This window comes from Phyllobates terribilis, unplaced genomic scaffold, assembly GCF_046119375.1.
Source record: "Phyllobates terribilis strain yellow unplaced genomic scaffold, ASM4611937v1 Scaffold_12__6_contigs__length_324123572, whole genome shotgun sequence".
NCBI classification, from domain to species: Eukaryota; Metazoa; Chordata; class Amphibia; order Anura; family Dendrobatidae; genus Phyllobates; species Phyllobates terribilis.
In genome coordinates, this window is record NW_027362772.1 from 18,142,628 (window position 1) to 18,717,268 (window position 574,641).

At 47.1% G+C, this 574,641-nt stretch overlaps 1 protein-coding gene across 1 annotated transcript; it reads right to left on the reverse strand.

Moving 5' to 3' along the window:
* Positions 1–107,544: 107,544 nt before the first annotated feature.
* Positions 107,545–430,791, reverse strand: LOC141171938 (IgGFc-binding protein-like). The gene is made up of 23 exons (XM_073655650.1): positions 430,659–430,791; positions 236,950–237,120; positions 145,804–145,857; positions 143,326–143,663; positions 140,827–141,703; positions 140,312–140,646; positions 138,870–139,437; positions 136,153–136,751; positions 135,259–135,832; positions 133,848–134,437; positions 121,605–122,157; positions 119,717–119,922; positions 118,231–118,372; positions 117,715–118,046; positions 116,144–116,702; positions 115,416–116,017; positions 114,700–115,261; positions 111,253–111,848; positions 110,221–110,785; positions 109,909–110,108; positions 108,668–109,048; positions 108,219–108,502; positions 107,545–107,764 (listed from the first exon to the last, which is right to left on the reverse strand). Exons 2-23 carry the CDS (start codon positions 236,963–236,965, stop codon positions 107,713–107,715), a joined length of 8,985 nt encoding a protein of 2,994 aa, XP_073511751.1. The 5' UTR covers positions 236,966–237,120; positions 430,659–430,791; the 3' UTR covers positions 107,545–107,712.
* Positions 430,792–574,641: the final 143,850 nt, after the last annotated feature.

Below are 574,641 nucleotides of genomic sequence, written 5' to 3' on the forward strand. Positions count from 1 at the left end.
ATATTGGTGTCTGACCAGTTAGGGAGACACTATTACTGTTTTTTTTATGGCAAAAAATGCCAATAGCAGGATAATACAGAGATTTGACCCGTGGAACTGCAAAACCACAGTTATATTTTTATGGCCTACACCAGACTTTTTTAAACAGATATATTGGTGTCTGACCAGTTATGGAGACACTATTACTGGGTTTTTTTACAGTAAAAAATGCCAAAAGCAGGATAATACAGAGATTTGACCTGTGGAACTGCAAAACCACAGTTATAGTTATGTGGCGTACCCCAGACTCTTTTAAACAGATATATTGGTGTCTGACCAGTCAGGGAGACACTATTACTGTTTTTCTTTACGGGAAAAATACCAAAAGCTGGATGAAGAAGAGATTTGAACCGTGGAACTGCAAAACCACAGTTCTAATTTACTGGCGCAAACCAGACTTCTTTAAATAGATATATTTGGGGCTGAGCAGTCAGCGACACGCTCAAACTGTTTTTTTTATGTAAAAAAGGCCCCTAAGTGGATAAGGCAGAGATTTGAACCGTGGAACTGCAAAACCACAGTTATAGTTATGTGGCGTACACCAGAATCTTTCAAACAGATATGTTTCTGTCTGAACAATCAGGGAGACACTATTACTGTTTTTCTATATGGAAAAATATACCAAAAGCAGGATAATAGAGAGATTTGAACAGTGGAACTGCAAAACCACAGTTATAGTTATGTGGCGTACACCAGAATCTTTCAAACAGATATATTTGTGTCTGAACAATCAGGGAGACACTATTACTGTATTTCTATATGGAAAAATATACCAAAAGCAGGATAATAGAGAGATTTGACCCGTGGAACTGCAAAACCACAGTTCTAATTTCCTGGCGTACACCAGACTCTTTTAAACAGATATATTGGTGTCTGCCCAGTCAGGGAGACACTGTTACAGTCTTTTTTACGGCAAAAAATGCCAAAAACAGGATAATACAGAGATTTGACCCTTGGAACTGCAAAACCACAGTTATATTTTTATGGCCTACACTAGACTCTTTTAAACAGATATATTGGTGTCTGAACAGTCAGGGAGACACTATTACTGTTTTTTTTTAGGCAAAAAATGCCAAAAGCTGGATAATACAGAGATTTGACCCATGTAACTGCAAAACCACAGTTATGGTTATGTGACGTACACCAGACTCTTTTAAACAGATATATTGGTGTCTGACCAGTCAGGGAGACACTATTACTGTTTTTTTAATGGAAAAAAATGCCAAAAACAGGATAATTCTGAGTGTTGACCCGTGGAACTGCAAAACCACAGTTATATTTTTCCGGCCTACACCAGACTCTTTGAAACAGATATCTTGGTGTCTGACCAGTCAGGGAGACACTATTACTATTGTTTTTTACGGCAAAAAATGCCAATAGCAGGATAATACAGAGATTTGACCCGTGGAGCTGCAAAACCACAGTTATATTTTTCTGGCTTACACCAGACTCTTTTAAACAGATCTATTGGTGCCTGCCTAGTCATGGAGACACTGTTACGGTTTTTTTTAACGGGAAAAAATGCCAAAAGCAGGATAATACAGAGATATGACCCGTGGAACTGCCGAACCACAGTTATAGTTATGTGGCGTACACCAGGCTCTTTTAAACAGATATATTGGTGTCTGACCAGTCAGGGAGACACTATTACAGTTTTTTTACAGCAAAAAATTCCAAAAGCAGGATAATACAGAGATTTGACCCGTGGAACTGCACAACCACAGTTATATTTTTATGGCCTACACCAGACTCTTTTAAACAGATATATTGGTGTCTGCCTAATCATAAAGACTCTGTTTCTGTTTTTTTTTGCGGGAAAAAATGACAAAAACATGATAATAAAGAAAATTGACCCGTGGAACTGCAAAACCACAGTTCTATTTTTCTGGCCTACACCAGACTCTTTTAAACAGATATATTGGTGTCTGACCAGTCAGGGAGACACTATTACAGTTTTTTTTACTCCAAAAAATGCCAAAAGCAGGATAATACAGAGATTTGACCCGTGAAACTGCAAAACCACAGTTATATTTTTATGGCCTACACCAGACTCTTTTAAACAGATATATTGGTGTCTGACCAGTCAGGGAGACACTATTACTGTTTTTTTATGGCAAAAAATGCCAAAAGCAGGATAATACAGAGATTTGACCTGTGGAACTGCAAAACCACAGTTATAGTTATGGGTCGTACACCAGGCTTTATTAAACTGATATATTGGTGTCTGACCAGTTATGGAGACACTATTACTGGGTTTTTTTACGGCAAAAAATGCCAAAAGCAGGATAATACAGAGATATGACCCGTGGAACTGCAAAACCACAGTTATATTTTTATGGCCTACACCAGACTCTTTTAAACAGATATATTGGTGTCTGACCAGTTAGGGAGACACTATTACTGTTTTTTTATGGCAAAAAATGCCAATAGCAGGATAATACAGAGATTTGACCCGTGGAACTGCAAAACCACAGTTATATTTTTATGGCCTACACCAGACTTTTTTAAACAGATATATTGGTGTCTGACCAGTTATGGAGACACTATTACTGGGTTTTTTTACAGCAAAAAATGCCAAAAGCAGGATAATACAGAGATTTGACCCGTGGAACTGCAAAACCACAGTTATAGTTATGTGGCGTACCCCAGACTCTTTTAAACAGATATATTGGTGTCTGACCAGTCAGGGAGACACTATTACTGTTTTTCTTTACGGGAAAAATACCAAAAGCTGGATGAAGCAGAGATTTGAACCGTGGAACTGCAAAACCACAGTTCTAATTTACTGGCGCAAACCAGACTTCTTTAAATAGATATATTTGGGGCTGAGCAGTCAGCGACACGCTCAAACTGTTTTTTTTATGTAAAAAAGGCCCCTAAGTGGATAATGCAGAGATTTGAACCGTGGAACTGCAAAACCACAGTTATAGTTATGTGGCGTACACCAGAATCTTTCAAACAGATATGTTTCTGTCTGAACAATCAGGGAGACACTATTACTGTTTTTCTATATGGAAAAATATACCAAAAGCAGGATAATAGAGAGATTTGAACAGTGGAACTGCAAAACTACAGTTATAGTTATGTGGCGTACACCAGAATCTTTCAAACAGATATATTTGTGTCTGAACAATCAGGGAGACACTATTACTGTATTTCTATATGGAAAAATATACCAAAAGCAGGATAATAGAGAGATTTGACCCGTGGAACTGCAAAACCACAGTTCTAATTTCCTTGCATACACCAGACTCTTTTAAACAGATATATTGGTGTCTGCCCAGTCAGGGAGACACTGTTACAGTCTTTTTTACGGCAAAAAATGCCAAAAACAGGATAATACAGAGATTTGTCCCTTGGAACTGCAAAACCAAAGTTATATTTTTATGGCCTACACTAGACTCTTTTAAACAGATATATTGGTGTCTGAACAGTCAGGGAGACACTATTACTGTTTTTTTTTAGGCAAAAAATGCCAAAAGCTGGATAATACAGAGATTTGACCCATGTAACTGCAAAACCACAGTTATGGTTATGTGGCGTACACCAGACTCTTTTAAACAGATATATTGGTGTCTGACCAGTCAGGGAGACACTATTACTGTTTTTTTAATGGAAAAAAATGCCAAAAACAGGATAATTCTGAGTGTTGACCCGTGGAACTGCAAAGCCACAGTTATATTTTTCCGGCCTACACCAGACTCTTTGAAACAGATATTTTGGTGTCTGACCAGTCAGGGAGACACTATTACTATTGTTTTTTACGGCAAAAAATGCCAATAGCAGGATAATACAGAGATTTGACCCGTGGAGCTGCAAAACCACAGTTATATTTTTCTGGCTTACACCAGACTCTTTTAAACAGATCTATTGGTGCCTCCCTAGTCATGGAGACACTGTTACGGTTTTTTTTTAACGGGAAAAAATGCCAAAAGCAGGATAATACAGAGATATGACCCGTGGAACTGCCGAACCACAGTTATAGTTATGTGGCGTACACCAGGCTCTTTTAAACAGATATATTGGTGTCTGACCAGTCAGGGAGACACTATTACAGTTTTTTTACGGCAAAAAATTCCAAAAGCAGGATATTACAGAGATTTGACCCGTGGAACTGCACACCACAGTTATATTTTTATGGCCTACACCAGACTCTTTTAAACAGATATATTGGTGTCTGCCTAATCATAAAGACACTGTTTCTGTTTTTTTTGCGGGAAAAAATGACAAAAACATGATAATAAAGAAAATTGACCCGTGGAACTGCAAAACCACAGTTCTATTTTTCTGGCCTACACCAGACTCTTTTAAACAGATATATTGGTGTCTGACCAGTCAGGGAGACACTATTACAGTTTTTTTTACTCCAAAAAATGCCAAAAGCAGGATAATACAGAGATTTGACCCGTGGAACTGCGAACCCACAGTTATAGTTATGTGGCGTACACCAGACTCTTTTAAAGAGATATATTGGTGTCTGACCAGTCAGGGAGACACTATTACAGTTTTTTTACGGCAAAAAATGCCAAAAGCAGAATAGTGCAGAGATTTGACCCGTGGAACTGCAAAACCACAGTTATATTTCTCTGACGTACACCAGACTCTTTTAAACAGATATATTGTTGTCTGACCAGTCAGGGAGACACTATTACAGTTTTTTTTATGGCAAAAAAGGCCAAAAACAGGATAATACAGAGATTTGACATGGTGAACTGCAAAACCACAGTTATATTTTTCTGTCCAACACCAGACTCTTTTAAACAGATATATTGGTGTCCGACCAGTCAGGGAGACACTGTTACTGTTTTTTTTACGGCAAAAAATTCCAAAAGCAGGATAATACAGAGATTTGACCAGTGGAACTGCAAAACCACAGTTATATTTTTCTGGCCTGCACCAGACACTTTTAAAGAGATATTTTGGTGTCTGACCAGTCAGGGAGACACTATTAATGTTTTTTTTTTACGGCAAAAAATGCCAAAAGCAGGATAATACAGAGATTTGACCCGTGGAACTGTAAAACCACAGATATATTTTTCTGGCCTACACCAGACTCTTTTAAAGAGATATATTGGTGTCTGACCGGTCAGGGAGACACTATTACTGTTTTTTTTACGGCAAAAAATGCCAAAAGCAGGATAATACAGAGATTTGACTCGTGGAACTGCAAAAGCAGTTATATTTTTCTGGCCTACACCAGACTCTTTTAAACAGATATATTAATGCCTGCCTAGTCAAGGAGACACTGTTACTGTTTTTTTACGGGAAAAAATGCGAAAAGCAGGATAATACAGAGATTTGAACAGTGGAACTGCAAAACAACAGTTATAGTTATGTGGCGTACACCAGAATCTTTTAAACAGATATATTGGTGTCTGACCCGTCAGGGAGACACTATTACTGTTTTTTTTACGGCAAAAATGCCAAAAGCAGGATAATACAGAGATTTGACCCGTTTAACTGCAAAACCACAGTTATGGTTATGTGGCGTACACCAGACTATTTTAAACACATATATTGGTGTCTGACCAGTCAGGGAGACACTGTTACTGTTTTTTTTATGGCAAAAAATGCCAAAAACAGGATAATACAGAGTTTTGACTCGTGGAACTGCAAAACCACAGTTTTATTTTACCGGCCTACACCAGACTCTTTTAAACAGATATATTGGTGTCGGACCAGTCAGGGAGACACTATTACTTTTGTTTTTTACGGCAAGAAATGCCAATAGCAGGATAATACAGAGATTTGACCCGTGGAGTTGCAAAACCCACAGTTATATTTTTCTGGCCTACACCAGACTCTTTTAAACAGATCTATTGGTGTCTGCCTAGTCATGGAGACACTGTTTCTGTTTTTTTTTTATGGGAAAAAATGCCAAAAACAGGATAATACAGAGATTTGACCCATGGAACTGCAAAACCACAGTTCTATTTTTCTGGCCTACACCAAACTCTTTTAAACAAATATATTGGTGTCTGACCAGTCAGGGAGACACTATTACAGTTTTTTTACGGCAAAAAATGCCAAAAGCAGGATAATACAGAGATATGACATGGGGAACTGCAAAACTACAGTTATAGTTATGTGGCGTTCACCAGGCTCTTTTAAACAGATATATTGGTGTCACACCAGTCAGGGAGACACTATTACAGTTTTTTTTACGGCAAAAAATTCCAAAAGCAGGATAATACAGAGATTTGACCCGTGGAACTGCAAAACCACAGTTATATTTTTATGGCCTACACCAGACTTTTTTAAACAGATATATTGGTGTCTGACCAGTTAGAGCGACACTATTACTGGGTTTTTTTACGGCAAAAAATGCCAAAAGCAGGATAATACAGAGATTTGACCCGTGGAACTGCAAAACCACAGTTAGGCTGTGTGCCCACGTAGCGTTTTTCAAGCGTTTTTGATGCGGAATTTCTGCAGCGGAAACGCTTGTAAAACGCTTGGTAACCCGCACCCCATGGTCCCCAATGGGATTCCGCAAGTTCTATGCACATGCTGCGGATTTTTCCGCAGCGTTTATGCTGCGTTCAAAAATCCGCAGCATGTCAATTAATTTTGCGTTTCCGCAAGCAGAATTGCCTTTGTCCAATGCATAAAAAACGCAAGGCAATTCCGCATGTGGAAAACGCGTGATAAACGCGCGAAAAACGCGCGATAAACGCGTGCGGAATTCCGCATGCGTTTTTCCGGGAGAGGACTTGCATTTATGCAGCAGAAATTTTCTGCTTCATAAATGCAACGTGGGCACATAGCCTTATAGTTATGTGGCGTACCCCAGACTCTTTTAAATAGATATATTGGTGTCTGACCAGTCAGGGAGACACTATTACTGTCTTTCTTTACGGGAAAAATACCAAAAGCTGGATGAAGCAAAGATTTGAACCGTGGAACTGCAAAACCACAGTTCTAATTTACTGGCGCAAACCAGACTTCTTTAAATAGATATATTTGGGGCTGAACAGTCAGCGACACACTCAAACTGTTTTTTTTATGTAAAAAAAGCCCCAAAGTGGATAATGCAGAGATTTGAACCGTGGAACTGCAAAACCACAGTTATAGTTATGTGGCGTACACCAGAATCTTTCAAACAGATATATTTGTGTCTGAACAATCAGGGAGACACTATTACTGTATTTCTATATGGAAAAATATACCAAAAGCAGGATAATAGAGAGATTTGACCCGTGGAACTGCAAAACCACAGTTCTAATTTCCTGGCATACACCAGACTCTTTTAAACAGATATATTGGTGTCTGCCCAGTCAGGGAGACACTGTTACAGTCTTTTTTACGGCAAAAAATGCCAAAAACAGGATAATACAGAGATTTGACCCTTGGAACTGCAAAACCACAGTTATATTTTTATGGCCTACACTAGACTCTTTTAAACAGATATATTGGTGTCTGAACAGTCAGGGAGACACTATTACTGTTTTTTTTTAGGCAAAAAATGCCAAAAGCTGGATAATACAGAGATTTGACCCATGTAACTGCAAAACCACAGTTATGGTTATGTGGCGTACACCAGACTCTTTTAAACAGATATATTGGTGTCTGACCAGTCAGGGAGACACTATTACTGTTTTTTTAATGGAAAAAAATGCCAAAAACAGGATAATTCTAAGTGTTGACCCGTGGAACTGCAAAGCCACAGTTATATTTTTCCGGCCTACACCAGACTCTTTGAAACAGATATTTTGGTGTCTGACCAGTCAGGGAGACACTATTACTATTGTTTTTTACGGCAAAAAATGCCAATAGCAGGATAATACAGAGATTTGACCCGTGGAGCTGCAAAACCACAGTTATATTTTTCTGGCTTACACCAGACTCTTTTAAACAGATCTATTGGTGCCTCCCTAGTCATGGAGACACTGTAACGGTTTTTTTTAACGGGAAAAAATGCCAAAAGCAGGTGTAACATACCTGGCGGCGTCCTTGCATAGTGGTCCATCTCCCACTGTGCAAGAGCGCGCACTTGATCTCCTGTCCAGAATGTCTCTCTGGCTTCCCTCCATGCTGTCTGTTTGTGTCTGTTTCTGCTGCTTAAGGGCGGCGCCCGATCACTTCCTGCTTTTTGTACCTGCTGTGGGTCACACCTCTTGTGCGTCCTCAGCCTATTGCTGTCTGTCACCTGGTATATAGCTCAGCTGCTCCCATCTATCCCTGCCTGAGCATAGTGTTTCATTCAGTGTGTGCTTGCACTCTGAAGGTGCCAGGTCCCGTTCTGTGTTCTCGTCTGCCTATCCTGGAGGCTGTATTTCCAGGCCTGTCTGAACACGCTCCTAGCCTGTTCCTCCTGCCTTCTAGGGGCCGATTACCTAGACCCGTTCCTGTATCTTGTCTGACCTGTCTGAACACGCTCCTAGCCTGTTCCTCCTGCCTTCTAGGGGCCGATTACCTAGACCTGCTCCTGTATCTTGTCTGTCCTGTCTGAACACGCACCTTGCCTGTTCGTCCTGCCTCTCTGGGGGCCGTATTCCCAGACCCGCTCCTGTATTCCGCTGCAGTGTCGGTCTCCTCCGTACACTCAGTTCCAGTCTGAACTCTCTCCTATCCTTTACCTGTTTTGCCTCTATGTCCGTTCCCTTCCTTTTTCTGCAGAGTCTGAACTCGTACCTAACTCCTGCTTGTTGTCTCTGTACTCCCGTTTGTGAGTTTGTGGTCCACTCGCTACTTCTCTGCTAGTACCCTGTGGGTGTCTGGCTCTGCCTTTCCCTTCCTGTCTGTTCCGTGTGAACAGAGCCCTGTCCCCCCTACTCAGCCTAGCCTGCTCTGACTCCTTTGCTCACCGCTCCGGTGGTTCTAGCCTGCCCTGCTTCTGCCCACTGCTCCGGCAGTCCTGTCCTGCCCTGCTTCTGCCCGCTGCTCCGGCAGTCCTGTCCTGCCCTGCTTCTGCCCGCTGCTCCGGCAGTCCTGTCCTGCCCTGCTTCTGCCCGCTGCTCCGGCAGTCCTGTCCTGCCCTGCTTCTGCCCGCTGCTCCGGCAGTCCTGTCCTGCCCTGCTTCTGCCCGCTGCTCCGGCAGTCCTGTCCTGCCCTGCTTCTGCCCGCTGCTCCGGCAGTCCTGTCCTGCCCTGCTTCTGCCCGCTGCTCCGGCAGTCCTGTCCTGCCCTGCTTCTGCCCGCTGCTCCGGCAGTCCTGTCCTGCCCTGCTTCTGCCCGCTGCTCCGGCAGTCCTGTCCTGCCCTGCTTCTGCCCGCTGCTCCGGCAGTCCTGTCCTGCCCTGCTTGTGCTCGCTGCTCCTGCAGCCCCGTCCTGCTCTGTTCGTGCTCGCTGCTCCTGCAGCCCCGTCCTGCTCTGTTCTTGCCCACCGCTTCGGGCGTTCCCTCTCTGCTGTGGTTGTCTACCGCATCTGCGGTTCTGTGACCCAGTCTGTACTGGGTCTTAACCTTTCTGTGCTCCAGCCCGTCCTTTCGGCCAGTACCTCCCTGCCTGCATACTCGCCTGTATCCACCCATCTGCATACCTGCCGTGTTTGCTTATATCCACCAGTCTGTGCCAGCCTAACCTGCCTGTTCCTGAGTCCCAGTGTGTACTGGGTCCTATCCCGCCTGTGTTCCTACCTGCTAGTGCCTCCCTGTCTGCACTCTAGCTGTGCTTGCCTGTACCCCTCTACCTGTATTGTTCCTGAGTCCCAGTGTGTACTGGGTCCTATCCCGCCTGTGTTCCTACCTGCTAGTGCCTCCCTGTCTGCACTCTAGCTGCGCTTGCCTTTACCCGCCTGCCTGCATACCAGTCGTGCCTGCCTATACCCTCCAGTCTGTGCGCCAGCCTAAAGAGCCTGATCCAGTAATCCCTGTGTGGGTCAACCCCCGTGTCCGGAGTTTGACCTGGAGTAGCACCTGGTCCCTCTGCCCGGTTTCTCCCTGGTGCACTGGCGTCGTATGCCGTCGTGCCATCTTGGTCGGATCGGCCAGATACTTAGTCACGCCCCTCCAGGCACTCTCCGGTTCATGGTCCAGTGGAATCACTACAATCACACGCACACGCCGCTCAGCCCGGGCGTGTGCATAACAGCATGCTCAGGCCATGGTTCCCGTTGAGCCCCACGGCCTTCGCTCTCTGAGAAGTTTTCCAGCGAATACATGCATTAAAATAAATAAATAAATATTTTTTTTTCCTTTAGCTGAGTTCCAGGCGAATTACGCACCCGTCCAGATGGATCTATCTGCTCTCGTTCCCGCGGATCCGCTACGTTATTATGGGGATCCTAGACAAAGTCGTGCATTTGTGGAGCAATGCATGCTACACTTCAAGTTCTACCCTCTATGTTTTCCCACCGATCGGGTTAAGATGGCATTCATTATGTCTTACCTGGCGGGTGATGCCTTGGAATGGATCAACCCCCTATATGAAACACAGGATCCGATCCTCCTGGACCTAATGGCCTTCCTGGTGGCCTTTCTAATGGTCTTCGATGATCCTAACCCGGAGGCTCCTGCTGAAGCTTCACTTCCCAATATCCCGAAGCAGCCCCAATGGGTAATGTGTGTGGGTAGCGCAATAGTTCTCCAGCCCAATGAGACTACTGCCCACCCAGAATCCTCACAGGGTGACTACGCTTTCCGGAATACTTCTCCCAACCTCAAGAGGCAGTCCAGACGTGCTAGACGTAGAGGCAAGCCGTCACGCCAGGGTCTGTCCTCCCTGAGACCTCCTGACCCCAACCTTGAAGTCCCTACTGAAGCTTCATCTCCCTGTATCCCGGAGAAGCCCCAACGGGTAATGTGCGTGGGTAGTGCACCAGTTCTCCTGCCCGAAGAGACTTCTGCCCATCCAGACTCCACACAGGAGAACTTCCTGCACCCGGCATCAGATGCTTCACCCACTTTTACCGGTGTGCATGTCCAAGGATGCTCCAAAGCTGTGGTTACCTCAGAGTCTGTGCACCTCTACTACCTGGCGGAGGACCCCCTGTTGCCTCCTGAATCCTCCGGGATACCACTCGATGACAAATGGAGAGAGAATTCTCTACACCCGGTACTCGATACTTTGTCCGCTTCGTCCTGTGAGCCTGACAATGGGTACCCCAAAGTGGTAGTTACCCCCGAGTCTCTACACCCCTCCGACCAGGCGGAGGACCTCCAGTTGTCTCCTGAACCCTTCGGGGTGCTACCTGGTAGCGAAAGGACAGAGACTCTCCTATACTCTGTACCTGATACCTCGCTCGCTTCGTCCAGTGAGTCCAACCTAGTGTACTCCGAAGCAGAGGTTACTCCCGAGTCTCTACACCCCTCCGACCAGGCAGAGGACCTCCAGTTGTCTCCTGAACCCTTCGGGGTGCTACCTGGTAGCGAAAGGACAGAGACTCTCCTATACTCTGTACCTGATACCTCGCTCGCTTCGTCCAGTGAGTCCAACCTAGTGTACTCTGAAGCAGTGGTTACTCCCGAGTCTCTACACTCCTCTGACCAGGCGGAGGACCTCCAGTTGTCTACAGAACCCTTCGGGGTGCCACCTGGTGGTAAATGGACAGAGACTTTCCTATATCCTGGATCTGATACCTCGCTTGCTTCGTCCAGTGAGTCCGACCTAGTGTACTCTGAAGCAGAGGTTACCCGTGAGTCTCTACACCCCTCTGACCAGGCGGAGGACCGCCAGTTGTCTCCAGAACCCTTCGGGGTGCCACCTGGTGGAGAATGGACAGAGACTTTCCTATACTCGGTACCCGATACCTCGCCTGCTTCGTCCAGTGAGTCCGACCTAGTGTACTCTGAAGCAGATGTTTTCTCTGAGCCTCTGCACTCTTCTGACCCGGCGGAGGACCTCCAGTTGTTTCCTGAATCCTCCGGGGTACCACTAGAAAACAAAGAGACAGTGACTTTTCCTCATTATGTACCTGATAACCCGTCTATTTCTTCCTGTGAGCTTGACAAGATGTACCTCGAAGCAGAGATTACCCCCAAGTCTCTGTCCCCCTCCAACCCGGTGGAGGACTTCCAGTTGTCTCCTGTACCCTCTGGGGTGCCACCTGAAAATATGTGGAGAGAGACTTCCTTGTGTGCTGTTCCTGGTACTCCACCCGTTTCGTCTGTTGCTAAGGGTGGCTGGATGGAAGGTAGCATCCTAGCTACCCAGAGGAGACCAGTTTTTCCGGTGGACAGGGGAAGTGATCTCTTCGAAGTGAAGAATTGGCCCTCGAATTCCCTGCGGAAGATTCTGGCAGGCCTGAAGAAGAGGGGGCGTAAGGGGGGGGGGTACTGTAACATACCTGGCGGCGTCCTTGCATAGTGGTCCATCTCCCACTGTGCAAGAGCGCGCACTTGATCTCCTGTCCAGAATGTCTCTCTGGCTTCCCTCCATGCTGTCTGTTTGTGTCTGTTTCTGCTGCTTAAGGGCGGCGCCCGATCACTTCCTGCTTTTTGTACCTGCTGTGGGTCACACCTCTTGTGCGTCCTCAGCCTATTGCTGTCTGTCACCTGGTATATAGCTCAGCTGCTCCCATCTATCCCTGCCTGAGCATAGTGTTTCATTCAGTGTGTGCTTGCACTCTGAAGGTGCCAGGTCCCGTTCTGTGTTCTCGTCTGCCTATCCTGGAGGCTGTATTTCCAGGCCTGTCTGAACACGCTCCTAGCCTGTTCCTCCTGCCTTCTAGGGGCCGATTACCTAGACCCGTTCCTGTATCTTGTCTGACCTGTCTGAACACGCTCCTAGCCTGTTCCTCCTGCCTTCTAGGGGCCGATTACCTAGACCTGCTCCTGTATCTTGTCTGTCCTGTCTGAACACGCACCTTGCCTGTTCGTCCTGCCTCTCTGGGGGCCGTATTCCCAGACCCGCTCCTGTATTCCGCTGCAGTGTCGGTCTCCTCCGTACACTCAGTTCCAGTCTGAACTCTCTCCTATCCTTTACCTGTTTTGCCTCTATGTCCGTTCCCTTCCTTTTTCTGCAGAGTCTGAACTCGTACCTAACTCCTGCTTGTTGTCTCTGTACTCCCGTTTGTGAGTTTGTGGTCCACTCGCTACTTCTCTGCTAGTACCCTGTGGGTGTCTGGCTCTGCCTTTCCCTTCCTGTCTGTTCCGTGTGAACAGAGCCCTGTCCCCCCTACTCAGCCTAGCCTGCTCTGACTCCTTTGCTCACCGCTCCGGTGGTTCTAGCCTGCCCTGCTTCTGCCCACTGCTCCGGCAGTCCTGTCCTGCCCTGCTTCTGCCCGCTGCTCCGGCAGTCCTGTCCTGCCCTGCTTCTGCCCGCTGCTCCGGCAGTCCTGTCCTGCCCTGCTTCTGCCCGCTGCTCCGGCAGTCCTGTCCTGCCCTGCTTCTGCCCGCTGCTCCGGCAGTCCTGTCCTGCCCTGCTTCTGCCCGCTGCTCCGGCAGTCCTGTCCTGCCCTGCTTCTGCCCGCTGCTCCGGCAGTCCTGTCCTGCCCTGCTTCTGCCCGCTGATCCGGCAGTCCTGTCCTGCCCTGCTTCTGCCCGCTGCTCCGGCAGTCCTGTCCTGCCCTGCTTCTGCCCGCTGCTCCGGCAGTCCTGTCCTGCCCTGCTTCTGCCCGCTGCTCCGGCAGTCCTGTCCTGCCCTGCTTCTGCCCGCTGCTCCGGCAGTCCTGTCCTGCCCTGCTTCTGCCCGCTGCTCCGGCAGTCCTGTCCTGCCCTGCTTCTGCCCGCTGCTCCGGCAGTCCTGTCCTGCCCTGCTTGTGCTCGCTGCTCCTGCAGCCCCGTCCTGCTCTGTTGGTGCTCGCTGCTCCTGCAGCCCCGTCCTGCTCTGTTCTTGCCCACCGCTTCGGGCGTTCCCTCTCTGCTGTGGTTGTCTACCGCATCTGCGGTTCTGTGACCCAGTCTGTACTGGGTCTTAACCTTTCTGTGCTCCAGCCCGTCCTTTCGGCCAGTACCTCCCTGCCTGCATACTCGCCTGTATCCACCCATCTGCATACCTGCCGTGTTTGCTTATATCCACCAGTCTGTGCCAGCCTAACCTGCCTGTTCCTGAGTCCCAGTGTGTACTGGGTCCTATCCCGCCTGTGTTCCTACCTGCTAGTGCCTCCCTATCTGCACTCTAGCTGTGCTTGCCTGTACCCCTCTACCTGTATTGTTCCTGAGTCCCAGTGTGTACTGGGTCCTATCCCGCCTGTGTTCCTACCTGCTAGTGCCTCCCTGTCTGCACTCTAGCTGCGCTTGCCTTTACCCGCCTGCCTGCATACCAGTCGTGCCTGCCTATACCCTCCAGTCTGTGCGCCAGCCTAAAGAGCCTGATCCAGTAATCCCTGTGTGGGTCAACCCCCGTGTCCGGAGTTTGACCTGGAGTAGCACCTGGTCCCTCTGCCCGGTTTCTCCCTGGTGCACTGGCGTCGTATGCCGTCGTGCCATCTTGGTCGGATCGGCCAGATACTTAGTCACGCCCCTCCAGGCACTCTCCGGTTCATGGTCCAGTGGAATCACTACAATCACACGCACACGCCGCTCAGTCCGGGCGTGTGCATAACAGCATGCTCAGGCCATGGTTCCCGTTGAGCCCCACGGCCTTCGCTCTCTGAGAAGTTTTCCAGCGAATACATGCATTAAAATAAATAAATAAATATTTTTTTTTCCTTTAGCTGAGTTCCAGGCGAATTACGCACCCGTCCAGATGGATCTATCTGCTCTCGTTCCCGCGGATCCGCTACGTTATTATGGGGATCCTAGACAAAGTCGTGCATTTGTGGAGCAATGCATGCTACACTTCAAGTTCTACCCTCTATGTTTTCCCACCGATCGGGTTAAGATGGCATTCATTATGTCTTACCTGGCGGGTGATGCCTTGGAATGGATCAACCCCCTATATGAAACACAGGATCCGATCCTCCTGGACCTAATGGCCTTCCTGGTGGCCTTTCTAATGGTCTTCGATGATCCTAACCCGGAGGCTCCTGCTGAAGCTTCACTTCCCAATATCCCGGAGCAGCCCCAATGGGTAATGTGTGTGGGTAGCGCAATAGTTCTCCAGCCCAATGAGACTACTGCCCACCCAGAATCCTCACAGGGTGACTACGCTTTCCGGAATACTTCTCCCAACCTCAAGAGGCAGTCCAGACGTGCTAGACGTAGAGGCAAGCCGTCACGCCAGGGTCTGTCCTCCCTGAGACCTCCTGACCCCAACCTTGAAGTCCCTACTGAAGCTTCATCTCCCTGTATCCCGGAGAAGCCCCAACGGGTAATGTGCGTGGGTAGTGCACCAGTTCTCCTGCCCGAAGAGACTTCTGCCCATCCAGACTCCACACAGGAGAACTTCCTGCACCCGGCATCAGATGCTTCACCCACTTTTACCGGTGTGCATGTCCAAGGATGCTCCAAAGCTGTGGTTACCTCAGAGTCTGTGCACCTCTACTACCTGGCGGAGGACCCCCTGTTGCCTCCTGAATCCTCCGGGATACCACTCGATGACAAATGGAGAGAGAATTCTCTACACCCGGTACTCGATACTTTGTCCGCTTCGTCCTGTGAGCCTGACAATGGGTACCCCAAAGTGGTAGTTACCCCCGAGTCTCTACACCCCTCCGACCAGGCGGAGGACCTCCAGTTGTCTCCTGAACCCTTCGGGGTGCTACCTGGTAGCGAAAGGACAGAGACTCTCCTATACTCTGTACCTGATACCTCGCTCGCTTCGTCCAGTGAGTCCAACCTAGTGTACTCCGAAGCAGAGGTTACTCCCGAGTCTCTACACCCCTCCGACCAGGCGGAGGACCTCCAGTTGTCTCCTGAACCCTTCGGGGTGCTACCTGGTAGCGAAAGGACAGAGACTCTCCTATACTCTGTACCTGATACCTCGCTCGCTTCGTCCAGTGAGTCCAACCTAGTGTACTCTGAAGCAGTGGTTACTCCCGAGTCTCTACACTCCTCTGACCAGGCGGAGGACCTCCAGTTGTCTCCAGAACCCTTCGGGGTGCCACCTGGTGGTAAATGGACAGAGACTTTCCTATATCCTGGATCTGATACCTCGCTTGCTTCGTCCAGTGAGTCCGACCTAGTGTACTCTGAAGCAGAGGTTACCCGTGAGTCTCTACACCCCTCTGACCAGGCGGAGGACCGCCAGTTGTCTCCAGAACCCTTCGGGGTGCCACCTGGTGGAGAATGGACAGAGACTTTCCTATACTCGGTACCCGATACCTCGCCTGCTTCGTCCAGTGAGTCCGACCTAGTGTACTCTGAAGCAGATGTTTTCTCTGAGCCTCTGCACTCTTCTGACCCGGCGGAGGACCTCCAGTTGTTTCCTGAATCCTCCGGGGTACCACTAGAAAACAAAGAGACAGTGACTTTTCCTCATTATGTACCTGATAACCCGTCTATTTCTTCCTGTGAGCTTGACAAGATGTACCTCGAAGCAGAGATTACCCCCAAGTCTCTGTCCCCCTCCAACCCGGTGGAGGACTTCCAGTTGTCTCCTGTACCCTCTGGGGTGCCACCTGAAAATATGTGGAGAGAGACTTCCTTGTGTGCTGTTCCTGGTACTCCACCCGTTTCGTCTGTTGCTAAGGGTGGCTGGATGGAAGGTAGCATCCTAGCTACCCAGAGGAGACCAGTTTTTCCGGTGGACAGGGGAAGTGATCTCTTCGAAGTGAAGAATTGGCCCTCGAATTCCCTGCGGAAGATTCTGGCAGACCTGAAGAAGAGGGGGCGTAAGGGGGGGGGGTACTGTAACATACCTGGCGGCGTCCTTGCATAGTGGTCCATCTCCCACTGTGCAAGAGCGCGCACTTGATCTCCTGTCCAGAATGTCTCTCTGGCTTCCCTCCATGCTGTCTGTTTGTGTCTGTTTCTGCTGCTTAAGGGCGGCGCCCGATCACTTCCTGCTTTTTGTACCTGCTGTGGGTCACACCTCTTGTGCGTCCTCAGCCTATTGCTGTCTGTCACCTGGTATATAGCTCAGCTGCTCCCATCTATCCCTGCCTGAGCATAGTGTTTCATTCAGTGTGTGCTTGCACTCTGAAGGTGCCAGGTCCCGTTCTGTGTTCTCGTCTGCCTATCCTGGAGGCTGTATTTCCAGGCCTGTCTGAACACACTCCTAGCCTGTTCCTCCTGCCTTCTAGGGGCCGATTACCTAGACCCGTTCCTGTATCTTGTCTGACCTGTCTGAACACGCTCCTAGCCTGTTCCTCCTGCCTTCTAGGGGCCGATTACCTAGACCTGCTCCTGTATCTTGTCTGTCCTGTCTGAACACGCACCTTGCCTGTTCGTCCTGCCTCTCTGGGGGCCGTATTCCCAGACCCGCTCCTGTATTCCGCTGCAGTGTCGGTCTCCTCCGTACACTCAGTTCCAGTCTGAACTCTCTCCTATCCTTTACCTGTTTTGCCTCTATGTCCGTTCCCTTCCTTTTTCTGCAGAGTCTGAACTCGTACCTAACTCCTGCTTGTTGTCTCTGTACTCCCGTTTGTGAGTTTGTGGTCCACTCGCTACTTCTCTGCTAGTACCCTGTGGGTGTCTGGCTCTGCCTTTCCCTTCCTGTCTGTTCCGTGTGAACAGAGCCCTGTCCCCCCTACTCAGCCTAGCCTGCTCTGACTCCTTTGCTCACCGCTCCGGTGGTTCTAGCCTGCCCTGCTTCTGCCCACTGCTCCGGCAGTCCTGTCCTGCCCTGCTTCTGCCCGCTGCTCCGGCAGTCCTGTCCTGCCCTGCTTCTGCCCGCTGCTCCGGCAGTCCTGTCCTGCCCTGCTTCTGCCCGCTGCTCCGGCAGTCCTGTCCTGCCCTGCTTCTGCCCGCTGCTCCGGCAGTCCTGTCCTGCCCTGCTTCTGCCCGCTGCTCCGGCAGTCCTGTCCTGCCCTGCTTCTGCCCGCTGCTCCGGCAGTCCTGTCCTGCCCTGCTTCTGCCCGCTGCTCCGGCAGTCCTGTCCTGCCCTGCTTCTGCCCGCTGCTCCGGCAGTCCTGTCCTGCCCTGCTTCTGCCCGCTGCTCCGGCAGTCCTGTCCTGCCCTGCTTCTGCCCGCTGCTCCGGCAGTCCTGTCCTGCCCTGCTTCTGCCCGCTGCTCCGGCAGTCCTGTCCTGCCCTGCTTGTGCTCGCTGCTCCTGCAGCCCCTTCCTGCTCTGTTCGTGCTCGCTGCTCCTGCAGCCCCGTCCTGCTCTGTTCTTGCCCACCGCTTCGGGCGTTCCCTCTCTGCTGTGGTTGTCTACCACATCTGCGGTTCTGTGACCCAGTCTGTACTGGGTCTTAACCTTTCTGTGCTCCAGCCCGTCCTTTCGGCCAGTACCTCCCTGCCTGCATACTCGCCTGTATCCACCCATCTGCATACCTGCCGTGTTTGCTTATATCCACCAGTCTGTGCCAGCCTAACCTGCCTGTTCCTGAGTCCCAGTGTGTACTGGGTCCTATCCCGCCTGTGTTCCTACCTGCTAGTGCCTCCCTGTCTGCACTCTAGCTGTGCTTGCCTGTACCCCTCTACCTGTATTGTTCCTGAGTCCCAGTGTGTACTGAGTCCTATCCCGCCTGTGTTCCTACCTGCTAGTGCCTCCCTGTCTGCACTCTAGCTGCGCTTGCCTTTACCCGCCTGCCTGCATAGCAGTCGTGCCTGCCTATACCCTCCAGTCTGTGCGCCAGCCTAAAGAGCCTGATCCAGTAATCCCTGTGTGGGTCAACCCCCGTGTCCGGAGTTTGACCTGGAGTAGCACCTGGTCCCTCTGCCCGGTTTCTCCCTGGTGCACTGGCGTCGTATGCCGTCGTGCCATCTTGGTCGGATCGGCCAGATACTTAGTCACGCCCCTCCAGGCACTCTCCGGTTCATGGTCCAGTGGAATCACTACAATCACACGCACACGCCGCTCAGCCCGGGCGTGTGCATAACAGCAGGATAATACAGAGATATGACCCGTGGAACTGCCGAACCACAGTTATAGTTATGTGGCGTACACCAGGCTCTTTTAAACAGATATATTGGTGTCTGACCAGTCAGGGAGACACTATTACAGTTTTTTTACGGCAAAAAATTTCAAAAGCAGGATATTACAGAGATTTGACCCGTGGAACTGCACAACCACAGTTATATTTTTATGGCCTACACCAGACTCTTTTAAACAGATATATTGGTGTCTGCCTAATCATAAAGACACTGTTTCTGTTTTTTTTGCGGGAAAAAATGACAAAAACATGATAATAAAGAAAATTGACCCGTGGAACTGCAAAACCCCAGTTCTATTTTTCTGGCCTACACCAGACTCTTTTAAACAGATATATTGGTGTCTGACCAGTCAGGGAGACACTATTACAGTTTTTTTTACTCCAAAAAATGCCAAAAGCAGGATAATACAGAGATTTGACCCGTCGAACTGCGAACCCACAGTTATAGTTATGTGGCGTACACCAGACTCTTTTAAAGAGATATATTGGTGTCTGACCAGTCAGGGAGACACTATTACAGTTTTTTTACGGCAAAAAATGCCAAAAGCAGAATAGTGCAGAGATTTGACCCGTGGAACTGCAAAACCACAGTTATATTTCTCTGACCTACACCAGACTCTTTTAAACAGATATATTGTTGTCTGACCAGTCAGGGAGACACTATTACAGTTTTTTTTATGGCAAAAAAGGCCAAAAACAGGATAATACAGAGATTTGACATGGTGAACTGCAAAACCACAGTTATATTTTTCTGTCCAACACCAGACTCTTTTAAACAGATATATTGGTGTCCGACCAGTCAGGGAGACACTGTTACTGTTTTTTTTTACGGCAAAAAATTCCAAAAGCAGGATAATACAGAGATTTGACCAGTGGAACTGCAAAACCACAGTTATATTTTTCTGGCCTGCACCAGACACTTTTAAAGAGATATTTTGGTGTCTGACCAGTCAGGGAGACACTATTAATGTTTTTTTTTTACGGCAAAAAACGCCAAAAGCAGGATAATACAGAGATTTGACCCGTGGAACTGTAAAACCACAGATATATTTTTCTGGCCTACACCAGACTCTTTTAAAGAGATATATTGGTGTCTGACCGGTCAGGGAGACACTATTACTGTTTTTTTTACGGCAAAAAATGCCAAAAGCAGGATAATACAGAGATTTGACTCGTGGAACTGCAAAAGCAGTTATATTTTTCTGGCCTACACCAGACTCTTTTAAACAGATATATTAATGTCTGCCTAGTCAAGGAGACACTGTTACTGTTTTTTTACGGGAAAAAATGCGAAAAGCAGGATAATACAGAGATTTGAACAGTGGAACTGCAAAACAACAGTTATAGTTATGTGGCGTACACCAGAATCTTTTAAACAGATATATTGGTGTCTGACCCGTCAGGGAGACACTATTACTGTTTTTTTTACGGCAAAAATGCCAAAAGCAGGATAATACAGAGATTTGACCCGTTTAACTGCAAAACCACAGTTATGGTTATGTGGCGTACACCAGACTATTTTAAACACATATATTGGTGTCTGACCAGTCAGGGAGACACTGTTACTGTTTTTTTTATGGCAAAAAATGCCAAAAACAGGATAATACAGAGTTTTGACTCGTGGAACTGCAAAACCACAGTTTTATTTTACCGGCCTACACCAGACTCTTTTAAACAGATATATTGGTGTCGGACCAGTCAGGGAGACACTATTACTTTTGTTTTTTATGGCAAGAAATGCCAATAGCAGGATAATACAGAGATTTGACCCGTGGAGTTGCAAAACCCACAGTTATATTTTTCTGGCCTACACCAGACTCTTTTAAACAGATCTATTGGTGTCTGCCTAGTCATGGAGACACTGTTACTGTTTTTTTTTTATGGGAAAAAATGCCAAAAACAGGATAATACAGAGATTTGACCCATGGAACTGCAAAACCACAGTTCTATTTTTCTGGCCTACACCAAACTCTTTTAAACAAATATATTGGTGTCTGACCAGTCAGGGAGACACTATTACAGTTTTTTTACGGCAAAAAATGCCAAAAGCAGGATAATACAGAGATATGACATGGGGAACTGCAAAACTACAGTTATAGTTATGTGGCGTTCACCAGGCTCTTTTAAACAGATATATTGGTGTCACACCAGTCAGGGAGACACTATTACAGTTTTTTTTACGGCAAAAAATTCCAAAAGCAGGATAATACAGAGATTTGACCCGTGGAACTGCAAAACCACAGTTATATTTTTATGGCATACAACAGACTTTTTTAAACAGATATATTGGTGTCTGACCAGTTAGAGCGACACTATTACTGGGTTTTTTTACGGCAAAAAATGCCAAAAGCAGGATAATACAGAGATTTGACCCGTGGAACTGCAAAACCACAGTTATAGTTATGTGGCGTACCCCAGACTCTTTTAAATAGATATATTGGTGTCTGACCAGTCAGGGAGACACTATTACTGTCTTTCTTTACGGGAAAAATACCAAAAGCTGGATGAAGCAGAGATTTGTACCGTGGAACTGCAAAACCACAGTTCTAATTTACTGGCGCAAACCAGACTTCTTTAAATAGATATATTTGGGGCTGAACAGTCAGCGACACACTCAAACTGTTTTTTTTATGTAAAAAAAGCCCCAAAGTGGATAATGCAGAGATTTGAACCGTGGAACTGCAAAACCACAGTTATAGTTATGTGGTGTACACCAGAATCTTTCAAACAGATATGTTTGTGTCTGAACAATCAGGGAGACACTATTACTGTTTTTCTATATGGAAAAATATACCAAAAGCAGGATAATAGAGAGATTTGACCCGTGGAACTGCGAAACCACAGTTCTAATTTACTGGCGTACACCAGACTCTTTTAAACAGATATATTGGTGTCTGCCCAGTCAGGGAGACACTATTACAGTTTTTTTTACGGCAAAATATGCCAAAAACAGGATAATACGGAGATTTGACCCGTGGAACTGCAAAACCACAGTTATATTTTTCTGACCTACACCAGACTCTTTTAAACAGATATATTGGTGTCTGACCAGTCAGGGAGACACTATTACAGCTTTTTTTACAGCAAAAAATGCCAAAACAGGATAATACAGAGATTTGAACCATTAAACTGCAAAACCACAGTTATGGTTATGTGGCGTACACCAGACTCTTTTAAACAGATATATTGGTGTCTGACCAGTCAGGGAGACACTATTACAGTTTTTTTTACGGCAAAAAATGCCAAAAGCAGGATAATACAGAGATATGACCCGTGGAACTGCAAAACCACAGTTATAGTTATGTGGCGTACACCAGGCTCTTTTAAACAGATATATTGGTGTCTGACCAGTCAGGGAGACACTATTACAGTTTTTTTTACGGCAAAAAATTCCAAAAGCAGGATAATACAGAGATTTGACCCGTGGAACTGCAAAACCACAGTTATATTTTTATGGCCTACACCAGACTCTTTTAAACAGATATATTGGTGTCTGCCTTGTCATAAAGACACTGTTACTGTTTTTTTTACGGGAAAAAATAACAAAAAACAGGATAATACAGAAAATTGACATGTGGAACTGCAAAACCACAGTTCTATTTTTCTGGCCTACACCAGACTCTTTAAACAGATATATTGGTGTCTGACCAGTCAGGGAGACACTACTACAGTTTTTTTCATGGCAAAAAATGCCAAAAGCAGGATAATACAGAGATTTGACCCGTGAAACTGCAAAACCACAGTTCTATTTTTCTGGCCTACACCAAACTCTTTTAAACAAATATATTGGTGTCTGACCAGTCAGGGAGACACTATTACAGTTTTTTTATGGCAAAAAATGCCAAAAGCAGGATAATACAGAGATATGACACGGGGAACTGCAAAACTACAGTTATAGTTATGTGGCATACACCAGGCTCTTTTAAACAGATATATTGGTGTCTGACCAGTCAGGGAGACATTATTACAGTTTTTTTTACGGCAAAAAATTCCAAAAGCAGGATAATACAGAGATTTGACCCGTGGAACTGCAAAACCACAGTTATATTTTTATGGCCTACACCAGACTTTTTTAAACAGATATATTGGTGTCACACCAGTTAGAGAGACGCTATTACTGGGTTTTTTTACGGCAAAAAATGCCAAAAGCAGGATAATACAGAGATTTGACCCGTGGAACTGCAAAACCACAGTTATAGTTATGTGGCGTACCCCAGACTCTTTTAAATAGATATATTGGTGTCTGACCAGTCAGGGATACACTATTACTGTCTTTCTTTACGGGAAAAATACCATAAGCTAGATGAAGCAGAGATTTGAACCGTGGAACTGCAAAACCACAGTTCTAATTTACTGGCGCAAACCAGACTTCTTTAAATAGATATATTTGGGGCTGAACAGTCAGCAACACACTCAAACTGTTTTTTTTATGTAAAAAAAGCCCCAAAGTGGATAATGCAGAGATTTGAACCGTGGAACTGCAAAACCACAGTTATAGTTATGTGGTGTACACCAGAATCTTTCAAACAGATATATTTGTGTCTGAACAATCAGGGAGACACTATTACTGTTTTTCTATATGGAAAAATATACCAAAAGCAGGATAATAGAGAGATTTGACCCGTGAAACTGCGAAACCACAGTTCTAATTTACTGGCGTACACCAGACTATTTTAAACAGATATAATGGTGTCTGCCCAGTCAGGGAGACACTATTACAGTTTTTTTTACGGCAAAAAATGCCAAAAACAGGATAATACAGGGATTTGACCCGTGGAACTGCAAAACCACAGTTATATTTTTCTGACCTACACCAGACTCTTTTAAACAGATATATTGGTGTCTGACCAGTCAGAGAGACACTATTACAGCTTTTTTTACAGCAAAAAATGCCAAAACAGGATAATACAGAGATTTGAACCATTAAACTGCAAAACCACAGTTATGGTTATGTGGCGTACACCAGACTCTTTTAAACAGATATATTGGTGTCTGACCAGTCAGGGAGACACTATTACAGTTTTTTTTACGGCAAAAAATGCCAAAAGCAGGATAATACAGAGATATGACCCGTGGAACTGCAAAACCACAGTTATAGTTATGTGGCGTACACCAGGTTCTTTTAAACAGATATATTGGTGTCTGACAAGTCAGGGAGACACTATTACAGTTTTTTTTACGGCAAAAAATTCCAAAAGCAGGATAATACAGAGATTTGACCCGTGGAACTGCAAAACCACAGTTATATTTTTATGGCCTACACCAGACTCTTTTAAACAGATATATTGGTGTCTGCCTTGTCATAAAGACACTGTTACTGTTTTTCTTACGGGAAAAAATAACAAAAACAGGATAATACAGAAAATTGACCCGTGGAACTGCAAAACCACAGTTCTATTTTTCGGGCCTACACCAGACTCTTTTAAACAGATATATTGGTGTCTGACCAGTCAGGGAGACACTACTACAATTTTTTTTATGGCAAAAAATGCCAAAAGCAGGATAATACAGAGATTTGACCCGTGAAACTGCAAAACCACAGTTCTATTTTTCTGGCCTACACCAAACTCTTTTAAACAAATATATTGGTGTTTGACCAGTCAGGGAGACAATATTACAGTTTTTTTATGGCAAAAAATGCCAAAAGCAGGATAATACAGAGATATGACACGGGGAACTGCAAAACTACAGTTATAGTTATGTGGCGTACACCAGGCTATTTTAAACAGATATATTGGTGTCTGACCAGTCAGGGAGACACTATTACAGTTTTTTTTACGGCAAAAAATTCCAAAAGCAGGATAATACAGAAATTTGACCCGTGGAACTGCAAAACTACAGTTATATTTTTATGGCCTACACCAGACTTTTTTAAACAGATATATTGGTGTCTGACCATTTAGAGAGACACTATTACTGGGTTTTTTTACGGCAAAAAATGCCAAAAGCAGGATAATACAGAGATTTGACCCGTGGAACTGCAAAACCACAGTTATAGTTATGTGGCGTACCCCAGACTCTTTTAAATAGATATATTGGTGTCTGACCAGTCAGGGATACACTATTACTGTCTTTCTTTACGGGAAAAATACCAAAAGCTGGATGAAGCAGAGATTTGAACCGTGGAACTGCAAAACCACAGTTCTAATTTACTGGCGCAAACCAGACTTCTTTAAATAGATATATTTGGGGCTGAACAGTCAGCGACACACTGAAACTGTTTTTTTTATGTAAAAAAGGCCCCAAAGTAAATAATGCAGAGATTTGAACCGTGGAACTGCAAAACCACAGTTATAGTTATGTGGTGTACACCAGAATCTTTCAAACAGATATATTTGTGTCTGAACAATCAGGGAGACACTATTACTGTTTTTCTATATGGAAAAATATACCAAAAGCAGGATAATAGAGAGATTTGACCCGTGGAACTGCGAAACCACAGTTCTAATTTACTGGCATACACCAGACTCTTTTAAACAGATATATTGGTGTCTGCCCAGTCAGGGAGACACTATTACAGTTTTTTTTACGGCAAAAAATGCCAAAAACAGGATAATACAGAGATTTGACCCGTGGAACTGCAAAACCACAGTTATATTTTTCTGACCTACACCAGACTCTTTTAAACAGATATATTGGTGTCTGACCAGTCAGGGAGACACTATTACAGCTTTTTTTACAGCAAAAAATGCCAAAACAGGATAATACAGAGATTTGAACCATTAAACTGCAAAACCACAGTTATGGTTATGTGGCGTACATCAGACTCTTTTAAACAGATATATTGGTGTCTGACCAGTCAGGGAGACACTATTACAGTTTTTTTTACGGCAAAAAATGCCAAAAGCAGGATAATACAGAGATATGACCCGTGGAACTGCAAAACCACAGTTATAGTTATGTGGCGTACACCAGGTTCTTTTAAACAGATATATTGGTGTCTGACAAGTCAGGGAGACACTATTACAGTTTTTTTTACGGCAAAAAATTCCAAAAGCAGGATAATACAGAGATTTGACCCGTGGAACTGCAAAACCACAGTTATATTTTTATGGCCTACACCAGACTCTTTTAAACAGATATATTGGTGTCTGCCTTGTCATAAAGACACTGTTACTGTTTTTCTTACGGGAAAAAATAACAAAAACAGGATAATACAGAAAATTGACCCGTGGAACTGCAAAACCACAGTTCTATTTTTCGGGCCTACACCAGACTCTTTTAAACAGATATATTGGTGTCTGACCAGTCAGGGAGACACTACTACAATTTTTTTTATGGCAAAAAATGCCAAAAGCAGGATAATACAGAGATTTGACCCGTGAAACTGCAAAACCACAGTTCTATTTTTCTGGCCTACACCAAACTCTTTTAAACAAATATATTGGTGTTTGACCAGTCAGGGAGACAATATTACAGTTTTTTTATGGCAAAAAATGCCAAAAGCAGGATAATACAGAGATATGACACGGGGAACTGCAAAACTACAGTTATAGTTATGTGGCGTACACCAGGCTATTTTAAACAGATATACTGGTGTCTGACCAGTCAGGGAGACACTATTACAGTTTTTTTTACGGCAAAAAATTCCAAAAGCAGGATAATACAGAAATTTGACCCGTGGAACTGCAAAACTACAGTTATATTTTTATGGCCTACACCAGACTTTTTTAAACAGATATATTGGTGTCTGACCATTTAGAGAGACACTATTACTGGGTTTTTTTACGGCAAAAAATGCCAAAAGCAGGATAATACAGAGATTCGACCCGTGGAACTGCAAAACCACAGTTATAGTTATGTGGCGTACCCCAGACTCTTTTAAATAGATATATTGGTGTCTAACCAGTCAGGGATACACTATTACTGTCTTTCTTTACGGGAAAAATACCAAAAGCTGGATGAAGCAGAGATTTGAACCGTGGAACTGCAAAACCACAGTTCTAATTTACTGGCGCAAACCAGACTTCTTTAAATAGATATATTTGGGGCTGAACAGTCAGCGACACACTCAAACTGTTTTTTTTATGTAAAAAAGGCCCCAAAGTAAATAATGCAGAGATTTGAACCGTGGAACTGCAAAACCACAGTTATAGTTATGTGGCGTACACCAGAATCTTTCAAACAGATATATTTGTGTCTGAACAATCAGGGAGACACTATTACTGTTTTTCTATATGGAAAAATATACCAAAAGCAGGATAATAGAGAGATTTGACCCGTGGAACTGCGAAACCACAGTTCTAATTTACTGGCATACACCAGACTCTTTTAAACAGATATATTGGTGTCTGCCCAGTCAGGGAGACACTATTACAGTTTTTTTTACGGCAAAAAATGCCAAAAACAGGATAATACAGAGATTTGACCCGTGGAACTGCAAAACCACAGTTATATTTTTCTGACCTACACCAGACTCTTTTAAACAGATATATTGGTGTCTGACCAGTCAGGGAGACACTATTACAGCTTTTTTTACAGCAAAAAATGCCAAAACAGGATAATACAGAGATTTGAACCATTAAACTGCAAAACCACAGTTATGGTTATGTGGCGTACATCAGACTCTTTTAAACAGATATATTGGTGTCTGACCAGTCAGGGAGACACTATTACAGTTTTTTTTACGGCAAAAAATGCCAAAAGCAGGATAATACAGAGATATGACCCGTGGAACTGCAAAACCACAGTTATAGTTATGTGGCGTACACCAGGTTCTTTTAAACAGATATATTGGTGTCTGACCAGTCAGGGAGACACTATTACAGTTTTTTTTACGGCAAAAAATTCCAAAAGCAGGATAATACAGAGATTTGACCCGTGGAACTGCAAAACCACAGTTATATTTTTATGGCCTACACCAGACTCTTTTAAACAGATATATTGGTGTCTGCCTTGTCATAAAGACACTGTTACTGTTTTTTTTGCGGGAAAAAATAACAAAAACAGGATAATACAGAAAATTGACCCGTGGAACTGCAAAACCACAGTTCTATTTTTCGGGCCTACACCAGACTCTTTTAAACAGATATATTGGTGTCTGACCAGTCAGGGAGACACTACTACAATTTTTTTTATGGCAAAAAATGCCAAAAGCAGGATAATACAGAGATTTGACCCGTGAAACTGCAAAACCACAGTTCTATTTTTCTGGCCTACACCAAACTCTTTTAAACAAATATATTGGTGTCTGACCAGTCAGGGAGACAATATTACAGTTTTTTTATGGCAAAAAATGCCAAAAGCAGGATAATACAGAAATTTGACCCGTGGAACTGCAAAACTACAGTTATATTTTCATGGCCTACACCAGACTTTTTTAAACAGATATATTGGTGTCTGACCATTTAGAGAGACACTATTACTGGGTTTTTTTACGGCAAAAAATGCAAAAAGCAGGATAATACAGAGATATGACACGGGGAACTGCAAAACTACAGTTATAGTTATGTGGCGTACACCAGGCTCGTTTAAACAGATATATTGTTGTCTGACCAGTCAGGGAGACACTATTACAGTTTTTTTTACGGCAAAAAATTCCAAAAGCAGGATAATACAGAAATTTGACCCGTGGAACTGCAAAACTACAGTTATATTTTCATGGCCTACACCAGACTTTTTTAAACAGATATATTGGTGTCTGACCATTTAGAGAGACACTATTACTGGGTTTTTTTACGGCAAAAAATGCAAAAAGCAGGATAATACAGAGATTTGACCCGTGGAACTGCAAAACCACAGTTATAGTTATGTGGCGTACCCCAGACTCTTTTAAATAGATATATTGGTGTCTGACCAGTCAGGGATACACTATTACTGTCTTTCTTTACGGGAAAAATACCAAAAGCTGGATGAAGCAGAGATTTGAACCGTGGAACTGCAAAACCACAGTTCTAATTTCCTGGCGCAAACCAGACTTATTTAAATAGATATATTTGGGGCTGAACAGTCAGCGACACACTCAAACTGGTTTTTTTATGTAAAAAAGGCCCCAAAGTAAATAATGCAGAGATTTGAACCGTGGAACTGCAAAACCACAGTTATAGTTATGTGGCGTACACCAGAATCTTTCAAACAGATATATTTGTGTCTCAACAATCAGGGAGACACTATTACTGTTTTTCTATATGGAAAAATATACCAAAAGCAGGATAATAGAGAGATTTGACCCGTGGAACTGCGAAACCACAGTTCTAATTTACTGGCGTACACCAGACTCTTTTAAACAGATATATTGGTGTCTGCCCAGTCAGGGAGACACTATTACAGTTTTTTTTACGGCAAAAAATGCCAAAAACAGGATAATACAGAGATTTGACCCGTGAAACTGCAAAACCACAGTTATATTTTTCTGACCTACACCAGACTCTTTTAAACAGATATATTGGTGTCTGACCAGTCAGGGAGACACTATTACAGCTTTTTTTACAGCAAAAAATGCCAAAACAGGATAATACAGAGATTTGAACCATTAAACTGCAAAACCACAGTTATGGTTATGTGGCGTACATCAGACTCTTTTAAACAGATATATTGGTGTCTGACCAGTCAGGGAGACACTATTACTGTTTTTTTTATGCCAAAAAATGCCAAAAGCAGGATAATACAGAGATTTGACCCGTGGAACTGCAAAACCATAGTTATATTTCTCTGACCTACACCAGACTCTTTTAAACAGATATATTGGTGTCTGACCCGTCAGGGAGACACTATTACCGTTTTTTTACGGCAAAAAATGCCAAAAGCAGGATAATACAGAGATTTGAAATGGAGAACTGCAAAACCACAGTTATATTTATGTGGCGTACACCAGAATCTTTCAAACAGATATATTGGTGTCTGAACAATCAATGAGACACTATTACTGTTTTTTTATATGGAAAAATATACCAAAAGCAGGATAATAGAGAGATTTGACCTGTGGAACTGCAAAACCACAGTTCTAATTTACTGGCATACACCAGACTCTTTTAAACAGATATATTGATGTCTGCCCAGTCAAGGAGACACTATTACAGTTTTTTTTACTGCAAAAAATGCCAAAAACAGGATAATACAGAAATTTGACCCGTGGAACTGCAAAACCACAGATATATTTTTCTGACCTACAACAGACTCTTTTAAACAGATATATTGGTGTCTGCCCAGTCAGGGAGACACTATTGCTGCTTTTTTTTACGGCAAAAAATGCCAAAAGCAGGATAATACAGAAATTTGACCCGTGGAACTGCAAAACCACAGTATTATTTTTCTGGCCTACACCAGACTCTTTTAAACAGATATATTGGTGTCTGAACGGTCAGGGAGACACTATTACAGTTTTTTTACGGCAAAAAATGCCAAAACAGGATAATACAGAGATTTGAACCATTGAACTGCAAAACCACAGTTATATTTTTCTGGCCAACACCAGACTCTTTTAAACAGATATATTGGTGTCTGACCAGTCAGGGAGACACTATTACTGTTTTTTTTTACGGCAAAAAAATGCCAAACGCAGGATAATACAGAGATTTGACCCGTGGAACTGCAAAACCACAGTTATATTTTTCTGGCCTACACCAGACTCTTTTAAACAGATATATTGGTGTCTGAACGGTCAGGGAGATACTCTTATTGATTTTTTTTACGGCAAAAAATGCCAAAAGCAGGATAATACAGAGATTTGACACGTGGAACTGCAAAAGCAGTTATATTTTTCTGGCCTACACCCGACTCTTTTAAACAGATATATTAATGTCTGCCTAGTCATGGAGACACTGTTTTTTTTTTTTTTACGGGAAAAAATGCCAAAAGCAGGATAATACAGAGACTTGACCCGTGGAACTGCAAAACCACACTTCTATCTTTGTGGCCTACACCAGACTCTTTTAAACAGATATATTAATGTCTGCCTAGTCATGGAGACACTGTTACTGGTTTTTTTTTACGGGAAAAAATGCCAAAAGCAGGATAATACAGAGATTTGACCCGTGGAGCTGCAAAACCACAGTTATATTTTTCTGACCTACACCAGACTCTTTTAAACAGATCTATTGGTGTCTGCCTAGTCATGGAGACACTGTTACTGTTTTTTCTTATGGGAAAAAATGCCAAAAACAGGACAATACAGAGATTTGACCCATGGAACTGCAAAACCACAGTTCTATTTTTCTGGCCTACACCAAACTCTTTTAAACAAATATATTGGTGTCTGACCAGTCAGGAGACACTATTACAGTTTTTTTACGGCAAAAAATGCCAAAAGCAGGATAATACAGAGATATGACATGTGGAACTGCAAAACCACAGTTATATTTTTATGACCTACACCAGACTCTTTTAAACAGATATATTGGTGTCTGACCAGTCAGGGAGACACTATTACTGTTTTTTTTATGGCAAAAAATGCCAAAGGCAGGATAATACAGAGATTTGACCCATGGAACTGCAAAACCACAGTTATAGTTATGTGGCGTACACCAGGCTCTTTTAAACAGATATATTGGTGTCTGACCAGTCAGGGAGACACTATTACAGTTTTTTTTACGGCAAAAAATTTCAAAAGCAGGATAATACAGAGATTTGACCCGTGGAACTGCAAAACCACAGTTATATTTTTATGGCCTACACCAGACTTATTTAAACAGATATATTGGTGTCTGACCAGTCAGGGAGACACTATTACAGTTTTTTTTACGGCAAAAAATGCCAAAACAGGATAATACAGAGATTTGAACCATTGAACTGCAAAACCACAGTTATATTTTTCTGGCCAACACCAGACTCTTTTAAACAGATATATTGGTGTCTGACCAGTCAGGGAGACACTATTACTGTTTTTTTTTACGGCAAAAAATGCCAAACGCAGGATAATACAGAGATTGGACCCGTGGAACTGCAAAACCACAGTTATATTTTTCTGGCCTACACCAGACTCTTTTAAAGAGATATATTGGTGTCTGACCAGTCAGGGAGACACTATTGCTGTTTTTTTTTACGACAAAAAATGCCAAAAGCAGGATAATACAGAAATTTGACCCGTGGAACTGCAAAACCACAGTATTATTTTTCTGGCCTACACCAGACTCTTTTAAACAGATATATTGGTGTCTGAACGGTCAGGGAGATACTATTATTGATTTTTTTTACGGCAAAAAATGCCAAACGCAGGATAATACAGAGATTTGACACGTGGAACTGCAAAAGCAGTTATATTTTTCTGGCCTACACCCGACTCTTTTAAACAGATATATTAATGTCTGCCTAGTCATAGAGACACTGTGTTTTTTTTTTTACGGGAAAGAATGCCAAAAGCAGGATAATACAGAGACTTGACCCGTGGAACTGCAAAACCACACTTCTATCTTTCTGGCCTACACCAGACTCTTTTAAACAGATATATTGATGTCTGCCTAGCCATGGAGACACTGTTACTGTTTTTTTTTACGGGAAAAAATGCCAAAAGCAGGATAATGCAGAGATTTGACCCGTGGAACCGCAAAACCACAGTTATATTTTTCTGACCTACACCAGACTCTTTTAAACAAATATATTGATTTCTGACCAGTCAGGGAGACACTATTACAGTTTTTTTTTATGCGAAAAAATGCCAAAAGCAGGATAATACAGAGATTTGACCCGTGGAACGGCAAAACCACAGTTATATTTTTATGGCCTACACCAGACTCTTTTAAACAGATATATTGATGTCTGACCAGTCAGGGAGACACTATTACAGTTTTTTTTTACGGCAAAAAATGCCAAAAGCAGGATAATACAGAAATTTGACTCGTGGAACTGCAAAACCACAGTATTATTTTTCTGGCCTACACCAGACTCTTTTAAACAGATATATTGGTGTCTGAACAGTCAGGGAGATACTATTATTGATTTTTTTTACGGCAAAAAATGCCAAAAGCAGGATAATACAGAGATTTGACACGTGGAACTGCAAAAGCAGTTATATTTTTCTGGCCTACACCAGACTCTTTTAAACAGATATATTGATGTCTGACCAGTCAGGGAGACAATATTACAGTTTTTTTTTACGCGAAAAAATGCCAAAAGCAGGATAATACAGAGATTTGACCCGTGGAACGGCAAAACCACAGTTATATTTTTATGGCCTACACCAGACTCTTTTAAACAGATATATTGATGTCTGACCAGTCAGGGAGACACTATTACAGTTTTTTTTTACGGCAAAAAATGCCAAACGCAGGATAATACAGAGATTTGACCCGTGGAACTGCAAAACCACAGTTATATTTTTCTGGCCTACACCAGACTCTTTTAAAGAGATATATTGGTGTCTGACCAGTCAGGGAGACACTATTGCTGTTTTTTTTTACGGCAAATATGCTAAAAGCAGGATAATACAGAAATTTGACTCGTGGAACTGCAAAACCACAGTATTATTTTTCTGGCCTACACCAGACTCTTTTAAACAGATATATTGGTGTCTGAACGGTCAGGGAGATACTATTATTGATTTTTTTTACGGCAAAAAATGCCAAAAGCAGGATAATACAGATATTTGACACGTGGAACTGCAAAAGCAGTTCTATTTTTCTGGCCTACACCCGACTCTTTTAAACAGATATATTAATGTCTGCCTAGTCATGGAGACACTGTTTTATTTTTTACGGGAAAAAATGCCAAAAGCAGGATAATACAGAGACTTGACCCGTGGAACTGCAAAACCACACTTCTATCTTTCTGGCCTACACCAGACTCTTTTAAACAGATATATTAATGTCTGCCTAGTCATGGAGACACTGTTACTGGTTTTTTTTACGGCAAAAAATGCCAAACGCAGGATAATACAGAGATTTGACCCGTGGAGCTTCAAAACCACAGTTATATTTTTCTGGCCTACACCAGACTCTTTTAAACAGATCTATTTGTGTCTGCCTAGTCATGGAGACACTGTTACTGTTTTTTTTTATGGGAAAAAATGCCAAAAACAGGATAATACAGAGATTTGACCCATGGAACTGCAAAACCACAGTTCTATTTTTCTGGACTACACCAAACTCTTTTACACAAATATATTGGTGTCTGACCAGTCAGGAGACACTAATACAGGTTTTTTACGGCAAAAAATGCCAAAAGCAGGATAATACAGAGATATGACATGTGGAACTGCAAAACCACAGTTATATTTTTATGACCTACACCAGACTCTTTTAAACAGATATATTGGTGTCTGACCAGTCAGGGAGACACTATTACTGTTTTTTTTATGGCAAAAAATGCCAAAGGCAGGATAATACAGAGATTTGACCCGTGGAACTGCAAAACCACAGTTATAGTTATGTGGCGTACACCAGGCTCTTTTAAACAGATATATTGGTGTCTGACCAGTCAGGGAGACACTATTACAGTTTTTTTTACGGCAAAAAATTTCAAAAGCAGGATAATACAGAGATTTGACCCGTGGAACTGCAAAACCACAGTTATATTTTTATGGCCTACACCAGACTTTTTTAAACAGATATATTGGTGTCTGACCAGTCAGGGAGACACTATTACAGTTTTTTTTACGGCAAAAAATGCCAAAACAGGATAATACAGAGATTTGAACCATTGAACTGCAAAACCACAGTTATATTTTTCTGGCCAACACCAGACTCTTTTATACAGATATATTGGTGTCTGACCAGTCAGGGAGACACTATTACTGTTTTTTTTTACGGCAAAAAATGCCAAACGCAGGATAATACAGAGATTGGACCCGTGGAACTGCAAAATCACAGTTATATTTTTCTGGCCTACACCAGACTCTTTTAAAGAGATATATTGGTGTTTGACCAGTCAGGGAGACACTATTGCTGTTTTTTTTTTACGGCAAAAAATGCCAAAAGCAGGATAATACAGAAATATGACCTGTGGAACTGCAAAACCACAGTATTATTTTTCTGGCCTACACCAGACCCTTTTAAACAGATATATTGGTGTCTGAACGGTCAGGGAGATACTATTATTGATTTTTTTTACGTCAAAAAATGCCAAACGCAGGATAATACAGAGATTTGACACGTGGAACTGCAAAAGCAGTTATATTTTTCTGGCCTACACCCGACTCTTTTAAACAGATATATTAATGTCTGCCTAGTCATGGAGACACTGTTTTTTTTTTTTTACGGGAAAAAATGTCAAAAGCAGGATAATACAGAGACTTGACCCGTGGAACTGCAAAACCACACTTCTATCTTTCTGGCCTACACCAGACTCTTTTAAACAGATATATTAATGTCTGCCTAGCCATGGAGACACTGTTACTGTTTTTTTTTTACGGGAAAAAATGCCAAAAGCAGGATAATACAGAGATTTGACCCGTGGAACCGCAAAACCACAGTTATATTTTTCTGGCCTACACCAGACTCTTTTAAACAGATATATTGATGTCTGACCAGTCAGATAGACACTATTACAGTTTTTTTTTACGGCAAAAAATGCTAAAAACAGGATAATACAGAGATTTGACCCGTGGAACTGCCAAACCACATTTATATTTTCACGGCCTACACCAGACTCTTTTAAACAGACATATTGGTGTCTGACCAGTCAGGGAGACACTATTACTGTTTTTTTTTACGGGAAAAAATTCCAAAAGCAGGATAATACAGAAATTTGACCCGTGGAACTGCAAAACCACAGTTATATTTTTCTGACCTAGACCAGACTCTTTTAAACAGATATATTGGTGTCTGAACAGTCACAGACACACTCAATTTTTTTGGGGGGGTGGGGGGTGGGGGGGAAATACAAAAAGGTTAATAAGACGCATATTTGGACAGTGAGACTGAGGGAAAAAAAAATTACAGGATTTAGATGAACAAAAAAAAAAAATATTTTCCTGGCCCCTGAGTCCAGCAATTTGACCAACAGGAGCACACAGGACTGTAATGCAGCGTTTGCTGGTATAACCACTGTGTCTCCTATACAGCTTGCCTGCCTGATATCTGGGATGGATATTAGTCCTGAGAAGGACTGTTTGTTTGATTTGGCAGGCTTTAGAGACCCTACACTACCTATTTCGCACTATATATCTCTCCCTAACTCAGCACCACTGACCCTACACTGGCTGATCCCGGGCGACTGTGTCCAAGATGGCGGCGCCCGGTTTTAAACACGCGAGGTGACGCTGTGCGGCCAGCCAATCACTGTAATGCCCACAAACAACATAGCTGCGGCATTACAGTGACTGGCTGCCAATCCCTGCATGTTCATTGGCTCTGTAAAGAGCGCCAAACGTGCAGGGCGGAGACCCGAGCTCCCGCCCGAGTAACCCAGAAATGCTCGGTGCTCGCCGAACATCCCGAGTAGTGAGATGCTCAGGCAAGTAACGAGCAGTGTCGAGCATGCTCGCTCAACACTACTCAGGATCAGTAATGTAATGTATGTACACAGTGACTGCACCAGCAGAATAGTGAGTGCAGCTCTGGAGTATAATACAGGATGTAACTCAGGATCAGTAATGTAATCTATGTACACAGTGACTCCACCAGCAGAATAGTGAGTGCAGCTCTGGAGTATAATACAGGATGTAACTCAGGATGAGTAATGTAATGTATGTACACAGTGACTGCACCAGCAGAATAGTGAGTGCAGGTCTGGAGTATAATACAGGATGTAACTCAGGATCAGTAATGTAATGTATGTACACAGTGACTGCACCAGCAGAATAGTGAGCACAGCTCTGGGGTATAATACAGGATGTAACTCAGGATCAGTAATGTAATGTATGTACACAGTGACTGCACCAGCAGAATAGTGAGTGCAGGTCTGGAGTATAATACAGGATGTAACTCAGGATCAGTAATGTAATGTATGTACACAGTGACTGCACCAGCAGAATAGTGAGCACAGCTCTGGGGTATAATACAGGATGTAACTCAGGATCAGTAATGTAATGTTTGTACATGTAGCACCCCGAGGACTCGGCTGCTACAGGGGTATTGCACCTCGAACCAGAGGTGTGGTATTCCACTCCTGGGTAAGGATGGAGTGTGGGACTGAGCTCAGTAGGCTGCATGCACTACATACATCCCATTTCCGGGGGACAGAACTACGGTACTCCCACCAGATAAATGTGCAGGTACGACAGCGTTTGTCCCTGGCTGGAGTGGGAGGGGGGTGGAACATCCCAGTAGTGTAGGGGCAGATAGGGGAGGGGCTCTGGGCATAGAGATAGGAGCCCATTGGGTGCTAGTCACCTGGGCTCACACATAGAGGGAGTATATATGGTGGGCACCATCTTAGATCAGGGTCAGTCAGTCAGTTCAGCCAGGAGAAGCAGAGCAGAGGAGCTCAGCCAGGAGGGCTGACAGGGAGCTGTGGCTCCGGCTGGGCCCAGCTCCAGGGCCAGGCCTGAAGCAGAGAGGAAGAAGAAAGGCCCAGAGACGCAGAGCCAGAGGGAACCCTGAGATCCCAGAATTAAGCCAAAAGGGTGAAGGGTTGGCAGAAGAGGGCACCGGATCCCAAGCTGGCGGAGGCAAAAGTAACCCTTAGCCAGGAACCGGAGGTCGTGGTCAAGCTTTGCCACGACCCTCACCACATCCACCAGGAAGGTACACCAAGAGTAGGGTCAGGAAAGCCAGAGAAGGTTTTGCCACCAGGAGGCCCAAGGGAACCGGACAAAGGTGGATCCCTGGTGGGGACGGCCAGCAGAGAGAGAAAGAGAAGGGAGCTCCGGACCACGCTCCGGAACTGCCTGGGGGTTAGCCGAGTCCCACACCTGGTGAATGCAGCACGGCTCGGGTGGTCACTCAAGGCCAGAGTGACTGAAAGAACTACTGTGAGTAAAAAAAACCCTGAAACTGCATCTCACGCCTCTGACTCTCCTTTCTGCACTACCACTACCTCCATCATCCACACCAGCTGCCCTGAGGCCATACCCCTCCCGTTGGGGGTTATACCACTATCACTGCACACATACAACCGGCCTCAGCGGACTGTTCTGCAGCGGCGGCCTTGTGACCGCAAATCAACGGGTGGCGTAGTCGACACTTAACAACATCTACAAAGACTGCCACACACTTAGTTTGACACCCTGGGCACGGACCGGGTCACCGCCACGAGGACTACTACCCCTGTCAGATCTGGCTCTGGGTATCCCCTGAACATGGCCCAGGGGGCGCGTCAACTTTGGCGTAGTCGGCAGGATCACGTGCCCGCAACTACCGGGTACTGCGTGCCTGAAGAAAAGTCTAAATGTGCCGTAAAAAGAAGTCTCCCGCCAGTTCCGGAGGGTCCCCGCCATCGGACGCCATCTCGGATCATTTCCCGCCGGTTTCCCGCCATCTGCAGCTTTTTCCCGCCATCCACGGAGTTTCCCGCCACTGGGAGATGATTCCCGCCATCTGAGAAGATTTCCCGCCCTGGCAGAGCGGACGCCATTATGGGCGTGCCAGAGGGTGGCAGGAGACCACCTCCCATCGTGGGCCAGGTCCAGGAATGGCGCCAAAAGCGAAGACCGCCCCCACCATCAGAGACTGTAATGATTGAGATGTCCGTCAGCGTGGGGGGTCTGCCCCTGGAACTGACAATCACCAAGTTGCCCCAGGACCGCCCTGAGTGTGGGCGGATCAAGAACAAAGGAGTGAAGATGGGAGCAGCCTGGAGGAGTCTAGAGAGATCGCACCCGGAGATGGAGGGAGAGTCAGGCAGCACCGACCCTGTGGTCAGGAGCCTGTTGCAGGCCGCCACTCCAGAAGGCCTGCTGGAGATCCTGGCGCAGCTCCCCGGAGATCGGGAGCGTGCACAGACCGCGCTGGAGGGCGTCGCACGGAAGATGGCCCGGGTACAGCAGGAAGCGCTGGCGGAGTGGAGCAAGGAGATGGCCCAGCAGGCTGGAACCCGCCAGCGAAGCACGCCACCCACGACAAGGAGCATGTCCGCCTCTGAGGAAGGTGCAGGAGGGACGACGGCCGGAGACGACGCCGCGGAGGGAGTTGAAGAAAAGGGAGCAGGTAATGGGGACGACAACACCCCGTGCCCGATGGTCGCAAGCCTGCCCCAGCTCCCCGTCGCAGAGCCCGAGACCCCACTCACCACTCATGTTGATACATCGTCACCGCTCCGAGCTAGGCCTCAGGCGGCAGGAGCCGCGGCCACGCCCCCTGCTACGTCATGTGCCTCGACTCAGAGCGCGGCCAAGCAAGAAGCGCCCCCGGCCTGGCCACAAGGCCAAGTACCCCCGGGCGCCGCCATCTTCACAGCGCCCTCTACCTCCATCATGCCACCGGTCTGGTCGCAAGGCCTGGTAGACCCGGGCGCCGCAGCCTTTAAAGCGCCCTTTGTATTCAGACTACCTTCGGCCTGGACGCAAGGCCAGGAGCCCCTGGGCGCCGCAAACACCACAGCGCCCTCTGCCTCCACAGCATCCCGTCTGGGCGAAGACCGCTCCGCACAAAACACCACCCAGGACGGGCTGCTCTTCGTGTGGCCACCTGAATATATTCACCCTCGATTCCGGAGGGAACGGCCTCTGGATGAGCCTCTAATTCCGGCTCCTGCGGCCGCCAAACTCGATCCGCTTCCGTTGGAGGACGCCCAATTTGAGTGGGACCCTACCGGTGAGGACCTGATGGGATTCACCGAGGAGACCCGGGCAGCCGCAGCCCAGCGTACGGAGTGCTGCCGGCAACAATTGGAGGTTTTTGCTAAGGAGCGACGATAGAGGCGGGTCCGCGAGGAGCGGCTCCAAGTCCAGAGCGCCGAGCCCGCAGAAACCCCCGTACTGCCCACGGTCCCCGTGCCAGCGGGACTGTAATAAAATTCCAAATGGAGCACGGGTGGGGTTTTATACGGGACCACAGAACCCCCGGCGACGTCTTTGTCACCCGCAGAGACGTAGAAAGCCATCTGCCGGAGGGACACAGAGGTCGTGACCTTTACCTGGGAGATGAGGTCACCTTCACCCGTCACCAGTGTGCCAAAGGACCCTATGCCCTTCATGTACATCGCCTGACTGAGGAGGAGCTGCGGTGTGAGGAGGAACAAGAGGACCCGGACGGGTCTGAAGATTACCCTCAGGCAGGAGCAGGAGGACGTCGCCACTGATGTACAGTAGGAGCACTGTAAATAGTTACCCGTGAAGGTACAATAACTGTTGCCAGTAAGATATAGTCCCCGTTGGGACCAGTGAACTGTTCCAGTGTGTCCCATCTCCCCACAGGCTGAGGACTGTGAGCAGCCACTCCCTTATCCCCACTGGCCGAGGACTGAGAGCGGCCATATCCCTTGTAAATAGTTGCGCTTCTTAAAGCGCCCCCTACTGGTTTTATAGGAAACTGTTTTTTCTACAAGAGACTGTGGCACTTACCTGGTCACAATTTGCACAAGTGGCCAGAGGTCAAAATTGTTTTATATGAAAAGTTTTATTATGCTGAAAGAGTTAATATTATTTTATGATGTGTCCGTAACATTTTAAAAGAGAAGTACCTCCCATAAAAGGATGGGTTGAAAGTTATATTATATATGAGTGCACTTTAAAAAGCTTGTATGTTTTATGTTTTGCTCTTTTACAGCCCGAGGACGTGCTGTGATTTACCAGGGGGGGATGTAGCACCCCGAGGACTCGGCTGCTACAGGGGTATTGCACCTCGAACCAGAGGTGTGGTATTCCACTCCCGGGTAAGGATGGAGTGTGGGACTGAGCTCAGTAGGCTGCATGCACTACATACATCCCATTTCCGGGGGACAGAACTACGGTACTCCCACCAGATAAATGTGCAGGTACGACAGTGTCTGTCCCTGGCTGGAGTGGGAGGGGGGTGGAACATCCCAGTAGTGTAGGGGCAGATAGGGGAGGGGCTCTGGGCATAGAGATAGGAGCCCATTGGGTGCTAGTCACCTGGGCTCACACATAGAGGGAGTATATATGGTGGGCACCATCTTAGATCAGGGTCAGTCAGTCAGTTCAGCCAGGAGAAGCAGAGCAGAGGAGCTCAGCCAGGAGGGCTGACAGGGAGCTGTGGCTCTGGCTGGGCCCAGCTCCAGGGCCAGGCCTGAAGCAGAGAGGAAGAAGAAAGGTCCAGAGACGCAGAGCCAGAGGGAACCCTGAGATCCCAGAATTAAGCCAAAAGGGTGAAGGGTTGGCAGAAGAGGGCACCGGATCCCAAGCTGGCGGAGGCAAAAGTAACCCTTAGCCAGGAACCGGAGGTCGTGGTCAAGCTTTGCCACGACCCTCACCACATCCACCAGGAAGGTACACCAAGAGTAGGGTCAGGAAAGCCAGAGAAGGTTTTGCCACCAGGAGGCCCAAGGGAACCGGACAAAGGTGGATCCCTGGTGGGGACGGCCAGCAGAGAGAGAAAGAGAAGGGAGCTCAGGACCACGCTCCGGAACTGCCTGGGGGTTAGCCGAGTCCCACACCTGGTGAATGCAGCACGGCTCGGGTGGTCACTCAAGGCCAGAGTGACTGAAAGAACTACTGTGAGTAAAAAAACCCTGAAACTGCATCTCACGCCTCTGACTCTCCTTTCTGCACTACCACTACCTCCATCATCCACACCAGCTGCCCTGAGGCCATACCCCTCCCATTGGGGGTTATACCACCATCGCTGCACACATACTACCGGCCTCAGCGGACTGTTCTGCAGCGGCGGCCTTGTGACCGCAAATCAACGGGTGGCGTAGTCGACACTTAACAACATCTACAAAGACTGCCACACACTTAGTTTGACACCCTGGGCACGGACCGGGTCACCGCCACGAGGACTACTACCCCTGTCAGATCCGGCTCCGGGTATCCCCTGAACATGGCCCAGGGGGCGCGTCATACACAGTGACTGCTCCAGCAGAATAGTGAGTGCAGCTCTGGAGTATAATACAGGATGTAACTCAGGATCAGTAATGTAATGTATGTACACAGTGACTGCACCAACAGAATAGTGAGTGCAGCTCTGGAGTATGATACAGGATGTAACTCAGGATTAGTAAGGTAATGTATGTGCACAGTGACTGCACCAGCAGCATAGTGAGAGCAGCTTTGGAGTGTAATACAGGATGTAACTCAGGATCAGTAATGTAATGTATGTACACAGTGACTGCACCAGCAGAATAGCGAGTGCAGCTCTGGAGTATAATGCAGGATGTAGCTCAGGATCAGTTCTGTAATGTAATGTAATGTATGTACACAGTGACTGCACTAGCAGAATAGTGAGTGCAGCTCTGGAGTATAATACACGAGGTATCTCAGGATCAGTAATGTAATGTATGTACACAGTGATTGCACCAGCAGAATAGTGAGTGCAGCTCTGGACTATAATACAGGATGTAACTCAGGACCAGTAATGTAATGTACTGTATGTACACAGTGACTGCATCAGCAGAATAGTGAGTGCAGCTCTGGAGTATAATATAGGATGTAACTCAGGATCAGTAATTTAATGTATGTACACAGTGACTGCAGCAGCAGAATAGCGAGTGCAGCTCTGGAGTATAATACAGGATGTAACTCAGGATCAGTACAGAATCAGTAATGTAATGTATGTACACAGTGACTGCACCAGCAGAATAGTGAGTGCAGCTCTGGAGTATAATACAGGATGTAGCTCAGGATCAGTAATGTAATGTATGTACACAGTGACTGCACCAGCAGAATAGTGAGTGCAGCTCTGGAGTATAATACACAAAGTAACTCAGGATCAGTAATGTAATGTATGTACACAGTGATTGCACCAGCAGAATAGTGAGTGCAGCTCTGGAGTATAATACAGGATGTAACTCAGGACCAGTAATGTAATGTACTGTATGTACACAGTGACTGCATCAGCAGAATAGTGAGTGCAGCTCTGGAGTATAATATAGGATGTAACTCAGGATCAGTAATTTAATGTATGTACACAGTGACTGCACCAGCAGAATAGTGAGCGCAGCTCTGGAGTATAATACAGGAGGTAACTCAGGATCAGTACAGGATCAGTAATGTAATGTATGTACACAGTGACTGCACCAGCAGAATAGTGAGTGCAGCTCTGGAGAATAATAGAGGATGTGACGCAGGATCAGTAATGTAATGTATGTACACAGTGACTGCACCAGCAGAATAGTGAGTGCAGCTCTGGAGTATAATACAGGATGTAATGCAGGATCAGTAATGTAATGTATGTACACAGTGACTGCTCCAGCAGAATAGTGAGTGCAGCTTTGGAGGATAATACAGGATGTAACTCAGGATCAGTACAGGATCAGTAATGTAATGTATGTGCACAGTGACTGCACCAGCAGAATAGTGAGTGCAGCTCTGGAGTATAATACATGATGTAACTCAGGATCAGTACAGGATCAGTAATGTAATGTATGTGCACAGTGACTGCACCAGCAGAATAGTGAGTGCAGCTGTGGAGTATAATACAATATGTAACTCAGGATCAGTAATGTAATGTATGTACACAGTGACTGCACCAGCAGAATAGTGAGTGCAGCTGTGGAGTATAATACAATATGTAACTCAGGATCAGTAATGTAATGTATGTACACAGTGACTGCACCAGCAGAATAGTGAATGCAGCTCTGATCAGCTGTTGCTCACTGTGGTGATTTTGGGTGTGGTGGCTGCAGATCCTGCTGTGTGCTCCAGTGCTCCAGAGAACCAGCACCTCTCCACCTGGGGATCTGCTCTCTCTCCTACCCAGGGAGGGAGTGGGTTTCCTGGGATGAGCGATGGAGCCAATTCCCAGGCTTCTGCTTCCCGAACCAGGTCGGCGGTGGGCAGGAGAAACCAGCAACCAGCCTGCACATCAGAGGACTCGGGGGTGCGACGCTCCACCAGGAGTCGCAGCAATGTGGCTCCTACTCCCCCCGAGACTGTGGAGACTCCTAGAAGCCGCAAAGCTTCCAGCATGGAGGTAAAGCCTGACAGCGTGCATGATGGCGCTCTTTCCGGTGGAAAGCTGAGTACTCATGGAGGTGAGGCCGAACTCACTGAGGAGGGATGGGGGCTGCAGATTCCCCCGGAGTCTGTGTGCACCTATGCCTCCCGGGTCATGAGCCACCTCCGTGAGTATAAAGATGCGAGTAAGCTCGTCAGGAGGCTCCGGGAGGAGCTGCGCTGCACAAGCGCCAAAGCTGCGGGGGCTAAGCTAAATTCCAGGTGGAGGTAAAGAGTCAAACAACTGAGATTAATGTGCTGGATCTAAGGAAAGCCACCATCAGGGAGCATAGTGGTCCATACAAGGAAAAAGTAATTAATGAAGATCGATTCAGAGAAATGGCTGATAACAGAGAGAAAAGGCAGATGTGGCTGCAGCCTGAGAGCCAGGTGGATGATGAGAGTGATGATGACCAGCATTAAGCCCCACCTTGCAGCCTGCAAAGGTACCCGCAGGCCACGTGCAGCGAGCTCCCTGCAGGACAGGCGACAATGACATCCGGGCGCAGTTCTGCTGTCTCTGCAGAGGACAGTGACAGCAGCGGTCATGGAGGGGAACTAATGGCGGAGATAAAGCTCCTGGAGTCCCCAGTGTGCCTCCAGAACTTCCATCTTGGTGACGATCTACCAGAAGAGGCACCTGCGGGCCAAAATATGGCTAAGAAGACCAAGCCAAAGCTGCAGGAAGTGGTAAGCTATGTATATGCCTCCCTCCCTGTACCCCCTGAGTCGGCGGCAGGCTCAGCTCGCTGTACAAGCCCTGTTGCCCAGCCCAGCCCGGGTTCTGCTATGGATCCCGTGCAAAGGCGAAGGGAGATTACACAGCGTGGTAGTGAGGCGCAGAGCTCTGTCTCTGCTTGTAGTAGCGGGGACGCAGCAGGAGGTGCATCAGCCGAGAGGCTGGACAGTGAGGGTGGCCCGGCGGCAGGCTTTCGGTCTGGCCACGATACCGAGATGCGCGCCTCAGTGGGAGGAGGGAGCAGCCCGGTGTCGGGGGCAGCTCCGGAAGCCTCAGCGCCTCTGAATGCTGTTGTCGTTGATCACTTAATTGAGGAGCGGCGGCAGTGTGAGGGGGCTGTCGGGGCTGAGCTTTCCGGTCCTCCCACCAAAGTGTTATTTTGTGTTGGCGCCGCTGGTCAAGAAGATCCAGGAGGGGGCTGGAGTCGGGCGTAGCTAGAGGGAAGCCCCCCATGACTGTGATTGGCCGGGAGTAGCTGAGTTTGGAAGATGCGGGGGTTTAGGATTGGGTATTGAAGTATAGGGGCGGGCACTATAAGGATTGAGGTGTGGCTATGGGGAATAGCGTGGGAAGGGCCATTCTTCTGTAGGACTCGGACAGAGAAGACCCCATATGTCCCAAATCCCTACCTCTATGGAGTCCGTGGAAGCATTGGTGGCCCAGCTGCGGGACTCGGCTCGTTAGAGATTGGAGATCGAGGCTGGCTGGCGTCCCAGCTGTCATCCTTGCTGGGGGCAGCACGTGCGGAGGAAGAGCCACCGGGTACCAGCAGGAGATCCAGAAGATCGCGGCCTCCGGAGTGGCTGTCGCCCAATGTTCTTGCGGGCAGCAGACGGCGGCCGCGGAGCCCCTCATGGGACCCTGCGCCGTGCTCGCACCGGCAGGAATCCGCACAGCCGGCCTGCGGGCCCTGGACGGCACGGAGCGGGGACCGGCGCTGAAACACAGGCTCCACAGGAAGTGTGGGCCGCACAAGAAGTGCGGCCAGCGTCAGCAGCGCTGCCCGGACAGGAGGTCACGGCAGCGCCTAGCAGGGACATCCCTGCATCAGGCGGATCTGCCTGGACACGGCGGAACATTGTTGTTCTGAGGCACGCAGCAGTCGAGCCGACGGGACGGACATCCGGAACGGCAGGTATCCCTGGCGATGCTCCTGTCGGGGTACCTGCCAGACGGAGAGGGAGACTCAACACATGGCGGCGATCGGAGGGCAGGCAGCAGCACGGAGAAGCAGCATCGTCAGGCCCAGCTCTTCAGTCCGCAGCAGGCGGCAGAGTGGAGCCGCCTGGCAGGCACATCCCATCCAGCACGGGCCGGGCCGGTCTGGGTCTGGGGGCGGTCGGCGTCACTGGCCTACGGAGCGGAGCGGAGCGAGGACAAGTGGGAGTGAACTCCAGGTGTGGGAGCACCAGCGGCTGCGGCAGGTGCTCGGGTCCCCCCCGGTGACGAGGAGGCCGGGGGCGCAGGCCTGGAGCATGGCCGCCAATCGGAAGGATCGGATTTCGAACAAGGAACCGACAACTCACGGGATCGGCAGGACTCAGGATTGTCGGCTGGAGGGGACACAGCACCTGCGCAGCTACGTGAGAATGATTATATGTCTGGTTTGTTGCCCGCAGGGGCTGTATCACAAAGGGTTGAGAGTAGTCATTTAGTGAGGAACGATGCAAGTAATGTGGGTGGGCCGAGTGGGGCATAGGTACCGGGGCTTAGTGATATTTTATGCACTATGTCACAAGTCTTGTTGAGGTTAGAAGGTGGGACAGCAGGTGAGAAGGGCGTCTCGCCTGTGAGAGCTTGGTTGCCTGGGCAGGCGGCGGCGGAGCGGGCTGGGCCTGAAGGGGTCAGGTCAATGGTTGCTAGCGAAGAGGTGTCATCTGGGGTTTCGGTATCGGTGCAAACCGAAAAAGAAAAAGGCTATACGGTAAAGCTTGATGATAGGGCAAGGGGTGAGGTGTACGTGTGCTTTGAGGGGCCTTTGGGGGCATGTTTAAAAAAAGAGGTAAGGGAAAAAATTTGGCGGGACGAGTATGTCGAAATCTTCTCCCTCCTCCCCTTGGAAAAGTTCAATTTAGATAAGGGAAAGAAGAACGATAGCAAGGAGGAGGAGGAAGAAAAGCGGAGGTGGCGTTTGATTCCCCAGACGTTTGTAAATTGGTTGCAAGCGTTTGCAATATTGGCTAGCGTTATCGGGGAGAAGTCTCCGGAAAATTGCTCCGGTTTATTTTGTTATTTGGATTCATAGGGGATGCCCATCGTACATATGGGGGGCACACATGGTTACGTTACGACGAGCAGTTCAGGCAGAGGAAGGCGGTGAGGCCAGAAATTAAGTGGGATCAGAAGGACATAGGGTTGTGGCTTAAGGTAATGGCTCCGGCCAGGCACGGGCAGTCCTTTCACGGGAGCGGAGGCAGCGGTAGTCAATCATCTGGACACGGGGGGGGGGGGGTAACGCGGGGGCACAGGGTGGAAAAGAAAAATTGGGAACGTATTTTCAGTTCAATGATGGTCAATGCAAGTACGGGAACAGTTGTAAGTTCAAACACGTGTGTTCCCATTGTAATGGGAGTTTCCACGGCACCTCTAAATGTTTTAATAAAGGGAAAGGGAAGAGTTCAGTGGGTCCCGGTCATGGGGGAGACTCCAGTGAAACTTCCCAGGATGGCCCCCTTTCTAAGTAGATATCCAGATCGGGAAAAAGCGGATGTTATTAATCACGGTTTTTTAGAAGGTTTTAGGATTCCTCCACCCGCACATAAAGTTCCTTTTTCACTTAAAAATTTGAGGTTGGCCCAGTTGCATCCGGACGTGGTCAGTGCAAAGTTGTCTAAAGAGGTGGATTTTGGTCGTATGTCTGGTCCTTTTCGTCGTTTACCGGGTGAGGGCGTGATTATTTCTCCTTTGGGAGTTGTGCCAAAGAAGGAATCGAATAAATTTCGCCTGATCCAGCACTTGTCATATCCAAAAGGGCTTTCGGTAAATGATGGTATTGATCAGGAACTATGTTCGGTGTTGTATACATCATTTGATGCGGCAGTAAAATAGGTGCACAGGTACGGGCCTGGGTCATTGTTGGCTAAGACTGACATTGAGTCGGCGTTCAGATTGCTTCTGGTGCACCCGGATAGCATTCCGTTGTTAGGATGTTTTTGGCGTGAGGAGTACTACCTAGATAGATATTTGCCCATGGGTTGTGCAATTTCTTGATCGTTGTTTGAAACTTTTAGCACTTTCTTGGAATGGGCGGTACGGGACGTTGCAGGTGTGCAGTTGGTCATTCATTATTTGGATGATTTTTTGTTTATAGGTCCTCCAGAATCGTTAGTTTGTGGGAACTTGTTGGCATCTATGTTTTGGGTGGCTAAGCTTTTTGGCGTTCCGCTAGCAGAGCAAAAAACAGAAGGGCCTTGTACTGTGTTGAGTTTCTTAGGTATTCTGATTGATTCAGAAAAGATGGAATGACGTTTACTGGAGGATAAATTGCTCATGCTGAAGCTGGAGGTAAACGGGGTGGGGAGCTTGCGTAAGGTAATGTTGAAGGAGTTGCAATCCCTGTTGGGGAGGTTGAATTTCACTTGCAGAATTATGCCAATAGGCAATATTTTTTGTCGCAGATTGATAGGGCACCGCACCATTTCATTCGTTTGAATAGGGACCACAGAGGTGACTTGGAAGTGTGGAAACGTTTTTTGGAGAATTACAATGGGAGGTTGTTAATTCAGCAGGATTTCATTGACAGTTTTGATTGCGAAATCTATACGGATGCAGCCGGCGGTGCAGGTTTCGGAGCTTACTGTAAGGGGAGGTGGAGTGTTGGAGCGTGGCCAACATCGTGGAAACAGTTGGGTTACACAAAAAACTTGGCCTTGTTGGAGTTGTTCCCTATAGTGGTGGCGGTTTCTATTTGGGGGGAATTTTTCTTGAATGGGAGAATATGCTTTCATTGTGATAATATGGCAGTGGTGGCGGTGATTAACAGTTTGTCGGCTTCATCCCCTCCGGTTATTAAGCTGCTCAGGGAACTCGTGCTCAGGTGTCTTGAATTGAATGCTGGGATTTCGGCTTTACATGTTCTGGATGTTCAGAATTCTATAGCGGATGCATTGTCTCGTTTTCAGTGGGACCATTTCCGGGCTCTGGCGCCAGAGGCAGAGGATGTGGGAGACAAATGCCCTTCGCACTTGTGGCGACTGATGACGGAGGAGCAGGAAGGCTAATTCGGGAATCTATAGCGAGTAATACCTGGTCTGCTTACGAGGCATCATGGCGAGTATGGCAATCTTGGGTGGCTGAATGGGGGCCAATTGTAAGTGACGAGGGTAGAAGGTTGGCAGCTTTGTTTCTGATTGGTAAGGCGTCAGAGATTGGGTGGTCCGGGTCAAGGGTTAGTAAGTTCATGGCTGGGCTAACGTTCGGTTTTAAATTGCAGGGAGTAGGGGACGTTACAAATCTTTTTTAGTTAAGCAAGCTTTAAAGGGTTTCAGGAGGGGCAGACACATGCCTTAACAAACGGAGACCAGTGTCGTTTACTACGTTAGAGGGTTTGGGTGCAGTATTAAGGACGATTTGTAGTTCTAGTTTTGAGTTGGCATTGTTTAGGCTGGCTTTTTCGTTAGCTTTCTTTGGCGCAATGCAAGTTGGGGAGTTGGTGGCTCCAAGTAAAAGCAGGGCGGGGGGACTGCGGCCCGAGGATGTGGGATATTGGGTTGGGGGCATTGATTTTTTGTTAAGACACTCTAAGACGGATCAAGCTGGAAAAGGCAGGCGTGTGGTGTTGGGCAAGGTGGACGGGGCAATGATGTGCCCAAGGAAATGTTTGGAAGAATATTGGCAAGTATGGTCGGATAGAGCTGGCCCGCTTCTATGCCATGAAGACGGAACATTTTTGTCCCATTTTCAGTTTACGGCAGTACTTAAAAAAGGGATTCTCAAGTTGGGGCTTAGCCCCGAATTTTATGGCTCACATTAATTTAGGTTTGGCGCAGCGTCAGAGGCCGATAGGTTTGGGTGCTGAGTAGTGTTGAGCGAGCATGCTCGACACTGCTCGGTATTCGCCCGAGCATCTCACTATTCGGGATGTTCGGCGAGCACCAAGCATTTCCGGGTTACTCGGGCGGGAGCTCGGGTCTCCGCCCTGCACGTTTGGCGCTCTTTACAGAACCAATGAACATGCAGGGATTGCCAGCCAGTCATTGTAATGCAGCAGCCATGTTGTTTGTGGGCATTACAGTGATTGGCTGGCCGCACAGCGTCACCTAGAGTATTTAAAACCGGGCGCCGCCACCTTGGACACAGTCGCCCGGGATCAGACAGTGTAGGGTCAGTGCTGCTAAGTTAGGGAGAGATATAGAGTGTGAAATAAGTAGTGTAGGGTCCCTAAAGCCTGGCAAATCAAATAAACAGTCCTTCTCAGGACTAATATCCATCCCAGATATCAGGCAGGCATGCTGTATAGGAGACGCAGTGGTTATACCAACAAACACTGCATTACAGTCCTATGTGCTCCCGCTGGTCAAATTGCTAGACTTATCCCCAGGTCTCAGGGGCCAGGAAAAATCCTTTTTTTTTCATCTAAATTCTGTATTTTTTTTTCCCCTCAGTCAGACTGTACAAATACGCGTCTTATTAACCTTTTGGTATCCCCCCCCCCCTCCCAAAAAAAAATTAGTGTGTCTGGGACTGTTCAGACAACAATATATCTGTTTAAAAGAGTGTGGTGTAAGCCAGATAACTAGAACTTTGGTTTTGCAGTTCCACGTTTCAAATCTCTGTATTATCCAGCTTTTGGCCGTTTTTCCATAAAAAAAAAACAGTAATAGTGTCTCCATGACTGTTCAGACACAAATATATCTGTTTAAAGGATTCTGGTGTAGGCCAGAGAAATAGAACTGTGGTTTTCCTCTTCCACGATTCTAATCTCCTTTTTATTACCCTTTTTCAATTGATAGTGCGAGTGTAAGCTATTTTACTTCATTTACAATGGGCAAGGGACGTGGAACTGGACGTTCTGGTGATGGTGCGTGTAGAGGACGGGGCTGTGGCCAAGGTGAAAATCTGCCACAACCAACAGCCACGTCTTCTCGCTCCCATTTCTTGACCGAATTACTAGGGAAGCACACTACAACACCAGTATTGCGAACTGATCAATGTGAACAGGTTATTAATTGGATAGCAGATAATACTTCCAGTTACCTGGGCACCCCCACCTCCGGTCTGTCTTCCACACGGTCAAGTTTTAGTAGCCGTGAGTCTCGACTGCATTCTCCTCCTCACCCTGATGCTCCTTCCTCCCACCATGCCGAGTGTCACCAGACAGCAACTGATCCCACAGTTGGACACTCTGAAGAGCTGTTCACTGGTCCATTTCCAGATTTGTGCCCCTCGCCTGCTCCGCTTGAAGTGGTGAAAGAAGAGATCCCATGTAGCGATGCCCAAATATTTGAACAGCCACGGCCAGAGGAAGTCGACGCTGGCAATTTGTCACAATAGGTGGACGATGACGAAACACAATTGCCACGAAGTGAGGAGGAGGATCGTGGTGCATAAGTGGAAGAGGAGGAGGTGGTGGATGATCTAGTAACTGACCCAACGTGGCAGGAGGACATGCAGAGCAAGGCCAGCAGCACTCAGGGGGAGAGAGGCAGAGTACCCCAACAGGCAGGAAGAAGCAGTGTGGTGGCCACACACAGAAGGTGGGCAACAGTTCCCCGTAACACCAACAATAGGGACTTTGCCAGTATAAACAGTAGGTCTTCCAGAGTCTGGAATTTTTTTAAAGACTCTGCTGATACCCCCAAAAAGGCCAATTGTACCACCTGCCATGCCAGCATCAGCAGGGGTGACAAAACTACCAGCCTGACCACCACCAGCATGATCAGGCACATGTCAGCAAAGCACCCGACTTTGTGTGGCGAACCCCAGGGTCCACGACCAGTGTCAGCGGGTGTCACCACTGCTTCTTCCGCTGTTGTGCGTGTAAGAGAACCCCATGTTGTGCATGCAAGGCAATCCCCTGTCCATACTGCATGCAAAGATGCCCCCTCCTCTCAGTTTTCACTTGTTCTGGCAGTTTCTCTAGAAAAAGCATCAACGTCCATGTCCACGTCCCACCGCAGCGTTCAATTGTCCATATCCCAGACTTTTGAACGAAAGCGCAAATTCGCAGCCAACGCCCAACAGGCCACAGTCCTAAATTCGCACATTTCATGACTGCTTGTGTTGGAAATGCTGCCTTTTAGGCTGGTGGAGACGGAATCCTTCCGCAACCTTATGGCGGTGGCCGTCCCTCGGTACTAGGTTCCCAGCCGACACTATTTTGTCCGGTGTGCCATCCCCGCACTACACAAGCATGTGTCCCAAAACATCTGCTGTGCCCTCAACACCGCAGTTACTGGGAGAGTCCACCTGACAACGGACACGTGGACAAGTGCTTGTGGCCAGGGACGGTACATATCCCTGACGGCACACTGGGTAAACATAGTGGAAGTTGGGAGCCAGTCGGGCCTTGGGACGGGACACATCCTCCCCACACCGAGGATTGCGGGCCCTACGTCAGTCAGAGTTGCCCCCCCAATGTAAAGCTCCTGCGCATCATCCTCCTCATCCTCCTCATGTTCAGCCTTCATCTCAGATATCACCACATCAGTTACAAGCTGGAAGCACTGCAGTACTGCCTCAGCCAAGTGGCAACAGGCTGTGCTGAAACTCATAAGCTTAAGTGATAAACCTCACACTGCTTGTGAGTTGTGGACAGCTGTGAAAGAGCAGGCAGATCTGTGGCTGAGACCGCTGAGCCTACATCCAGGCATGGTCGTGTGTGACAATGGCCGTAACCTGGTGGCGGCTCTGAGGCGAGGCGAGATCACACACGTACCATGCCTGGCTCATGTGCCTAACCTCGTGGTTCAGCAGGTTTCTTAAATCATACCCCGAGTTGCCAGATCTGCTCGTCAAGGTACGCCGCCTGTCAGCTCATTTTCGGAAGTCGGCTACAGCTTCCGCCGCCCTTGCTGTGTTGCAGCAGCGATTGCAGCTTCCAGCACACCGACTGGTGTGTGATGTCCCCACACGTTGGAACTCTACCCTCCACATGTTGCAAAGGCTTTGTGTGCAGAAGAGATCAGTTGTGGAGTACCAGCTGCAACAAGGCCGTCGATATTCAGGTCAGACTCCACACATAAGACCTCAGGAGTGGACCTGGATGTCTGACATATGTACCATCTTGACAAACTTTGAGGATTCCACCAAGATGGTGAGTGGCGATGACGCCATCATTAGCATCAGCATCCCACTTGTCTGTCTTTTGCAACGCTCTCTGCAGAGAATTAAAGAGGAGGCATTGCAGCCAGAGTATGATGAGATGGATCAAGAAGCCGTAGCGGGTGATTACACACAGCCCAGCCTCATCTCATCCCAACATGCATTGGGGGACAATGAGGGAGAGAAGGAGGAGGAAGAACAGGAGTTGGTATCATGTGCTGTAGACGGTAGTACCTGTACAATTGTCATACAGTCGGTTCAGTGTGGGTGGCCTGAGGACAGGGGGGAGGAGGAGGAGGAGGAGGATGAGAGCATGGTCAGTCGTCATCTTGGTGAGGACACGGAAGTCTTGCCCGTTACCAGTCTTGCAAGCATGGCTGACATTATGTTACACTGCCTTAACTGTGACCCTCGCGATGTCAAAATGTTGGGTGACAGTCATTACTGGTTGGTGACACTTTTAGACCCCCGCTACAAGGAGAACTTTCATTCTCTTATTCCTGAGGTGGAGAGGTCTACAAAAATATGGCAGTACCAGAAGGCCCTTGCTGCAGAACTGTTAAAAAAATTCCCATCTGAACACGCTAGCGGCAGAGATCACAGTTCGTTGACCAACCAAGGCGTACAGGCGAGAGAGACGCAACTCCAATCCAGCAGAGGTAGGGGAACACTGTCAACATTCTGGGACAATTTTCTGAGACCTGCCCAGCTTACAGGCCCTGAGGCACAGGGTACTCTCACAAGGAGTGGAAAGTTTCAATAGATGGTGAGGGAGTACCTTGCCGACCGTACCAGCGACCTCCGTGATTCCTCTGTGCCTTTTAATTATTGGGTATCCAAGCTGGACACTTGGAATGAACTCGCTCTGTACGCCTTGGAGGTCCTGGCCTGCCCTGCCGCTAGCGTGTTATCGGAGCGTGTTTTTAGTGCCGCTGGGGGAATTATAACTGATAAGCGCACTTGCCTGTCAACTGACAGTGTTGACAAGCTGAACCTTATCAAAAAGAACAAGGGCTGGATTGGGCCAGACTTCTCATCACCACCAAATGACAGCAGAGTAACATAAAGTCAAATCCACTGTGTTAATTCGGGAGGTGTATTCCCATGCACCGCTTCACACCCACACTTGGGTATACGCTTCCTCATTTTGGCTGTATTTTGCTCTTCTCCTTATCCTCAGCCTCCACCACCACTATACCACCAGGGTGACCGTGGTCTGTGTTGCCAGCATTGCAAGTTCCTCCGTCCTAATTTTTGCCAGCTTTTGCTTGGAAAGCATAGGCAAAGACTATGGGAGACCCACTCAAAAATAATGGGAATAATGTTTTTAATATGCTGTACTGCATGGCTCTTGTAAGGGGCACTATAATCATCTTGTTAAGTTGCTGCGACCTCCACCATTCTTCCAAGAGGCATTTAAACCATCTTGTTAAGCTACTGAAACCTCCATGTCTCTTCCAAGAGGCATTAAAACCGTCTTGTTAAGCTACTGCGACCTCCACGTCTCTTCCAAGGGGCATTTAAACCGTCTTGTTAAGCTACTGCAACCTCCACGTCTCTTCCAAGGGACATTTAAGCCGTCTTGTTAAGCTACTGCGACCTCCACGTCTCTTCCAAGGGGCATTAAAACCGTCTTGTTAAGCTACTGCGACCTCCACGTCTCTTCCAAGGGGCATTAAAACCATCTTGTTAAGCTACTGCGACCTCCACGCTTCTTCCAAGGGGCATTTAAACCATCTTGTTAAGCAACTGAGACCTCCACCACTTTTCCAAGGGGCATTAAAACAGTCTTGTTAAGATACTGCAACCTCCACGTCGCTTCCAAGGGGCATTTAGACCGTCTTGTTAAGCTACTGCGACCTCCACGTCTCTTCCAAGGGGCACTAAAACCGTCTTTTTAAGCTACTGCGACCTCCACATCTCTTCCAAGGGGCATTTAAACCGTCTTGTTAAGCTACTGCGACCTCAACGTCTCTTCCAAGGGGCATTAAAACCGTCTTGTTAAGCTACTGCGACTTCCACGTCTCTTCCAAGGGGCATTAAAACCGTCTTGTTAAACCATTCTGAACTCCACAGCTCTTCCAAGGGGCATTGAAAGGTTGTTTTTAATTTAATCTAACCTCCACGACTCTTCCAACGGGCATTGCATTTCCTCCTAATTTTAGTCAGCTTTTGCTTTTCAATGCATAGGCGAACACTAAGGGAGACCCACTCCCCAATAATGGGTAGAAGATTTTTTGTATGCTGTAATCCACGTCTGTTTCCAGGGCCATTGCAGTTCCTCATAATTTTTGGAAAGCCTTCCATTCACTGCTTAGGCCAACAGTGCACAGGAGACCCAATTGCTATAAATGGAAAAAACGGTTTAGTTAAGGCCCTCTGACCTCCATGTCACTTCCAAGGGGCATTGGAGTGCCTCGAAATTTTTGGTAGGCATTGCACTCACTGTATGCCCTATAACTGTGTAGCCGAACCGCTCCTTTTGGTACAGAAACATATCCTACAAGACATGTGTGGTTGACTGGCCTGATATTGATGTGAATGGTCCCTGTTCTTCCTGCTCTTTCTCCTTTGCCACCACCTCATCCATCATTGATCACCTGAAGCTTTGTTTTAACGGGAGTCATAGAACTGGGATAGTAGCAGCAAAACATCCAGCAATCCTCGGAGGAGGTAGGATATGCGCCAAAACGCTGACCACCTCAGGCCTAGCCGCTACTACATACATGCGCTTGCATTCCAAGGAACAGAAAGCTAAGGAGATGGATGGCCTCATGATCATGAATAATTTACTCATTGTGTAGGAGGCCGACCACTTCTGCTGTCTACCTTCTGAACTTTGTGTTGAAGCCTGATTGACCCAGGACCCACAATCCTATATGTCTGGAGGACGTGTTGCATCCCAGTGTCCGACTGTGTCCTGGCTTCCACAATATTATCCCAGTGTGAAGGTGTCAGTGAGATGGACCATCCCTAGCCACATTCACTTGTCCACGTGTTTGTGGTTAGGCTGTCCTTCAAATAGGGGCGGCTGGGGACCGTTTATGGACACCTGTCCGCCCCCTGACGGCTGGGAACCAGGCGTTGACACCCGGCCACCGGGCGGCCCGGGACAGAGTATGGATACCAGGCCGCCGACGCAGCCATGACGTGGTGGCCAGATTCCGCCTCCACATGCCTAAAAGGCCCAATTTCAAGTGCAAGCAAGCTAGCAGTATGGTATTGCAGCCTGGGGGTGGGTGGGTGGCAGGCTGCATACTAGCGCTTGCATTGCAAGGAATGGGAGAGGTACAATTGAACACTGTCCTGGGACAAGGACTTGCACGGGGATAGCAAGTCTGCATCTTCTGATGCGGCAAGGATCACTTCTGATGGGCACACTTTTAGGCAGTGACCTGGGTGTCAGAGATGATTCCAGGGGTCTTCCCCATGCTGTTCCCATGTCTTTTCAGGACTGTATGCATGTGTCACACAGCACATGGCCAGATAAGATTGTAAAATGTTAAAATGACATTTCCCGGTGAATGCATTTGTCACGGTTGAAAGCAATACAAAAGTGCAAAAACACATAAAAAATGCTACTTGTGAACATAGCCCACGGTGTAATGTATGTACACAGTGACTGCACCAGCAGAATAGTGAGTGCAGCTCTGGAGTATAATACAGGAGGTAACTCAGGATCAGTAATGTAATGTATGTGTACAGTGAGTGCACCAGCAGAATAGTGAGTGCAGCTCTTGAGTAGAGATGAGCGTTGTTCTACTCGAACTGTTCGCCAATCTCAAATTCGAGCTGTTTTGGGCGGTGTTCGAGCCGTTCGGCGAACACGAACGATTTGAGAAAAATTCGGCTGTTCGAGGTTATGTTCGATAACTGTTCGTGCACCAAAATCATAACTGGATTTTTTCTCAGTAATGATGAAAATTAATGTTAATACGCAGTTTGAGTGTACAGCGGGGTGGGGGGAGGGGCAGGGATGGATCTCTGCAGGAATAATGAAGATCTCCATTTTTTTTTCTCTTTCCCGCATTTACAGTGGGGAGGTGCAATCTGTCAGCCTATCAGCAGCGCACACACGGAGCAAAGTGCTTTTTTTCACACAAGCAAGGGCATGTGTCATTGGCAGTGTATGTCACATGTCCTTGCCCTATAAGACCAAGCCATTTTCCCCATCGCCACCATTTTCTCACTGCTGCAGCTGCGTGTTAGACGGCACCGCTGTTGCTGTGTGCGCTATACCTTGTTAATTTCAAGCCAATTTTCGCACAAATCTACAGATAGCTTGGGAGTAGGGAATAGTTGTGATTGCAGTCCTTTTAAGGACTAGGTTACAGCATTTCCTACGACTTTTATCAGGCAGGTCTGTGCTCTTAAATAGATAGATTGTGGGAGTAAAGACTAATTGTAATTGCAGTCCTTCTCAGGACTAAGTTTCATCAGTTCCTATCAGTTTTTGCCAGGCAGGTCTGTGCCAGTGCTGTGCAAGTTTTTTTTCACAGCATTTGGCTGAATCTAGCGAAGCTAATCCTTTTTGGCCTATTGCAGAGTGTGTTAGTCAGTGGAGTAGCCTATCTGTGTTGCAAGATATACCACCTGTGTATAGAATACCAATTTTTTTACTGCACCTAGTGAAGTAAAATCTTTTGGGCATAGCATCATTCTATTATTCCATCTATACTGACCTCCATCAGATTGCAAATTGAATATAATTTTTTTCTGCATCTAGCTCTGAAAAAATATTTGGGCTTCTAGCTGTGTGTGGGACTTTCTCTATTAGTCCATCTATACTGACCTCCATCAGGTTGCAAATTAAAAATAATTTTTTGTCTGCATCTAGCTCTGAAAAAATATTTGGGCTTCTAGCAGTGTGTGGGACTTTCTCTATTAGTCCATCTATACTGACCTCCATCAGGTTGCAAATTAAAAATAATTTTTATCTGCATCTAGCTCTGAAAAAATATTTGGCCTTCTAGCAGTGTGTGGGACTTTCTCTATTAGTCCATCTATACTGACTTCCATCAGGTTGCAAATTAAAAATAATTTTTTGTCTGCATCTAGCTCTGAAAAAATATTTGGCCTTCTAGCAGTGTGTAGGACTCTCTATTAGTCCATCTATACTGACCTCCATCAGGTTGCAAACTGAATATATTTTTTTTCGGCATCTACCTCTGAAAAAATATTGGGCTTCTAGCTGTGTGTGGCACTTGTTCTATTAATCCATCTATACAGAACTCCATCAGGTTGCAAACTGAATATAATTTTTTTCTGCATCTACCTCTGAAAAAATATTTGGGTTCTAGCTGTGTGTGGGACTTGTTCTATTAGTCCATCTATACTGACCTCCATTAGGTTGCAAACTGAATATAATTTTTTTCTGCATCTAGCTCTGAAAAAATATTTGGCCTTCTAGCAGTGTGTGGGACTTTCTCTATTAGTCCATCTATACTGACCTCCATCAGGTTGCAAATTAAAAATATTTTTTTGTCTGCATCTAGCTCTGAAAAAATATTTGGCCTTCTAGCAGTGTGTGGGACTTTCTCTATTAGTCCATCTATACTGACCTCCATCAGGTTGCAAATTAAAAATAATTTTTATCTGCATCTAGCTCTGAAAAAATATTTGGCGTTCTAGCAGTGTGTGGGACTTTCTCTATTAGTCCATCTATACTGACCTCCATCAGGTTGCAAATTAAAAATAATTTTTTTCTGCATCTAGCTCTGAAAAAATATTTGGCCTTCTAGCAGTGTGTGGGACTTTCTCTATTAGTCCATCTATACTGAACTCCATCAAGTTGCAAATTAAAAATAATTTTTTGTCTGCATCTAGCTCTGAAAAAATATTTGGCCTTCTAGCAGTGTGTGGGACTTTCTCTATTAGTCCATCTATACTGACCTCCATCAGGTTGCAAACTGAATATATTTTTTTTCTGCATCTACCTCTGAAAAAATAGTGGGCTTCTAGCTGTGTGTGGGACATGTTCTATTAATCCATCTATACAGACCTCCATCAGGTTGCAAACTGAATATAATTTTTTTCTGCATCTACCTCTGAAAAAATATTTGGGCTTCTAGCTGTGTGTGCGACTTGTTCTATTAGTCCATCTATACTGACCTCCATCAGGTTGCAAACTGAATATAATTTTTTTCTGCATCTAGCTCTGAAAAAATATTTGGGCTTCTAGCAGTGTGTGGGACTTTCTCTATTAGTCCATCTATACTGACCTCCATCAGGTTGCAAATTAAAAATAATTTTTATCTGCATCTAGCTCTGAAAAAATATTTGGCCTTCTAGCAGTGTGTGGGACTTTCTCTATTAGTCCATCTATACTGACCTCCATCAGGTTGCAAATTAAAAATAATTTTTATCTGCATCTAGCTCTGAAAAAATATTTGGCCTTCTAGCAGTGTGTGGGACTTTCTCTATTAGTCCATCTATACTGACCTCCATCAGGTTGCAAATTAAAAAAAATTTTTTGTCTGCATCTAGCTCTGAAAAAATATTTGGCCTTCTAGCAGTGTGTAGGACTCTCTATTAGTCCATCTATACTGACCTCCATCAGGTTGCAAACTGAATATATTTTTTTTCGGCATCTACCTCTGAAAAAATATTGGGCTTCTAGCTGTGTTTGGCACTTGTTCTATTAATCCATCTATACAGAACTCCATCAGGTTGCAAACTGAATATAATTTTTTTCTGCATCTACCTCTGAAAAAATATTTGGGTTCTAGCTGTGTGTGGGACTTGTTCTATTAGTCCATCTATACTGACCTCCATTAGGTTGCAAACTGAATATAATTTTTTTCTGCATCTAGCTCTGAAAAAATATTTGGCCTTCTAGCAGTGTGTGGGACTTTCTCTATTAGTCCATCTATACTGACCTCCATCAGGTTGCAAATTAAAAATATTTTTTTGTCTGCATCTAGCTCTGAAAAAATATTTGGCCTTCTAGCAGTGTGTGGGACTTTCTCTATTAGTCCATCTATACTGACCTCCATCAGGTTGCAAATTAAAAATAATTTTTATCTGCATCTAGCTCTGAAAAAATATTTGGCGTTCTAGCAGTGTGTGGGACTTTCTCTATTAGTCCATCTATACTGACCTCCATCAGGTTGCAAATTAAAAATAATTTTTTTCGGCATCTAGCTCTGAAAAAATATTTGGCCTTCTAGCAGTGTGTGGGACTTTCTCTATTAGTCCATCTATACTGACCTCCATCAAGTTGCAAATTAAAAATAATTTTTTGTCTGCATCTAGCTCTGAAAAAATATTTGGCCTTCTAGCAGTGTGTGGGACTTTCTCTATTAGTCCATCTATACTGACCTCCATCAGGTTGCAAACTGAATATATTTTTTTTCTGCATCTACCTCTGAAAAAATAGTGGGCTTCTAGCTGTGTGTGGGACTTGGTCTATTAGTCCATCTATACTGACCTCCATCAGGTTGCAAACTGAATATAATTTTTTTCTGCATCTACCTCTGAAAAAATATTTGGGCTTCTAGCTGTGTGTGCGACTTGTTCTATTAGTCCATCTATACTGACCTCCATCAGGTTGCAAACTGAATATAATTTTTTTCTGCATCTAGCTCTGAAAAAATATTTGGGCTTCTAGCAGTGTGTGGGACTTTCTCTATTAGTCCATCTATACTGACCTCCATCAGGTTGCAAATTAAAAATAATTTTTATCTGCATCTAGCTCTGAAAAAATATTTGGCCTTCTAGCAGTGTGTGGGACTTTCTCTATTAGTCCATCTATACTGACCTCCATCAGGTTGCAAATTAAAAATAATTTTTATCTGCATCTAGCTCTGAAAAAATATTTGGCCTTCTAGCAGTGTGTGGGACTTTCTCTATTAGTCCATCTATACTGACCTCCATCAGGTTGCAAATTAAAAAAAATTTTTTGTCTGCATCTAGCTCTGAAAAAATATTTGGCCTTCTAGCAGTGTGTAGGACTCTCTATTAGTCCATCTATACTGACCTCCATCAGGTTGCAAACTGAATATATTTTTTTTCGGCATCTACCTCTGAAAAAATATTGGGCTTCTAGCTGTGTTTGGCACTTGTTCTATTAATCCATCTATACAGAACTCCATCAGGTTGCAAACTGAATATAATTTTTTTCTGCATCTACCTCTGAAAAAATATTTGGGTTCTAGCTGTGTGTGGGACTTGTTCTATTAGTCCATCTATACTGACCTCCATTAGGTTGCAAACTGAATATAATTTTTTTCTGCATCTAGCTCTGAAAAAATATTTGGCCTTCTAGCAGTGTGTGGGACTTTCTCTATTAGTCCATCTATACTGACCTCCATCAGGTTGCAAATTAAAAATATTTTTTTGTCTGCATCTAGCTCTGAAAAAATATTTGGCCTTCTAGCAGTGTGTGGGACTTTCTCTATTAGTCCATCTATACTGACCTCCATCAGGTTGCAAATTAAAAATAATTTTTATCTGCATCTAGCTCTGAAAAAATATTTGGCGTTCTAGCAGTGTGTGGGACTTTCTCTATTAGTCCATCTATACTGACCTCCATCAGGTTGCAAATTAAAAATAATTTTTTTCGGCATCTAGCTCTGAAAAAATATTTGGCCTTCTAGCAGTGTGTGGGACTTTCTCTATTAGTCCATCTATACTGACCTCCATCAAGTTGCAAATTAAAAATAATTTTTTGTCTGCATCTAGCTCTGAAAAAATATTTGGCCTTCTAGCAGTGTGTGGGACTTTCTCTATTAGTCCATCTATACTGACCTCCATCAGGTTGCAAACTGAATATATTTTTTTTCTGCATCTACCTCTGAAAAAATAGTGGGCTTCTAGCTGTGTGTGGGACTTGGTCTATTAGTCCATCTATACTGACCTCCATCAGGTTGCAAACTGAATATAATTTTTTTCTGCATCTACCTCTGAAAAAATATTTGGGCTTCTAGCTGTGTGTGCGACTTGTTCTATTAGTCCATCTATACTGACCTCCATCAGGTTGCAAACTGAATATAATTTTTTTCTGCATCTAGCTCTGAAAAAATATTTGGGCTTCTAGCAGTGTGTGGGACTTTCTCTATTAGTCCATCTATACTGACCTCCATCAGGTTGCAAATTAAAAATAATTTTTATCTGCATCTTGCTCTGAAAAAATATTTGGCCTTCTAGCAGTGTGTGGGACTTTCTCTATTAGTCCATCTATACTGACCTCCATCAGGTTGCAAATTAAAAATAATTTTTATCTGCATCTAGCTCTGAAAAAATATTTGGCCTTCTAGCAGTGTGTGGGACTTTCTCTATTAGTCCATCTATACTGACCTCCATCAGGTTGCAAATTAAAAAAAATTTTTTGTCTGCATCTAGCTCTGAAAAAATATTTGGCCTTCTAGCAGTGTGTGGGACTTTCTCTATTAGTCCATCTATACTGACCTCCATCAGGTTGCAAACTGAATATATTTTTTTTCGGCATCTACCTCTGAAAAAATATTATGCTTCTAGCTGTGTGTGGGACTTGTTCTATTAATCCATCTATACAGAACTCCATCAGGTTGCAAACTGAATATAATTTTTTTCTGCATCTACCTCTGAAAAAATATTTGGGTTCTAGCTGTGTGTGGGACTTGTTCTATTAGTCCATCTATACTGACCTCCATTAGGTTGCAAACTGAATATAATTTTTTTCTGCATCTAGCTCTGAAAAAATATTTGGCCTTCTAGCAGTGTGTGGGACTTTCTCTATTAGTTCATCTATACTGACCTCCATCAGGTTGCAAATTAAAAATAATTTTTATCTGCATCTAGCTCTGAAAAAATATTTGGCGTTCAAGCAGTGTGTGGGACTTTCTCTATTAGTCCATCTATACTGACCTCCATCAGGTTGCAAATTAAAAATAATTTTTTTCTGCATCTAGCTCTGAAAAAATATTTGGCCTTCTAGCAGTGTGTGGGACTTTCTCTATTAGTCCATCTATACTGACCTCCATCAAGTTGCAAATTAAAAATAATTTTTTGTCTGCATCTAGCTCTGAAAAAATATTTGGCCTTCTAGCAGTGTGTGGGACTTTCTCTATTAGTCCATCTATACTGACCTCCATCAGGTTGCAAACTGAATATATTTTTTTCTGCATCTACCTCTGAAAAAACAGTGGGCTTCTAGCTGTGTGTGGGACTTGTTCTATTAATCCATCTATACAGACCTCCATCAGGTTGCAAACTGAATATAATTTTTTTCTGCATCTACCTCTGAAAAAATATTTGGGCTTCTAGCTGTGTGTGCGACTTGTTCTATTAGTCCATCTATACTGACCTCCATCAGGTTGCAAACTGAATATAATTTTTTTCTGCATCTAGCTCTGAAAAAATATTTGGCCTTCTAGCAGTGTGTGGGACTTTCTCTATTAGTCCATCTATACTGACCTCCATCAAGTTGCAAATTAAAAATAATTTTTTGTCTGCATCTAGCTCTGAAAAAATATTTGGCCTTCTAGCAGTGTGTGGGACTTTCTCTATTAGTCCATCTATACTGACCTCCATCAGGTTGCAAACTGAATATATTTTTTTTCTGCATCTACCTCTGAAAAAATATTTGGGCTTCTAGCAGTGTGTGGGACTTTCTCTATTAGTCCATCTATACTGACCTCCATCAGGTTGCAAACTGAATATATTTTTTTTCTGCATCTGACACGCCCCTGGGCCTGTGTCGCGCTGCGTTGCGCATGCGGGAGCCTACCCGGAGCCGGATCAGTGGAGGGTTGTAGTCTCGTGGCGGTGACCCGGTCCGTGCCCAGGGAGTCAAACTAGACGGCAGTCTATTAGTAGTAAATAGTTGATGACTACGCCACCCGTTGAGTGCAGCCAGGGAGCTGCTGCTGCAGGGCAGACCGCTGAGGCCGGTGGTAGGATTGTGCAGCGTGATAGTATAACCCCCAACGGGAGGGGTATGGCCTCAGGGCAGCCGACGTGGATGATGGGGGTAGCAGGAACCACTCAGAGACGGTACGGTGTAGTTCAGGGTCTTTACTGGTAACAACGATAGACCCTCCCGGAGTACTTGCTAGCAAACGGGGCCTGGTCAGTCTTTGAGCAGATGGGATCTCCCCTGGCCAGGCGTAGTTGTAGGCCTCACAAACTGACTGTACTCTTCTGGCTACCTTGCTAGAAGCTGATGTAAGTAGCCCACGTCCCTGAGTGTACCGTGTGGTGCTCACCCGTATGGCCGGTGACTCGGGGCCTTCTAATGGCTTCCGCTCCACGATGGCGGTGCTGGTCCCACGCGTGTGACCGTGCCTTCGGGCTTCTGGGCCAGAGGACCTGAAATCCCCTGCCTGACGGATTCTGCTGCTGGGTAGAAGTTAGTCCCCACAGCCTCGGACTCCGGGTCCGGTAAAGAATCTTCTTAGTCAGGGCGAGCGCTGCAGCTGCCAGCCCCTGACTCCTTGGAACTCTCCTGTTTCCTATGCTGCTTCTTGTCTCCACTCTCCTTGTCTGACTCACCCTGCCTCAGCCCCGGGTTTATACAGGGGAAGTTCTTCCCCTCCCAAGACTGGGCAGGAGGTGTGGCATGCACAGGATCCCTGACCAAAGGACCTCCCACCTGCTCTCAGACATAACATTACATTACTGTGGAAAACCAGACCCCTGGGGTGCCACACATCTACCTCTGAAAAAATATTGGGCTTCTAGCTGTGTGTGGGACTTGTTCTATTAATCCATCTATACAGACCTCCATCGGGTTGCAAACTGAATACAATTTTTATCTGCATCTAGCTCTGAAAAAATATTTGGCCTTCTAGCAGTGTGTGGGACTTGTTCTATTAGTCCACCTATACTGACCTCCATCAGGTTGCAAATTGAATATAATTTTTTTCTGCATCTAACCCAGCCAATAGTTTTGGCCTAATACCACAGTTTGGCCACTCAGCTCTGCTCGGTTCCCATTCATTGTTTTTTTGTGCAAACAACTCCAGAGTTGTGAATTAGTTAACCACCAAAATGAGTGGAAAAAGGCCTGCTGCTGGTGGAAAGGGGAATAGGCGTGTTGGGAAGGGGAAAAAAGGTTGTGTCCGTGGGGTAGGTGTTAAAGCAACAGTAACATCTGCAGAAGAAAGACCATCTTCCAGCCAAACTAAAATGTCTACTTCTTTTAGCGGACAATGTGATAAGATCCCTTTCTTACGGCCACGCCAATCGCTACAAATTCCAGATGAGGCACAAAAACAGCAGGTGCTTCAACGGATATCAATTGCTCCTTTAAGTGGGCTCTCCTCCACATCAACTTCAACATCACAAATACTCCAGTCCTCAAAGGTGTCACCCCAATCGCACTTGCTTCCTCACAGCTCCCAAATCTCCAGCTGCCCGTCTGAGTATGAGGTAGAACAGATGGTTGAGTCTGCAGAGCTGTTTACTCATTCTATAGCCTGGGAATCAGAGGTCGGCTCCAGCGCTTCTGTGAATCCAGACGAGGAAATGATCTGCACTGATGCCCAGAATCTTTATGAGTCGGATCCAGGACCAGACGCAGAAGGTTCTGACCATAATGTAGACCCTCATTCCCAAACTGTAACTCCTGTTGGTGGAGACAATGAGGAAAACGATGATGAGACTCAAATACCTGATTGGAGCGACAACTTTAGTTTTTTGTCAGGGCAGGAACAGGTTGGCTCTGAGGACGACGGGTGTGATAACGCACAGGGTGATGATGATGCGGTTGGAGATCCCACTTACTGTCAACCCACAGTCAGCCAAGAGATGAGGTCAGCAGAGGAGGTGGAGGAAGATGCTAGTGACGACGAGGTCAGGTTGCGCCTTCCTGGACAGAGACGTAGTACTGGAAGCACGTCAACAACTGCATCCTCAAACACAACTCTGCCTCTCACCACAAGTCGTGGTGGCTCTTCAGGTCGCATGGGTGCTAAGCCTTGCATAGCCTGGGAATTTTTTCAGATCTATAAAGATGACCCAACTCGTGTTATCTGTAACATTTGTCAGCAAAAGCTAAGTAGAGGCCAAAAAATACATAGTTTGAGTACTTCATGCATGAACCGGCACATGGACATGAAGCATAAGTTGCAGTGGGAAGCTCAGTGTGCTACAATGCGGCCTAGCCGGCCGGGCCAACCACCGTCTGCCATATCTTGTGAATCCGCGGCCTCTTCATCCTCTGTGACTGGGGGGACAGCAGTCACACCTGTTTTGGGGCGCAGACCTGCCACCTCTTTACCTGCAACAGCCAGCGTGATTGGCAGGTCATCATTTTCTATGGAGGTGGTAACACCAGCTGGTGTTGAGCGCTGTCCGACATCGATAGCACCACCTTTGGATCAAGGCAACCTAACATGTCCGCCTGCATCTTCCTCACAGACCGGCAGTTTGCCCGGGACACCCTTATCAACCCCGTCTAAGCACAATAGCCAGCCCTCGGTCCCTCAGATGTGGACAAGTAAAAGACCATTTCCTCCTAGCCATGAGAAAGCTAAGAGGTTGAATTTCAACATCTGCAAGCTCTTGGCTACAGAAATGCTGCCTTTCCGCCTGGTGGACACAGAGGATTTTCGAGACCTTATGTCCGTCGCTGTGCCCCAGTACCAGATGCCCAGTCGGCACTACTTCTCAAAGAAAGGTGTGCCTGCGCTCCACCAGCATGTCGCACACAACATCACCGCTTCTTTGAGAAACTCTGTGTGTGACAGGGTGCATTTCACCACAGACACTTGGACGAGTAGGCATGGACTGGGGCGTTACATGTCGCTGACTGGGCACTGGGTAACTATGGTGACAGCAGGACAAGGGGCTGTTGTCCAAGTCTTGCCGTCCCCACGAGTTGTGCGTCAATCCTCTATATGTCCTCCACTGCTTCTGCCTCCTCAACCTCCTCTCGGTCTTCCACCTGCACCCAAAGCCTGTCTGGTCATGCCACAAGCTTTCTAACTGCGCAGAAGGGATCCTGCACACCTCCTTACTATGCTGGCAGTAGGGCTCAACGTCATCAGGCGGTTTTTACTTTGAAATGTCTGGGAAATGTGAGTCACACAGCTGAGGAGTTGTGGTCAGCTCTGGAGAACCAATTTCATGAATGGTTGTCTCCACTGGACCTGAAACCAGGGAAGGCCGTGTGCGACAATGCTGCAAACCTGGGTGCGGCCCTTCGCCGGGGCAATGTCACACACGTGCCTTATATGGCTCACGTGTTGAACCTGGTTGTCCAGCAATTTTTAGCCCACTATCCCAGACTAGATGGCCTTCTGCAGAGGGCACGGTCGCTGTGTGCTCACTTCCGCCGTTCGCATCCCGCAGCTCAGCGACTTACATCTCTACAGAAGTCGTTGGGCCTGCCACTTCACCGGCTAAAATGCTATGTGCCTACCCGGTGGAATTCAACTCTGCACATGTTGCAGCGACTGTGGCAGCACCGACAAGCCCTGGTGCAATACGTTCTGAGGTATAGCCTGGGCCAACGAGATCCAGAGGTGGGGCAAATCACGCTGGAGGAGTGGTCTCAGATCAGGGACCTATGCACCCTTCTGCACAGTTTTGAAATGGCGACGAAGATGTTTAGTGCTGACGATGCCATTATCAGCATGACTATTCCGGTGATTTACATGCTGGAGCACATGTTAAACAGAATTCGGAGTCAGGTGGTGGCACAAGAGGAGGTGGAGGAAGTAGAGGAGGAGAAGTTGTATTAGGAAGGGCTAACATCTGCAAGGTCCAGACGGTCGGCAACACCAAGGCGGCAGGCATTTGAGGGTGGGGGAGATGGTTTTACCAGGGCGCATGGTAGCAGCCAAACTAGTGAGGAAGGTGCAGGAGCCCAGGAAGAAGTGGAGGACGAACTGATGGAAGACTCATCAGATGAGGGAGACCTTGATCACATTTCTGTTGTGCGAGGTTGGGGGGAGAGGACAGAGGAAGGAAGCATGATTGTTACCTCGCCACCAACACAACAGGGACTTGGTGCTCCTGGATGCGCAACACACATGAGTGCCTTCTTGCTGCACTACCTGCAACATGACCCTCGAATTGTGAGAATTAGAAATAATACTGACTACTGGGTTGCCACACTGTTAGATCCCCGGTACAAAAGTAAATTTGCAGAAATTATTCCTGCCATAGAAAGGGATGCACGCATGCAGGAGTATCAGAAGACTTGCAGAATCTTACATGTGCTTTTCCACAAAACACCAGTGGTGCACGTAGTGAATCTCACAGTTCCAACTTGCCAACCGTGGGACCATCAAGTGTTCAGCACTCAAACCGTAACAGAACCACAGTATCTGCTGGTAACATCAATTTTGCGGAATCATTTCACCACTTTTTAAGCCCATCCTTTGCAAGGCCACAGGAGACAAGAAGTCTGACACTATAGTCAACGCCTAGAGACGATGGTACAGGAGTATCTCCAAGTAAACATTGAAGCCATGACTGTGTCACTGGACCCTTGCTCTTTTTGGGCTTCCAATCTGGATAAATGGCCGGAGCTAGCCACTTACGCCTTGGAGATCTTGTCATGCCCCGCAGCCAGTGTTCTGTCTGAATGTGTGTTCAGCGATGCTGGTGGTGTGCTGTCAGATAAGCGCACGCGGCTCTCCACTGATAATGTAGACAGACTCACGTTCATAAAGATGAACAAATCATGGATCCGAAACGACTTTTCTACCCTTGTGTCATCCTGGGGAGAGTAAAAGCTTGATGATTGGTTAAAATCACCCTACCAACCGTTTTAAGCTTTCAAATTACTAATCATGTTTATCTGTATCTTGGCTGGAAAATAATTTGGGCTTTGTAGCTGTGTGCAGCACTGATTCTATTAGGCCATCTATAATAAGCTCCACCAGATTTAAAATTACTAATCATGTTTATCTGTATCTTGACTGGAAAATAATTTGGGCTTTGTAGCAGTGTGCTGCACTAATCCTATTAGCCCATCTGACGCGCCCCTGGGCCTGTGTTGTGTAGCGTTGCGCACGCGGGGACTACCCGGAGCCGGATCTGTTGGGGTTAGTAGTCCTCGTGGCGGTGACCCGGTCCGTGCCCAGGGTGTCAAACTAAGTGGCGGAATTTAGTAGAAGATATGTTATAGTGTTCGACTACGCCACCCGTTGAATGCGGTTATGAAGCCGCCGCTGCAGGGCAGACCGCTGAGGCCGGTGGTACGGTTGTGCAGCGTGGATAGTATAACCCCCAACGGGAGGGGTATGGCCTCAGGGCAGCGGACGTGGATGATGGGGATAGCAGAATTGCACGCAGGCACCAGGAACCACTCAGAGACGGTGCGGTGTAGTTCAGGGTCTTTACTGGTGGCAAAGGTAGACCCTCCCGGGAGTACTGGCTAGCGATCGGGGTCTGGTCAGTCCGTGAGCAGATAGGATCTCCCCCGTCCAGGCGGAGTTGTAGGCCTCCCCAACTTATTGTACTCTCCCTGGCTACCTTGCTAGAAGCGGGTAAAAGTAGCCCACGTCCCTGAGTGTACCGTGTGGTGCTCACCCGTATGGCCGGTGACTCGGGGCCTTCTGGTAGCCTCCGCTCCACAACGGCGGTGCTGGTCCCTTGCGTGTGACCGTGCCTTCGGGTTTCTTGGCCAGAGGACCTGAAATCCCCTGCCGGTCGGTTTCTGCTGCTGGGTATGGATCAGTCCCCACAGCCTCGGACTCCGTGTCCGGTGAGATCTCTTCAGTCAGGACGAGCTCTACAGCTTCCAGTCTCTGACCCCTTTTATCACTGCTCCCACAGAGCTCCTGATCTTGCTCTCCCTGTATCTGCTCCACTCCAGACCAGACTGTGTCTCTGTCTGGGACTCCTCTTCTTCTCCTCTAACCCCGCCTCAGCCCCAGTTTATATAGGGGAAGTTCTTCCCCTCCCAGGACTGGGCAGGAAGTGTTGCATGCTTAGGGTTCCTGACTAGGAGACCTCCCACCTGCTCTCAGACGTAATATTGCTATTACTGTGGTAACCAGACCCCTGGGGTGCCACATTCCCCCCTAGTAAAATTTAGTACTCCGGGACTAAACATATTTTTGAAAACATAACAGGGCATAAACAGGAACAATACAATAAGGGAAAACATGTTAGGGTGGTCACAGCGTGTCCGCAACCGGGTGCAGTTTTTGAAGCAATAAGGGTGTCCATTTCACCAAAGAACAGGGAGCCGTAACCAGGTGGGGGTCTGTCCTACCCCGAGTCTTTAGCAGTCTTAGTCCATTCCTGGGTTACGCTCCAAACATATATACAAAGAATTCCGGTTAATCCACAAAAGACACCTATAAAATAACTGGAAAAACATAATTATTTACAAGCAACAGTAAACAGGTAAATACCAATAAAACAGTCTGAACACTTTAGATCCTCCAACGTACTGGCAACTGGCCTCTAGTGGCCCTAGTAGACCTACGGAGCTTACTGACCGGTCCTGAGCTACAGGGTGTAGGAGCTGTCAAAGGTAAGCTGGGCAGCTGTCTACGGGTTCTTTGGCTCACTAGGGGCACGGCAGGCTCACTATAAGCAGAGGGTCGATTCTCCTGGTCTGCTTGTGTGGGGTCTTCTGCCTCCTGGACCGGCTGCTCTTCCAGCTCTACCTGTTTTTCCGTAGGCACTTGGGATGCTGGCTGGAGGAAGGTGAGGACGGGTACCACAACAGCGCCATTTACTTGTGTCCAAGACCGAGGGAAGTCTCCGAGTACAGTACTGACCATCTCTTCCCTTTCCTCTGCGGGTCGAGGGTTTTCTTGATCTTCTTCAGGGTTTCGTAGCTGCTCGGGACACTTCTTCAGGTGATCTCGGGAGACAATGGCTGTGGTTTCTCCTCCATCCTTACTGATTGTGCAGATTTTTGGGTTTTCATGGCTTGATGGCAGTACGGTGTACGGGTCCTTCTCCCACTGGTCGTCCAACTTGTGGAGCCGTCTCTTCCTCTTCAAGACCTGCTCTCCAGGTACCAGGGGAACAGTGGGAGCATACTGGTTGTAAGTCTTCTCCTGTCTTTCTCTTGCTTGACAGAGACTTCGCTCAACGCTCTCCTGTACTTTCCGGTACTGCTGCTGCCTTTCTGTGTCCCAGTCTGCTTCTGGTGAAGTGTCCTCGGGTGTCAGGACTCCCATATCCAGATCAACAGGCAGCTTACCAGGTCTTGCTCTCATTAGCTAAGCCGGGGTACAGTTGGTAGAACCTACAGGGATGTGGTTGTATAGGTCCACCAGATCAGGCAGCTTCTCAGGCCACAGACTGCGTTCTTCCAGGGGCAATGTTTTCAGAAGGTCTATCACCACCTGGTTCATCTTCTCGCAGAGTCCATTGGTTTGCGGATGATAGGGTGTTGTTCTTATCTTCCGGCAGCCATACAGAGTGCAGAACTCCTGGAAGACTTCCGCTTCAAAGGCAGGTCCCTGGTCCGTCAGCACCTGCTCTGGGTATCCGTGTGGACGGCAGAAGTGCTGCTGGAAGGCTCTAGCTGCTGTTTGAGCCGTTAAGTCCTTGACGGGGACTACAACCAAGAACCGGGAGTAGTGATCCACGATGGTTAACGCATAGACGTAGCTACTTCTGCTGGGGGTCAGTTTTACATGATCCAAGGCTACCAGTTCCAACGGCTGCCTGGTGACGATGGACTGCAGGGGAGTCTTCTGGCTGGCACGGTCCTTCCTTCTTAGGTTGCATGGGCCACAGTCTCTGCACCACCTCTCGATGGTTCCTCTCATGCCTACCCAGTGGAACCGCCCGCGCAGCAGGAACTCCAGCTTCTTCCATCCGAAGTGCCCAGCTCCGTCGTGGTATGCCTCCAGTACCATAGCCGCGTCTCTTCTTGGCACCACTACTTGCCAGATCAGTTCATGCGTCCGGGAGTTAACCATTCTACGGCACAACTTCCCCTTGTAAAGGAACAGTCGACTCTTCTCAGCCCACAGTTGCTTGGTTTCCTCTGGAGCGTCTGGGTCAAGGCGAACATCTGGCTGAGTCAGCATCTCCTTCACCAGTCGGACGGCGGGGTCACTGTCTTGCGTTTCCGCCCAGATGTAATGAGGTAAGGGGTTGAACGTAGCAGATTGCTTACCCCTTACACGGTGGGAATACTGGGTAGTCCCAGGACGGTGGAACGCGGGGAGTTCAACTTCTTCCAGTTCCTCTGGATCTTCCCCTACGTCCGGTAGGTTTGGCATTCTGGACAAGGCATCCGCGTTGGTATTGGAGCGTCCTGCCCGGTATTTGATCGTGAACTCATAGTTGGACAGGCGGGCCATCCATCTCTGCTCCAGGGCACCGAGTCTTGCAGTGTCCAGGTGTGTCAACGGATTGTTATCCGTGTACACGGTGAACCGGGAAGAGGCGAGGTAGTGCTTAAAGCGTTCGGTGACTGCCCACACCACTGCCAGGAACTCTAGCTTGAATGAGCTGTAATTCTCAGGGTTTCTTTCGGTGGGTCGCAGTTTTCGGCTGGCATAATCAATTACCCGTTCTCTCCCCTGCTGGATCTGGGACAGTACAGCTCCTAGCCCGATGTTACTTGCGTCGGTGTAGAGGATAAAGGGCTGGCTGTAATCAGGGTACGCCAGGATTTCATCCCCCGTGAGGGCCATCTTCAGCTGGCGGAAGGACTCTTCTTCCAGCTTCTCCCATCTGAAGGGCGGCTTCTGGTTCTTGGCCTTCCTGGACTGGCCTATCAAGAGGTCCTGCATAGGAGCTGCCTTTTTGGTGAAACCGGGAATGAATCTTCTGTAGTAGCCTACCAACCCGAGGAACTGCCGCACTTCCCTTACGCTGGAGGGTCTTGGCCATTCCTTAATTGCGGTGATCTTATCAGGGTCGGGAGCCACTCCGTCAGCACTCACCACGTGTCCCAGGTACTGCACTTTTGGTTTTAGCAGGTGACACTTCGACGGTTTCACCTTCAGACCGTAGTTTGCCAGGGCTTCAAACACTTCCGCCAGGTGTTTCAGGTGGTCCTCGTAGGTTTTGGAATAAACTATAACATCGTCCAGGTACAGCAGGACCGTCTCAAAGTTCCGGAGTCCCAGACAGCATTCCATCAATCGTTGGAAGGTTCCTGGTGCGTTGCAGAGTCCGAACGGCATGCAGGTAAACTCGCTAAGTCCCATCGGGGTGGTGAATGCTGTCTTCTCCCGGTCCGCCTCTGCTACAGGAACCTGCCAGTACCCGCTAGTGAGATCCAAAGTGGAGAAGAAGTTAGCAGATTTTAAAGCAGCCAAAGACTCCTCTATCCTTGGTAAGGGGTACGCATCTTTGTGTGTGATATGGTTGATTTTCCGGTAATCTACACACATTCTCATGGTGTTGTCTTTTTTTTTAACCAAGACTAGTGGAGCTGCCCAGGGGCTACAGCTATCCCTGATTACCCCAGCCTCCTTCATGTCTCTAAGTATCCCCTTGGCGTGTTGGTAGTGTGCAGGGGGTACGGGACGATACCTCTCCTTTATGGGAGGATTGTCTCCCGTGGGGATGTGATGTTCCACTCCCTTTACCCACCCGAAGTCTAGCGGGTGTTTACTGAACACTCTCTCGTATTCCTGGATCACCCGGTAGACTCCCTGCTTGTGGTGAGCGGGTGTGGAGTCAGTACCCAAATGCAGTTGCTGACACCAGTCCTCCATTTATTGCTTAGAGCCGTTACCTTCCTCTGGATGAGATGGAGGCAAGGGTTCCACGGACTGTACAGAATTTTGGTTGATGGTATACAATTTGGCTAGCGTAGCATACCGGGGCAGGTACACTTCCCTCTTCCCGATATTTATTATGCGAACGGGCACCCTCCCATGGCATACATCAACCACCCCCCGTGCCGTCAAAATGGTGGGCCTACTGTCTGAGTAGACTGGTTCTACCATTGCCTGGTAATCTCTACCTCTCAGACCAATAGCTGCCCGGCACCAAATCATCATTTCACTTTTCGGGGGCATGGCAATAGGGAAAGGGTCACACATTCTCATGCTACCAATCTCACCACCGGAGAGTTCCACCTGTTGCCGTCGCATCAGTGCCCGGATCTCTTTTTGGAGCACTCGCTGCTGGCTGGAGCTGGCGTTCTTGGCAACCTGCTGTAAAATGAGAATCACCTCTGCAAGACAATTTTCAATCACATTAGTTCCTAGAGTTATCTTTGGGTGACTCTCGCGCTTGTCAATGTCCACAATGATCAGTCCCTGTGCTGCCAGTTCGACTCTACCGATTTTAATGGTCATCTCTTTAAATCCGATCTGTGGCACGGGCTGACCATTGCTGGCGATGATACTCAAGTCGTCGTCAGGGTAGCGGGTTATATCCGAGTCATTCCAGTACTGCTTGAAGAGCACGTACGGGATGGTGGTGACCTGTTACCCGGTGTCCAGTAGGGCACTCATAGGAATGCCATCCAGTACCACAGGCAAGACTGGACGTCCTCCCACGTATTTGTCAAGCCAGTTCGATGGTCCTGGTGATCTTATTCCTAGGGGTTGGCCCTCTACCCCAGGTTGTGCCAGTTTAAAGGACAGTACCTTGCCATATGTCCGGGTTGATTGCAGCGGCGGCAGATGGGTTGTCCGTCCTCGTTGTATCGGTCGCTGGGTTTTCCTCTGGCCGGTGGGGTCCTCCTTGGTCGGCGCCACGGGATGTCCTCCGGTCCGGATGCCAGCTGGATCTTCCCTGGAGTAGAAACCTGTAAAGACTGCACAGTTCGGGTTAGCGCAGCAACGCTTTTAGTTAGCTCTTGGACCTGATGGTGCAGGTCTGTAGCCGAGTCATTGTTTAAAGCCTGCGCATCAGCTCCCACAGGCCCTGCCGACAAGGGCGCCGTCTCCTGGTTTTAAGTGGTAGTAGGGCGTCTGTGGGTCACAGCGCCACCTGGTGCCGGTTCTCGGAGCACCCGGATGGCTCTGTCCTTGAACTGTGCAAAGTCCAGATGAGGGTCCTGTAAGGCCATTGCCCGCAACTGGGTTCGGTGGGCATTGCAATGTAGACCCTCTATAAATTGTTCAGTCAACAGCTTGTCTTCGTTTCCCACGCCGTCAGGGTCGGCCTGCTTAATGGCTCTCAGGGCCTCTTGTAGGTTTAGTGCATAGTCCCTTATATTCTCATGTGCTCGCTGCTTGCACCCGTAGAATCTAAGCTTGATCTCGGCTGAGGTACGGGTATCAAAGGTGTCCTTCAGCCGGGCTAGTATCTCTGCGACAGTCCTCCTCCTCCCAAGTGGCCAGGACTTTACCTCCCTTTGGGCTGCCCCTGTTAATTGAGCCACCAGGATGCTCACTTTTTGCTCCTCTGTGAGGGGGTACACCTGGAAGAGGCTATCCAGCCTTTCTCTGAAGTCATTTAAGGTATGTGACTCCCCTGAGTACTGGGGTAGCCAGGCTGCCCCCGGGATATAGGGCATGGTGAAAGGCATGACCGCTGCAGCGGTGGCGCTGGCGGTGGCGGTGGCAGTGAAGCTCTCCTCCGTATCCGACATCCTCCTCCCCCCTAGTGGACCGTGGCCTACCTTGCGATGATCCTCTTCCATAGGCTGCGGCTCCGCAGTGGATCGTCAGGGTTGAGGACCTTCCGTCGCGCTCCTGTGACGTCGGCGTCCGCTGGGCTCCTTCCAGGACCTTACGCAACGTCCGGACGTGAGGCGGAGCTTCAGTTCTCGCGCGCTTTCGGAGTCCACGCCCCTCTTATTCCCGCGCGGCGTCCTCAAGATGGCGTCCAATGGCGGGAAAACTCCACGGATGGCGGGAAGAAGGCAGAAGATGGCGTCGGATGGCGGGAAAACTCCACGGATGGCGGGAAGAAGGCAGAAGATGGCGTCGGATGGCGGGAATCTTCACCACAGGTAAGTTTAACAGTCTTTTTCAGGCACGCAGTACCCGGTGATTGCGGGCACGGAATCCTGCCGACTACGCCAAAGTTGACGCGCCCCTGGGCCTGTGTTGTGTAGCGTTGCGCACGCGGGGACTACCCGGAGCCGGATCTGTTGGGGTTAGTAGTCCTCGTGGCGGTGACCCGGTCCGTGCCCAGGGTGTCAAACTAAGTGGCGGAATTTAGTAGAAGATGTTATAGTGTTCGACTACGCCACCCGTTGGATGCGGTTATGAAGCCGCCGCTGCAGGGCAGTCCGCTGAGGCCGGTGGTACGGTTGTGCAGCGTGGATAGTATAACCCCCAACGGGAGGGGTATGGCCTCAGGGCAGCGGACGTGGATGATGGGGATAGCAGAATTGCACGCAGGCACCAGGAACCACTCAGAGACGGTGCGGTGTAGTTCAGGGTCTTTACTGGTGGCAAAGGTAGACCCTCCCGGGAGTACTGGCTAGCGATCGGGGCCTGGTCAGTCCGTGAGCAGATAGGATCTCCCCCGGCCAAGCGGAGTTGTAGGCCTCCCCAACTTATTGTACTCTCCCTGGCTACCTTGCTAGAAGCGGGTAAAAGTAGCCCACGTCCCTGAGTGTACCGTGTGGTGCTCACCCGTATGGCCGGTGACTCGGGGCCTTCTGGTAGCCTCCGCTCCACAACGGCGGTGCTGGTCCCTTGCGTGTGACCGTGCCTTCGGGTTTCTTGGCCAGAGGACCTGAAATCCCCTGCCGGTCGGTTTCTGCTGCTGGGTATGGATCAGTCCCCACAGCCTCGGACTCCGTGTCCGGTGAGATCTCTTCAGTCAGGACGAGCTCTACAGCTTCCAGTCTCTGACCCCTTTTATCACTGCTCCCACAGAGCTCCTGATCTTGCTCTCCCTGTATCTGCTCCACTCCAGACCAGACTGTGTCTCTGTCTGGGACTCCTCTTTTTCTCCTCTAACCCCGCCTCAGCCCCAGTTTATATAGGGGAAGTTCTTCCCCTCCCAGGACTGGGCAGGAAGTGTTGCATGCTTAGGGTTCCTGACCAGGAGACCTCCCACCTGCTCTCAGACGTAATATTGCTATTACTGTGGTAGCCAGACCCCTGGGGTGCCACACATCTATACTAAGCTCCACCAGATTTAAAATTAATAATAATTTTTAGCTGCATCTAGCCCGGAAAATAATTTTGGGGCTCCGAGATGCGCAAGACACATAAGTGCCTTCTTGCTGCACTACCTGCAACATGACCCTCATATTGTCAGAATTCGAAGTAATCATGACTACTGGGTTACCACATTCTTAGATCCCCCAAACTTTTCGATCAACCTTTTCATTTTAATAAAGACCAAAAAAATGGTCATTTTTGAAATTATAAGCATTAGCACTTTATTAGAAACTGAAATCAAACAGTTTTCAACTCAAAACTTTATTCTAGGTGATGTTACATTTTCACATAGGACCCCTTGTTCGAAAGGAGCTTCTGAACTCTCTCGTCCATTGAATTTGTCAGGTTTTGGATGGTTTCTGCTTCAATTGTTTTGCATGAGGACAGAATACCCTCCCAGAGCTGTTGCTTAGATGTGAACTGCCTCCCGCCATCATAGACACTCCTTTTGATGATGCTCCAGAGGTTCTGAATGGGGTAGAGGTCAGGGGAGCATCGGGGTCACACCATAAGTTTGTCCCCTTTTATGCCCATATCAGCCAGAGATGCAGATGTTTTATGTGCAGCATGAGATGGTGCATTATCATGCAAAAAAATGATCTTGCTGTGAAATACACGGTTCTTCTTCTTGAACCATGGCAGGAAGTGCTGTTTGAGAAAATCCACATACATTATGGAGTTCATCTTTAGCGCCTTCAGGGATCCTAAAGGGGCCGACAATCTCTCTCCCCATGATTCCAGCCCAAAACACTACTCCACCTCCTCCTTGTTGGCGCTGTAGCCGTGTTTGCGTGGGGTGTCCATCAACCAGCCATCCTCCACTCCATCCATCTGGACCATCGAGCGCTGCACGGCACTCATCCGTGAACAAAACAGTTTTGAAATCAGTCTTCATGTAATGTTTGGCCCACTGGAGCCGTTTCTGCTTGTGTGAAGTGGATAGAGGAGGTCGACAGGATGGCGTATGTGTAGCGCCCCGAGGGCTCGGCCGCTACAGGTTTATTGCACCTCTGCCAGAGGTGTGATATTCCACTCCCGGGTAAGGATGGAGTGTGGACCAGGGCTCAGTTAGCTGCATGCAGCACACACACCCCATTTCCCAGGGACAGCTCAACGGTGCTCCCACTAGACAGAAGTGCAGGCACGACCGACCATGTCCCTGCTGGAGTGGGGAGGGAGGGGTGGAACACCCAGTGCTGTAGGGGCAGATAGGGGTTGGTTCCTGAGTGTAGGAAGGAGCCCATTGGTTGCTGGTCACCTGGGCTCATGGCTAGAAGGAGGTATAAAAGGTGGGCACCATCTTAGATCTAGGTTCTGTTCTGTGGAGAGGAGAAGACAGGGAGGAGCAGCTCAGGCTGAGTGCTGCTCCAGAGGCAGGCCTAGGGAAGAGGCCGGGGCCTGAGAGGAGAAGGAGAAGTGGGCCTGGAGGAGAGGCCGAGGAGGAGGTGAAGGGGAGCTGTGGTGCCACCTGAGCCCAGCTCCATGAGAAAGGGAGGAGAAGAAGGAACAGGAAAGACGGAGGAGAGACAGAGAAACAGAAGGGCTCAGGAACAAGAAGGTGGAAGGGACCCTAAGAACCCACGAGAATCCAGGGTGAAGGGTCAGGCAGATTAAGGGTACCGGATCCCAAGTTGGTGGAGGAGAAACTACCCTCAGCCAAAGACCGGTCGTCGTGATCATATATTGGTGCGACACCTCATCAAACCTGCTAGGAAGGCACCATATAGGACAGCGGAGGACGGGGCCCACGTTTAACCGCACAGGTCCGCGGCAGCTGGACAAAAGTGGGTCACTGGTGAGGCAGGCCAGAGAAAGGATAAAAGGGGGTCCTGTGCCATGCTCCTGAACTGACTGGGAGTTGACCGAGCCCCTCACCTGGTGGACGCAGCACGGCTCGGGCGGTCACTGCTGGCCGAAGTGACCTGGAACAAACGAACTGTGAGTAAAGACCCTGGACTGTAACTTGTCATCTGTGTGCTCCTTCGCGCCTCCAGCACTATTAGCTCCAGGACTTGCACTACCATCACTCCCACCATCCACTACACTGCCCTGGGGCTACACTCTTCCCGTGGGGAGTCACATCATCCCAGCTGCACACATCATCAGCCCCAGCGGACTGCCTTGCAGCGGCGGTTCCTAATAGCCGCAAGCCACGGGTGGTGGAGTCGGACATTACCTAAAGTACGTAGCAGACTACCATTGGTCTGACCACCCTGAGCCGCGGGACCGGGCCGCCACTACTACCCCCAACGTCTCCCTATCGCCCGGTTCCGCGTGCCCCACGGCCCAGGGGGCGAGTCAGCTTTGGCGTAGTCGGCAGGATCGTGACCAACCCGCCACAACCGGGTATTGCGTGCCTGAAGAGAATTACACATGTACCTTAAAAAGAATTTTCTCGCCGTCCGGAGTCGTTTCCCGCCATCCGGAGCCGATTCCCGCCATCAGACGCCATCTTGGACCGTTTCCCGCCATCTTCATCCATCTTTCCCTCCCTGGCAGAGCGGACACCATTATGTGCGCGCCAAAAGACAGCAGGAAGCTACCTCCCATCGTGGGCCAGGTCCCAGAATGGCGCCAAAGAAGGAGCCCGCCCCCACCTGTTATGAATGCAGCAGTGGAGATGTCCATCAACGTGGGGGGGCTGCCCCTGAGAGTGATTGTCAGCAGAATGCCCCAGGACCACCCCATCTGGGGGCGGAAAGAGAAGAAAACTGTGGGGCAGGGCGCGGTCTGGATCAGTCTGGCCAGGCCGCACCCAGAGATGGAGGGGGAAATCAGTGCCAGTACCCTGGTAAAGGGCCTGCTGCAAGCAACACCACCATGCAGCCTCACCGAGCTGTTAGCCCATCTCCCCAAGGAGGATCCCGAATACACACGGGCGGCGCTGGAAGAGCTGGACCGGAGGATGGTCCGGGCGCAGCAAGATGTGATCGCCGGATGGAAGAAGGAAGTGGCCCGGCGGGCTGTGATCCTACAGCCGAAGGCGCCATCAACGAGCAGCGCACCAGCCACCGAGGGCAGTGAAGGCCGAGCGGAGGCCGAGGACGACGCCACGGAGGAGGCCGCGACAGCAGAGGCAGGTAACGGAGACGCCCCTGCACCGAATCCTGAGGCCGCCGACCTGCCCCTGCACCCCGTCGCGGAGCCCAACGCACCGGGACCCGCCGTCGACACCGTGCCCTCACCGCCATCAACCGGCCCCCAGGCCGTCGACGCTGCCAGTGAGCCCCGCCCCACGCCGTGCCCTCTGACCCCGGGCGTGCTCAGCCAACCGCCACCGCAGGCCCGGCCGCAAGGCCCTGCGCTCCCGGGCGCCGCTGCCCTGACGGAACCTCCTGCACCTGCTGTACCATCCTTAGGAGCAACGAGGAAACGACCAGCACGGGCCTGGTCGCAAGGTCACGTGCCCCCAGGTGCCGTCAACCCGCTTGCGCCCCCTGCTGCTGCAGTACCACCACTGGGCGCGGATCTCTTTGCCCAACACACCACTCCAGATGGGCTGCCTTTCATCTGGCCCCCCGAATTTGTTAACCCCCACTTCCGGAGGAGCCCGCCCGCGGAGGTAGAAGTGCCCTCTGAGCCCCCCCATACCTGCTCCAGCGCCTCAAGAAATCCCCCAGCTGCCATTAGAAGACGCCCAGTTTGAATGGGACCCCACAGGGGAGGACCTGATGGGGTTCACGAAAGAAACGCGAGCGGGCGCAGCTGAGCGGCGGGAGGCCTGCCGCCAACAGCTGGAGATGTTTGAAAAGGAGCAGCGCGAGCGGCGGGTGAAGCAAGAAAAGCTGCAGGTCCAGAGCGCGGAGCAGAAAATGAAGGCGCGGCGAGATCCCCGAACTGCCCGCAGAGCCCGAGTCACCGGGACTGTGGTGAAGTTCCAGATGGAGCGCGGCTGGGGTTTCATCCGATACCCCGAGACCATCAGTGACGTGTTTGTGACAAGGAGAGATGTGGAGAGTCACCTACGGGAAGGCCATCGTGGGCGGGATCTCTTCCCAGGCGATGTGGTGTCTTACACCCGACACCAAGGCGTGAAGGGGTGGTACGCCCTACACGTCCGCCGAGTATTAGAGGAGGAGGAACAACACTACTCGGACACCGAGTACCAGGAGGGCCCGGACGGGCCTGAAGATCAGTATAAGGAGGAAGAAGGAGCGTCACGAAGACACCGTTACCAGTGAACGGTCAAGTGGCATTGTAAATAGTTACCCGTCAGGGTGCAAAAGAACTGTGTGGGACTGTTTCCAATTGAAGTGTGGTCCCCATTGGGACTGATATGGAACTGTGTGAACGTTATCCCCTATCCCCTAAGTAGCCTGGCTGAGGACTGAGAGCAGCCATCCCTCGACCCCCTAACAGGCTGAGGACTGTGAGCAGCCATTCCCCTATCCCCACCGGCCGAGGACTGGGAACGGCCAATCCCATGTATATAGTTGCGCCTCTTAAAGCGCCCCCTACTGGTTTTATACAGGAACCGCAACGTCTACCTCGAAGTTAAAATGGACTGTTGCACCTTTAAAAAGAAAGAGCACCTGGTCGCAAGTTGCACCGCGACCATGAACCAAGAATACAAGAATGTGCTTTAATTAAAAATGTTTTAGATTTTATATGCTGCTAAATAGTAATGTGAAAGTTTTCTATAATGTTTTATACAAAAGAGTTCCGGAAGTATTGAAAAAGTTTTCTATAATGTCTAGTGAAAAGGAAAAGTGTGTCCTATAAAGGGAATTGAACAATGTCGTCCGTATCTAAATGTAAAAAGTTATTGAAAAAGTTTTGCATGTCCTGTAATTAACTGTTTTTGCTCTTTTCCAGCCCGAGGACGTGCTTTACCAGGGGGGAATGTAGCGCCCCGAGAGCTCGGCCGCTACAGGGGTATTGCACCTCTTCCAGAGGTGTGATATTCCACTCCCGGGTAAGGATGGAGTGTGGACCAGGGCTCAGTTAGCTGCATGCAGCACACACACCCCATTTCCCAGGGACAGCTCAACGGTGCTCCCACTAGACAGAAGTGCAGGCACGACCGACCATGTCCCTGCTGGAGTGGGGAGGGAGGGGTGGAACACCCAGTGCTGTAGGGGCAGATAGGGGTTGGTTCCTGAGTGTAGGAAGGAGCCCATTGGTTGCTGGTCACCTGGGCTCATGGCTAGAAGGAGGTATAAAAGGTGGGCACCATCTTAGATCTAGGTTCTGTTCTGTGGAGAGGAGAAGACAGGGAGCAGCAGCTCAGGCTGAGTGCTGCTCCAGAGGCAGGCCTAGGGAAGAGGCCGGGGCCTGAGAGGAGAAGGAGAAGTGGGCCTGGAGGAGAGGCCGAGGAGGAGGTGAAGGTGAGCTGTGGTGCCACCTGAGCCCAGCTCCATGAGAAAGGGAGGAGAAGAAGGAACAGGAAAGACGGAGGAGAGACAGAGAAACAGAAGGGCTCAGGAACAAGAAGGTGGAAGGGACCCTAAGAACCCACGAGAATCCAGGGTGAAGGGTCAGGCAGATTAAGGGTACCGGATCCCAAGTTGGTGGAGGAGAAACTACCCTCAGCCAAAGACCGGTCGTCGTGATCATATATTGGTGCGACACCTCATCAAACCTGCTAGGAAGGCACCATATAGGACAGCGGAGGACGGGGCCCACGTTTAACCGCACAGGTCCGCGGCAGCTGGACAAAAGTGGGTCACTGGTGAGGCAGGCCAGAGAAAGGATAAAAGGGGTTCCTGTGCCATGCTCCTGAACTGCCTGGGAGTTGACCGATCCCCTCACCTGGTGGACGCAGCACGGCTCGGGCGGTCACTGCTGGCCGAAGTGACCTGGAACAAACGAACTGTGAGTAAAGACCCTGGACTGTAACTTGTCGTCTGTGTGCTCCTTCGCGCCTCCAGCACTATTAGCTCCGGGACTTGCACTACCATCACTCCCACCATCCACTACACTGCCCTGGGGCTACACTCTTCCCGTGGGGAGTCACATCATCCCAGCTGCACACATCATCAGCCCCAGCGGACTGCCTTGCAGCGGCGGTTCCTAATAGCCGCAAGCCACGGGTGGCGTAGTCGGACATTACCTAAAGTACGTAGCGGACTACCATTGGTCTGACCACCCTGAGCCGCGGGACCGGGCCGCCACTACTACCCCCAACGTCTCCCTATCGCCCGGTTCCGCGTGCCCCACTGCCCAGGGGGCGAGTCATATGCACAGCTGCAAACCTCTGAAGGACCCTGCATCTTGTTGTTCGGGGGACGTTGGAGGCACCAGCAGCTTCAAAAACTTGTCTGCTGCTATGACAAGGCTTTTTTGCCGCTGCTCTTTTAACCTGACGTAATTGCCTGTAGGAAAGAGTCCTCAATTTGCCCTTATCAGCACGCACACGTGTGTACTGTGAATCAGCTACATACTTCTTGATTGCCAAGACACTTCATCCTGATCATTGCACAATGTTGATTGTAGTCATGCCTTGACCTAAACACTCCACAATTTGTTGCTTCTCAGCAGCCGACACATCCTTTTTCTTTCCCATTTTGGCAGAAAATGTAGGCTGCTTAATAATGTGAGACAGCCTTCTTAAGTAGTCTTGCCTTTCATTGGACACACCTGCCAAACTAATTAGCACAGGTGTCTGCAATTGCTTAGAGTGATATAAAGAGCCCTGACACACATCACCATCAATGAGTTTAACTGACAAACAAACAAATTCTTCCCTTATCACTCCTAAACACTTTTTGCATAATAATTTGGAACACAGTGTACATGTGTTTTTCCACAAAACACCAGTGGTTCACGTAGTGAATCTTACAGTTCTAACTTGCCAACCGTGGTCTGTATGGAGTTGTTCAATAAAGGGCCCAAAATTAAGATAACATAGATGGGAGAGGTCTCTATGAATAGGAATTCCTAAGTATTTGATACCCTGTGAGGGCCAGGCAAACGGAAAGTTGGACTGGATGGAATCCTATATGGATTTGGGGAGGGAGACATTGAGGGCCTCAGACTTCGCTGCATTGATTTTAAAATTTGACCATGTAACAAAGTGATCTATTTCAGCCATAACAGCATGGATGGATATATGTGATTGAGTGATATATACTAGGACATCATCAGCAAATAGAGAGCACTTGTACTCGGTGCCTCCCACCTCAATCCACCTAATATTGGGGTTATGGCGAATTGATGAGAGCAGGTGCTCCGTCACTAGGATGTATAAGAGAGGGGAAAGAGGACATCCCTGCCTTGTCCCATTGGTGATTGTGAAAGGTGATGAAAATGTTCTGATGCACCCCCTGGGCCTTGGGACACCCGGAGCCGGACCCTTTTTGGTGGATGCTGGTGGTTGTAGTCTTCGTGGCGGCGACCCGGTTCCGTGGCTCAGTGTGGTCAAACCAGTGGCGGAACTATTTATGTGGTTTTGATGTTTAAATGTCCGACTACGCCACCCGTGGATTGCGGTCAGAGTGAACCGCCGCTGCAGGGCAGACCGCTGAGGCTGGTGTTGTGGGTGCAGCAGAGCGTAGCATAACTCCCCACGGGAGGAGTATAGCCTCAGGGCAGTGTATGCGGAGGATGGGGGTGATGGTGCAGGGCAGCAGCAGTAACGACACGGAGTCAGTGATGCAGTCCAGGGCCTTTACTCACAGTTCTTATTATCCAAACCACGTCTGCAGGTAACGGCTGCCCACGTCGTACTGTGCTCACCAGGTGAGGGGCTCAGACAACTCCCAGATAACTTTGGAGCGCTTCACAGGACCCCCTTTGTGTGTCCTTTGTCTGGCCTTTCTTACCAACCCTTCTGTCCGGCTGCCTCGGGCCTCCTCTTGGTAAACTTGGCGCCAGTTTCCCTGACCCTATGTGCTGCCCTCCTAGCGGGTGTAGCGAGGGGCTGCGCCACATAAAATGTCACAGCCTCCGGTTTCTAGCTGAGGGTCGTTTCCTGCCTCCACTAGTTTCGGGGACCGGTCTCCCCCTTTGGCCTGACCCCTCCACGCAGGTGGATTTGGGCGTGCGGTGGCGACTCGCCCGTCCGCACCCCTGGGATCCCTTCGTTCCTCGTTCCTGGAGCCTTCTCCGCTCCTCTTCCTTCCTTCTCGCTCTTCCAGGCCTGGGCCTCTGTTACTAGGCCCGCCTCCGGAGCAGAGCTCATGCAGAGCCCCTGCTCCCTGCCACTTCTGCTCAGACTTCTCTGCACTGAACTAAGATGGTGCCCACCTTTTATACTCCCTTCTCAATGCACCCAGGAACTGCTTCCTCCCTGCTCCTGCACTACAGGGTTCCCCTTCCTCAGTGTTGCCTCCCCCCACTCCAGCCAGGGACAGGGACTCGTGTAGAGATGAGCGTTGTTCTACTCGAACTGTTCGCCAATCTCAAATTCGAGCTGTTTTGGGCGGTGTTCGAGCCGTTCGGCGAACACGAACGATTTGAGAAAAATTCGGCTGTTCGAGGTTATGTTCGATAACTGTTCGTGCACCAAAATCATAACTGGATTTTTTCTCAGTAATGATGAAAATTAATGTTAATACGCAGTTTGAGTGCACAGCGGGGTGGGGGGAGGGGCAGGGGATGGATCTCTGCAGGAATAATGAAGATCTCCATTTTTTTTTCTCTTTCCCGCATTTACAATGGGGAGGTGCAGTCTGTCAGCCTATCAGCAGCGCACACACGGAGCGAACTGCTTTTTTTCACACAAGCAAGGGCATGTGTCATTGGCAGTGTATGTCACATGTCCTTGCCCTATAAGACCAAGCCATTTTCCCCGTCGCCACCATTTTCTCACTGCTGCAGCTGCGTGTTAGACGGCACCGCTGTTGCTGTGTGCGCTATACCTTGTTAATTTCAAGCCAATTTTCGCACAAATCTACAGATAGCTTGGGAGTAGGGAATAGTTGTGATTGCAGTCCTTTTAAGGACTAGGTTACAGCATTTCCTACGACTTTTATCAGGCAGGTCTGTGCTCTTAAATAGATAGATTGTGGGAGTAAAGACTAATTGTAATTGCAGTCCTTTTCAGGACTAGGTTACATCAGTTCCTATCAGTTTTTGCCAGGCAGGTCTGTGCCAGTGCTGTGCAAGTTTTTTTCACAGCATTTGGCTGAATCTAGCAAAGCTAATCCTTTTTTGCCTATTGCAGAGTGTGTTAGTCAGTGGAGTAGCCTATCTGTGTTGCAAGATATACCACCTGTGTATAGAATATTAATTTTTTTACTGCACCTAGTGAAGTAAAATCTTTTGGGCATAGCATCATTCTATTAGTCCATCTATACTGACCTCCATCAGGTTGCAAATTGAATATAATTTTTTTCTGCATCTAGCTCTGAAAAAATATTTGGGCTTCTAGCAGTGTGTGGGACTTGTTCTATTAGTCCATCTATACTGACCTCCATCACGCTGCAAATTCAAAATAATTTTTTGTCTGCATCTAGCTCTGAAAAAATATTTGGCCTTCTAGCAGTGTGTGGGACTTTCTCTATTAGTCCATCTATACTGACCTCCATCAGGCTGCAAATTAAAAATAATTTTTATCTGCATCTACCTCTGAAAAAATATTTGGGCTTCTAGCTGTGTGTGGGACTTGTTCTATTAGTCCATCTATACTGACCTCCATCAGGTTGCAAACTGAATATAATTTTTTTCTGCATCTAGCTCTGAAAAAATATTTGGCCTTCTAGCAGTGTGTGGGACTTTCTCTATTAGTCCATCTATACTGACCTCCATCAAGTTGCAAATTAAAAATAATTTATATCTGCATCTAGCTCTGAAAAAATATTTGACCTTCTAGCTGTGTGTGGGACTTTCTCTATTAGTCCATCTATACTGACCTCCATCAGGTTGCAAATTAAAAATAATTTTTTGTCTGAATCTAGCTCTGAAAAAATATTTGGCCTTCTAGCAGTGTGTGGGACTTTCTCTATTAGTCCATCTATACTGACCTCCATCAGGTTGCAAACTGAATATATTTTTTTTTCTGCATCTACCTCTGAAAAAATATTGGGCTTCTAGCTGTGTGTGGGACTTGTCCTATTAATCCATCTATACAGACCTCCATCAGGTTGCAAACTGAATATAATTTTTTTCTGCATCTACCTCTGAAAAAATATTTGGGCTTCTAGCTGTGTGTGTTATGTTCTGCTACCAGAGCTAAGGAAAGAGAGGAGATCTGTCTCTACGATAGAACTCAGCTTAAACCCTACGATGTAACAGGGGACCTGATCCTGCGATCAGACCTGCTAAAGTCCTAAGCTAGTCTGTACGGAGACCTATAGATGTGGGGAAGGAATCCCTACAAGTACTAAGGACTGGGAGGAAAATGGGACACCTCCTAACAGAAATAGTAGCAGACAGACGAACAAACAAAATATATAGAGCAAAGAGGTCCGTAGACCAAGCAAACTAACAGAGTTAGATACAGAGCACAGGCTAGCTAGAAAGTAGTTAAACAATGAAGTCCAGCAAAGCCAGAAGGGCGGAGCAGGATTAAATAGGCCAACGAGGTCATGTGACCAGCAAAGGAAAAAACCTAAGAGCAAGGTTCTAACAGTACCCCCCCTTCTAAGAGGATCCTCCGGATCCCCTAGGACCAGGCTTATCAGGAAATCTCCTGTGAAACGCTCTGATAAGTCTGGACGCGGAAACATCATCTGACCTCACCCAAGAGTTATCCTCGGTTCTGAAACCTTTCCAGGCCACCAGATACTGCAAACTACCTCTATACCGTCTAGAGTTAAGGACGCGAAAAATTTCATATTCCCCGTCCTCCACCACCGGAGGAACAGAGGCAGAGGCGTCACCATCCAACACAACAGCTTTTTTTAACAGAGAGACATGAAATACCGGATTAATTCTCCAGGAGGTAGGAACCTCCAACCTAACAGCAGATTGGTTGACAACCTGAAGCACCTTAAAGGGCCCTACAAACTTGGGACCCAATTTCTTAGAAGGAATCCTCAACCGCAGATTCCTAGAGGACAACCAAACCATGTCACCAACAGCGAACAAAACCTCCTGTCGTTTCCTATCAAAGTAGTCTTTAGATTTTCTGTTGGCCTCCTGAAGATTACCACGCACATCCGTCCAAACTCTCTCCAAATCACCGGAAAAATTCTCCTCCTCAGGCACGGCAGATCCCAACTTGGAGAACGACCCAAACGACGGATGTCTCCCAGAACAACAAAAAAAAGGCGAACAACCAGCAGAAGAAGATGTATGATTGTTCAGAGCAAATTCAGCAAGTGGCAGAAACTCAGACCACCCCTCTTGATTGTCTGCCACAAAACAACGCAAGAACTGCTCAACATCCTGGTTTTTCCTTTCTGTCTGGCCATTAGATTCAGGATGATATCCGGACGAGAACGACAGATGAACTCCCAACCTGTCACAAAAGGCACGCCAAAAACGAGCCACGAACTGAGGACCCCTATCAGAAACAATGTCAGTAGGAACGCCATGAAGTCTGACAATTTCCTTGACAAAGGCCTTAGCGAGAGTTTTAGCGCAGGGCAGTTTGACGAAGGGAACCAAGTGACACATCTTGCTAAAACGGTCCACGACCACCCAGATGACAGTAAAACCCTCAGAGGGGGGAAGGTCAGTTATAAAGTCCATAGCCAAATGTGTCCAAGGAGCACTGGGAACCTCCAAAGGACAAAGCAACCCCGCAGCAGGAGTATGTGAGGACTTAGATCTAGCACATATAGTACATTGACGCACCCACTTAATGACTTCCTTCTGCCATCCAGGCCACCAAAAACTGCGACCCACCAGTCTCTTGGTCTCAGAGATTCCGGGATGACCTGCCAACCGAGATTCGTGACACTCAACAAACAAATCTCTCCTAAAGGTCCCAGGCACAAACAACCTCCCATGAGGAGTGTTAGATGGGGCATTCTCCTGTGCTTTAAGAATCTCATCTTCCAAAACGGAGTCCAAAGCAGCTATCACAACACCTTCTTGTAAAATGTTCTCCTCTTTCTCAGCACCGACTATGGGAGAAAAACTGCGAGACAAGGCATCCGCCTTAACATTCTTAGTACCAGGGATGTAAGTAACGGAGAAATTAAACCGCGAGAAAAACAGTGCCCACCTAGCCTGACGGGCATTCAGGCGCTTGGCAGCATCAAGATATATCAGATTTTTATGATCCGTAAGAACCTGAACGGGAAATTCCGCACCTTCCAAGAAGTGGCGCCAGTGTTCAAATGCGAGTTTAATAGCCAATAATTCCCGATTACCAATATCGTAATTCAGTTCAGTCTCCGAAAATTTTTTTGAAAAAAAGGCACAGGGATGTAATCCATCCCCGTTATCCTGAGACAATACTGCGCCAACCCCCACCGAAGAAGCATCAACCTCAACCAAAAACGGCTTAGTCACATCAGGCTGCATAAGGATGGGAGCAGAGGTGAACCTCTCTTTGAGATACACAAAAGCTTCAATGGCCTCAGAAGACCACTGAACCACATCAGCACCTTTCCTGGTGAGATCGGTCAGAGGTTTGACAATACTAGAAATTTTTTTTATGAATTTTCTGTAATAATTGGCGAAACCTAAAAACCTCTGTATCGATTTTAAACCAATAGGCCTAGGCCATTCCTGTACAGCTTGAACTTTAACCGGGTCCATCTCAAAACCTTCGCTGGAGATAATGTAACCCAAAAAACTAATTCTCTGTACAGCGAACTCACATTTCTCCAGCTTAGCAAAAAGCGAATTGTCCATTAACAATTGTAATACCTCACGTACGCTCCGCCAATGAGACTCCAGATCCGGCGAATAAATCAAAATGTCATCCAAATACACAACCACATTTTTGCCGATCAAAGGTCTAAGGATGTCATTAATAAGATTCTGAAAAAATGCAGGAGCATTAGTAAGACCAAAAGGCATAACCAGATTCTCAAAATGACCCACAGGAGTGTTAAAAGCAGTCTTCCATTCGTCACCCTCCTTCATGCGCAACAGATTGTATGCCCCCTTAAGGTCAATTTTAGAGAACCACTTGGCCCCCATTAACTGGTTAAACAGATCAGGAATCAATGGCAGTGGGTAAGGATTGCGTACAGTAATTTTGTTAATCTCACGAAAATCCAGACAAGGACGTAAACCGCCGTCCTTTTTTTTTACAAAAAAAAATCCAACCGCCACAGGAGACTTAGAGGGCCTAATGTGACCGGCGGCCAAACTTGTCTGTATGTATTCATCCAAAGCCTTCCTCTCAGGAATAGTAAGGTTAAATAAACGACTTTTAGGAAGAGTCGCTCCAGGGACAAATTCAATAGAACAATCATAGTCTCTATGGGGAGGCAAAACCTGCGATTCCTTCTCAGAAAAAACTCTCCAAAAATCCTGAATAGGAACAGGCAATTCTCCCCTATCCAAAGCTGCAATACGCCCGTTACAACACTTGTCATAACATTTATGGCTCCAGGATTTAATTTCACTGGTAGACCAATCCAGTACAGGATTGTGAAATTTTAACCAGGGCAATCCCAATATTACTGGAGAAGGCAAGTTATTCAAAACTACCAAATCCAATTTCTCATGGTGAACACCATTAATAGTGAGAGGAAATTCACAGACCTTGAGAGTAATATTCTTCAAAGGGGAACCATCCACAGAAACCACAGCAATGGGGGATGATAAAGGTTCGGGTTTTAAATTGAGTCTTTCCAAGAATCCCCCATCAATTACATTCAGAGTAGACCCACAATCAACAAACACCCGAAATTCCATTAATTTTTCCTGAGCAATCGTGGAAGCAGCTAAAAATACACCCTTGGAATTTAAACAGGCAATACGGGCATGACTGACCTTTTTTTTTTCTTTCTTCATACGAAGCTCACAGCCTTTAATCAAATGACCAGATTTTCCGCAATAGAAACACAAGCCTTCAGAAAATCGACGGTCTTTTTCTTGAGAGCGAGGTGCCACCGATCCAATCTCCATCGATTCACCACTGTTAGTACACACATTCTCATAACCAGAAACTGACATAGCAGAGGATTTGCTCTCATTAACCCTTGCACGCAGTCTCCTATCCACCCGTATAGCTAATTGCATAGCCTGTTGCAAATCTTCAGGTGTAGGATAAGCAATCAGCAGGTCTTTAACCCTTTCATTGAGCCCAGCAAGAAATAGACTTTTCAGAGCAGAATCGTTCCACCCTGTTTGAGTAGACCAACGACGGAAATGAGTACAATATTTTTCCACATTACCTGATCCCTGTCTCAAACGTCTTAACTCAGTCTCAGCTGATGCGACACGGTCAGGATCATCATATAATAGTCCCAAAGCAGAAAAAAAACTATCCACTGATCTGAAGCATGTATCACTAGGTTGCAAAGAAAAGGCCCACTCCTGAGGCTCTTTGCGCAAAAGTGACATTATGAACCCTATGCGCTGGGATTCATCCCCAGAGGACTTGGGTCTCAAACAAAAATACAATAAGCAAGCATTTTTAAATGAAAAAAATTCTCGGTGGTCACCAAAAAATAAATCCGGCAAACATACCTTAGGCTCCAAGAAATGTGCTCCAGGACAGTTACTCACGTGCTGACGGAGCTCGGCCACCTCCAGAGAGAGTCCCTGCAGGCGATGAGCCAAATGCTGAACCGACACCATGATGGAACAGAAAAATCTTTCCTTAGAGAATTTGCGGGCTGGACTTACTGTTATGTTCTGCTACCAGAGCTAAGGAAAGAGAGGAGATCTGTCCCTACGATAGAACTCAGCTTAAACCCTACGATGTAACAGGGGACCTGATCCTGCGATCAGACCTGCTAAAGTCCTAAGCTAGTCTGTATGGAGACCTATAGATGTGGGGAAGGAATCCCTACAAGTACTAAGGACTGGGAGAAAAATGGGACACCTCCTAACAGAAATAGTAGCAGACAGACGAACAAACAAAATATATAGAACAAAGAGGTCCGTAGACCAAGCAAACTAACAGAGTTAGATACAGAGCACAGGCTAGCTAGAAAGTAGTTAAACAATGAAGTCCAGCAAAGCCAGAAGGGCGGAGCAGGATTTAATAGGCCAACGAGGTCATGTGACCAGCAAAGGAAAAAACCTAAGAGCAAGGTTCTAACAGTGTGTGGGACTTGTTCTATTAGTCCATCTATACTGACATCCATCAGGTTGCAAACTGAATATAATTTTTTTCTGCATCTAGCTCTGAAAAAATATTTGGCCTTCTAGCAGTGTGTGGGACTTGTTCTATTAGTCCATCTATACTGACCTCCATCAGGTTGCAAATTCAAAATAATTTTTTGTCTGCATCTAGCTCTGAAAAAATATTTGGCCTTCTAGCAGTGTGTGGGACTTGTTCTATTAGTCCATCTATACTGACCTCCATCAGGTTGCAAATTCAAAATAATTTTTTGTCTGCATCTAGCTCTGAAAAAATATTTGGCCTTCTAGCAGTGTGTGGGACTTTCTCTATTAGTCCATCTATATTGACCTCCATCAGGCTGCAAATTAAAAATAATTTTTTTCTGCATCTACCTCTGAAAAAATATTTGGCCTTCTAGCTGTGTGTGGGACTTGTTCTATTAGTCCATCTATACTGACCTCCATCAGGTTGCAAACTGAATATAATTTTTTTCTGCATCTAGCTCTGAAAAAATATTTGGCCTTCTAGCAGTGTGTGGGACTTTCTCTATTAGTCCATCTATACTGACCTCCATCAGGTTGCAAATTAAAAATAATTTATATCTGCATCTAGCTCTGAAAAAATATTTGGCCTTCTAGCAGTGTGTGGGACTTTCTATATTAGTCCATCTATACTGACCTCCATCAGGTTGAAAATTAAAAATAATTTTTTGTCTGCATCTAGCTCTGAAAAAATATTTGGCCTTCTAGCAGTGTGTGGGACTTTCTCTATTAGTCCATCTATACTGACCTCCATCAGGTTGCAAATTAAAAATAATTTTTTGTCTGCATCTAGCTCTGGAAAAATATTTGGCCTTCTAGCAGTGTGTGGGACTTTCTCCATTAGTCCATCTATACTGACCTCCATCAGGTTGCAAACTGAATACAATTTTTTTCTGCATCTACCTCTGAAAAAATATTTGGGCTTCTAGCTGTGTGTGGGACTTGTTCTATTAGTCCATCTATACTGACCTCCATCAGGTTGCAAATTGAATATAATTTTTTTCTGCATCTAACCCAGCCAATAGTTTTGGCCTAATACCACAGTTTGGCCACTCAGCTCTGCTCGGTTCCCATCCATTGTTTTTTTGTGCAAACAACTCCAGAGATGTGAATTAGTTAACCACCAAAATGAGTGGAAAAAGGCCTGCTGCTGGTGGAAAGGGGAATAGGCGTGTTGGGAAGGGGAAAAAAGGTTGTGTCCGTGGGGTAGGTGTTAAAGCAACAGTAACATCTGCAGAAGAAAGACCATCTTCCAGCCAAACTAAAATGTCTACTTCTTTTAACGGACAATGTGATAAGATCCCTTTCTTACGGCCACGCCAATCGCTACAAATTCCAGATGAGGCACAAAAACAGCAGGTGCTTCAACGGATATCAAGTGCTCCTTTAAGTGGGCTCTCCTCCACATCAACTTCAACATCACAAATACTCCAGTCCTCAAAGGTGTCACCCCAATCGCACTTGCTTCCTCACAGCTCCCAAATCTCCAGCTGCCCATCTGAGTATGAGGTAGAACAGATGGTTGAGTCTGCAGAGCTGTTTACTCATACTATAGCCTGGGAATCAGAGGTCGACTGCAGCGCTTCTGTGAATCCAGACGAGGAAATGATCTGCACTGATGCCCAGAATCTTTATGAGTCGGATCCAGGACCAGACGCAGAAGGTTCTGACCATAATGTAGACCCTCATTCCCAAACTATAACTCCTGTTGGTGGAGACAATGAGGAAGACGATGATGAGACTCAAATACCTGATTGGAGCGACAACTTTAGTTTTTTGTCAGGGCAGGAACAGGTTGGCTCTGAGGACGACGGGTGTGATAACGCACAGGGTGATGATGATGAGGTTGGAGATCCCACTTACTGTCAACACACAGTCAGCCAAGAGATGAGGTCAGCAGAGGAGGTGGAGGAAGATGCTAGTGACGACGAGGTCAGGTTGCGCCTTCCTGGACAGAGACGTAGTACTGGAAGCACGTCAACAACTGCATCCTCAAACACAACTCTGCCTCTCACCACAAGTCGTGGTGGCTCTTCAGGTCGCATGGGTGCTAAGCCTTGCATAGCCTGGGCATTTTTTCAGATCGATAAAGATGACCCAACTCGTGTTATCTGTAACATTTGTCAGCAAAAGCTAAGTAGAGGCCAAAAAATACATAGTTTGAGTACTTCATGCATGAACCGGCACATGGACATGAAGCATAAGTTGCAGTGGGAAGCTCAGTGTGCTACAATGCGGCCTAGCCGGCCGGGCCAACCACCGTCTGCCATATCTTGTGCATCCGCGGCCTCTTCATCCTCTGTGACTGGGGGGACAGCAGTCTCACCTGTTTTGGGGCGCAGACCTTCCACCTCTTTACCCGCAACAGCCAGCGTGATTGGCAGGTCATTATTTTCTTTGGAGGTGGTAAAACCAGCTGGTGTTCAGCGCTGTCCGACATCGATAGCACCACCTTTGGATCAAGGCAACCTAACATGTCCGCCTGCATCTTCCTCACAGACCGGCAGTTTGCCGGGGACACCCTTATCAACCCCGTCTAAGCACAATAGCCAGCCCTCGGTCCCTCAGATGTGGACAAGTAAAAGACCATTTCCTCCTAGCCATGAGAAAGCTAAGAGGTTGAATTTCACCATCTGCAAGCTCTTGGCTACAGAAATGCTGCCTTTCCGCCTGGTGGACACAGAGGATTTTCGAGACCTTATGTCCGTCGCAGTGCCCCAGTACCAGATGCCCAGTCGGCACTACTTCTCAAAGAAAGGTGTGCCTGCGCTCCACCAGCATGTCGCACACAACATCACCGCTTCTTTGAGAAACTCTGTGTGTGACAGGGTGCATTTCACCACAGACACTTGGACGAGTAGGCATGGACAGGTGCATTACATGTCGCTGACTGGGCACTGGGTAACTATGGTGACAGCAGGACAAGGGGCTGCTGTCCAAGTCTTGCCGTCCCCACGAGTTGTGCGTCAATACTCTTTATGTCAAAGTTCCTCCACTGCTTCTGCCTCCTCAACCTCCTCTCGGTCTTCCACCTGCACCCAAAGCCTGTCTGGTCATGCCACAAGCTTTCTAACTGCGCAGAAGGGATCCTGCACACCTCCTTACTATGCTGGCAGTAGGGCTCAATGTCATCAGGCGGTTTTTACTTTGAAATGTCTGGGAAATGTGAGTCACACAGCTGAGGAGTTGTGGTCAGCTCTGGAGAACCAATTTCATGAATGGTTGTCTCCACTGGACCTGAAACCAGGGAAGGCCGTGTGCGACAATGCTGCAAACCTGGGTGCGGCCCTTCGCCGGGGCAATGTCACACACGTGCCTTGTATGGCTCACGTGTTGAACCTGGTTGTCCAGCAATTTTTAGCCCACTATCCCAGACTAGATGGCCTTCTGCAGAGGGCACGGTCGCTGTGTGCTCACTTCCGCCGTTCGCATCCCGCAGCTCAGTGACATACTTCTCTACAGAAGTCGTTGGGCCTGCCACTTCACCGGCTAAAATGCGATGTGCCTACCCGGTGGAATTCAACTCTGCACATGTTGCAGCGACTGTGGCAGCACCGACAAGCCCTGGTGCAATACGTTCTGAGTTATAGCCTGGGCCAACGAGATCCAGAGGTGGGGCAAATCACGCTGGAGGAGTGGTCTCAGATCAGGGACCTATGCACCCTTCTGCACAGTTTTGAAATGGCGACGAAGATGTTTAGTGCTGACGATGCCATTATCAGCATGACTATTCCGGTGATTTACATGCTGGAGCACATGTTAAACAGAATTCGGAGTCAGGTGGTGGCACAAGAGGAGGTGGAGGAAGTAGAGGAGGAGGAGTTGTATGCGGAAGGGCTAACATCTGCAAGGTCCAGACGGTCGGCAGCACCAAGGCGGCAGGCATGTGAGGGTGGGGGAGATGGTTTTACCAGGGCGCATGGTAGCAGCCAAACTAGTGAGGAAGGTGCAGGAGCCCAGGAAGAAGTGGAGGACGAACTGATGGAAGACTCATCAGATGAGGGAGACCTTGATCACATTTCTGTTGTGCGAGGTTGGGGGGAGAGGACAGAGGAAGGAAGCATGATTGTTACCTCGCCACCAACACAACAGGGACTTGGTGCTCCTGGATGCGCAACACACATGAGTGCCTTCTTGCTGCACTACCTGCAACATGACCCTCGAATTGTGAGAATTAGAAATAATCCTGACTACTGTGTTGCCACACTGTTAGATCCCCGGTACAAAAGTAAATTTGCAGAAATTATTCCTGCCATAGAAAGGGATGCACGCATGCAGGAGTATCAGCAGAGACTGTTGCAGAATCTTACATGTGCTTTTCCACAAAACACCAGTGGTGCACGTAGTGAATCTCACAGTTCCAACTTGCCAACCGTGGGACCGTCAAGTGTTCAGCACTCAAACCGTAACAGAACCACAGTATCTGCTGGTAACATCAATTTTGCGGAATCATTTCACCACTTTTTTAGCCCATCCTTTGCAAGGCCACAGGAGACAAGAAGTCTGACACATAGTCAACGCCTAGAGACGATGGTACAGGAGTATCTCCAAGTAAACATTGAAGCCATGACTGTGTCACTGGACCCTTGCTCTTTTTGGGCTTCCAATCTGGATAAATGGCCGGAGCTAGCCACTTACGCCTTGGAGATATTGTCTTGCCCCGCAGCCAGCGTTCTGTCTGAACGTGTGTTCAGCGCTGCTGGTGGTGTGCTGACAGATAAGCGCACGCGGCTCTACACTGATAATGTAGACAGACTCACGTTCATAAAGATGAACAAATCATGGATCCGAAACGACTTTTCTACCCCTGTGTCATCCTGGGGAGAGTAAAAGCTTGATGATTGGTTAAAATCACCCTACCAACCGTTTTAAGCTTTCAAATTACTAATCATGTTTATCTGTATCTTGGCTGGAAAATAATTTGGGCTTTGTAGCAGTGTGCAGCACTGATTCTATTAGGCCATCTATAATAAGCTCCACCAGATTTAAAATTACTAATCATGTTTATGTGTATCTTGACTGGAAAATAATTTGGGCTTTGTAGCAGTGTGCAGCACTGATCCTATTAGGCCATCTATACAAAGCTCCACCAGATTTAAAATTAATAATAATTTTTAGCTGCATCTAGCCCGGAAAATAATTTTGGGGCTCCGAGATGCGCAAGACACATAAGTGCCTTCTTGCTGCACTACCTGCAACATGACCCTCATATTGTCAGAATTCGAAGTAATCATGACTACTGGGTTGCCACACTCTTAGATCCCCCAAACTTTTCGATCAACCTTTTCATTTTAATAAAGACCAAAAAAATGGTCATTTTTGAAATTCTAAGCATTAGCAGGTTATTAGAAACTGAAATCAAACAGTTTTCAACTCAAAACTTTATTCTAGATGATGTTACATTTTCACATAGGACCCCTTTTTCGAAAGGAGCTTCTGAACTCTCTCGTCCATTGAATTTGTCAGGTTTTGGATGGTTTCTGCTTCAATTGTTTTGCATGAGGACAGAATACCCTCCCAGAGCTGTTGCTTAGATGTGAACTGCCTCCCGCCATCATAGACACTCCTTTTGATGATGCTCCATATTTTCTGAATGGGGTAGAGGTAAGGGGAGCATGGGGGTCACACCATAAGTTTGTCCCGTTTTATGCCCATATCAGCCAGAGATGCAGATGTTTTATGTGCAGCATGAGATGGTGCATTATCATGCAAAAAAATGATCTTGCTGTGAAATACACGGTTCTTCTTCTTGAACCATGGCAGGAAGTGCTGTTTGAGAAAATCCACATACATTATCGAGTTCATCTTTAGCGCCTTCAGGGATCCTAAAGGGGCCGACAATCTCTCTCCCCATGATTCCAGCCCAAAACATTACTCCACCTCCTCCTTGTTGGCGCTGTAGCCGTGTTTGCGTGGGGTGTCCATCAACCAGCCATCCTCCACTCCATCCATCTGGACCATCGAGAGCTGCACGGCACTCATCCGTGAACAAAACAGTTTTGAAATCAGTCTTCATGTAATGTTTGGCCCACTGGAGCCATTTCTGCTTGTGTGAAGTGGATAGAGGAGGTCGACAGGATGGCGTATGCACAGCTGCAAACCTCTGAAGGACCCTGCATCTTGTTGTTCGGGGGACGTTGGAGGCATCAGCAGCTTCAAAAACTTGTCTGCTGCTATGACAAGGTTTTTTTGCCGCTGCTCTTTTAACCTGACGTAATTGCCTGTAGGAAAGAGTCCTCAATTTGCCCTTATCAGCACGCACACGTGTGTACTGTGAATCAGCTACATACTTCTTGATTGCCAAGACACTTCATCCTGATCATCGCACAATGTTGATTGTAGTCATGCCTTGACCTAAACACTCCACAATTTGTTGCTTCTCAGCAGCTGACACATCCTTTTTCTTTCCCATTTTGGCAGAAAATGTAGGCTGCTTAATAATGTGAGACAGCCTTCTTAAGTAGTCTTGCCTTTCATTGGACACACCTGCCAAACTAATTAGCACAGGTGTCTGCAATTGCTTACAGTGATATAAAGAGCCCTGACACACATCACCATCAATGAGTTTAACTGACAAACAAACAAATTCTTCCCTTATCACTCCTAAACACTTTTTGCATAATAATTTGGAACACAGTGTACATGTGCTTTTCCACAAAACACCAGTGGTTCACGTAGTGAATCTTACAGTTCTAACTTGCCAACCGTGGTCTGTATGGAGTTGTTCAATAAAGGGCCCAAAATTAAGATAACATAGATGGGAGAGGTCTCTATGAATAGGAATTCCTAAGTATTTGATACCCTGTGAGGGCCAGGCAAAGGGAAAGTTGGACTGGATGGAATCCTATATGGATTTGGGGAGGGAGACATCGAGGGCCTCAGACTTCGCTGCATTGATTTTAAAATTTGACCATGTAACAAAGTGATCCATTTCAGCCATAACAGCATGGATGGATATATGTGATTGAGTGATATATACTAGAACATCATCAGCAAATAGAGAGCACTTGTACTCGGTGCCTTCCACCTCAATCCACCTAATATTGGGGTTATGGCGAATTGATGAGAGCAGGTGCTCCGTCACTAGGATGTATAAGAGAGGGGACAGAGGACATCCCTGCCTTGTCCCATTGGTGATTGTGAAAGGTGATGAAAATGTTCTGATGCACCCCCTGGGCCTTGGGACACCCGGAGCCGGACCCTTTTTGGTGGATGCTGGTGGTTGTAGTCTTCGTGGCGGCGACCCGGTTCCGTGGCTCAGGGTGGTCAAACCAGTGGCGGAACTATTTATGTGGTTTTGATGTTTAAATGTCCGACTACGCCACCCGTGGATTGCGGTCAGAGTGAACCGCCGCTGCAGGGCAGACCACTGAGGCTGGTGTTGTGGGTGCAGCAGAGCGTAGCATAACTCCCCACGGGAGGAGTATAGCCTCAGGGCAGTGTATGCGGAGGATGGGGTTGATGGTGCAGGGCAGCAGCAGTAACGACACGGAGTCAGTGATGCAGTCCAGGGCCTTTACTCACAGTTCTTATTATCCAGACCACTTCTGCAGGTAACGGCTGCCCACGTCGTACTGTGCTCACCAGGTGAGGGGCTCAGACAACTCCCAGATAACTTTGGAGCACTTCACAGGACCCCCTTTGTGTGTCCTTTGTCTGGCCTTTCTTACCAACCCTTCTGACCGGCTGCCTCGGGCCTCCTCTTGGTAAACTTGGCGCCAGTTTCCCTGACCCTATGTGCTGCCCTCCTAGCGGGTGTAGCGAGGGGCTGCGCCACATAAAATGTCACAGCCTCCGGTTTCTAGCTGAGGGTCGTTTCCTGCCTCCACTAGTTTCGGGGACCGGTCTCCCCCTGTGGCCTGACCCCTCCACGCAGGTGGATTCGGGCGTGCGGTGGCGACTCGCCCGTCCGCACCCCTGGGATCCCTTCGTTCCTCGTTCCTGGAGCCTTCTCCGCTCCTCTTCCTTCCTTCTCCCTCTTCCAGGCCTGGGCCTCTGTTACTAGGCCCGCCTCCGGAGCAGAGCTCATGCAGAGCCCGTGTTCCCTGCCACTTCTGCTCAGACTTCTCTGCACTGAACTAAGATGGTGCCCACCTTTTATACTCCCTTCTCAATGCACCCAGGAACTGCTTCCTCCCTGCTCCTGCACTACAGGGTTCCCCTTCCTCAGTGTTCCCTCCCCCCACTCCAGCCAGGGACAGGGACTGTCGTGCCCATCTCAGAGGCATATTGGTCGCCCTGCCCCACGGCAATGTGGTGTAATGCATGCAGGTGTCGGGTCCTGATCCACACTCCATCCTTACCTGAGAGTGAGATATCACACCTCTGGGTGAGGTGCAATACCTCTGTAGCAACCGAGTCCTCAGGGTGCTACAGTTCCATTTATCTTCAGCCTAGGTGACGTATTGTGATACAGGGCCGTGATTTTGGCTATAAAAGGGTCCCCTAGACCCCTACCAAAAGCTTTTTAAGAGAATCATATATGGCGTGCCAGGAGACTCTATGGAATGCTTTCTCAGCATCCAACGAGAGTATCTACTTACAAATTTTTAACTGCATCTAGCCCAGGAACTACTTTGTTCCTAGTAGCAGTGTCTGCTAGTCAGCGGATTATCCCGGCTGTTAAGCAAGCTACACCACCTGTAGTTTGGACACTTAATTTTTTCAAAGGAAATGCTTCGGGACCACGGGATACTCAGTGAAGAGCATCAGGAGGCACCCCAAGGCATAGGGGCTGGGACTGGCAGTAGGATGCCTTGCGGTGGACAGCCGAGCTTGATCCTTATAAAAGCTTTTTAACTGCAGCAGCTTTAGTGGACGCTACTGGAGCTGGAATTACGCGGCTGCTGGCATGAGACTTGCCCTCCAATAGATCCTTGTAAATGGATTTAAAGTGTATTTGTAGCACCCTGAGGATTCGGCTGCTACAGGGGTATTACACCTCAAGCCAGAGGTGTGGTATTCCACTCCCGGGTAAGGATGGAGTGTGGAACTGAGCTTAGTAGGCTGCATGCACTACATACATCCCATTTCCGGGGGACAGAACTACGGTACTCCCACCAGTAAATGTGCAGGTACGACAGCGTCTGTCCCTGGCTGGAGTGGGAGGGGGGTGGAACATCCCAGTAGTGTAGGGGCAGATAGGGGGAGTAGTCTGGGTAAAGCTAGGAGCTCATTGGGTGCTGGTCACCTGGGCTCACACATAGAGGGAGTATATAAGGTGGGCACCATCTTAGATCAGGGTCAGTCTGTCAGAGAGCCTGAGGAGAAGCCGAGCAGAGGAGCTCAGCCAGGAGGGCTGACAGGGAGCTGTGGCTCCGGCTGGGCCCAGCTCCAGGGCTGAGCCTGTAGTGAAGCAGAGGAGAGAGGAAGAGAAGAAGGACCCAGAGAAAGAGTCAGAAGGAACCCTAAGAACCTAGTCTTAAACCAAAAAGGGTGAAGGGTTGGCGGACACGGGTACCGGAACCCGAACTGGTGGAGGCCACTAATCCTCAGCCAGGAACCGGAGGTCGTGGTCAAGATTTGCCACGACCCTCACCAAATCCACCAGAAAGGCACACCAAGCATAGGGTCAGGGAACCCAGAGGAGGTTTGACCACCAAGAGACCCGAGGGAGCCGGCCAAAGGTGGATCCCTGGTGGGAACGGCCAGGAGGAAGAGAGAGAGACAGGGAAGCTCAGGACCATGCTCCGGACTGCCTGGGGGTTAGCCGAGTCCAGGACCTGGTGGACGCAGCACGGCTCAGGTGGTCACTCAAGGCCAGAGTGACTAAAGCAACATCAGTGAGTAAAAACCCTGAAACTGCATCTCCTGACTCTGCCTCTCCTTCCTGCATCATCACAACCCCCATCATCCACACCTACTGCCCTGAGGCCATACCCCTCCCGTTGGGGGTTATACCATCACTGCTGCACATATACCACCGGCCTCAGCGGACTGCTCTGCAGCGGCGGCTTCAAAGCCGCACTCAACGGGTGGCGTAGTCGACACTTAACAACATCTACTGCCATAGACTGCCACTTAGTTTGACACCCTGGGCACGGACCGGGTCACCGCCACAAGGACTACTACCCCCATACAGATCCGGCTCCGGGTATCCCCTTGAACATGGCCCAGGGGGCGCGTCAACTTTTGGCGTAGTCGGCAGGATAACGTGCCCGCAACCACCGGGTACTGCGTGCCTGAAGAAAAGTTCGCATTTACCTCAAAAAGAAGTCTCCCGCCGATTCCGGAGGGTCCCCGCCATCGGACGCCATCTCGGATCGGTTCCCGCCGTTTGCCCGCCATCTGCAGTCTTTTCCCGCCATCCACGGAGTTTCCCGCCACTGGGAGACGATTCCCGCCATCAGAAAAGATTTCCCGCCCTGGCAGAGCGGACGCCATTATGGGCGTGCCAGAGGGTGGCAAGAGGCCACCTCCCATCGTGGGCCAGGACCAAGAATGGCGCCAAAAATGAAGACCGCCCCCACCAGCAGAGACTGTGATGCTTGAGATGTCCATCAGCGTGAGGGGACTGCCCCTGGGACTGACAATCACCAAGTTGCCCCGGGACCACCCTCAGTGTGGGCGGAGAGAGAACAAAAGAGAGAAGATGGGAGCAGCCTGGAGGGGTCTGGAGAAGCCGTACCCGGAGATGGAGGGAGAGTCAGGCAGCACCGACCCTGTGGTCAGGAGCCTGTTGCAAGCTACCACTCCACAAGACCTGGTGGAGATCCTGGCACAGCTCCCCCGAGACCGGGAGCGTGCACAGACCGCGCTGGAGGGCCTCGCACGGAGGATGGCCCAGGTGCAGCGAGAAACGCTGACGGAGTGGAGCAGGGAGATGGCCCAGCAGGCTGGAACCCGCCAGCGAAGCACACCACCCGCAACGAGGAGCACGCCTGCCCCTGAAGAGGATGCAGAAGGGACGGAGGCCGGAGACGACGCCGCAGAGGGAGCTGAAGAGACGGAGGCAAGTAAAGGGGACGTCACTACCCCAAGCCCGGCCACCGTAAGCCTACCCCCGCTCCCCGTCGCAGAGCCCGAAATCCCACCGATCGTGCCCGTTGCTGCACCGCTACCGTTCCAGACTAGGCCTCAAGCAGGAGCCGCGGCCACGCCTCTTGTGACGTCACGCGCCTCAACCCTGAGCGCGGCCAAGCAGGAGACGCCACGGCCTGGTCGCAGGGCCGAGTACCCCCGAGCGCCGCAGTACCAACAGCGCCCTCTACCGAGCCACCGGCCTGGTCGCAAAGTCAAGTACACCCGGGCGCCGCCGTCTTCACGGTGCCCTTCACCTTCAGGGTGCCCCAGGCCTGGTCGCAAGGCCTGGTGAACCCGGGCGCCGCTACCATCACCGCGCCCTCAACCTCCACAGTGCCACACCTGGGTGAAGACTTGTTAGCCCAGCATATTTGCCCGGATGGGCAGCCCTTTGAGTGGTCACCGGAGTACTATCATCCCCGACTCCGGAAAGAAAGACCCCTGGATGAGCCCCTGATCCCGGCTCCGGCGCCCGTCAAGATTACCCCGCTCTCGTTAGAGGAGGCGCAGTTCGAGTGGGACCCCGCAGGAGGAGACCTCATCGGGTTCACTCAGGAGACCCGGGCGGCCGCAGCTGAGCGTGCGGAGTGCTGTCGCCAGCAGTTGGACGTCTTTGACCGAGAACGAAGAGAGAGGCGGGTCCGTGAGCAGCGGCTGCAAATAAAAAGTGCAGAGCAGAAAAGCCGGACCCGAAGGAACCCCCGTGCAGCCCACGGTCCCCGTGCCACCGGGACTGTAATAAAATTCCAAATGGAGCACGGGTGGGGTTTTATACGGGACCACAGAACCCCAGGCGACGTCTTTGTCACCCGCAGAGACGTAGAAAGCCATCTGCCGGAGGGACACAGAGGTCGTGACCTTTACCTGGGTGATGAGGTCACCTTTACCCGGCACCAGTGTGCCAAAGGACCCTATGCACTTCATGTACATCGCCTGACGGAAGAGGAGTTGCGGTGTGAGGAAGGTCAAGAGGACCCGGACGGGTCTGAAGCCTACCCTCAGGAAGGAGCAGGAGGGCATCGTCACCATTAAGAGGTGAACTGAAACTGTAAAATAGTTACCCGTAAGGGTATATGTCATGCTGCTAATTTAAATATGTTCCTTCTTCCCACTGACCGAGGACTGAGAGTGGTCATTCTTTCCTTAATCCCACTGGTCGAGGACTGAGAGCGGCCACCTCCCTTTGTATATAGTTGCGCTTTCTAAGGCGCCCCCTACTGGTTTTAGAGGAAACTGTGTTTTTCCAGAAGAGACTGTTGCACTTTACCCGGTCACAATTTGCACCGTGGCCGGAGGAACAAGAATGTTTACTATGAAAAGTTTTATATGAAAAGTTTTATGCTGATGATATATATAATGTTCTATATGTTTATGATGTTTTTGAAAAAAAATTTGTATGTTTGTGGATCTTTTTATTCTTTTACAGCCCGAGGACGTGCTGTGATTTACCAGGGGGGAATGTAGCACCCTGAGGATTCGGCTGCTACAGGGGTATTACACCTCAAGCCAGAGGTGTGGTATTCCACTCCCGGGTAAGGATGGAGTGTGGAACTGAGCTTAGTAGGCTGCATGCACTACATACATCCCATTTCCGGGGGACAGAACTACGGTACTCCCACCAGTAAATGTGCAGGTACGACAGCGTCTGTCCCTGGCTGGAGTGGGAGGGGGGTGGAACATCCCAGTAGTGTAGGGGCAGATAGGGGGAGTAGTCTGGGTAAAGCTAGGAGCTCATTGGGTGCTGGTCACCTGGGCTCACACATAGAGGGAGTATATAAGGTGGGCACCATCTTAGATCAGGGTCAGTCTGTCAGAGAGCCTGAGGAGAAGCCGAGCAGAGGAGCTCAGCCAGGAGGGCTGACAGGGAGCTGTGGCTCCGGCTGGGCCCAGCTCCAGGGCTGAGCCTGCAGTGAAGCAGAGGAGAGAGGAAGAGAAGAAGGACCCAGAGAAAGAGTCAGAAGGAACCCTAAGAACCTAGTCTTAAACCAAAAAGGGTGAAGGGTTGGCGGACACGGGTACCGGAACCTGAACTGGTGGAGGCCACTAATCCTCAGCCAGGAACCGGAGGTCGTGGTCAAGATTTGCCATGACCCTCACCAAATCCACCAGAAAGGCACACCAAGCATAGGGTCAGGGAACCCAGAGGAGGTTTGACCACCAAGAGACCCGAGGGAGCCGGCCAAAGGTGGATCCCTGGTGGGAACGGCCAGGAGGAAGAGAGAGAGACAGGGAAGCTCAGGACCATGCTCCGGACTGCCTGGGGGTTAGCCGAGTCCAGGACCTGGTGGACGCAGCACAGCTCGGGTGGTCACTCAAGGCCAGAGTGACTAAAGCAACATCAGTGAGTAAAAACCCTGAAACTGCATCTCCTGACTCTGCCTCTCCTTCCTGCATCATCACAACCCCCATCATCCACACCTACTGCCCTGAGGCCATACCCCTCCCGTTGGGGGTTATACCATCACTGCTGCACATATACCACCGGCCTCAGCGGACTGCTCTGCAGCGGCGGCTTCAAAGCCGCACTCAACGGGTGGCGTAGTCGACACTTAACATCTACTGCCATAGACTGCCACTTAGTTTGACACCCTGGGCACGGACCGGGTCACCGCCACAAGGACTACTACCCCCATACAGATCCGGCTCCGGGTATCCCCTTGAACATGGCCCAGGGGGCGCGTCATATTCATTCAAATTACAGAGACAATTTAAATTAAAAAGCTTAGAGCTGCCTCCACCACAGGGGGGCTCGCTCGACCCACCAGCGGACAGGCACCAGTATTGGGAGAGGGGGGCTGGCCGTCAGGGTTCACCGCGGCTCTGGCACAAACCCGGCGACACGGAGGTGGCACGGGCAGGAGCGGACTGGCCGTGTCGGCTTCTCACTTTTTGGATTTTAGAAGGGCATGACATGCCTATATCTGTGTCTCCCCCTCCTTTTACTCCTCCACCTCTTTTCTTTTCGCATGACTATATGTACTTGTCACTTTTCCATGTGTTAGTTATGTCTTCTGAGCAGTTTGTCAGCTTTTGGACACCTTTGAAGGTGTTTTCTATGTGTTTCTATGTGTTTTTGTTTGCCTGCCATTGGTTTTAACGGTGTTCGAAGGTGTTCGACGAACCGAACCGAACTCGAACACTACGGGGGTGGCTCAACACTACTCTTGAGTATAATACAGGATGTAACTCAGGACCAGTAATGTAATGTATGTACACAGTGACCGCACCAGCAGAATAGTGAGTGCAGCTCTGGAGTATAATACAGGATGTAACTCAGGATCAGTAATGTACTGTATGTACACAGTGACTGCACCAGCAGAATAGTGAGTGCAGCTATGGAGTATAATACAGGATGTAACTCAGGATCAGTACAGGATTAGTAATGTAATGTATGTACACAGTGACTGCACCAGCAGAATAGTGAGTGCTGCTCTGGAGTATAATACAGGATGTAACTCAGGATCAGTAATGTAATGTATGTACACAGTGACTGCACCAGCAGAATAGTGAGTGCAGCTCTGCAGTATTATACAGGATGTAACTCAGGATCAGTAATGTAATGTATGTACACAGTGACTGCACCAGCAGAATAGTGAGCGCAGCTCTGGAGTATAATACAGGATGTAACTCAGGATCAGTAATGTAATGTATGTACACAGTGACTGCACCAGCAGAATAGTGAGTGCAGCTCTGGAGTATAATACAGGATGTAACTCAGGATCAGTAATGTAATGTATGCACACAGTGACTGCACCAGCAGAATAGTGAGTGCAGCTCTGGAGTATAATACAGGATGTAACTCAGGATCAGTAATGTAATGTATGTACACAGTGACTGCACCAGCAGAATAGTGAGCGCAGCTCTGGAGTATAATACAGGATGTAACTCAGGATCAGTAATGTAATGTATGTACACAGTGACTGCACCAGCAGAATAGTGAGTGCAGCTCTGGAGTATAATACAGGATGTAACTCAGGATCAGTAATGTAATGTATGCACACAGTGACTGCACCAGCAGAATAGTGAGTGCAGCTCTGGAGTATAATACAGGATGTAACTCAGGATCAGTAATGTAATGTATGTACACAGTGACTGCACCAGCAGAATAGTGAGTGCAGCTCTGGAGTGTAATACAGGAGGTAACTCAGGATCAGAAATGTATGTACAAAGTGACTCCACCAGCAGAATAGTGAGTGCAGCTCTGGAGTACAATACAGGATGTCACTCAGGATCAGTATTGTAATGTATGTACACAGTGACTGCACCAGCAGAATAGTGAGCGCAGCTCTGGAGTATAATACAGGATGTAACTCAGGATCAGTAATGTAATGTATGTACACAATGACTGCACCAGCAGAATAGTGAGTGCAGCTCTGGAGTATAATACAGGATGTAACTCAGGATCAGTAATGTAATGTATGTACACAGTGACTGCACCAGCAGAATAGTGAGCGCAGCTCTGGAGTATAATGCAGGATGTAACTCAGGATCAGTAATGTAATGTATGTACACAGTGACTGCACCAGCAGAATAGTGAGTGCAGCTCTGGAGTATAATACAAGATGTAACTCAGGATCAGTAATGTAATGCATGTACACAGTGACTGCACCAGCAGAATAGTGAGTATATGACTATAATTTTGCTCTCTTGGATGTACAATAAGGCTATACAAAATGATTTCTGAAAGCATCTTTAAAGATTAAGTAACTAAAAATTAATTAAGCAAGTCATCACACACATTAGATAAAATCCATTTACTGGCAGCATCATAAAGAACAATGCAATCACACTTTTATCATTGCTAAAAAAAAAAAATCAAAACTTTATTGTATAAAAAAGTAAGAATCTTTGCATCATTTTAATGTTGATCACCAAATTTAGCGAATTTTTGTAAAATTTGGAAGGATGAAGTAAATGAAGACTCAAAAGCAAACATCAGGGTTTTCGGAGTCCTTGTTCTTACATGAAGGGTCACTGCAGGAGACAAAATGGGATAAAATAGTATAAAATATGGGAAGACTGCAGTGTTGGGTTTCTGGTAAAAGTGACAGCTACTACGGCCACCAGCAAGCTACAGTCCTAAGTGGCAGACCTGTCTAGTTAGGCGGTGACATCTCTCTGCAGCATAACTAAGAGTAATTCCCTGTATGAAATGAATGAATGAAAATATTTTTTAGAGCAAATGCAGATACAGTTAAAAAAAACACCAAATACAATTGTAAAAAAAATGACTAAAGTGAACGACTGTCCTAAAAATGAATGCAAAGGGGTGAGAAAAATGCAGATTTGGAAATAAAAGTAGACGAAGGATGTTTCTGTACAGTTTTTGGGGACGATACATACTAGATACAATTAAGCAATATTTATCGGCTGGTAATTATGTCTGACCATTATCGGGAGGTTATTGTAGACTTATCTCCTTTCTTACCATTTGAGAAAGTCTCGAGCTCTCCAAGAGGCAATGAACTCGGAGAATTTGTCTACCATCTTTCCTCCCTGAATCTGAAGATCATCAGATTTCTTCTTGTTGAAGTTCCCACAAGCCCCGCAGAGGGCCCCAGAGAATTTCTGGTGCACCTTGAGTTTCAGGTCTCCATTTTTACCCATCCAGAACTCGAGGTCCTCATCACGTCTTATCAGCAGTCCCTCATCGGTGGACTCTACAGTCACTGCTCCGGACGTATGGGGAAGGCTCACTGTCCGCCCATTCAGCTGTAGTAACAAATGAGATGGGTAAGTATTAGTGACTCATCTTATATCTGTAATTTGGGGTCTTTCAACCCAACACATCTCTAACAGTTTGGATGACATCTCCTGACAAGGTGGAGACCACAATTATTCATGATATTTTTATCATGGGAGGTCAATGGAACTTACCCACGCCTGTCCACGAGGACTTAGAGCGACTGAGAATTCTGGGAAATAAACATGGATGGCAGAGACGTCAAAGTCATCAGGACTCTTGCAGCTCTGCGTAATCACAACAATTCGGAACCAATTCTCAGCATCAAGCCTGCAAACGGCTGTGAGGTCAAAGGTGTTATCAGGAGCGATAGAGCCGAACAAACCATCAAATGAGACCAGTCCGCCCTTAGCGCTCACGGTACACGTGCCACGTTTTTCGAAGCAGCCTTGCTTTCCTTCTTCAATTCCACAGTATTCAGCATCCGAGCAGCTAAACTGACTGCACTCAACAAAGCCACCATTTTGACATGTGCATCGTTGGTGACAATCAGAGGACACAACCGAATCTCCAAGCTGGATAGGTAGAGAAAGAAAAATCAACAAAAGCATCTGGAGCCTCCTACAAATCAGCAGAATATACCATATTCTGGGGATGGTCTCCAAGGGGGACACTAATCAAGTTCGCTTACAAAATTTCCCGGAAAGTCATGTCAATTTTATTAAGTCATACGCCATATATACCTTTTCCCAAACTCCTGAATATGCACTTAGACACCAGGGCACCATCTGATCATGGGACATCTTGTAGTCTTCCCTACGGAAGAGCATGTTGTTTTGAGATTTCAGAAGGCTTTGGCCAAAACCAGTAGATTTGACACTTGTTTTAGGAGAGTGGGAGGTCTCCTCCTTCTATGGGATCCCCAAGGACGTTCCAAGAGAGATGCCAATTATGTCTCAAAGACTTCTTTCCAATTTTGAGTATTACCAACTACTGGTAAAAGTTTTGTGCTCATACTTTGATTCCATTTACAGCTTTGTGTGAACTCAGGGGCACAATACTAGTTATAGCTAAAGGAGACACTCCAGGACCAGATGATCTCTTTTTTCAAGGTTTGCACCTCCAGTCCTATGCTCAGTCCCTGAATTTATGAAAAGTTACTGCACAGGATATATTCCCATGTTTATTGATTGGGCATCGTTATTTGAGTATTATGTGGTACACCAGTAACTCCCAACCTCTTGACCATGAAAGAACTACTACTTCTTGTTTATCCTCTTCTGAGGACATCCTATAATTATCCTTCAATAAATACTAACTTAACGTTTTCTGGGAGATCCTAAACATGGCTCTCAGGAAACCCACGGTTGGGATGTAGTGGAGACCACCATAAGGGGGCATCAATAGATGCAAAAACCAAAAAGCCATAACTTACATTGTAGTATCTTCCATTGTAAAAGCATCCGCAATTTTCCATAGGGACGCAACGATATCCATCGAAAAGATATCCGTCATCACACTCACAACCCTCCGAGCATTGATTGGTGCAAGAAGTAGATGCAGAGATGCCAGAACATGAAACATCACAAGTGTGAGTGCACAACTCGTAATGACTGTTCGATGGACACTCCAATCCTACAAGACAAAGTGTGACGTGATGTGACCGTACCGTACATACATGATGGTCTTATAAGACAGAGTCCTTCATGAATAACTAAGAATAGGTGTCAGTGATGAAGGTACTTACTGCAGAAATTAGATGACCTCCAAGATTGAATTTTTGCCCCAGCAGCTTGGCATGCTGAGGCATAAGCTTGAAGGCTTTGACACAGGATATCTTTTTGGCCATCAGTTGCACACATATCAAGCAAACATTGGCTAAAATAGTTAGTCACGTTGATTAGCCCATGGCAATCAGCAAATGGTCCATCTTCGCTCAGCAATAAACCACAAGACTCATCTTGGCGGAATATGGCCGCCCTCATCTCGTCACAACCCATGCAATTCTCTTTACAGCTGCAGTCTTTTTCATCACCGCTTGCACTCCATGCTGCCCCAAATTGTTCCAGAGTTGCAGAAAGCTGGCCAGATGGTAGAAGTAAGTCATCTCCATAGTTATCATTGAAGTTCCCACACATGCCACACATGGAACTCTCATATACAGAAGGAACTGTGATATGAACGGAGTTAATGGTGTCATAGCGGATGACCAACTCAAAGTCAGTCTGAAGGACTATGCTAGAGCCCTCTTGGTGGATTTCAACTTTATCGTGTTCCAAAACCAGAGGCAGAATGTGGATCTCCTCATTAACCTGTAATCAGAAGGACAAAATATATTATTATTATTATATGTACATAATTAGTCAAGGAACTGGTACTAATCATTCTAGTATAAGAGCAGTGCATAGGGGGCTCATGGACCCTTGTTCAATTTGGGAACTCCGTAAAATCTTAGTGAAGTATCTGCAAAATAAATGCAAGGGCTGGGTTACTCAAACACTGTTCCCTACTTTGTAAGCTCAGGTCCTTCCAATGAGGCACAAAAGAAACTCTCTTGGTGCTCAAGGCAGGGGTGTCCAGATTGTGCCCATCACCCTTTGTCCCCGAGTCAAAAATTAACAGCTGTCTTTCTTTTAACTTACAATTTACTTTAAATGGCACCTTAGCTACTTTCCTCCACCTATCCCTCATTTAACAGTTAGTTCTAAGATTGTGCTAACAAATAATGCGTATCTACATGGAGCAGATGGTTAATTGCTCTGTCTACCCATTGACTTACCACCACCATCCATTGTGCCTCCCTGTACATGAGGATTTCATACCCATGCACATTCACTCTCAATGAACGGGTACCAACTACATGATCTGTTCCAAAACTTCCACTTTCTGCAACAATCGAAAAGTTCCCAAGTTCCAAGTTTTCACTGCAGACCTCAACCAAGGTGTAGGAACATGAGCCTTCGATGATGTATATAAGGCCGTCAAATGTAATGAAGTGATGGTTCCCGGCCATCAGACATTTGCCTGTTTTCTTAGAATGGCAAGCGATTTCTCCATTGACCACCTTACACTCTTCATTGGGGCCACACGATACTGCATGGCACTCAACCGCTCCATTGGCTGTACACTGGCACTGCTCATTGCATTGCTCATTCACATAAAATGTCTGACCGCTTTGATAGTAGGTGTCATTGTAGTCACAGCCACATTCTGAAATGGAAACACATGCATCTCCACTGCGCACAAAGCCGCTGTCACAATAGCATCCTTCTGTGCAGCTCTTCTGGCAGTCAGATACAGAGTTGAGACTTGAACATGTGGTGTGACAACCAGGTCCACAGAGCTCATAATGGCTATTTGATGGGCAGGTGGGCTCTAAAAGAGGAAAGAGAATGTTATTGTGATGTCCTCCAAGTTATATCTCTACCTGGTTTATCTACTTTCTCAACAACTTTCTCAACAACATCTCTACCTGGTTTATCTACTTTCTCAACATGTGGTGAGGGTACATCAGGGGCGTTTATGCCATGCCTCCACATTGCCTCTTTAATTGATGCAATTTCTCGGGGTTGGGAATTGTGGGCTCCAATAATTTAGCTATATTCCCTAAATCATTAGAGTTTGCAATGAAAGCTGACTAAGAACGGTTAGTGGTCAGCATAGGATTGTCCTTCTGTGAGGATGTGAACTGTCTTACCCCATCCCTTGCCTGAAGACAAGTGCCGTTTGAAAATGTGTAATGTGCACAGTGTTATGCGTTTTATGCATTTAACGTGAATGTGTATAATCCCTATGTAATGTGTAAAATAGCTGGCGCATATGCGGAAACGCCATGATAGTCTATAAAGATAAGTGTTTTATAGATAAAAGGAAACAGATAAGGAATAGTTAATGTAAGGTACAGGCCCACAGATGGAAGCAGAATAGTGTTAATAAAAGGAGAGTTCTTTCCTGGAAATGTGTGGTTAGGAGTAGTAAAAGGTTTAAGCAAGTTCTTTGTGAAGTTCAAGTGCAGTGGGCTGCTAGGGCCAACATGGTCCTATCACTCGGGGCAGTGGATTGCCATACAACTCCTTCATGTGGATCCATTCGTTTTGCCTGAGACCTCAAAATTAGCACCAGGGCGACCAGACACATCACACCGGCAGACTTGTAGGGGAAGATGGACATGGATCTTCAAAGGCGGGGGATGATGGAATCCGGATGCACTGTCATTATTGGAGAGGGATCTTTAGAGGTAGCGGAGACAGCAGGAAAAGGGATGATCTATTGGGAACGAATGGTAGGGCTGAAGTTATGTCCGGTACCTGAGGTAAAGACTGTAACCTGTTGTGCCCTATCCCACATTCTCCACTATAATGACTGTGAACTGTTCAGTAAAAGTTTGACTGTTGAAAAGCACTAAACATCCCCTGTACTCTGTGCGGCGGTTCCGGAGGATGGAAGTTTGGATCAGCGTAGGCCTGTGGCTTACAAGTGAGTGTGATGCACTCCACACCTAACAGCACACTGGGAATGGGACACAATTTTCCTTTAGGGTGCCAGAGCGTGCAGGAGCTACAGATCGCCCACGACTACCCTTCTCGGACACCTTACACATCCACCTCCAACAGTCACATTGGTAAGTTCGTTAACTCTAGAACTGTCAGAATAAATGGTCATCTAAATGTAACCTACAAATTCTCAGCTCTTTGGTGCACAAAATTGTAGGATTATGGTTTTGGGGGATTTTCTGTGGGTTGAGTACATGACACTTGTAGACTTCTTCCAATTAATCCCTGTTTTTAAATTGATAGTGGCAAACATAAAGCTGTTAGTCCACTTCTACTTCTACCTGTTGTATTGTCAAGTTAACTCAAAACAAGAACAAATGGTCATCTATGACTGAATAAGTCATGGTCATCTGTGACTAAATAAGTCACGGTCATCTGTGACTCAAGAACACATGTTCATCTGTGGTGTAAGAAGTCATGGTCATTTGTGACTGAAGAAGTCATGGCCACATGTGACTGAAGAAATCATGGTCATCTGTGACTTAAGAAGTCATGGTTATCTGTGACGGAAGTATTTACGGCCACCTGTGTCTGAAAAACACATGGTCATCCGTAGCTGAAGAAGTCATGGTCATCTGTGACTGAAGAAGTCATTGCCACCTATGACTGAAGAAGTCATGGTCATCAGTGACTTAAGAAGTCATGTTCATCTGTGACTTAAGAAGTCATGGTCACCTGTGACCGAATAAGTCATGGTCATCTGTGACTGAAGAAATCATGGTCATCTGTGACTGAAGAAGTCATGGTCAACTGTGACTGAAGAAGTCAGGGTCAGCTGTGACTAAAGAAGTCAAGGTCACCTGTGACTAAAGAAGTCATGGTCATCTGTGACTGAAGAAGTCATGGTCATGTGTGGCTGAAGAAATCATGGTCATCTGTGGCTGAAGAAGTCATGGTTCCTGTGGCTGATGAAATCACAGTCATGTGGCTTGACAAATACTCACTTGCTCTTAAGCTGATTTGTTGCCATCTGTTCACATGGGCCAATAAATACACCAGTTTTTTGCATGGACTTTGCAATTGAGTGCTTCCCACTTTCCTTGCCTATATACAGTATATTTATGTATACACATATTTATAGCCTTATGGAGCCTACATTCTTAATCTATGATACATCCATCTCGATCATGCCTTACATCTAAGAAGGTGCTCCCACAGCACCCCCATAGACTTGGAGGTACTTTCTTTGAGTTTGGTGTACTTAACACTTAAAAGGTTAGCTACATGCCCATAGTGACCACTGTCTCCAATGAAATCCTACCCAGCATTGTCGGAGGAACTCATGGGATTGCCAATCCACCTCCACAAATCACATTCTCAAGTTCTCATTGTAGCTCAAGAACACTCAGGGCACATGGTCAGCTGATGATTTTTTATGCAGATATCTTTAAAGACTATGTTGTCAACCAGTGGCATATGTACTACCTCCATGCTCTGTCTCAAGGGGATCATAATACATGATCATAGTCTTGGGGGTATAAGTTGGGTTGGGGTAATTTACAATTATAGATGACTTCCTAAATGTCCAAAATGATCAGTGCATCCAATTTAACTCTACTTTCCTCTTTAAAGCTTAGAATGATTAGTGTCCACTATCGTATTGGCACTCCATCTCCACCATTCGCATTAGGCTACATGGTCATCAAACATTAAAAGATGGTGACATCACTTACCACATATTGTATACTTTCTCCATTCATTAATGGAGACTCCCTTCTCTTGACAATCAGAAACATATCTAGTAATCGCTCCACATACGGCTGAATATTGACCTCCATATAAGCAGGTGTCATACACGCAGTCAGCAAAATATGGCGTAGGGTCGATGGCATCAAAGCACTGACTGAAAGGTCCATCCAGCTTCTTGATAATGCCACAGTACTTTTCATCCGAGTATTTATCTGCATCTTCCTTATTGCAGCTTGAGCAATCTCCCTCACACACGACTTTACAATCATTGGTTTCCTCAACCCTATATTTTTCTTCAAACTTTATATAATCTTCTTTTTTGCCATTTGGGGCCAAGTCATCACTAGGATCTTGGTTAAAGTTTCCGCACATGCCACAAAGGGCTTCTGCATAAGTACTGGGCACCATCACTCGGCCATAATTGTCCCAGTTGTAATTGATGGTTAACTCAAAATCAGTCCTGACAAAAGCATGTTCTCCTTTCATAAATGCTTTGATTCTGTTGGAATCCAGGGTAAAGGGTATAAATTTGGCAATCCCATTAACCTGAAAAAAAATTTTTTAGAGCTTTTAAATTGTTTTCATGTGAAGAGAGAGAAAGAGAAGAAGTTTTGCAACTACTCTAGAGATTATAGTGGAGAACATCAGGCATCATCATGCTTCTTCATTCCACTACAAGTATAAAACATAAAATACTCACCAAAACTTTTTGCGGATGGTCCCTGGTCAATGTGATGGTTTGATTGTAAACTTCCAAAGTCAAAGACTTTGTGTAAGAAGCAGTTTTGCTTCCTCTCCTTTCATTTTGGACTTTGACTTGGAAAGGGGTAAGGTTTGGATCCATCGAAGGGCACAATCCGGTCAGCTGATAGGTACATGTTCCCATGAAGTCATACCTCCGCCCATCGAAGGTCGTATAGTGAGGATCTCCGGTGCTGATACACGTAGAGAAGCTGATGGGATAACAATCCCGGACTCCATTTTTCAGCATACATCTTTCCGTGTCTTTGCATTTGTCTTCGGTGCATACTACCAGGCCAAGGATGGGTTCACAATTACAGCGAACGTTGCACTTATCATCAGACCAAAACACTTGGTTGGGCTTGTAATAGTGGTCCTTGTAGATACAACCACAGCTGGCGACATCAATACATTGGCCAGCACTAGAAACATATCCCTCGTTGCACTGGCATATTTCCCTGCACGCTTCGGTGCATCGATCTGGAGAGCTTTTGTCCAAGCAGGTGGCCGGGCAAGCATTGCCGCAGAATTCATAGTGACTATTTTCCTGACAATTCATATCTAGTAAAGAATGAAATAAATTTTGATTTAAAGTCAAAATGATTTAAAAATAAAACAATTTTGTATAGAAAAATGACTAAAAAAAGAAAGAAAAATAATGCAAACAAAGTGAAAAATTGAGCTTACCACATCCTGTAATTTTTCTCCAGTCCGGGATGAGTATTCCCTGCTTTCTACATGCTGCAATGTAGGCTTCGAAAGCCTGACACAAGCCAAGTCCATCATGACTGCAAACATCTTTGATGCAGTTATCAAAGAATACGGTGGTGCTGACGTTCGCATGGCATTCGCTGAATGGTCCATCGTCAGCTTCAAGACGACCGCAGAACTCTTCTCCTTCGTAGAGGCTCTTCTGAGTCTCATTGCATTCGGCACAGCTTCCATGACAACTGTCCCAGCAGAACTGCTCATCTACATCGACCTTCCATGACTTTGCCCACTTAGTTATCACGGTCATTTGTACGTTTTCACGAGATACTTTGTCGTCTCGAGAGTTGCCATTGAAGTTTCCGCACAGGCCTCCAATGGTGGCAAAATAGCTGCTGGGAAGTGTGATTTCTACATGCCAGTTGTAATCATATTCCACCTGGATGCCACCAGCCATTTTCAGGACTGCGTATTCTCCAACTTGAGTGATGGTGAAGGATTCTCGAATGATAGGGAGATTTATAATTTCGCCATTTATCTGAAAATTTACAAAAATAAATTGCATAAGTTTATCGAACAAAGAACAGAAGATTCAGATCTCAACGTATCTCTGGCACTATGTTGTGACACCTCCTAATAAAAAAGACCAAAAACAAGTCTGTGCAGCCTATAGAGGCAGTCTATTATACAGCAGATAGATCTTCCTGTAACCTATTTACCCTATTTGTTAATACAATAGAATTATTGGAGTTTTCCTTCTATTACTGGCATTTTCTTATTTCCATGCTAGACATCTGCCCTCATATACCTTTAAGTAAATTGAACCTAACCAAGTCTGTGCAGCATAAAGTTGCAGTCTATTGTATAGCAGTTGAACTTCCTGTAACCTTTGTAGCCTGCACATTAATACACTGAGCTTTTCCTTTTGTAATTTGCATTTACTTACTCCTATCCTGCATATCTGTCCTTTCACCTCTCCTAGTAAAAAGTACCTAAAACAAGTCTATGCAGCATATAGAGGCAGATTATTCTATAGCAGATAGAACTTCATGTAACTTCCTTAGCCTACATTGCACTTTTCCTTCTCTAATTTGCATCTTCTTATTCTCATCCTCCACATCTGTCCTATCTCTCCTCCCAGTAAGAAGGACCTAAACCAATCTGTGCAGCCTATATACTGTAGGCAGTATATTGTATAGCTGTGATTTCTATAGTCCACACATTAATATATTACAATTTTTCCTGTATAACTTACATCTTCTTAATCCCTTCCTATATTTCTGGCCTCCCTCACCCTTCAATAAAAATGACCTTGAAAAAAGTCTGCCCAGCCAATATTGGCAGTATATTGTATAGCTGTAATTTCTATAGTCCATACATTAATATTTTGGACTTTTCCTTGTATAATTTATATCTTCTTAATCCCTTCCTGGCCTCACACAACTCCAATCAGAAGGACCTAAAACCAGTCTGTGCAGCTTTTAGAGGCAGTCTAATGTATAGTACTAGTAATAGTCACCCAGACATCAGTACAAGTGAAGAACACTTACTCGCACTTGTCCAGGTTCATCTTTGACAATAGAAATGTTATAGTTGTGTACAAAGATATTGATCAGTCTGACAGAAGAGGACGTTGGACTTCCTCTGTTGTCATTCTTCTCCTCGACCCGGAAATAGTCCAAGGTTATATCAGAACCAACGTATTCAGCCAGGATATATGTGCAGGTGCCATGGAAGTCAAAGTTGTAGCCGTCAAAGGTCATGAAATGGGGGTCTCCCCATGCTGTGCAGGAGCTTGAATAGTCAGGAACACAAGTGGCAAGATGTCCCTCAGTGGTCTCACAATGCTCTTGGTTTCTGCACACAACTGATTTGCAAGGATCTAAAAAAAGAGAAAACGAAAACCTTTATTGATTGGGCAGTGCTCCGTTCTATGGCAGGTTGATGTAGTTCTCCCTATAGTTTACCAACGTGACTGCAAAGATCTTCAATATGTGGATCCTGGAATTCAAAATGAAAGATATGTGATGAGAACCACACCATTATGTAACCAAAAGATGGCTAACCTTTATTAATACACTGGACTTTTCCTTCTACGACAGTACAGATTTCGTCAGAAGAACAACCGTAAGGCTGGCAGTCCATCAAATGTCGTGAAGTACAAGTAAAGGACTGGCTGCAGTCCTCCGAGATGATGGTTTCATTGACCTGTCGAAGAGCAGAGACATCATTACAATCTCAATAATATGTACAATGTAACAAACTATAGACTAGAAAGAGGGAGGAAGACAAAGAAGAAGACTGAAGAGGAGAAAAAAGAAAAAGGAGAATGGGAGGAGAAGGAGAATGTTAGGGGAAGAGAGGAAGAAGGAGTATAAGGAAGATGGAAAATAGGGAGAAATAAGAAAGGATTGAGAAAGAAGGAAAGAGGGAGAAAAGAAGGAAAATGAGGAGAGAAGAAGGGAAATGGGGAACAGAGAAAACAAAGGGAGGAGATGAAGAAAGAAATGAGGGAGAAAAATCAGAATAGGAGAGAAAAAAAGAAGGAAAACGGGCAGTACAAGAAAGAGAATAGGAAAGAGAAAGCAAAAAGGGGGAGTAGGAGAAAAAGAGGGAAATGGGGGACACAAAAATGAAGATGGAATATGATGGAGAAGATAAAGGAGAGTTGGCAGAGTAGAAGGAAAGTGAAAAAGGAAAATGGAGGATAGTAAGAAAAATGAGGAAGAAAAAAAATAATAAGGCGGTAGATTAAAAAAATGAGAAGGAGAAGAAACAAAATGAGGTAAAGAAAATGAATGGGGGATAGAAACAATTGGGAAAATTAGAATGGTGAAAAAAATGGAAAAGAAAAGAAAAATGGGGAGAAGAAAATGGGAAATGGGGATAAGAAGAAAAGTAAAATGAGGGGTGAAGAAGGAGAATGAAGCAAAAGAAGAAGAAGAATAGGGGAAAGCAAGTAGGGAAGGAAGATAAAAGGAAACTAATGAAAATCGGGAGTGGAAGAATAGCTGGGTAAAAGAAGAAGGAAAATGGCGGAAGAATAAGAAGGAAATAGAGAGAATAAGAAGGAATAAGAGGAGATTAAGAAGAGAGAAGATAATGGTGGATAAATAAAAGTACTACAATTCAGGAGAAGAAAAAGGGAACAGAGTGAATGTGAAGAAGAAAAAGAAGGAATAGTCAAAAAAGAGGAGTAAGAAAGAGTTTGGCAGACAACTAAAAGACAACAGATAAGAAAAACATAACGGGAGAGAAACTGAAGGAGAAAATGTCGAAGAAAAGAATTGGAAGGAGATGAAGTAAATAAGGAAGAGAAAAAGGGAACGGGAAGGAAGGAAGGAAGGAAGGAAGGAAGGAAGGAAGGAAGGAAGGAAGGAAGGAAGGAAGGGGAGATTAATAGAAGAAAAAAATGAAGATGAAGAGAAAAAAAATCGAAGGAAGAAGGAACAAGAGAATGAGCAGATTAAAAGAGCACTGGGTCGTGTGTGTAGTCAATCCCATGATCAAACTATTTTATAATGTGAGCAAAGTAAAAATGTAACACTTCACCCTGTAAAATGTTGAGTTTAAGATGCATCGGTCACACAGGTCTGGAGTCACACAGAGACCGTTTTGGAAGAAATATCCGGTGTCACATTGGCAGCCCTCTGCGCAGGTTGTCGGGCAGCTGGTAATGTCGTAGAGGGAAGAGCAACTGGTGGAACAAACAGCGGCGCAAAGCTCATAATGGCTGTTCTCCTGGGAGCAGGTGTATGCTGGAAACATCAGAACAGATATATGTAAGAGAATGGACATTATACATATTCCATTTCATAAAATAAACACAATATACAGGGCAGAATTATAAAATGGCACATGCTTAAGGGTCTCTATGTCATTAGTAACATAGGGGTCTTCAACCCTATCAAGACAAAATCTAATGATCAGTTGAAATGATTGCCCAATAGTACAGTAGCAGTTTAATGTCTGCATGTACCTCACTAATTGTCCTCTTTCCGCACAGGCTGGCACTATGCAGTGACATTTTAGGGCCCTCCTGTGTCGAGCTGCAGACAACCTGCACCATAGATATGAATGGTTAATCCTACTTTTTGGTTCCTCCATTGACCTCTATCAAAACCTACAATGTTCTCAATAACTGTAAATCATACCTGGCCAGATAGTTTTAGCTGATTTCTGGTGATTTTGTTTAATCAATCAAGATCATGAAAACTTTTTGGTTTTGGGACACAACAATTTTGTAAAAACAGGTCTATATACTGTATATTGGCTAATAATGGAGCAGTATGAGTATCTTGGGAATAAACCAGGAATTTCCAGCTATACTTATTCACTGGAGAGCTCCAGCTTATCAAAAGGATATGGTTGGTGAATGACAAGCCTGGACCTTCATACTCATGTGGACTTGTTAGACTAAGATTGTGAGGAGCTGGCCACGGACTAAAGACCATTGGACCAATGTACGTAGAGCGGAGTCCATGGCTCTAAGGGATGCAGGCTTTTTTATTAGAGGCTTGCTTGCTCGTCAGTTCAGCCTGAGGAATCAATGTTTCCATTCAATGGCAGTAAGCAGAGGAAGACATTCTGGCTGGATCTTATGTATATATAAGGCCAGATAAGAGATTGCTTAAGGTAAATGTAAAGCAATCATTCCATTAATCTTGTCAGTATCTCAGGGGCCTCAAAGCCACTGTTCTCTCAGTCACGAGTCCCATTGTGTGAATGGGGATAGTAGACCCAATGGAGCCGTCACCATAGGGGGTTTCACATGCAATCCCAGGTGATAGACTTCTGGAATATTCTTCATTCTTTGAGATAAAAGCAAATGATTAAGGGGGAGTGTGTGAACACTTCTGCCCATCCAGGGGCTGATCCCAGGAGAGGGAAAACAATTAAGCCAAATGTATTAGGGAGAGTTGGTGGTCTGGTGGAGTGTCGTAGAAGGGTGAAGATGTATGGCTGAGGTCCTGGAGCCCATGGTTGGATGGTCTATGGAGTTTGGAGATTGGTTGCAAGCTGGACTAGACACACGTGCTACAGTTGTGGGATTTGTCACCTGGATTTGATGAATTTTTTTAAGAACTGTTGCTGCTGGATACATATGCTTTGGTTGTGTTATTTGTCGTCTGGAGGAGCGGGGACTGAGACCACGGACTATACTGGCAGGAGATATGAAATCTGTGGGCCAACCAAAAGTTGGGAGAGAGTGAGTATCGCCCGGTATGAGGACAGTGAAACTACCGCCCCTGGGGAGGGGATCTTATGGACAGGGGGTAATGTATATTGGCCATTTACCTGGAGTTGTTGTAAAACCATGGATGTAATGAATAAAAAATAGTTGCAATATTAACCTGCGTAGGTGATTATTACAACCCCAACCTCAGATCTTCACAATAATCTTTTTACAGAATATATAAAAATTGTATTATGTACTTACGACAAAAACTTTGTGTCCTCCATGGCTTTATAGCAACACCCGCATCCTGACAAACTTTAGCATAACCTTGAAGCATGGTACAAAGTTCTCCATTTTTTGAGCAAAGAGCATTAATACAGCTCTTCAGATACGCTGCCGGGTCAATTGTTTGGTGGCACGGTGAGAATGGACCACTTGGAGAAGTAAGAATTCCACAGAAGTTTTCACTGGCAAACTCCTTCCGTGCTAACCTGGGACAGTCAGCACAAAGCTGGTCGTCTCCGGAGCAGACTTCATTTGTAGTGCAGAAGTCTTCTTCTTCCTTCCAAGATTCGGCAAATGACACAGCATCGCTATTACTAGAACTATACTCATCCTTAGGGTCATCGTTGTAGTTTCCACATAGACCACATGTCTGTTTGTGATAGTTTCCTGGCACTGTTACATGAATGGCATTGTCTGAAGTAATGACCAAGCCAAAGTCAGTTTTAAGGACAAGTCCTCCACCCTGATAATCAGCCCTGAATTGATTGGCCTCCACCACAAATGGGACATTTCTAAGAATATCGTTTACCTGAGCAAAGAAAATAAAGAAGTGAATCACCAGCTTATTAATGTCAGTAGTCTTGTTCAACTCAAAGTTCTTTCATCAAAGCGGAAGTGACCCAACTTAATCTGTTCTTGGACATATGAAGAGGTTCTGCTCATTGGAAAACATTGAACAAACACATTGAAACATTCTAGAAAAACAGAGGGAAGTTATGGTCTTTTAGAGAAGAACTTCTACGAAGAGGTTCAAAGTCTGCTCTATATGAGTGGCAACTTCTTTAATAGGTTGCCTTTTGGAAAAGTCCTACCTCATTCAACTATACTGGGACTCCATCAGTTCAAACCCGTGTTATGTAAAAGTTGATGTGGTGAGACCCATACTTATCAAGATTATAGAGATACAATGACCCCTGTTGGATAATTTTCTATTGGTAGGGTCATTTGGCTCATTGGGCACCAGCTTGCTTCTCTCTCCATTGAAGTTTATTGAGGTATTGAGTAGAGATGAGCGTTGTTCTACTCGAACTGTTAGCCAATCTCAAATTCGAGCTGTTTTGGGCGGTGTTCGAGCCGTTCGGCAAACACGAACGATTTGAGAAAAATTCGGCTGTTCGAGGTTATGTTCGATAACTGTTCGTGCACCAAAATCATAACTGGATTTTTTCTCAGTAATGATGAAAATTAATGTTAATACGCAGTTTGAGTGTACAGCGGAGTGGGGGGAGGGGCAGGGGATGGATCTCTGCAGGAATAATGAAGATCTCCATTTTTTTTCTCTTTCCCGCATTTGCAGTGGGGAGGTGCAGTCTGTCAGCCTATCAGCAGCGCACACACGGAGCGAACTGCTGTTTTTCACACAAGCAAGGGCATGTGTCATTGGCAGTGTATGTCACATGTCCTTGCCCTATAAGACCAAGCCATTTTCCCCGTCGCCACCATTTTCTCACTGCTGCAGCTGCATGTTAGACGGCACCGCTGTTGCTGTGTGCGCTATACCTTGTTAATTTCAAACCAATTTTCGCACAAATCTACAGATAGCTTGGGAGTAGGGAATAGTTGTGATTGCAGTCCTTTTAAGGACTAGGTTACAGCATTTCCTACGACTTTTATCAGGCAGGTCTGTGCTCTTAAATAGATAGATTGTGGGAGTAAAGACTAATTGTAATTGCAGTCCTTTTCAGGACTAGGTTACATCAGTTCCTATCAGTTTTTGCCAGGCAGGTCTGTGCCAGTGCTGTGCAAGTTTTTTTCACAGCATTTGGCTGAATCTAGCAAAGCTAATCCTTTTTGGTCTATTGCAGAGTGTGTTAGTCAGTGGAGTAGCCTATCTGTGTTGCAAGATATACCACCTGTGTATAGAATACCAATTTTTTTACTGCACCTAGTGAAGTAAAATCTTTTGGGCATAGCATCATTCTATTAGTCCATCTATACTGACCTCCATCAGGTTGCAAATTGAATATCATTTTTTTCTGCATCTAGCTCTGAAAAAATATTTGGGCTTCTAGCAGTGTGTGGGACTTGTTCTATTAGTCCATCTATACTGACCTCCATCAGGTTGCAAACTGAATATAATTTTTTTCTGCATCTAGCTCTGAAAAAATATTTGGCCTTCTAGCAGTGTGTGGGACTTTCTCTATTAGTCCATCTATACTGACCTCCATCAGGTTGCAAACTGAATATATTTTTTTTCTGCATCTACCTCTGAAAAAATATTGGGCTTCTCGCTGTGTGTGGGACTTGTTCTATTAATCCATCTATACAGACCTCCATCAGGTTGCAAACTGAATATATTTTTTTTTCTGCATCTACCTCTGAAAAAATATTGGGCTTCTAGCTGTGTGTGGGACTTGTTCTATTAATCCATCTATACAGACCTCCATCAGGTTGCAAACTGAATATAATTTTTTTTTGCATCTAGCTCTGAAAAAATATTTGGCCTTCGAGCATTGTGTGGGACTTTCTCTATTAGTCCATCTATACTGACCTCCATCAGGTTGCAAATTAAAAATAATTTATATCTGTATCTAGCTCTGAAAAAATATTTGGCCTTCTAGCAGTGTGTGGGACTTTCTCTATTAGTCCATCTATACAGACCTCCATCAGGTTGCAAACTGAATATAATTTTTTTCTGCATCTAGCTCTGAAAAAATATTTGGCCTTCTAGCAGTGTGTGGGACTTTCTCTATTAGTCCATCTATACTGACCTCCATCAGGTTTTAAACTGAATATAATTTTTATCTGCATCTAGCTCTGAAAAAATATTTGGCCTTCTAGCAGTGTGTGGGACTTTCTCTATTAGTCCATCTATACTGACCTCCATCAGGTTGCAAATTAAAAATAATTTTTATCTGCATCTAGCTCTGAAAAAATATTTGGCCTTCTAGCAGTGTGTGGGACTTTCTCTATTAGTCCATCTATACTGACCTCCATCAGGTTGCAAATTAAAAATAATTTTTATCTGCATCTAGCTCTGAAAAAATATTTGGCCTTCTAGCAGTGTGTGGGACTTTCTCTATTAGTCCATCTATACTGACCTCCATCAGGTTGCAAATTAAAAATAATTTTTTTCTGCATCTACCTCTGAAAAAATATTGGGCTTCTAGCTGTGTGTGGGACTTGTTCTATTAATCCATCTATACAGACCTCCATCAGGTTGCAAACTGAATATAATTTTTTTCTGCATCTACCTCTGAAAAAATATTTGGGCTTCTAGCTGTGTGTGGGACTTGTTCTATTAGTCCATCTATACTGACCTCCATCAGGTTGCAAACTGAATATAATTTTTTTCTGCATCTAGCTCTGAAAAAATATTTGGCCTTCTAGCAGTGTGTGGGACTTGTTCTATTAGTTCACCTATACTGACCTCCATCAGGTTGCAATTTCAAAATAATTTTTTGTCTGCATCTAGCTCTGAAAAAATATTTGGCCTTCTAGCAGTGTGTGGGACTTTCTCTATTAGTCCATCTATACTGACCTCCATCAGGTTGCAAACTGAATATATCTTTTTTCTGCATCTACCTCTGAAAAAATATTTGGGCTTCTAGCTGTGTGTGGGACTTGTTCTATTAGTCCATCTATACTGACCTCCATCAGGTTGCAAATCGAATATAATTTTTTTCTGCATCTAACCCAGCCAATAGTTTTGGCCTAATACCACAGTTTGGCCACTCAGCTCTGCTCGGTTCCCATCCATTGTTTTTTTGTGCAAACAACTCCAGAGTTGTGAATTAGTTAACCACCAAAATGAGAGGAAAAAGGCCTGCTGCTGGTGGAAAGGGGAATAGGCGTGTTGGGAAGGGGAAAAAAGGTTGTGTCCGTGGGGTAGGTGTTAAAGCAACAGTAACATCTGCAGAAGAAAGACCATCTTCCAGCCAAACTAAAATGTCTACTTCTTTTAGCGGACAATGTGATAAGATCCCTTTCTTACGGCCACGCCAATCGCTACAAATTCCAGATGAGGCACAAAAACAGCATGTGCTTCAACGGATATCAAGTGCTCCTTTAAGTGGGCTCTCCTCCACATCAACTTCAACATCACAAATACTCCAGTCCTCAAAGGTGTCACCCCAATCACACTTGCTTCCTCACAGCTCCCAAATCTCCAGCTGCCCGTCTGAGTATGAGGTAGAACAGATGGTTGAGTCTGCAGAGCTGTTTACTCATACTATAGCCTGGGAATCAGAGGTCGACTCCAGCGCTTCTGTGAATCCAGACGAGGAAATGATCTGCACAGATGCCCAGAATCTTTATGAGTCGGATCCAGGACCAGACGCAGAAGGTTCTGACCATAATGTAGTCCCTCATTCCCAAACTGTAACTCCTGTTGGTGGAGACAATGAGGAAGACGATGATGAGACTCAAATACCTGATTGGAGCGACAACTTTAGTTTTTTGTCAGGGCAGGAACAGGTTGGCTCTGAGGACGACGGGTGTGATAACGCACAGGGTGATGATGATGAGGTTGGAGATCCCACTTACTGTCAACCCACAGTCAGCCAAGAGATGAGGTCAGCAGAGGAGGTGGAGGAAGATGCTAGTGACGATGAGGTCAGGTTGCGCCTTCCTGGACAGAGACGTAGTACTGGAAGCACGTCAACAACTGCATCCTCAAACACAACTCTGCCTCTCACCACAAGTCGTGGTGGCTCTTCAGGTCGCATGGGTGCTAAGCCTTGCATAGCCTGGGCATTTTTTCAGATCGATAAAGATGACCCAACTCGTGTTATCTGTAACATTTGTCAGCAAAAACTAAGTAGATGCCAAAAAATACATAGTTTGTGTACTTCATGCATGAACCGGCACATGGACATGAAGTATAAGTTGCAGTGGGAAGCTCAGTGTGCTACAATGCGGCCTAGCCGGCCGGGCCAACCACCGTCTGCCATATCTTGTGCATCCGCGGCCTCTTCATCCTCTGTGACTGGGGGGACAGCAGTCACACCTGTTTTGGGGCGCAGACCTGCCACCTCTTTACCCGCAACAGCCAGCGTGATTGGCAGGTCATCATTTTCTTTGGAGGTGGTAACACCAGCTGGTGTTGAGCGCTGTCCGACATCGATAGCACCACCTTTGGATCAAGGCAACCTAACATGTCCGCCTGCATCTTCCTCACAGACCGGCAGTTTGCCGGGGACACCCTTATCAACCCCGTCTAAGCACAATAGCCAGCCCTCGGTCCCTCAGATGTGGACAAGTAAAAGACCATTTCCTCCTAGCCATGAGAAAGCTAAGAGGTTGAATTTCAACATCTGCAAGCTCTTGGCTACAGAAATGCTGCCTTTCCGCCTGGTGGACACAGAGGATTTTCGAGACCTTATGTCCGTCGCAGTGCCCCAGTACCAGATGCCCAGTCGGCACTACTTCTCAAAGAAAGGTGTGCCTGCGCTCCACCAGCATGTCGCACACAACATCACCGCTTCTTTGAGAAACTCTGTGTGTGACAGGGTGCATTTCACCACAGACACTTGGACGAGTAGGCATGGACAGGGGCGTTACATGTCGCTGACTGGGCACTGGGTAACTATGGTGACAGCAGGACAAGGGGCTGCTGTCCAAGTCTTGCCGTCCCCACGAGTTGTGCGTCAATCCTCTTTATGTCAAAGTTCCTCCACTGCTTCTGCCTCCTCAACCTCCTCTCGGTCTTCCACCTGCACCCAAAGCCTGTCTGGTCATGCCACAAGCTTTCTAACTGCGCAGAAGGGATCCTGCACACCTCCTTACTATGCTGGCAGTAGGGCTCAACGTCATCAGGCGGTTTTTACTTTGAAATGTCTGGGAAATGTGAGTCACACAGCTGAGGAGTTGTGGTCAGCTCTGGAGAACCAATTTCATGAATGGTTGTCTCCACTGGACCTGAAACCAGGGAAGGCCGTGTGCGACAATGCTGCAAACCTGGGTGCGGCCCTTCGCCGGGGCAATGTCACACACGTGCCTTGTATGGCTCACGTGTTGAACCTGGTTGTCCAGCAATTTTTAGCCCACTATCCCAGACTAGATGGCCTTCTGCAGAGGGCACGGTCGCTGTGTGCTCACTTCCGCCGTTCGCATCCCGCAGCTCAGCTACTTACATCTCTACAGAAGTCGTTGGGCCTGCCACTTCACCGGCTAAAATGCAATGTGCCTACCCGGTGGAATTCAACTCTGCACATGTTGCAGCGACTGTGGCAGCACCGACAAGCCCTGGTGCAATACGTTCTGACGTATAGCCTGGGCCAACGAGATTCAGAGGTGGGGCAAATCACGCTGGAGGAGTGGTCTCAGATCAGGGACCTATGCACCCTTCTGCACAGTTTTGAAATGGCGACGAAGATGTTTAGTGCTGACGATGCCATTATCAGCATGACTATTCCGGTGATTTACATGCTGGAGCACATGTTAAACAGAATTCGGAGTCAGGTGGTGGAACAAGAGGAGGTGGAGGAAGTAGAGGAGGAGGAGTTGTATGCGGAAGGGCTAACATCTGCAAGGTCCAGACGGTCGGCAGCACCAAGGCGGCAGGCAAGTGAGGGTGGGGGAGATGGTTTTACCAGGGCGCATGGTAGCAGCCAAACTAGTGAGAAAGGTGCAGGAGCCCAGGAAAAAGTGGAGGACGAACTGATGGAAGACTCATCAGATGAGGGAGACCTTGATCACATTTCTGTTGTGCGAGGTTGAGGGGAGAGGACAGAGGAAGGAAGCATGATTGTTACCTCGCCACCAACACAACAGGGACTTGGTGCTCCTGGATGCGCAACACACATGAGTGCCTTCTTGCTGCACTACCTGCAACATGACCCTCGAATTGTGAGAATTAGAAATAATCCTGACTACTGGGTTGCCACACTGTTAGATCCCCGGTACAAAAGTAAATTTGCCGAAATTATTCCTGCCATAGAAAGGGATGCACGCATGCAGGAGTATCAGCAGAGACTGTTGCAGAATCTTACATGTGCTTTTCCACAAAACACCAGTGGTGCATGTAGTGAATCTCACAGTTCCAACTTGCCAACCGTGGGACCGTCAAGTGTTCAGCACTCAAACCGTAACAGAACCACAGTATCTGCTGGTAACATCAATTTTGCGGAATCATTTCACCACTTTTTTAGCCCATCCTTTGCAAGGCCACAGGAGACAAGAAGTCTGACACATAGTCAACGCCTAGAGACGATGGTACAGGAGTATCTCCAAGTAAACATTGAAGCCATGACTGTGTCACTGGACCCTTGCTCTTTTTGGGCTTCCAATCTGGATAAATGGCCGGAGCTAGCCACTTATGCCTTGGAGATCTTGTCATGCCCCGCAGCCAGCATTCTGTCTGAACGTGTGTTCAGCGCTGCTGGTGGTGTGCTGACAGATAAGCGCACGCGGCTCTCCACTGATAATGTAGACAGACTCACGTTCATAAAGATGAACAAATCATGGATCCGAAACGACTTTTCTACCCCTGTGTCATCCTGGGGAGAGTAAAAGCTTGATGATTGGTTAAAATCACCCTACCAACCGTTTTAAGCTTTCAAATTACTAATCATGTTTATCTGTATCTTGGCTGGAAAATAATTTGGGCTTTGTAGCAGTGTGCAGCACTGATTCTATTAGGCCATCTATAATAAGCTCCACCAGATTTAAAATGACTAATCATGTTTATCTGTATCTTGGCTGGAAAATAATTTGGGCTTTGTAGCAGTGTGCAGCACTGATCCTATTAGGCCATCTATACTAAGCTCCACCAGATTTAAAATTAATAATAATTTTTAGCTGCATCTAGCCCGGAAAATAATTTTGGGGCTCCGAGATGCGCAAGACACATAAGTGCCTTCTTGCTGCACTACCTGCAACATGACCCTCATATTGTCAGAATTCGAAGTAATCATGACTACTGGGTTGCCACACTCTTAGATCCCCCAAACTTTTCGATTAACCTTTTCATTTTAATAAAGACCAAAAAAATTGTCATTTTTGAAATTATAAGCATTAGCAGGTTATTAGAAACTGAAATCAAACAGTTTTCAACTCAAAACTTTATTCTAGGTGATGTTACATTTTCACATAGGACCCCTTGTTCGAAAGGAGCTTCTGAACTCTCTTGTCCATTCAATTTGTCAGGTTTTGGATGGTTTCTGCTTCAATTGTTTTGCATGAGGACAGAATACCCTCCCAGAGCTGTTGCTTAGATGTGAACTGCCTCCCGCCATCATAGACACTCCTTTTGATGATGCTCCAGAGGTTCTGAATGGGGTAGAGGTCAGGGGAGCATGTGGGTCACACCATAAGTTTGTCCCCTTTTATGCCCATATCAGCCAGAGATGCAGATGTTTTATGTGCAGCATGAGATGGTGCATTATCATGCAAAAAAATGATCTTGCTGTGAAATACATGGTTCTTCTTCTTGAACCATGGCAGGAAGTGCTGTTTGAGAAAATCCACATACATTATGGAGTTCATCTTTAGCGCCTTCAGGGATCCTAAAGGGGCCTACAATCTCTCTTCTTGATTGCCAAGACACTTCATCCTGATCATCGCACAATGTTGATTGTAGTCATGCCTTGACCTAAACACTCCACAATTTGTTGCTTCTCAGCAGCCGACACATCCTTTTTCTTTCCCATTTTGGCAGAAAATGTAGGCTGCTTAATAATGTGAGACAGCCTTCTTAAGTAGTCTTGCCTTTCATTGGACACACCTGCCAAACTAATTAGCACAGGTGTCTGCAATTGCTTACAGTGATATAAAGAGCCCTGACACACATCACCATCAATGAGTTTAACTGACAAACAAACAAATTCTTCCCTTATCACTCCTAAACACTTTTTGCATAATAATTTGGAACACAGTGTACATGTGCTTTTCCACAAAACACCAGTGGTTCACGTAGTGAATCTTACAGTTCTAACTTGCCAACCGTGGTCTGTATGGAGTTGTTCAATAAAGGGCCCAAAATTAAGATAACATAGATGGGAGAGGTCTCTATGAATAGGAATTCCTAAGTATTTGATACCCTGTGAGGGCCAGGCAAAGGGAAAGTTGGACTGGATGGAATCCTATATGGATTTGGGGAGGGAGACATTGAGGGCCTCAGACTTCGCTGCATTGATTTTAAAATTTGACCATGTAACAAAGTGATCTATTTCAGCCATAACAGCATGGATGGATATATGTGATTGAGTGATATATACTAGGACATCATCAGCAAATAGAGAGCACTTGTACTCGGTGCCTCCCACCTCAATCCACCTAATATTGGGGTTATGGCGAATTGATGAGAGCAGGTGCTCCGTCACTAGGAGGTATAAGAGAGGGGACAGAGGACATCCCTGCCTTGTCCCATTGGTGATTGTGAAAGGTGATGAAAATGTTCTGATGCACCCCCTGGGCCTTGGGACACCCGGAGCCGGACCCTTTTTGGTGGATGCTGGTGGTTGTAGTCTTCATGGCGGCGACCCGGTTCCGTGGCTCAGGGTGGTCAAACCAGTGGCGGAACTATTTATGTGGTTTTGATGTTTAAATGTCCGACTACGCCACCCGTGGATTGCGGTCAGAGTGAACCGCCGCTGCAGGGCAGACCGCTGAGGCTGGTGTTGTGGGTGCTGCAGAGCGTAGCATAACTCCCCACGGGAGGAGTATAGCCTCAGGGCAGTGTATGCGGAGGATGGGGGTGATGGTGCAGGGCAGCAGCAGTAACGACACGGAGTCAGTGATGCAGTCCAGGGCCTTTACTCACAGTTCTTATTATCCAGACCACGTCTGCAGGTAACGGCTGCCCACGTCGTACTGTGCTCACCAGTTGAGGGGCTCAGACAACTCCCAGATAACTTTGGAGCGCTTCACAGGACCCCCTTTGTGTGTCCTTTGTCTGGCCTTTCTTACCAACCCTTCTGTCCGGCTGTCTCGGGCCTCCTCTTGGTAAACTTGGCGCCAGTTTCCCTGACCCTATGTGGTGCCTTCCTAGCGGGTGTAGCGAGGGGCTGCGCCACATAAAATGTCACAGCCTCCGGTTTCTAGCTGAGGGTCGTTTCCTGCCTCCACTAGTTTCGGGGACCGGTCTCCCCCTTTGGCCTGACCCCTCCACGCAGGTGGATTCGGGCGTGCGGTGGCGACTCGCCCGTCCGCACCCCTGGGATCCCTTCATTCCTCGTTCCTGGAGCCTTCTCCGCTCCTCTTCCTTCCTTCTCCCTCTTCCAGGCCTGGGCCTCTGTTACTAGGCCCGCCTCCGGAGCAGAGCTCATGCAGAGCCCCTGCTCCCTGCCACTTCTGCTCAGACTTCTCTGCACTGAACTAAGATGGTGCCCACCTTTTATACTCCCTTCTCAATGCACCCAGGAACTGCTTCCTCCCTGCTCCTGCACTACAGGGTTCCCCTTCCTCAGTGTTCCCTCCCCCCACTCCAGCCAGGGACAGGGACTGTCGTGCCCATCTCAGAGGCATATTGGTCGCCCTGCCCCACGGCAATGTGGTGTAATGCATGCAGGTGTCGGGTCCTGATCCACACTCCATCCTTACCTGAGAGTGAGATATCACACCTCTGGGTGAGGTGCAATACCTCTGTAGCAACCGAGCCCTCAGGGTGCTACAGTTCCATTTATCTTCAGCCTAGGTAACGTATTGTGATACAGGGCCGTGATTTTGGCTATAAAAGGGTCCCCTAGACCCCTACCCCAAGCTTTTTAAGAGAATCATATATGGCGTGCCAGGAGACTCTATGGAATGCTTTCTCAGCATCCAACGAGAGTATCTAATTACAAATTTTTAACTGCATCTAGCCCAGGAAATACTTTGTGCCTAGTAGCAGGGTCTGCTAGTCAGCGGATTATCCCGGCTGTTAAGCAAGCTGCACCACCTGTAGTTTGGACACTTCATTTTTTCAAAGGAAATGCTTTGGGACCACGGGATACTCAGTGAAGAGCATCAGGAGGCACCCCAAGGCATAGGGGCTGGGACTGGCAGTAGGATGCCTTGCGGTGGACAGCCGAGCTCGATCCTTATAAAAGCTTTTTAACTGCAGCAGCTTTAGTGGACGCTACTGGAGCTGGAATTACGCGGCTGCTGGCATGAGACTTGCCCTCCAATAGATCCTTGTAAATGGATTTAAAGTGTATTCATTCAAATTAGAGAGACAATTTAAATTAAAAAGCTTAGAGCTGCCTCCACCACAGGGGGGCTCGCTCGACCCACCAGCGGACAGGCACCAGTATTGGGAGAGGGGGGCTGGCCGTCAGGGTTCACCGCGGCTCTGGCACAAACCCGGCGACATGGAGGTGGCACGGGCAGGAGCGGACTGAACGTGTCGGCTTCTCACTTTTTGGATTTTAGAAGGGCATGACATGCCTATATCTGTGTCTCCCCCTCCTTTTACTCCTCCACCTCTTTTCTTTTCGCATGACTATATGTACTTGTCACTTTTCCATGTGTTAGTTGTGTCTTCTGAGCAGTTTGTCAGCTTTTGGACACCTTTGAAGGTGTTTTCTATGTGTTTCTATGTGTTTTTGTTTGCCTGCCATTGGTTTTAACGGTGTTCGAAGGTGTTCGACGAACAGTTCGACGAACAGTTCGGCGAACACACGGGTGTTCGACGAACCGAACCGAACTCGAACACTACGGGGGTGGCTCAACACTAGTATTGAGCCAAGAGAAGCAATGACAGGAAATTGCCAAAAGAGTGTCACCAGATATTGTTCTTTAGTGATGAGCGAATATGCCAAAATTTGGAATTGGCAGTTCATTCAAATTTGGGCAGGAAGCAAAATGTATACAAAAATTATACTCCCCCAACTCTCACCTCTCCCTCCAAGTAGCCCCTTGACAGTCCAGCATCACTGGTCTCATTTTCATTGGGCATCTTCAAGATTTTTCAGTGGCCGCCATCTTTGCTTCTCCTATGCAGCAACGTTATGACATTGCATGACACCGAAGATGGCCCAATGAAGATCACATCAGTGACTGGACTGAAGGGGTTGTTTTTTTTAACAAATTTGTGGACATTTTGAATCCAGGAAAATTGTGGTCAGTCACTATTTTGCTATTTTTCTGCGAATTTAATTTACGAAAATTCAGATTTTAAAAAAGTCTGTGTAATTCAAGGCATATTCGATTTGCCTTGAAGCGATTCACTTATCTCTGCCATTCTTCTGATAGTTGAGGTTCCAAAAAAAACCAGAAATTCTTAAGATGAATTTATCACTCTAAGGAAACTTTTGAGTTATAAGTAGTTAAAATTAAAGTGCAAAGAAATGGTCTTACCAAGATTTTGTTTTCAGTTCCTTGGAAGATGGTGACAGTATAGTTGTAGACTTCGAGTATGACTTTTTTGCTGATGGTAAAGGAGCCGTCTATGTTCCTGATTCGGATAATGTAAGGAGTCAAGTTTGACCCCTCAGTCAAGCAGGTCTGCGATAATATATAAGAGCAGTTTCCATTGAAATCATATCCAAAATTATCAAATGTATTAAAGGTCGTTCTGCCAATGGCCGAGCATGTGGCACTTCCCACTGGATTGCAGCTTTGTATCCCGTTGACAATGCTACATTCTTCATAGGGGCCACAGGAGGTTGGCACACAGGTGACAGTCCCGCCACCATTGCAGGTGCATTTATTCTCACATGTGTTTTCTGGATAGAAGATGTCCCCGGGCTTGTAATAAAGAGTATTGTAGAGACATCCACATTGGGACATTGGCACACACTCTGTTCCACTAAGGACAAAGCCCTTCGCACATTCACAGCCTTCTCTGCAGGTGGAATCGCATTTCGAGGACATTGATAAAGAGAAACAGGTGGAAGGACAGCCACTGACGCAAATGTTGTATCCGCTGTTCAGGGGGCAGGACATCGCTGCAAAGGAAATATGGTTCAGAATTGTAGCAAATTGTTGTTTCATTTGTTTTCTATTACAATTTCATTTTTATTCTATATAGAAATGGTCAGGGGTGGACATACCATTGGTACACCCTGTGCAACCACAATGGCGCCCAAGAGTTAAGGGGGCCATTACTACCTCCAAAGCAGGTGGAATTGTGCATTATGATGAGCTATTGGACTGAAAAGGGCCCATATATTGTTCTTGCACATGGACCCTTTTCTTTATGTATTGATACCTGGAATCAGTCATGGGTCCACGCCAATAAATAGCTGCAAAATATATTGTCTGAACTGACGAACAAAGGAGACTAATGTTCATCAGGTCTCTGTGGTTGCTCTGTGGCCTCATGCCATGGAAGCATGATATGGTTGCATGTTGCCTTTAATTGTCCAATGGTGGCAGTGTATTTTGGAGGTATTCTTTTCTCCATTGGAACATTTAGGTGTCCTTATATGAAAGCAGAAGCAAACAAAGGGTACAGTATGGCCAAATGTGGATATCATATTGTGGCTGTGTAATTCGTGATGTTTCTGATTTTCTGATGTTGAAACAAAGGCCAACTTCAGACTCATGAAAGGTCCCTCGTTACCCCACCTTGGCATAACAAGCATGTTTTATTTAGAGGCCTCCTAAGCTCAGCAGGCCAAAGCAATAATGGGCATCCCTATAGATTGTGTATGATATGAATATGCCCAGGTAGAGTATGTTGGTGCTGACCCCATTACTAGGTTACTTGGTTGGTTTTGTCAATAACTCCCTGAGCAATGCAGCAATTGGTCATGAATATACTTACGACAGATGTCCGATCTCCATTCATAGATGACAGCTCCAACGTCCTGACACGAGGCAGCATAGCCGGTCAATAGCCTACAGATGAGATCCTGCCTTTCACCATATGCACACATGTCATAAACACAGTCCTTAAAGTAAGATACAGGATCAATTTTGGAATGGCAATTTCTGAAAGGACCCTTAGGGTCGAGCACCATGCCACACTCTTTCGGGTTCTTCTTTTGCTCGCCTTCTAGCTTTAGAAGATTGGTGCAATTTCCTCCGCTGACGATTTTGCATTGGTCAGCATTTTCTCCTTCTCTCCAGCTATGACCAAACAATGGAATATCAGGCTGAACTTTTCCATCGCGATCAATCAGCTCATCTGAGGAAACATTATTGAAGTTTCCACAGAGGCCGCACACAGATCCAAAGTATATTGAGGGAAGAGTCACTCCGACTCGTGCCTCCCAGTCGAATGTCACACGGATTCCGATGTTGGTCTGAATAATGCATTGTCTCCCGGACTGGAAGATGTCAATATTACCAAGTTTTGGTCTCATTGCCAAAGGAAGATTGGACTTTAATTTATCCACCTAAAACGAGAAACAATCATTTTAGCTCCTAACATTAGAGAATGTGGAGGCACATGAAAAATTAGCTCATTCCAGTTTCTCCAATAAACTGGGTACATTTTTGTGAATGATGTTTGGAAATCAGGGAGCAAAACATTGGGATTTTTTTTCCTTTTGGATTGCTCATTCTTTGTGTCTATTGTTTCTAGTTAAAAAGTAATCATCACTGATACCCAAAGACGGGTTACCGACAGACATTCTAGTTTTTGGAATTATTTAATTCTAGGAAGTTGCGGGTCTTAAATCTAGCGATATGACCGGAACTATGATCTTGTACTCACCAAAACTGCTGCTGGATTTTCTCTACGGACTTGGATTTCTATTCCAAATATCTTGAAGATGACGGCGGTGGTGTAAGAGACGAGAAGACTTCCTTGGTTTTCATTGCGAACGATAATTTGGAAATCAGTTAAACTTTTATTATTATTACAGAGCCCGGACAGCAGGTACTGGCAAGCTCCCTGGAAGTCAAAATGGAGGCCATCGAAGGTGACATAGTGAGGGTCTCCTGAAGCTGAGCAAGTGGCGTAACTGAGTGGATAGCAATCTTGGATTCCATCCTTGATCGAACAACTTTCTCCTTTCGCGCACTTAGTACTGAAACACTCAACTTTATGAGTGGATGGATTGCAGACACATTTTTTTTTACAGGCGGTATCAACCCAAAATGAGTCACCTGGATTCATGAGACGGCCTTGGTAAGAGCAGCCACAGTATTCCTTTGGTTGACATGTTCCTTCGATCAGCACAAATCCATTGTTACATTCACAGGTTTCGATACAAGGCTGGGTGCATTTGGATGGAGCGTTCTGATCCTGGCACGTAGCTGGGCAAGCACTTCCACATGAGTTATATGTGCTGTTTCCAGGACAATCCATAGCTAGGGGTAAAAAAATTTAAACAACATTGACCGCAGTATTGTTAATAATATCAATTAGAGGAATAGTTAGAGAAAGTTAAACACAGTAATGTCCAAAATGGCCTTAATATCTATGGCTATGGGTAAATAGATTGTATAAATTTTTTGTGCTGTCACTCACTATCTGTATTACTTATTCTTATTCAGTGTATTATGGATTTCTCTCCTTATTTCTATGACTGAGCTGAAAGCTGTGATTTCCTCTCACTTTCCCGATTCCCCACAAAGTAGCTGCTGTCTTCCCTACCTTAGCTTTCATACAGGCTGTCATAGTCCCTCTTGATTGACTGCCTATATTTCTATAGCATATGCACTGAGAAGCAAAGGATTAACAATGTTTTGAACTTTTGACTTTCAGGCTCCATTTCTCATCATCCACTACTACTTAGATCATGAGAACACCATCATTTTATAGACAATCATCTTGGCTATTTCATATATAAATTTTACTTGCCAATATTTAACATGTTAGTTATGCAGATTCTCGTCATGTCACTGCATTGTTACTGTTTTATTCCTGGTGGTGGAAAACTCATTTCTTCCTGTATACTACAAAATACAACCTGTTCTCACATTAGCTTAGTGTGATATTAGGTTGATTCCCAAGCGAAAGTCCACTGGTTTGAATCGAGGAGGAGTCATGAAGAAGATTTCCCAAGAATAGAGAAACAGCATCATCCAACTCATCGATAGCGGTCTCTCAGCCAAGAAAATTGCCAAACTGCATCATGTGAGCGCCATGGCAGCTGGAAGAATACGAAATTAAGTCCGTCCATCGATTCAAAAGCCAAGAGGTGGACATCCAGGCATCTAGTCAACAAATTGGCTTATCGCAAGGTGCATCAGTTCTGGCGATGGAGGTGGCTCGTATGCTTCGCAATTGTGAGATGTCCATGCAGACACCGTGCGATGCACGTTACACAAGCCTGGAATGGTGGCCCAAAAGAAGCTGAAGGAGCCTCAATTTCAATAACATCATAAGAAGAGTCTGCTTGAGTTTGCAAAAAAAGGACGAAAAGTGGACAGTAGAAGATTGGAGACGGGTGATTTGGATGAAAATCAATAGACTAGGCTCTAATGGTTGAAAATGGGTATGGAAGAAACAAGGAAAAAAGGGATTAATGGATCAAGAAATGTAAAGAATCTTCAAGTTTGATGGAGGATGTCAAAGGCGTTGGACACTTGACCAGGATCGATGGTGGTCTCAATACTGAGCTATATGTGAGTATCCTACAAGATGAGATGCTTCGTACACTCGAGTACTATGGGTATGAAAAGGACGACATAGTGTTCCAGCAGGACAACAACCCGAAGCATACGTCGAGATTGGTGAAGAAATGGTTAAATGACAATGAAGTAGAGATGCTGTATTGGCCCCCACAGTCCCGAGACCTCAACCCAATCCAACAGTTGTGGGTAGAGTTGAAGAAAAGCTGTATACATACCCAAGTGAGTTGACCAGTATGCACTAACTTTGAGAAAGTGTAGAAGAGACCTGGGATCAGATTTCGGTCGAGACACGCTTGTATCTGATCGAGAGCAAGAAGGATTCAGGCAGTGGTGAAAACCAAAGGTGGATTTACAAAATAATAAAAATTAAAATGTAGATTTTTAGGAGAAAAACAGTAACAATGCAGTAAAATGGCAAGAATCTGCACAACTGATCATATGCTAAATAGTTGCCAGTCAAATTTATGTATGAGTCAGCCAAGATGATTGTCTATAAAATGATGCGAGTCTCACATTGGAAGCAGTAGTGGATGGTGAGATGTGTAGCCTGAAAGTCAAAGGTTCAAAACATTGTTACCCTTTTGCTCGTCAGTGTAATTTAATTCCTGCAAGGCATTATAGGGAAGCCAGTGCGGCCACACCTGAGGTCATGTGAGCCTTCTCTGGCTCGTGCATTCTTTTGTGTTGTATAAAATGGTGATTTGCATTTTTTCTTACAATTTACGCAAATTTTTTTGAATTTGCCAGGTCCAGTAAATTTACTTAATTTTAACACAAATTTAATTTGCACCAAATCAATGTTCTCATCTGTAGTCACCTACAATAAGAAGATGTTGAGGTTCTACTTACGACAATTGCTTATATTTCTCCATTCATTGACTTGTATGCCTTCCCTGGCACATGCATCACTGTAGGTCTTTAATGTCTGGCACAAAATCTGAAGGTAACCATCATTGAGGCACATGTCATAGATACAGTTCTCCCTGTACATACTGGGATTAATAGTAGTATGGCAAACTTTAAAAGGTCCAGGATTCTGGGTGAGGATACCACAAAACTGATTGTTTCCATAAAGCTTCTTTTTCTCTGTAGTGCAGGTCACGCAGTCTCCATTGCAGTCATCATGACAGCTTCCATCGCTGGTTTCCTCAACTTTCCAAAGTTTTCCATAATTTATTGTGGATAAAGTCGCTCCTTCTTTGGAAAGGTCGTCATTTGGGTTATCGTTGTAATTTCCGCATAGACCACAAACTGCTTTATAAAAACTGCTGGGGATGCTGATCTTCAGGAGGATGTTCCAGTCGTAGATGACTTTGAGCTTAAAATCTGTCTCAACAATCAAGGTAGTTCCGCTTTGGGATAAAATCAACTTGTCGTCATTTAGTTTCATTGGAAGCTGAACTTTTTGATTATTTACCTATTAAAGAAAAAATAGGAAATGCAATCAAAAAATCTATGGGGGAAATTAAAGCTAAATAATTTAGGACACATGCTGTATGCACCATTCATGCTTCTTGATGGCCAAGAAGAGGTGTCCATCAATGTGACTCTCTTTTTAAAGGGGTTTTCCAAAGTTAAAAAATCATGGTTGTTTTCCTCCAAAAACAGCACCTCACCTTTTTATAGGTTATGTGTGATACAGCACACATTGATGTGAATGTGGCTGACCTACAATATATTCATACCCTGCTGATGGGAAGAAAGAAGCCATGTTTTCCTAATCCTAGACAATCCCTTTAAGGTTCTTAAGTTCCCATATACCATGTTATATGTATATGGAGTTGAATCTCTTTTCATCTCATTGGAATAAGCTAATAGCGGGTGTGACTGGCTGTGGTTTACTCTCTTTTCTTTATCGAGAGTATGTGCATGCTCCGCCAAACCGAGCATACATGTTCAAAGGATCAGGAAGAATAGCTGTTGACAATACGAGCATTCGGTTGACAAATATTAACGGTGAATGGGCAATTTAAAGGAGTCACTTGCTCATTTTTCTCCTAAACAGACATAGACCTCAGTCGTGAGGGCGGTGGACAGGTAATACCACCTCTCTTGTATGTGACGGGATCACATTCAGGTCCAAGAGGTGAAACAAAGACTTTCAATAAATATTTGCATCAACCTTAACCTAGCCCTGGGGGGGTGTTTTTGTTTATGGAAACAAACATTACTTAACGGAAGGTTTTTAGAAAGTGCTGAAGTTCAATTTTATATTTAGATAATTTTGCATCTTCTTTCCGGTTGGACAGAGGTGATTGCCCCAACTGTTCAGAGAAATAACAAGCACTTACCCTCACTACTCCAAATTCCGACCTTATGCCAACGATAGTATAATTGTAGACCTGGATGGTGGCCGATTTAAGGTACGATACTTTAGATGAACCTCGATTTTCATTTTGAGTCTCAATATTAAAGAATGGAAGGTCGAAATTACAGGTTTTGGCCATCGTGTAAGAGCAAGTTCCCTGGAAATCATAATATTTTGCATCAAATGTGCGGTAATGGGGGTCTCCCCATGCCCAGCATGTGTCTTCTTTGATTGCTTGGCATTTGGCTTTACCACGTTCGATTTTACAAACTTCTTTTGTCCTGCATTGGACTTGGCTGCACGATGGTCTGGAGGAACCTATATAATGAAATGAAATGTTCTGTGTTACATTAGAAAAAATATTTTAATTCCAAATTTGTTTATTACAACGTAACAAAATTATTTAACCTTCAAAATTCAACTCTGTATATCTGCAAAAAAGGAAGGATCTGCTGGTGGAAGAGAAGTCAACTTCCTCCATCTTTTACAAGAACTTACCAGCAATACAAGTCGCCACTTCTCCAAATGAATTTAAGTTCGGCATCCCATAAACACTTAGAAAAAATTGACTTTTGCTGCTTTCGAATATATTTTGTTTCGATTTTGAAGTCATTTGATACTCTCCCCAGGAATATTCAGTTCCTTGGATCGTTTTCCAGTTGACGCCTTCCAGAGAAGCTTTGTTCACGGTTATGTCTTTCAGATCAGACGTCTTAGCCACAAGAATGGCTTCATTACTAAAATCTTTCAGCGTTTGGAATGAAGTGCAAAATGAGGTCACATCTGGGACGGTCATTAGAAGTGTGTTATAGTTTGCCGATCCTTTGCTGCTACCAGTACTGTAATACATGACTTGGATGCCTTCTGTTGCATTGATGAAGAGTGGAGTGTCTGCCTTGAGTTGAAGTTCCAAGACTTTTCCAGCATCTAGTTCTATTTTGTTCTGCTGGGATCCGGCTTGATAGGTCACTAGCGTGGTATCGGTGGCAGCTGTAACATACACCAGATCATACTTGGTCTGGAATGATAAAGTTGATATGAAGAACGTTAACCCCCAAATAAAGGTGGGCTGCAGCTGTTCATAGACATGGTTGCACTTGGTGAACTTCTGGGCACAAGTGTGACCACTTAGGACTGCAACTTCATTGTCTGACACAACTCTGGTGCCACTCAGATCATCTTCACTTTGGAACTGGACAACATCAGAGCTTTGAAGTTTGACTACAAATGACTTCTCTTTGGTGTAGATTTTCCCCAAATAGGTCAATGTGCCTGTAGGGTATATGGTTATTGTTGCAGGATCTTTTGTAATGATAGCAAACTCTTTAGAAGATCCCTCGGGTGGAGTAACTACGTAATATTCAGTCCCCAACTCCTGTGGTGAAACAACGAAAAAACAAAATTATTATATAGAAGCTATCCAAACAGCAATCATGGATGGTGGTGGACATGCAAGTAAATACTTAATTTGGACAAATGTGGAGCATAATTGTCTAAAGTTGGCCATATGTTCAAGACTAGTGTCATCAACTGTTATACACATGTATGCTTGACTGAGCATACTGTACATGCAGGTCCCCATTTTTGGGAAGTTAATGCAGCGCTTTGCATTTCAGTGAAGGGATCAAGTGGACAAGTCTTATCCTTCCACTAGGTGCCGAGGAAGCCTTTACAACCATTTAGGCACCAGAGATATAGGATGCAAGAAACAAAGACCGAATAGAGGTGACCAAAGAAAGAACGACCAACATTAAAAGTGAAAGTAGAAGAAGGAACTTCAGAAATAGACCTGTGGCAAAGACAAGAATGTCCTATTCATTGTGGAAAAAGTATATTTAGTCAAAAATCTTTTCTGCCATAATTTGGTCATAAAGTGAAGGAGAAATTATCAAGTGTGGAAGAGCAATATGGTTACAGATAAAGCACAGAAGGTCTGGAGATCTGGACCTTGAATATTTTTGAAAGCTCTCATGAAAATTTATGCTAAGAGTTGCAGGAAACAAAGTCAAAGTAGAGGTGGTCAATAGAGGAATGGCCAACATTAGGAGAGGATGAATGCCACGAATGTCACATTTCTGAAGACTATGTATGCTCAAAACTTTTTGGGCATTGATTGTCCATGCTTTAAAGGTGGCGGAGAAATGATACACTGTTGGTTTAAGAGCAAGATGACTACAGATAGAGCACAAAAGGTTTGAAGATGAACCTAAGATGTTTTTGAACGGTCTCGTGAAAACTTGTACTATGAGATGAAGGAAACAAAGACAGAATACAGGTGACCAAAGATGAAACAGCCAACAATAGAAGTCAAGGTAGTAGAAGAACCTTCAGAAATAGACTTGAGGCAACACCAAGAATGTCCCGTTTATGGTGCAAAGAAAAAATTTAGTCAAAAACTTTTTTGCCTCAAAAAAGTGAAGAAGAAATGATTAAGTGTGTATGAGCAAGATGACTACAGCACAAACAGTCTAAAGAAGAACGTAGGATGCTTTTGAAAGGTATGGCAAAAATATGTCCTACAAAGTGGAGAAAAAAAAGACAGAGTAGATGTGGTCAAAGAAGAAACAATCAATGTTAAAAGTTAGAGAAGAAGAGAGACCTTCAGAAATAGACCCGATGGAAAATGAAGAATGTCCCATTCATTGTGGAAAGAGGAAATTTAGTCAAGAAGTTTTTTGGCATAGTTTCACCATGCTGAAATAGTGAAAAGGAAACTATAAAGAGAGTACGGAAGTTCTGGAGATGAACCTAAGATCTTTTTGAAAGATCTGGAAAAAATAAATTCTACTAGATGGAGAAAAGGAAAAACAGAGTAGAGGTGGTCAAAGAAGGAACAGCCAATACTAGGAGTTAGAGGAGGAGAAGGACCTTAAGAAATTAGACCTGAGGCAATGCAAAGAGTATCCAACTGGTCATAGAAAAAGAACATTTAGTTGGAAATTTAGTTAAAACTTTTTCACTATATTTTTTAAACAGATTTGATGACAAATTTCATACCGATAGAGGCAGTAAAGATGCGGTGTCTGAGCTTTGACCCTTGGAATTTATGGAAACAACCGACACCGGGTTATTGGAGTTGACATACACAACGTAGTTGGAAGTCCCAGAATCTGCTAATTGAATCCGAGCTGGAAGCTGAATGATGGTTTCCTCAAGTTTATTTAAGGTGAGCTTCGGATTGAATGTAGATCGACTGATCGAATTGATTATGACGCTGACCGTGGTAGAATCTTGTAAGGCCGTGACGGAAAGACTGAGGCTGGAATCTCCAGAACCTTTGTTCTGCATGAAAGCCGTAATGAACTCTGTTCCTGGCACCCCGGAAGTGCCGAGAGCTGGTGTAGAAGAAATAGAGAATGAACAAAATTATTAAACTGTAAGATAATAATAAATAAATAATGATACGTCATTTTTTATACTTTTTTTTCTTCATTGGGTTTTCTATTTTTATGAGTCTAGTTCTGTCATTTTATAGGAAATCTCTATGGAAACAGCTCCATATTTGCTCTTGTTATATGACATGCCAGGAAAGCTTTGATGTGTTATCAGCACATTCCAGTACTGGTCAGGGTTGGGTAAAAGATGTCACTAAATGTTTAATGACCCTTAAACTACATAAAGGTGTCAGCACACAAAACATGAAATGCATAAAAAAAACTGAAAAGACCAGACAAATAGTAGCGACCTGCGGAGCCACAAAGGGAACTCCCCGTGTGTCAATAAGGGAAAAAGGGGACAAAAATAGCAAAAAACCTAATAACTCACAGCAAACATTCAGCTGTAAGATCCTATAAGAATATCTAATCTAAAACAACATTTACTTTCTAGATAAAGAATCAATGTACAGTATCTATTGTATAAATGGATTTATATTGCCCTACGCACTATATTGATGGCTTAGCAGTGCACGCGGTCTATGGCCCTGTCAAAGCATACATCCAGACCCTGTTTTGCGGAGAATTTTAGGACGCATGCCCCGACAGGGACATAGAACACTATGTGAAAGCACCCTAAGAGAGGATTCACACTAGATAGGTTCCCAGCAACGAGAATCACCTTATCGTCGCTGCCGGGTACACATGAATTGGCCAATTTATGCGCTAAGTATTCTCGTTTATTTCTATTTTCTAGAGCAGTAATGCTATTCATATTTCATATATTTCATGTTTGTATACTATAGAGCTACAGAGTGCTACTTTGTTTGTTACTTATATATGGAGATGGCTACTCTTAGTAAGCACTTGTACACACCTGTTTTCTGTTTTGGAAGTGACAGTCAGTCTCTTTATATTATTATCTATCATCTATCTATTATCTATCTATTATCTATCTATCTAGGTCATATCATTCTATGATTCTATCTTTAAATCATCTTTCTCAGTCTTTCTTTCGCTCTTTCTCAGTCTTTCTTTCGCTCTTTCTCAGTCTTTCTTTCGCACTTTCTCTCTTTCTTTCGCACTTTCTCGCTCTTTCTTTCGCACTTTCTCTCTTTCTTTCGCACTTTCTCTCTTTCTCTTTCTTTCTTTCGCACTCTTTCTTTCGCACTCTTTCTTTCGCACTCTTTCTTTCGCACTCTTTCTTTCGCACTTTCTTTCGCACTTTTGCAATTTCTCTCTTTCTTTCGCACTTTCTTTCTTTCGCACTTTCTTTCTTTCGCACTTTCTTTCTTTCGCTCTTTCTTTCGCTCTTTCTTTCTTTCGCTCTTTCTTTCGCACTTTCTTTCTTTCGCAATTTCTTTCTTTTTCTCTTTTTTTCTTGTCTTGCTTCCTCTCTTTGTTTCTATTTCTCTCTTTCGCACTTTAATTCTTTCGCACTTTCTTTCTTTCGCACTCTTTCTTTCGCACTTTCTTTCGCACTTTCTTTCTTTTGCACTTTCACTCTTTCTTTCGCATTTTCTTTCTTTCGCACTTTCTTTCGCTCTTTCTTTCTTTCGCTCTTTCTTTCTTTCGTTCTTTCTTTCGCACTTTCTTTCTTTTTCTCTTTTTTTTTTGTCTTGCTTCCTCTCTTTGTTTCTATTTCTCTCTTTCGCACTTTATTTCTTTCGCACTCTTTCTTTCGCACTCTTTCTTTCGCACTTTCTTTCGCACTCTTTCTTTCGCACTCTTTCTTTCGCACTTTCTTTCGCACTTTCTTTCGCACTTTCTTTCTTTTGCACTTTCACTCTTTCTTTCGCATTTTCTTTCTTTCGCACTTTCTTTCGCTCTTTCTTTCTTTCACACTTTCTTTCTTTCGCACTTTCTTTCTTTTGCACTTTCTTTCTTTCGCACTTTCTTTTGCACTTTCTTTCTTTTTCTCTTTTTTTTCTTGTCTTGCTTCCTCTCTTTGTCTCTATTTCTCTCTTTCGCACTTTCTTTCTTTCTTATCTCATCTATCTATCTCTTCAATCTCTTTCATAGTAATATATCTATAGATGTCACTATGGGCATGTATGTATCTTTATAAACCATTATTTTCCCAGATCTTATCTATACTCACTGAATGCCAGGCAGAGCAGCAGGAGGCACGGCAGACCCTGAGAGCGCCCCATTGCTGAAAGTAAGAAAGAAAATATCATTATATTATCGATCTATCAAGATAAAATTCACAGAATGATGATGCGACACCAGGAAATCTCTCTGAAACCGTACAACAAAAGGGCTGCAGTAATGGGGACTGAGAGGTGCTGGATTATCAGATATTCCGCTTTATTGGCTGGTGGTCACAGAAATTTCTATAAAACTCAGTAGTGAGGCCAAAGTAAAAGCTGTACATCGATTATAATATCACCATAGTCTCTGCTACAACTCGTTCTTATTGAGGACATTTTCACCTTCGTCCACCTGCGCGATCTCCTGCTGAGAGTCACAATAGCGCAGATTGTGCCGAAAAATGATTAGGATTTAATCTATTCCTGATCACCATATATTACCCATCTATCTACAAAAAAAAAAATCACAGACTAACTTTGCATTTTGTTAATTGATAAAAATAATGTATTGTAAGATGGCCGCCGGACATGTCCTTGAGGGATATGTATCGCTGTGGTCGGTAGCTTCAGTGATGTAAAACCAGGAAAGCATGCTCCAGCACACATAGTGCTGAGAGGGTTAATAGGGCGTATTAGGGCTGGTTTTTATGAGCAGTCATAAGAGACGTGTGGGATTGGCTGCTCACATATCCCCACCCCAGGGCGTGTGTATAAAATGGAGACCGAGTGTCTCATTCAGAGTCTGTGGCGGGAGGTGTGGAGACCTCCAGCGTGTCTGTGCTACAGGACACTGACTGTGAGCGGCAAACCCGCAATCATATATGGACTGTTTATTTTTATGTTTAGTTAATCTGTGCCGGAGAAGGCTGTCGTTTTGTTTAATTTGAAAATGCGGTTTATGAAGCCTGAATAACCCTGCCTTGGACATTTTAAAGAGACAGTGTCCTGTGCCTACGTCTAACGCGGCTGAGTGAGTACAAAACCCTAGAATTGGTGGAGAACGCGGGCACAAGTTCTAAGGGGCAGTGTGACTGCTACAGGAAACCGTTTATGTCCTGGGTGAAGGCTGCCAGCCAGCCAGGGATGCCGGACAAAATGGAGTCCCTGGCTTAAGCATCTGTTGCAGGCACAGCAGGTTCAGGAAACGCAGCAGCAGCAAGCGCAATGCCAGCAGATGCTACAGCAACAGCAGGCGTAGTTTGTACAGTACCAGCAGCAGCACCTGCAGAGTCAGCAGAGCAGGCAGCAACGGGAGCAGCAGCAGGAGACAAATAAACTGATGCAGCAGATCCAACATCAGCAAAGACAGATGGGACTCCTAGCAGAGCAGATCTGTGGCAGGACAACCGCCCCAACCCCAGCTCCAGGTGATGATTCACACGTCAGGAAGACGTTAATGAGAGCGTTGCAAAAGATGACCCCGGGTGATGATATCAAGGCGTTCCTGACGGTCTAAGAGGGTGGCAGAGCGGGAGAAATTGCCTCTGGAGTAGTGGGGGCGTATGTTTTGGCACCATATTTAACAGGCGAGCCGCAGAAGGGCTATTATGACTTGGCCTAGCAGGACGCAAAAGAGTACGCCAAATTAAAAATGGAGATCTTGGCGCGCTTGGGAGTGACTCTGACTGTCAGAGCGCAACGGGTGCACCACTGGGCCTATTGCAGTGACAAACCTCCACGGTCCCAAATGTTCGATCTCCTACACCTGGTCCAAAAGTGGTTGCATCCTGAATCTTCCTCCCTAGCACAGATGGTGGAGAGGGTCATCATAGACAGGTTTATACACTATCTCCCGAGGTCGGTGCAATCCTGGGTTGCCCAGGGAGATCCCCATAATGCCCATGACTTGGTGGGGTTGGTGGAAAGGTACCAGGCGGTTGAGAGTTCCTTGGAGAAACAAGGGGTCATAGCCTCTCCATACTGGGGTTTCCAAAAGAGGGCAGACACCCAAAAGAGGGGAGCTAGAGCCACACCTGGGGGGCATTCTAGAGCTCAGGAGGGGTCTAAGTTGGTGCCAAAGGTCCCTCCCCATAGCATAGTTTGTTGGAGATGTCACACCCCAGTTCCTTTAGCTGCCTGTTGCTCCATGACCAACGAACCAATGGACTGCAGCGCCGGACAGCACTGCTCGTACTTTGCATATCCAGCCTGCAGTGCTGTTCCTCCACCAGGCGAGAGACCACAGGCATGCATCAGTAAATGGAGTGCAAGTGACTGTTCTGTTAGACTCGGAGAGTTTGGTAGCCCTAGTAAGGGCCACAGTTCCCCATCATTCTGGGAAAAAAGGTCGGCGTCCGTTGTATCCATGGGGATGCTAAGGACTACCCTGTGGCCTGAGTGGTCATAGACACAAACTGTGGTGCCGAGTCCCATGAGGTGGGCGTAGTCAAGGACCTGTTGCACCCTGTTATAATAGGGCAGGACTTTGCCTTGTTTTGGGACTTGTGGGAGAAAGGGAGGAGGCCAGGTTGTCCGGACAACAACCAGGTTGCTCCTGAAGGAACCTCATCACAGGCCGCTGCCGACGGGTGTCCTTTTTGTGTGCTTGTTGGGGATGAGGATGAGGCAGCATCCCGGGAGGCCAGCATCCCTGAGCTGGAGGTGTCCGGGGGAAACTTTGGAACCGACCAGCTCAGAGACTTGACTCTAAAAGGGGCATTTGATAATGTCACTGTCTTGAATGGTGTTGCTCAAGAGCCAGGGGCTGACACCCGATATCCGTACTTTGCTGTAAATGGGGAGTTACTTTATTGGGTCATCAACAGTGTTGAGCCACTCCCGTAGTGTTCGAGTTCGGTTCGTCGAACACCCGTGTGTTCGCCGAACTGTTCGTCGAACACCTTCGAACACCGTTAAAACCAATGGCAGGCAAACAAAAACACATAGAAACACATAGAAAACACCTTCAAAGGTGTCCAAAAGCTGACAAACTGCTCAGAAGACACAACTAACACATGGAAAAGTGACAAGTACATATAGTCATGCGAAAAGAAAAGAGGTGGAGGAGTAAAAGGAGGGGGAGACACAGATATAGGCATGTCATGCCCTTCTAAAATTCAAAAAGTGAGAAGCCGACACGTTCAGTCCGCTCCTGCCCGTGCCACCTCCGTGTCGCCGGGTTTGTGCCAGAGCCGCGGTGAACCCTGACGGCCAGCCCCCCTCTCCCAATACTGGTGCCTGTCCACTGGTGGGTTGAGCGAGCCCCCCTGTGGTGGAGGCAGCTCTAAGCTTTTTAATTTAAATTGTCTCTCTAATTTGAATAAATACACTTTAAATCCATTTACAAGGATCTATTGGAGGGCAAGTCTCATGCCAGCAGCCGCGTAATTCCAGCTCCAGTAGCGTCCACTAAAGCTGCTGCAGTTAAAAAGCTTTTATAAGGATCGAGCTCGGCTGTCCACCGCAAGGCATCCTACTGCCAGTCCGAGCCCCTATGCCTTGGGGTGCCTCCTGATGCTCTTCACTGAGTATCCCGTGGTCCCAAAGCATTTCCTTTGAAAAAATGAAGTGTCCAAACTACAGGTGGTGCAGCTTGCTTAACAGCCGGGATAATCCGCTGACTAGCAGACCCTGCTACTGGGCACAAAGTATTTCCTGGGCTAGATGCAGTTAAAAATTTGTAATTAGATACTCTCGTTGGATGCTGAGAAAGCATTCCATAGAGTCTCCTGGCACGCCATATATGATTCTCTTAAAAAGCTTGGGGTAGGGGTCTAGGGGACCCTTTTATAGCCAAAATCACGGCCCTGTATCGCAATACGTCACCTAGGCTGAAGATAAATGGAACTGTAGCACCCTGAGGGCTCGGTTGCTACAGAGGTATTGCACCTCACCCAGAGGTGTGATATCTCACTCTCAGGTAAGGATGTAGTGTGGATCAGGACCCGACACCTGCATGCATTACACCACATTGCCGTGGGGCAGGGCGACCAATATGCCCCTGAGATGGGCACGACAGTCCCTGTCCCTGGCTGGAGTGGGGGGAGGGAACACTGAGGAAGGGGAACCCTGTAGTGCAGGAGCAGGGAGGAAGCAGTTCCTGGGTGCATTGAGAAGGGAGTATAAAAGGTGGGCACCATCTTAGTTCAGTGCAGAGAAGTCTGAGCAGAAGTGGCAGGGAGCAGGGGCTCTGCATGAGCTCTGCTCCGGAGGCGGGCCTAGTAACAGAGGCCCAGGCCTGGAAGAGGGAGAAGGAAGGAAGAGGAGCGGAGAAGGCTCCAGGAACGAGGAACGAAGGGATCTCAGGGGTGCGGACGGGCGAGTCGCCACCGCACGCCCGAATCCACCTGCGTGGAGGGGTCAGGCCAAAGGGGGAGACCGGTCCCCGAAACTAGTGGAGGCAGGAAACGACCCTCAGCTAGAAACAGGAGGCTGTGACATTTTATGTGGTGCAGCCCCTCGCTACACCCGCTAGGAAGGCACCACATAGGTTCAGGGAAACTGGCGCCAAGTTTACCAAGAGGAGGCCCGAGGCAGCCGGACAGAAGGGTTGGTAAGAAAGGCCAGACAAAGGACACACAAAGGGGGTCCTGTGAAGCACTCCAAAGTTATCTGGGAGTTGTCTGAGCCCCTCACCTGGTGAGCACAGTACGACGTGGGCAGCCGTTACCTGCAGACGTGGTCTGGATAATAAGAACTGTGAGTAAAGGCCCTGGACTGCATCACTGACTCCGTGTCATTACTGCTGCTGCCCTGCACCATCACCCCCATCCTCCGCATACACTGCCCTGAGGCTATACTCCTCCCGTGGGGAGTTATGCTACGCTCTGCTGCACCCACAACACCAGCCTCAGCGGTCTGCCCTGGAGCGGCAGTTCACTCTGACCGCAATCCACGGGTGGCGTTGTCGGACATTTAAACATCAAAACCACATAAATAGTTCCGCCACTGGTTTGACCGCCCTGAGCCACGGAACCGGGTTGCCGCCACGGAGACTACAACCACCAGCATCCACCAAAAAGGGTCCGGCTCCGGGTGTCCCAAGGCCCAGGGGGCGCGTCAGAACATTTTCATCACCTTTCACAATCACCAATGGGACAAGGCAGGGATGTTCTCTGTCCCCTCTCTTATACATCCTAGTGACGGAGCACCTGCTCTCATCAATTCGCCATAACCCCAATATTAGGTGGATTGAGGTTGGAGGCACCGAGTACAAGTGCTCTCTATTTGCTGATGATGTCCTAGTATATATCACTCAATCACATATATCCATCCATGCTGTTATGGCTGAAATAGATCACTTTGTTACATGGTCAAATTTTAAAATCAATGCAGCGAAGTCTGAGGCCCTCGATGTCTCCCTCCCCAAATCCATATAGGATTCCATCCAGTCCAACTTTCCCTTTGCCTGGCCCTCACAGGGTATCAAATACTTAGGAATTCCTATTCATAGAGACCTCTCCCATCTATGTTATCTTAATTTTGGGCCCTTTATTGAAAAACTCCATACAGACCACAGTTGGCAAGTTAGAACTGTAAGATTCACTACCTGAACCACTGGTGTTTTGTGGAAAAGCACATGTACACTGTGTTCCAAATTATTATGCAAAAAGTGTTTAGGAGTGATAAGGGAAGAATTTGTTTGTTTGTCAGTTAAACTCATTGATGGTGATGTGTGTCAGGGCTCTTTATATCACTGTAAGCAATTGCAGACACCTGTGCTAATTAGTTTGGCAGGTGTGTCCAATGAAAGGCAAGACTACTTAAGAAGGCTGTCTCACATTATTAAGCAGCCTACATTTTCTGCCAAAATGGGAAAGAAAAAGGATGTGTCGGCTGCTGAGAAGCAACAAATTGTGGAGTGTTTAGGTCAAGGCATGACTACAATCAACATTGTGCGATGATCAGGATGAAGTGTCTTGGCAATCAAGAAGTATGTAGCTGATTCACAGTACACACGTGTGCGTGCTGATAAGGGCAAATTGAGGACTCTTTCCTACAGGCAATTATGTCAGGTTGAAAGAGCAGCGGCAAAAAAGCCTTGTCATAGCAGCAGACAAGTTTTTGAAGCTGCTTGTGCCTCCAACGTCCCCCGAACAACAAGATGCAGGGTCCTTCAGAGGTTTGCAGCTGTGCATACGCCATCCTGTCGACCTCCTCTATCCACTTCACACAAGCAGAAACGGCTCCAGTGGGCCAAACATTACATGAAGACTGATTTCAAAACTGTTTTGTTCACGGATGAGTGCCATGCAGCGCTCGATGGTCCAGATGGATGGAGTGGAGGATGGCTGGTTGATGGACACCCCACGCAAACACGGCTACAGCGCCAACAAGGAGGAGGTGGAGTAATGTTTTGGGCTGGAATCATGGGGAGAGAGATTGTCGGCCCCTTTAGGATCCCTGAAGGCGCTAAAGATGAACTCCATAATGTATGTGGATTTTCTCAAACAGCACTTCCTGCCATGGTTCAAGAAGAAGAACCGTGTATTTCACAGCAAGATCATTTTTCTGCATGATAATGCACCATCTCATGCTGCACATAAAACATCTGCATCTCTGGCTGATATGGGCAGAAAAGGGGACAAACTTATGGTGTGACCCCCATGCTCCCCTGACCTCTACCCCATTCAGAACCTTTGGAGCATCATTAAAAGGAGTGTCTATGATGGCGGGAGGCAGTTCACATCTAAGCAACAGCTCTGGGAGGGTATTCTGTCCTCATGCAAAACAATTGAAGCAGAAACCATCCAAAACCTGACAAATTCAATGGACGAGAGAGTTCAGAAGCTCCTTTCGAACAAGGGGTCCTATGTGAAAATGTAACATCACCTAGAATAAATTTTGAGTTGAAAACTGTTTGATTTCAGTTTCTAACAACCTGCTAATGCTTATAATTTCAAAAATGACCATTTTTTGGTCTTTATTAAAATGAAAAGGTTGATCGAAAAGTTTGGGGGATCTAAGAGTGTGGCAACCCAGTAGTCATGATTACTTCGAATTCTGACAATATGAGGGTCATGCTGCAGGTAGTGCAGCAAGAAGGCACTTATGTGTCTTGCGCATCTCGGAGCCCCAAAATTATTTTCCGGGCTAGATGCAGCTAAAAATTATTATTAATTTTAAATCTGGTGAAGCTTTAGTATAGATGGCCTAATAGGATCAGTGCTGCACACTGCTACAAAGCCCAAATTATTTTCCAGTCAAGATACAGATAAACATGATTAGTAATTTTAAATCTGGTGGAGCTTATTATAGATGGCCTAATAGAATCAGTGCTGCACACTGCTACAAAGCCCAAATTATTTTCCAGCCAAGATACAGATAAACATGATTAGTAATTTGAAAGCTTAAAACGGTTGGTAGGGTGATTTTAACCAATCATCAAGCTTTTACTCTCCCCAGGATGACACAGGGGTAGAAAAGTCGTTTCGGATCCATGATTTGTTCATCTTTATGAACGTGAGTCTGTCTACATTATCAGTGGAGAGCCGCGTGCGCTTATCTGTCAGCACACCACCAGCAGCGCTGAACACACGTTCAGACAGAACGCTGGCTGCGGGGCATGACAAGATCTCCAAGGCGTAAGTGGCTAGCTCCGGCCATTTATCCAGATTGGAAGCCCAAAAAGAGCAAGGGTCCAGTGACACAGTCGTGGCTTCAATGTTTACTTGGAGATACTCCTGTACCATCGTCTCTAGGCGTTGACTATGTGTCAGACTTCTTGTCTCCTGTGGCCTTGCAAAGGATGGGCTAAAAAAGTGGTGAAATGATTCCGCAAAATTGATGTTACCAGCAGATACTGTGGTTCTGTTACGGTTTGAGTGCTGAACACTTGACGGTCCCACGGTTGGCAAGTTGGAACTGTGAGATTCACTACGTGCACCACTGGTATTTTGTGGAAAAGCACATGTAAGATTCTGCAACAGTCTCTGCTGATACTCCTGCATGCGTGCATCCCTTTCTATGGCAGGAATAATTTCTGCAAATTTACTTTTGTACCGGGGATCTAACAGTGTGGCAACCCAGTAGTCAGGATTATTTCTAATTCTCACAATTTGAGGGTCATGTTGCAGGTAGTGCAGCAAGAAGGCACTCATGTGTGTTGCGCATCCAGGAGCACCAAGTCCCTGTTGTGTTGGTGGCGAGGTAACAATCATGCTTCCTTCCTCTGTCCTCTCCCCCCAACCTCGCACAACAGAAATGTGATCAAGGTCTCCCTCATCTGATGAGTCTTCCATCAGTTCGTCCTCCACTTCTTCCTGGGCTCCTGCACCTTCCTCACTAGTTTGGCTGCTACCATGCGCCCTGGTAAAACCATCTCCCCCACCCTCACATGCCTGCCGCCTTGGTGCTGCCGACCGTCTGGACCTTGCAGATGTTAGCCCTTCCGCATACAACTCCTCCTCCTCTACTTCCTCCACCTCCTCTTGTGCCACCACCTGACTCCGAATTCTGTTTAACATGTGCTCCAGCATGTAAATCACCGGAATAGTCATGCTGATAATGGCATCGTCAGCACTAAACATCTTCGTCGCCATTTCAAAACTGTGCAGAAGGGTGCATAGGTCCCTGATCTGAGACCATTCCTCCAGCGTGATTTGCCCCACCTCTGGATCTTGTTGGCCCAGGCTATACGTCAGAACGTATTGCACCAGGGCTTGTCGGTGCTGCCACAGTCGCTGCAACATGTGCAGAGTTGAATTCCACCGGGTAGGCACATCGCATTTTAGCCGGTGAAGTGGCAGGCCCAACGACTTCTGTAGAGATGTAAGTCGCTGAGCTGCGGGATGCGAACGGCGAAAGTGAGCACACAGCGACCGTGCCCTCTGCAGAAGGCCATCTAGTCTGGGATAGTGGGCTAAAAATTGCTGGACAACCAGGTTCAACACGTGAGCCATACAAGGCACGTGTGTGACATTGCCCCGGCGAAGGGCCGCACCCAGGTTTGCAGCATTGTCGCACACGGCCTTCCCTGGTTTCAGGTCCAGTGGAGACAACCATTCATGAAATTGGTTCTCCAGAGCTGACCACAACTCCTCAGCTGTGTGACTCACATTTCCCAGACATTTCAATGTAAAAACCGCCTGATGACGTTGAGCCCTAATGCCAGCATAGTAAGGAGGTGTGCAGGATCCCTTCTGCTCAGTTAGAAAGCTTGTGGCATGACCAGACAGGCTTTGGGTGCAGGTGGAAGACCGAGAGGAGGTTGAGGAGGCAGATGCAGTGGAGGAACTTTGACATAAAGAGGATTGACGCACAACTCGTGGGGACGGCAAGACTTGGACAGCAGCCCCTTGTCCTGCTGTCACCATAGTTACCCAGTGCCCAGTCAGCGACATGTAACGCCCCTGTCCATGCCTACTCGTCCAAGTGTCTGTAGTGAAATGCACCCTGTCACACACAGAGTTTCTCAAAGAAGCGGTGATGTTGTCTGCGACATGCTGGTGGAGCGCAGGCACACCTTTCTTTGAGAAGTAGTGCCGACTGGGCATCTGGTACTGGGGCACTGCGACGGACATAAGGTCTCGAAAATCCTCTGTGTCCACCAGGCGGAAAGGCAGCATTTCTGTAACCAAGAACTTGCAGATGGTGAAATTCAACCTCTTAGCTTTCTCATGGCTAGGAGGAAATGGTCTTTTACTTGTCCACATCTGAGGGACCGAGGGCTGGCTATTGTGCTTAGACGGGGTTGATAAGGGTGTCCCCGGCAAACTGCCGGTCTGTGAGGAAGATGCAGGCGGACATGTTAGGTTGCCTTGATCCAAAGGTGGTGCTATCGATGTCGGACAGCGCTCAACACCAGCTGGTGTTACCACCTCCAAAGAAAATGATGACCTACCAATCACGCTGGCTGTTGCGGGTAAAGAGGTGGCAGGTCTGCGCCCCAAAACAGGTGTGACTGCTGTCCCCCCAGTCACAGAGGATGAAGAGGCCGCGGATGCACAAGATATGGCAGACGGTGGTTGGCCCGGCCGGCTAGGCCGCATTGTAGCACACTGAGCTTCCCACTGCAACTTATGCTTCATGTCCATGTGCCGGTTCATGCATGAAGTACTCAAACTATGTATTTTTTGGCCTCTACTTAGTTTTTGCTGACAAATGTTACAGATAACACGAGTTGGGTCATCTTTATCGATCTGAAAAAATGCCCAGGCTATGCAAGGCTTAGCACCCATGCGACCTGAAGAGCCACCACGACTTGTGGTGAGAGGCAGAGTTGTGTTTGAGGATGCAGTTGTTGACGTGCTTCCAGTACTACGTCTCTGTCCAGGAAGGCGCAACCTGACCTCGTCGTCACTAGCATCTTCCTCCACCTCCTCTGCTGACCTCATCTCTTGGCTGACTGTGGGTTGACAGTAAGTGGGATCTCCAACCTCATCATCATCACCCTGTGCGTTATCACACCCGTCGTCCTCAGAGCCAACCTGTTCCTGCCCTGACAAAAAACTAAAGTTGTCGCTCCAATCAGGTATTTGAGTCTTATCATCGTCTTCCTCATTGTCTCCACCAACAGGAGTTACAGTTTGGGAATGAGGGTCTACATTATGGTCAGAACCTTCTGCGTCTGGTCCTGGATCCGACTCATAAAGATTCTGGGCATCAGTGCAGATCATTTCCTCGTCTGGATTCACAGAAGCGCTGGAGTCGACCTCTGATTCCCAGGCTATAGTATGAGTAAACAGCTCTGCAGACTCAACCATCTGTTCTACCTCATACTCAGACGGGCAGCTGGAGATTTGGGAGCTGTGAGGAAGCAAGTGCGATTGGGGTGACACCTTTGAGGACTGGAGTATTTGTGATGTTGAAGTTGATGTGGAGGAGAGCCCACTTAAAGGAGCACTTGATATCCGTTGAAGCACCTGCTGTTTTTGTGCCTCATCTGGAATTTGTAGCGATTGGCGTGGCCGTAAGAAAGGGATCTTATCACATTGTCCGCTAAAAGAAGTAGACATTTTAGTTTGGCTGGAAGATGGTCTTTCTTCTGCAGATGTTACTGTTGCTTTAACACCTACCCCACGGACACAACCTTTTTTCCCCTTCCCAACACGCCTATTCCCCTTTCCACCAGCAGCAGGCCTTTTTCCACTCATTTTGGTGGTTAACTAATTAACAACTCTGGAGTTGTTTGCACAAAAAAACAATGGATGGGAACCGAGCAGAGCTGAGTGGCCAAACTGTGGTATTAGGCCAAAACTATTGGCTGGGTTAGATGCAGAAAAAAATTATATTCAATTTGCAACCTGATGGAGGTCAGTATAGATGGACTAATAGAGAAAGTCCCACACACTGCTAGAAGGCCAAATATTTTTTCAGAGCTAGATGCAGATAAAAATTATTTTTAATTTGCAACCTGATGGAGGTCAGTATAGATGGACTAATAGAGAAAGTCCCACACACTGCTAGAAGGCCAAATATTTTTTCAGAGCTAGATGCAGATAAAAATGATTTTTAATTTGCAACCTGATGGAGGTCAGTATAGATGGACTAATAGAGAAAGTCCCACACACTGCTAGAAGGCCAAATATTTTTTCAGAGGTAGATGCAGAAAAAAATATATTCAGTTTGCAACCTGATGGAGGTCTGTATAGATGGATTAATAGAACAAGTCCCACACACAGCTAGAAGCCCAATATTTTTTCAGAGGTAGATGCAGAAAAAAATATATTCAGTTTGCAACCTGATGGAGGTTAGTATAGATGGACTAATACAACAAGTCCCACACACAGCTAGAAGCCCAATATTTTTTCAGAGGTAGATGCAGAAAAAAATATATTCAGTTTGCAACCTGATGGAGGTCAGTATAGATGGACTAATACAACAAGTCCCACACACAGCTAGAAGCCCAATATTTTTTCAGAGGTAGATGCAGAAAAAAATATATTCAGTTTGCAACCTGATGGAGGTCTGTATAGATGGATTAATAGAACAAGTCCCACACACAGCTAGAAGCCCAATATTTTTTCAGAGGTAGATGCAGAAAAAAATATATTCAGTTTGCAACCTGATGGAGGTCAGTATAGATGGACTAATACAACAAGTCCCACACACAGCTAGAAGCCCAATATTTTTTCAGAGGTAGATGCAGAAAAAAATATGTTCAGTTTGCAACCTGATGGAGGTCTGTATAGATGGATTAATAGAACAAGTCCCACAAACAGCTAGAAGCCCAATATTTTTTCAGAGGTAGATGCACAAAAAAATATATTCAGTTTGCAACCTGATGGAGGTCAGTATAGATGGACTAATACAACAAGTCCCACACACAGCTAGAAGCCCAATATTTTTTCAGAGGTAGATGCAGAAAAAAATATATTCAGTTTGCAACCTGATGGAGGTCTGTATAGATGGATTAATAGAACAAGTCTCACACACAGCTAGAAGCCCAATATTTTTTCAGAGGTAGATGCAGAAAAAAATATATTCAGTTTGCAACCTGATGGAGGTCAGTATAGATGGACTAATACAACAAGTCCCACACACAGCTAGAAGCCCAATATTTTTTCAGAGGTAGATGCAGAAAAAAATATATTCCGTTTGCAACCTGATGGAGGTCTGTATAGATGGACTAATACAACAAGTCCCTCACACAGCTAGAAGCCCAATATTTTTTCAGAGGTAGATGCAGAAAAAAATATATTCAGTTTGCAACCTGATGGAGGTCAGTATAGATGGACTAATACAACAAGTCCCACACACAGCTAGAAGCCCAATATTTTTTCAGAGGTAGATGCAGAAAAAAATATATTCAGTTTGCAACCTGATGGAGGTCTGTATAGATGGATTAATAGAACAAGTCCCACACACAGCTAGAAGCCCAATATTTTTTCAGAGGTAGATGAAGAAAAAAATATATTCAGTTTGCAACCTGATGGAGGTCAGTATAGATGGACTAATACAACAAGTCCCACACACAGCTAGAAGCCCAATATTTTTTCAGAGCTAGATGCAGAAAAAAATTTTATTCAATTTGCAACCTGATGGAGGTCAGTATAGATGGACTAATAGAATGATGCTATGCCCAAAAGATTTTACTTCACTAGGTGCAGTAAAAAAATTGGTATTCTATACACAGGTGGTATATATTGCAACACAGATAGGCTACTCCACTGACTAACACACTCTGCAATAGGCCAAAAAGGATTAGCTTTGCTAGATTCAGCCAAATGCTGTGAAAAAAACTTGCACAGCACTGGCACAGACCTGCCTGGCAAAGACTGATAGGAACTGATGTAACCTAGTCCTGAAAAGGACTCCAATTACAATTAGTCTTTACTCCCACAATCTATCTATTTAAGAGCACAGACCTGCCTGATAAAAGTCGTAGGAAATGCTGTAACCTAGTCCTTAAAAGGACTGCAATCACAACTTATCCCTACTCCCAAGCTATCTGTAGATTTGTGCGAAAATTGGCTTGAAATTAACAAGGTATAGCGCACACAGCAACAGCGGTGCCGTCTAACACGCAGCTGCAGCAGTGAGAAAATGGTGGCGACGGGGAAAATGGCTTGGTCTTATAGGGCAAGGACATGTGACATACACTGTCAATGACACATGCTCTTGCTTGTGTGAAAAAAAGCACTTCGCTCCGTGTGTGCGCTGCTGATAGGCTGACAGATTGCACCTCCCCACTGTAAATGCGGGAAAGAGAAAAAAAAAATGGAGATCTTCATTGTTCCTGCAGAGATCCATCCCCTGCCCCTCCCCCCACCCCACTGTACACTCAAACTGCGTATTAACATTAATTTTCATCATTACTGAGAAAAAATCCAGTTATGATTTTGGTGCACGAACAGTTATCGAACATAACCTCGAACAGCCGAATTTTTCTCAAATTGTTCGTGTTCGCCGAACGGCTCGAACACCGCCCAAAACAGCTCGAATTTGAGATTGGCGAACAGTTCGAGTAGAACAACGCTCATCTCTAGTCATCAAGCTCAGAGGGGAGGTAATTGAGCAGTTACTCATGCCAGGGCTGTACAGAAGCAGGGTGTTAGATATGGCCCATAGACATGTGTTGTGTGGTCATCTGGGGGTAGAGAAAACCCAGAAAAGGATCCTCCAGAGGTTCTATTGTCACCGAGAAATTGTAAATTTTTGTAGGTCATGTCCCACCTGCCAGCTGATCTCTGCGGTGGCCCACTTCCGTAGCCCCTTAGTGCTGTTGCCAATCATTGAGGTGCCATTTGATCGCATAGCCATGGATCTAGTAGGCCACCTGGTCAAGTCCACCAGAGGACATCAGTAAACCCTGGTGGTACTGGACTATGCTACGCGGTATCCAGAGGCCGTACCACTATGTAACTCCTCTACCAAATGTATAGCCCGGGAGTTGGTCCATATTTTCTCTAGAACGGGGTTGCCTAAGGAGATCCTAACAGACCAAGGGACCCCTTTTATGTCACGGGTGATGAGAAAGTTGTGCAAAACCCTGCAAAACACACAACTCAGGACCTCAGTTTACCACCCCCAGACAGATGGCTTAGTGGAGAGGTTTAATAAAACCTTGAAGGCCATGTTAAAGAAGGTCTTGGAGAAAGACAGCCAGGACTGGGACTGTCTACTGCCGTACCTTCTTTTCTCCATTACAGAAGTCCCACAGGCATCTACTGGGTTCTCCCCGTTTGAGCTGTTATATGGCTGACACCCCCGCGGACTCTTGGATGTAGCAAAGGAGACCTGGGAGGCGGAGTGTACACCCTGCAGGAGTGCAATCGAACATGTGGCCCAGATGCAAGAGAGGATTGCAGAGGTGATACACATTGTGAAAGAACACCTCCTCAAAGCACAAGAGACACAGTCGATGGTGTACAATAGATTAGCGAGGGTGAGACACTTCAACCCTGGGGAACGGGTAGTAGTGCTGGTACCTACGGTGGAGAGCAAGTTCCTGGCCAAGTGTCAGGGCACCAATTAAGTGGTTGAAAAGCTTGGTGACGTCAACTATAGGGTCCACCATCCTGGGAGAAGGAAGCCCTACCAGGTGTACCACGTCAACCTCATTAAGCCGTGGCGAGACAGGGAGCCTGGGGAAACTCCGTGTTTGATGGCGAAGACTGAAACCGACGAGGAGGAAGTCAAGGTGGTAGAGTAGCGGTCACATGTCCAGAAGCAGCAATGCTGAGAGTTGCTGCAGCGGAACAGGGACCTGTTCTCGGATCTACCGGGCTGTACTCAGGTCATAGAGCATGAGGTACTTACGGAGCCTCATGTCTGAATGAATATGAAGCCATATCGGATTCCTGAAGCCCACCGAGAGGTAATCTCGAAGGAGGTGAAGCGCATGTTGAATCTGGGGGTCAACGAAGAGTCCAAAAGTGGCTGGTCCAGTCCCATAGTCTTAGTGCCGAAACCAGATGGAGAATGGCGGTTCTGCAATGGCGATAAGAAACTGAATGAGGTCTCTAAGTGTGATTCATACCCAATACCCAGGGTAGATGAACTAATTGAGAGACTAGGGCCGGCGAGGTACATTACCACCCTTATCCTCACAAAAGGGTATTGGCCGACCCCTATGTCCCAAGAGGCCAAGGAGAAGACGACCTTTTCAGCTCCAGATAGGTTTTGCACTACACCAGAATGCCGTTTGGGTTGCAAGGAGCTCCAGCTACCTTCCAGAGAGCCATGGACAGGATCCTAGCTCCCCAGAAGAAGTATGCAGCAGCCTAGCTGAATGATATCATGATCTACAACCAGGACTGGGGTAGCCATCTGAGGCAATATTCGATGCTCTACGGAAGGCGTGGTTTTCCATCAACCCAAAAAAATGCGCCATGGACATGGAGAAGGCCAGATATTTGGGCTATGTCGTAGGTAGAGGTGTGATAAAGCCCCAAATAAATAAAATTGATGCGATCTGGGGTTGGCCACAACCTCTCACAAAAACTCAGGTCAGAGCCTTCCTGGGCATCGTGGGCTACTACCGCCGGTTCATCCATGACAGCCGCCCCTTTGACAGACCTCCTTAAAGGGGTATTCCCATCTCCAAGATCCTATCCTAATATGTAGTAGGTGTAATAATAGTAATATTAGCAAATATCTCCAATTAGAAATGTAGTATATTTTTTTCTGATTTGCTCTTTCCTCATGTGCAGGCATCGCAGGTCCTTGGGTATCCATGGTTACGACCACTGATAAAGTCACAGTTAGTTAGCTAGTTGCTAGTGGTCATAACCATGGATACCTAAGGTCCTGCGATGCCTGCACATGAGGTAAGAGAGATAGTGAATCAAAAATACTACACTACATTTCTAATTGGAGGTATTAGCTAATATTATTATTATTACATATTGGGATATGATCTTGGAGATGGGAATACCCCTTTAAGGGGACAAAATCGGCTATGGCTAAGTGGTTTACAGAAACCGAGACTGCCTTCCAGGAACTCAAGCAAGCCCTGTGTAAACAGCCAGTGTTGGTGGCACCAGATTTCTCGAAGGAGTTTGTGGTCCAGACGGACGCGTCAGATATCAGCCTGGGTGCTGTCCTTTCACAAGAGATGAACGGCGAAGAGCATCCCATAATGTTTTTAAGTCAGAAGCTGACGTCTTGTGAAAGAAATTACTCCATAGTGGAGAAGGAATGTTTGGCCATCAAGTAGGTGCTAGACACCCTAAGATACTACCCCTTAGCCAGGAAGTTCAGGCTGGTGTCAGACCATGCCCCATTATGGTGGATGAGCGAGAAGAAGGGGAACAATGCTCGAGTGACCAGGTGGTTCCTAGCTCTTCAGGAGTTCAGCTTCCAGGTAGGGAATATGCCTGGGAAACTGCATGGCAATGTTGATGCATTGTCAAGGGTCCACTGTATGTTAGAGGAAGGTGCCAAGCACCCCCCCGGCTTTTAGCAGAGGGAAGGGTATGTAAGATGGCCTCTGGAGGGGAGATATGTATCGCTGAGGTCGGTAGCTTCAGTGATGTAAAACGGGGGAAAGCATGCTCCAGCACACATAGTACTGAGAGGGTTAATAGGGCGAATTAGGGCCATTTTTTACGAGCAGTCATAAGTGACGGGTGGGATTGGCTGCTCACTAGTGATGAGCGAGCATGCTTGCTACTGCTCGGTGCTCGCCAGAGCATCTCACTGCTGGAGATGCTCAGCGCTCGCCGAGTATTTACGGGGTTGTTCGGCGGGAGCTCGGGTCCCTTCCCTGCATGTTTGGCGCTCTTTAGAGTGCCAATCAACATGCTGGGATTGTCTGCATCACACTGTAATGCTGCTGCCATGTTGGTTGTGGCATTACAGTGATTGGCTGGTTGCACAGCGTCATCAGGTCTATATCAGACCTGGCGCCGCCATGCTCATCACAGTCACTCCAGAATCAGACAGTATAGGGAGAGGTGCTGCTGAGCTAAGGAGAGATTTGCTTGTTTCTAGTTAGTGTAGGTATACCAGACTATAAAGACACATATCCATCTCCACTAACAGTATTTCTGAGGACTAATCCAGCTGCAGAGATATCAGTGCTAGGCAGGCAGGCAAGGTATATAGCAGACTGCAGTGCACATAGCAAGAGGGTCCATTCCAGTTCTGTCTGCTCCTTTTACAGATATTTGTAGAAATAGGCCCAGGTATCAGGGGCCAGGAATATTTTTTTTTTATGTTAATCCTGATTATTTGCTTAAAAAGCAATCCAGAGAACACCGTTTTTCTGCACAATTTGCTTGTTGGCACTGCAGAATACAGCCAGGTCCTTTCCATATTACAGCGCTAAAAATCCAGCTATTTAAAACTGTGGTTTGTCCATCACACGGATCACATATAAATTCGCTCCAAATTCAGCCATTTGTAGTCAGCGTGGAAGATATTGTCCTCAATTTAAAATGGGCAAGGCACTTGACAAGGGACGGGGAACTGGACGTGATGAGGATGGTGATGGTTCATGCAGAGGCCGAGGCCGTGGGCAAGCCGAAATTGTGCCACAACAAACACCCACATCTTCTTGCTTGACCTTCCTGTCCCAATTAATAGGGGACTGCAGAACACCACTATTGAACCCAGAGCAGCGTGAAAAGGTTATTGGTTGGATAGCAGATAATGCTTCCAGTCACTTAGCCACTACCACCACCACCGTCTTCCACATGGTCAAGTCTCAGTAGCCGTGAGTCTGTACCGCATATTCCTCACCCTGATCCTCCTTCCTCCCACCATGCCGAGTGCCCAGAGACAACTGATCCAACACTTGGACACTCTGAAGAGCCGTTCACTTTTCCATTTATAGATTCTGGCCTCTCGCCCGGTCCACTTGAAGCGGGGCAAGAGGAGATCGCATGTAGCGATGCCCAAATATTTGAGCAGCCACGGTCACACGAAGGCGATGGTGGGAAGATGTCACAAGAGGTGGATGATGATGAGACACATTTGCCAGAAAATCAGGAGGAAGACCAGGGTGCGGAAGTGGAAGACGAGGTGGTGGATGATGTAGTAACTGACCCAACCTGGCAGGTGGACATGCAGAGCGAGGACAGCAGAACACAGGGGGAGGGAAGCAGAGCACCCCAACAGACAGGAAGAAGCAGGGTGGTGGCCTCAGACAGAAGGCAGGCAACTGTTCCTCGTAACACCAACACGACGGAAGTTGCCAGTACAACTGTTAGGTCTTCCCGAGTCTGGTTGCTTTTTAAAGACTCTGCCGATATCCCCAAAAAGGTCATTTGCACCACCTGCCAGGCCAACATCAGCAGGGGTGAAAAAACTACCAGCCTGACCACGACCAGCATGATCAGGCACATGGCAGCAAAGCACCTGACTTTGTGGGCCAAACTCCAGGGTCCAGGAACAGTGTCTGCGGGTGGCACCACTGCTTCTTCCGCTGTTGTGCATGCAAGCCAATCCCCTGTCCATGGTGCATGCGAAGATGCCCACCTGTCATTGCACACTCTCAAGTAGCACCATCAACAAGCAGGTCCTTGTCCCAGAGCAGCGTTCAGTTCTCCATACCCCAGTCCTTGGAACTCAAGTGCAAATGCACTCCCAACGCCTCAAAGGCCACACTACTAAATTCCCACATTTCGCGTCTACTTGAGATCGAAATGTTGCCTTTTAGGTTCGTGGAGACGGAAGCTTTCCGCAACCTGATGGCGGCGGCCGTCCCTCGGTACTCGGCCCCCAGCAGCCACTATTTCTCCCGGTGTGCTGTCCCCGCATTACACAACCACGTGTCCCACAACATTAGCCGTGCCCTCAACAATACAATTACAGGGAAAGTCCACCTAACCACAGACACGTGGACAAGTGCTGGTGGGCAGGGATGGTACATCTCACTGACGGCACACTGGGTTAACATAGTGGAAGCCGGGACCCAGTCCGGGACCCAGTCGGATGGAACACATCATCCCGACGCCGAGAATTGCGGGCCCTAGGTCAATCAGGGTTGCCCCCACAGTCTATAGCTACTGCACCTCATCCTCCTAAGCCTCCTTCTCCTCTTCAGCCTCCATCTCTGAAATTACCACATCAGTCACAAGCTGGAAGCACTGCAGCACTGTCTCAGTCAAGCGACAACAGGCTGTGCTGAAGCTAATATGCTTAGGTGACAAACCGCACAATGCTGAAGAGTTGTGGACAGCTCTGAAAGAGCAGGCAGATCTGAGGCTGACACTGCTGAACCTACAGCCAGGCATGGTCATGTGTGACAATGGCCAGAACCTGGTGGTGGCTCTGAGGCGAGGCGAGCTCACACATGTACCATGCCTAGCCCATGTGCTTAACGTCGTTCAGCGGTTTTTCAAAACCTACCCGGAGCTGCCAGATCTGCTTGTCAAAGTACGCCGACTGTGTGCCCATTTTAGAAAGTCAGCTACTGCTTCTGCCGCCCTTGCCATGCTTCAGCAGCGTTTGCAACTTCCAGCTCACCGACTGGTGTGTGATGTCCCCACACATTGGAACTCTACACTGTAGATGTTGGGAAGGATTTGTGAGCAGAAGAGGTCAGTTGTTGACTACCAGCATTAACAAGGCCATCGGTATTTAGTTCATACCCCATACATAAGACCTCCCTCAGGAATGGACATGGATGTCGGTGATGACACCATAATTAGCGTCACCATCCCACTTCTCTGTCTTTTGAAACGCTCTCTGCTCACAATCAAAGAGGATGCATTGCAGGCGGAGCACGATGAGATGTTTCAAGGAGCCATACAGGATGATTACACACAGCCAGCCTTATCTCTTCCCAACGTGGATTGAGTGACAATGAGGAAGAGGATGAGGAGGAGGAAGAACAGGAGCTTGTTTCATGCGCTATAGACGGTACTACCTGCACAACTGTCATACCGTCTGTGCAGCGTGGATGGCCTGAGTACAGGGGGGAGGAGTAGGAGGAGGAGGAGAGCATGGTCAGTCGTCCTCTTGGTGAGGACACGGAAGTTTTGCCTGTTAGCAGTCTGGCAAACATGGCTGACTTTATGTTACGCTGCCTTTCCCTTGACCCTCACGTTCTCCAAATTTTGGGTGACAGTCATTACTGGTTGGTGACATTTCTAGAACCACGCTACAAGGAGAACTTTATATCTCTTATTCCTGAGGCGGACTGGTCTACAAAAATGGGGCAGTACCAGAAGGCCCTTGTTGCGGAACTATTAAAAAAATTCCCATCTGAAAACGCTGGCGGCAGAGGTCATAGTTCATTGGACAACCAAGGAGTACAGTCGAGAGAGACACAACTCCAATCCAGCTGAGGCAGGGGAACACTGTCAAAGTTCTGGGAGTTTTCTCAGCCCCTCCCATCACACAGGCCCTGAGGCACGGGGTACTCTCACAAGGAGTGCAAAGTTTGGGAAGATGCTGAGGGAGTACCTTGCTGACCGTACCAACGTCCTCTGTGATTCCTCTGTGCCTTATAATTATTGGGTATCCAAGCTGGACACGTGGAATGAACTGGCTCTCTACGTCTTGGAGGTCCTGGCCGGCATGCTGCTAGCGTTTTATCAGAGCGGGTTTTTAGTGCCGCTGGTGGAATTATAACTGATAAGCGCATCCGCCTGTCAACTGAAAATGCTGACAGGCTGACTCTTATAAAAATTAACAAGGGCTGGATTGGGCCAGACTTCTCAACACCACCGAATGATAGCAGCTTAACATAAACTCAAATCCAGTGTCTTTTCTTGGGAGGTGTATTCCCATGCACCTCTTCACACCCACACATGGGTATGCGCTTCCTGATTTTGGCTATTTGATCTTGTCTCCTCCTTCTCCTCATCCTCCACCACCATATCACCAGGGTGACTGTGGTCCGTGATGCCACACCCACATAATTTTTTTAAAGGGTGTTTATGATGCCCGTAAAAAATATTTTTTATACAGTATGTTCATGTATACCCCCCAGGGGTAAATGTTTGTCAGCCCATATGCTTAGTTCATGGGCATTAGAAGTTTAGGAGGCCCGCTCCTTTCTAATGGGAACATTTTTTTATGAGGCCATCTTTTCCAAGGTGCATTTGAGTGCCTACCAATTTTTGGCAGCCCTTGCATTTACTAAATAGGCCAACACTATGGGAGACCCACTCCTAATAATGGGAACATTTTTTCATGAGGCCCTCTATGTCTCTTCGAAGAGGCATTGGAGTGCCTCCCAATTTTTGGCAGCCCTTGTATTCACTGCATAGGCAAACACTATGGGAGACCCAGTTCCTAATAATGGGAACATTTTTTCATGAGGCCCTCTACGTCTCTTCCAAGGGGCATTGGAGTGCCTCCCAATTTTTGGCAGCCCTTGCATTCACTGCATAGGCCACACTATGGGAGACCCACTTCCTAATAATGGGAACATTGTTTTCAGGAGGCCCTCTGACCCCCACGTCTCTTCCAAGGGGCATTGGAGTGCTTCCAAATATTGGGCAACCCTTGCATTCACTGCATAGGCAAACACAATGGGAGACCCACTTCCTAATAATGGGAACATTGTTTTCAGGAGGCCCTCTGACCTCCACGTCTCTTCCAAGGGGCATTGGAGTGACTCCAAATTTTTGGCAACCCTTGCATTCACTGCATTGGCAAACACAATGGGAGACCACTTCCTAATAATGGGAACATTTTTTTTCAGGAGGCGCTCCTCTATGTCTCTTCCAAGGGGCATTGGAGTAGGTCCAAATTTGTGGCAGCCCTTGCATTCACTGCATAGGCAAACAGTATGGGAGACCCACTTCCTAATAATGGGAACATTGATTTCAGGAGGTCCTCCTCTAAGTTTCTTCAAAGGGGTATTGTTGTGCGTCCAAATTTTCAAAGGGGTATTGAGGTGCGGTCAAATTTTGGGCAGCCCTGCCACTCACTGCATACGCAATAACAGTATAGGAGACCCACTCTTTAGTAATGGGAACAGCAAAGCATAGCCGGTTGATGGCTCTCTAACAATAGTGAGGGCTGACTGCTGGCCCATTAAGAATAGTAAAGGCCGCCTGATGGCCCTATAAAAATAGGCTTTGTGACTTTCAGAGTCCCTCCTTCATAATTGAAACAGGATGTGTCTGATGATGTGTCACACACCACATGGCCAGATAAAGTTGTAAAATGTTAAAATTACATCTCCCGGTGAATGCATTTGTCACGGTTGAAAGCAATGCAAAAGTGCAAAAATGCATCAAAAACGCTACGTGTGAACATAGCCCAAGGTGTGGAGGAGTATTTTTGGTTATTTATTTTGCCTTATATACAAGTCATTACCCTGGAAAGGATGTTCCTTAACATATTTCCCAGGAAAATCCATTTCGGTTTCGTTTTTGTATGTTTTCTTGTGAGTCCGTAAAAGTGGCGTAATACCTCTGACAACGTTGTTGACAGCAGTGACCTGGGAGTCAGAAATGTTTCCAGGGGTCTTCCCTATGCTTTTCCCATGTCATTTGAGCACTGTTCCCATCGATTTGTCAAATTTTTAAGCCTCTGGAGACCGCCGGGAGGAGGCGCCTGAAAAATGCTCGAGCTTCCCATAGACTTATATTGGGCTCGTTACTCGAGTCGAGCACCCGAGTATTCCAATTTGCTCGACCCGAGCAACGAGTACCCGAGCATTTTAGTGCTCACTCATCACTACTGCTCACATATGTCTACCCCAGTTTGTGTGTATAAAATGGAGACCGAGTATCTCATTCAGAGTCTGTGGCTGGAGGTGTGGAGATCTCCAGCGTGTCTGTGCTAAAAGACACTGACTGTGAGCGGCAAACCCGCAATACTATATGGACTGTTTATTTTCCCGTCTTGTTACTTTGTGCCGGAGAAGGCTGTGTTTTGCTTTATTTGAAAGTGCGGTTTATGATGCCTGAATAAACCTGCCTTGGACATTTTAAAGAGACAGTGTCCTGTGCCTACCTCTAACGCAGCTGAGTGAATACAAAACCCTACAGTATTAACACTTCTAGTTTTGAATGTTTCTCACTCTACATATTATGCACACACATACATAGTGCACACGTACACATAAGCATATAAAAAAGACAAACATCGACATAATACAAGGACACACACAGTGGGACCAAATATGTTCATAGCATTCACTTTTTGAGACTTAAAAAAAGAATAGGAAAATATGAATTTATGAAAAAAAATATAATAATCACAAGATTTTTTTTATTGTTATTTTACCCCTACTATCTAATTAGACTTTGATAAAAGAATATAGAGATGTGTCTGATAAATCGAAACGTATCGGTATATGGCTGTAAAAAAAAAAACTATAATCTTTAGGTAGAGAAAATCCTCCTTTACTTAGCAGTGCAGCCTGTGACGCACTGCTAAAGTTTCTGCCTGCCATGATACAGACTGAGAGTTTAAATCCTGGGGAAAACCCAACTCTTCAGGAAATGGAAATAATGAATTAGCTGCATATGAAGGTTTCTACTGAGCACAGACAAATGCAAATGAAAACAGAGAGGATTAAAAAAGATCTAAACAAGCTGGAACTGTGGGCAGCAACTAACAAAATGGTTTTTAACAGGGAGAAATGCAAAGTCCTACATCTGGGCAAGAAAAATGTAAAAAGCATATATAGAATGGGAGGAATAAAACTAAGCAACAGCACATGTGAAAAAGACTTGGGTATACTAATAGATCACAGACTGCACATGAGTCAACAGTGTGATGCAGCAGTAAAAAAGGAGAACACAATTCTGGGATGTATTAAGTGAAGCATAGAGTGTAGATCACGTGAAGTCATTATCCCCCTCTACTCCTCTATGGTTAGACCTCATCTGGAATACCGTGTCCAGTTCTGGGCACCACATCTTAAAAAAGACAAAGAAACTGGAGCAAGTTCAGAGAAGAGCTACCAGGATGGTGAGCGGACTGTAAACTATGTCCTACAGGGAACAGGATCTGGGAATGTTTAGCTTACAAAAAATAAGACTGAGCAGAGACTTAACAGCTGTCTACAAATATCTGAAGGGATATCACACTGTAGAGGAATCATCCTTATTATCATTTGCACATTGAAACACAAGAAGCAATGGGATGAAACTGAAAGGGAGAAGATACAGATTAGATATTAGAAGACATTTTTGACAGTGAGGTGATCAATGAGTGGAACAGGCTGCCACGAGAGGTGGTGAGTTCTCCTTCAATTGAAGTCTTCACAGAGAGGCTGGACAGACATCTGTCTGAGATGGTTTAGTGAATCCTGCATTGAGCCGGGGGTTGGACACGAGGACCCTGGAGGTTCCCTCCAACTCTACAATTCTAGGATTCAAATCAGAGGAGGAGAATCTGCACTGGGTGAAAACAGAAGGGTCACATCAGTGTCCTGAGTGAGAAACATCGCAGTGCGACTGGGCTCCTATATGACTGAGCCCATGGTATGTCCACCTCTGTCACCTTCTGCTGAACATCCGCACTGTTTCTATGGCCCTTTGTACAATACATACGTATAAAGGTTCTATGCTTAGTGTAAGTCTCGACGTGGATGGATTTATGACTTCATGTTGACAGCTGCGCTGTCATTTATCGGCTCCCGTCTTGATAATTACGCCCTCAGGATGTGTTGATTTTATACATGACTTGGCGAAGGCATCTATTCAGCAGTGATTTACCAAAAGGACTGGATTCCCCGATATTGTTCTCTGGGTTCACTCTCTAACAATCATCTGCAGCGTATAGAAATGGAAATATCTCTACATCGAATCTGACTCATGGCGGTATTATTTATGCTGCCCATACCTGAGATAGCTGACGGCATACGGCTATTCCTACATACCGACCCATGAAATGTGCATGCACATCAACCTTAGCTGACAGCTCCTTCTGCCAACTCCCCCATATACAGCATATGCATGCTCGTCTCCCAACTATTCCTCAGGAGCTTCCTATAGACATGTAAGCTCAGCTCACAGCTATTCCTTCTCACTCCCCCATATACATGCATGCTCATCTCAACTATTCCTCTGGAGCCCCCTATATTCATGCACACCCAGGTGATAAATATTACCATCTGCTGCTTCTTTTACATGCACACTCGGCTGACCGCTATTCCTCCTCTCTTCCCAAATAATAATGCATCTTATCTTAGCTATACCCCTTTCTCCCCTATATAATAATGCATGCTCATCTTAGCTATTCCCCCTCTCTCCCCTATATAATAATAAATGCTCATCTCAGCTATTCCCCCTCTTTCCCCTATATAATAATGTATGCTCATCTTAGCTATTCCCCCTCTCTCCCCTATATAATAATGTATGCTCATCTTAGCTATTCCCCCTCTCTCCCGGATATAATAATACATGCTCATCTTAGCAATTTCCCCTCTCTCCCCTATATAATAATACATGCTCATCTTAGCTATTCCTCCTCTCACCCGATATAATAAGAAATGCTCATCTTAGCTATTCAGCCTCTCTCCCCTATATAATAATACATGCTCATCTTAGCTATTCCTCCTCTCTCCCCTATATAATAATGTATGCTCATCTTAGATATTCCCCCTCTCTCCCCTATATAATAATACATGCTCATCTTAGCTATTCCTCCTATCACCCCATATAATAATAAATGCTCATCTCAGCTATTCCCCCTCTCTCCCCTATATAATAATACATGCTCATCTTAGCTATTCCTCCTCTCTCCCCTATATAATAATACATGCTCATCTTAGCTATTCCTCCTCTCTCCCCTATATAATAATACATGCTCATCTTAGCTATTCCCCCTCTCTCCCCTATATAATAATGTATGCTCATCTTAGATATTCCCCCTCTCTCCCCTATATAATAATACATGCTCATCTTAGCTATTCCTCCTATCACCCCATATAATAATAAATGCTCATCTCAGCTATTCCCCCTCTCTCCCCTATATAATAATACATGCTCATCTTAGCTATTCCTCCTCTCTCCCCTATATAATAATACATGCTCATCTTAGCTATTCCTCCTCTCTCCCCTATATAATAATACATGCTCATCTTAGCTATTCCCCCTCTCTCCCCTATATAATAATACATGCTCATCTTAGCTATTCCCCCTCTCTCCCGTATATAATAATACATGCTCATTTTAGCTATTCCCCCTCTCTCCCCTATATAATAATACATGCTCATCTTAGCTATTCCTCATCTCACCCGATATAATAATAAATGCTCATCTCAGCTATTCCCCCTCTCTCCCCTATATAATAATGTATGCTCATCTTAGCTATTCCCACTCTCCCCCTATATAATAATACATGCTCATCTTAGCTATTCAGTCTCTCTCCCCTATATAATAATACATGCTCATCTTAGCTATTCCCCCTCTCTCTCCTATATAATAATGTATGCTCATCTTAGATATTCCTCCTCTCTCCCCTATATAATAATACATGCTCATCTTAGCTATTCCTATCACCCCATATAATAATAAATGCTCATCTCAGCTATTCCCCCTCTCTCCCCTATATAATAATACATGCTCATCTCAGCTATTCCCCCTCTCTCCCCTATATAATAATGTATGCTCATCTTAGCTATTCCCCCTCTCTCCCCTATATAATAATACATGCTCATCTTAGCTATTCCCCCTCTCTCCCGTATATAATAATACATACTCATGTTAGCTATTCCTCCTCTCTCCCCTATATAATAATACATGCTCATCTTAGATATTCCTCCTCTCTCCCCTATATAATAATACATGCTCATCTTAGCTATTCCCCCTCTCTCCCCTATATAATAATACATTCTCATCTTAGCTATTCCCCCTCTCTCCCGTATATAATAATACATGCTCATTTTAGCTATTCCCCCTCTCTCCCCTATATAATAATACATGCTCATCTTAGCTATTCCTCCTCTCTCCCCTATATAATAATACATGCTCATCTTAGCTATTCCCCCTCTCTCCCCTATATAATAATACATGCTCATCTTAGCTATTCCCCCTCTCTCCCGTATATAATAATAAATGCTCATCTCAGCTATTCCCCCTCTCTCCCCTATATAATAATACATGCTCATCTTAGCTATTCTCCCTCTCCCCCTATATAATAATACATGCTCATCTTAGTTATTCCCCCTCACTCCCCTATATAATAATACATGCTCATCTTAGCTATTCTCCATCTCTGCCCTATATAATAATGTATGCTCATCTTAGCTATTCCCCCTCTCTCCCCTATATAATAATACATGCTCATCTTAGCTATGCCTCCTATCACCCCATATAATAATAAATGCTCATCTCAGCTATTCCCCCTCTCTCCCCTATATAATAATACATGCTCATCTCAGCTATTCCCCCTCTCTCCCGTATATAATAATACATACTCATGTTAGCTATTCCTCCTCTCTCCCCTATATAATAATACTTGCTCATCTTAGCTATTCCTCCTCTCTCCCCTATATAATAATACATGCTCATCTTAGCTATTCCCCCTCCCTCCCGTATATAATAATACATGCTCATTTTAGCTATTCCCCCTCTCTCCCCTATATAATAATACATGCTCATCTTAGCTATTCCTCCTCTCTCCCCTATATAATAATACATGCTCATCTTAGCTATTCCCCCTCTCTCCCCTATATAATAATACATGCTCATCTTAGCTATTCCCCCTCTCTCCCGTATATAATAATAAATGCTCATCTCAGCTATTCCCCCTCTCTCCCCTATATAATAATACATGCTCATCTTAGCGATTCCCCCTCTCCCCCTATATAATAATACATGCTCATCTTAGCTATTCCCCCTCACTCCCCTATATAATAATACATGCTCATCTTAGCTATTCTCCATCTCTGCCCTATATAATAATGTATGCTCATCTTAGCTATTCCCCCTCTCTCCCCTATATAATAATACATGCTCATCTTAGCTATGCCTCCTATCACCCCATATAATAATAAATGCTCATCTGAGCTATTCCCCCTCTCTCCCCTATCTAATAATACATGCTCATCTCAGCTATTCCCCCTCTCTCCCGTATATAATAATACATACTCATGTTAGCTATTCCTCCTCTCTCCCCTATATAATAATACTTGCTCATCTTAGCTATTCCTCCTCTCTCCCCTATATAATAATACATGCTCATCTTAGCTATTCTCCCTCTCTCCCCTATATAATAATACATTCTCATCTTAGTTATTCCCCATGTCTCCCCTATATAATAATACATGCTCATCTTAGCTATTCCTCCTCTCACCCCATATAATAATACATGCTCATCTTAGCTATTCCCCCTCTCTCTCTTATATAATAATACATGGTCATCTTAGCTATTCCCCCTCTCTCTCTTATATAATAATACATGATCCTCTCAGCTATTCCCCCTCTCTCCCCTATATAATAATGTATGCTCATCTTAGCTATTCCCCCTCTCTCCCCTATATAATAATACATGCTCATCTTAGCTATTCCCCCTCTCTCCCCTATATAATAAAACAAGCTCATCTTAGCTATTCCCCCTCTCTCTCATAATAATGCATGGTCATCTTAGCTATTCTCCCTCTCCCCCTATATAATAATACATGCTCATCTTAGCTATTCCCCCTCTCTCCCCTATATAATAATACATGCTCATCTCAGCTATTACTCCTCTCTCCCCTATATAATAATGCATGCTCATCTTAGCTATTCCCCCTCTCTCCCCTATATAATAATACATTCTCATCTTAGCAATTCCCCCTCTCTCCCTTATATAATAATGTATGCTCATCTTAGCTATTCCCCCTCTCTCCCTATATGATAATACATGTTCATCTCAGCTATTCCCCCTCTCTCCCTTATATAATAATACATGCTCATTTAAGCTATTCCCACACTCTCTCTTATATAATAATACATAGTCATCTTAGCTATTCCACCTCTCTCCCCTATATAATAATACATGCTCATCTTAGCTATTCCCCCTTTTTCGCCTATATAGTAATATATGCTCATCTTAGCTATTCCTCCTCTCTTCCCTATATAAAAATACATGCTCGTCTTAGCTATTCCTCCTCTCTCTCTTATATAATAATACATGCTCATCTTGGTTATTCCCAGTCTCTCCCCTATATAATAATACATACTCATCTTAGCTATTCCTCCTCTATCCCCTATATAATAATAAATGCTCATCTTAGCTATTCCTCCTCTCTTCCCCTATATAATAATACATGCTCATCGTAGCGATTCCTCCTCTCTCCCCTATATAATAATACAAGCTCATCTTAGCTATTCCCCCTCTCTCCCCTATATAATAATACATGCTCATCTCAGCTATTCCCCCTCTCTCCCGTATATAATAATGTATGCTCATCTTAGCTATTCCCCCTCTCTCCCCTATATAATAATACATGCTCATCTCAGCTATTCCCCCTCTCTCCCCTATATAATAATACATGCTCATCTTAGCCCATTCCCCCTCTCTCTCTTATATATAATAATACATGGTTATGTTAGCTTTTCCCCCTCTCTCCCCTATATAATAATACATGCTCATCTTAGCTATTCCCCCTCTCTCTCTTATATAATAATATATTGTCATCTTAGCTATTCCCCCTCTCACCCCTATATAATAATACATGCTCATCTTAGGTATTCCCCCTCTCTCCCTGATATAATAATACATGCTCATCTCAGCTATTCCCCCTCTCTCCCGTATATAATAATACATACTCATCTTAGCATTCCTCCTCTCTCCCCTATATAATAATACATGCTCATCTTAGCTATTCCTCCTCTCTCCCCTATATAATAATACATGTTCATCTTAGCTATTCCCCCTCTCTCCCCTATATAATAATACATGCTCATCTTAGTTATTCCCCTTCTCTCCCCTATATAATAATACATGCTCATCTTAGCTATTACTCCTCCCACCCCATATAATAATACATGCTCATATTAGCTATTCCCCCTCTCTCTCTTATATAATAATACATGCTCATCTTAGCTATTACCCCTCTCTCTCTTATATAATAATACATGGTCATTTTAGCTATTCCTCCTCTCTCTCTTATATAATAATACATAGTCATCTTAGCTATTCCCCCTCTCTCCCCTATATAATAATACATGATCCTCTCAGCTATTCCCCCTCTCTCCCCTATATAATAATGTATTCTCATCTAAGCTATTCCCCCTCTCTTACCTATATAATAATGCATGCTCATCTTAGCTATTCCCCCTCTCTCCCCTATATAATAATGTATGCTCATCTTAGCTATTCCCCCTCTCTCTCATAATAATGCATGCTCATCTTAGCTATTCCCCCTCTCCCCCTATATAATAATACATGCTCATCTTAGCTATTCCCCCTCTCTCCCCTACATAATAATACATGCTCATCTCAGCTATTACCCCTCTCTCCCCTATATAATAATGTATGCTCATCTTAGCTATTCCCCCTCTCTCCCCCTATATAATAATACATGCTCATCTCAGCTATTCCCCCTCTCTCCCCTATATAATAATACATGCTCATCTTAGCTATTCCCACACTCTTTCTTATATAATAATACATGGTCATCTTAGCTATTCCCCCTCTCTCCCCTATATAATAATACATGCTCATCTTAGCTATTCCCCCTCTTTCGCCTATATAGTAATATTTGCTCATCTTAGCTATTCCTCCTCTCTTCCCTATATAATAATACAAGCTCATCTTAGCTATTCTTCCTCTCTCTCCTATATAATAATACATGCTCATCTTGGCTATTCCCACTCTCTCCCCTATATAATAATACATGCTCATCGTAGCGATTCCTTCTCTAACCCCTATAAAATAATACAAGCTCATCTTAGCTATTCCCCCTCTCTCCCCTATATAATAATACATGCTCATCTCAGCTATTCCCCCTCTCTCTCTTAAATAATAATACATGGTCATCTTAGCTATTCCCTCTATCTCCCCTATATAATAATACATGCTCATCTTAGCTATTCCCCCTCTCTCTCTTATATAATAATACATGGTCATCTTAGCTATTCCCCCTCTCTCCCCTATATAATATTACATGCCCATCTTAGCTATTCCCCTTCTCTCCCGTATATAATAATACATGCTCATCTTAGCTATTCCTCCTCTCTCCCCTATATAATAATACATGCTCATCTTAGCTATTCCTCCTCTCTCCCCTATATATTACTACATGCTCATCTTAGCTATTCCCCCTCTCTCCCCTATATAATAATACATGCTCATCTTAGTTATTCCCCCTCTCTCCCCTATGTACAAATACATGCTCTTCTTAGCTATTCCTCCTTTCACCCCATATAATAATACATGCTCATCTTAGCTATTCCCCCTCTCTCTCTTACATAATAATACATGCTCATCTTAGCTATTCCCACTCTCTCTCTTATATAATAATACATGCTCATCTTAGCTATTCCCCCTCTCTCTCCTATATAGTAATCCATGCTCATCTTAGCTATTCCCCCTCTCCCCCTATATAATAATACATGCTCATCTTAGCTATTCCCCCTCTCTCCCCTATATAATAATACATGCTCATCTCAGCTATTTCCCCTCTCTCCCCTATATAATAATCTATGCTCAGCTTAGATATTCCCCCTCTCTCTCATAATAATGCATGCTCATATTAGCTATTCCCCCTCTCCCCCTATATAAAAATACATGCTCATCTTAGCTATTCCCCCTCTCTCCCCTATAAAATAATACATGCTCATCTCAGCTATTACCCCTCTCTCCCCTATATAATAATGTATGCTCATCTTAGCTATTCCCCCTCTCTCCCCTATATAATAATACATGCTCATCTTAGCTATTCCCCCTCTCTCCCCTATAAAATAATACATGCTCATCTCAGCTATTACCCCTCTCTCCCCTATATAATAATGTATGCTCATCTTAGCTATTCCCCCTCTCTCCCCTATATAATAATACATGCTCATCTTAGCTAATCCCCCTCTCTCCCCTATATAATAATACATGCTCATCTTAGCTATTCCTCCTCTATCTCCTATATAATATTACATGCTCATCTTAGTTATTCCCCCTCTCTCCCTTATATAATAATACATGCTCATCTTAGCTATTCCTCCTCTCTCCCCCCATATAATAATACATGCTCATCTTAGCTATTCCTCCTCTCTCCTCTATATAATAATGTATGCTCATCTTAGCTATTCCCCCTCTCTCCCCTATATAATAATACATGCTCATCTTAGCTAATCCCCCTCTCTCCCCTATATAATAATACATGCTCATCTTAGCTATTCCTCCTCTATCTCCTATATAATATTACATGCTCATCTTAGTTATTCCCCCTCTCTCCCCTATATAATAATACATGCTCATCTTAGCTATTCTCCCTCTCTCCCCTATAAAATAATACATGCTGCTCTCAGCTATTCCCCCTCTTTCCCCTATATAATAATGTATGCTCATCTTAGCTATTCCCCCTCTCTCCCCTATATAATAATACATGCCCATCTTAGCTATTCCCCCTCTCTCCCGTATATAAAAATACATGCTCATCTTAGCTATTCCTCCTCTCTCCCCTATATAATAATACATGCTCATCTTAGCTATTCCTCCTCTCTCCCTTATATAATACTACATGCTCATCTTAGCTATTCCCCCTCTCTCCCCCTATATAATAATACATGCTCATCTCAGCTATTCCCCCTCTCTCCCCTATATAATAATACATGCTCATCTTAGCTATTCCCACACTCTTTCTTATATAATAATACATGGTCATCTTAGCTATTCCCCCTCTCTCCCCTATATAATAATACATGCTCATCTTAGCTATTCCCCCTCTTTCGCCTATATAGTAATATTTGCTCATCTTAGCTATTCCTCCTCTCTTCCCTATATAATAATACAAGCTCATCTTAGCTATTCTTCCTCTCTCTCCTATATAATAATACATGCTCATCTTGGCTATTCCCACTCTCTCCCCTATATAATAATACATGCTCATCGTAGCGATTCCTTCTCTAACCCCTATAAAATAATACAAGCTCATCTTAGCTATTCCCCCTCTCTCCCCTATATAATAATACATGCTCATCTCAGCTATTCCCCCTCTCTCCCCTATATAATAATGTATGCTCATCTTAGCTATTCCCCCTCTCTCCCCTATATAATAATACATGCTCATCTCAGATATTCCCCCTCTCTCCCCTATATAATAATACATGCTCATCTCAGCTATTCCCCCTCTCTCTCTTAAATAATAATACATGGTCATCTTAGCTATTCCCTCTATCTCCCCTATATAATAATACATGCTCATCTTAGCTATTCCTCCTCTCTCCCCCCATATAATAATACATGCTCATCTTAGCTATTCCTCCTCTCTCCTCTATATAATAATGTATGCTCATCTTAGCTATTCCCCATCTCCCCCTATATAATAATAGATGCTCATCTCAGCTATTCCCCCTCTCTCCCCTATATAATAATACATGCTCATCTTAGCTATTCTCCCTCTCTCCCCTATAAAATAATACATGCTGCTCTCAGCTATTCCCCCTCTTTCCCCTATATAATAATGTATGCTCATCTTAGCTATTCCCCCTCTCTCCCCTATATAATAATACATGCCCATCTTAGCTATTCCCCCTCTCTCACGTATATAAAAATACATGCTCATCTTAGCTATTCCTCCTCTCTCCCCTATATAATAATACATGCTCATCTTAGCTATTCCTCCTCTCTCCCTTATATAATACTACATGCTCATCTTAGCTATTCCCCCTCTCTCCCCCTATATAATAATACATGCTCATCTCAGCTATTCCCCCTCTCTCCCCTATATAATAATACATGCTCATCTTAGCTATTCCCACACTCTTTCTTATATAATAATACATGGTCATCTTAGCTATTCCCCCTCTCTCCCCTATATAATAATACATGCTCATCTTAGCTATTCCCCCTCTTTCGCCTATATAGTAATATTTGCTCATCTTAGCTATTCCTCCTCTCTTCCCTATATAATAATACAAGCTCATCTTAGCTATTCTTCCTCTCTCTCCTATATAATAATACATGCTCATCTTGGCTATTCCCACTCTCTCCCCTATATAATAATACATGCTCATCGTAGCGATTCCTTCTCTAACCCCTATAAAATAATACAAGCTCATCTTAGCTATTCCCCCTTTCTCCCCTATATAATAATACATGCTCATCTCAGCTATTCCCCCTCTCTCCCCTATATAATAATGTATGCTCATCTTAGCTATTCCCCCTCTCTCCCCTATATAATAATACATGCTCATCTCAGATATTCCCCCTCTCTCCCCTATATAATAATACATGCTCATCTCAGCTATTCCCCCTCTCTCTCTTAAATAATAATACATGGTCATCTTAGCTATTCCCTCTATCTCCCCTATATAATAATACATGCTCATCTTAGCTATTCCCCCTCTCTCTCTTATATAATAATACATGGTCATCTTAGCTATTCCCCCTCTCTCCCCTATATAATAATACATGCTCATCTTAGCTGTTCCCCCTCTCTCTCTTATATAATAATACATGGTCATGTTAGCTTTTCCCCCTCTCTCCCCTATATAATAATACATGCTCATCTTAGCTATTCCCCCTCTCTCTCTTATATAATAATACATTGTCATCTTAGCTATTCGACCTCTCACCCCTATATAATAATACATGCTCATCTTAGGTATTCCCCCTCTCTCCCCTATATAATAATACATGCTCATCTCAGCTATTCCCCCTCTCTCCCGTATATAATAATACATGCTCATCTCAGCTATTCCCCCTCTCTCCCCTATATAATAATACATGCTCATCTTAGCTATTCCCACTCTCTCCACTATATAATAGTACATGCTAATCTTAGATATTCCCCCTCTCTCCCCTATATAATAATACATGCTCATCTTAGCTATTCCTGCTCTCTTCCCTATATAAAAATACATGCTCATCTTAGCTATTCCCCCTTTCTTCCCTATATAATAATACATGCTCATCTTAGCTGTTCCTCTTCTCTCTCTTATATAATAATACATGCTCATCTTAGCTATTCCCCCTCTCTCCCCTATATAATAATACATGCTCATCTCAGCTATTCCTCCTCTCTCCCCTATATAATAGTGCATGCTCATTTTAGCCATTCCCCCTTTCTTCCCTATATAATAATACATGCTCATCTTAGCTATTCCTCCTCTATCTCCTATATAATATTACATGCTCATCTTAGTTATTCCCCCTCTCTCCCCTATATAATAATCTATGCTCAGCTTAGATATTCCCCCTCTATCTCATAATAATGCATGCTCATCTTAGCTATTCCCCCTCTCCCCCTATATAATAATACATGCTCATCTTAGCTATTCCCCCTCTCTCCCCTATAAAATAATACATGCTCATCTCAGCTATTACCCCTCTCTCCCCTATATAATAATGTATGCTCATCTTAGCTATTCCCCCTCTCTCCCCTATATAATAATACATGCTCATCTTAGTTATTCCCCCTCTCTACCCTATGTACAAATACATGCTCATCTTAGCTATTCCTCCTTTCACCCCATATAATAATACATGCTCATCTTAGCTATTCCCCCTCTCTCCCCTATAAAATAATACATGCTCATCTCAGCTATTACCCCTCTCTCCCCTATATAATAATACATGCTCATCTTAGCTAATCCCCCTCTCTCCCCTATATAATAATACATGCTCATCTTAGCTATTCCTCCTCTATCTCCTATATAATATTACATGCTCATCTTAGTTATTCCCCCTCTCTCCCCTATATAATAATACATGCTCATCTTAGCTATTCCTCCTCTCTCCCCCCATATAATAATACATGCTCATCTTAGCTATTCCTCCTCTCTCCTCTATATAATAATGTATGCTCATCTTAGCTATTCCCCATCTCCCCCTATATAATAATAGATGCTCATCTCAGCTATTCCCCCTCTCTCCCCTATATAATAATACATGCTTATCTTAGCTATTCCCCCTCTCTCCCCTATATAATAATACATGCCCATCTTAGCTATTCCCCCTCTCTCCCGTATATAAAAATACATGCTCATCTTAGCTATTCCTCCTCTCTCCCCTATATAATAATACATGCTCATCTTAGCTATTCCTCCTCTCTCCCCTATATAATACTACATGCTCATCTTAGCTATTCCCCCTCTCTCCCCTATATAATAATACAAGCTCATCTTAGTTATTCCCCCTCTCTCCCCTATGTACAAATACATGCTCATCTTAGCTATTCCTCCTTTCACCCCATATAATAATACATGCTCATCTTAGCTATTCCCCCTCTCTCTCTTATATAATAACACATGCTCATCTTAGCTATTCCCACTCTCTCACTTATATAATAATACATGCTCATCTTAGCTATTCCCCCTCTCTCTCCTATATAGTAATCCATGCTCATCTTAGCTATTCCCCCTCTCCCCCTATATAATAATACATGCTCATCTTAGCTATTCCCCCTCTCTCCCCTATATAATAATACATGCTCATCTCAGCTATTTCCCCTCTCTCCCCTATATAATAATGTATGCTCAGCTTAGATATTCCCCCTCTCTCTCATAATAATGCATGCTCATCTTAGCTATTCCCCCTCTCCCCCTATATAATAATACATGCTCATCTTAGCTATTCCCCCTCTCTCCCCTATAAAATAATACATGCTCATCTCAGCTATTACCCCTCTCTCCCCTATATAATAATGTATGCTCATCTTAGCTATTCCCCCTCTCTCCCCTATATAATAATACATGCTCATCTTAGCTATTCCCCCTCTCTCCCCTATAAAATAATACATGCTCATCTCAGCTATTACCCCTCTCTCCCCTATATAATAATGTATGCTCATCTTAGCTATTCCCCCTCTCTCCCCTATATAATAATACATGCTCATCTTAGCTAATCCCCCTCTCTCCCCTATATAATAATACATGCTCATCTTAGCTATTCCTCCTCTCTCCCCTATATAATAATACATGCTCATCTTAGCTATTCCCCCTCTCTTCCCTATATAATAATACATGCTCGTCTTAGCTATTCCCTCTCTCTCCCCTATATAATAATAAATGCTCATCTTAGCTATTCCTCCTCTCTCCCCTATATAATAATACATGGTCATCTTAGCTATTCCCCTTCTCCTCCCTATATAATAATACATGCTCATCTTAGCTATTCCCCCTCTCTCCCCTATATAATAATGCATGCTCATCTTAGCTATTCCCCCTCTCTCTCTTATATAATAATACATGCTCATCTTAGCTATTCCTCCTCTCTCCCCTATATAATAATACGTGCTCATCTTAGCTATTCCACCTCTCTTCCCTATATAATAATACATGCTCATCTTAGTTATTCCCCCTCTCCCCCTATATAATAATAAATTTTCATCTCAGCTATTCCCCCTCTCTCCCCTATATAATAATACATGCTCGTCTCAGCTATTCCCCCTCTCTCCCTTATATAATAATGTATGGTCATTTTAGCTATTCCCCCTCTCTAATATATAATAATACATGCTCATCTTTGCTATTCCTCCTCTCTCCCCCCATATAATAATACATGCTCATCTTAACTATTCCTCCTCTCTCCCCTATATAATAATGTATGCTCATTTTAGCTATTCCCCCTCTCCCCCTATATAATAATACATGCTCATCTCAGCTATTCCCCCTCTCTTCCCTAGTAATAATGTATGCTCATCTTAGCTATTCCCCCTCTCTCCCCTATATAATAATACATGCTCATCTTAGCTATTCCTCCTCTCTCCCCTATATAATAATACATGCTCATCTTAGCTATTAACCCTCTCTCCCCTATATAATAATACATGCTCATCTCAGCTATTCCCCCTCTCTTCCCTATATAATAATGTATGCTCATCTTAGCTATTCCCCCTCTCTCCCCTATATAATAATACATGCTCATCTTAGCTATTCCGCCTCTCTCCCCTATATAATAATGCATGCTCATCTTAGCTATTCCTCCTCTCTCCCCTATATAATAATACATGCTCATCTTAGCTATTCCCCCTCTCTCCCCTATATAATAATACATGCTCATCTTAGCTATTCCCATACTCTCTCTTATATAATAATACATGGTCATCTTAGCTATTCCCCCTCTCTCCCCTATATAATAATACATGCTCATCTTAGCTATTCCCCTTCTCTCGCCTATATAGTAATATATGCTCATCTTAGCTATTCCTCCTCTCTCTCCTACATAATAATACATGCTCATCTTAGTTATTCCCCCTCTCTCCCCTATATAATAATACATGCTCATCTTAGCTATTCCCCCTCTCTTCCCTATATAATAATACATGCTCATCTTAGCTATTCCCCCTCTCTCCACTATATAATAATGCATGCTCATCTTAGCTATTCCCCCTCTGTCTTATATAATAATAGATGCTCATCTCAGCTATTACCCCTCTCTCCCCTATATAATAATGTATGCTCATCTTAGCTATTCCCCCTCTCTCCCCTATATAATAATGCATGCTCATCTTAGCTATTACCCCTCTCTCCCCTATATAATAATGTATGCTCATCTTAGCTATTCCCCCTCTCTCCCCTATATAATAATACATGCTCATCTCAGCTATTCCCCCTCTCTCCCCTATATAATAATACATGCTCATCTTAGCTATTCCCACACTCTCTCTTATATAATAATACATGGTCATCTTAGCTATTCCCCCTCTCTCCCCTCTATAATAATACATGCTCATCTTAGCTATTCCCCCTCTCTCGCCTATATAGTAATATATGCTCATCTTAGCTATTCCTCCTCTCTTCCCTGTATAATAATACATGCTCGTCTTAGCTATTCCTCCTCTCTCTCCTATATAATAATACATGCTCATCTTAGTTTTTCCCCCTCTCTCCCCTATATAATAATACATGCTCATCTTAGCTATTCCTCCTCTGTCCCCTATATAATAATACATGCTCATCTTAGCTATTCCTCCTCTCTTCCCCTATATAATAATACATGCTCATCGTAGCGATTCCTCCTCTCTCCCCTATATAATAATACAAGCTCATCTTAGCTATTCCACCTCTCTCCCCTATATAATAATACATGCTCATCTCAGCTATCCCCCTCTCTCCCCTATATAATAATGTATGGTCATTTTAGCTATTCCCCCTCTCTCCTATATAATAATACATGCTCATCTTTGCTATTCCTCCTCTCTCCCCCCATATAATAATACATGCTCATCTTAACTATTCCTGCTCTCTCCCCTATATAATAATGTATGCTCATCTTAGCTATTCCCCCTCTCTCCACTATAAAATAATACATGCTCATCTTAGCTATTCCTTCTCTCTCCCCTATATAATAATACATGCTCATCTTAGCTATCCCCTTCTCTCCCCTATATAATAATACATGCTCATCTCAGCTATTCCCCCTCTCTCCCCTATATAATAATGTATGCTCATCTTAGCTATTCCCCCTCTTTCCCCTATAAAATAATACATGCTCATCTTAGCTATTCCTCCTCTCTCCCCTATATAATAATACATGCTCATCTTAGCTATTCCTCCTCTCTCCCCTATATAATAATGTATGCTCATTTTAGCTATTCCCCATCTCCCCCTATATAATAATACATGCTCATCTCAGCTATTCCCCCTCTCTCCCCTATATAATAATGTATGCTCATCTTAGCTATTCCCCCTCTCTCCCCTTTATAATAATACATGCTCATCTCAGCTATTCCCCCTCTCTCCCCTATATAATAATGTATGCTCATCTTAGCTATTCCCCCTCTCTCCCCTATAAAATAATACATGCTCATCTTAGCTATTCCCCCTCTCTCCCCTATAAAATAATACATGCTCATCTTAGCTATTTCTCATCTTTCCCCTATAAAATAATACATGCTAATCTTAGCTATTCCCACTCTCTCCCCTATATAATAATACATGCTCATCTCAGCTATTCCCCCTCTCTCACCTATAAAATAATGTATGCTCATCTTAGCTATTCCCCCTCTCTCCCCTATAAAATAATACATGCTCATCTTAGCTATTCCTCCTCTCTCCCCTATATAATAATACATGCTCATCTTAGCTATTCCTCCTCTCTCCCCTATATAATAATGTATTCTCATTTTAGCTATTAACCCTCTCCCCCTATATAATAATACATGCTCATCTCAGCTATTCCCCCTCTCTCCCCTATATAATAATGTATGCTCATCTTAGCTATTCCCCCTCTCTCCCCTATATAATAATACATGCTCATCTTAGCTATTCCCCCTCTCTCCCGTATATAATAATACATGCTCATCTTAGCTATTCCTCCTCTCTCCCCTATATAATAATGCATGCTCATCTTAGCTATTCCTCCTCTTTCCCCTATATAATAATACATGCTCATCTTAGCTATTCCCCCTCTCTCCCCTATATAATAATACATGCTGATCTTAGCTATTCCTCCTCTCTCCCCTATAAAATAATACATGCTCATCTTAGCTATTCCCTCTCTCTCTCCTATATAATAATACATGCTCATCTTAGCTATTCCCCCTCTCCCTCCTATATAATAATACATGCTCATCTTAGCTATTCCCCCTCTCTCCCCTATATAATAATACATGCTCATCTTAGCTATTCCCCCTCTCTCCCCTATATAATAATACATGCTCATCTTAGCTATTCCGCCTCTCTCCCCTATATAATAATGCATGCTCATCTTAGCTATTCCTCCTCTCTCCCCTATATAATAATACATGCTCATCTTAGCTATTCCCCCTCTCTCCCCTATATAATAATACATGCTCATCTTAGCTATTCCCCCTCTCTCTCCTATATAATAATACATGCTCATCTTAGATATTCCCCCTCTCTCCCCTATATAATAATGCATGCTCATCTTAGTTATTCCCCCTCTCTCCCCTATATAATAATACCTGCTCATCTTAGCTATTACCCCTCTCTCCCCTAAATAATAATACATGCTCATCTTAGCTATTCCCCCTCTCTCCCCTGTATAATAATACATGCTCATCATAGCTGTTCCCCCTTTCTCCCCTATATAATAATACATGCTCATCTTAGCTATTCCCCCTCTCTCCTCTAAATAATAATACATGCTCATCTTAGCTATTCCCCCTCTCTCCCCTATATAATAATACATGCTCATCTTAGCTATTCCCCTTCTCTCCCCTATATAATAATACATGCTCATCTTAGCTATTCCCCCTCTCTCCCCTAAATAATAATACATGCTCATCTTAGCTATTCCCCCTCTCTCCCCTGTATAATAATACATGCTCATCATAGCTGTTCCCCCATTCTCCCCTATATAATAATACATGCTCATCTTAGCTATTCCTCCTCTCTCTCCTATATGATAATACATGCTCATCTTAGCTATTCCCCCTCTCTCCCCTATATAATAATACATGCTGATCTTAGCTATTCCCCCTCTCTCCCCTATACAATAATAGATGCTCGTCTTAGCTATTCCCCCTCTCTCCCCTATATAATATAACATGCTCATCTTAGCTATTCCCCCTCTCTCCCCTATATAATAATACATGCTCATCTTAGCTATTCCCCCTCTCTCCTCTATATAATAAAACATGCTCATCTTAGCTATTCCCCCTCTCTCCCCTATATAATAATACATGCTCATCTTAGCTATTCCTCCTCTCTCCCCTATATAATAATACATGCTCATCTTCGCTATTCCTCCTCTCTCCCCTATATAATAATACATGCTCATCTTAGCTATTCCCCCTCTCTCCCCTATATAATAATTCATGCTCATCTTAGCTATTCCTCCTCTATCCCCTATATAATTATACATGCTCATCTTAGTTATTCCCCCTATCTCCCCTATATAATAGTACATGCTCATCTTAGCTATTCCTCCTCTCTCCCCTATATAATAATACTTGCTCATCTTAGCCATTCCCCCTCTCTCCCCTATATAATAATACATGCTCATCTTAGCTATTCCTCCTCTCTCCCCTATATAATAATGCATGCTCATGTTAGTTATTCCCCCTCTCTCCCCTATATAATAATGCATGCTCATCTTAGTTATTCCCCCTCTCTCCCCTATATAATAATACATGCTCATCTTAGCTATTCCCCCTCTCTCCCCTAAATAATAATACATGCTCATCTTAACTATTCCCCCTCTCTCCCCTATATAATAATACATGCTCATCTTAGCTATTCCGCCTCTCTCCCCTATATAATAATACATGCTCATCTTAGCTATTCCCCCTCTCTCCCCTATATAATAATACATGCTCATCTTAGCTATTCCTCCTCTCTCCCCTATAACATAATACATGCTCATCTTAGCTATTCCTCCTCTCTCCCCTATATAATAATACATGCTCATCTAAGCTATTCCTCCTCTCTCCGCTATATAATAATACATGCTCATCTTAGCTATTCCTCCTCTCTCCCCTATATAATAATACATGCTCATCTTAGCTATTCCCCCTCTCTCCCCTATATAATAATACATGCTCATCTTAGCTATTCCCCCTTTCTCCCCTATATAATAACACATGCTCATCTTAGCTATTCCTCCTCTCTCCCCCATATAATAATACATGCTCATCTTAGCTATTCCTCCTCTCTCCCCTATATAATAATACATGCTCATCTTAGCTATTCCCCCTCTCTCCCCTATATAATAATACATGCTCATCTTAGCTATTCCTCCTCTCTCTCCTATATAATAATACATGCTCATCTTAGCTATTCCCCCTTTCTCCCCTATATAATAATACATGCTCATCTTAGCTATTCCTCCTCTCTCTCCTATATAATAATACATGCTCATCTTAGCTATTCCTCCTCTCTCCCCTATATAATAATACATGCTCATCTTAACTATTCCCCCTCTCTCCCCTATATAATAATACATGCTCATCTTAGCTATTCCTCCTCTCTCCCCAATATAATTATTCATGCTCATCTTAGCTATTCCCCCTCTCTCTCCTATATAATAATACATGCTCATCTTAGCTATTCCCCCTCTCTCCCCTATGTAATAATACATGCTCATCTTAGCTATTCCCACTCTCTCCGCTATATAATAATACATGCTCATCTTAGCTATTCCCCCTCTCTCCCCTATATAATAATACATGCTCATCTTAGCTATTCCCCCTTTCTCCCGAATATAATAATACATGCTCATCTTAGCTATTCCGCCTCTCTCCCCCATATAATAATACATGCTCATCTTAGCTATTCCTCCTCTCTCCCCTATATAATAATACATGCTCATCTTAGCTATTCCCCCTCTCTCCCCTATATAATAATACATGCTCATCATAGCTATTCCCCCTTTCTCCCCTATATAATAATACATGCTCATCTTAGCTATTCCTCCTCTCTCTCCTATATAATAATAAATGCTCATCTCAGCTATTCCCCCTCTCTCCCCTATGTAATAATACATGCTCATCTTAGCTATTCCCACTCTCTCCCCTATATAATAATACATGCTCATCTTAGCTATTCGTCTTCTCTCCCCTATATAATAATACATGCTCATCTTAGCTATTCCCCCTCTCTCCTCTATATAATAATATATGCTCATCTTAGCTATTCCCCCTCTCTCCCCTATATAATAATACATGCTCATCTTAGCTATTCCTCCTCTCTCCCCTATATAATAATACATGATAATCTTAGCTATTCCTCCTCTCTCCCCTATATAACAATACATGCTCTTCTTAGCTATTCCCATTCTCTCCCCTATATAATAATACATGCTCATCTTAGCTATTCCTCCTCTATCCCCTATATAATAATACATGCTCATCTTAGCTATTCCCCCTCTCTCCCCTATATAATAATACATGCTCATCATAGCTATTCCCCCTTTCTCCCATATATAATAATACATGCTCATATTAGTTATTCCTCCTCTCTCTCCTATATAATAATAAATACTCATCTCAGCTATTCCCCCTCTCTCCCCTATATAATAATACATGCTCATCTTAGCTATTCCCACTCTCTCCCCTATATAATAATACATGCTCATCTTAGCTATTCCCCCTCTCTCCCCTATATAATAATACATGCTCATCTTAGCTATTCCCCCTCTCTCCTCTCTATAATAATATATGCTCATCTTAGCTATTCCCCCTCTCTCCCCTGTATAATAATACATGCTCATCTTAGCTATTCCTCCTCTCTCCCCTATATAATAATACATGATCATCTTAGCTATTCCTCCTCTCTCCCCTATATAATAATACATGCTCCTCTTAGCTATTCCCCTTCTCTCCCCTATATAATAATACATGCTCATCTTAGCTATTCCTCCTCTATCCCCTATATAATAATTCATGCTCATCTTAGCTATTCCCCCTCTCTCCCCTATATAATAATACATGCTCATCTTAGCTATTCCGCCTCTCTCCCCTATATAATAATACATGCTCATCTTAGTTATTCCCCCTCTCTCCCCTATATAATTATACACGCTCATCTTAGCTATTCCTCCTCTCTCCCCTATATAATAATGCATGCTCATCTTAGCTATTTCCCCTCTCTCCCCTATATAATAATACATGCTCATCTTAGCTATTCCTCCTCTCTCCACTATATAATAATACATGCTCATCTTAGCTATTCCTCCTCTCTCCACTATATAATAATACATGATCATCTTAGCTATTCCTCCTCTCTCCCCTATATAATAATACATGCTCTTCTTAGCTATTCCCATTCTCTCCCCTATATAATAATACATGCTCAACTTAGCTATTCCTCCTCTATCCCCTATATAATAAAACATGCAAATCTTAGCTATTCCCCCTCTCTCCCCTATATAATAATACATGCTCATCATAGCTATTCCCCCTTTCTCCCATATATAATAATACATGCTCATATTAGCTATTCCTCCTCTCTCTCTCCTATATAATAATAAATGCTCATCTCAGCTATTCCCCCTCTCTCCCCTATATAATAATACATGCTCTTCTTATCTATTCCCACTCTCTCCCCTATATAATAATACATGCTCATCTTAGCTATTCCCCCTCTCTCCCCTATATAATAATACATGCTCATCTTAGCTATTCCCCCTCTCTCCTCTCTATAATAATATATGCTCATCTTAGCTATTCCCCCTCTCTCCCCTATATAATAATACATGCTCATCTTAGCTATTCCTCCTCTCTCCCCTATATAATAATACATGATCATCTTAGCTATTCCTCCTCTCTCCCCTATATAATAATACATGCTCCTCTTAGCTATTCCCCTTCTCTCCCCTATATAATAATACATGCTCATCTTAGCTATTCCTCCTCTATCCCCTATATAATAATGCATGCTCATCTTAGCTATTCCCCCTCTCTCCCCTATATAATAATACATGCTCATCTTAGCTATTCCTCCTCTCTCCCCTATATAATAATACATGATCATCTTAGCTATTCCTCCTCTCTCCCCTATATAATAATACATGCTCATCTTAGCTATGCCCCCTCTCTCCCCTATATAATAATACATGCTCATCTTAGCTATTCCTCCTCTCTCCCCTATTTAATAATACATGCTCATCTTAACTATTCCCCCTCTCTCCCCTATATAATAATACATGCTCACCTTAGCTATTCCCCCTCTCTCCCCTATATAATAATACATGCTCATCTTAGCTATTCCCCCTTTCTCCCCTATATAATAATACATGATCATCTTAGCTATTCCTCCTCTCTCCCCAATATAATTATTCATGCTCATCTTAGCTATTCCCCCTCTCTCTCCTACATAATAATACATGCTCATCTTAGCTATTCCCCCTCTCTCCCCTATATAATAATACATGCTCATCTTAGCTATTCCCCCTCTCTCCCCTATATAATAATACATGCTCATCTTAGCTATTCCTCCTCTCTCTCCTATATAATAATACATGCTCATCTTAGCTATTCCCCCTTTCTCCCCTATATAATAATACATGCTCATCTTAGCTATTCCTCCTCTCTCTCCTATATAATAATACATGCTCATCTTAGCTATTCCTCCTCTCTCCCCAATATAATAATACATGCTCATCTTAACTATTCCCCCTCTCTCCCCTATATAATAATACATGCTCATCTTAGCTATTCCTCCTCTCTCCCCAATATAATTATTCATGCTCATCTTAGCTATTCCCCCTCTCTCTCCTATATAATAAAACATGCTCATCTTAGCTATTCCTCCTCTCTCCCCAATATAATAATACATGCTCATCTTAGCTATTCCCCCTCTCTCCCCTATATAATAATACATGCTCATCTTAGCTATTCCCCCTCTCTCCCCTATATAATAATACATGTTCATCTTAGCTATTCCCCCCTCTCTCCTCTATATAAAAATACATGCTCATCTTAGCTATTCCCCCTCTCTTCCCTATATAATAATACATGCTCATCTTAGCTATTCCTCCTCTCTCCCCTATATAATAATACATGCTCATCTTAGCTATTCCTCCTCTCTCCCCTATATAATAATACATGCTCATCTTAGCTATTCCTCCTTTCTCCCCTATATAATAATAAATGCTCATCTTAGCTATTCCCCCTCTCTCCCCTATATAATAATACATGCTCATCTTAGCTATTCCCCCTTTCTCCCGTATATAATAATACATGCTCATCTTAGCTATTCCGCCTCTCTCCCCCATATAATAATACATGCTCATCTTAGCTATTCCTCCTCTCTCCCCTATATAATAATACATGCTCATCTTAGCTATTCCCCCTCTCTCCCCTATATAATAATACATGCTCATCATAGCTATTCCCCCTTTCTCCCCTATATAATAATACATGCTCATCTTAGCTATTCCTCCTCTCTCTCCTATATAATAATAAATGCTCATCTCAGCTATTCCCCCTCTCTCCCCTATATAATAATACATGCTCATCTTAGCTATTCCCACTCTCTCCCCTATATAATAATACATGCTGATCTTAGCTATTCCCCTTCTCTCCCCTATATAATAATACATGCTCATCTTAGCTATTCCCCCTCTCTCCTCTATATAATTATATATGCTCATCTTAGCTATTCCCCCTCTCTCCCCTATATAATAATACATGCTCATCTTAGCTATTCCTCCTCTCTCCCCTATATAATAATACATGATCATCTTAGCTATTCCTCCTCTCTCCCCTATATAATAATACATGCTCTTCTTAGCTATTCCCATTCTCTCCCCTATATAATAATACATGCTCATCTTAGCTATTCCTCCTCTATCCTCTATATAATAATACATGCTCATCTTAGCTATTCCCCCTCTCTCCCCTATATAATAATACATGCTCATCATAGCTATTCCCCCTTTCTCCCATATATAATAATACATGCTCATATTAGCTATTCCTCCTCTCTCTCCTATATAATAATAAATGCTCATCTCAGCTATTCCCCCTCTCTCCCCTATATAATAATACATGCTCATCTTAGCTATTCCCACTCTCTCCCCTATATAATAATACATGCTCATCTTAGCTATTCCCCCTCTCTCCCCTATATAATAATACATGCTCATCTTAGCTATTCCCCCTCTCTCCTCTCTATAATAATATATGCTCATCTTAGCTATTCCCCCTCTCTCCCCTATATAATAATACATGCTCATCTTAGCTATTCCTCCTCTCTCCCCTATATAATAATACATGATCATCTTAGCTATTCCTCCTCTCTCCCCTATATAATAATACATGCTCCTCTTAGCTATTCCCCCTTTCTCCCCTATATAATAATACATGCTCATCTTAGCTATTCCTCCTCTCTCTCCTATATAATAATACATGCTCATCTTAGCTATTCCTCCTCTCTCCCCAATATAATAATACATGCTCATCTTAACTATTCCCCCTCTCTCCCCTATATAATAATACATGCTCATCTTAGCTATTCCTCCTCTCTCCCCAATATAATTATTCATGCTCATCTTAGCTATTCCCCCTCTCTCTCCTATATAATAAAACATGCTCATCTTAGCTATTCCTCCTCTCTCCCCAATATAATAATACATGCTCATCTTAGCTATTCCCCCTCTCTCCCCTATATAATAATACATGCTCATCTTAGCTATTCCCCCTCTCTCCCCTATATAATAATACATGTTCATCTTAGCTATTCCCCCCTCTCTCCTCTATATAAAAATACATGCTCATCTTAGCTATTCCCCCTCTCTTCCCTATATAATAATACATGCTCATCTTAGCTATTCCTCCTCTCTCCCCTATATAATAATACATGCTCATCTTAGCTATTCCTCCTCTCTCCCCTATATAATAATACATGCTCATCTTAGCTATTCCTCCTCTCTCCCCTATATAATAATAAATGCTCATCTTAGCTATTCCCCCTCTCTCCCCTATATAATAATACATGCTCATCTTAGCTATTCCCCCTTTCTCCCGTATATAATAATACATGCTCATCTTAGCTATTCCGCCTCTCTCCCCCATATAATAATACATGCTCATCTTAGCTATTCCTCCTCTCTCCCCTATATAATAATACATGCTCATCTTAGCTATTCCCCCTCTCTCCCCTATATAATAATACATGCTCATCATAGCTATTCCCCCTTTCTCCCCTATATAATAATACATGCTCATCTTAGCTATTCCTCCTCTCTCTCCTATATAATAATAAATGCTCATCTCAGCTATTCCCCCTCTCTCCCCTATATAATAATACATGCTCATCTTAGCTATTCCCACTCTCTCCCCTATATAATAATACATGCTGATCTTAGCTATTCCCCTTCTCTCCCCTATATAATAATACATGCTCATCTTAGCTATTCCCCCTCTCTCCTCTATATAATTATATATGCTCATCTTAGCTATTCCCCCTCTCTCCCCTATATAATAATACATGCTCATCTTAGCTATTCCTCCTCTCTCCCCTATATAATAATACATGATCATCTTAGCTATTCCTCCTCTCTCCCCTATATAATAATACATGCTCTTCTTAGCTATTCCCATTCTCTCCCCTATATAATAATACATGCTCATCTTAGCTATTCCTCCTCTATCCTCTATATAATAATACATGCTCATCTTAGCTATTCCCCCTCTCTCCCCTATATAATAATACATGCTCATCATAGCTATTCCCCCTTTCTCCCATATATAATAATACATGCTCATATTAGCTATTCCTCCTCTCTCTCCTATATAATAATAAATGCTCATCTCAGCTATTCCCCCTCTCTCCCCTATATAATAATACATGCTCATCTTAGCTATTCCCACTCTCTCCCCTATATAATAATACATGCTCATCTTAGCTATTCCCCCTCTCTCCCCTATATAATAATACAAGCTCATCTTAGCTATTCCCCCTCTCTCCTCTCTATAATAATATATGCTCATCTTAGCTATTCCCCCTCTCTCCCCTATATAATAATACATGCTCATCTTAGCTATTCCTCCTCTCTCCCCTATATAATAATACATGATCATCTTAGCTATTCCTCCTCTCTCCCCTATATAATAATACATGCTCCTCTTAGCTATTCCCCTTCTCTCCCCTATATAATAATACATGCTCATCTTAGCTATTCCTCCTCTATCCCCTATATAATAATTCATGCTCATCTTAGCTATTCCCCCTCTCTCCCCTATATAATAATACATGCTCATCTTAGCTATTCCGCCTCTCTCCCCTATATAATAATACATGCTCATCTTAGTTATTCCCCCTCTCTCCCCTATATAATTATACACGCTCATCTTAGCTATTCCTCCTCTCTCCCCTATATAATAATGCATGCTCATCTTAGCTATTTCCCCTCTCTCCCCTATATAATAATACATGCTCATCTTAGCTATTCCTCCTCTCTCCCCTATATAATAATACATGCTCATCTTAGCTATTCCCCCTCTCTCCCCTATATAATAATACATGCTCATCTTAGCTATGCCCCCTCTCTCCCCTATATAATAATACATGCTCATCTTAGCTATTCCCCCTCTCTCCTCTCTATAATAATATATGCTCATCTTAGCTATTCCCCCTCTCTCCCCTATATAATAATACATGCTCATCTTAGCTATTCCCCCTCTCTCCCCTATATAATAATACATGCTCACCTTAGCTATTCCCCCTCTCTCCCCTATATAATAATACATGCTCATCTTAGCTATTCCCCCTTTCTCCCCTATATAATAATACATGATCATCTTAGCTATTCCTCCTCTCTCCCCAATCTAATTATTCATGCTCATCTTAGCTATTCCCCCTCTCTCTCCTACATAATAATACATGCTCATCTTAGCTATTCCCCCTCTCTCCCCTATATAATAATACATGCTCATCTTAGCTATTCCTCCTCTCTCCCCTATATAATAATAAATGCTCATCTTAGCTATTCCCCCTCTCTCTCCTATATAATAATACATGCTCATCTTAGCTATTCCTCCTCTCTCCCCTATATAATAATACATGCTCATCTTAGCTATTCCCCCTCTCTCACCTATATAATAATACATGCTCATCTTAGCTATTCCTCCTCTCTCTCCTATATAATAATACATGCTCATCTTAGCTATTCCTCCTCTCTCCCCTACATAATAATACATGCTCATCTTAGCTATTCCCCCTCTCTCTCCAATATAATAATACATGCTCATCTTAGCTATTCCCCCTCTCTCCCCTATATAATAATACATGCTCATCTTAGCTATTCCCCCTCTCTCCCCTATATAATAATACATGCTCATCTTAGCTATTCCTCCTCTCTCTCCTATATAATAATACATGTTCATCTTAGCTATTCCCCCTTTCTCCCCTATATAATAATACATGCTCATCTTAGCTATTCCTCCTCTCTCCCCTATATAATAATACATGCTCATCTTAGCTATTCCCCCTCTATCTCCTATATAATAATACATGCTCATCTTAGCTATTCCCCCTCTCTCCTCTATATAATAATATATGTTCATCTTAGTTATTCCCCCTCTCTCCCCTATATAATAATACATGTTCATCTTAGCTATTCCCCCTCTCTCCCCTATATAATAATACATGCTCATCATAGCTATTCCCCCTTTCTCCCCTATTTAATAATACATGCTCATCTTAGCTATTCCTCCTCTCTCTCCTATATAATAATAAATGCTCATCTCAGCTATTCCCCCTCTCTCCCCTATATAATAATACATGCTCATCTTAGCTATTCCCCCTATCTCCCCTATATAATAATACATGCTCATCTTAGCTATTCCCACTCTCTCCCCTATATAATAATACATGCTCATCTTAGCTATTCCCCCTCTCTCCCCTGTATAATAATACATGTTCATCTTAGCTATTCCCCCTCTCTCCCCTATATAATAATACATGCTCATCATAGCTATTCCCCCTTTCTCCCCTATTTAATAATACATGCTCATCTTAGCTATTCCTCCTCTCTCTCCTATATAATAATAAATGCTCATCTCAGCTATTCCCCCTCTCTCCCCTATATAATTATACACGCTCATCTTAGCTATTCCTCCTCTCTCCCCTATATAATAATGCATGCTCATCTTAGCTATTTCCCCTCTCTCCCCTATATAATAATACATGCTCATCTTAGCTATTCCTCCTCTCTCCCCTATATAATAATACATGCTCATCTTAGCTATTCCCCCTCTCTCCCCTATATAATAATACATGCTCATCTTAGCTATGCCCCCTCTCTCCCCTATATAATAATACATGCTCATCTTAGCTATTCCCCCTCTCTCCTCTCTATAATAATATATGCTCATCTTAGCTATTCCCCCTCTCTCCCCTATATAATAATACATGCTCATCTTAGCTATTCCTCCTCTCTCCCCTATATAATAATACATGATCATCTTAGCTATTCCTCCTCTCTCCCCTATATAATAATACATGCTCCTCTTAGCTATTCCCCTTCTCTCCCCTATATAATAATACATGCTCATCTTAGCTATTCCTCCTCTATCCCCTATATAATAATTCATGCTCATCTTAGCTATTCCCCCTCTCTCCCCTATATAATAATACATGCTCATCTTAGCTATTCCGCCTCTCTCCCCTATATAATAATACATGCTCATCTTAGTTATTCCCCCTCTCTCCCCTATATAATTATACACGCTCATCTTAGCTATTCCTCCTCTCTCCCCTATATAATAATGCATGCTCATCTTAGCTATTTCCCCTCTCTCCCCTATATAATAATACATGCTCATCTTAGCTATTCCTCCTCTCTCCCCTATATAATAATACATGCTCATCTTAGCTATTCCCCCTCTCTCCCCTATATAATAATACATGCTCATCTTAGCTATGCCCCCTCTCTCCCCTATATAATAATACATGCTCATCTTAGCTATTCCTCCTCTCTCCCCTATATAATAATACATGCTCATCTTAACTATTCCCCCTCTCTCCCCTATATAATAATACATGCTCACCTTAGCTATTCCCCCTCTCTCCCCTATATAATAATACATGCTCATCTTAGCTATTCCCCCTTTCTCCCCTATATAATAATACATGATCATCTTAGCTATTCCTCCTCTCTCCCCAATATAATTATTCATGCTCATCTTAGCTATTCCCCCTCTCTCTCCTACATAATAATACATGCTCATCTTAGCTATTCCCCCTCTCTCCCCTATATAATAATACATGCTCATCTTAGCTATTCCTCCTCTCTCCCCTATATAATAATAAATGCTCATCTTAGCTATTCCCCCTCTCTCTCCTATATAATAATACATGCTCATCTTAGCTATTCCTCCTCTCTCCCCTATATAATAATACATGCTCATCTTAGTTATTCCCCCTCTCTCACCTATATAATAATACATGCTCATCTTAGCTATTCCTCCTCTCTCTCCTATATAATAATACATGCTCATCTTAGCTATTCCTCCTCTCTCCCCTACATAATAATACATGCTCATCTTAGCTATTCCCCCTCTCTCTCCAATATAATAATACATGCTCATCTTAGCTATTCCCCCTCTCTCCCCTATATAATAATACATGCTCATCTTAGCTATTCCCCCTCTCTCCCCTATATAATAATACATGCTCATCTTAGCTATTCCTCCTCTCTCTCCTATATAATAATACATGTTCATCTTAGCTATTCCCCCTTTCTCCCCTATATAATAATACATGCTCATCTTAGCTATTCCTCCTCTCTCCCCTATATAATAATACATGCTCATCTTAGCTATTCCCCCTCTATCTCCTATATAATAATACATGCTCATCTTAGCTATTCCCCCTCTCTCCTCTATATAATAATATATGTTCATCTTAGTTATTCCCCCTCTCTCCCCTATATAATAATACATGTTCATCTTAGCTATTCCCCCTCTCTCCCCTATATAATAATACATGCTCATCATAGCTATTCCCCCTTTCTCCCCTATTTAATAATACATGCTCATCTTAGCTATTCCTCCTCTCTCTCCTATATAATAATAAATGCTCATCTCAGCTATTCCCCCTCTCTCCCCTATATAATAATACATGCTCATCTTAGCTATTCCCCCTCTCTCCCCTATATAATAATACATGCTCATCTTAGCTATTCCCACTCTCTCCCCTATATAATAATACATGCTCATCTTAGCTATTCCCCCTCTCTCCCCTGTATAATAATACATGTTCATCTTAGCTATTCCCCCTCTCTCCCCTATATAATAATACATGCTCATCATAGCTATTCCCCCTTTCTCCCCTATTTAATAATACATGCTCATCTTAGCTATTCCTCCTCTCTCTCCTATATAATAATAAATGCTCATCTCAGCTATTCCCCCTCTCTCCCCTATATAATAATACATGCTCATCTTAGCTATTCCCCCTCTCTCCCCTATATAATAATACATGCTCATCTTAGCTATTCCCACTCTCTCCCCTATATAATAATAGATGCTCATCTTAGCTATTCCCCCTCTCTCCCCTATATAATAATACATGCTCATCTTAGCTATTCCTCCTCTCTCCCCTATATAATAATACATGCTCATCTTAGCTATTCCCCCTCTCTCCCCTATATAATAATACATGCTCATCTTAGCTATTCCTCCTCTCTCTCCTATATAATAATACATGCTCATCTTAGCTATTCCTCCTCTCTCCCCTACATAATAATACATGCTCATCTTAGCTATTCCTCCTCTCTCTCCTATATAATAATACATGCTCATCTTAGCTATTCCCCCTCTCTCCCCTATATAATAATACATGCTCATCATAGCTATTCCCCCTTTCTCCCATATATAATAATACATGCTCATATTAGCTATTCCTCCTCTCTCTCCTATATAATAATAAATGCTCATCTCAGCTATTCCCCCTCTCTCCCCTATATAATAATACATGCTCTTCTTATCTATTCCCACTCTCTCCCCTATATAATAATACATGCTCATCTTAGCTATTCCCCCTCTCTCCCCTATATAATAATACATGCTCATCTTAGCTATTCCACCTCTCTCCTCTCTATAATAATATATGCTCATCTTAGCTATTCCCCCTCTCTCCCCTATATAATAATACATGCTCATCTTAGCTATTCCTCCTCTCTCCCCTATATAATAATACATGATCATCTTAGCTATTCCTCCTCTCTCCCCTATATAATAATACATGCTCCTCTTAGCTATTCCCCTTCTCTCCCCTATATAATAATACATGCTCATCTTAGCTATTCCTCCTCTATCCCCTATATAATAATTCATGCTCATCTTAGCTATTCCCCCTCTCTCCCCTATATAATAATACATGCTCATCTTAGCTATTCCGCCTCTCTCCCCTATATAATAATACATGCTCATCTTAGTTATTCCCCCTCTCTCCCCAATATAATTATACACGCTCATCTTAGCTATTCCTCCTCTCTCCCCTATATAATAATGCATGCTCATCTTAGCTATTCCCCCTCTCTCCCCTATATAATAATACATGCTCATCTTAGCTATTCCTCCTCTCTCCCCTATATAATAATACATGCTCATCTTAGCTATTCCCCCTCTCTCCCCTATATAATAATACATGCTCATCTTAGCTATGCCCCCTCTCTCCCCTATATAATAATACATGCTCATCTTAGCTATTCCTCCTCTCTCCCCTATTTAATAATACATGCTCATCTTAACTATTCCCCCTCTCTCCCCAATATAATAATACATGCTCACCTTAGCTATTCCCCCTCTCTCCCCTATATAATAATACATGCTCATCTTAGCTATTCCCCCTTTCTCCCCTATATAATAATACATGATCATCTAAGCTATTCCTCCTCTCTCCCCAATATAATTATTCATGCTCATCTTAGCTATTCCCCCTCTCTCTCCTACATAATAATACATGCTCATCTTAGCTATTCCCCCTCTCTCCCCTATATAATAATACATGCTCATCTTAGCTATTCCCCCTCTCTCCCCTATATAATAATACATGCTCATCTTAGCTATTCCTCCTCTCTCTCCTATATAATAATACATGCTCATCTTAGCTATTCCCCCTTTCTCCCCTATATAATAATACATGCTCATCTTAGCTATTCCTCCTCTCTCTCCTATATAATAATACATGCTCATCTTAGCTATTCCTCCTCTCTCCCCAATATAATAATACATGCTCATCTTAACTATTCCCCCTCTCTCCCCTATATAATAATACATGCTCATCTTAGCTATTTCTCCTCTCTCCCCAATATAATTATTCATGCTCATCTTAGCTATTCCCCCTCTCTCTCCTATATAATAATACATGCTCATCTTAGCTATTCCTCCTCTCTCCCCAATATAATAATACATGCTCATCTTAGCTATTCCCCCTCTCTCCCCTATATAATAATACATGCTCATCTTAGCTATTCCCCCTCTCTCCCCTATATAATAATACATGTTCATCTTAGCTATTCCCCCCTCTCTCCTCTATATAATAATACATGCTCATCTTAGCTATTCCCCCTCTCTTCCCTATATAATAATACATGCTCATCTTAGCTATTCCTCCTCTCTCCCCTATATAATAATACATGCTCATCTTAGCTATTCCTCCTCTCTCCCCTATATAATAATACATGCTCATCTTAGCTATTCCTCCTCTCTCCCCTATATAATAATAAATGCTCATCTTAGCTATTCCCCCTCTCTCCCCTATATAATAATACATGCTCATCTTAGCTATTCCCCCTTTCTCCCGTACATAATAATACATGCTCATCTTAGCTATTCCGCCTCTCTCCCCCATATAATAATACATGCTCATCTTAGCTATTCCTCCTCTCTCCCCTATATAATAATACATGCTCATCTTAGCTATTCCCCCTCTCTCCCCTATATAATAATACATGCTCATCATAGATATTCCCCCTTTCTCCCCTATATAATAATACATGCTCATCTTAGCTATTCCTCCTCTCTCTCCTATATAATAATAAATGCTCATCTCAGCTATTCCCCCTCTCTCCCCTATATAATAATACATGCTCATCTTAGCTATTCCCCCTCTCTCCCCTATATAATAATACATGCTCATCTTAGCTATTCCCACTCTCTCCCCTATATAATAATAGATGCTCATCTTAGCTATTCCCCCTCTCTCCCCTATATAATAATACATGCTCATCTTAGCTATTCCTCCTCTCTCCCCTATATAATAATACATGCTCATCTTAGCTATTCCCCCTCTCTCCCCTATATAATAATACATGCTCATCTTAGCTATTCCTCCTCTCTCTCCTATATAATAATACATGCTCATCTTAGCTATTCCTCCTCTCTCCCCTACATAATAATACATGCTCATCTTAGCTATTCCTCCTCTCTCTCCTATATAATAATACATGCTCATCTTAGCTATTCCCCCTCTCTCCCCTATATAATAATACATGCTCATCATAGCTATTCCCCCTTTCTCCCATATATAATAATACATGCTCATATTAGCTATTCCTCCTCTCTCTCCTATATAATAATAAATGCTCATCTCAGCTATTCCCCCTCTCTCCCCTATATAATAATACATGCTCTTCTTATCTATTCCCACTCTCTCCCCTATATAATAATACATGCTCATCTTAGCTATTCCCCCTCTCTCCCCTATATAATAATACATGCTCATCTTAGCTATTCCCCCTCTCTCCTCTCTATAATAATATATGCTCATCTTAGCTATTCCCCCTCTCTCCCCTATATAATAATACATGCTCATCTTAGCTATTCCTCCTCTCTCCCCTATATAATAATACATGATCATCTTAGCTATTCCTCCTCTCTCCCCTATATAATAATACATGCTCCTCTTAGCTATTCCCCTTCTCTCCCCTATATAATAATACATGCTCATCTTAGCTATTCCTCCTCTATCCCCTATATAATAATTCATGCTCATCTTAGCTATTCCCCCTCTCTCCCCTATATAATAATACATGCTCATCTTAGCTATTCCGCCTCTCTCCCCTATATAATAATACATGCTCATCTTAGTTATTCCCCCTCTCTCCCCAATATAATTATACACGCTCATCTTAGCTATTCCTCCTCTCTCCCCTATATAATAATGCATGCTCATCTTAGCTATTCCCCCTCTCTCCCCTATATAATAATACATGCTCATCTTAGCTATTCCTCCTCTCTCCCCTATATAATAATACATGCTCATCTTAGCTATTCCCCCTCTCTCCCCTATATAATAATACATGCTCATCTTAGCTATGCCCCATCTCTCCCCTATATAATAATACATGCTCATCTTAGCTATTCCTCCTCTCTCCCCTATTTAATAATACATGCTCATCTTAACTATTCCCCCTCTCTCCCCAATATAATAATACATGCTCACCTTAGCTATTCCCCCTCTCTCCCCTATATAATAATACATGCTCATCTTAGCTATTCCCCCTTTCTCCCCTATATAATAATACATGATCATCTAAGCTATTCCTCCTCTCTCCCCAATATAGTTATTCATGCTCATCTTAGCTATTCCCCCTCTCTCTCCTACATAATAATACATGCTCATCTTAGCTATTCCCCCTCTCTCCCCTATATAATAATACATGCTCATCTTAGCTATTCCCCCTCTCTCCCCTATATAATAATACATGCTCATCTTAGCTATTCCTCCTCTCTCTCCTATATAATAATACATGCTCATCTTAGCTATTCCCCCTTTCTCCCCTATATAATAATACATGCTCATCTTAGCTATTCCTCCTCTCTCTCCTATATAATAATACATGCTCATCTTAGCTATTCCTCCTCTCTCCCCAATATAATAATACATGCTCATCTTAACTATTCCCCCTCTCTCCCCTATATAATAATACATGCTCATCTTAGCTATTCCTCCTCTCTCCCCAATATAATTATTCATGCTCATCTTAGCTATTCCCCCTCTCTCTCCTATATAATAATACATGCTCATCTTAGCTATTCCTCCTCTATCCCCAATATAATAATACATGCTCATCTTAGCTATTCCCCCTCTCTCCCCTATATAATAATACATGCTCATCTTAGCTATTCCCCCTCTCTCTCCTATATAATAATACATGTTCATCTTAGCTATTCCCCCCTCTCTCCTCTATATAATAATACATGCTCATCTTAGCTATTCCCCCTCTCTTCCCTATATAATAATACATGCTCATCTTAGCTATTCCTCCTCTCTCCCCTATATAATAATACATGCTCATCTTAGCTATTCCTCCTCTCTCCCCTATATAATAATACATGCTCATCTTAGCTATTCCTCCTCTCTCCCCTATATAATAATAAATGCTCATCTTAGCTATTCCCCCTCTCTCCCCTATATAATAATACATGCTCATCTTAGCTATTCCCCCTTTCTCCCGTACATAATAATACATGCTCATCTTAGCTATTCCGCCTCTCTCCCCCATATAATAATACATGCTCATCTTAGCTATTCCTCCTCTCTCCCCTATATAATAATACATGCTCATCTTAGCTATTCCCCCTCTCTCCCCTATATAATAATACATGCTCATCATAGCTATTCCCCCTTTCTCCCCTATATAATAATACATGCTCATCTTAGCTATTCCTCCTCTCTCTCCTATATAATAATAAATGCTCATCTCAGCTATTCCCCCTCTCTCCCCTATATAATAATACATGCTCATCTTAGCTATTCCCACTCTCTCCCCTATATAATAATACATGCTCATCTTAGCTATTCCCCTTCTCTCCCCTATATAATAATACATGCTCATCTTAGCTATTCCCCCTCTCTCCTCTATATAATAATATATGCTCATCTTAGCTATTCCCCCTCTCTCCCCTATATAATAATACATGCTCATCTTAGCTATTCCTCCTCTCTCCCCTATATAATAATACATGATCATCTTAGCTATTCCTCCTCTCTCCCCTATATAATAATACATGCTCTTCTTAGCTATTCCCATTCTCTCCCCTATATAATAATACATGCTCATCTTAGCTATTCCTCCTCTATCCTCTATATAATAATACATGCTCATCTTAGCTATTCCCCCTCTCTCCCCTATATAATAATACATGCTCATCATAGCTATTCCCCCTTTCTCCCATATATAATAATACATGCTCATATTAGCTATTCCTCCTCTCTCTCCTTTATAATAATAAATGCTCATCTCAGCTATTCCCCCTCTCTCCCCTATATAATAATACATGCTCATCTTAGCTATTCCCACTCTCTCCCCTATATAATAATACATGCTCATCTTAGCTATTCCCCCTCTCTCCCCTATATAATAATACATGCTCATCTTAGCTATTCCCCCTCTCTCCTCTCTATAATAATATATGCTCATCTTAGCTATTCCCCCTCTCTCCCCTATATAATAATACATGCTCATCTTAGCTATTCCTCCTCTCTCCCCTATATAATAATACATGATCATCTTAGCTATTCCTCCTCTCTCCCCTATATAATAATACATGCTCCTCTTAGCTATTCCCCTTCTCTCCCCTATATAATAATACATGCTCATCTTAGCTATTCCTCCTCTATCCCCTATATAATAATTCATGCTCATCTTAGCTATTCCCCCTCTCTCCCCTATATAATAATACATGCTCATCTTAGCTATTCCGCCTCTCTCCCCTATATAATAATACATGCTCATCTTAGTTATTCCCCCTCTCTCCCCTATATAATTATACACGCTCATCTTAGCTATTCCTCCTCTCTCCCCTATATAATAATGCATGCTCATCTTAGCTATTTCCCCTCTCTCCCCTATATAATAATACATGTTCATCTTAGCTATTCCTCCTCTCTCCCCTATATAATAATACATGCTCATCTTAGCTATTCCCCCTCTCTCCCCTATATAATAATACATGCTCATCTTAGCTATGCCCCCTCTCTCCCCTATATAATAATACATGCTCATCTTAGCTATTCCTCCTCTCTCCCCTATATAATAATACATGCTCATCTTAACTATTCCCCCTCTCTCCCCTATATAATAATACATGCTCACCTTAGCTATTCCCCCTCTCTCCCCTATATAATAATACATGCTCATCTTAGCTATTCCCCCTTTCTCCCCTATATAATAATACATGATCATCTTAGCTATTCCTCCTCTCTCCCCAATATAATTATTGATGCTCATCTTAGCTATTCCCCCTCTCTCTCCTACATAATAATACATGCTCATCTTAGCTATTCCCCCTCTCTCCCCTATATAATAATACATGCTCATCTTAGCTATTCCTCCTCTCTCCCCTATATAATAATAAATGCTCATCTTAGCTATTCCCCCTCTCTCTCCTATATAATAATACATGCTCATCTTAGCTATTCCTCCTCTCTCCCCTATATAATAATACATGCTCATCTTAGCTATTCCCCCTCTCTCACCTATATAATAATACATGCTCATCTTAGCTATTCCTCCTCTCTCTCCTATATAATAATACATGCTCATCTTAGCTATTCCTCCTCTCTCCCCTACATAATAATACATGCTCATCTTAGCTATTCCCCCTCTCTCTCCAATATAATAATACATGCTCATCTTAGCTATTCCCCCTCTCTCCCCTATATAATAATACATGCTCATCTTAGCTATTCCCCCTCTCTCCCCTATATAATAATACATTCTCATCTTAGCTATTCCTCCTCTCTCTCCTATATAATAATACATGTTCATCTTAGCTATTCCCCCTTTCTCCCCTATATAATAATACATGCTCATCTTAGCTATTCCTCCTCTCTCCCCTATATAATAATACATGCTCATCTTAGCTATTCCCCCTCTATCTCCTATATAATAATACATGCTCATCTTAGCTATTCCCCCTCTCTCCTCTATATAATAATATATGTTCATCTTAGTTATTCCCCCTCTCTCCCCTATATAATAATACATGTTCATCTTAGCTATTCCCCCTCTCTCCCCTATATAATAATACATGTTCATCATAGCTATTCCCCCTTTCTCCCCTATTTAATAATACATGCTCATCTTAGCTATTCCTCCTCTCTCTCCTATATAATAATAAATGCTCATCTCAGCTATTCCCCCTCTCTCCCCTATATAATAATACATGCTCATCTTAGCTATTCCCCCTCTCTCCCCTATATAATAATACATGCTCATCTTAGCTATTCCCACTCTCTCCCCTATATAATAATACATGCTCATCTTAGCTATTCCCCCTCTCTCCCCTATATAATAATACATGTTCATCTTAGCTATTCCCCCTCTCTCCCCTATATAATAATACATGCTCATCATAGCTATTCCCCCTTTCTCCCCTATTTAATAATACATGCTCATCTTAGCTATTCCTCCTCTCTCTCCTATATAATAATACATGCTCATCTTAGCTATTCCCCCTCTCTCCCCTATATAATAATACATGCTCATCTTAGCTATTCCCACTCTCTCCCCTATATAATAATAGATGCTCATCTTAGCTATTCCTCCTCTCTCCCCTATATAATAATACATGCTCATCTTAGCTATTCCCCCTCTCTCCCCTATATAATAATACATGCTCATCTTAGCTATTCCTCCTCTCTCTCCTATATAATAATACATGCTCATCTTAGCTATTCCTCCTCTCTCCCCTACATAATAATACATGCTCATCTTAGCTATTCCTCCTCTCTCTCCTATATAATAATACATGCTCATCTTAGCTATTCCCCCTCTCTCCCCTATATAATAATACATGCTCATCTTAGCTATTCCCCCTCTCTCCCCTATATAATAATACATGCTCATCTTAGCTATTCCTCCTCTCTCCCCTATATAGTAATACATGTTCATCTTAGCTATTCTCCCTTTCTCCCCTATATAATAATACATGCTCATCTTATCTATTCCTCCTCTCTCCCCTATATAATAATACATGCTCATCTTAGCTATTCCCCCTCTCTCTCCTATACAATAATAAATGCTCATCTTAGCTATTCACCCTCTCTCCTCCATATAATAATATATGTTCATCTTAGCTATTCCCCCTCTCTCCTCTATATAATAATACATGTTCATCTTAGCTATTCCCCCTCTCTCCACTATATAATAATACATGCTCATCTTAGCTATTCCCCCTTTCTCCCCTATATAATAATACATGATCATCTTAGCTATTCCTCCTCTCTACCCAATATAATTATTCATGCTCATCTTAGCTATTCCCCCTTTCTCCCCTATATAATAATACATGCTCATCTTAGCTATTCCTCCTCTCTCCCCTATATAGTAATACATGTTCATCTTAGCTATTCCCCCTTTCTCCCCTATATAATAATACATGCTCATCTTATCTATTCCTCCTCTCTCCCCTATATAATAATACATGCTCATCTTAGCTATTCCCCCTCTCTCTCCTATACAATAATACATGCTCATCTTAGCTATTCACCCTCTCTCCTCTATATAATAATATATGTTCATCTTAGCTATTCCCCCTCTCTCCCCTATATAATAATACATGTTCATCTTAGCTATTCCCCCTCTCTCCCCTATATAATAATACATGCTCATCTTAGCTATTCCCCCTTTCTCCCCTATATAATAATACATGATCATCTTAGCTATTCCTCTTCTCTCCCCAATATAATTATTCATGCTCATCTTAGCTATTCCCGCTCTCTCTCCTACATAATAATACATGCTCATCTTAGCTATTCCCCCTCTCTCCCCTATATAATAATACATGCTCATCTTAGCTATTCCTCCTCTCTCCCCTATATAATAATAAATGCTCATCTTAGCTATTCCCCCTCTCTCTCCTATATAATAATACATGCTCATCTTAGCTATTCCTCCTCTCTCCCCTATATAATAATACATGCTCATCTTAGCTATTCCCCCTCTCTCACCTATATAATAATACATGCTCATCTTAGCTATTCCTCCTCTCTCTCCTATATAATAATACATGCTCATCTTAGCTATTCCTCCTCTCTCCCCTACATAATAATACATGCTCATCTTAGCTATTCCCCCTCTCTCTCCAATATAATAATACATGCTCATCTTAGCTATTCCCCCTCTCTCCCCTATATAATAATACATGCTCATCTTAGCTATTCCCCCTCTCTCCCCTATATAATAATACATGCTCATCTTAGCTATTCCTCCTCTCTCTCCTATATAATAATACATGTTCATCTTAGCTATTCCCCCTTTCTCCCCTATATAATAATACATGCTCATCTTAGCTATTCCTCCTCTCTCCCCTATATAATAATACATGCTCATCTTAGCTATTCCCCCTCTATCTCCTATATAATAATACATGCTCATCTTAGCTATTCCCCCTCTCTCCTCTATATAATAATATATGTTCATCTTAGTTATTCCCCCTCTCTCCCCTATATAATAATACATGTTCATCTTAGCTATTCCCCCTCTCTCCCCTATATAATAATACATGCTCATCATAGCTATTCCCCCTTTCTCCCCTATTTAATAATACATGCTCATCTTAGCTATTCCTCCTCTCTCTCCTATATAATAATAAATGCTCATCTCAGCTATTCCCCCTCTCTCCCCTATATAATAATACATGCTCATCTTAGCTATTCCCCCTCTCTCCCCTATATAATAATACATGCTCATCTTAGCTATTCCCACTCTCTCCCCTATATAATAATACATGCTCATCTTAGCTATTCCCCCTCTCTCCCCTATATAATAATACATGCTCATCTTAGCTATTCCTCCTCTCTCCCCTATATAATAATACATGCTCATCTTAGCTATTCCCCCTCTCTCCCCTATATAATAATACATGCTCATCTTAGCTATTCCTCCTCTCTCTCCTATATAATAATACATGCTCATCTTAGCTATTCCTCCTCTCTCCCCTACATAATAATACATGCTCATCTTAGCTATTCCTCCTCTCTCTCCTATATAATAATACATGCTCATCTTAGCTATTCCCCCTCTCTCCCCTATATAATAATACATGCTCATCTTAGCTATTCCCCCTCTCTCCCCTATATAATAATACATGCTCATCTTAGCTATTCCTCCTCTCTCCCCTATATAGTAATACATGTTCATCTTAGCTATTCCCCCTTTCTCCCCTATATAATAATACATGCTCATCTTATCTATTCCTCCTCTCTCCCCTATATAATAATACATGCTCATCTTAGCTATTCCCCCTCTCTCTCCTATACAATAATACATGCTCATCTTAGCTATTCACCCTCTCTCCTCTATATAATAATATATGTTCATCTTAGCTATTCCCCCTCTCTCCCCTATATAATAATACATGTTCATCTTAGCTATTCCCCCTCTCTCCCCTATATAATAATACATGCTCATCATAGCTATTCCCCCTTTCTCCCCTATTTAATAATACATGCTCATCTTAGCTATTCCTCCTCTCTCTCCTATATAATAATAAATGCTCATCTCAGCTATTCCCCTCTCTCTCCTATATAATGATACATGCTCATCTTAGCTATTCCTCCTCTCTCCCCTATATAATAATACATGCTCATCTTAGCTTTTCCCCCTCTCTCCCCTATATAATAATACATGCTCATCTTAGCTATTCCTCCTCTCTCTCCTATATAATAATACATGCTCATCTTGGCTATTCCTCCTCTCTCCCTTACATAATAATACATGCTCATCTTAGCTATTCCCCCTCTCTCTCCTATATAATAATACATGCTCATCTTAGCTATTCCCCCTCTCTCCCCTATATAATAATACATGCTCATCTTAGCTATTCCCCTCTCTCCCCTATATAATAATACATGCTCATCTTAGCTATTCCCCCTTTCTCCCCTATATAATAATACATGATCATCTTAGCTATTCCTCTCTCTCCCCAATATAATTATTCATGCTCATCTTAGCTATTCCCCCTCTCTCTCCTACATAATAATACATGCTCATCTTAGCTATTTCCCCCTCTCTCTCCTATATAATAATACATGCTCATCTTAGCTATTCCTCCTCTCTCCCCTATATAATAATAAATGCTCATCTTAGCTATTCCCCCTTTCTCCCCTATATAATAATACATGATCATCTTAGCTATTCCTCCTCTCTCCCCAATATAATTATTCATGCTCATCTTAGCTATTCCCCCTTTCTCCCCTATATAATAATACATGCTCATCTTAGCTATTCCTCCTCTCTCCCCTATATAGTAATACATGTTCATTTTAGCTATTCCCCCTTTCTCCCCTATATAATAATACATGCTCATCTTATCTATTCCTCCTCTCTCCCCTATATAATAATACATGCTCATCTTAGCTATTCCCCCTCTCTCTCCTATACAATAATACATGCTCATCTTAGCTATTCACCCTCTCTCCTCTATATAATAATATATGTTCATCTTAGCTATTCCCCCTCTCTCCCCTATATAATAATACATGTTCATCTTAGCTATTCCCCCTCTCTCCCCTATATAATAACACATGCTCATCTTAGCTATTCCCCCTTTCTCCCCTATATAATAATACATGATCATCTTAGCTATTCCTCTTCTCTCCCCAATATAATTATTCATGCTCATCTTAGCTATTCCCCCTCTCTCTCCTACATAATAATACATGCTCATCTTAGCTATTCCCCCTCTCTCCCCTATATAATAATACATGCTCATCTTAGCTATTCCTCCTCTCTCCCCTATATAATAATAAATGCTCATCTTAGCTATTCCCCCTCTCTCTCCTATATAATAATACATGCTCATCTTAGCTATTCCTCCTCTCTCCCCTATATAATAATACATGCTCATCTTAGCTATTCCCCCTCTCTCACCTATATAATAATACATGCTCATCTTAGCTATTCCTCCTCTCTCTCCTATATAATAATACATGCTCATCTTAGCTATTCCTCCTCTCTCCCCTACATAATAATACATGCTCATCTTAGCTATTCCCCCTCTCTCTCCAATATAATAATACATGCTCATCTTAGCTATTCCCCCTCTCTCCCCTATATAATAATACATGCTCATCTTAGCTATTCCCCCTCTCTCCCCTATATAATAATACATGCTCATCTTAGCTATTCCTCCTCTCTCTCCTATATAATAATACATGTTCATCTTAGCTATTCCCCCTTTCTCCCCTATATAATAATACATGCTCATCTTAGCTATTCCTCCTCTCTCCCCTATATAATAATACATGCTCATCTTAGCTATTCCCCCTCTATCTCCTATATAATAATACATGCTCATCTTAGCTATTCCCCCTCTCTCCTCTATATAATAATATATGTTCATCTTAGTTATTCCCCCTCTCTCCCCTATATAATAATACATGTTCATCTTAGCTATTCCCCCTCTCTCCCCTATATAATAATACATGCTCATCATAGCTATTCCCCCTTTCTCCCCTATTTAATAATACATGCTCATCTTAGCTATTCCTCCTCTCTCTCCTATATAATAATAAATGCTCATCTCAGCTATTCCCCCTCTCTCCCCTATATAATAATACATGCTCATCTTAGCTATTCCCCCTCTCTCCCCTATATAATAATACATGCTCATCTTAGCTATTCCCACTCTCTCCCCTATATAATAATACATGCTCATCTTAGCTATTCCCCCTCTCTCCCCTATATAATAATACATGCTCATCTTAGCTATTCCTCCTCTCTCCCCTATATAATAATACATGCTCATCTTAGCTATTCCCCCTCTCTCCCCTATATAATAATACATGCTCATCTTAGCTATTCCTCCTCTCTCTCCTATATAATAATACATGCTCATCTTAGCTATTCCTCCTCTCTCCCCTACATAATAATACATGCTCATCTTAGCTATTCCTCCTCTCTCTCCTATATAATAATACATGCTCATCTTAGCTATTCCCCCTCTCTCCCCTATATAATAATACATGCTCATCTTAGCTATTCCCCCTCTCTCCCCTATATAATAATACATGCTCATCTTAGCTATTCCTCCTCTCTCCCCTATATAGTAATACATGTTCATCTTAGCTATTTTCCCTTTCTCCCCTATATAATAATACATGCTCATCTTATCTATTCCTCCTCTCTCCCCTATATAATAATACATGCTCATCTTAGCTATTCCCCCTCTCTCTCCTATACAATAATACATGCTCATCTTAGCTATTCACCCTCTCTCCTCTATATAATAATATATGTTCATCTTAGCTATTCCCCCTCTCTCCCCTATATAATAATACATGTTCATCTTAGCTATTCCCCCTCTCTCCCCTATATAATAATACATGCTCATCATAGCTATTCCCCCTTTCTCCCCTATTTAATAATACATGCTCATCTTAGCTATTCCTCCTCTCTCTCCTATATAATAATAAATGCTCATCTCAGCTATTCCCCCTCTCTCTCCTATATAATGATACATGCTCATCTTAGCTATTCCTCCTCTCTCCCCTATATAATAATACATGCTCATCTTAGCTATTCCCCCTCTCTCCCCTATATAATAATACATGCTCATCTTAGCTATTCCTCCTCTCTCTCCTATATAATAATACATGCTCATCTTGGCTATTCCTCCTCTCTCCCCTACATAATAATACATGCTCATCTTAGCTATTCCCCCTCTCTCTCCTATATAATAATACATGCTCATCTTAGCTATTCCCCCTCTCTCCCCTATATAATAATACATGCTCATCTTAGCTATTCCCCCTCTCTCCCCTATATAATAATACATGCTCATCTTAGCTATTCCCCCTTTCTCCCCTATATAATAATACATGATCATCTTAGCTATTCCTCCCTCTCTCCCCAATATAATTATTCATGCTCATCTTAGCTATTCCCCCTCTCTCTCCTACATAATAATACATGCTCATCTTAGCTATTCCCCCTCTCTCCCGTATATAATAATACATGCTCATCTTAGCTATTCCTCCTCTCTCCCCTATATAATAATAAATGCTCATCTTAGCTATTCCCCCTCTCTCTCCTATATAATAATACATGCTCATCTTAGCTATTCCTCCTCTCTCCCCTATATAATAATACATGCTCATCTTAGCTATTCCCCCTCTCTCACCTATATAATAATACATGCTCATCTTAGCTATTCCTCCTCTCTCTCCTATATAATAATACATGCTCATCTTAGCTATTCCTCCTCTCTCCCCTACATAATAATACATGCTCATCTTAGCTATTCCCCCTCTCTCTCCAATATAATAATACATGCTCATCTTAGCTATTCCCCCTCTCTCCCCTATATAATAATACATGCTCATCTTAGCTATTCCCCCTCTCTCCCCTATATAATAATACATGCTCATCTTAGCTATTCCTCCTCTCTCTCCCTATATAATAATACATGTTCATCTTAGCTATTCCCCCTTTCTCCCCTATATAATAATACATGCTCATCTTAGCTATTCCTCCTCTCTCCCCTATATAATAATACATGCTCATCTTAGCTATTCCCCCTCTATCTCCTATATAATAATACATGCTCATCTTAGCTATTCCCCCTCTCTCTCCAATATAATAATACATGCTCATCTTAGCTATTCCCCCTCTCTCCCCTATATAATAATACATGCTCATCTTAGCTATTCCCCCTCTCTCCCCTATATAATAATACATGCTCATCTTAGCTATTCCTCCTCTCTCTCCTATATAATAATACATGTCATCTTAGCTATTCCCCCTTTCTCCCCTATATAATAATACATGCTCATCTTAGCTATTCCTCCTCTCTCCCCTATATAATAATACATGCTCATCTTAGCTATTCCCCCTCTATCTCCTATATAATAATACATGCTCATCTTAGCTATTCCCCCTCTCTCCTCTATATAATAATATATGTTCATCTTAGTTATTCCCCCTCTCTCCCCTATATAATAATACATGTTCATCTTAACTATTCCCCCTCTCTCCCCTATATAATAATACATGCTCATCATAGCTATTCCCCCTTTCTCCCCTATTTAATAATACATGCTCATCTTAGCTATTCCTCCTCTCTCTCCTATATAATAATAAATGCTCATCTCAGCTATACCCCCTCTCTCCCCTATATAATAATACATGCTCATCTTAGCTATTCCCCCTCTCTCCCCTATATAATAATACATGCTCATCTTAGCTATTCCCACTCTCTCCCCTATATAATAATACATGCTCATCTTAGCTATTCCCCCTCTCTCCCCTATATAATAATACATGCTCATCTTAGCTATTCCTCCTCTCTCCCCTATATAATAATACATGCTCATCTTAGCTATTCCCCCTCTCTCCCCTATATAATAATACATGCTCATCTTAGCTATTCCTCCTCTCTCTCCTATATAATAATACATGCTCATCTTAGCTATTCCTCCTCTCTCCCCTACATAATAATACATGCTCATCTTAGCTATTCCTCCTCTCTCTCCTATATAATAATACATGCTCATCTTAGCTATTCCCCCTCTCTCCCCTATATAATAATACATGCTCATCTTAGCTATTCCCCCTCTCTCCCCTATATAATAATACATGCTCATCTTAGCTATTCCTCCTCTCTCCCCTATATAGTAATACATGTTCATCTTAGCTATTCCCCCTTTCTCCCCTATATAATAATACATGCTCATCTTATCTATTCCTCCTCTCTCCCCTATATAATAATACATGCTCATCTTAGCTATTCCCCCTCTCTCTCCTATACAATAATACATGCTCATCTTAGCTATTCACCCTCTCTCCTCTATATAATAATATATGTTCATCTTAGCTATTCCCCCTCTCTCCCCTATATAATAATACATGTTCATCTTAGCTATTCCCCCTCTCTCCCCTATATAATAATACATGCTCATCATAGCTATTCCCCCTTTCTCCCCTATTTAATAATACATGCTCATCTTAGCTATTCCTCCTCTCTCTCCTATATAATAATAAATGCTCATCTCAGCTATTCCCCCTCTCTCTCCTATATAATGATACATGCTCATCTTAGCTATTCCTCCTCTCTCCCCTATATAATAATACATGCTCATCTTAGCTATTCCCCTTCTCTCCCCTATATAATAATACATGCTCATCTTAGCTATTCCTCCTCTCTCTCCTATATAATAATACATGCTCATCTTGGCTATTCCTCCTCTCTCCCCTACATAATAATACATGCTCATCTTAGCTATTCCCCCTCTCTCTCCTATATAATAATACATGCTCATCTTAGCTATTCCCCCTCTCTCCCCTATATAATAATACATGCTCATCTTAGCTATTCCCCCTCTCTCCCCTATATAATAATACATGCTCATCTTAGCTATTCCCCCTTTCTCCCCTATATAATAATACATGATCATCTTAGCTATTCCTCCTCTCTCCCCAATATAATTATTCATGCTCATCTTAGCTATTCCCCCTCTCTCTCCTACATAATAATACATGCTCATCTTAGCTATTCCCCCTCTCTCCCCTATATAATAATACATGCTCATCTTAGCTATTCCTCCTCTCTCCCCTATATAATAATAAATGCTCATCTTAGCTATTCCCCCTCTCTCTCCTATATAATAATACATGCTCATCTTAGCTATTCCTCCTCTCTCCCCTATATAATAATACATGCTCATCTTAGCTATTCCCCCTCTCTCACCTATATAATAATACATGCTCATCTTAGCTATTCCTCCTCTCTCTCCTATATAATAATACATGCTCATCTTAGCTATTCCTCCTCTCTCCCCTACATAATAATACATGCTCATCTTAGCTATTCCCCCTCTCTCTCCAATATAATAATACATGCTCATCTTAGCTATTCCCCCTCTCTCCCCTATATAATAATACATGCTCATCTTAGCTATTCCCCCTCTCTCCCCTATATAATAATACATGCTCATCTTAGCTATTCCCCCTCTCTCCCCTATATAATAATACATGCTCATCTTAGCTATTCCCCCTCTCTCCCCTATATAATAATACATGCTCATCTTAGCTATTCCCCCTTTCTCCCCTATATAATAATACATGATCATCTTAGCTATTCCTCCTCTCTCCCCAATATAATTATTCATGCTCATCTTAGCTATTCCCCCTCTCTCTCCTACATAATAATACATGCTCATCTTAGCTATTCCCCCTCTCTCCCCTATATAATAATACATGCTCATCTTAGCTATTCCTCCTCTCTCCCCTATATAATAATAAATGCTCATCTTAGCTATTCCCCCTCTCTCTCCTATATAATAATACATGCTCATCTTAGCTATTCCTCCTCTCTCCCCTATATAATAATACATGCTCATCTTAGCTATTCCCCCTCTCTCACCTATATAATAATACATGCTCATCTTAGCTATTCCTCCTCTCTCTCCTATATAATAATACATGCTCATCTTAGCTATTCCTCCTCTCTCCCCTACATAATAATACATGCTCATCTTAGCTATTCCCCCTCTCTCTCCAATATAATAATACATGCTCATCTTAGCTATTCCCCCTCTCTCCCCTATATAATAATACATGCTCATCTTAGCTATTCCCCCTCTCTCCCCTATATAATAATACATGCTCATCTTAGCTATTCCTCCTCTCTCTCCTATATAATAATACATGTTCATCTTAGCTATTCCCCCTTTCTCCCCTATATAATAATACATGCTCATCTTAGCTATTCCTCCTCTCTCCCCTATATAATAATACATGCTCATCTTAGCTATTTCCCCTCTATCTCCTATATAATAATACATGCTCATCTTAGCTATTCCCCCTCTCTCCTCTATATAATAATATATGTTCATCTTAGTTATTCCCCCTCTCTCCCCTATATAATAATACATGTTCATCTTAGCTATTCCCCCTCTCTCCCCTATATAATAATACATGCTCATCATAGCTATTCCCCCTTTCTCCCCTATTTAATAATACATGCTCATCTTAGCTATTCCTCCTCTCTCTCCTATATAATAATAAATGCTCATCTCAGTTATTCCCCCTCTCTCCCCTATATAATAATACATGCTCATCTTAGCTATTCCCCCTCTCTCCCCTATATAATACATGCTCATCTTAGCTATTCCCACTCTCTCCCCTATATAATAATACATGCTCATCTTAGCTATTCCCCCTCTCTCCCCTATATAAGAATACATGCTCATCTTAGCTATTCCTCCTCTCTCCCCTATATAATAATACATGCTCATCTTAGCTATTCCCCCTCTCTCCCCTATATAATAATACATGCTCATCTTAGCTATTCCTCCTCTCTCTCCTATATAATAATACATGCTCATCTTAGCTATTCCTCCTCTCTCCCCTACATAATAATACATGCTCATCTTAGCTATTCCTCCTCTCTCTCCTATATAATAATACATGCTCATCTTAGCTATTCCCCCTCTCTCCCCTATATAATAATACATGCTCATCTTAGCTATTCCCCCTCTCTCCCCTATATAATAATACATGCTCATCTTAGCTATTCCTCCTCTCTCCCCTATATAGTAATACATGTTCATCTTAGCTATTCCCCCTTTCTCCCCTATATAATAATACATGCTCATCTTATCTATTCCTCCTCTCTCCCCTATATAATAATACATGCTCATCTTAGCTATTCCCCCTCTCTCTCCTATACAATAATACATGCTCATCTTAGCTATTCACCCTCTCTCCTCTATATAATAATATATGTTCATCTTAGCTATTCCCCCTCTCTCCCCTATATAATAATACATGCTCATCATAGCTATTCCCCCTTTCTCCCCTATTTAATAATACATGCTCATCTTAGCTATTCCTCCTCTCTCTCCTATATTATAATAAATGCTCATCTCAGCTATTCCCCCTCTCTCTCCTATATAATAATACATGCTCATCTTAGCTATTCCTCCTCTCTCCCCTATATAATAATACATGCTCATCTTAGCTATTCCCCCTCTCTCCCCTATATAATAATACATGCTCATCTTAGCTATTCCTCCTCTCTCTCCTATATAATAATACATGCTCATCTTGGCTATTCCTCCTCTCTCCCCTACATAATAATACATGCTCATCTTAGCTATTCCCCCTCTCTCTCCTATATAATAATACATGCTCATCTTAGCTATTCCCCCTCTCTCCCCTATATAATAATACATGCTCATCTTAGCTATTCCCCCTCTCTCCCCTATATAATAATACATGCTCATCTTAGCTATTCCTCCTCTCTCCCCTATATAATAATACATGTTCATCTTAGCTATTCCCCCTTTCTCCCCTATATAATAATACATGCTCATCTTAGCTATTCCTCCTCTCTCCCCTATATAATAATACATGCTCATCTTAGCTATTCCCCCTCTCTCTCCTATATAATTATACATGCTCATCTTAGCTATTCCCCCTCTCTCCTCTATATAATAATATATGTTCATCTTAGCTATTCCCCCTCTCTCCCCTATATAATTATACATGCTCATCTTAGCTATTCCCCCTCTCTCCTCTATATAATAATATATGTTCATCTTAGCTATTCCCCCTCTCTCCCCTATATAATAATACATGCTCATCTTAGCTATTCCTCCTCTCTCCCCTATATAATAATAATTGATCATCTTAGCTATTCCTCCTCTCTCCCCTATATAATAATACATGCTCCTCTTAGCTATTCCCCCTCTCTCCCCTATATATTAATACATGCTCATCTTAGCTATTCCTCCTCTATCCCCTATATAATAATACATGCTCATCTTAGCTATTCCCCCTCTCTCCCCTATATAATAATACATGCTCATCTTAGCTATTCCGCCTCTCTCCCCTATATAATAATACATGCTCATCTTAGTTATTCCCCCTCTCTCCCCTATATAATTATACATGCTCATCTTAGCTATTCCTCCTCTCTCCCCTATATAATAATGCATGCTCATCTTAGCTATTCCCCCTCTCTCCCCTATATAATAATACATGCTCATCTTAGCTATTCCTCCTCTCTCCCCTATATAATAATACATGCTCATCTTAGCTATTCCCCCTCTCTCCCCTATATAATAATAAATGCTCATCTTAGCTATGCCCCCTCTCTCCCCTATATAATAATACATGCTCATCTTAGCTATTCCTCCTCTCTCCCCTATATAATAATACATGCTCATCTTAACTATTCCCCCTCTCTCCCCTATATTATAATACATGCTCACCTTAGCTATTCCCCCTCTCTCCCCTATATAATAATACATGCTCATCTTAGCTATTCCTCCTCTCTCCCCTATATAATAATACATGCTGATCTTAGCTATTCCCCCTCTCTCCCCTATATAATAATACATGCTCATCTTAGCTATTCCTCCTCTCTCCCCAATATAATTATTCATGCTCATCTTAGCTATTCCCCCTCTCTCTCCTACATAATAATACATGCTCATCTTAGCTATTCCCCCTCTCTCCCCTATATAATAATACATGCTCATCTTAGCTATTCCTCCTTTCTCCCTAAATAATAATACATGCTCATCTTAGCTATTCCCCCTCTCTCTCCTATATAATAATACATGCTCATCTTAGCTCTTCCTCCTCTCTCCCCTAGATAATAATACATGCTCATCTTAGCTATTCCCCCTCTCTCCCCTATGTAATAATTTTGCTCATCTTAGCTATTCCCCCTCTCTCTCCTATATAATAATACATGCTCATCTTAGCTGTTCCTCCTCTCTCCCCTATATAATAATACATGCTCATCTTAGCTATTCCCCCTCTCTCTCCTATATAATAATACATGCTCATCTTAGCTATTCCCCCTCTCTCCCCTATATAATAATACATGCTCATCTTAGCTATTCCCCCTCTCTCCCCTATATACTAATACATGCTCATCTTAGCTATTCCTCCTCTCTCCCCTATATAATAATACATGCTCATCTTAGCTATTCCCCCTTTCTCCCCTATATAATAATACATGCTCATCTTAGCTATTCCTCCTCTCTCCCATATATAATAATACATGCTCATCATAGCTATTCCCCCTCTCTCTCCTATATAATAATACATGCTCATCTTAGCTATTCCCCCTCTCTCCCCTTTATAATAATACATGCTCATCTTAGCTATTCCCCCTCTCTCTCCTATATAATAATACATGCTCATCTTAGCTATTCCCCCTCTCTCTCCTACATAATAATACATGCTCATCTTAGCTATTCCCCCTCTCTCCCCTATATAATAATACATGCTCATCTTAGCTATTCCTCCTCTCTCCCCTATATAATAATAAATGCTCATCTTAGCTATTCCCCCTCTCTCTCCTATATAATAATACATGCTCATCTTAGCTATTCCTCCTCTCTCCCCTATATAATAATACATGCTCATCTTAGCTATTCCCCCTCTCTCACCTATATAATAATACATGCTCATCTTAGCTATTCCTCCTCTCTCTCCTATATAATAATACATGCTCATCTTAGCTATTCCTCCTCTCTCCCCTACATAATAATACATGCTCATCTTAGCTATTCCCCCTCTCTCTCCAATATAATAATACATGCTCATCTTAGCTATTCCCCCTCTCTCCCCTATATAATAATACATGCTCATCTTAGCTATTCCCCCTCTCTCCCCTATATAATAATACATGCTCATCTTAGCTATTCCTCCTCTCTCTCCTATATAATAATACATGTTCATCTTAGCTATTCCCCCTTTCTCCCCTATATAATAATACATGCTCATCTTAGCTATTCCTCCTCTCTCCCCTATATAATAATACATGCTCATCTTAGCTATTCCCCCTCTATCTCCTATATAATAATACATGCTCATCTTAGCTATTCCCCCTCTCTCCTCTATATAATAATATATGTTCATCTTAGTTATTCCCCCTCTCTCCCCTATATAATAATACATGTTCATCTTAGCTATTCCCCCTCTCTCCCCTATATAATAATACATGCTCATCATAGCTATTCCCCCTTTCTCCCCTATTTAATAATACATGCTCATCTTAGCTATTCCTCCTCTCTCTCCTATATAATAATAAATGCTCATCTCAGTTATTCCCCCTCTCTCCCCTATATAATAATACATGCTCATCTTAGCTATTCCCCCTCTCTCCCCTATATAATACATGCTCATCTTAGCTATTCCCACTCTCTCCCCTATATAATAATACATGCTCATCTTAGCTATTCCCCCTCTCTCCCCTATATAAGAATACATGCTCATCTTAGCTATTCCTCCTCTCTCCCCTATATAATAATACATGCTCATCTTAGCTATTCCCCCTCTCTCCCCTATATAATAATACATGCTCATCTTAGCTATTCCTCCTCTCTCTCCTATATAATAATACATGCTCATCTTAGCTATTCCTCCTCTCTCCCCTACATAATAATACATGCTCATCTTAGCTATTCCTCCTCTCTCTCCTATATAATAATACATGCTCATCTTAGCTATTCCCCCTCTCTCCCCTATATAATAATACATGCTCATCTTAGCTATTCCCCCTCTCTCCCCTATATAATAATACATGCTCATCTTAGCTATTCCTCCTCTCTCCCCTATATAGTAATACATGTTCATCTTAGCTATTCCCCCTTTCTCCCCTATATAATAATACATGCTCATCTTATCTATTCCTCCTCTCTCCCCTATATAATAATACATGCTCATCTTAGCTATTCCCCCTCTCTCTCCTATACAATAATACATGCTCATCTTAGCTATTCACCCTCTCTCCTCTATATAATAATATATGTTCATCTTAGCTATTCCCCCTCTCTCCCCTATATAATAATACATGCTCATCATAGCTATTCCCCCTTTCTCCCCTATTTAATAATACATGCTCATCTTAGCTATTCCTCCTCTCTCTCCTATATTATAATAAATGCTCATCTCAGCTATTCCCCCTCTCTCTCCTATATAATAATACATGCTCATCTTAGCTATTCCTCCTCTCTCCCCTATATAATAATACATGCTCATCTTAGCTATTCCCCCTCTCTCCCCTATATAATAATACATGCTCATCTTAGCTATTCCTCCTCTCTCTCCTATATAATAATACATGCTCATCTTGGCTATTCCTCCTCTCTCCCCTACATAATAATACATGCTCATCTTAGCTATTCCCCCTCTCTCTCCTATATAATAATACATGCTCATCTTAGCTATTCCCCCTCTCTCCCCTATATAATAATACATGCTCATCTTAGCTATTCCCCCTCTTTCCCCTATATAATAATACATGCTCATCTTAGCTATTCCTCCTCTCTCCCCTATATAATAATACATGTTCATCTTAGCTATTCCCCCTTTCTCCCCTATATAATAATACATGCTCATCTTAGCTATTCCTCCTCTCTCCCCTATATAATAATACATGCTCATCTTAGCTATTCCCCCTCTCTCTCCTATATAATTATACATGCTCATCTTAGCTATTCCCCCTCTCTCCTCTATATAATAATATATGTTCATCTTAGCTATTCCCCCTCTCTCCCCTATATAATTATACATGCTCATCTTAGCTATTCCCCCTCTCTCCTCTATATAATAATATATGTTCATCTTAGCTATTCCCCCTCTCTCCCCTATATAATAATACATGCTCATCTTAGCTATTCCTCCTCTCTCCCCTATATAATAATAATTGATCATCTTAGCTATTCCTCCTCTCTCCCCTATATAATAATACATGCTCCTCTTAGCTATTCCCCCTCTCTCCCCTATATATTAATACATGCTCATCTTAGCTATTCCTCCTCTATCCCCTATATAATAATACATGCTCATCTTAGCTATTCCCCCTCTCTCCCCTATATAATAATACATGCTCATCTTAGCTATTCCGCCTCTCTCCCCTATATAATAATACATGCTCATCTTAGTTATTCCCCCTCTCTCCCCTATATAATTATACATGCTCATCTTAGCTATTCCTCCTCTCTCCCCTATATAATAATGCATGCTCATCTTAGCTATTCCCCCTCTCTCCCCTATATAATAATACATGCTCATCTTAGCTATTCCTCCTCTCTCCCCTATATAATAATACATGCTCATCTTAGCTATTCCCCCTCTCTCCCCTATATAATAATAAATGCTCATCTTAGCTATGCCCCCTCTCTCCCCTATATAATAATACATGCTCATCTTAGCTATTCCTCCTCTCTCCCCTATATAATAATACATGCTCATCTTAACTATTCCCCCTCTCTCCCCTATATTATAATACATGCTCACCTTAGCTATTCCCCCTCTCTCCCCTATATAATAATACATGCTCATCTTAGCTATTCCTCCTCTCTCCCCTATATAATAATACATGCTCATCTTAGCTATTCCCCCTCTCTCCCCTATATAATAATACATGCTCATCTTAGCTATTCCTCCTCTCTCCCCAATATAATTATTCATGCTCATCTTAGCTATTCCCCCTCTCTCTCCTACATAATAATACATGCTCATCTTAGCTATTCCCCCTCTCTCCCCTATATAATAATACATGCTCATCTTAGCTATTCCTCCTTTCTCCCTAAATAATAATACATGCTCATCTTAGCTATTCCCCCTCTCTCTCCTATATAATAATACATGCTCATCTTAGCTCTTCATCCTCTCTTCCCTATATAATAATACATGCTCATCTTAGCTATTCCCCCTCTCTCCCCTATGTAATAATTCATGCTCATCTTAGCTATTCCCCCTCTCTCTCCTATATAATAATACATGCTCATCTTAGCTGTTCCTCCTCTCTCCCCTATATAATAATACATGCTCATCTTAGCTATTCCCCCTCTCTCTCCTATATAATAATACATGCTCATCTTAGCTATTCCCCCTCTCTCCCCTATATAATAATACATGCTCATCTTAGCTATTCCCCCTCTCTCCCCTATATAATAATACATGCTCATCTTAGCTATTCCTCCTCTCTCCCCTATATAATAATACATGCTCATCTTAGCTATTCCCCCTTTCTCCCCTATATAATAATACATGCTCATCTTAGCTATTCCTCCTCTCTCCCCTATATAATAATACATGCTCATCTTAGCTATTCCTCCTCTCTCCCATATATAATAATACATGCTCATCATAGCTATTCCCCCTCTCTCTCCTATATAATAATACATGCTCATCTTAGCTATTCCCCCTCTCTCCCCTTTATAATAATACATGCTCATCTTAGCTATTCCCCCTCTCTCTCCTATATAATAATACATGCTCATCTTAGCTATTCCCCCTCTCTCCTCTATATAATAATACATACTCATCTTAGCTATTCCCCCTCTCTCCTCTATATAATAATATATGCTCATCTTAGTTATTCCCCCTCTCTCCCCTATATAATAATGCATGCTCATCTTAGTTATTCCCCCTCTCTCCCCTATATAATAATGCATGCTCATCTTAGCTATTCCCCCTCTCTCCCCTATATAATAATACATGCTCATCTTAGCTATTCCCCCTCTCTCCCTTATATAATAATACATGCTGATCTTAGCTATTCCCCCTCTATCCCCTATATAATAATACATGCTGATCTTAGCTATTCCCCCTCTCTCCCCTATATAATAATACATGCTCATTTTAGCTATTCCCCCTCTCTCCCCTATATAATAATACATGCTCATCTTAGTTATTCCCCCTCTCTCCCCTATATAATAATGCATGCTTATCTTAGCTATTCCCCCTCTCTCCCCTATATATTAATACATGCTCATCTTAGTTATTCCCCCTCTCTCCCTTATATAATAATACATGCTGATCTTAGCTATTCCCCCTCTCTCCCCTATATAATAATACATGCTGATCTTAGCTAGTCCCCCTCTCTCCCCTATATAATAATACATGCTCATCTTAGCTATTCCCCTTCTCTCCCCTATATAATAATACATGCTCATCTTAGCTATTCCCCCTCTCTCCCCTATATAATAATACATGCTCATCTTAGCTATTCCCCCTCTCTCCCCTATACAATAATACATGCTCATCTTAGCTATTCCCCCTCTCTCCCCTATATAATAATACATGCTCATCTTAGCTATTCCTCCTCTCTCCCCTATATAATAATACATGCTCAACTTAGCTATTCCCCCTCTCTCCCCTATATAATAATACATGCTCATCTTAGCTATTCCCCCTCTCTCCTCTATATAATAATATATGCTCATCTTAGCTATTCCCCCTCTCTCCCCTATATAATAATACATACTCATCTTAGCTATTCCTCCTCTCTCCCCTATATAATAATACATGAACATATTAACTATTCCTCCTCTCTCCCCTATATAATAATACATGCTCCTCTTAGCTATTCCCCCTCTCTCCCCTATATAATAATACATGCTCATCTTAGCTATTCCTCCTCTATCCCCTATAAAATAATACATGCTCATCTTAGCTATTCCCCCTCTCTCCCCTATATAATAATACATGCTCATCTTAGCTATTCCGCCTCTCTCCCCTATATAATAATACATGCTCATCTTAGTTATTCCCCCTCTCTCCCCTATATAATTATACATGCTCATCTTAGCTATTCCTCCTCTCTCCCCTATATAATAATGCATGCTCATCTTATCTATTCCCGCTCTCTCCCCTATATAATAATACATGCTCATCTTAGCTATTCCTCCTCTCTCCCCTATATAATAATACATGCTCATCTTAGCTATTCCCCCTCTCTCCCCTATATAATAATAAATGCTCATCTTAGCTATGCCCCCTCTCTCCCCTATTTAATAATACATGCTCATCTTAGCTATTCCTCCTCTCTCCCCTATATAATAATACATGCTCATCTTAACTATTCCCCCTCTCTCCCCTATATAATAATACATGCTCACCTTAGCTATTCCCCCTCTCTCCCCTATATAATAATACATGCTCATCTTAGCTATTCCTCCTCTCTCCCCTATATAATAATACATGCTCATCTTAGCTATTCCCCCTCTCTCCCCTATATAATAATACATGCTCATCTTAGCTATTCCTCCTCTCTCCCCAATATAATTATTCATGCTCATCTTAGCTATTCCCCCTCTCTCTCCTACATAATAATACATGCTCATCTTAGCTATTCCCCCTCTCTCCCCTATATAATAATACATGCTCATCTTAGCTATTCCTCCTCTCTCCCTATATAATAATACATGCTGATCTTAGCTATTCCCCCTCTATCCCCTATATAATAATACATGCTGATCTTAGCTATTTCCCCTCTCTCCCCTATATAATAATACATGCTCATCTTAGCTATTCCCCCTCTCTCCCCTATATAATAATACATGCTCATCTTAGTTATTCCCCCTCTCTCCCCTATATAATAATGCATGCTTATCTTAGCTATTCCCCCTCTCTCCCCTATATATTAATACATGCTCATCTTAGTTATTCCCCCTCTCTCCCTTATATAATAATACATGCTGATCTTAGCTATTCCCCCTCTCTCCCCTATATAATAATACATGCTGATCTTAGCTAGTCCCCCTCTCTCCCCTATATAATAATACATGCTCATCTTAGCTATTCCCCCTCTCTCCCCTATATAATAATACATGCTCATCTTAGCTATTCCCCCTCTCTCACCGATATAATAATACATACTCATCTTAGCTATTCCCCCTCTCTCCCCTATATAATAATACATGCTCATCTTAGCTATTCCCCCTCTCTCCCCTATATAATAATACATGCTCATCTTAGCTATTCCCCCTCTCTCCCCTATATAATAATACATGCTCATTTTAGCTATTCCCCCTCTCTCCCCTATATAATAATACATTCTCATCTTAGCTATTCCCCCTCTCTCCCCTATATAATAATACATGCTCATCTTAGCTATTCCCCCTCTCTCCCCTATATAATAATACATGCTCATCTTAGCTATTCCCCCTCTCTCCCCTATATAATAATACATTCTCATCTTAGCTATTCCCCCTCTCTCCCCTATATAATAATACATGCTCATCTTAGCTATTCCTCCTCTCTCCCCTATATAATAATACATGTTCATCTTAGCTATTCCCCCTTTCTCCCCTATATAATAATACATGCTCATCTTAGCTATTCCCCCTCTCTCCCCTATATAATAATACATGCTCATCTTAGCTATTCCTCCTCTCTCCCCTATATAATAATACATGCTCATCTTAGCTATTCCCCCTCTCTCCCCTATATAATAATACATGCTCATCTTAGCTATTCCCCCTCTCTCCCGTATATAATAATACATGCTCATCTTAGCTATTCCCCCTCTCTCCCCTATATAATAATACATGCTCATCTTAGCTATTCCCCCTCTCTCCCCTATATAATAATACATGCTCATCTTAGCTATTCCCCCTCTCTCCCCTATATAATAATACATGCTCATCTTAGCTATTCCCCCTCTCTCCCCTATTTAATAACACATGCTCATCTTAGCTATTCCCCCTCTCTCTCCTATATACCTGCATGCTCATCTCACAGCTCTCCCTGCAGAATCCACCTATATACAGGTGCATCTCACTAAATTAGAATATCATCAAAAAATTAATTTATTTCAGTTCTTCAACACAGAAAGAGAAACTCCTATATGATATAGAGTCATTACACACAGAGGGATCTATTATATAGAGTCATTACACACAGGGATCTATTATATAGAGTCATTACACACAGAGGGATCTATTATATAGAGTCATTACACGCAGAGGGATCTATTATATAGAGTCATTACACACAGTGATCTATTATATAGAGTCATTACACACAGAGGGATCTATTATATAGAGTCATTACACACAGAGGGATCTATTATATAGAGTCATTACACACAGAGGGATCTATTATATAGAGTCATTACACACAGAGGGATCTATTATATAGAGTCATTACACACAGAGGGATCTATTATATAGAGTCATTACACACAGAGGGATCTATTATATAGGGTCATTACACACAGAGGGATCTATTATATAGAGTCATTACACACAGAGGGATCTATTATATAGAGTCATTACACACAGAGTGATCTATTTCACGTGTTTATTTCTGTTAATGTTGATGATTATGGCTTACAGCCAATAAAAACACAAAAGTCATTATCTCAGTAAATTAGAATAATTGACAAAAACACCTGCAAAGGCTTCCTAAGCATTTAAAAAGGTCCCTTAGTCTGTTTCAGTGGGCTCCACAATAATGGGGAAGACTGCTGACTTGACGATGAGAGACCCCAGACCCAACAATGCAGACGAGCTGAAGGCTGCTATCAAAGCAACCTGGGCTTCCATAACCCCTCAGCAGTGCCACAGGCTGATCGCCTCCATGCCACATTGCCGCATTGATGCAGTAATTGATGCACAAGGAGCTCCGACCAAGTATTGAGGGCATTTACTGAACATACATTTCAGTAGGACATTACGGATTTTAAAAACATTTTTCAAGCTGTTGTTATAAAGTATTCTAATTTACTGAGATAATGACTGTTGTGTTTTCATTGGCTGTAAGCCATAATCATCAACATTAACAGAAATAAACACGTGAAATAGATCCCTCTGTGTGTAATGACTATATATAATAGATCACTCTGTGTGTAATGACTCTATATAATAGATCCCTCTGCATGTAATGACTCTATATAATAGATCACTCTGTGTGTAATGACTCTATATAATAGATCACTCTGTGTGTAATGACTATATAATAGATCCCTCTGCGTGTAATGACTCTATATAATAGATCCCTCTGTATGTAATGACTCTATATAATAGATCACTCGGTGTGTAATGACTCTATATAATAGATCCCTCTGTGTGTAATGACTCCATATAATAGATCCCTCTGTGTAATGACTCTATATAATAGATCCCTCTGTGTGTAATGACTCTATATAATAGATCCCTCTGTGTGTAATGACTCTATATAATAGATCGCTCTGTGTGTAATGACTCCATATAATAGATCCCTCTGTGTAATGACTCTATATAATAGATCCCTCTGTGTGTAATGACTCTATATAATAGATCCCTCTGTGTGTAATGGCTCTATATAATAGATCCCTCTGTGTGTAATGACTCTATATAATAGATCGCTCTGTGTGTAATGACTCTATATAATAGATCACTCTGTGTGTAATGACTCTATATAATAGATCCCTCTGTGTGTAATGACTCTATATAATAGATCCCTCTGTGTGTAATGACTCTATATAATAGATCCCTGTGTGTGTAATGACTCTATATAATAGATCCCTCTGTGTGTAATGGCTCTATATAATAGATCCCTCTGTGTGTAATGACTATGTATAATAGATCCCTTTGTGTGTACTGACTCTATATAATAGATCCCTCTGTGCGTAATGTCTCTATATAATAGATCACTCTGTGTGTAATGACTCTATATAATAGATCCCTCTGTGTGTAATGACTCTATATAATAGATCCCTCTGTGTGTAATGACTCTATATAATAGATCCCTCTGTGTGTAATGACTCTATATAATAGATCCCTCTGTGTGTAATGACTCTATATAATAGATCCCTCTGTGTGCAATGACTCTATATAATAGATCCCTCTGTGTGTAATGACTCTATATAATAGATCCCTCTGTGTGTAATGACTCTATATAATAGATCCCTCTGTGTGTACTGACCCTATATAATAGATCCCTCTGTGTGTAATGTCTCTATATAATAGATCCCTCTGCATGTAATCACTCTATATAATAGATCCCTCTGTGTGTAATGACTCTATATAATATAGGAGTGTCACTTTTTGTATTGAAGAACTGAAATAAATTAACTTTTTGATGATATTCTAATTTAATGAGATGCACCTGTACATACTCGTCTGTTAAACTAAACCTCCCCATATACAGTAAATACATGTTTGGTTGACATCTACTCCATATACTCAGCCATAATGCGAGCATGTATGGATATGGAGATCACGTCCTTTTCCCATATTGCTCAAGATCACACAGCTCTGATGACAACATTTCCTGCTCTCAGTTGATAACTGTTCCTCCCATATACCCCATTGTCATGTACAATTGAAGGGTTATTCCCAAAATGACAAGTTAGTTACTGAACAGATTTACATAGTGCGGCTGAAAAAAGACTCATGTCCATCAAGTGCAACCAAGGGAATGATAAAGGGAATGGGAAATGGGGGCATCCTTAGTGCATGACCCAGTCGGCCCAAAAAGACCAATTTTTTTCCTCCTGATCCTGAGTGTCAATCGACAGGTTTAACATTTGTAACAAGAATTTTACACATCCACATACGTATTTATTTTATTCTAAAAAACATCAAAGACAATTTTAAACTATCAATGATGACTGCTGTGACCAGCTCCTGAGGTCAGCTATTCATATATTCAGTGCTCTTCCTGTAAAGAACCAGCTCCAGAGGTCAGATATTCATGTAGTCACAGCTCTTACAGTAAAGAACCAGCTCCAGAGGTCAGCTATTCATATAGTCACAGCTTTTACAGTAAAGAATCAGCTCCTGAGGTCAGCTATTCATATAGTCACAGCTCTTACAGTAAATAACCAGCTCCTGAGGTCAGCTATTCATATAGTCAGCACTCTTACTGTAAAGAACCAGCTCGTGATGTCAGCTATTTATATAGTCAGCACTCTTACTGTAAAGAATCAGCTCCTGAGGTCAGCTATTCATATAGTCACAGCTCTTACAGTAAAGAATCAGCTCCTGAGGTCAGCTATTCATATAGTCACAGCTCTTACAGTAAAGAATCAGCTCCTGAGGTCAGCTATTCATATAGTCACAGCTCTTACAGTAAAGAACCAGCTCCAGAGGTCAGCTATTCATATAGTCACAGCTTTTACAGTAAAGAATCAGCTCCTGAGGTCAGCTATTCATATAGTCACATCTCTTACAGTAAAGAACCAGCTGAAGAGGTCAGCTATTCATATAGTCACAGCTTTTACAGTAAAGAATCAGCTCCTGAGGTCAGCTATTCATATAGTCACAGCTTTTACAGTAAAGAATCAGCTCCTGAGGTCAGCTATTCATATAGTCACAGCTCTTACAGTAAAGAACCAGCTCCTGAGGTCAGCTATTCATATAGTCACAGCTTTTACAGTAAAGAATCAGCTCCTGAGGTCAGCTATTCATATAGTCACAGCTCTTACAGTAAAGAACCAGCTCCAGAGGTCAGCTATTCATATAGTCACAGCTCTTACTGTAAAGAACCAGCTCCTGAGGTCAGATATTCATATAGTCACAGCTCTTACAGTAAAGAACCAGCTCCTCAGGTCAGATATTCATATAGTCAGCATTCTTACAGTAAAGAATCAGCTCCAGAGGTCAGATATTCATATAGTCACAGTTCTTACAGTAAATAACCTGCTCCTGAGGTCAGCTATACATATAGTCACAGCACTTACAGTAAATAACCAGCTCCTCAGGCCAGCTATTCATATAGTCACAGCTTTTAGAGTAAAGAATCAGCTCCTGAGGTCAGCTATTCATATATTCAGTGCTCTTACAGTAAAGAATCAGCTCCTGATGTCAGCTATTCATATAGTCACAGCTCTTACAGTAAAGAATCAGCTCCTGAAGTCAGCTATTCATATAGTCACAGCTCTTACAGTAAAGTATCAGCTCCTGTTGTCAGCTATTCATATAGTCACAGCTCTTACAGTAAAGAATCAGCTCCTGAGGTCAGCTATTCATATAGTCACAGCTCTTACAGTAAATAACCAGCTCCTGAGGTCAGCTATTCATATAGTCAGCACTCTTACTGTAAAGAACCAGCTCGTGAGGTCAGCTATTTATATAGTCAGCACTCTTACTGTAAAGAATCAGCTCCTGAGGTCAGCTATTCATATAGTCACAGCTCTTACAGTAAAGAATCAGCTCCTGACGTCAGCTATTCATATAGTCACAGCTCTTACAGAAAAGAACCAGCTCCTGAGGTCAGCTATTCATATAGTCACAGCTCTTACAGTAATGAAACAGCTCGTGAGGTCAGCTATTCATATAGTCACATCTCTTACAGTAAAGAATCAGCTCCTGATGTCAGCTATTCATATAGTCACAGCTCTTACAGTAAAGAATCAGCCCCTGAGGTCAGCTATTCATATAGCCACAGCTCTTACAGTAAATAACCAGCTCCTGAGGTCAGCTATTCATATAGTCAGCACTCTTACTGTAAAGAACCAGCTCGTGAGGTCAGCTATTTATATAGTCAGCACTCTTACTGTAAAGAATCAGCTCCTGAGGTCAGCTATTCATATAGTCACAGCTCTTACAGTAAAGAATCAGCTCCTGTTGTCAGCTATTCATATAGTCACAGCTCTTACAGTAAAGAATCAGCTCCTGAGGTCAGCTATTCATATAGTCACAGCTCTTACAGTAAATAACCAGCTCCTGAGGTCAGCTATTCATATAGTCAGCACTCTTACTGTAAAGAACCAGCTCGTGAGGTCAGCTATTTATATAGTCAGCACTCTTACTGTAAAGAATCAGCTCCTGAGGTCAGCTATTCATATAGTCACAGCTCTTACAGTAAAGAATCAGCTCCTGAGGTCAGCTATTCATATAGTCACAGCTCTTACAGTAAAGAACCAGCTCCTGAGGTCAGCTATTCATATAGTCACAGCTCTTACAGTAAAGAACCAGCTCCTGAGGTCAGCTATTCATATAGTCACAGCTCTTACAGTAAAGAACCAGCTCCTGAGGTCAGCTATTCATATAGTCAGCACTCTTACTGTAAAGAATCAGCTCCTGAGGTCAGCTATTCATATAGTCACAGCTCTTACAGTAAAGAACCAGCTCCTGAGGTCAGCTATTCATATAGTCACAGCTCTTACAGTAAAGAACCAGCTCCTGAGGTCAGCTATTCATATAGTCAGCACTCTTACTGTAAAGAATCAGCTCCTGAGGTCAGCTATTCATATAGTCACAGCTCTTTCAGTAAAGAACCAGCTCCTGAGGTCAGCTATTCATATAGTCACAGCTCTTACTGTAAAGAACCAGCTCCTGAGGTCAGCTATTTATATAGTCAGCACTCTTACTGTAAAGAATCAGCTCCTGAGGTCAGCTATTCATATAGTCACAGCTCTTACAGTAAAGAACCAGCTCCTGAGGTCAGCTATTCATATAGTCACAGCTCTTACTGTAAAGAACCAGCTCCTGAGGTCAGCTATTCATATAGTCAGCACTCTTACTGTAAAGAATCAGCTCCTGAGGTCAGCTATTCATATAGTCACAGCTCTTACTGTAAAGAACCAGCTCCTGAGGTCAGCTATTCATATAGTCACAGCTCTTACTGTAAAGAACCAGCTCCTGAGGTCAGCTATTCATATAGTCACAGCTCTTACAGTAAAGAACCAGCTCCTGAGGTCAGCTATTCATATAGTCACAGCTCTTACAGTAAAGAACCAGCTCCTGAGGTCAGCTATTCATATAGTCACAGCTCTTACAGTAAAGAACCAGCTCCTGAGGTCAGCTATTCATATAGTCAGCACTCTTACTGTAAAGAACCAGCTCCTGAGGTCAGCTAATCATATAGTCACAGCTCTTACAGTAAAGAACCAGCTCCTGAGGTCAGCTATTCATATAGTCACAGCTCTTACAGTAAAGAACCAGCTCCTTAGGTCAGCTATTCATATAGTCACAGCTCTTACAGTAAAGAACCAGTTCCTGAGGTCAGCTATTCATATAGTCAGCACTCTTACTGTAAAGAATCAGCTCCTGAGGTCAGCTATTCATATAGTCACAGCTCTTACAGTAAAGAACCAGCTCCTCAGGTCAGCTATTCATATAGTCACAGCTCTTACAGTAAAGAATGAGCTCCTGAGGTCAGCTATTCATATAGTCAGCACTCTTACAGTAAAGAACCAGCTCCTGAGGTCAGCTATTCATATAGTCACAGCTCTTACAGTAAAGAACCAGCTCCTGAGGTCAGCTATTCATATAGTCAGTGCTCTTACTGTAAAGAATCAGCTCCTGGTAATCCATGTACTATATGAATATGTAATTTACCAACGTTCCTATTCTTTTAGAAAAACATCGATTGAGATTAGTCGGATTTCTACAACATTTTTGGTTACATTTTTGCAGATTTTCCATAATAATAAAATTAAGTCAAGATGTGCAGCAAACGGCATATGAAATCCAGACTAAGCCGAGAAGATAAGAAATAGCAAGAAAAGGGAGAGTTTAGTTACAGTGTTTCTACTATTTCGCTTTATTTCTACTCTTATTTTTTAGAATGTTATTATTTCCTATGAATATTATTAGGTCATGAGTATACGGTATATAATATGATTTATCGTCACTGTGGCTATGTACTTTGGTGCCATACTGACTCTTTGTGCCATTTATGGTGGCTTCTTAGAAGCAATGATTTCTTACTTCACCCCTGAGGAAGCCGCCATAAGCGGTGATACGTGTGGGCATCTTTCTTTTTTCCCTCCCACCTTTCTGCTGACCACAGCTGTATTTATTGTGAAATCTTTTCCATGAACTTATAACTTATTTTTGTATCTTCCAACACATAAATAAATAAATATGGAGTATTGAGACAATGGGGAAGGTTTTCCCTTACAATGTATAATAAAGGGCAGAAATGTCTCCTGTTTCTTGATGGTTGAATGATTGATCCGATTGTTACATTGTTTCCTGATAGAGAAACATTGAAGTCATAGATTAATTGTAATGATGTCGTCCTAGGCTAATTATGGGGTTTCTGGGGTGAACTCCCCTAAGATATCGACCTCTCAAGTGCATGTAGAGAATTAAATAGGACAACATGGAATATTTTTTGGAATGAGAGAAAAGAAACACCAAATAATGAACATAAATATTTACACATTTCATTAATAATTATTTGCTATAATAAACAATAGAAACATCAGTCTTTACATTTCTACAGATGTAGCAGAACTGGATTTACAGATTGGTGATATAAGGAATTGGGAGTAATTTTACATAGGACTGCAGGTATTCTTATTTTCGATTATTTTCAGCATTTTTCTCGGCTCCATAAGATTTTTTGCTCAATTTTGAAGGGAAGAACGAACAGAAAACTAAATGACGCATTATCAGTAAGCGAGCGTCCTCAGAATTTATGGGATCTCTGTGCAATTCAACCGCAGTTTGCATCCTGCGTAAACGCATTTGGTTTTTGGTTTTTTTTTTGTAACCCTTCACAGATTCATTGGAAAATCATGGTGGACCCACCATAAAAAAAAAAAAATCTGCCATGTTCAGCCCCACTGAATTAACTATCTAATTTTTCTGAAGATCTGCAGCAGAGCAAATTGTAAATCCGCGGCACAGCCTGGCATCCACTGACCACACAGCTAGATACATAAGATGTCACTCATAGAGTAAGGTAGGATTTGGTCGGAGTGCACTCACCTGCTGCCGTCTCCATCTACAGACACTTCTGCTCCGCTTCTAGAATTTATCTTATATTCTGCAAGGATCGGTGCCTGACGGGATAAACCGGTATCTCTGGTCTGCACGCTGCCCAACCAGGAAGAAATGGCTGCACTTTGGAATAGTTCATTTTTTTTCAGATCCAATGAGCTGTCAAGAGAAAATATGACAAACTTGTAATAATAGCGAAGAATGCAAATAAAAGATAATACTAGAACCAATATAACAGTTATTATAGACAAGGGTGTCACCACATAGTGATTGTCAGGATTAATCTGGGTTTGTATGTGATCAACTTTGTGCATCCACCTCTGAGCTGCAAAGTACAACTTACATCTCTAAAACTGATCCCGAGTTACATCCTGTATTACACTCCAGAGCTGCACTCACTATTCTGCTGGTGCAGTCACTGTGTACATACATTACATTACTGATCCTGAGTTACATCCTGTATTATACTCCAGAGCTGCACTCACTATTCTGCTGGTGCAGTCACTGTGTACATACATTACATTACTGATCCTGGGTTACATCCTGTATTATACTCCAGAGCTGCACTCACTATTCTGCTGGTGCACTCACTGTGTACATACATTACATTAATGATCCTGAGTTACATCCTGTATTATACTCCAGAGCTGCACTCACTATTCTGCTGGTGCAGTCACTGTGTACATACATTACTGATCCTGAGTTACATCCTGTATTATACTCCAGAGCTGCACTCACTATTCTGCTGGTGCAGTCATTGTGTACATACATTACATTACAGATCCTGAATTACCACCTGTATTATACTTCAGAGCTGCACTCACTATTCTGCTGGTGCAGTCACTGTGCACATACAATACATTGCTGATCCTGAGTTACATCCTGTATTATACCCGAGAGCTGCACTCACTATTCTGCTGGTGGAGTCACCGTGTACATACATTACATTACTGATCCTATGTTACATCCTGTATTATACTCCAGTGCTGCACTCACTATTCTGCTGGTGCAGTCACTGTACACATATATTACATTACTGATCCTGAGTTACATCCTGTATTATACTCCAGAGCTGCACTCACTATTCTGCTGGTGCAGTCACTGTGTACATACATTACATTACAGATCCTGAATTACCACCTGTATTATACTTCAGGGCTGCACTCGCTATTCTGCTGGTGCAGTTAATGTGTACATACATTATATTGCTGATCCAGAGTTACATCCTGTATTATACCCCAGAGCTGCACTCACTATTCTGCTGGTGCAGTCACTGTGTACATACATTACATTACTGATCCTGAGTTACATCCTATATTATACTCCAGAGCTGCACTCACTATTCTGCTGGTGCAGTCATTGTGTACAAACATTACATTACTGATCCTGAGTTACATCCTGTATTATACCCCAGAGCTGCACTCACTATTCTGCTGGTGCAGTCACTGTGTATATAAATTACATTACTGATCCTGAGTTACCTCCTGTATTATACTCCGGAGCTGCACTCACTATTATGCTGGTGCAGCCACTGTGTACATACATTACATTACTGATCCTGAGTTACATCCTGTATTATACTCCAGAGCTGCACTCACTATTCTGCTGGTGCAGTCACTGTGTACATACATTACATTACTGATCCTGAATAGTGTTGAGCCACCCCCGTAGTGTTCGAGTTCGGTTCGGTTCGTCGAACACCTTCGAACACCGTTAAAACCAATGGCAGGCAAACAAAAACACATAGAAACACATAGAAAACACCTTCAAAGGTGTCCAAAAGCTGACAAACTGCTCTGAAGACACAGCTAACACATGGAAAAGTGACAAGTACATATAGTCATGCGAAAATAAAAGAGGTGGAGGAGTAAAAGGAGGGGGAGACACAGATATAGGCATGTGTAGCACCCTGAGGATTTGGCTGCTACAGGGGTATTGCACCTCAACCCAGAGGTGTGATATTCCACTCCCGGGTAAGGAAGGAGTGTGGAACTGAGCTCAGATAGACTGCATGCACTACATACATCCCATTCCAGAGGAGCAGGCCGACGGTACTCCCACTTAGAAATGTGCAGGTACAACCGAGCCTGTTCCTGGCTGGAGTGGGAGGGGGGTGGTACATCCCATGTAGTGTAGAGGCAGATAGGGGGAGCAGTCTGGGTAGTGATAGGAGCTCATTGGGTGCTGGTCACCTGAGCTCACACATAGAGGGATATATAAGGAGGGCATCAACTTAGATCAGGGTCAGACGCTGAGAACAAGTCAGTTGGAGAGGAGAGAGAAGGAAACAGCAGCCCTGGAGAGAGAGAGAGGAGAAAGAAAGAGAAAGACCCAGAGGGGGAAGACTGAAGGGACCCAAGAACCCAAATTAGAGCACCGGGTGAGGAGTCAGCACAAGGGTACCGGAACCCAAGCTGGTGGGGGCAAAAACATCCCTAGCCAGAGACCGGAGGCTGTGGGCAGCATCTGCCACGGCCACCCACTACATCCACCCTGAAGGCATACCACATGGAGGGTCAGGGAACCTAAGGCCAAGGGTTGCCCAACAGAAGGCCCGAGGGAGCTGGACCTAGGTGGATCACTGGTGGGGACGGCTGAAGAAAGGACAGAGGGAGAGCTCAGGGCCACGCTCCGGACTTGTTTGGGGGTTGGCCGGATCCAGGACCTGGTGGACGCAGCACGGCTCGGGTGGTCACTAACAGCTGGAGTGACCGAAACATCCGCAGTAAGTAAACTCCCTTAACTGCACAACCCGAGTCTGTCTTCATTGCCGGCTGCACCGCACCACCACAACCCCCATCCTCTGCGCCTGTCCCCTCTGAGGCTATACCCCTCCCGTTGGGGGTTATCCCACCAAGCTGCACATCCACCATCAGCCTCAGCGGACCCTGCTGCAGCGGCGGCCACAGTGACCGCATTACAACGGGTGGCGCGTCAACTTTGGCGTAGTCGGCAGGATTACGTGCCCGCAACACCCGGGTACTGCGTGCCTGAAGAAAAGTGCAAGTTTACCTCAGAAAGAAGTCTCCCGCCGGTTCCGGAGGGTCCACGCCATCGGACTCCATCACCAGTCGTTTCCCGCCGATTGTCCGCCATTTCCAGCTTGTTCCCGCCATCTGCAGAGTTTCCCGCCAATGGGCGACGCTTCCCGCCAAAACCGCAGATTTCCCGCCTTGGAAGAGCAGCGGACGCCATTATGGGCGTGCCAAAGGAGGGCAAGAGGCCACATCCCATCGTGGGCCGGGACAGAAAATGGCGCCAAAAGTGGAAACCGCCCCCACCAACAGAGACTGTGATGCTGGAGGTGTCTGTCAGCGTAAAAGAACTCCCCCTGGAGCTGACAGTCACCGAGTTGCCCCGGGACCGCCCTCGAAGTGGGAGGAGACGAAAGAGAAGAGAAAAGATGGGTGTCGCTTGGAAGAGTCTGGAGCGAGCGCACCCGGAGGCAGGAAGCCTGGAAAGGAGCAGCAGAAAAGCTCACCCGGAGATGGAAAGAGAGCAGAACAGCACCGGCCCGCTGGCCAGGAGTCTGCTAGAGACCGAGGAAGGAGGGCAGAGCAGCACCGGCCCGCTGGCCAGGAGCCTGCCGGAAGCCGAGCAGAGCAGCACCGACCCGATGGTCAGGAGCCTGCTAGAGTCCACAACCCCGCTAGGTCTAGCGGAGATCCTAGCGCAGCTCCCCCGAGACCGGGAGTGTGCACAAACTGCCCTGGAGGGCCTCGCAAGGAGGATGGCCCGGGTACAGCGCGAGATACTGGCGGAGTGGGGCCGGGAGATGACCCAGCAAGCAGAGACCAGTCAGCGGAGCACGCTACCCTGGAAGAGGAAGCAGACCGCCTCTGAGGATGGCGCGGGAGGACCCAAGGCCGGAGACGGCGCCGAGGAGGGAGCCGAACGCATGGAGGCAGGTAAAGGGGACGCCTATACCCCAAGCCGTGACACCGCTCACCTGCCCCAGCTCCCCGTCGCAGAGCCCGAAAGTCCCCCTGCTGTGCCCGTAGCCGCCACGTCACCGCAATGGACTAGGCCCCGACCGGAAGCCGCCGCAGCGACCCCTGTGACGTCACGCGCCTCGACCCGGAGCGTGACAAAGCAGGAAATACCACCAGCCTGGTCGCAAGGCCTAGTACCCCCGGGCGCCGCATCACCAACAGCGCCCCCTACCTCCGCGGAGCCTCCGGCCTGGCCGCAAGGCCAGGTAGCCCAGGGCGCCGCCGTCCTAACGGTGCCCTTCACCTTCCAGGTGCCCCAGGCCTGGCCGCAAGGCCTGGGCAACCCGGGCGCCACCACCACCGCGCCCATAAGACCAAGAGTGCCGCATCTGGGAGGAGCCAGAGGACCCGGACGGGTCTGAAGTAACAACCAGCTATAAGCAAAGAGCAGGAGGAAGACGCCGTTGAGTGCGGCAGAGCAGGTGTTGTAAATAGTTACCCAATCAGGGTATAAAGGAACTGAAACTGAAACTGTTGCTGCTAAAATAGTCCCCGTTGGGACCAGGGAACTGTTTACCCGTTAACCCCTTCATCCTACAGGCTGAGGACTGTGAGCAGCCATTCCCTTCCCTCTACCTGGCCGAGGACTGAGAGCGGCCAACTTCCAACTTCCCTGTATATAGTTGCGCGTCCTAAAGCGCCCCCTACCGGTTTTATAAGAAAACCAGATTTTCTAAGAGACTGTCGCACTTTTCCCGGACACACGTTGCACAGTGTCCGGAGGAGGAACCAGAGACAAGAGAAGTCTACGAGAAAGTTTTATCTGATAAGATATGTTATATATATAATGTCTTATATGTTTTATATGTTTATATAAAAATTTTGTATGTTTTGGTGTTTTATGTCTTACAGCCCGAGGACGTGCTGTGATTTACCAGGGGGGAATGTAGCACCCTGAGGATTCGGCTGCTACAGGGGTATTGCACCTCAACCCAGAGGTGTGATATTCCACTCCCGGGTAAGGAAGGAGTGTGGAACTGAGCTCAGATAGACTGCATGCACTACATACATCCCATTCCAGAGGAGCAGGCCGACGGTACTCCCACTTAGAAATGTGCAGGTACAACCGAGCCTGTTCCTGGCTGGAGTGGGAGGGGGGTGGTACATCCCATGTAGTGTAGGGGCAGATAGGGGGAGCAGTCTGGGTAGTGATAGGAGCTCATTGGGTGCTGGTCACCTGAGCTCACACATAGAGGGATATATAAGGAGGGCATCAACTTAGATCAGGGTCAGACGCTGAGAACAAGTCAGTTGGAGAGGAGAGAGAAGGAAACAGCAGCCCTGGAGAGAGAGAGAGGAGAAAGAAAGAGAAAGACCCAGAGGGGGAAGACTGAAGGGACCCAAGAACCCAAATTAGAGCACCGGGTGAGGAGTCAGCACAAGGGTACCGGAACCCAAGCTGGTGGGGGCAAAAACATCCCTAGCCAGAGACCGGAGGCTGTGGGCAGCATCTGCCACGGCCACCCACTACATCCACCCTGAAGGCATACCACATGGAGGGTCAGGGAACCTAAGGCCAAGGGTTGCCCAACAGAAGGCCCGAGGGAGCTGGACCTAGGTGGATCACTGGTGGGGACGGCTGAAGAAAGGACAGAGGGAGAGCTCAGGGCCACGCTCCGGACTTGTTTGGGGGTTGGCCGGATCCAGGACCTGGTGGACGCAGCACGGCTCGGGTGGTCACTAACAGCTGGAGTGACCGAAACATCCGCAGTAAGTAAACTCCCTTAACTGCACAACCCGAGTCTGTCTTCATTGCCGGCTGCACCGCACCACCACAACCCCCATCCTCTGCGCCTGTCCCCTCTGAGGCTATACCCCTCCCGTTGGGGGTTATCCCACCAAGCTGCACATCCACCATCAGCCTCAGCGGACCCTGCTGCAGCGGCGGCCACAGTGACCGCATTACAACGGGTGGCGCGTCACATGTCATGCCCTTCTAAAATCCAAAAAGTGAGAAGCCGACACGTTCAGTCCGCTCCTGCCCGTGCCACCTCCGTGTCGCCGGGTTTGTGCCAGAGCCGCGGTGAACCCTGACGGCCAGCCCTCCTCTCCCAACACTGGTGCCTGTCCGCTGGTGGGTCGAGCGAGCCCCCCTGTGGTGGAGTCAGCTCTAAGCTTTTTAATTTAAATTGTCTCTCTAATTTGAATGAATACACTTTAAATCCTTTTACAAGGATCTATTGAAGGGCAAGTCTCATGCCAGCAGCCGCGTAATTCCAGCTCCAGTAGCGTCCACTAAAGCTGCTGCAGTTAAAAAGCTTTTATAAGGATCGAGCTCGGCAGTCCACCGGAAGGCGTCCTACCGCCAGTCCCAGCCCCTATTCCTTGGGGTGCCTCCTGATGCTCTTCACTGAGTATCCCGGGGTCTCGAAGCATTTCCTTTGAAAAAATTAAGTGTCCAAACTACAGGTGGTGTAGCTTGCTTAACAGCCGGGATAATCTGCTGACTAGCAGACACTGCTACTAGGCACAAAGTATTTCCTGGGCTAGATGCAGTTAAAAATTTGTAATTAGATACTCTCGTTGGATGCTGAGAAAGCATTCCATAGAGTCTCCTGGCACGCCATATATTATTCTCTTGAAAAGCTTGGGGTAGGGGTCTAGGGGACCCTTTTATAGCCAAAATCACGGCCCTGTATCGCAATACGTCACCTAGGCTGAAGATAGCTGGAACTGTAGCACGCGAGGGCTTGGTTGCTACAAAGGTATTGCACCTCACCCAGAGGTGTGATATCTCACTCTCAGGTAAGGATGGAGTGTGGATCAGGACCCCGACACCTGCATGCATTACACCACATTGCCGTGGGGCAGGGCGACCAATATGCCTCTGAGATGGGCACGACAGTCCCTGTCCCTGGCTGGAGTGGGGGGAGGGAACACTGAGGAAGGGGAACCCTGCAGTGCAGGAGCAGGGAGGAAGCAGTTCCTGGGTGCATTGAGAAGGGAGTATAAAAGGTGGGCACCATCTTAGTTCAGTGCAGAGAAGTCTGAGCAGAAGTGGCAGGGAGCAGGGGCTCTGCATGAGCTCTGCTCCGGAGGTGGGCCTAGTAACAGAGGCCCAGGCCTGCAAGAGGGAGAAGGAAGGAAGAGGAGCGGAGAAGGCTCCAGGAACGAGGAACGAAGGGATCCCAGGGGTGTGGACGGGCGAGTTGCCACCGCAAGCCCGAATCCACCTGCATTGAGGGGTCAGGCCAAAGGGGGAGACCGGTCCCCGAAACTAGTGGAGGCGGGAAACGACCCTTAGCTAGAAACCGGAGGCTGTGACATTTTATGTGGCGCAGCCTCTCGCTACACCCGCTAGGAAGGCACCACATAGGGTCAGGGAAACTGGCGCCAAGTTTACCAAGAGGAGGCCCGAGGCAGCCGGACAGAAGCGTTGGTAAGAAAGGCCAGACAAAGGACACACAAAGGGGGTCCTGTGAAGTGCTCCAAAGTTATCTGGGAGTTGTCTGAGCCCCTCACCTGGTGAGCACAGTACGACGTGGGCAGCCGTTACCTGCAGAAGTGGTCTGGATAATAAGTACTGTGAGTAAAGGCCCTGGACTGCATCACTGACTCCGTGGTGTTACTGCTGCTGCCCTGCACCATCACCCCCATCCTCCGCATACACTGCCCTGAGGCTATACTCCTCCCGTGGGGAGTTATGCTACGCTCTGCTGCACCCACAACACCAGCCTCAGCGGTCTGCCCTGCAGCGGCGGTTCACTCTGACCGCAATCCACGGGTGGCGTAGTCGGACATTTAAACATCAAAACCACATAAATTGTTCCGCCACTGGTTTGACCACCCTGAGCCACGGAACCGGGTCGCCGCCACGAAGACTACAACCACCAGCATCCACCAAAAAGGGTCCGGCTCCGGGTGTCCCAAGGCCCAGGGGGCGCGTCAGAACATTTTCATCACCTTTCACAATCACCAATGGGACAAGGCAGGGATGTCCTCTGTCCCCTCTCTTATACATCCTAGTGACGGAGCACCTGCTCTCATCAATTCGCCATAACCCCAATATTAGGTGGATTGAGGTGGGAGGCACCGAGTACAAGTGCTCTCTATTTGCTGATTGTGTCCTGGTATATATCACTCAATCACATATATCCATCTATGCTGTTATGGCTGAAATAGATCACTTTGTTACTAGTGTTGAGCCACCCCCGTAGTGTTCGGGTTCGGTTTGGTTCGTCGAACACCGGGATGTTCGAGGAACTGTTCGTCGAACTGTTCGTAGAACACCGTCGAACACCGTTAAAACCAATGGCAGGCAAACAAAAACACATAGGAACACATAGAAAACACCTTCAAAGGTGTCCAAAAGCTCGCAAACTGCTCAGAAGACGCTTTCTTTAAAAAAGCCGGCCGGCAATTCAGCAGCGGCATACACCGGTACCCGACAATTTAGAATAGAAAGAATAGAGCATCACACATAGATTAGATAGATAGAAACATGTCAGTCACATATATATGAAGTACAGTGACAGTGTTGCTTACTGTACTTGTCATTTAGTGTAAAGGATTTATTAAACAATATAAGAGTGTTTTCGTGCACCGTCTCTTTAAAAAAGCCGGCCGGCAATTCAGCAGCGGTACCCGACAATTTAGAACAGAAGGAATAGAGAATCATACATAGATTAGATAGATAGAAACATGTCAGTCACATATATATGAAGTACAGTGACAGTGTTGCTTACTGTACTTGTCATTTAGTGTAAAGGATTTATTAAAAAATATAATAGTGTTTTCGTGCACCGTCTCTTTAAAAAAGCCGGCCGGCAATTCAGCAGCGGTACCCGACAATTTAGAACAGAAGGAAAAGAGACTCATACATAGATTAGATAGATAGAAACATGTCAGTCACATATATATGAAGTACTGTGACAGTGTTGCTTACTGTACTTGTCATTTACTGCAAAGGATTTATTAAAAAAAATAATAGTGTTTTCATGCACCGTCTCTTTAAAAAAGCCGCCGGCAATTCAGCATCTGTACCCGACAATTTAGAATAGAAGGAATAGAGCATCACACATAGATTAGATTGATAGAAACATGTCAGTCACATATATATGAAGTACAGTGATAGTGTTGGTTACTGTACTTGTCATTTAGTATTAAAATAAAGGATTTATTATTAAAAAAAATTGGCGTGGGGTTCCCCGTAATTTTAGTCTCTAGCGAAGGTTAAGCAGACAGCTGGGGCAGATATTTGAAGCCTGGGAAGGGGGTAATACCCACGGAGCTTCCCAGGCTACTAATATCAGCCCCCAGCTGAATACCTAGCCTTTACTAGCTATTAAAATGGAGGACCCCCCCCAAAAAAAATGACGTGGGCTCCCCCCTAATTTAATAGCTAGCAAAGGCTAGGCAGACAGCTGGGGGCTGATATTAATAGCCCAGGAAGGGAGCCATGAATATTGGCCCCCTCCCAGGCTAGAAACACCAGCCGTCAGCCGCCCCAGAAATGGCGCATCCATAGGATGCGCCAATTCTGGCACTTAGCCTCGCTCTTCCACGCTGCCCTTGTGCGGTGGCAGGGGGTAATAGGGTTGGGGTTGATGTCAGCTTATAATGCCAGCTGACATCAAGCCCAGGTTAGTAATGGAGAGGCGTCTATAAGACACCCCCATTACTAACCCCATAGTCAAAGTTAAAAAAAAAACACAAACACCCAGAATAAAGTCCTTTAATTGAAATAAAGACACAATTCTTTATTGTTCTAAATTAAACCATACTTACCATCACGCCCATTCCAGCTGAAGCCAACGATCTCCTGCAATAAAAGAAAAATAATAAAGCAACCTCATCCTTACCTTTCCATGGTTCCCACGACAGCTTCAGCTCTGCTACATCGAGATGACAGGCTGGACCGCAGCAGAACGCTGCCATCCAGCCTGTCATCCCGTGGACACTGAGAAGCGCAGGCATGCTTGCGCTCCTCAGTGTCTGACTGTGACGGCATCCAGATGAGACGAGGTCATGTCCAATGAACTCGGCTCACCTCATGCACGTCACTGACAGCGTGGGAAAATTCTCCTGCACTCAGCGCTTCAGCGTGAGAATTTTCCCACGCTGTCAGTGACGTGCATGAGGTGAGCGCAAGCATGCCTGTGACGTGCCCCTGGGCCTGTGTCGCGCTGCGTTGCGCACGCGGGAGCTTACCCGGAGCCGGATCTGTTGAGGGTTGTAGTCTCGTGGCGGTGATCCGGTCTGTGCCCAGGGAGTCAGACTAAGTGGCGCTGTTTTAGCGGTAGATGTTGGACGACTACGCCACCCGTTGAGTGCAGCCAGGGAGCTGCTGCTGCAGGGCAGACCGCTGAGGCCGGTGGTAGGATTGTGCAGCGTGATAGTATAACCCCCAACGGGAGGGGTATGGCCTCAGGGCAGCCGACGTGGATGATGGGGGTAGCAGGAACCACTCGGAGACGGTACTGTGTAGTTCAGGGTCTTTACTGGTGACAAAGATAGACCCTCCCGGAGTACTGGCTAGCGATTGGGGCCTGGTCAGTCCTTGAGCAGATGGGATCTCCCCTGGCCAGGCGGAGTTGTAGGCCTCCCAAACTAACGATACTCTTCTGGCTACCTTGCTAGAGGCGGGTATAAGTAGCCCACGTCGATGAGTGTACCGTGTGGTGCTCACCCGTATGGCCGGTGACTCGGGGCCTTCGGGTTTCTGGGCCAGAGGACCTGCAATCCCCTGTCGGTCGGTTTCTGCTGCTGGATAGGAGTTAGTCCCCACAGCCTCGGACTCCGGGTCCGGTGATAACTTCTCAGTCAGGGCGAGCTCTGCAGCTGCCAGCCCCTGACTCCTTGTAACACTGCTCCCACAGAGCTCCTGTTGTTTCTTCCTATATTTGCTTCTTTTCTCTGCTTCTTCTCTACTCACTCACCCTGCCTCAGCCCTAGGTTTATATAGGGGAAGTTCTTCCCCTCCCAGGACTGGGCAGGAGGTGTGGCATGCATAGGATCCCTGACCAAGAGACCTCCCACCTGCTCTCAGACATAACATTGCTGTTACTGTGGAAAACCAGACTCCTGGGGTGCCACATTCCCCCCTAGTGAAATTTAGTACTCCGGGACTAAACATATTTTAGAAAAACATAACAAGATATAACAATAACAATAAAGAAACACATAAAGGTGGTCACGGCATGTCCGTAACCGGGTGCAGTCTTTGAAGAAAGCAAGGTGTCCATTTCACCAAAACAGGGAGACGTAACCAGGTAGGGGTCTGTCCTGCCCCGAGTCCTTAACAGTCTTTAGTCCGTCCTGGGTTACGCTCCAACTATGTACAAAGGATTCCCGGTAAATCCACCAAGGACTCCTAAAAATAACTAGAAACACATAATTATACACAAGCAACAATAAACAGGTAACCACAAATAAAACAATTTATACACTTCAAATCCTCCAACGTGCGGGTAACTGGCCCCTAGTGGCCCTAGTGGACCTACGGAGCTGACTGTCTGGCCCTGAACTACAGGGTGTAGGAGCTGTTAAGGGTAAACTGGGCATCGGTCTACGGGCCCTTTGGCTCACTAGGGATATGGCAGGCTCACTGCAAGCAGAGGGTTGATCCTCCTGGTCTGCTGGTGTGGGGTCTTCTGCCTCCTGGACCGGCTGTTCTTCCAGCTCTACCTGTTGCTCCGTAGGTGCTTGGGATGCTGGTTGGAGGAAGGTGAGTACGGGTACCACAACTGCACCATTGACTTGAGTCCAAGACCGAGGGAAGTCTCCGAGCACAGTATTAACCATGTCTTCCCTTTCCTCTACGGGTCGAGGGTCTTCTTGTTCCTCTTCAGGGTTCCGTAGCTGTTCGGGACACTTCTTCAGGTGATCCCGGGATACAATGGTTGTGGTTTCCCCTCCGTTTTTACTGATGGTACAGACCTTTGGGTTGTCGTGGCTTGAGGGCAGTACGGTGTACGGGTCCTTCTCCCACTGGTCGTCCAACTTGTGGAGCCGTCTTTTTCTCTTCAAGACCTGCTCTCCGGGTACCAGGGGAACAGCGGGAGCATACTGGTTGTAAGTTTTCTCTTGTCTTTCCCTAGACTGACAGAGACTTCGCTCCACGCTCTCCTGTACTCTCCGGTACTGCTGCTGCCTCTCTGTGTCCCAGTCTGCTTCTGGTGAAGTGTCCTCAGGTGTCAGGACTCCCATTTCCAGGTCAACAGGTAACTTACCAGGTCTCGCCCTCATTAGGTAAGCCGGGGTACAGTTGGTGGAACCTACCGGGATGTGGTTGTATAGGTCCACCAGATCGGGCAGCTTCTCAGGCCACAGACTGCGTTCTTCCAGGGGCAACGTTTTCAGAAGATCCATTACCACCTGGTTCATTTTCTCACAAAGTCCATTAGTTTGCGGATGATAGGGTGTCGTCCTTATCTTCCGGCAGCCATACAGAGTGCAGAATTCTTGGAAGACCTCCGCTTCAAAGGCAGGTCCCTGGTCTGTCAACACTTGGTCCGGGTACCCGTGTGGACGGCAGAAATGCTGCTGGAAGGCTCTCGCTGCTGTTCGAGCTGTTAAGTCCTTGACGGGGACGACAACCAAGAACCGGGAGTAGTGATCCACGATGGTTAGTGCGTAGACGTAGCCACTTCTGCTTGGGGTCAGTTTTACATGATCCAAGGCTACCAGTTCCAACGGCTGCCGGGTGACGATGGACTGCAGGGGAGTCTTCTGGCTGGCACGGTCCTTCCTTCTTAGGTTGCACGGGCCACAGTCTCTGCACCACCTCTCGATGGTTCCCCTCATGCCTACCCAGTGGAACCGCTCGCGCAGCAGGAACTCCAGCTTCTTCCATCCGAAGTGTCCAGCCCCGTCGTGGTATGCCTCCATCACCATGGCTGCATCTCTTCGTGGCACCACTACTTGCCAGATTAGTTCATGCGTCCGGGAGTTAACCATTCTGCGGCACAACTTCCCCTTATAAAGGAACAGTCGACTCTTCTCAGCCCACAGTTGCTTGGCTTCCTCCGGAGCGTCTGGGTCAAGGCGAGCCTCTGGCCGAGTCAGCATCTCCTTCACCAGTCGGACGGCAGGGTCACTGTCTTGCGTTTCCTCCCAGTTGTAGTGAGGCAAGGGGTTAAACGTAGCGGCTTGCTTACTCCTTACCCGGTGGGAATACTGGATAGTCCCATGCCGGTGGAACGCAGGGAGTTCGACTTCTTCCAGTCCCTCTGGATCTTCTCCTACGTCCGGTAGGTTTGGCATCCTGGACAGGGCGTCCGCGTTGGTATTGGAGCGTCCTGCCCGGTATTTGATTGTGAACTCGTAGTTGGACAGACGGGCCATCCATCTCTGCTCTAGGGCACCGAGTCTTGCTGTGTCCAGGTGTGTCAACGGGTTGTTATCCGTGTACACGATGAACCGGGAAGAAGCGAGGTAGTGCTTAAAGCGTTCGGTGACTGCCCACACCACTGCCAGGAACTCTAGCTTAAATGAGCTGTAATTCTCAGGGTTTCTCTCGGTGGGTCGCAGTTTTCGGCTGGCATAAGCGATCACTCGCTCTTTCCCCTGCTGGATCTGGGACAGCACGGCTCCTAGCCCGATGTTACTTGCGTCGGTGTAGAGGATAAAGGGCTGGCTGTAATCCGGGTACGCCAGGATTTCATCCCCCGTGAGGGCCATCTTCAGCTGGCGGAAGGACTCCTCTTCCAACTTCTCCCATCTGAAGGGCGGCTTCTGGTTCTTGGCCTTCCGGGACTGGCTTATCAGGAGGTCCTGCATAGGAGCTGCCTTTTTGGTGAAACCGGGGATGAACCTGCGGTAGTAGCCTACCAACCCGAGGAACTGCCGCACTTCCTTTACACTGGAGGGACTTGGCCATTCCTTAATTGCGGTGATCTTATCAGGGTCGGGAGCCACTCCGTCAGCGCTCACCACGTGTCCCAGGTACTGCACCTTTGGTTTCAGGAGGTGACACTTGGAGGGTTTCACCTTTAGGCCGTAGCTTGCCAGAGCTTCGAACACTTCCGCCAGGTGTTTCAGGTGGTCCTCATAAGTCTTAGAATATACGATAACATCGTCCAGGTACAACAGGACCGTCTCGAAGTTTCTATGGCCCAGACAGCACTCCATTAATCGTTGGAAGGTTCCTGGTGCGTTGCAGAGTCCGAACGGCATGCAGGTAAACTCGCTAAGTCCCATCGGGGTGGTGAATGCGGTCTTCTCCCGGTCCGCCTCTGCTACAGGAACCTGCCAGTACCCACTAGTGAGATCCAAGGTAGAGAAGAAGTTAGCAGATCTTAAAGCAGCCAAAGACTCCTCTATCCTTGGTAAGGGGTACGCATCCTTGTGTGTGATACGGTTGATTTTCCGGTAATCTACACAGATCCTCATGGTGTTGTCTTTCTTTTTGACTAAGACTAGTGGAGCTGCCCAGGGGCTACAGCTATCCCTGATCACCCCAGCCTCCTTCATGTCTCTAAGCATCCCCTTGGCGTGTTGGTAGTGTGCAGGGGGTACGGGTCGATACCTCTCTTTTATGGGAGGATGGTCTCCCGTGGGGATGTGGTGTTCTACCCCCTTGACTCGCCCGAAGTCTAACGGGTGTTTACTAAACACTCTCTCGTACTCTTGAACCACCCGATAGACTCCCTGTTTCTGATGTGAGGGAGTGGAGTCAGTACCCAAATGTAGTTGCTGACACCAGTCCTCCATTGTTTTCTTAGAGCCGTTACCTTCCTCCGGGTGAGATGGAGGCAAGGGTTCCACAGATTGTATAGCATTTTGGTTAATGGTATATAATTTGGCTAGCGTGGCATACCGGGGCAGGTACACTTCCCTCTTCCCGATATTGATTATGCGAACGGGCACCCTCCCATGGCGTACATTAACCACCCCCCGTGCTGTCAAGATGGTGGGCCTACTGTCTGAGTAAACTGGTTCTACCATTGCCTGGTAATCTCTACCTCTCAGACCAATAGCTGCCCGGCACCAAATCATCATTTCACTTTTTGGGGGCATGGCAATAGGGAAAGGGTCACACATTCTCACGCTACCAATCTCACCGCCGGAGAGTTCCACCTGTTGCCGTCGCATCAGTGCCCGGATCTCTTTTTGGAGCACTCGCTGCTCGCCGGAGCTGGCGTTCTTGGCAACCTGCTGTAAAAGGAAAATCACCTCTGCAAGACAATTTTCAATTACATTAGTTCCTAGAGTTATCTTTGGGTGACTCTCGTGGTTGTCAATGTCTACAATGATCAGTCCCTGTGCTGCCAGTTCAACTCTACCAATTTTAATGGTCACCTCTTTAAATCCGATCTGTGGCACGGGCTGACCATTGCTGGCGATGATACTCAAGTCGTCGTCAGAGTAGCGGGTAATATCCGAGTCATTCCAGTACTGCTTGAAGAGCACGTACGGGATGGTGGTGACCTGTGACCCGGTGTCCAGTAGGGCACTCATAGGAATGCCATCCAGTACCACAGGCAAGACTGGACGTCCTCCCACATATTTGTCGCGCCAGTTTGATGGGCCTGATGATCTTTTTCCTAGGGGTTGGCCCTCTACCCTAGGTTGTGCCAGTTTAAAGGACAGTACCTTGCCATATGTCCGGGTTGATTACAGCGGCGGCAGATGGGTCGTCCGTCCTCGTTGTATCGGTCGCTGGGTCTTCCTCTGGCCGGTGGGGTCCTCCTTGGTCGACGCCACGGGATGTCCTCCGGTCCGGATGCCAGCTGGATCTTCCCTGGAGTGGAAACCTGTAAAGACTGCACAGTTCGGGTTAGCGCAGCAACGCTTTTAGCTAGCTCTTGGACCCGATGGTGCAGGTCTGGAGCCGAGTCATTGTTCAAAGCCTGCGCATCAGCTCCCACAGGCCCTGCCGACAAGGGCGCCGCCTCCTGATGGTAGGTGGTAGTGGGGCATCTGTGGGTCACAACGCCACCTGGTGCCGGTTCTCGGAGCACCCGGATGGCTCTGTTCTTGAACTGTGCAAATCCCAGATGAGGGTCCTGTAAGGCCATTGCCCGCAACTGGGTTCGGTGGGCATTGCAATATAAACCCTCTATAAATTGTTCAGTTAACAGCCTGTCCTCGTCTCCCACGCCGTCAGGGTCGGTCTGCTTAATGGCTCTCAGGGCCTCTTGTAGGTTCAGGGCATAGTCCCTTATACTCTCGTGTGCTCGCTGCTTGCACCCGTAGAATTTAAGCTTGATCTCGGCTGAGGTGCGGGTATCAAAGGTGTCCCTCAGCCGGGTTAGTATCCCTGCGACAGTCCTCCCCCCAGGTGGCCAGGACTTTACCTCCCTTTGGGCTGCCCCGGTTAATTGGGCCACCAGGATGCTTACTTTTTGCTCTTCTGTGAGGGGGTACACCTGGAAGAGGCTATCCAGTTTTTCTCTAAAGCCCTGCAGGGTATGTGACTCCCCTGAGTACTGGGGTAGCCAGGCTGCCCCCGGGATATAGGGCATGGTGAAAGGCATGACCGCAACAGCGGTGGCGCTGGCGGGGGTTGGAGCGGTGAAGCTCTCCTCCGTATCCGACATCCTTCTCCCCCCTAGTGGACCGTGGCCTACCTTGCGATGATCCTCTTCCGTAGGCCGCGGCTCCGCAGTGGATCGTCAGGGTTGAGGACCTTCCGTCGCGCTCCTGTGACGTCGGCGTCTGCTGGGCTCCTTCCAGGACCTTACGCAACGTCCGGACGTGAGGCGGGGCTTCAGTTCTCGCGCGTTTTCGGAGTCCACGCCCCTCTTCTTCCCGCGCAGCGTCCTCAAGATGGCGTCCAATGGCGGGAAAACTCCACGGATGGCGGGAAGAAGGCCGAAGATGGCGCCGGATGGCGGGAAAACTCCACCGATGGCGGGAAGAAAGCGGAAGATGGCGCCGGATGGCGGGAATCTTCACCACGGGTAAGTTTTCACAGTCTTTTTCAGGCACGCAGTACCCGGTGGTTGCGGGCACGAGATCCTGCCGACTACGCCAAAAGTTGACGCGCTCCTGGGCCTGTGTCGCGCTGCGTTGCGCACGCGGGAGCTTACCCGGAGCCGGATCTGTTGAGGGTTGTAGTCTCGTGGCGGTGATCCGGTCCGTGCCCAGGGAGTCAGACTAAGTGGCGCTGTTTTAGCGGTAGATGTTGGACGACTACGCCACCCGTTGAGTGCAGCCAGGGAGCTGCTGCTGCAGGGCAGACCGCTGAGGCCGGTGGTAGGATTGTGCAGCGTGATAGTATAACCCCCAACGGGAGGGGTATGGCCTCAGGGCAGCCGACGTGGATGATGGGGGTAGCAGGAACCACTCGGAGACGGTACTGTGTAGTTCAGGGTCTTTACTGGTGACAAAGATAGACCCTCCCGGAGTACTGGCTAGCGATTGGGGCCTGGTCAGTCCTTGAGCAGATGGGATCTCCCCTGGCCAGGCGGAGTTGTAGGCCTCCCAAACTAACGATACTCTTCTGGCTACCTTGCTAGAGGCGGGTATAAGTAGCCCACGTCCCTGAGTGTACCGTGTGGTGCTCACCCGTATGGCCGGTGACTCGGGGCCTTCGGGTTTCTGGGCCAGAGGACCTGCAATCCCCTGCTGGTCGGTTTCTGCTGCTGGATAGGAGTTAGTCCCCACAGCCTCGGACTCTGGGTCAGGTGATAACTTCTCAGTCAGGGCGAGCTCTGCAGCTGCCCGTCCCTGCCTGCTGTACCTGGCTGGACACAAATATAGTGCGAAGCCCCACGTCACGACACATGAATGAGCTCATCTCATGCACGTCACTGACAGCGTGGGAAAATTCTCCTGCACTCAGCGCTACAGCGTGAGAATTCTCCCACGCTGTCAGTGACGTGCATGAGGTGAGCTCATTCATGTCCAATGAACTCAGCTGACCTCATGTACGTCACTGACAGCGTGGGAGAATTCTCACGCTGAAGTGCTGAGTGCAGGAGAATTCTCCCACGCTGTCAGTGACGTGCATGAGGTGCGCCGAGTTCATTGGACATGAACTCGTCTCATCTTTATGCCGTCACAGCCAGACACTGCAGAGCGCAAGCATGCCTGCGCTTCTCAGTGTCTGCGGGATGACAGGCTGGATGGCAGCGTTCTGTAGCAGAGCTGAAGCTGTCGTGGGAACCATTGAAAGGTAAGGATGATGTTGCTTTATTATTTTACTTTTATTGCAGGAGATCGTTGGCTTCAGCTGGAATGGGCGTGATGGTAAGTATGGTTTAATTTAGAACAATAAAGGAATGTGTCTTTATTTCAATTAAAGGACTTTATTCTGGGTGTTTGTGTTTTCTTTTAACTTTGACTATGGGGTTAGTAATGGGGGTGTCTTATAGACGCCTCTCCATTACTAACCTGGGCTTGATGTCAGCTGGCATTATAAGCTGACATCAACCCCAACCCTATTACCCCACTGCCACCGCTACAGGGCAGTGGGAAGAGCGAGGCTAAGTGCCAGAATTGGCGCATCCTAAGGATGCGCCATTTCTGGGGCGGCTGACGGCTGGTGTTTCTAGCCTGGGAGGGGGCCAATATTCATGGAACCCTTCCTGGGCTATTAATATCAGCCCCCAGCTGTCTGCCTAGCCTTTGCTAGCTATTAAAATAGGGGGGACCCCACGTCATTTTTTTGGGGGGTCCCCCATTTTAATAGCTAGTAAAGGCTAGGTATTCAGCTGGGGGCTGATATTAGTAGCCTGGGAAGCTCCGTGGGTATTACCCCCTTCCCAGGCTTCAAACATCTGCCCCAGCCGTCTGCTTAACCTCCGCTAGAGCCTAAAATTACGGGGAACCCCACGCCAATTTTTTTTAAAATAAATCCTTTATTTTAACACTAAATGACAAGTACAGTAATCAACACTGTCACTGTACTTATTATATATGTGACTGACATGTTTCTATCTATCTAATCTATGTATGATTCTCTATTCCTTCTATTATAAATTGTCGGGTACAGATGCTGAATTGCCGGCCGGCTTTTTTAAAGAGACGGTGCATGAAAACACTATTATTTTTTTTTAATAAATCCTTTACACTAAATGACAAGTACAGTAACCAACACTGTCACTGTACTTCATATATATGTGACTGACATGTTTCTATCTATCTAATCTATGTGTGATTCTCTATTCCTTCTATTCTAAATTGTCGGGTACAGATGCTGAATTGCCGGCGGCTTTTTTAAAGAGACAGTGCATGAAAACACTATTATTTTTTTTAATAAATCCTTTATACTAAATGACAAGTACAGTAATCAGCACTATCACTGTACTTCATATATATGTGACTGACATGTTTCTATCTATCTAATCTATGTGTGAAGCTCTATTCTGTCTGTTATAAATTGTCGGGTACAGATGCTGAATTGCCGGCTGGCTTTTTTAAAGAGACGGTGCATGAAAACACTATTATTTTTTTTAATAAATCCTTTACACTAAATGACAAGTACAGTAATCAACACTGTCACTGTGCTTCTTATATATGTGACTGACATGTTTCTATCTATCTAATCTATGTGTGAAGCTCTATTCTGTTTGTTATAAATTGTCAGGTACCGATGCTGAATTGCCGGCCGGCTTTTTTAAAGAGACGGTGCATGAAAACACTATTATTTTTTTTGATAAATCCTTTACACTAATTGACAAGTACAGTAAGCAACACTGTCACTGTGCTTCTTATATATGTGACTGACATGTTTCTATCTATCTAATCTATGTGTGAAGCTCTATTCTGACTGTTATAAATTGTCAGGTACCGCTGCTGAATTGCCGGCCGGCTTTTTTAAAGAGACGGTGCATGAAAACACTATTATTTTTTTTGATAAATCCTTTACACTAAATGACAAGTACAGTAATCAACACTGTCACTGTACTTCATATATATGTGACTGACATGTTTCTATCTATCTAATCTATGTGTGATGCTCTATTCTTTCGGTTCTAAATTGTCGGGTACCGGTTTATGCCGCTGCTGAATTGCCGGCTTTTCATGTTTCACTGTGAGCACAGTTCCCATCGATTTGGGCAATCACTCTAATGCCACAACCACCATGGCTGTGGCATTACAGTGAGTGGCAGACAATCCCTGCATGATTGGTGCTCTAAATAGCGCCAGACATGCAGGACACGCTTTTGGTGCACGAACAGTTATCGAACATAAGCTCGAACAGCCGAATTTTTTGCAAATCGTTCGGGTTCGTCGAACAACTCGAACACCGCCCAAAACAGCTCGAATTTGAGATTGGCGAACAGTTCTAGTCGAACACCGCTCATCTCTAGTCATGATTAGAGATGAGCGTTGTTCTACTCGAACTGTTCGCCAATCTCAATTCGAGCTGTTTTGGGCGGTGTTCGAGCCGGTCGGCGAACACGAACAATTTGAGAAAAATTCGGCTGTTCGAGGTTATGTTCGATAACTGTTCGTGCACCAAAATCATAACTGGATTTTTTCTCAGTAATGATGAAAATTAATGTTAATACGCAGTTTGAGTGTACAGCGGGGCGGGGGGGGGGGCAGGGGATGGATCTCTGCAGGAACAATGAAGATCTCCATTTTTTTTTCTCTTTCCCGCATTTGCAGTGGGGAGGTGCAATCTGTCAGCCTATCAGCAGCGCACACACGGAGCGAAGTGCTTTTTTTCACACAAGCAAGGGCATGTGTGATTGGCAGTGTATGTCACATGTCCTTGCCCTATAAGACCAAGCCATTTTCCCCGTCGCCACCATTTTCTCACTGCTGCAGCTGCGTGTTAGACGGCACCGCTGTTGCTGTGTGCGCTATACCTTGTTAATTTCAAGCCAATTTTCGCACAAATATACAGATAGCTTGGGAGTAGGGAATAGTTGTGATTGCAGTCCTTTTAAGGACTAGGTTACAGCATTTCCTACGACTTTTATCAGGCAGGTCTGTGCTCTTAAATAGATAGATTGTGGGAGTAAAGACTAATTGTAATTGGAGTCCTTTTCAGGACTAGGTTACATCAGTTCCTATCAGTTTTTGCCAGGCAGGTCTGTGCCAGTGCTGTGCAAGTTTTTTTCACAGCATTTGGCTGAATCTAGCAAAGCTAATCCTTTTTGGCCTATTGCAGAGTGTGTTAGTCAGTGGAGTAGCCTATCTGTGTTGCAAGATATACCACCTGTGTATAGAATACCAATTTTTTTACTGCACCTAGAGAAGTAAAATCTTTTGGGCATAGCATCATTCTATTAGTCCATCTATACTGACCTCCATCAGGTTGCAAACTAAATATAATTTTTTTCTGCATCTAGCTCTGAAAAAATATTTGGGCTTCTAGCGGTGTGTGGGACTTGGTCTATTAGTCCATCTATACTGACCTCCATCAGGTTGCAAATTAAAAATAATTTTTTTCTGCATCTAGCTCTGAAAAAATATTTGGGCTTCTAGCAGTGTGTGGGACTTGGTCTATTAGTCCATCTATACTGACCTCCATCAGGTTGCAAATTAAAAATAATTTTTTTCTTCATTTATCTCTGAAAAAATATTTGGGCTTCTAGCAGCGTGTGGGACTTGTTCTATTAGTCCATCTAAACTGACCTCCATCAGGTTGCAAATTAAAAATAATTTTTTTCTGCATCTAGCTCTGAAAAAATATTTGGGCTTCTAGCAGTGTGTGGGATTGGGTCTATTAGTCCATCTATACTGACCTCCATCAGGTTGCAAATTAAAAATAATTTTTTTCTGCATCTAGCTCTGAAAAAATATTTGGGCTTCTAGCAGTGTGTGGGACTTGGTCTATTAGTCCATCTATACTGACCTCCATCAGGTTGCAAATTGAATAAAAAAATTTTCTGCATCTAGCTCTGAAAAAATATTTGGGCTTCTAGCAGTGTGTGGGACTTGGTCTATTAGTCCGTCTATACTGACCTCCATCAGGTTGCAAATTAAAAATAATTTTTTTCTTCATTTATCTCTGAAAAAATATTTGGGCTTCTAGCAGAGTGTGGGACTTGTTCTATTAGTCCATCTATACTGACCTCCATCAGGTTGCAAATTAAAAATAATTTTTTTCTGCATCTAGCTCTGAAAAAATATTTGGGCTTCTAGCAGTGTGTGGGACTTGGTCTATTAGTCCATCTATACTGACCTCCATCAGGTTGCAAATTAAAAATAATTTTTTTCTGCATCTAGCTCTGAAAAAATATTTGGGCTTCTAGCAGTGTGTGGGACTTGGTCTATTAGTCCATCTATACTGACCTCCATCAGGTTGCAAATTGAATAAAAAAATTTTCTGCATCTAGCTCTGAAAAAATATTTGGGCTTCTAGCAGTGTGTGGGACTTGGTCTATTAGTCCATCTATACTGACCTCCATCAGGTTGCAAATTGAATAAAAAAAATTTCTGCATCTAGCTCTGAAAAAATATTTGGGCTTCTAGCGGTGTGTGGGACTTGGTCTATTAGTCCATCTATACTGACCTCCATCAGGTTGCAAATTAAAAATAATTTTTTTCTGCATCTAGCTCTGAAAAAATATTTGGGCTTCTAGCAGTGTGTGGGACTTGGTCTATTAGTCCATCTATACTGACCTCCATCAGGTTGCAAATTAAAAATAATTTTTTTCTGCATCTAGCTCTGAAAAAATATTTGGGCTTCTAGCAGTGTGTGGGACTTGGTCTATTAGTCCATCTATACTGACCTCCATCAGGTTGCAAATTAAAAATAATTTTTTTCTTCATTTATCTCTGAAAAAATATTTGGGCTTCTAGCAGCGTGTGGGACTTGTTCTATTAGTCCATCTATACTGACCTCCATCAGGTTGCAAATTAAAAATAATTTTTTTCTGCATCTAGCTCTGAAAAAATATTTGGGCTTCTAGCAGTGTGTGGGACTTGGTCTATTAGTCCATCTATACTGACCTCCATCATGTTGCAAATTAAAAATAATTTTTTTCTGCATCTAGCTCTGAAAAAATATTTGGGCTTCTAGCAGTGTGTGGGACTTGGTCTATTAGTCCATCTATACTGACCTCCATCAGGTTGCAAATTGAATAAAAAAAATTTCTGCATCTAGCTCTGAAAAAATATTTGGGCTTCTAGCAGTGTGTGGGACTTGGTCTATTAGTCCATCTATACTGACCTCCATCAGGTTGCAAATTGAATAAAAAAAATTTCTGCATCTAGCTCTGAAAAAATATTTGGGCTTCTAGCGGTGTGTGGGACTTGGTCTATTAGTCCATCTATACTGACCTCCATCAGGTTGCAAATTAAAAATAATTTTTTTCTGCATCTAGCTCTGAAAAAATATTTGGGCTTCTAGCAGTGTGTGGGACTTGGTCTATTAGTCCATCTATACTGACCTCCATCAGGTTGCAAATTAAAAATAATTTTTTTCTGCATCTAGCTCTGAAAAAATATTTGGGCTTCTAGCAGTGTGTGGGACTTGGTCTATTAGTCCATCTATACTGACCTCCATCAGGTTGCAAATTAAAAATAATTTTTTTCTGCATCTAGCTCTGAAAAAATATTTGGGCTTCTAGCAGTGTGTGGGACTTGGTCTATTAGTCCATCTATACTGACCTCCATCAGGTTGCAAATTGAATAAAAAATTTTTCTGCATCTAGCTCTGAAAAAATATTTGGGCTTCTAGCAGTGTGTGGGACTTGGTCTATTAGTCCATCTATACTGACCTCCATCAGGTTGCAAATTAAAAATAATTTTTTTCTGCATCTAGCCCAGCCAATAGTTTTGGCCTAATACCACAGTTTGGCCACTCAGCTCTGCTCGGTTACCATCCATTGTTTTTTTGTGCAAACAACTCCAGAGTTGTGAATTAGTTAACCACCAAAATGAGTGGAAAAAGGCCTGCTGCTGGTGGAAAGGGGAATAGGCGTGTTGGGAAGGGGAAAAAAGGTTGTGTCCGTGGGGTAGGTGCAGAAGAAAGACCATCTTCCAGCCAAACTAAAATGTCTACTTCTTTTAGCGGACAATGTGATAAGATCCCTTTCTTACGGCCACGCCAATCGCTACAAATTCCAGATGAGGCACAAAAACAGCAGGTGCTTCAACGGATATCAAGTGCTCCTTTAAGTGGGCTCTCCTCCACATCAACTTCAACATCACAAATGCTCCAGTCCTCAAAGGTGTCACCCAAATCGCACTTGCTTCCTCACAGCTCCCAAATCTCCAGCTGCCCGTCTGAGTATGAGGTAGAACAGATGGTTGAGTCTGCAGAGCTGTTTACTCATACTATAGCCTGGGAATCAGAGGTCGACTCCAGCGCTTCTGTGAATCCAGACGAGGAAATGATCTGCACTGATGCCCAGAATCTTTATGAGTCGGATCCAGGACCAGACGCAGAAGGTTCTGACCATAATGTAGACCCTCATTCCCAAACTGTAACTCCTGTTGGTGGAGACAATGAGGAAGACGATGATAAGACTCAAATACCTGATTGGAGCGACAACTTTAGTTTTTTGTCAGGGCAGGAACAGGTTGGCTCTGAGGACGACGGGTGTGATAACGCACAGGGTGATGATGATGAGGTCGGAGATCCCACTTACTGTCAACCCACAGTCAGCCAAGAGATGAGGTCAGCAGAGGAGGTGGAGGAAGATGCTAGTGACGACGAGGTCAGGTTGCGCCTTCCTGGACAGAGACGTAGTACTGGAAGCACGTCAACAACTGCATCCTCAAACACAACTCTGCCTCTCACCACAAGTCGTGGTGGCTCTTCAGGTCGCATGGGTGCTAAGCCTTGCATAGCCTGGGCATTTTTTCAGATCGATAAAGATGACCCAACTCGTGTTATCTGTAACATTTGTCAGCAAAAGCTAAGTAGAGGCCAAAAAATACATAGTTTGAGTACTTCATGCATGAACCGGCACATGGACATGAAGCATAAGTTGCAGTGGGAAGCTCAGTGTGCTACAATGCGGCCTAGCCGGCCGGGCCAATCACCGTCTGCCATATCTTGTGCATCCGCGGCCTCTTCATCCTCTGTGACTGGGGGGACAGCAGTCACACCTGTTTTGGGGCGCAGACCTGCCACCTCTTTACCCGCAACAGCCAGCGTGATTGGCAGGTCATCATTTTCTTTGGAGGTGGTAACACCAGCTGGTGTTGAGCGCTGTCCGACATCGATAGCACCACCTTTGGATCAAGGCAACCTAACATGTCCGCCTGCATCTTCCTCACAGACCGGCAGTTTGCCGGGGACACCCTTATCAACCCCGTCTAAGCACAATAGCCAGCCCTCGGTCCCTCAGATGTGGACAAGTAAAAGACCATTTCCTCCTAGCCATGAGAAAGCTAAGAGGTTGAATTTCACCATCTGCAAGCTCTTGGCTACAGAAATGCTGCCTTTCCGCCTGGTGGACACAGAGGATTTTCGAGACCTTATGTCCGTCGCAGTGCCCCAGTACCAGATGCCCAGTCGGCACTACTTCTCAAAGAAAGGTGTGCCTGCGCTCCACCAGCATGTCGCACACAACATCACCGCTTCTTTGAGAAACTCTGTGTGTGACAGGGTGCATTTCACCACAGACACTTGGACGAGTAGGCATGGACAGGGGCGTTACATGTCGCTGACTGGGCACTGGGTAACTATGGTGACAGCAGGACAAGGGGCTGCTGTCCAAGTCTTGCCGTCCCCACGAGTTGTGCGTCAATCCTCTTTATGTCAAAGTTCCTCCACTGCTTCTGCCTCCTCAACCTCCTCTCGGTCTTCCACCTGCACCCAAAGCCTGTCTGGTCATGCCACAAGCTTTCTAACTGCGCAGAAGGGATCCTGCACACCTCCTTACTATGCTGGCAGTAGGGCTCAACGTCATCAGGCGGTTTTTACATTGAAATGTCTGGGAAATGTGAGTCACACAGCTGAGGAGTTGTGGTCAGCTCTGGAGAACCAATTTCATGAATGGTTGTCTCCACTGGACCTGAAACCAGGGAAGGCCGTGTGCGACAATGCTGCAAACCTGGGTGCGGCCCTTCGCCGGGGCAATGTCACACACGTGCCTTGTATGGCTCACGTGTTGAACCTGGTTGTCCAGCAATTTTTAGCCCACTATCCCAGACTAGATGGCCTTCTGCAGAGGGCACGGTCGCTGTGTGCTCACTTCCGCCGTTCGCATCCCGCAGCTCAGCGACTTACATCTCTACAGAAGTCGTTGGGCCTGCCAATTCACCGGCTAAAATGCGATGTGCCTACCCGGTGGAATTCAACTCTGCACATGTTGCAGCGACTGTGGCAGCACCGACAAGCCCTGGTGCAATACGTTCTGACGTATAGCCTGGGCCAACGAGATTCAGAGGTGGGGCAAATCACGCTGGGGGAGTGGTCTCAGATCAGGAACCTATGCACCCTTCTGCACAGTTTTGAAATGGCGACGAAGATGTTTAGTGCTGACGATGCCATTATCAGCATGACTATTCCGGTGATTTACATGCTGGAGCACATGTTAAACAGAATTCGGAGTCAGGTGGTGGCACAAGAGGAGGTGGAGGAAGTAGAGGAGGAGGAGTTGTATGCGGAAGGGCTAACATCTGCAAGGTCCAGACAGTCGGCAGCACCAAGGCGGCAGGCATGTGAGGGTGGGGGAGATGGTTTTACCAGGGCGCATGGTAGCAGCCAAACTAGTGAGGAAGGTGCAGGAGCCCAGGAAGAAGTGGAGGACGAACTGATGGAAGACTCATCAGATGAGGGAGACCTTGATCACATTTCTGTTGTGCGAGGTTGGGGGGAGAGGACAGAGGAAGGAAGCATGATTGTTACCTCGCCACCAACACAACAGGGACTTGGTGCTCCTGGATGCGCAACACACATGAGTGCCTTCTTGCTGCACTACCTGCAACATGACCCTCGAATTGTGAGAATTAGAAATAATCCTGACTACTGGGTTGCCACACTGTTAGATCCCCGGTACAAAAGTAAATTTGCAGAAATTATTCCTGCCATAGAAAGGGATGCACGCATGCAGGAGTATCAGCAGAGACTGTTGCAGAATCTTACATGTGCTTTTCCACAAAATACCAGTGGTGCACGTAGTGAATCTCACAGTTCCAACTTGCCAACCGTGGGACCGTCAAGTGTTCAGCACTCAAACCGTAACAGAACCACAGTATCTGCTGGTAACATCAATTTTGCGGAATCATTTCACCACTTTTTTAGCCCATCCTTTGCAAGGCCACAGGAGACAAGAAGTCTGACACATAGTCAACGCCTAGAGACGATGGTACAGGAGTATCTCCAAGTAAACATTGAAGCCACGACTGTGTCACTGGACCCTTGCTCTTTTTGGGCTTCCAATCTGGATAAATGGCCGGAGCTAGCCACTTACGCCTTGGAGATCTTGTCATGCCCCGCAGCCAGCGTTCTGTCTGAACGTGTGTTCAGCGCTGCTGGTGGTGTGCTGACAGATAAGCGCACGCGGCTCTCCACTGATAATGTAGACAGACTCACGTTCATAAAGATGAACAAATCATGGATCCGAAACGACTTTTCTACCCCTGTGTCATCCTGGGGAGAGTAAAAGCTTGATGATTGGTTAAAATCACCCTACCAACCGTTTTAAGCTTTTAAATTACTAATCATGTTTATCTGTATCTTGACTGGAAAATAATTTGGGCTTTGTAGCAGTGTGCAGCACTGATCCTATTAGGCTATCTATAATAAGCTTCACCAGATTTAAAATTAAAAATAATTTTTAGCTGCATCTAGCCCGGAAAATAATTTTGGGGCTCCGAGATGCGCAAGACACATAAGTGCCTTCTTGCTGCACTACCTGCAGCATGACCCTCATATTGTCAGAATTCGAAGTAATCATGACTACTGGGTTGCCACACTCTTAGATCCCCCAAACTTTTCGATCAACCTTTTCATTTTAATAAAGACCAAAAAAATGGTCATTTTTGAAATTATAAGCATTAGCAGGTTGTTAGAAACTGAAATCAAACAGTTTTCAACTCAAAACTTTATTCTAGGTGATGTTACATTTTCACATAGGACCCCTTGTTCGAAAGGAGCTTCTGAACTCTCTCGTCCATTGAATTTGTCAGGTTTTGGATGGTTTCTGCTTCAATTGTTTTGCATGAGGACAGAATACCCTCCCAGAGCTGTTGCTTAGATGTGAACTGCCTCCCGCCATCATAGACACTCCTTTTAATGATGCTCCAAAGGTTCTGAATGGGGTAGAGGTCAGGGGAGCATGGGGGTCACACCATAAGTTTGTCCCCTTTTATGCCCATATCAGCCAGAGATGCAGATGTTTTATGTGCAGCATGAGATGGTGCATTATCATGCAGAAAAATGATCTTGCTGTGAAATACACGGTTCTTCTTCTTGAACCATGGCAGGAAGTGCTGTTTGAGAAAATCCACATACATTATGGAGTTCATCTTTAGCGCCTTCAGGGATCCTAAAGGGGCCGACAATCTCTCTCCCCATGATTCCAGCCCAAAACATTACTCCACCTCCTCCTTGTTGGCGCTGTAGCCGTGTTTGCGTGGGGTGTCCATCAACCAGCCATCCTCCACTCCATTCATCTGGACCATCGAGCGCTGCACGGCACTCATCCGTGAACAAAACAGTTTTGAAATCAGTCTTCATGTAATGTTTGGCCCACTGGAGCCGTTTCTGCTTGTGTGAAGTGGATAGAGGAGGTCGACAGGATGGCATATGCACAGCTGCAAACCTCTGAAGGACCCTGCATCTTGTTGTTCGGGGGACGTTGGAGGCACAAGCAGCTTCAAAAACTTGTCTGCTGCTATGACAAGGCTTTTTTGCCGCTGCTGTTTCAACCTGACGTAATTGCCTGTAGGAAAGAGTCCTCAATTTGCCCTTATCAGCACGCACACGTGTGTACTGTGAATCAGCTACATACTTCTTGATTGCCAAGACACTTCATCCTGATCATCGCACAATGTTGATTGTAGTCATGCCTTGACCTAAACACTCCACAATTTGTTGCTTCTCAGCAGCCGACACATCCTTTTTCTTTCCCATTTTGGCAGAAAATGTAGGCTGCTTAATAATGTGAGAGAGCCTTCTTAAGTATTCTTGCCTTTCATTGGACACACCTGCCAAACTAATTAGCACAGGTGTCTGCAATTGCTTACAGTGATATAAAGAGCCCTGACACACATCACCATCAATGAGTTTAACTGACAAACAAACAAATTCTTCCCTTATCACTCCTAAACACTTTTTGCATAATAATTTGGAACGCGGTGTACATGTGCTTTTCCACAAAACACCAGTGGTTCACGTAGTGAATCTTACAGTTCTAACTTGCCAACCGTGGTCTGTATGGAATTGTTCAATAAAGGGCCCAAAATTAAGATAACATAGATGGGAGAGGTCTCTATGAATAGGAATTCCTAAGTATTTGATACCCTGTGAGGGCCAGGCAAAGGGAAAGTTGGACTGGATGGAATCCTATATGGATTTAGGGAGGGAGACATCGAGGGCCTCAGACTTCGCTGCGTTGATTTTAAAATTTTACCATGTAACAAAGTGATCCATTTCAGCCATAACAGCAGGGATGGATATATGTGATTGAGTGATATATACTAGGACATCATCAGCAAATAGAGAGCACTTGTACTCGGTGCCTCCCACCTCAATCCACCTAATATTGGGGTTATGGCGAATTGATGAGAGCAGGTGCTCCGTCACTAGGATGTATAAGAGAGGGGACAGAGGACATCCCTGCCTTGTCCCATTGGTGATTGTGAAAGGTGATGAAAATGTTCTGATGCACCCCCTGGGCCTTGGGACACCCGGAGCCGGACCCTTTTTGGTGGATGCTGGTGGTTGTAGTCTTCGTGGCGGCGATCCGGTTCCGTGGCTCAGGGCGGTCAAACCAGTGGCGGAACTATTTATGTGGTTTTGATGTTTAAATGTCCGACTACGCCACCCGTGGATTGCGGTCAGAGTGAACCGCCGCTACAGGGCAGACCGCTAAGGCTGGTGTTGTGGGTGCAGCAGAGCGTAGCATAACTCCCCACGGGAGGAGTATAGCCTCAGGGCAGTGTATGCGGAGGATGGGGGTGATGGTGCAGGGCAGCAGCAGTAACGACACGGAGTCAGTGATGCAGTTCAGGGCCTTTACTCACAGTTCTTATTATCCAGACCACGTCTGCAGGTAACGGCTGCCCACGTCGTACTGTGCTCACCAGGTGAGGGGCTCAGACAACTCCCAGATAACTTTGGAGCGCTTCACAGGACCCCCTTTGTGTGTCCTTTGTCTGGCCTTTCTTACCAACACTTCTGTCCGGCTGCCTCGGGCCTCCTCTTGGTAAACTTGGCGCCAGTTTCCCTGACCCTATGTGGTGCCTTCCTAGCGGGTGGAGCAAGGGGCTGCGCCACATAAAATGTCAGAGCCTCCGGTTTCTAGCTGAGGGTCGTTTCCTGCCTCCACTAGTTCGGGGACCGGTCTCCCCCTTTGGCCTGACCCCTCCACGCAGGTGGATTCGGGCGTGCGGTGGCGACTCGCCCGTCCGCACCCCTGGGATCCCTTCATTCCTCGTTCCTGGAGCCTTCTCCGCTCCTCTTCCTTCCTTCTCCCTCTTGCAGGCCTGGGCCTCTGTTACTAGGCCCGCCTCCGGAGCAGAGGTCATGCAGAGCCCCTGCTCCCTGCCACTTCTGCTCAGACTTCTCTGCACTGAACTAAGATGGTGCCCACCTTTTATACTCCCTTCTCAATGCACCCAGGAACTGCTTCCTCCCTGCTCCTGCACTGCAGGGTTCCCCTTCCTCAGTGTTCCCTCCCCCCACTCCAGCCAGGGACAGGGACTGTCGTGCCCATCTCAGGGGCATATTGGTCGCCCTGCCCCACGGCAATGTGGTGTAATGCATGCAGGTGTCGGGTCCTGATCCACACTCCATCCTTATCTGAGAGTGAGATATCACACCTCTGGGTGAGGTGCAATACGTCTGTAGCAACCGAGCCCTCGGTGCTACAGTTCCATTTATCTTCAGCCTAGGTGACGTATTGTGATACAGGGCCGTGATTTTGGCTATAAAAGGGTCCCCTAGACCCCTACCCCAAGCTTTTTAAGAGAATCATATATGGCGTGCCAGGAGACTCTATGGAATGCTTTCTCAGCATCCAACGAGAGTATCTACTTACAAATTTTTAACTGCATCTAGCCCAGGAAATACTTTGTGCCTAGTAGCAGTGTCTGCTAGTCAGCGGATTATCCCGGCTGTTAAGCAAGCTACACCACCTGTAGTTTGGACACTTAATTTTTTCAAAGGAAATGCTTCGGGACCACGGGATACTCAGTGAAGAGCATCAGGAGGCACCCCAAGGCATAGGGGCTGGGACTGGCACTAGGATGCCTTGCGGTGGACAGCCGAGCTCGATCCTTATAAAAGCTTTTTAACTGCAGCAGCTTTAGTGGACGCTACTGGAGCTGGAATTACGCGGCTGCTGGCATGAGACTTGCCCTCCAATAGATCCTTGTAAATGGATTTAAAGTGTATTCATTCACATTAGAGGGACAATTTAAATTAAAAAGCTTAGAGCTGCCTCCACCACAGGGGGGCTCTCTCGACCCACCAGCGGACAGGCACCAGTATTGGGAGAGGGGGGCTGGCCGTCAGGGTTCACCGCGGCTCTGGCACAAACCCGGCGACACGGAGGTGGCACGGGCAGGAGCGGACTGGCCGTCTCGGCTTCTCACTTTTTGGATTTTAGAAGGGCATGACATGCCTATATCTGTGTCTCCCCCTCCTTTTACTCCTCCACCTCTTTTCTTTTCGCATGACTATATGTACTTGTCACTTTTCCATGTGTTAGTTGTGTCTTCTGAGCAGTTTGTCAGCTTTTGGACACCTTTGAAGGTGTTTTCTATGTGTTTCTATGTGTTTTTGTTTGCCTGCCATTGGTTTTAACGGTGTTCGAAGGTGTTCGACGAACAGTTCGACGAACAGTTCGGCGAACACACGGGTGTTCGACGAACCGAACCGAACTCGAACACTACGGGGGTGGCTCAACACTAGTCATGATGTCATCTAGACAAGATGGAGATGAAAAGAAAGAGACAACTCCAGAGAAGATGCAATCTATAATGTACGTGGATGTAAATGTTTATTTCTGATACTGACTAATGCTCATCAGTACTGTGGTTCCTGTATGGTCCGCAGTCTGATGATGGCTGTTAATAACAACTCCCAGTATCTCCTTACTATCATTAAGGGCAGACTAGGAGTTGTAGAGTTGTAGGTTCATGCAATACAATTTTTTATGGGGCTGACTTGACATACAATTGATCGTTGTACTAGGTTTGTTTCTTGTATTCAAGTAATCTTGGTTCTGATAATTTATTCATGACTTATGGTGGTTATGTTCATTTATTCATGTACTTATGGTGGTTTTGGTGATGTATTCATGTACTGATGGAGGTTCTGGTAATGTATTAATTTACTGATAGTGGTTCTGGTGATGTAGTCAAGTACTGATGGTGGGTCTAGTGATGCATTCATGTACTAATGGTGGTTCTGGTTATGTATTCATGTACTGATTGTGGTTCTGGTAACTTATTCATAAACTGATGGTGGTTCTGATGAAATATTCATGCACTTGTGGTGGTTCTGGTAACATATTTATTTACTGATGATGTTTCTGGTGCCATATTCATGTACTGTATTGATGGTTCTGATGCTCTAATTATGTACTGATAATAATTTTGGCTTGAAATTCATGTACTGATGATGGTTCTGGTGATTAGTACAGTATATCACCAGAATCATCATCACTACATGAATGCAGCACCAGAACAACCATCACTACATGAGTATTTCACTAAAACTGAAATACATCCCCAGAACCACCATCAGTTTTGTGCAAGTTATATTTGTATCCCTTTATTTATTATGGGGGACTGTTTATTTTCCAGTAAGGTATCTGCCAAATGCTGGACACCTTAATTGAAACCAAACGGCCCTGATTATAGTTCTGCTTTATTAATTTCCATAACTGTCCTTGGGTTCTACATTTAAAATATAGGACGTCAGGAATGAATATCTCTATTTTTCCACTACATTGTGTTAATGGTGCACAAAAAATGATTGATTCTGTATCTAAATTTGAAATTGCACTCTCTGTTAAGTCACATCCCCATAGTACACCACTTCTTTTTTTTACTTTTGATGACATATTTTGTGAAAAAGGTAACAATTCTAGTGGAACTGGTCATCAGTGTTTGCTACCTAATCCATCGGCGGGTATAGGGGGATGTGCATTAGGGTTCTTGTTACCTTAGTCTCTGAGACATTCCTTTGTTTTGTGATGTGCTGGTGCCAATTGCTTCTTCAGCCTAAGGCACCAAAATACTTTGTCCCGGCCCTATTGATGAGACCAAGGTTGAACTTTTTGGCCATAACTCCAAAAGGTGTAAACCCAACACTGTACATCACCAGAAGAACACCATGCCCATGGTGAGGCATAGTGGAGGCAACATTCTGCTTTGGGGCTGTTTTTTGGCAGCTGGAACTGGGGCTATAGTCAAGGTGGAGAGAATTATGAACAGAAGAAATATCAGTCAATTTTGCATCAAAATCTTCAGGACTCTGCTAAAAAGCTGAAGATGAAAAAGGATTTTCCCCTTTTAGCACAAAAACTACACTAATCATATCTTTAAATTAATGAAATAATGGCTTTACCAGAAGACAATTAAGGTTTTGGAGTGGAGCTACTGCACGGAGGAGCGGGTAAAGATCGCCCATTCTAGATGTGGCGTGCTGATAGACCCTGACCCAAAAAGACTGAATGCTGTCAGAAATTCAAAGGGAACTTCAACAAAGTATTAGTGTAGGGGTGTGCAGATTTATAAAATCACATTATTTTACTTTACTTTATTATTTCTTTTTCCAACAAAAAAGATGGAATTGGACAAATTATGTGTAACATTAAAGGTGGAAATTATTCTTCTTGGTGGGATTTTTTTTTTCAAGACACAATTTTGCATTTTAACAGAGTGTGTAGACTTTCTATATCCACAGAGATGTCACTTGCTTTAATATTACATTTTGGTTCTCTGCCAGTCTCTTCACAATGAGCTGAATACATGTATCGTGCACAATTGTGAGGGGAGGGTCACCGGACAAGGTAACTTTTGTAATATATGTAAATTCATGTCAGTAATGAGTCCAGGACCCTATATAAATACTGCCCCATCCAAGGTAGTCACACACCTGAGCACTAGAGGAGCAGGTAAGCTTTTCCATCACCCATCACACTCACTACACAGAGAGATAGATCTAATAAAATATTATTTTTTCATTTTCCAAATTTTATTTTGCTAAAATTGGAAAAGGGGAAATTAAAAAACAATAAATATCAGAAATTGTTTAAACTATTCTAATATATGAATTATATAATCAATATAACACCTGATAAATTAAAAGATATTAAATTGAGGAGAAAACCAAGGGTGTGCAGTTGTTTTTAATGTAAGGGGTTGTTTTCAGAAAACTTTCTTCTATAGGATGTGGGAGTGATAGAAAACATACTGAGTATTACTCACCCTGCCTGGGTCCAGCACTGAGTCTCCACTGCTGTCCTGGTTTTTGTTGTTTTAGAGCTGATATCATGTTGACAGCGCTGCAGCCAATCACTGAGCTCAGCGGCCCTGCCGATGTAGACGGCACAAGCCGATGAATTCGATGACTGCCAACAGCATTGTCAACATGATAATGTGGCACCCCAGGGGTCTGGTTTCCACAGTAACGGCAATGTTATGTCTGAGAGCAGGTGGGAGGTCTCTTGGTCAGGGATCCTGTGCATGCCACACCTCCTGCCCAGTCCTGGGAGGGGAAGAACTTCCCCTATATAAACCTAGGGCTGAGGCAGGGTTGGGGAGTAGAGAAGAAGTAGAGACAGAGAAAAGAAGCAAATATAGGAACAGAACATCAGGAGCTCTGTGGGAGCAGTGTTACAAGGAGTCAGGGGCTGGCAGCTGCAGAGCTCGCCCTGACTGAGAAGATTTCTTACCGGACCCGGAGTCCGAGGCTGTGGGGACTAACTCCTACCCAGCAGCAGAAACCGACCGGCAGGGGATTGCAGGTCCCCTGGCCCAGAAACCCGAAGGCACGGTCACACGCGTGGGACCAGCACCGCCGTCGTGGAGCGGAAGCTACTAGAAGGCCCCGAGTCACCGGCCATACGGGTGAGCACTAGTGTTGAGCCACCCCCGTAGTGTTCGAGTTCGGTTCGGTTCGTCGAACACCCGTGTGTTCGCCGAACTGTTCGTCGAACTGTTCGTCGAACACCTTCGAACACCGTTAAAACCAATGGCAGGCAAACAAAAACACATAGAAACACATAGAAAACACCTTCAAAGGTGTCCAAAAGCTGACAAACTGCTCAGAAGACACAACTAACACATGGAAAAGTGACAAGTACATATAGTCATGCGAAAAGAAAAGAGGTGGAGGAGTAAAAGGAGGGGGAGACACAGATATAGGCATGTCATGCCCTTCTAAAATCCAAAAAGTGAGAAGCCGAGACGGCCAGTCCGCTCCTGCCCGTGCCACCTCCGTGTCGCCGGGTTTGTGCCAGAGCCGCGGTGAACCCTGACGGCCAGCCCCCCTCTCCCAATACTGGTGCCTGTCCGCTGGTGGGTCGAGAGAGCCCCCCTGTGGTGGAGGCAGCTCTAAGCTTTTTAATTTAAATTGTCCCTCTAATTTGAATGAATACACTTTAAATCCATTTACAAGGATCTATTGGAGGGCAAGTCTCATGCCAGCAGCCGCGTAATTCCAGCTCCAGTAGCGTCCACTAAAGCTGCTGCAGTTAAAAAGCTTTTATAAGGATCGAGCTCGGCTGTCCACCGCAAGGCATCCTAGTGCCAGTCCCAGCCCCTATGCCTTGGGGTGCCTCCTGATGCTCTTCACTGAGTATCCCGTGGTCCCGAAGCATTTCCTTTGAAAAAATTAAGTGTCCAAACTACAGGTGGTGTAGCTTGCTTAACAGCCGGGATAATCCGCTGACTAGCAGACACTGCTACTAGGCACAAAGTATTTCCTGGGCTAGATGCAGTTAAAAATTTGTAAGTAGATACTCTCGTTGGATGCTGAGAAAGCATTCCATAGAGTCTCCTGGCACGCCATATATGATTCTCTTAAAAAGCTTGGGGTAGGGGTCTAGGGGACCCTTTTATAGCCAAAATCACGGCCCTGTATCACAATACGTCACCTAGGCTGAAGATAAATGGAACTGTAGCACCGAGGGCTCGGTTGCTACAGACGTATTGCACCTCACCCAGAGGTGTGATATCTCACTCTCAGATAAGGATGGAGTGTGGATCAGGACCCGACACCTGCATGCATTACACCACATTGCCGTGGGGCAGGGCGACCAATATGCCCCTGAGATGGGCACGACAGTCCCTGTCCCTGGCTGGAGTGGGGGGAGGGAACACTGAGGAAGGGGAACCCTGCAGTGCAGGAGCAGGGAGGAAGCAGTTCCTGGGTGCATTGAGAAGGGAGTATAAAAGGTGGGCACCATCTTAGTTCAGTGCAGAGAAGTCTGAGCAGAAGTGGCAGGGAGCAGGGGCTCTGCATGAGCTCTGCTCCGGAGGCGGGCCTAGTAACAGAGGCCCAGGCCTGCAAGAGGGAGAAGGAAGGAAGAGGAGCGGAGAAGGCTCCAGGAACGAGGAATGAAGGGATCCCAGGGGTGCGGACGGGCGAGTCGCCACCGCACGCCCGAATCCACCTGCGTGGAGGGGTCAGGCCAAAGGGGGAGACCGGTCCCCGAACTAGTGGAGGCAGGAAACGACCCTCAGCTAGAAACCGGAGGCTCTGACATTTTATGTGGCGCAGCCCCTTGCTCCACCCGCTAGGAAGGCACCACATAGGGTCAGGGAAACTGGCGCCAAGTTTACCATGAGGAGGCCCGAGGCAGCCGGACAGAAGTGTTGGTAAGAAAGGCCAGGCAAAGGACACACAAAGGGGGTCCTGTGAAGCGCTCCAAAGTTATCTGGGAGTTGTCTGAGCCCCTCACCTGGTGAGCACAGTACGACGTGGGCAGCCGTTACCTGCAGACGTGGTCTGGATAATAAGAACTGTGAGTAAAGGCCCTGAACTGCATCACTGACTCCGTGTCGTTACTGCTGCTGCCCTTCACCATCACCCCCATCCTCCGCATACACTGCCCTGAGGCTATACTCCTCCCGTGGGGAGTTATGCTACGCTCTGCTGCACCCACAACACCAGCCTTAGCGGTCTGCCCTGTAGCGGCGGTTCACTCTGACCGCAATCCACGGGTGGCGTAGTCGGACATTTAAACATCAAAACCACATAAATAGTTCCGCCACTGGTTTGACCGCCCTGAGCCACGGAACCGGATCGCCGCCACGAAGACTACAACCACCAGCATCCACCAAAACGGGTCCGGCTCCGGGTGTCCCAAGGCCCAGGGGGTGCGTCAGAACATTTTCATCACCTTTCACAATCACCAATGGGACAAGGCAGGGATGTCCTCTGTCCCCTCTCTTATACATCCTAGTGACGGAGCACCTGCTCTCATCAATTCGCCATAACCCCAATATTAGGTGGATTGAGGTGGGAGGCACCGAGTACAAGTGCTCTCTATTTGCTGATGATGTCCTAGTATATATCACTCAATCACATATATCCATCCCTGCTGTTATGGCTGAAATAGATCACTTTGTTACATGGTAAAATTTTAAAATCAATGCAGCGAAGTCTGAGGCCCTCGATGTCTCCCTCCCTAAATCCATATAGGATTCCATCCAGTCCAACTTTCCCTTTGCCTGGCCCTCACAGGGTATCAAATACTTAGGAATTCCTATTCATAGAGACCTCTCCCATCTATGTTATCTTAATTTTGGGCCCTTTATTGAACAATTCCATACAGACCACGGTTGGCAAGTTAGAACTGTAAGATTCACTACGTGAACCACTGGTGTTTTGTGGAAAAGCACATGTACACCGCGTTCCAAATTATTATGCAAAAAGTGTTTAGGAGTGATAAGGGAAGAATTTGTTTGTTTGTCAGTTAAACTCATTGATGGTGATGTGTGTCAGGGCTCTTTATATCACTGTAAGCAATTGCAGACACCTGTGCTAATTAGTTTGGCAGGTGTGTCCAATGAAAGGCAAGACTACTTAAGAAGGCTCTCTCACATTATTAAGCAGCCTACATTTTCTGCCAAAATGGGAAAGAAAAAGGATGTGTCGGCTGCTGAGAAGCAACAAATTGTGGAGTGTTTAGGTCAAGGCATGACTACAATCAACATTGTGCGATGATCAGGATGAAGTGTCTTGGCAATCAAGAAGTATGTAGCTGATTCACAGTACACACGTGTGCATGCTGATAAGGGCAAATTGAGGACTCTTTCCTACAGGCAATTACGTCAGGTTGAAAGAGCAGCGGCAAAAAAGCCTTGTCATAGCAGCAGACAAGTTTTTGAAGCTGCTTGTGCCTCCAACGTCCCCCGAACAACAAGATGCAGGGTCCTTCAGAGGTTTGCAGCTGTGCATACGCCATCCTGTCGACCTCCTCTATCCACTTCACACAAGCAGAAACGGCTCCAGTGGGCCAAACATTACATGAAGACTGATTTCAAAACTGTTTTGTTCACGGATGAGTGCCGTGCAGCGCTCGATGGTCCAGATGAATGGAGTGGAGGATGGCTGGTTGATGGACACCCCACGCAAACACGGCTACAGCGCCAACAAGGAGGAGGTGGAGTAATGTTTTGGGCTGGAATCATGGGGAGAGAGATTGTCGGCCCCTTTAGGATCCCTGAAGGCGCTAAAGATGAACTCCATAATGTATGTGGATTTTCTCAAACAGCACTTCCTGCCATGGTTCAAGAAGAAGAACCGTGTATTTCACAGCAAGATCATTTTTCTGCATGATAATGCACCATCTCATGCTGCACATAAAACATCTGCATCTCTGGCTGATATGGGCATAAAAGGGGACAAACTTATGGTGTGACCCCCATGCTCCCCTGACCTCTACCCCATTCAGAACCTTTGGAGCATCATTAAAAGGAGTGTCTATGATGGCGGGAGGCAGTTCACATCTAAGCAACAGCTCTGGGAGGGTATTCTGTCCTCATGCAAAACAATTGAAGCAGAAACCATCCAAAACCTGACAAATTCAATGGACGAGAGAGTTCAGAAGCTCCTTTCGAACAAGGGGTCCTATGTGAAAATGTAACATCACCTAGAATAAAGTTTTGAGTTGAAAACTGTTTGATTTCAGTTTCTAACAACCTGCTAATGCTTATAATTTCAAAAATGACCATTTTTTTGGTCTTTATTAAAATGAAAAGGTTGATCGAAAAGTTTGGGGGATCTAAGAGTGTGGCAACCCAGTAGTCATGATTACTTCGAATTCTGACAATATGAGGGTCATGCTGCAGGTAGTGCAGCAAGAAGGCACTTATGTGTCTTGCGCATCTCGGAGCCCCAAAATTATTTTCCGGGCTAGATGCAGCTAAAAATTATTTTTAATTTTAAATCTGGTGAAGCTTATTATAGATGGCCTAATAGGATCAGTGCTGCACACTGCTACAAAGCCCAAATTATTTTCCAGTCAAGATACAGATAAACATGATTAGTAATTTGAAAGCTTAAAACGGTTGGTAGGGTGATTTTAACCAATCATCAAGCTTTTACTCTCCCCAGGATGACACAGGGGTAGAAAAGTCGTTTCGGATCCATGATTTGTTCATCTTTATGAACGTGAGTCTATCTACATTATCAGTGGAGAGCCGCGTGCGCTTATCTGTCAGCACACCACCAGCAGCGCTGAACACACGTTCAGACAGAACGCTGGCTGCGGGGCATGACAAGATCTCCAAGGCGTAAGTGGCTAGCTCCGGCCATTTATCCAGATTGGAAGCCCAAAAAGAGCAAGGGTCCAGTGACACAGTCGTGGCTTCAATGTTTACTTGGAGATACTCCTGTACCATCGTCTCTAGGCGTTGACTATGTGTCAGACTTCTTGTCTCCTGTGGCCTTGCAAAGGATGGGCTAAAAAAGTGGTGAAATGATTCCGCAAAATTGATGTTACCAGCAGATACTGTGGTTCTGTTACGGTTTGAGTGCTGAACACTTGACGGTCCCACGGTTGGCAAGTTGGAACTGTGAGATTCACTACGTGCACCACTGGTATTTTGTGGAAAAGCACATGTAAGATTCTGCAACAGTCTCTGCTGATACTCCTGCATGCGTGCATCCCTTTCTATGGCAGGAATAATTTCTGCAAATTTACTTTTGTACCGGGGATCTAACAGTGTGGCAACCCAGTAGTCAGGATTATTTCTAATTCTCACAATTCGAGGGTCATGTTGCAGGTAGTGCAGCAAGAAGGCACTCATGTGTGTTGCGCATCCAGGAGCACCAAGTCCCTGTTGTGTTGGTGGCGAGGTAACAATCATGCTTCCTTCCTCTGTCCTCTCCCCCCAACCTCGCACAACAGAAATGTGATCAAGGTCTCCCTCATCTGATGAGTCTTCCATCAGTTCGTCCTCCACTTCTTCCTGGGCTCCTGCACCTTCCTCACTAGTTTGGCTGCTACCATGCGCCCTGGTAAAATCATCTCCCCCACCCTCACATGCCTGCCGCCCTGGTGCTGCCGACCGTCTGGACCTTGCAGATGTTAGCCCTTCCGCATACAACTCCTCCTCCTCTACTTCCTCCACCTCCTCTTGTGCCACCACCTGACTCCGAATTCTGTTTAACATGTGCTCCAGCATGTAAATCACCGGAATAGTCATGCTGATAATGGCATCGTCAGCACTAAACATCTTCGTCGCCATTTCAAAACTGTGCAGAAGGGTGCATAGGTCCCTGATCTGAGACCACTCCTCCAGCATGATTTGCCCCACCTCTGAATCTCGTTGGCCCAGGCTATACGTCAGAACGTATTGCACCAGGGCTTGTCGGTGCTGCCACAGTCGCTGCAACATGTGCAGAGTTGAATTCCACCGGGTAGGCACATCGCATTTTAGCCGGTGAAGTGGCAGGCCCAACAACTTCTGTAGAGATGTAAGTCGCTGAGCTGCGGGATGCGAACGGCGGAAGTGAGCACACAGTGACCGTGCCCTCTGCAGAAGGCCATCTAGTCTGGGATAGTGGGCTAAAAATTGCTGGACAACCAGGTTCAACACGTGAGCCATACAAGGCACGTGTGTGACATTGCCCCGGCGAAGGGCCGTACCCAGGTTTGCAGCATTGTCGCACACGGCCTTCCCTGGTTTCAGGTCCAGTGGAGACAACCATTCATGAAATTGGTTCTCCAGAGCTGACCACAACTCCTCAGCTGTGTGACTCACATTTCCCAGACATTTCAATGTAAAAACCGCCTGATGACGTTGAGCCCTACTGCCAGCATAGTAAGGAGGTGTGCAGGATCCCTTCTGCGCAGTTAGAAAGCTTGTGGCATGACCAGACAGGCTTTGGGTGCAGGTGGAAGACCGAGAGGAGGTTGAGGAGGCAGAAGCAGTGGAGGAAAAATGACATAAAGAGGATTGACGCACAACTCGTGGGGACGGCAAGACTTGGACAGCAGCCCCTTGTCCTGCTGTCACCATAGTTACCCAGTGCCCAGTCAGCGACATGTAACGCCCCTGTCCATGCCTACTCGTCCAAGTGTCTGTGGTGAAATGCACCCTGTCACACACAGAGTTTCTCAAAGAAGCGGTGATGTTGTGTGCGACATGCTGGTGGAGCGCAGGCACATCTTTCTTTGAGAAGTAGTGCCGACTGGGCATCTGGTACTGGGGCACTGCGACGGACATAAGGTCTCGAAAATCCTCTGTGTCCACCAGGCGGAAAGGCAGCATTTCTGTAGCCAAGAGCTTGCAGATGGTGAAATTCAACCTCTTAGCTTTCTCATGGCTAGGAGGAAATGGTCTTTTACTTGTCCACATCTGAGGGACCGAGGGCTGGCTATTGTGCTTAGACGGGGTTGATAAGGGTGTCCCCGGCAAACTGCCGGTCTGTGAGGAAGATGCAGGCGGACATGTTAGGTTGCCTTGATCCAAAGGTGGTGCTATCGATGTCGGACAGCGCTCAAGACCAGCTGGTGTTACCACCTCCAAAGAAAATGATGACCTGCCAATCACGCTGGCTGTTGCGGGTAAAGAGGTGGCAGGTCTGCGCCCCAAAACAGGTGTGACTGCTGTCCCCCCAGTCACAGAGGATGAAGAGGCCGCGGATGCACAAGATATGGCAGACGGTGGTTGGCCCGGCCGGCTAGACCGCATTGTAGCACACTGAGCTTCCCACTGCAACTTATGCTTCATGTCCATGTGCCGGTTCATGCATGAAGTACTCAAACTATGTATTTTTTGGCCTCTACTTAGCTTTTGCTGACAAATGTTACAGATAACACGAGTTGGGTCATCTTTATCGATCTGAAAAAATGCCCAGGCTATGCAAGGCTTAGCACCCATGCGACCTGAAGAGCCACCACGACTTGTGGTGAGAGGCAGAGTTGTGTTTGAGGATGCAGTTGTTGACGTGCTTCCAGTACTACGTCTCTGTCCAGGAAGGCGCAACCTGACCTCGTCGTCACTAGCATCTTCCTCCACCTCCTCTGCTGACCTCATCTCTTGGCTGACTGTGGGTTGACAGTAAGTGGGATCTCCGACCTCATCATCATCACCCTGTGCGTTATCACACCCGTCGTCCTCAGAGCCAACCTGTTCCTGCCCTGACAAAAAACTAAAGTTGTCGCTCCAATCAGGTATTTGAGTCTTATCATCGTCTTCCTCATTGTCTCCACCAACAGGAGTTACAGTTTGGGAATGAGGGTCTACATTATGGTCAGAACCTTCTGCGTCTGGTCCTGGATCCGACTCATAAAGATTCTGGGCATCAGTGCAGATCATTTCCTTGTCTGGATTCACAGAAGCGCTGGAGTCGACCTCTGATTCCCAGGCTATAGTATGAGTAAACAGCTCTGCAGACTCAACCATCTGTTCTACCTCATACTCAGACGGGCAGCTGGAGATTTGGGAGCTGTGAGGAAGCAAGTGCGATTTGGGTGACACCTTTGAGGACTGGAGTATTTGTGATGTTGAAGTTGATGTGGAGGAGAGCCCACTTAAAGGAGCACTTGATATCCGTTGAAGCACCTGCTGTTTTTGTGCCTCATCTGGAATTTGTAGCGATTGGCGTGGCCGTAAGAAAGGGATCTTATCACATTGTCCGCTAAAAGAAGTAGACATTTTAGTTTGGTTGGAAGATGGTCTTTCTTCTGCACCTACCCCACGGACACAACCTTTTTTCCCCTTCCCAACACGCCTATTCCCCTTTCCACCAGCAGCAGGCCTTTTTCCACTCATTTTGGTGGTTAACTAATTCACAACTCTGGAGTTGTTTGCACAAAAAAACAATGGATGGTAACCGAGCAGAGCTGAGTGGCCAAACTGTGGTATTAGGCCAAAACTATTGGCTGGGTTAGATGCAGAAAAAAATTATTTTTAATTTGCAACCTGATGGAGGTCAGTATAGATGGACTAATAGACCAAGTCCCACACACCGCTAGAAGCCCAAATATTTTTTCAGAGCTAGATGCAGAAATTTTTTTTATTCAATTTGCAACCTGATGGAGGTCAGTATAGATGGACTAATAGACCAAGTCCCACACACTGCTAGAAGCCCAAATATTTTTTCAGAGCTAGATGCAGAAAAAAATTATTTTTAATTTGCAACCTGATGGAGGTCAGTATAGATGGACTAATAGACCAAGTCCCACACACCGCTAGAAGCCCAAATATTTTTTCAGAGCTAGATGCAGAAAAAAATTATTTTTAATTTGCAACCTGATGGAGGTCAGTATAGATGGACTAATAGACCAAGTCCCACACACCGCTAGAAGCCCAAATATTTTTTCAGAGCTAGATGCAGAAAAAAATTATATTCAATTTGCAACCTGCTGGAGGTCAGTATAGAAGGACTAATAGAACAAGTCCCACACACTGCTAGAAGCCCAAATATTTTTTCAGAGCTAAATGAAGAAAAAAATTATTTTTAATTTGCAACCTGATGGAGGTCAGTATAGATGGACTAATAGACCAAGTCCCACACACTGCTAGAAGCCCAAATATTTTTTCAGAGCTAGATGCAGAAAAAAATTATTTTTAATTTGCAACCTGATGGAGGTCAGTATAGATGGACTAATAGACCAAGTCCCACACACTGCTAGAAGCCCAAATATTTTTTCAGAGCTAGATGCAGAAAAAAATTATTTTTAATTTGCAACCTGATGGAGGTCAGTATAGATGGACTAATAGACCAAGTCCCACACACCGCTAGAAGCCCAAATATTTTTTCAGAGCTAGATGCAGAAAAAAATTATATTCAATTTGCAACCTGCTGGACGTCAGTATAGAAGGACTAATAGAACAAGTCCCACACACTGCTAGAAGCCCAAATATTTTTTCAGAGATAAATGAAGAAAAAAATTATTTTTAATTTGCAACCTGATGGAGGTCAGTATAGATGGACTAATAGACCAAGTCCCACACACTGCTAGAAGCCCAAATATTTTTTCAGAGCTAGATGCAGAAAAAAATTATTTTTAATTTGCAACCTGATGGAGGTCAGTATAGATGGACTAATAGACCAAGTCCCACACACCGCTAGAAGCCCAAATATTTTTTCAGAGCTAGATGCAGAAATTTTTTTTATTCAATTTGCTACCTGATGGAGGTCAGTATAGATGGACTAATAGACCAAGTCCCACACACTGCTAGAAGCCCAAATATTTTTTCAGAGCTAGATGCAGAAAAAAATTATTTTTAATTTGCAACCTGATGGAGGTCAGTATAGATGGACTAATAGACCAAGTCCCACACACTGCTAGAAGCCCAAATATTTTTTCAGAGCTAGATGCAGAAAAAAATTATTTTTAATTTGCAACCTGATGGAGGTCAGTATAGATGGACTAATAGAACAAGTCCCACACGCTGCTAGAAGCCCAAATATTTTTTCAGAGATAAATGAAGAAAAAAATTATTTTTAATTTGCAACCTGATGGAGGTCAGTATAGATGGACTAATAGACCAAGTCCCACACACTGCTAGAAGCCCAAATATTTTTTCAGAGCTAGATGCAGAAAAAAATTATTTTTAATTTGCAACCTGATGGAGGTCAGTATAGATGGACTAATAGACCAAGTCCCACACACCGCTAGAAGCCCAAATATTTTTTCAGAGCTAGATGCAGAAAAAAATTATATTCAATTTGCAACCTGCTGGAGGTCAGTATAGAAGGACTAATAGAACAAGTCCCACACACTGCTAGAAGCCCAAATATTTTTTCAGAGCTAAATGAAGAAAAAAATTATTTTTAATTTGCAACCTGATGGAGGTCAGTATAGATGGACTAATAGACCAAGTCCCACACACTGCTAGAAGCCCAAATATTTTTTCAGAGCTAGATGCAGAAAAAAATTATATTCAGTTTGCAACCTGATGGAGGTCAGTATAGATGGACTAATAGAATGATGCTATGCCCAAAAGATTTTACTTCACTAGGTGCAGTAAAAAAATTGGTATTCTATACACAGGTGGTATATCTTGCAACACAGATAGGCTACTCCACTGACTAACACACTCTGCAATAGGCCAAAAAGGATTAGCTTTGCTAGATTCAGCCAAATGCTGTGAAAAAAACTTGCACAGCACTGGCACAGACCTGCCTGGGAAAAACTGATAGGAACTGATGTAACCTAGTCCTGAAAAGGACTCCAATTACAATTAGTCTTTACTCCCACAATCTATCTATTTAAGAGCACAGACCTGCCTGATAAAAGTCGTAGGAAATGCTGTAACCTAGTCCTTAAAAGGACTGCAATCACAACTATTCCCTACTCCCAAGCTATCTGTATATTTGTGCGAAAATTGGCTTGAAATTAACAAGGTATAGCGCACACAGCAACAGCGTTGCCGTCTAACACGCAGCTGCAGCAGTGAGAAAATGGTGGCGACGGGGAAAATGGCTTGGTCTTATAGGGCAAGGACATGTGACATACACTGCCAATCACACATGCCCTTGCTTGTGTGAAAAAAAGCACTTCGCTCCGTGTGTGCGCTGCTGATAGGCTGACAGATTGCACCTCCCCACTGCAAATGCGGGAAAGAGAAAAAAAAATGGAGATCTTCATTGTTCCTGCAGAGATCCATCCCCTGCCCCTCCCCCCGCCCCGCTGTACACTCAAACTGCGTATTAACATTAATTTTCATCATTACTGAGAAAAAATCCAGTTATGATTTTGGTGCACGAACAGTTATCGAACATAACCTCGAACCACCGAATTTTTCTCAAATTGTTCGTGTTCGCCGACCGGCTCGAACACCGCCCAAAACAGCTCGAATTTGAGATTGGCGAACAGTTCGAGTAGAACAACGCTCATCTCTAGTGAGCACCACACGGCACACTCAGGGACGTGGGCTACTTTTACCCCGCCTCTAGCAAGGTAGCCAGAAGAGTACAGTTAGTTTGGGAGGCCTACAACTCCGCCTGGCCAGGGGAGATCCCATCTGCTCAAGGACTGACCAGGCCCCAATCGCTAGCCAGTACTCCGGGAGGGTCTATCTTTGTGACCAGTAAAGACCTTGAACTACACCGTACCGTCTCCGAGTGGTTTCTGCTACCCCCATCATCCACGTCGGCTGCCCTGAGGCCATACCCCTCCCGTTGGGGGTTATGCTACCACGCTGCACAATCCTACCACCGGCCTCAGCGGACTGCCCTGCAGCAGCAGCCCTAAAGCTGCATTCAACGGGTGGCGTAGTCATCCAACATCTACCGCTAATAGACTCGCCACTTAGTTTGACTCCCTGGGCACGGACCGGGTCACCGCCACGAGACTACTACCCCCATCTGATCCGGCTCCGGGTAAGCTCCCGCGTGCGCAACGCAGCGCGACACAGGCCCAGGGGCGCGTCAATATCAGCGCTGCAAACAAACAACAAAGACCGGGGCAGCATTGGAGATTCAGCGCCTGACCCTGGGAGGGTGAAAAATATTCGGTTTATTTTCTTATGACTGCAACAACTTATAGAAGAAAGTTTTTTAAAAAGTAAAAAACCCCTTTATATGTACAAGCCCAGAATGGGGGACCCTCTCCTCTACATTAAAGAGGTTGTCCACTACTTTTTGATAGCTGACCTATCCTTACAATAGGTCATCAATGTGTAATCACCTGAGGTCCGACACTCAACAGCAATGCCAATCAGCTAATACCGGGGGCAGCGGTGGCAGCTGGAAGTACTCACTTGCGGAGCTGCTCCATCTTCTAGTAGTGGCAGCAGTAGAGTACTACACATCCGCCTCCTATTCAATCAATAGGAAGGGGATGGGTAGCACCCTGCGGCGGCCACTATCAGAAGACAGCCAGCTCCGTAATTGAGCACTTCCGGCCGCCGGCACTAAAAATAGCTGATCGGCAGGGGTGCCGAATGTCGGACCCCAGTCGCTCAAACTTTGATGTCATTGATTTGATAGGTCATCAATCAAAGAGTTGTGAACAACCTCTTTAAGTTAAAAATGTGGGTCGAATCATGTCGGGCAACTCTAATAATAAGGACATAAAATTATTTACAGTATACAGTGTAGTGATCCCTCCTTAGTGCCCCCTCACAGAAATGATACCTCCTTAGTGCCCCCTCACAGTAATGATGCCTCCTTAGTGCCCACTCAACGTAATGATGCCTCCTTAGTGCCCACTCACAGTAATGATACCTCTTAGTGCCCACTCACATTAATGATACCTCTTAGTGCCCACTCACAGTAATGATGCCTCCTTAGTGCCCCTTCACAGTAGTAATCCCTCCTTAGTGTCCCCTCACAGTAATGATACCTGCTTAGTGCCCCCTCACAGTATTGATGCCTCCTTAGTGCCCCTCACAGTAATGATGCCTCCTTACTGCCCCTTCACAGTAGTAATCCCTCCTTAGAGTCCCCTCACAGTAATGATACCTGCTTAGTGCCCCTTCACAGTAATGAAGCCTCCTTAGTACCCCCTCACAGTAATGATGCCTCCTTAGTACCCCCTCACAGTAGTGATGCCTCCTTAGTCCCCCATCACAGTAATGAAGCCTCCTTAGTGCCCCCTCACAGTGATGATGCCTCCTTAGTGCCCCCTCACAGTAATGATGCCTCCTTAGTGCCTCTCACAGTAATGAAGCCTCCTTAGTGGCCCCTCACAGTAGTGATTCCTCCTTAGTGCCCTCTCATAGTAATGATGTCTCCTTAGTGCACCTCACAGTAATGATGCCTCCTTAGTGCACCTCACAGTAATGATGCCTCCTTAGTGCCCTCTCATAGTAATGAAGCCTCCTTAGTGCCCCCTCACAGTAGTGATTCCTCCTTAGTGCCCCCTCACAGTAATGATGTCTCCTTAGTGCACCTCACAGTGATGATGCCTCCTTAGTGCCCTTCACAGTAATGAAGCCTCCTTAGTGCCCCCTAACAGTAATGATGCCTCCTTAGTGCCCCCTCACAGTAGTGATTCCTCCTTAGTGCCCCCTCACAGTAATGATGTCTCCTTAGTGCACCTCACAGTGATGATGCCTCCTTAGTGCCCCTCACAGTAATGAAGCCTCCTTAGTGCCCCCTAACAGTAATGATGCCTCCTTAGTGCCCCCTCACAGTAGTGATCACTCCTTAGTGCCCCCTCACAGTAGTAATCCCTCCTTAGTGCCCTCTCACAGTAATGAAGCCTCCTTAGTGCCCCCTAACAGTAATGAAGCCTCCTTAGTGCCCCCTAACAGTAATGATGTCTCCTTAGTGCCCCCTCACAGTAGTGATCACTCCTTAGTGCCCCCTCACAGTAGTAATCCCTCCTTAGTGCCCCCTCACAGTAGTGATGCCTCCTTAGTGCCCCCTCACAGTAATGATGCCTCCTTAGTATCCCCTCACAGTGGTGATCCCTCCTTAATGCCCTCTCACAGTAATGAAGCCTCCTTAGTATCCCCTCACAGTGGTGATCCTTCCTTAGTGCCCTCTCACAGTAATGAAGCCTCCTTAGTATCCCCTCACAGTGGTGATCCCTCCTTAGTGCCCTCTCACAGTAATGAAGCCTCCTTAGTGCCCCCTCACAGTAGCAATTCCTCCTTAGTGCCCCCTCACAGTAATGATGCCTCCTTAGTGCCCCCTTACAGTAGTGATTCCTCCTTAGTGCCCCCTCACAGTAGTGATCCCTCCTTAGTGCCCCCTCACAGTAATGAAACCTCTGTAGTGCCCCCTCACAGTAATGATACCTCCTTAGTGCCCCCTCACAGTAATGATGCCTCCTTAGTGCCCTCTCACAGTAATGAAGCCTCCTTAGTATCCCCTCACAGTAGTGATCCCTCCTTAGTGTCCTCTCACAGTAATGAAGCCTCCTTAGTATCCCCTCACAGTGGTGATCCCTCCTTAGCGCCCCCTCACAGTAGTGATGCCTCCATAGTGCCCCCTCACAGTAATGATGCCTCCTTTGTTCTCCCTCACGGTAATGATGCCTCTTTAGCGCCCCCTCACAGTAGTGATCCCTCCTTAGTGCCCCCTCACAGTAATGATGCCTCCTTAGTGCTTCCTCACAGTAATGATGCCTCTTTATTAATGCCCTCTCACAGTGGTGATGCCCCTTTAGTGCCCCCTACAGTAGTTATATCTCCTTAGTGTTCCCTTACAATAGTGACGCTTCCTTAATGCTCCCTCACAATAGTCATGACTCATATTTGCCTTATTAAAGTCGAAATTTCATTACTTACCCAGCACTCAGTATGGATACCTGTAAGAATCCCGGGTTCAGGGCAATGATGCTGATAATCAAGAAGACAAGATCAGTCATGATTTATGACTTATCATTGATTCCTCCACTACATTGCGCCTCAGTAGTAAATGACGCGCCCCCAGAGTCGTGGGGTACTCGGCAGCCGGGCCTCTGGATGCTGGTGGGGGATATCACCTTGGCTGGCCCGGTCCGTGACCCAGGGCGGTCAATAAAAGGGGAGTTTTCTATTTATAGGGGATTTATAAAGTTTGTGACACCACCTGTGGAATGCGGCTAAAGGGAGCCGCCGCTGCAGAGCAGTCCTCTGAAGCTGATGTTACTGCATCAGGGGTGGTGTGGCTCTCCACAGGAAGAGCTAGCTCCAGGGCAGTGTAAGCGTTGTTGGTTGCGCTGGGCGTTGCAGTGCAGGGGGAAAAGATGGCGCAGCTGAAATAATGGAGGGAGGCAGTGCGGTGCAGTCATCCGAGTCTTTACTCACAGTTCTTATGCACGTTCCACAGGTACACTGTACGGGTGTCAGCCTCCCACGTCGCCATGCGTTCACCAGAACGGGGGTTCAGGTCTTCCTCAGGTAGTTTAGGAGCACCTGATGGAACCCCGCTTTCTTGTGTTCCTCTCTAGACCGTCTTCACTCTGGGTCTTCTCCCTCCTGCCCTGCGCTTCCCCACTCACAGTCCCGTTCGGGTGCTCTGAAGTCCCTCCTGTCTAAATGGAGTTCCCGGACCTGCTTGACCCTCATGGTGACTAGAATGAGGTTTTGGCAACTGAACTATATAAGCCAGAAGCCTCCAGTTTTTCCAGCCGAGACCTGGAGTAACACGGCTGGTCCAGGGGCCGGTCCCCTTCTTGCGGCCATATCCCTCTGTCTTCTGACAGATTCGGGGCATACAGGTGCTGTCCTGCACTCGCCGTACCCCCTGGGATCCCTTCTATAGATCGGAGCCTTCCTCCTCTGCTCCCCTCCTGGGCCTCTAGCACTAGGCCCCACTTGTGAAGCAGAGCTCCTAACGAGACTCTTCTCCCAGACTGTCTTCACTCTCTCCTCTCACTGACTGACCATTCTGTTCTCCTGCCACCCTAAGATGACTTCCCTTTATATATACCTCCTACCATGGTGCTCCCCTAAACTGCTTCCTCCACCCACACCCACTACTGGTTCCCCCTAGCTCTGGGTTCCCCCCACTCCAGCCAGGGACAGGGCTCAGCACTGTGCACATGCATCTTGCCTTTCCAGCCAGGCTGGAGCAGTGTAGTGTTGAATGCTGGTGTTGGGGTTCCGGGCAGTACTCCCTCCTTACCTGAGAGAAGGAGACACCACACCTCTGGGTGAGGTGCAGTACCTCTGTGGCGACCGAACCCTCAGGGGCGCCACATAAACCCTTCACAGGCTGCGGTGTAGATAATGGCCACGGAGTGGTGACATTTGGACACATAGACACAAACATCTTGTGATAGAGCCAAGAACAAACAGAAGAATGGAAATATCTGTATATTGTTTCTTTTTTCTCTTCTTTTTCAGATATGGAGTCTCTATCATTCATGAAGTTTTGCCTGTGGGTTGTATTATTTTGTGGTAAGACCTAAAATGGCATTTAATAAAATGTCAGTAAAATACCCAGCTGTGTTTCTAACAAGAAACTGAGCAAAATCTATAGTAATCCAGGATATTATAGATGTTATTTCTATTAGCTAACTATATTTTCTAATTCCATGTAATGATTGTGTCTACCACTAGATGGTGTGTTAGAGAACTATTATTCATCTGCACCAATGATCTGTACCCTGTACTCTTCATATTCTGATAAACAGCGCACCATGTGGTGTGGAGGGGTATTACAAGACACTATTTGGAAGCTGGAGCTATTATTCTTCCATCCAACTATGTCTTTAGTGATCATACAGCCATATCAATAGCTATCAAACACCCATGTGTCACGCCAGGTGTGGGAAAGACTTAGTTCAACACAGAGGGAAGAGGGAAAGAGAGCCCTGACACTAGGGAAAGGGGGGAGTGGAGACCTCCTAGTCTGGTCTAGTGTCACCCTGTCTCAACTAACGTCCCTATATTGCCTCTTTAGAAATCGCTGCATGCGTGCCTCGCCCTACTCTCCCTGATGTATGGCTATGGCTAGGGATGAGAGAAAATGAGCACTAGTCAACCTCCACTAAACTCTATAGACAACAAGGGTAGACAAACAGGGGGAGAATGCTTAGCTTTAAACTACTCCAGACAAATGCGAACTCGGCCTCAAGCTCCAGAGAGGATGAAGTACTGCTCTTGCTAAGCCTTCACAAGTAGAAATGAATATAGCTGGCACCTCCCTCTCAGACACACCAGGTATTTATACACCCAGGTCAGGGAGCTAATTACCAGAGGGAGGTAGCCTCTAGGTCCAAGAGACAGCCTCTCATCTAAGAAGATGTCTGTAATGCCAAACGTAGAGATCTCCTGCAACCAACTGAAGGGTGACTGTCTGTCACCTCTGACACACCCGTGACACCATGTATTTGCCATAATTCACCCATGACTATAATCAGCATTCAACTAAGTCATTAGCCATCATGCAGTCATATCTACAGTGGCTTGCAAAACTATTCACCACCTTGGCTTTTTACCTATTTTGTTACATCACAACCTGTGTGTAAATATTTTTATACTCTAATTAGTGTGTGATGCATCAGCACTAACTAGTCTAAGTTGGTGAAGTGAGAAAAATATAGGCATGAATTAAATTTATGGGATCAAATAACTAAAAATTGGCATGTGCATATGTATTCACCCCTTTTGCTATGAAGCCCCTAAACATTTCTGGTGCAAACAATTAGCAATAAGTCCCATGCTTGTGACAGGACATACCCCTGTGTGCAATCTAAGTGTCACATGTCTGTCAGTATATACACTTTACCTTTTCTGAGAGGTCACAGAGGCCACAACACCATTAACAAGAGGCACCACTAACCAAACTACACCATGAAGACCAGGGAGATCTCCAAACAACACCACGAAATCCAAGGAGATCTCCAAACAAAACCATGAAGACCAAGGAGATCTCCAAACAACACCATGAAGACCAGGGAGATCTCCAAACAACACCATGAAGACCAGGGAGATCTCCAAACAACACCATGGAGACCAAGGAGATCTCTAAACAACACCATGAAGACCAAGGAGATCTCCAAACAACACCACGAAATCCAAGGAGATCTCCAAGCAACACCATGAAGACCGAGGAGATCTCCAAACAACACCATGAAGACCAAGGATATCTCCAAACAACACAATGAAGAACAAAGAGATCTCCAAACAACACAATTAACCCCTTCACCACCTTGGGATTTTCCATTTTCGTTTTTTGCTCTCCTTCACAGAGCCATAACTTTTTAATTTTTCCGTTAACATGGCCGTGTGTGGGCTTATTTTGTGCAGGACAAGTTGTATTTTTGAGCGACACCATCGATTTTACCATGTAGCTTACTGGAAAACGGGAAAAAAAATCCAAATGCAGTGAAATTTTAAAATAAGTGCAATGCCACAATTGTTTCATTTTTTTTTTTTTTTTACCACGTTCACTAAATGCTAAATCTGACCTGACATTATGATTCTCCAGGTCATTATGAGTTCACAGATACCAAACATATAATGTATAGGTTCTTTTTTATTTAAGTGGTGAGAAAAAAATCCAAAGTTTGTAAAAAAAAAAAAAAATATGGTGCCATTTTCCAAGACCCGTAGCGTCCTCCTTTTTTGGGATCTGGGGCTGCTTGAGGGCTAATTTGTGAACGCCGAGCTGATGTGTTTATCGATACCATTTTGGGGTAGATGTTTTGATCGCATTTTATTGCAATGTTGTGGTGACCAAAAAAACATAATTCTGGCATTTTGATTTTCTTTCTAGTTACGACATTAACCGATCGGATTAATTATTTCTATACTGATAGATCGGGCGATTCGGAACTCAATGATAACAAATATGTGCATTTTTATTTATTTTTTATCTTTTTTCGGTTGAATGGGGCAAAAGGGGGTGAATAAAACTTTTATATTTTTAAAAAAAAAATTAAAAGCATTTATTTTTACACTTTTTACTTCAATAGTCTCCCTAGGAGACTAGAAGCTGCGATCATCAGATCGCCTGTGCTACACATAGCAGGGCTTCAGCCGTATGTATAGCAGAAATGGTCATCTGCTATGAATGTTGGTCACGGGGCGGCGCTCATAGCATATCGGCAATGACAACTTCAGGGGTTTCCTGCAGACCCCCGGTTGTCTTGCCAACCCATTGGCGCCCTGCGGTCATGTGACAGGGGCATCAATGAGCTTGGTTTGTGACGCGCTTCTGGCACACTCATGGTAAATTCTGCTCTCAGAGATTGACAGCGGCATTTAACATGTTAACAGCCGCGGCTGGATCGCGATTCCACCAGCGGCTGTTAGGGGCACATGTCAGCTGATCAGATCCAGAGACGGAGGCCGCATCAAAGGGAGGGAGGTGATCTATGACGTACCTATACATCAGATTGTAAAAGGGTTAAGCAAGAGGCACCACTAACAAAACAACACCATGAAGACCAAGGAGATCTCCAAACAAGTCAGGGGAAAAGTTGTTGAGAAGTACAAGTCAGGGCTGGATTATAAAAAAAAAATATCCCAGTCTCTGATGATTCCCCGGAGCACCATCAAATCCATTATCATCAAATTGAAAGACAGGGTACCACAACAAACCGGCCCACCAAAACTCTCAGCCCGGGCAAGGAGGGCTAGAGATGAGCGGTCTTCGACTAGAACTGTTCACCAATCCCAAATTCGAGCTGTTTTGGGCGGTGTTCGAGTCGTTCGACGAACGCAAATGATTTGCAAAAAATTTGGCTGTTCGAGGTTATGTTCGATAACTGTTCGTGCACCAAAAGCGTAACTGGATTCTTTCACATCATGCAGGGATTGTCTGACCCTCACTGTAATGTCACAGCCATGGTGGTTGTGGCATTAAAGTGATTGCCCAAATCGATGGGAACAATGCTCACAGTGAAACATGAAAAGCCGGCAATTCAGCAGTGGCATACACCGGTACCCGACAATTTATAACAGAAAGAATAGAGCATCACACATAGATTAGATAGATAGAAACATGTCAGTCACATATATAAGAAGTACAGTGACAGTGTTGGTTACTGTACTTGTCATTTAGTGTTAAAATAAAGGATTTATTTTAAAAAAATTGGCTAAGCAGACGGCTGGGGCAGATGTTTGAAGCCTGGGAAGGGGGTATTACCCACGGAGCTTCCCAGGCTACTAATATCAGCCCCCAGCTGAATACCTAGCCTTTACTAGCTATTAAAATGGGGGACCCCCCAAAAAAATGATGTGGGGTCCCCCCGATTTTAATAGCTAGCAAAGGCTAGGCAGACAGCTGGGAGCTGATATTAATAGCCCAAGAAGGGTGCCATGAATATTGGTCCCCTCCCAGGCTTTAAACAACAGCCGTCAGCTGCCCCAGAAATGGCGCATCCATAGGATGCGCTAATTCTGGCACTTAGCCTTGCTCGTCCCACTGCCCTGTAGCGGTGACAGTGGGGTAATAGGGCTGGGGGTGGTGTCCGCCCTATTGCCGTGAGCGCAGGAGAATTCTCTCACGCTCACCGTAAGCGCAGGAGAATTCTCCCACGCTGTCAGTGATGTGCATGAAGTGAGCTGAGTTCATTGAACATGCACTCGGCTCATCTGGATGCCGTCACAGCCAGACACTGAGGAGCGCAAGCATGCCTGCACTTCTCAGTGTCTGCGACATGGCAAGCTGAATGGCAGCTTTCGGCTGCGATCCAGCCTGTCATCTCGATGTAGCAGAGCTGGAGCCGTCCTGGGAATCATGGAAAGGTAAGGATGATGTTGGTTTATTATTTTATTTTTATTGCAGGAGATCGTTGGCTTCAGCTGGAATGGGCGTGATGGTAAGTATGGTTTAATTTAGAACAATAAAGAATTGTGTGTTTATTTCAATTAAAGGACTTTATTCTGGGTGTTTGTGGTTTTTTTTAACTTTGACTATGGGGTTAGTAATGGGGATGTCTTATAGACGCCTCTCCATTACTAACCTGGGCTTGATGTCAGCTGGCATTATAAGCTGACATCAACCCCAGCCCTATTACCCCACTGCCACCGCTACAGGGCAGTGGGAAGAGCGAGGCTAAGTGCCCGAATTGGCGCATCCTATGGATGAGCCATTTCTGGGGCGGCTGACGGCTGGTGTTTCTAGCCTGGGAGAGGGTCAATATTCATGGCACCCTTCCTGGGCTATTAATATCCGCCCCAGCTGTCTGCCTAGCCTTTGCTAGCTAAATCATAACTGGATTTTTTCTCAGTAATGCTGAAAATTAATGTTAATACGCAGTTTGAGTGTACAGCGGGGCGAGGGGAGGGGCAGGGGATGGATCTCTGCAGAAATAATGAAGATCTCCATTTTTTTTTCTCTTTCCCGCATTTACAGTGGGGAGGTGCAGTCTGTCAGCCTATCAGCAGCGCACACACGGAGCGAAGTGCTTTTTTTCACACAAGCAAGGGCATGTGTCATTGGCAGTGTATGTCACATGTCCTTGCCCTATAAGACCCAGCCATTTTCCCCGTCGCCACCATTTTCTCACTGCTGCAGCTGCGTGTTAGACGGCACCGCTGTTGCTGTGTGCGCTATACTTTGTTAATTTCAAGCCAATTTTCGCACAAATTTACAGATAGCTTGGGAGTAGGGAATAGTTGTGATTGCAGTCCTTTTAAGGACTAGGTTACATCATTTCCTACGACTTTTATCAGGCAGGTCTGTGCTCTTAAATAGATAGGTTGGGAGTAAAGACTAATTGTAATTGCAGTCCTTTTCAGGACTAGGTTACATCAGTTCCTATCACTTTTATCGTGCAGGTCTTTGCTCTTAAATAGATAGGTTGGGAGTAAAGACTTATTGTAATTGCAGTCCTTTTCAGGGCTAGTTCACATCAGTTCCTATCACTTTTTGCCAGGCAGGTCTGTGCCAGTGCTGTGCAAGTTTTTTTCACAGCATTTGGCTAAGCAAATCCTTTTTGTCCTCTTGCAGTGTGTGTTAGTCAGTGGAGAATCCTATCTGTGTTGCAAGCTACACCACCTGTGTATAGAATACAAATTTTTTTACTGCACCTAGTGAAGTAAAACCTTTTGGGCATAGCATCATTCTATTAGTCCATCTATACTAACCTCCACCAGGTTGCAAATTCAATATCATTTTTATCTGCATCTAGCTCTGAAAAAATATTTCGGCTTGTAGCTGTGTGTGAGACTTTTTCAATTAGTCCATCTATACTAACCTCCACCAGGTTGCAAATTCAATATAATTTTTTTCTGCATCTAGCTCTGAAAAAATATTTCGGCTTGTAGCAGCGTGTGAGACTTTTTCTATTAGTCCATCTATACTAACCTCCACCAGGTTGCAAATTCAATATCATTTTTTTCTGCATCTAGCTCTGAAAAAATATTTCGGATTGCAGCAGTGTGTGAGACTTTTTATATTAGTCCATCTATACTAACCTCCACCAGGTTGCAAATTCAATATAATTTTTTTCTGCATCTAGCTCTGAAAAAATATTTCGGCTTGTAGCAGTGTGTGAGACTTTTTCTATTAGTCCATCTATACTAACCTCCACCAGGTTGCAAATTCAATATAATTTTTATCTGCATCTAGCTCTGAAAAAATATTTGGGTTTCGGCTTGTAGCAGTGTGTGGGACTTTTTCTATTAGTCCATCTATACTAACCTCCACCAGGTTGCAAATTCAATATAATTTTTATCTGCATCTAGCTCTGAAAAAATATTTGGGCTTTGGCTTGTAGCAGTGTGTGGGACTTGTTCTATTAGTTCATCTATACTAACCTCCACCAGGTTGCAAATTAAATAATATTTGGGCTTGTAGCAGTGTGTGGTACTTATTATATTAGGCTATCTATACCAAGCTCCACCAGCTTTGAAATTAATAATAATTTTTAGCTGCATCTAGCCCTGAAAATAATTTTTCTTCCCAATAGTGGTAGCAATAGAAATATGGGGCGCGCGCCTGGCTTACAAAAATATACGCTTCATAACAAAAAACACCAGCCTCGTGCACTGCATTAATAAGATGGCATCATCGTCTCTCCCAGTGCTAGGCCTACTACGCGGCTAGCATTCCTGTGCCTAAAACACAATGTATGGGTCCGCCCTAGCCACGATGCTGAGGGGTCTAAAGCTGCTGCTAACGCTTTATCACAATTCAATTGGCAGATTTTCACAGAGCTCTTCCCCAACGCCCACCCATCGGGCAACAGTTGCCCACCCTCCCTATGGGATCTAGTGGCGAATAGTTGATGCCATTAATCAGAGCGTCAGTTGCCCCGTCGACGTGGCAAGCATACGGTAAGGCATGGGAAGAATGGACTCGACTAGTAGCAGGCAGACGGGTTGACCAATGTGAACAAGCCAGATCACAAGTCACCGTAGAATTTCTCCACCAGCTAATGATGAGGGGCATATCAGGGGCGTCAGCGCAGGGGTGACTGACCGGAGTAGCATTTCACTTCCAACTACTGAATTGGGGAGATGTGACAAAGATTCATCATCAGACAATCCATAAAAGGGTGGAAAAGGGGTCAGCCAAGTCAGGAATGTAGACGTCCCGTCCCGTGTCACTAAAACTGATTTCTCACATCATATCCCTAACACCATTAACATGACACTCACAATTTGAAGCAACACTACTGTCTACTGCATTTGCGATCACCTTCTTCGGGGTGCTATGCATAAGCGAATTAGTCCCTCAATCCAAAATTAACACCAGTGGAGGCTTATTACACCAGGACGTAGTCATAGCCAATAATGCAATACGTCTACGCATACGCCAATCGAAAACGGTTCCAGCGGGCAGGGGCACTTGGGTACTTCTACAATCCACAAACGGTACAATGAGTCGGGTAACAATAGTAAAAACATATCTAACCATCAGATCATACAAAGTAATTTCTTCCTATCACACATTGATGGAACGCCATTATCAAGATACCAGTTCCAAGCTATATTTAATAAATGCATAACATCGGCAGGGAACCACCCCAAAGATTACGGGACACACTCATTCCGCATAGGCGCGGCCACGGAAGCAGCAAGGGCAGGACTGTCAGAAACGGAAGTTCAGAGGATAGGGAGATGGCGATCCACATGTTTGGCGAGATACATAAGACCGTACTTGTTATCCTAACGTGGTTTGTTTCTTTTACAGGTAACTAGTGTTGAGCATTCCGATACTGAAATATCGGGTATCGGCCGATATTCACTGTATCGGAATTCCGATACTTTTATAATATCGAATACCGGAATCGGAAGTTCCCATAATGCCTGCGCTCTGCAGTGTCTGTGAAGGATGACAAGCTGGGTGGCAGCGCGATCCAGCCTGTCATCAGAATGCCATCCCAGCGTGGGAGAATTCTCCTGATTGTTTAAAAGCCAGCGGGCGGTAAAAAGCCGCCGGCTTTTAAACAATCACGCAGCCCCATACTGCTTCCCCGCAGCCTCCCACCCCGATCCTCCGCTCCCCTCGCCACCTCCCATCCCGATCGTAAGTTAGGACCGGGCGGGGAGCGCAGCACCAAGGAGCGGGGAGCGAAGGACCCGGGCGGGGAGCGCAGCACCAAGGAGCGAAGGACCCGGGCGGGGAAGCCGGCAGTGAAAAGACTTCACCGCCGGCTTTCCCGTTCTGTGCTGCGCTTTCCCGCCGGTTATTTCAAATGAACAGCTGAGGTATCAGGTGATGCCGATCAGCTGTTCATTTGAAGTAGCCGCGGTGCCCTCAGAGGGTTCATGTGAGTTCATGCTTGACTGCATGAACTCACATCAACTTTCCCACGGCCGCACAGGTCAGCCTCACCTCCCAGACCCGTCATGATTAGTGTGTGTGGGGTGTGTGTGTGTGCGGGGTGTGTGTGTGCGGGTGTGTGTGCGGGGTGTGTGTGCGGGGTGTGTGTGTGCGGGGTGTGTGTGTGCGGGGTGTGTGTGTGCGGGGTGTGTGTGTGCGGGGTGTGTGTGCGGGGTGTGTGTGCGGGGTGTGTGTGTGCGGGGTGTGTGTGTGCGGGGTGTGTGTGTGCGGGTGTGTGTGTGCGGGGTGTGTGTGCGATGTGTCTGTGCGTGCAGGCAGACATAGGCCGATGTGACACTACTACTCCCATCGGCCTATGGCTGTCCCCCGTCCACTCGTGCCAGCAGGATCAGCTCGATGGGAGCAGTAGTTCCCATCAGCCTGATCCTGCTATTTAAATTGCCCTACTGTGTCCCCAATAAATTTTAAATACATGTCATTGGTGGCCAGTGGTTACCTAAAAGAAATTAGTTCATACATTACCTGTCCCCGCCGATCGCCACCTAAAATAAAGTAAAAAATAAAAAACTACACCTATACTCACCTAGACACCTAATTCCCCGAAGCCATCGATCTCCTGTAATAAAATATAAAATAATAAACCACAACCTTATCCTTACCCCTCCGTAGTAGTCCACGAGTGTCCCACGAAGATCTCCAGTTCAGAGCAGCCACATAGAATGTGACCGCTCTGAACCGCCGCCGCCGCTAGAATGACGGGGCCGTAAAGCAGCCCCGTCATTGCATAAGCGGGTTCACCGTAGTTCAGGCAGCGCTGCTCCGGTTAGCTCCTTTACGGCACTGCTGTATCGTGAGAAATTCCCACGGTACAGCACTGCCGTAAAGGAGGTCTCCGGAGCTGCGCTGCCTGAATGCACTCCGGTGACCTCAGTCAGTGGCTCCCGCTGCCGGGAGCGGACGTGTTCCCGGCAGTGTGAGCTTACAGCAGCCATGCACAGCTGTCACCATCTCCAGATGTGACAGCTGTGCATGGGAGATCAGCGCAGGAACGTGGACAGGTAACTATTTTTTTTCAGTAAACTAAGAATTAAATAAAATGGTATTTTATTTCAAATAAATTATTTTTTTCTGGGTGTAGTGTGTTTTTTCTTTTTAACACTTTGTAGGTTAGTAATGGGGGTGTCATATAGACGGCCATCATTACTAACCTGGGCTTCATGGCAGCTGGCGCTGACATGAACCCCACCACTATTACCCCCTGCCACCGCACCAGGGCAGCGTGGAAGAGCGAGGCTAAGTGCCAGAATTGGCGCATCCTATGGATGCGCCATTTCTGGGGCGGCTGACGGCTGGTGTTTCTAGCCTGGGAGGGGGCCAATATTCATGGCACCCTTCCTGGGCTATTAATATCAGCCCCCAGCTGTCTGCCTAGCCTTTGCTAGCTATTAAAATAGGGGGGACCCCACGTCATTTTTTTTGGGGGGGTCCCCCATTTTAATAGCTAGTAAAGGTATTCAGCTGGGGGCTGATATTAGTAGCCTGGGAAGCTCCGTGGGTTTTACCCCCTTCCCAGGCTTCAAACATCTGCCCCAGCCGTCTGCTTAACCTCCGCTAGAGACTAAAATTATGGGGGATCCCACGCCATTTTTTTTTTAAATAAATCCTTTATTTTAACACTAAATGACATTTGAGGAGTTAATAAAGATGCAGTCCCTAAATTATTATTTATTTTTTAATTAATTTTTCCCAAAACTTTTGACGTGGGCTTCGCCATATTTTTGTATGCCAGCCAGGTACAGCATCCAGCTTCTATGAACGCGCCATTTTCCGGGGCGGCTGCGGACTGCAATTTTCAGCGGGGGGGGGGGTAGAAAGCTTGGGCCTCCCTGCGCTGCAGATTCCATCCCCCAGCTGCCTAGTTGTACCTGGCTGGACACAAAAATAGGGAGAAGCTCCACGTTTTTTTTTTTTTAATTATTTCATGAAATTCATGGAATAATTAAGAAAAAAAGGGCTTCCCTATATTGTTGTGTCTGGCCAGGTACAAATAGGCAGCTGGTGGTTGGGGGCAGCCCGTTCCTGCCTGCTGTACCTGGCTGGACACAAATATAGTGTGAAGCCCCACGTCAATTTTTTTTAAATTATTTCAGGAAATTCATGAAATAATTAAAAAAAAATTATGTGGGGCTTCGCCCTATATTTGTGTCCAGTCAGGTACAGCAGGCAGGAACGGGCTGCCCCCAACCACCAGCTGCCTATTTGTACCTGGCCGGACACAACAATATAGGGAAGCCCTTTTTTAAAAAAATTATTTCATGAAATAATTAAAAAAAAATTGACGTGGGGCTTCGCACTATATTTGTGTCCAGCCAGGTACAGCAGGCAGGAATGGGCTGCCCCCAACCACCAGCTGCCTCTTTGTACCTGGTTGGACACAACAATATAGGGAAGCCTTTTTTTCTTAATTATTCCATGAATTTCATGAAATAATTAAAAAAAAAAATGTGTGGCGCTTCGCCCTATTTTTGTGTCCAGCCAGGTACAACTAGGCAGCTGGGGGCTGGAATCTGCAGCGCAGGGAGACCCAAGCTTTCTGGGCCCCACCCGCTGCAAATTGCAGTCCGCAGCCGCCCCGGAAAATGGCGCGTTCATAGAAGCGCCATCTTCTGGCGCTGTACCCAACTCATCCAGGGCCCTGGTGCGGTGGCTCACTGGGTAATAAAGGGGTTAAGGCCAGCTTGGCATTATCAGCTGGCCCTAAGCCCAAAATTCATGGGGTCACGCCAATATTAGACATGACCACCATGAATTTCTATTAAAGTATTTAAAAAAACACAAACACCCAGAATAAAGTCCTTTAATTGAAATAAACACACAATTCTTTATTGTTCTAAATTAAACCATACTTACCATCACGCCCATTCCAGCTGAAGCCAACGATCTCCTGCAATAAAAGTAAAATAATTAAGCAACCTCATCCTTACCTTTCCATGGCTCCCACGACAGCTTCAGCTCTGCTACATCGAGATGACAGGCTGGACCGCAGGAGAACGCTGCCATCCAGCCTGTCATCCCGCAGACACTGAGAAGCGCAGGCATGCTTGCGCTCCTCAGTGTCTCTCTGTGACGTCATCCAGATGAGCCGAGTTCATGTCCAATGAACTCAGCTCACCTCATGCACGTCACTGACAGCGTGGGAAAATTCTCCTGCACTCAGCACTTCAGCGTGAGAATTTTCCCACGCTGTCAGTGACGTGCATGAGGTGAGCTGAGTTCATTGGACATGAACTCGGCTCATCTGGATGACGTCACAGAGAAACACTGAGGAGCGCAAGCATGCCTGCGCTTCTCAGTGTCTGCGGGATGACAGGCTGGATGGCAGCGTTCTGCTGCGGTCCAGCCTGTCATCTCGATGTAGCAGAGCTGGAGCTGTCCTGGGAACCATCGAAAGGTAAGGATGATGTTGCTTTATTATTTTTCTTTTATTGCAGGGGATCGTTGGCTTCAGCTGGAATGGGCGTGATGGTAAGTATGGTTTAATTTAGAACAATAAAGAATTGTGTCTTTATTTCAATTAAAGGACTTTATTCTGGGTGTTTGTGTTTTTTTTTTTAACTTTGACTATGGGGTTAGTAATGGGGGTGTCATATAGACGCCTCTCCATTACTAACCTGGGCTTGATGTCAGCTGGCATTATAAGCTGACATCAACCCCAACCCTATTACCCCACTGCCACCGCTACAGGGCAGTGGGAAGAGCGAGGCTAAGTGCCAGAATTGGGGCATCCTATGGATGCGCCATTTCTGGGGCGGCTGACGGCTGGTGTTTCTAGCCTGGGAGGGGGCCAATATTCATGGCACCCTTCCTGGGCTATTAAAATCAGCCCCCAGCTGTCTGCCTAGCCTTTGCTAGCTATTAAATTAGGGGGGACCCCACGTTATTTTTTTGGGGGGGTTCCCCCATTTTAATAGCTAGTAAAGGCTAGGTATTCAGCTGGGGGCTGATATTAGTAGCCTGGGAAGCTCCGTGGGTATTACCCCCTTCCCAGGCTTCAAACATTTGCCCCAGCTGTCTGCTTAACCTCCGCTAGAGCCTAAAATTAAGGGGAACCCCACGCCAATTTTTTTTTAAATAAATCCTTTATTTTAACACTAAATGACAAGTACAGTAATCAACACTGTCACTGTACTTCATATATATGTGACTGACATGTTTCTATCTATCTAATCTATGTGTGATTCTCTATTCTTTCTATTCTAAATTGTCGGGTACAGATGCTGAATTGCCGGCCGGCTTTTTTAAAGAGACGGTGCATGAAAACACTAATATTTTTTAAAATAAATCCTTTACACTAAATGACAAGTACAGTAAGCAACACTGTCACAGTACTTCATATATATGTGACTGACATGTTTCTATCTATCTAATCTATGTGTGAAGCTCTATTCTGTCTGTTATAAATTGTCGGGTACCGCTGCTGAATTGCCGGCCGGCTTTTTTAAAGAGACGGTGCACGAAAACACTAATATTTTTTAAAATAAATCCTTTACACTAAATGACAAGTACAGTAAGCAACACTGTCACTGTACTTCATATATATGTGACTGACATGGTTCTATCTATCTAATCTATGTGTGAAGCTCTATTCTTTCTGTTGTAAATTGTCGGGTACCGGTGAATGCCGCTGATGAATTGCCAGCTTTTCATGTCATTCTACATTATTCTTAGTTGTTTTACTTCATGTAGAATTAACCTACAAGGAAAGAAAGGGTTTATTTTCATTCCGATATTTGTGTCCCATTGACTTGCATTGGTTTCCGGTATCGGAATCGGCGATATCCGATACTTTTTGGGTATCGGCCCGATCCAATCCGATACGATATTTCCTGATATCGGAAGGTATCGCTCAACACTACAGGTAACGCTAAGCCAACAGTGTGGGTGATAGGCCACTCGTATATATATTGGGCAGAAAAAAGGACGAAAGTCCGCTCAGGCGGGAGGAAATTAGAGTTTCATAACACATATTTCAACTGGAGAGGTATTAGAGGCCTGCTATGGCCACAGGTAGTAATGGAGGTAATCAAGGTAGGGAGAGAGGCAAGAGGTCTGGTCATCTTAGTTATACAGGCCGGGGGAAATAACCTAGGTCATCACAAGAGCGCATAACTAATGGCAATAATGAAACTAGACACTGAGCGCTTCAGAGAATTTTTCACAAAACTAACTATAGTATGGTCAGAGATTGTGCCGATAGCGGTATGGCAAGGTGCGCGAGACATCACGGTGATCAAACGGACAATGCGGGTAATAAATATTCGGATGGTAAAATTTAGAAGGGACAGAGGCGGTGTAGTGATACGACACCGACAACTGGAAGGAGATAAAGCAGGCCTCATACGGCCCAACGGTGTTCACTTAATGGATATTGGACTGGACATATTCCTGTCAGGACTCCAGGACGGAGTGGAACAAGCGTTAAGAGTGATGGGTGGGGGTCAGAGTCCTGCATACGAGTACGCAGGATCCTCCGTGGCCTGGAAATAGAAAGGACATGTTGGAGAGTTACACTTGTTGGCCAATTTGCCGGAGTGGAGACCCAGGGCATGCTGCAACAAGCTGAATTACTTTAGAGATAAAATGCCTTTCTAATGGAATGAGTATAAAGAGTTAATAAAGCTGTGACCGATCCTCACCAATCCAGTTGTAAGAGTTGCATTATTGTATTGTCAAGGAAAGGGGGGCGGTAGGTGAGCTGAGCGTCTGGGTTTGGTTGGGGGTCCCCACAGTCTGCCTAGGCTAGATGCATTTAAAAATTCTTATTAGATACGCAGCAGGGCTACTACGCCCAAAGTATTGCTTAGGCTAGATGCAGTTAAAAATTCTACGCTTACTAGCAGACACTGAAGCTTTGGAGCAGACCTCTGAGTAAACAGCTCTTCAGACTTAACCATCTGTGTTACCCCAAGCCATAGTGTATGTAGTTTCCTACAGTTAAAAGGGGGGGGGGGGAGCGACCCAACCCACCTGAAATTGACGATGCCAACGTCACGTAAGACACAGCAAGGGGACTCCAAAAAGAGTCTCCATTTTTTCAAAAAATTGTGGCACAGACACCACTTAACCCTAGAAAGCATACCTGGGGCCTCGCAGGCCCGCCCTGTTAATTGTTTTCTATTTTCTGCAAGATTACTTTAGTTAGAATTTTGAAACTGTAGGTATTCTTCATGTATATAGTTGTTTGTCATTTGAGTTTGAGTTATTCCATGTTATTTGCACACGGGCCTAAAAGGCCCCAGGTATGTGAAAGTGTAGATTTTTATGGTCATGCGTTCTAGGGTTAAGTGGCATCAATTTCCCCACAGTTGATTAAAACGGTTGGTGAGGTGATTTTACCAAATCCTCAAGCTTTTAGGCTCCCGAGGATGACACAGTGGTAGAAAAGTCCTTGCGAATCCATGATTTGTTCATCTTTATGAACGTGAGTCCGTCTATATTCTCAGTGGACAGCCTCGTGCGCTTATCTGTCAGCACACCACCAGCAGCGCTGAACACACGTTCAGACAGAACGCTGGCTGCAGGTCATGATAAGATCTCCAAGGCGTGAGTGGCGAGCTCCGGCCATTTTTCCAGATTGGAATCCCAAAATGAGCAAGGGTCCAGTGACACAGTCATGTCTTCGATGTTCACTTGGAGATACTCCTGTACCATCCTCTCTAGGCGTTGACTATGTGTCAGACTTCTTGTCTCCTGTGGCCTTGCAAAGGATGGTCTAAAAAAGTGGTGAAACGATTCCACAAAATTGCTGTTACCAGCAGATACTGTGTTACTGTTACGGTTTGAGTGATGAAAACTCGACAGTCCCCTGGTTGGCAAGTTAGAACTGTGAGATTCACTACGTGCACCACTGGTGTTTTGTGGAAAAGCCCATGTAAGATTCTGCAACAGCGTCTGCAGATACTCCTGCATGCGTGAATCCCTTTCTATGGCAGGAATTATTTAGGCAAATTTACTTTTGTACCGGGGATCTAAGAGTGTGGCAACCCAGTAGTCGGGATTACTTCGAATTCTGACAATCCGAGGGTCATGTTGCAGGTAGTGCAGCAAGAAGGCACTCATGTGTCTTGCACATCCAGGAGGACCAAGTCCTTGTTGTGTTGGTAGCGAGGTAAGAATCATGCTTCCTTCCTCTGTCCTCTCCCCCCAACCTCGCACAACAGAAATGTGATCAAGGTCTCCCTCATCTGATGAGTCTTACATGCCCATCGCCAGTTCGTCCTCCACTTCTTCCTCGGCTCCTGCACCTTCCTCAGTTTGGCTGCTACCATGCACCCTGGTTAATCCCTCTCCCCCACCCTCCCATGCCTGCCGCCTTGGTGCTGCCGACCGTCTGGACCTTGGAGATGTTATCCCTTCTGCATACGACTCCTCCTCTACTTCCTCCACCTCCTCTTGTCCCACCACCTGACTCTGAATTCTGTTTAATGTGTGCTCCAGCATGTAAATCACCGGAATAGTCATGCTGATAATGGCATCGTCGTCAGCACTAAACATCTTCGTCGCCATTTCAAAACTGTGCAGAAGGGTGTGTGGCGCCCCTGAGGGTTCAGTCGCCACAGAGTTACTGCATCTCACCCAGAGGTGTGCTATCTCACCCTCAGGTAAGGAAGGAGTTTGGCTCGGGACCCTAACACCTGCATCCAACACATACCCGCAGTGGGGGTAGGGCGAGATTGCTCCTAAGGGAGAGCACAGTCGCAGGTCCCTAGCTGGCGGGAGGGTCCTATGTAGTGGGTGCTTAGTGGAGCAGCTTAGGGGAGCACATGACAGGGAGAGTATAAATAGGAAGCCATCTTAGAAAGAGCAAGCCAGTCAGAGGAGGAGAAGTGACAGGAGCAGAGGCTCTGCATGAGCTCTGCTCCGGAGGCGGGCCTAGACTGGGAGGCCCAGGACTGAAGGAGCGAAGAGAGGAGTGGGAGCAGGAAGGCTCCAGGAACCGAAGGGACCCTAGGGGTACGGGCCGTGCAGAAGGCCACCCGTACGCCCGCTGCTACCAGGAGGTAGAGGGGTCAGGCCAGATAAGGGGAAACAGTCCCTCAACTAGCGGAGAAACAGCAAGGCTCAACTAGAAACCAGAGGCTGCAGCATTTTATGTACTGCAGGCCAAAGTCCACACCAGTCTCACTAAGAAGGTAGCCACATAGGACCCAGGGGACGTCACACGTCACCCGCCAAGGCCCGAGGATACCGGATAGAAGTGTCACTGGTTGTGAGGTGCAGGGAGAAGGCCAGAGAAAGGACACACAGAAGGGGATCCTGCTAAGCACTCCGGAGCTATCTGGGGGTGGACTGAGCCCCTCACTGAGTACGCGCAGCATGACGGGGGAGATTGCTCTGGTACCTGTAATCTGGACTGCAACAACTGGGAGTAAAGATCTTGGGACTGCATCACATGGACTCTGTGTTCATTACTGACTCCCTGCACTACAACCACCATCATCCACCTACACTGACCTGAAGCTACACTCTTCCTGTGGGGAGTAATAATACCATTGCTGCAAAACCACCAGCTTCAGAGGACTGTTCCGCAGCGGCGGCCCCTTTGACCGCACTCCACAGGTGGCGTAGTCGGACATTATAAAACCCATATATACAAATTACCATTGGATTGACCGCCCTGGGTCACGGACCGGGTCACCGCCACAGTGACTACAACCCCCAGCATCTACCGGCCTGTCTCCGGGTACCCCACGGCCCAGGGGGCGCTTCAACTTCATAGGTCCCTGATCTGAGACCACTCCTGCAGCGTGATTTGCCCCACCTCTGGATCTCGTTGGCCCAGGCTATACGTCAGAACGTATTGCACCAGGGCTTGTCGGTGCTGCCACAGTCATTGCAACATGTGCAGAGTTGAATTCCACCATGTCGGCACATCGCATTTCAGCCGGTGAACTGGCAGGCCCAACGACTTCTGTAGAGATGTAAGTTGTAGAGCTGCGGGATGCGAACGGCGGAAGTGAGCACACAGCGACCGTGCCCTCTGCAGAAGGCCATCTAGTGAGGGATAGTGGGCTAAAAATTGCTGGACAACCAGGTTCAACACGTGAGCCATACAAGGCACGTGTGTGACATTGCCCCGGCAGGTTTGCAGTATTGTCGCACACGGCCTTCCCTGGTTGCAGGTCCAGTGGAGTCAACCATTCATGAAACTGGATCTCCAGAGCTGACCATAACTTCTCAGCTGTGTGACTCACATTTCCCAGACCTTTCAAAGTAAAAACTGCCTGATGACGTTGAGCCCTGCTGCCAGTATAGTAAGGAGGTGTGCAGGATTCCTTCTGCGCAGTTAGAAAGCGGGCGGCATTACCAGACAGGCTTTGGGTGCAGGTGGAGGACCGAGAGGAGGTTGAGGAGGCAGAAGCAGTGCAGGAACTTCTAGATAAAGAAGATTGACGTACAACTCGTGGGGACGGCAAGACTTGGACAGCAGCCCCTTGTCCTACTGTCACCATAGTTACCCAGTGCCCAGTCAGCGACATGTAACGCCCCTGTCCATGCATACTCGCCCAAGTGTCTGTGGTGAAATGCTCTCTGTCACACACAGAGTTTCTGAAAGAAGCGGTGATGTTGTGTGCGACATGCTGGTGGAGCGCAGGCACACCTTTCTTTGAGAAGTAGTGCCGACTGGTCATCTGGTACTGGGGCACTGCGACGGACATAAGGTCTCGAAAATCCTCTGTGTCCACCAGGCGGAAAGGCAGCATTTCTGTAGCCAACAGCTTGCAGATGGTGAAATTCAACCTCTTAGCTTTGTCATGGCTTGGAGGACATGGTCTTTTACTTGTCCACATCTGAGGGACCGAGGGCTGGATGTTGTGCTTAGACGGGGTTGAGTAGGGTGTCCCCAGCAAACTGTCGGTCTGTGAGGAAGATGCAGTCGGACATGTTAGGCTGCCTTGATCCAAAGGTGGTGCTCTCGATGTCGGAGAGCGCTCAACACCAGTAGGTGTTTCCACTTCCAAATGAACTGATGACCTGCCAATCAAACTGGCTGTTGCGGGTAAAGAGGTGGCAGGTCTGCATCCAAAAACATGTGTGACTGCTGTCCCCCCAGTCACAGAGGATGAAGAGGCCGCGGATGCACAAGATGGGGCAGACGGTGGTTGGCCCGGCCGGCTAGGCTGCATTGTAGCACAGTGAGCTTCCCACTGCAACTTATGCTTCATATCCATGTGACGGTTCATGCATGAAGTACTCAAACTATGGATTTTTCGGTCTCTACTTAGCTTTTGGTGACAAATATTACAGATAACACGAGTTGGGTCATCCTTATCGATCTGAAAAAATGCCCAGGCTATGCAAGGCTTAGAGCCCATGCGACCTGAAGAGCCACTACGACTTGTGGTCAGAGGCAGAGTTGTGGTTGAGGATGCAGTTGTTGACGTGCTTCCAGTACTCCGTCTCTGTCCAGGAAGGCGCAACCTAACCTCGTCGTCAATAGCATCTGTGACGCCCCACTGCGCTTGGTAGCACAGATCCTAGAAGAGTGCATTGATGGTATCCTCCACAAGAGGCCCCCATAAACATTCACACATCTCCACCTTCCTCCTCAGACCAGCAGAGGGAGCCCGCTAGGGATATAAATAGGTAAGGTGGAGCTAGGCAGTTCAGTTCCTCTGAAGAGTTCCTGCAGTAGAGAAGCCTAAGAGAGGTCAGTCTGCAGTGGAGCTCAGTCTAGTCTAGAGAACTCAGTTAATAGTTCAGCAGTGGAGCACAAGGCTCCTGCTAGCTAGATTCAGGGAGCCCAGTTAGAGCTTAAGGTGTGCCGGTGCCATAAGATCGGTGAAGCGCGGCAAGCTGCCATTAGTGTGTATAGCCTAGTGAGGGCCCGAGTAGGCTGAAGGCGAGTGGCGAGTTAGTACATAAGGGGCAGAGGAGCTTAATCAGCTCACCCCGAAGCATTTACCGGACACCGGATCCGAGCTTACCGGGATCTCTATGACCCAGTAAGGCATAACCAGAATCCCTGGAGTACTACAAGTCACAGGATCACTAAGGTGCTGATACGTAACAGAGCCAGGAGACGCTTAGGCCCCACATACTGGGAGCATGAACTCCAAGACAAGGCCCTACCATAAGGTCAGCCAGCGCAGGACAGAGACAAAGTTAGGCCTAGCTCCAGGCAGGTCAGAAACTTACTACGCAGAGGCAAGAAACAGGAGGCCCTACACCCACTCATTGGGGAGGATCCTGATATGCACCCTTCACCCTACAGTGCTCCGGGATGTGCCTGAATTTCCACCAGTAAATGGTACTGAAGTGACTACCGTGTCCATACCCGTTCTTGCTCTGACCCAGCTGGGTCTCGCCTGTCCTGCATTCCCCCTGCATACGCTTTTCTGAGGCCTAGCTCCACCTGTGGGGAGCTATACCATCGAGCTGCCTTATCACCGGCCTCAGTGAACTGCTGCAGCGCTGGTGCTTCTCACCAGATACCACAGTTCGCATCACGGACTGTTAGAAAATTAACAATTATCCACCCTTTTAAAGAGTGACCCCAGGGTATGGGCCCGGGAGCCGACCACCGCGACATTCCCAAGGCCAGGCAAAGGCCCGGGTACCGAGTCATCCCCATCCCCTGGGCTAGTCACATCCTCCTCCACCTCCTCTTCTGACCTCATTGACTGGCTGACTGTGGGTTGACAGTAAGTGGGATCTCCAACCTCGTCATCATCACCCTGTGTGTTCTCCCACCCGTCGTCCTCAGAGCCAACCTCTTCCTGCCCTGACCGAAAAGTCAAGTTGTCGCTCCAATAAGGTATTTGAGTCTCATCATCGTCTTCATCATTGTCTCCACCAACAGGAGTTACAGTTTGGGAACGAGGGTCTACATTTTGCTCAGAACCTTCTTCATCTGGTCCTGGATCTGACTTAGAAAGATTCTGGGCATCAGTGCAGATCATTTCCTCGTCTGGATTAACAGAAGCTCTGGAGCAGACCTCCATTTCCCAGGCTATAGTATGAGTAAACAGCTGTGCAGACTCAACCATCTGTGTTACCCCATACTCAGACGGGCAGCTGGAGACTTGGGAGCTGTGAGGAAGCAAGTGCGATTGGGGTGACACCTCTGAGGACTGGAGTATTTGTGATGTTGAAGTTGAGGTGGAGGAGAGCCCACTTGAAGGAGCACTTGATATCCGTTGAAGCACCTGCTGTTTTTGTGCCTCATCTGGAATTTGTAGCGATGGGCATGTCCGTAAGAAAGGGATCGTATCACATTGTCCACGAAAGGAAGTAGATATCTTAGTTGGGCTGGAAGATGGTCTTTCTTCTGCAGATGTTACCCCCCACCACCGCGGGGGGGCTCGACCCACTAGCGGACAGGCACCAGTATTGGGAGAGGGGGGCTGGCCGTCAGGGTCCACCGCGGCTCTGGCACAAACATACGGGTGTTCGACGAACCGAACCGAACTCGAACACTAAGGGGGTGGCTCAACACTAGTCCTGACTTGCGATGATGTAAAATGACCTTCCATGACGTCATTTAGTCATGTGACAGGTCACGCAACCGCTGACGCCGGCGGTCGCGTGACCTATCATATGACTAAATGACGTCATGGAAGGTCCTTTTACACCACCGCGAGCTGTACAAGAGACCGGATGCACCGGAGAGAAGACCGCAGGCCATCAGAAGGTGAGTATAACGTTTTTTTTTATATTTTTTACCATTTTTATTCTTTTTTTAACTATTAACTTGGTCACACTATATAAATCCATGCCGGTTGCATGGATTTATATAGTGTGACTAAGCTGTCAAGCACTTTCCAAGTGATGCTAAAATCGCTTGGAAAAGCACTTCATAACCTGCATGCAGAAATGCATGCAAAAACGATTGACAAATGCTTCTACCTGGCAGGAAAAAACGCATGAAAAATCTGCATGCGTTTTTCCTGCCAGGGAGATGCAGACAAAATCTGCAGCATTTCTGCATTGTGTGCACATAGCCTTAATGTATTGTATCATCTGTTAGAAGAAAAGTGGATAGTATCTAAAGTGCCTTGAAACATACCTGTGAACGTTTCCACATTTTTTCACGTTACACCCACAAGCTTAAAATTATTTTTGGTTGATTTTATGTGATACCAATGAAGTAACAAGTATTTGTGAAGTGAAAGGAAAATTCTACATGGTTTTCTAATTATTTTGAAAATATAAATCTGACAGTTGTGAGGTGCATTAGTATGCAGCCCCCTGTAGTTTGATTCCCCTAAATAAAATCCTTGGTGACCAATCACCCACAGAAGTCTCATAATTATTACATTGTAGCCACCTGGGTGTATTTTTCTCTCAGTAAACTATAGTTATTCTATGAAGGCCTCAGGTTTGTTTGAGAATGTAAAGGATCAAACAGAATTCTGAAAACAAAGGAGCTCAGCAGACAGGTCATGGATAAAGCTGAAAATCAAGGAGCTCAGCAGACAGGTAAGGGATAAAGCTGTGGAGAAGATGAAAGCAGGGTTAGGTTATAAAAATAGCCCAATCTCTAAACATCTCAAGAAGCACTGATCAATCCATCAACCAAAAATGGAAGAAGTATAACACAACTACAAACCAACTAAGACATGGCCGTCCACCTACACTGACATCCTAAGAAAGGAAAGCACTAATTAGAGAAGCAGCCAAGAGGCCCATGGTGACTATGGAAGTGCTGCAGAAATCCACAGTTCAGGTGTGCAACCTGCCACCCGCCCACCCCCAGGCTGCAATACCATACTGCTAGCTTGCTTGAACTTGAAATTGGGCCTTTTAGGCATGTGGAGGCAGACGCCGGACACCATGTCATGGCTGCGTCGGCGGCCCTTTTATCCATACTCAGTCCCCAGCCACCCGATGGACGGGTGTCCACGCTCGGTCCCCAGCCGCCCCGCGGCCGGGTGTCCACACATGGTCCCCAGCCACATGGGGGCTACCGGGTGTCCATAAATGGTCCCCAGCCGCCTTTTATCCATACTCAGTCCCCAGCCGCCCGGTGGCTTGGTGTCCACGCTCGGTCCCCAGCCGCCCCGCTGCCGGGTGTCCACACACGGTCCCCAGCCGCCTGGGGGCGGCCAGGTGTCCTTAAACGGTCCCCAGCCGCCCCGATTTCTCCACGGAACATCCCCACAGACTTTTCTTAGCCCGACCTACTTTAGGGTAGCATTGGACGAGCCCACCAGAGAACCAGACTTCTCCGGTGGGCCCTGGCTTCTCCATCAGGGGAGTTGAGAGTGCCAAGGTGAGGAGCATGATGATGATGATGGAAGTTAGCATCTGCTTTGTTTTGTTGGAATGCAAGCATAAGTGTGCAACCTGCCACCCACCCACCCCCAGGCTGCAATGCCATACTGCTAGCTAGCTTGCACTTGAAATTGGGCCTTTTAGGCATGTGGAGGCAGACGCTGGCCACCATGTCATGGCTGCGTCGGCGGCCCTTTTATCCATACTCAGTCCCCAGCCACCCGATGGACGGGTGTCCACGCTCGGTCCCCAGCCGCCCCGCGGCCGGGTGTCCACACATGGTCCCCAGCCACATGGGGGCTACCGGGTGTCCATAAATGGTCCCCAGCCGCCCCTATTTCTCCTGTTACTGACCCACACACTTTTCTTAGACTGGCCTGCTTTAGGGCAGCAACTTGCAATGCCTCTTACTACAGCTATGCAGTAGAGCATATTACAAACATTATTCCCATTATTGGGAAGTGGGTCTCCCATAGTATTTGCTTATGCCTTCCAAGCAAAAGCTGCCAAAAATTATAAGGAAATGCAATGCCCGTTCGAAGAGTCGTGGAGGTCCCAGTAGCTTAACAAGACGCTTTTAATGCCCCTCAGAAGAGATGTGGAGGTCAGAGTGGTATAACTAGACACTTTTAATGCCCCTCAGAAGAGACGTGGAGGTCAGAGTAGTATAACAAAATGCTTTTAATGCCCCTCAGAAGAGACGTGGAGGTCAGAGTGGTATAACAAGACGCTTTTAATGCCCCTCAGAAGAGACGTGGAGGTCAGAGTGGGATAACAAGACGCTTTTATTGCCCCTTGGAAGAGACATGGAGGTCAGAGTGGCATAGCAAGACGCTTTTAATGCCCCTCGGAAGAGACGTGGAGGTCAGTGTGGTATAACATGATGCTTTTAATGCACCTCAGAAGAGACGTGGAGGTCAGAGTGGTATAACAAGACGCTTTTAATGCCCCTTGGAAGAAACGTGGAGGTCAGAGTGGTATAACAAGACGCTTTTAATGCCCCTCAGAAGATACATGGAGGTCAGAGTGGTATAACAAGACGCTTTTAATGCCCCTTGGAAGAGATGTGGAGGTCAGAGTGGTATAACAAGACGCTATTAATGCCCCTCAGAAGAGACGTGGAGGTCAGCGTGATATAACAAGACGCTTTTAATGCCCCTTGGAAGGGACGTGGAAGTCAAAGTGGTATAACAAAACTAGAGATGAGCGTTGTTCTACTCGAACTGTTCGCCAATCTCAAATTCGAGCTGTTTTGGGCGGTGTTCGAGCCGTTCGGTGAACACGAACAATTTGAGAAAAATTCGGCTGTTCGAGGTTATGTTCGATAACTGTTCGTGCACCAAAATCATAACTGGATTTTTTCTCAGTAATGATGAAAATTAATGTTAATACGCAGTTTGAGTGTACAGCGGGGTGGGGGGAGGGGAAGGGGATGGATCTCTGCAGGAACAATGAAGATCTCCATTTTTTTTTCTCTTTCCCGCATTTGCAGTGGGGAGGTGCAATCTGTCAGCCTATCAGCAGCGCACACACGGAGCGAAGTGCTTTTTTTCACACAAGCAAGGGCATGTGTCATTGGCAGTGTATGTCACATGTCCTTGCCCTATAAGACCAAGCCATTTTCCCCATCGCCACCATTTTCTCACTGCTGCAGCTGCATGTTAGACGGCACCGCTGTTGCTGTGTGCGCTATACCTTGTTAATTTCAAGCCAATTTTCGCACAAATATACAGATAGCTTGGGAGTAGGGAATAGTTGTGATTGCAGTCCTTTTAAGGACTAGGTTACAGCATTTCCTACGACTTTTATCAGGGAGGTCTGTGCTCTTAAATAGATAGATTGTGGGAGTAAAGACTAGTGTTGAGCCACCCCCGTAGTGTTCGAGTTCGGTTCGGTTCGTCGAACACCCGTGTGTTCGCCGAACTGTTCGTCGAACTGTTCGTCGAACACCTTCGAACACCGTTAAAACCAATGGCAGGCAAACAAAAACACATAGAAACACATAGAAAACACCTTCAAAGGTGTCCAAAAGCTGACAAACTGCTCAGAAGACATAACTAACACATGGAAAAGTGACAAGTACATATAGTCATGCGAAAATAAAAGAGGTGGAGGAGTAAAAGGAGGGGGAGACACAGATATAGGCATGTCATGCCCTTCTAAAATCCAAAAAGTGAGAAGCCGACACGGCCAGTCCGCTCCTGCCCGTGCCACCTCCGTGTCGCCGGGTTTGTGCCAGAGCCGCGGTGAACCCTCACGGCCAGCCCCCCTCTCCCAATACTGGTGCCTGTCCGCTGGTGGGTCGAGAGAGCCCCCCTGTGGTGGAGGCAGCTCTAAGCTTTTTAATTTAAATTGTCTCTCTAATTTGAATGAATACACTTTAAATCCATTTACAAGGATCTATTGGAGGGCAAGTCTCATGCCAGCAGCCGTGGTAATTCCAGCTCCAGTAGCGTCCACTAAAGCTGCTGCAGTTAAAAAGCTTTTATAAGGATCGAGCTCGGCTGTCCACCGCAAGGCATCCTACTGCCAGTCCCAGCCCCTATGCCTTGGGGTACCTCCTGATGCTCTTCACTAAGTATCCCATGGTCCCGAAGCATTTCCTTTGAAAAAATTAAGTGTCTAAACTACAGATGGTGCAGCTTGCTTAACAGCCGGGATAATCCGCTCACTAGCAGACACTGCTACTAGGCAAAAAGTATTTCCTGGGCTAGATGCAGTTAAAAATTTGTAATTAGATACTCTCGTTGGATGCTGAGAAAGCATTCCATAGAGTCTCCTGGCACGCCATATATGATTCTCTTAAAAAGCTTGGGGTAGGGGTCTAGGGGACCCTTTTATAGCCAAAATCACGGCCCTGTATCGCAATACGTCACCTAGGCTGAAGATAAATGGAACTGTAGCACCCTGAGGGCTCGGTTGCTACAGACGTATTGCACCTCACCCAGAGGTGTGATATCTCACTCTCAGGTAAGGATGGAGTGTGGATGAGGACCCGACACCTGCATGCATTACACCACATTGCCGTGGGGCAGGGCGACCAATATGCCCCTGAGATGGGCACGACAGTCCCTGTCCCTGGCTGGAGTGGGGGGAGGGAACACTGAGGAAGGGGAACCCTGTAGTGCAGGAGCAGGGAGGAAGCAGTTCCTGGGTGCATTGAGAAGGGAGTATAAAAGGTGGGCACCATCTTAGTTCAGTGCAGAGAAGTCTGAGCAGAAGTGGCTGGGAGCAGGGGCTCTGCATGAGCTCTACTCCGGAGGCGGGCCTAGTAACAGAGGCCCAGGCCTGGAAGAGGGAGAAGGAAGGAAGAGGAGCGGAGAAGGCTCCAGGAACGAGGAATGAAGGGATCCCAGGGGTGCGGACGGGCGATTCGCCACCGCATGCCCGAATCCACCTGCGTGGAGGGGTCAGGCCAAAGGGGGAGACCGGTCCCCGAACTAGTGGAGGCAGGAAACGACCCTCAGCTAGAAACCGGAGGCTCTAACATTTTATGTGGCGCAGCCCCTCGCTACACCCGCTAGGAAGGCACCACATAGGGTCAGGGAAACTGGCGCCAAGTTTACCAAGAGGAGGCCCGAGGCAGCCGGACAGAAGTGTTGGTAAGAAAGGCCAGACAAAGGACACACAAAGGGGGTCCTGTGAAGTGCTCCAAAGTTATCTGGGAGTTGTCTGAGCCCCTCACCTGGTGAGCACAGTACGACGTGGGCAGCCGTTACCTGCAGACATGGTCTGGATAATAAGAACTGTGAGTAAAGGCCCTGAACTGCATCACTGACTCCGTGTCGTTACTGCTGCTGCCCTGCACCATCACCCCCATCCTCCGCATACACTGCCCTGAGGCTATACTCCTCCCGTGGGGAGTTATGCTACGCTCTGCTGCACCCACAACACCAGCCTCAGTGGTCTGCCCTGTAGCGGCGGTTCACTCTGACCGCAATCCACGGGTGGCGTAGTCGGACATTTAAACATGAAAACCACATAAATAGTTCCGCCACTGGTTTGACCGCCCTGAGCCACGGAACTGGGTCGCTGCCACGAAGACTACAACCACCAGCATCCACCAAAAAGGGTCCGGCTCCGGGTGTCCCAAGGCCCAGGGGGTGCGTCAGAACATTTTCATCACCTTTCACAATCACCAATGGGACAAGGCAGTGATGTCCTCTGTCCCCTCTCTTATACATCCTAGTGACGGAGCACCTGCTCTCATCAATTCGCCATAACCCCAATATTAGGTGGATTGAGGTGGGAGGCACCGAGTACAAGTGCTCTCTATTTGCTGATGATGTCCTAGTATATATCACTCAATCACATATATCCATCCATGCTGTTATGGCTGAAATAGATCACTTTGTTACATGGTAAAATTTTAAAATCAATGCAGCGAAGTCTGAGGCCCTCGATGTCTCCCTCCCCAAATCCATATAGGATTCCATCCAGTCCAACTTTCCCTTTGCCTGGCCCTCACAGGGTATCAAATACTTAGGAATTCCTATTCATAGAGACCTCTCCCATCTATGTTATCTTAATTTTGGGCCCTTTATTGAACAACTCCATACAGACCACGGTTGGCAAGTTAGAACTGTAAGATTCACTACGTGAACCACTGGTGTTTTGTGGAAAAGCACATGTACACTGCGTTCCAAATTATTATACAAAAAGTGTTTAGGAGTGATAAGGGAAGAATTTGTTTGTTTGTCAGTTAAACTCATTGATGGTGATGTGTGTCAGGGCTCTTTATATCACTGTAAGCAATTGCAGACACCTGTGCTAATTAGTTTGGCAGGTGTGTCCAATGAAAGGCAAGACTACTTAAGAAGGCTCTCTCACATTATTAAGCAGCCTACATTTTCTGCCAAAATGGGAAAGAAAAAGGATGTGTCGGCTGCTGAGAAGCAACAAATTGTGGAGTGTTTAGGTCAAGGCATGACTACAATCAACATTGTGCGATGATCAGGATGAAGTGTCTTGGCAATCAAGAAGTATGTAGCTGATTCACAGTACACACGTGTGCGTGCTGATAAGGGCAAATTGAGGACTCTTTCCTACAGGCAATTACGTCAGGTTGAAACAGCAGCGGCAAAAAAGCCTTGTCATAGCAGCAGACAAGTTTTTGAAGCTGCTTGTGCCTCCAACGTCCCCCGAACAACAAGATGCAGGGTCCTTCAGAGGTTTGCAGCTGTGCATGCGCCATCCTGTCGACCTCCTCTATCCACTTCACACAAGCAGAAACGGCTCCAGTGGGCCAAACATTACATGAAGACTGATTTCAAAACTGTTTTGTTCACGGATGAGTGCCGTGCAGCGCTCGATGGTCCAGATGGATGGAGTGGAGGATGGCTGGTTGATGGACACCCCACGCAAACACGGCTACAGCGCCAACAAGGAGGAGGTGGAGTAATGTTTTGGGCTGGAATCATGGGGAGAGAGATTGTCGGCCCCTTTAGGATCCCTGAAGGCGCTAAAGATGAACTCCATAATGTATGTGGATTTTCTCAAACAGCACTTCCTGCCATGGTTCAAGAAGAAGAACCGTGTATTTCACAGCAAGATCATTTTTCTGCATGATAATGCACCATCTCATGCTGCACATAAAACATCTGCATCTCTGGCTGATATGGGCATAAAAGGGGACAAACTTATGGTGTGACCCCCATGCTCCCCTGACCTCTACCCCATTCAGAACCTTTGGAGCATCATTAAAAGGAGTGTCTATGATGGCGGGAGGCAGTTCACATCTAAGCAACAGCTCTGGGAGGGTATTCTGTCCTCATGCAAAACAATTGAAGCAGAAACCATCCAAAACCTGACAAATTCAATGGACGAGAGAGTTCAGAAGCTCCTTTCGAACAAGGGGTCCTATGTGAAAATGTAACATCACCTAGAATAAAGTTTTGAGTTGAAAACTGTTTGATTTCAGTTTCTAACAACCTGCTAATGCTTATAATTTCAAAAATGACCATTTTTTTGGTCTTTATTAAAATGAAAAGGTTGATCGAAAAGTTTGGGGGATCTAAGAGTGTGGCAACCCAGTAGTCATGATTACTTCGAATTCTGACAATATGAGGGTCATGCTGCAGGTAGTGCAGCAAGAAGGCACTTATGTGCCTTGCGCATCTCGGAGCCCCAAAATTATTTTCCGGGCTAGATGCAGCTAAAAATTATTTTTAATTTTAAATCTGGTGAAGCTTTAGTATAGATGGCCTAATAGGATCAGTGCTGCACACTGCTACAAAGCCCAAATTATTTTCCAGTCAAGATACAGATAAACATGATTAGTAATTTGAAAGCTTAAAACGGTTGGTAGGGTGATTTTAACCAATCATCAAGCTTTTACTCTCCCCAGGATGACACAGGGGTAGAAAAGTCGTTTCGGATCCATGATTTGTTCATCTTTATGAACGTGAGTCTGTCTACATTATCAGTGGAGAGCCGCGTGCGCTTATCTGTCAGCACACCACCAGCAGCGCTGAACACACGTTCAGACAGAACGCTGGCTGCGGGGCATGACAAGATCTCCAAGGCGTAAGTGGCTAGCTCCGGCCATTTATCCAGATTGGAAGCCCAAAAAGAGCAAGGGTCCAGTGACACAGTCGTGGCTTCAATGTTTACTTGGAGATACTCCTGTACCATCGTCTCTAGGCGTTGACTATGTGTCAGACTTCTTGTCTCCTGTGGCCTTGCAAAGGATGGGCTAAAAAAGTGGTGAAATGATTCCGCAAAATTGATGTTACCAGCAGATACTGTGGTTCTGTTACGGTTTGAGTGCTGAACACTTGACGGTCCCACGGTTGGCAAGTTGGAACTGTGAGATTCACTACGTGCACCACTGGTATTTTGTGGAAAAGCACATGTAAGATTCTGCAACAGTCTCTGCTGATACTCCTGCATGCGTGCATCCCTTTCTATGGCAGGAATAATTTCTGCAAATTTACTTTTGTACCGGGGATCTAACAGTGTGGCAACCCAGTATTCAGGATTATTTCTAATTCTCACAATTCGAGGGTCATGTTGCAGGTAGTGCAGCAAGAAGGCACTCATGTGTGTTGCGCATCCAGGAGCACCAAGTCCCTGTTGTGTTGGTGGCGAGGTAACAATCATGCTTCCTTCCTCTGTCCTCTCCCCCCAACCTCGCACAACAGAAATGTGATCAAGGTCTCCCTCATCTGATGAGTCTTCCATCAGTTCGTCCTCCACTTCTTCCTGGGCTCCTGCACCTTCCTCACTAGTTTGGCTGCTACCATGCGCCCTGGTAAAACCATCTCCCCCACCCTCACATGCCTGCCGCCTTGGTGCTGCCGACCGTCTGGACCTTGCAGATGTTAGCCCTTCCGCATACAACTCCTCCTCCTCTACTTCCTCCACCTCCTCTTGTGCCACCACCTGACTCCGAATTCTGTTTAACATGTGCTCCAGCATGTAAATCACCGGAATAGTCATGCTGATAATGGCATCGTCAGCACTAAACATCTTCGTCGCCATTTCAAAACTGTGCAGAAGGGTGCATAGGTCCCTGATCTGAGACCACTCCTCCAGCGTGATTTGCCCCACCTCTGAATCTCGTTGGCCCAGGCTATACGTCAGAACGTATTGCACCAGGGCTTGTCGGTGCTGCCACAGTCGCTGCAACATGTGCAGAGTTGAATTCCACCGGGTAGGCACATCGCATTTTAGCCGGTGAAGTGGCAGGCCCAACGACTTCTGTAGAGATGTAAGTCGCTGAGCTGCGGGATGCGAACGGCGGAAGTGAGCACACAGCGACCGTGCCCTCTGCAGAAGGCCATCTAGTCTGGGATAGTGGGCTAAAAATTGCTGGACAACCAGGTTCAACACGTGAGCCATACAAGGCACGTGTGTGACATTGCCCCGGCGAAGGGCCGCACCCAGGTTTGCAGCATTGTCGCACACGGCCTTCCCTGGTTTCAGGTCCAGTGGAGACAACCATTCATGAAATTGGTTCTCCAGAGCTGACCACAACTCCTCAGCTGTGTGACTCACATTTCCCAGACATTTCAATGTAAAAACCGCCTGATGACGTTGAGCCCTACTGCCAGCATAGTAAGGAGGTGTGCAGGATCCCTTCTGCGCAGTTAGAAAGCTTGTGGCATGACCAGACAGGTTTTGGGTGCAGGTGGAAGACCGAGAGGAGGTTGAGGAGGCAGAAGCAGTGGAGGAACTTTGACATAAAGAGGATTGACGCACAACTCGTGGGGACGGCAAGACTTGGACAGCAGCCCCTTGTCCTGCTGTCACCATAGTTACCCAGTGCCCAGTCAGCGACATGTAACGCCCCTGTCCATGCCTACTCGTCCAAGTGTCTGTGGTGAAATGCACCCTGTCACACACAGAGTTTCTCAAAGAAGCGGTGATGTTGTGTGCGACATGCTGGTGGAGCGCAGGCACACCTTTCTTTGAGAAGTAGTGCCGACTGGGCATCTGGTACTGGGGCACTGCGACGGACATAAGGTCTCGAAAATCCTCTGTGTCCACCAGGCGGAAAGGCAGCATTTCTGTAGCCAAGAGCTTGCAGATGGTGAAATTCAACCTCTTAGCTTTCTCATGGCTAGGAGGAAATGGTCTTTTACTTGTCCACATCTGAGGGACCGAGGGCTGGCTATTGTGCTTAGACGGGGTTGATAAGGGTGTCCCCGGCAAACTGCCGGTCTGTGAGGAAGATGCAGGCGGACATGTTAGGTTGCCTTGATCCAAAGGTGGTGCTATCGATGTCGGACAGCGCTCAACACCAGCGGGTGTTACCACCTCCAAAGAAAATGATGACCTGCCAATCACGCTGGCTGTTGCGGGTAAAGAGGTGGCAGGTCTGCGCCCCAAAACAGGTGTGACTGCTGTCCCCCAGTCACAGAGGATGAAGAGGCCGCGGATGCACAAGATATGGCAGACGGTGATTGGCCCGACCGGCTAGGCCGCATTGTAGCACACTGAGCTTCCCACTGCAACTTATGCTTCATGTCCATGTGCCGGTTCATGCATGAAGTACTCAAACTATGTATTTTTTGGCCTCTACTTAGCTTTTGCTGACAAATGTTACAGATAACACGAGTTGGGTCATCTTTATCGATCTGAAAAAATGCCCAGGCTATGCAAGGCTTAGCACCCATGCGACCTGAAGAGCCACCACGACTTGTGGTGAGAGGCAGAGTTGTGTTTGAGGATGCAGTTGTTGACGTGCTTCCAGTACTACGTCTCTGTCCAGGAAGGCGCAACCTGACCTCGTCGTCACTAGCATCTTCCTCCACCTCCTCTGCTGACCTCATCTCTTGGCTGACTGTGGGTTGACAGTAAGTGGGATCTCCGACCTCATCATCATCACCCTGTGCGTTATCACACCCGTCGTCCTCAGAGCCAACCTGTTCCTGCCCTGACAAAAAACTAAAGTTGTCGCTCCAATCAGGTATTTGAGTCTTATCATCGTCTTCCTCATTGTCTCCACCAACAGGAGTTACAGTTTGGGAATGAGGGTCTACATTATTGTCAGAACCTTCTGCGTCTGGTCCTGGATCCGACTCATAAAGATTCTGGGCATCAGTGCAGATCATTTCCTCGTCTGGATTCACAGAAGCGCTGGAGTCGACCTCTGATTCCCAGGCTATAGTATGAGTAAACAGCTCTGCAGACTCAACCATCTGTTCTACCTCATACTCAGACGGGCAGCTGGAGATTTGGGAGCTGTGAGGAAGCAAGTGCGATTTGGGTGACACCTTTGAGGACTGGAGTATTTGTGATGTTGAAGTTGATGTGGAGGAGAGCCCACTTAAAGGAGCACTTGATATCCGTTGAAGCACCTGCTGTTTTTGTGCCTCATCTGGAATTTGTAGCGATTGGCGTGGCCGTAAGAAAGGGATCTTATCACATTGTCCGCTAAAAGAAGTAGACATTTTAGTTTGGCTGGAAGATGGTCTTTCTTCTGCAGATGTTACTGTTGCTTTAACACCTACCCCACGGACACAACCTTTTTTCCCCTTCCCAACACGCCTATTCCCCTTTCCACCAGCAGCAGGCCTTTTTCCACTCATTTTGGTGGTTAACTAATTCACAACTCTGGAGTTTTTTGCACAAAAAAACAATGGATGGTAACCGAGCAGAGCTGAGTGGCCAAACTGTGGTATTAGGCCAAAACTATTGGCTGGGTTAGATGCAGAAAAAAATTATTTTGAATTTGCAACCTGATGGAGGTCAGTATAGATGGACTAATACAAATAGTCCCACACACTGCTAGAAGCCCAAATATTTTTTCAGAGCTAGATGCAGAAAAAAATTATTTTTAATTTGCAACCTGATGGAGGTCAGTATAGATGGACTAATAGACCAAGTCCCACACACCGCTAGAAGCCCAACTATTTTTTCAGAGCTAGATGCAGAAAAAAATTATATTCAATTTGCAACCTGCTGGAGGTCAGTATAGAAGGACTAATAGAACAAGTCCCACACACTGCTAGAAGCCCAAATATTTTTTCAGATCTAAATGAAGAAAAAAATTATTTTTAATTTGCAACCTGATGGAGGTCAGTATAGATGGACTAATAGACCAAGTCCCACACACTGCTAGAAGCCCAAATATTTTTTCAGAGCTAGATGCAGAAAAAAATTATTTTTAATTTGCAACCTGATGGAGGTCAGTATAGATGGACTAATAGACCAAGTCCCACACACCGCTAGAAGCCCAAATATTTTTTCAGAGCTAGATGCAGAAAAAAATTATTTTTAATTTGCAACCTGATGGAGGTCAGTATAGATGGGCTAATAGACCAAGTCCCACACACCGCTAGAAGCCCAAATATTTTTTCAGAGCTAGATGCAGTAAAAAATTATTTTTAATTTGCAACCTGATGGAGGTCAGTATAGATGGACTAATAGACCAAGTCCCACACACTGCTAGAAGCCCAAATATTTTTTCAGAGCTAGATGCAGAAAAAAATTATTTTTAATTTGCAACCTGATGGAGGTCAGTATAGATGGACTAATAGACCAAGTCCCACACACCGCTAGAAGCCCAACTATTTTTTCAGAGCTAGATGCAGAAAAAAATTATATTCAATTTGCAACCTGCTGGAGGTCAGTATAGAAGGACTAATAGAACAAGTCCCACACACTGCTAGAAGCCCAAATATTTTTTCAGAGCTAAATGAAGAAAAAAATTATTTTTAATTTGCAACCTGATGGAGGTCAGTATAGATGGACTAATAGACCAAGTCCCACACACTGCTAGAAGCCCAAATATTTTTTCAGAGCTAGATGCAGAAAAAAAATATTTTTAATTTGCAACCTGATGGAGGTCAGTATAGATGGACTAATAGACCAAGTCCCACACACTGCTAGAAGCCCAACTATTTTTTCAGAGCTAGATGCCGAAAAAAATTATATTCAATTTGCAACCTGCTGGAGGTCAGTATAGAAGGACTAATAGAACAAGACCCACACACTGCTAGAAGCCCAAATATTTTTTCAGAGCTAAATGAAGAAAAAAATTATTTTTAATTTGCAACCTGATGGAGGTCAGTATAGATGGACTAATAGACCAAGTCCCACACACCGCTAGAAGCCCAACTATTTTTTCAGAGCTAGATGCAGAAAAAAATTATATTCAATTTGCAACCTGCTGGAGGTCAGTATAGAAGGACTAATAGAACAAGTCCCACACACTGCTAGAAGCCCAAATATTTTTTCAGAGCTAAATGAAGAAAAAAATTATTTTTAATTTGCAACCTGATGGAGGTCAGTATAGATGGACTAATAGACCAAGTCCCACACACTGCTAGAAGCCCAAATATTTTTTCAGAGCTAGATGCAGAAAAAAATTATTTTTAATTTGCAACCTGATGGAGGTCAGTATAGATGGACTAATAGACCAAGTCCCACACACTGCTAGAAGCCCAAATATTTTTTCAGAGCTAGATGCAGAAAAAAATTATTTTTAATTTGCAACCTGATGGAGGTCAGTATAGATGGACTAATAGACCAAGTCCCACACACTGCTAGAAGCCCAAATATTTTTTCAGAGCTAGATGCAGAAAAAAATTATTTTTAATTTGCAACCTGATGGAGGTCAGTATAGATGGACTAATAGACCAAGTCCCACACACTGCTAGAAGCCCAACTATTTTTTCAGAGCTAGATGCAGAAAAAAATTATATTCAATTTGCAACCTGCTGGAGGTCAGTATAGAAGGACTAATAGAACAAGTCCCACACACTGCTAGAAGCCCAAATATTTTTTCAGAGCTAAATGAAGAAAAAAATTATTTTTAATTTGCAACCTGATGGAGGTCAGTATAGATGGACTAATAGACCAAGTCCCACACACTGCTAGAAGCCCAAATATTTTTTCAGAGCTAGATGCAGAAAAAAATTATATTCAGTTTGCAACCTGATGGAGGTCAGTATAGATGGACTAATAGAATGATGCTATGCCCAAAAGATTTTACTTCACTAGGTGCAGTAAAAAAATTGGTATTCTATACACAGGTGTTATATCTTGCAACACAGATAGGCTACTCCACTGACTAACACACTCTGCAATAGGCCAAAAAGGATTAGCTTTGCTAGATTCAGCCAAATGCTGTGAAAAAAACTTGCACAGCACTGGCACAGACCTGCCTGGCAAAAACTGATAGGAACTGATGTAACCTAGTCCTGAAAAGGACTCCAATTACAATTAGTCTTTACTCCCACAACCTATCTATTTAAGAGCACAGACCTCCCTGATAAAAGTCGTAGGAAATGCTGTAACCTAGTCCTTAAAAGGACTGCAATCACAACTATTCCCTACTCCCAAGCTATCTGTATATTTGTGCGAAAATTGGCTTGAAATTAACAAGGTATAGCGCACACAGCAACAGCGGTGCCGTCTAACACGCAGCTGCAGCAGTGAGAAAATGGTGGCGACGGGGAAAATGGCTTGGTCTTATAGGGCAAGGACATGTGACATACACTGCCAATGACACATGCCCTTGCTTGTGTGAAAAAAAGCACTTCGCTCCGTGTGTGCGCTGCTGATAGGCTGACAGATTGCACCTCCCCACTGCAAATGCGGGAAAGAGAAAAAAAAATGGAGATCTTCATTGTTCCTGCAGAGATCCATCCCCTGCCCCTCCCCCCACCCCGCTGTACACTCAAACTGCGTATTAACATTAATTTTCATCATTACTGAGAAAAAATCCAGTTATGATTTTGGTGCACGAACAGTTATCGAACATAACCTCGAACAGCCGAATTTTTCTCAAATTGTTCGTGTTCGCCGAACGGCTCGAACACCGCCCAAAACAGCTCGAATTTGAGATTGGCGAACAGTTCGAGTAGAACAACGCTCATCTCTAGTAAAGACTAATTGTAATTGGAGTCCTTTTCAGGACTAGGTTACATCAGTTCCTATCAGTTTTTGCCAGGCAGGTCTGTGCCAGTGCTGTGCAAGTTTTTTTCACAGCATTTGGCTGAATCTAGCAAAGCTAATCCTTTTTGGCCTATTGCAGAGTGTGTTAGTCAGTGGAGTAGCCTATCTGTGTTGCAAGATATACCACCTGTGTATAGAATACCAATTTTTTTACTGCACCTAGTGAAGTAAAATCTTTTGGGCATAGCATCATTCTATTAGTCCATCTATAATGACCTCCATCAGGTTGCAAACTGAATATAATTTTTTTCTGCATCTAGCTCTGAAAAAATATTTGGCCTTCTAGCTGTGTGTGGGACTTTCTCTATTAGTCCATCTATACTGACCTCCATCAGGTTGCAAATTAAAAATAATTTTTATCTGCATCTACAGTACTTCTGAAAAAATATTTGGGTTTCTAGCTGTGTGTGGGACTTGTTGTATTAGTCCATCTATACTGACCTCCATCAGGTTGCAAACTGAATATATTTTTTTCTGCATCTACCTCTGAAAAAATATTGGGCTTCTAGCTGTGTGTGGGACTTGTTGTATTAGTCCATCTATACTGACCTCCATCAGGTTGCAAACTGAATATATTTTTTTCTGCATCTACCTCTGAAAAAATATTGGGCTTCTAGCTGTGTGTGGGACTTGTTGTATTAGTCCATCTATACTGACCTCCATCAGGTTGCAAACTGAATATATTTTTTTCTGCATCTACCTCTGAAAAAATATTGGGCTTCTAGCTGTGTGTGGGTCTTGTTCTATTAATCCATCTATACAGATCTCCATCAGGTTGCAAACTAATTATAATTTTTTTCTGCATCTACCTCTGAAAAAATATTGGGCTTCTAGCTGTGTGTGGGACTTGTTGTATTAGTCCATCTATACTGACCTCCATCAGGTTGCAAATTGAATATAATTTTTTTCTGCATCTAACCCAGCCAATAGTTTTGGCCTAATACCACAGTTTGGCCACTCAGCTCTGCTCGGTTACCATCCATTATTTTTTTGTGCAAACAACTCCAGAGTTGTGAATTAGTTAACCACCAAAATGAGTGGAAAAAGGCCTGCTGCTGGTGGAAAGGGGAATAGGCGTGTTGGGAAGGGGAAAAAAGGTTGTGTCCGTGGGGTAGGTGTTAAAGCAACAGTAACATCTGCAGAAGAAAGACCATCTTCCAGGCAAACTAAAATGTCTACTTCTTTTAGCGGACAATGTGATAAGATTCCTTTCTTACGGCCACGCCAATCGCTACAAATTCCAGATGAGGCACAAAAACAGCAGGTGCTTCAACGGATATCAAGTGCTCCTTTAAGTGGGCTCTCCTCCACATCAACTTCAACATCACAAATACTCCAGTCCTCAAAGGTGTCACCCCAATCGCACTTGCTTCCTCACAGCTCCCAAATCTCCAGCTGCCCGTCTGAGTATGAGGTAGAACAGATGGTTGAGTCTGCAGAGCTGTTTACTCATACTATAGCCTGGGAATCAGAGGTCGACTCCAGCGCTTCTGTGAATCCAGACGAGGAAATGATCTGCACTGATGCCCAGACTCTTTATGAGTCGGATCCAGGACCAGACGCAGAAGGTTCTGACCATAATGTAGACCCTCATTCCCAAACTGTAACTCCTGTTGGTGGAGACAATGAGGAAGATGATGATAAGACTCAAATACCTGATTGGAGCGACAACTTTAGTTTTTTGTCAGGGCAGGAACAGGTTGGCTCTGAGGACGACGGGTGTGATAACGCACAGGGTGATGATGATGAGGTTGGAGATCCCACTTACTGTCAACCCACAGTCAGCCAAGAGATGAGGTCAGCAGAGGAGGTGGAGGAAGATGCTAGTGACGACGCGGTCAGGTTGCGCCTTCCTGGACAGAGACGTAGTACTGGAAGCACGTCAACAACTGCATCCTCAAACACAACTCTGCCTCTCACCACAAGTCGTGGTGGCTCTTCAGGTCGCATGGGTGCTAAGCCTTGCATAGCCTGGGCATTTTTTCAGATCGATAAAGATGACCCAACTCGTGTTATCTGTAACATTTGTCAGCAAAAGCTAAGTAGGGGCCAAAAAATACATAGTTTGAGTACTTCATGCATGAACCGGCACATGGACATGAAGCATAAGTTGCAGTGGGAAGCTCAGTGTGCTACAATGCGGCCTAGCCGGCCGGGCCAACCACCATCTGCCATATCTTGTGCATCCGCGGCCTCTTCATCCTCTGTGACTGGGGGGACAGCAGTCACACCTGTTTTGGGGCGCAGACCTGCCACCTCTTTACCCGCAACAGCCAGCGTGATTGGCAGGTCATCATTTTCTTTGGAGGTGGGAACACCAGCTGGTGTTGAGCGCTGTCCGACATCGATAGCACCACCTTTGGATCAAGGCAACCTAACATGTCCGCCTGCATCTTCCTCACAGACCGGCAGTTTGCCGGGGACACCCTTATCAACTCTGTCTAAGCACAATAGCCAGCCCTCGGTCCCTCAGATGTGGACAAGTAAAAGACCATTTCCTCCTAGCCATGAGAAAGCTAAGAGGTTGAATTTCACCATCTGCAAGCTCTTGGCTACAGAAATGCTGCCTTTCCGCCTGGTGGACACAGAGGATTTTCGAGACCTTATGTCCGTCGCAGTGCCCCAGTACCAGATGCCCAGTCGGCACTACTTCTCAAAGAAAGTTGTGCCTGCGCTCCATCAGCATGTCGCACACAACATCACCGCTTCTTTGAGAAACTCTGTGTGTGACAGGGTGCATTTCACCACAGACACTTGGACGAGTAGGCATGGACAGGGGCGTTACATGTCGCTGACTGGGCACTGGGTAACTTTGGTGACAGCAGGACAAGGGGCTGCTGTCCAAGTCTTGCCGTCCCCACGAGTTGTGCGTCAATCCTCTTTATGTCAAGGTTCCTCCACTGCTTCTGCCTCCTCAACCTCCTCTTGGTCTTCCACCTGCACCCAAAGCCTGTTTGGTCATGCCACAAGCTTTCTAACTGCGCAGAAGGGATCCTGCACACCTCCTTACTATGCTGGCAGTAGGGCTCAACGTTATCAGGCGGTTTTTACATTGAAATGTCTGGGAAATGTGAGTCACACAGCTGAGGAGTTGTGGTCAGCTCTGGAGAACCAATTTCATGAATGGTTGTCTCCACTGGACCTGAAACCAGGGAAGGCCGTGTGCGACAATGCTGCAAATCTGGGTGCGGCCCTTCGCCGGGGCAATGTCACACACGTGCCTTGTATGGCTCACGTGTTGAACCTGGTTGTCCAGCAATTTTTAGCCCACTATCCCAGACTAGATGGCCTTCTGCAGAGGGCACGGTCGCTGTGTGCTCACTTCCGCCGTTCGCATCCCGCAGCTCAGCGATTTACATCTCTACAGAAGTCGTTGGGCCTGCCACTTCACCGGCTAAAATGCGATGTGCCTACCCGGTGGAATTCAACTCTGCACATGTTGCAGCGACTGTGGCAGCACCGACAAGCCCTGGTGCAATACGTTCTGACGTATAGCCTGGGCCAACGAGATTCAGAGGTGGGGCAAATCACGCTGGAGGAGTGGTCTCAGATCAGGGACCTATGCACCCTTCTGCACAGTTTTGAAATGGCGACGAAGATGTTTAGTGCTGACGATGCCATTATCAGCATGACTATTCCGGTGATTTACATGCTGGAGCACATGTTAAACAGAATTCGGAGTCAGGTGGTAGCACAAGAGGAGGTGGAGGAAGTAGAGGAGGAGGAGTTGTATGCGGAAGGGCTAACATCTGCAAGGTCCAGACGGTCGGCAGCACCAAGGCGGCAGGCATGTGAGGGTGGGGGAGATGGTTTTACCAGGGCGCATGGTAGCAGCCAAACTAGTGAGGAAGGTGCAGGAGCCCAGGAAGAAGTGGAGGACGAACTGATGGAAGACTCATCAGATGAGGGAGACCTTGATCACATTTCTGTTGTGCGAGGTTGGGGGGAGAGGACAGAGGAAGGAAGCATGATTGTTACCTCGCCACCAACACAACAGGGACTTGGTGCTCCTGGATGCGCAACACACATGAGTGCCTTCTTGCTGCACTACCTGCAACATGACCCTCGAATTGTGAGAATTAGAAATAATCCTGACTACTGGGTTGCCACACTGTTAGATCCCCGGTACAAAAGTAAATTTGCAGAAATTATTCCTGCCATAGAAAGGGATGCACGCATGCAGGAGTATCAGCAGAGACTGTTGCAGAATCTTACATGTGCTTTTCCACAAAATACCAGTGGTGCACGTAGTGAATCTCACAGTTCCAACTTGCCAACCGTGGGACCGTCAAGTGTTCAGCACTCAAACCGTAACAGAACCACAGTATCTGCTGGTAACATCAATTTTGCGGAATCATTTCACCACTTTTTTAGCCCATCCTTTGCAAGGCCACAGGAGACAAGAAGTCTGACACATAGTCAACGCCTAGAGACGATGGTACAGGAGTATCTCCAAGTAAACATTGAAGCCACGACTGTGTCACTGGACCCTTGCTCTTTTTGGGCTTCCAATCTGGATAAATGGCCGGAGCTAGCCACTTACGCCTTGGAGATCTTGTCATGCCCCGCAGCCAGCGTTCTGTCTGAACGTGTGTTCAGCGCTGCTGGTGGTGTGCTGACAGATAAGCGCACGCGGCTCTCCACTGATAATGTAGACAGACTCACGTTCATAAAGATGAACAAATCATGGATCCGAAACGACTTTTCTACCCCTGTGTCATCCTGGGGAGAGTAAAAGCTTGATGATTGGTTAAAATCACCCTACCAACCGTTTTAAGCTTTCAAATTACTAATCATGTTTATCTGTATCTTGACTGGAAAATAATTTGGGCTTTGTAGCAGTGTGCAGCACTGATCCTATTAGGCCATCTATACTAAAGCTTCACCAGATTTAAAATTAAAAATAATTTTTAGCTGCATCTAGCCCGGAAAATAATTTTGGGGCTCCGAGATGCGCAAGACACATAAGTAACTTCTTGCTGCACTACCTGCAGCATGACCCTCATATTGTCAGAATTCGAAGTAATCATGACTACTGGGTTGCCACACTCTTAGATCCCCCAAACTTTTCGATCAACCTTTTCATTTTAATAAAAACCAAAAAAATGGTCATTTTTGAAATTATAAGCATTAGCAGGTTGTTAGAAACTGAAATCAAACAGTTTTCAACTCAAAACTTTATTCTAGGTGATGTTACATTTTCACATAGGACCCCTTGTTCGAAAGGAGCTTCTGAACTCTCTCGTCCATTGAATTTGTCAGGTTTTGGATGGTTTCTGCTTCAATTGTTTTGCATGAGGACAGAATACCCTCCCAGAGCTGTTGCTTAGATGTGAACTGCCTCCCGCCATCATAGACACTCCTTTTAATGATACTCCAAAGGTTCTGAATTGGGTAGAGGTCAGGGGAGCATGGGGGTCACACCATAAGTTTGTCCCCTTTTATGCCCATATCAGCCAGAGATGCAGATGTTTTATGTGCAGCATGAGATGGTGCATTATCATGCAAAAAAATTATCTTGCTGTGAAATACACGGTTCTTCTTCTTGAACCATGGCAGGAAGTGCTGTTTGAGAAAATCCACATACATTATGGAGTTCATCTTTAGCGCCTTCAGGGATCCTAAAGGGGCCGACAATCTCTCTCCCCATGATTCCAGCCCAAAACATTACTCCACCTATTCCTTGTTGGCGCTGTAGCCGTGATTGCGTGGGGTGTCCATCAACCAGCCATCCTCCACTCCATCCATCTGGACCATCGAGCGCTGCACGGCACTCATCCGTGAACAAAACTGTTTTGAAATCAGTCTTCATGTAATGTTTGGCCCACTGGAGCCGTTTCTGCTTGTGTGAAGTGGATAGAGGAGGTCGACAGGATGGCGTATGCACAGCTGCAAACCTCTGAAGGACCCTGCATCTTGTTGTTCGGGGGACGTTGGAGGCACAAGCAGCTTCAAAAACTTGTCTGCTGCTATGACAAGGCTTTTTTGCCGCTGCTCTTCCAACCTGACGTAATTGCCTGTAGGAAAGAGTCCTCAATTTGCCCTTACCAGCACGCACACGTGTGTACTGTGAATCAGCTACATACTTCTTGATTGCCAAGACACTTCATCCTGATCATCGCACAATGTTGATTGTAGTCATGCCTTGACCTAAACACTCCACAATTTGTTGCTTCTCAGCAGCCGACACATCCTTTTTCTTTCCCATTTTGGCAGAAAATGTAGGCTGCTTAATAAGGTGAGAGAGCCTTCTTAAGTAGTCTTGCCTTTCATTGGACACACCTGCCAAACTAATTAGCACAGGTGTCTGCAATTGCTTACAGTGATATAAAGAGCCCTGACACACATCACCATCAATGAGTTTAACTGACAAACAAACAAATTCTTCCCTTATCACTCCTAAACACTTTTTGCGTAATAATTTGGAACGCAGTGTACATGTGCTTTTCCACAAAACACCAGTGGTTCACGTAGTGAATCTTACAGTTCTAACTTGCCAACCGTGGTCTGTATGGAGTTGTTCAATAAAGGGCCCAAAATTAAGATAACATAGATGGGAGAGGTCTCTATGAATAGGAATTCCTAAGTATTTGATACCCTGTGAGGGCCAGGCAAAGGGAAAGTTGGACTGGATGGAATCCTATATGGATTTGGGGAGGGAGACATCGAGGGCCTCAGACTTCGCTGCATTGATTTTAAAATTTGACCATGTAACAAAGTGATCTATTTCAGCCATAACAGCATGGATGGATATATGTGATTGAGTGATATATACTAGGACATCATCAGCAAATAGAGAGCACTTCTACTCGGTGCCTCCCACCTCAATCCACCTAATATTGGGGTTATGGCGAATTGATGAGAGCAGGTGCTCCGTCACTAGGATGTATAAGAGAGGGGACAGAGGACATCCCTGCCTTGTCCCATTGGTGATTGTGAAAGGTGATGAAAATGTTCTGCCGCACCCCCTGGGCCTTGGTACACCCGGAGCCGGACCCTTTTTGGTGGATGCTGGTGGTTGTAGTCTTCGTGGCGACGACCCGGTTCCGTGGCTCAGGGCGGTCAAACCAGTGGCGGAACTATTTATGTGGTTTTGATGTTTAAATGTACGACTACGCCACCCGTGGATTGCGGTCAGAGTGAACCGCCGCTACAGGGCAGACCGCTGAGGCTGGTGTTGTGGGTGCAGCAGAGCGTAGCATAACTCCCCACGGGAGGAGTATAGCCTCAGGGCAGTGTATGCGGAGGATGGGGGTGATGGTGCAGGGCAGCAGCAGTAACGACACGGAGTCAGTGATGCAGTTCAGGGCCTTTACTCACAGTTCTTATTATCCAGGCCACGTCTGCAGGTAACGGCTGCCCACGTCGTACTGTGCTCACCAGGTGAGGGGCTCAGACAACTCCCAGATAACTTGGAGCACTTCACAGGACCCCCTTTGTGTGTCCTTTGTCTGGCCTTTCTTACCAACACTTCTGTCCGGCTGCCTCGGGCCTCCTCTTGGTAAACTTGGCAACAGTTTCCCTGACCCTATGTGGTGCCTTCCTAGCGGGTGTAGCGAGGGGCTGCGCCACATAAAATGTCAGAGCCTCCGGTTTCTAGCTGAGTTTCGTTTCCTGCCTCCACTAGTTCGGGGACTGGTCTCCCCCTTTGGCCTGACCCCTCCACGCAGGTGGATTCGGGCGTGCGGTGGCGACTCGCCCGTCCGCACCCCTGGGATCCCTTCATTCCTCGTTCCTGGAGCCTTCTCCGCTCCTCTTCCTTCCTTCTCCCTCTTCCAGGCCTGGGCCTGTTACTAGGCCCGCCTCCGGAGCAGAGCTCATGCAGAGCCCCTGCTCCCTGCCACTTCTGCTCAGACTTCTCTGCACTGAACTAAGATGGTGCCCACCTTTTATACTCCCTTCTCAATGCACCCAGGAACTGCTTCCTCCCTGCTCCTGCACTACAGGGTTCCCCTTCCTCAGTGTTCCCTCCCCCCACTCCAGCCAGGGACAAGGACTGTCGTGCCCATCTCAGGGGCATATTGCTCGCCCTGCCCCACGGCAATGTGGTGTAATGCATGCAGGTGTCGGGTCCTGATCCACACTCCATCCTTACCTGAGAGTGAGATATCACACCTCTGGGTGAGGTGCAATACGTCTGTAGAAACCGAGCCCTCAGGGTGCTACAGTTCCATTTATCTTCAGCCTAGGTGACGTATTGTGATACAGGGCCGTGATTTTGGCTATAAAAGGGTCCCCTAGACCCCTACCCCAAGCTTTTTAAGAGAATCATATATGGCGTGCCAGGAGACTCTATGGAATGCTTTCTCAGCATCCAACGAGAGTATCTAATTACAAATTTTTAACTGCATCTAGCCCAGGAAATACTTTGTGCCTAGTAGCAGTGTCTGCTAGTCAGCGGATTATCCCGGCTGTTAAGCAAGCTACACCACCTGTAGTTTAGACACTTAATTTTTTCAAAGGAAATGCTTCGGGACCATGGGATACTTAGTGAAGAGCATCAGGAGGCACCCCAAGGCATAGGGGCTGGGACTGGCAGTAGGATGCTTTGCGGTGGACAGCCGAGCTCGATCCTTATAAAAGCTTTTTAACTGCAGCAGCTTTAGTGGACGCTACTGGAGCTGGAATTACGCGGCTGCTGGCATGAGACTTGCCCTCCAATAGATCCTTGTAAATGGATTTAAAGTGTATTCATTCAAATTAGAGAGACAATTTAAATTAAAAAGCTTAGAGCTGCCTCCACACAGGGGGGCTCGCTCGACCCACCAGCGGACAGGCACCAGTATTGGGAGAGGGGGGCTGGCCATCAGGGTTCACCGCGGCTCTGGCACAAACCCGGCGACACGGAGTTGGCACGGGCAGGAGCGGACTGGCCATGTCGGCTTCTCACTTTTTGGATTTTAGAAGGGCATGACATGCCTATATCTGTGTCTCCCCCTCCTTTTACTCCTCCACCTCTTTTATTTTCGCATGACTATATGTACTTGTCATTTTTCCATGTGTTAGTTATGTCTTCTGAGCAGTTTGTCAGCTTTTGGACACCTTTGAAGGTGTTTTCTATGTGTTTCTATGTGTTTTTGTTTGCCTGCCATTGGTTTTAACGGTGTTCGAAGGTGTTCGACGAACAGTTCGACGAACACACGGGTGTTCGACGAACCGAACTCGAACACTACGGGGGTGGCTCAACACTAAACAAGACGCTATTAATGCCCCTCAGAAGAGACGTGGAGGTCAGAGTGATATAACAAGACGCTTTTAATGCCCTTCAGAAGAGACGTGGAGGTCAGAGTGGTTTAACAACACGCTTTTAATGCCCCTTGGAAGAGACGTTGAGGTGAAAGTGGTATAACAAGATGCTTTTAATGCCCCTCAGAAGAGACGTGGAGGTCAGAGTGGTATAACAAGATGCTTTTAATGCCCCTCGGAAGAGACGTGGAGGTCAGAGTGGTATAACAAGATGCTTTTAATGCCCCTCAGAAGAGACGTGGAGGTCAGAGTGGTATAACAAGACGCTTTTAATGCCCCTCAGAAGAGACGTGGAGGTCAGAGTGGTATAATAAGATGCTTTTAATGCCCCTCAGAAGAGACGTGGAGGTCAGAGTGGTATAACAAGACGCTTTTAATGGCCCTCAGAAGAGACGTGGAGGTCAGAGTGATATAACAATACCCTTTTAATGCCCCTTGGAAGAGACATGGAGTTCAAAGTGGTATAACAAGACGCTATTAATGCCCCTCAGAAGAGACGTGGAGGTCAGAGTGATAAAACAAGACGCTTTTAATGCCCTTCAGAAGAGACGTGGAGGTCAGAGTGGTTTAACAAGACGCTTTTAATGCCCCTCGGAAGAGACGTGGAGGTCAAAGTGGTATAACAAAATGCTTTTAATGCCCCTCAGAAGAGACGTGGAGGTCAGAGTGGTATAACAAGACGCTTTTAATGCCCCTCGGAAGAGACGTGGAGGTCAGAGTGGTATAACAAGATGCTTTTAATGCCCCTCAGAAGAGACGTGGAGGTCAGTGTGGTATAACAAGATCCTTTTAATGCCCCTCAGAAGAGACGTGGAGGTAAGAGTGGTATAACAAGATGCTTTTAATGCCCCTTGGAAGAGACGTGGAGGTCAGAGTGGTATAACAAGACGCTTTTAATGCCCCTCAGAAGAGACGTGGAGGTCAGAGTGGTATAACAAGACGCTTTTAATGCCCCTCGGAAGAGACGTGGAGGTCAGAGTGGTATAACAAGACACTATTAATGCCCCTCAGAAGAGACGTGGAGGTCAGAGTGATATAACAAGACGCTTTTAATGCCCCCTGGAAGAGACGTGGAGGTCAGAGTGGTATAACAAGACGCTTTTAATGCCCCTCAGAAGAGACGTGGAGGTCAGAGTGGTTTAACAAGACGCTTTTAATGCCACTTGGAAGAGACGTGGAGGTCAGAGTGGTATAACAAGACGCTTTTAATCGCCCTCAGAAGAGACGTGGAGGTCAGAGTGATATAACAAGACGGTTTTAATGCCCCTTGGAAGAGACATGGAGGTCAAAGTGGTTTAACAAGACGCTATTGATGCCCCTCAGAAGAGACGTGGAGGTCAGAGTGATATAACAAGATGGTTTTAATGCACCTCAGAAGAGACGTGGAGGTCAGAGTGGTATAACAAGATGCTTTTAATGCCCCTCGGAAGAGACGTGGAGGTCAGAGTGGTATAACAAGATGCTTTTAATGCCCCTCAGAAGAGACGTGGAGGTCAGAGTGGTATAACAAGACGCTTTTAATGCCCCTCAGAAGAGACGTGGAGGTCAGAGTGGTATAATAAGATGCTTTTAATGCCCCTCAGAAGAGACATGGAGGTCAGAGTGGTATAACAAGACGCTTTTAATGGCCCTCAGAAGAGACGTGGAGGTCAGAGTGATATAACAAGACGCTTTTAATGCCCCTTGGAGGAGACATGGAGGTCAAAGTGGTATAACAAGACGCTATTAATGCCCCTCAGAAGAGACGTGGAGGTCAGAGTGATAAAACAAGACGCTTTTAATGCCCTTCAGAAGAGACATGGAGGTCAGAGTGGTTTAACAAGACGCTTTTAATGCCCCTCGGAAGAGACGTGGAGGTCAAAGTGGTATAACAAGATGCTTTTAATGCCCCTCAGAAGAGACGTGGAGGTCAGAGTGGTATAACAAGACGCTTTTAATGCCCCTCGGAAGAGACGTTGAGGTCAGAGTGGTATAACAAGATGCTTTTAATGCCCCTCAGAAGAGACGTGGAGGTCAGAGTGGTATAACAAGACGCTTTTAATGCCCCTCAGAAGAGACGTGGAGGTCAGAGTGGTATAACAAGACTCTTTTAATGCCCCTCAGAAGAGACATAGAGGTCAGAGTGGTATAACAAGACGCTTTTAATGCCCCTCGGAAGAGACGTGGAGGTCAGTGTGGTATAACAAGATCCTTTTAATGCCCCTCAGAAGAGACGTGGAGGTCAGACTGGTATAACAAGACGCTTTTAATGCCCCTTGGAAGAGACGTGGAGGTCAGAGTGGTATAGCAAGACGCTTTTAATGCCCCTCAGAAGAGACGTGGAGGTCAGAGTGGTATAACAAGACGCTTTTAATGCCCCTCGGAAGAGACGTGGAGGTCAGAGTGGTATAACATGACACTATTAATGCCCCTCAGAAGAGACGTGGAGGTCAGAGTGATATAACAAGACGCTTTTAATGCCCCCTGGAAGAGACGTGGAGGTCAGAGTGGTTTAACAAGACGCTTTTAATGCCCCTTGGAAGAGACTTGGAGGTCAGAGTGGTATAACAAGACGCTTTTAATCGCCCTCAGAAGAGACGTGGAGGTCAGAGTGATATAACAAGACGCTTTTAATGCCCCTTGGAAGAGACATGGAGGTCAAAGTCGTTTAACAAGACGCTATTGATGCCCCTCAGAAGAGACGTGGAGGTCAGAGTGATATAACAAGATGGTTTTCATGCCCCTCAGAAGAGACGTGGAGGTCAGAGTGGTATAACAAGACGCTTTTAATGCCCCTTGGAAGAGACGTGGAGGTCAGAGTGGTATAACAAGACGCTTTTAATGCCCCTCAGAAGAGACGTGGAGGTCAGAGTGGTATAACAAGACGCTTTTAAAGCCCCCGCGGAAGAGACGTGGAGGTCAGAGTGGTATAACAAGACACTATTAATGCCCCTCAGAAGAGACGTGGAGGTCAGAGTGATATAACAAGACGCTTTTAATGCCCCCTGGAAGAGACGTGGAGGTCAGAGTGGTATAACAAGACGCTTTTAATGCCCCTCAGAAGAGACGTGGAGGTCAGAGTGGTATAACAAGACGCTTTTAATGCCCCTCAGAAGAGACGTGGAGGTCAGAGTGGTTTAACAAGATGCTTTTAATGCCCCTTGGAAGAGACGTGGAGGTCAGAGTGGTATAACAAGACGCTTTTAATCACCCTCAGAAGAGACGTGGAGGTCAGAGTGATATAACAAGACGCTTTTAATGCCCCTTGGAAGAGACATGGAGGTCAAAGTGGTTTAACAAGACGCTATTGATGCCCCTCAGAAGAGACGTGGAGGTCAGAGTGATATAACAAGATGGTTTTAATGCCCCTCAGAAGAGACGTGGAGGTCAGAGTGGTTTAACAAGACGCTTTTAATGCCCCTTGGAAGAGACGTGGAGGTTAAAGTGGTATAACAAGATGCTTTTAATGCCCCTCAGAAGAGACGTGGAGGTCAGAGTGGTATAACAAGACGCTTTTAATGCCCCTCAGAAGAGATGTGGAGGTCAGAGTGGTATACCAAGACGCTTTTAATGCCCCTTGGAAGAGACGTGGAGGTCAGAGTGGTATAACAAGACGCTTTTAATGCCCCTCAGAAGAGACGTAGAGGTCAGAGTGGTATAACAAGACGCTTTTAATGCCCTTTGGAAGAGCCATACAGTACAGCATCTTAAAAATATTATTCCCATTATTGGGGAGTGGGTCTCCCACAGTCTTTGCTTATGCCTTCCAAGCAAAAGCTTCCAAAAATCAGGATGGAGGAACTTTCAATAATGGCAACACAGACCACGGTCACCCTGGTGGTATAGTGGTGGTTGTAACCGGTCTGGGAGGCGGAACCTCTGAGCTACTATACAAGGGGGCGGTCCTTGTAAGGGAGCGGGTGGCGACCAGGGAAGACGGGCAGGCAGTCACAGCAGGTGACCGGGACAGTCTCTGGGTGAACGGGCTGGAGGTCACGGCAAGTGACCGGGGCAGTCTCTGGATGAACGGGCAGGAGGTCACGGCAAGTGACCGGGGCAGTCTCTGGATGAACGGGCAGGAGGTCACGGCAAGTGACCGGGGCAGTCTCTGGGTAAAGGGTAGGTACGACCTGTGATGGCTGAGCCTCCAGGTAGGCTAGCAGGCAGATGGTAGATGTGTGCTCCCAGGTGAGCAAGCGAGAGTCTCTGGATAAACGGGTGGTCACAGCATGTGACGGCGGAGCCTCCAGGTAGGCCAACAGACAGGCAGCAGATGAGCGCTCCCAGGTGAGCGGGCAGGAGTCTCTGGAATGGCAGGTGGTCACAGCACGTGACGGCGGAGCCTCCAGGTAGGCCAACAGACAGGCAGCAGATGAGCGCTCCCAGGTGAGCGGGCAGGAGTCTCTGGAATGGCAGGTGGTCACAGCACGTGACGGCGGAGCCTCCAGGTAGGCCAACAGACAGGCAGCAGATGAGCGCTCCCAGGTGAGCGGGCAGGAGTCTCTGGAATGGCAGGTGGTCACAGCACGTGACGGCGGAGCCGCCAGGTAGGCTAGCAGGCAGGTAGCAGATGTGCGCTCCCAGGTGAGCGGGCAAGCTGGTCCATAGACAGACTGACAGGAGTAGGAAGGCAGACCGTCGGACCTCAGGCTAGCAAGCAGGTAGGAGGAATGTCAGGCAGGAAACAGACAGCAAACTGGCAGGATTCTGGCAGGTAACTGGCAACGGGACCTGAGGGCTGAAGCAGAGTAGTGAACAGTGCAACAACATTGCTCGGGCACCTCCATTTTGGAGGAGGTGCCTTATATATGGTGAGGTCCTCCGGCCATTGGCCGGGGACTCCTTAGGACGGCGCGCGCGGCCCCTTTAAGAGAGGGGGAGCGCGCGCGCGCGCGCCCTAAGCACAGTGGCCGGGAAGCAGCGCGCACTGCCAGCAGAGCGGGAGGAGGACGCCGGGCTCGGAGCAGAGGGGTGAGGGGAACAGCGTCCCTGCCTAGCAGAGGGCAGGGACGCCGGCGCTACAGTGGTGGAGGCTGAGGATAAGGAGAAGAACATAAAACAGCCGAAATGAGGAAGCGTATACCCATGTGTGGGTGTGAAGCGGTGCATGTGAATACACCTCCCGAAATAACACAGTGGATTTGACTTTATGTTACTCTGCTGTCATTTGGTGGTGATGAGAAGTCTGGCCCATTCCAGCCCTTGTTCATTTTGATAAGGGTCAGCTTGTCAGCATTGTCAGTTGACAGGCGAGTGCGCTTATCAGTTATAATTCCCCCAGCGGCACTAAAAACACGCTCAGATAACACGCTAGTGGCAGGGCTGGCCAGGACCTCCAAGACGTACAGAGATTTCATTCCAAGTGTCCAGCTTTGATACCCAATAATTAGAAGGCACAGAAGAATCACGGAGGACGCTGGTACGGTCGGCAAGGTACTCCCTCACCATCTTTTGAAACTTTCCACTCCTTGTGAGAGTACCCTGCGCCTCAGGGTCTTTCCGAAGGGAGGGTCTGAGAAAACTGTCCCAGAACGTTGACAGTGTTCCCCTGCCTCTGCTGGATTGGAGTAGCGTCTCCCTCGCATGTACGCCTTGGTTGGGCAACAACGAACTGTGACCTCTGCCGCTAGCATGTTCAGATGGGAATTTTTTCTGCAGCAAGGGCCTTCTGGTACTGCCCCATTTTTGTAGACCTCTCCACCTCGGGAATAAGAGAGTGAAAGTTCTCCTGGTAGCGGGTGTCTACAAGTGTCACCAACCAGTAATGACTCTCACCCAACATTTTGACAATGCGAGGGTTACGGTTAAGGCAGCGTAACATAAAGACAGCCATGCGTGCCAGACTGGTAACGGGCAAGATTTCCGTGTCCTCACCAAGATGACGACTGACCATGCTATCCTCCTCCTCCTCCTCCTCCCCCCTGTCCTCAGGCCACCCACCCTGAACCGACGGTATGACAGTTGTACAGGTACTACCGTCTACAGCGCTTGATACCAGCTCCTATACTTCCTCCTCCTCCTCTCCCTCATTGTCCCCCAGTGCACATTGGGATGAGATGAGGCTGGGCTGTGTGTAATCGCCCGCTACGGCTTCTTGATCCATCTCATCATACTTTGGCTGCAATGCCTCCTCTTTAATTCTCTGCAGAGAGCGTTGCAAAAGACAGACAAGTGGGATGCTGACACTAATGATGGCGTCATCGCCACTCACCATCTTGGTGGCCTCCTCAAAGTTTGTCAGGATGGTACATATGTCAGACATCCAGGTCCACTCCTGAGTTCTTATGTGTGGAGTCTGACCTGAATATCGACGGCCTTGTTGCAGCTCGTACTCCGCAACTGCTCTCTTCTGCTCACAAATCCTTAGCAACATGTGGAGGGTAGAGTTCCAACGTGTGGGGACATCACACACCAGTCGGTGTGCCGGAAGCTGCAAATGCTGCTGCAACACAGGAAGGGCGGTGGAAGCTGTAGCCGACTTGCGAAAATGAGCTGACAGGCGGCGTACTTTCACGAGCAGATCTGGCAACTTGGGGTACAATTAAAGAAACCGCTGAACCACGAGGTTAAGCACATGAGCCAGGCATGGTACGTGTGTGATCTCGCCTCGCCTCAGAGCCGCCACCAGGTTATGGACATTGTCACACACGACCATGCCTGGATGTAGGTTCAGCGGTCTCAGCCACAGATCTGCCTGCTCTTTCACAGCTGTCCACAACTCACAAGCAGTGTGAGGTTTATCACCTAAGCTTATGAGTTTCAGCACAGCCTGTTGCCGCTTGGTGGAGGCAGTACTGCAGTGCTTCCAGCTTGTAACTGATGTGGTGATATCTGAGATGAGGATGATGTGCAGGAGCTATACACTGTGGGGGCAACTCTGACTGACATAGGGCCCGCAATCCTCAGTGTGGGGAGCATGTGTTCCGTCCCAAGGTCCGACTGGGTCCCGGCTTCCACTATGTTTACCCAGTGTGCCGTCAGGGAGATGTACCGTCCCTGGCCACAAGCACTTGTCCACGTGTCCATTGTCAGGTGGACTCTCCCAGTAACTGCGTTGTTGAGGGCACGACAGATGTTTTGGGACACGTGCTTGTGTACTGCGGGGATGACACACCGGGCAAAATAGTGTCGGCTGGGGACCGAGTACCGAGGGACTGCCACCGCCTTAAGGTTGCGGAAGGATTCCGTCTCCACCAGCCTAAAAGGCAGCATTTCCAGCGCAAGCAGTCGTGAAATGTGTGAATTTAGGACTGTGGCCTGTGGGGCGTTAGCTGTGAATTTGCGCTTTCGTTCAAAGGTCTGGGATATGGACAATTGAACGCTGCGGTGGGACGTGGACATGGATGTTGATGCTGTTTCTTGAGAAACTGCCATAACAAGTGAAGACTGAGAGGAGGGGGCATCTTTACATCCAGTATGGACAGGGGATTGCCTTGCACACACAACAGGGGGTACTATTCCATGCACAACAGTGGAAGAAGCAATGGTGACACCCGCTGACACTGGTCGTGGACCCTGGGGTTTGCCCCACAAAGTTGGGTGCTTTGCTGCCATGTGCCTGATCATGCTGGTGGTGGTCAGGCTGGTAGTTTTGTCACCCCTGCTGATGCTGGCATGGCAGGTGGTACAAATGGCCTTTTTGGGGTTATCAGCAGAGTCTTTAATAAAATTCCAGACTCTGGAAGATCTATCGCTTGTACTGGCAACGTCCCTCGTGTTTGTGTTACGGGGAACGGTTGCCCGCCTTCTGTCTGCGGCCACCACATTGCTTCTTCCTGCCTGTTGGGGTACTCTGCCTCCCTCCCCGTGTGTGCTGCTGGCCTCGCTCTGCATGTCCTACTGCCACGTTGGGTCAGTTACTAGATCATCCACCACGTCCTCCTCTTCCACTTGCGCACCACGATCCTCCTCCTCAATTCCTGGCAATTGTGTCTCGTCATCGTCCACCTCTTGTGACAAATTGCCAGCGTCGACTTCCTGTGGCCGTGGCTGTTCAAATATTTGGGCATCGCTACATGGGATCTCCTCTTCCACCACTTCAAGCAGAGCAGGCGAGGGGCACAACTATGGAAATGGACCAGCGAACAGCTCTTCAGAGTGTCCAAGTGTGGGATCAGTTGCTGTCTGACGACACTCGGCGTGGTGGGAGGAAGGAGCATCAGGGTGAGGAGTATGCGGTCGAGACTCACGGCTACTAAGAGTTGACCGTGTGGAAGACAGACCGGAGGTGGTGGTGCCCAGGTAACTGAAAGTATTATCTGCTATCCAATTAATAACCTGTTCACACTGATCAGTTCGCAATACTGGCGTTGTTCTGTGCTTCCCTAGTAATTCGGTCAAGAACTGGGAGCAAGAAGATGTGGCTGTTGGATGTGGCACATTTTCACCTTGGCCACGGCCCCGTCCTCTGCACGCACCATCAACAGAACGTCCACTTCCACGTCCCTTGCCACGTGCCTTGCCCATTGTAAAGGAAGTAAAATAGCTTACACTCGCACTATCAATGGAAAAAGGGTAATAAAAAGTAGATTAGAACCGTGGAAGAGGAAAACCACAGTTCTATTTCTCTGGCCTACACCCGACTCTTTTAAACAATGAGTACTATCAGGGAGAAACTATTACTGTTTTTCTTTACGGAAAAAATACCAAAACCTGAATAATAGAGATTTTCTACCGTGGAATGGCAAAACCACAGTTATTGTTTACTGGGGTATACCATAAAATTTTAAATATATATATTTGCGGCTGAACAGTGAGCGACACACACAAACTGTTTTTTTTTAGATACAAAAGGCCCAAAACAGGATACTACAGAGATTTGACCCGTGGAACTGCAAAACCACACTTGGATTTGTCGGGCCTACAACAGACTATTTTCAACAGATATATTTTTGTGTTTGAACAGTCAGGAGACACTACTGTTTTTTTTTAAGGCAAAAAATGTGAAAAACTGGATGATAGAGATTTTTTACCGTGGAACAGCAAACACACAGTTATAATTTACTGGTGTATACCAGACTTTTTAAAATATATATATTTGCGGCTGAACAGTGAGCGACACACTGAAACTGTTTTTTTTTAGATACAAAAGGCCCAAAACAGGATACTACAGAGATTTGACCCATGGAACTGCAAAACCACACTTGGATTTGTCGGGCCTACAACAGACTATTTTCAAGAGATATATTTTTGTGTCAGAACAGTCAGGAGACACTACTGGGTTTTTTTAAGGCAAAAAATGTGAAAAACAGGATAATAGAGATTTTTTACCGTGGAACAACAAAACCACAGTTTTAATTTACTGGTGTATACCAGACTTTTTTAAAAATATAGATTTGCGGCTGAACAGTGAGCGACACACTCAAACTGTTTTTTTTTTAGATACAAAAGGCCCAAAACAGGATACTACAGAGATTTGACCCGTGGAACTGCAAAACCACACTTGGATTTGTCGTGCCTACAACAGACTATTCTCAACAGATATATTTTTGTGTCTGAACAGTCAGGAGACACTACTGTTTTTTTTAAGTCAAAAAATGCGAAAAACAGGATAATAGAGATTTTTTACCGTGGAACAGCAAACCCACAGTTATAAATTACTGGTGTATACCAGACTTTTTTAAATATATAAATTTGCGGCTGAACAGTGAGCGACACACTCAAACTTTTTTTTTTTAGATACAAAAGGCCCAAAACTGGATACTACAGAGATTTGACCCGTGGAGCTGCAAAACCACACTTCTGTTTCTGTGGCCTATACCAGACTCTTCTCAACAGATATATTTGTGTCTGAAAAATCAGAAACAGACTTTTTTTTTTGGGGGGGGGGGGACACCAATAGGTTAATAAGACGGTTATTTGTACAGTGTGAAGAAGGAAAAAAAAAGAGGATTTAGATGAAAAAAAAGGATTTTTACTGGCCCCCGAGACCAGGAGCTAAGTCCAGCAATTTCAGAAACAGGAGCACACAGGACTGTAATGCAGTGTTTGCTGGTATAACCACTGCGTCTCCTATACAGCCTGCCTCCCTGCCTGATATACCTGGGATGGATATTAGTACTGAGAAGGACTGTTTGTTTGTTCTGGCAGCCTTTACAGACCCTACACTAACTATTTCGCAGGAAAAATCTCTCCCTAGCTCAGCAGCACTGTCCCTACACTGTCTAAACCGGAGCGACTGTGTCCCAGATGGCGGCGCCCAGTTTTAAATACTCGAGGTGACGCTGTGCGGCCAGCCAATCACTGTAATGCCCACAAACAACATGGCTGCGGCATTACAGTGACTGGCTGGCAATCCCTGCATGTTCATTGGCTCTGTAAAGAGCGCCAAACATGCAGGGCGGAGACCCGAGCTCCCGCCCGAACAACCCGGAAATGCTCGGTGCTCGCTGAACATCCCGAGTAGCGTGATGCTCGGGCGAGTACCGAGCAGTGTCCAGCATGCTCACTCAACACTAGTATTTAGTTAACATAATTTTGATCAAAATAATGTAAAAGCCATCCCACCACATCACGGTAACCCTTATGGGACAGTCCTAACTCTAATATTAAAACCTTACCATTTGTCAAGTGACATACATATGACTGAATCCCTAGTAGAAAGAGACCGGAGAGGCAGAATGAACCTTTCAGCTCAGACAAAGTGCGGCCACACCCTTTATATGCACTAAAGCACACTAAACTGCAAAGAAAAAACCTGGGAGTCTGAACTGATATGTAAATTGATGTGCATGTGTGGCACCCCAGGGGTCTGATTACCACAGTAATATAAATATTACGTCTGAGAGCAAGTGGGAGGTTTCCTGGTCAGGAGTCCTTAAACACGCAACACCTACTGTCCCAGACCAGATAGGGGAGGAACCTGCCCTATATAAACTGGATATGGGGCGGGGTTAGTTAGTTAGAGCCTGGAGTAAGTTCCAGACACAGGGAAAGCAACAGCTAGGAGCTCTGTAGGAGCAGTAGCTGAGTGCCAGGGACTGGAAGCAGATATTGCTCGTCCTGGCAGAAGACACTACGACTAGACAACGGAGTCCGAGGCTGTGGGGATCTCTAAGTCCAGCAGCAGAAACCAGCCGGCAGGGGATTCCAGGTCCTCTGGCCATAGAAGCCCGGAGGCTCAGTTACAAGCAAGGGACCAGCACCACCATCGAGGAACGGAGGCTATCAGAAGGCCCCAAGTCACCAGCCATATGGGTGAGCACCACACGGTACACTCAGGGACGTGGGCTACTTCTACTCGCTTACAGCAAGGTAGCCAGGAAGAGTGCAGATAGACGGGGAGGCCTACAACTCCACCTGGCCAGGGGAACTCCTGCTTGCTCGTAGACTGACCAGGCCCCTTATGCTAGCCAGTTCTCCCGGGAGGGTCTGCCTTATCATCATCAGTAAAGACCCTGAACTGCACTGCAAAGACTCTGAGTCGTTCCTGCTTCACCCGTGCACCATCACTCCCATCATCCACGCTCACTGCCCTGAGGCTACACTCTTCCCGTGGGGAGTTATACTATCTCAGCTGCACACACCATCAGCCTCAGTGGACTGCCTTGCAGCAGCGGTTCATAATAGCCGCAATCCACGGGTGGCGTAGTCGGACATTAAATCATAAAAAACCCTATAAAACTCTGCCACTGGTTTGACCACCCTGAGCCACGAGACTGGGTCGCCGCCATACAGAGACTACAACCCCCAGCATCCCACAAGAGACCCGGCTCCGGGTAACCCACACGCGTGCACACACGGCCCAGGGGGCGCGTCACATGCAAAATGTAAATGCATGTTCACATAAGGCCACTAAACAGAGAAAAACCAAAGACAAGCAAAATACCCAAATAACTGGAAGTAAATGGGTAAATCGCACAGTGCAAAAATAATGATAAATAATAAAGGGTATTATCTTTGATAACTTCAGGCACTTGTAGTAACTTGTCAACTTTATGTCACAAAAGTATTTTGGGTGAACATGCCCTCTAAGGAGCGGCCTTTAGGATTAGTGAAGTCTATGATGTTACACTTTCTGTTCTTCATTGACCGAAACAATTTATTCTAGTAAAAAAGAACCTGACATGTAAATCTAACTGCAAGTTTCATTTATAGTGCCCAGAAAAATCATCATAGGAGGATTAGAATTTGTTACGGTGTTTTGGCAGCAAGCACAAGACACCCTTATCCCTACATCGAAAATCATACTTCCATTCCCGTGTCCATCTTCCACCTCGGTACCTATGTTCATAAATAATTCTGATTACAAGAAGGAGGCCACAGTTAGGAAAGGAGAAACAGCAATATTCGAGTTCCCAAATCCCCAGCAGATTACAGGATCAGGGATATCTTCCAGTAGCATGATTATTACAGCCAGTGACATCATCACCATGATGTCCTATAACTTTAAAGGAACGAGCGGAGATGTTGCTTTGCATTACCCAGTTGATCAGTGGGGAACTAAATACAACATAATCACCCCAATCGATGAACCTTCAAAACAGCATGCAGAGTTTGTTGTTATTGCTCATAATGTTGAAAATAATAATAATAATAAGTTTATTTTTTATAGCGCCAACATATTCCGCAGCACTTTACAAATTTTAGGGGGGACTTATACAGACAATACAGAATAAGCATATCTCATATCGAACGGAGTGAGGGCCCTGCTCGCGAGCTTACAGTCTATGAGGAAGTGGGGGAGACACAGAAGGTAAAAAGTACATATATTGTATAATGCAGCCTTGATATACTGAATAGGATAAATGATAATACATGGACTGGTCGCCAGCCAGTATGTGTGCAGTCCTGACAGAGGCTTTTATGTGCATGGTTGGTTTGAACCCGAAGTTGAAGAAGACTTTAATATGGGGGAAAGCTGGGATGGACAGAGTGTGTTTAGGTGATACGCCAGTCTAAAGAAATGTGTTTTTAGGGTTCGCTTGAAACTGTGGGTATTGGGAATTAATCGAACTGTCCTGGGTAGTGCATTCCAGAGAATTGGCGCAGCACGCGAGAAATCTTGGAGACGGGAGTGGGAAGTTCGGATTATGGAGGATTTTAGTTTCAAGTCATTTGCAGAACGGAGGGCACGTGTAGGGTGGTAGACTGAGACAAGGGAGGAGATGTAGGGGGGTACTGAAGCATGGAGCGCTTTGTGGGTAAGCGTGATAAGTTTAAAACGAACTCTATATTGGATGGGCAACCAATGCAATGACTGGCACAGGGAAGAGGCATCTGAGTAGCGGTTGGCGAGGAATATGATCCTGGCTGCTGCGTTCAGGACGGATTGGAGAGGGGAGAGTTTAGTAAGAGGGAGACCGATTAGTAGAGCGTTGCAATAGTCAAGACGAGAATGAATAAGAGCGACAGTAAGAGTTTTTGCCGAGTCAAAGGTGAGAAAAGTCCTGATTCTTGAGATGTTTTTGAGGTGTAGATGACATGAACGAGCGAGTGATTTGATGTGAGGAGTGAAAGAAAGATCTGAATCAAAAATGACCCCAAGACAGCGGGCTTGTAGCTGGGGAGTAATGGTTGAGCCACAAACGGAGATGGCAATATCGGGCACAGGTAGATTAATGGAGGGAGGAAAGACGAGTAGTTCAGTTTTTGACAGATTCAGTTTTAGGTAGAGGGAGGACATAATGTTAGACACAGCAGAAAGACAATCACTGGTCTTTTGTAGTAATGCAGGGGTGATGTCCGGAGCAGAGGTGTATAATTGGGTGTCATCAGCATAGAGATGGTACTGAAAGCCGAATCTACTGATTGTTTGTCCAATAGGAGCGGTGTATAAGGAGAAAAGAAGGGGGCCTAGGACTGATCCTTGAGGAACCCCGACAGTAAGAGGAAGTAGGGAGGAGGAGGAGCCGGCAAAAGACACAGAGAAGGAGCGGTCAGAGAGATAAGAGGAGAACCAGGAGAGAACAGTGTCCTTGAGGCCAATAGTGCGGAGCATAGTGAGGAGGAGCTGGTGATCCACAGTGTCAAATGCTGCAGAGAGATCCAGGAGAATCAGCAGGGAGTAGTGACCATTAGATTTAGCTGTTAGTAGATCATTAGAGACTTTAGTGAGGGCAGTTTCAGTAGAATGTAAAGAGCGGAAACCAGATTGTAAAGGGTCAAGAAGAGAGTTGTCTGAGAGATAGCGGATTAGACGGGAGTGGACCAGGCGTTCCAGGAGTTTAGAGATAAAGGGAAGATTGGAAACAGGTCTGTAGTTGGCCGTGCAGTTCTGGTCGAGGGATGGTTTTTTTAAGTAATGGTTGTATGCTGGCGTGTTTAAAAGAAGAGGGAAAGATACCAGATGAGAGGGAAAGGTTGAAAATTTTAGTTAGGTGAGAGGTGACAGCTGGAGCAAGGGACTGAAGGAGATGTGAGGGAATAGGGTCGCTGGTGCAGGTGGTAGGGCGAGAAGATGCAAGGAGCCTGATCACTTCATCTTCCGTGACTGGTTCGAAGTCAGAAAATGAGCAAGATACAATGTGGCGGGGGGGAGCATGCATAACATTTGGGGATTGGGAGAAAATTTCCTGTCGGATATGGTCAATTTTTTCTTTGAAATAGTTAGCCAGATCGTCAGCGCTGAGGTCGGTGGTCGGGGCCTGTGCTGTTTGATTGAGGAGAGAATGAAACGTGTCAAAGAGTCGTTTAGGATTATTGGAAAGTGAGATGATGAGGTTGTTAAAGTAGGTTTGTTTGGAGAGGTGAAGGGCAGAGTTATATGTTTTCAGCATAAATTTATAGTGGAGGAAATCTTCGGGCAGATTTGATTTTCTCCACAGCCGTTCAGCGCACCTGGAGTACCTCTGGAGAAGACGTGTTTGAGGCGTGTGCCAGGGTTGTCGCCGTCTATGCCGAATTGTTCTTTGTGTAGGAGGTGCGGCTTCATCCAGGGTGCATAGCATTATTTTGTTATAATGCTTCAATGCAGATTCGGGACATGAGAGGGAGGAGATTGGGGCCAATGATGATTGCAACCTTTTTATAAATTTCTGGGTGTTAATGGCGCGTAAATTTCTATAAGTGTGGACGGTGGGAGTGTCTTGAGTAGAGTCACAGTTCTTGACAGAGAATGAAAGAAGATTATGGTCAGAGAGTGGAAGGGGAGAGTTAGTAAAGTCATGTACTGAGCAAAGCCGGGAGAAGATCAGGTCCAATGTGTTCCCGTCCTCATGTGTAGGAGAATTAGCAAGCTGTGAAAGGCCGAAGGAGGAGGTTAATGATAAAAGATGCGTGGCAGATGGGGAAAGAGGATCGCCAATTGGGATGTTAAAGTCTCCCATGATTATCGTGGGGATGTCGCAGGATAGAAAATTTGTAAGCCAGGCAGCAAAGTGATCCAGGAATTGACGGGGGGGACCTGGGGGGGCGATAGACAACCGCCACTCGCAGGGAGAAGGGCCGGTAGAGTCTGACTGTGTGGGCCTCAAAGGACGGGAAGATAAGGGAGGGTACAGGGGGGATAACCTGAAAAGTACATTTTGTTGAAAGAAGCAGACCAACACCTCCACCTGATCTGTTGTCAGGTCGTGGGGTATGAGAGAAATGTAGGCCACCATAGGAGAGAGCTGCAGCGGCGGTGGTGTCCGACTGCTGGATCCAGGTTTCAGTGAGAGCCAGAAGGTTGAGGGAATTAGAGAGGAAAAAGTCATGGATGTAAGAGAGTTTATTACAAGCTGAGCGTGCATTCCAAAGGGCACAGTTGAATGAGACAGAAGATATGCAGGGAATATTAATGAGATTAGCAGGGTTTCTGAATGTAACAGGGAAAGAGTTAGTGTTATTATTACTGGAGGGTCCTGGGTTGGGAGAAATATCACCTGCGACTAATAGAAGGAAGATACAGAGAGTGAGCAGATGATTGAGTGATTTGTGAGAGCGTTTCCTGCGTTGTATGGTGGGAATGAATGGATCTGCGTGGTATAACATTGTGAAGAGAGCATGACAACTGTACATAGGAGAAGAGAGGAGTGAGGGATTAATATGGATGAAGTGTGCCGCATTTGTGGGTGAACGGTGAATGTGGATGATTGTAGCAACCAGAGTATAAATGGCACAGATACAAATGGTGAATACTGTTTGCCAAAAAGATGACCTGGAAGCAAGTTTGTTTAATTGTCTTGCATGTCTTACCTGTCTCCTGCCCTGTCCAACTGCCATTTTCTAACTGCCAGGGCACTTTGCTAAATTATGGCACTTCGATAAAGTATGCATAAATGCTATATGCATAAATGCCCCCGCATAAATGCCTCCCCTTAACTAAGTCTCAATATATAGGGACGTATCTGCTTAGATCTGCACAGATTTAACTCATTAACAATCAATCACTAGCTTAAAAGACAACAGGAGACCATAAAGTGCAGGGGAAAAAAAAAAAAAAAAAAAAACAGACTAGTAAACTCGGCATGGATCATAAACTCTTAAAGTAAGTGTGATGACCTTTAAGTATCATGGAATAAAAAAGCTAGAGGAGTGAAAAAATATATACTAGAAATTGATAGGCTGCAGAGCATTGCATGGAGATATAATGCAATTTTCAGGACAGATCACACAAGCAGTGAAAAATATATACCAGAAATTGATAGGCTGCAGAGCATTGCATGGAGATATAATGCAGTTTTCAGGACAGATCACACAAGCAGTGAAAAATATATACCAGAAATTGATAGGCTGCAGAGCATTGCATGGAGATATAATGCAGTTTTCAGGACAGATCACACAAGCAGTGAAAAATATATACCAGAAATTGATAGGCTGCAGAGCATTGCATGGAGATATAATGCAGTTTTCAGGACAGATCACACAAGCAGTGAAAAATATATACCAGAAATTGATAGGCTGCAGAGCATTGCATGGAGATATAATGCAGTTTTCAGGACAGATCACACAAGCAGTGAAAAATATATACCAGAAATTGATAGGCTGCAGAGCATTGCATGGAGATATAATGCAGTTTTCAGGACAGATCACACAAGCAGTGAAAAATATATACCAGAAATTGATAGGCTGCAGAGCATTGCATGGAGATATAATGCAGTTTTCAGGACAGATCACACAAGCAGTGAAAAATATATACCAGAAATTGATAGGCTGCAGAGCATTGCATGGAGATATAATGCAGTTTTCAGGACAGATCACACAAGCAGTGAAAATACACTTAACATATTCCTCAGGGGAACAGTATACTACAACGGGAAGAATTATTATAAAGGTGACACCATGACCGTGGTCCTACAGCCTTTCCAGTCCCTGCAGTTGCAGAGTCCAGTTGACCTCTCTGGAACCAGTGTGACCTCTCAATATCCCGTGGCCGTCCTATCTGGCCATTCATGTGCTCCTGGTATCGGAGGTTGCAGCCTCGTTTATGAGCAGCTCCTGCCTGAAGGGAATTGGGGAAAGTTCTACTATGTCTCAGCCCCCTCCTTCTCTAGTGACAGCCTAGTTTATGTCTTGGCGTCTAAATCCACCTATCTGGAGTACCAGTCAGGTGAAGAAAAGCGGACGGTGAACTTAGAAGCAGGAAAACTGAAGAAGTTTAAGGTTTCTGAGTCCAAGCCCTTTTCCATCCAAAGCACAGAGGGAATTCAGGTCTTCCTTTATGGCTTCAGTGGAAATTTTGAAGGCAAACCCTTCGGATTTTTCCTAACCAAAATCCCAGATACTGGATCGTTCTTCCATACTTACAACCTCAATGGACAGAAGGAGTTTGACAATAATTTAGCCATTATTATAGCGAAAGCCTCAAGTGTGCCTGGATTCTTATTGAATGAGAAACCTCTACAAAATGCAAAATGGAACTCATTCCCTAACTCCGAGTATGTCTGGTCAGAATATAGTTATGGTGGAGGCTTCAGTTCCAAAACAATAAAAAATCTCATAATGGATTTCGGTCTTCTAACTATTGGGCACTCAGCGGACATGGCGTATGGGACAGTGGCACCGGGAATACAAGGTGTGCATGTCATAGTCTTCAGTATATCGCATCTATTATTTCTGGCTTTTGGACATGTTTTGACTATTTTGACTTTTTCTTTCCAGCTTCGCAGTGTCTGCTATCGGACCCAATTGGTAATTCACATCTACACAACAAGAAATATTTGTAGCAAGTGATAAGAAAAATACTTGTAAATTAGCACCAACTAAATAGTCCATCATGAGCTCCGATACCGCAAGTTGATTGTCTCTGGTTTCTATTACGTAACAATTATCTTCCTTTTTCTTGCCCCGTCTCCAAACATCTGACTCTGTTGTCGGCAGCTCGTCCCTTCTTTACACAGAGGTCTGATGATTTTAAAGTCTTCATGAAGGATACAATCAATGACAAACCAATCAGCTCTTGTTTGTCATTGGATATTTGGACATCTCATTATTAAACTATGATTAGGCATGAACCTTTACACAGATGATCGATCACCCCATGTAAGAGGTTCCTAACTAGAGATGAGCGTTGTTCTACTCGAACTGTTCGCCAATCTCAAATTCGAGCTGTTTTGGGCGGTTTATCTGCATCTAGCTCTGAAAAAATATTTGGCCTTCTAGCAGTGTGTGGGACTTTCTCTATTAGTCCATCTATACTGACCTCCATCAGGTTGCAAATTAAAAATATTTTTTATCTGCATCTACCTCTGAAAAAATATTTGGGCTTCTAGCTGTGTGTGGGACTTGTTCTATTAGTCCATCTATACTGACCTCCATCAGGTTGCAAACTGAATATAATTTTTTTCTGCATCTAGCTCTGAAAAAATATTTGGCCTTCTAGTAGTGTGTGGGACTTTCTCTATTAGTCCATCTATACTGACCTCCATCAGGTTGCAAATTAAAAATAATTTTTATCTGCATCTACCTCTGAAAAAATATTTGGGCTTCTAGCTGTGTGTGGGACTTTTTCTATTAGTCCATCTATACTGACCTCCATCAGGTTGCAAACTGAATATAATTTTTTTCTGCATCTATCTCTGAAAAAATATTTGGCCTTCTAGCAGTGTGTGGGACTTTCTCTATTAGTCCATCTATACTGACCTCCATCAGGTTGCAAACTGAATATAATTTTTTTCTGCATCTAGCTCTGAAAAAATATTTGGCCTTCTAGCAGTGTGTGGGACTTTCTCTATTAGTCCATCTATACTGACCTCCATCAGGTTGCAAATTAAAAATAATTTTTATCTGCATCTACCTCTGAAAAAATATTTGGGCTTCTAGCTGTGTGTGGGACTTGTTCTCTTAGTCCATCTATACTGACCTCCATCAGGTTGCAAACTGAATATAATTTTTTTCTGCATCTAGCTCTGAAAAAATATTTGGCCTTCTAGCAGTGTGTGGGACTTGTTCTATTAGTCCACCTATACTGACCTCCATCAGGTTGCAAATTCAAAATAATTTTTTGTCTGCATCTAGCTCTGAAAAAATATTTGGCCTTCTAGCAGTGTGTGGGACTTTCTCTATTAGTCCATCTATACTGACCTCCATCAGGTTGCAAACTGAATATATTTTTTTTCTGCATCTACCTCTGAAAAAATATTTGGGCTTCTAGCTGTGTGTGGGACTTGTTCTATTAGTCCATCTATACTGACCTCCATCAGGTTGCAAATCGAATATCATTTTTTTCTCCATCTAACCCAGCCAATAGTTTTGGCCTAATACCACAGTTTGGCCACTTAGCTCTGCTCGGTTCCCATCCATTGTTTTTTTGTGCAAACAACTCCAGAGTTGTGAATTAGTTAACCACCAAAATGAGTGGAAAAAGGCCTGCTGCTGGTGGAAAGGGGAATAGGCGTGTTGGGAAGGGGAAAAAAGGTTGTGTCCGTGGGGTAGGTGTTAAAGCAACAGTAACATCTGCAGAAGAAAGACCATCTTCCAGCCAAACTAAAATGTCTACTTCTTTTAGCGGACAATGTGATAAGATCCCTTTCTTACGGCCACGCCAATCGCTACAAATTCCAGATGAGGCACAAAAACAGCAGGTGCTTCAACGGATATCAAGTGCTCCTTTAAGTGGGCTCTCCTCCACATCAACTTCAACATCACAAATACTCCAGTCCTCAAAGGTGTCACCCCAATCGCACTTGCTTCCTCACAGCTCCCAAATCTCCAGCTGCCCGTCTGAGTATGAGGTAGAACAGATGGTTGAGTCTGCAGAGCTGTTTACTCATACTATAGCCTGGGAATCAGAGGTCGACTCCAGCGCTTCTGTGAATCCAGACGAGGAAATGATCTGCACTGATGCCCAGAATCTTTATGAGTCGGATCCAGGACCAGACGCAGAAGGTTCTGACCATAATGTAGACCCTCATTCCCAAACTGTAACTCCTGTTGGTGGAGACAATGAGGAAGATGATGATAAGACTCAAATACCTGATTGGAGCGACAACTTTAGTTTTTTGTCAGGGCAGGAACAGGTTGGCTCTGAGGACGACGGGTGTGATAACACACAGGGTGATGATGATGAGGTTGGAGATCCCACTTACTGTCAACCCACAGTCAGCCAAGAGATGAGGTCAGCAGAGGAGGTGGAGGAAGATGCTAGTGACGACGAGGTCAGGTTGCGCCTTCCTGGACAGAGACGTAGTACTGGAAGCACGTCAACAACTGCATCCTCAAACACAACTCTGCCTCTTACCACAAGTCGTGGTGGCTCTTCAGGTCGCATGGGTGCTAAGCCTTGCATAGCCTGGGCATTTTTTCAGATCGATAAAGATGACCCAACTCGTGTTATCTGTAACATTTGTCAGCAAAAGCTAAGTAGAGGCCAAAAAATACATAGTTTGAGTACTTCATGCATGAACCGGCACATGGACATGAAGCATAAGTTGCAGTGGGAAGCTCAGTGTGCTACAATGCGGCCTAGCCGGCCGGGCCAACCACCGTCTGCCATATCTTGTGCATCCGCGGCCTCTTCATCCTCTGTGACTGGGGGGACAGCAGTCACACCTGTTTTGGGGCGCAGACCTGCCACCTCTTTACCTGCAACAGCCAGCGTGATTGGCAGGTCATCATTTTCTTTGGAGGTGGTAACACCAGCTGGTGTTGAGCGCTGTCCGACATCGATAGCATCACCTTTGGATCAAGGCAACCTAACATGTCCGCCTGCATCTTCCTCACAGACCGGCAGTTTGCCGGGGACACCCTTATCAACCCCGTCTAAGCACAATAGCCAGCCCTCGGTCCCTCAGATGTGGACAAGTAAAAGACCATTTCCTCCTAGCCATGAGAAAGCTAAGAGGTTGAATTTCACCATCTGCAAGCTCTTGGCTACAGAAATGCTGCCTTTCCGCCTGGTGGACACAGAGGATTTTCGAGACCTTATGTCCGTCGCAGTGCCCCAGTACCAGATGCCCAGTCGGCACTACTTCTCAAAGAAAGGTGTGCCTGCGCTCCACCAGCATGTCGCACACAACATCACCGCTTCTTTGAGAAACTCTGTGTGTGACAGGGTGCATTTCACCACAGACACTTGGACGAGTAGGCATGGACAGGGGCGTTACATGTCGCTGACTGGGCACTGGGTAACTATGGTGACAGCAGGACAAGGGGCTGCTGTCCAAGTCTTGCCGTCCCCACGAGTTGTGAGTCAATCCTCTTTATGTCAAAGTTCCTCCACTGCTTCTGCCTCCTCAACCTCCTCTCGGTCTTCCACTTGCACCCAAAGCCTGTCTGGTCATGCCACAAGCTTTCTAACTGCGCAGAAGGGATCCTGCACACCTCCTTACTATGCTGGCAGTAGGGCTCAACGTCATCAGGCGGTTTTTACTTTGAAATGTCTGGGAAATGTGAGTCACACAGCTGAGGAGTTGTGGTCAGCTCTGGAGAACCAATTTCATGAATGGTTGTCTCCACTGGACCTGAAACCAGGGAAGGCCGTGTGCGACAATGCTGCAAACCTGGGTGCGGCCCTTCGCCGGGGCAATGTCACACACGTGCCTTGTATGGCTCACGTGTTGAACCTGGTTGTCCAGCAATTTTTAGCCCACTATCCCAGACTAGATGGCCTTCTGCAGAGGGCACGGTCGCTGTGTGCTCACTTCCGCCGTTCGCATCCCGCAGCTCAGCGACTTACATCTCTACAGAAGTCGTTGGGCCTGCCACTTCACCGGCTAAAATGCGATGTGCCTACCCGGTGGAATTCAACTCTGCACATGTTGCAGCGACTGTGGCAGCACCGACAAGCCCTGGTGCAATACGTTCTGACGTATAGCCTGGGCCAACGAGATCCAGAGGTGGGGCAAATCACGCTGGAGGAGTCGCCTCAGATCAGGGACCTATGCACCCTTCTGCACAGTTTTGAAATGGCGACGAAGATGTTTAGTGCTGACGATGCCATTATCAGCATGACTATTCCGGTGATTTACATGCTGGAGCACATGTTAAACAGAATTCGGAGTCAGGTGGTGGCACAAGAGGAGGTGGAGGAAGTAGAGGAGGAGGAGTTGTATGCGGAAGGGCTAACATCTGCAAGGTCCAAACGGTCGGCAGCTCCAAGGCGGCAGGCATGTGAGGGTGGGGGAGATGGTTTTACCAGGGCGCATGGTAGCAGCCAAACTAGTGAGGAAGGTGCAGGAGCCCAGGAAGAAGTGGAGGACGAACTGATGGAAGACTCATCAGATGAGGGAGACCTTGATCACATTTCTGTTGTGCGAGGTTGGGGGGAGAGGACAGAGGAAGGAAGCATGATTGTTACCTCGCCACCAACACAACAGGGACTTGGTGCTCCTGGATGCGCAACACACATGAGTGCCTTCTTGCTGCACTACCTGCAACATGACCCTCGAATTGTGAGAATTAGAAATAATCCTGACTACTGGGTTGCCACACTGTTAGATCCCCGGTACAAAAGTAAATTTGCCGAAATTATTCCTGCCATAGAAAGGGATGCACGCATGCAGGAGTATCAGCAGAGACTGTTGCAGAATCTTACATGTGCTTTTCCACAAAACACCAGTGGTGCACGTAGTGAATCTCACAGTTCCAACTTGCCAACCGTGGGACCGTCAAGTGTTCAGCACTCAAACCGTAACAGAAACACAGTATCTGCTGGTAACATCAATTTTGCGGAATCATTTCACCACTTTTTTAGCCCATCCTTTGCAAGGCCACAGGAGACAAGAAGTCTGACACATAGTCAACGCCTAGAGACGATGGTACAGGAGTATCTCCAAGTAAACATTGAAGCCATGACTGTGTCACTGGACCCTTGCTCTTTTTGGGCTTCCAATCTGGATAAATGTCATACTGGAGAGAGTAAAAGCTTGATGATTGGTTAAAATCACCCTACCAACCGTTTTAAGATTTCAAATTACTAATCATGTTTATCTGTATCTTGGCTGCAAAATAATTTGGGCTTTGTAGCAGTGTGCAGCACTGATCCTATTAGGCCATCTATACTAAGCTCCACCAGATTTAAAATTAATAATAATTTTTAGCTGCATCTAGCCCGGAAAATTATTTTGGGGCTCCGAGATGCGCAAGACACATAAGTGCCTTCTTGCTGCACTACCTGCAACATGACCCTCATATTGTCAGAATTCGAAGTAATCATGACTACTGGGTTGCCACACTCTTAGATCCCCCAAACTTTTCGATCAACCTTTTCATTTTAATAAAGACCAAAAAAATGGTCATTTTTGAAATTATAAGCATTAGCAGGTTATTAGTAGTGTTGAGCCACCCCCGTAGCGTTCGAGTTCGGTTCGGTTCGTCGAACACCCGTGTGTTCGCCGAACTGTTCGTCGAACTGTTCGTCGAACACCTTCGAACACCGTTAAAACCAATGGCAGGCAAACAAAAACACATAGAAACACATAGAAAACACCTTCAAAGGTGTCCAAAAGCTGACAAACTGCTCAGAAGACACAACTAACACATGGAAAAGTGACAAGTACATATAGTCATGCGAAAAGAAAAGAGGTGGAGGAGTAAAAGGAGGGGGAGACACAGATATAGGCATGTCATGCCCTTCTAAAATCCAAAAAGTGAGAAGCCGAGACGGCCAGTCCGCTCCTGCCCGTGCCACCTCCGTGTCGCCGGGTTTGTGCCAGAGCCGCGGTGAACCCTGACGGCCAGCCCCCCTCTCCCAATACTGGTGCCTGTCCGCTGGTGGGTCGAGAGAGCCCCCCTGTGGTGGAGGCAGCTCTAAGCTTTTTAATTTAAATTGTCCCTCTAATTTGAATGAATACACTTTAAATCCATTTACAAGGATCTATTGGAGGGCAAGTCTCATGCCAGCAGCCGCGTAATTCCAGCTCCAGTAGCGTCCACTAAAGCTGCTGCAGTTAAAAAGCTTTTATAAGGATCGAGCTCGGCTGTCCACCGCAAGGCATCCTAGTGCCAGTCCCAGCCCCTATGCCTTGGGGTGCCTCCTGATGCTCTTCACTAAGTATCCCGTGGTCCCGAAGCATTTCCTTTGAAAAAATTAAGTGTCCAAACTACAGGTGGTGTAGCTTGCTTAACAGCCGGGATAATCCGCTGACTAGCAGACACTGCTACTAGGCACAAAGTATTTCCTGGGCTAGATGCAGTTAAAAATTTGTAAGTAGATACTCTCGTTGGATGCTGAGAAAGCATTCCATAGAGTCTCCTGGCACGCCATATATGATTCTCTTAAAAAGCTTGGGGTAGGGGTCTAGGGGACCCTTTTATAGCCAAAATCACGGCCCTGTATCACAATACGTCACCTAGGCTGAAGATAAATGGAACTGTAGCACCGAGGGCTCGGTTGCTACAGACGTATTGCACCTCACCCAGAGGTGTGATATCTCACTCTCAGATAAGGATGGAGTGTGGATCAGGACCCGACACCTGCATGCATTACACCACATTGCCGTGGGGCAGGGCGACCAATATGCCCCTGAGATGGGCACGACAGTCCCTGTCCCTGGCTGGAGTGGGGGGAGGGAACACTGAGGAAGGGGAACCCTGCAGTGCAGGAGCAGGGAGGAAGCAGTTCCTGGGTGCATTGAGAAGGGAGTATAAAAGGTGGGCACCATCTTAGTTCAGTGCAGAGAAGTCTGAGCAGAAGTGGCAGGGAGCAGGGGCTCTGCATGAGCTCTGCTCCGGAGGCGGGCCTAGTAACAGAGGCCCAGGCCTGCAAGAGGGAGAAGGAAGGAAGAGGAGCGGAGAAGGCTCCAGGAACGAGGAATGAAGGGATCCCAGGGGTGTGGACGGGCGAGTCGCCACCGCACGCCCGAATCCACCTGCGTGGAGGGGTCAGGCCAAAGGGGGAGACCGGTCCCCGAACTAGTGGAGGCAGGAAACGACCCTCAGCTAGAAACCGGAGGCTCTGACATTTTATGTGGCGCAGCCCCTTGCTCCACCCGCTAGGAAGGCACCACATAGGGTCAGGGAAACTGGCGCCAAGTTTACCAAGAGGAGGCCCGAGGCAGCCGGACAGAAGTGTTGGTAAGAAAGGCCAGACAAAGGACACACAAAGGGGGTCCTGTGAAGCGCTCCAAAGTTATCTGGGAGTTGTCTGAGCCCCTCACCTGGTGAGCACAGTACGACGTGGGCAGCCGTTACCTGCAGACGTGGTCTGGATAATAAGAACTGTGAGTAAAGGCCCTGAACTGCATCACTGACTCCGTGTCGTTACTGCTGCTGCCCTGCACCATCACCCCCATCCTCCGCATACACTGCCCTGAGGCTATACTCCTCCCGTGGGGAGTTATGCTACGCTCTGCTGCACCCACAACACCAGCCTTAGCGGTCTGCACTGTAGCGGCGGTTCACTCTGACCGCAATCCACGGGTGGCGTAGTCGGACATTTAAACATCAAAACCACATAAATAGTTCCGCCACTGGTTTGACCGCCCTGAGCCACGGAACCGGATCGCCGCCACGAAGACTACAACCACCAGCATCCACCAAAAAGGGTCCGGCTCCGGGTGTCCCAAGGCCCAGGGGGTGCGTCAGAACATTTTCATCACCTTTCACAATCACCAATGGGACAAGGCAGGGATGTCCTCTGTCCCCTCTCTTATACATCCTAGTGACGGAGCACCTGCTCTCATCAATTCGCCATAACCCCAATATTAGGTGGATTGAGGTGGGAGGCACAGAGTACAAGTGCTCTCTATTTGCTGATGATGTCCTAGTATATATCACTCAATCACATATATCCATCCCTGCTGTTATGGCTGAAATAGATCACTTTGTTACATGGTAAAATTTTAAAATCAATGCAGCGAAGTCTGAGGCCCTCGATGTCTCCCTCCCTAAATCCATATAGGATTCCATCCAGTCCAACTTTCCCTTTGCCTGGCCCTCACAGGGTATCAAATACTTAGGAATTCCTATTCATAGAGACCTCTCCCATCTATGTTATCTTAATTTTGGGCCCTTTATTGAACAATTCCATACAGACCACGGTTGGCAAGTTAGAACTGTAAGATTCACTACGTGAACCACTGGTGTTTTGTGGAAAAGCACATGTACACCGCGTTCCAAATTATTATGCAAAAAGTGTTTAGGAGTGATAAGGGAAGAATTTGTTTGTTTGTCAGTTAAACTCATTGATGGTGATGTGTGTCAGGGCTCTTTATATCACTGTAAGCAATTGCAGACACCTGTGCTAATTAGTTTGGCAGGTGTGTCCAATGAAAGGCAAGACTGCTTAAGAAGGCTCTCTCACATTATTAAGCAGCCTACATTTTCTGCCAAAATGGGAAAGAAAAAGGATGTGTCGGCTGCTGAGAAGCAACAAATTGTGGAGTGTTTAGGTCAAGGCATGACTACAATCAACATTGTGCGATGATCAGGATGAAGTGTCTTGGCAATCAAGAAGTATGTAGCTGATTCACAGTACACACGTGTGCGTGCTGATAAGGGCAAATTGAGGACTCTTTCCTACAGGCAATTACGTCAGGTTGAAAGAGCAGCGGCAAAAAAGCCTTGTCATAGCAGCAGACAAGTTTTTGAAGCTTCTTGTGCCTCCAACGTCCCCCGAACAACAAGATGCAGGGTCCTTCAGAGGTTTGCAGCTGTGCATACGCCATCCTGTCGACCTCCTCTATCCACTTCACACAAGCAGAAACGGCTCCAGTGGGCCAAACATTACATGAAGACTGATTTCAAAACTGTTTTGTTCACGGATGAGTGCCGTGCAGCGCTCGATGGTCCAGATGAATGGAGTGGAGGATGGCTGGTTGATGGACACCCCACGCAAACACGGCTACAGCGCCAACAAGGAGGAGGTGGAGTAATGTTTTGGGCTGGAATCATGGGGAGAGAGATTGTCGGCCCCTTTAGGATCCCTGAAGGCGCTAAAGATGAACTCCATAATGTATGTGGATTTTCTCAAACAGCACTTCCTGCCATGGTTCAAGAAGAAGAACCGTGTATTTCACAGCAAGATCATTTTTCTGCATGATAATGCACCATCTCATGCTGCACATAAAACATCTGCATCTCTGGCTGATATGGGCATAAAAGGGGACAAACTTATGGTGTGACCCCCATGCTCCCCTGACCTCTACCCCATTCAGAACCTTTGGAGCATCATTAAAAGGAGTGTCTATGATGGCGGGAGGCAGTTCACATCTAAGCAACAGCTCTGGGAGGGTATTCTGTCCTCATGCAAAACAATTGAAGCAGAAACCATCCAAAACCTGACAAATTCAATGGACGAGAGAGTTCAGAAGCTCCTTTCGAACAAGGGGTCCTATGTGAAAATGTAACATCACCTAGAATAAAGTTTTGAGTTGAAAACTGTTTGATTTCAGTTTCTAACAACCTGCTAATGCTTATAATTTCAAAAATGACCATTTTTTTGGTCTTTATTAAAATGAAAAGGTTGATCGAAAAGTTTGGGGGATCTAAGAGTGTGGCAACCCAGTAGTCATGATTACTTCGAATTCTGACAATATGAGGGTCATGCTGCAGGTAGTTCAGCAAGAAGGCACTTATGTGTCTTGCGCATCTCTGAGCCCCAAAATTATTTTCCGGGCTAGATGCAGCTAAAAATTATTTTTAATTTTAAATCTGGTGAAGCTTATTATAGATGGCCTAATAGGATCAGTGCTGCACACTGCTACAAAGCCCAAATTATTTTCCAGTCAAGATACAGATAAACATGATTAGTAATTTGAAAGCTTAAAACGGTTGGTAGGGTGATTTTAACCAATCATCAAGCCTTTACTCTCCCCAGGATGACACAGGGGTAGAAAAGTCGTTTCTGATCCATGATTTGTTCATCTTTATGAACGTGAGTCTGTCTACATTATCAGTGGAGAGCCGCGTGCGCTTATCTGTCAGCACACCACCAGCAGCGCTGAACACACGTTCAGACAGAACGCTGGCTGCGGGGCATGACAAGATCTCCAAGGCGTAAGTGGCTAGCTCCGGCCATTTATCCAGATTGGAAGCCCAAAAAGAGCAAGGGTCCAGTGACACAGTCGTGGCTTCAATGTTTACTTGGAGATACTCCTGTACCATCGTCTCTAGGCGTTGACTATGTGTCAGACTTCTTGTCTCCTCTGGCCTTGCAAAGGATGGGCTAAAAAAGTGGTGAAATGATTCCGCAAAATTGATGTTACCAGCAGATACTGTGGTTCTGTTACGGTTTGAGTGCTGAACACTTGACGGTCCCACGGTTGGCAAGTTGGAACTGTGAGATTCACTACGTGCACCACTGGTATTTTGTGGAAAAGCACATGTAAGATTCTGCAACAGTCTCTGCTGATACTCCTGCATGCGTGCATCCCTTTCTATGGCAGGAATAATTTCTGCAAATTTACTTTTGTACCGGGGATCTAACAGTGTGGCAACCCAGTAATCAGGATTATTTCTAATTCTCACAATTCGAGGGTCATGTTGCAGGTAGTGCAGCAAGAAGGCACTCATGTGTGTTGCGCATCCAGGAGCACCAAGTCCCTGTTGTGTTGGTGGCGAGGTAACAATCATGCTTCCTTCCTCTGTCCTCTCCCCCCAACCTCGCACAACAGAAATGTGATCAAGGTCTCCCTCATCTGATGAGTCTTCCATCAGTTCGTCCTCCACTTCTTCCTGGGCTCCTGCACCTTCCTCACTAGTTTGGCTGCTACCATGCGCCCTGGTAAAATCATCTCCCCCACCCTCACATGCCTGCCGCCCTGGTGCTGCCGACCGTCTGGACCTTGCAGATGTTAGCCCTTCCGGATACAACTCCTCCTCCTCTACTTCCTCCACCTCCTCTTGTGCCACCACCTGACTCCGAATTCTGTTTAACATGTGCTCCAGCATGTAAATCACCGGAATAGTCATGCTGATAATGGCATCGTCAGCACTAAACATCTTCGTCGCCATTTCAAAACTGTGCAGAAGGGTGCATAGGTTCCTGATCTGAGACCACTCCTCCAGCGTGATTTGCCCCACCTCTGAATCTCGTTGGCCCAGGCTATACGTCAGAACGTATTGCACCAGGGCTTGTCGGTGCTGCCACAGTCGCTGCAACATGTGCAGAGTTGAATTCCACCGGGTAGGCACATCGCATTTTAGCCGGTGAAGTGGCAGGCCCAACGACTTCTGTAGAGATGTAAGTCGCTGAGCTGCGGGATGCGAACGGCGGAAGTGAGCACACAGCGACCGTGCCCTCTGCAGAAGGCCATCTAGTCTGGGATAGTGGGCTAAAAATTGCTGGACAACCAGGTTCAACACGTGAGCCATACAAGGCACGTGTGTGACATTGCCCCGGCGAAGGGCCGCACCCAGGTTTGCAGCATTGTCGCACACGGCCTTCCCTGGTTTCAGGTCCAGTGGAGACAACCATTCATGAAATTGGTTCTCCAGAGCTGACCACAACTCCTCAGCTGTGTGACTCACATTTCCCAGACATTTCAATGTAAAAACCGCCTGATGACGTTGAGCCCTACTGCCAGCATAGTAAGGAGGTGTGCAGGATCCCTTCTGCGCAGTTAGAAAGCTTGTGGCATGACCAGACAGGCTTTGGGTGCAGGTGGAAGACCGAGAGGAGGTTGAGGAGGCAGAAGCAGTGGAGGAAAAATGACAAAGAGGATTGACGCACAACTCGTGGGGACGGCAAGACTTGGACAGCAGCCCCTTGTCCTGCTGTCACCATAGTTACCCAGTGCCCAGTCAGCGACATGTAACGCCCCTGTCCATGCCTACTCGTCCAAGTGTCTGTGGTGAAATGCACCCTGTCACACACAGAGTTTCTCAAAGAAGCGGTGATGTTGTGTGCGACATGCTGGTGGAGCGCAGGCACACCTTTCTTTGAGAAGTAGTGCCGACTGGGCATCTGGTACTGGGGCACTGCGACGGACATAAGGTCTCGAAAATCCTCTGTGTCCACCAGGCGGAAAGGCAGCATTTCTGTAGCCAAGAGCTTGCAGATGGTGAAATTCAACCTCTTAGCTTTCTCATGGCTAGGAGGAAATGGTCTTTTACTTGTCCACATCTGAGGGACCGAGGGCTGGCTATTGTGCTTAGACGGGGTTGATAAGGGTGTCCCCGGCAAACTGCCGGTCTGTGAGGAAGATGCAGGCGGACATGTTAGGTTGCCTTGATCCAAAGGTGGTGCTATCGATGTCGGACAGCGCTCAAGACCAGCTGGTGTTACCACCTCCAAAGAAAATGATGACCTGCCAATCACGCTGGCTGTTGCGGGTAAAGAGGTGGCAGGTCTGCGCCCCAAAACAGGTGTGACTGCTGTCCCCCCAGTCACAGAGGATGAAGAGGCCGCGGATGCACAAGATATGGCAGACGGTGGTTGGCCCGGCCGGCTAGACCGCATTGTAGCACACTGAGCTTCCCACTGCAACTTATGCTTCATGTCCATGTGCCGGTTCATGCATGAAGTACTCAAACTATGTATTTTTTGGCCTCTACTTAGCTTTTGCTGACAAATGTTACAGATAACACGAGTTGGGTCATCTTTATCGATCTGAAAAAATGCCCAAGCTATGCAAGGCTTAGCACCCATGCGACCTGAAGAGCCACCACGACTTGTGGTGAGAGGCAGAGTTGTGTTTGAGGATGCAGTTGTTGACGTGCTTCCAGTACTACGTCTCTGTCCAGGAAGGCGCAACCTGACCTCGTCGTCACTAGCATCTTCCTCCACCTCCTCTGCTGACCTCATCTCTTGGCTGACTGTGGGTTGACAGTAAGTGGGATCTCCGACCTCATCATCATCACCCTGTGCGTTATCACACCCGTCGTCCTCAGAGCCAACCTGTTCCTGCCCTGACAAAAAACTAAAGTTGTCGCTCCAATCAGGTATTTGAGTCTTATCATCGTCTTCCTCATTGTCTCCACCAACAGGAGTTACAGTTTGGGAATGAGGGTCTACATTATGGTCAGAACCTTCTGCGTCTGGTCCTGGATCCGACTCATAAAGATTCTGGGCATCAGTGCAGATCATTTCCTCGTCTGGATTCACAGAAGCGCTGGAGTCGACCTCTGATTCCCAGGCTATAGTATGAGTAAACAGCTCTGCAGACTCAACCATCTGTTCTACCTCATACTCAGACGGGCAGCTGGAGATTTGGGAGCTGTGAGGAAGCAAGTGCGATTTGGGTGACACCTTTGAGAACTGGAGTATTTGTGATGTTGAAGTTGATGTGGAGGAGAGCCCACTTAAAGGAGCACTTGATATCCGTTGAAGCACCTGCTGTTTTTGTGCCTCATCTGGAATTTGTAGCGATTGGCGTGGCCGTAAGAAAGGGATCTTATCACATTGTCCGCTAAAAGAAGTAGACATTTTAGTTTGGCTGGAAGATGGTCTTTCTTCTGCACCTACCCCACGGACACAACCTTTTTTCCCCTTCCCAACACGCCTATTCCCCTTTCCACCAGCAGCAGGCCTTTTTCCACTCATTTTGGTGGTTAACTAATTCACAACTCTGGAGTTGTTTGCACAAAAAAACAATGGATGGTAACCGAGCAGAGCTGAGTGGCCAAACTGTGGTATTAGGCCAAAACTATTGGCTGGGTTAGATGCAGAAAAAAATTATTTTTAATTTGCAACCTGATGGAGGTCAGTATAGATGGACTAATAGACCAAGTCCCACACACCGCTAGAAGCCCAAATATTTTTTCAGAGCTAGATGCAGAAAATTTTTTTATTCAATTTGCAACCTGATGGAGGTCAGTATAGATGGACTAATAGACCAAGTCCCACACACTGCTAGAAGCCCAAATATTTTTTCAGAGCTAGATGCAGAAAATAATTATTTTTAATTTGCAACCTGATGGAGGTCAGTATAGATGGACTAATAGACCAAGTCCCACACACCGCTAGAAGCCCAAATATTTTTTCAGAGCTAGATGCAGAAAAAAATTATTTTTAATTTGCAACCTGATGGAGGTCAGTATAGATGGACTAATAGACCAAGTCCCACACACCGCTAGAAGCCCAAATATTTTTTCAGAGCTAGATGCAGAAAAAAATTATATTCAATTTGCAACCTGCTGGAGGTCAGTATAGAAGGACTAATAGAACAAGTCCCACACACTGCTAGAAGCCCAAATATTTTTTCAGAGCTAAATGAAGAAAAAAATTATTTTTAATTTGCAACCTGATGGAGGTCAGTATAGATGGACTAATAGACCAAGTCCCACACACTGCTAGAAGCCCAAATATTTTTTCAGAGCTAGATGCAGAAAAAAATTATTTTTAATTTGCAACCTGATGGAGGTCAGTATAGATGGACTAATAGACCAAGTCCCACACACTGCTAGAAGCCCAAATATTTTTTCAGAGCTAGATGCAGAAAAAAATTATTTTTAATTTGCAACCTGATGGAGGTCAGTATAGATGGACTAATAGACCAAGTCCCACACACCGCTAGAAGCCCAAATATTTTTTCAGAGCTAGATGCAGAAATTTTTTTTATTCAATTTGCAACCTGATGGAGGTCAGTATAGATGGACTAATAGACCAAGTCCCACACACTGCTAGAAGCCCAAATATTTTTTCAGAGCTAGATGCAGAAAAAAATTATATTCAATTTGCAACCTGCTGGAGGTCAGTATAGAAGGACTAATAGAACAAGTCCCACACACTGCTAGAAGCCCAAATATTTTTTCAGAGCTAAATGAAGAAAAAAATTATTTTTAATTTGCAACCTGATGGAGGTCAGTATAGATGGACTAATAGACCAAGTCCCACACACTGCTAGAAGCCCAAATATTTTTTCAGAGCTAGATGCAGAAAAAAATTATATTCAGTTTGCAACCTGATGGAGGTCAGTATAGATGGACTAATAGAATGATGCTATGCCCAAAAGATTTTACTTCACTAGGTGCAGTAAAAAAATTGGTATTCTATACACAGGTGGTATATCTTGCAACACAGATAGGCTACTCCACTGACTAACACACTCTGCAATAGGCCAAAAAGGATTAGCTTTGCTAGATTCAGCCAAATGCTGTGAAAAAAACTTGCACAGCACTGGCACAGACCTGCCTGGCAAAAACTGATAGGAACTGATGTAACCTAGTCCTGAAAAGGACTCCAATTACAATTAGTCTTTACTCCCACAATCTATCTATTTAAGAGCACAGACCTGCCTGATAAAAGTCGTAGGAAATGCTGTAACCTAGTCCTTAAAAGGACTGCAATCACAACTATTCCCTACTCCCAAGCTATCTGTATATTTGTGCGAAAATTGGCTTGAAATTAACAAGGTATAGCGCACACAGCAACAGCGGTGCCGTCTAACACGCAGCTGCAGCAGTGAGAAAATGGTGGCGACGGGGAAAATGGCTTGGTCTTATAGGGCAAGGACATGTGACATACACTGCCAATCACACATGCCCTTGCTTGAGTGAAAAAAAGCACTTCGCTCCGTGTGTGCGCTGCTGATAGGCTGACAGATTGCACCTCCCCACTGCAAATGCGGGAAAGAGAAAAAAAAATGGAGATCTTCATTGTTCCTGCAGAGATCCATCCCCTGCCCCTCCCCCCGCCCCGCTGTACACTCAAACTGCGTATTAACATTAATTTTCATCATTACTGAGAAAAAATCCAGTTATGATTTTGGTGCACGAACAGTTATCGAACATAACCTCGAACAGCCGAATTTTTCTCAAATTGTTCGTGTTCGCCGACCGGCTCGAACACCGCCCAAAACAGCTCGAATTTGAGATTGGCGAACAGTTCGAGTAGAACAACGCTCATCTCTAGTTATTAGAAACTGAAATCAAACAGTTTTCAACTCAAAACTTTATTCTAGGTGATGTTACATTTTCACATAGGACCCCTTGTTCGAAAGGAGCTTCTGAACTCTCTCGTCCATTGAATTTGTCAGGTTTTGGATGGTTTCTGCTTCAATTGTTTTGCATAAGGACAGAATACCCTCCCAGAGCTGTTGCTTAGATGTGAACTGCCTCCCGCCATCATAGACACTCCTTTTGATGATGCTCCAGAGGTTCTGAATGGGGTAGAGGTCAGGGGAGCATGGGGGGGTCACACCATAAGTTTGTCCCCTTTTATGCCCATATCAGCCAGAGATGCAGATGTTTTATGTGCAGCATGAGATGGTGCATTATCATGCAAAAAAATGATCTTGCTGTGAAATACACGGTTCTTCTTCTTGAACCATGGCAGGAAGTGCTGTTTGAGAAAATCCACATACATTATGGAGTTCATCTTTAGCGCCTTCAGGGATCCTAAAGGGGCCGACAATCTCTCTCCCCATGATTCCAGCCCAAAACATTACTCCACCTCCTCCTTGTTGGCGCTGTAGCCGTGTTTGCGTGGGGTGTCCATCAACCAGCCATCCTCCACTCCATCCATCTGGACCATCGAGCGCTGCACGGCACTCATCCGTGAACAAAACAGTTTTGAAATCAGTCTTCATGTAATGTTTAGCCCACTGGAGCCGTTTCTGCTTGTGTGAAGTTGATAGAGGAGGTCGACAGGATGGCGTATGCACAGCTGCAAACCTCTGAAGGACCCTGCATCTTGTTGTTCGGGGGACGTTGGAGGCACCAGCATCTTCAAAAACTTGTCTGCTGCTATGACAAGGCTTTTTTGCCGCTGCTCTTTTAACCTGACGTAATTGCCTGTAGGAAAGAGTCCTCAATTTGCCCTTATCAGCACGCACACGTGTGTACTGTGAATCAGCTACATACTTCTTGATTGCCAAAACACTTCATCCTGATCATCGCACAATGTTGATTGTAGTCATGCCTTGACCTAAACACTCCACAATTTGTTGCTTCTCAGCAGCCGACACATCCTTTTTCTTTCCCATTTTGGCAGAAAATGTAGGCTGCTTAATAATGTGAGACAGCCTTCTTAAGTAGTCTTGCCTTTCATTGGACACACCTGTCAAACTAATTAGCACAGGTGTCTGCAATTGCTTACAGTGATATAAAGAGCCCTGACACACATCACCATCAATGAGTTTAACTGACAAACAAACAAATTCTTCCCTTATCACTCCTAAACACTTTTTGCATAATAATTTGGAACACAGTGTACATGTGCTTTTCCACAAAACACCAGTGGTTCACGTAGTGAATCTTACAGTTCTAACTTGCCAACCGTGGTCTGTATGGAGTTGTTCAATAAAGGGCCCAAAATTAAGATAACATAGATGGGAGAGGTCTCTATGAATAGGAATTCCTAAGTATTTGATACCCTGTGAGGGCCAGGCAAAGGGAAAGGTTGACTGGATGGAATCCTATATGGATTTGGGGAGGGAGACATCGAGGGCCTCAGACTTCGCTGCATTGATTTTAAAATTTGACCATGTAACAAAGTGATCTATTTCAGCCATAACAGCATGGATGGATATATGTGATTGAGTGATATATACTAGGACATCATCAGCAAATAGATGTACTCGGTGCCTCCCACCTCAATCCACCTAATATTGGGGTTATGGCGAATTGATGAGAGCAGTTGCTCCGTCACTAGGATGTATAAGAGAGGGGACAGAGGACATCCCTGCCTTGTCCCATTGGTGATTGTGAAAGGTGATGAAAATGTTCTGATGCACCCCCTGGGCCTTGGGACACCCGGAGCCGGACCCTTTTTGGTGGATGCTGGTGGTTGTAGTCTTCGTGGCGGCGACCCTGTTCCGCGGCTCAGGGTGATCAAACCAGTGGCGGAACTATTTATGTGGTTTTGATGTTTAAATGTCCGACTACGCCATCCGTGGATTGCGGTCAGAGTGAACCGCCGCTGCAGGGCAGACCGCTGAGGCTGGTGTTGTGGGTGCAGCAGAGCGTAGCATAACTTCCCACGGGAGGAGTATAGCCTCAGGGCAGTGTATGCGGAGGATGGGGGTGATGGTGCAGGGCAGCAGCAGTAACGACACGGAGTCAGTGATGCAGTCCAGGGCCTTTACTCACAGTTCTTATTATCCAGACCACGTCTGCAGGTAACAGCTGCCCACGTCATACTGTGCTCACCAGGTGAGGGGCTCAGACAACTCCCAGATAACTTTGGAGCGCTTCACAGGACCCCCTTTGTGTGTCCTTTGTCTGGCCTTTTTTACCAACCCTTCTGTCCGGCTGCCTCGGGCCTCCTCTTGGTAAACTTGGCGCCAGTTTCCCTGACCCTATGTGGTGCCTTCCTAGCGGGTGTAGCGAGGGGCTGCGCCACATAAAATGTCAGAGCCTCCGGTTTCTAGCTGAGGGTCGTTTCCTGCCTCCACTAGTTTCGGGGACCGGTCTCCCCCTTTGGCCTGACCCCTCCACGCAGGTGGATTCGGGCGTGCGGTGGCGACTCGCCCGTCCGCACCCCTGGGATCCCTTCATTCCTCGTTCCTGGAGCCTTCTCCGCTTCTCTTCCTTCCTTCTCCCTCTTCCAGGCCTGGGCCTCTGTTACTAGGCCCGCCTCCGGAGCAGAGCTCTTGCAGAGCCCCTGCTCCCTGCCACTTCTGCTCAGACTTCTCTGCACTGAACTAAGATGGTGCCCACCTTTTATACTCCCTTCTCAATGCACCCAGGAACTGCTTCCTCCCTGCTCCTGCACTACAGGGTTCCCCTTCCTCAGTGTTCCCTCCCCCCACTCCAGCCAGGGACAGGGACTGTCGTGCCCATCTCAGAGGCATATTGGTCGCCCTGCCCCACGGCAATGTGGTGTAATGCATGCAGGTGTCAGGTCCTGATCCACACTCCATCCTTACCTGAGAGTGAGATATCACACCTCTGGGTGAGGTGCAATACCTCTGTAGCAACCGAGCCCTCAGGGTGCTACAGTTCCATTTATCTTCAGCCTAGGTGACGTATTGTGATACAGGGCCGTGATTTTGGCTATAAAAGGGTCCCCTAGACCCCTACCCCAAGCTTTTTAAGAGAATCATATATGGCGTGCCAGGAGACTCTATGGAATGCTTTCTCAGCATCCAACGAGAGTATCTAATTACAAATTTTTAACTGCATCTAGCCCAGGAAATACTTTGTGCCTAGTAGCAGTGTCTGCTAGTCAGCGGATTATCCCGGCTGTTAAGCAAGCTACACCACCTGTAGTTTGGACACTTAATTTTTTCAAAGGAAATGCTTCGGGACCACGGGATACTCAGTGAAGAGCATCAGGAGGCACCCCAAGGCATAGGGTCTGGGACTGGCAGTAGTATGCCTTGCGGTGGACAGCCAAGCTCGATCCTTATAAAAGCTTTTTAACTGCAGCAGCTTTAGTGGACGCTACTGGAGCTGGAATTACGCGGCTGCTGGCATGAGACTTGCCCTCCAATAGATCCTTGTAAATGGATTTAAAGTGTATTCATTCAAATTAGAGAGACAATTTAAATTAAAAAGCTTAGAGCTGCCTCCACCACAGGGGGGCTCGCTCGACCCACCAGCGGACAGGCACCAGTATTGGGAGAGGGGGGCTGGCCGTCAGGGTTCACCGCGGCTCTGGCACAAACCCGGCGACACGGAGGTGGCACGGGCAGGAGCGGACTGAACGTGTCGGCTTCTCACTTTTTGGATTTTAGAAGGGCATGACATGCCTATATTTGTGTCTCCCCCTCCTTTTACTCCTCCACCTCTTTTCTTTTCGCATGACTATATGTACTTGTCTCTTTTCCATGTGTTAGTTGTGTCTTCTGAGCAGTTTGTCAGCTTTTGGACACCTTTGAAGGTGTTTTCTATGTGTTTCTATGTGTTTTTGTTTGCCTGCCATTGGTTTTAATGGTGTTCGAAGGTGTTCGACGAACAGCTCGACGAACAGTTCGGCGAACACACGGGTGTTCGATGAACCGAACCGAACTCGAACACTACGGGGGTGGCTCAACACTATTCCTAACCAGTTTAACACTGAGCCATTTTCCGCTATTCATGACCAAGTCAAACTTTCTTTCCCTTGTACATACATGCAGTACTAAGAGTTTAATGTGCTTTTCTTAAACTTTTATAGCCATTTTGAACTCGCTACAAAACAACCTTCAAAATGCCAATGTCAATTTCCGAGAGTGAAAATAGCCAATTTAAATTGCCAATACCAACGATTAGAGATGAGCAGATTTGGCAAAATTTGAAATCAACAGATTGTGTGGATTTTCGAAAGGAAATTAAATTTGTGCAAAATTATTCTTCAATGTCCATAATTATGATACGTGGTCTCTACAGACTGCAGAGCAGAATAAATGTAAGAAAAGTAAGAAAAAAAAATACTTATACTCACCTGACTGCTCACCTCTCCGGTCCTTCTGCTGCTGGGCTCCATCACACCGGAAAGTCTGAGACTACCGTGAGGAGGCCTTGGATTTCGGGGTAAGTAGCGGTTATAAGAATAGGTGATGAAGACCAGACAGTAGACGGTGAGGAGTGGAGGGTTCAGAGAGGTGATTGGTAAGGTAAGTATGAGTATTTACTTATAGCCTTTTGATGGCTCTATACGATTCAGAAAAATGGTGGCCAGCTGACCACCACTTCGGCAAATCCATGTAGAAGCAAATTCTAAGAAAATTCACATTTTGGCAAACTTGGGTTTTTGTGGAATTCAATTCCACTCGAATATATTTGCTCATCTGTACCGAAGATGTGTAATTTTGGAGATTAGAGGCCAAAAAAAAAAATACAGGGTGCCGAGGAGCTGTCATGGCAGTTGACAACATGCTGAAGGTTCCCGTCCCTGCCATCAAGCTACCATGGTACATCAGTATACAGGATACGCAATCAAAATATCACAGATTATGTCCTATTCAAAGACTAAAAAAAATTCCAAAAAAAAATAAAATATTAAAAAAGGTTTAAAAATATAAAAAAGTTTGAATCGCCCCATTTTCCTACAACAACATAAGAAAAAACATGTTTAGTATTTCCACGTTTATAAAGTCCAATCTATTCAAATTTAAAATTAATTTCCCAAACAGGAAAGAGAAAAATCGAAATCTCGAAATCTCGTTATATTGTTTTTTTTTAGAGATTATGATGAAATTATTTTTGCTGTTGTTATAAACTACAGAAAGTTTATAAATTTAGTGATAATCTTTATTTGCATCTGGGGTTGAACAATTTTAATTTATTTTTTAGAAATTGGTCTACAGGTGGGCGGTGCCGGAATCGCGGTACAGGTGTAAACAAGTGAGTCCACTAAAGTATAATATTGTCATATTAAAAATATAACGTTCTTTAAAAAAAAAAAAAAAAAACACTTTTTTTTAATGTAAACAGGTTATAACCTCTGTACCCTTTTTAGAATTGCAGATGATTTATATTTAGGCATGCTAGGTGCAGTTATCCTCAATTTTAGCATTTACGGGCAGGTGTCAGTTGTATAGCATAGCCATATTGGCGAAACTAGACACTGATGGGCCCCGGTGCAAAATTTGGACCTGGATCCCCTGCAGGTTGGTCAGATATAGGGGCCCTTGTAGCGTTCTAGACCCTATAATGACGTCCCCCCCCATGTAATAATGCCCCCATCTTGGCTGCTTCCTGTAATAATCTCCCCCATCGTGGCCCTGATCCTGTAATAATGTCTCTCATCCTATGCCCCTTCCTGGTATAATGTCCCCCATCCTGTGCCCTTTCCTGTTATGATATCCCCTGTCATTGGCCTCTTCCTGTTATAATGTCCCCATCCTGATATAATATCACCCGTCCCGGCCATAACATGATCACAAGGTGCCGATGGGTTGTCATGACAACAGAGGGTCTGCTGAAGACCCCAATCCCTGTCATTACGATCCTCCTGTGAACGCCGGCTCATGGCCGGCATTCATAGGAGATCATGATTTCTGCTATACATAACAATGCTGATGCACTGGTGTGTATAACACAAGCAATCGGATGATCTCAGCTTCAAGTCCCCTAAGGGAACTATTCAATACAGTAAAAAGTTACATTTTTTTATACATACAGTACAGACCAAAAGTTTGGACACACCTTCTCATTTAAAGATTTTTCTGTATTTTCATGACTATGAAAATTGTACATTCACACTGAAGGCATCAGAACTATGAATTAACACATGTGGAATTATATACTTGTGAAACAACTGAAAATATGTCTTATATTCTAGGTTATTCAAAGTAGCCTCCTTTTGCTTTGATGACTGCTTTGCACACTCTTGGCATTCTCTTGATGAGCTTCAAGAGGTAGTCACCGGAAATGGTCTTCCAACAATCTTGAAGGAGTTTCCAGAGATGCTTAGCACTTGTTGGCCCTTTTGCCTTCACTCTGCGGTCCAGCTCACCCCAAACCATCTCAATTGGGTTCAGCTCTGGTGACTGTGGAGGCCAGGTCATCTTGCGTAGCACCCCATCACGCTCCTTCTTGCTCAAATACTCCTTTCACATCCTGGAGGTGTGTTTGGGGTCATTGTCCTGTTGAAAAATAAATGATGGTCCAACTAAACGCAAATCAGAAGAAATAGCAAGCCGCTGCAAGATGCTGTGGTAGCCATGCTGGTTCAGTATGCCTTCAATTTTGAATAAATCTCCAACAGTGTCACCAGCAAAGCACCTCCACACCATCACACCTCCTCCTCCATGCTTCACAGTGGGAACCAGGCATGTAGAGTCCATCCGTTCACCTTTTTTGCTTCGCACGAAGACACGGTGGTTGGAACCAAAGATCTCAAATTTGGACTCATCAGACCAAAGCACAAATTTCCACTGGTCTAATATCCATTCATTGTGTTCTTTAGCCCAAACAAGTCTCTTCTGCTTGTTGCCTGTCATTAGCAGTGGTTTCCTAGCAGCTATTTTACCATGAAGGCCTGCTGCACAAAGTCTCCTCTTAACAGTTGTTGCAGAGATGTGTCTGCTGCTAGAACTCTGTGCGACATTGACCTGGTCTCTAATCTGAGCTTCTTTTAACCTGTGATTTCTGAGGCTGGTGACTCGGATAAACTTATCCTCAGAAGCAGAGGTGACTCTTGGTCTTTCTTTCCTGGGGCAGTCCTCATGTGAGCCAATATCTTTGTAGCGCTTGATGGTTTTTGCAACTGCACTTGGGGACCCTTTCAAAGTTTGCCCAATTTTTCGGACTGACTGACCTTCATTTCTTAAAGTAATGATGGCCACTCATTTTTCTTTACTTAGCTGCATTTTTCTTGCCATAATACAAATTCTAACAGTCTATTCAGTAGGACTATCAGCTGTGTATCCACCTGACTTCTGCACAACACAACTGATGGTCCCAACCCCATTTATAAGGCAAGAAATCCCACTTATTAAACCTGACAGGGCACAACTGTGAAGTGAAAACCATTTCCGGTGACTGCCTCTTGAAGCTCATCAAGAGAATGTCAAGAGTGTGCAAAGCAGTCATCAAAGCAAAAGGTGGCTACTTTGAAGAACCTAGATTATAAGACATATTTTCAGTTGTTTCACACTTTTTTGTTAAGTATATAATTCCACATGTGTTAATTCATAGTTTTGATGCCTTCATTGAGAATGTACAATTTTCAAAGTCATGAAAATACAGAAAAATCTTTAAATGAGAGGGTGTGTCCAAACTTTTGGTCTGTACTGTATATGAAAAAAATAAAAAAAAAACACAAAAGTTCAAATCACCACCCCACCCTTTTGCAAATAAAATAAATAAAAAATACACATTTGGTGTCGCTGCATTCAGAAATGTTCAATCTATCAAAATGTAAAATAAATTAATTCGATGGGTTAACGGTGTAATAATAAAAAAAAAACAATCACCAGAATTACGTTTTTTTGGCCACCACAACAAGAAAATGCAAAAATAGGCGTATAAAACATTGTGTGTACCCTAAAATGGTATAATTAAAAACGTCCCCTAAGGGCGCTAAAAATAAGCCCTCACCAGATCACGAAAAATGAAAATATTACGGGTCTCATAAAAATATTCAGATATTTGTATGAACAAAACCCGATTGGTTGCGACAAAAGCAACCAATTGGGTTTTGTTCATACAAATATCTGAATTTTTTTATCAACTGTTAAATAAAATAATATATACATATATACTCTTACGGACCTGGATAATCATATTATCAGGTCAGTTTTACCACATAGTGAACATAGTAAATGAAAAACCTCAACAAACATTTGTGGATTTGCACTTTTTTTGCAATTTCGCCGCACTTGGAATTTTCTTCCTGTTTTCCAATACACTATATGGTAAAATGAATGGTGTCATTCAAAAGTACAACTCGAACTGCAAAAAATAAGCTTTCATATGGCTATAAGGATAATTAAAAAAGTTATGGCTCTTGGAAGAAAGGGAGAAGAAAATTGAAAACGATAAATGGTCTGGGAGTGAAGGGGTTAATAGTGATCCACAGGCCGCTCTGCTAAAGATAGAAGGATTTTCTCTGCTAAAGGATCTAAGAAGTATTTTTCTTTTTAACAGGCATATTGTACTGGTACATACAGATACATCTCTATATACTGTTGTATCTCTATATAGTTGTACAAGTGATAAAATAAAAGTAAGAAAGTGACTAACAAATAATGAAGAACAAATACAATAATCACATTCACTGTCATTGATGACCCTAATCTATCTATCTATTATCTATATATCTATCTATTATCTATCTATCTATCTATCTATATATCTATTATCTGTCTATCATCTCTCTATCTATCATCTATCTATCATCCATCTATCTATCTATTATCTATCTATCTATCATATATCTATTATCTATCTATCATATAGCTATTATCTATATATCTATCATCTATCTATTATCTATCTATTATATATCTATTATATATATTATCTATCTATTATCCATCTATTATCTATCTATTTTCTATCTATCTATTATCCATCTATTATCTATTTTCTATCTATCATCTATCTATTATCTATAATCTATCTATTATCTATCATCTATTATCTATCTATTATCTATCTATTATCTATCTATCATCTATTATCTATCTATCATCTATTATCTATCTATTATCTATCATCTATCTATCTATCTATTATCTATCTATCATCTATCATCTATCTATCATCTATCTATCTATCATCTATCTATTATCTATCTATCTATTATCTATCTATTATCTATCTATTATCTATTATCTATCTATCATCTATCTATTATCTATCGTCTATTATCTATCTATTATCTATTATCTATCGTCTATTATCTATCTATTATCTCTCTATTATCTATCATCTATTATCTATCATCTATTATCTATCTATCATCTATTATCTATCTATCATCTATTATCTATCTATTATCTATCATCTATCTATCTATCTATTATCTATCTATCATCTATCATCTATCTATCATCTATCTATCTATCATCTATCTATTATCTATCTATCTATTATCTATCTATTATCTATCTATTATCTATTATCTATCTATCATCTATCTATTATCTATCGTCTATTATCTATCTATTATCTATTATCTATCGTCTATTATCTATCTATTATCTCTCTATTATCTATCATCTATTATCTATCATCTATTATCTATCTATTATCTATTTATCCTTTTTAGTGATGTTTAAATGATTAATTATCTTCTCTGTTCTGCAGGTTCTGTGCTGATAAATTACATCTAATAATCTGATCTTCTGAAGAATATTGTCACCTGAAATAAACAGCGCACAGAAATTCGAGGGTCTTCTATATTCACTTACTGAATTTACTTTAAAAAAATATATAAAAAATGATCTTTACTTTCTTTATAATTTGCAATAATGGCTCAATAGGTGAAACTGATTAATGCAAACATCTGATTGGACCTGGAAGTGAGATTTTCATTTTCAGGATAATAATATTGATAACAGTAATGAATTATTATAATTTACGGTGGCGGATGCAGTAAATATAATAATGTGCTTATACAGTAATAAATCATCCAGCAGAATTGTGTTGTGTGTAGTAATTACTTCCACCACTAGGAGGCGATGCAGTTATGGACTGCGCTATACGTGACAGTACCAGACGCTGACTATGAAATAACATGGAGTCGGGGGTGGATTAGAGTAAGGTGGATGTGGGCTGCTTATCATTTGTGAACCCCTTAGAGCAGGGGTGGCCAATTAATTTTCCTGAGGGGCCACATGAGAGAAGTGACTAGTGTTGAGCGAGCACTAAAATGCTCGGGTGCTCGAAGCTCGGGCCGAGCTCACCGTGATACTCGGGTGCTCGACCCGAGCAACGAGCCCAATGTTAGTCTATGGGAGACCCGAGCATTTTTGCGGTGGCACCCCCAGCAGTCTGTAGAAAGCCTAAAAAGTGCCCAAAACGATAGTGACAGTGCTCAAATGACATGGGGACAGCATGGGGATTGCCCCAGGAAGCATTTCTGAACCCCAGGTCACTGTTGTCAACAACATGGTCAGAGGTATTAAGCCATTTTTACGGGCTCACAATAAAACGTTCAAAACGAAACTGAAAAGGTTTTCCTGTGAAATATGTTAAGGAACATCCTTTCCAGGGTAAAGACTTGTGTATAAGGTAAAATAAATAACCAAAAACAAAAATACTCCTCCACACCTTGGGCTATGTTCACAAGTAGCATTTTTTATGTGTTTTTGCACTTTTGCATTGCTTTCAACCGTGACAAATGCATTCACTGGGAAATGTCATTTTAACATTTTACAATCTCATCTGGCCATGTGCTGTGTGACACATGCATACAGTGCTGAAAAGACATGGGACCAGGATGGGGAAGACCCCTGGAAGCATCTCTGACACCTAGGTCACTGCCTAAAAGTGTGCCCATCAGAAGTGATCCTTGCCGCATCAGAAGATGCAGACTTGCAACTATCCCCGTGCAAGTCCTTGTCTCAGGGCAGTGTTCAATTGTACCTACCCCATTCCTTGCAATGCAAGCGCAAGTATGCAACCAACCACCCACCCACCCCCAGGCTGCAATACCATACTGCTTGCTTGCACTTGAAATTGGGCCTTTTAGGCATGTGGAGGCGGAATCTGGCCACCACGTCATAGCTGTGTCAGCGGCCTGGTATCCATACTCGGTCCTGAGCCGCCCCGCTGCGGGGTGCCCACACAAGGTCCCCAGTCGCCTGGGGGCGGCCGGGTGTCCATAAACGGTCCCCAGCCGCCCCTATTTGTCCCGGTGCGCCTTATACACAAGCGTGCATACCAAAACATTACCTGTACCCCACTAAATGCAGTGCATTTAGTGGGGTGGACAGCCTAACCATAAAAACGTGGACAAGTGATTGTGGCCAGGGATGGTCCATCTCACTGACGCCTTCACACTGGGTTAATATTGTGGAAGCCGGGACACAGTTGGACATTGGGATGCAACACGTCCTCCAGACATAGAGGATTGCGGGTCCTGGGTCAATCATGCTTCAACACAAAGTTCAGAAGGTAGACAGCAGCAGTGGTCGGCCTCCTACACGATGAGTAAATTATTCATGATCATGAGGCCATCCATCTCCTTAGCTTTCTGTTCCTTGGAATGCAAGCGCATGTATGTAGTAGCGGCTAGGCCTGAGGTGGTCAGCGTTTTGGCGCATATCCTACCTCTTCTGAGGATTGCTGGATGTTTTTCTGCTACTATCCGATTTCTATGACTAACGTTAAAACAAAGCTTCAGGTGATGAATGATGGATGCGTAAGTGTGCAACCAAACACCCACCCACCCCCACGCTGCAATACCATACTGCTAGCTTGCACTTGAAATGGGGCCTTTTAGTTTGGAGGAGGCCGAAGCTGGCCACTACCTCATGGCTGCTTTAGCAGCGAGGTATCCATACTCAGTCCCCAGCCGCCCGGCAGCCGGGTGTCCACGCTCGGTCCCCAGCCGCCATGGGGCGGCCGGGTGTCCACACACGCTCCCCAGCCGCCTTCAGGTGATGAATGATGGATGAGGTGGTGGCAAAGGGGAGAGCAGGAGGAACAGGGACCATTCACATCAATATCAGGCCAGTCAACCACACATGTCTTGTAGGATATGTTTCTGTACCAAAAGGAGTGGTTCGGCTACACAGTTAAAAGGCATGCAGTGAGTGCAATGCCTACCAAAAATTTCGAGGCACTCCAATGCCCCTTGGAAGTGATATGGAGGTCAGAGGGTCTTAACCAAACCGTTTTTTCCATTTATAGCAACTGGGTCTCCTGTACACTGTTGGCCTAAGCAGTGAATGGAAGGCTTTCCAAAAATTATGAGGAACTGCAATGCCCCTTGAAACAGACGTGGATTACAGCATACTAAAAACCTTCTACCCATTATTGGGAGTGGGTCTCCCTTAGTGTTCGCCAATGCATTGAAAAGCAAAAGCTGACTAAAATTAGGAGGAAATGCAATGCCCGTTGGAAGAGTCGTGGAGGTTAGAGGTAATTAAAAACAACATTTCAATGCCCCTTGGAAGAGCTGTGGAGTTCAGAGTGGTTTAACAAGACGGTTTTAATGCCCCTTGGAAGAGTCATGGAGTTCAGAGTGGTTTAACAAGATGGTTTTAATGCCCCTTGGAAGAGACGTGGAGGTCACAGTAGCTTAACAAGACGGTTTTAATGCCCCTTGGATGAGACGTGGAGGTCAGAGTGGTTTAACAAGGTGGTTTTAAAGCTCCTTGGAAGAGACGTGAAGGTCACAGTAGCTTAACAAGACGGTTTTAATGCCCCTTGGAAGAGATGTGGAAGTCACAGTAGCTTAACAAGACAGTTTTAATGCCCCTTGGAAGAGACGTGGAGGTCAGAGTGGTTTAACAAGATGGTTTTAATGCCCCTTGGAAGAGACATGGAGGTCAGAGTGGTTTAACAAGATGGTGTTAATGCCCCTTGGATGAGATGTGGAGGTCAGAGTGGTTTAACATGACTGTTTTAATGCCCCTTGGAAGAGACGTGGAGTTCAGAGTGGTTTAACAAGATGGTTTTAATGCCCCTTGGAAGAGACATTGAGGTCACAATCGCTTAACAAGACGGTTTTGATGCCCCTTGGAAGAGACGTGGAGTTCAGAGTGGTTTAGCAAGACGGTTTTAATGCCCCTTGGATGAAACGTGGAGGTCACAGTAGCTTAACAAGACGATTTTAATGCTCCTTACAAGAGCCATGCAGTACAGCATATTAAAAACATTATTCCCATTACTGGGGAGTGGGTCTCCCATAGTCTTTGCCTATGCCTTCCAAGCAAAAGCTGCCAAAAATGAGGACTGAGGAACTTGCAATGCTGGCAACACGGACCACGGTCACCCTGGTGGTATAGTGGTGGTGGAAGCTGAGGATAAGGAGAAGAGCAAAAAACAGCCGAAATGAGGAAGCGTATACCCATGTGTGGGTGGGAAGCGGTGCATGGGAATACACCTCCCGAAATAACACAGTGGATATGACTTTATGTTACTCTGCTGTCATTTGGTGGTGATGAGAAGTCTGGCCCAATCCAGCCCTTGTTCATTTTGATAAGGGTCAGCTTGTCAGCATTGTCAGTTGACAGGCGAGTGCTCTTATCAGTTATAATTCCCCCAGTGGCACTAAAAACATTCTCCGATAACACGCTAGCGGCAGGGCAGGCCAGGACCTCCAAGGCGTACAGAGCGAGTTCATTCCAAGTGTCCAGCTTTGATACCTAATAAATAAAAGGCACAGAGGAATCACGGAGGAAGCTGGAACGGTCGGCAAGGTACTCCCTCACCATCCTTTGAAACTTTCCACTCCTTGTGAGAGTACCCCGTGCCTTAGGGCGGGTCTCGGAAAACTGTCCCTGAACGTTGACAGTGTTCCCCTGCCTCTGCTGGACTGGAGCTGGGTCTCTCTCGCCTGTACACCTTGGTTGGACAACGAACTGTGACCTCTGCCGCTAGCGTGTTCAGATGGGAATTTTTTTTAACAGTTCTGCAGCAAGGGCCTTCTGGTACTGTCCCATTTCTGTAGACCTCTCCACCTCAGGAATAATAGAGTGAAAGTTCTCCTTGTAGCGGGGTCTATAAGTTTCACCAACCAGTAATGACTGTCACCAAACATTTTGACAGCGCTAGGGTCACGATTAAGGCAGCGTAAAATAAAGTCAGCCATGCGTGCCAGACTGGTAACGGGCAAGACTTCCATGTCCTCACCAAGATGATGACTGACCAAGCTCTCCTCCTCCTCCTCCGCCTCCTCCCCCCCTACGCTGAACCGACGGTATGACAGTTGTACAGGTACTACCGTCTACAGCGCATGATACCAGCTCCTGTTCTTCCTCCTCCTCCTCCTCTTCTCCCTCATTGTCAGCCAATGCACGTTGGGATGAGATGAGGCTGGTCTGTATGTAATCGCCCGCTACGGCTTTTTGATCCATCTCATCATACTCTGGCTGCAATGCCTCCTCTTTAATTCTCTGCAGAGAGTGTTGCAAAAGACAGACAAGTGGGATGCTGACCCTAATGATGGCGTCATTGCCACTCACCATCTTGGTGGACTCCTCAAAGTTTGTCAGGATAGTACATATGTCAGACATCCAGGTCCACTCCTGAGTTCTTATGTGTGGAGTCTGACCTGAATATCGATGGCCATGTTGCAGCTCGTTCTCCACAACTGCTCTCTTCTGCTCACAAATCCTTTGCAACATGTGGAGGGTAGAGTTCCAACGTGTGGGGACATCACACACCAGTCAGTGTGCCGGAAGCTGCAAACGCTGCTGCAACACAGCAAGGGCCCCGGAAGCTGTAGCCGAATTCCGAAAATGAGCTGACAGGTGGCATACTTTAACGAGCAGATCTGGCAACTCGGGGTACGATTTAAGAAACCGCTGAACCACGAGGTTAAGCACATGAGCCAGGCATGGTACGTGTGTGATCTCGCCTCGCCTCAGAGTCGCCACCAGGTTACGGCCATTGTCACACATGACCATGCCTGGATGTAGGTTCAGCGGTCTTAGCCACAGATCTGCCTGCTCTTTTACAGCTGTCCACAACTCACAAGCAGTGTGAGGTTTATCACCTAAGCTTATGAGTTTCAGCACAGCCTATTGCCGCTTGGCTGAGGCAGTACTGCAGTGCTTCCAGCTTGTAACTGATGTGGTGATATCTGAGATGGAGGCTGAACATGAGGAGGCGAAGGAGGAGGATGCACAGGAGCTGTACACTGTGGGGGCAACTCTGCCTGACATAGGGCCCACAATCATCGGTGTGGGGAGGATGTGTTCCGTCCCAAGGTCCGACTGGGTCCCGGCTTCCACTATGTTTACCCAGTGTGTCATCAGGGAGATGTACCGTCCCTGGCCACAAGCACTTGTCCACGTGTCCATTGTCAGGTGGACTCTCCTAGTAACTGCGTTGTTGAGGGCACGACAGATGTTTTTGGACACGTGCTTGTGTTGTGCGGGGAAGGCACACTGGGCAAAATAGTGTCGGCTGGGGACCGAGTACTGAGGGACGGCCACCGCCATAAGGTTGCAGAAGGATTCCGTCTCCACCAGTCTAAAAGGCAGCATTTCCAGCGCAAGCAGTCGTGAAATGTGCGAATTTAGGACTGTGGCCTGTGGGGCGTTGGTTGCGAATTTGCGCTTTCGTTCAAAGGTCTGGGATATGGACAATTGAACGCTGCGGTGGGACGTGGACGTTGATGCTGTTTCTTGAGAAACTGCCATAACAAGTGAAGACTGAGAGGAGGGGGCATCTTTGCATGCAGTATGGACAGGGGATTGCCTTGCATGTGTAGCACCCTGAGGACTCGGCTGCTACAGGGGTATTGCACCTCAGCCAGAGGTGTGATATTCCACTCCCGGGTAAGGATGGAGTGTGGAACTGAGCTCAGTAGGCTGCATGCACTACATACATCCCATTTCCGGGGGACAGACCGAAGGTACTCACACTAGAGAAATGTGCAGGTACGACAGTGTCTGTCCCTGGCTGGAGTGGGAGGGGGGTGGAACATCCCAGTAGTGTAGGGGCAGATAGGGGGAGCAGTCTGGGTAATGCTAGGAGCTCATTGGGTGCTGGTCACCTGAGCTCACACATAGAGGGAGTATATAAGGTGGGAACCATCTTAGATCAGGGTCAGACAAGCAGAGCAGCTCAGCCAGCTCCAAGGCCAAGTGAGAGAGAGGAGAAGAGAAGGACCCAGAGGGGGAGAAGAAGGAACTCCAAGAACCCAAAATTAGACCAGAGGGTGAAGAGTTGGCACAAGGGTACCGGATCCCAAGCTGGTGGAGGGCACTAATCCTCAGCCAGAGACCGGAGGTCGTGGGCAGGATCTGCCACGACCCCCCACTAAATCCACCCGGAAGGCAAACCGAGAATAGGGTCAGGGAACCCAGAGACAAGGGTTTTACCCAACAAGAGGCCCGAGGGAGCCGGACATAGGTGGATCCCTGGTGGGGTAGGCCAGAGAAAAGGACAAGTCAGAAAGGGAGCTCAGGACCACGCTCCAGAATCACCTGGGGGTTGGCCGAGTCCAGGACCTGGTGGACGCAGCACGGCTCGGGCGGTCACTCAAGGCCAGAGTGACCACAAGAACAGCAGTAAGTAAAGACCCTGAACTGCACAGCCCGACTCTGAGTCTTCTTACCGTCCACACTGCACCACCACAACCACCATCCTCTACACCTGACCCCCTGAGGCTATACCCCTCCCGTTGGGGGTTATACTACCAGAGCTGCACACACACCACCAGCCTCAGCGGACCCTGCTGCAGCGGCGGCCGTATTGACCGCAAATCAACGGGTGGCGTAGTCGACACTAAAGAACATCCAGCAACATCTGTAGGACTGCCACACACTGAGCTTGACACCCTGGGCACGGACCGGGTCACCGCCACTCGGAGACTACAACCCCCATCTGATCCGGCTCCGGGTATCCCCCAAACAACACTGGCCCAGGGGGCGCGTCACATGCACAACAGGAGGTTCTCTTACACGCACAACAGCGGAAGAAGCAGTGGTGACACCCGCTGACACTGGTCGTGGACCCTGGGGTTCGCCCCACAAAGTCGGGTGCTTTGCTGTCATGTGCCTGATCATGCTGGTGGTGGTCAGGCTGGTAGTTTTGTCACCCCTGCTGATGCTGGCCTGGCAGGTGGTACAAATGGTCTTTTTGGGGTTATCAGCAGAGTCTTTAAAAAAATTCCAGTCTCTGGAAGACCTACCAGTTGTACTGGCAACGACCCTCGTGTTGGTGTTACTGGGAACGGTTGCCCGCCTTCTGTCTGTGGCCATCACACTGCTTCTTCCTGCCTGTTGGGGTACTCTGCCTCCCTCCCCCTGTGTGCTGCTGGCCTCGCTCTGCGTGTCCTCCTGCTACGTTGGGTCAGTTACTAGATCATCCGCCACCTCCTCGTCTTCCACTTCCACACCACGGTCCTCCTCCTCACTTCGTTGCAATTGTGTCTCGTCATCGTCCACCTCTTGTGACAAATTGCCAGCGTCGCCTTCCTGTGGCCGTGGCTGTTCAAATATTTGGCCATCGCTACATGTGATCTCCTCTTCCACCACTTCAAGCGGAGCAGGCGAGGGGCCCAAATATGGAAATGGACCAGTGAACAGCTCTTCAGAGTGTCCAAGTGTGGGATCAGTTGCTGTCTGACGACACTCGGCATGGTGGGAGGAAGGAGCATCAGGGTGAGGAGGAGTATGCGGTCGAGACTCACGGCTACTAACACTTGACCGTGTGGAAGACAGACCGGAGGTGGTGGTGCCCAGGTGACTGGAAGTATTATCTGCTATTCAATTAATAACCTTTTCACACTGATCAGTTCGCAATAGTGGTGCTGTTGTGTGCTTCCCTAGTAATTCGGTCAAGAACTGGGAGCGAGAAGATGTGGCTGTTGGTTGTGGCACATTTTCACCTTGGCCACGGCCCCGTCCTCAGCACGCACCATCACTAGAATGTCCAGTTCCACGTCCCTTACCACGCGCCTTGCCCATTGCTAATGAAGTAAAATAGCTTACACCCGCACTATTAATGGCAAAAGGGTAATAAAAAGGAGATTAGAACCGTGGAAGAGGAAAACCACAGTTCTAGTTATCTGGCCTATACCAGACTCTTTTAAACAGATATATTTGTGTCTGAACAGTCAGCAAGACACTCAAAATGCTTTTTTTATGCAAAAAGGTGGATTACACCCAGATTTGAACCGTGGGAGAGGAAAACCACAGTTCTAGTTATCTGGCCTACACCACACTCTTTTAAACAGATATATTTGTGTCTGAACAGTCAGCAAGACACTCAAAATGCTTTTTTTATGCAAAGAGGTGGATTACACCCAGATTTGAACCGTGGGAGAGGAAAACCACAGTTCTAGTTATCTGGCCTACACCACACTCTTTTAAACAGATATATTTGTGTCTGAGCAGTCAGCGAGACACTCAAAATGTTTTTTTTAAGCAAAAAAGGCAAAAAAGTGGATAATACAGAGATTTGAACCGTGGAACTGCAAAACCACAGTTCTAGTTATCTGGCCTACACCAGACTCTTTTAAACAGATATATTTGTGTCTGAACAGTCAGTGAGACACTCAAAATGTTTTTTTTTTATTGAAAAAAGGCAAAAAAGTGGATAATACAGAGATTTGAACCGTGGAACTGCAAAACCACAGTTCTAGTTATCTGGCCTACACCAGACTCTTTTAAACAGATATATTTGTGTCTGAACAGACAGCAAGACACTCAAAATGTTTTTGTTTATGCAAAAAGGTGGATTACACCCAGATTTGAACCGTGGGTATGATGTGGTAGTGGTATGTGGTATGATGTGGCCACAACAGTATAGCAATAAATACAATAACCACTTAACAAGACAAATATAGATGTTCAAAGTAGCAAGGATAAGGGGCATGATTGTTATTCTACATATCTTCTGATTTATCATTCCTGTCCGCAGGGGTTGGCAAGTTATCTGCAGGATATGCATATGTGGATCCTTTGACCATAGATCTCCTGATGAACTGACATCCAGTGGGAAAAGATGTACCTGAGATGAATATGTGGACTGATAAGTATCATGGCACAAGTCCTTTCTTATTATACAGTGCCTACAAGTAGTATTCAACCCCCTGCAGATTCAGCTGGTTTGAGAAGATGCAAATAAGTTAGAGCCTTCAAACTGCAAACGAGAGTAGGTTTTATGAACAGAAGCATAAATCTTACAAACCAAAAAGTTATGTTGCTCAGTTGAATTTTATTAATTTTTAAACATAAAAGTGTGGGTCAATTATTATTCAACCCCTATGTTTAATATTTTGTGGAATAACCCTTGTTTGCAATTACAGCTAATAATCGTCTTTTATAAGACCTGATCAGGCCGGCACAGGTCTGTGGAGTTATCTTGGCCCACTCCTCCATGCAGATCTTCTCCAAGTTATCTAGGTTCTTTGGGTGTCTCATGTGGACTTTATTCTTGAGCTCCTTCCACAAGTTTTCAATTGGGTTAAGGTCACGAGACTGACTAGGCCACTCCAACACCTTGACTTTTTCCCTCTTGAACCAGGCCTTGGTTTTCTTGGCTGTGTGCTTTGGGTCGTTGTCTTGTTGGAAGATGAAATTACGACCCATCTTAAGATCCTTGATGGAGGAGCGGAGGTTCTTGGCCAAAATCTCCAGGTAGGCCGTGCTATCCATCTTCCCATGGATGTGGACCAGATGGCCAGGCCCCTTGGCAGAGAAACAGCCCCACAGCATGATGCTGCCACCACCATGCTTGACTGTAGGGATGGTATTCTTGGGGTCGTATGCAGTGCCATCCAGTCTCCAAACGTCACGTGTGTGGTTGGCACCAAAGATCTCGATCTTGGTCTCATCAGACCATAGAACCTTGATCCAGTCTGTCTCAGAGTCCTCCAAGTGATCATGAGCAAACTGTAGACGAGCCTTGACATGACGCTTTGAAAGTAAAGGTACCTTACGGGCTCGTCTGGAACGGAGACCATTGCGGTGGAGTACGTTACTTATGGTATTGACTGAAACCAATGTCCCCACTGCCATGAGATCTTCCCGGAGCTCCTTCCTTGTTGTCCTTCGGTTAGCCTTGACTCTTCGGACAAGCCTGGCCTCGGCACGGGAGGACACTTTCAAAGGCTGTCCAGGCCGTGGAAGGCTAACAGTAGTTCCATAAGCCTTCCACTTAAGGATGATGCTCCCAACAGTGGAGACAGGTAGGCCCAACTCCTTGGAAAGGGTTTTGTACCCCTTGCCAGCCTTGTGACCCTCCACGATCTTGTCTCTGATGGCATTGGAATGCTCCTTTGTCTTTCCCATGTTGACCATGTCTGAGTGCTGTTCACAAGTTTGGGGAGGGTCTTAAATAGTCAGAAAAGGCTGGCAAAAGAGATCTTTAATCCACACATGTGAAGCTCATTATTCTTGGTGCCTGAACTACTTCTTAATACTTTAGGGGGACCAAACAGAATTCTTGTGGTTTGAGGGGTTGAATAATAAATTACACTCTGAATTAACTTTTAACGTTTTAAAAAAAACAAAAAAAACAACAAAAAAAAAAAATTTGCTGCAGTGCATTTCCCACTTCCAGGCTGATCTACAGTACAAATGTCACAATGCCAAGTTAATTCCGCATGTGTCAACCAGCTAAATCTGCAGGGGGTTGAATACTACTTGTAGGCACTGTATGTGTGTTTATTAAAACATGAATATGTAGCACCCCGAGGGCTCGGCCGCTACAGGGGTATTGCACCTCTGCCAGAGGTGTGATATTCCACTCCCAGGTAAGGATGGAGTATGAACCAGGGCTCAGTTAGCTGCATACAGCACACACACCCCATTTCCAAGGGACAGCTCAACGGTGCTCCCACTAGACAGAAGTGCAGGCACGACCGACTATGTCCCTGCCTGGAGTGGGGAGGGGGGTGGAACACCCAGTGCTGTAGGGGCAGATAGGGGTTGGTTCCTGAGTGTAGGAAGGAGCTCATTGGTTGCTGGTCACCTGGGCTCATGGCTAGAGGGAAGTATAAAAGGGAGGAGCCATCTTAGATCTGGGTTCAGTCTGTGAGGAGAGCTGACAGGGAGCAGCAGCTCAGGATGAGTGCTGCTCCAGAGGCAGGCCTAGAGAAGAGGCCGGAGCCTGAGAGGAGAAGGAGAAATGGGCCTGGAGAAGAGGCCAAGGGAAGGAGGAGAAGACAGAACAGGAAAGAAGGAGAAGAGAGAGAGAAACAGAAGGGCTCAGGAACAAGAAGGTGGAAGGGACCCTAAGAACCCACGAGAATCCAGGGTGAAGGGTCAGGCAGATTAAGGGTACCGTATCCCAAGTTGGTGGAGGAGAAACAAGCCTCAGCCAAAGACCGGAGGCTGTGACCATTTATTGGTGCAGCACCTCATCAAACCTGCTAGGAAGGCACCATAAAGGACAGCGGGGAACGGCGCCCACATTTACCTGCGCAGGTCCGCGGCAACCGGACAAAAGTGGGTCACTGGTGAGGCAGGCCAGAGAAAGGAAAGAAGAGGGTCCTGTGCCATACTCCTGAATTGCCTGGGAGTTGACCGAGCCCCTCACCTGGTGGACGCAGCATGGCTCGGGCGGTCACTACCTGTACAGAAGTGACCTGGAGTACCTGAACTGTGAGTAAAAGACATTGGACTGCAGTACGTTGTCTGTGTGCTCTTTCGCTCCTCCAGCACTACCGGTACTGGGACTCTCACCACCATCACTCCCACCATCCACTACACTGCCCTGGGGCCGCACTCTTCCCGTGGGGAGTCACACCATCCCAGCTGCATACATCATCAGCCCCAGCGGACTGCCTTGCAGCGGCGGTTCCTAATAGCCGCAATCCACGGGTGGCGTAGTCGGACATTATCAACATCACGTAGCAGACTACCACTGGCCTGACCACCCTGAGCCGCGGGACCGGGCCGCCACTACTACTCCCAGCGTCTCCCTACTGCCCGGTTCCGCGTGCCCCACGGCCCAGGGGGCGAGTCAGCTTTGGCGTAGTCGGCAGGATTACGTGCCCGCTAAAAACGGGTACTGCGCGCCTGAAGGGAAAGAGACTGTTTTATTGAAAATTGACTGTGCTGAAAATGGCGCCCGCCCCAGAAGAATGAGCGCCATAATGTGCGCGCCAAAAGACCACAGGAGGCCGCCTCCCATCGTGGGCCAGGTCCCAGAATGGCGCCAAAGAAGGAGCCCACCCCCAACAGCCATGAGAGCGGCTGTGGAGATGTCCGTCAATGTGGGGGGGCTGCCCCTGAGAGTGATTGTCAGCAGAATGCCCCAGGACCACCCCCTCTGGGGGCGGAAAGAGAAGAAAACTGTGGGGCAGGGCGCGGTCTGGATCAGTCTGGCCAGGCCGCACCCAAAGATAGAGACAGGAACCAGCTCCAGCGCCCTGGCGCGTGGCCTGCTGCAGGCCGAATCTCCATGCAGCTTCACGGAGCTGCTAGCACACCTCCCCAAGGAAGACCCCGAGTATGTGCGGGCTGCACTGGAGGAACTGGACCGGAGGATGGCCCGGGCGCAGCGGGACGTGATTGCCGGGTGGAAAGAAGAAATGGCCCGGCGGGCCGTGATCCTGCAGCAGGAGGCGCCGTCGACATCCAGCGGCACACCAGCCACCGAGGGCAATGAAAGCAGAGCGGAGGCCGAGGACGACGCCGCGGAGGAGGCCGCGACAGCAGAGGCAGGTAACGGAGACGCCCCTACCCCGAACTCTGGGGCCGCCGACCTGCCCCTGCACCCTGTTGCGGAGCCCAACGTACCTGAACCCGCCATCGACACCGTGCCTCCACCGCTACCAATGGGTTCCCAGGCCATCGATGCCGCCAGCGAGCCCCGCCCCACGCCGTGCTCTCTGACCCCGGGCGTGATCAGCAGACCACAATCGCAGGCCCAGTCGCAAGGCCTAGCGCCCCCGGACGCCGCCCGTCGACGGGAGTACTGCCGCCAACAGCTGGAGATGTTCGAGAGGGAGCAGCGGGAGCGGCGCATGAAACAGGAGAAGCTGCAGGTCCAGAGTGCGGAGCAGAAGATGAAGACCCGGCGAGATCCCCGAGCTGCCCGCGGTCCCCGAGTCACCGGGACTGTCGTGAAATTTCACATGGAACATGGCTGGGGTTTCATTAAAGATCCTGAGACTATCAGCAACGTGTTCGTGACTAGGAGGGATGTAGAGAGCCACCTGCCAGAAGGTCATCGAGGGCGGGCTCTATATCCAGGAGACGTGGTGTCCTACACCCGACACCAAGGCGTGAAGGGATGGTACGCCCTCCGCGTCCACAGAGTGGTAGAAGAGGAGAAGCAGTACCGCTCGGACTCTGAGTACCAAGAGGGCCCGGACGGGCCTGAAAATCATAACCATGAGGAGCACGGAGCGGCTGGAGGGTATCGCTACCAGTGAACAGTAGCATACCAGTGTAAATAGTTACCCGTCAGGGTACAAAGGAACTGTGTGGGACTGTTTCAAATTGAGTGTGGTCCCCGTTGGGACTGATATAGGACTGTGTGAAAGTTATCCCCTACATCCCCTAACAGGCTGAGGACTGTGAGCAGCCATTTCCCTTACCAAAACTGGCCGAGGACTGAGAGCGGCCACCCCTTTATATAGTTGCGCTTCCTAAAGCGCCCCCTACTGGTTTTATAAAAAGACTGCAACATCTACCTCAAGACAAGTTTACTGGACTGTTGCACCTTTAAGAAGAAAGAACACCTGGTCGCAAGTTGCACCGCGGCCATGATCCAAGAATCCAAGAATGTGCTTTACTTAAATGTTTGACGTGAGAATGTTTTATATGCTGCTAGGTGATAATGCAAGAGTTTTATAAGATGTTTTATACAAAAGAGTTCCGGAAGTACTGAAAATGTTTCTATAATGTCTAGTGAAAAGAAGAGTGTGTCCCATAAAGGGAATTGAACTGTGTCGTCCGTTTCTAAATGTAAAAAGTTTTAAAAAGTTTTTGCATGTCCTGTAATCAACTGTTTTTGCTCTTTTCCAGCCCGAGGACGTGCTGTGCTTTACCAGGGGGGAATGTAGCACCCCGAGGGCTCGGCCGCTACAGGGGTATTGCACCTCTGCCAGAGGTGTGATATTCCACTCCCAGGTAAGGATGGAGTATGGACCAGGGCTCAGTTAGCTGCATACAGCAAACACACCCCATTTCCAAGGGACAGCTCAACGGTGCTCCCACTAGACAGAAGTGCAGGCATGACCGACTATGTCCCTGCCTGGAGTGGGGAGGGGGGTGGAACACCCAGTGCTGTAGGGGCAGATAGGGGTTGGTTCCTGAGCGTAGGAAGGAGCTCATTGGTTGCTGGTCACCTGGGCTCATGGCTAGAGGGAAGTATAAAAGGGAGGAGCCATCTTAGATCTGGGTTCAGTCTGTGAGGAGAGCTGACAGGGAGCAGCAGCTCAGGCTGAGTGCTGCTCCAGAGGCAGGCCTAGAGAAGAGGCCGGAGCCTGAGAGGAGAAGGAGAAGTGGGCCTGGAGAAGAGGCCAAGGGAAGGAGGAGAAGACAGAACAGGAAAGAATGAGAAGAGAGAGAGAAACAGAAGGGCTCAGGAACAAGAAGGTGGAAGGGACCCTAAGAACCCACAAGAATCCAGGGTGAAGGGTCAGGCAGATTAAGGGTACCGGATCCCAAGTTGGTGGAGGAGAAACAACCCTCAGACAAAGACCGGAGGCTGTGACCATTTATTGGTGCAGCACCTCATCAAACCTGCTAGGAAGGCACCATAAAGGACAGCGGGGAACGGGGCCCACATTTACCTGCGCAGGTCCGCAGCGATCGGACAAAAGTGGGTCACTGGTGAGGCAGGCCAGAGAAAGGAAAGAAGGGGGTCCTGAGCCATACTCCTGAATTGCCTGGGAGTTGACCAAGCCCCTCACCTGGTGGACGCAGCATGGCTCGGGCGGTCACTACCTGTACAGAAGTGACCTGGAGTACCTGAACTGTGAGTAAACGACAATGGACTGCAGTACGTTGTCTGTGTGCTCTTTCGCTCCTCCAGCACTACCGGAGGACTGGGACTCTCCTACTGGACTACTCTCACCACCATCACTCCCACCATCCACTACACTGCCCTGGGGCCGCACTCTTCCCGTGGGGAGTCACACCATCCCAGCTGCATACATCATCAGCCCCAGCGGACTGCCTTGCAGCGGCGGTTCCTAATAGCCGCAATCCACAGGTGGCGTAGTCGGACATTATCAACATCACGTAGCAGACTACCACTGGCCTGACCACCCTGAGCCGCGGGACCGGGTCGCCACTACTACTCCCAGTGTCTCCCTACTGCCCGGTTCCGCGTGCCCCACGGCCCAGGGGGCGAGACAAATACCGTTGCTATATTGTTGTGGCCACATCATACCATTACTGAGGGAACATAAAGAATCCATTGATTGTGATATTGAATTTTAGTGAAGGTCTTGTACCTTTATCCGTAAGCACTTTATTCACTTATTAGGTGGAATTTTTTGTTTGGATAATTTTAATATTTTTAATAAAACTATATTTTTAAAGGAGATGTTTGGAGGGAGGTTCAAAAGAATATTGGGACTGCTCAGATTCGCCAAAAACGGAAGGCTGATAGAAAACATTCGGTGGGTTTTGTTTTTAAAATTGGAGATAGGGTTTGGTTATCATCTAAAAATATTGGACTTAAAGTGCTGTCGGCGAAGTTGGGTCCAAAGTTTATTGGTCCCTATGAGATCCTGGAGGTGGTCAATCTGCTGGCGTTTAGATTAAAGCTTCCTTTATCCCTTCGCATCCCAAATGTTTTCTATCAGTCTCTATTAAAGGAGTTTGTCCCTTTGGAAATGTCTCTCTCATCCCCAACTCCTCTGGTTTCAGTCGATGGTGGCTTGGAGTATGAGGTTCAGAGGGTTTTGGATTCTCGTAGGGTCTGAAATTCTCTTCAATACCACATTCACTGGAGGGTATATGGACCATTGGAGATATTCTGAGTCCAAGCTCGAGATTAGAAGGCCAAGCGGTTAGTTAGGGGCGTGCTGAACTGTCGGTGTTTTGATTGACAGCTCTGCCATCCAATCTTTGACTGGGAGGTGCTGGGCTGCCTTCATGTGTTCCCTGTCCCAGATGATGGCCCAGCTACTTAGCTGGGCTGTTAGTCCCAAATCTCTGCCAGACGTACAGTAGATTCAGCTCTGTGTGATTTGTCTTTCTGTGCCCTGTGCTTTGCTTCCTGACCTTGGACCTCATTCTGATCATTCGTTTTACCTAGTTCCTTTGCTCTAATCTGCCATCCTCCTGGCATTCTGACCTCGGACCATTACCTGACTATGCCTTTGTCTCTTCCCTTTGTTTATGACGTTCCCTCCAGGCTTTTGACCTCGGACATCTGGACAGCCCTGACTTACATCTTGTCCATGAAAAGTGACTCCTCATCACTGCTGGTACTTAAATTATATGGTAGCTCACATCTTCAACGCTGCTTGGAAGTTTTTGAACCCTTCAGAATTTTACACATTTCTTCATTAATTTGACCTAAATCTATATCTGATTTTCACACATGCTCTAAAAGAAGATAAAGGGCAAAATCAAACAAATGAGTCAAAAATATTCAACTTTGTTATTTTTGTATTTTATTGTGGAAAATGATTCAATATCATATATATGTGAGTGGTTAAAGTATGTGAACCTCTAGGATTAGTAGATAAAAACATGAAAGTGGTGTAAAACGGCAAAAAGTAAAAGATATTTTGAGCAAAATAACTTGCGCCAAACTGGGTAATTTTTGATGCCAAAAATAAATGGCAAAAAGCCTTAATGTATTCTCTCTCTCGTTCTTTTCCTACTTTCTTTATTTTCTTCACCTCTGTCCTGTAGATTTTTTACATATGTCTAAAACGACTTCTACTCTGACTAGTGTGATTCTTGGTATAAACCAAGCGGGTGGAGGAACATCCTCACCTGAAATGAGCAATGCACAGGAATTCTGGAGTCTCATATATTTTACATACTGGAAATTCCTTTTTTTTTATTGTAATAAATGTTCTTCACTTTCTTTATCAGTCTTCAATAATGACTGATTAAGTGAAATAGATAAATACGTTGATTTGATTAGACCTGTAGCAAGATGCCAGAATAATAATGATAACATAATATCATTTATTGTGATTGATGCAGTAAATATTATAATGTGCTTGTACAAAATAAATCATTTAGCACAATTTTATTTTGAGCAGTAATTACTACCACCACCAGGAGGCGATACAGTTATGTCCTGTGCTGTGCATGATAGTAGAAGACATTGAATATGAAATGACATAGGGAGCAAGCATGTCCTGTGAGTGTTCCAGCACCCATCCATAGTGACATAACTAGAGTACACGGGGCCCCGGTGCAAAATTTGGAAAGGGGCCCTTACATGTCATTGGTCAGATGTATGGGCCATTGTAGCATTCTAGATTGTATAAAGATATGTGTGTTTGTCCCCCATGTAATAATGTCCTCCATCCTGGCTCCTTTCTTTAATAATCTCCCCCATTGTGGGTCCCTACCAGTATTAATAACCCCATCCTGGACCCCTTCCATTAATAATATCCCCATCCTGGGTGCCTTCCAGTAATAATATCCACATCCTGGGTGTTATGGGTCCGGGTGGTGGAACCTCTGTGCAAGGAGAGACCAGAGGGGTGTGACTAAGTGCCTACTCGGTCGCACAGCGGCTCAATCGACTCCGTGAACCAGGGAGGGACCGAGCAGGGGGACCAGGTGCCACTCTGGGCCCGACCTTGTGTGAGAGCAGGTGACTCCCATGGGTTAGATGGCAGGAATTGACCGGTACAGCAGATGAGCACGGCTGGAAGGCTGACGGGTGGTCCGGGTAGGCAACTTAGCGGGCACGACAGGTAACAGGCAGGTGCTCCAGGTAGGCAGGCTGGAGGGCACAACAGGTAACTGGCAGGTGCTTCCAGGTAAACAGGCTGGTGAGCACAGCAGGTAACTGGCAGGCAGACTGGGGAGCAGGACTGACAGGCAGACAGGTGGGCAGGACTGACAGGCAGACTGGCGGGCAGGACTGACAGGCAGACTGGCGGGCAGGACTGACAGGCAGTGGGACCTGAGGGCTGAAGCAAGTGCTAGCACATGGAACAACAACCATTGCACAGGCACCTCTATATTGGAGGAGGTGCTTTAAATAGGGGAAGTCCTCCGGACATTGGCCGGGGACTTTTTAGGATAGTGCACGCCCCCCTTAAGGGGGAGGGAGCGCGCGCGCGCACCCTAAGCACAGTGCCACAGTAGCTGCAAGACGGGAGCCAGAAGGCGCCGGAACAGGGCAGTGGCAGTGAGGGAAATGGCATCTCTGCCGGACAGGAGGCAGAGACGCCAATGCTACGCTGGGACCCTTTCACTAATAATATTCACATTCTGTGCCCCTTCCAATAATAATATTTCTATCCTTGGCCTATTCCAGTAATAATGTCTCTATCCTGGACCCCTTCTAATAATAATATCCACATCCTGGGCCCCTTCCAGTAATAATATCCACATCCTGTGCCCCTTCTAGTAATAATATCCATACCCTGGGCATGTTCCAGTAATAATAGCCCCATCCAGACCCCTTCCAGTAATAATGTCCACATCCTGGGCCCCTACCAGAAATTATATCCCCATCCTGGGCCCTTTCCAGTAATAATATCCACATCCTAGGCCCCTTCCAGTAATATTATCCAAATCCTGAGCCCCTTCCAGTAATAATTAGTATCCACATCCTGGACCCCTTCCAGTAATGATATCCACATCCTGTGCCCCTTCCAGTAATAATATCCACATTTTGGGCCCCTTCCAGTAATAATATCCACATCTTGGGCCCCTTCCAGTAATAAAATCCACATCCTTGGCCCCTTCAAGTAATAATATCCACATCCTGGGCCCTTTCCAGTAATAATATTCAAATCCTTGGCCCCTTCCAGTAATAAAGTCCCCATCCTGAGCCCCTTCCAGTAATAATGTCCCCATCCTGGCCATTTCCAGCAATAATATCCACATCCATGGCCCCTTCCAGTAATAATATCCATATCCTGGGCCCCTTCCAGTAATAATATTCCTATCCTTGGCCCCTTCCACTAATAATGTCCCTACCCTGAGCCTCTTCCAGTAATAATGTCCCCATCCTGGGCCCCTTCCAGTAATAATATCCACCACTTCCTGGGCCCCTTCCAGCAATAATATTCCCATCCTGGGCTCCTTCCAGTAATAATGTCCCCATCCTTTGCCCCTTCCAGTAATAATGTCCCCATCCTTTGCCCCTTCCAGTAATAATATCCATATCCTAGGCCCCTTCCAGTAATAATATCCCTATCCTGTGCTCGTTCCAGTATTAGTATCCACATTCTGGGCCCCTTCCAGTAAATATATCAACATCCTGGACCCCTTCCAGTAATAATATCCACATCCTGGGCTCCTTCCAGTATTAGTATACACCTTATCCACATCCTGGGCCCCTTCCAGGAAATATATCCACATCCTGGGCCCCTTCAAGTAATTATATCCACATCCTTTGCCCCATCCAGTAATAATATCCATATCCTGGGCCCCTTCCAGTAATAATGTCCCCACCCTGGGCCCCTTCCAGTAATAATATCCACATCCTCAGCCCCTTCCACTAATAATATCCCCATCGTGGGCACCTTCCAGTAGTAATATTCACATCCTGGGCCCCTTCCACTAATAATAGTCACATTCTGGGCCCATTCCAATAATAATATCCACATCCTGGGCCCCTTCCTTTAATAATGCCCCAATCCTAAAACTAAAAATTATAACAGTGCGAATTGCCGCAGTGATAATACGATTACTTTATTCATACAGCCTCCAATTTAATGAAATGAAATTATTTCTAAATACATTTCTAGTTTATACCAGGACAACATTCTCAATCAAATCCTAACCAAGGGTCACAGATATTTAACAAGAAGGGGCCATTCTTTAGGAAACATTTTATCACCCACTTTATATAAAAATACTCCAAATGTTTGCACTTGGCTATCAGTAAAATACTTTTTTAATTGTGCAGGTAACAAATGCAATATTTGCAACTATGCAAGGAAACACCAAGCAAATTAATGATCATTGGAATATTAATTATTTTATTAATTGTGATACACTATTTGTTGCCTATAGCATTCGTTGTGATATATGCAATACTAGGTATATCATTTGCACTCAAATGCACTCGCTTGTCTCAAATTAAAAAGTAGATTGCGGAACACATACAAAATATTAACAACAATAACAACAACATATTCAGGTGTGATCAAACACTTCATTGACACACATAATGGTAATATGGATGTCTTTTTCTTCTTTGGGTTAGATAAGGTTAATTTACCAAATAGAGGAGGCAATTGGCAAAAAAAACCTTTTTCTTATAGAAGCTTTTTGGATCATTAAATTAGACACCAAATACGCGAGGGGAATGAACTACAAAAATGATACTATGTTTATTGATATATTGTTACTAACCTATAGGCATTATGCCTCTTAATATAGTGTAAATATGTGTTTCATTATTAGTTTAGTTTTTCTATTGATCTATTTTTTATTTCAATCAGAATTAGCGATGTATAGATATATTTATATTTCTTTTGTACATGTTTTTCTTTATTCAGACTATTATTATAAACTATATATTTTGTTTTCCGGTTATGTGACAATTTCATGCAATACACTGTTGAGCAAAAGGGTAACAATGTTTTGAGCTTCTGAATTTCCTGCTCCGTATCTCACCATCCTCTACTGCTTCCAACGTGAGACTACCTTCATGTTATAGACAATCATCTTGGCTGTCTTGTATATAAATTTGACTTGCAGCTATTTAGCATATGATTAGTTATGTAGATTCGTATCATGTCACTGCATTGTTACTGTTTTGTTCCTAAATATCTACATTTTTATTATTTTATTAGTATTTTGTAAATCCACCATTGGCTTTCAACATTGCCCGAATCCATCTTGTTCTTTATCAGATTTAAACATGTCTCGACAGACATCTGATCCCAAGTCTCTTCTACACGTTCCTTTAGTTGGTGTATACTGGTCGCCTCACTTGGGTATATATACCGCTTTGTCTTCACCTCTTCCCACAAGTGTTGGGAAGTCTGGGGACTGTGGGGGCCAATCCAGCACCTCTACTTCATTGTCATTGAACCATTTCTTCACCAATCTCGGTGTATGCTTTCGGTCGTTGTCCTGCTGGAACACTATGTCGTCCTTTTCATACCCATAGTACTCGGGTGTATGAAGTAACTCGTCTTGTAGGATACTCACATATAGCTCAGCATTGAGACCACCATCAATCCTGGTCAAGTATCCAACGCCTTGGCTGTGAAACAACCCTATGTCATCAGACTAGATAGTTGCTTCACTTTCTCCATCCGTTAGCCCCTTTTTCCCTCATTTCTTCCAGACCCATTTGTTCCATCAGAGTCTAGTTTATTGACTTTTGTCTCATCGCTTCAAATCACCCGTTTACAATCTTTTACTCTCCACTTTTCGTACCTTTTTGCAAACTCGAGCCGATGCTTCTTATGACGATATTGAAGTTGAGGCTTCTTCACCTTTTTTCGAGCCACCATTCTAGACTTATGTAACGCGCATCGCACAGTGCTTGCATGGACGTCTGTGATCTCACTATTACGAAGCACACGAGCCACCTCTACCACCACATTTATTGCACCAGAACTGATAGACCTTGTGATGAACTGACTTTTTGACGCCGATATTTTGCCTGGACGTCCACCTCTTGGCTTTTGAATGAATGGATGGACTTCATTTCGTATTCTTCCATCTGTCATGGTGTTCACATGATGCAGTTTGGCAATTTTCTTGGTCAAGAGTCCACTATCGATGAGCTGGATGATGCGGTTTCTCTTTTTCTTGGGAAATCTTCTTCACGGCTGCTCTTCGATTCGAATCAGTGACCTTTTACTTGGGAATCAACCTAATAACACACTGAGCTATTAGGGAATGTGACAACAGATTGTATTTTGTAGTATACAGGAAGAATTTTTTTTTCCACCACCAGAAGCAAAACAGTAACAATGCAATGACATACGAATCTACATAACTAATCATATGCTAAATAGCTGCAAGTCAAATTTATGTATGAGATAGCCAAAAGGATTGTCTATAAAATGATGGAGTCTCATGTTGAGCAGTAGTAGATGGTGAGATATGGAGCCTGAGAGTCAAAAGGTCAAAATATTGTTACCCTTTTGCTTGTCTGTATATATACATTGTGTAAAGGAGATGACTGTATATGATGTGGCCAGTATATATCCTTTGTGTGGAGGAGATGATTGCTTTTATTAGGTCTCAGAAATGTCACCATGTCTCTATGACCTAATTTTCTGTGTATTTGTTGTGCGGTTTCTTTATATTTTCGTTCAGCTTTTCCCCTTGTTGTTGACTTAGGAAAGGATTAAAAACAGGAAAGAAATGTGACAGGAACAATGTCCTTGTGGAGGAATCTGTCACTATGATATATCGTGCTCATCTGATTCATGATGGTGTATACAGGGGAATGTTACTATAATGAAATGTTGGTCAAACCTACCATGATCAATTGTAACAAGTTGGATATTTTTTTGACTCATGTTGGTAAAAACCTACCGATATCAACAGACTCGGGCGACAGTTTATTGTGTATGAGGGCGTACTTTCCCCCGACATTATCTAATTACTTATTTCAGACTGCTGATCCTTTTGCTCATCACAAGAAGAGTGCGCAACAGAAAGAGCGCTCCTGTGTAAGGCCAACATTGATCTATTATGTATTGGGTCTTTAGGGATCAGAGGTGTCTCAAGAGGTCAGAGGGGTCTGTAAGGTACAAAGGTGAGATGTCTAGAATGGTCAGATGTTTTTGGAGGTGCATACAGTGTATTAGAAATTATTGTGTAAATGCTATTTTTCCCTAAATTTTCTAAATGGTGAATGAAGAGGAGTCAGTAGAATGTTCAAATCATCGACCGTTAGAAGATTTTATTGGACAAATCTCCCAATGATACCAGGATTTTCTTCAAAACTAAAAAAATCACAATACACCAATTTATTCTGCACAACAGAGTTTCTAAACATTTTATGAGTTGTAAAGAACTGAAAACAGTCATTTGTGGAATCTGCACCATTAAGACGTCACATTTACTGATTAGAGATGAGCGTTGTTCTACTCGAACTGTTCGCCAATCTCAAATTCGAGCTGTTTTGGGCGGTGTTCGAGCCGTTCGGCGAACACGAACAATTTGAGAAAAATTCGGCTGTTCGAGGTTATGTTCGATAACTGTTCGTGCACCAAAATCATAACTGGATTTTTTCTCAGTAATGATGAAAATTAATGTTAATACGCAGTTTGAGTGTACAGCGGGGTGGGGGGAGGGGCAGGGGATGGATCTCTACAGGAACAATGAAGATCTCCATTTTTTTTTCTCTTTCCCGCATTTGCAGTGGGGAGGTGCAATCTGTCAGCCTATCAGCAGCGCACACACGGAGCGAAGTGCTTTTTTTCACACAAGCAAGTGCATGCGTCATTGGCAGTGTATGTCACATGTCCTTGCCCTATAAGACCCAGCCATTTTCCCCGTCGCCACCATTTTCTCACTGCTGCAGCTGAGTGTTAGATGGCACTGCTGCTGCTGTTAGCGCTATATTGTGTAACTGTGAATTGCAAGCGAATTTTCTCTTAAATAGAAAGAAAGGTTTAGGGAGTAGGGACTAGTTCTAATTGCAGCCCTTTTGAGGGCTAGCTTACAGCAGTTCCTACGACTTTTATCAGGCAGGTCTGTGCTCTTAAATAGACAGGTTGGGAGTAGTGACTAGTTGGAATTGCAGCCCTTTTGAGGGCTAGGTTACATTAGTTCCTATCACTTTTTGCCAGGCAGGTCTGTGCCAGTGCTGTGCAAGTGTTTTTCACAGCATTTGGCTAAATCTAGCTAAGCAAATCCTTTTGGGCCTCTTGCAGTGTGTGTTAGTCAGTGGAGTAGTCTATCTGTGTTGCAAGCTACACCACCTGTGTATGTAATACAAATTTTTTACTGCACCTAGCCAACTAAGACCTTTTGGGCATATTAGCAGTGTGTGGTACTCATTGTATTAGGCCATCTATACTAAGCTCCACCAGCTTTCAAATTACTAATAATTTTTAGCTGCATATTGCCTGGAAAATAATTTTGGGCATATTAGCAGTGTGTGGTACTCATTCTATTAGGCCATCTATACCAAGCTCCACCAGCTTTGAAATTAATAATAATTTTTAGCTGCATCTAGCCCTGAAAATAATTTTTCTTCCCAATAGTGGTAGCAATAGAAATATGGGGCGTGCGCCTGGCTAACAAAAATATACGCTTCATAACAAAAAAACACCAGCCTAGCGCAATGCATTAATAAGATGGCATCATCGTCTCTCCCAGTGCTAGGCCTACTACGCGGCTAGCATTCCTGTGCCTAAAACACAATGTATGGGTCTGTGCTAGCCACGATGCTGAGGGGTCTAACGCTGCTGCTAACGCATTATCACAATTCAATTGGCAGATTTTCACAGAGCTCCTCCCCAACGCCCACCCATCGGGCAACAGTTGCCCACCCTCCCTATGGGATCTAGTGGTGAATAGTTGATGCCATTAATCAGAGTGTCAGTTGCCCCGTCGACGTGGCAAGCATACGGTAAGGCATGGGAACAGTGGACACGACTAGTAGCAGGCAGACAGGTTGACCAATGTGAACAAGCCAGATTACAAGTCACCATAGAATTTCTCCACCAGCTAATGACGAGGGGCATATCAGGGGCGTCAGCGCAGCGGTGTCTGACCGGAGTAGCATTTCACTAGAAACTACTGAATTGGGGAGATGTGACAAAGAGATTCATCATCAGACAATCCATAAAAGGGTGGAAAAGGGGTCAGCCAAGTCAGGAGTGTAGACGTCCCGTCCCGTGTCACTAAAACTGATTTCTCACATCATATCCCTAACACCATTTACATGACACTCACAATTTGAAGCAACACTACTGTCTACTGCATTTGCGATCGCCTTCTTCAGGGCGCTATGCATAAGCGAATTAGTCCCTCAATCCAAAATTACCACCAGTGGAGGCTTATTACACCAGGACGTAGTCATAGCCAATAAAGCAATACATCTACGCATGCGCAAATCGAAAACTGTTCCAGCGGGCAGGGGCACTTGGGTACTTCTACAACCCACAAACGGTACACTGAGTCGGGTAACAATAGTAAAAACATATATAACCATCAAATCACAAAGTAATTTCTTCCTATCACACATTGATGGAATGCCATTATCAAGATAACAGTTCCAAGCTATATTTAATAAATGCATAACATCGGCAGGGAACCACCCCAAAGATTACGGGACACACTTATTCCGCATAGGCGCGGCCATGGAAGCAGCAAGAGCAGGACTGTCAGAAACGGAAGTTCAGAGGATAGAGAGATGGTGATCCACGTCTTTGGCCAGATACATAAGACCGGACTTGTTATCCTAACGTGGTTTGTTTCTTTTACAGGTGACGCTAAGCCAACAGTGTGGGTGATAGGCCACTCGTATATATATTGGGCAGAAAAAAGGGTGAAAGTCCGCCCAGGCGGGAGGAAATTAGAGTTTCATAACACATTTCAACTGGAGAGGTATTAGAGGCCTGCTATGGCCACAGGTACTAATAGAGGTAATCAAGGTAGGGAGACAGGCAAGAGGTTCGGTCATCTTAGTTATACAGGCCGGGGGAAATGACCTAGGTCATCACAAGAGCGCATAACTAATGGCAATAATGAAACTAGACACTGAGCGCTTCACAGAATTTTTCACAAAACTAACTATAGTATGGTCAGAGATTGTGCCGATAGCAGTATGGCAAGGTGCGCGAGACATCACGGCCATCAAACGGACAAGGCGGGTAATAAATATTCGGATGGCAAAATTTAGAAGAGACAGAGGCGGTGTAGTGATACAACACCGACAACTGGAAGGAGATAAAGCAGGCCTTATACGGCCCGACGATGTTCACTTAATGGATATTGGACTAGACATATTCCTGTCAGGACTCCAGGATGGAGTGGAACAACCGTTAAGAGTGATGGATGGGGGTCAGAGTCCTGCATACGAGTACGCAGGATCCTCCGTGGCCTCGAAATAGAATGGACATGTTGGAGAGTTACACTTGTTGGCCAATTTGCCGGAGTGGAGACCCAGGGCATGCTGCAACAAGCTGAATTATTTTAGAAATAAAATGCCTTTCTAATGGAATGAGTATAAAGAGTTAATAAAGCTGTGACCGATCCTCACCCATCCAGTTGTAAGAGTTACATTATTGTATTGTCAAGGAAAGGGGGGCGGTAGGGGGGCTGAGCGTCTGGGTTTGGTTGGGGGTCCCCACAGTCTGCCTAGGCTAGATGCAGTTAAAAATTCTTATTAGATACACAGGCGGGCTACTACGCCCAAAGTATTGCCTAGGCTAGATGCAGTTAAAAATTCTACACTGATTAGCAGACACTGAAGCTTTGGAGCAGACCTCTGAGTAAACAGCTCTTCAGACTCAACCATCTGTGTTACCCCAAGCCATAGTGTATCTAGTTTCTTACGGTTAAAAGGGGGGGGAGGCGACCCAACCCACCTGGAATTGACGATGCCAACGTCATGTAAAACACAGGGGACTCCAAAAAGAGTCTCCATTTTTTTCAAAAATTGTGGCACAGATACCACTTAAGTGGCATCAATTGCCCCAGAGTTGCTTAAAACGGTTTGTGAGGTGATTTTACCAAATCTTCAAGCTTTTAGTCTCCCCAGGATGACACAGGGGTAGAAAAGTCCTTGCGAATCCATGATTTGTTCACCTTGATGAACATGAGTCTGTCTACATTGTCAGTGGACAGCCGCGTGCGCTTATCTGTCAGCACACCACCAGCAGCGCTGAACACACGTTCAGAGAGAACACTGGCTGCAGGGCATGACAAGATCTCCAAGGCGTGAATGTTGAGCTCTGGACATTTTTCCAGATTGGAATTCCAAAATGAGCAAGGGTCCAGTGACAGTCATGGCTTCGATGTTCACTTGGAGATACTACTGTACCATCCTCTCTAGGCATTGACTATGTGTCAGACTTCTTGTCTCCTGTGGCCTTGCAAAGGATGGTCTAAAAAAGTGGTGAAACGATTCCACAAAATTGCTGTTACCACCAGATACTGTGTTACTGTTGCGGTTTGAGTGATGAAGACTCGACAGTCCTACGGTTAGAACTGTGAGATTCACTACGAGCACCACTGGTGTTTCGTGGAAAAGCACATGTAAGATTCTGCAACAGCCTCTGCTGATACTCCTGCATGCGTGAATCCCTTTCTATGGCAGGAATTATTTCGACAAATTTACTTTTGTACCGGGGATCTAAGAGTGTGTCAACCCAGTAGTCGGGATTACTTCGAATTCTGACAATCCGAGGGTCATGTTGCAGGTAGTGCAGCAAGAAGGCACTCATGTGTCTTGCGCATCCAGGAGGACCAAGTCCTTGTTGTGTTGGTAGCAAGGTAAGAATCATGCTTCCTTCCTCTGCCCTCTCCCCCCAACCTCGCACAACAGAAATGTGATCAAGGTCTCCCTCATCTGATGAGTCTTCCATGCCCATCGCCAGTTCGTCCTTCACTTCTTCCTCGGCTCTTGCACCTTCCTCAACAGTTTGGCTGCTACCATGCGCCCTGGTTAATCCCTCTCCCCCACTCTCCCATGCCTGACGCCTTGGTGCTGCCGACAGTCTGGAGCTTGGAGATGTTATCCCTTCCGCATACGGCTCCTCCTCTACTTCCTCCACCTCCTCTTGTCCCACCACCTGACTCTGAATTCTGTTTAACATGTGCTCCAGCATGTAAATCACCGGATAGTCATGCTGATAATGGCATCGTCAGCACTAAACATCTTCGTCGCCATTTCAAAACTGTGCAGAAGGGTGTGTGGCGCCCCTGAGGGTTCAGTCGCCACAAAGGGTACTGCATCTCACCCAGAGGTGAGGTATCTCACCCTCAGGTAAGGAAGGAGTATGGCTCGGGACCCTAACACCTGCATCCAACACATACCCGCAGTGGGGGTTGGGCGAGATTGCTCCAAAGGGAGAGCACAGTCCCAGGTCCCTAGCTAGCGGGAGGGTCCTATGTAATGGGTGTGGGTGGAGAAAGCATATTAGGGGAGCACATGACAGGGAGAGTATAAATAGGAAGCCATCTTAGAAAGAGCAAGCCAGTCAGAGGAGGAGAAGTGTCAGGAGCAGAGGCTCTGCATGAGCTCTGCTCCGGAGGCGGGCCTAGCCTGGGAGACCCAGGACTGAAGGAGAGAAGAGAGGAGTGGGAGCAGGAAGGCTCCAGGAACCGAAGGGAAAACCTACAAAAGACAAAAATATATCTCATGCCCTACCATCATTATATATAAATGTAAAGCAAAGTTGCATAATAAATATAGGGTACTTAGTGAACTATTTTTGATCAAAAAAAGTATACAAGCCGTCCCACCAGCGGCAAGGTGACCCTAAATTGGGACGGTACCTATACTGCCTATATTAAAAACCTTACTGTATATCAAAGTTGAAGTAATGCATATAAAAGGGTAGACAAATAGGACCGGGTCCCAACTCCAGACCACCTAGTCCCGTGGTAAGCTACATATATACTAATCAGCTCAACAAAGGGGATGCCACACCCTTAAATTGCACAGAATGCAAACAAGACAAAAAACCAAGCAATGTGAACTGAGGTCTAAGATGGTAGACATGCAAGAAATAGGAGCATGTTCACACTAGCAAAAAGAAGGAAAACCTACAAAAGACAAAAATATATCTCATACCCTACCATCATTATATATAAATGTAAAGCAAAGTTGCATAATAAATATAGGGTACTTAGTGAACTATTTTTGATCAAAAAAAGTATACAAGCCGTCCCACCAGCGGCAAGGTGACCCTAAATTGGGACGGTACCTATACTGCCTATATTAAAAACCTTACTGTATATCAAAGTTGAAGTAATGCATATAAAAGGGTAGACAAATAGGACCGGGTCCCAACTCCAGACCACCTAGAACCGAAGGGACCCTAGGGGTACGGGCCGTGCAGAAGGCCACCCGTACGCCCGCTGCTACCAGGAGGTAGAGGGGTCAGGCCAGATAAGGGGAACCGGTCCCTCAACTAGCGGAGAAACAGCAAGGCTCAACTAGAAACCGGAGGCTGCAGCATTTTATGTACTGCAGGCCAAAGTCCACACCAGTCTCACTAAGAAGGTAGCCACATAGGACCAAGGGGACGGAACACACGTCGCCCGCCAAGGCCCGAGGATACCGGATAGAAGTGTCACTGGGTGTGAGGTGCAGGGAGAAGGCCAGAGAAAGGACACACAGAAGGGGGTCCTGCTAAGTACTCCGGAGCTATCTGGGGGTGGACTGAGCCCCTCACCGAGTATGCACAGCACTACAACCACCATCATCCACCCACACTGCCCTGAAGCTACACTCTTCCTGTGGGGAGTAATAATACCATTGCTGCAAAACCACCAGCTCCAGAGGACTGTTCCGCAGCGGCAGCCCCTTTGGCCGCACTCCACAGGTGGCGTAGTTGGACATTATAAAACCCATATATACAAATTACCCTTGGACTGACCGCCCTGGATCACGGACCGGGTCGCCGCCACAGTGACTACAACCCCCAGCGTCTACCGGCCCGGCTTCGGGAACCCCATGGCCCAGGGGGCGCGTCAACTTCATAGGTCCCTGATCTGAGACCACTCCTGCAGCGTGATTTGCCCCACCTCTGGATCTCGTTGGCCCAGGCTATACGTCAGAACGTATTGCACCAGGGCTTGTTGGTGCTGCCACAGTCACTGCAACATGTGCAGAGTTGAATTCCACCGTGTCGGCACATCGCATTTCAGCCGGTGAACTGGCAGGCCCAACGACTTCTGTAGAGATGTAAGTCGTTGAGCTGCGGGATGCGAACGGCAGAAGTGAGCATACAGCGACCGTGCCCTCTGTAGAAGGCCATCTAGTCCGGGATAGTGGGCTAAAAATTGCTGGACAACCAGGTTCAACACGTGAGCCATACAAGGCACGTGTGTGACATTGCCCCGGCGAAGGGCCGCACCCAGGTTTGCAGCATTGTTGCAAACGGCCTTCCCTGGTTGCAGGTCCAGTGGAGACAACCATTCATGAAAATGAGTCTCCAGAGCTGACCACAACTCCTCAGCTGTGTGACTCACATTTCCTAGACATTTCAAAGTAAACACCGCCTGATGCCGTTGAGCCCTGCTGCCAGCATAGTAAGGAGGTGTGCAGGATTCCTTCTGCGCAGTTAGAAAGCGGGTGGCATTACTAGACAGGCTTTGAGTGCAGGTGGAGGACCGAGAGGAGGTTGAGGAGGCAGAAGCAGTGGAGGAACTTCGAGATAAAGAGGATTGACGCACAACTAGTGGGGACGGCAAGACTTGGACAGCAGCCCCTTGTCCTGCTGTCACCATAGTTACCCAGTACCCAGTCAGCGACATGTAACGCCCCTGTCCATGCCTACTCGTCCAAGTGTCTGTGGTGAAATGCACCCTGTCACACACAGAGTTTCTCAAAGAAGCGGTGATGTTGTGTGCGACATGCTGGTGTAGCGCAGGCACACCTTTCTTTGAGAAGTAGTGCCGACTGGGCATCTGGTACTTGTGCACTGCGAGGGCAAAAGGTCTCGAAAATCCTTTTTGTCCACCAGGCGGAAAGGCAGCATTTCTGTAGCCAACAGCTTGCAGATGGTGAAATTCAACCTCTTAGCTTTCTCATGGCTAGGAGGAAATGGTCTTTTACTTGTCCACATCTGAGGGACCAAGGGCTGGCTGTTGTGCTTAGACGGGGTTGAGTAGGGTGTCCCCAGCAAACTGCCAGTCTGTGAGGAAGATGCAGGCGGAAAAGTTAGGTTGCCTTGATCCAAAGGGGGTGCTCTCGATGTCGGAGAGCGCTCAACACCAGCTGGTGTTTCCACTTCCAAATGAAATGATGACCTGCCAATCACACTGGCTGTTGCGGGTAAAGAGGTGGCAGGTCTGCATCCAAAAACATGTGTGACTGCTGTCCCCCCAGTCACAGAGGATGAAGAGGCCTCGGATGCACAAGATGGGGCAGACGGTGGTTGGCCCGGCCCGCTAGGCCGCATTGTAGCACAGTGAGCTTCCCACTGCAACTTATGCTTCATATCCATGTGACGGTTCATGCATGAAGTACTCAAACTATGGATTTTTTGGCCTCTACTTAGCTTTTTGTGACAAATATTACAGATAACACGAGTTGGGTCATCCTTATTGATCTGAAAAAATGCCCAGGCTATGCAAGGCTTAGAGCCCATGCGACCTGAAGAGCCACCACGTCTTGTGGTCAGAGGCAGAGTTGTGGTTGAGGATGCAGTTGTTGACGTGCTTCCACTACTCCGTCTCTGTCCAGGAAGGCGCAACCTAACCTCGTCCTCAATAGCATCTGTGACACCCAGCTGCGCTTGGTATCACCGATCCTAGAAGAGTGCATTGATGGAATCCTCCACAAGAGGCCCCCATAAACATTCACACATCTCCACCTTCCACCTCAGACCAGCAGAGGCAGCCTGTTAGGGATATAAATAGGGAAGGTGGAGCTAGGCAGTTCAGTTCCTCTGAAGAGTTCCTGCAGTAGAGAAGCCTAAGAGAGGTCAGTCGGCAGTGGAGCTCAGTCTAGTCTAGAGAACTCAGTTAATAGTTCAGCAGTGGAGCACGAGGCTCCTGCTAGCTAGATTAAGGGAGCCCAGTTAGAGCTTAAGGTGTGCCAGCGCCATAAGATCGGTAAAGCGCGGCAAGCTGCCGTTAGTGTGTATAGCCTAGTGAGGGCCCGAGTAGGCTGAAGGCGAGTGGAGAGTTAGTACATAGGGGGCAGAGGAGCTTAACCAGCTCACCCCGAAGCATTTACCGGACACCGGATTCAAGCTTACCGGGATCTCTATGACCCAGTAAGGCATAATAGTAATCCCTGGAGAACTACAAGTCCCAGGATCGCTAAGGTGCTGATACGTAACAGAGCCAGGAGACGTTTAGGCCCGCATACTGGGAGCGTGAACTCCAAGACAAGGCCCTACCACAAGGTCAGCCAGCGCAGGACAGAGACAAAGTTAGGCCTAGCTCCAGGCAGGTCAGAAACTTACTACGCAGAGGCAAGAAACAGGAGGCCCTACACCCGCTCATTGGGGAGGATCCTGATATGCACCCTTCACCCTACAGTGCTCCGAGATGTGCCTGAATTTCCACCAGTAAAAGGTACTGAAGTGACTACCGTGTCCATTCCCATTCTTGCTCTGACCCAGCTGGGTCTCGCCTGTCCTGCATTCCCCCTGCATATGCTTTTCTGAGGCATAGCTCCACCTGTGGGGAGCTATACCATCAAGCTGCCTTATCACTGGCTTCAGTGGACTGCTCCATCCTCCTCCACCTCCTCTGCTGACCTCATATACTGTCTAACTGTGGGTTGACAGTAAGTGGGATCTCCAACCTCGTCATCATCACCCTGTGTGTTCTCACACCCGTCGTCGTCAGAACCAACCTCTTCCTGCCCTGACCGAAAAGTCAAGTTGTCGCTCCAATGAGGTATTTGAGTGTTATCATCGTCTTCATCATTGTCTCAACCAACAGGAGTTACAGTTTTGAAACGAGGGTCTACATTATTCTCAGAACCATCTTCATCTGGTCCTGGATCCGACTCATAAAGATTCTGGGCATCACTGCAGATCATTTCCTCGTCTGGATTAACAGAAGCTCTGGAGCAGACCTCCGTTTCCCAGGCTATAGTATGAGTAAACAGCTGTGCAGACTCAACCATCTGTGTTACCCCATACTCAGAAGGGCAGCTGGAGACTTGGGAGCTGTGAGGAAGCAAGTGCGATTGGGGTGACACCTCTGAGGACAGGAGTATTTGTGATGTTGAAGTTGAGGTGGAGGAGAGCCCACTTGAAGGAGCACTTGATATCCGTTGAAGCACCTGCTGTTGTTGTGCCTCATCCGGAATTTGTAGCGATGGGCGTGTCCGTAAGAAAGGGATCGTATCACATTGTCCACGAAAAGAAGTAGACATCTTAGTTTGGCTGGAAGATGGTCCTTCTTCTGCAGATGTTACTCCCCCCCCACCGCGGGGGGGCTCGTCCCACCAGCGGACAGGCACCAGTATTGGGAGAGGGGGGCTAGCCGTCAGGGTCCACCGCGGCTCTGGCACAAACCCGGCGACACGGAGGTCGCACGGGCAGGAACGGACTGGCCGTGTCGGCTTCGCACTCCAGCGTAGTCCCTCTGCCCGCTCGCGCCCGTAACCTCAAAGGGATGCGCAAGCGGCTTTTCTTCCCAGGGCTGTTCCTCGCCCAGCAGGAATGTGGGGGAGCTCAGGTCGGCCTTCCACTGTACTCCCTTACCTCCCTCGCCCTCTTTCCTTCTTCCGTTCTCTATCTAACCCCTCGGCTCTGTGGTGTCCGCTCTCCCTCCAGCTCTCTCCTTCTCACAGGTGGACTACCGCGTGTATAAACACTGTGGCAAATCTTTTGGGCCCAGGCATAAGAAGTTGTTGAGGTAATGGATAATATGTGCCCCCTTAGAAAAGTCCATTACAACCCATTCGAGGAAGCATCTAAAAGCCTCAAATAGTGAGCAGGATCTGGAGCACCCCATGGGCAAGTAGCGATCTATATAGTATGCTCCTTCCCAGAAGCAGCTCAATAGGTGGACACTATTCGGAGGCACAGGTAGTAAGTAACCGGAACGCCACATCAATGTCTGTTTTGGCCATTAGGGTGACCCTTCCCAACTTCTTGATTACCTTGTCAAAGGATGTACGGTATATACTACTGTACTTGGTTCCGCGTTGATGTTGTCGTTTACTGACCTGCCTCTTGGATATGACAAATGGTGGATTAGTCCGAATGTATTGGGTTCCGTTTTTGGCACAACTCACAACGGGGATACCACTACGTCTTGTAAGGAAAGTGTTCTGAATGGAACCGCCATTCTACCTAAAGATATTTCTGTTTTTAATTTTCTTGTCACGACGTCTGGGTGTTGTTAGTAGTGTTGAGCCACCCCCGTAGTGTTCGAGTTCGGTTTGGTTCGTCGAACACCCGTGTGTTCGCCGAACTGTTCCGTCGAACACCTTCGAACACCGCTAAAACCAATGGCAGGCAAACAAAAACACATAGAAACACATAGAAAACACCTTCAAAGGTGTCCAAAAGCTGACAAACTGCTCAGAAGACACAACTAACACATGAAAAAGTGACAAGTACATATAGTCATGCGAAAAGAAAAGAGGTGGAGGAGTAAAAGGAGGGGGAGACACAGATATAGGCATGTCATGCCCTTCTAAAATCCAAAAAGTGTGAAGCGTACATGTTCAGTCCGCTCCTGCCCGTGCCACCTCCGTGTCGCCGGGTTTGTGCCAGAGCCGCGGTGAACCCTGACGGCCAGCCCCCCTCTCCCAATACTGGTGCCTGTCCGCTGGTGGGTCGAGCGAGCCCCCCTGTGGTGGAGGCAGCTCTAAGCTTTTTAATTTAAATTGTCTCTCTAATTTGAATGAATACACTTTAAATCCATTTACAAGGATCTATTGGAGGGCAAGTCTCATGCCAACAGCCGCGTAATTCCAGCTCCAGTAGCGTCCACTAAAGCTGCTGCAGTTAAAAAGCTTTTATAAGGATCGAGCTCGGCTGTCCACCGCAAGGCATCCTACTGCCAGTCCCAGCCCCTATGCCTTGGGGTGCCTCCTGATGCTCTTCACTGAGTATCCCATGGTCCCGAAGCATTTCCTTTGAAAAAATTAAGTGTCCAAACTACAGGTGGTGTAGCTTGCTTAACAGCCGGGATAATCCGCTGACTAGCAGACACTGCTACTAGGCACAAAGTATTTCCTGGGCTAGATGCAGTTAAAAATTTGTAATTAGATACTCTCGTTGGATGCTGAGAAAGCATTCCATAGAGTCTCCTGGCACGCCATATATGATTCTCTTAAAAAGCTTGGGGTAGGGGTCTAGGGGACCCTTTTATAGCCAAAATCACGGCCCTGTATCACAATACGTCACCTAGGCTGAAGATAAATGGAACTGTAGCACCCTGAGGGCTCGGTTGCTACAGAGGTATTGCACCTCACCCAGAGGTGTGATATCTCACTCTCAGGTAAGGATGGAGTGTGGATCAGGACCCGACACCTGCATGCATTACACCACATTGCCGTGGGGCAGGGCGACCAATATGCCCCTGAGATGGGCATGACAGTCCCTGTCCCTGGCTGGAGTGGGGGGAGGGAACACTGAGGAAGGGGAACCCTGTAGTGCAGGAGCAGGGAGGAAGCAGTTCCTGGGTGCATTGAGAAGGGAGTATAAAAGGTGGGCACCATCTTAGTTCAGTGCAGAGAAGTCTGAGCAGAAGTGGCAGGGAGCAGGGACTCTGCATGAGCTCTGCTCCGGAGGCGGGCCTAGTAACAGAGGCCCAGGCCTGGAAGAGGGAGAAGGAAGGAAGAGGAGCGGAGAAGGCTCCAGGAACGAGGAACGAAGGGATCCCAGGGGTGCGGACGGGCGAGTCGCCACCGCACGCCCGAATCCACCTGCGTGGAGGGGTCAGGCCAAAGGGGGAGACCGGTCCCCGAAACTAGTGGAGGCAGGAAACGACCCTCAGCTAGAAACCGGAGGCTGTGACATTTTATGTGGCGCAGCCCCTCGCTACACCCGCTAGGAGGGCAGCACATAGGGTCAGGGAAACTGGCGCCAAGTTTACCAAGAGGAGGCCCGAGGCAGCCGGACAGAAGCGTTGGTAAGAAAGGCCAGACAAAGGACACACAAAGGGGGTCCTGTGAAGCACTCCAAAATTATCTGGGAGTTGTCTGAGCCCCTCACCTGGTGAGCACAGTACGACGTGGGCAGCCGTTACCTGCAGACGTGGTCTGGATAATAAGAACTGTGAGTAAAGGCCCTGGACTGCATGACTGACTCCGTGTCGTTACTGCTGCTGCCCTGCACCATCACCCCCATCCTCCGCATACACTGCCCTGAGGCTATACTCCTCCCGTGGGGAGTTATGCTACGCTCTGCTACACCCACAACAGCAACCTCAGCGGTCTGCCCTGCAGCGGCGGTTCACTCTGACCGCAATCCACGGGTGGCGTAGTCGGACATTTAAACATCAAAACCACATAAATAGTTCCGCCACTGGTTTGACCACCCTGAGCCACGGAACCGGGTCACCGCCACGAAGACTACAACCACCAGCATCCACCAAAAAGGGTCCGGCTCCGGGTGTCCCAAGGCCCAGGGGGTGCATCAGAACATTTTCATCACCTTTCACAATCACCAATAGGACAAGGCAGGGATGTCCTCTGTCCCCTCTCTTATACATCCTAGTGACGGAGCACCTGCTCTCATCAATTCGCCATAACCCCAATATTAGGTGGATTGAGGTGGGAGGCACCGAGTACAAGTGCTCACTATTTGCTGATGATGTCCTAGTATATATCACTCAATCACATATATCCATCCATGCTGTTATGGCTGAAATAGATCACTTTGTTACATGGTCAAATTTTAAAATCAATGCAGCGAAGTCTGAGGCCCTCGATGTCTCCCTCCCCAAATCCATTTAGGATTCCATCCAGTCCAACTTTCCCTTTGCCTGGCCCTCACAGGGTATCAAATACTTAGGAATTCCTATTCATAGAGACCTCTCCCATCTATGTTATCTTAATTTTGGGCCCTTTATTGAACAACTCCATACAGACCACGGTTGGCAAGTTAGAACTGTAAGATTCACTACGTGAACCACTGGTGTTTTGTGGAAAAGCACATGTACACTGTGTTCCAAATTATTATGCAAAAAGTGTTTAGGAGTGATAAGGGAAGAATTTGTTTGTTTGTCAGTTAAACTCATTGATGGTGATGTGTGTCAGGGCTCTTTATATCACTGTAAGCAATTGCAGACACCTGTGCTAATTAGTTTGGCAGGTGTGTCCAATGAAAGGCAAGACTACTTAAGAAGGCTGTCTCACATTATTAAGCAGCCTACATTTTCTGCCAAAATGGGAAAGAAAAAGGATGTGTCGGCTGCTGAGAAGCAACAAATTGTGGAGTGTTTAGGTCAAGGCATGACTACAATCAACATTGTGCGATGATCAGGATGAAGTGTCTTGGCAATTAAGAAGTATGTAGCTGATTCACAGTACACACGTGTGCGTGCTGATAAGGGCAAATTGAGGACTCTTTCCTACAGGCAATTACGTCAGGTTAAAAGAGCAGCGGCAAAAAAGCCTTGTCATAGCAGCAGACAAGTTTTTGAAGCTGCTGGTGCCTCCAACGTCCCCCGAACAACAAGATGCAGGGTCCTTCAGAGGTTTGCAGCTGTGCATACGCCATCCTGTCGACCTCCTCTATCCACTTCACACAAGCAGAAACGGCTCCAGTGGGCCAAACATTACATGAAGACTGATTTCAAAACTGTTTTGTTCACGGATGAGTGCCGTGCAGCGCTCGATGGTCCAGATGGATGGAGTGGAGGATGGCTGGTTGATGGACACCCCACGCAAACATGGCTACAGCGCCAACAAGGAGGAGGTGGAGTAATGTTTTGGGCTGCTATCATGGGGAGAGAGATTGTCGGCCCCTTTAGGATCCCTGAAGGCGCTAAAGATGAATTCCATAATGTATGTGGATTTTCTCAAACAGCACTTCCTGCCATGGTTCAAGAAGAAGAACCGTGTATTTCACAGCAAGATCATTTTTTTGCATGATAATGCACCATCTCATGCTGCACATAAAACATCTGCATCTCTGGCTGATATGGGCATAAAAGGGGACAAACTTATGGTGTGACCCCCATGCTCCCCTGACCTCTACCCCATTCAGAACCTCTGGAGCATCATCAAAAGGAGTGTCTATGATGGCGGGAGGCAGTTCACATCTAAGCAACAGCTCTGGGAGGGTATTCTGTCCTCATGCAAAACAATTGAAGCAGAAACCATCCAAATCCTGACAAATTCAATGGACGAGAGAGTTCAGAAGCTCCTTTCGAACAAGGGGTCCTATGTGAAAATGTAACATCACCTAGAATAAAGTTTTGAGTTGAAAACTGTTTAATTTCAGTTTCTAATAACCTGCTAATGCTTATAATTTCAAAAATGACCATTTTTTTGGTCTTTATTAAAATGAAAAGGTTGATCGAAAAGTTTGGGGGATCTAAGAGTGTGGCAACCCAGTAGTCATGATTACTTCGAATTCTGACAATATGACGGTCATGTTGTAGGTAGTGCAGCAAGAAGGCACTTATGTGTCTTGCGCATCTCGGAGCCCCAAAATTATTTTCCGGGCTAGATGCAGCTAAAAATTATTATTAATTTTAAATCTGGTGGAGCTTAGTTTAGATGGCCTAATAGGATCAGTGCTGTACACTGCTACAAAGCCCAATTTATTTTCCAGCCAAGATACAGATAAACATGATTAGTAATTTGAAAGCTTAAAACGGTTGGTAGGGTGATTTTAACCAATCATCAAGCTTTTACTCTCCCCAGGATGACACAGGGGTAGAAAAGTCGTTTCGGATCCATGATTTGTTCATTTTTATGAACGTGAGTCTGTCTACATTATCAGTGGAGAGCCGCGTGCGCTTATCTGTCAGCACACCACCAGCAGCGCTGAACACACGTTCAGACAGAACGCTGGCTGCGGGGCATGACAAGATCTCCAAGGCGTAAGTGGCTAGCTCCGGCCATTTATCCAGATTGGAAGCCCAAAAAGAGCAAGGGTCCAGTGACACAGTCATGGCTTCAATGTTTACTTGGAGATACTCCTGTACCATCGTATCAAGGCGTTGACTATGTGTCAGACTTCTTGTCTCCTGTGGCCTTGCAAAGGATGGGCTGAAAAAGTGGTGAAATGATTCCGCAAAATTGATGTTACCAGCAGATACTGTGGTTCTGTTACGGTTTGAGTGCTGAACACTTAACGGTCCCACGGTTGGCAAGTTGGAACTGTGAGATTCACTACGTGCACCACTGGTGTTTTGTGGAAAAGCACATGTAAGATTCTGCAACAGTCTCTGCTGATGCTCCTGCATGCGTGCATCCCTTTCTATGGCAGGAATAATTTCTGCAAATTTACTTTTGTACTGGGGATCTAACAGTGTGGCAACCCAGTAGTCAGGATTATTTCTAATTCTCACAATTCGAGGGTCATGTTGCAGGTAGTGCAGCAAGAAGGCACTCATGTGTGTTGCGCATCCAGGAGCACCAAGTCCCTGTTGTGTTGGTGGCGAGGTAACAATCATGCTTCCTTCCTCTGTCCTCTCCCCCCAACCTCGCACAACAGAAATGTGATCAAGGTCTCCCTCAACTGATGAGTCTTCCATCAGTTCGTCCTCCACTTCTTCCTGGGCTCCTGCACCTTCCTCACTAGTTTGGCTGCTACCATGTGCCCTGGTAAAACCATCTCCCCCACCCTCACATGCCTGCCGCCTTGGTGCTGCCGACCGTCTGGACCTTGCAGATGTTAGCCCTTCTGCATACAACTCCTCCTCCTCTACTTCCTCCACCTCCTCTTGTGCCACCACCTGACTCCGAATTCTTTTTAACATGTGCTCCAGCATGTAAATCACCGGAATAGTCATGCTGATAATGGCATCGTCAGCACTAAACATCTTCGTCGCCATTTCAAAACTGTGCAGAAGGGTGCATAGGTCCCTGATCTGAGACCACTCCTCCAGTGTGATTTGCCCCACCTCTGGATCTCGTTGGCCCAGGCTATACGTCAGAACGTATTGCACCAGGGCTTGTCGGTGCTGCCACAGTCGCTGCAACATGTGCAGAGTTGAATTCCACCGGGTAGGCACATCGCATTTTAGCCGGTGAAGTGGCAGGCCCAAAGACTTCTGTAGAGATGCAAGTCGCTGAGCTGCGGGATGCAAATGGCGGAAGTGAGCACACAGCGACCGTGCCCTCTGCAGAAGGCCATCTAGTCTGGGATAGTGGGCTAAAAATTGCTGGACAACCAGGTTCAACACGTGAGCCATACAAGGCACGTGTGTGACATTGCCCCGGCGAAGGGCCGCACCCAGGTTTGCAGCATTGTCGCACACGGCCTTCCCTGGTTTCAGGTCCAGTGGAGACAACCATTCATGAAATTGGTTCTCCAGAGCTGACCACAACTCCTCAGCTGTGTGACTCACATTTCCCAGACATTTCAAAGTAAAAACCGCCTGATGACGTTGAGCCCTACTGCCAGCATAGTAAGGAGGTGAGCAGGATCCCTTCTGCGCAGTTAGAAAGCTTGTGGCATGGCCAGACAGGCTTTGGGTGCAGGTGGAAGACCGAGAGGAGGTTGAGGAGGCAGAAGCAGTGGAGGAACTTTGACATAAAGAGGATTGACGCACAACTCGTGGGGACGGCAAGACTTGGACAGCAGCCCCTTGTCCTGCTGTCACCATAGTTACCCAGTGCCCAGTCAGCGACATGTAACGCCCCTGTCCATGCCTACTCGTCCAAGTGTCTGTGGTGAAATGCGCCCTGTCACACACAGAGTTTCTCAAAGAAGCGGTGATGTTGTGTGCGACATGCTGGTGGAGCGCAGGCACACCTTTCTTTGAGAAGTAGTGCCGACTGGGCATCTGGTACTGGGGCACTGCGACGGACATAAGGTCTCGAAAATCCTCTGTGTCCACCAGGCGGAAAGGCAGCATTCCTGTAGCCAAGAGCTTGCAGATGGTGAAATTCAACCTCTTAGCTTTCTCATGGCTAGGAGGAAATGGTCTTTTACTTGTCCACATCTGAGGGACCGAGGGCTGGCTATTGTGCTTAGACGGGGTTGATAAGGGTGTCCCCGGCAAACTGCCGGTCTGTGAGGAAGATGCAGGCGGACATGTTAGGTTGCCTTGATCCAAAGGTGGTGCTATCGATGTCGGACAGCGCTCAACACCAGCTGGTGTTACCACCTCCAAAGAAAATGATGACCTGCCAATCACGCTGGCTGTTGCGGGTAAAGAGGTGGCAGGTCTGCGCCCCAAAACAGGTGTGACTGCTGACCCCCCAGTCACAGAGGATGAAGAGGCCGCGGATGCACAAGATATGGCAGACGGTGGTTGGCCCGGCCGGCTAGGCCGCATTGTAGCACACTGAGCTTCCCACTGCAACTTATGCTTCATGTCCATGTGCCGGTTCATGCATGAAGTACTCAAACTATGTATTTTTTGGTCTCTACTTAGCTTTTGCTGACAAATGTTACAGATAACACGAGTTGGGTCATCTTTATCGATCTGAAAAAATGCCCAGGCTATGCAAGGCTTAGCACCCATGCGACCTGAAGAGCCACCACGACTTGTGGTGAGAGGCAGAGTTGTGTTTGAGGATGCAGTTGTTGACGTGCTTCCATTACTACGTCTCTGTCCAGGAAGGCGCAACCTGACCTCGTCGTCCCTAACATCTTCCTCCACCTCCTCTGCTGACCTCATCTCTTGGCTGACTGTGGGTTGACAGTAAGTGGGATCTCCAACCTCATCATCATCACCCTGTGCGTTATCACACCCGTCGTCCTCAGAGCCAACCTGTGCCTGCCCTGACAAAAAACTAAAGTTGTCGCTCCAATCAGGTATTTGAGTCTCATCATCGTCTTCCTCATTGTCTCCACCAACAGGAGTTACAGTTTGGGAATGAGGGTCTACATTATGGTCAGAACTTTCTGCGTCTGGTCCTGGATCCGACTCATAAAGATTCTGGGCATCAGTGCAGATCATTTCCTCGTCTGGATTCACAGAAGCGCTGGAGTCGACCTCTGATTCCCAGCCTATAGTATGAGTAAACAGCTCTGCAGACTCAACCATCTGTTCTACCTCATACTCAGACGGGCAGCTGGAGATTTGGGAGCTGTGAGGAAGCAAGTGCGATTGGGGTGACACCTTTGAGGACTGGAGTATTTGTGATGTTGAAGTTGATGTGGAGGAGAGCCCACTTAAAGGAGCACTTGATATCCGTTGAAGCACCTGCTGTTTTTGTGCCTCATCTGGAATTTGTAGCGATTGGCGTGGCCGTAAGAAAGGGATCTTATCACATTGTCCGCTAAAAGAAGTAGACATTTTAGTTTGGCTGGAAGATGGTCTTTCTTCTGCAGATGTTAATGTTGCTTTAACACCTACCCCACGGACACAACCTTTTTTCCCCTTCCCAACACGCCTATTCCCCTTTCCACCAGCAGCAGGCCTTTTTCCACTCATTTTGGTGGTTAACTAATTCACAACTCTGGAGTTGTTTGCACAAAAAAACAATGGATGGGAACCGAGCAGAGCTGAGTGGACAAACTGTGGTATTAGGCCAAAACTATTGGCTGGGTTAGATGCAGAAAAAAATTATATTCAATTTGCAACCTGATGGAGGTCAGTATAGATGGACTAATAGAACAAGTCCCACACACAGCTAGAAGCCCAAATATTTTTTCAGAGGTAGATGCAGAAAAAAATTGTATTCAGTTTGCAACCTGATGGAGGTCAGTATAGATGGACTAATAGAACAAGTCCTACACACAGCTAGAAGCCCAAATATTTTTTCAGAGGTAGATGCAGAAAAAAATTATATTCAGTTTGCAACCTGATGGAGGTCTGTATAGATGGATTAATAGAACAAGTCCCACACACAGCTAGAAGCCCAATATTTTTTCAGAGGTAGATGCAGAAAAAAAATATATTCAGTTTGCAACCTGATGGAGGTCAGTATAGATGGACTAATAGAGAAAGTCCCACACACAGCTAGAAGCCCAAATATTTTTTCAGAGGTAGATGCAGATAAAAATTATTTTTAATTTGCAGCCTGATGGAGGTCAGTATAGATGGACTAATAGAGAAAGTCCCACACACTGCTAGAAGGCCAAATATTTTTTCAGAGCTAGATGCAGATAAAAATTATTTTTAATTTGCAACCTGATGGAGGTCAGTATAGATGGACTAATAGAGAAAGTCCCACACACTGCTAGAAGGCCAAATATTTTTTCAGAGCTAGATGCAGATAAAAATTATTTTTAATTTGCAACCTGATGGAGGTCAGTATAGATGGACTAATAGAGAAAGTCCCACACACTGCTAGAAGGCCAAATATTTTTTCAGAGCTAGATGCAGAAAAAAATTATATTCAGTTTGCAACCTGATGGAGGTCAGTATAGATGGACTAATAGAATGATGCTATGCCCAAAAGATTTTACTTCACTAGGTGCAGTAAAAAAATTGGTATTCTATACACAGGTGGTATATCTTGCAACACAGATAGGCTACTCCACTGACTAACACACTCTGCAATAGGCCAAAAAGGATTAGCTTTGCTAGATTCAGCCAAATGCTGTGAAAAAAACTTGCACAGCACTGGCACAGACCTGCCTGGCAAAAACTGATAGGAACTGATGTAACCTAGTCCTGAAAAGGACTCCAATTACAATTAGTCTTTACTCCCACAATCTATCTATTTAAGAGCACAGACCTGCCTGATAAAAGTCGTAGGAAATGCTGTAACCTAGTCCTTAAAAGGACTGCAATCACAACTATTCCCTACTCCCAAGCTATCTGTAGATTTGTGCGAAAATTGGCTTGAAATTAACAAGGTATAGCGCACACAGCAACAGCGGTGCCGTCTAACACGCAGCTGCAGCAGTGAGAAAATGGTGGCGACGGGGAAAATGGCTTGGTCTTATAGGGCAAGGACATGTGACATACACTGCCAATGACACATGCCCTTGCTTATGTGAAAAAAAGCACTTCGCTCCGTGTGTGCGCTGCTGATAGGCTGACAGACTGCACCTCCCCACTGTAAATGCGGGAAAGAGAAAAAAAAATGGAGATCTTCATTATTCCTGCAGAGATCCATCCCCTGCCCCTCCCCCCACCCCGCTGTACACTCAAACTGCGTATTAACATTAATTTTCATCGTTACTGAGAAAAAATCCAGTTATGATTTTGGTGCACGAACAGTTATCGAACATAACCTCGAACAGCCGAATTTTTCTCAAATCGTTCGTGTTCGCCGAACGGCTCGAACACCGCCCAAAACAGCTCGAATTTGAGATTGGCGAACAGTTCGAGTAGAACAACGCTCATCTCTAGTTGTTAGGCTGATTTTAGATTTTTACTCCAGGTTTCTTGATTTTAGAAGGGCATGACATGCCTATATCTGTGTCTCCCCCTCCTTTTACTCCTCCACCTCTTTTCTTTTCGCATGACTATATGTACTTGTCACTTTTCCATGTGTTAGCTGTGTCTTCAGAGCAGTTTGTCAGCTTTTGGACACCTTTGAAGGTGTTTTCTATGTGTTTCTATGTGTTTTTGTTTGCCTGCCATTGGTTTTAACGGTGTTCGAAGGTGTTCGACGAACCGAACCGAACTCGAACACTACGGGGGTGGCTCAACACTATTACTGATATCAAAACCTTTTTTCAATCAAATCATCTCACCAGGCCAAGTTATATGTAACATAGGAGCTTCTGTGATGTCACAACCACAATTCTTGCAACCATTGAACTTGTGAGATTTTGGAAAGTTTCTGCTTAAATTTCTTTGCCGGATGTCAGAATCGCCCCCAGAGCTGCTGTTTTGATGTGATCGGCGTTCCACCCTCATAGATGTTTTGTTTCAGGATACTTCTAAGGTTCTCAATAGGGTTGAGGTCAGGTGAGGATGGTGGCCGCATCACGAGTCTTTCCTTTTATGTCCATAGCAGCCAATGACTCAGAGGTTTCTTTGTAGCATTAGAAGAGGCATTGACAGCAGGAGATGATTTTGCATTGAATCCATTAATGTTCACCGAGCACTGTTTTCAAATGGCTGAGTGGTAGGTTTATGCACAACTGCAGCCTTTGGAGGATCCTACACCTTGGGGGACTCCAGAGGCTACAACAGCTTCAAATATCTGTTTGCTGCTTTGTAATGGGATTTTATCAGTTGCGCTCTTAATCCGATAAATTGGTCTGGCAGAAACCTTCCTCATTATGCCTATCAGCATGAACCTTCCACATTATGCTTGTATCTTCACAAACTTAACTATGCTGTGTAAAAGCCACAAATCTCTACAGTTATGATCTGCAACAAGAACTAAGGAAAGAAGGGCAAAGCTTTCCCTACAGTAAGACTAAGCTGAATCCCTACGATGTAGCAGGCTGCCTGTTCCTAGCGAACAGACCCGCCTTAGTCCTAGGCTAGTCTGAACGAATACCTATAGAATAAAGGTAAGGGGTCCCTAATAGAACTAAGGACTGGAACAAAAAAGGGACACCTCCTGAACAGAGAAAGTTGTTGCAGAAAGCAAAAGATAAACTGACAAAAATGTACTAGATGTCCCAAAGGACCAAGCGAACTGAGAGATAGGCACCGAAGCACCTGGCTAGCAAAACAGTCAAACAACACTGAAGTCCAGCACAGCCCAAAAGGAGGAGCTGGAATATAAAGGCAGATGGTCACGTGACCGCAAAACACAAGATGGAAAAAGCAAACATGAGGGTTCTAACAGTACCCCCTCTTTTAAGAGGATCCTCCGGATCCTCCATGCCCAGGCCTATCCAGAAACCTCTTGTGGAAAGCTCTAACAAGCCTAGGAGCAGAGACATCATCCGCCCTTACCCAGGAGTTATCTTCGGGACCGAAACCCTTCCAGGAGACGAGATACTGTACACTCCCTTTATGCCATCTAGAATTCAAGATACGTGAAATTTCATATTCGCCGTCTTCCACCACAGGAGGAACTGAGACAGTGGCATCCCTATCAGATACATCCGCCTTTTTCAACAAGGAAACATGAAACACAGGATTAATCTTCCAGGAAGTAGGAACATCCAACCTAACCGCAGACAGGTTAACAACCTGAAATTGTTATTTTCTGCAACTTAGAACTAAGGAATAGGAGGGAAAAGCTGTCCCTGCACTGAGACTCAGCTTTACCCTATGCTGGGGTGGGTGACCTATTTCTTATGAATCGCCCCACCGAAACTCCTGCACTGAACTCAAACGAAGACCTGTAGGAAAGGGAAAGGGGTCCCTAAAATATCTAAGGACTGGGAGCAAAAGCAGGAGACCACCTAACAGAAAAGTTAGTTGCAGAAACGAAGATTAAAGGAAACAAAACTGGTGGAACAAGAAGTCACAGGATAACAATAGTCAAAAGAAAGAAGAACTAAACCAGGCTACTTAGCCAGAGCATGAGCGTTACAATACTGATGTCCAGCATGGAATGGGGGCCAGGTGCTGTGTAATAAGGAGTGCAGAGATCACGTGACCAAGAAACTCAGCACCAGAGGAAAAGACTAGAAGCCATCAAACCACAACAAGATGGCCGATAGTAAAACAACAGAGATTCTAACAGGACCTCCCCTTTTACGAGGATCCTCTGGATCCTCTAGGCCGAGCCTTACCAGGAAATCTCCTGTGAAAAGCCTTAATTAGCCTTGAGGCCGAGATGTCCTCGGCCTTTACCCAGGAATTATCCTCAGGGCTGAAACCTCTCCAGGACACAAGATACTGTAATCTTCCTCTATGCCACCTGGAATCCAAAATACGAGAAATCTCAAATTTACCGTCCTCATCAACAGGAGGAACAGTAGGTTTCGCCTGCTTATAAGGCATGTGCGCCTTCTTAAGTAACAACACATGAAGCACAGAATTAATCCTCCAGGACGAGGGAATGCCCAACCTCACAGCTGCCGAGTTGACAATCTGAACCACTTTGAAAGGACCCACAAATTTAGGCCCCAGATTTTTAGAAGGAATTTTCAAAGATTCTTTTTTTTTTTTCAAAATACCTTTTTGTTCTCCTCCGGTACAGCAGCCCCAACTTTGGAAAATGGACCAAAAGATGGATACCTGCCAGTACAACAAAAAAAAGGAGAACAACCAGCCGAGGAAGAAGTATGATTATTAAGGACAAAGTCAGCAAGTGGTAGAAATTCTGACCACATTTCCTGATTGTCTGCCACAAAACAACTCAAAAGCTGCTCGACATCCTGGTTCTTCCTTTCAGTCTGTCCATTGGACTCTGGATGATATCCTGACGAGAATGACAAATGAATTTTCAATCTGTCACAAAAAGCATGCCAAAAGTGAGCTACAAACTGTGGTCCTCTATCGGAAACAATGTCCGTGGGAACACCATGGAGCCTGACAATCTCCTTCCCAAAAGCCTTAGCAAGAGTCTCAGGCTGAACTGAACCTCTCTTTGAGACACTTAAACACTTCAATGGCCTCAGTAGTATACTGGACCGTATTAGCACCTTTCCTGGTGAGATCGGTTAGAGGCTTAACAATTACAGAAAAATTCTTAATGAATTTCCTGTAATAATTGGCAAAACCCAAAAATCTCTGTATAGATTTCAAACCAACAGGCCTAGGCCATTCCTGCACAGCCCGAACCTTCACCGGGTCTATCTCAAAGCCTTTGCTGGAGACAATGTAGCCCAAAAAACTAATTTTTTGCACAGCGAACTCACATTTCTCCAGATTAGCAAAGAGTGAATTATCACTCAATAACTGCAAAACTTCACGTACATTCTGCCAATGGGACTCCAGATCTGGCGAATAAATCAAAATGTCATCCAAATACACAACCACATTCTTACCAATCAAAGGTCTCAGGATGTCATTAATAAGGTTCTGAAAAAATGCAGGTGCATTGGGAAGACCAAAAGGCATCACCAGATTCTCAAAATGACCCACCGGAGTGTTAAAAGCAGTTTTCCATTCATCACCCTCCTTCACTCGCAACAAATTGTATGCCCCCCGGAGATCAATCTTAGAGAACCACTTGACCCCCGCCAACTGGTTAAGCAAGTCAGGAATTAACGGCAATGGGTAGGAATTGAGTATGGTAATCTTATTAATTTCACGAAAATCCAGACATGGACGTAAACCCCCATCCTTTTTTTTAACAAAGAAAAATCCAACTGCCACAGGCGACTTAGAAGGTCTAATGTGACCAGCAGCCAGGCTAGTCTGTATGTACTCCTTCAAGGCCTTTCTTTCAGGGATAGTTAGATTGAACAAGTGTCTTTTGGGAAGAGTAACCCCTGAAATAAACTCAATGGCGCAATCATAATCTCTATGAGGAGGTAAAACTTGCGACTCCTCCTCCGAAAAAACCCTCCAAAAATCTTGAATAGGTACAGGTAATTCCCCTTTTCCCACAGCCACAATGCGACCATTACAACATTTATCATAGCATTTCGGATACCGAGACTTAATCATATTAGTAGACGAGTCCAGCAAAGGATTGTGCAGTTTTAACCAAGGTAATCCCAGAACGACCGGAGAGGGTAAATTATCTAATACAACTAAGTCCAAAATTTCTTGGTGAAGACCATTGATAGTGAGGGGAAATGCAGCAACCTTGTGAGTAATACATTTCAATGGAGTGTTATCAAATGCAATCACAGATATAGGTGATGACAAAGGTTTGGATTTCAATTTAAGTTTTTCCAAAGACCCTTTATCAATCACATTATGTGTTGAACCACAATCTACAAATACCTGAAATTCAATCAAATTTCCCTACAAAGTAGTACTCCCAGAAAGATATACTCCTGCAGAGCGTAAACAAGCTATACGGGCGTAACTGACCTTTTTTTTTTTCTTTACTTAAACGAAGCTCACAATACTTAATCAAATGGTCAGCTTTACCACAATAAAGACAATCCCCCGGCGAACCTACGGTCTGTTATGCACACGCCCGGACTGACTGGCGTGAGCATGGTTAGTGATCCCACTGGACCATGAACCGAGGAGTGCCCGGAGGGGCGTGACTAAGTATCAACTCGGTCCGACCAAGGTCACACAGCGGCTCAGTCGACTCAGTGAACCAGGGAGGAACCAAGCAGAGGGACCAGGTGCTACTCCAGGTCAGACCCCGGTCACAGCTGTTGACCCACACTGGGGAATGCAGGAACAGGCAGGTTAGGCTGGCATACAGACACATGGGTACTGGCAGGCACGGCTGGTATGCAGACAGGTGGGTACTGGCAGGCACGGCTGGTATGCAGACAGGTGGGTACTGGCAGGCACGGCCGGTATGCAGACAGGTGGGTACTGGCAGGCACGGCCGGTATGCAGACAGGTGGGTACTGGCAGGCACGGCCGGTAGGCAGACAGGTGGGTACTGGCAGGCACGGCCGGTAGGCAGACAGGTGGATACTGGCAGGCACGGCTGGTATGCAGACAGGTGGGTACTGGCAGGCACAGCAGGTATGCAGACAGGTGGGTACTGGCAGGCACAGCAGGTATGCAGACAGGTGGATACTGGCAGGCACAGCTGGTATGCAGACAAGTGGGTACTGGCAGGCACAGCAGGTATGCAGACAGGTGGGTACTGGCAGGTAGGAACGCAGGCAGGATAGGGACCAGTACAGACTGGAATACAGGAAGAGAACCACAGGTGCGGTAGACAAGCAGAGCAGAGCAAAACCCGCAGGTGCGGTAGTCTAGCAGAGCAGAGCAAAACCCGCAGGTGCGGTAGACAAGCAGAGCAGACCAAAACCCGCAGGTGCAGTAGACAAGCAGAGCAAATATACAGAAGGTACTTACAATGAAGTAGCGAATGGACACTAAACTCACAAACAGAAGTACAGAGACAATGAGTTGGAGTTAGGTGCAGGTTCAGACACTGCAGGAAAAGGGAAGATACGGACATAGAGACAAACAAGTAATGGGCTAGGACACTGTTCAGACAGGAACTGAACCAGGAACAAGATACAGGAACGAGCCTGGGAACTCAGCCCCCAGGGTGGCAGAAACAGACTAGAAGTCACAGATACAGGTAACAGGCCTGGGTATACAGCCCCCAGGGTGGCGGAAACAGACAAGATACAGGACAGGACCTGGCAACTCAGTTGCACAGAACACACTGACAGAAAGTGTTGCTCAGGCACCTCCTACTGGGTGGAGGTGGTTTATGTATCCAGTGACTCACAGCAATAGGCTGGGGACGCATTAGGACTGTGCACACAGTAACTATAAGAAACAGGCAGTAACAGCGCCGCCACCCTAAGCAATCAGACAAGAGACATGCACACAGCAGATACTGGAGCAAAGTGTGCAGCCTGGACTGATAGGTAAGATGGCGGTCTTGCAGGGTGGAAGGTGGTAAGCCATGCCAGCATGCCGCCAGGGATGTTACACGGTCTCTTTCCTGAGAGCGGAGCGACATCGCCCCAACCTCCATTGGTTCTCCACCATCTGAGCAGATTTTCTGGGGACTAGTACCTGACATTACAGGAGTTTTTACCTCATTCTGCCTAGATCTCAGCCTCCTATCCACACGAACAGTTAATTGAATGGCATCCTGCAAAGTCTCAGGTGCAGGGAATGCAATTAGCAAATCCTTAACTCTTTCACAAAGACCAGCAAGAAATAGACATTTCAGAGCAGGATCATTCCATCTGACTTCAGAAGCCCACCTTCTAAAGTGTGTGCAATAAATCTCAGCATCACCTGACCCCTGATTCAAACGCCTGAGTTCTGCCTCAGCAGATGAGATTCGATCAGGATCATCATATAATAGACCCATAGCAGAAAAAAAGTCTTCTACTGACTAGTGTTGAGCTACCCCCGTAGTGTTTGAATTCGGTTCGGTTCGTCGAACACCCGTATGTTCGCCAAACTGTTTGTCGAACACCTTTAAAACCAATGGCAGGCAAACAAAAACACATAGAAAACACCTTCAAAGGTGTCCAAAAGCTGACAAACTGCTCAGAAGACACAACTAACACATGGAAAAGTGACAAGTACATATAGTCATGCGAAAAGAAAAGAGGTGGAGGAGTAAAAGGAGGTGGAGACACAGATATAGGCATGTCATGCCCTTCTAAAACCAAAAAAGTGCGAAGCCGACACGGCCAGTCCGTTCCTGCCCGTGCAAACTCCGTGTCGCCGGGTTTGTGCCAGAGCTGCGGTGGACCCTGACGGCCAGCCCCCCTCTCCCAATACTGGTGCCTGTCCGCTGGTGGGTCGAGCGAGCCCCTATGCGGTGGAGACAGGTTCTAATCTTTTTAATTTACATTTTCTCTCTAATTTGAATGAGTACACTTTAAATCCTTTTACAAGGATCTATTGAAGGGCAAGTCTCATGCCAGCAGCCGCATCACTTCCTGGGCGGAGTCTGGTGGAGAGAGTCAGGTGTTGGAGAGAGGAGCTGAAGCTCCAAGTCTTTGCTTGCCTACAGGGACCCCCCCCTTCTCGGACCCAGGAGATGGAGGGTGGGTTGAGGACTTTAGTGGGGCCTGTCCCCGTCTCCCACCCCTCGGTTGGTACCGGGGGTGGGAGCCCTGTCTGGACTTTTCTGGGAGCTTTGAGTCCCCCTTCCTACATTATGAAAGGGAGAACATTAAGGGCTAAAAAAGCCAATAGAGGGTAAGGCTAAGAAGGAGGAGGCCAAGAAGGAAGTGGCCAAAACAGAGAAGAAGGCGAGGAGGGGCAGCAGGGCACAAGTCGAAGCTGGGCCAGACGCAGTTACCATCTCTACTCTCGGTGAGGGGCCTAGTACTCATGGGGGCTCAGCCGTCCACAAGGACTGGGGCGTCCAGGCCGAGGGGGAGCCTGTTGGCACCTATGGCTCCCGCCTGAGTGCGTACCTCCGCGAGTACGGGGAGGCCGGTAAGACCTTGGGACGACTCCGGGAGGAGCTGCGGTGTGCCCGGCTGGCCGCAGATGGTGCATCGGGCGGCCAGAGGCTGCCCCTGCCTGTCAAGATTAAGGAGCTGAAAAGCTCAGTAAAAAGTCTGGAAAAAAGGAAACAAGAAATCCTGGAAAATGCAGGTCCCTTCTATGAGAAACTGGTGAACGACGAGAGGTTCTGGAGCATGGCTGCCGTCACAAAGAGGGTGCTAGGGGGATTCTGGTCGCCTGGCCCAGGCAGAGGAATCATTGTCATCATGATCATCAGAGGAGGAGGAGGAAGAGGAGACAGAGGGCCTGCCTGGGGACTCGGTAAGTGATCACAGAGTCACGCATAGTGGGCTGCTGGAACCCCACCAGCTCGCGCTCCCATTGGACTCCAGTCTATCGGAGGACGAGGGGAGCGGTGACAGCAGCAGTAGCGAGGGGGGTTACCTCATGTGCCAGATCCGGCAGCTCGAGTCCCCGGGAGTGGATTACTCCCAGCTAAGATTTAGGGATGAGGACTGCCAGGATGAGGTAACCAGGAGGGGGGAAAGAAAGAAGAAAGGAAAAAAAAAGGTGGTGGAGGAGAAATACATTTATGTCCCCCTTCCTGGGACCCCTCGGTCCCACTGTGGGCCCGTTTCCCACCCCAGCCTGGGTTCTGATGTGGCCCCAGTGCAAGGGAGCAGGGAGAATAACGTAACCGTGGTACAGGCAGCCGCCACTGCTGGTCATAGCAGGGGGGGTGGGCAAGGACCAAACATGAGGATGGTGCCGCAGGTCCGGCTGACCCGAACCCCCACCTTGGTGGGGGGGTGGTGCCTCCGGGGTCCCCTGCGAGTATGTCATCTACAGGGTCTGCGGGGGCCCCGGGGCCCGCTAGGAAGGGCATAGGGGCAACCGTGATTGCCGCGGCCATCCTCACCCCGCCCGCACCCTCGGCGGGGGGTGCCGGTCTGCCAGGGTCCACTGCAAGCCTGCTTCCACCTGGAGCTGCAGGGGCCACGGCGCCGGTATCTCAAAAGGGCGGGAGTAGGGCCGCGATTGTAAAACGGCCGGCCGTATCCCGGACCACACCACCGGTGGAAGGGGCGGTGTCGCCGGGGTCCCCTGGGGGCCCGCCACCATCTGGGGCCGCAGGGACCTCGGCGCCGGTAGAGAGTGAGGGCGGGAGGTGTAGCAGGGATACCGCGGCGGTGAAGCAACCGGCCGCGTCCATGACCGCACCTCCGGCAGGGAGCGCGGTGTTGCTGGGGTCCCCCGCTGGCCTAATTCCACCCAAGGCTGCAGGGGCCCCAGTGCCGGTATCAGGGGAAAATGCAGGTAATGTAAGTGCAGGAAACATACATTGTAAGAAACAAAAAAATGGCACAACATCTGAAGCCCCACCCCCAACCACGGCAAGGAGGGCCGCGCCGACGGGGTCCCCCGCTGGCAATATGTTACCTGGCACTGTGTTGCCTGGGCTGGCGGGGTCCTCGGCGGTGGCTGGTCCCTCTGGGAGTGACGCTCTGCAGCAGGCATTGGGGGAGCAATGCTCTGCTGCAGCTCTCACTGGTTCTGCTGCATGCCCTGCTGTGAAGCAGGGTGTGTCTGTTTCTAGCTGCAGCTCTGAGAACCTTAAAGGGGTAGAACACCTTAAAACAGCAAAACAAGGAAAGAGTCTAGGGGAAAAGCATGAAGTGAGTAATAAAAATAATGCTGTAGTAAATGGTGTAGCAGGAAAAGCGGGAAAAACGCATGGTGGGAATGGGGAAAAAGAACAGCAAAAAAAGAGTGGGGAGGAAAAACCGCATGGTGTGAATGATGCACAAAAAAAGTGTATAAATAGTGGTGTGAATGAAAGAGTAAATGGAAGTGAAAACGGTGAAAGTGGGGAATGTGTGGAGATGGAGGAATGGCCACCTCTAGGGGGAGGCAGTGGGAGTGTTGCGGAAAATGAAGCAGTAGGTAAGGAAAATGGAAAAGTAAGGAAAAATAATGGTGGCAATGGGGAGAGTGTTGGTAATGGGGTGAATGGTGAAGCAGGGGCCGGTCCATCGCCCACCACAAATGGTATGTGTTATTCAGAGGTAGTGTCAGGCTCTTCCTCACACCCGGGCATGGGAGGTGGAGATTTCCACCGCCTTTTTCTGCAGGGTCTCAGGCATGGGGAGCGGATGATCTCTGTAGAGGGGAGGGACGTGGACCTGTCCTTTTGGCTGGATAAGTTTGGACAGGCGGCCTTCCAAGAAAAAAGGGGGGGTGAGACCGTATGGTCTCTCCCTACAGGCGGGCAGGGGGTGAACAGAAGGAATGTGGTCCATCTCCGGTGGAGGGGCAGTGATGCGTGCCCTCCAAGATCTAGGGTAGTGAAGCTCCTTCTGGAGATGGGCTTCAGGGCAAGTGACATCTTTGCCCTGATACATCCTTTTGGCGCTCCCATCTTTGATGTCAGCTTCGTTCGACCGGAGGGCATGGAGCTCTTCTGGTCGAATTACGAGCTGGCAAAGGAGATGCCCGATTGGCGGGGTCTCGTCGCTGAGGCGATATCCCGCCAAAACGGACCAAAGAGAGTGACCGTTTTGACCTGTAACGAGTCACTCTCTGGGATTGACATAATGACCTGGCTTAGCCGGTACGGTGAAGTGGTGGAGACCCCCAAAAAAATCTTGGATGAAGGCATATGGTCAGGGGGCTGGACCTTCATGATGAGGTTGAAGCGGTCCGGCGGCACTGTCACCCACATCCCTTCCTCGGCCTTCCTTGGAAGGGATAGGATCCTGGTCTTCTACCAGGGGCAACCGAAGGTGTGCCACAGGTGCGGCGATCCTACGCACCTTAGTGTAGCCTGCAGGGTGCAGAAATGCACCCTGTGTGGCGAGGTTGGCCATCTCGCTGCCTCCTGTGGTACGGTTAGGTGCCACCTGTGTGATGCCGTCGGGCATCCATTCAGCCGCTGCCCTCGTTCCTTTGCCAATGCTGTCTTCGGTCAGGTGGGGGGTATCCGTGTCTGGGTAAATCACGGCGGTGCACCCCCTGTGGGGCCTGAGGTCGGCGGAGGTGAGGGAACTGTAGGGCCAGTGAAGAAGAGCAGCAGGGCCCACAACCCCTCTTACCAGCGGAGGCAGGTGAGGCGTCATGTGGGGGAGGGGCAGTTGGATCCCCAGGCAACTGGGGTGATGACAGTCCACCCTCCGGGGGTTTCGGCTGGCGCCACTGAGGCCCTGGGGGAGAAAGCGGTGAACGAGGAGATCAGGAGGCTGGAGAGGGAGGAGATGGCTGCGCTCTCAGATTCCTCCCAGTATGAAAGTGTTGGAGGGGACGAGGCGCAGCCTAGAGCAATGGATGGCAGTGCAACCCTAGTTAAGAGGAAGAAGAACAAGAACAAGAAGAACAAAGGGAAGGGGGTTGTTAGATCTGCCCCCAAACTGACCAAAAAGGTGCCGGCGGAAGGCTCCGCGACCTCCCTTCTGGTCCCGGTCTCTAACCGGTTCCAAGCCCTCGAGGACCCTGATGTGCCGGAGGTCGGGGGTGAGGAGCCGGGTGTGCCATCCGTGTCATCTGGGGAATATGTGGGGGATGGCGAGGTCCCTTCTTCGGGGGTTACACCATCTTCCTCTGGGGGAGGGACTGTCCCCGTGCCCGGTGGTGAGGAAGGGAAGGGGGGCTCCATAGATACCTCGGTCTCCCTCAAGCGCCGGGAGTGTGATAGGGGGAGTAGTACGGGGCCCCTTTCGGATGGTGAAGAGGGTGGGAGGAAGAAAAAGCCCATCTAAATCGATCATGCAATGGCGGCATCCACCCCGTTGACACTGGCGTCCATTAATGTCGCCAGTATTAAGTCTGATGCGGCCAGATTCACGGCCTTTGATTTTTTCATCCGGGTTGAGGCTGAAGTTTTATTCTTGTAGGAGACCAGGCTAACGGACATGGGGGTCATTCACAAGGCGAAAAGTGAGTGGAGGTGTGGGCCCTCATACTGGTCTCTTGCGGCCAAGCCGTATAGCGGGGTGGCGGTCCTTATTAAGGCCGCAGCGGTTGAATGCCGGAGGGTTATCGAGGTAGAAATGGGGAGGTGCTTGGTCTTAGACGTCTTCATGAGGGGACAAGAGCTACGGCTCATAAACATCTACGGTCCTCAGTCTAAGTGGGACCGCAAATGTCTCTTTATGAAGATCAAGCCCTATCTTTTTACAAGCCAGCAGGTGGTCTTTGGAGGTGACTTCAACACCGTCACAAGATTGCGTGACAGGGGAGGTGCCAAGGGCCGGCTGGCTTATGATAGCATTGCCTTGAATAGCATAGCAAGTGATGCTCGCCTGGTGGATGTCCACATCCGGCACACCCCAGGTCACAGTGGGTTCACCTATTTCAGAGGTAGCTGTAGGTCAAGGATAGACAGGTTTTTTTTAAAGGAGGAGGCCGTCTCTTCAGCAGTGTCCGCTGTGGAGGTGGAATTCTCCGATCACTGTCTAATTTTCTTTTCCTTGAATGTTGCAGAAACCCCCCGGATGGGGAGAGGACTATGGAAGCTGAATTCATCCCTGCTGGAAGAAGCGGAGGTGAAACAATCCTTTGAGGACTTTCTTCAGAGCCAGGTACCACTATTCGATCTGTGTAGCACTAAGTCAGAGTGGTGGGAGATGTTCAAGGATCGGGTTGCGAGCTTCTTCCGCCAGCTCTCTAGCCTCAGGAACCTGAGTAAGTACCATTTGTACCAAGGTCTGAGGAGGAAACTCAAACAGCTCGTTTCGACTGGAGGTGACCGCGAGGAAATCTCCAGGGTGAAGTCTTTACTTAAGAGGTGTCAGTACGATAGACACACATCTTTAGTTTTTGAAAAGGATTCCGGGAGGTACCGCTCGCCCGACCCTTACAGAAATTGTAAGATGTCAGTAGGTTGTAAAGTGGTGACCGGCCTGATTGATGGTAGAGTCTCCCTGAACCTATCCAAATCAGGGATCTTGGAAGTCGTCAGGTCGTTCCACTTACGCCTCTTGGGAAAGAGGGATCTGAATCAGGACGTGATGTCGGCTTTCCTGGCTGAAGCCGTCCCTGAACCAGGGGATGACCCCTCTCTTGGTGTTTTGACCGAGGTAATCAGGGAAGAGGAAGTGAAACTGGCCATTTATGGGCTCCGGCCCAAAAAATCGCCAGGTCCAGACCGCTTAACGTCTGAATTCTACAAGACCTTTAGGGACTCCTTGGTCCCCCTCTTGACGGAGGTGTTAAACGAATGCCTCTCCTCGGGTGCTCTTCCCCATTCAATGAGGAGGTCAGCCCTGATTATCCTGTCAAAGGGTAAGGACTCGTCCTGTATTGAGAATTGGCGTCCCATAGCGCTTCTCAATACAGACCGGAAGGTACTGGCTAAGATGCTGTTTAATCGGTTGGTGAAATTTGCGCCCCGGCTCCTTTCGGGGTCCCAGCACTGTTCTGTTCCAGGCCGCAGCACTTTTAGTGCTGTGCTCGGTGTCCGAGAGTCAGTGGAGCAGGACAGGGCTGGTCTCTGGAAGGGGTTCCTGTTGTCCCTAGACCAGGCAAAAGCCTTTGATCGGGTGAATCACGACTACCTCTGGTCCTCTGGCAGAGACTTTCCCGTTGGTGAATGGTTGGTCCGGCCGCCCTTTTGAGGTGGAATCCGGGGTTCGTCAGGGCTGTCCGTTGAGCCCGCTGTTATACGTGTTTGCCATCGACCCCTTTTTAAGGAGGATCGAGGGTGGACCATTGGCGGGAGTCCGGATGGACGTGGCGGCCCCGGAGGCCACCTTGAGGGCAGTGGCGTACGCTGATGATGTCTCCCTTTTTGTGTCCTCGAAGGAGGAGGCCGACTGGGTGATGTCGGAGGTTGACCGCTACTCGGAGGCATCCGGGTCGAAGATTAACCAGGAAAAATGTGAGAGTCTCTGGCTGGGAGGGGGAGTCCCCAGTTTTTGTCTCCCGGACACCCTCCCAGAGCCCCAGTCCACGGCTAAGATCTTAGGCATCATTTTCGGCCCGGGGGATTACCCCCAACAAAATTGGGAGGGCAGGCTAAAGATCGCCGCCCAGAAGGTGGACCAGTGGAAGGGTTGGACTTTAACCCTGAGGGAGCGGGTGAACCTGATCAAGGGGTACTTGCTTCCATTGTTAAATTACCTGGGCAGCGTGGGTATCTTGCCAGAACCTCTCTGGACACGGGTCTATGGCCTGTTTTTCCAGATGTTATTGGGAAACAGGCTTAACCTAATCAAGAGGGAGGTCACGTACCGTACGAGGAGACTAGGTGGTTTGGGTATGGTCAACCCGGTGGTGTTCCTAGTGAATGCCTTTCTTAAGACCAATGTGGCAAACCTCTGGTCAGAGAGGGCTCCTCCGTGGGTATTCTCCTGTAGGGGGTGGCTTCAGCCTTTCTTCCAGGAATGGGAGAGAGGAGGACGTGTGAAGGATCTGCGCACACCGCACGGGCATCTCCCGGCTTATGCTACCCCGGTTCTGAAGGTAATCCGCCGGTGGGGTCTGGGAATGTGGAAGATCAGGACCATGCCGAGGAAATTCCTTGACAGGAGGGTCCTGTTGACCCATTTCCAGAAGCCTCTGGCCCTCAAGGATTGCCCAAGTCGGGATCTGGAGGGGGGGCTGAGGTTATTAAATTCTGCCCAGATTCCCCTTAAGTTTTGGGACTTGGCTTGGCGCTGCTTCCACGGGAGGCTGTATGTGAGGGGCAATTTGAAGTACAGGAATTCCGATGATCGGGGTTGTCCTCGTGAGGAATGCTGCGACGTGCTGGAAAGCATGGAGCACTTCCTCCTTCATTGCCCCTTCAATACAGGGGTCTACACCAGGGTGGGTGCTTCCATAGGCTGGCCTCAACTGGCTCGCCTCTCCTATCCGGAGTGGGCATATGGAGCATTCAGGTCCCTTGGTGGCCGAGTTCGGGGCACTTTATTCTTAGTCAATTTAGTGGTTAGGTTTCACACATGGAATGCACGCTGTCTAGTGTCAACGCAGCAAAAGGTCCTCCCCGAGGAAGAGGTGGTTAGGAACATTCTGGGTGACCTTGGTAAAGTGCGCTCGCTGGATTTTGACAGGCTGGGCGCAAGGAGGGCTTCTCTCCTTTGGAGGGGTTTCTCCTTCAGTGTGCCCTAGGGACAGATATACTGTGTTAATAATTTTTGTTCTCAGAGAGGGATAGTTAGTTAGGTATAAAGGGGCAGTGTGTTTTAGGGACAGTCAGGGCCAGAATAGGGCGAGATAGATAGGCACGAGGTGAGGTAGATAGGGCTTTAGGGACAGAGAGGGACAGGTAGGGACAGGTTTCTTTTATGTAGGGATAGTTTTTTTTTTTTTTTTTTTTTTTTTTATGTGAGTGATAGGAAGGGAGAGTTAGTTTCTCTTTTTTCTTTTAAAATGTAGGGAGAGTGCCTGTCTGTCCGGCTCCCGGTGGTGGGCTGTTACTTTTCACTTATAGCTTTTTGTTTTTCAGAAATATTAAGGTGTATGGGGCTCGCAAGCACCGAGCCATGGCTTAAAAGGTGTAAGTTGATAATGTTGATAAGGTTTGTTTTGTACAATGTAATGTAATGTAATGATAGGTATAATAGTAACTTAAGGTAATGATAGGTATAATGATAGTCTAAGTGATGTTCCAGTGGCTTATTGGGATAATGCACATGTCTTGTAAACAGGTGTTGAAGAGTTTGAATCCACGGAAAGCTTCTTTTATATATAGAAATAACGTGTGGTGTAGGGACAGGGAAAAAAAATAAAAATAAATTAAAAAATAAATAAATAAATAAATAAAAAAAAAAAAAATGTAAAAAATAAAAAAAAAAAAAAAAAAAAAAAAAATATATATATATATATATATATATATATATATAATAGTGTATATAGAATTTTGTAAGTTCCCGTTGGTTTTCTTTTTTTTTTTATGTTTATGTTGAAGGGCGATGGACCGTGTTTTGAGTAGACTGTAGTATGTCTGGGTATATTGAATGTATGGTAATGCGGTCCCTGTCTCTTTTCTCTCCCCTTTCCACAAAAACACCGGAGCCTGAAAGGAGGCGGAGAGGAGGAGGGACAAAGAGAAAGACAAAGAGAACAAGGGAGAGTGAGGGAGAGAAGAGAGCAGAGAGCGGAGCCGAGCCAAATATGGACTCAAAGGACTCATAGACTCTCGTGGACTCTCGCGCAGTGAAATTGACTCTTATGGCCCTTGTGGACCCTGGACCGGCATATGGGTAAAGTCTTGGATTCAGTTTTTGGACATTCATCAAGACATCTTGGTATGGTCTACCCTCTCCTTTTGTTTTGGGCAGCTTAGCCTCTTTTTTTTGTTGACAAAAACTTTGTAATGTTATGGGGTGGGGATTAATGGATGTTGATGGCGTGTGTATAGGTTTTCTATTTTTATAATAAAAAAGAGTTCCAGCTCCAGTAGCGTCCACTAAAGCTGCTGCAGTTAAAAATCTTTTATAAGGATTGAGCTTGACGGTCCACCGCAATGTGTCCTATCGCCAGTCCCAGCCCCTGTGCCTTGGGGTGCCTCCCCGATGCTCTTCACTGAGTGTCCCGGGGGCCCGAAGCATTTCCTTTGAAAAAATTAAGTGTCCAAACTACAGGTAGTGTAGCTTGCTTAACAGCTGGGATAATCCACTGACTAGCAGACACTGCTACTAGGCACAAAGTATTTCCTGGGCTAGATGCAGTTAAAAATTTGTAATTAGATACTCTCGTTGGATGCTGAGAAAGCATTCCATAGAGTCTCCTGGCACGCCATATATGATTCTCTTAAAAAGCTTGGGGTAGGGGTCTAGGGGACCCTTTTATAGCCAAAATCACGGCCCTGTATCGCAATACGTCACCTAGGCTGAAGATAAATGGGATGTCCTCTGTCCCCTCTCTTATACATCCTAGTGACGGCGCACCTGCTCTCATCAATTCGCCATAACCCCAATATTAGGTGGATTGAGGTGGGAGGCACCGAGTACAAGTGCTCTGCATTTGCTGTTGATATCCTAGTATATATCACTCAATCACATATATCCATCCCTGCTGTTATGGCTGAAATAGATCACTTTGTTACATGGTCAAATTTTAAAGTCAATGCAGCAAAGTCTGAGGCCCTCGATGTTTCCCTTCCCAAATCCATACAGGATTCCGTCCAGTCCAACTTTCCCTTTGCCTGGCCCTCACAGGGTATCAAATACTTAGGAATTCCTATTCATAGAGACCTCTCCCGTCTATGTTATCTTAATTTTGGGCCCTTTATTGGACAACTCCATACAGACCACGGTTGGCAAGTTAGAACTGTAAGATTCACTACGTGAACCACTGGTGTTTTGTGGAAAAGCACATGTACACTGTGTTCCAAATTATTATGCAAAAAGTGTTTAGGAGTGATAAGGGAAGAATTTGTTTGTTTGTCAGTTAAACTCATTGATGGTGATGTGTGTCAGGGCTCTTTATATCACTGTAAGCAATTGCAGACACCTGTGCTAATTAGTTTGGCAGGTGTGTCCAATGAAAGGCAAGACTACTTAAGAAGGCTGTCCCACATTATTAAGCAGCCTACATTTTCTGCCAAAATGGGACAGAAAAAGGATGTGTCAGCTGCTGAGAAGCAACAAATTGTGGAGTGTTTAGGTCAAGGCATGACTACAATCAACATTGCCAAGACACTTCATCCTGATCATCGCACAATCAAGAAGTATGTAGCTGATTCACAGTACACACGTGTGCGTGCTGATAAGGGAAAATTGAGGACTCGTTCCTACAGGCAATTACGTCAGGTTAAAAGAGCAGCGGCAAAAAAGCCTTGTCATAGCAGCAGACAAGTTTTTGAAGCTGCTGGTGCCTCCAACGTCCCCCGAACAACAAGATGCAGGGTCCTTCAGAGGTTTGCAGCTGTGCATACGCCATCCTGTCGACCTCCTCTATCCACTTCACACAAGCAGAAACGGCTCCTGTGGGCCAAACATTACATGAAGACTGATTTCCAAACTGTTTTGTTCACGGATGAGTGCCGTGCAACGCTCGATGGTCCAGATGGATGGAGTGGAGGATGGCTGGTTGATGGATAACCCATGCAAACACGGCTACAGCGCCAACAAGGAGGAGGTGGAGTAATGTTTTGGGCTGTTATCATGGGGAGAGAGATTGTCGGCCCCTTTAGGATCCCTGAAGGGGTGAAGATGAACTCCATAATGTATGTGGAGCTTCTCAAACAGCACGTCCCCCGAACAACAAGATGCAGGGTCCTTCAGAGGTTTGCAGCTGCGCGTAAGACATCCTGTCGACCGCCTCTATCCACTGTACACAAGCAGAATCTGCTCCAGTGGAAAGCCGCGTGCGATTATCTGTCAGCACACCACCAGCAGCGCTGAACACACGCTCAGACAGAACACTGGCTGCAGGGCATGACAAGATCTCCAAGGCGTAAGTGGCGAGCTCCGGCCATTTATCCAGATTGGAAGCCCAAAAAGAGCAAGGGTCCAGTGACACAGTCATGGCTTCAATGTTTACTTGGAGATACTCCTGTACCATCGTCTCTAGGCGTTGACTATGTGTCAGACTTCTTGTCTCCTGTGGCCTTGCAAAGGATGGGCTAAAAAAGTGGTGAAATGATTCCGCAAAATTGATGTTACCAGCAGATACTGTGTTTCTGTTACGGTTTGAGTGCTGAACACTCGACGGTCCCACGTTTGGCAAGTTGGAACTGTGTGATTCACAACGTGCACCACTGGTGTTTTGTGGAAATGCACATGTAAGATTCTGCAACAGTCTCTGCTGATACTCTTGCATGCGTGCATCCCTTTCTATGGCAGGAATAATTTCTGCAAATTTACTTTTGTACCGGGGATCTAACAGTGTGGCAACCCAGTAGTCAGGATTATTTCTAATTCTCACAATTCGAGGGTCATGTTGCAGGTAGTGCAGCAAGAAGGCACTCATGTGTCTTGCGCATCCAGGAGCACCAAGTCCCTGTTGTGTTGGTGGCGAGGTAACAATCATGCTTCCTTCCTCTGCCCTCTCCCCCCAACCTCGCACAACAGAAATGTGATCAAGGTCTCCCTCATCTGATGAGTCTTCCATCAGTTCGTCCTCCACTTCTTCCTGGGCTCCTGCACCTTCCTCACTAGTATGGCTGCTACCATGCGCCCTGGTAAAACCATCTCCCCCACCGTCACATGCCTGCCGCCTTGGTGCTGCCGACCGTCCGGACCTTGCAGATGTTAGCCCTTCAGCATACGCACTCCTCCTCCTCTACTTCCTCTTGTGCCACCACCTGACTCCGAATTCTGTTTAACATGTGCTCCAGCATGTAAATCACCGGAATAGTCATGCTGATAATGGCATTGTCAGCACTAAACATCTTCGTCGCCATTTCAAAACTGTGCAGAAGGGTGCATAGGTCCCTGATCTGAGACCACTTCTCCAGCGTGATTTGCCCCATCTTTGGATCTCGTTGGCCCAGGCTATACATCAGAACATATTGCACCAGGGCTTGTCGGTGCTGCCACAGTCGCTGCAACATGTGCAGAGTTGAACTCCACTGGGTAGGCACATCGCATTTAAGCCGGAGAAGTGGCAGGCCCAACGACTTCTGTAGAGATGTAAGTCACTGAGCTGCGGGATTTGAACGGCGGAAGTGAGCACACAGCGACTGTGCCCTCTGCAGAAGGCCATCTAGTCCGGGATAGTGGGCTAAAAATTGCTGGACAACCAGGTTCAACACGTGAGCCATACAAGGCACGTGTGTGACATTGCCCCGGCAAAGGGCCGTACCCAGGTTTGCAGCATTGTCGCACACGGCCTTCCCTGGTTTCAGGTCCAGTGGAGACAAACATTCATGAAACTGGTTCTCCATAGCTGACCACAACTCCTCAACTCTGTGACTCACATTTCCCAGACATTTCAAAGTAAAAACCGCCTGATGAAAATGAGCCCTGCTGCCAGCATAGTAAGCAGGTGTGCAGGATCCCTTCTGCGCAGTTAGAAAGCATGTGGCATGACCAGACAGGCTTTGGGTGCAGGTGGAGGACCGAGAGGAGGTTGAGGAGGCAGAAGCAGTGGAGGAACTTCGAGATAAAGAGGATTGATGCACAACTCGTGGGGACGGCAAGACTTGGACTGCAGCCCCTTGTCCTGCTGTCACCATAGTTACCCAGTGCCCAGTCAGCAACATGTAACACCCCTGTCCATGCCTACTCATCCAAGTGTCTGTGGTGAAATGCACCCTGTCACACACAGAGTTTCTCTAAGAAGCGGTGATATTGTGTGCGACATGCTGGTGGAGCGCAGGCACACCTTTGTTTGAGAAGTAGTGCCGACTGGGCATCTGGTAATGGGGCACTGCGACGGACATAAGGTCTCGAAAATCCTCTGTGTCCACCACGTGTAAAGTCAGCATTTCTTTAGCCAAGAGCTTTGCAGGTGAAATTCAACCTCTTAGCTTTCTCATGGCTAAGAGGAAATGGTCTTTTACTTGTCCACATCTGAGGGACCGAGGGCTGGCTGTTGTGCTTAGACGGGGTTGAGCAGGGTGTCCCCGGCAAACTGCCGGTCTGTGAGGAAGATGCAGGCGGACATGTTAGGTTGCATTGATCCAAAGGTGGTGCTATCGATGTTGGACAGCGCTGAACACCAGCTGGTGTTTCCACCTCCAAAGAAAATGATGACCTGCCAATCACGCTGGCTGTTGCGGGTAAAGAGGTGGCAGGTCTGCGTCCCAAAAGAGGTGTGACTGCTGTCTCCCCAGTCACAGAGGATGAAGAGGCCGCGGATGCACAAGATGTGGCAGACGATGGTTGGCCCAGCCGGCTAGGCCGCATTGTAGCACAGTGAGCTTCCCACTGCAACTTATGCTTCATGTCCATGTGCCGGTTCATGCATGAAGTACTCAAACTATGGATTTTTTGCCCTCTACTTAGCTTTTGCTGACAAATGTTACAGATAACACAAGTTGGGTCATCTTTATCGATCTGAAAAAATGCCCAGGCTATGCAAGGCTTAGCACCCATGCGACCTGAAGAGCCACTACAACTTGTGGTCAGAGGCAGAGTTGTGTTTGAGGATGTAATTGTTGACGTGCTTCCAGTACTACGTCTCTGTCCAGGACTGCGCAACCTGACCTCATCGTCACTAGCATCCTCCTCTACCTCCTCTGCTGACCTCATCGACTGGCTGACTGTGGGTTGACAGTAAGTGGGATGTCCAACCTCGTCATCATCACCCTGTGTGTTCTCACACCCGTCGTCCTCAGAGCCAACCTCTTCCTGCCCTGACAAAAAACTCAAGTTGTCGCTCCAATCAGGTATTTGAGTCTCATCATCGTCTTCCTCATTGTCTCCACCAACAGGAGTTACAGTTTCGGAACGAGGGTCTACATTATGGTCAGAACCTTCTGCGTCTGGTCCTGGATCCGACTCATAAAGATTCTGGGCATCAGTGCAGATCATTTCCTCGTCTGGATTCACAGAAGCTCTGGAGCCGACCTCTGATTCCCAGGCTATAGTATGAGTAAACAGCTCTGCAGACTCAACCATCTGTTCTACCCCATACTCAGACGGGCAGCTGGAGACTTGGGAGCTGTGAGGAAGCAAGTGCGATTGGGGTGACACCTCTGAGGACTGGAGTATTTGTGATGTTGAAGTTGAGGTGGAGGAGAGCCCACTTAAAGGAGCACTTGCTATCCATTGTAGCACCTTTTGTTTTTCTTCCTCATCTGGAATTTGTAGCGATTGGCGTGGCCGTAAGAAAGGATCTTATCACATTATCCGCTAAAAGAAGTAGACATCTTAGTTTGGCTGGAAGATGGTCTTTCTTCTGCAGATGTTACTGTTGCTTTAACACCTACCCCACGGACACAACCTTTTTTTCCCTTCCCAACACGCCTATTCCCCTTTCCACCAGCAGCAGGACATTTTCCACTCATTTTGGTGGTTAAATAATTGCCAACTCTGGAGTTGTTTGCACAAAAAACAATGGATGGGAGTCTAGCAGAGCTGAGTGGCCAAACTGTGTGTAACATACCTGGCGGCGTCCTTGCATAGTGGTCCATCTCCCACTGTGCAAGAGCGCGCACTTGATCTCCAATCCAGAATGTCTCTCTGGCTTCCCTCCATGCTGTCTGTTTGCATCTGTTTCTGCTGCTTAAGGGCGGCGCCCGATCACTTCCTGCTTTTTGTACCTGCTGTAGGCACACCCCTTGTGCATCCTCAGCCTATTGCTGTCTGTCACCTGGTATTTAAACCAGTTGCTCCAATTAACCCATGCCTGAGCATTGTGTTTCATTCAGTGTGATCTTTCACTCTGAATGTGCCAGGTCCCCTTCTGTGTTCTCTTGTCCTCCTTTCCTGGAGGCTGTATTTCCAGGCCTGTCTGAACACACTCCTTGCCTGTTCGTCTCGCCTTCTAGGGGCCGCATACGTAGACCCGCTCCTGTATCTAATCTGTCCTGTCTGAACACGCTCCTGGCCTGTTCCTTCCGCCTTCTAGGGGCTGCATTCCTGTTGTTCTTGTGTGTATACTCTTCTAGCCTGTTTTCCCGTGTTTCTCTAAGTCCTTACCTTTCCTTTTTCTGCAGAGTCTGAACTCGTACCTAACTCCTTTTCGTTGTCACTGTACTCCCGTTTGTGAGTTTGTGGTCCACTCGCTACTTCACTGCAAGTACCCTGTGGGTATCTGGTTCTGCCTTTCCCTTCCTGTCTGTTCCGTGTGAACAGAGCCCTTTCTCCCCTGCTCTGCTTTGCTCACCGCTCCGGTGGTTCTAGCGTGCTCTGCCTTTGCTCACCGTTCCGGCGGTTCTAGCCTGCCCTGCCTTTGCTCACCGCTCCGGCGGTTCTAGCCTGCTCTGCCTTTGCTCACCGCTCCGGCGGTTCTAGCCTGCTCTGCCTTTGCTCACCGCTCCGGCGGTTCTAGCCTGCTCTGCCTTTGCTCACCGCTCCGGCGGTTCTAGCCTGCTCTGCCTTTGCTCACCGCTCCGGCGGTTCTAGCATGCTCTGCCTTTGCTCACCGCTCCGGCGGTTCTAGCCTGCTCTGCCTTTGCTCACCGCTCCGGCGGTTCTAGCCTGCTCTGCCTTTGCTCACCACTCTGGCGGTTCTAGCCTGCTCTGCCTTTGCTCACTGCTCCAGGCGGCCTTGTCCTGCTCTACTCTTGCTCACCGCTCCAGGCGGCCTTGTCCTGCTCTACTCTTGCTCACCGCTCCAGGCGGCTTTGTCCTGCTCTACTCTTGCTCACCGCTCCAGGCGGCCTTGTCCTGCTCTACTCTTGCTCACCGCTCCAGGCGGCCTTGTCCTGCTCTACTCTTGCTCACCGCTCCAGGCGGCCTTGTCCTGCTCTACTCTTGCTCACCGCTCCAGGCGGCCTTTTCCTGCTCTACTCTTGCTCACCGCTCCAGGCGGCCTTGTCCTGCTCTACTCTTGCTCACCGCTCCAGGCGGCCTTGTCCTGCTCTACTCTTGCTCACCGCTCCAGGCGGCCTTGTCCTGCTCTACTCTTGCTCACCGCTCCAGGCGGCCTTGTCCTGCTCTACTCTTGCTCACCGCTCCAGGCGGCCTTGTCCTGCTCTACTCTTGCTCACCGCTCCAGGCGGCCTCGTCCTGTTCTACTCTCACTCACCGCTCTAGGCGGCCTCGTCCTGTTCTACTCTCACTCACCGCTCTAGGCGGTCTCGTCCTGTCCTGCTCTCGCTCACCTCTCTGGGTGGCCTCACTCTGCTGTGTTTGTCCGCCACATCTGAGGTTCTGTTGCTGAGTCCCAGTGTGTACTGGGTCCTATCCCACCTGTGTTTCTACCTGCTAGCGCCTCCCTGTCTGCACTCTAGCCGTGCTTGCCTGTACCCCCCTGCCTGCATACCCGCCTGCCTGCATACCAGTCGTGCCTGCCTATACCCACCAGTCTGTGTGCCAGCCTAACCAGTCTGTTCCTGTATTCCCCTGTGTGGGTCAACAGCCGTGTCCGGGGTCTGTCCTGGAGTAGCACCTGGTCCCTCTGCTCGGTTCCTCCTTGGTGCACTGGCGTCGTATGCCGTCGTGCGATCCTGGTCGGATCGGGTGAATACCAAGTTACGCCCCTCCAGGCATTCATTCTCCGGCACGGTCCAGTGGAATCACACACACACGTCGCTCAGCCCGGGCATGTGCATTACAGCATGCTCAGGCCATCGTTCCCATTGAGCCCCACGGCCTTCGCTCTCTGAGACGTTTTCCAGCGAATACGTGCATTAAAAATAAATAAATAATTTTTTTTTCCTTAGCCGAGTTCCAGGCGAATTCCGCACCCGTCCAGATGGATCTATCAGCTCTCGTTCCTGCGGATCAGCCACGTTACTATGGGGATCCAAGACAGTCGTGCATTTGTGGAGCAATGCATGCTACACTTCAAGTTCTACCCTCTATGTTTTCCCACAGATCGGGCTAAGGTGGGATTCATGATGTCTTACCTAGCGGGTGATGCCTTGCATTGGATCACCCCCCTATGGGACGCACCGGATCCTATCGTCCTAGACATAATGGCCTTCCTGGTGGCCTTTCTAATGGTCTTCGATGATCCTAACCCAGAGGCTCCTGCTGCAGCTTCACTTCCCAATATCCCAGAGCAGCCCCGATGGGTAATGTGTGTAGGTAGCGCAATAGTCCTCCAGCCCAATGTAACTACTGCCCACCCAGAATCCTCACAGGGTGACTATGCTCTCCGGAATACTTCTCCCAACCTCAAGAGGCAGTCCAGACGTGCTAGACATAGAGGCAAGCCGTCACGCCAGGGTCTGTCCTCCCTGAGACCTCCTGACCCTAACCTTGAAGTCCCTACTGAAGCTTCATCTCCCTGTATTCCGGAGAAGCCCCAACGGGTAATGTGCGTGGGTAGTGCACCAGTTCTCCTGCCCGAAGAGACTGCTTCCCACCCAGAATCCACACCGGAGGATCCCCTGTTGCCTCCTGAATCCCCCGGGATACCACTTGATGACAATTAGAGAGAGACTTCCCTATACTCTGCATCTGATACTTCGCCCGCTTCGTCCAGTGAGTCCGACCTAGTGTACTCTGAAGCAGAGGTTACCCATGAGTCTCTTCACTCCTCCGACCAGGCGGAGGACCTCCAGTTGTCTCCAGAAACCTTCGGGGTGCTACCTGGTAGCAAATGGACAGAGTCTTCCCTATACTCTGTACCTGATACCTCGCCCGCTTCTTCCAGTGAGTCTGACCTAGTGTACTCCGAAGCAGAGGTTATCCCCGAGTCTCTACATCCCTCCGACCAGGCGGAGGACGTCCAGTTGTCTCCTGAACCCTTCGGGGTGCTACCTGATAGCGAATGGACACAGACTCTCCTATTCTCGGTACCTGATACCTCGGCCGCTTCTTCCAGTGAGTCCGACCTATTGTACTCCGAAGCAGAGGTTATCCCCAAGTCTCTACACCCCTCCGACCAGGCGGAGGACCTCCAGTTGTCTCCTGGACCCTTTGGGGTGCTACCTGATAGCGAATGGACAGAGACTCTCCTATACTCGGTACCTGATACCTCGCCCGCTTCTTCCAGTGAGTCCGACCTAGTGTACTCCAGAGCAGAGGTTACCCCCGAGTCTCTGCACTCTACCGACCCGGCGGAGGACCCCCAGTTGTTTCCTGAATTCTCCGGGGTACCACCTGATAACAAAGACAGCGACTTTTCTACACCTTGTACCTGATACCTCGCCCATTTCATCCTGTGAGATTGACAAGATGTACCCCGAAGCAGAGGTTACCCCCGAGTCTCTCCACCCCTCCAACATGGCGGAGGGCTTTCAGTGGTCTCCTGAACCCTCTGGGGTGCTATCTGATAATAAGTGGAGAGAGACTTCCTTGTGTTCTGTTCCTGGTACTCCACCCGTTTCGTCTGTTGCTGAGGATGGCTGGATAGGAGGTAGCATCCTAACTACTCAGATGAGACCAGTTTTTCCTGTGGACAGTGGAAGTGATCTCCTTGAAGTGAAGGATTGGCCCTCGAATTCCCTGCGGAACATTCTGGCAGGCCTGAAGAAGAGGGGGCGTAAGGGGGGAGGTACTGTAGCATAACTGGCGGCGTCCTTGCAAAGTGGTCCATCTCCCACTGTGCAAGAGCGCGCACTTGATCTCCAATCCAGAATGTCTCTCTGGCTTCCCTCCATGCTGTCTGTTTGCATCTGTTTCTGCTGCTTAAGGGCGGCGCCCGATCACTTCCTGCTTTTTGTACCTGCTGTAGGCACACCCCTTGTGCGTCCTCAGCCTATTGCTGTCTGTCACCTGGTATTTAAACCAGCTGCTCCAATTAACCCATGCCTGAGCATTGTGTTTCATTCAGTGTGGTCTTTCACTCTGAATGTGCCAGGTCCCCTTCTGTGTTCTCTTGTCTGCCTTTCCTGGAGGCTGTATTTCCAGGCCTGTCTGAACACGCTACTTGCCTGTTCGTCTCGCCTTCTAGGGGCCGCATACCTAGACCCGCTCCTGCATCTTGTCTGTCCTGTCTGAACACGCTCCTAGCCTGTTCCTCCCGCCTTCTAGGGGCTGCATTCCTAGACCCGCTCTTGTATCTTGCTACTGTGTCTGTTCTTGTCTGTATACTCTTCTAGCCTCTTTTCCCGTGTTTCTCTTTGTCCTTACTTTTCCTTTTTCTGCAGAGTCTGAACTCGTACCTAACTCCTGCTCGTTGTCACTGTACTCCCGTTTGTGAGTTTGTGGTCCACTCGATACTTCACTGCAAGTACCCTGTGGGTATCTGGTTCTGCCTTTCCCTTCCTGTCTGTTCCGTGTGAACAGAGCCCTGTCTCCCCTGCTCTGCTTTGCTCACCGCTCCGGCGGTTCTAGCCTGCTCTGCCTTTGCTCACCGCCCCGGCGGTTCTAGCCAGCCCTGCCTTTGCTCACCGCTCCGGCGGTTCTAGCCAGCCCTGCCTTTGCTCACCGCTCCGGCGGTTCTAGCCAGCCCTGCCTTTGCTCACCGCTCTGGCGGTTCTAGCCAGCCCTGCCTTTGCTCACCGCTCCGGCGGTTCTAGCCAGCCCTGCCTTTGCTCACTGCTCTGGCGGTTCTAGCCTGCTCTGCCTTTGCTCACCGCTCTGGCGGTTCTAGTCTGCTCTGCCTTTGCTCACCGCTCTGGCGGTTCTAGCCTGCTCTGCCTTTGCTCACCGCTCTGGCGGTTCTAGCCTGCTCTGCCTTTGCTCACCGCTCTGGCGGTTCTAACCTGCTCTGCCTTTCCTCACCGCTCTGGCGGTTCTAGCCTGCTCTGCCTTTGCTCACCGCTCCGGCGGTTCTAGCCTGCTCTGCCTTTGCTCACCGCTCCGGCGGTTCTAGCCTGCTCTGCCTTTGCTCACCGCTCCGGCGGTTCTAGCCTGCTCTGTCTTTGCTCACCGCTCCGGCGGTTCTAGCCTGCTCTGTCTTTGCTCACCGCTCCGGCGGTTCTAGCCTGCTCTGCCTTTGCTCACCGCTCCGGCGGTTCTAGCCAGCCCTGCCTTTGCTCACCGCTCCGGCGGTTCTAGCCAGCCCTGCCTTTGCTCACCGCTCCGGCGGTTCTAGCCAGCCCTGCCTTTGCTCACCGCTCTGGCGGTTCTAGCCTGCTCTGCCTTTGCTCACCGCTCTGGCGGTTCTAGCCTGCTCTGCCTTTGCTCACCGCTCTGGCGGTTCTAGCCTGCTCTGCCTTTGCTCACCGCTCTGGCGGTTCTAGCCTGCTCTGCCTTTGCTCACCGCTCCGGCGGTTCTAGCCTGCTCTGCCTTTGCTCACCGCTCCGGCGGTTCTAGCCTGCTCTGCCTTTGCTCACCGCTCCGGCGGTTCTAGCCTTGTCCTGCTCTACTCTTGCTCACCGTTCCGTGCGGCCTTGTCCTGCTCTTCTCTTGCTCACCGCTCCGGGCGGCCTTGTCCTGCTCTACTCTTGCTCACCGCTCCAGGTGGCCTTGTCCTGCTCTACTCTTGCTCACCGCTCCAGGTGGCCTTGTCCTGCTCTACTCTTGCTCACCGCTCCAGGCGGCCTCGTCCTGCTCTACTCTTGCTCACCACTCCAGGCGGCCTCGTTCTGCTCTACTCTTGCTCACCGCTCTAGGCGGTCTCGTCCTGCCCTGCTCTCGCTCACTTCTCTGGGCGGCCTCACTCTGCTGTGTTTGTTCGCCACATCTGAGGTTCTGTTCCTGAGCCCCAGTGTGTACTCGGTCCTATCCCGCCTGTGTTCCTACTTGCTAGCGCCTCCCTGTCTGCACTCTAGCCGTGCTTGCCTGTACCCCCTTGCCTGCATACCCGCCTGCCTGCATACCAGTCATGCCTGCCTATACCCACCAGTCTGTGTGCCAGCCTAACCAGTCTGTTCCTGTATTCCCCTGTGTGGGTCAACAGCCGTGTCCGGGGTCTGTCCTGGAGTAGCACCTGGTCCCTCTGCTCGGTTCCTCCTTGGTGCACTGGCGTCGTATGCCGTCGTGCGACCCTGGTCGGATCGGGTGAATACCTAGTTACGCCCCTCCAGGCATTCACTCTCCGGCACGGTCCAGTGGAATCACACGCACACGCCGCTCAGCCCGGGTGTGTGCATTACACTGTGGTATTAGCCCAAAAGGATTGGCTGGGTTAGATGCAGTAAAACAATTTTATTACATACACAGGTGGTGGAGGTTAGTATAGATGGACTAATAGAGCAAGTCCCACACACTGCTACAAGCCCAAATATTTTTTCAGAGTTAGATGCAGATAAAAATTATATTGAATTTGAAACCTGGTGGAGGTTAGTACAGATGGACTAGTAGAACAAGTCCCACACACTGCTACAAGCCCAAATATTTTTTCAGAGCTAGATGCAGATAAAAATTATATTGAATTTGAAACCTGGTGGAGGTTAGTATAGATGGACTAGTAGAACAAGTCCACACACTGCTACAAGCCCAAATAGTTTTTCAGAGCTAGTTGCAGATAAAAATTATTTTGAATTTGAAACCTGGTGGAGGTTAGTATAGATGGACTAATAGAATGATGCTATGCCCAAAAGGTTTTACTTGGCTAAGTGCAGTAAAAAAAATTGTATTCTGTACACAGGTGGTGTAGCTTGCAACACAGATAGGCTACTCCACTGACTAACACACACTGCAAGAGGCCAAAAGGGATTTGCTTTGCTAGATTTAGCCAAATGCTGTGAAAATAACTTGCACAGCACTGGCACAGACCTGCCTGGCAAAAAGTGATAGGAACTGATGTAACCTAGCCCTCAAAAGGACTGCAATTACAATTAGTCTTTACTCCCAACCTATCTATTTAAGAGCACAGACCTGCCTGATAAAAGTGATAGGAACTGATGTAACCTAGCCCTCAAAAGGACTGCAATTACAATTAGTCTTTACTCCCAACCTATCTATTTAAGAGCACAGACCTGCCTGATAAAAGTCGTAGGAAATGATGTAACCTAGTCCTCAAAAGGACTGCAATCACAACTATTCCCTACTCCCAAGCTATCTGTAGATTTGTGCGAAAATTGGCTTGAAATTAACAAGGTCTAGCGCACACAGCAACAGCGGTGCCATCTAACACGTAGCTGCAGCAGTGAGAAAATGGTGGCTACGTGGAAAATGGCTGGGACTTATAGGGCAAGGACATGTGACATACACTGCCAATGCCACGGCTATCCTCACCCTGCCCGCACCCTTAGCGGGGGGGGGCGGTCTGCCGGGGTCCTTTGCGAGCCCGCTTCCACCTGAAGCTGCGGGGGCCACGGCACCGGTATCTCCAAAGGGCGGGAGTAGGGCTGCGACTGTAAAACTGCCGGCCGTATCCCGAACCGCACCACCGGCGGGGGGGGCAGTATCGCCAGGGTCCCCTGGGGGCCCGCCACCATCTGGGGCCGCAGGGACCTCGCCGCTGATAGAGAGTGAGGGCGGGAGGTGTAGCAGGGATACCGCGGCGGTGAAGGAACCGGCTGTGTCCATGACCGCACCTCCGGCAGGGGGCGCGGTGTTGCTGGGCTCCCCCGCTGGCCTAATTCCACCCAAGGCTGCGGGGGCCCCAGTGCCAGTATCAGGGGAAAATACAGGTAATGAAAGTGCAGGAAACAAACATTGTAAGAAACAAAAAAATGGCACAACATCTGAAGCCCCGCCCCCAACCACGGCAAGGGGGGCCGCACTGACGGGGTCCCCCGCTGGCAATATGTTACCTGGCACTGTGTCGCCTGGGCTGGCGGGGTCCTCGGCGGTGGCTTGGCCCTCAGGGAGTGACACTCTGCAGCAGGCATTGGGGGAGCAATGCTCTGTTGCAGCTCTCACTGGTTCTGCTGCATGCCCTGCTGTGAAGCAGGGTGTGTCTGTTTCTAGCTGCAGCTCTGAGAACCTTAAAGGGGAAGAACACCTTAAAACAGCAAAACAAGGAAAGAGTCTAGGGGAAAAGCATGAAGTGAGTAATAAAAATAAAACTGTAGTAAATGGTGTAGCAGGAAAAGCGGGAAAAACGCATGGTGGGAATGGGGAAAAAGAACAGCAAAAAAAGAGTGGGGAGGAAAAACCGCATGGTGTGAATGATGCACTAAAAAAGTGTATAAATAGTGATGTGAATGAAAGAATAAATGGAAGTGAAAACGGTGAAAGTGGGGAATGTGTGGAGATGGAAGAATGGCCACCTCTTGGGGGGGGGCAGTGGAAGTGTTGCGGAAAATGGATCAGTGGGTAAGGAGAAAAATAATGGTGGTAATGGGGAGAGTGTTGGTAATGGGGTGAATGATGAATCAGGGGCCGGTCCATCGCCCCCCACAAATGGTATGTGTTATTCAGAGGTGGTGTCAGGCTCTTCCTCACACCCGGACGTGGGAGGCAGAGATTTCCACCGCCTTTTTCTGCAGGGTCTCAGGCATGAGGACCGTATGGTCTCTCCCTACAGCCGGGCAGGGGGTGAACAGAAGGAATGTGGTCCGTCTCCGGTGGAGGGCAAGGTGCCCTCCAAGATCTAGGGTAGTGAAGCTCCTTCTGGAGATGGGCTTCAGGGCAAGTGACATCTTTGCCCTGATACATCCTTTTGGCACTCCCATCTTTGATGTCAGCTTAGTTCGACCAGAGGGCATGGAGCTCTTCTGGTCGAATTACGAGCTGGCAAAGGAGATGCCCGACTGGCGGGGTCTCGTCTCTGAGGCGGACCCAAGAGAGTGACCGTTTTGACCTGTAACGAGTCACTCTCGGGGATTGACATAATGACCTGGCTTAGCCGGTATGGTGAAGTGGTGGAGACCCCCAAAAAGATCTTGGATGAAGGCATATGGTCAGGGGGCTGGACCTTCATGATGAGGTTGAAGCGGTCCGGCAGCACTGTCACCCACATCCCTTCCTCGGCCTTCCTTGAAGGGATAGGATCCTGGTCTTCTACCAGGGGCAACCGAAGGTGTGCCACAGGTGCGACGATCCTACGCACCTTAGTGCGGCCTGCAGGGTGCAGAAATGCACCCTGTGTGGCGAGGTTGGCCATCTCGCCGCCTCCTGTGGTACGGTTAGGTGCCACCTGTGTGATGCAGTCGGGCATCCATTCAGCCGCTGCCCTCGTTCCTTTGCCAATGCTGTCTTCGGTCAGGCGGGGGGTAACCGTGTCGGGATAAATCCCGGCGGTGCACCCCCTGCGGGGCCTGAGGTCGGCGGAGGTGAGGGAACTGTAGGGCCAGTGAAGAAGAGCAGCAGGGCCCACAATCCCTCTTACCAGCGGAGGCAGGTGAGGCGTCATGAGGGGGAGGGGCAGTTGGATCCCCAGGCAACTGGGGTGATGACAGTCCCCCCTCCGCGGGTTTCGGCTGGCGCCACTGCCCTGGGGGAGAAAGCGGTGAACGAGGAGATCAGGAGGCTGGAGAGGGAGGAGACGGCTGCGCTCTCAGATTCCTCCCAGTATGAAAGTGTTGGAGGGGACGAGGCGCAGCCTAGAGCAATGGATGGCAGTGCAGCCCTAGTTAAGAGGAAAAAGAACAAGAACAAGAAGAACAAAGGGAAGGGGGTTGTTAGATCTGCCCGCCCCCCCTGACCAAAGAGGTGCCGGCAGAAGGCTCCGCGACCTCCCCTCTGATCCCGGTCTCTAACCGGTTCCAAGCCCTCGAGGACCCTGATGTGTCGGGGGTCAGGGTGAGGAGCCGAGTGTGCCATCTGTGTCATCTGGGGAACCTGTGGGGGATGGCGGGGTCCCTTCTTCGGGGGTTACACCATCTTCCTCTGGGGGAGGGACTGTCCCTGTGCCCGGTGGTGAGGAAGGGAGGGGGACTCCATGGATACCTCGGTCTCCCTCAAGCGCCGGGAGTGTGATAGAGGGAGCAGTACGGGGCCCCTTTCGGATGATGAAGAGGGTGGGATGAAGAAAAAGGCCATCTAAATCGATCATCCAATGGCGGCACCCACCCCGTTGACACTGGCGTCCATTAATGTCGCCAGTATTAAGTCTGATGCGGCCAGATTCACGGCCTTTGATTTTTTTCACCCGGGTTGAGGCTGAAGTTTTATTCTTGCAGGAGACCAGGCTAACGGACATGGGGGCTATTCACAAGGTGAAAAGTGAGTGGAGGTGTGGGCTCTCATACTGGTCTCTTGCGGCCGAGCCGTATAGCGGGGTGGCGGTTCTTTTTAAGGCCGCAGCGGTTGAATGCTGGAGGGTTATCGAGGTAGAAATGGGGAGGTGCTTGGTCTTAGACGTCTTCATGAGGGGACAAGAGCTTCGGCTCATAAACATCTATGGTCCTCAGTCTAAGTGGGACCGCAAATGTCTCTTTATGAAGATCAATATTCATAACAAGATTGCGTGACAGGGGAGGTGCCAAGGGCCGGCTGGCTTATGATAGCATTGCCTTGAATAGCATAGCTAGTGATGCTCGCCTGGTGGATGTCCACATCCGGCACACCCCAGGTCACAGTGGGTTCACCTATTTCAGAGGTAGCTGTAGGTCAAGGATAGACAGTTTTTTTTTAAAGGAGGAGGCCGTCTCTTCAGCAGTGTCCGCTGTGGAGGTGGAATTCTCCGATCACTGTCTAATTTTCTTTTCCTTGAATGTTGCAGAAACCCCCCGGATGGGGAGAGGACTATGGAAGCTGAATTCATCCCTGCTGGAAGAAGCGGAGGTGAAACAATCCTTTGAGGACTTTCTTCAGAGCCAGGTACCACTATTCGATCGGTGTAGCACTAAGTCAGAGTGGTGGGAGATGTTCAAGGATCGGGTTGCGAGCTTCTTCCGCCAGCTCTCTAGCCTCAGGAACCTGAGTAAGTACCATTTGTACCAAGGTCTGAGGAGGAAACTCAAACAGCTCGTTTCGACTGGAGGTGACCGCGAGGAAATCTCCAGGGTGAAGTCTTTACTTAAGAGGTGTCAGTACGATAGACACACATCTTTAGTTTTTGAGAAGGATTCCGGGAGGTACCGCTCGCCCGACCCTTACAGAAATTGTAAGATGTCAGTAGGTTGTAAAGTGGTGACCGGCCTGATTGATGGTAGAGGCTCCCTGAACCTATCCAAATCAGGGATCTTGGAAGTCGTCAGGTCGTTCCACTTACGCCTCTTGGGAAAGAGGGATCTGAATCAGGACGTGATGTCGGCTTTCCTGGCTGAAGCCGTCCCTGAACCAGGGGATGACCCCTCTCTTGGTGTTTTGACCGAGGTAATCAGGGAAGAGGAAGTGAAACTGGCCATTTATGGGCTCCGGCCCAAAAAATCGCCAGGTCCAGACGGCTTAACGTCTGAATTCTACAAGACCTTTAGGGACTCCTTGGTCCCCCTCTTGACGGAGGTGTTAAATGAATGCCTCTCCTCGGGTGCTCTTCCCCGTTCAATGAGGAGGTCAGCCCTGATTATCCTGTCAAAGGATAAGGACTCGTCCTGTATTGAGAATTGGCGTCCCATAGCGCTTCTCAATACAGACCGGAAGGTACTGGCTAAGATACTGTTTAATCGGTTGGTGAAATTTGCGCCCCGGCTCCTTTCGGGGTCCCAGCACTGTTCTGTTCCAGGCCGCAGCACTTTTAGTGCTGTGCTCGGTGTCCGAGAGGCAGTGGAGCAGGGCAGGGCTGGTCTCTGGAAGGGGTTCCTGCTGTCCTTAGACCAGGCAAAAGCCTTTGATCGGGTGAACCGAGGTATGGCGTGCCCGGGGGGTTTGTAAATTGGTTAAAGGCATTGTATGCAGGGGCAGAGACTTTCCCGTTGGTGAATGGTTGGTCCGGCCGCCCTTTTGAGGTGGGATCCGGGGTTCGTCAGCACTGTCCGTTGAGCCCGCTGTTATACGTGTTCGCCATCGACCCCTTTTTAAGGAGGATCGAGGGTGGACCGTTGGCGGGAGTCCGGATGGACGTGGCGGCCCCGGAGGCCACCTTGAGGGCAGTGGCGTACGCTGATGATGTCTCCCTTTTTGTGTCCTCGAAGGAGGAGGCGGGCTGGGTGATGTCGGAGGTTGACCGTTACTCGGAGGCATCCGGGTCAAAGATTAACCAGGAAAAATGTGAGAGTCTCTGGCTGGGAGGGGGAGTCCCCAGTTTTTGTCTCCCGGACACCCTCCCAGAGCCCCAGTCCACGGCTAAGATCTTAGGCATCATTTTCGGCCCGGGGGATTACCCCCAACAAAACTGGGAGGGCAGGCTAAAGATCGCCGCCCAGAAGGTGGACCAGTGGAAGGGTTGGACTTTAACCCTGAGGGAGCGGGTGAACTTGATCAAGGGGTACTTGCTTCCATTGTTAAATTACCTAGGCAGTGTATGTATCTTGCCAGAACCTCTCTGGACAGGGGTCTATGGCCTGTTTTTCCAGATGTTATTGTGAAACAGGCTTAACCTAATCAAGAGGGAGGTCACGTACCGTACGAGGAGACTAGGTGGGTTGGGTATGGTCAACCCGGTGGTGTTCCTAGTGAATGCCTTTCTTAAGACCAATGTGGCAAACCTCTGGTCAGAGAGGGCTCCTCCGTGGGTATTCTCCTGTAGGGGGTGGCTTCAGCCTTTCTTCCAGGAATGGGAGAGAGGAGGGCGTGTGAAGGATCTGCGCACACCGCACGGGCATCTCCTGGCTAATGCTACCCCGGTTCTAAAGGTGATCCGCCGGTGGGGTCTGGGAATGTGGGAGATTAGGACCATGCCGAGGAAATTCCTTGACAGGAGGGTCCTGTTGACCCATTTCCAGAAGCCTCTGGCCCTCAAGGATTGCCCAAGTCGGGATCTGGAGGGTGGGCTGAGGTTATTAAATTCCGCCCGGATCCCCCTGAACTTTTGGGACTTGGCTTGGCGCTGCTTCCACGGGAGGCTGTATGTGAGGGGCAATTTGAAGTACAGGAATTCCAATGATCGGGGTTGTCCTCGTGAGGAATACTGCGACGTGCTGGAAAGCATGGAGCACTTCCTCCTTCATTGCCCCTTCAATACAGGGGTCTACACCAGGGTGGGTGCTTCCGTAGGCTGGCCTCGGCTGGCTCGCCTCTCCTATCCGGAGTGGGCATATGGAGCATTCGGGTCCCTTGGTGGCCGAGTTCGGGGCACTTTATTCTTAGTCAGTTTAGTGGTTAGGTTTTACACATGGAATGCACGCTGTCTAGTGTCAACGCAGCAAAAGGTCCTCCCCGAGGAAGAGGTGGTTAGGAACATTCTGGGTGACCTTGGTAAAGTGTGCTCGCTTGATTTTGACAGGCTGGGCGCAAGGAGGGCTTCTCTCCTTTGGAGGGGTTTCTCCTTCAGTGTGCCCTAGGGACAGATAAACTGTGTTAATAATTTTTGTTCTCAAAGAGGGATAGTTAGTTACGTATATAGGGGCAGTGTGTTTTAGGAACAGTCAGGGCCAGAATAGGGTGATATAGGTAGGCACGAAGTGAGGTAGATAGGGCTTTAGGGACAGAGAGGGACAGGTAGGGACAGGTTTCTTTTATGTAGGTGACTCGCCCCCTGGGCCGTGTGGCACGCGGAATCGGGCAATAGTGAGACGCTGGGAGTAGTAGTGGCAGCCCGATCCCGCGGCTCAGGGTGGTCAGACCAGTGGCAGTCCCTTAGATAATGTCCGACTACGCCACCCATGGATTGCGGTTATTAGGAACCGCCGCTGCAAGGTAGTCCGCTGGGGCTGATGATGTATGCAGCTGGGAGGATGGTGTGACTCCCCACGGGAAGAGTGCGGCCCCAGGGCAGTGTAGTGGATGGTGGGAGTGATGGTGGTGAGAGTCCCAGTACCGGTAGTGCTGGAGGCGCGAAGGAGCACGCAGACAACAAGTTACAGTCCAGGGTCTTTACTCACGGTTAATATCCAAGTCACTTCTGTAGAGAATGACTGCCCGGCCATGCTGCGTCCACCAGGTGAGGGGCTCGGTCAACTCCCAGGCAGTTCAGGAGCATGGCACAGGACCCCCTTTAATCCTTTCTCTGGCCTGCCTCACCAGTGACCCACTTTTGTCCAGCTGCCGCGGACCTGTGCGGGTAAACGTGGGCCCCGTTCCCCGCTGTCCTATATGGTGCCTTCCTAGCAGGTTTGATGAGGTGTCGCACCAATAAATGATCACGACGACCGGTCTTTGGCTGAGGGTAGTTTCTCCTCCACCAACTTGGGATCCGGTACCCTTAATCTGCCTGACCCTTCACCCTGGATTCTCGTGGGTTCTTAGGGTCCATTCTGCCTTCTTGTTCCTGAGCCCCTCTGTTCCTCTGTCTCTCCTTCTCCTTTTCTGTTCCTTCCTGTTCCTTTCTGTTCCTTTCTCTTGGAGCTGGGATGAGCCACAATCTCAGCTCCCCTTCACCTCCTCCTCGGCCTCTCACTAGGCCCTTCTGGAGTAGAGCTCCTACAGAGCCTCTACTCCCTGTCTTCTCCTCTCTGGACAGAACCGGACTGAACCCATATCTAAGATGGTGCCCACCTTTTATACCTCCCTCTGACCATGAGCCCAGGTGACCAGCAACCAATGAGCTCTTTCCTACGCTCAGGAACCAACCCCTATCTGCCCCTACAGCACTGAGTGTTCCACCCCCCTCCCCACTCCAGGCAGGGACATAGTCGGTCGTGCCTGCACTTCTGTCTAGTGGGAGGACCGTTGAGCTGTCCCTCGGAAATGGGGTGTGTGTGCTGTATGCAGCTAACTGAGCCCTGGTCCATGCTCCATCCTTATCCGGGAGTGGAATATCACACCTCTGGTCTGAGGTGCAATACCCCTGTAGCGGCCGAACCCTCGGGGCGCTACATTCCCCCCTGGTAAAGCACAGCACGTCCTCGGGCTGGAAAAGAGCAAAACAGTTGATTACAGGACATGCAAAACTTTTTAAAACTTTTTACATTTAGAAACGGACGACACAGTTCAATTCCCTTTATGGGACACATTTTTCTTTTCACTAGACATTATAGAAACATTTTCAATACTTCCGGAACTCTTTTGTATAAAGCATCTTATAAAACTCTTGCTTTATCACCTAGCAGCATATAAAACTTTCTCATGGCAAACATTTTTTTAAGTAAAGCACATTCTTGGATTCTTGGATCATGGCCGTGGTGCAACTTGCAACCAGGTAAAGGTGCAACAGTCCAGCAAACTTGTCTTGAGGTAGACGTTGCAGTCTTTTTATAAAACCAGTAGGGGGCGCTTTAGGAAGCGCAACTATATACAAGGGGTGGCCGCTCTCAGTCCTAGGCCAGTTTTGGGAAGGGGATGGCTGCTCTCAGTCCTCAGCCTGGTAAAGGGAAGAGGGATGGCTGCTCTCAGTCCTCAGCCAGGTTACTTAGGGGATGTAGGGGGTAACTTTCACACAGTCCTATATCAGTCCCAACGGGGACCACACTTCAATCCGAAACAGTCCCAAGCAGTTTTCTGTACTCTGTACCCTGACGGGTAACTATGTATATTGGCGCTTTTTCTTACTTTCTACAGTCGTCCTCCATATGCGCCTTGCTCCTCCTGGTGATGATCTTCAGGCCCGTCCGGGCCCTCTTGGTACTCAGAGTCCGAGTAGTGCTGCTCCTCCTCCTCCACTACTCTGTGGACGTGGAGGGCGTACCATCCCTTCACACCTTGGTGTCGGGTGTAGGACACCACGTCTCCTGGATATAGATCTCGCCCTCGATGACCTTCTGGCAGGTGGCTCTCTACATCCCTCCTAGTGACGAACACGTCGCTGATGGTCTCAGGGTCTCGGATGAAACCGCAGCCATGTTCCATGTGAAATTTCACGACAGTCCCGGTGACTCGGGGACCGCGGGCAGCTCGGGGATCTCGTCGGGCCTTCATCTTCTGCTCCGCACTTTGGGCCTGCAGCTTCTCCTGTTTCATGTGCCGCTCCCGCTGCTCCCTCTCGAGCACCTCCAGCTGTTGGCGGCAGTACTCCCGTCGACGGGCGGCGTCCGGGGGCGCTAGGCCTTGCGACCGGGCCTGCGATTGTGGTCTACTGATCACGCCCGGGGTCAGAGAGCACGGCGTGGAGCGGGGCTTGCTGGCGGTATCGATGGCCTGGGAACCGGTTGGTAGCGGTGGAGGCACGGTGTCGATGGCGGGTTCAGGTACGCTGGGTTCCGCAACAGGGTGCAGGGGCAGGTCGGCGGCCCCAGGGTTCGGGGTAGGGGCGTCTCCGTTACCTGCCTCTGCTGTCGCGGCCTCCTCCGCGGCGTCGTCCTCGGCCTCCGCTCTGCTTTCACTGCCCTTGGTGGCTGGTGTGCCGCTGGATGTCGAAAGCGCCTCCTGCTGCAGGATCACAGCCCGCCGGGCCATTTCTTCTTTCCACCCGGCAATCACGTCTCGCTGCGCCCGGACCATCCTCCGGTCCAGCTCCTCCAGCGAAGCCCGCACATACTCGGGGTCTTCCTTGGGGAGGTGTGCTAGCAGCTCCGTGAAGCTGCATGGGGATTCGGCCTGCAGCAGGCCACGCGCCAGGGCGCTGGAGCTGGTTCCTGTCTCTATCTTTGGGTGCGGCCTGGCCAGACTGATCCAGACCACCCCCTGCCCCACAGTTTTCTTCTCTTTCCGCCCCCATGGGGGGTGGTCCTGGGGCATTCTGCTGACAATCACTCTCAGGGGCAGCCCCCCCCACGTTGACGAACATTTCTACAGCCGTGCTCATGGTTGTTGGGGGCGGGCTTCCTCTTTGGCGCCATTCTGGGATCCGGCCCACGATGGGAGGCGGCCTCCTGTGGTCTTTTGGCGCGCACATTATGGCGCTCGTTCTTCTAGGGTGGGCGCCATCTTTAGTACAACGAAACAGTATCTTTTCAGGCGCGCAGTACCCGTTGTTAGCGGGCACGAAATCCTGCCGACTACGCCAAAGCTGACTCGCCCCCTGGGCCGTGGGGCACACGGAACCGGGCAATAGTGAGACGCTGGGAGTAGTAGTGGCAGCCCGGTCCCGCGGCTCAGGGTGGTCAGACCAGTGGCAGTCCCTTAGATAATGTCCGACTACACCACCCGTGGTTTGCGGTTATTAGGAACCGCCGCTGAAAGGCAGTCCGCTGGGGCTGATGATGTATGCAGCTGGGATGGTGTGACTCCCCACGGGAAGAGTGCGGCCCCAGGGCAGTGTAGTGGATGGTGGGAGTGATGGTGGTGAGAGTCCCAGTACCGGTAGTGCTGGAGGCGCGAAGGAGCACGCAGACAACAAGTTACAGTCCAGGGTCTTTACTCACGGTTAATATCCAAGTCACTTCTGCAGAGAATGACTGCCCGAGCCATGCTGCGTCCACCAGGTGAGGGGCTCGGTCAACTCCCAGGCAGTTCAGGAGCATGGCACAGGACCCCCTTTAATCCTTTCTCTGGCCTGCCTCACCAGTGACCCACTTTTGTCCAGCTGCCGTGGACCTGTGCGGGTAAACGTGGGCCCCGTTCCCCGCTGTCCTATATGGTGCCTTCCTAGCAGGTTTGATGAGGTGTCGCACCAATAAATGATCACGACGACAGGTCTTTGGCTGAGGGTAGTTTCTCCTCCACCAACTTGGGATCCGGTACCCTTAATCTGCCTGACCCTTCACCCTGGTTTCTCGTGGGTTCTTAGGGTCCCTTCTGCCTTCTTGTTCCTGAGCCCTTCTGTTCCTCTGTGTCTCCTTCTCCTTTTCTGTTACTTCCTGTTCCTTTCTGTTCCTTTCTCTTGGAGCTGGGATGAGACGCAATCTCAGCTCCCCTTCACCTCCTCCTCGGCCTCTCACTAGGCCCTTCTGGAGTAGAGCTCCTAGAGAGCCTCTACTCCCTGTCTTCTCCTCTCTGGACAGAACCAGACTGAACCCAGATCTAAGATGGTGCCCACCTTTTATACCTCCCTCTGACCATGAGCCCAGGTGACCAGCAACCAATGATCTCCTTCCTACGCTCAGGAACCAACCCCTATCTGCCCCTACAGCACTGGGTGTTCCACCCCCCTCCCCACTCCAGGCAGGGACATAGTCGGTCGTGCCTGCACTTCTGTCTAGTGGGAGCACCGTTGAGCTGTCCCTCGGAAATGGGGTGTGTGTGCTGTATGCAGCTAGCTGAGCCCTGGTCCATACTCCATCCTTACCCGGGAGTGGAATATCACACCTCTGGTCTGAGGTGCAATACCCCTGTAGCGGCCGAACCCTCGGGGCGCTACATTGGGATAGTTTCTTTATTTTTTTTTTTATTTTTATTTTTTTACATGAGTGATAGGAAGGGAGAGTTAGTTTCTCTTTTTTCTTTTAAAATGTAGGGAGAGTGCCTGTCTGTCCGGCTCCCGGTGGTGGGCTGTTACTTTTCACTTATAGCTTTTTATTTTTCAGAAATATTAAAGTTTATGGGGCTTGCAAGCACTGAGCCATGGCTTAAAAGGTGTAAGTTGTATAAGGTTGATAATGTTGATAATGTTGATAAGGTTTGTTTTGTATAATGTAATGTAATGTAATGATAGGTATAATAATAACGTAAGGTAATGATAGGTATAATGATACTGTAATATATGGAAATAACGTGTGGTGTAGGGACAGGAAAAAATGAAATAAAAACAAATAAATAAAAATAAAATTAAAAAAAATAAAAATAAAAATAAAAAAAATAAAAAAATATATATAAAAAAAAAAAAAAAAAATAAATAAATTTCAAAAAATAATAGTGTATATAGAATTTTGTAAGTTCCCGTTGGTTTTCTTTTTTTTTTATAGCTATGTTTATGTTGAAGGGCCGTGTTTTGAGTAGACTGTAGTATGTCTGGGTATATTGAATGTATGGTAATGCGGTCCCTGTCTCTTTTCTCTCCCCTTTCCACAAAAACACCGGAGCATGAAAGGAGGTGGAGAGGAGGAGGGACAAAGAGAAAGACAAAGGAGCAGGAGCAAAGAGAGCGAGGGAGAGCGAGGGGGAGCCGAGAGCAGAGAGTGGAGCCGAGCCAAATATGGACTCAAAGGACTCATGGACTCTCATGGACTCTCGTGGACTCTCATGGACTCTTGCGCAACGAAATGGACTCTTATGGCCCTTGTGGACCCTGGACCGGCATCTGGGTAAAGTCTTGGATTCGGTTTTTGGACATTCATCAAGACATCTTGGTATGGTCTACCCTTTCCTTTTGTTTTGGGCAGCTTAGCCTCTTTTTCTTGTTGACAAAAACTTTGTAATGTTATGGGGTGGGGATTAATGGATGTTGATGGCGTGTGTATAGGTTTTCTATTTTTATAATAAAAAAGAGTTCCAGCTCCAGTAGCGTCCACTAAAGCTGCTGCAGTTAAAAAGCTTTTATAAGGATCGAGCTTGGCGTTCCACCGCAAGGCGTCCTACCACCAGTCCCAGCCCCTGTGCCTTGGGGTGCCTCCTCGATGCTCTTCACTGAGTGTCCCGGGGGCCCGAACCATTTCCTTTGAAAAAATTAAGTGTCCAAGCTACAGGTGGTGTAGCTTGCTTAACAGCTGGGTTAATCCGCTGACTAGCAGACACTGCTACTAGGCACAAAGTATTGCTTGGGCTAGATGCAGTTAAAAATTTGTAATTAGATACTCTCGTTGGATGCTGAGAAAGCATTCCATAGAGTCTCCTGGCACGCCATATATTATTCTCTTAAAAAGCTTGGGGTAGGGGACCCTTTTATAGCCAAAATCATGGCCCTGTATCGCAATCCGTCAACTAGGCTGAAGATAAATGGAACATTATCATCACCTTTCATAATCACCAATGGGACAAGGCAGGGATGTCCTCTGTCCCCTCTCTTATACATCCTAGTGATGGAGCACCAGCTCTCATCAATTCACGATAATCCCAATATTAGGGGGATTGAGGTGGGAGGCATCGAGTACAAGTGCTCTGCAATTGCTGATGATGTATAGTATATATCACTCAACCACATATATCCATCACTGCTGTTGTGGCTGAAATAGATCACTTTGGTACATGATCAAATTTTAAAATCAATGCAGCGAAGTCTGAGGCCCTCGATGTCTCCCTCCCCAAATCCATACAGGATTCCATCCAGTCCAACTTTCCTTTGCCTGGCCCTCACAGGGTATCAAATACTTATGAATTCGTATTCATAGAGACCTCTCCCGTCTATTTTATCTTAATTTAGGGCCCTTTATTGAACAACTCCATAGAGATCTTACTTCTTGGACGGTGAAGGATTTTTCCTGGTTCGGCAGAATAAATATACTAAAAATGAACGTCCTACCTAAACTCTTATACCTCTTCCAAACCATTCCCATGGTAATTCCCTCAAATTTTTGAAAAAGACTACTGAGTAGCTTTTGCAGATTTATCTGGGCAAGTGGGCGTCCACGCATTCGGTTGGACTTTCTGATCAGACACAAACAAAAGGGGGGCCTTAGCCTTCTGGATTGTAGAATTTATTACATGGCAGCAGTACACGCTAGAATCCTGGACTTCTTCCATCATAAGGAGGGGAAATTGTGGGTCAAAATAGCTCAATCCATTTGTTCTAAAGCTCTTACCACTCTCCCATGGTGCACCCATTTAATTGTCCCCTCTCTTGGCCTCATGTCATATGACTCGCCCCCTGGGCCGTGGGGCACTCGGATCCGGGCAATAGGGGAACAATGGGAGTAGTAGTGGCAACCCGGTTCCGTGGCTCAGGGTGGTCAGGCCAGTGGTAGTCCGTTATATGCTGATGTTTATGTCCGACTACGCCACCCGTGGATTTGCGGTTATTAGGAACCGCCGCTGCATGCAGACCGCTGGGGCTGATGAGGTGTGCAGCTAGGGTAGTGTGACTCCCCACGGGAAGAGTGCGGCCCCAGGGCAGTATAATGGATGTTGGGAGTGATGGTAGTGAGAGTCCCAGTGCTGATAGTGCTGGAGGAGCAAGGAGCACACAGACAACAGGTTGCAGTCCAGGGTCTTTACTAAAACAGGTAAACTGACCCACAAACAGTCCCGGCTAGGAGGGGACCTGGATGTCTGAGAGCAACGGGGAAATTGGCCCTGGTCAGGGTGAGGGTGTAGGCCTACCGTGCTTTCTGCGCTCCTTCTGGCTATCTCCTCCTGATAGCCTAACAGCCCACGTTTCCGAGCTTTCCGTGTTTTCTCGCCTGTATGGCCTGCGACGTGGGTTCCTTTCTGCTCCCAGCCTTGTACGGCTTTACTGGTCCCTTCGGTTGTGGCAGAGCCTCCAGGCTTCTTAGGCCAAGGAATATACAGTCCCTTGCGGACTGGTTCTCTGCTGGGGGATGTGGAATCCTCCCAGCCTCAGACACCAAAGTCTGGTAAATTAAGTCCTCTTTCTGCCAAGACAGGCTCTCTTCGCCTCTTGTCTCTGGCTTGTGGCTCTCCTCCTGCCACACTTCCTCTTAGGTGCAACACAACTTTCTGTCCCTGCTCTGCTCTGGGACACGTCTCAAAGCTGAGACAGGCAATCCAGTTCTCCCTAACCCTGCCCCCAGCACCAGCTTTTATAGGGGTAGCCAGCTCCCCCTACTGGCCTGAGACAGGAGGCATTGCATGCTAATGTTCCCCTGACCAGAGAACCTCCCCCTTGCTCTCAGACACAGCTTTAATTACACTTGTGGTATCCAGGCCAGGGTGACACATTCCCCCCTAGTGAAATTTAGTACTCCGGGACTAAACAGTAAACAAAGACAATATGCATAACAATAAAATATTAATAGACAGATGACGCACAAATTGAGTTCTTAAAGTCACAGTGTGGCCTGTGACCGGGTGTCCATATCACCAATACAATGGGGAGCCTTAACAAGGTGGGGGTCTGTCCTACCCCAAGTCCTTCACAGTCTTAGTTCATTCCTTGGTTAGGCTCCGAACGCAGTCCATACAAGGTCCCGGTTATAAAAAGTCCATAACCTTTGAGTCCTTACGGTAGCTGCAAGAAACTGAAACACACTATTAATAAACATGCAGGTAACTTGGCAAACATTTCAACATTTGGCAACAGGGTTATTTACAATCTTAGTACACTCTATATTCTCCAGCGAGCGGGTATCTGTCCCTTTGTGCTCCTGGTTGACCTACGTAGCCCACTGTCTGGTGGTGGACCAACCTGGCTTTCCCCACTAGCGTTAGGGGTACAGCTACCAGCTGGGTGTACAGGTAGGGCAGGCAGCTGTCTGCGGGTTCTTTGGCTTACCGCAGGCATGGCAGGCTCACTGTCAGCAGAGGGTTGACTCTCCTGGGCTGCTGGTACAGGCTCTTCTGCCTCTGGAACCGCTTGCTCCTCTTCACCTTCCGGCTCTGGTGTTGGTTGTTGCTGGGCCGGTTGCAGGAAATGCAGGACAGGTACCACTATGGCATCATTTATGCGAGTCCAGGACTGAGGGAACTCTCCGAGAACGGTGCTGATCATTTCTTCCTTGTCCTCTGCGGGTTCAAGGTCACTCTGATCCTCTTCTGCACTACGGAGTTGCTCGGGGCATCTTTTGAGGTGGTCTCTGGAGACGTGCTAGTGGTTTCTCCTCCGTCCTTAGTGATTACGCACACCTTTGGGTTGTCATGGTCAGACTGCAGTACGGTGTAGGGTTCCCTTTCCCACTGGTCGTCCAACTTATGTAACCTTCTCTTCCGCTTCAGGACTTGCTCACCAGGTTCTAGGGGACCAGCAGGGGCGTGTTGATTGAAGAGTTTTTCTTGCCTCTCTCTCACCTGGGCCAGGCTCTTCTCCACACTCTCCTGTACCTTCTTGTACTGCAGTTGCCTTTCCGTATCCCAGTCTGCATCCGGGGAGGTGTCCTCAGGTATTAGGACTCCCATCTCCAGGTCTACGGGCAGCTTACCTGTTCTAGCTCGCATCAGGTAAGCCGGGGTGCAGTTTGTAGCATTCACCGGGATATGATAGACTTATACAATCAGGTCCGGCAGTTTTTCTGGCCACAGGCTGCGTTCCTCCAGGGGCAACGTCTTCAGGAGATCAATGACTATATTGTTCATCTTCTCACACATCCCGTTGGTTTGGGGGTGGTAAGGCGTCGTCCGAATCTTCTTACAGCCATAGAGGTTGCAGAACTCCTGGAAGATTTCAGCCTCGAACGCTGGACCCTGGTCTGTCAGGACCTGTTCCGGATACCCGTGTGGACGGCAGAAATATTGCTGGAAGGCTCTGGCCGCTGTTTGGGCTGTCAAGTCCTTTACCGGGACCACCACTAGAAAACGGGAATAGTGGTCCACGATTGTCAGGGCATAGATGTATCCAGACCGGCTTGGAGCCAATTTGACGTGGTCCAGAGCTACCAGCTCAAGAGGCTGCGTGGTGACGATGGGCCTCAAGGGTGTCTTCTGGCTGGCACGGTCCTTCCTCCTTAGGTGACAAGGGCCACAGTCTCTGCACCATTTTTCTACAGCTCCTCTCATGCCGACCCAAAAGAACCTTCCTCTTAGTAGGAACTCCAGTTTCTTCCAACCGAAGTGTCCCGCTCTGTCATGGTAAGCCCCCAGGACCATAGCTGCATCCCGCCTTGGGACCACGACTTGCCAGGTCAGCTCGTGCGTCCGGTGGTTGACAATCCTTCTGCAAAACTTGCCTTCGTAGAGGAACAGCTTGCTCTTCTACTTCCATAGCGGCTTGGCTTCCTCTGGGGCATCGGGATCTAGGCGGGCGTCTTCCCGGGTCAGCAGATCTTTCACCAGGCGGACTGCAGGGTCACCATCTTGGGTCTCGGCCCAGCTGTGGTGAGGTAGGGGATTAATCATCACAGTTGTTAGATCCTCCTCCTTCACGCGGTGAGAGTGTTGAGCGGCTCCATACCGGTGAAACGCGGGGAGTTCTACCTCCTCCAGCTCTTCTGGGTCTTCGTCACCCTCAGGTAAGTGAGGCATTCTTGATAGGGCGTCCGAGTTGGCATTGGTTTTGCCTGCCCGGTACTTGATCACGAAGTCATAGTTGGAGAGACGGGCCATCCACCGCTGTTCCAGGGCACCCAGTCTTGCATTGTCCAGGTGTGTCAACGGGTTGTTGTCCGTGTACACGGTGAACTTTGCGGAGGCCAGGTAATGCTTGAAGCGTTCCGTCACGGCCCACACCACCGCCAAGAATTCTAGCTTGAAGGAGCTGTAATTCTCCGGGTTCCTCTCGGTGGGCCTCAGCTTCCGGCTGGCGTATGCGATCACCCGTTCTCTGCCTGTTGGTTTTGGGACAGTACGGCTCCCAGTCCCACATTACTGGCGTCTGTGTGGAGAATGAAAGGCTGGCCATAATCAGGGTAGGCCAGGATCTCATCCCCTGTGAGGGCCATCTTTAGCTGGCGGAAGGACTCCTCTTCCGGTTTATCCCACTTGAAGGGTGGCTTTTGACTTCTGGACTTGGACTGTCCGATCAGGAGGTCCTGCATAGGAGCTGCCATCTTGGTGAACCCGGGGATGAACCTTCGGTAGTAGCCTACCAACCCGAGAAACTGTCTCAATTCTTTGATGTTCGAGGGGCTTGGCCAGCTCTTGATTGCCGTGACCTTGTCAGGGTCGGGGGCCACTCCTTCCGCGCTTACCACGTGCCCTAGGTACTGGACCTTTGGTTTCAGCAGGTGACACTTCGATGGTTTCACCTTCAGGCCATAGCCTGCCAGGGCTTCGAACACCTCGGCCAGGTGCTTTAGATGGTCCTCGTAGGTCTTCGAATAGACGATCACGTCGTCCAGGTAAAGGAGGACCGTCTCGAAGTTTCGGTGCCCTAGACAGCATTCCATCAGCCGCTGGAAGGTCCCTGGTGCGTTGCAGAGCCCGAAAGGCATACAGTTGAACTCACTCAGTCCCATCGGGGTGGTGAAGGCGGTCTTCTCCTTGTCAGCCTCTGCCACAGGAACCTGCCAGTACCCGCTAGTAAGGTCCAAAGTAGAAAAGAAGTTAGCTGATTTTAGTGCGGCTAAAGACTCCTCTATTCTAGGCAGTGGATATGCGTCTTTGTGGGTGATACGGTTGATTTGTCTATAGTCCACGCACATTCTCATGGTGCCGTCTTTCTTTTTCACCAGAATCAAGGGGGCTGCCCAGGGGCTACAGCTATCTCTAATAACCCTAGCTTCTTTCATCTCTCTTAGCATGCACTTGGCGTTCTGATAATGTGCAGGGGGTACAGGTCTGTGCCTCTCTTTTATTGGTGGGTGGCTCCCTGTGGGGATGTGGTGTTCTATCCCTTTTACTCTGCCGAAGTCTAGCGGGTGCTTACTAAAGACTCTCTCGTACTCCTGTACCACCCGGTAGACTCCTTGTTTTTGGTGCAGGGGAGTGGAGTCAGCACCCACGTGGAGTTTCTGGCACCAGTCCTCCTTTTGTTTCTGGGAGCCATTACCCTCCGCCTGTGGAGATGGAGGCAAGGGTTCCACGGCCCTGATAGCTTGGTGTTCGACAACAAACAGTTTGGCGAGTGTAGCGTACCTGGGTAAGTGTACTTCCCTCTCCCCAATGTTGAGGATGCGGACGGGCACCCTCCCATGACGGACATCAACCACCCCCCGGGCTGTCAAAATGGTGGGCCTGCTGTCTGAGTACACGGGTTCTACCATGGCTTGGTAGTCTCTACCTCTCAACCCGATTGCAGTCTGACACCAGATCATCATTTCACTTTTGGGAGGCATGGAAATGGGGAATGGATCACTGAGTCTTACGCTACCGATCTCACCACCAGACAGTTCTACCTGCTGCCGTCTCATCGGGGCTTTTATCTCCTTGTTGAGGACTCTCTGTTGGCTGGAACTAGCATTCACCACCACCTGTTGTAGAATTACAATTACCTCTGAAAGACAATTTTCAATTATGTTAGTACCCACAGTTATTTTAGGGTGACTTTCATGACGGTCAATGTCCACAATAATCACTCCCTGTGCCGGCAGTTCAACTTTACCAATTTTAATGGTCATCTCCTTGAACCCCATCTGCGGCATGGGTAAGCCATTACTGGCGATGATGCTCAAGTTACTGTCTGGATACCGTGTGATATCAGCATCAGTCCAATACTGCTTAAAAAGTACATAAGGGATAGTGGTTACTTGTGACCCAGTATCCAGCAAGGCGCTCATGGGGATACCGTCCAGCACCACGGGTAAAACCGGGCGCCCCCCAACGTACTTATCACGCCAATTATAAGGGCCTGGTGATCTTATGCCTGGGGGTTGACCCTCTGCCCCAGGTTGGACCCGTTTAAATTACAGTACCTGGAAAGGTGTCTGGGCTGGTTGCATCGACGGCAAATGGGCTGTCCATCCTCTGCGTAGCGGACTGTGGGCCTCCCTCGGAACGACGGGATCCTCCTCTGTCGACGCCATGGGACATCCTCCGGACTTGAAGCCGACTCGATGGGTCTTGACGGGTCCACTTGCAACGCCTGGACGGTCCTGGTCAACGCCGCGACACTCCTGGTCAGCTCCTGGACTTGGTGGTGCAGGTCTTTCGATGGGGCTTGGTTCAGGGCCTGTGCATCAGCCTCCACGGAGTCCATAGAGGAGGGCGCTGGTGGTAGGTGATAGCAGGGCGCCGGGGGTTTATAGCGCCACTGGTTGCAGATTCACGGAGCACCCTTATGGCCCTGTCCTTAAATTGGGCAAAGGTCATGTCGGGGTTCTGAAAGAACATGAGGCGCAGCTGGGCCCTGTGGGCGCTGGACAGCAGACCTTCTATGAATTGTTCTGTTAGCAGCTTATCCGTTTCCTGCACACTGCCAGGGTCAGTTTGTTGAATAGCCCTCAAGGCTTCCTGCAGATTTAGGGCATAGTCTCTGATGCTGTCCTGTGCCCGCTGCTTACATCCATAGAACCTCATTTTAATCTCAGCGGAGGTGCGTGTGTCAAAGGTACCCCGCAGCCGGGCCAGAATACCCTTCACAGTCCTTTTCTCCTCAGTGGGCCATGATTTTACCTCCCTTTGGGCTGCGCCAGTTAACTGCCCTGTTAATATGCTGACCTTCTGTTCCTCTGTCAGGGGGTAAACCTGGAACAAACTGTACAGCCTTTCCTTAAAGTCAGTTAGGGCATGGGGCTCCCCTGAGTACTTGGGCAGCCAGGCCGCTCCAGGGATGTAGGGCAGGGAAAAGGGCATCACCGCTGCTGCAGCTGCGTTGGTGGTAGTGGGGGCCTCTGTGTCCGACATCTTCCTCCCCCCTAGTTAAGCGTGGCCTACCTTCCGACGATCCTCTTCTGTAGGCCGCGGCTCCGCTGCTGCTGCTATGGACGAGGACCTGGCGTCGCGTCCTGATGACGTCAACGTCGCTCTCTCTCCCTTCCAGGACCTTGCGCAGTGTCGGTGCGTGGGGCGGAGCTTCGGATCTCGCGCGGTTTTGACGTCCACGCCCCTCTTCTTCCCGCGCGGCGTCCTGAAGATGGCGTCCGATGGCGGGAAACAGCTGCGGATGGCGGTAAGACGGCAGAAGACGGCGGGAAACGGTCCAAGATGGCGTCTGATGGCGGGAATCGGCTCCGGATGGCGGGAAACTTCGCCACAGGTAAGTTACAAAAGTCTTTTTCAGGCACGCAGTACCCGGTGGTTGCGGGCACGAAATCCTGCCGACTACGCCAAAGCTGACTCGCCCCCTGGGCCGTGGGGCACTCGGATCCGGGCAATAGGGGAACGATGGGAGTAGTAGTGGCAACCCGGTTCCGTGGCTCAGGGTGGTCAGGCCAGTGGTAGTCCGTTATGTGCTGATGTTTATGTCCGACTACGCCACCCGTGGATTTGCGGTTATTAGGAACCGCCGCTGCATGCAGACCGCTGGGGCTGATGAGGTGTGCAGCTAGGGTAGTGTGACTCCCCACGGGAAGAGTGCGGCCCCAGGGCAGTATAATGGATGTTGGGAGTGATGGTAGTGAGAGTCCCAGTGCTGATAGTGCTGGAGGAGCAAGGAGCACACAGACAACAGGTTGCAGTCCAGGGTCTTTACTAAAACAGGTAAACTGACCCACAAACAGTCCCGGCTAGGAGGGGACCTGGATGTCTGAGAGCAACGGGGAAATTGGCCCTGGTCAGGGTGAGAGTGTAGGCCTACCGTGCTTTCTGCGCTCCTTCTGGCTATCTCCTCCTGATAGGCTAACAGCCCACGTTTCCGAGCTCTCCATGTATTCTCGCCTGTATGGCCTGCGACGTGGGTTCCTTTCTGCTCCCAGCCTTGTACGGCTTTACTGGTCCCTTCGGTTGTGGCAGAGCCTCCAGGCTTCTTAGGCCAAGGAATATACAGTCCCTTGCGGACTGGTTCTCTGCTGGGGGATGTGGAATCCTCCCAGCCTCAGACACCAAAGTCTGGTAAATTAAGTCCTCTTTCTGCCAAGACAGGCTCTCTTCGCCTCTTGTCTCTGGCTTGTGGCTCTCCTCCTGCCACACTTCCTCTTAGGTGCAACACAACTTTCTGTCCCTGCTCCACTCTGGGACACATCTCAGTGCTGAGACAGGCAATCCAGTTCTCCCTAACCCTGCCCCCAGCACCAGCTTTTATAGGGGCAGCCAGCTCCCCCTACTGGCCTGAGATAGGAGGCATTGCATGCTAATGTTCCCCTGACCAGAGAACCTCCCCCTTGCTCTCAGACACAGCTTTAATTACACTTGTGGCATCCAGGCCAGGGTGACACACATATAGTACTTATGCCACTGCTTTGGCTTTGAGAACCCCCAAAAAAATCTTATCCTCAATCGACCCCCAGGGCCCCTTGCTCCCGATTTCAGATAATCCAGATTTCCCACCAGGACTATCTGCAAATAGATTTCTCGGTTCAAATAAATCCCATATGATATTATTTTCTCATGTCATCTCCAATACTTCGCTGCTCCCCCTCAATGACTTGTTACAGGGAAGAGCCACTTCCCCGAAGGCTAATTTTAAATATAGCCAGTTACAACACTTCTATTCAACTGTGAAGAAGCGCACACATCTTCATAGAGATCTCACAAACTTTGAAAAATTTAGCCTATCATTGTCACCCCCTACACACTCCATCTCCCTACTGTATAATGTCCTCATTGCCCAGGTAACTGACAATAGGCCAGGATTCTGCGGTGCATGGGAAAGGGAACTAGGGAAGTCCTTCTCTGACTCACAATGGGATAAATGTTTCTTCCTAACACATAAAACCTCAATAGGGTCCAAAGCTCAGGAAACCTCCTTCAAAATTATCTCTAGATGGTACCGGGTACCAGCAGTCCTTCATAGATGGTATCCAGTGGTCTCAGATAGATGTTGGAGATGTGGGGAGGGGGAAGAGACAATGTCACACATATGGTGGGCATGCCCTATAATAAATGCATTTTGGGCAAAGGTGGTTCCCATGAGTGAGAAAATAACTGGTTTGACTATCCGTAATAAGCCAGAGGCCCTCCTTTTATCAATGTTACCAATAAGTAAAGGTAGTTATAAAAGTTCATCAATAGGCTACCTAATACAGGCTGCTAAGAATGTCATTCCACGACACTGGAAAAGCAGAGACTCACCCACTGTGGAGGAATGGTTTGCGGAGATCTCCCTCCTTAATAGGATGGAGCATCTGATTTCCATCTCACCGGCTGATGTTGATAGATACTGTGTGATTTGGAGGGATTGGATTGATTTGCAAAACTCTGACGCCTACCATCTAGCCCCCAACTAAAGTTATCCGTGATGTCGGCACAACAATGATCATAATTGCACTCTATTGATTGGTGGTCTGCCGTGTTCCGCTCCCTCTCTCTCTCGCTTTCAAAAATACATACTTGATATTGATGGAAAACCCTCCCTGTACCCCCCAATGTACTGTCGTTATGCATAGATTTATAGTTATACTACCCCTTTTACTATGTATATTGCATTTTCTTGTACTTTTTCAACACAAAAAATAAAAAAAAACTTGAATTTGAAAAAAAAAATTGTAATTAGATATACAGGTGGTGGCTACTCCACTGACTAGCAGACACTGAAGCTTTGGAGCAGACCTCTGATTCCCAGGCTATAGTATGAGTAAACAGCTCTTCAGACTCAACCATCTTTGTTACCCCAAGCCATACTGTATGTAGTTTCTTACGGTTAAAGGGGGGGGGGGGGGAGACCCGACCCACCTGGAATGGACGATGGCAACGTCATGTAAAACACAGCAAGGGGACTCCAAAAAGAGTCTCCATTTTTTCCCAAAATTGTGGCACAGACACCACTTAAGTGACATCAATTGTCCCAGAGTTGCTTAAAATGGTTGTTGAGGTGATTTTCCAAAATCCTCAAGCTTTTATTCTCCCCAGAATGACACAGGTGGGGCAGATGGTGGTTGGCCCGGCCGGCTAGGCCACATTGTAGCACAGTGAGCTTCCCACTGCAACTTATGCTTCATATCCATGTGATGGTTCATGCATGAAGTACTCAAACTATGTATTTTTTGGCCTCTATTTAGCTTTTGGTGACAAATGTTACAGATAACAGGAGTTGGGTCATCCTTATCGATCTGAAAAAATGCCCAGGCTATGCAAGGCTTAGAACCCATGCGACCTGAAGAGCCACCACGACTTGTGGTCAGAGGCAGAGTTGTGTTTGAGGATGCAGTTGTTGACGTGTTTCCAGTACTACGTCTCTGTCCAGGAAGGCGCAACCTGACCTCATCGTCACTAGCATCCTCCTCCACCTCCTCTGCTGACCTCATCGACTGGCTGACTGTGGGTTGACAGTAAGTGGGATCTGCAACCTCGTCATCATCACCCTGTGTGTTCTCACACCCGTCATCCTCAGAGCCAACCTCTTCCTGCCCTGACAAAAAACTCAAGTTGTCGCTCCAATCAGGTATTTGAGTCTCATCATCGTCTTCCTCATTGTCTCCACCAACAGGAGTTACAGTTTGGGAACGAGGGTCTACATTATGCTGAGAACCTTCTACATCTGGTCCTGGATCCGACTCATAAAGATTCTGGGCAGTAGTGCAGATCATTTCCACGTCTTGATTCACAGAAGCTCTGGAGCCTACCTCTGATTTCCAGGCTATAGTATGAGTAAACAGCTCTGCAGACTCAACCATCTGTTCTACCCCATACTCAGATGGGCAGCTGGAGACTTGGGAGCTGTGAGGAAGCAAGTGCGATTGGGGTGACACCTCTGAGGACTGGAGTATTTGTGATGTTGAAGTTGAGGTGGAGGAGAACCCAATTAAAGGAGCACTTGATATCCGTTGAAGCACCTGCTGTTTTTGTGCCTCATCTGGAATTTGTAGCGATTGGCGTGGCCGTAAGAAAGGGATCGTATCACATTGTCCACTAAAAGAAGTAGACATCTTAGTTTGACTGGAAGATGGTCTTTCTTCTGCAGATGTTACTGTTGCTTTAGCACCTACCCCACGGACACAACCTTTTTTTCCCTTCCCAACATGCCTATTCCCCTTTCCACCAGCAGCAGGCCTTTTGCCACTCATTTTGTTGGTTAACTAATTGACATCTCTGGAGTTGTTTGCACAAAAAACGATGGATGGAAACCGAGCCGAGCTGAGTGGCCAAATTGTGGTACTAGCCCAAAAGGATTGGCTGGGTTAGAAGCAGTAAAACAATTTTATTAGATATGCAGGTGGTGGAGCTTGGTATAGATGGCCTAATAGAATGAGTACCAAACACTGCTACAGGCCCAAAATTATTTTCCAGGCAAGATGCAGCTAAAAATTATTAGTAATTTAAAAGTTGGTGGAGCTTAGTATAGATGGCCTAATATAATGAGTACCACACACTGCTACTATGCCCAAAATTATTTTACAGGCAAGATGCAGCTAAAAATAATTAGTAATTTGAAAGCTGGTGGAGCTTAGTATAGATGGCCTAATAGAATGAGTACCACACACTGCTAATATGCCCAAAAGGTTTTACTTGGCTAGGTGCCGTAAAAAATTTGTATTACATACACAGGTGGTGTAGCTTGCAACACAGATAGGCTACTCCACTGACTAACACACACTGCAAGAGGCCCAAAAGGATTTGCTTAGCTAGATTTAGCCAAATGCTGTGAAAAACACTTGCACAGCACTAAAACAGACCTGCCTGGCAAAAAGTGATAGGAACTGATGTAACCTAGCCCTCAAAAGGGCTGCAATTACAACTAGTCACTACTCCCAACCTATCTGTCGATTTAAGAGCACAGACCTGCCTGCTAAAAGTCGTAGGAAATGCTGTAACCTAGCCCTCAAAAAGGCTGCAATTAGAACTAGTCCCTACTCCGAAGCTATCTGTCTGGAAGCAAAAGTGAGGACATTACAAATGCTAAGACCAGCTAAAAATGAGTCTCTAGTAGTGAGTGAAATGGAAGTACCATGCCAAACAACAAAATGACATAGTCACATGTGATGGATGATACTCACAGAGTGATGTTCAACTGCTGCTCTGCAATGACTCATTTTTAGCTGGTCTCCGCATTTGTAATGTCCTCACTTTTGCTTCCAACCATATTTATCAATGTCTACATAGCAGAAATAATGATGTGATCATATTATTACATATTGGCACTTTGCCATGTATTGTTTATTGTTTGTTATACACATCTTATATCTTGGTCTCCTATATCTGTAGACATACCAAACAAGCATTTGATTGCATATTTCCAGTCTGCTGTGGCGCCCTTTCTTGTGTGTTTTTATTTCCCTGCTCATTCACTTCATTGTTGTTCACAACTATTTTTCTAAACAAATAAAATTTGTTTCACGCATATTGGACCACTCTTCAAAGTTTTTTCCTTTATGTTTTTTTGATATCTTATCACATTCGATGGTCCATTTGAACATAAGTCCATAACTGGGCAATTATTAGTAACTGGTACAGACATAGGTACCTATAATGTTGCTCTAATGTACCCATTATTCAAAGCCCTTGTATACACGTTGTTTCTTGTGTATTAGGTAGTGTAGGGAGAAAAAGCGTACATTACACATATCCATCTTAACAAACAGTCCTTCTGAGGACTAATCCATCTGCAGAGATATCAGGCAGGCAGGGTATATAGGCAGGCAGGCAGTGTATATAGCAGACTGCAGTGCATATAGCACAAGAGGCTCCATTCCAATTCTGCCTTCTGCTGCTGTTAGATATTTCTATACAAAGGCCCAGGTCTCAGGGGCAAGGAATACTTTTCTTTTGATTTTAATCCTCATTATTTGCTTAAAAAGCAATCCAGAGAACGCCGTTTTTCTACGCCATTTGCTTGTTGGCACTGCAGAATACAGCCAGGTTCTTTCCATGTTACAGTGCTAGAAATCCAGCTATTTAAAACTGTGTTTTCTCCGTCACACGGATCACATATACGTTGTCAGAAAATACTGCCATTTCTGGCCTCCACTAAAAATTTCCTTTAGTGTGTCAGTGAAGCAATTCACAGCAGTTTGCTGTTCAAACTAGTTACCTACAGGCCAGGTATTTAAAACTCTGTTTTCTCTGTCACACGGATGACATGGATGTCAGACATATGTACCATCCACTGGAACTCAGATAGGCAGCAGAAGGTACTCATGAAAAAAAAAGTTGCAAGGCCACGAGCCGGCCGGAGTTATCGAAACCCACAGTCCTATAGGGGGTGCTTGTCCTATTGGCACTATGGAACCAGCCTTCATTGTGAGATCCCGCAGCCCACATAGGAGTCACCTAAACTGCAGGCACCATAGAGTCGGCTAACCCGACCGCAACATGACAGGACAACGTATTGGAGGCAAAGTGACGTTGACACTACCCGGAAACAGATGGCGTGCTGGAACCAGGCTGGGCAGGAGGGAGTACCCGTGCCAAAGACACTGCCGGGAAACAGCTGACTGTACTGGAACCTGGATGGGTAGCAGAAGGTACTAGAGCCAATGGAACTACCGTGGACCAGCTGACGGTACTGGTACCCGGTTACTAAGCAGGAGGTACCTGTGCCAGAAAGCACTACCAAGGACCAGCAGACGTTGGCGGAACTCGGATACCGAGAAGGTGGCACCTAAGCTAAAGGCACTGCCGAGAACCAGCTAACGGTACTGGAACCCGGATGGGTAGCAGAAGGTACAAGAGCAAATGGAACTACCGAGGACCAGCTAATGGTACTGGAACTCAGATAGGCAGCAGAAGGTACCCATGAAAAAAAAAGTTGCAAGGCCGCGAGCCGGCCGGAGTTACCGAAACTCACAGTTCTACAGGGGGTACTTGTCCTATTGGCACTATGGAGCCAGCCTTCATTGCGAGATCCCGCAGCCCACATAGGAGTCGCCTAAACTGCAGGCACCATAGAGTTGGCTAACCCGACCGCAACACGACAGGACAATGTATTGGAGGCAAAGTGACGTTGACACTACCCGGAAACAGCTGGCATGCTGGAACCGGGCTGGGCAGGAGGGAGTACCCATGCCAAAGACACTGCCGAGAACCAGCTGACGGTACTGGAACCCGGATGGGTAGCAGAAGGTACAAGAGCAAATGGAACTACCGAGGACCAGCTGACGGTACTGGAACCCGGATGGGTAGCAGAAGGTACAAGAGCAAATGGAACTACCGAGGACCAGCTGACGGTACTGGAACCCGGATGGGTAGCAGAAGGTACAAGAGCAAATAGAACTACCGAGGACCAGCTGATGGTACTGGAACCCGGTTACTAAGCAGAAGGTACCTGTGCCAGAAAGCACGACCAAGGACCGGCAGACGTTGGTGGAACTCGGATACCGAGAAGGAGGCACCTAAGCCAAAGGCACTGCCGAGAACCAGCTAACGGTACTGGAACCTGGATGGGTAGCAGAAGGTACAAGAGCAAATTGTACTACCGTGGACCAGCTAATGGTACTGGAACTCAGATAGGCAGCAGAAGGTACCCATGAAAAAAAAAGTTGCAAGGCCGCGAGCCTGCCAGAGTTACCGAAACCCACAGTCCTACAGGGGGTACTTGTCCTATTGGCACTATGGAACCAGCCTTCATTGCGAGATCCCGCAGCCCACATAGGAGTCACCTAAACTGCAGGCACCATAGAGTCGGCTAACCCGACCGCAACATGACAGGACAACGTATTGCAGGCAAAGTGAAGCTGACACTACCCGGAGCAGCTGGCGTGCTGGAACCAGGCTGGGCAGGAGTGAGTACCCGTGACAAAGACACTGCCGGGAAACAGCTTGTGGGGCTGTAACCCAGGGTAAATACTGAAAAAAGAGTGGAGCCAGAGGTGTAATTGGAGCAAGTTTTAAATCTGTAGTAGTAGTGAGAATGTGGACAGAGCAGGAGAATTTGCCGGACACACAGCTGAGGATCAGCTGACGTTACTGAACCCCAATAATAAGTCAGAAAGTGTTGACTGTGCAGACAGCACTTCTGAAAAGCAACTGGCGGTGTTGGAGCCCAGGGTAAATACTGAAAACAGAGAGGAGCCAGAGGTGTAATTGGAGCCATTTTTAAAGCTGTAGTAGTAGTGAGAATGTGGACAGAGCAGGAGATATTGCCGGACACACAGCTGGGGATCAGCTGACGTTACTGAACCCCAATAACACTGGACCAAGTGTTGACTGTGCAGACAGCACTTCTGAGCAGCAACTGGCGGTGTTGGAGCTCAGGGATAATACTGAAAACAGAGAGGAGCCAGAGGTGTAATTGGAGCAAGTTTTAAATCTGTAGTAGAGTGGATGTGGACAGAGCAGAAGAATTTGCCGGACACACAGCTGGGGATCAGCTGATGTTACTGAACCCCAATAACACTGGACCAAGTGTTGACTGTGCAGACAGCACTTCTGAGCAGCAACTGGTGGTGTTGGAGCTCAGGGATAATACTGAAAACAGAGAGGAGCCAGAGGTGTAATTGGAGCAAGTTTTAAATCTATAGTAGTAGTGAGAATGTGGACAGAGCAGGAGAATTTGCCGGACACACAGCTGGGGATCAGCTGACGTTACTGAACCCCAATAACACGGCAGCAAGTGTTGACTGTGCAGACAGCACTTCTGAGCAGCAACTGGCGGTATTGAAGCCCAGGGTAAATACTGAAAACAGAGAGGAGCCAGAGGTGTAATTGGAGCAAGTTTTAAATCTGTAGTAGTAGTGAGAATGCGGACAGAGCAGGAGATATTGCCGGACACACAGCTGGGGATCAGCTGACGTTACTGAACCCCAATAACACGGCAGCAAGTGTTGACTGTGCAGACAGCACTTCTGAGCAGCAACTGGCGGTGTTGGAGCCCAGGGTAAATACTGAAAACAGAGAGGAGCCAGAGGTGTAATTGGAGCAAGTTTTAAATCTGTAGTAGTAGTGAGAATGTGGACAGAGCAGGAGATATTGCCGGATACACAGCTGGGGATCAGCTGACGTTACTGAACCCCAATAATACTGGACCAAGTGTTGACTGTGCAGACAGCACTTCTGAGCAGCAACTGGCGGTGTTGGAGCTCAGGGATAATACTGAAAACAGAGAAGAGCCAGAGGTGTAATTGGAGCAAGTCTTAAATCTGTAGTAGTAGTGAGAATGTGGACAGAGCAGGAGATATTGCCGGACACACAGCTGGGGATCAGCTGACGTTACTGAACTCCAATAGCACTGGATCAAGCGTTGACTGTGCAGATGGCACTTCTGAGCGGCAACTGGTGGTGTTGGAGCTCAAGGATAATACTGAAAACAGAGACGAGCTAGAGGTGTAATTGGAGCTAGTTTAAAATCTGTAGTAGTGTGAATGTGGACAGAGCAGGAGAATTTGCCGGACACACAGCTGGGGATCAGCTGATGTTACTGAACCCCAATAACACTGGACCAAGTGTTGACTGTGCAGACAGCACTTCTGAGCAGCAACTGGCAGTGTTGGAGCTCAGGGATAATACTGAAAACAGAGAAGAGCCAGAGGTGTAATTGGAGCAAGTTTTAAATTAGTAGTAGAGTGGATGTGGACAGAGCAGGAGAATTTGCCGGACACACAGCAGGGGATCAGCTGACGTTACTGAACCCCAATAACACTGAACCAAGCGTTGACTGTGCAGACGGCACTTCTGAGCAGCAACTGACTGTGTTGGAGCCCAAGGATTACAGTTCAGGTGGTAGAAACATGAACACAACAGGAGACCTGGATACTGTTGCCAACCAATTATTTATTCTGGAAAAGGACTGGCAAAGTCATGCGAGATCCAGGCCTTGTTCATTTTCAGAAAAGTAAGCCGGTCAATGTTATCGGAGTATAGTCGCATGCGACGGTCTGTTGGTACACCACCTGCGGCACTAAAGACGCGTTCTGATAATACACTAGCAGCAGTGCAAGCCAGCACCTCCAATGCATGCTGGCTAAGCTCTGGCCATGTATCCAGCTTAGAGACCCATAACTTGAAAGGGGAAGAGCCGTCTGGGAGTACCCTGAGAGGGCAAGACATGTAGTCTGTCACCATCTGACGGAAACGTTGCCTCCTGCTGACTGGAGCCGTCTGTGATGGTGTAGACATTTGTGGCGGGGACTCAAAACTTTGCCACATTTGGGCCATACTGGTCTTTACTTGTGCTGAGGCCATGCTTCTGCTCCCTCTTTGTGCAGAGCTTCCTCCACTGCCTCGACGCACTGAGATGCTTTGTAAAGAACTAGCAGCATTGTTCTCGGGTGGAATAGAGAACATTATGGAATGCACCAGTGCGTCTTGGTACTCCCACATTTTACGCTCCCGGTTCAATGGTGTTATGAGGCTTTGTAAGTTGTCCCGGTGGCGAGGACCTAGGAGGGTGGACACCCAATAATCAGCCGTGTTGAGAATGTGGGCGATGCGGCGGTCGCTTCTCTGGCACTGCAGCATGAAATCAACCATGTGCTGCAGACTGCCAACTAGCCAAGAAACGCTGTCCCCTGCTTGAGTCGTGATCTCTGCCTGCTCTGCATCACCCCACCCTCGCTCTAGATACTGACTACTAGAGCATTGTGTACCTCCCTCCTCTGGACAGATGTCTTCCTCCTCCATTGACTCCTCCTCATCCTCCTCACAAAGTGTCCCCTGCCTAGGCCTTTGTGAGGAACCACGTTGCGCAGACTGTACAGAAGCAGATGGCATTTGTGACTCCTCATCCTCCACCTCTTCCAAAACCTCCTCCCTTAGTGCTTGCACTGTTTTTTCAAGCAGGCAGATAAGGGGGATAGTCATGCTGACTAGTGCATCATCTGCACTCGCCATCCGCGTGGAATAATCGAAGGCACACAAAACGTGGCAAATGACCTTCATAGAGGCCCATAGAGGTGGTGAAGTGTGAACGGCGCGCACTGCGACTTGTTTGCGCCAGCTGCAGCTGGTACTCCATTACTGCTGCCTGCTGCTCACACAACCTCTCCAACATATGTAACATTGAATTCCACCTGGTGGGTAGGTCACATATTATGCGATGATCCGGAAGACGTAATCGGCGCTGCAGAGCTGCAAAGCGCGATCTTGCGTTGCTGGAACGCTGCAAGTGAGCGCAATCTATGCGGACCTTGTGCAGCAGTGCATCAAGATCCGGATAGTCCCTCAAAAAACTCTGCACAACCAAATTGAGCACATGTGCCAGACATGGGATGTGAGTGAGGTTGCCTAGGCCCCGAGCTACCACCAGATTTCGACCATTGTCAGACACTACCATTCCTGGCTGGAGATTCGCTGGCACAAACCACACGTCGCTCTGCTGCTTGATGGCATTGCAGAGCTCCTGCGCTGTGTGGCTTTGATTCCCCAAAGAAATTAATTTTAATACGGCCTGTTGACGTTTGGCCACGGCTGTGCTCATATCGATCGTAACAAGTAACCGTTCACGGGTCGATGTGGAGGTAGACCGTGACGGCTCCTGCAGCGCTGATTCAGAGGAACTGGAGTATGAGGAGGAGTCGATGTGTACAGACTGGATTCCTGCAATCCTTGGAGTTGGCAGAACACGTACAGCGCCACTCTCAAGATCTGTACCTGGTTCCACAACGTTTACCCAATGGGCAGTGAGGGAAAGGTATCGTCCCTGTCCATGCTTACTGGAATACGCATCGGTGGTCAGGTGGACCTTGCTACTGACGGCGTTTTGTAGCTCATGTTTAATTTTTCCCTCCACATGCTGTTGCAGGGCAGGGACGGCTTGCCTGCTGAAATAAAAGCGGCTGGGCACGTTGTATTGTGGGACTGCCAATGCAATCAAGTTACGGAAGGTGTCATTCTCCACCAGCCTGAATGATAGCATTTCAAGGGCCAGTAGTTTTGCAATACCAGCATTCAGAGCCTGTGCTCGGGGGTGGTTTGCCGAGTATGGGCGCCTTTTTTCCCATGCCTGTGCTAACGATGGCTGTAGACTGGCATGGGAGTGTGAGGATGACAGGGAACGTGGTGCTGTGGGTGGAATGACACTGTGTCTCTGTACAACAGTGCCAGAGGTTCTTCCATGGCGAACCTGTGAGGAAGCGGAACCAGCTGTGTGTGAGCTGGAGGAAGAGGCTACAACACGAGCTGAAGAGGTGGTAGGTGGCACTGTAGGTTGGCCTAGGTCTTCAGTGTGTCTTTGTAACTCCACCACGTGCTTGGTCCGCACATGTTTCCACATACCTATTTGTGGTATTGAGGTTGCTGACACTTTTCCCTCTTTTCACCTTCTGATTACACAGCTTGCATTTGACAAAGCAAATGTCATCTGCAATTGTGTCAAAAAAGGACCAGGCACTGCAAGTCTTGGGAGCGCCCGCTTTGGGTTTTGGAAGAGCCATGCTCCTAATGGGTGCCAAAGTGGAGGCTACAGGCAACCAAGTCTGCCCCCTCCCTCTCCCTCCTTTTTGGGCCATTCGGGGAATCTCTTCCTCAGAGCTGCTCCCACCACCTTCCTGTCCCTCACGCCATGATGGGTCAAGGACCTCATCATCTTCACCACCCTCTTCAAACAACTGCTTCTCCTGGGTAGTCTCGACAGCACAGTACGCACCAGAAAGTGGCACCTGAGTCTCATCATCAGATGCGTACTGAGGTGTGCTGCTGACCATAGGCACTGGCCCACCCACCTCTTCAGATTCAGAGAGACAAAACGGTTGCGCATCACTGCATACTACCTCTTCTTCAAGTTCTCGAATTCTGCTTGGCTGGCCCCCTCTTTCCAAGCCAAGAGATTCAGAGAACAGAAGTAGAGATGGCTCCTGTCCAGGGCTCTCTGACTGCCTGGGCAATTTGGCAGGTGGTGAAAAGACAGATGGGTGCTCTTCAGTGCTCAGGACCTGAGAGGATCTGGAACTAATTGAAGTCGATGCGTTAGCTGCCATCCATCCGACAACGGCTTCAATTTGGTCCTCCCGCAGCAGTGGGGTACAGCTAGCTCATACAAAGCTGCGCATAAAGGACTGTTTCCTGGTAAAACTGGGGGATGCTGAGTCACTGGTGCCCGCAGCAGGCACAGAATCCCCACATCCTCTCCCTGCAGGCACAGAATCCTCACGTCCTCTCCCTGCAGAAACTCCACGCCCACGCCCACATGCCTTACTCCCTGCCTTCTTCATCTTGGTAGACTGATAAAGATAGGCCGAAAAGCACTAAGGGCTTAGTGTGCTTATTCCTGAACAGCTGCTAACAGGTATAAGAAACACTAATTTTATGAAGTGTTGACTAGTCTTTAATATGAGCTAATGTGGCCTACACAACTGTAAAGTGGAGTGTTTGGTGAACTTTATTTAGGTTTTTTTTGTCACAAAAAGACACTGGATGTGCCCAAAGATGTAATACCGATAGTATCACAAACTTTTTGTAGCTATTAAAATGCAGGAAGGTAACCTACAATGCAATAGATGAGGCTACAAAAAATAGGCTAATACTAATCTGGCTGGGGCTGCAGGGCACAAGGCTGCAGAAAGGATCCTCTATCTACTCCTATATAGTGTGTTTGGAATCAATCTAGCTGGATACAGATGGAACCACCACACTAATAGGAGAAATCAGGAAAAATGATCAATTAGCAAAAAAGGACAATATATGAGGCAGTGACACACACTGAGTGCACTACAACCAGACGTGACTGAAGCACACACTACAGCGTGAGCTGCACTCACACACAGAGACCTTGCAGACAGCGGTGAACAGCTCAGAGAACTGTGCACTAGCACTGCAAGGCACAGCGATTTATAAAGTAGCTTGGGTAAAGCAGAATAGAGCAAATCGGTAGCTAAAACTGTCCCTCAGAACAGCAGCGTCCTATCCCTAACTGAATTCACAGCAGAGTGAGCTCAAAATGGCGGCGGTGGCTTTTATAGTGCATCATGACATCATTTCAGCAGCCAATCACAGCCATGCCATTAGTTATCATGCCTACATGCCTAACAGGATGTGCCTACACCTCTTAGGATCCTCATTGGCTGAATAAAATGAAACTGGCTCATTGCATTATGGGAACTTCCGATTCCGGTATCCGATATTCTAAAAGTATCGTAACTAAGTATCGGAATTCCGATACCGCGAATATCGGCCGATACCCGATATTTCAGTATTGGAATGCTCAACACTAGTCATCGAGCTTGTGACTTCTTCTCTTCCGCTTTAGCACTATCTCTCCAGGTGCCAAGGGCTCTGCTGGTGCATGTTTATTGTGCTGTTCTTCCTGTCTTTCCCTTACTCTGTTCAGACTGTCTTCGACACAGGCCTGTACTCTCCTGTACTGCTCTTTGCCAATTTGAATCCCAGTCTTCAGTGGACATATCTGCTTCAGGTTCTACCACCCCGAGTTCCAGGTCCATGGGCAACTTTCCGGGTCTTGCTCTCATGAGGTAGGCTGGGGTACAATTAGTAGAACTCACAGGTATGTGATTGTACAGATCTACCAGGTCAGGTAGTTTGTCTGGCCACTGATTTCTTTCTTCCAAGGGTAACGTTTTAAGCAGGTCTATGACGATGTTGTTTATTTTCTCACACAAACCATTGGTCTGAGGGTGGTACGGCGTAGTCCGGATCTTTTTGCATCCGTACAGGTGACCGAATTCTTTAAACAGCTCGGCTTCAAAGGCAGGGCCTTGATCTGTCAGCACTTTGTCCGGGTATCCATGGGGCCTGCAGAAGTATGCTTGGAACGTTCTTGCTGCGGATTCTGCTGTCAGATCCTTGACAGGGACTACCACCAGGAACCGGGAATAGTGATCCACCATGGTCAGTGCATAGGAGTAGCCTGACCTGCTGGGTGACAGCTTGACGTGATCCAGAGCGACGATCTCCAGGGGCTGGGTTGTCTTGATGGACTGCAAGAGTGCTTTCTGGCTGCCATAGTCTTTTCTTCTGAGGCTACAGGGCCCACAATTCCGGCACCACCTCTCTATGGGGCTCCTCATTCCAACCCAGTAGAACCGGTCCTTCAGCAGGGTTTCCAGCTTCTTCCAACCAAAGTGACCTGCTTGATCATGGTAGGCTTCCAACACCATCTGGATATCCGTCCTGGGTACAACAATCTGCCACACCATTTCATAGGTCATGGGGTTAACATTTCTTCTGCACAGCTTCTCTCTATAGATAAACAGCCGGCTTCTCTCATTCCACAGTTGCTTGGCTTGTGGAGGAGCTTCCTTCTCCAGGTGCGAACCTTCCTGGGTGATCAGTCTTTTGACAAGGCTGACAACCGGGTCACTGTCTTGGGTTTCCTTCCAACTGTGGTGGGGTAGAGGATTCAGTGTCCTTCCCTGACGTCTCCTGGTGACGTGTTGCTCATGGACCACTCCGCTTCGGTGGAAAGAAGGTAATTCAACTTCCTCTAAATCATCCACTTCATCCTCGGTGTCTGACTGGTGGGGCATCCTTGACAGGGCATCAGCATTGGTGTTCTTGTGACCTGCCCGGTACTTGATGGTGAACTGATAATTTGTCTGGCCACCCAACGCTGTTCCATGGCTCCCAACCTGGCTGTCTCCAGGTGTGTCAAGGGATTGTTATCAGTAAAAGCTGTAAACTTAGTTGAGGCTAGGTAATGCTTGAACCTTTCAGTGATAGCCCAGACCAAGGCCAGTAACTCCAGCTTGAAGGAACTGTAGTTCTCCGGGTTCCTCTCGGTAAGGTGTAGCTTCCTGCTGGCATACGCAATTACCTTCTCTCTTCCATTCTGCTTCTGGGACAACACAGCTCCCAGTCCCTCATTGCTGGCGTCGGTGTACAGCAGGAAAGGCTGGCTGTAGTCAGGGTAAGCCAGGATTTCTTCACCAGTCAGGATTTCCTTCATTACTGCAAAGGATTCAGCCTGTTCTTTGCCCCACTGGAATGGGGGACTCTTTCTTCTTTTGGACTGGAGGTCTTGTAGGGGTGCTACCTTCTTGGTATAGTCCCTTATGAAACTCCTGTAGTACCTGACCAGTCCCAGGAATTGCCGTACTTCTTTGATGCTTCTCGGTTCAGGCCACTTCTGGATGGCAGTGACCTTCTCCGTGTCTGGTGCTACTCCCTCCAAGCTGACTACGTGCCCCAGGTACTGAACCTTCTGCTTGAGCAAGTGGCATTTAGAAGGCTTTAGTTTCATCCCATACCGGGACAATGCTTCAAATACCTCCGCCAGGTGCTTCAGATGGTCCTCATACATCCTCGAGTACATGATAACATCATCCAGGTACAGCAGCACTGTCTCGAAGTTCCGATGAGCCCAAGCAACACTCCATCAGCCTCTGGAACGTTCCGGGTGCATTGCAGAGTCCAAACGGCATACTGTTGAACTCGCACAGTCCCATCGGGGTGGTGAAGGCCGTCTTCTCCCGGTCTTCCTCAGCAACAGAGACTTGCCAGTACCCGCTAGTGATATCCAGTGTAGAGAAGTAATTGGCAGATTTTAGTGCAGCCAGGTATTCCTCTATACGGGTCAAAGGGTATGCATCTTTTTGTGTTATGCGATTAATCTGTCTATAATCTACACACATCCTCATGCTAACGTCCTTTTTCCTGACCAGGACCAGGGGAGCTGCCCAAGGGCTACTGCTATCCCTTACTACCCCTGCCTTTTTCATGTCACGCAACATTTCCTTGGCTTGCTGATAATGTGCTGGTGGTATGGGTCGGTAACGCTCCTCAATGGGTGGATGGTTACCGGTGGGTATGTGGTGTTGTACCCCTTTAACCCTTAGAAAGTCAAATGGGTGTTTACTAAACACTTGTTCATATTCCTGAACCACTCTGTAAACACCGTGTTTCTGATGGACAGGAGTGGCGTCAGTCCCAACATGGAGCTGTTGACACCAATCCTCCAGCTGAGTTTCGGAGTCATTGTCCTCCACTGTATCTGGTGGGGTCAAGGATTCCACTATGTGTATGGCATCATCATTCACAGTACACAACCTGGCAACAGTGGTATACCTTGGCAATTTGACTTCCTCCTCCCCACAATTTAGGAGTCGTACGGGTACCCTCCCATTGCGTACGTCAACTATCCCTCTAGCAGTTAAGAGTGTAGGTCTGTGCTCTGAGCTAATGGGCTCCACTACCGCCAGGTAGTTCTGTCCCTTGAGACCTATTGCTGCCCTACACCAAATCAGCATCTCACTCATTGGGGGAATCACAATGGGTATCGGGTCTGTCACCCGTACATTACCAATCTCACCACCTGTTAGCTTTACCTGTTGCTGGTACAGGAGGGCTCGAATTTCTCTCTGGAGTACCTTCCTCTGACCTGGTTTGGCAGTGTCAGCAATCCGTTGGAGTAAAAACAACACTTCTTCCAAACAGTTACCAACAATATTTGTACCAAGTATCATATACAAGTCTGTATCACCAGGGTTAGACTCCACTACAATCAGTCCTTGGTCCTTTAGTTCCACTCTCCCCACCTTCACTGTCATGTCTTTAACCCCTACTAGGTTAAGAGGAAGGCCATTAGAGGCATACACAGAGAGGTTCGGGGCTGGCGGCTGGAGTTCATCTACGGACCAGTACCTTTTGTAGAGGACATCAGGTATGATGGTCACCTGTGAGCCGGTGTCCAGTAGTGCAGGTGTTGCTATACCGTCCAGCACGATGGACAGGAAAGGCCTTCCTCCTACAAACCGATGGTACCAGCTTGATGGGCCTGGTTGATTTACTCCTGGGTGTTGGCCCTAGGGTTTGCCCCTTTAAAGATTGTTCTGCGCTTGTGGCAACGGTATGAGATGAAGTCTCCTGGAGGGCGACGTTGGTCGTTGGTCCTCGCCCGGGGTGGCATTGTCCTCCTACGGGGTGGCGTTGTCCTCCTTCTTCTCCTCATCCAGGGGACATCCTCAGGGCTGTCGGCGAGTAGGATCCTTCCGGCTCGGGCTCCGTCTGTAGCTGCAGTGTGCTCAGGACAGTGGCCAGGGTTTTACTTAGCTGACGCACTTCAGATCGCAGGCTGTCCAGCTCGCTAGGAGGCACTGTTTACATCTTTGTTTCAGCCGTTAATGAAGGAGCAGTGGGTGCTGCGGGCACTGGGGTGGCCCCACCTTGGTAACACTGGATAGCAGTCCCTGATGTTTCCAAGGGCTGTAGACCCTTAATAGCCATGTCCTTAAGGGTGTCAATGATGGCATCTGGATGATCTAAAGCCCACCACCGTACAGTTCTGCTCTCCTCCTGGGACCTCAACCCCCAGATGAACTGTTCCATCAGCATTTTATTCTCACCTTGTATGCTGGCTGGACAAACCTGTTTCAGGGCCCGCAGGGCTTCCTGTAAGCGCCAGGCGTAGTCCCGGATACTGTCCTCAGGTTTCTGGGCACAGTGGTAGAACCTCATCCGGAGATCTGTCTCAGTGCGGTTTTCAAAGACAGTTTGCAGTCTCTTAAAGATAATGGATACTGATTCCTGGTCTGCGGTTGGCCAGGTTTCAACTTCCCGCTCTGCAGCACCAGTCAATTGTCCCAGCACAACAGCGGCTCTCTGCTTATCAGTCATAGAATACATGTCCAGTACACGGCATATTTTTCTTTTGAATCCAGACAGGTTGTCTGGTTTGCCATCATACTGGGGAAGCCATTTCGCTCCAGGGATATACGGCAGGGCCATGGGTATCAACGGAGTCACGACCCCTGCTGGTGGGGCGGCCGCTCCGGCCTGTGCAGCGCCGGGCTCAAGTTGAGCTTCAGGAGCTTTAACCGGTGCTCCGGCGGCTTGCTGGTCATCGGCCATGGTTGTGCCCCCCTAGTAAACCGTAGCCTACCTTCTTTACTTGGATCGGGTAGGCCGCAGCTCCGCAGGTGACGGTCTCCTTCCAGGACCTTGCGTCTCCCTCACGGCTGACGTCAGAGCGTGCGCTTGACAACGGTCTACTTCTAGGACCTGACGCTTCCTGGTTCGGCGTCAAGGCGCGAGGCGGGGCCTGGGCTTCGTGCGCTTCCAGCAGTTACGCCTCTCTGATTCCCGCGGTTATGCCCCTCTTCTTCCCAAGCGGCGACAGGAAAATGGCGGATAATGGCGGGAAACCTAGGGAATGGTGGGAAATCTTCATCACAGTAAGTGTTAGTCTTTTAAGGTGCACAGTACCCGGAGGCAATGGGCATGAAATCCTGTTTATTGCAACGGGCACGAAATCCTGTTCGTGACGCCAGAAGTTGACGCGCCCCCGGGGCAATGGGGTACTCGGCGTCCGGGCCTATGGATGCTGGTGGGAGATATCACGGTGGCTGGCCTGGTCCGTGGCCCAGGGCGATCAACCAAAAAGGAGATAGTAACTTGGATAGGAAAAATAAAAATAAAGTAAATAGTTCATGACGCCACCTGTGGTACCTGGTTAGGTTTACCAGCGCTGCTACAGACCTCTGGGGGATGATGGGATGGCAGCTGAGGTGTTTCTGCTCCTCACAGGTGGAGTGGGCCCCCGGGGCAGTGTCGAGTTTGATGGTGGTGATGCTGGGACTGGTAGTGCAGGCGGATGGTGCAGCAGGAATAACTGACAGAGACAGGGGATTCGCTTCAATACCTTTACTGGTGCGGATGTCAGGTACGGTCCAGGGTACTCGGTAGGATTGGTGCACTTCAGGACTTCTCCCCAGTGAGTGGATATAAGGCCTCCTGGTCCATATCTGCCTCTTTGTATGCTCCTGGCCAGCCTGCAACTGGGCCTAGCTTATGTGTCGTGCTGTTCCTTCACATGTCGCTCGGTAGTAGGACCTTCTGCTGGTAAACACTCTCTCTGAACGCTGGGGTCTTGTGGTTCCTGGTCCTGTAATGGACCTAGCTTCAGGTCGCCCAGGGACTTGTAGTCCTCCTGGAATGCCGGTGATCCCTACTGGGTATAAAGGGACCCTGTAGGCGCGGACCCGGTGTCCGGTTTGTATACTGGGGTGAGCCTATGATGCTCCTCTGCCCCCTCAACTCCTCTCTCCTTTCTCTTCTTGCCTTCGGCCACACTCGGGTTCCTCAGAACTCAGCAGCAGATGCGCTGCGTCTTCGCTGCTCTCAGCGTCAGCACGCTCTCAACTCACAGACTAAACTGAGCTGCCTGGCTCCACCCTCCATATATATGTGACGCCTCATGCTCGAAAAAGCCCTTTAGTTTACCCTGGGTGATGGGGGACTCGGAATCGGGTCCTGTGATGGAGAGATGGGGTGCAGCCGTGGCCCGGATCCGACCGTGCTCAGGGCCGTCACATTAAAAAGAGATGGTGTGCACTCATGTGGGGTTGAGTGGCTGATTAACGACTACGCCACCTGTGGTGCCTGGTGAAGGGCCACCAGCGCCGCTGCAGTCCGCTGAGGCATGGTGTTATGGCGGCCAAAGTTATTACTACTCCCCACAGGCGGAGCAAGGCCCCAGGGCAGAGGGACAGGATGGAGGGGGTAGGGGTAGAGGAGAACGGATACCGCGTCGCGCGGTGTGGCGCAGAATAAACAGTCCGGAGACCATAGGGGTGAACTTCCAAGGCTTTACTCACTTTAGAGATGACAGAAGGAAGGCAACTCCCTGCTCCCCGCGGAGTCCTGTGGTCACCAGGGACGGGGGTCCGACAACCTCCGACTAAGTCCAGCATTCAGTCGGGACCCTACACCAGAGTGTTCCTGAACTACAGACCGAATCCTTTCCTGTCCGTGTGTGTGTGAAATAGGCCGGGTCTCCCTCTGAGCTCCTCTCAGAACAAGGGCACGGGTGGCAGCTCCGCTCCGTCCGATACCCGGTGGGATCCTCTGGGCCTACCGGGCTTTCCCGTCCAGGACATAGAGTAGCAAGGTCGGCTGTCGGGGGCCGGTACCCCTCTTGCAGCTGGACTCCCTCTGAATATATCAGCATGGCGAGGACAGGTGGCGTACACCGCTCCGTCTGCATCCTGCCTGGGATCCATTTGCCATGGAGCCACACTCTTGAGCTCCGGGCCTTCTTGGTCCTGGTGATTGGCCGGGTTGAAACATTTCTGGTCTGCAACCTGCCCCTCGTCCCAAGGCCGGGGTACGAGGGCTGTGTCCCTTGCCGATGCAGGCCCACACAGGATCTGCACTCCGGGAGGGAGGTCACATTTACACAGTGTATGACAGCACAGAATGACCTTAGACCAAAGATGGCTTATTATTAAATATGAAATTTAAAGTGTAACTAACTTGTAAGTCCTCCACCCTCACCCACTAACTGGTTCCCCTAACTTTTGGTTCCCCAGTCTCCCTGTAACCAGGGGAGCAGCACCTAGTGCATACTAGACCCTTCTGGTGGAGAAATGTGGTGTTGGATGCAAAGGTTGGGTCACGACTATCACACTGTTCTTACCTCAGAGGAGGAACACTACATTCCCTTAAAGAAGTGCAGCATCCCTGTGGTGGTCAAACCTTCAGGGGCGCCACATATATATCCCTAACGGGCTCCCTCTGGTGGTATGAGGTGGAAGGGTGGAGGTGTTTGTATGTAGTGAGGGCCTCTTGTGGAGAAGTCCATCCATGCACCCTGGGTCCTGTGGTACCTGTGCACAGCAGGGTACCACAACTGCACCAGCAGAATAGTGAGTGCAGCTCTGGAGTATAATACAGGATGTAACTCAGGATCAGTAATGTAATGTATGTACACAGTGACTGCACCAGCAGAATAGTGAGTGCAGCTCTGGAGTATAATACAGGATGTAACTCAGGATCAGTAATGTAATGTATGTACACAGTGACTATACCAGCAGAATAGTGAGTGCAGCTCTGGAGTATGATACAGGATGTAACTCAGGATCAGTAAAGTAATGTATGTGCACAGTGACTGCACCAGAAGAATAGTGAGTGCAGCTGTGGAGTGTAATACAGTATGTAACTCAGGATCAGTAATGTAATGTATGTAGACAGTGACTGCACCAGCAGAATAGCGAGTGCAGCTCTGGAGTAAAATACAGGATGTAACTCAGGATCAGTACAGAATCAGCAATGTAATGTATGTACACAGTGACTGCACCAGCAGAATAGTGAGTGCAGCTTTGGAGTATAATACAGGATGTAGCTCAGGATCAGTAGTGTAATGTATGTACACAGTGACTATACCAGCAGAATAGTGAGTGCAGCTCTGGAGTATAATACAGGATGTAACTCAGGACCAGTAATGTAATGTATGTACACAGTGACTGCATCAGCAGAATAGTGAGTGCAGCTCTGTAGTATAATACAGGATGTAGCTCAGGATCAGTAATGTAATGTATGTACACAGTGACTGCACCAGCAGAATAGTGAGTGCAGCTCTGATCAGCTGTTGCTCACTGTGGTGATTGCTGGTGTGGTGGCTGCAGATCCTGCTGTGTGCTCCAGAGCTCCTGAGAACCAACACCTCTCCACCTGGGGATCTGCTCTCTCTCCTACACAGGGAGGGAGTGGGTTTCCTGGGATGAGCGATGGAGACAATTCCTAGGCTTCTGCTTCCTGAACCAGGCCGGCGGGGGGCAGGAAAAACAGTAACCGGCCTGCACATCGGAGGACTCGGGGGTGAGACGCTCCACCAGCAGTCGCAGCAATGTGGCTCCTACTCCCCTCGGGACTGTGGAGACTCCTAGAAGCCGCAAAGCTTCCAGCATGGAGGTAATGCCTGACAGCGTGCATGATGGCGCTCTTCCCGGTGGAAAGCTGAGTACTCATGGACGTGAGGCCTGAGGAGGGTTGGGGGCTGCAGAGTCCTTGTCCACCTATGCCTCACGGGTCATGAGCCACCTCCGTGAGTATGAAGATGCGAGTATGCTCGTCAGGAGGCTCCGGGAGGCGCTGCTCTGCACAAGCGCCAAAGCTGTGGGGGCCTCCAAACTGAGGAAAGGTAAACTTAAGGCGGAGGTAAAGAGACTCACCAGTGAGATTAATGTGCTGGATCTAAGGAAAGCCACCATCAGGGAGCAGAGTGGTCCATTCAAGGAAAAACTAATTAATGAAGATCGATTCAGAGAAATGGCTGATAACAGAGAGCAAAGGCAGATGGGGCTGCAGCCTGAGAGCCAGGTGGATGATGAGAGTGATGATGACCAGCAGAAAGCCCCACCTGGCAGCCTCAGGCCACGTGCAGTGAGCTCCCTGCAGGACAGGTGACAATGACATCCGGTCGCAGTTCTGCCGGCTCTGGGGAGGACAGTGGCAGCAGCGGCCATGGAGGGGCGCTAATGGCAGAAATAAAGCTCCTGGAGTCCCCAGTGTGCCTCCAGAACTTCCATCTTGGTGACGATCTACCAGAAGAGGCACCTGCGGGCCACAAAAAGGCTATGTATATGCCCCCCTCCCTGTACCCCCTGAGTCGGCGACAGGCTCAGCTCGCTGTATAAGCCCCGTTGCCCAGCCCAGGTTCTGCTGTGGATCCGGTGCAAAGGCGCGGGAAGATTACACAGCGTGGTAGTGAGGCGCAGAGCTCTGTATCTGCTTGTAGTAGCGGGGACGCAGCAGGAGGTGCATCAGCCGAGAGGCTGGACAGTGAGGGCGGCCCGGCAGCTGGCATTCGGTCAGGCCACGATACCAAGGTGCGGTCCTCAGTGGGAGGAGGGAGCAGCCCGGTGTCGGGGGCAGCTCCGGAAGCCTCAGCGCCTCTGAATGCTGTTGTCGTTAATCACTTAATTGAGGAGCGGCGGCAGTGTGAGGGGGCTGTCGGGGCTGAGCGTTCCGGTCCTCCCACCAAAGTGTTATTTTGTGTTGGCGCCGCTGGTCAGGAAGATCCAGGAGGGGGCTGGAGTCGGGCGTAGCTAGAGGGAAGCCCTCCATGACTGGGATTGGCTGGGAGGAGTTGAGTTTGGAAGATGGGGGGTTTAGGACTGGGTATTGAAGTATAGGGGCGGGCACTATAAGGATTGAGGTGTGGCTATGGGGCATAGTGTGGGTAGGGCCATTCTTCTGTAGGACTCGGACAGAGAAGACCCCATATGTCCCAAATCCCTACCTCTGTGGAGTCCGTGGAAGCATTGGTGGCCCAGCTGAGGGACACGGCCCGTTATAGAGATCCAGGCTGGCTGGCGTCCCAGCTATCATCCTTGCTGGGGGCAGCACGTGCGGAGGAAGAGGCACCGGGTCCCAGCAGGAGATCCAGAAGATCGCGGCCTCCGGACGGCAGCCGCGGAGCACCTCACGGGACCCTGCGGGTGGCGAGCAGCATAGTGCGGTGCCACGCCGCCATGCTCACACCGGCAGGAATCCGCACAGCCAGCCTGGGGGCCCTGGACGGTGGGGAGCGGGGACCGGCTCTGAAGCACAGGCTCCACAGGAAGTGCGGGTCGCACAGGAAGTGCGGCCGGTGTCAGCAGCGCTGCCCGGACCGGAAGTCAGGGCAGCGCCTAGCAGAGACATTCCTGCATCAGGCGGATCTGCCTGGACACAGCGGAACATTGTTGATCTGAGGCGCGCAGCAGTCGAGCCGGCGGGACGGACATCCGGAACAGCAGGTATCCCTGGCGATGCTCCTGTCGGGGTACCTGCCAGACGGAGAGGGAATCTCAACACAGCGGCGATCGGAGGGCAGGCAGTAGCAGGGAGAAGCAGCATCGTCAGGCCCAGCTCTTCAGTCCGGTACCATCTGGCAGGCACATCCCATCCAGCACGGGCCGGGCCGGTCCAGGTCTGGAGGCGGTCGGCGTCACAGGCCTACGGAGCGGAGGACAAGTGGGAGGCGAACTCCAGGCGTGGGAGCACCAGCAGCTGCGGCAGGCGCTCGGGTCCCCCCCGGTGACGAGGAGGCCGGGGGCGTGGGCCTGGAGCATGGCCGCCAATCGGAAGGATCGGATTTCGAACAAGAAACTGACAACTCACGGGATCTGCAGGACTCTGGATTGTCGGCTGGCGGGGATACAGCACCTGCGCAGCTACGTGAGAATGATTATATGTCTGGTTTGTTGCCCGCAGGGGCTGTATCACAAGGGGTAGAGAGTAGTCATTTAGTGAGGAATGATGTGAGGAATGTGGATGGGCCGAGTGGGGCATAGGTACTGGGGCTTAGTGATATTTTACGCACTATGTCGCAAGTCTTGTTAAGGTTAGAAGGTGGGACAGCAGGTGAGACGGGCATCTCGCCTGTGAGAGCTTGGTTGCCTGGGCAGGCGGCGGCGGAGTGGGCTGGGCCTGAAGGGGTCAGGTCCATGGTTGCTAGCGAAGAGGTGTCATCTGGGGTTTCGGTATCGGTGCAAACCGAAAAAGAAAAAGGCGATACGGTAAAGCTTGATGATAGGGCAAGGGGTGAGGTGTACTTGTGTTTTGAGGGGCCTTTGGGGGCACATTTAAAAAAAGAGGTAAGGGAAAAAATTTGGCGGGACGAGTATGTCGAAATCTTCTCCCTCCTCCCCTTGGAAAAGTTCAATTTAGAAAAGGGAAAGAAGGACGATAGCAAGAAGGAGGAAGAAAAGCGGAGGTGGCGTTTGATTCCCCAGACGTTTGTAAATTGGTTGCAAGCGTTTGCAATATTGGCTAGCGTTATCGGGGAGAAGTTTCTGGAAAATTGCTCCGGTTTATTTTGTTATTTGGATTCATAGGGGAGGCCCATCGTACATATGGGGGGCAGACATGGTTACGTTACGACGAGGAGTTCAGGCAGAGGAAGGCGGTGAGGCCAGAAATTAAGTGGGATCAGAAGGACATAGGGTTGTGGCTTAAGGTAATGGCTCCGGCCAGGTACGGGCAGTCCTTTCACGGGAGCGGAAGCAGTGGTAGTCAATCATCTGGACACAGGGGGGGTAACGCGGCAGCGCAGGGTGGAAAAGAAAAATCGGGAACGTGTTTTCAGTTTAATGATGGTCAATGCAAGTACGGGAACAGTTGTAAGTTCAGACACGTGTGTTCCCATTGTAACGGCAGTTCCCACGATGCCTCTAAATGTTTTAAGAAAGGGAAAGGGAAGCCTTCAGTAGGTCCCGGTCATGGGGTAGACTCCAGTGAAACTTCCCGGGATGGCCCCCTTTCTAAGTAGATATCCAGATCGGGAAAAAGCGGATATAATTAGTCACGGTTTTTTAGAAGGTTTTAGGATTCCTCCACCTGCACATAAAGTTCCTTTTTCACTTAAAAATTTGAGGTTGGCCCAGTTGCATCCAGATGTGGTCAGTGCAAAGTTGTCTAAAGAGGTGGAGTTGGGCCGTATGGCTGGTCCTTTTCGTCGTTTACCGGGTGAGGGTGTGATTATTTCTCCTTTGGGAGTTGTGCCAAAGAAGGAACCGAATAAATTTCGCCTGATCCAGCACTTGTCATATCCAAAAGGGCTTTCGGTAAATGATGGTATTGATCAGGAACTATGTTCGGTGGAGTATACATCATTTGATGCGGCAGTAAAATGAGTGCGCAGGTACGGGCCTGGGTCATTGTTGGCTAAGACCGACATTAAGTCGGCGTTCAGATTGCTTCCGGTGCACCCGGATAGCATTTCGTTGTTAGGATGTTTTTGGCGTGAGGAGTACTACCTAGATAGATGTTTGCCCATGGGTTGTGCAATTTCTCATTCGTTGTTTGAAACTTTTAGCACTTTCTGGGAATGGGCGGTACGGGATGTTGCAGGTGTGCAGTCGGTCATTCATTATTTGGATGATTTTTTGTTTATAGGTCCTCCAGAATCGTTAGTTTGTGGGAACTTGTTGGCATCTATGTTTTGGGTGGCTAAGCTTTTTGGCGTTCCGCTACCAGAGCATAAAACAGAAGGGCCTTGTACTGTGTTGAGTTTCTTAGGTATTCTGATTGATTCAGAAAAGATGTGACGCGCCCCCTCGGGCCGTAGGGTACTCGGCAGCCGGGCCTCTGGTTGCTGGTATGGGGGATATCATGGTGGCTGGCCCGGTCCGTGACACAGGGCAGTCAGTAAAAAGGGGGATAGTTATAGGGGATTTGGAAAGTTTGTGACGCCACCTGTGGAATGCGGCTAAGGGGTGCCGCCGCTGCGGAGCAGTCCTCTGGAGCTTGTGTTACGGCAGCAGGGATGGTGTGGCTCTCCACAGGTAGAGCTAGCTCCAGGGCAGCGTGGGGGATAATGGATGGTGGTGCAGGGGAGAGACGCCAGGATGGTCCTGGAGGAAAGACGGACACTCACACGGGGGTAAGCTTCAGTACCTTTACTGGTGATGTTGCACGCTCGGTCCAGGGTACTCCAGGTGAAGGGCACACTTTTGGACTCTCCCCAGTGAGCGGGTATAGGGCCTCCTGATCCATTGCTTTACTCGCTAAGCTTCTGGCCTGCCTGGAACTAGGCCTAGCTTGGTTACTGTCTCTCTTTGAACCTGCTGACCTGGTTGTAGGGCCTTCTCTTGGAGTTCACTCTCCCTGGTTTCTGGGGCCTCTGTGACTCCTAGCCTTGGTACTGTAGTCAGCGTTTGGTAAACCTGGGACCTGTAGTCCTCCAGGGGTTCCGGTGGTTCCTACTGGGTGTAAAGGGTCCCTGTAGGCGCGGACCCGGTGTCCGGTATATATCTCGGGGTGAGCCTGGTATGCTCCTCTGCCCCCTCGCTACTTCTTCCTTCTCCTCTCGCCTTCGGCCACTCAGGGCCCTCACTAGGCCTTCACATGTGCTGTAGGCCTTGGCTCACCTAAGCACAGCAGCCAGCGTGCTGCCTCTTCGCTGCTCTCTGAGCGTCGGCACGCTCTCAGCTCAACTCTGAGCTCTGTCCCTCTCTGTGTCTGAGAGACTAACTGAAACTAAAACTGAGCTGCCGGGCTCCACCCTCCCTATGTATATATCCCTAACGGGCTCCCTCTGCTGGTCTGAGGTGGTAGGGTGGAGGTGTGTGAATGTGTGAGGGCCTCTTGTGGAGAAGTCCATCCATGCACCCTTCTGGGTTCTGTGGCACCAATGCGCAGCAGGGAGCCACATTTCCCCCTAGTAAAACTCAGTACTCACTCCTGGACTAAAGCATTTTTTTGCAAAACAGGTATTTTTAACTTACTCCTTATACCTGACAGGGGTCTGACCTTTTGTGCTACGAGATGACCTACAGTACCTAGTACTGGAATGCGTGTAGTGTGGATGCTTGCGCTATTTTCCGCTCTATCAGCTCTATGTGTTGGTGGACTGCAAGACTGCCTACGGGACTGGCAAGTACACTGGTTGCTGGGCCTACTGGCTCTGCTTCTACCGGGGATCCTTCTTCCGGGAATTCTTCCTGAGCAGGCTCTTCTGGGGCACTTGCAGGTCGTACTTGCAGTGGAGAGTCTTCTAGCTGTTGGTAGAAGTGTAGCACAGGTATTATTACCGCTCCATCCAGTTGAGGCCAATCTGCCGGGAAATCTCCTAAGACAGTATGGAGTACTTCCTCTTTAGGCTCCTCCGGTACGGTGAGAGGCACTTCCTCCTGGAGCTTCAGCGGACTTGGGCACAACTTCAGATGGTCTCTTGATACCGTTGCAGTTGTTCTTCCTCCGTCTTTGCTAATTAGACAGGTTTTCCTATTGTCGAATCTGGAATTCAACACAGTGTAAGGTTCCCTTTCCCACTGGTTGTTAAGCTTGTGGCTTCTTCTCTTTCGTTTCAGCACAACTTCTCCAGGTGTCAAGGGTTCGGCTGGTGCACTCTTGTTGTACTGTGCTTCCTGCTTATCTCTCACCCTACTTAGACTGTCCACAGGCCTGTACTCTCCTGTACTGCTTCTGTCGGGTCACATCCTAGTCTTCAGTGGACATACTGTACAGACAAAAAGTTTGGACACACTTTCTGATTTAAAGATTTTTCTGTATTTTCATGACTATGAAAATTTTACATTAACGCTGAAGGCATCAAAACTATGAATTAACACATGTGGAATTATATACTTAACAAAAAAGTGTGAAATAACTGAAAATATGTCTTATATTCTAGGTTCTTCAAAGTAGCCACCTTTGGCTTTGATGACTGCTTTGCACACTCTTGGCATTCTCTTGATGAGCTTCAAGAGGTAGTCACCGGAAATGGTTTTCACTTCACAGGTGTGCCCTGTCAGGTTTAATATGTGGGATTTCTTGCCTTATAAATGGGGTTGGGACCATCAGTTGTGTCGTGCAGAAGTCAGGTGGATACACAGCTGATAGTCCTACTGAATAGACTGTTAAAATTTTTATTATTGCAAGAAAAAGCAGCTAAGTAAAGAAAAACGAGTAGCCATCATTACTTTAAGAAATGAAGGTCAGTCAGTGCGAAAAATTGGGAAAACGTTGAAAGTGTACCCAATGGCAGTTGCAAAAACCATCAAGCGCTACAAAGAAACTGGCTCACATGAGGACCGCCCCAGGGAAAGAAGACCAAGAGTCACCTCTGCTTCTGAGAATAAGTTTTTCCGAGTCACCAGCCTCAGAAATCGCAGGTTAACAGCACACATCTAGTGTTGAGCGAGCACTAAAATGCTCGGGTGCTCGAAGCTCGGGCCGAGCTCGCCGTGATACTCGGGTGCTCGACCCGAGCAACGAGCCCAATGTTAGTCTATGGGAGACTCGAGCATTTTTGCGGTGGCACCCCCGGCAGTCTTTTAAAAGCCTAACAAGTGCCCAAAACGATAGTGACAGTGCTCAAATGACATGGGGACAGCATGGGGATCGCCCCAGGAAGCATTTCTGACCCCCATATCACGGCTGTCAACAACGTGGTCAGAGGTATTAAGCCACTTTTACGGGCTCACAATAAAACGTTCAAAAACGAAAGTGAAACTTTTTTCCTGTGAAATATGTTAAGGAACATCCTTTCCAGGGAAAAGACTTGTGTATAAGTTAAAATAAATGACCAAAAACAAAAATACTCCTCCACACCTTCGGCTATGTTCACAAGTAGCATTTTTTATGCGTTTTTGCACTTTTGTATTGCTTTCAACTATGACAAATGCATTCACCGTGAAATGTCATTTTAACATTTTACAACCTTATCTGGCCATGTGCTGTGTGACACATGCATAAAGTGCTGAAAAGACAAGGGAACAGCATGCGGAAGACCCCTGGAAGCATCTCTGACTCCCAGGTCACTGTCTAAAAGTGTGCCCATCATAAGTGATCCTTACCGCATCAGAAGATGCAGACTTGCAACTATCCCCATGCAAGTTCTAGTCCCAGGGCAGTGTTCAATTGTACCACCCCCATTCCTTGCAATACAAGCTCAAGTATGCAGCCTGCCACCCTCCCACCCCCAGGCTGCAATACCATACTGCTTGCTTGCTTGCACTTTATATTGGGCCTTTTAGGCATGTGGAGGCGGAATCTGGCCACCACGCCATGGCTGTGTCGGTGGCCTGGTATCCATACTCAGTCCCCTGGTGGCTGGGTGTCCCCGCTTGCTCCCCAGCCACCCCTATTTCTCCCGGTAACCTTTCCCACACTTTTCTTAGCCTGGCCTGCTTTAGGGCAGCATTAGCCGAGCCCACCGGACTATCAGACTCCTCCGGTGGGCCCTTGCTTCTCCTTCAGGGGAGTTGAGAGTGCCAAGGTGAGGAGCATGATGAGGATGATAGAAGTTAGCATCTGCTTTGTTTTGTTGTAATGCAAGCGCATGTATGTAGTAGCGGCTAGGCCTGAGGTGGTCAGCGTTTTGGCGCATATCCTACCTTCTCCGAGGATTGCTGGATGTTTTCCTGCTACTATCCAAGTTCTATGACTCTCATTAAAACAAAGCTTTAGGTGATAAATGATGGATGAGGTAGTGGCAAAGGAGAAAGAGGAGGAGGAACAGGGACCATTCACATCAATATCAGGCCAGTCAACCAGATATGTCTTGTAGGATATGTTTCGGTAACAAAAGGAGCGGTTCGGCTACACAGTTATAGGGCATACAGTGAGTGCAATGCCTACCAAAAATTTCGAGCCACTCCAATGCCCCTTGGAAATGACATGGAGGTCAGGGGGCGTTAACTAAACCTTTTTTTCCATTTATAGCAACTGGGTCTCCCGTGCACTGTTGGCCTAAGCAGTGAATGGAAGGCTTTCCAAAAATTATGAGGAACTGCAATGCCCCTTACAAGAGCCATGTGTGGCACCCCAGGGGTCTGGTCACCACAGTAATAGAGATATTACGTCGGAGAGCAAGTGGAAGTTTCCTGGTCAGGATCCCTTAAACATGTAACATCCTCCTGCCCCAATCCTGGGAGGGGAGAATTCTGCCCTTATAAACTGGATCTGGGGCGGGGTTGAGTGAGTCAGAGAACAGTCAGAGTCAGAGTGAGAGCAAGGGAAAGTAACAGCAAGGAGCTCTGTAGGAGCTAGGAGCTAAAGACCAGGGGCTGGAAGCTGAGCAGAGCTCGCCCTGGCAGAAGACAATAGGAACCGGACACAGGAGTCCGAAGCTGTGAGGACTTATATATCCAGCAGCAGAAACCAGCCGGCAGGGGATTTCAGGTCCTCTGGCCATAGAAGCCCGGAGGCTCAGTCACAAGCAAGGGACCAGCACCGCAGTCGTGGAGCGGAGGCTAACAGAAGGCCCCAAGTCACCAGCCATACGGGTGAGCACTACACGGTACACTCAGGGACGTGGGCTACTTCTACCCGCTTACAGCAAGGTAGCCAGGAAGAGTGCAGACAGACGGGGAGGCCTACAACTCCACCTGGCCAGGGGAACTCCTGCTTGCTCACAGACTGACCAGGCCTCTTATGCTAGCCAGTACTCCCGGGAGGGTCTACCTTATAATCATTAGTAAAGACCCTGAACTGCACTGCAAAGACTCTGAGTCATTCCTGCTGCGCTCGTGCACCATCACCCCCATCATCCACACTCACTGCCCTGAGGCTATACTCCTCCGAGGGGAGTTATCCCATTCTATGCTGCGCACACAACACCAGCCTCAGCGGTGTGCCTCGCAGCGGTGGTACTCCCTGACCGCAATCCACGGGTGGCGCAGTCGGACAATTAACCTCAAAACCTAAGAAAGACTGCCACTGGTTTGACCAGCCTGAGCCACGGGACCGGGTCACCGCCACGGAGACTACAGACCCCAGAGACCCGGCACCGGGTATCCCACACACGTGTACACACGGCCCAGGGGGCGCGTCACATACAGTACAGCATATTACAAACATAAGTCCCATTATTGTGGAGTGGGTGTCCCATGGTATTTGCTTATGCTTTCCAAGCAAAAGTTGCCAAAAATTAGGACGGAGCAACTTGCAATGCCCCTTACAAGAGCCATGCAGTACAGCATATTACAAACATAAGTCCCATTATTGGGGAGTGGGTGTCCCATAGTATTTGCTTATGCTTTCCCAGCAAAAGCTGCCAAAAATTAGGACAGAGCAACTTGCAATGCCCCTTACAAGAGCCATGCAGTACAGCATATTACAAACATAAGTCCCATTATTGGGGAGTGGGTGTCCCATAGTATTTGCTTATGCTTTCCCAGCAAAAGCTGCCAAAAATTAGGACGGAGCAACTTGCAATGCCCCTTACAAGAGCCATGCAGTACAGCATATTACAAACATAAGTCCCATTATTGGGGAGTGGGTGTCCCATAGTATTTGCTTATGCCTTGCAAGCAAAAGCTGCCAAAAATAAGGACGGAGGAACTTGCAATGCTGGCACCCTGGTGGTATAGTGGTGGTGGAGGCTGAGGATAAGGAGAAGAAGATTAAACAGCCGAAATGAGGAAGCGTATACCCATGTGTGGGTGTGAAGCGGTGCATGTGAATACACCTCCCGAAATAACACAGTGGATTTGACTTTATGTTACTCTGCTGTCATTTGGTGGTGATGAGAAGTCTGGCCCAATCCAGCCCTTGTTCATTTTGATAAGGGTCAGCTTGTCAGCATTGTCAGTTGACAGGCGAGTGCGCTTATCAGTTATAATTCCCCCAGCGGCACTAAAAACACGCTCCGATAACACGCTAGCGGCAGGGCAGGCCAGGACCTCCAAGGCGTACAGAGCGAGTTCATTCCAAGTGTCCAGCTTGGATACCCAATAATTAAAAGGCACAGAGGAATCACGGAGGACGCTGGTACAATCGGAAAGGTACTCCCTCACCATCTTTTGAAACTTTCTAATCCTTGTGAGAGTACCCCGCGCCTCAGGGCCTGTAAGCTGGGCGGGTGTCAGAAAACTGTCCCAGAACGTTGACAGTGTTCCCCTGCCTCTGCTGGATTGGAGTTGCATCTCTCTCGCCTGTACGCCTTGGTTGGGCAACGAACTGTGACCTCTGCCGCTAGCGTGTTCAGATGGGAATTTTTTTAAGAGTTCTGCAGCAAGGGCCTTCTGGTATTCCCCCATTTTTGTAGACCTCTCCACCTCAGGAATAAGAGAGTGAAAGTTCTCCTTGTAGCGGGGGTCTACAAGTGTCACCAACCAGTAATGACTGTCACCCAACATTTTGACAACGCGAGGGTCACGGTTAAGGCAGCGTAACATAAAGTCAGCCATGCGTGCCAGACTGGTAACGGGCAAGATTTCCGTGTCCTCACCAAGAGGACGACTGACCATGCTCTCCTCCTCCTCCTCTTCCTCCTCCCCCCTGTCCTCAGGCCACCCATGCTGAACCGACGGTATGACACTTGTACAGGTACTACCGTCTACAACGCATGATAGCAGCTCCTGTTCTTCCTCCTCCTCCTCCTCCTCCTCCTCCTCTCCCTTATTGTCCCCCAATGCACGTTGGGATGAGATGAGGCTGGGCTGTGTGTAATCGCCCACTACGGCTTCTTGATCCATCTCATCATACTCTGGCTGCAATGCCTCCTCTTTAATTCTCTGCAGAGAGCGTTGCAAAAGACAGACAAGTGGAATGCTGACACTAATGATGGCGTCATCGCCACTCACCATCTTGGTGGCCTCCTCAAAGTTTGTCAGGATGGTACATATGTCAGACATCCAGGTCCACTCCTGAGGTCTTATGTGTGGAGTCTGACCTGAATATCGACGGCCTTGTTGCAGCTGGTATTCCACAACTGCTCTCTTCTGCTCACAAATCCTTTGCAACATGTGGAGGGTAGAGTTCCAACGTGTGGGGACATCACACACCAGTCGGTGTGCCGGAAGCTGCAAACGCTGCTGCAACACAGCAAGGGCGGCGGAAGCTGTAGCCGATTTGCGAAAATGAGCTGAAAGGCGGCGTACTTTCCCAAGCAGATCTGGCAACTCGGGGTTAAGAAACCGCTGAACCACGAGGTTAAGCACATGAGCCAGACATGGTACATGTGTGTGATCTCACCTCGCCTCAGAGCCGCCACCAGGTTACAGCCATTGTCACACACGACCATGCCGGGATGTAGGTTCATTGGTCTCAGCCACAGATCTGCCTGCTCTTTCACAGCTGTCCACAACTCACAAGCAGTGTAAGGTTTATCACCTAAGCTTATGAGTTTCAGCACAGCCTGTTGCCGCTTGGCGGAGGCAGTACTGCAATACTTCCAGCTTGTAACTGATGTGGTGATATCTGAGATGGAGGCTGAACATGAGGAGAAGGAGGAGGAGGATGCGCAGGAGCTGTACACAGTGGGGACAACTCTGACTGACATAGGGCCCGCAATCCTCGGTGTGGGGAGGATGTGTTCCGTCCCAAGGTCCGACTGGGTCCCGGCTTCCACTATGTTTACCCAGTGTGCCGTCAGAGAGATGTACCGTCCCTGGCCACAAGCACTTGTCCACGTGTCCGTTGTCAGGTGGACTCTCCCAGTAACTGCGTTGTTGAGGGCACGGCAGATGCTTTGGGACACGTGCTTGTGTAGTGCGGGAATGGCACACCGGGCAAAATAGTGTCGGCTGGGGACCGAGTACCGAGGGACGGCCACCGCCATAAGATTGCGGAAGGATTCCGTCTCCACCAGCCTAAAAGGCAGCATTTCCAATGCAAGCAGTCGTGAAATGTGCGAATTTAGGACTGTGGCCTGTGGGGCGTTAGCTGCGAATTTCCGCTTTCGTTCAAAGGTCTGGGATATGGACAATTGAACTCTGCGGTGGGACGTGGACGTGGACGTTGATGCTGTTTCTTGAGAAACTGCCATAACAAGTGAAGACTGAGAGGAGGGGGCATCTTTACATGCAGTATGGACAGGGGATTGCCTTGCACACACAACACGGGGTTCTATTGCACGCACAACAGTGGAAGAAGCAGTGGTGACACCCGCTGACACTGGTCGTGGACCCTGGGTTTCGCCCCACAAAGTCGGGTGCTTTGCTGCCATGTGCCTGATCATGCTGGTGGTGGTCAGGCTGGTAGTTTTGTCACCCCTGCTGATGCTGGCATGGCAGGTGGAACATATGGCCTTTTTGGGGTTATCAGCAGAGTCTTTAAAAAAATTCCAGACTCTGGAAGACCTACCGCTTGTACTGGCAACATCCCTCGTGTTGGTGTTACGGGGAACGGTTGCCTGCCTTCTGTCTGCGGCCACCACACTGCTTCTTCCTGCCTGTTGGGGTACTCTGCCTCCCTCCCCCTGTGTGCTGCTGGCCTCACTCTGCATGTCCTCCTTCCACGTTGGGTCAGTTACTAGATCATCCACCACCTCCTCCTCTTCCACTTGCGCACCACGATCCTCCTCCTCACTTCCTGGCAATTGTGTCTCGTCATCGTCCACCTCTTGTGACAGATTGCCAACGTCGACTTCCTGTGGCCGTGGCTGTTCAAATATTTGGGCATCGCAACATGGGATCTCCTCTTCCACCACTTCAAGCGTATCAGGCGAGGGGCCCAAATATGGAAATGGACCAGTGAACAGCTCTTCAGAGTGTCCAAGTGTGGGATCACTTGCTGTCTGACGACACTCGGCATGGTGGGAGGAAGGAGCATAAGGGTGAGGAGGAATATGCGGTCGAGACTCACGGCTACTAAGAGTTGACCGTGTGGAAGACAGACCGGAGGTGGTGGTGCCCAGGTAACTGGAAGTATTGTCTGCTATCCAATTAATAACCTGTTCACACTGATCAGTTCTCAATACTGGTGTTGTTCTGTGCTTCCCTAGTAATTCGGTCAAGAAGTGGGAGCGAGAAGATGTGGCTGTTGGTTGTGGCACATTTTCACCTTGGCCACGGCCCCGTCCTCTGCACGAACCATCACCAGAACGTCCACTTCCACGTCCCTTGCCACGCGCCTTGCCCATTGTAAATGAAGTAAAATAGCTTACACTTGCACTATCAATGGAAAAAGGGTAATAAAGAGTAGATTAGAACCGTGGAAGAGGAAAACCACAGTTATTGTTTACTGGGGTATACCACACTTTTTTAAATAGAGATATTTGCGGCTGAACAGTGAGCGACACACTCAAACTGCTTTTTTTTTAGACACCAAAGGCCCAAAACTGGATAGTACAGCGATTTGACCCGTGGAACTGCGAAACCACACTGGGATGTCGGGCCTACACAAGACTATTTTCTACAGATATATTTTTGTGTCACAACAGTCAGGAGACACTACTGTTTTTCTTTACGGAAAAAACTACCAAAGGCTGAATAATAGAGATTTTTTACCGTGGGATGGCAAAACCACAGTTATTGTTTACTGGGGTATACCACACTTTTTAAAATAGAGATATTTGCGGCTGAACAGTGAGCGACACACTCAAACTGTTTTTTTTTTTAGATACAAATGGCCCAAAATGGATGATACAGAGGTTTGAACCGTGGAAGTGCAAAACAACACTTCTGTTTCTCTAGCCTACACCAGACTATTTTCAACAGTTATATTTGTGTCTGAAAAATCAGAGACACGCTTTTTTTTTTGGGGGGGGGGGGGACACACCAAAAGGTTAATAAGACGGGTATTTGTACAGTGTGAAGGAAGAAAAAAAAAGGAGGATTTAGATGGAAAAAAAGGATTTTTCCTGGCCCCCGACACCTGGAGCTAAGTCCAGCAAATTCAGCAACAGGAGCACACAGGACTGTAATGCAGCGTTTGCTGGTATATCCACTTTGTCTCCTATACAGCCTGCCTGCCTGGTATCTGGGATGGATATTAGTCCTGAAAAGGACTGTTTGTTCTGGCAGCCTTTACAGACCCTACACTAACTATTTTGCAGTTTATATCTCTCCCTAAATCAGCAGCGCTGTCCCTACACTGTCTAATCCGGAGCGACTGTGTCCAAGATGGCGGCGCCCCGTTTTAAATACTCGAGGTGACGCTGTGCGGCCAGCCAATCACTGTAATGCCCACAACCAACATGGCTGCAGCATTACAGTGACTGGCTGGCAATCCCTGCATGTTCATTGGCTCTGTAAAGAGCGCCAAACATGCAGGGCGGAGACCCGAGCTCCCGCCCGAGGAACCCGGAAATGCTCGGTGCTCGCCGAACATCCCGAGTAGTGAGATGCTCGGGCGAGTACTGAGCAGTGTCGAGCATGTTCGCTCAACACTACACACATCTCTTCAACAACTGTTAAGAGGAGACTTTGTGCAGCAGGCCTTCATGGTAAAATAGCTGCTAGGAAACCACTGCTAAGGACAGGCAACAAGCAGAAGAGACTTGTTTGGGCTAAAGAACACAAGGAATGGACATTAGACCAGTGGAAATCTGTGCTTTGGTCTGATGAGTCCAAATTTGAGATCTTTGGTTCCAACCACCATGTCTTTGTGCGACGCAGAAAAGGTGAACGGATGGACTCTACATGCCTGGTTCCAACCGTGAAGCATGGAGGAGGAGGTGTGATGGTGTGGGGGTGCTTTGCTGGTGACACTGTTGGGGATTTATTCAAAATTGAAGGCATACTGAACCAGCCTGGCTACCACAGCATCTTGCAGCAGCATGCTATTCCATCCGGTTTGCGTTTAGTTGGACCATCATATATTTTTCAACAGGACAATGACCCCAAACACACCTCCAAGCTGTGTAAGGGCTATTTGACCAAGAAGGAAAGTGATGGGGTGCTACGCCAGATGACCTGGCCTCCACAGTCACCAGACCTGAACCCAATCGAGATGGTTTGGGGTGAGCTGGACCGCAGAGTGAAGGCAAAAGGGCTAACAAGTGCTAAGCATCTCTGGGAACTCCTTCAAGATTGTTGGAAGACCATTTCCGGTGACTACCTCTTGAAGCTCATCAAGAGAATGCCAAAAGTGTGCAAAGCAGTCATCAAAGCAAAAGTTGGCTACTTTGAAGAACCTAGAATATAAGACCTACAGTGGTGGCCAAAAGTATTGGCACCCCTGCAATTCTGTCAGATAATACTCAGTTTCTTCCTGAAAATGATTGCAATCACAAATTCTTTGGTATTATTATCTTCATTTAATTTGCTTGCAAGGAAAAAACACAAAAGAGAATGGATCAAAAATCAAATCATTGATCATTTCACACAAAACTCCAAAAATGGGCCAGACAAAAGTATTGGCACCCTCAGCCTAATACTTGGTTGCACAACCTTTAGCCAAAATAACTGCGAACAACCGCTTCCGGTAACCATCAATGAGTTTCTTACAATGCTCTGCTGGAATTGTAGACCATTCTTTTTTGGCAAACTGCTCCAGGTCCCTGATATTTGAAGGGTGCCTTCTCCAAACTGCCATTTTGAGATCTCTCCACAGGTGTTCTATGGGATTCATGTCTGGACTCATTGCTGGCCACCTTAGAAGTCTCCAGTGCTTTCTCTCAAACCATTTTATAGTGCTTTTGGAAGTGTGTTTTGGGTCATTGTCCTGCTGGAAGACCCATGACCTCTGAGGGAGACCCAGCTTTCTCACACTGGGCTCTACATTATGCTGCAAAATTTGTTGGTAGTCTTGAGACTTCATAATGCCATGCACACGGTCAAGCAGTCCAGTGCCAGAGGCAGCAAAGCAACCCCAAAACATCAGGGAACCTCCGCCATGTTTGACTGTAGGGACCGTGTTCTTTTCTTTGAATGCCTCTTTTTTTTTCCTGTACACTCTATGTTGATGCTTTTTCCCAAAAAGCTCTACTTTTGTCTCATCTGACCAGAGAACATTCTTCCAAAACGTTTTAGGCTTTCTCAGGTAAGTTTTGGCAAACTTCAGCCTGGCTTTTTCATGTCTTGCGGTAAGAAGTGGGGTCTTCCTGGGTATCCTACCATACAGTCCCTTTTCATTCAGACGCCGACGGATAGTACGGGTTGACACCGTTGTACCCTCAGACTGAAGGGCAGCTTGAACTTGTTTGGATGTTAGTCGAGGTTCTTTATCCACCATCCGCACAATCTTGCGTTGAAATCTCTCGTCAATTTTTCTTTTCCGTCCGCATCTAGGGAGGCTAGCCACAGTGCCATGGGCTTTAAACTTCTTGATGACACTGCGCACGGAAGACACAGGAACATTCAGGTCTTTAGAGATGGACTTGTAGCCTTGAGATTGCTCATGCTTCCTCACAATTTGGTTTCTCAAGTCCTCAGACAGTTCTTTGGTCTTCTTTCTTTTCTCCATGCTCAATGTGGTACACACAAGGACACAGGACAGAGGTTGAATCAACTTTAATCCATGTTAACTGGCTGCAAGTGTGATTTAGTTATTGCCAACACCTGTTAGGTGTCACAGGTAAGTTACAGGTGCTGTTAATTACACGAATTAGAGAAGCATCACATGATTTTTCAAACAGTGCCAATACTTTTGTCCACCCCCTTTTTTAGGTTTGGTGTGGAAATGTATCCAATTTGGCTTTACGACAATTCTTTTTGTGTTTTTTCATTGAAGACAAATTAAATGAAGATAAAAATACCAAAGAATTTGTGATTGCAATCATTTTCAGGAAGAAACTGAGTATTATCTGACAGAATTGCAGGGGTGCCAATACTTTTGGCCACCACTGTATTTTCAGTTGTTTCACACTTTTTTGTGAAGTATATAATTCCACATGTGTTAATTCATAGTTTTGATGCCTTCAGTGTGAATGAACAATTTTCATAGTCATGAAAATACAGAAAAATGTTTAATGAGAAGGTGTGTTCAAACTTTTGGTCTGTACTGTATCTGCTTCTGGCTCTACCACTCCAAGCTCCAGGTCCATGGGCAACTTTCCGGGTCTTGCTCTCATGAGGTACGCTGGAGTACAATTTGTGGAACTCACAGGTATGTGATTGTACAGATCTAACAGGTCAGGTAGCTTGTCTGGCCACTGGTTTCTTTCTTCTAGAGGTAAGGTCTTCAACAGGTCGATGACTATGTTATTCATCTTTTCACATAACCCATTGGTTTGGGGGTGGTACGGTGTAGTCTGGATCTTCTTACACCTGTACAGATGGCAAAACTCTTTGAACAGCTCGGCTTCAAAGGCAGGGCCTTGATCCGTCAGCACCTTATCCGGGTATCCATGAGGTCTGCATAAGTATGCTTGAAACATCCTTGCTGCAGTTTCTGCCGTCAGATCCTTGACGGGGGCTACCGCCAGGAACCGGAAGTAGTGATCCACCATCGTCTCGGCATACGAGTAGCCTGACCTGCTGGGTGACAGTTTGACGTGATCCAAAGCGACGATCTCCAGGGGCTGGGTTGTCTTGATGGACTGCAGGGGTGCATTCTGGCTGCTGTAGTCCTTTCTTCTGAGGCTGCAGGGTCCACAATCCCGGCACCACCTCTCTATGGAGCTCCGCATTCCAACCCAATAAAACCGACTCTTCAGGAGAGTTTCCAGCTTTTTCCAGCCAAAGTGCCCTGCTTGATCGTGGTAGGCCTCCAACACCATCTGGATGTCTGTCCTGGGCACTACGATCTGCCATACCATCTCATGGGTCCTTGGGTTGACATACCTTCGGCACAGCTTCTCTCTATAGATGAACAGCCGGCTTCTCTCATTCCACAGTTGCTTGGCTTGTGGAGAAGCGTCCTTCTCCAGGGAGGAACCTTCCTGGGTTATCAGTTCTTTGATACGGCTGACAACCGGGTCGCTGTCCTGGGTCTCCTTCCAACTGTGGTGAGGTAAAGGGTTTAGTGTCTTACCACGATACCTCCTGGAGATGCGCTGCTCGTGGACCATCCCATTTCTATGGAAGGCAGGTAGCTCAATCTCCTCCAGGTCATCCGCTTCTTCTTCAGTGTCCGACTGTTGAGGCATTCCGGATAGGGCGTCGGCATTGGCGTTCTTGCGGCCTGCCCGGTACTTGATGGTGAACTGATAGTTTGACAGCCGGGCCATCCAACGCTGTTCCATGGCTCCCAACTTGGCTGTCTCTAGATGCGTCAAGGGGCTGTTGTCAGTGTAAGCCGTGAACTTACTGCAGGCCAAGTAGTGCTTGAATCGTTCAGTGATGGCCCAGACCAAGGCCAGTAGCTCCAACTTGAAGGAGCTATAGTTTTCTGGATTCCTCTCGGTCGGACGAAGCTTCCTGCTAGCATAGGCAATCACCTTCTCCTTGCCATACTGCTTCTGACTCAACACAGCCCCTAGTCCCTCGTTGCTGGCATCAGTGTACAGCAGGAATGGTTGGCTGTAGTCAGGGTAGGCCAGGATTTCTTCGCCGGTCAGGATCTCTTTCATCACTGCAGAGGACTCAGCCTGCTCTTTACCCCACTGGAAGGGGGGTGTCTTGCCTCTGTGGGACTGTCCTACCAGGAGATCTTGCAAAGGCGCTGCCTTCTTGGTGTAGTCCTTTACAAACCTCCGGTAATACCCGACCAGTCCCAGGAACTGACGTACCTCCTTGAGATTCTTCGGCTCCGGCCATTTCTGGATGGCAGTGACCTTCTCTGGGTCTGGTGCTACTCCTTCTGGACTGACGATGTGTCCCAGGTACTGAACCTTCCGTTTGAGCAGGTGGCACTTGGAAGGCTTCAATTTCATCCCATACCGGGGCAACGATTCAAATACCTCCCCCAGGTGCTTCAAATGGTCCTCATACGTCTTGGAGTACACTATCATAGCAGCATGGTCTTGAAGTTACGGTGTCCCAAACAGCACTCCATCAATCTCTGTAACGTTCCAGGGGCGTTGCAGAGTCCGAATGGCATACTGTTGAACTCGCAGAGTCCCATCGGGGTAGTGAAGGCCGTCTTCTCCCGGTCCTCCTCAGCAACTGCTACTTGCCAGTACCCGCTAGTGAGGTCAAGGGTAGAGAATAGTGTTGAGCGATGCCTTCCAATATCAGGAAATATCGGATCGGATTGGATCAGACCGATACCCAAAAAATATCGGATATCGCCGATTCCGATACCGGAAACCAATGCAAGTCAATGGGACACAAATATCGGAATGAAAATAAACCCTCTCTTTCCTTGTAGGTTAATTCTACATGAAGGAAAACAACTAAGAATAATGTAGAATGTATTACATGAAAAGCCAACAATTCAGCAGCGGCATACACCGGTACCCGACAATTTGGAACAGAAAGAATAGAGCATCACACATAGATTAGATAGATAGAAACATGTCAGTCACATATATAAGAAGTACAGTGACAGTGTTGCTTACTGTACTTGTCATTTAGTGTTAAAGGATTTATTAAACAAAATAATAGTGTTTTCATGCACGATCTCTTTAAAAAAGCCGTCCGACAATTTAGAATAGAAAGAATAGAGCATCACACATAGATTAGATAGATAGAAACATGTCAGTCACATATATAATAAGCACAGTGATAGTGTTGATTACTGTACTTGTCATTTAGTGTTAAAATAAAGGATTTATTAAAAAAAAATTAGCGTGGGGGTCCCCGTAATTTTAGTCTCTAGCGGAGGTTAAGCAGACGGCTGGGGCAGATGTTTGAAGCCTGGGAAGGGGGTAATACCCACGGAGCTTCCTAGGCTACTAATATCAGCCCCCAACTGAATACCTAGTCTTTACTAGCTATTAAAATGGGGGACCCCCCAAAAAATTACGTGGGGTCCCCCCCTATTTTAATAGCTAGCAAAGGCTAGGCAGACAGCTGGGGGCTGATATTAATAACCCAGGAAGAGTGCCATGAATATTGTCCCCCTCCCAGGCTAGAAACACCAGCCGTCAGCCGCCCCAGAACACTATCAACACTGTCACTGTACTTCTTATATATGTGACTGACATATTTCTATCTATCTAATCTATGTGTGATGCTCTATTCTTTCTATTCTAAATTGTCGGGTACCGGTGTATGCCGCTGATGAATTGCCGGCCGGCTTTTTTAAAGATACGGTGCATGAAAACACTATTATTTTTTTTAATAAATCCTTTAACACTAAATGACAAGTACAGTAAGCTGAGCGCTGCCATCCAGCTTGTCATCCTTCAGAGACACTGCAGAGCGCAGGCATTATGGGAACTTCCGATTCCGGTATTCGATATTCTAAAAGTATCGGAACTCAGTATCGGAACTCCGATACCGCGAATATTGTTCGATACCCGATATTTCAGTATCGGAATGCTCAACACTAGTAGAGAAGTAATTTGCAGACTTTAATGCAGCCAGGGATTCCTCTATACGGGGCAAAGGGTATGCATCTTTATGTGTTATGCGATTTACCTGTCTGTAATCCACACACATCCTCATGCTTCCATCGTTTTTCCTGACTAGGACCAGGGGAGCTGCCCAGGGGCTACAGCTATCTCTTATTACCCCTGCCTTCCTCATGTCATGCAACATTTCCTTCTCTTTCTGGTAGTGTGCCGGTGGGATTGGCCTGTAACGTTCTTTGATGGGTGGATGGTCACCTGTGGGTATATAGTGTTGTACCCCTTTAATCCTCCCAAAATCAAGTGGGTGTTTGCTGAATACCTGCTCGTATTCCTGGACCACCCTGTATACCCCTTGTTTTTGATGGACTAGAGTGGCGTCAGTTCCAACATGGAGCTGTAGACACCAATCCTCCAACTGAGCTTCGGAGTCATTGTCCTCCACTGTATCTGGTGGGGTCAAGGATTCCACTGTGTGTATGGCATTGTTATCCACAGTATACAACCTAGCAACAGTGGCATATCTTGGTAATTTAACTTCATCCTCAACATAATTTAGGAGTCGTACGTGTACCCTCCCATTGCGTACATCAACCACCCCTCTGGCAGTTATTAGTGTAGATCTGTGCTCCGAACTAATGGGCTCCACTACCGCCTGATAGTTCTGTCCTTTGAGACCTATTGCTGCTCTACACCAAATCAGCATTTCACTCATCGGGGAAATCACAATGGGTATCGGGTCTGTCACCCATACATTACCAGTTTCACCACCTGATAGCTTTACCTGTTGCTGGTACATAAGGACTCGGATCTCTTTCTGGAGCACCCTCCTCTGCCCTGGTTTGGCGGTGTCAGCAATCTGTTGGAGCAAAAACAACACTTCTTCCAAACAGTTACCGACAATATTTGTACCAAGTATCATATACAAGTCTGTATCACCAGGATTAGACTCCTCTACAATCAGTCCTTGGTCCTTTAGTTCCGCTCTCCCCACCTTCACTGTCACATTCTTAACCACTACTAGGTTAAGAGGAAGGCCGTTAGAGGCATACACGGAGGGGTTCGGGGTTGGCAGCTGGATTTCGTCTATGGACCAAAACCTTTTGTAGAGGACATCAGGCATGATGGTTACCTGAGATCCAGTGTCCAGCAGGGCAGGTATCGCGATGCCATCCAGCACAATGGACAGGAAAGGTCTTCCTCCCACGAACCAATGGTACCAGTTTGATGGGCCTGCTTGATTTACTCCTGGGTGTCGGCCCTCGGCCCCAGGGTTTGCTCGTTTAAAGGACAGTTCCGCGCTGTGTGGCCTGCCTTCTGGCAGCGGTAGCAGATGAATTCTCCTGGAGGGTGAAGTTGGCCGTTGGTCCTCCCCCGTCGTGGCGTTGTCCTCCTCCGGGGTGGCGTTGTCCTCCTATGGGGTGGCGTTGTCCTCCTTCTTCTTCTCATCCAGGGGACATCCTCAGGGCTGTCGGCGAGTAGTATCCTTCCTTCCGGCTCAGGCTCCGTCTGTAGCTGCAGGGTGCTCAGGACAGTGGCCAGGGTTTTACTTAACTGGCGCACTTCAGAGCGTAGGCTGTCCAGCTCGCTAGGAGGCACTGTTTGCATCTTTGTTTCAGCCGTTAATGAAGGAGCAGTGGGTTCTTCGGGCACAGGGATGGCCCCACCCTGGTAACGCTGGATAGCAGCATCTGATGTTTCCAGGGGCTGCAGACCCTTTATAGCCATGTCCTTAAGGGTGTCAAAGGTGGCAGTTCTGCTCTCCTCCTGGGACCTCAACCCCCGGATGAACTGTTCCGTCAGCATTTTATTTTCATTTTGTATGCTGGCTGGACTAACCTGTTTCAGGGCCCGCAGGGCTTCCTGTAAGCGTCAGGCGTAGTCCCGGATACTGTCCTCAGGTTTCTGGACACAGTGGTAGAACCTCATCTGGAGATCTGTCTCAGTGCGGTTTTCAAACACAGTTTGCAGTCTCTTAAAGATAATGGATACTGATTCCTGGTCTGCGGCTGGCCAGGTTTCAACTAGAGATGAGCGTTGTTCTACTCGAACTGTTCGCCAATCTCAAATTCGAGCTGTTTTGGGCGGTGTTCGAGCCGTTCAGCGAACACTAACAATTTGAGAAAAATTTGGCTGTTCGAGGTTATGTTCGATAACTGTTCGTGCACCAAAATCATAACTGGATTTTTCTCAGTAATGATGAAAATTAATGTTAATACGCAGTTTGAGTGTACAGCGGGGTGGGGGGAGGGGCAGGGGATGGATCTCTGCAGGAACAATGAAGATCTCCATTTTTTTTTTCTCTTTCCCGCATTTACAGTGGGGAGGTGCAATCTGTCAGCCTATCAGCAGCGCACACACGGAGCGAAGTGCTTTTTTTCACACAAGCAAGGGCATGTGTCATTGGCAGTGTATGTCACATGTCCTTGCCCTATAAGACCAAGCCATTTTCCCCATCGCCACCATTTTCTCACTGCTGCAGCTGCGTGTTAGACGGCACCGCTGTTGCTGTGTGCGCTATACCTTGTTAATTTCAAGCCAATTTTCGCACAAATCTACAGATAGCTTGGGAGTAGGGAATAGTTGTGATTGCAGTCCTTTTAAGGACTAGGTAACAGCATTTCCTACGACTTTTATCAGGCAGGTCTGTGCTCTTAAATAGATAGATTGTGGGAGTAAAGACTAATTGTAATTGGAGTCCTTTTCAGGACTAGGTTACATCAGTTCCTATCAGTTTTTGCCAGGCAGGTCTGTGCCAGTGCTGTGCAAGTTTTTTTCACAGCATTTGGCTGAATCTAGCAAAGCAAATCCTTTTTGGCCTATTGCACAGTGTGTTAGTCAGTGGAGTAGCCTATCTGTGTTGCAAGATATACCACCTGTGTATAGAATACCAATTTTTTTACTGCACCTAGTGAAGTAAAATCTTTTGGGCATAGCATCATTCTATTAGTCCATCTATACTGACCTCCATCAGGTTGCAAACTGAATATATTTTTTTCTGCATCTACCTCTGAAAAAATATTGGGCTTCTAGCTGTGTGTGGGACTTGTTGTATTAGTCCATCTATACTGACCTCCATCAGGTTGCAAACTGAATATATTTTTTTCTGCATCTACCTCTGAAAAAATATTGGCCTTCTAGCTGTGTGTGGGACTTGTTGTATTAGTCCATCTATTCTGACCTCCATCAGGTTGCAAATAGTGTTGAGCCACCCCCGTAGTGTTCGAGTTCGGTTCGGTTCGTCGAACACCCGTGTGTTCGCCGAGCTGTTCGTCGAACTGTTTGTCGAACACCTTCGAACACCGTTAAAACCAATGGCAGGCAAACAAAAACACATAGAAACACATAGAAAACACCTTCAAAGGTGTCCAAAAGCTGACAAACTGCTCAGAAGACACAACTAACACATGGAAAAGTGACAAGTACATATAGTCATGCGAAAAGAAAAGAGGTGGAGGAGTAAAAGGAGGGGGAGACACAGATATAGGCATGTCATGCCCTTCTAAAATCCAAAAAGTGAGAAGCCGACACGTTCAGTCCGCTCCTGCCCGTGCCACCTCCGCGTCGCCGGGTTTGTGCCAGAGCCGCGGTGAACCCTGACGGCCAGCCGTCCTCTCCCAATACTGGTGCCTGTCCGCTGGTGGGTCGAGCGAGCCCCCCTGTGGTGGAGGCAGCTCTAAGCTTTTTAATTTAAATTGTCTCTCTAATTTGAATGAATACACTTTAAATCCATTTACAAGGATCTATTGGAGGGCAAGTCTCATGCCAGCAGCCGCGTAATTCCAGCTCCAGTAGCGTCCACTAAAGCTGCTTCAGTTAAAAAGCTTTTATAAGGATCGAGCTCGGCTGTCCACCGCAAGGCATCCTACTGCCAGTCCCAGCCCCTATGCCTTGGGGTGCCTCCTGATTCTCTTCACTGAGTATCCCGTGGTCCCGAAGCATTTCCTTTGAAAAAATTAAGTGTCCAAACTACAGGTGGTGTAGCTTGGTTAACAGCCGGGATAATCCGCTGACTAGCAGACACTGCTACTAGGCACAAAGTATTTCCTGGGCTAGATGCAGTTAAAAATTTGTAATTAGATACTCTCGTTGGATGCTGAGAAAGCATTCCATAGAGTCTCCTGGCACGCCATATATGATTCTCTTAAAAAGCTTGGGGTAGGGGTCTAGGGGACCCTTTTATAGCCAAAATCACGGCCCTGTATCGCAATACGTCACCTAGGCTGAAGATAAATGGAACTGTAGCACCCTGAGGGCTCGGTTGCTACAGAGGTATTGCACCTCACCCAGAGGTGTGATATCTCACTCTCAGGTAAGGATGTAGTGTGGATCAGGACCCGACACCTGCATGCATTACACCACATTGCCGTGGGGCAGGGCGACCAATATGCCCCTGAGATGGGCACGACAGTCCCTGTCCCTGGCTGGAGTGGGGGGAGGGAACACTGAGGAAGGGGAACCCTGTAGTGCAGGAGCAGGGAGGAAGCAGTTCCTGGGTGCATTAAGAAGGGAGTATAAAAGGTGGGCACCATCTTAGTTCAGTGCAGAGAAATCTGAGCAGAAGTGGCAGGGAGCAGGGGCTCTGCATGAGCTCTGCTCCGGAGGCGGGCCTAGTAACAGAGGCCCAGGCCTGGAAGAGGGAGAAGGAAGGAAGAGGAGCGGAGAAGGCTCCAGGAACGAGGAACGAAGGGATCTCAGGGGTGCGGACGGGCGAGTCGCCACCGCACGCCCGAACCCACCTGCGTGGAGATGTCAGGCCAAAGGGGGAGACCGGTCCCCGAAACTAGTGGAGGCAGGAAACGACCCTCAGCTAGAAACAGGAGGCTGTGACATTTTATGTGGCGCAGCCCCTCGCTACACCCGCTAGGAAGGCACCACATAGGGTCAGGGAAACTGGCACCAAGTTTACCAAGAGGAGGCCCGAGGCAGCCGGACAGAAGGGTTGGTAAGAAAGGCCAGACAAAGGACACACAAAGGGGGTCCTGTGAAGCACTCCAAAGTTATCTGGGAGTTGTCTGAGCCCCTCACCTGGTGAGCACAGTACGACGTGGGCAGCCGTTAGCTGCAGACGTGGTCTGGATAATAAGAACTGTGAGTAAAGGCCCTGGACTGCATCACTGACTCCGTGTCATTACTGCTGCTGCCCTGCACCATCACCCCCATCCTCCGCAAACACTGCCCTGAGGCTATACTCCTCCCGTGGGGAGTTATGCTATACTCTGCTGCACCCACAACACCAGCCTCAGCGGTCTGCCCTGGAGCGGCGGTTCACTCTGACCGCAATCCACGGGTGGCGTAGTCGGACATTTAAACATCAAAACCACATAAATAGTTCCGCCACTGGTTTGACTGCCCTGAGCCACGGAACCGGGTTGCCGCCACGGAGACTACAACCACCAGCATCCACCAAAAGGGTCCGGCTCCGGGTGTCCCAAGGCCCAGGGGGCGCGTCAGAACATTTTCATCACCTTTCACAATCACCAATGGGACAAGGCAGGGATGTTCTCTGTCCCCTCTCTTATACATCCTAGTGACGGAGCACCTGCTCTCATCAATTCGCCATAACCCCAATATTAGGTGGATTGAGGTGGGAGGCACCGAGTACAAGTGCTCTCTATTTGCTGATGATGTCCTAGTATATATCACTCAATCACATATATCCATCCATGATGTTATGGCTGAAATAGATCACTTTGTTACATGGTCAAATTTTAAAATCAATGCAGCGAAGTCTGAGGCCCTCGATGTCTCCCTCCCCAAATCCATATAGGATTCCATCCAGTCAACTTTCCCTTTGCCTGGCCCTCACAGGGTATCAAATACTTAGGAATTCCTATTCATAGAGACCTCTCCCATCTATGTTATCTTAATTTTGGGCCCTTTATTGAACAACTCCATACAGACCACGGTTGGCAAGTTAGAACTGTAAGATTCACTACGTGAACCACTGGTGTTTTGTGGAAAAGCACATGTACACTGTGTTCCAAATTATTATGCAAAAAGTGTTTAGGAGTGATAAGGGAAGAATTTGTTTGTTTGTCAGTTAAACTCATTGATGGTGATGTGTGTCAGGGCTCTTTATATCACTGTAAGCAATTGCAGACACCTGTGCTAATTAGTTTGGCAGGTGTGTCCAATGAAAGGCAAGACTACTTAAGAAGGCTGTCTCACATTATTAAGCAGCCTACATTTTCTGCCAAAATGGGAAAGAAAAAGGATGTGTCGGCTGCTGAGAAGCAACAAATTGTGGAGTGTTTAGGTCAAGGCATGACTACAATCAACATTGTACGATGATCAGGATGAAGTGTCTTGGCAATCAAGAAGTATGTAGCTGATTCACAGTACACACGTGTGCGTGCTGATAAGGGCAAATTGAGGACTCTTTCCTACAGGCAATTACGTCAGGTTGAAAGAGCAGCGGCAAAAAAGCCTTGTCATAGCAGCAGACAAGTTTTTGAAGCTGCTTGTGCCTCCAACGTCCCCCGAACAACAAGATGTAGAGTCCTTCAGAGGTTTGCAGCTGTGCATACGCCATCCTGTCGACCTCCTCTATCCACTTCACACAAGCAGAAACGGCTCCAGTGGGCCAAACATTATATGAAGACTGATTTCAAAACTGTTTTGTTCACGGATGAGTGCCGTGCAACGCTCGATGGTCCAGATGGATGGAGTGGAGGATGGCTGGTTGATGGACACCCCACGCAAACACGGCTACAGCGCCAACAAGGAGGAGGTGGAGTAATGTTTTGGGCTGGAATCATGGGGAGAGAGATTGTCGGCCCCTTTAGGATCCCTGAAGGCGCTAAAGATGAACTCCATAATGAATGTGGATTTTCTCAAACAGCACTTCCTGCCATGGTTCAAGAAGAAGAACCGTGTATTTCACAGCAAGATCATTTTTTTGCATGATAATGCACCATCTCATGCTGCACATAAAACATCTGCATCTCTGGCTGATATGGGCATAAAATGGGACAAACTTATGGTGTGACCCCCATGCTCCCCTGACCTCTACCCCATTCAGAACCTTTGGAGCATCATTAAAAGGAGTGTCTATGATGGCGGGAGGCAGTTCACATCTAAGCAACAGCTCTGGGAGGGTATTCTGTCCTCATGCAAAACAATTGAAGCAGAAACCATCCAAAACCTGACAAATTCAATGGATGAGAGAGTTCAGAAGCTCCTTTTGAACAAGGGGTCCTATGTGAAAATGTAACATCACCTAGAATAAAGTTTTGAGTTGAAAACTGTTTGATTTCAGTTTCTAACAACCTGTTAATGCTTATAATTTCAAAAATGACCATTTTTTTGGTCTTTATTAAAATGAAAAGGTTGATCGAAAAGTTTGGGGGATCTAAGAGTGTGGCAACCCAGTAGTCATGATTACTTCGAATTCTGACAATATGAGGGTCATGCTGCAGGTAGTGCAGCAAGAAGGCACTTATGTGTCTTGCGCATCTCGGAGCCCCAAAATTATTTTCCGGGCTAGATGCAGCTAAAAATTATTATTAATTTTAAATCTGGTGAAGCTTTAGTATAGATGGCCTAATAGGATCAGTGCTGCACACTGCTACAAAGCCCGAATTATTTTCCAGCCAAGATACAGATAAACATGATTAGTAATTTGAAAGCTTAAAACGGTTGGTAGGGTGATTTTAACCAATCATCAAGCTTTTACTCTCCCCAGGATGACACAGGGGTAGAAAAGTCGTTTCGGATCCATGATTTGTTCATCTTTATGAACGTGAGTCTGTCTACATTATCAGTGGAGAGCCGCGTGCGCTTATCTGTCAGCACACCACCAGCAGCGCTGAACACACGTTCAGACAGAACGCTGGCTGCGGGGCATGACAAGATCTCCAAGGCGTAAGTGGCTAGCTCCGGCCATTTATCCAGATTGGAAGCCCAAAAAGAGCAAGGGTCCAGTGACACAGTCATGGCTTCAATGTTTACTTGGAGATACTCCTGTACCATCGTCTCTAGGCGTTGACTATGTGTCAGACTTCTTGTCTCCTGTGGCCTTGCAAAGGATGGGCTAAAAAAGTGGTGAAATGATTCCGCAAAATTGATGTTACCAGCAGATACTGTGGTTCTGTTACGGTTTGAGTGCTGAATAGAGATGAGCGTTGTTCTACTCGAACTGTTCGCCAATCTCAAATTCGAGCTGTTTTGGGCGGTGTTCGAGCCGGTCGGCGAACACGAACAATTTGAGAAAAATTCGGCTGTTCGAGGTTATGTTCGATAACTGTTCGTGCACCAAAATCATAACTGGATTTTTTCTCAGTAATGATGAAAATTAATGTTAATACGCAGTTTGAGTGTACAGCGGGGCGGGGGGAGGGGCAGGGGATGGATCTCTGCAGGAACAATGAAGATCTCCATTTTTTTTTCTCTTTCCCGCATTTGCAGTGGGGAGGTGCAATCTGTCAGCCTATCAGCAGCGCACACACGGAGCGAAGTGCTTTTTTTCACACAAGCAAGGGCATGTGTGATTGGCAGTGTATGTCACATGTCCTTGCCCTATAAGACCAAGCCATTTTCCCCGTCGCCACCATTTTCTCACTGCTGCAGCTGCGTGTTAGACGGCACCGCTGTTGCTGTGTGCGCTATACCTTGTTAATTTCAAGCCAATTTTCGCACAAATATACAGATAGCTTGGGAGTAGGGAATAGTTGTGATTGCAGTCCTTTTAAGGACTAGGTTACAGCATTTCCTACGACTTTTATCAGGCAGATCTGTGCTCTTAAATAGATAGATTGTGGGAGTAAAGACTAATTGTAATTGGAGTCCTTTTCAGGACTAGGTTACATCAGTTCCTATCAATTTTTGCCAGGCAGGTCTGTGCCAGTGCTGTGCAAGTTTTTTTCACAGCATTTGGCTGAATCTAGCAAAGCTAATCCTTTTTGGCCTATTGCAGAGTGTGTTAGTCAGTGGAGTAGCCTATCTGTGTTGCAAGATATACCACCTGTGTATAGAATACCAATTTTTTTACTGCACCTAGTGAAGTAAAATCTTCTGGGCATAGCATCATTCTATTAGTCCATCTATACTGACCTCCATCAGGTTGCAAACTGAATATAATTTTTTTCTGCATCTAGCTCTGAAAAAATATTTGGGCTTCTAGCAGTGTGTGGGACTTGTTCTATTAGTCCTTCTATACTGACCTCCAGCAGGTTGCAAATTGAATATAATTTTTTTCTGCATCTAGCTCTGAAAAAATATTTGGGCTTCTAGCGGTGTGTGGGACTTGGTCTATTAGTCCATCTATACTGACCTCCATCAGGTTGCAAATTAAAAATAATTTTTTTCTGCATCTAGCTCTGAAAAAATATTTGGGCTTCTAGCAGTGTGTGGGACTTGGTTTATTAGTCCATCTATACTGACCTCCATCAGGTTGCAAATTAAAAATAATTTTTTTCTTCATTTATCTCTGAAAAAATATTTGGGCTTCTAGCAGCGTGTGGGACTTGTTCTATTAGTCCATCTATACTGACCTCCATCAGGTTGCAAATTGAATAAAAAAATTTTCTGCATCTAGCTCTGAAAAAATATTTGGGCTTCTAGCAGTGTGTGGGACTTGGTCTATTAGTCCATCTATACTGACCTCCATCAGGTTGCAAATTAAAAATAATTTTTTTCTGCATCTAGCTCTGAAAAAATATTTGGGCTTCTAGCAGTGTGTGGGACTTGTTCTATTAGTCCTTCTATACTGACCTCCAGCAGGTTGCAAATTGAATATAATTTTTTTCTGCATCTAGTTCTGAAAAAATATTTGGGCTTCTAGTGGTGTGTGGGACTTGGTCTATTAGTCCATCTATACTGACCTCCATCAGGTTGCAAATTAAAAATAATTTTTAGCTGCATCTAGCTCTGAAAAAATAATTTTGGGGCTCCGAGATGCGCAAGACACATAAGTGCCTTCTTGCTGCACTACCTGCAGCATGACCCTCATATTGTCAGAATTCGAAGTAATCATGACTACTGGGTTGCCACACTCTTAGATCCCCCAAACTTTTCGATCAACCTTTTCATTTTAATAAAGACCAAAAAAATGGTCATTTTTGAAATTATAAGCATTAGCAGGTTGTTAGAAACTGAAATCAAACAGTTTTCAACTCAAAACTTTATTCTAGGTGATGTTACATTTTCACATAGGACCCCTTGTTCGAAAGGAGCTTCTGAACTCTCTCGTCCATTGAATTTGTCAGGTTTTGGATGGTTTCTGCTTCAATTGTTTTGCATGAGGACAGAATACCCTCCCAGAGCTGTTGCTTAGATGTGACCTGCCTCCCGCCATCATAGACACTCCTTTTAATGATGCTCCAAAGGTTCTGAATGGGGTAGAGGTCAGGGGAGCATGGGGGTCACACCATAAGTTTGTCCCCTTTTATGCCCATATCAGCCAGAGATGCAGATGTTTTATGTGCAGCATGAGATGGTGCATTATCATGCAGAAAAATGATCTTGCTGTGAAATACACGGTTCTTCTTCTTGAACCATGGCAGGAAGTGCTGTTTGAGAAAATCCACATACATTATGGAGTTCATCTTTAGCGCCTTCAGGGATCCTAAAGGGGCCGACAATCTCTCTCCCCATGATTCCAGCCCAAAACATTACTCCACCTCCTCCTTGTTGGCGCTGTAGCCGTGTTTGCGTGGGGTGTCCATCAACCAGCCATCCTCCACTCCATTCATCTGGACCATCGAGCGCTGCACGGCACTCATCCATGAACAAAACAGTTTTGAAATCAGTCTTCATGTAATGTTTGGCCCACTGGAGCCGTTTCTGCTTGTGTGAAGTGGATAGAGGAGGTCGACAGGATGGCGTATGCACAGCTGCAAACCTCTGAAGGACCCTGCATCTTGTTGTTCGGGGGACGTTGGAGGCACAAGCAGCTTCAAAAACTTGTCTGCTGCTATGACAAGGCTTTTTTGCCGCTGCTCTTTCAACCTGACGTAATTGCCTGTAGGAAAGAGTCCTCAATTTGCCCTTATCAGCACGCACACGTGTGTACTGTGAATCAGCTACATACTTCTTGATTGCCAAGACACTTCATCCTGATCATCGCACAATGTTGATTGTAGTCATGCCTTGACCTAAACACTCCACAATTTGTTGCTTCTCAGCAGCCGACACATCCTTTTTCTTTCCCATTTTGGCAGAAAATGTAGGCTGCTTAATAATGTGAGAGAGCCTTCTTAAGTAGTCTTGCCTTTCATTGGACACACCTGCCAAACTAATTAGCACAGGTGTCTGCAATTGCTTACAGTGATATAAAGAGCCCTGACACACATCACCATCAATGAGTTTAACTGACAAACAAACAAATTCTTCCCTTATCACTCCTAAACACTTTTTGCATAATAATTTGGAACGCGGTGTACATGTGCTTTTCCACAAAACACCAGTGGTTCACGTAGTGAATCTTACAGTTCTAACTTGCCAACCGTGGTCTGTATGGAATTGTTCAATAAAGGGCCCAAAATTAAGATAACATAGATGGGAGAGGTCTCTATGAATAGGAATTCCTAAGTATTTGATACCCTGTGAGGGCCAGGCAAAGGGAAAGTTGGACTGGATGGAATCCTATATGGATTTAGGGAGGGAGACATCGAGGGCCTCAGACTTCGCTGCATTGATTTTAAAATTTTACCATGTAACAAAGTGATCTATTTCAGCCATAACAGCAGGGATGGATATATGTGATTGAGTGATATATACTAGGACATCATCAGCAAATAGAGAGCACTTGTACTCGGTGCCTCCCACCTCAATCCACCTAATATTGGGGTTATGGCGAATTGATGAGAGCAGGTGCTCCGTCACTAGGATGTATAAGAGAGGGGACAGAGGACATCCCTGCCTTGTCCCATTGGTGATTGTGAAAGGTGATGAAAATGTTCTGACGCACCCCCTGGGCCTTGGGACACCCGGAGCCGGACCCTTTTTGGTGGATGCTGGTGGTTGTAGTCTTCGTGGCGGCGATCCGGTTCCGTGGCTCAGGGCGGTCAAACCAGTGGCGGAACTATTTATGTGGTTTTGATGTTTAAATGTCCGACTACGCCACCCGTGGATTGCGGTCAGAGTGAACCGCCGCTACAGGGCAGACCGCTAAGGCTGGTGTTGTGGGTGCAGCAGAGCGTAGCATAACTCCCCACGGGAGGAGTATAGCCTCAGGGCAGTGTATGCGGAGGATGGGGGTGATGGTGCAGGGCAGCAGCAGTAACGACACGGAGTCAGTGATGCAGTTCAGGGCCTTTACTCACAGTTCTTATTATCCAGACCACGTCTGCAGGTAACGGCTGCCCACGTCGTACTGTGCTCACCAGGTGAGGGGCTCAGACAACTCCCAGATAACTTTGGAGCGCTTCACAGGACCCCCTTTGTGTGTCCTTTGTCTGGCCTTTCTTACCAACACTTCTGTCCGGCTGCCTCGGGCCTCCTCTTGGTAAACTTGGCGCCAGTTTCCCTGACCCTATGTGGTGCCTTCCTAGCGGGTGGAGCAAGGGGCTGCGCCACATAAAATGTCAGAGCCTCCGGTTTCTAGCTGAGGGTCGTTTCCTGCCTCCACTAGTTCGGGGACCGGTCTCCCCCTTTGGCCTGACCCCTCTGTGACACCCCAGGGGTCTGGTTGCCACAGTGATAGAGATATTACGTCTGAGAGCAGGTGGGAGGTCCTTTGGTCAGGGATCCTGTGCATGCCACACCTCCTGCCCAGTCTTGGGAGGGGAAGGACTTCCCCTATATAAACCTGGGGCTGAGGCAGGGTAGGGAGTTCTGAGAGAAGACAGGGAGCAGAGCTGCTCTATGGGCTCTGCTCCACAGGCAGGCCCTGTCCAGGGGCCTGAGCCTGGAGTCAAGGAGAGTAGAGACAAGAAACAGCAGAAGCAATACTACTACGAGTCAGGGGCTGGCAGCTGCAGAGCTCGCCCTGACTGAGAAGCTTTCTTACCGGACCCGGCGTCCGAGGCTGTGGGGACTAACTCTTACCCAGCAGCAGAAGCCGACCGGCAGGGGATTTCAGGTCCTCAGGCCCAGAAACCCGAAGGCACGGTCACACGTGTGGGACCAGCACCGCCATCGTGGAGCGGAAGCCATTAGAAGGCCCCGAGTCACCGGCCATACGGGTGAGCACCACACGGTACACTCAGGGACGTGGGCTACTTATATCCGCTTCTAGCAAGGTAGCCAGAAGAGTACAGTCAGTTTGGGAGGCCTACAACTCCGCCTGGCCAGGGGAGATCCCATCTGCTCAAGGACTGACCAGGCCCCGTTCACTAGCAAGTACTCCGGGAGGGTCTATCGTTGTTACCAGTAAAGACCCTGAATTACACCGCACCGTCTCTGAGTGGTTCCTGCTACCCCCATCATCCACATCTGCTGCCCTGAGGCCATACCCCTCCCGTTGGGGGTTATACCATCTACGCTGCACCATCCATCCACCGGCCTCAGCGGACTGTCCTGCAGCGGCAGCTCCATAGCTGCATTCAACGGGTGGCGTAGTCGTCCTGCATCTACCGCTGTTACATCGCCGCTCAGTTTGACTCCCTGGGCACGGACCGGGTCACCGCCACGAGACTACAACCCTCAAGAGATCCGGCTCCGGGTAAGCTCCCGCGTGCGCAACGCAGCGCGACACAGGCCCAGGGGCGCGTCAACTTTGGCGTAGTCGGCAGGATTTCGTGCCCGCAACCACCGGGTACTGCGTGCCTGAAAAAGAGACTTTTCAAACTTACCAGTGGTGAAGATTCCCGCCATCTGTGAAGATTCCCGCCATCCGTGGAGTTTTCCCGCCATCCGGCGCCATCTTCTGCCTTCTTCCCGCCATCCAAGGAGTTTTCCCGCCATCCGGCGCCATCTTCTGCCTTCTTCCCGCCATCCGAGGAGTTTTCCCGCCATCCGGCGCCATCTTGGAGACGCCGCGCGGGAAGAAGAGGGGCGTGGACTCCGAAAGCGCGCGAGAACTGAAGCCCCGCCTCACGTCCGGACGTTGCGTAAGGTCCTGGAAGGAGCCCAGCAGACGCCGACGTCACAGGAGCGCGACGCCAGGTCCTCTACCCCGACGATTGACTGCGGAGCCGCGGCCTACGGAAGAGGATCTCCGGAAGGTAGGCCACGGTCCACTAGGGGGGAGGAGGACACCAGGAACGGACAGCAAGATGGCGGACCGGCAGCAGACTAAGCTGCCCAGCATCGGCAGTGCCCCAGTCGTCGCCGGCCCCGACCAGCGCCGGGAGAAGACGCGTGACGCAGGAGCGGTCGCGGGAGCAGGTAAGAGGAGTCTCCCTGTCCCGGACGCTGCCAGCGTCAGCCTGCTCCCGGGCCCCCTGGTGGAGCCGCCGATTCCGGGCGCTGCAGACACCGACCTGCTCCAGCCCCCGCAACAAGCCCTGCGGCCAAGCCCTCCAGCCCTGGGCACTACCACCACCAGCCCGCGCCCAGGCCCAAAGTTGCACCCTCTGACCCCGGGCGTCATCAACGGCGACCCTCTCCACGCCTGGTCGCAAGGCCTGAACTCCCCAGGTGCAAAAGGACTGTACGCCCTCCACGTTAACCAAGGAGGAGCTGCAGTACTACCAATACGAGGAAAGCCAAGAGGACCCGGACGGGTCTGAAGCCTACACACAAGAAGGAGCAGGAGGATGCCGTTACTGAAGTACGGTAAAGTGGAACTGTACATAGTTACCCGTAGGGGTACTTGTGTTGCTAATTAAAATATGGTCCCCGTTGGGACAAGTGTGAACTGTTCCCGTGTGTTCCCTATCCTTAACCAGGCTGAGGACTGTGAGCAGCCATCCCATCTCCCCACAGGCTGAGGACTGTGAGCAGCCAATCCTTATCCCCACTGGCCGAGGACTGAGAGCGGCCATATCTTGTAAATATTATGTGTTTCCAGTTATTTATAGGAGTCCTTGGTGGATTTACCGGGAATCCTTTGTACAGTTAGTGGAGCGTAACCCAGGATGGACTAAAAGACTGTTAAGGACTCGGGGTAGGACAGACCCCTACCTGGTTACGTCTCCCTGTTTTGGTGAAATGGACACCTTGCTTTCTTCAAAGACTGCACCCGGTTACGGACACGCCGTGACCAGCTTTATGCTTTTCCTTATTGTAATGTTATTGTTTATACTTTGTTATGTTACAAAAATATGTTTAGTCCCGGAGTACTAAATTTCACTAGGGGGGAATGTGACACCCCAGGGGTCTGGTTGCCACAGTGATAGAGATATTACGTCTGAGAGCAGGTGGGAGGTCCTTTGGTCAGGGATCCTGTGCATGCCACACCTCCTGCCCAGTCTTGGGAGGGGAAGGACTTCCCCTATATAAACCTGGGGCTGAGGCAGGGTAGGGAGTTCTGAGAGAAGACAGGGAGCAGAGCTGCTCTATGGGCTCTGCTCCACAGGCAGGCCCTGTCCAGGGGCCTGAGCCTGGAGTCAAGGAGAGTAGAGACAAGAAACAGCAGAAGCAATACTACTACGAGTCAGGGGCTGGCAGCTGCAGAGCTCGCCCTGACTGAGAAGCTTTCTTACCGGACCCGGCGTCCGAGGCTGTGGGGACTAACTCTTACCCAGCAGCAGAAGCCGACCGGCAGGGGATTTCAGGTCCTCAGGCCCAGAAACCCGAAGGCACGGTCACACGTGTGGGACCAGCACCGCCATCGTGGAGCGGAAGCCATTAGAAGGCCCCGAGTCACCGGCCATACGGGTGAGCACCACACGGTACACTCAGGGACGTGGGCTACTTATATCCGCTTCTAGCAAGGTAGCCAGAAGAGTACAGTCAGTTTGGGAGGCCTACAACTCCGCCTGGCCAGGGGAGATCCCATCTGCTCAAGGACTGACCAGGCCCCGTTCACTAGCAAGTACTCCGGGAGGGTCTATCGTTGTTACCAGTAAAGACCCTGAATTACACCGCACCGTCTCTGAGTGGTTCCTGCTACCCCCATCATCCACATCTGCTGCCCTGAGGCCATACCCCTCCCATTGGGGGTTATACCATCTACGCTGCACCATCCATCCACCGGCCTCAGCGGACTGTCCTGCAGCGGCAGCTCCATAGCTGCATTCAACGGGTGGCGTAGTCGTCCTGCATCTACCGCTGTTACATCGCCGCTCAGTTTGACTCCCTGGGCACGGACCGGGTCACCGCCACGAGACTACAACCCTCAAGAGATCCGGCTCCGGGTAAGCTCCCGCGTGCGCAACGCAGCGCGACACAGGCCCAGGGGCGCGTCACCTCCACGCAGGTGGATTCGGGCGTGCGGTGGCAACTCGCCCGTCCGCACCCCTGGGATCCCTTCATTCCTCGTTCCTGGAGCCTTCTCCGCTCCTCTTCCTTCCTTCTCCCTCTTGCAGGCCTGGGCCTCTGTTACTAGGCCCGCCTCCGGAGCAGAGCTCATGCAGAGCCCCTGCTCCCTGCCACTTCTGCTCAGACTTCTCTGCACTGAACTAAGATGGTGCCCACCTTTTATACTCCCTTCTCAATGCACCCAGGAACTGCTTCCTCCCTGCTCCTGCACTGCAGGGTTCCCCTTCCTCAGTGTTCCCTCCCCCCACTCCAGCCAGGAACAGGGACTGTCGTGCCCATCTCAGGGGCATATTGGTCGCCCTGCCCCACGGCAATGTGGTGTAATGCATGCAGGTGTCGGGTCCTGATCCACACTCCATCCTTATCTGAGAGTGAGATATCACACCTCTGGGTGAGGTGCAATACGTCTGTAGCAACCGAGCCCTCGGTGCTACAGTTCCATTTATCTTCAGCCTAGGTGACGTATTGTGATACAGGGCCGTGATTTTGGCTATAAAAGGGTCCCCTAGACCCCTACCCCAAGCTTTTTAAGAGAATCATATATGGCGTGCCAGGAGACTCTATGGAATGCTTTCTCAGCATCCAACGAGAGTATCTACTTACAAATTTTTAACTGCATCTAGCCCAGGAAATACTTTGTGCCTAGTAGCAGTGTCTGCTAGTCAGCGGATTATCCCGGCTGTTAAGCAAGCTACACCACCTGTAGTTTGGACACTTAATTTTTTCAAAGGAAATGCTTCGGGACCACGGGATACTTAGTGAAGAGCATCAGGAGGCACCCCAAGGCATAGGGGCTGGGACTGGCACTAGGATGCCTTGCGGTGGACAGCCGAGCTCGATCCTTATAAAAGCTTTTTAACTGCAGCAGCTTTAGTGGACGCTACTGGAGCTGGAATTACGCGGCTGCTGGCATGAGACTTGCCCTCCAATAGATCCTTGTAAATGGATTTAAAGTGTATTCATTCAAATTAGAGGGACAATTTAAATTAAAAAGCTTAGAGCTGCCTCCACCACAGGGGGGCTCTCTCGACCCACCAGCGGACAGGCACCAGTATTGGGAGAGGGGGGCTGGCCGTCAGGGTTCACCGCGGCTCTGGCACAAACCCGGCGACACGGAGGTGGCACGGGCAGGAGCGGACTGGCCGTCTCGGCTTCTCACTTTTTGGATTTTAGAAGGGCATGACATGCCTATATCTGTGTCTCCCCCTCCTTTTACTCCTCCACCTCTTTTCTTTTCGCATGACTATATGTACTTGTCACTTTTCCATGTGTTAGTTGTGTCTTCTGAGCAGTTTGTCAGCTTTTGGACACCTTTGAAGGTGTTTTCTATGTGTTTCTATGTGTTTTTGTTTGCCTGCCATTGGTTTTAACGGTGTTCGAAGGTGTTCGACGAACAGTTCGACGAACAGTTCGGCGAACACACGGGTGTTCGACGAACCGAACCGAACTCGAACACTACGGGGGTGGCTCAACACTAGTGCTGAACACTTGACGGTCCCACGGTTGGCAAGTTTGAACTATGAGATTCACTACGTGCACCACTGGTATTTTGTGGAAAAGCACATGTAAGAATCTGCAACAGTCTCTGCTGATACTCCTGCATGCGTGCATCCCTTTCTATGGCAGGAATAATTTCTGCAAATTTACTTTTGTACCGGGGATCTAACAGTGTGGCAACCCAGTAGTCAGGATTATTTCTAATTCTCACAATTCGCGGGTCATGTTGCAGGTAGTGCAGCAAGATGGCACTCATGTGTGTTGCGCATCCAGGAGCACCAAGTCCCTGTTGTGTTGGTGGCGAGGTAACAATCATGCTTCCTTCCTCTGTCCTCTCCCCCCAACCTCGCACAACAGAAATGTGATCAAGGTCTCCCTCATCTGATGAGTCTTCCATCAGTTCGTCCTCCACTTCTTCCTGGGCTCCTGCACCTTCCTCACTAGTTTGGCTGCTACCATGCGCCCTGGTAAAACCATCTCCCCCACCCTCACATGCCTGCCGCCTTGGTGCTGCCGACCGTCTGGACCTTGCAGATGTTAGCCCTTCCGCATACAACTCCTCCTCCTCTACTTCCTCCACCTCCTCTTGTGCCACCACCTGACTCCGAATTCTGTTTAACATGTGCTCCAGCATGTAAATCACCGGAATAGTCATGCTGATAATGGCATCGTCAGCACTAAACATCTTCGTCGCCATTTCAAAACTGTGCAGAAGGGTGCATAGGTCCCTGATCTGAGACCACTCCTCCAGCGTGATTTGCCCCACCTCTGGATCTCGTTGGCCCAGGCTATACGTCAGAACGTATTGCACCAGGGCTTGTCATGGCTGCCACAGTCGCTGCAACATGTGCAGAGTTGAATTCCACCGGGTAGGCACATCGCATTTTAGCCGGTGAAGTGGCAGGCCCAACGACTTCTGTAGAGATGTAAGTCGCTGAGCTGCGGGATGCGAACGGCGGAAGTGAGCACACAGCGACCGTGCCCTCTGCAGAAGGCCGTGCCCTCTGCAGAAGGCCATCTAGTCTGGGATAGTGGGCTAAAAATTGCTGGACAACCAGGTTCAACACGTGAGCCATACAAGGCACGTGTGTGACATTGCCCGGCAAAGGGCCGCACCCAGGTTTGCAGCATTGTCGCACACGGCCTTCCCTGGTTTCAGGTCCAGTGGAGACAACCATTCATGAAATTGGTTCTCCAGAGCTGACCACAACTCCTCAGCTGTGTGACTCACATTTCCCAGACATTTCAATGTAAAAACCGCCTGATGACGTTGAGCCCTACTGCCAGCATAGTAAGGAGGTGTGCAGGATCCCTTCTGCGCACTTAGAAAGCTTGTGGCATGACCAGACAGGCTTTGGGTGCAGGTGGAAGACCGAGAGGAGGTTGAGGAGGCAGAAGCAGTGGAGGAACTTTGACATAAAGAGGATTGACGCACAACTCGTGGGGACGGCAAGACTTGGACAGCAGCCCCTTGTCCTGCTGTCACCATAGTTACCCAGTGCCCAGTCAGCGACATGTAACGCCCCTCGTCCAAGTGTCTGTGGTGAAATGCACCCTGTCACACACAGAGTTTCTCAAAGAAGCGGTGATGTTGTGTGCGACATGCTGGTGGAGCGCAGGCACACCTTTCTTTGAGAAGTAGTGCCGACTGGGCATCTGGTACTGGGGCACTGCGACGGACATAAGGTCTCGAAAATCCTCTGTGTCCACCAGGCGGAAAGGCAGCATTTCTGTAGCCAAGAGCTTGCAGATGGTGAAATTCAACCTCTTAGTTTTCTCTTGGCTAGGAGGAAATGGTCTTTTACTTGTCCACATCTGAGGGACCGAGGGCTGGCTATTGTGCTTAGACGGGGTTGATAAGGGTGTCCCCGGCAAACTGCCGGTCTGTGAGGAAGATGCAGGCAGACATGTTAGGTTGCCTTGATCCAAAGGTGGTGCTATCGATGTCGGACAGCGCTCAACACCAACTGGTGTTACCACCTCCAAAGAAAATGATGACCTGCCAATCAAGCTGGCTGTTGCGGGTAAAGAGGTGGCAGGTCTGCGCCCCAAAACAGGTGTGACTGCTGTCCCCCCAGTCACAGAGGATGAAGAGGCCGCGGATGCACAAGATATGGCAGACGGTGGTTGGCCCGGCCGGCTAGGCCGCATTGTAGCACACTGAGCTTCCCACTGCAACTTATGCTTCATGTCCATGTGCCGGTTCATGCATGAAGTACTCAAACTATGTATTTTTTGGCCTCTACTTAGCTTTTGCTGACAAATGTTACAGATAACACGAGTTGGGTCATCTTTATCGATCTGAAAAAATGCCCAGGCTATGCAAGGCTTAGCACCCATGCGACCTGTAGAGCCACCACGACTTGTGGTGAGAGGCATAGTTGTGTTTGAGGATGCAGTTGTTGACGTGCTTCCAGTACTACGTCTCTGTCCAGGAAGGCGCAACCTGACCTCGTCGTCACTAGCATCTTCCTCCACCTCCTCTGCTGACCTCATTTCTTGGCTGACTGTGGGTTGACAGTAAGTGGGATCTCCGACCTCATCATCATCACCCTGTGCGTTATCACACCCGTCGTCCTCAGAGCCAACCTGTTTCTGCCCTGACAAAAAACTAAAGTTGTCGCTCCAATCAGGTATTTGAGTCTTATCATCGTCTTCCTCATTGTCTCCACCAACAGGAGTTACAGTTTGGGAATGAGGGTTTACATTATGGTCAGAACCTTCTGCGTCTGGTCCTGGATCCGACTCATAAAGATTCTGGGCATCAGTGCAGATCATTTCCTCGTCTGGATTCACAGAAGCGCTGGAGTCGACCTCTGATTCCCAGGCTATAGTATGAGTAAACAGCTCTGCAGACTCAACCATCTGTTCTACCTCATACTCAGACGGGCAGCTGGAGATTTGGGAGCTGTGAGGAAGCAAGTGCGATTGGGGTGACACCTTTGAGGACTGGAGTATTTGTGATGTTGAAGTTGATGTGGAGGAGAGCCCACTTAAAGGAGCACTTGATATCCGTTGAAGCACCTGCTGTTTTTGTGCCTCATCTGGAATTTGTAGCGATTGGCGTGGCCGTAAGAAAGGGATCTTATCACATTGTCCGCTAAAAGAAGTAGACATTTTAGTTTGGCTGGAAGATGGTCTTTCTTCTGCAGATGTTACTGTTGCTTTAACACCTACCCCACGGACACAACCTTTTTTCCCCTTCCCAACACGCCTATTCCCCTTTCCACCAGCAGCAGGCCTTTTTCCACTCATTTTGGTGATTAACTAATTCACAACTCTGGAGTTGTTTGCACAAAAAAACAATGGATGGGAACCGAGCAGAGCTGAGTGGCCAAACTGTGGTATTAGGCCAAAACTATTGGCTGGGTTAGATGCAGAAAAAATTTATATTCAATTTGCAACCTGATGGAGGTCAGTATAGATGGACTAATAGAACAAGTCCCACACACAGCTAGAAGCCCAAATATTTTTTCAGATCTAGATGCAGATAAAAATTATTTTTAATTTGCAACCTGATGGAGGTCAGTATAGATGGACCACACACTGCTAGAAGGCCAGAGGTAGATGAAGAAAAAAATATATTCAGTTTGCAACCTGATGGAGGTCTGTATAGATGGATTAATAGAACAAGTCCCACACACAGCTAGAAGCCCAATATTTTTTCAGAGGTAGATGCAGAAAAAAATATATTCAGTTTGCAAGCTGATGGAGGTCAGTATAGATGGACTAATACAACAAGTCCCACACACAACTAGAAGCCCAATATTTTTTCAGAGGTAGATGCAGAAAAAAATATATTCAGTTTGCAACCTGATGGAGGTCTGTATAGATGCATTAATAGAACAAGTCCCACACACAGCTAGAAGCCCAATATTTTTTCAGAGGTAGATGCAGAAAAAAATATATTCAGTTTGCAACCTGATGGAGGTCTGTATAGATGGATTAATAGAACAAGTCCCACACACAGCTAGAAGCCCAATATTTTTTCAGAGGTAGATGCAGAAAAAAATATATTCAGTTTGCAACCTGATGGAGGTCTGTATAGATGGATTAATAGAACAAGTCCCACACACAGCTAGAAGCCCAATATTTTTTCAGAGGTAGATGCAGAAAAAAATATATTCAGTTTGCAACCTGATGGAGGTCAGTATAGATGGACTAATACAACAAGTCCCACACACAGCTAGAAGCCCAATATTTTTTCAGAGGTAGATGAAGAAAAAAATATATTCAGTTTGCAACCTGATGGAGGTCTGTATAGATGGATTAATAGAACAAGTCCCACACACAGCTAGAAGCCCAATATTTTTTCAGAGGTAGATGCAGAAAAAAATATATTCAGTTTGCAACCTGATGGAGGTCAGTATAGATGGACTAATAGAATGATGCTATGCCCAAAAGATTTTACTTCACTAGGTGCAGTAAAAAAATTGGTATTCTATACACAGGTGGTATATCTTGCAACACAGATAGGCTACTCCACTGACTAACACACTCTGCAATAGGCCAAAAAGGATTAGCTTTGCTAGATTCAGCCAAATGCTGTGAAAAAAACTTGCACAGCACTGGCACAGACCTGCCTGGCAAAAACTGATAGGAACTGATGTAACCTAGTCCTGAAAAGGACTCCAATTACAATTAGTCTTTACTCCCACAATCTATCTATTTAAGAGCACAGACCTGCCTGATAAAAGTCGTAGGAAATGCTGTAACCTAGTCCTTAAAAGGACTGCAATCACAACTATTCCCTACTCCCACGCTATCTGTAGATTTGTGCGAAAATTGGCTTGAAATTAACAAGGTATAGCGCACACAGCAACAGCGGTGCCGTCTAACACGCAGCTGCAGCAGTGAGAAAATGGTGGCGACGGGGAAAATGGCTTGGTCTTATAGGGCAAGGACATGTGACATACACTGCCAATGACACATGCCCTTGCTTGTGTGAAAAAAAGCACTTCGCTCTGTGTGTGCGCTGCTGATAGGCTGACAGATTGCACCTCCCCACTGTAAATGCGGGAAAGAGAAAAAAAATGGAGATCTTCATTGTTCCTGCAGAGATCCATCCCCTGCCCCTCCCCCACCCCGCTGTACACTCAAACTGCGTATTAACATTAATTTTCATCATTACTGAGAAAAAATCCAGTTATGATTTTGGTGCACGAACAGTTATCGAACATAACCTCGAACAGCCGAATTTTTCTCAAATTGTTCGTGTTCGCCGAACGGCTCGAACACCGCCCAAAACAGCTCGAATTTGAGATTGGCGAACAGTTCGAGTAGAACAACGCTCATCTCTAGTTGCAAATTAAAAATAATTTTTATCTGCATCTAGCTCTGAAAAAATATTTGGCCTTCTAGCAGTGTGTGGGACTTTCTCTATTAGTCCATCTATACTGACCTCCATCAGGTTGCAAATTGAATATAATTTTTTTCTGCATCTAACCCAGCCAATAGTTTTGGCCTAATACCACAGTTTGGCCACTCAGCTCTGCTCGGTTCCCATCCATTGTTTTTTTGTGCAAACAACTCCAGAGTTGTTAATTAGTTAACCACCAAAATGAGTGGAAAAAGGCCTGCTGCTGGTGGAAAGGGGAATAGGCGTGTTGGGAAGGGGAAAAAAGGTTGTGTCCGTGGGGTAGGTGTTAAAGCAACAGTAACATCTGCAGAAGAAAGACCATCTTCCAGCCAAACTAAAATGTCTACTTCTTTTAGCGGACAATGTGATAAGATCCGTTTCTTACGGCCACGCCAATCGCTACAAATTCCAGATGAGGCACAAAAACAGCAGGTGCTTCAACGGATATCAAGTGCTCCTTTAAGTGGGCTCTCCTCCACATCAACTTCAACATCACAAATACTCCAGTCCTCAAAGGTGTCACCCCAATCGCACTTGCTTCCTCACAGCTCCCAAATCTCCAGCTGCCCGTCTGAGTATGAGGTAGAACAGATGGTTGAGTCTGCAGAGCTGTTTACTCATACTATAGCCTGGGAATCAGAGGTCGACTCCAGCGCTTCTGTGAATCCAGACGAGGAAATGATCTGCACTGATGCCCAGAATCTTTATGAGTCGGATCCAGGACCAGACGCAGAAGGTTATGACCATAATGTAGACCCTCATTCCCAAACTGTAACTCCTGTTGGTGGAGACAATGAGGAAGACGATGATAAGACTCAAATACCTGATTGGAGCGACAACTTTAGTTTTTTGTCAGGGCAGGAACAGGTTGGCTCTGAGGACGACGGGTGTGATAACGCACAGGGTGATGATGATGAGGTTGGAGATCCCACTTACTGTCAACCCACAGTCAGCCAAGAGATGAGGTCAGCAGAGGAGGTGGAGGAAGATGCACGTGACGACGAGGTCAGGTTGCGCCTTCCTGGACAGAGACGTAGTACTGGAAGCACGTCAACAACTGCATCCTCAAACACAACTCTGCCTCTCACCACAAGTCGTGGTGGCTCTTCAGGTCGCATGGGTGCTAAGCCTTGCATAGCCTGGGCATTTTTTCAGATCGATAAAGATGACCCAACTCGTATTATCTGTAACATTTGTCAGCAAAAGCTAAGTAGAGGCCAAAAAATACATAGTTTGAGTACTTCATGCATGAACCGGCACATGGACATGAAGCATAAGTTGCAGTGGGAAGCTCAGTGTGCTACAATGCGGCCTAGCCGGCCGGGCCAACCACCGTCTGCCATATCTTGTGCATCCGCGGCCTCTTCATCCTCTGTGACTGGGGGGACAGCAGTCACACCTGTTTTGGGGCGCAGACCTGCCACCTCTTTACCCAACCAGCGTGATTGGCAGGTCATCATTTTCTTTGGAGGTGGTAACACCAGCTGGTGTTGAGCGCTGTCCGACATCGATAGCACCACCTTTGGATCAAGGCAACCTAACATGTCCGCCTGCATCTTCCTCACAGACCGGCAGTTTGCCGGGGACACCCTTATCAACCCCGTCTAAGCACAATAGCCAGCCCTCGGTCCCTCAGATGTGGACAAGTAAAAGACCATTTCCTCCTAGCCATGAGAAAGCTAAGAGGTTGAATTTCACCATCTGCAAGCTCTTGGCTACAGAAATGCTGCCTTTCCGCCTGGTGGACACAGAGGATTTTCGAGACCTTATGTCCGTCGCAGTGCCCCAGTACCAGATGCCCAGTCGGCACTACTTCTCAAAGAAAGGTGTGCCTGCGCTCCACCAGCATGTCGCACACAACATCACCGCTTCTTTGAGAAACTCTGTGTGTGACAGGGTGCATTTCACCACAGACACTTGGACGAGTAGGCATGGACAGGGGCGTTACATGTCGCTGACTGGGCACTGGGTAACTATAGTGACAGCAGGACAAGGGGCTGCTGTCCAAGTCTTGCCGTCCCCACGAGTTGTGCGTCAATCCTCTTTATGTCAAAGTTCCTCCACTGCTTCTGCCTCCTCAACCTCCTCTCGGTCTTCCACCTGCACCCAAAGCCTGTCTGGTCATGCCACAAGCTTTCTAACTGCGCAGAAGGGATCCTGCACACCTCCTTACTATGCTGGCAGTAGGGCTCAACGTCATCAGGCGGTTTTTACATTGAAATGTCTGGGAAATGTGAGTCACACAGCTGAGGAGTTGTGGTCAGCTCTGGAGAACCAATTTCATGAATGGTTGTCTCCACTGGACCTGAAACCAGGGAAGGCCGTGTGCGACAATGCTGCAAACCTGGGTGCGGCCCTTCGCCGGGGCAATGTCACACACGTGCCTTGTATGGCTCACGTGTTGAACCTGGTTGTCCAGCAATTTTTAGCCCACTATCCCAGACTAGATGGCCTTCTGCAGAGGGCACAGTCGCTGTGTGCTCACTTTCGCCGTTCGCATCCCGCAGCTCAGCGACTTACATCTCTACAGAAGTCGTTGGGCCTGCCACTTCACCGGCTAAAATGCGATGTGCCTACCCGGTGGAATTCAACTCTGCACATGTTGCAGCGACTGTGGCAGCACCGACAAGCCCTGGTGCAATACGTTCTGACGTATAGCCTGGGCCAACGAGATCCAGAGGTGGGGCAAATCACGCTGGAGGAGTGGTCTCAGATCAGGGACCTATGCACCCTTCTGCACAGTTTTGAAATGGCGACGAAGATGTTTAGTGCTGACGATGCCATTATCAGCATGACTATTCCGGTGATTTACATGCTGGAGCACATGTTAAACAGAATTCGGAGTCAGGTGGTGGCACAAGAGGAGGTGGAGGAAGTAGAGGAGGAGGAGTTGTATGCGGAAGGGCTAACATCTGCAAGGTCCAGACGGTCGGCAGCACCAAGGCGGCAGGCATGTGAGGGTGGGGGAGATGGTTTTACCAGGGCGCATGGTAGCAGCCAAACTAGTGAGGAAGGTGCAGGAGCCCAGGAAGAAGTGGAGGACGAACTGATGGAAGACTCATCAGATGAGGGAGACCTTGATCACATTTCTGTTGTGCGAGGTTGGGGGGAGAGGACAGAGGAAGGAAGCATGATTGTTACCTCGCCACCAACACAACAGGGACTTGGTGCTCCTGGATGCGCAACACACATGAGTGCCTTCTTGCTGCACTACCTGCAACATGACCCTCGAATTGTGAGAATTAGAAATAATCCTGACTACTGGGTTGCCACACTGTTAGATCCCCGGTACAAAAGTAAATTTGCAGAAATTATTCCTGCCATAGAAAGGGATGCACGCATGCAGGAGTATCAGCAGAGACTGTTGCAGAATCTTACATGTGCTTTTCCACAAAATACCAGTGGTGCACGTAGTGAATCTCACAGTTCCAACTTGCCAACCGTGGGACCGTCAAGTGTTCAGCACTCAAACCGTAACAGAACCACAGTATCTGCTGGTAACATCAATTTTGCGGAATCATTTCACCACTTTTTTAGCCCATCCTTTGCAAGGCCACAGGAGACAAGAAGTCTGACACATAGTCAACGCCTAGAGACGATGGTACAGGAGTATCTCCAAGTCATTGAAGCCACGACTGTGTCACTGGACCCTTGCTCTTTTTGGGCTTCCAATCTGGATAAATGGCCGGAGCTAGCCACTTACGCCTTGGAGATCTTGTCATGCCCCGCAGCCAGCGTTCTGTCTGAACGTGTGTTCAGCGCTGCTGGTGGTGTGCTGACAGATAAGCGCACGCGGCTCTCCACTGATAATGTAGACAGACTCACGTTCATAAAGATGAACAAATCATGGATCCAAAATGACTTTTCTACCCCTGTGTCATCCTGGGGAGAGTAAAAGCTTGATGATTGGTTAAAATCACCCTACAAACCGTTTTAAGCTTTCAAATTACTAATCATGTTTATCTGTATCTTGGCTGGAAAATAATTTGGGCTTTGTAGCAGTGTGCAGCACTGATTCTATTAGGCCATCTATAATAAGCTCCACCAGATTTAAAATTACTAATCATGTTTATCTGTATCTTGACTGGAAAATAATTTGGGCTTTGTAGCAGTGTGCAGCACTGATCCTATTAGGCCATCTATACTAAAGCTTCACCAGATTTAAAATTAATAATAATTTTTAGCTGCATCTAGCCCGGAAAATAATTTTGGGGCTCCGAGATGCGCAAGACACATAAGTGCCTTCTTGCTGCACTACCTGCAGCATGACCCTCATATTGTCAGAATTCGAAGTAATCATGACTACTGGGTTGCCACACTCTTAGATCCCCCAAACTTTTCGATCAACCTTTTCATTTTAATAAAGACCAAAAAAATGGTCATTTTTGAAATTATAAGCATTAGCAGGTTGTTAGAAACTGAAATCAAACAGTTTTCAACTCAAAACTTTATTCTAGGTGATGTTACATTTTCACATAGGACCCCTTGTTCGAAAGGAGCTTCTGAACTCTCTCGTCCATTGAATTTGTCAGGTTTTGGATGGTTTCTGCTTCAATTGTTTTGCATGAGGACAGAATACCCTCCCAGAGCTGTTGCTTAGATGAGAAATGCCTCCCGCCATCATAGACACTCCTTTTAATGATGCTCCAAAGGTTCTGAATGGGGTAGAGGTCAGGGGAGCATGGGGGTCACACCATAAGTTTGTCCCCTTTTATGCCCATATTAGCCAGAGATGCAGATGTTTTATGTGCAGCATGAGATGGTGCATTATCATGCAGAAAAATGATCTTGCTGTGAAATACACGGTTCTTCTTCTTGAACCATGGCAGGAAGTGCTGTTTGAGAAAATCCACATACATTATGGAGTTCATCTTTAGCGCCTTCAGGGATCCTAAAGGGGCCGACAATCTCTCTCCCCATGATTCCAGCCCAAAACATTACTCCACCTCATCCTTGTTGGCGCTGTAGCCGTGTTTGCGTGGGGTGTCCATCAACCAGCCATCCTCCACTCCATCCATCTGGACCATCGAGCGCTGCACGGCACTCATCTGTGAACAAAACAGTTTTGAAATCAGTCTTCATGTAATGTTTGGCCCACTGGAGCCGTTTCTGCTTGTGTGAAGTGGATAGAGGAGGTCGACAGGATGGCGTATGCACAGCTGCAAACCTCTGAAGGACCCTGCATCTTGTTGTTCGGGGGACGTTGGAGGCACAAGCAGCTTCAAAAACTTGTCTGCTGCTATGACAAGGCTTTTTTGCCGCTGCTCTTTCAACCTGACGTAATTGCCTGTAGGAAAGAGTCCTCAATTTGCCCTTATCAGCACGCACACGTGTGTACTGTGAGTCAGCTACATACTTCTTGATTGCCAAGACACTTCATCCTGATCATCGCACAATGTTGATTGTAGTCATGCCTTGACCTAAACACTCCACAATTTGTTGCTTCTCAGCAGCCGACACATCCTTTTTCTTTCCCATTTTGGCAGAAAATGTAGGCTGCTTAATAATGTGAGACAGCCTTCTTAAGTAGTCTTGCCTTTCATTGGACACACCTGCCAAACTAATTAGCACAGGTGTCTGCAATTGCTTACAGTGATATAAAGAGCCCTGACACACATCACCATCAATGAGTTTAACTGACAAACAAACAAATTCTTCCCTTATCACTCCTAAACACTTTTTGCATAATAATTTGGAACACAGTGTACATGTGCTTTTCCACAAAACACCAGTGGTTCTCGTAGTGAATCTTACAGTTCTAACTTGCCAACCGTGGTCTGTATGGAGTTGTTCAATAAAGGGCCCAAAATTAAGATAACATAGATGGGAGAGGTCTCTATGAATAGGAATTCCTAAGTATTTGATACCCTGTGAGGGCCAGGCAAAGGGAAAGTTGGACTGGATGGAATCCTATATGGATTTGGGGAAGGAGACATCGAGGGCCTCAGACTTCGCTGCATTGATTTTAAAATTTGACCATGTAACAAAGTGATCTATTTCAGCCATAACAGCATGGATGGATATATGTGATTGAGTGATATATACTAGGACATCATCAGCAAATAGAGAGCACTTGTACTCGGTGCCTCCCACCTCAATCCACCTAATATTGGGGTTATGGCGAATTGATGAGAGCAGGTGCTCCGTCACTAGGATGTATAAGAGAGGGGACAGAGAACATCCCTGCCTTGTCCCATTGGTGATTGTGAAAGGTGATGAAAATGTTCTGACGCGCCCCCTGGGCCTTGGGACACCCGGAGCCGAACCCTTTTTGGTGGATGCTGGTGGTTGTAGTCTCCGTGGCGGCAACCCGGTTCCGTGGCTCAGGGCAGTCAAACCAGTGGCGGAACTATTTATGTGGTTTTGATGTTTAAATGTCCGACTACGCCACCCGTGGATTGCGGTCAGAGTGAACCGCCGCTCCAGGGCAGACCGCTGAGGCTGGTGTTGTGGGTGCAGCAGAGCGTAGCATAACTCCCCACGGGAGGAGTATAGCCTTAGGGCAGTGTATGCGGAGGATGGGGGTGATGGTGCAGGGCAGCAGCAGTAATGACACGGAGTCAGTGATGCAGTCCAGGGCCTTTACTCACAGTTCTTATTATCCAGACCACGTCTGCAGGTAACGGCTGTCCACGTCGTACTGTGCTCACCAGGTGAGGGGCTCAGACAACTCCCAGATAACTTTGGAGTGCTTCACAGGACCCCCTTTGTGTGTCCTTTGTCTGGCCTTTCTTACCAACCCTTCTGTCCGGCTGCCTCGGGCCTCCTCTTGGTAAACTTGGCGCCAGTTTCCCTGACCCTATGTGGTGCCTTCCTAGCGGGTGTAGCGAGGGCTGCGCCACATACAATGTCACAGCCTCCTGTTTCTAGCTGAGGGTCGTTTCCTGCCTCCACTAGTTTCGGGGACCGGTCTCCCCCTTTGGCCTGACCCCTCCACGCAGGTGGATTCGGGCGTGCGGTGGCGACTCGCCCGTCCGCACCCCTGAGATCCCTTCTTTCCTCGTTCCTGGAGCCTTCTCCGCTCCTCTTCCTTCCTTCTCCCTCTTCCAGGCCTGGGCCTCTGTTACTAGGCCCGCCTCCGGAGCAGAGCTCATGCAGAGCCCCTGCTCCCTGCCACTTCTGCTCAGACTTCTCTGCACTGAACTAAGATGGTGCCCACCTTTTATACTCCCTTCTCAATGCACCCAGGAACTGCTTCCTCCCTGCTCCTGCACTACAGGGTTCCCCTTCCTCAGTGTTCCCTCCCCCCACTCCAGCCAGGGACAGGGACTGTCGTGCCCATCTCAGGGGCATATTGGTCGCCCTGCCCCACGGCAATGTGGTGTAATGCATGCAGGTGTCGGGTCCTGATCCACACTACATCCTTACCTGAGAGTGAGATATCACACCTCTGGGTGAGGTGCAATACCTCTGTAGCAACCGAGCCCTCAGGGTGCTACAGTTCCATTTATCTTCAGCCTAGGTGACGTATTGCGATACAGGGCCGTGATTTTGGCTATAAAAGGGTCCCCTAGACCCCTACCCCAAGCTTTTTAAGAGAATCATATATGGCGTGCCAGGAGACTCTATGGAATGCTTTCTCAGCATCCAACGAGAGTATCTAATTACAAATTTTTAACTGCATCTAGCCCAGGAAATACTTTGTGCCTAGTAGCAGTGTCTGCTAGTCAGCGGATTATCCCGGCTGTTAACCAAGCTACACCACCTGTAGTTTGGACACTTAATTTTTTCAAAGGAAATGCTTCGGGACCACGGGATACTCAGTGAAGAGCATCAGGAGGCACCCCAAGGCATAGGGGCTGGGACTGGCAGTAGGATGCCTTGCGGTGGACAGCCGAGCTCGATCCTTATAAAAGCTTTTTAACTGCAGCAGCTTTAGTGGACGCTACTGGAGCTGGAATTACGCGGCTGCTGGCATGAGACTTGCCCTCCAATAGATCCTTGTAAATGGATTTAAAGTGTATTCATTCAAATTAGAGAGACAATTTAAATTAAAAAGCTTAGAGCTGCCTCCACCACAGGGGGGCTCGCTCGACCCACCAGCGGACAGGCACCAGTAATGGGAGAGGGGGGCTGGCCGTCAGGGTTCACCGCGGCTCTGGCACAAACCCGGCGACGCGGAGGTGGCACGGGCAGGAGCGGACTGAACGTGTCGGCTTCTCACTTTTTGGATTTTAGAAGGGCATGACATGCCTATATCTGTGTCTCTCCCTCCTTTTACTCCTCCACCTCTTTTCTTTTCGCATGACTATATGTACTTGTCACTTTTCCATGTGTTAGTTGTGTCTTCTGAGCAGTTTGTCAGCTTTTGGACACCTTTGAAGGTGTTTTCTATGTGTTTCTATGTGTTTTTGTTTGCCTGCCATTGGTTTTAGCGGTGTTCGAAGGTGTTCGACGAACAGTTCGGCGAACACACGGGTGTTCGACGAACCGAACCGAACTCGAACACTACGGGGGTGGCTCAACACTAGTTTCAACTTCCCACTCTGCGGCACCAGTCAATTGTCCCCGCACAACAGCAGCTCTCTGTTTACCAGTCATAGAATACATGTCTAGCACACCGCATATTTTTCTCTTGAATCCGGACAGGGTGTCTGGTTTGCCATTATACTGGGGAAGCCATTTCGCTCCAGGGATATACGGCAGGGCCATGGGTATCAATGGGGTCACGACCCCTGCTGGTGGAGCGGCCGCTCCCACCTGTGCAGCGCCGGGCGCAAGTTGGGCATCAGGAGCGTTAACCGGTGCTCCGGTGGCTTGCTGGTTGTCGGCCATGGTTGCGCTCCCCTAATGAACCGGAGCCTACCTTCTACACTTTCTTTATCAGGTCGGCCGCAGCTCCGCGAGCGATGGTCTTCTTCCAGGACCTTGCGTCACTCGCGTCTGACGTCAGAGCGTCCTCTCGGCTTCTTCCAAGACCTGACGCTTCCTGGTTCGACGTCAGGGGCGGGGTGTGACCTGGGCTTTGAGCGCTTCCAGCGGTTACACCTCTCCGATTCCTGCGGTTACGCCCCTCTTCTTCCCGCACGGCGACAGGAAGATGGCGGACAATGGTGGGAAATCTCGGGAATTGCGGGAAAACTTCACCACAGTGAGTACTACAGTCTTTTAAGGCGCACAGTACCCGGTGGCAGCGGGCACGCAATCCTGTTCGTGACGCCAAGGCTGACGTGCCCACTTCGCCGTGGGGTACTCGGCAGCCGGGCCTCTTGTTGCCAGTATGGAGGTTATCACGGTGGCTGGCCCGGTCCGTGACCCAGGGCGGTCAGTAAAAAGGGGGATAGTTATAGGGGATTTGGAAAGTTCGTGACCCACCTGTGGAATGCGGCTAAGGGGTGCCGTCGCAGCGGAGCAGTCCTCTGGACCTGGTGTTACGGCAGCAGGGATGGTGTGGCTCTCCACAGTTAGAGCTAGCTCCAGGGCAGCGTGGGGGATAATGGATGGTGGTGCAGGGGAGAGATGGTAGGATGGTCCCGGAGGAAAGACGGACACTCACACGGGGGTAAGCTTCAGTACCTTTACTGGTGATGTTGCAGGCACAGTCCAGGGTACTCCAGGCGAAGGGCGCACATTTGGACTCTCCCCAGTGAGCGGGTATAGGGCCTCCTGATCCATTGCTTTACTCGCTAAGCTTCTGGCCTGCCTGGAACTAGGCCTAGCTTGGTTACTGTCTCTCTTTGAACCTGCTGACCTTGTGGTAGGACCTTCTCTTGGAGATCACTCTCCCTGGTTGCTGGGGCCTCCGTGACTCCTAGTCCTGGTATTGTAGTCAGCGTTTGGTAAACCTGGGACCTATAGTCCTCCAAGGGTTTAGGTGGTTCCTACTGGGTGTAAAATGTCCCTGTAGGTGCGGACCCGGTGTCCGGTATATATCTCGGGTGAGCCTGGTATGCTCCTCTGCCCCCTCGCTACTTCTTCCTTCTCCTCTCACCTTCGGCCACTCAGGGCCCTCACTAGGCCTTCACACGTGCTGTAGGCCTTGGCTCACCTAAGCACAGCAGCCAGTGCGCTGCCTCTTCGCTGCTCTCTGAGCGTCAGCACGCTCTCAGCTCAACTCTGAGCACTGCCCCTCTCTGTGTCTGAGAGACTAACTGAAACTAAAACTGAGCTGCCTGGCTCCACCCTCCCTATATATATCCCTAGCGGGCTCCCTCTGCTGGTCTGAGGTGGTAGGGTGGAGGTGTGTGAATGTGTGATGGCCTCTTGTGGAGAAGTCCATCCATGCACCCTTCTGGGTTCTGTGGCACCAATGCGCAGCAGGGCGCCACAGATGGAATGTCGTTTACCGGAGGATAAATTGCTCATGCTGAAACAGGAGGTGAACAGGGTGGGGAGCTTGCGTAAGGTAACGTTGAAGGAGTTGCAATCCCTGTTGGGGAGGTTGAATTTCGCTTGCAGAATTATGCCTATGCGCAGAATTTTTTGTCGCAGGCTGTTAGGGCACCGCACCATTTCATTAGTTTGAATAGGGACCACAGAAGTGACTTGGAAGTGTTGAAACGTTTTTTGGAGATTTACAATGGGAGGTCGTTAATTCAGCAGGATTTCATTGACAGTTTTGATTGCGAAATCTATACGGATGCAGCCGGCGGTGCAGGTTTCGGAGCTTACTGTAAGGGGAGGTGGAGTGTTGGAGTGTGGCCAACATCGTGGAAACAGTTGGGTTACACAAAAAACTTGGCCTTGTTGGAGTTGTTCCCTATAGTGGTGGCGGTTTCTATTGGGGGGGAATTTTTCTGGAATAGGAGAATACGCTTTCATTGTGACAATATGGCAGTGGTGGCGGTGATTAACAGTTTGTCGGCCTCTTCCCCTTCAGTCATTAAGCTGCTCAGGGAACTTGTGCTCAGGTGTCTTGAATTGAATGCTTGGATTTCGGCTGTACATTTTCCGGATGTTCAGAATTCTATAGCGGATGCATTGTCTCGTTTTCAGTGGGACCGTTTCCGGGCACTGGTGCCAGAGGCAGAGGACGTGGGAGACGAATGCCCTTCGCACTTGTGGCGACTGATGATGGAGGAGCAGGAAGGCTAATTTGGAAATCTATAGCGAGTAATACCTGGTCTGCTTACAAGGCATCATGGCGAGTATGGCAATCTTGGGTGGCTGATTGTAAGTGACGAGGATAGAAGGTTGGCGGTTTTGTTTCTGATTGTTAAGGCGTCAGAGATTGGGTGATCCGGGTCAAGGGTTAGTAAGTTCATGGCTGGGCTGACGTTGGGTTTTAAATTGCAGGGAGTAGGGGACATTACAAAATCTTTTTTAGTCAGGCAAGCTTTAAAGGGTTTCATGAGGGGCAGACACATGCCCGACAAACGGAGCCCAGTGTCGTTTACTACGTTAGAGGGTTTGGGTGCAGTATTAAGGACGATTTGTAGTTCTAGTTTTGAGTTGGCAATGTTTAGGCTGGCTTTTTCGTTAGCTTTCTTTGGCACAATTCGAGTTGGGGAGTTGGTGGCTCCAAGTAAAAGCAGGGCGGGGGGACTTCGGGCCGAGGATGTGGGATATTGGGTTGGGGGCATTGATTTTTGGTTAAGACACTCTAAGACGGATCAAGCTGGAAAAGGCAGGCGTGTGGTGTTGGGCAAGGTGGACGGGGCTATGATGTGCCCAAGGAAATGTTTGGAAGAATATTGGCAAGTATGGTCGGGTAGAGCTGGCCCGCTTCTATGCCATAAAGACGGAACATTTTTGTCCCGTTTTCAGTTTACGGCAGTACTTAAAAAAGGGATTCTCAAGTTGGGGCTTAGCCCCGAATTATATGGCTCATATTCGTTTAGGATTGGCGCAGCGTCAGAGGCAGATAGGTGCAGTTTGGGTGCTGAGTAGTGTTGAGCGAGCATGCTCGACACTGCTCGGTACTCGCCCGAGCATCTCACTACTCGGGATGTTCGGCGAGCACCGAGCATTTCCGGGTTACTGGGGTGGGAGCTCGGGTCTCCGCCCTGCACCTTTGGCACTCTTTACAGAGCCAATGAACATGCAAGGATTGCCAGCCAGTCACTGTAATGCCGTAGCCATGTTGTTTGTGGGCATTACAGTGATTGGCTGGCTGCACAGCATCACCTCGAGAATTTAAAACCGGGCGCCGCCATCTTGGACACAGTCGCTCCGGATCAGACAGTGTAGGGTCAGTGCTGCTGAGTTAGGGAGAGATATACAGTGCGAAATAGGTAGTGTAGGGTCTCATCAGGGGAAAAGATGAAGCCACAGCGTTAGTGGCGATACGCGTGGGGTAATGGCCCTCTATTGATCCTCCCACCCTCTGCACACTGCGACAGCCCTACTTCTAACCCACAGGCTGGATTTTTGGAGGTATCTATTCCTAACTCCAGGGATTCACATTCCCTTTATTTTTGGGTTTATTTCTTTAGATGCCTCCCCCTGTGGGTTTTTCTATTGAATTTAATAGAACCAGGACAGACTGGTAGCTTATTTTGAGAGCATAGAGGCTGACACGGGTTAATTTGCACTGATAGATGTGACTCGCCCCCTGGGCCGTGGGGCACCCGGAACCGGGCTTTGGTGCGATGATGGGGGTAGTAGTGGCAACCCGATCCCATGGCTCAGGGTGGTCAGACCAAATTGTGGCAGTCTATTTATCAGTGTTATGAAGGTCCGACTATGCCACCCGTGGATTGCGGTCAGGGATGACCGCCGCTGCTAGGCAGACTGCTGAGGCTGATGTTGGTGTGCAGCACAGGGGTAGGGTAACTCCCCACGGGAAGAGTGTAGCCTCAGGGCAGCGTATGTGAATGCTGGGGGTGATAGTGCAGGCCGCAGTAATAAGAGTGCAGAGTCCTCTTCAAACAGTCCAGGGTCTTTATTGTTGGTATTACTAATGACCCAACAGGAGTACCGGGCAGGAATGGGCCTGGGTGTCTGAGAGCATTCGGGCGAGCCCCACTGGTCAGGGTGAGTGTGAAGGCCTACGGTTCTCTCTCTGCCCTTGCTGACTATCCCCCTTTTCGTGGTGTAATAGCCCACGTTCCTGAGCTGGCCGTGTGCTACGCCTGTATGGCTTGCGACTCGGGCCTTAGGTACCTTTCGATTCTCCGTGCTGTACTGGTCCCTCTGTGTGGCGGAGCCTCCAGGCTTCTTAGGCCAAGGGACCTGAAATCCCTCGTGGGTTGGTTCTCTGCTGCTGGGCCTGCAACCCTGACAGCCTCGGAACTCAATGTCCGGTAGTGTAGTTCTCTCAGCCAGGACCGGCTCTCGTCACCTCTCTCCCTGGCTCGCAGCTTCTCCTCTGCCTCACGGACTCCTTGGCTACAGCTGAACTGTCCCTCCTTCTCTGGGACTAGTCTCAGTCCTGAGCTAGGTCGTCCAGTTCTCCTTAACCCTGCCCCCAGTTCCAGCTTTTATAGGGGCAGCCAGCTCCCCCTACTGGCCTGGGACAGGAGGTGCTGTATGCTAATTGTCCCTGACCAGGGAACCTCCCTCCTGCTCTCAGACACAGCCTTTAATATTTGTGGCATCCAGGCCTGGGGTGACACAGATAGACTTTAATGTTTCAGACACCCATTTATGGTATCTTTGCTTTGGGATAAGAGGTTTTACTATTATCATTTTTTGGCTATTGTTGGTACATATTGATATGTGATACTTTTTTGTGGTTTCTACTGAAGCATCATGCTTTTTTAAATGCTTTTAAATTTCTATGTTGTGTCTAGTTCTGTATTCACTCAATAAAAATTATGATATTTTTTATCCATATGCTCCCTGTCTAATTATACATAACACTTTTTCTTGTTGTATGTCTTCCGGTGATAGAAACCAGCGCTGCTTCAGTCCACTGAGGCCGGTGTTAAAGGGGCAGCTTAGATGGGACGGCTCCCCGCAGGCGGAGCAGGCCTCAGGTCAGTGAGATGAAAGGATGGTGGGTGCAGTGCCATGCAGGAAATGACAGGCTAAAGCGGGGTGTGAAGTCATCCAGGGTTTTTACTCATATTCAGATGTACTTTAGCCGCAAAGCCTCCCTCTGCTCCTCGCGGCATACTGCGGCCACCGGGAAGGGGGGTCCAGCACTTTCCAGGTAGATCAGGAGCACCTATCGAGACCCCTCTGGCTCAATAGGCTGCAGGTTCTTAGCAGAAAGCCATGAATGAATAAGTGTAACCTAAAAGTGTGTTCTCCACCCTCACACACTACATGGTTCCCCCTAACTTTGGTCCCCCCCCATCTCCTCTATCCCGGGCCGGGGCAGCACCCTGGTGAATTTAGGCCCCCTACAGGACAGGAGTGGTGTAGTGTTGAATGATGAAGTAGGGTCCTGAGTAGTGTTGAGCCACCCCCGTAGTGTTCGAGTTCGGTTCGGTTTGTCGAACACCCGTATGTTCGCCGAACTGTTCGTCGAACTGTTCGACGAACACCTTCGAACACAGTTAAAACCAATGGCAGGCAAACAAAAACACATAGAAAACACCTTCAAAGGTGTCCAAAATCTGACAAACTGCTCAGAAGACACAACTAACACATGGAAAAGTGACAAGTACATATAGTCATGCGAAAAGAAAAGAGGTGGAGGAGTAAAAGGAGGGGGAGACACAGATATAGGCATGTCATGCCCTTCTAAAACCAAAAAAGTGCGAAGCCGACACGGCCAGTCCATTCCTGCCCATGCGACCTCCGTGTCGCTGGGTTTGTGCCAGAGCTGCGGTGGACCCTGATGGCCAGCCCCCCTCTCTCAATACTGGTGACTGTCCGCTGGTGGGTCGAGCCCCCCCGCGGTGGGGGGGAGTAACATCTGCAGAAGAAAGACCATCTTCCAGCCAAACTAAGATGTCTACTTCTTTTCATGGACAATGTGATACGATCCCTTTCTTACGGACACGCCCATCGCTACAAATTCCAGATGAGGTACAAAAACAGCAGGTGCTTCAACATATATCAAGTGCTCCTTCAAGTGGGCTCTCCTCCACCTCAACTTCAACATCACAAATACTCCAGTCCTCAGAGGTGTCACCCCAATCGCACTTGCTTCCTCACAGCTCCCAAGTCTCCAGCTGCCCGTCTGAGTATGGGGTAACACAGATGGTTGAGTCTGCACAGCTGTTTACTCATACTATAGCCTGGGAAACGGAGGTCTGCTCCAGAGCTTCTGTTAATCCAGATGAGGAAATGATCTGCACTGATGCCCAGAATCTTTATAAGTCGGATCCAGGACCAGATGAAGAAGGTTCTGAGCATAATGTAGACCCTCGTTCCCAAACTGTAACTCCTGTTGGTAGAGACAATGATGAAGACGATGATGAGACTCAAATACCTGATTGGAGCGACAACTTGACTTTTCGGTCAGGGCAGGAAGAGGTTGGCTCTGAGGACGACGGGTGTGAGAACACACAGGGTGATGATGACGAGGTTGGAGATCCCACTTACTGTCAACCCACAGTTAGCCAGTCGATGAGGTCAGCAGAGGAGGTGGAGGAGGATGTGACTAGCCCAGGGGATGGGGATGACTCGGTACCCGGGCCTTTGCCTGGCCTTTGGGATGTTGCGATGGTCGGCTCCCGGGCCCGTACCCTGGAGTCAGTCTTTAAAAGGGTGGATAATTGTTAATTTTATAAGAGTTCGTGACGCCACCTGTGGTATCTGGTGAGAAGCACCAGTGCTGCAGTTGTCCACTGAGGCAGGTGATAAGGCAGCTCGATGGTATAGCTCCCCACAGGTGGAGCTAGGCCTCAGAAAAGCGTATGCAGGGGGAATGCAGGACAGGCGAGACCCAGCTGGGTAAGAGCAAGAACGGGAATGGACACTGTAGTCACTTCAGTACCTTTTACTGGTGGAAATTCAGGCACATCCCGGAGCACTGTAGGGTGAAGGGTGCATATCAGGAAACTCCCCAATGAGCGGGTGTAGGGCCTCCTGTTTCTTGCCTCTGCGTAGTAAGTTTCTGACCTGCCTGGAGCTAGGCCTAACTTTGTCTCTGGCCTGCGCTGGCTGACCTTGTGGTAGGGCCTTGTCTTGGAGTTCACGCTCCCAGTATGCGGGGCCTAAGCGTCTCCTGGCTCTGTTACGTATCAGCACCTTAGCTATTCTGGGACTTGTAGTTCTCCAGGGATTCCAGTTATGCCTTACTGGGTCATAGAGATCCCGGTAAGCTCGGATCCGGTGTCCGGTAAATGCTTCGGGGTGAGCTGGTTAAGCTCCTCTGCCCCCTATGTACTAACTCTCCACTCGCCTTCGGCCTACTCAGGCCCTCACAAGGCTATACACACTAACGGCAACTTGCCGCGCTTCACCGATCTTATGGCGCCGGCACACCTTAAGCTCTAACTGGGCTCCCTGAATCTAGCTAGCAGGAGCCTCGTGCTCCACTGCTGAACTATTAACTGAGTTCTCTAGACTAGACTGAGCTCCACTGCAGACTGACCTCTCTTAGGCTTCTCTACTGCAGGAACTCTTCAGAGGAACTGAACTGCCTAGCACCACCTTCCCTATTTATATCTCTAAAGGGCTCGCTCTGCTGGTCTGAGGTGGAAGGTGGAGATGTGTGAATGTTTATGGGGGCCTCTTGTGGAGGATTCCATCAATGCACTCTTCTTGGATCTGTGATACCAAGCGCAGCTGGGCGTCACATATGCTATTGACGACGAGGTTAGGTTGCGCCTTCCTGGACAGAGACGGAGTACTGTAAACACGTCAACAACTGCATCCTCAACCACGACTCTGCCTCTGACCACAAGTCGTAGTGGCTCTTCAGGTCGCATGGGCAATAAGCCTTGCATAGCCTGGGTATTTTTTCAGATCGATAAGGATGACCCAACTCGTGTTATCTGTAATATTTGTCAGCAAAAGCTAAGTAGAGGCCAAAAAATACATAGTTTGAGTACTTCATGCATGAACCGTCACATGGATATGAAGCATAAGTTGCAGTGGGAAGCTCACTGTGCTACAATGCGGCCTAGCGGGCCGTGCCAACCACCGTCTGCCCCATCTTGTGCATCCGCGGCCTCTTCATCCTCTGTGACTGGGGGGACAGCAGTCACACATGTTTTTGGATGCAGCCGTGCCACCTCTTTACCCGCAACACCCAGTGTGATTGGCAGGTCATCATTTCATTTGGAAGTGGAAACACCAGCTGGTGTTGAGCGCTCTCCGACATCGAGAGCACCACCTTTAGATCAAGGCAACATAACTTTTCCACCTGCATCTTCCTCACAGACCGGCAAGTTTGCCAGGGACACCCTACTCAACCCCGTCTAAGCACAACAGCCAGCCCGCGGTCCCTCAGATGTGGACAAGTAAAAGACCATTTCCTCCTAGCCATGAGAAAGCTAAGAGGTTGAATTTCACCATCTGCAAGCTCTTGGCTACAGAAATGCTGCCTTTCCGCCTGGTGGACACAGAGGATTTTCGAGACCTTATGTCCGTCGCAGTGCCCCAGTACCAGGTGCCCAGTCGGCACTACTTCTCAAAGAAAGGTGTGCCTGCGCTCCACCAGCATGTCGCACACAACATCACCGCTTCTTTGAGAAACTCTGTGTGTGACAGGGTACATTTCACCACAGACACTTGGACGAGTAGGCATGGACAGGGGCGTTACATGTCGCTGACTGGGCACTGGGTAACTATGGTGACAGCAGGACAAGGGGCTGCTGTCCAAGTCTTGCCGTCCCCACGAGTTGTGCGTCAATCCTCTTTATGTCAAAGTTCCTCCACTGCTTCTGCCTCCTCAACCTCCTCTCGGTCTTCCACCTGCACCCAAAGCCTGTCTGGTCATGCCACAAGCTTTCTAACTGCGCAGAAGGGATCCTGCACACCTCCTTACTATGCTGGCAGTAGGGCTCAACGTCATCAGGCGGTTTTTACATTGAAATGTCTGGGAAATGTGAGTCACACAGCTGAGGAGTTGTGGTCAGCTCTGGAGAACCAATTTCATGAATGGTTGTCTCCACTGGACCTGAAACCAGGGAAGGCCGTGTGCGACAATGCTGCAAACCTGGGTGCGGCCCTTCGCCGGAGCAATGTCACACACGTGCCTTGTATGGCTCACGTGTTGAACCTGGTTGTCCAGCAATTTTTAGCCCACTATCCCAGACTAGATGGCCTTCTGCAGAGGGCACGGTCGCTGTGTGCTCACTTCCGCCGTTCGCATCCCGCAGCTCAGCGACTTACATCTCTACAGAAGTCGTTGGGCCTGCCACTTCACCGGCTAAAATGCGATGTGCCTACCCGGTGGAATTCAACTCTGCACATGTTGCAGCGACTGTGGCAGCACCGACAAGCCCTGGTGCAATACGTTCTGACGTATAGCCTGGGCCAACGAGATCCAGAGGTGGGGCAAATCACGCTGGAGGAGTGGTCTCAGATCAGGGTCCTATGCACCCTTCTGCACAGTTTTGAAATGGCGACGAAGATGTTTAGTGCTGACGATGCCATTATCAGCATGACTATTCCGGTGATTTACATGCTGGAGCACATGTTAAACAGAATTCGGAGTCAGGTGGTGGCACAAGAGGAGGTGGAGGAAGTAGAGGAGGAGGAGTTGTATGCGGAAGGGCTAACATCGGCAAGGTCCAGACGGTCGGCAGCACCAAGGCAGCAGGCATGTGAGGGTGGGGGAGATGGTTTTACCAGGGCGCATGGTAGCAGCCAAACTAGTGAGGAAGGTGCAGGAGCCCAGGAAGAAGTGGAGGACGAACTGATGGAAGACTCATCAGATGAGAGAGACCTTGATCACATTTCTGTTGTGCGAGGTTGGGGGGAGAGTACAGAGGAAGGAAGCATGATTGTTACCTCGCCACCAACACAACAGGGACTTGGTGCTCCTGGATGCGCAACACACATGAGTGCCTTCTTGCTGCACTACCTGCAACATGACCCTCGAATTGTGAGAATTAGAAATAATCCTGACTACTGGGTTGCCACACTGTTAGATCCCCGGTACAAAAGTAAATTTGCAGAAATTATTCCTGCCATAGAAAGGGATGCACGCATGCAGGAGTATCAGCAGAGACTGTTGCAGAATCTTACATGTGCTTTTCCACAAAATACCAGTGGTGCACGTAGTGAATCTCACAGTTCCAACTTGCCAACCGTGGGACCGTCAAGTGTTCAGCACTCAAACCGTAACAGAACCACAGTATCTGCTGGTAACATCAATTTTGCGGAATCATTTCACCACTTTTTTAGCCCATCCTTTGCAAGGCTACAGGAGACAAGAAGTCTGACACATAGTCAACGCCTAGAGACGATGGTACAGGAGTATCTCCAAGTGAACATTGAAGCCATGACTGTGTCACTGGACCCTTGCTCTTTTTGGGCTTCCAATCTGGATAAATGGCCGGAGCTAGCCACTTACGCCTTGGAGATCTTGTCATGCCCCGCAGCCAGCGTTCTGTCTGAACGTGTGTTCAGCGCTGCTGGTGGTGTGCTGACAGATAAGCGCACGCGACTCTCCACTGATAATGTAGACAGACTCACGTTCATAAAGATGAACAAATCATGGATCCAAAACGACTTTTCTACCCCTGTGTCATCCTGGGGAGAGTAAAAGCTTGATGATTGGTTAAAATCACCCTACCAACCGTTTTAAGCTTTCAAATTACTAATCATGTTTATCTGTATCTTGGTTGGAAAATAATTTGGGCTTTGTAGCAGTGTGCAGCACTGATTCTATTAGGTCATCTATAATAAGCTCCACCAGATTTAAAATTACTAATCATGTTTATCTGTATCTTGACTGGAAAATAATTTGGGCTTTGTAGCAGTGTGCAGCACTGATCCTATTAGGCCATCTATACTAAGCTCCACCAGATTTAAAATTAATAATAATTTTTAGCTGCATCTAGCTCGGAAAATAATTTTGGGGCTCCGAGATGCGCAAGACACATAAGTGCCTTCTTGCTGCACTACCTGCAACATGACCCTCATATTGTCAGAATTCGAAGTAATCATGACTACTGGGTTGCCACACTCTTAGATCCCCCAAACTTTTCGATCAACCTTTTCATTTTAATAAAGACCAAAAAATGGTCATTTTTGAAATTATAAGCATTAGCAGGTTATTAGAAACTGAAATCAAACAGTTTTCAACTCAAAACTTTATTCTAGGTGATGTTACATTTTCACATAGGACCCCTTGTTCGAAAGGAGCTTCTGAACTCTCTCGTCCATTGAATTTGTCAGGTTTTGGATGGTTTCTGCTTCAATTGTTTTGCATGAGGACAGAATACCCTCCCAGAGCTGTTGCTTAGATGTGAACTGCCTCCCGCCATCATAGACACTCCTTTTGATGATGCTCCAGAGGTTCTGAATGGGGTAGAGGTCAGGGGAGCATGGGGGTCACACCATAAGTTTGTCCCCTTTTATGCCCATATCAGCCAGAGATGCAGATGTTTTATGTGCAGCATGAGATGGTGCATTATCATGCAAAAAAATGATCTTGCTGTGAAATACACGGTTCTTCTTCTTGAACCATGGCAGGAAGTGCTGTTTGAGAAAATCCACATACATTATGGAGTTCATCTTTAGCGCCTTCAGGGATCCTAAAGGGGCCGACAATCTCTCTCCCATGATTCCAGCCCAAAACATTACTCCACCTCCTCCTTGTTGGCGCTGTAGCCGTGTTTGCGTGGGGTGTCCATCAACCAGCCATCCTCCACTCCATCCATCTGGACCATTGAGCGCTGCACGGCACTCATCCGTGAACAAAACAGTTTTGAAATCAGTCTTCATGTAATGTTTGGCCCACTGGAGCCGTTTCTGCTTGTGTGAAGTGGATAGAGGAGGTCGACAGGATGGCGTATGCACAGCTGCAAACCTCTGAAGGACCCTGCATCTTGTTGTTCGGGGGACGTTGGAGGCACCAGCAGCTTCAAAAACTTGTCTGCTGCTATGACAAGGCTTTTTTGCCGCTGCTCTTTTAACCTGACGTAATTGCCTGTAGGAAAGAGTCCTCAATTTGCCCTTATCAGCACGCACACGTGTGTACTGTGAATCATCTACATACTTCTTGATTGCCAAGACACTTCATCCTGATCATCGCACAATGTTGATTGTAGTCATGCCTTGACCTAAACACTCCACAATTTGTTGCTTCTCAGCAGCCGACACATCCTTTTTCTTTCCCATTTTGGCAGAAAATGTAGGCTGCTTAATAATGTGAGACAGCCTTCTTAAGTAGTCTTGCCTTTCATTGGACACACCTGCCAAACTAATTAGCACAGGTGTCTGCAATTGCTTACAGTGATATAAAGAGCCCTGACACACATCACCATCAATGAGTTTAACTGACAAACAAACAAATTCTTCCCTTATCACTCCTAAACACTTTTTGCATAATAATTTGGAACACAGTGTACATGTGCTTTTCCACAAAACACCAGTGGTTCACGTAGTGAATCTTACAGTTCTAACTTGCCAACCGTGGTCTGTATGGAGTTGTTCAATAAAGGGCCCAAAATTAAGATAACATAGATGGGAGAGGTCTCTATAAATAGGAATTCCTAAGTATTTGATACCCTGTGAGGGCCAGGCAAAGGGAAAGTTGGACTGGATGGAATCCTATATGGATTTGGGGAGGGAGACATCGAGGGCCTCAGACTTCGCTGCATTGATTTTAAAATTTGACCATGTAACAAAGTGATCTATTTCAGCCATAAAAGCATGGATGGATATATGTGATTGAGTGATATATACTAGGACATCATCAGCAAATAGAGAGCACTTGTACTCGGTGCCTCCCACCTCAATCCACCTAATATTGGGGTTATGGCGAATTGATGAGAGCAGGTGCTCCGTCACTAGGATGTATAAGAGAGGGGACAGAGGACATCCCTGCCTTGTCCCATTGGTGATTGTGAAAGGTGATGAAAATGTTCTGATGCACCCCCTGGGCCTTGGGACACCCGGAGCCGGACCCTTTTTGGTGGATGCTGGTGGTTGTAGTCTTCGTGGCGGCGACCCGGTTCCGTGGCTCAGGGTGGTCAAACCAGTGGCGGAACTATTTATGTGGTTTTGATGTTTAAATGTCCGACTACGCCACCCGTGGATTGCGGTCAGAGTGAACCGCCGCTGCAGGGCAGACCGCTGAGGCTGGTGTTGTGGGTGCAGCAGAGCTTAGCATAACTCCCCACGGTAGGAGTATAGCCTCAGGGCAGTGTATGCGGAGGATGGGGGTGATGGTGCAGGGCAGCAGCAGTAACGACACGGGTTCAGTGATGCAGTCCAGGGCCTTTACTCACAGTTCTTATTATCCAGACCACGTCTGCAGGTAACGGCTGCCCACGTCGTACTGTGCTCACCAGGTGAGGGGCTCAGACAACTCCCAGATAATTTTGGAGTGCTTCACAGGACCCCCTTTGTGTGTCCTTTGTCTGGCCTTTCTTACCAACTCTTCTTTCCGGCTGCCTCGGGCCTCCTCTTGGTAAACTTGGCGCCAGTTTCCCTGACCCTATGTGTTGCCTTCCTAGCGAGTGTAGCGAGGGGCTGCACCACATAAAATGTCACAGCCTCCGGTTTCTAGCTGAGGGTCGTTTCCTGCCTCCACTAGTTCGGGGACCGGTCTCCCCCTTTGGCCTGACCCCTCCACGCAGGTGAATTCGGGCGTGCGGTGGCGACTCGCCCGTCCGCACCCCTGGGATCCCTTCATTCCTCGTTCCTGGAGCCTTCTCCGCTCCTCTTCCTTCCTTCTCCCTCTTCCAGGCCTGGGCCTCTGTTACTAGGCCCGCCTCCGGAGCACAGCTCATGCAGAGCCCCTGCTCCCTGCCACTTCTGCTCAGACTTCTCTGCACTGAACTAAGATGGTGCCCACCTTTTATACTCCCTTCTCAATGCACCCAGGAACTGCTTCCTCCCTGCTCCTGCACTACAGGGTTCCCCTTCCTCAGTGTTCCATCCCCCCACTCCAGCCAGGGACAGGGACTGTCGTGCCCATCTCAGAGGCATATTGGTCGCCCTGCCCCACGGCAATGTGGTGTAATGCATGCAGGTGTCGGATCCTGATCCACACTACATCCTTACCTGAGAGTGAGATATCACACCTCTGGGTGAGGTGCAATACCTCTGTAGCAACCGAGCCCTCAGGGTGCTACAGTTCCATTTATCTTCAGCCTAGGTGACGTATTGTGATACAGGGCCGTGATTTTGGCTATAAAAGGGTCCCCTAGACCCCTACCCCAAGCTTTTAAAGAGAATCATATATGGCGTGCCAGGAGACTCTATGGAATGCTTTCTCAGCATCCAACGAGAGTATCTAATTACAAATTTTTAACTGCATCTAGCCCAGGAAATACTTTGTGCCTAGTAGCAGTGTCTGCTAGTCAGCGGATTATCCCGGCTGTTAAGCAAGCTACACCACCTGTAGTTTGGACACTTAATTTTTTCAAAGGAAATGCTTCGGGACCACGGGATACTCAGTGAAGAGCATCAGGAGGCACCCCAAGGCATAGGGGCTGGGACTGGCAGTAGGATGCCTTGCGGTGGACAGCCGAGCTCGATCCTTATAAAAGCTTTTTAACTGCAGCAGCTTTAGTGGACGCTACTGGAGCTGGAATTACGCGGCTGCTGGCATGAGACTTGCCCTCCAATAGATCCTTGTAAATGGATTTAAAGTGTATTCATTCAAATTAGAGAGACAATTTAAATTAAAAAGCTTAGAGCTGCCTCCACCACAGGGGGGCTCGCTCGACCCACCAGCGGACAGGCTCCAGTATTGGGAGAGGGGGGCTGGCTGTCAGGGTTCACCGCGGCTCTGGCACAAACCCGGCGACACGGAGGTGGCACGGGCAGGAGCGGACTGAACGTGTCGGCTTCTCACTTTTTGGATTTTAGAAGGGCATGACATGCCTATATCTGTGTCTCCCCCTCCTTTTACTCCTCCACCTCTTTTCTTTTCGCATGACTATATGTACTTGTCACTTTTCCATGTGTTAGTTGTGTCTTCTGAGCAGTTTGTCAGCTTTTGGACACCTTTGAAGGTGTTTTCTATGTGTTTCTATGTGTTTTTGTTTGCCTGCCATTGGTTTTAACTGTGTTCGAAGGTGTTCGACGAACAGTTCGACGAACAGTTCGGCGAACACACGGGTGTTCGACGAACCGAACCGAACTCGAACACTACGGGGGTGGCTCAACACTATTCAGAAGCTCCTTTCGAACAAGGGGTCCTATGTGCAAATGTAACATAACCTAGAATAAAGTTTTGAGTTGAAAACTGTTTGATTTCAGTTTCTAATAACCTGCTAATGCTTATAATTTCAAAAATGACCATTTTTTTGTTCTTTATTAAAATGAAAAGGTTGATCGAAGAGTGTGGGGGATCTAAGAGTGTGGCAACTCAGTAGTCAGGATTACTTCGAATTCTGACAATCTGAGGGTCATGTTGCAGGTAGTGCAGCAAGAAGGCACTTATGTGTCTTGCGCATCTCGGAGCCCCAAAGTTATTTTCCGGGCTAGATGCAGCTAAAAATTATTATTAATTTTAAATCTGGTGCTTAGTATAGATGGCCTAATAGAATCAGTACTGCACACTGCTACAAAGCCCAAATTATTTTCCAGCCAAGATACAGATAAACATGATTAGTAATTTTAAATCTGGTGGAGCTATGTATAGATGGCCTAATAGAATCAGTACTGCACACTGCTACAAAGCCCAAATTATTTTCCAGCCAAGATACAGATATACATGATTAGTAAATTTAAATCTGGTGGAGTTTAGTGTAGATGGCCTAATAGAATAATCAGTACTGCACACTGCTACAAAGCCCAAATTATTTTCCAGCCAAGATACAGATAAACATGATTAGTAATTTGAAAGCTTAAAACGGTTGGTAGGGTGATTTTAACCAATCATCAAGCTTTTACTCTCCCCAGGATGACACAGGGGTAGAAAAGTCGCTTCGGATCCATGATTTGTTCATCTTTATGAACGTGAGCCTGTCTACATTATCAGTGGAGAGCCGCGTGTGCTTATCTGTCAGCACACCACCAGCAGCGCTGAACACACGTTCAGACAGAACGCTGGCTGAGAGGCATGACAAGATCTCCAAGGCGTAAGTGGCGAGCTCCAGCCATTTATCCAGATTGGAAGCCCAAAAAGAGCAAGGGTCCAGTGACACAGTCATGGCTTCAATGTTTATTTGGAGATACTCCTGTACCATCGTCTCTAGGCGTTGACTATGTGTCAGACTTCTTGTCTCCTGTGGCCTTGCAAAGGATGGGCTAAAAAAGTGGTGAAATGATTCCGCAAAATTGATGTTACCAGCAGATACTGTGTTTCTGTTACGGTTTGAGTGCTGAACACTACGTGCACCACTGGTGTTTTGTGGAAAAGCACATGTAAGATTCTGCAACAGTCTCTGCTGATACTCCTGCATGCGTGCATCCCTTTCTATGGCAGGAATAATTTCTGCAAATTTACTTTTGTACCAGGGATCTAACAGTGTGGCAACCCAGTAGTCAGGATTATTTCTAATTCTCACAATTTGAGGGTCATGTTGCAGGTAGTGCAGCAAGAAGGCTCTCATGTGTCTTGCGCATCCAGGAGTACCAAGTCCCTGTTGTGTTGGTGGCGAGGTAACAATCATGCTTCCTTCCTCTGTCCTCTCCCCCCAACCTCGCACAACAGAAATGTGATCAAGGTCTCTCTCATCTGATGAGTCTTCCATCAGTTCGTCCTCCACTTCTTCCTGGACTCCTGCACCTTCCTCACTAGTTTGGCTGCTACCATGCGCCCTGGTAAAACCATCTCCCCCACCCTCACATGCCTGCTGCCTTGGTGCTGCCGACCGTCTGGACCTTGCAGATGTTAGCCCTTCCGCATACAACTCCTCCTCCTCTACTTCCTCCACCTCCTCTTGTGCCACCACCTGACTCCGAATTCTGTTTAACATGTGCTCCAGCATGTAAATCACCGGAATAGTCATGCTGATAATGGCATCGTCAGCACTAAACATCTTCGTCGCCATTTCAAAACTGTGCAGAAGGGTGCATAGGTCCCTGATCTGAGACCACTCCTCCAGCGTGAATTGCCCCACCTCTGGATCTCGTTGGCCGAGGCTATACGTCAGAACGTATTGCACCAGGGCTTGTAGGTGCTGCCACAGTCACTGCAACATGTGCAGAGTTGAATTCCACCGGGTAGGCACATCGCATTTTAGCCGGTGAAGTGGCAGGCCCAACGACTTCTGTAGAGATGTAAGTCGCTGAGCTGCGGGATGCGAACAGCGGAAGTGAGCACACAGCGACCGTGCCCTCTGTAGAAGGCCATCTAGTCCGGGATAGTGGGCTAAAAATTGCTGGACAACCAGGTTCAACACGTGAGCCATACAAGGCACGTGTGTGACATTGCCCCGGCGAAGGGCCGCACCCAGGTTTGCAGCATTGTCGCACATGGCCTTCCCTGGTAAGGAGTTGTGCAGGATCCCTTCTGCACATTTAGAAAGCTTGTGGCATGACCAGACAGGCTTTGGGTGCCGGTGGAGGACTGAGAGGTGGTTGAGGAGGCAGAAGCAGTGGAGGAATTTTGAGATAAAGAGGATTGACGCACAACTCGTGGGGACGGCAAGACTTGGACAGCAGCCCCTTCTGCTGCTGTCACCATAGTTAACCAGTGCCCAGTCAGCGACATGTATCGCCCCTGTCCATGCCTACACGTCCAAGTGTCTGTGGTGAAATGTACCCTGTCACACACAGAGTTTCTCAAAGAAGCGGTGATGTTGTGTGCGACATGCTGGTGGAGCGCAGGCACACCTTTCTTTGAGAAGTAGTGCCGACTGGGCATCTGGTACTGGGGCACTGCGATGGACATAAGGTCTCGAAAATCCTCTGTGTCCACCAGGCGGAAAGGCAGCATTTCTGTAGCCAAGAGCTTGCAGATGGTGAAATTCAACCTCTTAGCTTTCTCATGGCTAGGAGGAAATGGTCTTTTACTTGTCCACATCTGAGGGACCGAGGGCTGGCTGTTGTGCTTAGGGTTGATAAGGGTGTCCCCGGCAAACTGCCGTTCTGTGAGGAAGATGCAGGCGGACATGTTAGGTTGCCTTGATCCAAAGGTGGTGCTATCAATGTCTGACAGCGCTCAACACCAGCTGGTGTTACCACCTCCAAAGAAAATGATGACCTGCCAATCACGCTGGCTGTTGCGGGTAAAGAGGTGGCAGGTCTGCGTCCCAAAACAGGTGTGACTGCTGTACCCCCAGTCACAGAGGATGAAGAGGCCGCGAATGAACAAGATGGGGAAGATGGTGGTCGACCCGGCATGCTAGGCCGCATTGTAGCACAGTGAGCTTCCCACTGCAACTTATGCTTCATGTCCATGTGCCGGTTCATGCATGAAGTACTCAAACTATGTATTTTTTGGCCTCTACTTAGCTTTTGTTGACAAATGTTACAGATAACACGAGTTGGGTCATCTTTATCGATCTGAAAAAATGCCCAGGCTATGCAAGGCTTAGCACCCATGCGACCTGAAGAGCCACCACGACTTGTGGTGAGAGGCAGAGTTGTGTTTGAGGATGCAGTTGTTGACGTGCTTCCAGTACTACGTCTCTGTCCAGGAAGGCGCAACCTGACCTCGTCGTCACTAGCATCTTCCTCCACCTCCTCTGCTGACCTCATCTCTTGGCTGACTGTGGGTTGACAGTAAGTGGGATCTCCAACCTCATCATCATCACCCTCTGTGTTATCACACCCGTCGTCCTCAGAGCCAACCTGTTCCAGCCCTGACAAAACACTAAAGTTGTCGCTCCAATCAGGTATTTGAGTCTCATCATCGTCTTCCTCATTGTCTCCACCAACAGGAGTTACAGTTTGGGAATGAGGGTCTACATTATAGTCACAACCTTCTGCGTCTGGTCCTGGATCCGACTCATAAAGATTCTGGGCATCAGTGCAGATCATTTCCTCGTCTGGATTCACAGAAGCGCTGGAGTCGACCTCTGATTCCCAGGCTATAGTATGAGTAAACAGCTCTGCAGACTCAACCATCTGTTCTACCACATACTCAGACGGGCAGCTGGAGATTTGGGAGCTGTGAGGAGGCAAGTGCGATTGGGGTGACACCTCTGAGGACTGGAGTATTTGTGATGTTGAAGTTGATGTGGAGGAGAGCCCACTTAAAGGAGCACTTGATATCCGTTGAAGCACCTGCTGTTTTTGTGCCTCATCTGGAATTTATAGCGATTGGCGTGGCCGTAAGAAAGGGATCTTATCACTTTGCTAAAAGAAATAGACATTTTAGTTTGGCTGGAAGATGGTCTTTCTTCTGCAGATGTTACTGTTGCTTTAACACCTACCCCACGGACACAACCTTTTTTCCCCTTCCCAACACGCCTATTCCCCTTTCCACCAGCAGCAGGCCTTTTTCCACTCATTTTGGTGGTTAACTAATTCACAACTCTGGAGTAGTTTGTACAAAAAAACAATGGATGGGAACCGAGCATAGCTGAGTGGCCAAACTGTGGTATTAGGCCAAAAGTATTGTCTGGGTTAGATGCAGAAAAAAATTATATTCAATTTGCAACCTGATGGAGGTCAGTATAGATGGACTAATAGAACAAGTCCCACACACTGCTAGAAGGCCAAATATTTTTTCAGAGCTAGATGCAGATAAAAATTATTTTTAATTTGCAACCTGATGGAGGTCAGTATAGATGGACTAATATAACAAGTCCCACACACAGCTAGAAGGCCAAATATTTTTTCAGAGCTAGATGCAGAAAAAAATTATATTCAATTTGCAACCTGATGGAGGTCAGTATAGATGGACTAATAGAACAAGTCCCACACACTGCTAGAAGGCCAAATATTTTTTCAGAGCTAGATGCAGATAAAAATTATTTTTAATTTGCAACCTGATGGAGGTCAGTATAGATGGACTAATAGACCAAGTCCCACACACTGCTAGAAGGCCAAATATTTTTTCAGAGCTAGATGCAGAAAAAAATTATATTCAATTTGCAACCTGATGGAGGTCAGTATAGATGGACTAATAGAACAAGTCCCACACACTGCTAGAAGGCCAAATATTTTTTCAGAGCTAGATGCAGATAAAAATTATTTTTAATTTGCAACCTGATGGAGGTCAGTATAGATGGACTAATAGACCAAGTCCCACACACTGCTAGAAGGCCAAATATTTTTTCAGAGGTAGATGCAGAAAAAAAATATATTCAGTTTGCAACCTGATGAAGGTCAGTATAGATGGACTAATAGAGAAAGTCCCACACACTGCTAGAAGGCCAAATATTTTTTCAGAGCTAGATGCAGAAAAAAAATATATTCAGTTTGCAACCTGATGGAGGTCAGTATAGATGGACTAATATAACAAGTCCCACACACAGCTAGAAGCCCAAATATTTTTTCAGAGGTAGATGCAGAAAAAAAATATATTCAGTTTGCAACCTGATGAAGGTCAGTATAGATGGACTAATAGAGAAAGTCCCACACACTGCTAGAAGGCCAAATATTTTTTCAGAGCTAGATGCAGGAAAAAATTATATTTAATTTGCAACCTGATGGAGGTCAGTATAGATGGACTAATAGAATGATGCTATGCCCAAAAGATTTTACTTCACTAGGTGCAGTAAAAAAATTGGTATTCTATACACAGGTGGTGTAGCTTGCAACACAGATAGGCTACTCCACTGACTAACACACTCTGCAATAGGCCAAAAAGGATTAGCTTTGCTAGATTTAGCCAAATGCTGTGAAAAAAACTTGCACAGCACTGGCACAGACCTGCCTGATAAAAGTCGTAGGAAATGCTGTAACCTAGTCCTTAAAAGGACTGCAATCACAACTATTCCCTACTCCCAAGCTATCTGTAGATTTGTGCGAAAATTGGCTTTAAATTAACAAGGTATAGCGCACACAGCAACAGCGGTGCCGTCTAACACGCAGCTGCAGCAGTGAGAAAATGGTGGCGATGGGGAAAATGGCTTGGTCTTATAGGGCAAGGATATGTGACATACACTGCCAATGACACATGCCCTTGCTTGTGTGAAAAAAAGCATTTTGCTCCGTGTGTGCGCTGCTGATAGGCTGACAGATTGCACCTCCCCACTGTAAATGCGGGAAAGAGAAAAAAAAATGGAGATCTTCATTATTCCTGCAGAGATCCATCCCCTGCCCCTCCCCCCACCCCGCTGTACACTCAAACTGCGTATTAACATTAATTTTCAGCATTACTGAGAAAAAATCCAGTTATGATTTTGGTGCACGAACAGTTATCGAATATAACCTCGAACAGCCGAATTTTTTTCAAATCGTTCGTGTTCGCCGAACGGCTCAAACACCGCCCAAAACAGCTCGAATTTGAGATTGGCGAACAGTTCGAGTCGAACAACGCTCATCTCTACTACTGACTTCTCCTATCTGACTGATCTGCCACCCTAAGATGGCTTCCCTATTTATACTCCTACCAAAGTGCTCCCACTGACTACTTCCTCCACCCACACCCACTACTGGTTCCCCCTACTTTTGGTTCCCCCCACTCCAGCCAGGGTCAGGGCTCAGCAGAAACATACATTGCGTCTTTCCCCTCCAGCTGGCCTGGAGCAGTGTAGTGTTGGATGCATTTGTTTCGGGTTCCGGGCAGCACTCCCTCCTTACCTGAGAGAACAGAGACACCACACCTCTGGGTGAGGTGCAGTGCCTCTGTGGCGACTGAACCCTCAGGGGTGCCACACTCCCCCCCCGGTAAAACACAGCACGTCCGCGGGCTGGAACAGAGCAAAACAGGGTATACATGACATGCAAATTTTTAGATGCATCCGCATATAAGATTGTAAAACTCAACATTTCTTCCCTTTATGGGAGGCAGATCTTCCTTAAACATTACAGGTTACATTTTTCAGAGACATTATAATACTTTCTTAGGCTGAGTTCACACGATGCGTATTTAATGCGTTTCCGCTGCATTTTTGCAGTTGCGTAAACGTCGCGGAAACGCATGAAAAACGCATGGTAGAAGGGAAGCAATGTTCCCCAATTGAAATCCGCATGTGCTGTGCCCATGATGCGGATTTTTCCGCAGCGTAAACGCTGCGCTCAAAAATCCGCAGCATGTCAATTAATTTTGCGTTAACGCGGCGTTTTCGCCGCCATTTACTTGCATTAGAACGCACCAATTCCGCAAGACTGCATCTGTACTTGCGTTATTGGCGCGTTCTAATGTGCGGATGGTACCCGGGTGTGGAGGAGAGGAGAGTCTCATCCACACCCAGGTACCATTAAAAAAGCTGTAAAACAGGAATAAAATAAAAAATATATATATACTTACCTTCTGTCGGCCCGCGCAGCGCTCCTGCTTGGTTCCCGGCACTTGCAGTGAGTTGAAGGACCTGCGCTGACGTCAGAGTCATGTGACGGGTCACGTGACGCTGACGTCGGCAGATCTTTCAATTCAAAGTTGCCGGCAGCCGGGAGAACGGATTGAGCAGGACACCGGGGGCCATCAGAGAGTAAAGTATACATTTATTTTTTATTTTTACCATTCTCTCGGGTCACACTATATAAATCCATGCTGTTTGCATGGATTTATATAGTGTGACCTAGTTGTCAAGCACTTTCCAGGTGATGCTAAAATCGCCTGGAAAGCGCTTGTCAATCCACATGCGGAAACGCATGTGGAAACGCATGTGAATCCGCATGTATTCCGCAGAAAAAACACATGCACAATCTGCATGCGTTTTTTCTGCCAGGGAGATGCAGAAATGATGCAGAAATTTTCTGCTTCATTTCTGCATCGTGTGCACATACCCTCAACTAACATTTTCCTTCTTCAATAAGTGTAATAAGTAGCAGCATGAGGGAAAAGTCCGCAAACCCTCAACGTAGACCCTGGGCGTGGCTGCAGGGCATAGGCGATCCTGGTTCAGGACCACGTCTTCCGCCATGCCAAACGGGTTTTTCTTCAGTGGTCATGGTGGTTAATATAAAACCAATAGGGTGCACTTTAAGAAGTGCTGAACTATTTAAAATGCAAGTTCTTGGCCGTTCACTGTCCCCAGCCTACAAGTCTGTTTACCCTTGCGGGTACTTAAGTAAACACACACTTAAGGCAAAATACTATTTTTCAACTGTACCCTTACGGGCAACTATATAAACAATGTTCAGTTCCACTTGCTGGATCAATAGTGGGGACCCCGCCTGGGTTACTTTTCGTTCTTCCCTGACCCAGCCGGGTCATGAGGGATTTCCTGCAGGGGTGTGTCCTTGCTTACACGATACACGTGCAGGGCGTACCTGCTTCGTTCACCATGGTGCAGGGTGAACGTGACACGGTCCCCCGGATACAGGTTCCGGTCGGGATGGCCTTCCTCCACCTTGGGCTCCACATCCTGCCGGTTTACAAATACACCCCTCTCGAAATCGAGACTTCTGATAAAGCCCCACCCAGCCTTCAGGTTGAACTTCACCACGAGGCCTTCCTTGCGGGGGCTGGGCGGGCTGGCTCCGCCTGGCGGACCTGCGCCTTGGCGGCCTTGTCACGCAACCGGGGGCGCTGGTATTGGGAGGAGCGGGCACGGCTGCTGGTCCTCAAACCGGGCAGACCAATCAAAGACTGGCGCGCCGTATACCCACTCGGGTGCCGGGGGTGGCGGTTCCGGGAGGGAGCCGAGCAGAAGGCTCTGGTCTTCAGCGCTCGGGGTTAGAGGTTCCGCGAGGGCACTCGGTTGAGGATCCTCTGGTTCAGCGCCCGGGGGTGGAGGTTCCGGGTTGCACAGCTGCTCCAGCCAGGGTACGGCAGCACACGGGGAGTGCTAGTGGATGAGGCCCAGGAGCAGGTCAGCGCATACAGCGCCCGGGACAGGGGACGGTTTCCTACCTGCTCCTGTGTCATATGCGGCCTCCTGGTACTCGGCAAGCTCCACCAGGGCTGGAGTGCTGTTGCTGATGATGCGGCCCCCTGGGCCGTGGGGCACTCGGCAGCCGGGCCTCTGGTTGCTGGGGGTTATCACTGTGGCTGGCCCGGTCCGTGACCCAGGGTGGTCAGAAGAAAGGGGGAGATTTATAGGGGATTTGGGAAAGTGTTTGTGACGCCACCTGTGGATTGCGGCTAGAGGGAGCCGCCGCTGCGGAGCAGTCCTCTGGAACTGGTGTTACGGCAGCAGGGATGGTGTGGCTCTCAACAGGTAGAGCCAGCTCCAGGGCAGTGTGGGGTGTAATGGATGGTGGTGCAGGGGAGAGAGGGCAGGAGGAAAGACGGACACTCACACGGGGGTAAACTTCAGTACCTTTACTGGTGATGTTGGCGGCACGGTCTAGGGTATTCCAGGCGAAGGGCGCACTTTTGGACTCTCCCCAGTGAGCAGGTATAGGGCCTCCTGATCCGTTGCTTTACTCTATAAGCTTCTGACCTGCCTGGAGCTAAGCCTAGCTTGGTTACTGTCTCTCATTGCACCTGCTGACCTGGTGGTAGGGCCTTCTCTTTGGAGATCACTCTCCCTGGACGCTGGGGCCTCCGTGACTCCTAGCCCTGGTACTGTAGTTAGCATTTGGTAAACCTGGGACCTGTAGTCCTCCAGGGGTTCCGGTAGTTCCTACTGGGTGTAAAGGGTCCCTGTAGGCGCGGACCTGTGTTCGGTATATATATCGGGGTGAACCTGGTATGCTCCTCTGCCCCCTCGCTACTTCTTCCTTCTCCTCTCGCCTTCGGCCCACTCAAGGCCCTCACTAGGCCTTCACATGTGCTGTAGGCCTTGGCTCGCCTAAGCACAGCAGCCAGCGCGCTGCCTCTTCGCTGCTCTCTGAGCATCAGCACGCTCTCAGACTCTCTCTTAGTCTGACTAACTGAACACTAAACTGAACTGCAAACTGAGCTGCCTGGCTTCACCCTCCCTATATATATATCCCTAACGGGCTCCCTCTGCTGGTCTGAGGTGGTAGGGTGGAGGTGTGTGAATGTGTGAGGCCTCTTGTGGAGAAGTCCATCCATGCACCCTTCTGGGTTCTGTGGCACCAATGCGCAGCAGGGCGCCACACTGACATCCAGTGTCGTCTTCCGCCGTGCCGCCAATTTCCTTTGCAGCTCACTCCTCCACTTTGCGACTGCTGCCTGCTGGGCCCACTCCACTTGTTGGCCCAGCTCCAGGACCTCATTCTGGATGAACTCTGCATCCCCCGGGGACAATTTCCCAGCTTCTCTCTCCAGGGTGAGGGGAGCCGCTTGACATTCTAGCAGGCCAGAGGCAGAGGCTTGGTCCTCACATCCTTCCATCCTGGCTGCCAGGTGCGGTCTGGCCAGACTGATTAGGGCCACACCTTGTCTCCATTCCTTCTCTCCGCCTCCCCTCTTCTTTCGGGGGCAGCCCCATGGCGATCTGCTGTTGGTCACTCCCTGTGACGGCCTCCCTGCCTTGACGGACACATCTATGCGGACAGTCACTGTTGCAAGGGGCAGGTTATGCTTTTGACGCCATTCTGGGACCCGGCCCACGATGGGAGGTTCCATTTTGTTGTCCTTTTAGCATGAACATAATGGCGCCCGTTCTTCTGGGGCGGGTGCCACATTCAGTAACATAACACAGTTCTTTAGGCACACTTCACCCGCCGGTACAGGCTGGTCACGCATCCTGTTCGTGACGCCAGATCTGATGTGCCCCCAGGGCCATGGGGTTCTCGGCAGCCGGGCCTCTGGCTGCTTGCAGGGGATATCACGGTGGCTGGCCTGGCCCGTGACCCAGGGCAGTCACTCAAAAGGTGGGATAGTAATTATAAGGGATTTAAGTGTTCGTGATGCTGTGTCACCCCAGGCCTGGATGCCACAAATATTAAAGGCTGTGTCTGAGAGCAGGAGGGAGGTTCCCTGGTCAGGGACCATTAGCATGCAGCAACTCCTGTCCCAGGCCAGTAGGGGGAGCAGGCTGCCCCTATAAAAGCTGGAACTGGGGCAGGGTTAGAGAGACCAGAACCCACTTCTGAAGTGACCAGAAGGGTTCCTTAGAGGAAGGGACAGGTCAGCAGCAGCTGAGGAGTCCGTGAAGCAGAGGAGAGACTGCAAGTCAGGGACAGAGGCGACGAGAGCGGGTCCTGGCTGGGAGAATCGCCACCGGACATTGGTGTCCGAGGCTGTCAGGGTTGCAAGCCCAGCAGCAGAGAACCAACCCGCGAGGGATTTCAGGTCCCTTGGCCTAAGAAACCTGGAGGCTCCGCCACACAGAGGGACCAGTACAGCAGGAGAAAGCAAAAGGTACCTAAGGCCCGAGTCGCAAGCCATACAGGCAAAGTACATGGCCAGCTCAGGGACGTGGGCTATAACACCACGAAGAGGGGGATAGTCAGAAAGAGCATAGAGAGAACGGTAGGCCTACACACTCACCCTGACCAGTGGGGCTCGCCCGAATGCTCTCAGATACCCAGGCCCACTCCTAACCGGTACTCCTGTTGTGTCAGTAATAACATCTGTAATAAAGACCCTGGACTGTTTGAAGCGGACTCTGAACTCTTACTATTGCGGCCTGCACTATCACCCCCAGCATTCACCTACACTGCCCTGAGGCTACACTCTTCCCGTGGGGAGTTGTCCTACCCCTGTGCTGCACACCAACATCAGCCTCAGTGGTTTGCCTCGCAGCGGCGGTCATCCCTGGCCACAATCCACGGGTGGCATAGTCGGACATTCAAAACACTGATAAATAGACTGCCACAATTTGGTCTGACCACCCTGAGCCACGGGATCGGGTTGCCACTACTACCTCCAGCATCGCATAGAAGCCCGATTCCGGGTGCCCCACGGCCCAGGGGGCGAGTCAACGCCACCCGTGGATTGCGGCTAGAGGGAGCCACCACTGTGGAGCAGTCCTCTGGAGCTGGTGTTACAGCAGCAGGGATGGTGTGGCTCTCCACAGGTAGAGCTAGCTCCAGGGCAGTGTAGGAGAATGGTGGTTATCTGGGCATTGTAGTGCAGGGAGGGAATGATGGCGCGGACGAAATAACTGGACAGAGGCGGTGCAGTGCAGTCATCCGTGTCTTTAGTTCCACAGGGTGCACTGTTAGCTTACAGCCTCCCACGTCGCGCTGCATTCACCAGGCAGGGGTTCAGCTCTTCCTCAGGGGATTTAGGAATGCCTGATAGAACCCCACTTTCTCATGTTCCTCTCTAGACCGACTTCACACTGGGTCTTTCTCCCTCCTGCCCTGCGCTGCCCACTCTCAATCCTGCTCGAGTGTTCTGAAGTCCTTCCTGTACGTCGGATCCCGGACCTGCTTGACCCTCCTGGGGATTAGAATGCGGCTTACGATCCCCCTGTCTTCTGACAGGTGCGGGGCGTACGGGTGCCTTCCTGCACTCGCCGTACCCCCTAGGATCCCTTCTTTGAATGGAACCTACTCCCTGCTCCCCTCCTGGGCCTCCAGACTTGGCCCTACTTGTGGAGCAGAGCTCCTAATGAGACTCTACTCCCGGACTGTTCTTCTGAACTGTCCTGAGCTGTTCTTCTGAACTGCTCTCCTCTACTGACTTCTCCTATCTGGCTGATCTGCCTCCCTAAGATGGCTTCCCTATTTATACTCCTACCAAAGTGCTCCCACTAACTACTTCCTCCACCCACACCCACTACTGGTTCCCCCTACCTTTGGTGCTCCCCTCTCCAGCCAGGGTCAGGGCTCAGGAGAAACATACATTGCGTCTTGCCCCTCCAGCTGGCCTGGAGCAGTGTAGTGTTGGATGCAGGTGTTTGGGGTTCCGGGCAGCACTCCCTCCTTACCTGAGAGAACAGAGACACCACACCTCTGGGTGAGGTGCGGTACCTCTGTGGCGACTGAACCCTTAGGGGCGCCACAAAGGCATAGGCAAAGACTATGGGAGACTCACTCCCCAATAATGGGAATAATGTTTTTAATATGCTGTACTGCATGGCTCTTGTTTGCCAGCATTGCAAGTTCCTCCGTCCTAATTTTTGGCAGCTTTTGCTTAGAAGGCATTGGCTAAGACTATGGGAGACCCACTCCCCAATAATGGGAATGATGTTTTTAATATGCTGTACTGCATGGCTCTTGTAAGGGGCTTTGCAAGTTCCTCCGTCCTAATTTTTGGCAGCTTTCGCTTGGAAGGCATAGGCAAAGACTATGGGAGACCCACTCTCCAATAATGGGAATAATGTTTTTAATATGCTGTACTGCATGGCTCTTGTAAGGGGCATTAAAACTGTCTTGTTAAGCTACTGTGACCTCCACAACTCTTCCGAGGGGCATTAAAACCGTCTTGTTAAGCTACTGTGACCTCCACCACTCTTCCAAGGGGCATTGATGGGGTCTTTTTATTCCACTGCGACCTCCACCACTCTTCCAAGGGGCATTGTATTTCCTCCTAATTTTAGTCAGCTTTTGCTTTTCAATGCATAGGCGAAAACTAAGGGAGACCCACTCCCCAATAATGGGTAGAAGGTTTTTAGTACGCTGTAATCCACGTTTGTTTCAAGGGGCATTGCAGTTCCTCATAATTTTTGGAAAGCCTTCCATTCACTGCTTAGGCCAACAGTGCACAGGAGACCCAATTGCTATAAATGTAAAAAACGATTTAGTTAAGGCCCTCTGACCTCCATGTCACTTCCAAGGGGCATTGGAGTGCCTCAAAATTTTTGGTAGGCATTGCACTCACTGCATGCCCTTTAACTGTGTAGCCGAACCACTCCTTTTGGTACAGAAACATATCCTATAAGACATGTGTGGTTGACTGGCCTGAT

Excerpts from the sequence above, each read along its gene's own strand:
- LOC141171938 (XM_073655650.1), bottom strand. Across the intron at positions 111,849-114,699 it reads GAGAAAGTATACAATATGTG|AGCCCACCTGCCCATCAAAT; the intron begins GTAAGTGATGTC and ends TTCCTCTTTTAG. Across the intron at positions 110,786-111,252 it reads AGGCACAATGGATGGTGGTG|GTTAATGAGGAGATCCACAT; the intron begins GTAAGTCAATGG and ends TTCTGATTACAG.